The 528,250-nt window shown below is 43.2% G+C and overlaps 6 protein-coding genes across 11 annotated transcripts; 1 reads left to right on the forward strand and 5 right to left on the reverse strand.

The window, feature by feature from the left end:
* Positions 1-2,765: 2,765 nt before the first annotated feature.
* On the reverse strand, positions 2,766-23,211 carry TMEM263 (transmembrane protein 263). 3 transcript variants are annotated; one of them, XM_090043157.1, is made up of 5 exons: positions 23,132-23,197; positions 22,329-22,399; positions 19,010-19,053; positions 7,981-8,050; positions 2,766-5,606 (listed from the first exon to the last, which is right to left on the reverse strand). In XM_090043157.1, exons 4-5 carry the CDS (start codon positions 8,042-8,044, stop codon positions 5,320-5,322), a joined length of 351 nt encoding a protein of 116 aa, XP_089899283.1. In that variant the 5' UTR covers positions 8,045-8,050; positions 19,010-19,053; positions 22,329-22,399; positions 23,132-23,197; the 3' UTR covers positions 2,766-5,319. The 3 variants fall into 3 exon arrangements, with proteins under 3 accessions (XP_089899283.1, XP_089899282.1, XP_089899284.1); XM_090043156.1 differs by lacking the exon at positions 22,329-22,399 and having other exon boundaries at positions 23,132-23,211; XM_090043158.1 differs by lacking the exons at positions 22,329-22,399; positions 23,132-23,197 and adding an exon at positions 23,091-23,130.
* Positions 23,212-80,664: 57,453 nt separating this feature from the next.
* RIC8B (RIC8 guanine nucleotide exchange factor B) lies at positions 80,665-135,276 on the reverse strand. The gene is made up of 10 exons (XM_090043159.1): positions 135,119-135,276; positions 128,880-128,927; positions 112,697-113,305; positions 108,568-108,662; positions 102,647-102,800; positions 98,013-98,108; positions 94,429-94,573; positions 92,565-92,709; positions 90,808-90,927; positions 80,665-81,066 (listed from the first exon to the last, which is right to left on the reverse strand). The coding sequence occupies exons 1-10, from the start codon at positions 135,206-135,208 to the stop codon at positions 80,955-80,957; spliced, it is 1,614 nt and encodes a 537-aa protein (XP_089899285.1). The 5' UTR covers positions 135,209-135,276; the 3' UTR covers positions 80,665-80,954.
* Positions 135,277-139,296: 4,020 nt separating this feature from the next.
* Positions 139,297-265,886, reverse strand: RFX4 (regulatory factor X4). 2 transcript variants are annotated; one of them, XM_090041091.1, is made up of 18 exons: positions 265,623-265,886; positions 237,622-237,708; positions 223,410-223,470; positions 217,091-217,214; positions 205,926-205,987; positions 199,840-200,053; positions 198,885-198,962; positions 196,238-196,401; positions 193,338-193,438; positions 191,873-191,931; positions 189,815-189,959; positions 184,750-184,844; positions 182,334-182,451; positions 170,187-170,306; positions 168,818-168,979; positions 158,820-158,982; positions 153,764-153,902; positions 139,297-140,795 (listed from the first exon to the last, which is right to left on the reverse strand). In XM_090041091.1, the coding sequence occupies exons 1-18, from the start codon at positions 265,663-265,665 to the stop codon at positions 140,523-140,525; spliced, it is 2,208 nt and encodes a 735-aa protein (XP_089897217.1). In that variant the 5' UTR covers positions 265,666-265,886; the 3' UTR covers positions 139,297-140,522. The 2 variants fall into 2 exon arrangements, with proteins under 2 accessions (XP_089897217.1, XP_089897216.1); XM_090041090.1 differs by having other exon boundaries at positions 168,818-168,976; positions 265,623-265,692.
* Positions 265,887-285,855: 19,969 nt separating this feature from the next.
* Positions 285,856-411,718, reverse strand: POLR3B (RNA polymerase III subunit B). 2 transcript variants are annotated; one of them, XM_090043160.1, is made up of 29 exons: positions 411,577-411,718; positions 408,118-408,150; positions 400,449-400,505; positions 400,301-400,365; positions 399,783-399,874; positions 396,830-396,885; positions 393,162-393,262; positions 388,415-388,506; positions 384,982-385,099; positions 381,244-381,352; positions 370,869-370,991; positions 368,923-369,039; positions 364,098-364,232; positions 351,490-351,651; positions 342,414-342,614; positions 342,058-342,220; positions 339,945-340,098; positions 337,465-337,539; positions 336,581-336,679; positions 332,188-332,315; positions 326,700-326,909; positions 324,767-324,925; positions 322,137-322,254; positions 319,869-320,011; positions 308,467-308,570; positions 305,098-305,264; positions 302,860-302,973; positions 293,784-293,957; positions 285,856-286,392 (listed from the first exon to the last, which is right to left on the reverse strand). In XM_090043160.1, the coding sequence occupies exons 1-29, from the start codon at positions 411,646-411,648 to the stop codon at positions 286,263-286,265; spliced, it is 3,471 nt and encodes a 1,156-aa protein (XP_089899286.1). In that variant the 5' UTR covers positions 411,649-411,718; the 3' UTR covers positions 285,856-286,262. The 2 variants fall into 2 exon arrangements, with proteins under 2 accessions (XP_089899286.1, XP_089899287.1); XM_090043161.1 differs by lacking the exon at positions 396,830-396,885 and having other exon boundaries at positions 399,799-399,874; positions 411,577-411,716.
* Positions 411,719-415,015: 3,297 nt separating this feature from the next.
* Positions 415,016-443,073, reverse strand: TCP11L2 (t-complex 11 like 2). 2 transcript variants are annotated; one of them, XM_090043163.1, is made up of 12 exons: positions 442,730-443,073; positions 441,262-441,421; positions 439,131-439,185; positions 437,584-437,748; positions 435,176-435,311; positions 430,630-430,750; positions 429,908-430,128; positions 428,718-428,854; positions 426,730-426,914; positions 422,476-422,657; positions 418,901-419,073; positions 415,016-418,206 (listed from the first exon to the last, which is right to left on the reverse strand). In XM_090043163.1, exons 4-12 carry the CDS (start codon positions 437,717-437,719, stop codon positions 417,962-417,964), a joined length of 1,536 nt encoding a protein of 511 aa, XP_089899289.1. In that variant the 5' UTR covers positions 437,720-437,748; positions 439,131-439,185; positions 441,262-441,421; positions 442,730-443,073; the 3' UTR covers positions 415,016-417,961. The 2 variants fall into 2 exon arrangements, with proteins under 2 accessions (XP_089899289.1, XP_089899290.1); XM_090043164.1 differs by lacking the exon at positions 441,262-441,421.
* A 36,822-nt stretch (positions 443,074-479,895) lies between these two features.
* Positions 479,896-492,174, forward strand: CKAP4 (cytoskeleton associated protein 4). The gene is made up of 2 exons (XM_090043165.1): positions 479,896-480,316; positions 488,828-492,174. Exons 1-2 carry the CDS (start codon positions 480,005-480,007, stop codon positions 490,157-490,159), a joined length of 1,644 nt encoding a protein of 547 aa, XP_089899291.1. The 5' UTR covers positions 479,896-480,004; the 3' UTR covers positions 490,160-492,174.
* Positions 492,175-528,250: the final 36,076 nt, after the last annotated feature.

The raw sequence follows: 528,250 nt of genomic DNA on the forward strand, positions 1-528,250 counted from the left end.
GCCACTATCATGTTGGCTTAAAGTTTTATTTAAAAAGGATCTTTATGTGGAATCCCAGTGCTAGATCCAAAGTATAACATAACACTTTCTCGACTGTCCAGCACAATTCAAACATAAAGATTATAGTAAAATATTTTCATAAAGACTCCATATAGTGAGCCAATAATACTACTTTTTTTATTTAATGTCAGTGATAGACTGGATCACACATTTGCTATTGCTGCAAAAGTGTGACAACTTTTACTATCTATTAGATAGGAGTCTAAAAAAAACCCACCCTCTTTTGAAGTATTCGTTTCTACAGCATGCTCTATATGCACTTTAGCTTTCACTGTTACAGGACCTTCATCAGAAAAAAAAAAGGCTGTCCAGAAAGATACCTGACATTCCTTCTTTCCTAAAGCCAATAATATTGCTGTCATGATCCTGAAGACAGGCCTGAGGAGATCAAGTCAGGGAAAGAAAAAGACTGCTATCAGACTGTAAAGTCACCCAGGGTGATCAAATGGAGATTTGCTTTAAAAGCACTCGCTTTGGGAGCTTATTTAGATGTTTCACACAGAGCTGTATTTTGTTTGTGCTCAATTCTCCAAAACTAGAAATAGTGGGAAGCAAGTTGTAACACGGACCTGACAGGTTTTTATTCTTCTAGCCCTTCCATAGGTTGCTGAGAAACAAATGAAAGTGTTCAGTGACCTCTTTTGATCCCATCTAGAGATGGACCTTTTGCTTGGAGGTTAGCAGAGGCTGGTAGCAGTTGGGATTCTAGGGCTGAGTAGGATACTTTGGTCTAACTAGGATGAATGCAGGCTCCATAGATGCCATCTGTACAGGATATTATCACTTCCAAGAACGTATACATTTCAGTCATACTCCATGAATTACTTCAGTTTTTCTAATGCTTTCAAATCCCACTTTTGTCTTCTTTCCAAGGAGAAGTGTATAGATTTGTTATTTTTAGAAGGGGGACATCATTTCACTACTACCCAGACAGGTTAGTATGTAGTTCCCTGCCTAAAACCCAGTTACATACCAACCGTTGCAACTGCCTCAAGGAGAGGCTGAGCTGAAGAATCTCTCCCCCCACAAAATCAGACTCAGCCGTGGAACAGCTATAACTGGGAATGATATAGCATTTTATCCAAATATCTAAATAAGTCTAAATACTTGAAGTAAAAGCTTAGAATATTTATCCCTCGACAAAAAAAACTCAGCTGATTCTTACTATTATGCTTTTACCTTCTTGTATACATAACTATTTTAAAAAAAAGGCATAAATTTGTTTCCATCCTCCAGGTCTTTGCCTTTGTCTCTACTTTTCACATTATAATAAGATCCTTCAGAAAGATGTCTTTTATCTGTGTTATGGAAAAGTGCCTACCACAGACAGCTATTATGTTTTGCTACATAGTTATTTTAAACACCTTTGTTAAAAATCAGCTGTAGTGTATAAAATGACCTCAACTTTAGTCCTACAGTCTCACTGGAGTGTTCTTACTCAAATATCAAAACAAAGCCAAAAAGTCATTAAGATGAAATTAGGCCTCAAAGAAAACATTCCTTCAAGTGAGTTTGTATTGTCATCTCTTCCAGGCAGAAATTCAGTAGTTTCCTATGCATATTACATATAGTGTTACTACTGCGCAGGTCTACCAGCAATAATAATGTTTGGATATCTTCAGCCCCCTATAAAACCCACCTTCTACTACAGTTTAAAATGCCTGTCACTTCCTGTGTCAATTTTTTCCTCTTCTTTTCTGTTACCATTGAAAATACCACCAGTTCTCTTAACACACACAGATACATAGCCAACAGGTCATCTCAAATGCTTCCATCTCATTTTTCCCTGGAGATCATGTGTGCAAATCCTTTCATTCCATCCTCTGTAGTACTTCAAAATGTGGCCCTTTCTTCCTGTATCAACATTTAAAAATTCATCTAGTATATAATCATCTCATCTGTATTTCTAAAATGTGCTCCTCCAACTCCCCTAACATTCATTTATAACAACACTTTGATTGAGACTATCATGTGCACAACTCTGAACCAAGTAACCACATAATTATATTGTAAACACCTTTATCCTCTCGTTAACCCTTCCTTAGCATTAGTCATTTCCACTCAAAATGCATTTTAGTAATGGAAAAGTCATTTTAAGATCTTTTCAAAAAGAGCTGTAGAACAACCTCTATGGATTGCTACCTTAAAAAGGATGCTAAGTCTGCTAAAGCAAAGTAAAAACATTTCCCTCTTGGAACTGAGAATGGTCTCTTCATTTGAACAGCCCATACTTGGAAGCTTCTTGAACAAAAACATTATTTTCTGACTCCAAAGTTTTTTGAGGATGAGCACAATCCTCTTGTATTAAGACCCTGGATTCAGATGCAAGAAATCCAAATTCATTTTCCTGTGCTGATGAATTTCTGCAGTCAGATGCAGTCTACTTTTTATGCCTCAGTTCCCACATCTATTTAAAAAAAAACAAAAACACCACACACCGGAAAAAAATAGGAGCATCTTTTCTTTCATAATTTGTCTTATCTAGATAAGCTCTTTAGGAGAGGGAGGTTTTCTAACGGTGTGTGTACTGAGAATACAATGGGACTGCAATCTTACTTGGAGGCTTTTAAGTATTATTTTAATATAGACAATGACAGAACTATAAGGCACAATAACTGAATGCAAGACATGATCCCTCAAGTTATTCTGCTTATTTCCCCATTACTTTTATTTTCCCCATCAACAAAAGGAAGCTGTCCAAGACGTCAAACTAAAAAAATTTAATGTTTCACAAGTTTAAAGTAGCAAGACAGAATTAGAACAAGTTTTGAAAGAAGAGTGACAGTTTCATACGTTAATTGGAAATTAAAAATGTGCAGAGTATAGGACCAAGCTCTAAATTAAAACCCTACACCAGTTTAAGCATTTTCGTTACAAGATCGCAGAATTAACGACAAGCACGCTAGGAACAAAATGCATTGAAATGTTGGGTTGAGTTCTATAGCACAAAAAATCTATCACCACACTTAAAAGTTTTGTTGCAAGCTTCCTAGTGTTTCAAAAAAAACAGGGGTGAGGACTTTGTCTGAAAGTTCAGCATTTGGCAATCCCCACAGTCTCCACTCTGGTTGTTAGGAAGGGTTTTGTTGAAGGTTTCAGAATATTATTAAGTCTGCATACAGCTGATTGTCATATCACCCTGAGGTCATGCCTTTATTGCATAGAGATGCAGGGCAAATAGCTGGCATCAGGCACAAAAAAATGCTATGAACTACACTGTTTCTGGTATCACAGCTTGTTCATTTAAAACTAGCTTTGCTTTGTCTACCCTACACTGCAGTCTGCGTTGTAGACTTTCCCTTTGGCTCTGAATTAGCAGAAGTGATCACCCTGTTTATTACATAGCTGTCAATCCAAAAAAAAGAATCTTGAAGCTTAGCTGTGACAAATACTTAAATCAAACAAGGTAGTAACTCATTTTGTAGGCTGGACTAAAAAGAAGCCAACCAAACACAAACAACTCCCACCCAAAAATTAAAAGCAAAACAAAAACAACCAAACCCTAGTACTTGCAGATTCTACTTCCACCTCTACACCATATTTAGGAAACCTTGGCAGATAAATATATCTGATGTAGAACGCTGCTCCAGATCACAACCGAAGCACCAATGCTTCAGAAAGACTAGGTAACTTATATATAAATCTTAATTATAGAAACCTTTAACTGTTCACTTTACCAACTTCGGTAAACTGGAATAAAAACTGTAGACAAGTGATACCTTTTGATCCTTTTAATTTCTAGAAAAAACACATTATCATTTTCCATAACCGCTTAAAAAGTGAGCTTACATGCTTAGAAATTCTCCTCAGGAAGGACACAAATTCGTAGGAAACACTGCATATAGAATATTCACATGAAACTTCAGCCATCTTTCACAGGATTCCAAAAAGTTATTTATCTGCAAGTCAGGATTTATGAAAGCTTGAGTGACTTCCAATTTAGAGCCTGTATCAAGCATGTGCTTTCTGCCCGTGTACACTGCAGGGGACTGACAGGAATGCTCATCTTTTGTGGTGCGTCAAAGCTTGGGATCTGTCCCCGTGCGATTTGTTAAGATGACAGGTCTCATTTCTTTTTTCTCCCTGAATGAACACAATGGGGCATTTTATGTGAAATCGACTTGTGAGATACAATATGTAGTGAAAAATTCTTCATATTTCTGTTAAATGCTTAACCCTGGTTGAGGCATGCAGCTAAACTGGCACATCATGCAGTCAGACAGATGCTTTGCTTTATTTAGAATCGTTCTTCAGGGATCTCCAACTCTAAAGCAAAAACAATTTATTCTAAGCTATTATCTTTGGCACATGAATCAGTCACAAATTGCAGCTTTATTTCAATTAACCTACCACCTTTTTCATTGTTTTTATAGCTATGATAAGCCATCCATTGGAAGCCCCAAGTCTTCATTTGCAGGTAATTCAGCGATACCTTTAAGTACACCTGAGATTTAACAAGAGATTTATCATCGTTATTAAAGATGGCTGAGTTTCAGATACCGGCACTTATAAGAGTCTAAACCTTCTTCTACAAACTTCACTGAAATGACGGACATTATAAAGTTCTTTACACAGCTTTACTATGTAAAAATAGATTTTCCACCATAAGGCATGAATAGTCTTAATCAACATACTGCATACAGAATCGTGAGGATCCACTTTCTCGGTAGTCATTATAATCTTACTTTCTTCTGCCTCCACATGTCAGTTTCTTGCCAGCCCTCAGTGACAGAATGGATTCACTGTTAGTGTACGGGCCTCATAAAAAGACAGTTTCAAAAAACTAAAAGGTAAGTTAAACTATTAGGCGCAACTGATGTGCCTGTATACAGTTCAGGGATTCCTTACTGAGAGGAGTAGAAACGCCCAAGAATGGTAGCTGACATCATTATAGTTGTGGTTCTGCAAAGGTTGTCAACTACATTATTACTTTCACATTGTACTCCAAAACTGCAAAAACAATTTACAGTAAGTGAATATTCAAACATGTATATTATAATCCCTTCAGACACACAGACTTGCTTCTGTATTTATCAAATGTAACATCTCACCAGATATAAAGTTTGAATCTAGGTTTTAATGAACCTTTGCACATTGTGCAGTCAAACTTCTGTGTCTTTCAGAAAAAAAAGCAAGTTTTTCACACAGCTCTTTAGAAGGTAAGTGTGTAAGACATGGCTTTGCTGTAGTCCAAATCTTTGCAGGTTTCATTGCCACTGATGCAGCATTACGGAGATCAAACACATCTCAGTCTTTTGTTTAGTCAGACTTATCTTTTTTCTTCCCTGTTAAAGGCACTTTACTTGCAACAGCAGATCCTACAGCGGTAACACCTCCAGCCACAGCAGACACGCTTCCTTTAACCAGCCCCACTCCCATGGAAGGCACTGCCGTAACTGCTGTTTTGGTAATTTCCAAGCTTTTTCCTCCAATCCAGGCTACACCACCAATTGTGGCACCGACAGCTCCCTTTGTTACACTGAAGATGCCACCAGTCACACGAGAAAGCATGCCAGGCTGCTGCTGTGGATGATCTTTCAATGAACCTGAAGAAGAAGTATAAACCTCCAAGTCAATCATGATCTTGCAATTAAGAACATTTTGTTAATAAAGCTTTGCTCTCTTTAGTCTTTTAAACGAGGTGACAACATGGCACATGCTTAGTAATCATTTGGCCTACAAAACAGTACTGTTTCAAGCATTAGTTCTTACTGAAAGGTAAGATAACCTGCTCCAATTAAGACTGCCTTGGTGCCATTTTATCACCATGGAGTTTGATGGTGAGATTCCCAGTTTCAATCACACTGAGGTCAACTTCAGAAGACTCCCTACCAACCCTTCAACAGCTAAATCCCCAATATCTTCCACTTCCCACAACTGTCAGCCCTTGTCAGTCCCTGAAACCTAACAACATATTAAAAAGGACAAAAGAAATCCTGAGGTGTTTTTTTTTTTAAATACATTTCCCTGCTTCAAACCACTTATGTCAAATCTGATACAAGATGATAAAGGAGTTTTTATTCTTTTGCTTAAAATGCATTTTAACATCATTCCTATATACTCCACACTTGAAAAAACAAAGCTGGCTCTCTTCTCTGTAGCCCCCTTCCTGCCACCTTTCTATTGACCAATACATAATCAGTCCTTCTCTTATGCTTTTTAAGCCTTTTCTTTCCCTCTTGCTATGTCTTCATATGTTTTTTCCCCCCTCCTATCTGGTTTTGGTAGTTTGCGTCTCATCTGCATCTGTCTATTCAGATGATGTGTCCAAACAGGTTAATGCCACAGTGTAAGACTGTTCTGTGTGTGCTGTGTCTTATACTGCGGCATTAACCTGTTCGCAGGCAAGTTACCTTGAGTAATTTTTAATATTTAAAAATCTAATATATAGTGATAATCAACACTGCTAAAGTAGAAGTCTGCTTAATCTGCTCAAGATAAATAATAAGGAAGCTGAGAAGTATAGAAGACAATAAAATAGCTGCATAAGACTGAAAATTAAAGTTAATCCAATCAGAGTTAAAACTTCACACAGATCAAGCAAAATATATTTAAATATAATTAATGGGCAAAACAGATCCTAAATGGTGGTTATGAACACATTTCAAGTAGGGGTGCATCGATAGAGATTTTGGAGGCCGATACCGATAGCTGATTTTTAAGTTCAATACTGATCCAATTACTGATACAGCTGGTAAGTCCCTCGCTGTGGGGGGCGTTGATCTGCACCCCCCCCCCCCAGCTTTTCACCACAGACTTACCAGCTGCATGCAGCTCTCCAAGTTGCCAGGCTGCACTGCTAGCTGCTGTGGTGCGGCTGCGTGCACACATGGGCATTTAATCGACCAAATTAAATTGGCTGCATGGGCCTGATTTCCAGTACAGTCAATTTTCTTTATATCAGTGCCAATCCAATATGGGACCAATGCATCAGTGCACCTCTAATTTCAAGGGGTCAAAACTACCTTCTGTTTCCTTATAGCTAGATCAGGGGTGAGCATTTATTTTGGGCAGAGGGCTGCATACTGAGTTTTGGCAAGCTATCGAGGGCCACATGACAGGCAGCCAGGGGCAGATAAATATTAATTTTCTAAATTTTTTAGGGGCCCCGCAGGCTGGACAGAATGGCCCCCAGGCCGCATTTTGCCCAACCCTGAGCTAGATGGAAGAGTTTATCAAAGCATGTTATAACACAAATCATTGATCAGGGGAGGCTGAGAAGTACTGCGCTATTGAATTAGTTTGCTTCCTCCATCTACATCTTGTACATATTTCTAATCTCTTACTATTGTTAATGACAGGATAATAATGACTTAAATTGAACACCTTCCATAGTTAGAAGTCACTATTTAGTTGCTCGAACAAACTATTCAGATACATATTGTGACCACCTAATAATCGGAACTTAAACAAAAAAAAAAACAAAACAACCCAGCTTTTAAGTATCATTACACCCAAAGCATGCAACTGTTTTGTTCAGTGCTTCCTAATCAAGTACATTTTTAAAATAGAAAGCATTTTTTATTTAAATTACCAACCTTATAAACTCAACTCGGAAACCTGATGTCAAGTTGGGACCTTTCCATCCCACACATGAACTCAAAAAATTGTCAACAGGCCAAACTGCGCTCTCAGTTACATTGTGCAAACCGGGTCTTCAAATTATGCTTGTTTGTATTTGTGCCCCCTCATATCTTAAATGAGTCTGCAAAGCGGCAATAAATTGCAACTGGGTAAAGAGTTCTCTTGATTCACAAATGGCACAAAATCCACTCTGAAGTATATAGCCTCTTCAAGGCTAACAGCAGCAGCTTGAGTACTTAGCTCTGGCTGTATGCATCAGGCTTTTGTTATCAACAAGAACTACACTTCACAGAATTTTTTCACTATCAAGTAAGATTACAGAGGTTTAGCATCTACCTTCTGGTGGTTCATTATGTAGGTATGAGGGAACTTCCTGTTGATTGTTGTCTGTTTGATTCATTGTTGCCTAAAAAAAAAAACCAAAAACACCCCAAAAACACATTACTGTGCATCATTCTGCCAAACTATGAAAATACAGTCTTTACCATTTAAATTCATCCATATAAAATCTCCCCCCCAAACAGAAAATTCCTTTCTGTATGAGATAAGGAAACAGCATAGCCACTATTATTTTTACTGCAGGCTGCTTGTGTGTTCAGATTCCTAGTCCAATACTGATGAAGGATCCTGCAAAAAAGGAATCCTTACGGGTAGAACAGGTTCAGCAGGTGCTGTGCAAGTGGCTGTACCTCAGCTGTGCACCCTAATACTGGATGGGAGTGACTAACTGCCTTAAGAGCCGTTGGAGAAAAAGGGTTTGTGAAGGCGGCAACGGAACACTGCAATACTCATTATAAAATTATTAAAGAACAGATTAGTCTGTAGAGAGGTCTATGAGCGGATGAAACAGTACAATACATTAGACTTCAAGGCTTAGAAATATGCTGAAACTTAGAGAAACAACTTCTAAGTGAATTGGATCATACAACAGAAACTGAATGTGTACCACACTCAAGCCAAAAGATTTATTAGTTATACCGTTATAGATTCATAGATTGTAAGGCTGAAAGGGACCTTGCGAGATCATCAGGTCCAGCCTCCTGCACCAAGCTCATCTCCTAATAAAGAATACATGGTGCAAGGCAGCAAGGGAAACAATAAAATGGACCATTTTAACTATCCCTGGCTCAGCGACTGGTGCCCCCTGGGTCTGGGGGGCACCCAGGGTCCCCCTGTGGCTGATTGCCAAGCTGGGGGGAGGAAGGGGGGCCATGTGCAGATCTGAAGTACTTCCAATCCACTTCAGCATTCTTGGCAGCGAACCCAGGAGAGCCCCCGCACTGCTGTGGGACACTGCATCTGCCCCAGCAACGATCATGAACCACACTGCTACCTCAAGGTACGTAGAAAAAACTTTTAAAGCTGTGCCTGTGTCCGAACTGCTGATTCGCCAAATCAGCAAATTGTCGGATTCGGATTCGGCTGAATTGAATCAGGGACAGTTATCCAAATCAATGGATCAAATCACTGTCCCTGATTCGGGCTCAATCCAAATCCAAATGGGCTCATGTCACACAGCCCTAGTAACTGTGTTGCAGGCCAGATCCAGCCTGTGGGCCATATGTTTGACACCTCTGATCTAAAGCATGCAAGAGCATTCTAGCAATTAAATCCTAAATAAGAATATGGTTTGTCCAGTAACCACAACTAAGCCCCCCAATGTAATCAGATTTAGACATCCTTGGGTATTATACCCAAAACTAGCACAGGAAAGAAAGTATCTAGTCAAGAGACCCTAAGAGACTCTAAACTGGAAACTAAAAGTAAAAGCATCTTAGACTTGGCAGAGAGGCTATAACATAATTCTTGAACATACCTGTAGACCCTCAAGCAAAAAAGAAACAGGTTATGCCAAAGTATGCCAAAGTCACCAGTAGAGCTGGTAAAATGGCAATATACAAGCAGTTGTTCAAACCAAATGGGTACCTTTCACAGAATGGAGAGTCACAACACCAATTCTAAAAGCTAAAAGAAAGAAGTACAAAAGTATAGAAACTATGACAGATGGATTATGAGACTTAGCCCTACACATTTCAAACACAGAGTAAGTAAGTGGCTATCCAAAGTTAATGGGAGGATAGGTAGGTGGGTCTGCACACTCACCAGGGACAACTGAGAAGAGCACTCAAAAAAACCCCTCAAACGATTTCTTGACATTAGTCTTCAGACAATGTGAGGAGAGATATCCAAGAAGATCAGATCCAACACAGTAAAATGCAAGTGACAAAAGTGTCCAAAGCAAAGGTGCTACAACAAATTGACAGGCCTGGGTGTTACACATTCAAGTGTTGAGCCAACAGAAGAATGGAGTAAACAAACCATTAACAAAGTATGTCAACTTTAAAGATAACTGTGACAAGAGAACTGGATGGTAGCTATATTTTTAAAACAGGCAACAGAAAGAATCCTGAGAACGATAGATTAATTAACCTTATTTCAAGCCACCAGATAAACTGAGTGACAACTGAAAAGATAAAACACCCAAACAAATGTGACAGACGCAAATTAATTTACCTTGTTTAAAACAAAAGCCCTTCCCCCTTCCCTTCTAATCTTTTCAAATCCTTTGACTGCATCCAGAAAATAGTGTCTAAAGGAAGAGAATCAGTTGAAATAGTTTGTTTGCAGTGTCAAAAAGCTTGTCATAAAAATTCCTCATTAAAAAAACACCTCACCAAAGAAACTGTGAGGTCATAAAACAAAAGGCTAAATATGTCCAGAGATTAGAAACAACAAAGTAGGAACTACAGGGTACAGAAAAAGGAGGTGGATAGTAAGAAGCTCTGCAGATAAGCATGGTGGGGTAAAGGAGGGATTGTACAGTAGCACATAACCTTACTAGCAAAGTATCAAGATCCCGTTGTGTTGAAGATGGTATAAACCAGGGGTTTTCAACCTTTTTTTTAACAAGCATACATACCCCTTCTGTCTCAACGTTTCAGCTCATGTACCCCTTTATATTTTGTACTTGTTTTTAAATGTTACCAATAATGTGATATAAGGGAGGCTATACTAATTAATATTAAATACATAAGCATTAAATATATTTATATCATAATTATGGCACAATAGTTTGGGCTGGTAAGTCTGTTGTGGGGGAAGGGGCAAGGGAAGGGGCGAAGGTGGGGGGCAGATCGAGGCCCCTGCTGTGAGGGGGGTAGTGGCAGAGAGGTAGTGGCGCAGAGCATAGGATGAAGCCTTGAATGGCTCATCTAGGGGATGTGGGGGAAGGCGGCTCCCAGTGCTATATGCACCCTGGGACAGCATGGGGGGCACGCACCCCCCGATCTTTGTGGGGTGAGGGCAGATTGCCACTGTGGGCTGGGGAGGCACCGAGCTCTTCCTGGCAGGGCGGTTGGGCTGGGCTGAGCTTGGGGTGGGCAGCAGTGGCACCGGGAGGGCTATGGGGAGGGTCCCTGCAGCCACCCTAAAATTTGCTGTAGCCCCGACCCGCCTTCCTAGCACTGCCGCTGCCTACCCCAAGTGCAGCCCGGCCCAGCCCCCTCACTGGGAAGAGCCTGGCACTGCCGCCAGCCTGCAGCAGCAGCCCACCCTCACCCCGCACACAGATCTGGGGGCACGTGCCCACCATGCCCTTCTGGGGTGCACGCAGCAGCAAGAGCCCCCTCCTCACATCACAAGCTGTAGCTCCATCCCATGCCCTGCTCCAACCTGCCTGGGCAGCACCTGCCCCTGCCCCACTCCCTCCCTCCCTCACAGCTGGGGCCTCAATCTGCCCCCCTCCAGAGACAGGCAGCAGAGCAGACTTTTCTCACAACAGACTTACCAGCCAGACCCAGGTACTCTCCATGCTGCGGGCTGTGCTCCTGACCACCTGCATACTGCACTGCACAGGGCATTTATTGGCCACATTATTGTTCCCATCAGCCAAAAGCAGCCAATTGCTGATTCTGCTACTTTTCCTTACATCAGTGCTGATCTGATATGGGACCGATGTATCGGTGCACCTCTAGTAATCTTTTCTCATTCGTTCTGCGTACCCCCTACAGCCTTTTTAAGTACCCCTAGGGGTACATGTACCCCCAGTTGACAACCACTGGTATAAACATATAATGAAGAACTCCAAGCCTGTCTTGGACAGCTCAAAAAACCCCATCAAAAACGGACAGGACACAAAATAGCAGACAATATGAATTAAATATGGTGGGAAGAAGCCGGCCAATCGGGTAATCAAACAAATGGTCATGGGCCATTGTTGCAGATGGACTATGAACATGGACCACATTAGCAGAACATGGACCATGTTAGCAGATAGTCAGACTAGGGACTACTTGCTCTAGAGCAGGTGTCAAACTCACGCCACACCGGATCTGTACCTTGTGGGCATCTCTCAGGCCATATCTGCGGAGCCAGCAGCAGCTGCAGCAGGTCTGAGTCCAGAGGTACAGAACAAATTCAGGTGACAGTGCAAATTCAGAGACAGGCAGCAGAGCAGGTTGGGGAAATGAGCAGCAGTGGGGCAAAAGTGGTATCTGCACAGCCGTCACTTGCCCAGTGACACCGATGGCCATATCCATTATGATCTGGGGACCTTGAATTCTATGGCCGGCCATGCTCCCTACCTTCCAGTAGTCTGCTGGACTACTGATAAGCCAGCTAGAATCGTGTGCTGGATCTAGCCCACAGGCAGTACATTTGAAACCTCTGCCCTAAAGAACAGATAAAAGAATGATAGCAATATACAAGACAGTCAAAGTAAAATGAAGTGCATTAACACTGCAGGAACAAAAAGATATTCTGTGAAGTTAGTAGCTGATATAATAGAACAAAAAACAAACAAAAAAGCAATTAATCTCTAGAAGCAATTGCCAGAAAGCATCTTTTAATACAAACCCCACTTTCCCCCAGAAGTTTCTCCAAATTAAATAATCAGCGTTCACTCTGAATAATTCATCACGCCAAGGAGACAAGTGATGACAACTACATTAAACCATGGATAACTGATACGGATTAGTATTCACTGTTATTAGCTCACAACAGCTCTCCTCAACTAATGTCTACTAAACCTACCGTTACAATGTGCCAAATACTTCTGAGTTTCAGTTATGGTATGCTAAAACTTCAAAAAAAACAGGAAGTGCTATTCTTCTGCATCAGTGATTTGTGGCACCTACTGGGTTTTAGAAATCTGTGATCATATTTCTCCCTCACATTGACGAAGTAGGTACAGAATAAGCAAACAAGACCAGCTATTTAAGAAGGCAAACTGTTCTCAGAGGCTGACCTCTAGAATGGACCTTTGTACAGAAGAGAGTCCAAGAAATCCTGGAACATACCTAAGAAATTCTGTTTTACTCAAAAGGCAACCGGTGAACAGGAGAACTAAGAACAGGATCCAATAAAGGACATAAATTGCCCAATGTACATAGTAGAGTACTGCATGCAGTTCTGGGTGCTGCACTTTAACAAGGATGTGGTAAAGGTGAGAGAGTCCAGAGGAGAGCCACCTGTATGATCAGAGACTTATGCTGCAAGCCATACGAGGAAAGGCTGAGGGATCTGGGACTCTTCAGCCTGAAAAAAAATAAGGCTGAGAGGGGACTTGGTAGCAGCTTACCGCTACATCAGAGGCGTACATCAAAGGTTTGGTGAACAACTGTTCGCCAGGGCACCCTTGGAGAAAGCGAGGAGTAATGGCCACAAACTTCTGGAAGATCAATTGAGGCTCAACATTAGGAAAAACTGCTTCACAATTAGGGTGTCCAGACTGTGGAATAAGCTCCCTCCAGAGGTGGTGCAATCACCTACCCTGGAAATCTTCAAGAGGAGACTGGATGGTCACTTCGCTGGGGTCGCCTGACTCCCAGTTATCTTTCCTGCTTGGTGCAGGGGGCTGGACCCGATGATCTTCCAAGGTCCCTTTTAGCCCTGTACAATCTATGAATCTATGGCAGGAGTGGGCAAAATGTGGCCCGTGGGCTGGATCCAGACCGCCAAGCACTTCCTTCTGGCCCACAGGAGTCCCTTCAAAACACACGTAATGGCGGCTGCCTCTCTAAAAGCCTCCAACGGCACCAGCCGCCAGCTGCAGCACCTCAGGCTGTTTCCTTGGGTACTGGCTGCAAGGCAACCAATCCTGACCTCAGCCTGCTCCAGCTGGCCTCGCCCTGCTCCGGCTCAAGCCACGTTTGCAGCTTGATAGGGGCAGGGTGGAAGCTGGGCCAGAACCTGTGGCGTCAGTGAGGGGAAAGTGTCTGGGCTGCCGTCTGCATCCTGCGCAGGGCTGGGAAGGGCCCTACCTTCCAGGTAAGCCCAAGAAAGCGGCTGCCGAGCAGGCTTTCCGTGCCATGCCGTACCACGCTATGCCGCTTGGGCCATGCAGGGTCAGGCTGGGCCAGCACTGGGGAGAGGAAGCAGCAGCTGGGCCGCAGCTCCGGCCCAGTCAGCACCAGGGAGGAGAGGTGGCGGTGGAGCCGTGTGCCATTCGGGACAGGATGAGCCCAGCCGGAGCAACAGGGGCTCAGCTGCACTTTCCCCCTACCTGTGCTGGTCAGTCCCGAGCGGCGCACGGCTCCACTGCTGGCTGATGCAGACCCGGCCGGGCTCGCCCCATCCCCAGCAGCATGTCGGAAGCCGACTTTAGCTCCATGCTGCTCCAGATGGGACGGACCTAGCCGGGTCTGCACCAGCCAGCAGGAGCAGCAGTGAAGCCATATGCCACTCAGGACTGACCAGCACAGGTAGGTAGAGCCTCCTTCTTTTGGGACCAGATGGCACAGGTAGGGGGAAAGTTCTAGGGGAGGTCTGATGTCCCTGAAATCCCACTGCTGGGGCAGGACATTAGAGGGGTCACAACCTCTTGCTACCTAGTAAGTTGTGCAAGGGGAGGGATTTCTGGATGCAAAGGTCAGGGGGGCAGGGCTTCTGGTACCAAGTTGGCGACCAGGGGGTGGGGCAACTGAAGGAGTGGGGCTACCCATGTGGCCCTCAACAGCTCACCAAAAGTCATCAAGTGGCCCTCCTCCCGAAATAATTGCCTGCCCCTGATCTATGGAATACAAAACTCTCCACTAGACACCTGGACTCCATATACAGTACATCTAGTAGGATTTGAGTGTTGTAGCCATGACTGTCCAGGAAACATGTGAGAAGCCAAGTTTACTGATGATCCTTTCTACTGAAATAACCATATAGTTGGGAGATGTTAGACAAGCTTTGGGGAACAAAGTGCTCTTCTTCTAGTCTTGGGAAAGAAGCAAGTGCAACCTAAGCTAAATACCAGACAAATCTCCATTTGTAAAAGACAACAGGCACCTAAGAGAGTGGAGGAGAGATGTCATCTTGGAAGCAAAGAAGTTAACAGAAGTCGCTCAAAGCTAGAAAAATTTAGCTGAATAGATAATAATGTGAAAAGAAAGGAAAAAACCCATAGAGCCAAAAAAAAAAACACATTCAGAGGGGGAAAAGATCCTTATTACCAGCAGAGTACTCAGAGGTTAGAAGAGATACCAGTTATATTATGAGTCACGAAACCACTGTCTATGTTTAGTCCATGGAGTTTAGTGTCCAAAGTTATGAATTTTTGTTTCCTGTACAGTGCAGAGAGAATGAGAGGTGTCAAATGCCAATCCAAATACTCCTGTGATGAGCAGGCAATCATCTAGAGCTGACCAACAGGAAATACTTTATTTACTTTAATCCAAGAGGAGGTTCCCTCCTATTTAATATGGGGGAAGCCCCTCATCTTGGATCTGAGTATGTGGGGGGGGGGGTAACAGGCAGTTGCTGTGGCTCCAGCTATAACCCACAACTGCCACTAGTCCAACAGCTGTTACCAAGTGGAAGAAACATGTCCAGGAGGGCATATGGATCAAGCTGCTTAACCTCCCCTCTTCCCCTACTACAGTAGTGGGGGACATGGAATTTAAGATGACTCTCCAATAATTAAATTCTATACATGGAAAATTGTAACAAATGTATACATTTTCAATGTATAGAACCTAATTACTAGAGGCTCATCTTACGTTCAGGTAAATACTAAACATAAAGGCTAGTCTGAAACTGCATACCTCTCCAGAGTCAAGGTACCCAGACCAGGGCTACAAGCAAGGACCTGCATGCAGGTAGGTATCCCAAACCTAATTCCTCCTTGTAAAGTAGGTACCTATAGCTCTTCAAGAACTGAGCACATATTGTGCTGACAGAACCTGCCATTCCATCTTCCTCAGAAGTCCACTTAGTGGAGAGTCTGGAACACCATTCCCAAGTTTCTGGCTCCTGGGCAGCACAATTCCCAAGAATCCTTAGCAGCCCAAAGAGCAGGACTAAGCTGTTTGAGGAGACCTGGAAACTTTTGGAAGTGTTCAAATTTTTAATTTTTTTCCATTGTGTTTTGGGGGAGAAAAAGATGGCTGGAAATTGTGAAATGTCAAGTAGAATGGTAATTCCAGTTTCTGGTCAGCTCTTGCATGGACTGCAAAGGTAACAATAATGTGCTTCATGCATCAAGGGATGGGTAAAACCATCACTGAATATAAAAGGCAGCATAACTCATGCTAAAGACACAAGTTTAATTCTCTTAGTATTCAGGATTTCAGTACTGGATGAAAAGGCAGTGCTTCTTGGTTTAGAGGAACAGAGGTATGAAATAGGCTGAATCATGCAAGTATAAAAAGTAATGTTTCAGAAGCTTAGGACAACCTGCAACCATGTGACTATTACCTCTCAAGCTAAGTAGGTTTCAACCTACCAAGCACTTGGAGAGCATCAGGTATAATGATCCCACACTTCTCATGACAGAAACATCCTACACAAATCTTGTTGTCTGCACCTATAGATTGGGGAATCTGCTAATCAATTTCTGTTCTCGCTGTTCTCATGGCAAGAATGCCAATGATGCTGTAGAGAACTCTTCTTCAGATGAGGTAAGAATATTAAGGACTCCCATGCTTAGGAAAATGCACTTACGTAAAATCTGAAATCCTACTAACAATTAGGATTTAGGACACTAAAGGAACAGGCATAAAACATTCACCTTGGCAAGGTAAGAGCATAAAACTGTGAATTAAGGAATAGCAACTAGTAAATAAAAGTCTGGATTAAAAGCAACTTTTTAGAATCATGACTTATTCATCTCAATACACAGTTCAACATATTATAATGAAGGTAGCAAGGTGACATGCTGAAACCCCCAGCTGCCACGTGCAAATGCCTCTGTCCCCCGTACCTGGGGAGACGGGGGGCAGCTGTGCAGGCTGCAGAGAAGTGCCACTGCCCTTGCCCCCAACCCCCAGCCCTGCTTGTAGGAGGCAACAATGCGGGGTGGTGGCGTTCTGTCCCTGGCCATCCACATGTACCCCACTAGGGCCTTACCAAGTACCCCCAGGGGTCCATGTACCTCCATTTGACAACCCCTGGCATATATCACTATGCAGATGCCTACAGATCAGATAACTGGACAGCTAGAGTTCTCCTTAAATGATAGAAAAGGAGAGAACTAAGAGCAGAGCCCTCCAAAAATAAATAAATAAATAAATAAAAAGAACAAAGGAGAGATGTATGTTTTCTAGCTCTTCTGAAACTTGTAAGTCAACGTGAGCACAACTCATTGATATCTAGTTCTTGTGATTAACCAAGAATAGAAAAGTTATATGGGCAATTTTCAAAGATGGAGGAAAAAAAAGTTTTTATAACATTGGTTCTTGGGGAAAGGCTGCTCTTCTGTAACCCCTCATATCTGGAGTCTAATTAAAAACTTATATGTCGGTGGAAGAAAATGGGAGGTTGCTGAATTCCCATCTCCTTTTACACTCAATATAAGGGACAAAGTGGGCCCACATTAGTCACTGCGTGCTACAAGCTGTTGTTCAGGATCCCTGGCATCAGACTGTTTAGGCTGGACAATATGCAGCAAAGGAGGCAGCTGTTGAATATATTTTTATCCTCAGTGTTCAATGACCAAACTTAGGTTCTGTTTGCTGTACACCATCCAAATCATATACTTAGATAATTCTACATTCTCAGCTCACATACTACAACGTATTTACCAAATCAAAACGTGATCTCAATTAAAATTCAGGATTTACCTTGGTAACTGCAAACAGAATAAAGCCAAAAATAAAAAGGTCTGTGTATTTGTGCCTTGCTCACTGCGTATCACGAGGCAAAAAATAAGATGCAACAATATACTGTGAGACATTAGGTATAAAAAGGGCAAAGTTACAGATCTAAAATACACCTAAATATTGGCACATCTTGATTTTGGTGTTTACTTCTGGCATATGGATTTTTGTAAGCAGTTCCCATAATATGAAGCTGCTTATTCTAATATGCAAGATGTACCCTCAGCAAGGCAAGGACTCCTGCCTCATTTGATACATGCATGAATGGATCATACAGAAGGAAACAAGAATTTACATGGAACACAGTCTCACTGCATAAACACAGCTGGAACATATACAGGCAGGGATCTTTATTTTCCCTGTCTTGTATGCACCAGCTAATAAAGTATAGGGAGGCAAATAAGCTTGTTGTGTGTTAAGCCAGTGCAGATAGGTAAAGGCCAGCTTTTAAATTCTTGTAGTTTAATCAAACCCTAAATGGATTTTTCCCAAGTACATATGCAATCTAGCAACTACGTCTCCCCAAACTTGAGGTACCAGAGAACTTCAATTATGAGGAAGTCAATTACCTGGAATGTTAATTAATAGGAAGTCCCCTGACCTCCCCCACCCTGACTCGTGTAGAGTGGCTGGCTCCAATAGTTTGGCTAATGGTGAGCTGTCAGGGAGCCCTGTGGATAGGGACCTACCCAAGTCATAGTGAGATAAAAGGTTTTTAGGTCCACTCATGGACCTGATATCACGGTCTTTTTGCAGCAGGCCCTGCCTTGTCACCGATTAGCTGATGGGTCCCAGCAGCCCAGCCCCTCACCGCTGATTGAGCAAGAAGCCAATCACTCATCTTCAGACTCCAGCATTGTTGTAGCAGTGCACTGACCTCTATTGTCCCTGGAGCCAAGTGTAGTTTATCTTGTTAAATGTAATAGCAAAATGCTGATGGCCTGCATCTCTCCATACTTTTTTCAACTGCTCTGTAAAAAAGAACCCTCTTTTGCAGCAGATGAGATGTGGGAAGTTTCAGTTGAAGATGGAAGTTTCACAGTTATTCAAAAAAAACCCAAAAACAGCTTTTTGGAAGAAAAACTTGGCATGTGTAGGCAACCTTAAGTGTAGGGATTACACGTGGCACCAAGTACAAGTCTATCCAGAAGATATTCTATGAGACAATTAATATGAATGTACATATCTGAATAAAGACAGGACTACTAGGAAATTCTGAAGTTAGTCAGACAGCTTCCATGTGCATAAAGAGTTACTATATTGAATAAAATAAAGATTCTCACCAAAGTGTATTATTTCATTCACCAGATGGATTTTCTAGGTACACCTAAAAGAAAAGTAACACATTTAGCAACATTGCACACAGTGGGTTTTTTGATGTGCATTCTACCATATATTTGCAGCCTGCCTCTCTCTACACACCCCATCTCCACAGTTTTGAAAAAGATAGGACCAGTCCAAGCACAGAATTAAGGAGCCAATTTCCAGTGAATTTTGTTGTTACTGCTACATCAATTCATTCCTGGGCAAGAGAGACAAGATGTTACTCACTCCACCTGGTCTCCTGTAGATTATCACAAGGCCTGAAAACTAAACAGCATCAAGATGGAGCCTCTCCTTAATAAGATGGTATGTTTCATGAATTGCCTATTTTAGTTTCCCATCTTCCATTTTTAAAAAAAGCTTGGTTTCTAGTCATCATGCTTCTGCAAGCAGACTTCTAAACAAGCTGATACAGCACTGTGAGCATGCAGGTGGAAAACCCCAAAGTCTCTGATGCTTACACCTGTCTCAGACAGTGGTAATGAACTCTACCAAACTACTTTCTTTCAGTGCTACTGTTCAGTACTCTGTGGGGCATAAATGAAATAGACAAGAATCAGGTCATTTTCACTTTTACCACACTGCTTGGCAAGACAGTAGCAGCTGCAGCAGGCACTGGAGGAACTATTTCCCACCAGGGGCCTCAGAAGGGGTGAAGAACTATGTCCCTTGTATTTGACCCCAAGCAGTAGGGAGGCTTGGATACAGCACTGATGAGAAAAAAGTTCCTCTTCTCTTCCTACAGTCACAGAGGACTTCACAACTTATCTGACCCCTGCTAAACAGAAAATATCATTACAGAAAGAACCCTAGCACTTTCTACTGAAAAATAAGTAGAGAAAAAGAACAGAGGCAGGAAAGAAAGCCCTCCCATTAAAGTTCTTACCAGGATATTGGCATGTGGCACATGCATAGCTCCCAATGATTAGCTGTCCTATTTTAATACTTTCCAAACATCAATCCAAAGTTCTAATCATCACGAGTTCAGAATCCACCCAGAGTATACCTGGGTCTCACATATCAGCATGCCTTTTTTTTTTTCCAGTCCCTATCAAGAAATGTTTCAGCTACTTTAGGTGAGGAGAAAGTTTACTGGGTAACTGAAACACAAGACCTGCAGCATCAATAGCACCATATGCTCAGCTAGGAATGCAGTTAAGAGTGAGTATGTAACAGCAGTCTGCCCATAGTATTATGGAGAAGCAAGACTCCAGTTAAAAGCAGCATGGCTGCTGCTCAAAACCTAAACATGCAAGCTTCTCTAAAACCTACATACAAAACAGCACCAGTCTGGAAACAAAAGTGCCACTCTGAGGTCAGGGTGGTGGGATTCAGGACAGATTTGGGATCAGTTGGCCAAAAGTTTTCCTTCCCCCAAAAAATAACCTGCTCTTAAAATTATGACCTTTCTCCCTTTTTTTTTTTTTTTTTTGCATGCAAAGAAGGAAGATAGTAAGAAGCATCCAAACAAAGTTTATGTCACTGAACTGGCTCTATTGCGATTATGAATCTAGGACCAAGGCCCAGCTCTAGAAGCATATTAATAAAAACACTGGGTGTGTGTTGGTCCTGTGGTTAACGTTTCTGGAACACTGCAGAATGGCACTGATCCCACCTAAGATCAGGACTGACACCAACATTCACAGGTGCCAACTAAAAGCAGGCTTATTTACAAACATGCACAAACTGGATTAGTTAGCAAGTAGCTTGCCATACAAAAGGCAAGTGTCAGAAGACAGACACCCTTAGAAAAAAATCTGTTACAAGACTGAGACCTACCCCCTGCCACCATATAATTTTAACTTTATTTGTCCTTACAGAAGTGCCAAGAAAAAAAATGACAACAACACATGTCCCTGACAGAATGCCCCATTCTCTCTACACTCATCAAAACTGAAAAGCACGAGCTAGAATATGCCCTGGGCAGCAGCATCTCTCTTGAGAGCACTTGCTGTTCATAGCTGGAGATCGCATTCCAGCAAGCAGTTTGGGAAGGCATCAACCCATATCAAAGCAGGACTGACCATTCTGTACAGGAACTGCAACTCCACATTTTTTGGCTTCCAACATTTGAGTTTCCCAAATTAAACTCATGTTCTTCTAGGACGAGGAGCAACTCGCCATCTCTCATGTTCTGTTAAAGACAATGCCTGGCTCCATTTTGCCTAACATTGTCACTCTTCCACTTGTTAAACAGCTGAAGGAGTACCTTCCTGCTGTCTGACATGCTGCCCATCACCTATGGGAGAATTTCCTTGTTCTCTTCAACTCTTTTTTACTGGGACACCTATGAAAAAGAACTTGACAATGCTTAGATAGCATAATTAAGTTACTACCTATCACCCTTGTTTCTGTCTCCACTATTGGATTGGGCTCCCTGCTCTTTTCTCCTGCTTAAGACTGCAGGTTGGGACCCTCTTTTTGTTAAGCACTTTCATAGCACACTGTACGTAGAACAGGACACAATTCTGCAACTTGGTACCTAGGCATCACAGCAGTAACAGCATCAACTCAGCTCAAGGCCAGGAACATTAACTTAGTGATAATAAAAGGGTTTATCTTCCATTTGTTTGGGGGGGGTTGTTTTTTTTAGGGGGCCGAAGGAAGCAGAGTTTGTGGTGGGAAAGGTTGGGGTTTTTTCAACGCGATTACTTACTGTAACATGTTAGTTAACTTGGGCAGCCTCAGAAAATGGCAAATGTGCAATCCAATGTTTATGCATAAACAGCCCTTCTCTTATGCAGAGTCATTGTACCTTACTTCCAAGGAAAGAGCAATTTATGAAAGTAACTTTACATGACAACTCATTTCCATTGCATGGGATCACTCTCCTATGATCTTAAACAATCGGAAAGAAGAAACCATTGAGGCTGGTCTCCTTTAGTGAAATGGCAAATAGTTTGTTTTTACCTGTGGTTACAAAGTAAAGTTTTACTGACTCAGCAAAGGGGTATATAGTTTACATTAGTCTTCTACGTGGTGGACTATGCCACATCGTCATTTTTAGGCTTTCATTTGGAGCCTGATAAACAAAAAGCTCAGCGACTGACATAAGCTACAAAAAGTCTCCCTGAAAATATTTTAACACCATCACTACAGCCAGCAGTGAGGCTACAAGACAACTTTATTTTCAGGCCACGTCACTTAGTTGGCTCAGCAAGGCACACATGATCAAGTTTTTTATTTCAATGATTTTTTTATACAGATCATGGAACTTGGTTCACACTTTTTTTTTTGTCTGTTTCCTACAAAGTCTGACTGTGAAGGCCAAAAACTTACTCATAAGGGGAACGCTGAGGCAAGTTCTGCTTAAGTACTGCACGTTTGCCGTATCCCAAAACAACTGTGAGCTAAAAAAAAAAAGACACAAAAGCAGCGAGAGAAGAGGGTTACGGTAGAACAGTTTTTTCAGGGGCAACTTCAGAAGAGAAGCAGATACAGGACAGCGCTCCTATGGGGAGCAGAGTCTGACACAGTTTCATTGTACAGGAGGCACAAGATGGGGCAGGGAGGAGGTCAGCTGCAAAGGAACAGAGAGGGCAGAGGGTAACGCAGACACACCACAGGGCAGCACAGACCACAAGCCACTCCTGAGCCACAGCCTTCAGCAGCAACTACCAGGAGGTGAGGACGTGGAAGCTGTCGCCACGTTTCCCTAGACCAGAAACGTGGACAGCATCCCTCCCACAGGCAGGCCACTACAGCGCCCACTCCCCAGTCCAGCTGCTGCAGAGCCAGGCCTGCCTGCTGCCCCTTACCCCCCACAGCATGGCAGAGGCAGAGGCAGGGACCCCCACAAGCAAGGGGAGGAGGTGCCCAGCCTCGAGCCACTTCTGGGCACTGGTGCCAGCACAGTGCAGGGATGCTCAGCGGCGCCCTGGCAGCGGGGGGGGGGGGGCGGCGACGTGGCAGGATACCCCCACCCCCGACCGGGGTCAGTCCTGGCCCTGGCCCTGGCCCTGGCCCGGCCCGCTTTGTACTCCGCAGGCGCCCCGCACCCACCCACCGCCCGCGCTGCTCCAGGCCGGGGGGGGACCTTACCCCGCACAGCTAGGACAGAAGATAGGACCGCACGCACTCACCGTCCGTCCCGTCCCGTCCAGCCCCTGCGGCCGCTGCAGACTTTACTCCGCTGCCGACGTGGCGCCCCGCGCTGCCCGCCCCACCCGGAGCCCCGCCCCTTCCCCGGACGGCGCCGCCCCCCCGCGCCCGCCCCGCCCCTCTGCCCTCAGCTCCGCAGGCGCGACCCCCGCCTGCTTGGCCGCTGGCAACTGGAGCTCTTCGGCGTGTGCGTGTGCTTCCGTCCCTCCGCGCCCGCGGCCTCCCCGCGCCCTGGCCCGCAGTGTTCAGCTCGCACCTCCTCACAGCGCACCACCCCCAGGGCCACGTCCAGGGGGTGCCCTGCTGCAGCCCCCCCCCCTTTACAGTCCTGCTCCACCCTAGGTGCAAAACCAGCCGCCCGGCAGACACAGGGCTGGACAGGGGCACGGGACAACTGGGCCCAGACACGAAGGGAAGCTGAAACGGTGCAAATCATGACACTTCTCGGCCTCTGGAAGGCTCAGATCAAGCCTAGCAGCTCCTTAACCTGGCAGGGGAAATACAACATATCTGGGCCCAAGAAGGCAGTTTTCCTGAAGCGGTACCCTGGAGAAGTGCTCTTGGGTGGTTCGGTACCTGACAAGGTGCAGTGGCTTTCAGCTCAGTTGCTGGAAATGGAGTCTCCACCCTTGCTTGCGCCAAGGACAAGCAAAACTCAGGGATATCCAAAACCCCAAGCCTCTAGGCTTGGGCCTGCACATAGGATGGCTGCCAAATGATTTGTGGGGAGGATGTTTGCCAGTAGTAGGGCCGCTTCTGGTTCTGGACACTTGGAGTTGGCATTAATTTTGGCTAATTTGGCTGTGGATACAAAATAATTAAAAAAAAAAAAGATTATTATCATTATCTCTGGCAAAAGAGGGCCCAAAACTAAAAGTTTGCTTGGGTCTGCCAGGAGTCTGGCTGCAGTGCTGGGCAGGGGCAGCAGCATATCGAGTCAGGCAGCTGCTGAAGGAGTCACTTGACTTCCTGGGTCATTGTGCTCCCTTCTAAATGCTTCCTTGTGCAGGTGGTTGCCTGCCCTCTCTCCTTTTTAATGATCTTGATGGTCCACCATTCAAGCTAGCCTTTGTTCTGCAATCTGCAGTTCTGTCGGCTGCTTCTGGTCAAGGAAGCTCTTATTTTGCAGCCCTACAGCTTGTCTTTTTAAACTCATTCCACTGGAATTATATTTGGTTTTTTGCTTCAGTAAAGCCAAAGCCCCTAGCACATTAGTAAAGCTTCTAGTTTCTTTTTAACTGGAGAAAAATAAGTGTCATGCTGTATGTGATGAGGCACTTCACCAGCAGCACCCTCCCTGGCTTTTCAGATTTCTACATCTGCCCATGTCTATGTCTGTGTCTTGCTGAGGTAGCCTCTCAAGCGCAAATCTCCCCCGCCTTGTGCCAGACTTCAGACTGACCTAGCCAATGGCCTCTCACTTGCCCATCCCCAAACTCCCCCTTTCTCACTGGGAGGCTGGCAACTGAGCCTGATGAATCTTTGTGCTGCCCCAGCCCAGCCTCTCCTCTCCTCAACAACTCCCAATGGAGGAGGAAAGCCAGGACATGGGGAGCGCAAGCGCAGGGTTCTAATGGCTGCTCTTTTCCCTAAGGCTTTGCCAGCCCACTGCATGTCTTGCCCCCAGAGCAGTGTGTAGCTAAAGGACCACCCTGAGTCTTCTTTCCAGGCAAGCTCTGCCTGACATAATGGGTCAGGCCCTAGGTATTACCCAAAGCACTGGCAACATGTAGGGCAGGTGTGGGCAAAACGTGGCCCCCCAGGCCAGATGTGGCCCACCAGGCCATTCTATCTAGCCCTCAGGGCCCCTAAAAAATTTAGAAAATTAATATTTATCTGCCCCTGGCTGCCTGTCATGCAGCCCTCAATGGCTTGCCAAAACTTAGTAAGTGGCCCTCTGCCCAGAATAATTGCCCACCCCTGACACAGGGGAACATGCATGCCCTGAGATTGGTGGTGTACCCCCTGTGATTGGCCATTGCTAACGCTGCCAGCAGTGCCTGCAGGCAGTTGCTGCTCAACACCCCATGCCCCCCTCATCGTTGCCACCACCCTGGCCACTTGCAGGAACTCCTCACTTGTTGCCACCACACTCCCACCACCACCATCTGCGAGTGGTCGCTATGCCTCCCCAGGGGCATGCGTTGTTCATGACCCAAAGTCATGTGCGGTGCTTTGGTGCATATGTAATGTATGCCTCACCTTTCAACTCTCCTGCTGCTGGGAGCTCCTGTGTGTAGGGCTGATGGTCTTCCTGAGTGCCCAGAGGCAGCTTTAAAGCAGTTGAGCCAACTGATCTAAAGCCTCATTTGTGGAACAATGCAGCAGAGTGATGTCCAGGCCCTGTCACCTTCCCACCAGCCATGTCTCCCATGCTGTCAGCAGAAGGTAGCATGGTTCTTCACCACCGAAGTACTGTGGTGATTGTTTTTGGGCCACGTACACTAGCTCTGCACCTCTGGTGTAGTGCAAAGCTGCCACACTGTACTGAAAGGTCTGGCCAGAGATAACTGACACTTCTATAATACATATTATCCCAGTCTTTATAAAGCATGTAGTTGCAGCAGGATTTAATAATATTACCTGTCAGGAAGATGACATCAAGATAGCACAGGCATGAGCAAGAGAATTGGCTAGGTGAGGCCAATCAGGTAAATACCAATTTCTGAAGGGTGGCTAAGGATGAAGAGCTCAGTGCCATGCGATTTGAAAAGTGTGTGTGAAAACAAAGTTTCTCCCTCTGCTCTTCAGGATTGTTATATAGCCCATGGCTATCCAACTGGAGCTCCACCAGCAGTTAACACACGGTTCATGGGCCCCAGCAGCCTCCTCACTGTAACACAGCAGGGTAGGACCCAGAGGTCAATGCACTGCCTGCACAGACTGTGCACAGGATGGGGAAGAAGTGATGCAGCACTACTGCAACCCATGTGTCAGGGAGTCCACATGCCACCACTGCAGCCTGTGCAGTAGGGTGGGGAATCCCAGCAGGAAAGCCACTCCCACAGTCTAATGACCATGAAATGTATAGCCCAGGGTTGGTGCCAAAGATGGATGGCTCTGATATAGTCCATGGCATTTTTCGTAAGAGTAAGCTGTTACTTTAGCCCCAAATTTCTCCCTCACTTCCAGGGATGTGCAGTATGCTGATTCCCACACTGTTAAAAGGGTATTGCAGTTCAGTGATGCTTTACATAGATAATAGGGCTGCAGGAAAAACCTGTCTTCGCAGGGGCTTGTCCAAAGCTTCTCCACTGCAGCTTCACAGCCAGTCCCTGAATTATCAAAGGGACACAGTGCAAGTGGTGGTTAGATTGGTGAAGATCTGCTTCTTGTGGCATGCTCCTCTCCATACCCATCAGGACTGCAGTCAAGTCAGACTGCTAGTTAACACTGCTAGAACTATGGACATCATTCTGTCTTCCATCACAAAGGTGCAATAGTACTGAGTCAGGCAGCTGTGCACAAGCATGGAGCTTCCAGAGGTGTTAAGAAGCCTGCTGGTTTATGATGCCAGGATCAGGCAAGGAACTCAAAGCATTTCCAGTTCCAGGAATGGGAGAATCCATAGAAGTTAGAAGATGGTGCCTAGTTTGTAAAATTCTTGGAGATCTTTCAGGATGCAGGGCATATCAGAATTGTAAATTATTACTATTTATATTATACAGTTACTGAATAACTATGCAGTTATTCATTACTCTTCATGCTAGCCAGTTACTACATATCAGAGTTGCAAGTTACTACTATTCTTTGAGCATGCCAGACACACTTAATTCCTACTCCGTGTTCTTTCCTCTCTAAAGTGAGGTGCTAAGTTCATAGAGCACTTGTCTCTGAAGTGGTAGCGGTTGGGCCCCAATCAAGCCTTCCCTACATCTCAATCCAAATGCCACTGCCTTAGCTCCTTCTAAAGCTAAGTTCCCCAACCTTCATGGGTCAGTTAACAACAATGCTGAGCAAATAATGTGCTGTGGGCAACATAGTATTTTGCTGTCTCTGAAAACCTGAAGAAACAAAGATCTGTAAAAAATGAAATTTCTCATGGGCATGAGTGATATCAGAGAGTGTCAAAAACAGCATGTCCACAAGCCATGGGTTGAAGACCACTACTTCAGTTCCTTCAACGCTTCTGACCTTACTTGGTGAAAGAGTTTCCTCAGGAATTATGCACAAGACTGGGCCCATTGCTGCTTCACCTCATTAGGAATTTGTGTTCAGCTGCTCAGCTCAATCCTTTATTCTATCCTTTTTCAGTTGTGCAAGGTCAATGATTCTTTTTTGTCCCTGCTGAGTTTTTAGACTTTGGCATATAGAGTAGTTCCTTCTGCTACAGCATTTTTCTCTCTCCAAGACAAAGCTGACATGAAGAAGTGGCATCTTCATGCTTGTCCACACAATAAATTTTGTCTCCAGCAGTAGCACCCTCAAACATACTGCAGTCCTCCATGTGGTCTATGTCTCAAACCAGAAGCAGTGTAGTTGTGACCTCAAGGAGCTGCAGCTGGGCTAATTAGCTGGCAAGCAGGCTTATTGGCACTCTCATTCAGTAGCTCACCTGAAGTACTAACTAGATACAGAAACATTGCTTTTTTAAGTTTCTATATAGAAACAGAAAACCTAAAGGTAGAAAGCTGTCTGTGCCTGTGTGAGTATTTTACAAAGCAACAAGGAAGAGAAAATATGCTTCTAAAAGCACAAAAAGTAGCAGTATGGCCTCCAAGACCAGAGTGGTACCTGAAAAACACTCCTCTTAACTCATTTCTTTACAGATTGACAAGATTACAAATTGAAGGGGTTGCTTTAACTTTTCCAGATAAACATTTAAGAGGGAAGAAAGGTTAAAGTATTTGCTAAAAAAATTTTTTGTTTAGGGTGGGGGGAGTTGCAGTCAAAAGGTTCAGTTTAAGGAATGTCTCAATATTCATGTTGATTTTCTTATAGTAAATCATTTTCTTTCCTCTTTACATGTGCAAGTTTCCTCTCTTCTTTTCCTTCAAATACTTTGCCAAAAAACATTGCTGCTATGAAAGCTTTCAGTAAAACAATTTCTTTTGCACTATTAATCTATTTGCTAATTGCATGACCTTCCATCCATAAGAAGATGCTTGTGCAATATTATAAGTATTTAAAAATAAAAACAAAACAAACTCTCTTTTTCCTTCCCCAGCATGTAGGAGGTACAACTTGATTAATTTATACTGGTAGACTCATTGATTCTCTGTGCAAGAGGGTATTATATGACTCTGTGCAGGGGTGTGACAAAATAAGTGAAGGAAATCTAAAGTACAAAAAATGAGTTTTGCATGATTTATGAAAACACATACCTTCTGCAACTATTAGTATTTATAGTGCAGCAAAACTTAGGGCCTTATTGTGCTCCCAATAGTGCAAACAGGGAGAAAGTCCATATCCCATGGTGATATCATTCTTGCCTACTGCAGAATGGAGTTCCTGTAGGAAAATTTGTCTCCTGAAATCACAAACTTTCCCTTTTGAGTTGACAAGTTATTTTTTCCTGCATAACCTAGCTGCTATGAGAGGTCAAGATTGTAAAGGGAGAAGCAGGCTTTTCACTAGGGTAAAGAACATGAACTGAGCTCTATTGAATAGGGGACCAGAGTGATGAACAGGGTTATGTATTTAATTAACCCTGTGGGGCTAGGGACAGAAATTACACATAAACTTGTATAAGTGATTGGAAACCAGTTCAAATCTGTAACACAGCTGAAGTTCAGTGTACATAAACTGCTTTCAAAATGGCCAAGATCAGTTTAAGATAAACCTGGATGGATGCAGTATCAGACTTAACTGATTTAGATTAAAACAGTTTATCGAACTTCTGTCCCAGATCCCCTCCATACTCAAGTTAACTCACAGTCCCCCAGCATCCCAGGATACTTTGCATACCCCCTTGCAGGGTGGGCAGGCTAGCCTTAGCCCAAGCTGTCTGCTCCAGCTGAGCAAGGAGGTACGCTCTAGCACAGGGGTAGGAAATGTTTTTTTGGCTGGAGTGCCGAAAAACACCACAATGCCTACCTTGGAAGGTGCTGGAGTGCCGGCATGCCAGAAAAACAAAATGAGGGCAGGGGGTACATGGCATGATGCCCTGCTTGTGCCCCTTGCCCCCCACCCAAAGCCTCTGCCCCCCAGCCCTGCTGCTCTGTGCCCCCCACCCAAAGCCCCTTGCCCACCAGCCCTGCTGTTCCTTTCCCCACCAGCCCTGCCTGCTGCCCCTGCCCCCCACCCAAAGCCCCTGCTCCCGGCACAGGGCTGGTGATTGGGCTCTGGGCTCCACAGCTCCGGCATCAGCTCCATGCTGGCAACAACTGTGCACACACATCGGGACAGACAGCAGGGCAGCACAGGCCACCCTGAGGTGCCCATGCAATTGCCACCAGCACAGAGCTAATGCCCGAGCTGTGGAGCCCGGCACAGCTGTTTCCAGCCTGCCTGCTGTTTGCTGCAGCTGCCCAGAACCCAGGCTAGCTATAAACAGCTGTACCAGGCTCCAGAGCCCAGTCACCAGCTCTGTGCTGGGAGCAGGGGAGAGACCAGGGTTATGCTGCCTCAGGCCCCTCCCCAACTGCCCGCTTTGAGGTGTGTGTGCATGCACCCATACAGAGCTGATGCCATGGCTCCAGAGCCCAGCACAGCTGTTTGCAGCCTCCGGGCTGCAGCCAGCCCTGGCTCTGGGTAGCTGCTGCCAGCCGGGAGCCCAGGCTGCTCCCAGCAGGCAGCTGGGATGCTGCAAACCCTGCTGGGAGCAGCCCGGGCTCCATTGCTGGCAGCAGCTACCCAGAGCCAGGGCTGAACACTGCATGCCAAGCAAAATGGCCTCACATGCCATGCTCAGCCTGCATGCCGGGGGTTGCTGACCCCTGCTCTAGCACCTCCCAGCTTCTGGCCTAGGCCACTGCAGGCACGTGGCTGCATTTCTAGAATCAAAGTAAATGTCTGTTCTTTATCAGTTCAACCTACACAGCTTAGATTAACCTGCAAAGGTTGACTTGATTCAGGCTTGGGCTTTTTGACCATCTGTGCTTAGCCTTAGAGACTAGATGCTATGTTTTGTAATACTTGGACATTTTTTAGGACACATGGCTTCACTTCTAGACATAATAAGTTGCAGTAACCAAAGATGGGGTTCACAAATACACAGACAATCAGGGCTAAGTCTGGGTTGTCCAAGGTATGGTCTTCTGGCCTGAATACATTACATCACCAGCACTAATAGGAGGATCCTGTTTCAGATCCACCCCGGGCGTAAAAAAAGTAAAAGATGAAATCCTGTACTGTTTTAGCACCTGTTTGCATTCTAAAAATGTATTTCCACCTTGTAGCTTAACAGTTTGTTCCTTGGGGAAATATTCTAAACTAGAAGTACTTTACTAGTAAGAAGATAGGATTTATTTCCTAATTATACTGGAATTTAGTTAGTGACACCATTGGCCAACAGTATTTCAATAGCAATAAGAACATACTGGAACAAAAAACTTGGAGGACAACAAGAGTGAAAGACCAAGAACATAAGTGTCATACTAATGTCAGGCTCTACTTGGTTGATTGGAAATGACATCCATTCTACTTACTTGTATACTGGAGGAAGAACTAGAAGCCTAGCACATGCATGCAGGGGCGATGTGTAGGGGCTGCACGTGGGTGCATGTGCACCCCCTGAGCCTGGCAGTGCATCCTCTGCAAAAAGGCGCTGCCGATCACCACTTGCCATCCTACCAATGATGGGGGCTGTGGATGGTCACCAACCCGTGGTCAGCGCTCCCCACCCCACCCCTCCAACAGTGTCAGCAGCATCTGTGGGAGCTACCCCACTTACCGCTGCCACACTCCTGCCACTCCCGCCACTGTACTCTCACTGACGCCATGCCCCCCAGCCGCCAGAGGTACATGCCGTTCAATGCATCCATGTCAAGGGATAGATGAGGACACAGATTGGTTGCTTAGGATTTTCAGAGATTATGTATGAAGTAATAGATAGAACACTGAGGGCCTAATTCTTCTCTCTCTGGCCCCTATTTTATTCAGTTATAGCACCACTGACTGCACAGGTACACTAACATGAATCAGGAGTAAGAGTAGATTTTAAATTCTTAAAGCGTCAGCTCTTTAGGATAAGAACTGTCTTTTGGTTATGTGTGCATATCATTCCTGTTGCAACAGAGCCTCAGTCCCTGACTGGGACCTCAAATCACTATCATAACACAAACAAATAAAACAACTGAGCAAGAGCATGTCTTAGTGTCTGCAGCTAAACTCTGTCAGTTGCACCACTGGAGAAGCCACTTGCAGTGGCAGACCTGTGGATGAGTCAATTCAGAGAAAGAGCAATGGTGCAAAGACAACTAACATTACATATTTGCTGCTGAAAACCATATACAAATATTTAACACTTGTGTAACACAGGGATTAGATCCCTGCCTTGAATAAACAGTTAGGAATAACAACATCGCTGTTTAATTTCCTAGGTGTGGTTCACAGCATCAAGAAAATGCATCAGCTGTTGTGCAGACAAAGTTCTTTGGGTAAATGTGATATCTTTTATTAGACCAACTAAACAGTTGGAAAATTGTTTTTTGCAAGCTTTCAGGCACAAGCACCCTTTTTCAGGCATAGGCAGAGTCTGAAGAAGGGTGCTTGTGCCTGAAAGCTTGCAAGGAACAATTTTTCCAACTATTTAGTTGGTCTAATAAAAGATGTCACATTTACCCAGAGAACCTTGCCTGCTATGTCTTTAGACTGCCATGGCTACAACCAGCACCCCTGAAACATGGTCGCTGTTGTGGTTTTTTGCTGTTGTACATGAGTGGCCATTTTTTCTGATTTCCAGTTTCAAATGGAATTTAAGTGTTTTATCCGTTGCTGGATGTTTTCTTCCCTTTTATTTTTTAAAGAAAAAGAAAGCTCATTTAGATCAAAGTCTAGGCCTTGCTTGGCTCACTTACAATAGCCTGCACCTTTTGAAAAAAAAACAAAAACATACTGGCAAAAGAATGAGCAAGTGAGAGAGAGAGAAAGACTGAAAATCAAAACAGCAAGCTGACATTTTGAAGGGTCTCTGTTCAAACCTTGCTGATGACCCACAAAGGGAAAAACAGTATGTTATCATATAATAAGGACTATCATAATATGTGTGCACCAAGAGACCAAATTAAGGTTTTTACAATAATATTAATTCAGACATTTTAAAAAGGTCTGGGTACTTCAGTTTGTAAACTACGTAAGTTTTGTGTATATACTGCTTTTGGAAATTGCTAATGGACAACTGAGATTTTCACCTTTAGATCACCACCCTGAATCCAGGTCAGCCCAGAAGGCACTTAAAGGTGGTTTCCAACTAAGGGAAATTTGGTGGGTTGGCAGTTACATCCCCATAGCACACTTTGGTGAACTCTCTGCTGAGTCTAAGAACTGCATGAGCCACAGAGCCTGAACTGTCTTTTCTAGTCTGGTAGGAAGGGCACCAGATTATGCTGGCAGGGCAAGATGTGGGCCCCTGGTTATTAGCAAACAGAGAACTCACTAGAACTGGTGAGCAGAGATTTTCACCAATACAGTCATAATTAGATGAAAACTGGATGAAAATATAAATACTAGTATTAATAAATTTGCATACATTTTCATATAATATTAGCTAAGAGCCACGTGCTTAAAGCTACTCAATTACATAAGGTGTATAGAGGCACCTACTGGGGTTTTAAAAAGTATCTGTGGTCCTAAATACCACTGTTTTCAATGTGAATTAGATGCCTAGTTTCTTTTGAAAAACCCAGTAGATGCCTAAATACATTTGGCTCCAAGTAGCTCTAATTTCCCCATAGAAAGCAGTGGCAATCTTAGGTGAGTGAGATTTAAGACACCTGTAGCCTTCAAAATAGGGCTAAAGGACTGGAAGGGACACTCCTTGTATAGTGAGATTAATGACTGAATCCTGTTCCAAGACCAGGGCACATAGACATTTTATCACAATAGAAATAAGTATTAATATCAGCCAATAACAGGGCTAATAGCTGAAGAGACTGAAGAGTTGAGAGTATCATTTCATCTACCTATTGGACCAGACCCTTGAGACTGAGTGAGGAGCTCTTTAGCCCTTCTTACAGTATTTGACCTGTTACCTCTTGTCTGTTAACAAAGTTTTGTGTCCAGACACAGTTGGGAATGGTCATGTTAGTTGATACAATGCTGACATGACCAGGGCAAGCAGCAGTCAGCACTTCATAAGCATACCATTCTTAATCTCTACCACGCCTCCATCCTTGTAGAAACTTGTTAGTAATACCTGCTTGATACTGCATACTTTACAGCTATGTAAGACAGGTAGGCCCAGTGTAATTTAAGATTAAGTGGTGCATGGGATACAAATGAAGGGGAGAAAACCAAGGTCTGCAGCAGCAGGGTGTGGTTTTCTTCTTTCTTTCTCAAAAGTGCTTTTTCTTTTTGATTAGCCAAGTGGCTTTTACAAAACATCTTGTACACCCTCCAACAGCCTGACTGGATGTTCAGTTCCCAGTCCTGCCTCATTATTCTGCCTTGTAAACCTGTGTTATATCTAGCCTTGGGGAAAACTTTTCAGAGTTACCAAATTACCAATGCATAGATGCCAAGATGATTAAATGTCCTATTGGTACCTTCTGAAAGGAGATAAACCATAAGAAACTGCAGGGTGTCTACTGTAGTCTGCTAACAATATATGTATTGGTGGTATTAGGCAAGAAACAAAAGCCAGACTGCCATTAACTCACAAGGTGTGTCATTATTACAAGATACATCTTACTGGAACAATAGCATAGGTACATCTAATGAGAAAATGCTCACTATAAAATGATCATTTTTTAAAACTTAGACATAAGGATACACCTGAAGAAAAGATTCGAAATGCCATTTATCACAACCCTCTTATCTAAAATAAAATAAATTTATCTTAACATTGCTAAGAAGAGAACATTAGGACCCTGTGTTTTTCTAGGAGCTGTTCCCCTCTCTGACATGTCCTCTACCCATAGATAAAACATGGAAGCAGATGAAAAGAAGCCTTTCGATTTTGCAGACCCTGCATCCCACCTAGTAAATCTTGGTAAATGCAGTCCCATAGAAATCATGAGTCAGCAACTGCAGAATCTGGTCCTAAATGCTATGTTGTGGTCAAATAATATGGTTCCCTGTTCACTTCTCTCTTACATGATTTCCTACATTTCCTTTGCATGTTCTTTGGCAGACCTGTGCCTACATTAATTAACCTGCTTTTATTTCTTTGAACATTTTTCTTTTCCTTTTGTTTTTTTAAGGAGGCTCTCAACAGGTTTATTGCCCTCTTCCCATTTTTAAGTGACCACTTTCACTTACATAATGGAATTAAACAGAAGTCATTTTTCTACTTGGTATTCAGTTTAAGCTGCATCTGCACTTTCCCAGACTTGAGGAAGGGCATTTTGTGCCTGAAAATTTGCCTTACCTCTCTCCCAACTATACATTTGGTACAGTGAAACATTACCAAACAAGTCTTGCTTTTCTCATTGAGAAACAGAGGTAGTAGGTATAACAAACCAGCAGATGGCATTCTTATACTTAATTCTTACTTGATCAACCAATATGTTTTTCAGGATACCAGTTGCATTCTCAACTTCTTACTTGAAACCAATACCTTGGCACATTAATGTGTGTCAGAAAGGTAGCTATTTTTTTAAAATGTAGGGCTGTTTCTTGCATTCTGAAATTCTTGCTATTTAAAAAATGTAGGGCTGTTTCTTGCATTCTTCAAGTATGACCAGGAGACAGGAAACAATCAAAACAAATATTTATTTATTCCTGATTTTTCAAAACTCTTAGCAGAAATTGGGCAATATGATTTTTAACCATCCATATCACTTCACCTTGCATAACTATTTATCTCAACAGTGGCAACAAAATCTCCATACTTTTTTAACACAGCAGAAAACAATTATAATCTTTAATTTCCAAAACAATTAACAAAATCATCTTCAGTAGAAATTCACATAAGGATTCTGAATGCTATGATACAAAATATAAATACAATGGGCATACATCTTATAAAAGGTACAGTGATGAATGGAATGTGGGTCACCCATTTATAATAATGCAGGCCCAGATGTATTCCCCTGTTATTCTTGATTCATCCCACTGCCGTCAGTGGGCTTAGATTCAGTCGGCTTGTGGTCAGACCTCCTGTTGACATCACTAGGATCTCTAAGTATGGATCCAGAATAGAATGCCATGAAGAGATTGCAAGTGGAGCTTGGAGAAGAAAGTCTGTCTCTCTCATACATGAGCAAAGTAATTGCACTAGTAAATCCAAGACAATTTGAGAAATTTTGAATGGAGAAGCCAAGGGGGAAAATTAAATGGGAGCAGTGTAATACCAATGTCAGCAACAAGATGGCAGTAATGACACACTAAACAGTTCTGGATTTGTAAATTTATAAATGGTTCTGCTTTAAATTTGACTTTCTGCGCAGAGATAAAATTAAAGATGGAACTTTTTTGTACATAATTTTTTTGTTTTATATCTATATCTATATCTCCATGTGCCAAATACTCTTACACCATGAAAAATATATTGATTTAAAGTTTGATATCCAGCAAGCATAAGCAAAGAAAAAAAAAAGAATAAAATTTAAGTGAAATACTTAAGCTAGTTTTTACTTCCTCAATTTATTTGCATCTCTGTTTCACCTATGTTGAAGTCCAGCTAGGCAATCAAAAGTATTAATGAGAATACACTAATTCAGAAGCATATTTTTAAACCCTAATATTTAAAATTGGTAACTAGCTGTTGATCATAATTTCATAACCCTACAATCATCATTTCTTAACCCTTTTCTCAGAACCCCAAATATTATCCTATGGCAATTAGCAGGGACAACAGTAACAAAAAACCCTCCACAAATACACACACAATAAATTTTGAGGGGAAAAGAAAACATCTCAAAAGTTACATAAGGAGTTGCAACATTTGTCTTACAAGATTGAAGCCTGGAATCTGTACTGAAACAGAGTTCCTGGCTGAAGTCTGTTTTCCAAAGCTGGCTGTGAATTGAAGAACTGCTGTAATTAGATTACTGTAAATACAATAAAAAACTCACTCCTGGTGGTCTGGGGGTGTCATAGGGCACTCAGGAATTGTATTGCCAGGATTTGGGACAGTTTGACTGAAAGCAGAGAACACAATCTCAAAATCCTTTTAATCTTTTTTCAGTTCTTTGGGGATTTGTTTGTCATTAAATAACAGTCAAAAGATTAAGGGAGTATAAAATGGCATTAAGAACACAAGTATTTCTATAAAAACTATTGGTTCTAGTGCAATCTTTAGTAAGAACCATCATTTTAAAAGCTCTTTTAAAGCCATTTGTAATTAAAAAAAGAAAGAAAAGCACAATAATAAAGGTCAAAATTATCTTTTTCTGGTACAGCCTCCAATATACTGTCTTCCAAAAGTGCTGTGGGCTGTTGCTATGTGTCTGGACTCAACAAGCTTAAACTTTGCATGGCCCATGCTAAACTAATTTGAGTCAATTTGTCTACATCATTTCAACAATCGTTCTGTGCATTTTGAATCGTACATACAACACTGCATGATAAAGGCCCACCGAGCAGATGCCGACTGCTCATTCTGCCGTGGTCTAGCTGTTGCTAGTTCTTCACCATGGTTTCTCCATATCCTAGTGACAATGTTAGTTTTTCGACAGTGAGGTTAAGTCTCTGCCTGGCTAGTTAAGACTTTCTTTACAGAGGACAGCTCCTATATAACTGCCAGCTCTAAGCCTGACCTTTAAAAGTGAAATAGAGGCATGTTAGCCTGAGTAATTTTTTTTTCAAGCCTCCCTAAGGATTTCAAAGAAATACAAGGAGTTTTTGCAAGTAAGTCATAAGCATGTACAAGAAAAAGGTACCCACATCAGCAACTCTGGTTACAAAGGGGTGATATAACCTACTTAAAATTAAGTGGGGTGGGTGAGTGTAAATATTTTTGGCCAACTTTTTAACATACTCCTTTCATGATGGTGGTTTTATGTTTAGAAATGCAATCAGACAGGACAAAGGTAAAGACTTACAACAGCCCAACTCTGTTTGTAGGTAGCACTGTGAGCCACATCCTCAGCTGGGGTAAACTGGCAATGCTTCAAGTAGAGTCAGCAGGACTATGCTATTTAAAGCTGCTGAGGATTTGGCTCTTGAAAGCAGAGACTAACACTCGGAAAACTCTGGTATCTAACAAATGAGGAGGGCCCAGGACCGAGCTGACAGTGATGGCATTGGCACCTTGTTGCTGCAAGAAAAACTAATAGATATTATTTTTTTACTGAGAGGAACCTGTAGTTAATGCTTACATTGTGCATGAGTTGGTTTGACAATTTCACCGGCAGTCTTTGCTAGGTGGATAATGGCTTGGTAAGTGTTACTGATTTGGGGTCTGACTTAAATGCTGTTGAAATCATACAGGTTCTAATCCTGGTTGTGTCACTAGCTTGCAGGGTGGCACTGGGCAAGTAATTTTCCCGCTCTGTGCCTCCCTTCCTCTATCCATAACATTGAAACAATACTATTCTTCTCTGTAAAGCACTTTGAGATTGATTGACTTCAGTGGAAGATGGACTGAAAACTGCCGGAGGAGAATACCTCCCTTTGAATTAAATTGGAGCAGGTTTTCATTGTTACTAAATATCCATCAGGAATGGAGCTGCATGCAGTTGGTACTATACAGACCTGGAGAAATAGGGGTTTCTCCCTTGAAGAGCTTTACTATCCATGAGGAAGAGCCGAGAAAGGGGAGAGGGAGATAATACACTTTTATAGCTACCAAAATATTGATTCTCTGCAATTATTCCTCTTCCTTGTTCTTAAGTATTGACCAGTTTCATGTAGGCTGTGTGGCAGTTGTCAGTCGTGACTGACCCAGATCCATTGTTTGACAAAGAAATGTTTTGATGAGAACTTTGCTGTAACTTTTGCAACATGTTTAAATTGGTGTTTAGTGTCTAGTCTCCAGGGAATAAAAGTGGAGATGTGGGCAACTGTGGTCTTGGTTTGCAGTGACTGAAGAAACTGCTTTTTTGTCTGTTTGTTTGAACCACTGGTTCTCAACTTTTTTCAACCTGAGGCACTCACTCAGAAAATGCCAACTCTTAGTTGCCTCTTGCTTTTTGACTGCAGAAAAAGAGTGCAATTCTTCTGTTGCAAAGAACTCAGGATGACCACAACATCGCAACCAACAATGCAAAGGCCAGACACTAAATAGCCTTAACAAAACTAACTGGGGATGCCCCTGCCTAGGGAAATTCTAAGCTGGTATAGAAAAGAGCAGGTTCAACCCTTCTTTCCTAGGCCTACCAGCACAAGTGTATTTCAGAGTGGGAAAAGTGTGATTGAAATGTACTATGCCCTAGCAATCCTTTGCTGGGTAGCAGCCTGTAGGAGATCTATACAATCTGTAAGAAACTATGGAAGGCCTGAGGCTCACAAACTAATCCCCGTCAGCCATGGAGATAGGTTAAGTGAGAAAAAGAATACAATTTCACAGAACTCAGGTCCACCTGAAAATCTGTGGCATTCATTCTAACACTGTCAGAGCTAAAAAGATTCTTCTTTAGCTCAAGTGGAAGGGGAGCTGTTTCTTTGGAGAATGTCATGCTGAATGTTAAACTCCACTGCTGACCATTGTGCATGTTACATTAAGAATAATTCCAGTTTCTGTACAAAGACAGGCAACAAAGGTGATTAGTAGTATGGACGGGCTTCCATATGAGGAGAGACTAAAGAAGCTAGGCCTGTTCAATTTAGAAAAGAGACACTTGAGAGAGGACATAATAAAGGTTTACAAAATACTAAATGGTGAAGAGAAAGCAGATAGTAAATAATACATTCCTTTCTCAATACAAGAACTAGGAGTCACAAAATAAAACAGAAAGGTACTAAGTTCAAAACTAACAATGGAAGTTCTTTTTTCCACACAGTTTGTAATTAAGGAGTAGAACCCATTGCTATCAGTGTTGCAGAACCTGACAGCTTAGCCAGATTCAAAAAGGGATTGGACACATTCTTAAAGGAAAGGGGCATCAGTAGCTATTGAGCATGGGAGTTAGGGAAGCAGCCTTTGAATTAGAACTTCCTAGACCTTAAATGCTGGAGGCTGCAAATAAGAGAGGAGTAATGAAAAAAATTAGAGATGTGCAAAATGGGCCATATTAGATGAGGATTTGCATTTGGCCCAAATCAGGGAGGGACAGTGATTTGATTAGTTGATTTTGATCACTGTCTCTGATTTGATTCCACTGAATCTGAAGATTCAATGCTGATTCAGAGAATCAGCCATTTGGAAATAGACACAGCTTGAAATGTTTTTTCTACATACCTCGAGGTACCAGGTGTGGCTCATGAATGCTGCAATGGTGAGGCAGAGGATCCACTTCTGGGTCTCCTCCTGAGCGTGCTGGGGACCTTCCCACATCCTCCCTGGCTCAGTGACTGGTGCTTCCTGTGGGATGCCCCACCATCGTCACATTGACAAGCTGCCTGGTACCTCGAGGTATGTAGAAAAAACTTTTAAAGCTGTGTCTATGTCTAAATCTCTGAATCTTTCCGAATCTCTGTGAATGGATTTGGAGGGTTCCAATTTGATTTGGAGATATTAAAGGGTCTCCTGATTCAATTTGGATTCGGAGAGTCAGCTACCAAATCAGGCCAAATCTCCACTGAATCAAATCAGGGACAGAAATGTCACGGAGCCCTAGAAAAAACCCTGGTCCCACCCAGTTCACTCTCCCTTCTAGCATCTACTCTCTGCCACTGTGCAACTCAGGATACTGTACAAGATGGATCTATGGTCAGACCCAATAAATGACAGTTCTCAGTTCATTGAAATGGACTAACTTGCTATAAATGGATGCTGTGCCTTAAAAAAAAAAAAAAAAAAAGAGGCCTCCCAAATCCCAAGTGCATAGTTTAACTGCTATTACAAAACTATTTTGTAAAAGGTGAGGGCAACAAACACTACACCTGCCATGTTTTAAACCAAAAGAGTGCTTCTCTTCTGCTTTTGAAAGGACTTAGGTGCCTGCTTTCTGCTAGCCAGTAGACACCAATGTGATGGGCATAGTATAGAAGGACTCCATAAATAACTAGACAGAAGGCACAAGATTTTCCAGTTATTCCAAGCAACAACTGACAGGAGCTTCTTGACTCACTAAGGAGTATGAGACAGAAAGAAAAAATGTTGATAAAGCAAGTTTATTGGTTCATGTTCCCTATTTACAGGTACCTCCAGAGTAAAGTAATAGAATAGATGGGTAGCAACCGGTAAATTGCTAAACAAAGTATATGCCCTCTGTAAGACAACTTACCAAAGATATATGAGCCAATAACTCCCCCCCGCAACACATTACCTTGCAGCAGCTGCATATGGACCTGCCTGATCTTTGAGCAGAGTCCTTCTGGGAAAGAGTCTACCTGCTTTTTCTCTTTCTTCCCATGCTTGGAACTAATTGCAAGAAGTAGAGACAGGACGTGTGGTACAGAAGGGCTAGAATTTGGGAAGAGAGAGGTGTGAGATTGTTGCTGGTAAAACTACCTGTGGTTGTGGTCTGCAGTAGCTAGATGAATTTTGAATACATTGCAGAGATATATGGTCTGGAAAAAGATATGATCTTGGCCTTGCTGTTCAGGCTAAGAGTGGCCTGGGTTGGGCTGGATTGCCACAGGGAATTAAGCATTGTGGTTTTCAATGTAGGTGGTCAGCAGGTATGGGATTAAGGGTGGTCAGAAGATTAACCCTGTGTAGCAGTGTAGAAGTACCTAGCTTTTAATGTTTCAATGAGAGTTAAACATGTACTGGACCCAGTTCATTAGATTCCTGATGTTTTACACCTTCTTTGAGTGGTGTATTTTCAGACTTACTACTGGAGGCAGCTGGACAACCAAGGAAATTCTTAGACCCAAGATTCAATGGAAAACAATGTATATGGACTCATTGAGAGATCTGGCTTGGCAAATTTGTGGAGGACCCAGGCTAAGATACTTAATGGACTGTTTTACTTGATTTTGTGGCCATGAAAGTGACCAGGTAGAAGAAGTTACTTAAAAAAAACAAAACAAACAAAACTTAAAACTTCAAGCATTTCAGAGGCTATTTATGTGGTGGGTTTATTTTTTTTCTTATTAGTTTGTTGCTTTTTCTTAGCCAGATGGCTCTTCATCTATATAGTTGTGTTGATTTCATTTTTGTACTCACAAGTTTATAATTTTCCAGCAAATGAGTCTTGTTGAGAGCTATGCGTGTATCCTACACATCCACAAGCTATTTGCTACAGATTCTCCAGCTTCCAAAGGAAAAACGCTCCGTTCTAGAAGATGACATTGCTTGAAGAAGCTGATCAAACCAACTGGTGACCACTTGTTCCTATCAGTGGTATTTTCTGTTCTCATACCCATCTCATTTATGTCTTACCCAACTACATCCTTCCAGCTCAACTGTGACCATCCACTTTCCTTTCTGCCACCAGACATCCTGATCATCATATATCTGGGAAAAGAGTGTGTAACAAGTGGGGGGCCCGGGGCCAGTCGAGTCATTGGCCCACCCACTTGTTTCTAGGCTAACCAGCTGCCCACCTTGCCTGTCATGCCTTTGATAAAACAACTGATAACAAGGTGGGAGGCTGCCCACGGACTTGCCCTGATGCCAAGGGCCTATACATGGCTCCAAACATCCCCTTATACTATGTCCCATACCTCACAAAAAGCATCCATGGCCTAACACCTGGCCTTAGCCCACATGGCCTAACACCCAGCCTATAATCCAGTGTCCTTACATTAGGACCCACACTCCAGTGCCTCACATTGGGACTCACTCCCATGCCCTCACACTGGCCTCACACTTCCTGTGTCCTCAAATTGGGCTTTTCAATCTCATTTACTTGGGGCTCCCAGCCCCTCCCTTTCCTTGGGCTTCCTGTCTGGCTTGAGACCCTCTTGGTCCCCTCACAACCCCACATTGGGGTCTCATCCCTTGCCCAACACTGGGACTCAATCCCCTCAGCCCTGGAGCCTCACACCCAGCTCCTTCATACACCTCAGGACTGGCTGTGAGCCTGGGCACTGCCTCAGGTCTCTCCACCTGACCTGGCCCCTGCCTCAGGATTCACTGTGAGCCTGGGCCCTTACGTTGTCTTCAGGATGTGCTCCCATAGACTTTCCCCTCCACAGGGTAACCCACAAGGCAGCAGGGGCTGAGGCCTCCTGGCACCCCATACTCACCCTTCACTGGGGAGGCATAAGTATGGCATTTCCTGGACACTGCCCCACCACACCATCCAGCCCCAGAAGGGCATGGTTTTACATCATACCCCAGAACCAGGAACCTCTTCCATCCCCATAACTCCTGCCCTGTACCTCCAAGATGTTATGAGCAGCAACTCCATCCAAATGATACTCTCTTCCTGGCTGCCTGCAACAGACTGCTGGCTCTACAGCTCAGGGCCTGCTTTTATCACCAGCAGCTGGGCCCTGTTTCCAATCAGGCGGTTGTGCCTGATTGGGATTGCAGCCACCTGCAGGCTGCTCTGCTGCTCCTACACTCCGGTGAGTAACCGAGCACAACTTGTGCACTGTTACTGAGTGGTACACAGTGACTAAACTGATTTTATTGATTTAGCATATGCAAATTCAGCATATTATTTCAGCCATCTTAAGGTGATGTCATTATCAGTGTGAAGAGCTTGAGGGCATCACCAGGTAGCTCTGTAAATGGACATGAGTCAATAATGTGGGACATGGTTTGCACTTGCCCACAAGGGCATTTGTTGTCATTGCGAAGGCCCCATTAGTATAGGTTTGAGGCTCAGTGACCCTGTCCAGTTAAAAAAAGGTTGAGAAATGCCCAATAATGGTGTGGCCAGTTAAATCTTGGTTGACTGACTGTAGGGTCAGAGGTGATACGGTAATTAATTGGTACCTTTGCTGACTGTTCTTCATGCCATTGAGTAAGGAAAAGTCAAAGGATTTTGAAAGTGTGGACCATATTGGGTGTCTTGAGGAGAGCTGAGCTATTGGTGGGTGCAATATGCCCTAGTGCACTGGCAGCATAGAATTGTCACAGAGTCTGGCTAGTAAATTTACTTCAGCAGAGAAGAGGGGGGAGCAATCTTATCGAGGACTAGTAACTGTGGGAGCGGAGTGGGGTGCAATATGCCTGACACAAGACGCATTGTAGCATGCAGTAGGGTGTCCACTAGTTTGCTGTGTGGTGAATGATCCCATACAGGGGCACAGTATTCTGCAACTGAATAACACAGTGCGAGAGCAGATGAATGTAGCATGGAGGAATTGGCATCCCAAGTGGAGCCTGCAAGTTTGGCAAGTGGATTATTCCGTTTTGATTTTTAAAGCAGTTTTCTGGAGATGTGATTTGTAAGTTAAAGTCTGGTGGATGGTAACTCCAAAATAAACTGGGTGGGTTTTAAATTTGAGAGGCTGACCATTTAAAGTGATAGTGAGTTCAAAATTAGCATTGGAATTATGCAGATGAGAAACACGGAGAGAGTCTTTGAGATACGTGTTTTGAGTTGCCATTTTAGGCAGTACTCTGCCATTGATCTCATGCCTCCATCAAGTGTGAGTTCTACACTTGAAAAGTCACGAGCTTGGGTGGCAAAGGCCAAGTGACTGAACTAATTACCAGCAATAATGATATTAGTACAACGCTTACAGAAAATCTTTCCCAGGGCAGAGTTTGCTATTTCTGCATAATTCTATAGATAATTGAAAATATGTGCTACCAATGGCAAGGTACTGGGCAGGAACAAGATAAAGAAACTGTTGGCTTTGTGGGGCTGGTTAGCAGTACAGTGCAAGACATGAAACCATAAGGACCGAATGTCTTGGGGTTTAGAGAACAGGCTAATGATTAAGGCATGGGTCTGGGACTCCGGAAATCTGGCATGAAATCCTGTCTTTGGTAAACTCAACAGCAAAACTCAAGCAGGGGCAAGGATTTGATCCTGTATTCTGCCCAGTACAGGGAAACCTTTCAAGGCATATGCTTAATTGAAGAAAATGCCAACTTACGAGCTGAATCAGGGACCTTGCTCTGGGCTCCACTGCTGAATGGCTCACAGTAGACCAGACTAATGATACAGCTGGTTAGAATATGTCTTTCCTCCCAATTAAATATTTCAGTCAAAACCCAAAACATTTTTATTTGGAAATGGCACAGCATACCCTCCTCTGTGTTGCTTTTCAGATGATATGTTTTCCTGTATAGATGAATATTTCTGGTTGGACAAGTACCTATAATACACTACCTCTTCCCTGCTGGCAAGGGACAGCACCATTTCATGGAAATTCCCGCTCATGGTTTATCATAGGGTATGTGGTCCAGCAGGAGAGTCTTGCCCAAAGAGGTGAATGGAGGCACAGGCCAACCAAACTATAGATCCCATGAGGCATCCCAGTAGCATATTCTAATAGAAACTCTCAGGTGAAAACTGAACAATGCTGTATTTCCGGGTACTTGGTTTTTGTTTTGTTTTTTAACTTTTTTTTATGACAAAGGAAATCTTTCAACTAACCCTTTTTAATGCATTTCCTCATGCCATTTAGAAACGTATTACCTGAACTATGCTACTACCTTCAAAGGAACCACTTGTGGGGTAAAGTACTGCCCCGTATGAATAATGTCATCAATCTGGACTAGTCACCTAGTCTGTCAGTGTCTCATTTTTCTCTATGCATAAACTAAGAGTAGTAGCACTTATCCCTTTGCAGGGATGCAGGAAGGCTTAATTTTTAATGTTTGTGAGACGCATTGAGATTGCTGGAGGGAAGGCAGTACAGAGGCAATAAGTAATAACATTCACCAGTGGCCGGGGGTTTCAGTGCACCTGCTGGCCACTGTGATTACCCTTGTTCTTGACCAGCCTTTCAGGGTGAGGTTTCTAGAGAGCATACCCTATACACACATAAACATTTGGAATAATTGTAAGCTATGAATTCTAAGTTTCAGCAGGGTGCAACATTGTGTTCCCAAATTATAGCTAATGTGTGTATAACATATTAGACTGAAAGTGTCTTTTGTGCTGCATGCTGTGCCCCAATCCCCTGCTCATTAACATTCGCATCTCCCTTTATGTGTGCTGTGTAAACTGCTTCTAAGAGTCCCTTCCCCCCACCTTTGTTCAAACAAACAATGGGCTTTGAAATTTTATTTGAATGCTGCTGGGACCAAATTGTTGTTTAATTTAACAAATGAATAATTCTCTTCTACAAATCCCCTTTAGCTCCTCACAGATATTACTTAATGGCTTATCTACACACCTATCAAATTCTTGCTCCTCTGAAAGAATACAATAACTTACCATACCCCTTTGGCTTGCGTATATAATTAGCCAGGGGAATACGCCCCCATGCTTCACTCGTTTGTCTGTACATATGAAGAAAACATGTAACTGACGTAGGTTTTATATAGCCAGATTTGGGAGCTTTATTTGGTCTGAGATACCAAGACTCAGGTTCTCTCCAGGAGTATGTCCATTACTGGATGAGGCACAGGAAACGTACTCTATTATAAGCAGTGTTGGCAGTTCAGTTGACAGTATTATTTTATATCACTTGCAGCTTAAAACTACTCAATTTCTTCGTTTTGCTTTATGTTTTTAAGTGGTTAGGGATGATGAGATTTAATATATTAATGCCCAAGTTTTGCTGGCCTTAGACACAAATTGTTCCAGTGAGATTCAGGGCTATAGCACATTTCTTGAGCTTTTGAAAGCTGACCCCTCCACTCCAGGAAAATAAAAACAATTGCACAACCTTGCCATCATTAAAGGCTGTGTCTAGTGAGTAATCACTTGGAGACAATTGTGAAGATCTTTGTGATATAGCTCTCCCACTGCCTACTGACAGAGAAATTGTTCTGGCCTGGGCCACTGCACACATGTGGCTGCATTTCTGGAATGAAAAGTGAATGTCTGTTCACTTGCTTCAGTTCAATCTCTGCAGCTCAGACTAACCTGCAAAGATTGAATCAGTTCAGCCTCAGGCTTTTCGACTGTTTGCACTTAGCCAGTGGGTCATATAGTCATGGTTTTCTGCAAAACAATAAGAGCTGAAGACATAACTTTCATATGGTGAAACTCAAAAGAAAAATTGGCAGACCCGTCATTGCTGTCCCCCTCCTTTCTCCTCCCCTGCAATCAGGCCATGTGACAACATATTAATTACTTACCTTTGAAGGCCTGGAGGGCCTTCAAAAAGTTGTAAGGGCCTGCAGGTCCACACAAGAAGTTTCCTGATTAGTGGCTATATGGAGGGGCAAGTAGGAATAACATATCTATTAGGGCTGTGTGAAGCTTCAGGGGGTGATTCCATTTGGAGGAGATTTGGCAGCCAAATCTCTGAATCCAAATCAAATCAAGATACCAATAAAAAGGTCTGAATCTATCCAAAGCCTCCAAATTTTTTCTGAATTGAGTCAGAGGAGATTTCGAGATTCGGGCAGTCCCCGCTCACCACCGCATGGAGCGGGACCTGAACTCCATGCTGGTAAGTAGGGGGTGGGAGGGGTGGCTAGAGGAGTAGGGAAGGAACCATGTGGGTACCCCCACCAAGCCCCATCCCCTGCCTGCTCCCCCAGCCCCCCTGAGTGCCCTCTGACCCCCACCCACTCTCCCAGCCCCCCTCATGGCTGCCCCTCCTGGCACCAGCATCACAGTGCTTAAAAAACCAAACAAACCCCTGCACTCACCGGCTGCTGCAGCGGCTGTCAGGGCCTCTGGGGGCTTGTGGCACAGCCCCACCCCCACACAGTACAGGGCAGTGGGAATTGCCCTCCTGCCTGGCAGAAGCCGGTAAGTGTGGGGTTGTTGGGTTTTTTTGGTTTGTTTTTTAAGCACCAGGATGCTGGGGCCAGGTGGTGCAGCCATTGACAGGGCTGGGAGAGCAGGCGAGGAATGGGGCCTATTCGATTAAGAGATTCAGCGGTGGCTGAATCCAAAGTGAATACTAGCTGCTTCGCACAGGCCTAATACCTTATCTCAAATGTGCATCATCAAAACACTAATAACACCTTAATGAGACCCGGGTGTCATGTTAGACAACAAAATGAATGTGAGCCACCAATGAGATGCCTTAGCTGGCAGAGCTAATCAAACACTGGCCTACATCTAGAGGCCTAGAGACCAGGTCATATGAGGAGAGGCTGAAAGACTTGGGACTGTTCAGCCTGGAGAAGAGTCGACTCAGAGGGGACTTGGTGGCAGCCTATAAGTATATCAAGGGCATACATCAAGGCCTGGGGAAGCATCTATTCAACAAGGCCCCCCAGGGGAGGACAAGAAATAATGGGCACAAGCTGATTGTGGATCGCTTCAGGTTAGACATAAGGAAAAAATTCTTTACAAGCCAAGTGCTGAGGGCTTGGTCCTCCCACCCTGGTGATCTTCAAAAAAAAGCTTTCCTGCCCAAGTGCAGGGGGGCTGGACCTGATTATCTATAAAGTCCCTTCCAGCTCCTAACAACTATGAAAAGCCTTGGATATTATACCCACCTTTCCCCCTCTCTTTGTCTGGGTTTTAAATTGTAACTGCCTTGGAGCAGAAACTGCGCCTTCCTCTGTGTTTGCCCTAGCCCACAGGTACTTAGGTAGCATATAAGAAGAATTAATTTTAAAATAAATTTAAAAACCTAAACTATGTTTGGTTCCCATTCAAGTTTTCCTCTTGTGAAATCTAATCTGTAGGAAACAAAGATAACCATTACAAAAAGAGTTAAAGTAGACTCTTCAGGTTCCTCAGAAAAGTGGGTCGTTATTTTAGGGATGTAGTGCCCCAAAAAGAAGAAAAAAGAGGAAAAATCCCTGGTGGCACTTTTATGTCTTGCTATGACCAGCCACTGAGGGAGAAGTTTTGGAAGGTAGTCCTTCAAGCCTAAATGAACGAACTGAGTTGAGAGAGTGTTTGAACAGCAAAGACTACGTGTCTCAAAATGCTTTTGGTTTTGCTGTGATGGCACAGCACTTCAAAAGAGCAGGAACCTTTTTTTCCCCTCCCCCAGTTGGATGTGCCTTCTTGCACCCCATGGGTGTTACTGATTTGCTGAGATGTGTAGCTGGCTGAAGTGTGGGCGAGATAATAATCAGCTGGGGCCTGAGCTGATGCCTACTAAAGTCAGTGGGAGTCTTTCCAGTGACTTCAATGAGCTTTGGATAACCCCCTAATGCATGGATTAAAGTCGACAGTAAGGGATGGAAACCCAAGCTAGCATGTGTGGTGGTCCAGATGGATGACCTCTCTGCTTGTGCAGGGCAAAAAAGTGATAAGGAAGTGAATCAGGGGAGGGGGGGAAACAGCTCTGCTTGGAGACTTTGAGTTTGGTAACATGCTTGTTCTGGTTGAGGCTTCTCTGTAGCGGAGGGTTTAATTCTAATTGTCAAAGGTGCTGCAGTTTTCCCTGCTTTCCAAAGATCACCTGTGGGACTAAAGAGATGAAGAGAAGGTGGCTGCTGGATCACTGCACAAGTATTTCAGGCATCAGTCAAGATAGTGTGAAAAGAAAGATACAGGAAAGGAGGTACAACTAGAGCCAAGAAAGCTGCCTTGTCCTCAGTGCATTCCAAGGTGTAGAAAGTACAGCCCATCTCACCTCCTGCTGGATCCCTAATTGCAGATTGGTTCCTTTAGTTTCCTAATGATTTCTTGTTTGTCTCGTGTCTTTCATTAGGCTCATAATGCCTGCTGAAGGCAACTATCTCTTTTCTGCTCTTCCTGGATCTACTTAATCCTGCAAATTAAAATTTTCTTTGAGACTTCCTGCACTTTACCTGAACTCATTATTTTCAAAACACTACTTTAAAATAAAAATGTAGCTGTGCAGTAAGCCTAGCTCCAACTATCATTGTATGTGTGGCAGAGACCTAGCATTTCAAAAATAAACACATTCAAAACATTTAAGTTTGAGACTATACACATCTCCCTCGTAAAGGACAGAATTAAAAACATTATAGTACTTGGGTAAAAATGCAAAGACTAAGCAGTTAAAAGGCAACGTGTTCTAAAGGTTTCCTAATCTATTTTCCTCAATTCTTTCCACCTCTAAGAAGCTTGTGGAGTTAGTTGTCGATTAACATTCAGGAAGATTGTACTCTGTCTCCAGTTCATTGCTCTCTTGTTGGCTTATTGTTATTCAGAGCCCATTTATTGTAGATGAGCCATTCATTTTCCTCTAATTGGATGGGATTGGATTTCACTTTCATTGTTGGGGGTATTGAAAACCCGGGAGGGGTTGCAGGGATCAGACCAGGGTTGTGGAGGTTTAGCTGAGCACAAAGTTTAGATTGCTGCTCCAAGTAGCTGCATTTTTTTAACATCATTTGTAAGTTTGTCCTTAGGCCTTGGATATCTGATTACAAAATTTGTAAATATTTAGTCATGATGCCTGATCCAGCCTATTTGCCCTGCTAGGGCTTCTAATGAAGCTCCTGGGATTAGGAAAAAATGTCTAGCAATGGCTTGATAGCTATATCCTTCACATTAAAACTACAACGGGCTTTTTGTCTGTATCAGCTATGTTAAAATAATTTTATTTCACTGTCATAAGGTACCAGACTTTATCATTATAGGTTAGGGAATGACTCAGATTTATTTAGGGCTGTACAGGGCTCTGCAAGCACATAAATCCAGTGCTAAAATCCACAATGACTTCCACTATGCATGGTCAGTCAAAAAGCAAACAAGTTTATGAAGGTTCTGCTTCTGCATAACAGGAACAACAGCTTAGCTGTTATTTGATGATGTGGGAACTAGGGTAAAATTATACACCCCTCTCAGTCCTCAATAGTTTCATGACTTATTCTGAATTGTTAATTCCAGCATTATAAAAGTTACAGAAATTATTTGGCAAATAAACTTGACAAAACTGTTTATTTTCCTGGGTAATCTTAATAGAAGCAAGTGTGTCAAGTTACTTGCTCTGATTTGTTTGCCTGGTTTGAGCTGAGGCTTGGTATAGTTATGGCTTTACATGTTAAAAATCTGCAAGACAGGCGATCGAAGTTCCAAACTGTAGGGAATCTCACAAAAACGTAGGCCATAGACTTTCATCTAGTAGTTCCTGTATTAAGCCTGATAGCTTGTGACTGAAGTACTCACATCCTTAGTTAGCCAAACCCTTTTGAAGAGCACCTGCATAAAAGCCATTCAGGATAGCTGGGTTAGGGTAACTAAGTTACAACTTATTGTATCAAACTTAAGAATATCGCTATATAGAACTGTATTAAATAACAGTCAGAAATAGAATAATTTGTTACACAATTCCAACAATCATGAGAGTAAAGCTTAGATCACCAAGAATATACTATACACTGTACCATTTAGAAAGACAACCACTCTTGTTCAGTAGATTTCAAGCAACAGAAAATCTGCCACATCTCTTGGTATGTAGCTCCAATAGTTAAAGGCCACGACTTAAAAATATGCCTTTTATTTACATTTTAAACATTGGTGTGTCAGGACATTGAATATTATGCTTTTGTCTCTGATGAAAGCACAGAAACTGTCCTTCCGTAGGTGCATACAGACCAAGACCAAGTCACCTCTTAGCTTTCTAAGTTAAATTGAGTGGAAGTTTCTCATTAAAGTATGCAGATAGCCCTTCAGCTCATTCTTCCAGTACTTTTATGAACCCTTTCCCATTTTGTATGATTCATTCTGAAGTATAAGTATCAAAACTGGCATAGTATACCACCAGTGGTCTCAACAATACTGTACAGAGAGAAGGCCATCTCTTCATTGTTTTTTGCTATTTCCCAGTTCATAAACCCAGAAACTGCATTGTTTCATTTAGTCACACTAGGAATTCATGTTCAGTTGTTTGTCCACCAAACACCAAAGTCATTTCCCACTAAACAGTTTTCAAAGATTCAGTCTTCCTTTCATTAAACAGGATCTATTTCCTCCTTTTTCTAGCGGTGTGATTTTACATATTGTTTGATTGCATCCAGTTTAATAATCTGACCTACACTTACTATTACGAACCACCTGAAGAAACTTTGCAAACTTTAATCAACAATTATTTCCTTTCAGATCACTGATCAAGATACTGAATCACATTGGACCAAGAACCATTTAACGCTAGAGCCTACTATTATCCAGGAGCACATCTGGGAAGGAGCGGCAGGGGGGATGATGCTCAAGGGCAACCAGTGTGGGTTCATTAGGGGCAGGTCCTGTCAGACCAATCTGATTGCCTTCTATGATCAGGTCGCAAAAGCATTGGACACAGGTGTTGTGGTGGATGTAGTCTTTCTGGACTTCAGGAAGGCCTTTGACACGGTCTCCCACCCCATTCTCATTAAAAAGCTAGGTAACTGTGGCACTGATGCCTACACAGTCATATGGGTCACACATTGGCTGAGGGACTGCACCCAGAGAGTGATGGTGGATGGGTCATATTTGACCTGGAGGGAAGTGGGTAGTGGGGTTCCACAGGGCTTGGTCCTTGGGCCCACACTGTTTAATCTCTTTATTAGCAATTTGGATGAGGGGGTGAAAAGCACCCTGTTCAAATTCGCTGATGACACCAAGATCTGGGGCGAGGTGGGCACGCTAGAAGGAAGGGACAGGATACAGCTGGACCTAGACAGGTTACAGGGGTGGGTGAATGAGAATGGGATGGGATTCAATACTGACAAGTGCAGAGTACTGCACTGGGGCAGTAAGAACCAGCAGCATACCTATAGGCTGGGGAATTCCCTTCTCGTCAGCACGGAGGCAGAAAGAGATCTTAGAGTCATTATCGATTCCAAAATGAACATGGGCTGCCAATGTGAGGACGCAGTCAGGAAGACCAACTGCACCTTGTCATGCATCCACAGATGCATCACAAGCAGGGCCAAGGAAGTGATCCTTGTCCTCTATGTGACACTGGTCAGGCCGCAGCTGGAGTACTGCGTCCAGTTCTGGGCACCGCACTTCAGGAGGGATGTGGGCAGCATTGAGAGTGTCCAAAGTAGGGCCACTTGCATGGTCAGGGGACAGCAGGGCAGGCCCAATAAGGAGTGGCTACGGGACCTGAACCTGTTCAGCCTCCACAAGAGAAGGCTAAGAGGGGACCTGGTGGCCATCTACAAACTTACCAGGGGGGACCAGCAGGGAATGGGAGGGACCCTGTTCACCTGAGTATCTCCCAGAGTAACAAGGAATAATGGCCATAAGTTGCTAGAGAGTAGGTTCAGACTAGACATCAGGAGGCACTGCTTCACAGTCAGGGCGGCTAGGATCTGGGACCAACTTCCAAGGGAAGTGGTGATGGCTCCTACCCTGGGGGTCTTTAAGAGGAGGCTTGACAATTACCTAGCTGGGGTCATATGAGCCCAGTTGTCTCTACTGCCCAGGGCAGGGGGTCGAACTTGATGATCTACTTAGGTTCCTTCTGACCCCAACATTTATGAATCTATGAATCTACTGAATAAAATAATCATTGACAAGTTCCCCATTAGCAATCACAGTTTTTAGATACATTAGGGAGCTAGTTTATAGTCCACTTAACAAACAGATTACGCTCATTTTTGTTGAATGTTAATATTTTTAGCCAGAATGTTGGATTATACTAAATCCATGACTTTACAGATGCCTACATCACAATCAGATTTATGAATCAAGTTTATAGTTCTGTCAAAAGTGAGAGATTGCTTCGCAGATCCTATTTCCCATAAAACCTCATGGCTTGGTCTTAATTATACTACCAAGCATATATGTTGAAGTTGCTCACATACCCATGTTGCAGACAATTTTTCCACATTTTTTTTTACTCAAATTAGCAATTTCAAGAGATTTGTGTAACTTGTACAGATAAACACATACTTACAAATAAAGGAATTATGTTGCAATGAAGTAAAAACGTGGCTAGAGAACCACATACCCGAAAGCAACCAAAGGATGATGGCAGAGTGACTTACCTTTCTCTTGTTGGGATAGCTGCTCTTTCAGTTTGTCTTTTGCTCTCTGGATAGATCCAGCCTCCAGCCAAATAAATGCCATCATAGCTAGAGTAACAAAAGTCCAAACCAGTCATTTCAAAACAAACATAAAACCTTTCCTTTGGGGCAGGGTTAATCCCAGGGCAGTGGTTCTCAACCTTTTTAGACTCCAGACCCCCCTCAGAATATGCCAACTCTTCATTTTCACTCTTTTTTTGACTACTTAAAAACAGCAGAGCAAATTCTTTGTTGCAAAGAACCCAGAAAGGCCCTACAAGTCAGAATGGTTTTAACACTATAAATTCCTATCTGAAATCTCTGGGTTTATCCTGTGAACCTTGTTTGCACACCTAATGGTGCTAACGTTGTGTGGCACCTCATGACACCCTTGAAAGGGTATCAAGGTATGCCAGGGTGCCACAGCACCTTAGTTGAGAATCACTGCCCTAGGGTTATAAACAGATTTTACTAAATATACCATACAGTAAGATGAATCAAAACTATGTTCATTTTATTTTCACTGATGTGTTATTTTGTGGAATGGGTTTATTTAGCTTGAATTTTTTAAGATTTTTTTTGTTTTTATTAAAAATATTATATTAACATTGTTTAATTTAAAATGTTTGTCTTCTTTCCTCCTTTCCCAACTCAGCTTCTTTTCTTTCCTTCTTATCACAGGAAAATGGGGAAATGGTTAAAAACAACAAAAAACAGTAGAAACCAACTATTATGATGACTTTTTCCATACATTTTTGAGTGGGAACAAAAACAGTAATGAACTGAAAGTGTGGAAAAAGCAGATGACAACATCAGCAAATTAAAAGAACCAAACAAACTCGCACTCTAAAATAAAATCTTCCTCCCAGCCACAAGTCTTGCAACAGGTCTCACTCAGCTACCCTTACACTAAGGACAGAAAAATTATTCATATTATTGTAATATTGGCCTCTTCCCCAACATAACATGCTGTCAGGCCTATAGTTTTCCATGCTACATAGAAACTTAAGTTCCCCAAATGAGTTCTTCACTAGTTAAAATGAGAAATATAACCGTGCTAGTCCTGAATTTTGCTTGAAAAGAAGCAGTACATCTTAATCCAGATGACATGAATTTAAAGATACAATTTGTACTGCCAGGATGCACTTCCAGGAAACCTAAAGGATACTTACAAGAAATCTCTTAGAACACATTAAAATGAATACTTTGTGAGAGTAACTCAAAAAGTTACAATACAACATTAATCATTTATGTTGTCTTATATACAAACTCTTAAAAATATAAGCATATAAACATTATGATTACATTTAAATTACATCAACTTATTAATTGGTATGTCTCAGTTTAGGAAAGCACATATAGGGGCCATATAACATCACTAGAGCATATGGCTATGTGAAGCTAGACCTCCAAGATGCTAAACGCTTGATGGACGGACATGATAAGTGTTTACAAAATACTGAACAGGGAAGAGAAAGTAAGTAGGGATTTATAATTTATTGTCTTTCACAATACAAGCACTAGGGGGTCACAAAATGAAACTAGTAGGTAGCAAGTTTAAAACTAACAAAAGGAAGCTCTTCTTCACACAGCCTGTAACTAAAGTGTGGAACTTATTGCCACCAGATGTTGTGGAAGCTGACAGTTGAGCTAGATTCAGAAAGGGATTAGACACATTTTTGGAGGAAAGGGGCATCAGTAGCTATTGGGCATGGGAGTTAGGGATATAGCCTCTGAATCAGAACTTCCTAGACCTAAAATGCTGGAAGCTGCAAGTGAGAGAGGAATAGTGGAAAAAAACCTGGGTCATACTCTGTTTACCACAAGATACTGGGCAAGATGGACCTAAAGTCTTTTCCAGCAAATGACTCTTCTTATGTTATGTGCTCTATGGGAGAGACAGCACAATTCACAAACATTGCTGATCTCTGACCCCCCTAACTCTCAAAAAGCATTCTTCCTGTTTGTAGAAGGTGAACCTTATGTAAGGGGATCAGTTTGAAAAGCTACTTCCTCTGAAGAACCCCTCAAGAAGATGATCATTCAGAACACCACATCTACATGCAGAGATGATTATAGCAGAGTGTGGGGCCCAGACATGGTGGCAGCGGTGGGGTGGGGGAGGGGTGCTGAGGGTGGCTAGTGGCCGGATTTGAAGCTGGCCTTGCTCCGTAGGGCCCCCCAAAGTGCGGGGCCTGGGGCAGTCACCCCAATTCACACCCCCACCCAAGGATGGCCCTGTCTACATGAGATGTTTACTGTGGAGCTGCCTAATTAACTCTGCAGTAAAGTCTCAATGATTACATAGGCTATAAGAAATGAATTAACTTTGCTGCAAGTTAATACTTGTACAGGCTGTGTTCTTTAGTGTGTAGCAACACACATGTAGATGCTGATGGGGCTGGCTGGAGCATGAAGGTGATGAATGCAGGGGCTGCCTGATGTCTAGTCTTCAACTGGAACACCCTCATGCCCCAGCCAGCCTCTCTGCAGCACACTAAGCTGGGCTGGAGTAGTCCTGGGCTGGCAGGCTGACACCCCAGGTCCCCTGCCAGCTGGGGCTGCTGTGACTTGGCTCAACATGCTACAGCCCTGGATACACGTGAAGACATGGCATCCAGAAGCAATAAGCTTTGGCACAATATGTGCTGCAGTTTATTCCTCCATGCTAATAGCATGTGTAGATGCACCCAGGAGAAGCAGAATCAAAAATGGCTGCTGCAGGGGGAAACAGAAGAGGCAGAGCAGAGGAGAAAGACCAACCAGGCCCTTTGACCAGGGAGGACTTGAGTGAGAACTTTGTTACATGGTAATGTTGGGCAGCTCCTGAAGCTCTTAACACCTAGATTGTCCACACATTAACACCTCAAAGTGGTTTTAAGCACTAATTATGCAGCTCAAAGTTACACCACTCCAGGGCACAATGATCTCTGAACTGCACTACCCAGCTCCTTCCTGTTCCATTAAGGCAGGGGCAGGCAATTATTTTGGGCAGAGGGCTGCTTACTGAGTTTGGCAAGCCATTGAGGGCTGCACGACAGGCAGCCAGGGGCAGGTAAATATTAATTTTCTAAATGTTTTAGGGGCCCCATGGGCCAGAAAGAATGGCCTGGTGGGCCGCATGCGGCCCACAGGCTGCATTTTGCCCATTCCTGCATTAAGATGTGCAGCACAAATTGAAGTCCTCCAGTATCCCAAGATCTCTCACCCACCAGCCATAGAGCAGGGATAGAAGCTTGTCTTGGCTCACCAGGCCTCGAGTGGCAACTCACAGCTACAGCTTCTAACTTTGACCCTGCTCACCAGGCCTCAAGTGGCAAGTCACAGCTGTGTAGGTGGGGGACAGTCAGAGAAGGTTTCTAGACTAAGAGTGTGATCGCTCCAGACTTGAAGCTAGCACTAACACCAATCAACATTTGCGTGGCTCACAGCATAAGGTACACCAAGGCCCTGAGTGGATCTCAGAAATCAGAGCTTTAAAATCCTCTAGGAAGGCACAGTTTGATTAAACCAAAGCAGAGAGAAAATAAATTGAGGGGCTACGACACAGTCCTGGAGATAGAGGTGGAGGGAAACCTCCAGTTAGCAGTACTTCAGTCTTCAAAATAAGATTAAAATGCTTGAAAAAAAGAAAAGGAGCTGACAGAGAAACCTGAGATTGTAGAAAAGGTTGACAGAAAAATAATGTTAAAAATAAGGGCTTCCAGGAGGCGTGGAGAAGGGAGATCCTGCAGGATATTTAGAGCTAATATTCCAAACCTTCCTACAGCTGAAACAAAGGCAACTGTCCTTGTAGATAGAGGACACAGAGCTCACTACACAGCCTGTAGTTCAAACAAACCATGATACTATGTTTGCTCTGTTTTGAACAAATGTGGCAGATGCTGAAAAAAGGTTAGAGAGATTTTCTGATCCTATCCTGGGAAGATATAAAATACAGACGTTTCAAGACTTGTCACAGGCAACTTTAAGGAGAAGGAAGGAATTGAGTAAAATTCCAGCATCCCTTAGAGAAGCAAAGAAGATACAGGTTAGGTTTCCTTTATAAACTGATCTTTAATATCAAGAACATCCATACATTACAAAAGAGAAAAAAAAGTGTTAACATCCTTGTGAAACTAAACTTAATGCAACGCATCCTGGAATCTCAGCCTGAGACTGACACCAGCAGTGAGAAGCAATACAATAAAACTGAATGGCAAACTGCTAAGCCAAGGAGAAAAAAGATACCAAAGTACAAATACAAAGAGAGAAGTCACAAAACTAGTGGTATTCAAGAGGATTTGGGTGAGTCTGAATAACAGTATGAGAGAAAAGAAAAGAAAAAAGTGGAAGGGGGAATATTACGGGGGGAGGAGATAAAACAGCAGTGTAGGGGACCAAAATAACTAGGAAAATGGGGCAACAAAGACATATTCTAAGGCAGCAGTGGGCAAAATACAACCCGTGGGCCAGATCCATCCTGCCAAGGGATTGTATCTGGCCCATGGCAGATCCCTTGGCCTTGGCTGGCCCAGGCATGGGGCAGAGCTTGGGCTGTGATGCATGCGGCTGGTCCCATTGCCCCCTGGACATGCAGTGGGACTGGGTGGCACAGCAGCCAGACTCCATTTCCCAGCAACTCTGGCAGCAGTGGTTCTTTCCAGCTGCCACTGCCAGTATTGCTACTGGACCTGGCCCTGCTGTGCGGGTGCCCTGGCTTGTCCACCCCACACCTACCACCAGGGGTGCCAGACAGAACAGGTGAATGGGTAGGGTCTCTAGGGAGACTGGCCCAGGACCCCCATGGGCAGGACATGCTCGGCTAGGCAAGTGGGATGGGGCTGCAGGAGGGTAGGGAGTAGCTTCTGGGGGGTGAGACAGGCGGGCAGGCTGGGGCTGGGATTGCAGGGCAGTCACGGCACAGGACCATGGTAGGAGCGGATCGTGGTTCTGCCTCAGGTCCCAGCCCCATGCTGTCACCATCTCACGATCCTGGCCCCAGCCCTGGCCACTCATTCGTCTCCTGGACGCTGCTCCCTGCCTGCCCGGTTTCATCCTATCTGCTGGGCAGAGTGCTCTCTGCTCCTGCATGCCACTCCTTGCCTTCCTTGTCCCATCCCATTTGCCTGGCAGAGTGCTTGCAGCAGAGGCAGATCAAGATTAATTGGGGCCCTGGGCCCGGGACTCCCTGCACGGCCCTCCCCCGACCTGGGCCCTGCCCTGGAGCTGTGGGTTCTCTCCCTGGCCAGTGCCGTGGGAGCAGCAGCCAGAGTAGGACGTGCTGCTCCCCAGGCCCAGGCAGAAGCTATGGCTGCCCCTGTCCGCAGATCTGTGTTGGAGCCAGAACCTAGGGCCAGTCACAGGACCCTGCACAACATTGCCCTGTGGCCAGGCAGCATGGGGGGTGTGGAGCTACTGCCTGCCGGTTGCATGCAGCATGGACCAAGCTCTGGGGGTGGCCCCTTGCCCTGCCACAGCTCAGTCCGGCTGCAGTGGCACCTGGCAAACATGCAGGAACGTGGGTGGGCTGGGCTGTGACCTGGCTAGGCTGGGGCTGCCCTGCTGCGGTAGGTGCCAGTCACGCCCCATGCCTGGCTCTGCTCCCTGCCACCGGCAGTTCTAGCTGCTCCCAGGGCTCTGGTGTGGTCATGCCCCACACCCCGCACTCCACCTGGTACCGTGCAGCCGTGGCCCATCACCTTGCGTATGCCTGGCCTGGCCCAGCTCTCAGTTTGGTCTGTGCTGAGATGCCCCCCTGTGCCTCCGGGGGCCTGTTTGGCAGGCCCAGCTGCCTGTGGCTCACAGGGGCCCCAGGCCAGTGTCTATGGAGACCTTGCCGGCTTGCCCACCCACTCTGTCCAATGCCCCCAGAAGGGTCTAGTAATCTACCATTTAGGAAGTTTTGGTGAACTGTTGTGGGTTGGTGGGGGGGAGAAAGGGTGTTGGCTCAGAGTGCAACAGCTCACCAAAACTCCTGAAGTGGTTCTCCAGCCCAGATAATTGCCCACCCCTGTTTTAAAGCCAAAAGCAAAGGACAATGGGTGGGGGAGAGATATAAATGTAGTGTAACATGGGAAGAGACTGGGGGAAGGCCTGAAATACATCTCTGCCCAACTCCCTCCAAAAAACAGTATCTGAGAAACTATAATATAGGGCTGTGACTCCCCTAGGGTGGGAGTCAGGAATGCCTCCAAGGAAGGAGTTTGCTATTCAGGTGTGGAGGGATTAAATATTCCTTTCCATTAGAGGTTAGACTGAATCTCCACACTTTTGGAAAGGGGTAAAGAGTACAAAAACTGGGATCAGTTGGGATCCAAAAGGTAGGGAAATTAGACAAGGTAAATAATGTGGGTGACGGTGGTGGAGAGCAGGAGCTTTAGTAAATAAAATTAATTTTAGTGCAAGAATATATATAAGAATACACAGGAACCAAAACAGTACTGCAGGTATAGTAAACCACATATAATGTCTTATTTTCTTATAGTATAAAGAAGTGAATGTAGTTCCAGGTAATATATATATTCACCTCCCAATGTATCTGACCAGATTGTTTAAATATTAACATATATAAACAATATATTTATAATACAGATGAGTTATAGGATTTGTTATATATTATTTCTTTTGTAAACATGTAATAACCACATGCAAATCTTGTATATTACTCCAGTGTTGGAGATTTTTTTTGTTTGCCTGAATGTAAAAAATTTTAAAAAATAAATGAATATGCAAGCTTTTTGTTGTTTTTTGTTACTGATAATATTGTGTAAATGACATTTTTATTGTATGCCTGTGTTAGCATAAGGATATATGAAAAATATTTTATATATTTAAAACAATTGTGGAATGACAAATCTTCAGTCAATGGTAAGGTACAAAATTGTGGACCTACGTTTCAAAAATAAATGCTCCATTTTCAGTGCTGGGGAAACAAAAAAAAGGACTGTTTATGACTCCAAATTGGTTGGTGTAACTGGGACTGAAAAAAATTTATAATGGTGAGTTTTCTGCATGAAGAATGGTACAAAATTGGGCAGCACTGTATTCAGGTGTGGGCACAATTTAGGTACTGCATTAATGAGATAAAGCAGTGACATTCAGTCAGCTTGACCTTTGGGACAGCAAGCAAAAAAACATTAATTGAAGGAGTGCTTCAAGACTTGAATGACACATGCAGGGTAGCACTAGGGGTACCAAGTAAATGAATTGGTACTCTTTCTGGTCACCCCAGTGGGGGGAGGAAAGGTACTACAAGGGATTTCTGTCCCCACTTAGAGCAAGAAGAAAAAGAAAAGAACAAAGATCTACTGTTTCAACTCCAGTCACAGTGTGGCAAAAACTAATATATGGGCAAATGTTTAGTGTTTGCTTCAGTATCACGTAGTCTCACATGATGCAAATATTGCAGTGCCTTGTCTAAACATAGCACCATGAACACTGTTTCCTCCTAGGACTCAATTCCAAAGGCCAGTTTGGAATATAGATAATGAAGATAATGTGAACAAACCTGTCAGCAGCATCAAAGCTGCAAAGGTGGCAAACGATGATGATGATAATGGGCGATCATTTGCAGACGAGTAAGATTGTCTTCCAAGGATGTTAATACAGGCAGTCCTCAACTTACAACATTTCAAGTTACAACATTTCACACCTACAATGTTTATAAATTGACATCGTTTCAACTTTCTGACATCATTTTCAACTTTACAATGCTTGATCTTACATGATACGATGCCAGCAAACAAGTTCTTTAAGAAAACAGACAAGACTCCAGAAAAACCTGCAACCAAGACTCCTGAGAAGACTCCCACCAAGAACCCTTCAAAAAATTCACCAAAGTCACTTTAAAGAAGTCCTTCCAAATCAGTATGATTGCTATTTACAATATACATTAATGTAGCTGTATTACTCATCTAATTGACTGAGTACAAAATTCTGGGTTATTTTTGGTGAAAATAGAGTATCGGGCCTAGGTTCAGGAACCAATCCCCCATTTATAACTTTGTTTCCTATGGGAAAATTGGTTCCAAGTTATAACAGCTCAACTTAAGACACAGTTTTCAGGAACCAATTGTGTCATAAGTCCGAGGACTGCCTGTAGTGAGTCTGCAGGTGGCTCCATAGCACAATTCTAGATTCACATGTCTTGTCACAGTGAGGACAGGTGTTTCCAGGAGGGGTGGGCACTGTGTTGCTGCATTGGATGATCTGATGTTCTTTTTGCCTGTTCCTCTTTTCCTCTTCTGCCTGTTGATGAGCTGTTTCAAAGTGTTGAGGTGCCTCCCAAAGAGCCTTCCTCCATTTTGGTCGATCCTGAGCAAGAGTCTTCCAACTGTTGATGTTGATGTTACACCTCTTCATATTTGCTTTCAGGGTATCTTTGAAGCACTTTTTTTGCCCTCTGCTGCTTCACTGACCTTCTTTCAGCTGCGAGAAAAAGATTTTCTTTGGAAGGTGGGAGTCAGGTATGCGAACAACGTGACCTGTCCAGCGAAGTTGGTTTTGGATGATCATGGCCTCAATGCTGTTGGAATTTGCTTCCAAGACGCTGATGTTTGTGCATCTGTCCTCCCAGCTAATCTGAACGATCTTGTGAAGGCACCATTGGTGGTACTTTTCCAAGCTCTTGAGATGTCTTCTGTATGTGGTCCAAGTTTCTGAGCCATACAGCAGAGTTGGAATGACAATGGCTTGATAAATCAAGAGCTTCATTTCAGCAAGGATGTTGTGATTTAACAAGACTCTCTTATTCAGACGCCCAAAGGCTGCACTCACACATTTCAAGCGATGTTGTATTTCCCCACTGATGTCTGCCTTTGATGAAAGATGGCTTCCAAGATAGGCAAAGTGATCCATGTTCTCCAGCAATTCTCCATTGATTTGAATGGAGCAGGGATTTGTTTCTCCATTTCGAGCAGGTTGGTAAAGGACTTGCATTTTTCTGATGTTTAGAGTTAGGTCAATACTCTCGTAGACTTCCAAGAATACATAAAAAATGGTTTGGAGGTCCGTTTCAAATTCAGCAATGACAGCATTGTCATCCATATACTGGAGCTCCATTATAGATGTTGTCGTCTTCATTTTGGACTCAAGTCTGTTGAGGTTGAAGAGTCTTCCATCCATCCTATACATAATTTAAATTCCAGGTGGGAGCTTTCTGATGGCAAGGTGCATTATGGTGGAGATGAAGATGAAAAACAAAGTTGGAGCGATGACACAACCTTGCTTCACTCCAGTTTTCACCTCAAATTGTTCTGTTTGATTCCTGTTGCTGAGAACCCTTGATGACATGTTGTCATGGGGAAGTCTCAGAACACTGATGAATTTGTTTGGACAGCCAATTTTGGACAAGATTTTACATAGGGCTTTGTGGTTTACAGGACTGAAGGCTTTAGAGAGGTGATGAAGGCCAAGTAGAGAGGTCAGTTTTGCTCACGACACTTCTCCTGGATTTGACGTGCTGTAATGATCATGTCCGCAGTTCCTCAAGATGTTCTGAGGCCACTTTGAGATTCTGGAAGAATTCCTTCCACAAGTGGGAGAAGGCAGTTAGTGAGGATATGGGTGATGACTTTCCCAGCAGTGGCCAACAATGAGATGCCTCAGTAGTTTATACAATCAGCTCTGTCCCCCTTCTTGAGGATGGTAACAATCAAAGCATCCTTTAGGTTGGCTAGGATTTTTTTCCTTGTTACAGATTTTAAAGATGAGGACATGAAGCTTATATGTGAGTTGTTCCCCTCCTCCCCTGAAAATCTCTGCAGGTATTCCATCAGTACTGGCTGCCTTGTTATTCTTCATTTTCCTCATGGCACTCCTGACCTCTGCCAGGGTAGGTGGCAAACCAAGTCTTCTCTGATTGCTTTTGCCAAAAATTGTTGATTTTATCTTCATTGGCAATTGAGTCAGAATTCAGAAGGTCCTGGAAATGTTCTTTCCAGCGAGCATTGATGGTTTTCCTTTGATTTTAGAGGATTAAGGCCTTGAGTGCTAGGGTCGTAGACAGCTTTGGTAGCACCGAAGAAGCCATGAGTGTCATGGATATCAGAAAAATATTGGATTTCTTTTGATTTCTGAATCCACCACTCATTCTTCAGTTCTCATGTTCTTTTCTGCACCTCTGATTTTGCTTGTTGTAGTGCATTTCTCTTGATGGCAAAATTGGTGTAATTCTGCCAGGCACAGAAAGCTTTCCGTTTCCTGTCAATGAGACCTTGAATTTCAGTGTCATTTTCATCAAACCAGTTTTGATGTTTCCTGGTCTTGTATCCTATGGTATTTTCACAGGATGACAGAACAGCGGTCTTGAGTCCCATCCAGTGCTCCTTGACTCCTTCTGGGTGCTCTGTTGGTAGTGTCTCATTCAGGAGTTGCTGCAATTCTCTCTGCTTGAGCGGGTCCTTCAAGCACTTGACGTTTAACTTGTGCCTGATCTGCTTCCTTTGCTTTCTTCATTTAGGAACAACTCTGATGGACATGCAGGAACGGATGAGGCGGTGCTCAGTCCAACAGTCATCAGTGCTCGTTGTGGCTCTTGTAAGCAGGATCTCCTGGTGCTTGCGAGTCCAAACAATCACATAGCCAATCAAATGCCAGTGTTTTGATCTAGGGTGTTTCCAAGACATCTTGAACTTGTTCCTTCAATGGAACAGGGAATTTGTGATGACAAGTTTGTGTTCTGTGCACTTTGTCAGCAGAAGGACCCTGTTAGCATTTGAATTTCCAGCACCTTCTTTTCCGATAGTATCTTCCAAAGTTTTGAGTCTCTTCTCACTCTGGCATTAAAATCGCTGAAAAGGATTATCTTATCTTCCCTTGGGATATTTGAGAGGATGGTGTCAAGCTGTCTGTAGAAGTTCTCCTTCATGATCGAATCAGCATCGAGAGTTGGGGCATATGCACTCACAATTGTCACCTGTTGGTTTTTCGCACGTTTCAGATGGAGAGTCATAAGGTGTTCATTGACTTCAGTTGGGAGTTCTGAGAGTTGATTCACAAGTTTGTTTATAATGGCAAAACCAACTCCAAGTGTCAGTGGCTCTTCTTCTGCTCTCCCTTTCCTGAAGAAAGTGTATCCTCCACCTTCTTCTTTCAAATGTCCTTCTTCAGCACGCTGAGTTTCAGATAGGGCACCAGTGTTGATGTTGAGTGTCCTTAGTTCACGAGAGATGATTGCTGTCCTTTGCTCGGGGCAATCATTATTTGCATAGTCCATTAAGGTTCATACATTCCAGGTTCTGAAAATCATTTTCGTTTCTTTGTGACCACATAGATGTGATTCCACTGGACACAGTTATCCAGTCAGGAACTGATCGGGATAGACTATGTTTGCAGCACCTTTTCTAGCTCCCTCCCCATATGGGGTGAGCAGAGTAGATCCTAAATAGGACTGCTCAGTTGTGGGTGCAGCTGCCAAGCTGTTCTTACCGCCTTGTCCTCGAACAAGACAACTGACGCAAACACCCACCACCTATGGGCCAGTCTATGACTAGGAACATTCTAGATCTCACAGTCCCGTCCCCATCGCCACTTGCCGATCACCATAGGACTTTCCTGCTGTGCAGACATGTAGGATTCCCATAAGGAAGATGCCTGTGTATGACTTCTTTTAGCATAAGGATGTTGTTGCATGCCAACAAATGCATGGTCCTTGACAAATAGGGATCTAAGTCCAATGGCATGGAATCTGAGATGACTGGAGACCCCTGATCTGCTGCAGCCTTCATCTGCCTTCACAGCAGCTGAAAAAGGGGTTACACGTTTCTTCTGCCTGGTCCACCATTGAGGTCTTCTTGGATCATTCTTAGTCAGGAACCTCTCCCTCGACCTTGCCGCCATGGGTGACCCTACCAGGAGCATGAAGCTCCTGATAGCCTTGCTCTCTGGATCACTGGAACACGCAAGCCTCTCCACCACTACAAGGTGGTGATCCCTGAAAGGAAAGCGGCAAATACATAGAGAGAGGAGAGAGACAAAGCCCCCAGTCTTCTAAGGCCTCTTCTTGCAAACCCAGACTTAAAGTGGCTGGGATGTGTGCTTGGAGAAAATCCATTTGGAGGGTAATAGTCTGCTAAGACAATCAACTCGAGTTAATGGCCATCTCAATTTGTACATAAGAAGAAGGAAGGAATACAGTAGTTATGTCCTCTACAAGCTGTAACACACCAGAGCTAAGTGTGTGCCAGGGTCTCTAATTCCCTGTGTTCCCAGATGCCTGAGGCCCAGGTGTCTAAGATGCACAGAGCTGGCATAGGAGAACTGTGGGGGATCAAGCGTGAAGAAGGTGAGAAAGGTGGGGACTTGCCCACCTCCGCCACAGTTCCTGGCTGACCCAGGGCACGGAAAGCCCTAGGACCACTCCTGTCATGCTCCAGCTGGGGGACTACAGGGAACAGCTGTACAAGGTGCTGGGCTTGGCGGCAACAGCAGTGGGGGGAGGGAGGTGGTGGTCCCTGCTCCCTTTTCCTCTATCACATTCCCTAGCTGACCTGGGGGGTCCAGCTGCGGGGAGTGGCTAGGCAGGATACCAAGCTCATCTGGGATGGGGTGGCAGTGGGTGGCTCCCACTCCCAGTACCTGCTTCCTGCCAGCAAGGTGACATGCAGGGGGAGTGGGCAGGGAGCAGGAGTGCCTGGAAGGGGGGAACCTGCCTGCCACTGTTTCCCCTGAGCCAGGCACTCCACACTGCCACTGATCAGCTTTAGCTGGAGTGGAGCAGGTGTGGTTCTGAGGCTATCCCTCACCCCTATGCCATCTGGGGACAATGGCAGCAGTGGGCAGGTCCCTGATCTCCCTTCCTGTGACCAGAAGCAAACCTTGGGCAAACTCTGCTGAAGAGGGGAAGGGGGGAAGGAGAAGGAAAGGGGTGCACCTAAGTTGGAGGGGAGGGAGTGCTCAAAGCTGGAGGGAGGGAATTACCTGCTTTGGGGGCTCAAAAATTTCCCTGGCAGCTGTTGCCACAGTGTGGTGTTCCCATGGGGAGTGGGGATATTTCCCATGTTCTCCTTTTCAAACTCCGAGATTCACCCAGGGAGCTAGGTGACTTCAGATCAAGCAACAGTATGCAGCTCCCTGGAGGCCCCTATTCCTATTTCCACTCTGTGCAAGTGACGCTTATCTGGAAAAGAAAATACTGAGCCCAGTAAATCGAAGGGCGACAAAGACATTTCATTACATGTGTGCCAGAATGCTGCATTGCTCATAGCCACTGCTATCTGATGAACTACATTTGCCATCTACTGCCTGAACAATCCAAAATCCTTTCAGTTGATCTATGTGGCTTCTTGTTGATTGACCTACCTTTAATTATTGCCTGAGCATTTATAAACCTGCTTAGAGCATCATATATTACGTGGCACATATGATTGCATCACAGTTTTCCTTTGCCTTCCTGATTGACAAATTCATCTTAGTGTTAAGCCATGAGCATTTGGCCTTCAGTGTCAGGGAGTCAGCAACATGATGTTAACTGTGACACCGTGTCAAGAATCCACACAGCAATGCAAGATTATTCTCTGATTTTAGTCAGATTTGGCTCTCATGCCCCTCACTATGCAGTTGCCTCCCTTCCCAAGAGTTGTGACAAAGTTTGACTGTACATCATTATTTTATTACCTAAGGTCTGACGCAACTGCCATCAAAGTGGAAAGACACCCTATGATCTGATATCCTGAATGTACATCGTCAATTCTACAACTCCCTCTTCTCAAACCATCTGGTAATATGGTGCCATACCTTCACAATACAATCCTTCAGACTCTCTTTAATAGCTATTTCTTGTGCTGAAAACTTGGTCAGTGGAAGGCCCTGGAAAACAGTGTCCTTCCAAAGCCATTTCTTTCTTTCTACCACATGTTTCATAGATTTCATAGACTTCATAGATATTAGGGCTGGAAGGGACCTCAGAAGATCATTGAGTCCAGCCCCCCGCCCAAGGGACAGGAAGTCATGTTGCTACAGGGGAGCCTGCTAGCTGCAAAGAGTTGGCCTAGAAAATGACATCTTTAATTTCCAGCTGCAGGAGGTCGCACCAGAAAAAACAAAATGGAAGGGAAGAGGGCTCATCCTTTCCAAGATAAGTCTCAGTGGCCTTTACAAGAAAGAGAAGCAATCTTTTGGCTGGTGTAATGCCACTAGAGCCACATCTGTTTACAGCAGTCAAAAATTGATCCCATTTCTTGCCTTCACTTTTCTCTGTGATATGATACATTTCAATGCTAGCACAAATAACCAGTTTATCAAATAAGCACGTTACATAGGGTCATGTAATAAAACCAGCCTCAATGGGAACACAAGTGCATATGTCTCCCTTAAAAGGTAAGGGAGAACTTCCATGTGGGCTTAATACTCATAATAAAAACCAAAAACCTTTAGAAAAGTGTTTGAGAGAGATTAGGACAGGACTGCAATATGGATACAGCCCACCAATGCAAAAGCAAGAGTATTTGCTGACTTCAGATCTAAGCGGAGAAATTCTGGAGAGGTAGGTAGCATCAGACTGCAAAAACACAGCAACTTGAGGCTCAGGAAGTAAGCCTTTAATGCAGTCAAGCCCTACTCACCACCAGCAGCTTTAATAGCTGCTCCATGCATTATTTTATTCCAAATCACTGAGATATTATTTGATATGAATAACTATAACTCCTTCTTACACGGCCTCCACCCTGCAAACACAGACGCCTGTAAGAGTGTGTTAAAGTTAGCCATTGCATCTCCATTAAACTGTATTTTCCGCAACTGCCAGTGATAATGCACTTCAGATAACTCGTTGATGCAATATATTTTCCAGGATTGGCTTTTGTTTTCTTTCTTGGCTACTCACCTCTTCTGTGGTCACTTTTGCTCATTTCTCTTGTAAGCTGTCTAGAAGCAGAGAAAGGCTTTTAGTTTTAAGCAGTTCTCTTTTCAGCCTCCCTTTATTGAATTCCAACCTCCATTTTTTTTAAACATAGAAACATCATTTATCTTGGACTTTAAGTTACAGAGGCCTTCAAGGGGCTTCTTTTTTTCTTTCCCAGCTGCATTTGTTGACACACAGTCAATCTGTTTTTTGCCTTCATTCCCCCTTTTCCCCCCAGCAGGCCATAAAGTATCGACAGCTGTGCCCTTTATTAGCATAGCTATTCTAAACACAACAAGGGGGAAGGGACTAAATATATTACAGCCATTACCTCTGTCAAAAAGTGACAATTTTAAAACATTTTAGCTTTTCACTGGGAAAGCTAGAGGACAAAAGAAAGTGCTATAATTTTATTGTAAATGCTTTTTAAATATGGGTCACTTGGCCATAATCAGTAGAAAGGATGGAAAAGTTCAAAGCTTGAGAACAGCTCAGGCAGATATCAGAATTTTTTTTAAAGACTTGTCTTTAAAATATGCTAATTGGTACAAAAAATACAACAGTGAGAAGCATGCAAAATAAGATCTTGTTTCTGGAGGTTTTGTTTTCAGTATGGGTCTGTTCATGCTTTTCCCATCTACTTATAAGTGTGTTTTACAACTTGGATGGGAATTATTCCTCCCCAACAGGGTGTTATGAACATTTGGGCACAGAAAAAGAAAAGAGAAAACAGTCAGTCGTGTGTTTATTTTTAAGTACTATTTTCCCAAATGCCTTGGGTGCACATATGTGATGTAGCACTGGGAGTTATCCAGCAAGATGATTTCTAATAAAGAGAATAATTTGAATTCTTACCTACCATTCCAAATTGAAGACAGGCCATTGAAATCTTGTTTTGCGAAAAGGATTATACAAATATGCTTTAAAGTTACTGACTCACAATTTTTGAAGACAACAAAGTGGACGGGGATGGGAAGGAGGCAGCTTTTTAAATCTATCCAGTAAACAAATTTCCATGCTTATGATCTACAATGCACTTTAAAATGTATGTTGGGTGTTCAGTATGTGCCAAAGTATGTATATGCTGATTACTTTTGTTTTAGACAGTAATCAGCACATCAGGCAGGAAAAAGAAAAGCTTGTTAGATTCATTTTAATGGTATCAACTTTCTCTTCCCTTGAAAGGAAGTTTATAATAATTTCTCTGTGCGATATCTGTAATCTCCTAGTCACAATTTTTGCTCTGTGTTTTTGTTATTCTTGACAATTTAGGAAGATAGGACAAGAAGGGATCTCCTGGACTCTTGAGTCCAGTGTCCTGTGTTAATAGACAATCATTTACTCATACAATTGCCAAAATCACCACTTCCAGTCTGCCAGCACACCACCTAAAAAGCCAAGACCAGCCTCTAATTTGTCATTAGTAAAGACAGGGAAGGCTAGGCCAGTGCCAATGCCCTGCCACTGTAATAACCTTTCAAAGCATGCATGAACTCTAGATTTAACACAACAGTTTGGTATTCTCAAGTCATGTAAGCAGCCTTCTAGAGGCTGAACCTGTTTTATTCACTGATTGACTAGATCTTTTAACAAATCCTGAAGAAAATACTCATATGCGCTAATGATTCTTTCATAACAATTTTATGATGGTAGTAGCAAGAGGCCAAAACCCTAATATGCTAGGTGCTCATGAGACAGTCAATCCTACTCCAAGCAGCTTCCGAGCCAAGTTATAAAAACCTATTTAGGGACCCCATACACAGTAACACATAAGAAGAATGGCTTTTTAACATGTGCAACAACTAAGGACCTACTGGCATTCATTTTTCCAGGCTGAGGAGTCTTAAACAGGGCTCATATCTTTCTGAAGTCCATTAATGAAATACAGCAACATTTGCTTCACATGGCAAAATGTCTTACACAGAGCTGGCTTCTAGGGCTAGGGCAAGGACACCAACCCTGTCCAGGAACAATGAACAAAAATCATCCAGATGGAGCACTGCCATCCTTTTAGTCTGAACACTACTCATTTGATTTATGTGATTTGTGTGTCACCCTCTTCAAAAAGTGCTCAGCTTAGAATAAAAACAAGCTAAGTCATAAAAAACAGGTAGCATTTTAAAATTAAACAGTAGATGATAAAACAATTCTCCAGTGATACCTTGGAACGTAACGGTTCCTGCTATAAAGCCTGCCCAAACAAGTCGGTCTTATGATATTTCTGGAGGATGTCCAGGCTTGGGCTCCAAAAGGAGGGAGCTTCAAAGCTGAGAGTGACTCTAAAGAACCTCCTACATGGTTTTGCCAACCAAACATGGTGCACAGATGGAATTCACTGGAGGTTGCTCTCAACTGACCTTAAGGTTTGCAGTGAAACATAAGGCAAGAGGCGGTTCCTTATAGAGAGACTGCACCTCCCTCTTCAAGATAGCGTATAAACCCATGATTTAGCCCTGAATGAGACAAAATGCCATCTAGACCAGGGGTTCCCAAACTGTGGTACTCGTATTCCTGTACACAAGACATCTTTGGGGGGGTACAAGGGAGACATTGTGTAATGGTGATTTAATTTTCATTCTAATAATAATTGGCATTTAAGGGGTTAAAATAGGCTGGTAGGGATACACAGGCAGCTGGTAAATCTGGAAAGGGGTATGCAATAAGAAAAAGTTTGGGAATCTCTGATCTGCACCTTCTTACAGCCCATTCAAACTGAACCTGGTAAGAAGTTTAGAAGAACTCACCTGCCTCCGCCCCCACTTTTTTTTTTTGCTAGGCCAACTCATTGAATGTGTGTGACCTTGAAATCTGACATTAGATGCCCAGATTTGTAGCTGTACATTGGCTTGAGAGACGGCCTCTTTTGGCTGGAAGTCTCAGTCTTGCAATGTTGCACACTGAAAATTTCACCTGTGAATGCCTGGGCAACTGTCACTGGCTCTTGCTTTATAAAAATAGAGCAGATAGGAGAAAACACTGCTAACCATCTGGGTACTTATAATATAGCATAGAATGTGGGAGCGATTAAAAAACTTAAGCACCACAGCATTTACCTTTGCCATATTATTTTCAGTTTGGTATGAATTTAGAATAGGAAATACATTTAATTACAGCAGAGAGAAAATGTCTGCTCTGCATTGCCACTCACTGCACACGTGCCATGTCACACAAAGACCAGCCAGGAGCTTAGACCCTCCAGTTCTGCCTCCAGCAGTGTCATGGGGATGATGGCTGGATTCTGCACACCAAGTTCCAGCCAGGCTGGAAAATCTCCATAGGGGCAGTAGCTGCAAGCGGGTGATGGGCAGCAGCTGTCAGATCTCGCCATTAGCTAGGAGGCTGCCTGGGCACCAGTGTGCCACCAATGGCTCCTGGAGGGACTAAGAGACACAACTGGCCCGTGGGAGGTTCAGGCCCATTTGGCTTTTCCTCACATAAAGCCAGCTCTGCAGCAGTCAAAGCAGGGGATGAGACTCCTTGCGGGTATGGAGGCAGCTGTTCATTGAGGATACAGCCTCCAAAGCACTGCTTGTATTGAGCTCTGCGTTGCGTCTCTAACTGGACCTGCCACTGCAATCTTCTGTCCCAGTGGTGCATGCTGGCTTCCCAGAATCAAGCCATTAAGGCAGCATGCACCTTGATTTCTAGATTAAGAGCAGATATGGAGCATCCAAATTGGTATCTAGTCTTAGAGCCTGTACACTATGGAAACAAGGCCAATGAAATAATAAACACACTGACTTCAGTAAACAGAGCCAAACAACATGTAAAAGCACAGAGTAAAGCAATGATGATAGAGGAGCTCCACCTGTAGGTGCAACATTTGCATCAAGCTCTCTCAGCTTTTCACATGGTACAGCCCTCTACTTCTTTCACCTGCATCACATAACCACGCTGGGTTTATAAAGGACAAATAAAAGATGATGCACCAGAGTAGTCTCCTGGAACTGTTGCAGATTGGTGGGTGCAACTTCCAGTCTGGCACAGTTTTGAGCAGGTTTCTCCAGGTTTTGTTGGAGCCAGAGCAGTCTGCTGGCTTCAGGAGGAATAATGGGGCTTAATACCACCTTTCTACCTCACTCTGTCACCTGTACAAGCTTTGATGAGCCTGACCTTGTGTTTCTGTGGAGAAATAGGACTTTGAGGAGGGAGTCACACAGTCAGAAGTAACAGGATTTAGCACTTAAAATAAATTCACAGGTCAAGAGGTTGCTGGTAAAAATGTTACATAGTCACTGGAGCCAGAATCCACGCATTTTGAAGATATCTGACTTCAGCAATAGCAAAGCCTGAATAAAAGAAATGTAGGAAAAAGTTTCCTACAATTTCAGGATCCTCTTTCTAATGATTCTTCTGCACATTCTAGGTAATGAATATAACGATGTTAACACAGCCAAGGTTTTTCATTTGCCAGAGTATACTGCTCTCCTATGTGGTCCTCAGATCTGTAGGACCTTTCTACTATTTTTAATTAGTGCTTTACTCATACTGGTTGGGAAAGAATCTGACCTGGCCGGCTAACTGTTTAACTTGTTGCTCATCAAAGATTTGTAAAGTCTGGGCTTCAGTTGTTTGAACAGCATAGCAGTCTTTTTATAGCCAACCTTATTAAAGTGCAGGATTTTATTAGCTGTTTTGTGTTAATAAAACTGAGAAGAATATAGTAGAATGCTTCTTTGGAAGCTCTCGGACTCCTGTATACTTTGGAGATTACTTTTCTTTTTCCAAATAGGAAGTTGGTCTATTGATTGATATGACAGCTTGCCATATGGCTTCCCTAGTTTCAAGCTATCTTGTGACAATAGCTACTTTCCCTATAAAGTTTCTACAGTTCTGGCTGAAGAACTACATTGAGGAAGAAAACCCAACTGTTGCCCATCCATTCTTTTTTCCTCAGAATATTTTGGAAAAGCAACTCTCATTTTAAGGAGATTTACTATCCTGGCAGTTCAACAGAAGGTAAGTGCTCCGTTGAATCTAAGCAAGGCTGAAAACTGAAAACACCATTTTTTGTTACGAAGTGAAATATTAGAAAAAACAATCCATACTGCTTTTCAGAACGTATGTTGGGAACCAGGGGGTTTGCCCAATATTTTATCTCTCACAGAATTTTTATTGAAAACTTTTTTTCATAATGTCTTTTACCCAAGATCTTAATTTTTAGCACATGAAACATTTTAATAAGCATTGCAGAATGCTTGCAAAAAAGTTCCTATTAACATTAATAAAAGAGGATGGATAATTTGGCAAAAATCTAAGTGTTTTGGCAGTGTCAGTTTCCTGTGCAAATGTTTGTTTTAGACACTTACAGGCCATTTTGGAAAGACTAAAAAAAGCATTTTGTTAAAAAGAATACATGAACTGCAGTGAAAAACTGTGCCGCTTCTTGAAACACAGCTGTAGATGCTAAAGTGATGACTTGCAAACAGTCCTTTATAGACATTATTATACAAAAACCCACAAAAGGTGCAGTTCATGCAACTAAGCAGGAGACCAGTATAGTAAAAATAGAGGATGTGATTGTTATTAAAAATGCCAGCACTACAGTTGTACAAGCTGCTCTCTCTCAGTTTTGCAACTAGGCTCAGATTTTAAGTGACGATTGGAGCAATCTTGCCCTGTAAAGTGAAAAGGATAAACTTCAGAGTATTGGTATCAAAAGTCTGTCAAATCCACCATTTAGAAAACCAGACAAAGCATTCATTCTCCAGGAAGGTTTGCTGTGCTGTATACTATACATGCTGCTATGAACTATCAAAGTCTTTTCTGGCTTGAAGCTCCAGACAAGAATGCAGGTGGTGCCAAACTTTAACAAAAGTTCGACTGCTAACAATAGACAATGCAGTTGCAGTTGCAGTGAGAGGGTGCAGTGGGACTTATGGAGTAACTCTCACATGACCTGCACAACTGAGTGTGCTAGCTTCAATTCCAAATCGGCACAATCAATAGCAGACCCTGTGCATGAGTGAAATTAAGGGTTCCAGTTCAGAGAACAAGGTCAGGTTGCAGGAATTTTCTACTCATCTTGCAAGAACTCCTATCTTGTCCATTCCTGCTTTTGCTAAGAAGCATCTTTTTCTTTCTGCAACATGGTAAGGCCAAGCTGCTTACCATACTGCAGGATGGGATGCTAGGAAAACTAGATAATAAAGTTAAGGAAGAGGCAGCTTTCCATTGGTCGGCTGCTGAAAACAATTCTTCCCGAGTCTGCTGGAGGAGAGCAGACCTAATCGATGGCACAGCCTTGGGAGTCTGTTAAGACTTGCTCAAAATGCATTTTAAAGCCTAAACAGCACTTGCTTTCTGGAGCTGTACCAAGAACTGATGCCATAAAATATTAGGTAACACCAAGAGCTTGAGCAAGCATTGTCTTTGCATTGTGGTGCTGATCTATCCACATTAGCTGACAAAAATCAGGGAAAGATCTGATCTACAAAAAAGAAACGTAAGGGAAATCAGTGAGAGAGACAAGCTTTGCAGATGGATGGTACCAGGTATCCTATGCCACAACTACTGTGCAGTTGAGAGGTGCTATATACATATATATATATATATATATATATATATATATATATATATATATATATATGGTAGCATGCAACTTCCAAATGCAGCGGTCATCCCAGGTATAAAACGAACATATGTAGCAAGGTCAACAGGTAACATGTTCTTAATGTTTCTGATGCCTAAGTGCTTAAATTGATTTTGAAAATGAAAGTTGAGCACCCTGGAAAATTTTACTAGACAGTGCCCAAAATCCAGTAACTTCTGTAACTGTTTTATTTTTATTTTTTTATTCTGTATAACTGCCACGCGGCACTCTCACATTTATGTAACCTTGAAGTCTTAACTAGTAAGCTAAATGAGCGCTTTGTATTTTTCTCTGTTGGCATTAAGCTACACATGCGCATTTTGTAGATTTTATTTCTTATCTAGAAGTGTTATTTTTGCAGAAATGAAACTTATGTAAAAAGTCTGCCTAGCAATTACTATGTAAAAGAAACTATCCTATCCCTGTATGCTCAGCTTATATCATAGTTAGTGTCACAGAGGCAGTCCAACCAACATCTATAAAGAGGCAAAGAAACAGAAAACAGCAGAGACGACGACTGGAAAACTCTATAGGCCTGATCACCCTATAGACCGGTTCTCAGCCTCTCCGTCTGGGCGTACCCCAGCGAAGACAAAGGCCTTGAAAATCCGACAACTGACAACGATTCACCGTGTTACAGTTTTGTACTGTATATCTCACTCACGAGCTGTTGACCAGTTCTGGGACTACGGAGCCGGCAGCCGCACCTAGCTTTGGACTAGCTCCACTGTTGGAGAGCAAGGACTGGCTCTGGAACCCCGTGAACCAACAGACCCCCTTTGTATCCAGCATACTGTAACTGAAGAAACATCGGAGACTCCACTTCTCGACTGCCTCTCGTCGTACCTTAGACAGCATATCTACGCTCGCTACACTTGTATTTACTGCAGCTTCGTTCCAACCGGCCTCCCCTCTTATTCATAAGAGGGTGAGGCCAGGTGAGTGAATAAAATCTTTTTGTTTTATCCTATATCTACTCTGTAATAACTTCTATTACTAACATCCCATCTAAATGAGCTGTTGACCAGTTCTGGGACTACGGAGCTAGCAGCCGCACCTAGCTTTGGACTAGCTCCACTGTTGGAGAGCAAGGGCTGGCTCTGGAACCTCGTGAACCAACGGACACCCTATAAATTAAGAAACACTAACAACTTACTCCAAGTTGTCTACTTGTGCCAACTCGGCGAACCTCGAGGGCGGCTATAAAGCTACCTCCAATCCCGCCCCACAAGCCGCGTGCTCGCACAGCTCCGCAAAGCCCGCAGCTCCCCTAAGCGGTGCCGGAGCCGCTAGCCCGGCGTTCCGCCACAACTTCCACTGAAGTCATGGAATGACTGTGCCATTACCATCACCCAACACAAGTATAAGTATATATATATAGTAGAACTCAGTCTTGGTAAATACATATACAGACTGCCAATTTGAACATCCTCTAACAACCCATCTAGGGACCGCGTTTAGACTTTAAGCAAGAGAAAAAAAGCAAGCACTAGGGACTATAAACTATTGTAAAATCCCAAGAAAATCTTTCTTTGTTAATAAATACTGTTGTCATCTTCATCTGTGCTTTACAACAGTCTTCTGATCTGACTGCCCCAATACCAAATGAGATCACTGATATGGATAGGTAGGCAGTTCCTACAGTGTGAGAACACACAAATGATTCCAGTCTAAACAGTGGGGAATAACCACACAGCAATGCCTTTATATGGAAGGAAGGTTTCATCTTCATTCCTTGATTTAATCCTAATGTTTCTGCATGTGCAACAGACTGGGACCAGGCTGGGAATGCAGGGCTCATGAGAAGCCCTCTGTCTTGAAGGAGGAGGTAGCCATAGCACTTATCTGAATTTCTGAGATGGCTTGAGCAATCAGTGGCCTAGAGCAATAACACCTGTTATATTTTTTGTTACATGTTAATAAATGCCAGTTTGTTATAGATTAGACCAGTTGTTTCTCAAGGCAACGATCATCCTATTAACTGTATGTTCATATGTCACTCATCACAGTTGGTGTTGTTCCTGACTCAGACTTCCAGGCCCTGCCATACTGTACATAATAACTCAGAAGTGAAACTCCTGGCGGGAAAAAAGTTTTAACAATCTATGAGGTGTACTTTGATACTTGTTAGTAGTAGACAGGGTTGACAGGGGATGGGGGACAGGATAGTACCATGGGGAAGAGGACACGTCAAACCCATTCCAGAGGGAGGACTGAACTATCATTTTAATTACAGCCCATGAGACAGAGCTATAAAGTCAGGGCCTTGTAGGTTTGCAAATGCACCAAAAACCTACCACTGGGAGTTTGGAGCTGACTGGGGCAAGGCTACAAGACAGCTCTTATGTACCAGTACAGATTTTATGGCCAGAAAAGTGCTGAACACTTATAATCATTGACTAAATAGACATGAGTCCTGCTTTGAGTATGGGGTTGGACTAGATGACCTCCTGGTGTCCTTTCCAACCCTAATTTTCTATGATTCTCTGGGGGTGGCCAGTAAAACTCAGGATCAGGCTCTTCATAAACTTCAGTTATGGTCACCCAGTAGGGATGACCCAGTAGCATCACCCAGTAGGGGGAAAAAAAGTTATGCACAACATAGTTGGGGATGCTACAGTTCTTTCCTACCTACCTATCTCAGTGGCATATATCAAAAGATTCAGTAGCCCTCTTTTGTAGTGAAGTCCCTGCTCCCTATTGACTGACTTTAATATTACCATCTGTCCATACCCATTATTAGACTCTCCTTGTTCTCACCTCTTTGCCTTTCTGTACCGTTTTTGGTCACTATCCTGAGGTATGCCACTACCTGAAGTAGTACAGTAAGGAGCTCAGACTCTTAGAGCCTGCCAGTACCTCAAAGTGATACTCTTCTCTGAGTTTCATCTCTTCCCTGCCTCAGCACAGGCAGCCTCCCTTAAGGAGAGTAACCAGCAGATGCTTCTGCAGTCTCTCTGCTGCAACTCTTTCTTAACAGTATATATATGCTTCTGAAGACAGCATTGCATCCCAGCACATTCAGGAAGTTTTCTTTTCATACCTGAAAAGCTAGGCGCTGCACTAAAACCTTAGTTGCACAGGATTGTATCTTGTCTAGGGAGTCAAATTAACATATAGCACAGGCCACAGCTTGAGAGATCCAGTAGCGAGGTAGGAAGAACCATCAAAAATGGGAAAAAAGCTACAGGAACAAAGAGACCTGCCTGGGTGATCTCAAATGTCGGGGCCTACCAGCATGCAGCAGATTTCATATGAAGAGCAATCTTGCCATGTAAAGTGAAAGGGAAAACATAAGTGAGGAGCTGTGATATTGCAGTAGTAGGAAGTCCAACCTGCGATCCTCGTGAGAATGTTTAATTTTTCTTTTTGGGGGGGAGGCGGGGGGGAGATTGTTTGTTTTAAACAAATGGCGCTGCAGCTGGAAATCAGGTCTTCTCAGTCTCTTTCGCTGCCACTGGAAACAGCGTCCAGTGGTATCTGAAGACTGCACAATTCTGTTGCATGTTGAAAAATAAACTTCCAAGTAGGAAAATAAGTAGTTGTGTTGTTCCAGCTAGCCAGAACCAGAGCACAGAAGCCCAGTGCCAAGCAGCTTATAACGAAGTCTCTTGCGTCAATATTGTTTGTTACAATAGCCTCCCTGGTCCTCCCAAAACAATCATTTTAGAGTTGGTCGAATGCACTCAGAGAAGTCTTGATTCTACTCTTTTTCCTTAGTCAAAACTGCTTGGCATTTGGTGCAGGAAGTCCTGCTGTAGCACTTACTGGTCTTCAAACTCAAGTTGCTGCGGTTCTATGGAAATAAACTAAGGCAATTGCTGCTACTGCCATATGAAAGCAGGTCTCAGCTAATGCCAAGCTACCTTCAGATAGTCACTAATGAAGCTAGCAACCTGTTGCTCCTGAGGGACAGACAGTGTATTCTCTAGGTGTCTGTTAAACACCGAATAATGGAAACTGGAAAAAAGTAGCTCCTGAAAGAAATCTCCTCTTGGAACCTAGAGCAAAAGGGTGGAGTTGGGTCCTGTAGTGGACAGAAATTCTATCATATTTCTGCATGTGGCACTTAGGTATTATTAGTGCATTATAGAGACAGAAATGTGTTTTCCCTTTGGGTATTGTCTTTTTTTCAAATCTGGCAAGTAATGGCTGGGTACCCTTGTTGCCAGGTGGCTTGCACTCCATTTGTTCTGGTGCAGAACAAGGGGGTAGCCAGTTTCACAATTCAGAATTGCACAGATGGGCATAACCATCACTTTGGTAAGGGCTGCTCAGCTTATAAAATTAATTTAGGGCTTGGTGTCCTTAGTCCCCCTTAAAGAGAAAGGGCAGGGCCTTCTGTCCCTGAAGAGAGGAAGAGAGAGAAACAAACTTTTCAGGACTGTCAGTATTTTCATCTTTTAAGAGCCACAACACTGAGAAGAAGTCCTCAGGTAGCTTATCTCTGAGATTCTGTTATTTTCTCCATTCTAGCCAAAATCTTTCAGGGAAGGGAGGCACGTGTACAAACTAGGTGCTCATCTGCTGTTCAGGTAGTGCATAAAAGTTTCAGCCTAAACTTCTTTACCTTATGTAACCAATGTCAAACTGAAGGAAACTCAAGGCCCTTTTGCTTTTTAACAAGCCACACTTGGAGAAGCAGTTGCTAGAATCGTTCCGCTACGTTTTTTCTGAAGATGGACATGTGAGATAGTAGTATGTATGCAGTTAAGTTCTATGAATGATCTCTTGAGCAAAATGCTGAAAACACATTGGACTAGGACAAATGGTAGGTATTATCATTCACAAACAGACACTAAAAGACAAATCAGCAAGAGAGAGAGAACAGGTAGGGAACAGGGCAAAATACAAACTCCTACAAACTTTACTACACAAGCAGGTCCAGGGAGGTGATCAGTCCCCTCTATGCAGCACTGGTCAGGCCATAGCTGTAGTAAGGCATGCAGTTCTGGGCGCTGCACTTCAGGAGGGATGTGGACAGCATGGAGAGGGTCCAGAGGAGGGCCACTCACATGATCAGGGGGCAGCAGGGCAGGCCTTACAAAGATAGACTAAAGGTCTTGAATCTGTTCAGCTTCCACAAGAGAAGACTGAGAGGGGAACTGGTGGCTGTCTATAAACAGGGGGGCCAGCGGAAAATAGGTGAGGCTCTGTTACCCTGGGTACCACCTGGGATAACAAGGAACAACAGCTACAAATTGAGTGAGAGAAGATTCAGGCTTGATATCAGGAGGCATTACTTTATGGTTAGGGCTGCCAGGCTCTGGAATGGGCTCCCAAGGGAGGTAGTGCTCTCCCCTACCTTGGGGGTCTTCAAGGAGATTGGATAGATATCTGGCTGGGATATTATGATCCCAGCACTCGTTCCTGCCCAGGGAGGGGGTTGGACTTGATGATCTGTTCAGGTCCCTTCCAACCCTAGAAACTATGAAACTATTTACAATTATTTACTTTTAAAAACAAAGCTACAGCATTGAAGAGGTAATGGCTGAGAATGACACTTTCCTCTCCAACTGCCATGGCCGAAGGTCAACTTAAGAGAAAATGCTCTATTTCTTGAGCTGACTTCCCTTCAATGGACACATCTATTATTTTTCAATCAGTGGGCCCCAATTCATGAAAGTACATCACTGTACCCTTCAGTCCATAGCTATTACAGCAAGAACTAAGCAAGTGCTTGAGTGCTGTTCTGAATAGGGATGTTTTCCTCAACTAAGACCAGTTAATCTTACTGGACTTATATTTATGTGGCTCTGATCCAGGAAAACTGCAAGGTGCAACTTATTTCTTAAGGTAGACTTAGCAGTAATCACTGACTGACAGAACAGCAACATTTTAAACAGACTGCTTAACCACAAAGATGGATGGTAAGAAACAATTTAGCGAAGGTCATATTTAGAAAAAGTGGCTGTATAAATCAGTGAGTTTTTCACTAGGTCCCTCATGATTTCCAAGATTTAGTTATTAGGCATAAAGGATAGTCTTTCATTCTTCTAACTTTCTTGAAATTGCATGTCAGGGAAGGGATGTAGGTAAAACAGTACAAACCCAAGAGGAGGGTAAAACGTATGGACACTGGAAAAGAAAAGAAGACTCCAATAGATTTCAATACATATGTTTACATTTTTACTTTGTTTTGCATTGCAGGCTCTCAATATCCCACTGAAATACAGTTAGCTTTAAATTAATAAACAGGTCATTTGTTCCTATATAAATAGCTGTCATAAAAATGCAGAGATTACATCACAGGATCCATCATTTAAATCTGTCAATAACAAAACTATTAGAGTGAGAGTACTGGTTTCTGTGAGGGTAGAGTGTTTACATAAAAGGTCTCATGTCTAAGGAAAGCTGCTGATTAAAGGAGATATTGGTAGGGATGCAGGTGATGCTTCAGTCAGATTCTGAACTCTCTGGCTCATTGATCTGGTACTGACTGACTGTCTCCGCCAAAGGAGCCATTGAGCCATCGGGTCGTACTCCCATTGGTTTTATAAACTCATCTCTGCAAGAGATTAAAAAAATCTTTATTAGCATAAGTACACATATAACAATCCACACTGCTATAATACACACACATGCAATCACACACAGCTATGTCCTTTTATAAAGAGAGTCTTTAAGAGGAAATTTGTACTGAAGCTCTCCATTTGAACAAGAAAGGGGAACAAAAAATTACCCAAGATGGGATGGGGGAAAAGGGGGAAAATAAAGACATTTATGTAGGCCAAACCTACAAAGCCAAATGAAAGCTACATGAGAAGTCAATGCTTAAACAATGAATCTGCTCCTTGTTTGAAATATACACACTAGCTTTTTTCCCTAAGAATTCTTTAAGAAATGGTCAATACAGTTTCACCTGCCATTCTAGGCAACCCAAATAATTAAAATAAATTATTTGATACATATTCATCTCATTCAGGGAAACAAATCAGTCAGAACACATCCTGCCAACCCAGACTCTAGTGGTACTTAAGTACTTGTTGAATCATTTCGAGTCAGCTGGCTTTTTTTTTAAACTATTGCTTTTGTTTGTGGTCATTTAATTACAGGATTGACAGCCATTTTAATCTCTTCAAAGCTCCAAAGGCCTTTCCACTGCTAATCCAATTATATCTACTCCACAAGCTACAGACCCATCGAAAAGATGATTAATTATTGATTAAGTCAATCAAAAAGTATTAGCAAAGATTTATTTAATCCTTACTTTTCATCACCTCATTTATTATATGTGGATTATGGCAAAGGCTGTGAGGTCAGAAAAGAACATTTTGGGTTTTCTTTACGGGGGGAAAATATTTTTCATTTTCAAGAGGTGCTTTTAAGTAGTGTGCAGGCCTGACCCTAATTTGCCATGTTTGAGAGGGAAAATGTTATGAAATTTGCCCCTTGTGCTCACAGAGAGTCATAAACTGGACCAGGAGAACATAGATACAGCAAAAAAAAAAAAAAAAGATATATTTCACTAACTCTCTGCCAGATCCAGATTATCTCCTTAGTCAGGGAGAAACAGAAGTACACTAGACATAGAAAACAAACCTCACTTTCTGCTGATAGCTGCTATGATAGCAGCTGCAAAAGCAATACCTGACTTCCACGGTATGAATGGTGAGCTAGATGTACAGGTCAGCAATGGTTAAACACCAGTCTCAAAAGAAAAATCAGGAACTGTTTCATTCTTGTGAGACAGATGAGAACAGTAATATTCAGGGAATAAAGGCTTCCAAGTATCACAGGAAAAAGCAGTATTTTCTATGCAGTGTGGTTTAGGAGACCCCAAATCTGATAAAGTCAGTGCATTTTGTTAAGTAGGACTAAGATGGATGGGGAGAGCTTGGTACTCATGTAAAGGCTGCAACCCCTGAATGCTGATGAGGATAGCCCCTATGCGTCTTCCTTGTAGTCCATTATCCAGGGTGATTTAGTATGAGATTTGAATTGCTCCTCTTGAAGGGGAGGGACTTGGCCACATGTTCTTCTTCAGTACTGACTCCTCCTCCTTTTCTCATGCTGGTAATACAGTTTCTAAGATTTTCTCTTCGCCAAGTGACAGTGAATTTTATTCAGAAAGTTCTCTTGAGACCACATGTACCTAGAAGAACCCTGGAGGCTGGGAGTGTTGGAGAACGGCATGAAAAGAACTTTCAAAACATAATTCTGTAGCGCAGGGGTGGCCAACCCGTGGCGCCGGAGCCACATGCAGCTCTTCAGAAGTTAATATGCATCTCCTTGAATCTTTGCACAAGCCCACGGTGACCAGCTTCCATAGCCGTTGCATCACATCACGTGATGTAACTGCTTGCAGCGAGCACATTACTCAGTTTGGACTCAGAAGTTTGGATTCCAGAGCTGCAGGTTGGCCACCCCGGTGTAGACCCAAACTACAATGAGGATCCACAAAGCTAGTGTCTTGAGATGACCCACACTGTTCTTGCTGAGATGGAAGCTCCCCACAAAGCAAGTGGTGAAACATTTTGGAATCTTTTCAAAACCTGAAGGTCTTTGCTCTGAAAGGATGTAATAAAGAAGTTAGAAGCCTCATGGTTTAGAAGCCTAACGCTCAATAGTAGGCGACAAAATTCTCTGACCCCCTAATTCAGTTAGTCTTAAAAGCTGCATTTCAGCTACATAACTGTCTCTCACTCATGTTTAAATCTCCAGCCCTTGTAGAAAACTTGGTCATTGGACAGCCAACAGTCATGGATGCAGAACAGAATCACGGTGATTTATATTTTTTTAAACCAACGTGTGGAATGTGAACTGCCGAAACAAGACTGGGAACAAAGACTGGAACCCAGAATCCAAGCCCCCTTCACCATCCCACTCCCTGGGGAGCTCCCACTGCAATGGGTTAGTCAGATTCCCTCTTGTTGCTTCTCCTTCTGGCATCATACATCTTGTGCTCTTTTCTATCTAGTGACTTGGCTTCAACAGGTAAGGGTAAAGAGTGACTTGCATGCAACCTATGCTACAGCCTAGTGGTTAGAGCACTGTGCACATCCAGTTCTGCACTTCATACTGACATTCATGCTGATGGTGTCACTCAGGCATTGGGAGTGCTCTGTAAATGCCTAAAAGATCAGGGATTTGGACAGAGTATTGGTGAATTTCAGTGGTGCTTAGGTGGAAATCAAGCACTACATACTAGCTAGGTATGGATTACTTCTGAGCACATGCACAAGCCTCAGCTGAGATGTCCAAGAACTTTTCAGCCCAAAATAGAGGTCCCTAATGATTCTACGCACCTACACAGTTTCCTGGCTGCCAAGAGGACTGATTAGGACCATACACTTTGTGAACTGGGCACCTAAATTCCACTGAAGCACCTCTGGGAAGGATGTACATCTAATCCCAGGTATATGAGCACTGTGAAAATTTAGAAGCAATCCTGAGACATACTGAAAAAACACCAAATAAATAAAACCAGGGGTGAACAAGGAAGAAGAAAAGGAGACAAAAAATGAACAGATCTGACCACCATAGGAGGACGTTAACAGAGATGGAGTCCCACAGAGACGGTACAACTAAACTCCATGAAAGTTATGTCACCAGTTTCAGTCAAGACCACAATTCACCCTTTGCCTCTAAAAGAAGTTCCTACTCCTATTCTTGTCCATACAGGCCCATGGAATGAAAAACTAAGAGCAATTAAACCAACCACAGCAACTGCTGAGGTGATGTAAAGGGCAAGGATGGTTGCTCACATATCTCAGGCCAATTGTAGTTTACTGAAGGTTCTATGCAGCAAACAGAAGTTTGGACTGCATATATTTTAGCCATCAACAGCTTCCAAGACAATCCATGAGAAGAGACAATTGAAAATGAATCTCAGAGCCATCTTAGAGGCAGAGCTTGGCAACTAAAACTGTTTATTCATATACCAGCACCTAATTCTCCCCAGGCTTAAAGATCTTACAGACAGGCATAGTCTGGAAATCTTCAAAACTCATCACGTCATCATCACCTTCCAATTTAGGCAGAAAGAAAAACCCTTCCTACAAAGCCTGAATAGATTATTTCTTTGTTAAGCAGTCTAAATGCCCTCAAAAAGTAACAACATCTGGAAGTGCCTCCAAATTTTCAGGATTGGAGATCCCCTATTTGAACTCTTTTTTTCCAATTGACATTCGGAATTCATTTTAAGATTGCAGAAGAAGGAGGAAGGAACTGGACATGCAGCTCAAACGCATCAGATGCTGGCTGCATAGATACAGTGTCCTAAGTCATTTGTGAGAACTAGGGGAAAGTCAAACAGCAAGAATGAATAAGCATGGAACACATCAAAGAAATACCATGATTTCTTTTCTCACCATAACTCCTTATAAAACTCAGTGCCACTCTGCAAAACTCATGTTGCAGGCCATTAGTTGGTCAAGCCAATTGTTTGACTCATCCTTCTAAACAAAATGTAACAGAAGGAAAGTAAATCTGGTTTCCTAGCTCATTGATACAATTTATGTTTTATTTTCCATGAGGATATTCAGAATTATCAAATGTAATTTCACAAGACCATTTTAGTCTGTGATACGTCAAAAATAAGGTCAGCAATTTTCTTTTAGATCTGAATTTTCTATAATTTCTATGTATGGAATAGAAATAGAGGTTCATATACTTGATATTAACTTATTCTTACTAAAGTAAACCATTTGCAGAGTACAGAATAGCATTATAAATACAAATCAAAGTGCGACACAAGCAACATGTACTTCTCTCTAAAGGTTAAAATACACTCAAGAGTTTTGTACTGACAGCAATTACAACATTAGAAACTGACTTGCCCCCTCAAATGTACCATATACATGTATATGGTAATGGTGATCTCCTGTATTCCTCAACACTGTACATCAGTGTTTTGAACTACCACATATTCTGTCCTGCCCTCTCAAGTGCCACTATGATCCCCATCCCCAGAGGCAACCCTAGCAGGGGCTAGGCAACCCCCTGGTTGCCATCTTGGAACCAGAAGTCCCGCCCTCTAACCCCAACCTTTGGTATCCGGACTGGCCTTGCTGGTGAGTCCTGCCAGCTTCCCCTGGGTCCTACTGCCTCGGCTCCTGTCATCTTTGACAGGCAGCCAGGAGCAGATAAATGTTAATTTTTAAATTTTTTAGGGGCCCCTGGGCTGGATAGTAAGGTTTGGTGGACTATATTTGGCCTGCGAGCTGTATTTCGCCCGCCCCTGCCTTACTGGCATAAACTGTCATAGCTCCACTCACTGTTGTGAGTTACTGGTTTAGCACTGGTTCCTTAAAGACCTCAACAAAGTTCTGGCATTTCAACACCAGCTGGTGACCTCTCTTGTTTAAAGGTGCAAGCTGGTATGTGGTACCCAGGTAGACACGGCCAAATCTACATGTAAGAAACCAACTTTTACATGTACGCTAGGCCCAGTTATACAATGTAAACTCTGTTGTCACGGTACAGGAAAGAGGTATTACTTCCCCTGCCACTAAGGGGAGGTGCATTGTGAGTTTTGCTGCATCTAGTAAATATATTTAAATGCAAATATATAAACATGCATATTTATGCATATTTAAACTGATTTTATAAAAATCCTCGCATGACCCTTACTATGATCAAATACCCTTTTCAGCGACACATGTTTTTCTATTACAAACAAGGCATTCTATTCAAGTATACTTATTAGAAAATGCACCATAATTAAGCAGTTGGTAAAATGCATTCTTTTCCACCACTTGCAGATCTCCCAAGAGTCCCTTCAAATTTACCTATACAAGTTCGAGCTTCCTGCTTGCCATTTAGCTTGATAACGACTCAAAAATCATTCCCTTGTTTTCAAGGGTCCTTCTTTCTTGTCTGCTCTGTGTACTGCAGGGCAGTATTGACACATGGAATTAATGACAGTGTCTGTAATGAAACAACCGTCATGCAAACACCAGTCCGCTCCTTTGATAAAATGGCATGTTGGGGACCTATTCACCTCCTTATAATTAAGCACTACATAATAGTTCCGATCCTTTCATGTAACATTATTTTGTTCTATGATTAGAAAAGAAGAAAAAAAAAATCTGTGTAGCGTTGCCTTCTTCATTCATGCCATGATTAATTCTGCGTTTTTAATGAGCGTGGTTGCTATTTAGGCAGGTTCTGTTACATACTTGTTTTGTTGACTTCTGTTCAATGTACAACAAAACCCAAGCTGTGGTAATTGGGGACCATTTCATAAGCAAAAGGATTCCTGCTATTAATACAAGGTTGGCTTGGAAAAAGCACTCTGACATTTTAAATTAGTCAATTAATATATAATTCCGCCCATCATTTATAATGGTAGAAAAACCCTTCATATATTTATCAGACATTTTAATTAATATGGAATGTTTGTAATAACATTGGATACAAACAGACAGAAAAAGTGCACAAAAGTGATTTAATGTAGCTAAATTGAGCATTTTGAAAATGTGAAAGGTTGTGTTAAATCTTTTTGAAACGAGTGAGCAAGTTTTTGGAAGCTCAAATACATGCCTTATGACTAGATTTACAGTCACTCTCTCTCACTGCTACAACAAGATGATATACTCTATTTGTTGCAAAGAAAATCCTGATTATAAAATAAATAAATTTGAAGAAAATTCCAGGTGCTAAAACTCTGCCCAAGTAGTTTCTAATTTTCCCCAGTACAATGAAAAAGTCAAAAGCCTTCTTCCCTTATATTTAAAAATATTGGTACAAAAACAACTTTGCCAGGCCAAATCTGGGCAAAAAAGTTTAGTTCTTGTGAATGGAACAAAAAGCTCTTACAAAACCTAAGGATAATATATAAAACCCAACTATTTTAATTTCAAATTAGGAGTGTCAAGCTTTTTGTTCACTTTTTCTTTTTAAATGCTTCATTCTTTTATTTCCCTTGCGTGTATCCTGACACAAGGTATAAGTTCTCTCACATACTGGATGCCATCTTCATGAATTACAAAGCTTCAAGTCATTTCATGTCACAACTGCAATTTAAATCATAACAACTTTATGGTTAAACTGCAGAAGCATTTATTGAAAAAAACATACCCCACACATTCAGAACTATTTTCCTGCTACCTGTGTATGAGAAAAGGCTGAAACATCCCAGTCACACTGAAATGCAAACCCCTCTTCATGGAAATTATGTTCGGATTTAAAAAAACAAAACAAAACTGGATGAATTAATATTCATCAAAACAATGAGTTCTCTCACCAAGAAGCAATCTTGCTCTATTGTTTAGTGTGGAAAAATTCATTTATGCAAAATTTCCACATTGAAAATAATGAGCAACTGAAAAAAGTAGCAATGCCAATATAAACTGAACTTTAAACTAGTCGTTCTCAACCTTTTTAGATTCAAGGAACCCTTTATTAGACTTAAGGCAGCTCTCTATAACTTCTGTAAATTGAGCTGTACCCCATTTCAAAAACTAATTTAATTATTACAGTGTTTACCCTCCTTGCAGAGAGGCCAGAAAGTAGAGGTGGGGGAGCAGCCAGGTAGACAGAGCCGAGTCAGCCCTTATCTGTTTATCTTCTCACACTTCCTGTGGTGCCCTTCAAAGGATCTCATGGCACTCCAGGGTGCCCTGGTTGAGAATCACTGCTTTAGACTAATGCCATCTGCTTTTCCCTTGTCTACTAGAGTGCAACTACCTTTAAAACTGCCAATAAATGCCTGCATTACAAACCCATGACCTTCCTCCATCTCAAATCATAGTTTTTGTTATTTAGAGGTGCCAACTAAAAAAAAAAAAAAAGACTTCAAATGTTTCCCTGTTGCATACAATTAAACCATCATTACTAGGTATTGTTAAATAATATTAAAGTGTAATACAAAATGCTAATGTAATCAAAAGGTGATGATTCTCAGCACATTACAACTGTACACAAAGAGTCTGTGGCTGCTTATGAAAGGTTATTATTTTTGGCCACAATTATGCCCTGTGAACAAGGGGGTTTTTTTGCGAGAAATTCAATCTATCATTAGATAACCACTTTAAAAAACAGAGCTGGGGTGGCCTGTAGTCAGATGGGTTGAATTTCCCACATTAAGTCTGCAAAGGAAAACAATTTTGCCTTAAATTTTCTCATGCTTCACAGCTTTTATGAATGTTAGCCCTAAATGGATTATTTTTTCCATAAATCAAGGCACATTCTATACACAGGTTTTGCCATACTACGAGGTTGGCCCATTCTAATCGCCTCCTGAAGTGGACCCCAATTAGTATGTGCAACCTGTGGGAAGGAAAGAGAAAGAGAAAGAACAGGTCTTTCTTCCTCCCTTTTGTCTTCAATTTCCCCTCCCGCGCCCCACAAAAGGCACCTCAAAACCTAAAATGCTTCCATTATTGGATTCTTGATGTGTTACTTCCTAGTACCAACAGGTGAAGAACGACTATAAAAAAAGAAAACAGACTCGCCAGTGATCTGCTTTAACTCTATAAGCTTCAAAGCAAAGAATACTTAAAATGTCCTAAAGCCTGACGCTATAGTCCCAGAAGTATAATTCTACTGTAGGGGAAAAAGAAAAAGAAAACTTGACTTCATAAAATTAATTTAATTTTCAAGTGTCCTCCATGTTAATTTGTAAATTACCAACCTAAAAACAATGCCTGGCTTGTAGACTTAATGTTAGAACAAATGCACAAATTCAATTGTTCAAAGAAACCAAGAAAGTCCAACTACCATAAACATATCACTTACTCTAAACAGGACAGAAGACTGCCAGCTTCCCATTTTATTTAACATTTATATAAAAGTGAAAAATAGCACTCTATTACATTTTGTTAAAAAATTCCATTCTCCTGAAAGAAGTCTTATTTTCTATTTTTTTCTTTTTGTTACTCTATTCTACATCAGAAATATTCAGTACATGAAAAAAATGGGAAGACCTTTCAAATGCTTCTGGTAGGACCTATGAGTTCAAACCATGATTCAGAGATACTCCCATAATAATTACTGTATGAATACACAACACAAAGACATGCCATGCCCTGAAGAGCCTGCAATCTAAGTATTAAATAGACAGCAGGTGGACATAATTGAAAGACAGTGGAAGCACAAGGCAAGAGTGAGGGGATATTGGTCAGCAGAATAAGTAGGTGACAGAGCACACCAGCTGCTGGACTATTGTCAGGTTTTTTTATTTGTAGACCCCATGGCAGGTGTCTTCTACCCTTTGCATTGAGAAGGTTTGTGGTTAGATAAAATCCAAGAGGAACTGCTGTAAAACTTATTTCTAATCATCTATAACGATGGCAAAAACTCAATTCACTCTATTTCTTGGCTCTTATCAGAAGCTTTTCCTTTTCTATTATCAGGTAATACATAGATAGCTTTATTATGATACTGTGAAGTTAACTTTAATACTCTGCCCTCTCCACTAATTTCCTCACTTTTCAATATTTTAGTTCTATTAAGATTAGGTATATGCTTAACTATTGCCTTCAGTAAATCTCTGATTGCTTTGATGATATTAGTATATCATATTAGTATATACATATTAAATTATACAAATTATTGTACTAGTATTTTCAAGCCAAATGCATCTAGATTTTCCCTGCCTAAACTTCTGATCCAATTAAATCTTTATTGCTTAATGCAAAATCCAAGTTTGCCCACATCTTGCTCACTGCATTCTTAATCTTTTAAACAAGTTTAATAAGCAGATTTATAAAGAACTTGAGTTGCTGAATTCATCTTCCAGTAAACATCCTGGGAATTTAAGTTACCCAAGAATACTATATCATGTGTTTTTATGACTTCTGTGTAAAATGAATCCTATTGGCAGAACTGGACCCAGAAGGACAGCCCATGGACTTCAATGAAAATCACATACATAAGTGTGCCAGTAGGATTGGGGCTTGTATGTGTTTGAAGAATCACCTCAAATTTCCAGATTAAACTCTTCCAAATCAGGCCATTGGCTATGATCTTAATTAGTATTAGACTGGGTATGAAAAACTGGTCCTTGTGCATGTGTAGGCCATAATGAAGAAAGAAACTGTTCCTGATCCATTCAAAGCATACTGCATCAGTTTCTAGATATTAAATCAAGGAAAGAGATAGCTAGCACCACAAGGCTAAAGCTGCTCTCTCTCAGTGAATAATAGGACCGACATGTTAAATCAAAACATAATTCTCTGCTGTTAATTGATATTTTAATACCATTCTCTTTTACATGATTTATCTTATACACATTACAAAAATTAAATGAAATTACAAGTGCACTCCACATTTAGGCTATAACGAGTGGATGTGGTTACACTACCTGGAAAGTTTATCAAGCATGTTGACAAGTTTCATAGCTTCATATTCTTTCTGTTCTTCTGTCATTTCATCCATAGGGTTAGGCATTGGCTCTTCGACATGACCCGTGATAAGGTTAATACTGGGGAGATAAAAAAATTTTAAAAAAGGAGGGTGGATCATTTATACACATGTAGGGCTAACTTTTGTGTGGGGTGGGAATGAAAGGGTGAAGGACAGTAAACAATTTTAACTTACTCTTTCCTAATATCAATGTAAAGTTGTTTAACTCCTTTTGGCAGGATTGTAACTAGCTTTTATCTGTCTTGGTTTATATTCATTTTGTAGGCATTCAAGTGATTATTGTATTATCTCATTAAATACTCAAACATTTAAGCCCCACTAGCTCTTGTTAAGCATATGAGTCAAGACGCAAGAGAAGATTTCCATTCAGGGGTGGCATATGCAGTGAAAGTTCTGGAGCTATTACTTCTGAAACATACTGACCACTTCTGACGGTGCCTTTTATCCTCTAATAAAAAAACACATTTGCTGAGATACTTTAAAAGTTGCCTTTTCACTTTTTCATTTTCTTCTCGCATTGTTTTTTTACTGAATCCATTTTAATCGAGATCAAATATCAAACCCACAATTGTGACAGTTTACGTGTTCACTGTGAGCCAACTGGATAAGAAGGTTAGATGCAAAGGAATCCACAATTCAGTTGTTAAGAATACAACTTTTCAGAGCTGATTCACATTTCAAATGATTAAATAATGAGCAATAATGATATTCATTAAAGATAGTTGAGGAAGATCACACTTGAGAGCCCTTTTCACATGACCAGGGTGGAACATTAATCTTAGATTAATCAAATATTGACACCTTACAGTTAAATTCTATTTATAGACAATTAAATTAGGCAGAGAGAAAGCAAGTCAACTTCTTCAAAAAGAGGAAGAGGAACATGACAAAAAAGGCTTCAAAAACATGCGATGGAAATCTTCCACCTTTCTTCCTCTTAGTGGTAAAATGTGAACGTTTTGCTGCTGTAACCTTGTGAACTCAAGATAATGTTACAAAAAGTTCAGAAGAGGCTGAATCTACACATTCTTCAACACATGTAAGTCTGGACCCCCTCCCCCTCCCCCAAATAATTCTGCACATATTTATGCTTTTTAGCCATCAAGAAAATTAAGGGAATGGTGTTATGGCACAAGGTAATGGCATAGAGATACCTGAGCTAGATCTGTGCAGCAATTCTCACTAGGCCTAATTATCCCACAGCAGCACCACATTGCTGTCATGTAGTGTTAGCCAGTAGCCAAGCTAGCTTACGTGGCACGTGGCACTGCACTGTGTTATGTAGACACTTCCTTAATATCTTCAAGCAAAGCTAGAATACAAGTGAACCCTGGTCAAATTCTGCTGTGGGCACTTGCAGTGCTTCGAAGTCCACTGAAATGCACCCCACCACACATCTAACACTGGCTAATCAGAAACAGCCCAGCCTGGAACAGGTAATTCCTCAACCACTTATCAAATTAGTTGCAATCAAGATCATGGAGGCAGCTTCCAAAAAAAAAAAAAAAAAAAAAAAAAAAAAGGTTACATTTGAATGCAACAAAAACTATATCACAATGATAAACCCTCATAGCAACTATGGAAAACAATATGCTAGTTGAGCACATACACAACTCCAAAGCTAAAAGTTATGATACAGATCCTCAACAAAAGGCAAAAAGGAGGCAAGCTACTGAAAAACAAGTAGTACTATACTTTGGTTTTGCAGATTTGTACTCTTCAGTGTCTGTATCTTCATCATCCGAGTACCAGTGATCCCCTCTTCCTCCAGCTAAAAGGCCTCTTGCTGCCAGCAGTCCTGCTGCATTACCATATCCCGTATACTTTAATAGGCTGTCAACTGCAAAGAGAGACACAGATATTCGCTCAGCAAGAATTTCCTGAAATCATAAGGTTCAATGTTTGTGTTATATTTGAGCCAAGCTTTTAAAAAAGTGATTTATATGGTGATGAGTCTACTCTACATAATATCTGAACATTTGTTTAAAGCTAGAAGTGGAATTTATTTATTCACTTTGATCAAACCTTCCAGTTTTGATTATTTTGTTTTTAATAAGTCATAAAAGATAGCACATTCAGGTTGTCTGTCAATATGGTGCTGTCAGTGGTAAAATATGTACTCTTAGAGTGTAGACCTACAATCAAATTACAATAAGTTAATGGGCTTACCACCAAAAGCTGATGCACCCATAACTAGGGGGTCACAAAATTAAACTAATAGGCAGTAAGTGTAAAACTAACAAAAATAAGTTCTTTTTCTAATTAGAGTGCGGAACTCATTGCCACCAGATGTTGTGGAAGCTGAAAGTTTAGCCATATTCAAAAAGGGATTGGACACCTCCTGGGCAGAAAGCTGTATCAATAGCTATTGAGCGCAAGAGTTAGAGGTACAGCTTCTGAATCAGAACTTCCTAGACCTTAGATGCTGAAAGCTGAAAGTGAGAGAGGAACAGTGGAAGAAATCCTGGTCCTACCCAGGTCACTCTCCCTTTCAGCATCCACCCTGCCACTGTGTGACATAGGATACTGAGAAAGATGGACCTATGGTTTGACCCAGCAAATAGTAGTTCTGATGTTCATACAGCTAAGCCCTGGTTGGCGAAAGCTAAAATAGTGTAACTTATCCATGCTGTTTCAATCATTGTGGGCACATGAACAGTTACTGCAGTTAGCTGTTCCATTGCAAGACCTCCCTATCCAACTTACTTAATTTGATTACCTATCCATACCTTAACCCTGGAGACATCCATATCCTAACCCTGGAGAGGAAGGTACAGTCCAGCAGAAAAGCAAGGAAGCCAGGAATCCAAAAATTCAAAATGCTGGTTCTGACACTGACACCCCTCTGTGGTGTGGTAAGGCTAAGCTTAACTGTTTTATCTTTGGTTACCAGGAGGTATAGACACATGAACAGTTGCCACACATCAGCTATCCGATGGTTATGTATTTAGGTTTCCTCATCAATAGAAATAAGAGAACAATTTGCTTTCTAACTGGGCCCTGATGGTTAGATTAACACTGGTAAAAGGACTTCCAAGATTCAAATGCCGCATACAAACTGATGAAGAATGAAGGTTAGAATTTTTAAAGGTGCCTAAAAGTTGGGAATGAACCTCCCACTGAAAGTCAAACAAGGTTTGTTTGCTGAACTTCCTTTGGCTCCATTTGGAAACTGTAGCCACAGCTGCTCAAGTATTGTTAGTGCAGCTTTTACTGTTGGGCCTTTTAAATTTCGTCCCACATGCACACTCCAAAGGATCAAAACAGCTTTCCAACATCTATTGGTCAAACCACTGACAAAAACTGTGAGAGTTCATCAAATCATTTCATATTTGGTCAGTTTGCCACTCTTTTCCAGTCACTGAATAGCTACTCATTCAGTGAGCTGCTTCAATTCTATTCAACCTAAACATTATCAAAGCCAGAGGCATTATTTTAGCAGTTTTTAAACTAATGGTCACATCAGCAACTGTAACAGTTGCAGAGACAGGGACTATCTTTCTAAGGACTTCCTGGGATAAAAGGAAAAGGGAAAAAATAAAGCACTCTGGATTTATACCTCTCTCTTTACAAAGGACAAAAAGAAATTCTGCTGCTAGTTGCTTTACTCCAAGGTCGACATGTGTCATAAGGCGCACAAGTTTGTTTCTTACTGTAGTGCCAACTTCAGGACGATTTGTTACATCTCTTAATGGAGGCAATACCTAGAAAGATGAAAAGGAGAAAATGACACAGCAATTCGTTCTTGACAGCAACTAGCAAAGTGAACAGGAAGGAAAGGTTATTAGTTATTTCCCAAGAGAGCAAGTACAATCAGCTTAAATCTCAACCCAGAAAAGCAGCGATTAGATAAGTAGGCTGGCTACAATATAAAGCAGAACTTCCAAAGGTAAAAAGAGCACAGCCAGCTGCACTGACTTCCTTCAATCCTCCGTAAAGTTCCCATGAACTCCAGCCAGGATATACCTTGGATCCTGTTCTCTGATCTTTATCCTTGACTGTCTTTTAGGCTATCTTCTCTTTTTTCTAATGCAAATAATAGATACTCCAGATATCTATTGATTAATAACCTGCACCAAGAGCATTATCATCTATCTTCCTGCTTCAGTTGGCATAAACATAAAGAAAATTGAACTCAAGTAAGCTACTACATCATTAGAGTGGTCAGTTGGTTATACAGAAGACTTAATACACTTTGAAAAATTCAAACCCAAACCAGAATTTTAGTCAACAGCTTTGCTATCAGATATATCTCAAAATGAATTTCTGCAAATTTGAAAAAAAAACCTCCTTAAAAGGAGTTGCCTGGTAAACAGATACATTTAAGTTCCTCTGAAATACTTTACAGATAATTCTACTTATCTCCAATAAACATACTGCTTGTTTGTACTATTTTCTCAAATTTTATTCTCAGTGATACACATGCATAAAGATGGAGTCTTTATTTTCGAGATATCATTTGGCTCTGCTCTTATTCCTCACTTGAAGTTTCAGATGGGACATACAGATGACAGTGAAAGTCTATGGAAATTTGCACTTCTTAATCATGGATTTTTAAAAGTACCTCTTTGACTTATTATAGTTGACAATGATGATGCATTTGTTTTTTTGTTTTTTTAAATTAAGGCTGCTCTCAACTTCCCATTATAACATTCTTTTAAAACGGCTTATATTATTGGCAAACTTCAACCATTTGGGGTTGAGAGGTTACGTGTTGACTGTCTGCATCAAGCTGATATTCCCCCCCCAACAAAATGTTCTGCCAAATCATTTAACCCTTTGCAGCTCAATTTAAAGCCTTGGAAAATTCAGTTTCTGCACACGCAATAAAGTACTTTGTAAATTTCACCAGCTAAAATCTGAGAGTTCTGGCCACACTGGACTTGTCTACACATGCACTTGATCCGGGATCAGTTTACTCCTGAGTAAATGCTCCCAGGCAGGCATCTACATATGCAGAGAAGTGGGAGTAGATTTGCTGCTAATGGCTGCAAACTGCTCCCACTTCCTGGGGCCTTGCAATGGGCCCCTGCTGCCACCAGGAGGAGCTCTAGGCTCCCACTGGGTGCTATGCCAGGGCCTGGCAGGGAGCAGTGGGCTAGGAGACAGCCATCTCCTGGCTGCAGCTGGGACATTACATCCTACCCTTAAGGGCTGCTTGCTGCTGGGGTGGGGACAATGTCCCCCTGTCCCAGCAGCAAGGAGCTCCTGTCCCTGGCTCCTTGATCAAGGGCAGGAGACTTGGAAAGAGCTGCAGGGGAGGGGCAGGTCCCAACACCCTGCCCCAATCCACTGGTTGGGCAGCTAGCAGTTAGCTCATTGCTAGCTGCCCTGCTGGCAGAATGGGGCAGGGGGCTGGGACCTACCCCACCCCTGCAGCTCTTTCCAAGTCCTGTGCCTTGGTCACCCAATCACAGCACAGGGCTGGGACCTGCCCTCAACCAGGACAGTTCTCAGCCCCCACCTTACATGTGGGGCAGAAACTGGGGAGCCTGTTCCCTGCTCAGCTCTATGAGCACAGAGCTGGGTGGGAAACAGGTTAGGGAGCTCGTTCCCCATTAAGTTCTGCCAGTGCAGACCTGGGTGGGGAGCAGGCTGGGGTGCTTCTTCTCCCAGCCTGAACTCATAGGGCTCAGACTGGGAGACCTTATCTCCCAGTGACAGCTCCATAGTCATGGGGCCAGTGCTGGGAGATCCTTATCTCTCAGTGCCAGCTCCGTGACCATAGGGCCAGTGCCAAGAGTTCCTTATCTCCCAGCACTGGTCCTGCAACTGCAGAGTGGGATCTCCCATCCCCTCAATCATGTTCTCGGAGTGGAGGGACTTGGAGCTTCCTGCTACTGGGGCACAGGGACATAGTCCCTGGTGGATGGCTGACTGAGAATGGATTTGCTCCCAGTCAGGTGTCTACATGAGTGTTACGGTGCAATTACTAATCGAATGTAAATTTGCAGATAGCAAATTGACTCATGATTAGCAAGGTTTACTGAGTAGTAAACAGGTGCATGTGTACACGTACATGTTTACTTTGCAGTAAACTATGCTATTGTGCAGTTAAGGATCTCATGTAAATGCACCCACTGAGCACTTGGGTCTCTCTCAGCATCTTGTATGACTGGACCGTACGTGCATCAGCCCATGATCCAATCAGCCCAAGGCCACAGACGCAAAGCTGGACTTTCTTATAATAGCTATTTTGGACCAGTACAAACAGCTGGGAACTTGTCTCTTATATGTTCTCAGTGATACCTACCCACAACATGGAAGAGGGAAGCATCAGCTTAGAATGCAGAGGAGAGAAAAGCAAGACTGATTAGGGACAAAAGGGAGGAAATTAGGACCAAGTCTCAGGAAACTAGAATTAAGGAAGCTGTGGGGAGACAGAAACCAGGAATGGCTGGCAATAGGGAGCCAGGGCAACTTAATAGAACAAGATTAAACAAGGCACCTGGGGCAAAGGCTAGGATTGAGGGGCAGACTGGATGAGCAGCTCAGACAAAGAAACCAACTAGCTTGGCAAGGAGACTGGATGTAGAAGAGTGCAACTCTTAGCAGCGCTTATTGGTATGCTCACAGCAAATACATTAACGCAGCTAATCCTGCTTCCAGTTCAGGAGCTACCAAACATGGCATGGATATAGTGTTCAACATAGTCCTACCTTGCATCATAGGGATGTACCCTAGTTTTCCCATAGGATCCCTACCTCTTAGACTGCACAGGGTGGATTGTTTAGGGACAAATCAAGGTTGTATAGTGACTGTTTGCAAGTCCTCAGCCTGTCCAATCAAGTTTGGCCTTAAAGGTCTACCTGAATTCTAGCACTCCAAGTTTTAGGGCCTGACTCAAACTTGAGTAACACTCTTTTAATGTGGGTGCCAGAGAGAGAGAGCAAGAACAGCAGAATAAGTGATAAATCACAAATTAACATAGGTTTGAATTGGACAAAAGCAGCCAGAAAAAGCATCTTAAAATAAGACCTCCTTTTCATTTAAATGTTCCCAAAATAAAGAATTTGTGTGTATATGGGGGAAGGAAGTGGGGAGGGGGGAATACAATATTAAAGTATCAGAACCACAGAGCTGAACAAGCCTGAAAGATTTTGCCACTAGCTTTATATTACGATTTCTAAATCAATATCTTACCTGAGCTTTAAGGAACTTCCTGATGTTCCTGTGAACTCGGCAACACTCTGTTAATAAACTGAGAACTGGGGTGAGACTCTCCCTGTAACTGGTTCCCTAAAATGGAATCAAATAAAAAATAACCAAAACGTGAATAAAACATCAGATTTCATAATTCATAGATAAGAATAAATATTTTCCTTTTATAATATAACAACCCTTTCAATCAAATCCCATACTTAACCACCAAAATAGGAACAACAACAATCTTCTTCATTACATATAGGGGAAAAAACAAAGAACAAGATTTTCAATGCTAGACACCTACAATTGCATATACAGGTGATTATGCCAGGAATATAGCAGGTGCATGGCCAATACTGAAAGATGTCCTTCAGCCTATAATAAGCAGAATGTTAACTTTTCTTGCTAGTAAGCAAGAATCTAGTCAGTCAGTTTGCTCATCCTTTCAACATAGCCAACTCTTGGGAGAAAGGCAACAGCTTTTAAGCAACCTCAAGGAATACTATGCATCAATTCATAATACATCATGAATAACATAATATCAAACAGAAATATCCAGGAAATTCAGACTCAAACTCCTTAGCCAGAAGCCTGGTAGAAATTAGAAGCCAGTCTGCCTAGCATTATAGAAAACAGATTCAACTTTCAGTGGCATGCAAGTTAAGACAATTTTGGCAAGGCAGTTTGTTTGAAAAAATAAGTTGTTACAGCCCTAGGGTACCTGTACATGAGCATGGAGGCTGCTCCGACATGCTGTAATTACAGCGCCTTGGAGCAGGTTCGATTAATTGAGTTTGCTGGATCATGACAATTACCGCACACCAGCAGCCTCCCATGTCTTGTGTATCAGCATCCCTGCACTTCAAAACAGTGTGGGGGGGCGGTGGAACTAAAGCTCGTTCAAGCGCCCTATCACCATTTTGAAACGCAGGGGCACTGATACATGAGATGCTGCAGTGTTTTAATTAGAGCAACTCTTGGCGCCGCTCTAACTAAAGCACTGCCTCTTCACCCTCAGAGCACATGCAAAAGTGCCCCTAATGACTCCTTGTCCTCTTCCAGTGCACATCTTGTTGGAACACTAACTTAAAAGTGATTTAAAACAAAGCTGGTTCTTCTCAGAAATGATCTTCTTTCATACATCATACAGTATACATCTTTTAATTTTTGCTTCTCCTCCTCCCCCAAACAATACGGGGACAAAAAAAGCCTCATCTTAGATTTGAGTACTGGCCAGGGCAGGTAGCAGCTCAGCTCTGGCTTCAGCCTCAAGTGCAGAACCAAAGCTGGTGCTGAGCTGCCAACTGTGGCTGGGGTGGCTTGTGCAGCACCAGGGAGGCTCTCTGCCAGGGGAGCATGGGAGAGACTGCACCATGGGAAAGGAGGGGAAGGCTTCTGAAACATGGTGAGAAGGGAGGGGAGACCCACTTTTACAGCAAAGGGGGAGACCATACAGCCTGCATCCATACCCAGTGCCTGCACCAACCACCCCTTCTTACCTTCTGCTGTGGCTCCAGCCCCAACCCAGCTGGGCTGACATACTACTGCTCCTTCTGCCTGGCCAGGCTGAGGCTGGAACCACTGTTTGCCCTGGAGCAGACAGCAAAGGGTAAGCAGTGTCTGGGAGGGAGGAGGTGGAAGGAGTGGGGAGCAGGTAGATAAGCAGCAAGGGAGAGTAGGGGGTGGAGGATAAGGAGTGGAGGGTAGGCACAGGCACAGTGGGGAAAGGAGGCCAAGGGGCATGTGGTGGGGGGCAAGTGGCAAGACGGCAGGCAGGGAGTACAAAGGGTAGGGGGCAAGAAGCAAGGGTCTGGTCCTTCTCCTACTGCTGCTTTCCCTGCCACAGCTGTGGGGGAGAGACTTTTAAGATGACCTTCCAATAATTAGATTTTATACACAGAAAATTTGTAACAAACTTATAATTTTCCATGTGTAGAATCTAATTATTGGGAGTTGCCTTAAATTCAAAGTAGTCTTGGATATGGATGAATAAGATAGAAATTGTAGATAATAGGGAAGGAAGAGACCTCACAAGGTCATCTAGAACAATCTGTTGCAGAAACTTCACCGTCTAAAGCATAAAAACCAACTCTTCGTCTGACTTACACTCAAAAACTTCTAATGACAGGAATTCTACAACCTTTGTAGGTGATACTTGCTTTGGTATATAGTCTCAGTTTCCTTCAAACATTATAACAATTAATTTGTAGGGCTAATTTAACATATAACCTTCAAGTAGAAAAGCACAATTACCCTTCTGAGTACAATAACGGGAATAAATTTCCATCTCAGTATATTCCAGCTGTTTCAATTTAATCAATATATACCTGAAGCTAGTCTATTCAGTCACTGCTGTGTTCTTCCATTACAGTCTTCTTTCAGGAGGAGAACAAAGTGATCAGGAAAAACCAACATGAACTTATCAAAAGCAAGCCATGCCTGACTAACCTGATTTCCTTCTACAACAAAGTGATAGGTTCTAAGGATGGCGGGGGAAACAGTGATATACCTTGACTTCAGGAAGGCAGCTGAAACTGGTCCCCAACAACATTCTTATTAATAAGCCAAAGGAAATACAGTCTGGATGAAAGTACTGTAAGGTGGACACAACTAGTTGAATCATCATGCTCAAAGAGCAGTTCTCAATTATTCAAAGTCTAATTGGGATGAAGTATTGAGGAGGGGATTCTCCATGGTTCTTTTTCATACCTTCATTAATGATTTGGAGAATATGATTAAGTGCATGCTTAACAAATATGCAGCTGACAAGTTGGATGGAGTTGCAAAAACTCTGGAGGGAAGGGCTACGATTCAGCAAGACTATGATAAACTGGAGAAATGGTTCCAAACCAATCAAATTAAATTCAATAAGAACAAATACAAAGTCCTCTATTTGGAATGGAACAATCACATGTGAATACAGAGAGGGGAATGACTGGCCAGACAGCAATAGTGCAGAAAAGGAACCATGGGTTATAATGGACCGTCAGGTAAATATAAGCTAACAACAGGCTCTTGTTGCAAACAAAAAAGTCAAGCCAAGGGAAGTGATTCTGCTCTGTTCAATGCTAGCAAGGTCTCATCTGAAGCAACGTGTCCAGTTTTGGGCTCCACACTTCAAGAGATGTAGACAAATTAGAAAGAGTCCAGTCACGTGACAAAAATGGATTACTGGTCTGGGAAACAAGACTGAAAGAACTGAGATTATTTAGTTTGAAGAAAAGAAGACTGAGAGGGGATCTGATAACAGTCTTCAGATGCCTGAAGAATAGTAATAAAAGAGATAGACCAGGGCTGTCTAACTTCTTAGCAGCTGGAGGGCCAACCCAGCAGCGTCCGCAGCCCCTCCTCACTTCCTCAGCAGCAAGTTCTGCCAGTACTACATGGGTGGGTATCTCCCCTCAACCCTCCTGCAACAGGCAGGCAGGCAGCTTCCCCTCCACTGCCTTGGTTGTGGGCTCTCTTGCTGGACTGTGCTGCAGGCTCCACAGCACTGCAGGCTGTGCTGAAGCATAACACCTTGTCCTGCCCCACCCGCTGAGGTAGGGGCAGGAAGTGAAAGCCACAGACAGCAAAGGGAGCCTGTAGGAGCAGCCAGAGCAAGGAGGGGAGCAGTGCCCATGGGGAGCTCAGGTGCCACAGTTTAACTCTTCATGGCGCACATGAGCCCATGGGCTGCCAGTCGGACAGCCTTGGTGAGAAACTATTCTCTGTGACTGCAGAGGACAGGAAAAGGAGCAGTGGCTTTACATTGCAGCCAGGGAAATTTATGTTGGATATTAGGAAGAACTTTCATATTATGAGGACAGTTCATTACTGGAAAAGGCTGCCTCGAGAGGCTGTAGACTCTCTATCTCTAGAAGTTCCTAAGAACAGCTTAGGCAAATGCTTAGTATGCTTTAGACAGAGATAATCCTGCCTTGGAGCAGAGAGTTAGACTACATGACCTCCTGAATTCCCTTCCAGCCCTACTGTTTTATTATTCTATTCTACAATTGAATTTCTTTGACTTCAATGAACACTGAATCAAGACTGTAAGTACAGAATTGAGTTCACTGAAAAAAGTCCCTGACCAACAGTTTGTTCAGCTTGGTTTTTCACACACAGGCAGACCCTCTCAGAGTTTTAACAAAAATAAAAACTTTGTTAATAAAATTTAATAAAATAGTGGTTGGGAACGAGAGACATGAACTGTATTAATGGAACCTTGGTTCAACATAATAAGAAAGAATAGTTGGAAATCAGTCAGTTCCATAGTTTGTAAAACTGTTGAAATAACAAAGAAGAGTTACTCCCACCTTAAAAGTGTAGTTTGTCTTAATTAAATAATTAGTTATATATAGGTTTTATTTCTGAATAGCAGTTTCTCTTAACTGACATTTCTAATAAAATGTATTAGCATAGCATTCCAAATGCATGAATAAAGTTAAATAAGCTACAGTTATAGGATCTTTTCAAACTCCAGGATGAAACTGAGCTGCCAGATTTCTTCATTTTGCATCATCCTTTTTCATGAAGGCTTAAGATTTTGGAGGAGGGAGAAGTGTACAGATCTAGCATTTTGACTCAGTCTCTACTTCTAAATGAATGAGAGGTCTCTTTTCTCAAGAATCGTTAGGTTTCATCCATACCTTGTCTATTCTCTTCTCCATGAAATCCAGTAAAACTTGAATGGCATCCATATTCATACCATTGTATTTTAAATTTGTTTCTTCTTCAGATGATGGACTAATAAGAACATCCAAGCAAGAAACTGGAACATTGCTCAAAAGGTTGACCGCATTGCTGCAAAAGATTTTTAAAAACTTGTTACTCTCATTCAATGACTTCTCTTAAAATGAAGCCTGGAATTCTTAAAAACAAATATTTAAATAATACAATTTTTTCACCCCACAGAATGTGGCATACCCAACATGCATTGTCCTTCAAATTAGCATTTGGTACATAATCTTTTGAATTCTTTAAGAACAGGTATACAAGTTATGATTAGGTAGTTAATATTACTACAATACTAACAGCATTTCTGATGCTGTACTAACACCCATGGAAATCGTAGCATATATGTTTATAGCACACTACTAACATGGCTCAGATGTGTAAGGAACAAAAATATAAACAGAGCCCTTTAAGTTGCTCATACAACCACAGGTTTTTAAAATAACTTTAATTCTTTGCCATTTCATACAAGATTACATGTTCTTGCCCAACAGGTGATTTTCACCTGTGTTTCTAAGAACAAGAAAGGCCACCATACAGGTTTCTTGATCTGGCTGCATTAATATCATATGTCAGCAGGTATGAGCTCAGCGTGTGTTTCAGCAACTAAGGCTGCAGACCAGCAGGGGGAACTCTCACATTGACTGCATTGCCCATAGACTTTTCTTTTTTACCCCTCTTTTCAAATACTTAAGTTTTAATTTTACATTGCTTGCATGCTACACAGGCACGGTGGCAGAATAGTTTAAATGCATAGTGTTGCTTCCTCCTAAATATATGCAGCATCTTGAGTACTTCTACTTATAATGAATGGTCCATTTTGAAGGAGGGGTTTGTTTTTTATTTCAAAAAAATAATAATAAAACAAGTAATAACTCCTGAATTTTAAATACACAGTTTTAGAATAGCTGCAGAAAACCTTAGGGCTCAACTCCAATTAACAGTGAGCAAAGACTTACTCTACCCATAGCCTTGCTGTCTTTGAGCAAACAACTCATTGGGGAAGGTTGTTTTAAACATGAGTAAAGTCCATACAATGGAGCTTTAAAGCAGATCCTCAGTGGGGTCTCACGTACTAGCCTGTTTTACATTTTTTAAATACATGTCAATTAAGGGAAATTAAAAGTTGTTCAATTCAAAATTAAATGACACTTCTAGGTCTTTTTGTAATGCAGCTGGCGCTTCACAAGGTTTGGGTTTAACGTGCGAATAAAAACTGTTGCCATCAGTGAATACCATTCTCATCACAGAACGACAAAAAGTTCAGCTGGCTTTATGCTTCCCTAATATGATACTATATGTCATGCAGGGGTTAAATAACTGCATTCCCCCTATAGTTGTCAGCTGATGCCTTGCTAGAGTTTATCAATGTTGTAAGTGATTTATCAAGAACAGAGTTGATGAATTGCAGAATACTGCAGGTTGCACATGTACACTTTGAAGAGACTTCCAACAACTTTATTACTCACTAGAATATTAGTATTTGCAAACCTCAGGCAAAGATTGTCACCAAGTTTTTAGAGGTTCCTCTCTAATGTTAAAATGAACAAAATATTTCTCTAGCGATGGACAAACATCACTGCAGTTCAGAACAGCAGCAGAGCATCCCTAAGCCTGAAGAAGGGTTACTTGTGCCCCAAAGCTCGCAAAGCACTTTCCCCCAACTATTTAGTTGGTCTAATAAAAGATATCACATCTACTCAAAGAGTCTTGCCTGTAGTTCTTATGTCACTTAATATTATGGTTCTAATATGGTCCTAGTGAAACAAGGGTGTTTGCTTTCCATTCTATTAAGATAAGTTAACCACACAATACTGTTATGAATTTACACTAGAAATTGTATATTTGTTGCAAACTGTGTGTGTATGTAAACAATTGTGTATTTGTTGCAATCCTTCGTTCATTTTCTAAGCAACCAATCAGTAAAAACTGTGTTTGGTTCTGAAGCTTTTCTCCTTCCTTTCAAATGCATCTCTTTTTAAGTTATTTGAAGTATCCAGTTCCTAACAACTCACAAATAGTGAAAAACAAAACAGATTTAAATTCAACAAATATTTGGCGCCTTCAGCCTTTTCATAGAAAGTCCTATTTTTACTAGTTTCTTATTAAACAACCAAGTTCCCAAACACCTACAAAATTAATTTTATGGATCACTGTGCCTGAGCTATTCTTTTCAATAAACGAAGCCCGGGTTTCTGATCTTTGTCACTTCACTGACAGTTTTATTTGTGGTAAAGGAGTGTATGAAATTCTCTAGCTACCAGGAAGTCAGTGACTATGCACAGATCTGCACAATGGTGTTTGCATTCCTACTCCAGGGGGTAGAAATACTGCGTATATTACTCTCGTCTTTTCGGCTTCCTAGAGATCATTAATCACTGGGACATGACATCCACCCACTCATGCTCCCAGCCCCCTCCTGATATGCAAATTCAAAAGCAAAGGACTATTTAGAGCTGCTCAATGCCTTGATTAAAACCTTGTTAGTGGGCAAAAATGGCACTTGCTCCAATATGCACTGATTTAAGCTGTTCATATTCAAATGTTAAACAATGACATGACAGAACCACAATAGTAACAACAACGAAGGCACTAAATTAGTTTAAAATATTTTCTATTGACAACTTTTGCTTATTTATTAAAAGAAAAAAAATTTAATTTTGGTTACTGTGACAGTTGGGGAGCAAACCCAATTTCAGGGTCCAATCCAATATTTGATCCTAGCATAAAATACATCTATTTTATTTTGAATATTCACAGTCTGCATCTTCTCATACAGGACTAATCTAAGAATCCAGATATGGGGGATATGGATTAACTTTTTGGAGCACCCACTGTTGAAAACTGGATCTGCATTTTAAAATGTTACAGTTTAATCTTCTGAATAGCAATTCCAAGGAACATATTTATGCCATCATGATGCCATACGGTGTTAGCTCCACTTTTCACTTCAAAAATAATTTTTATTTTATTTTGGGTATTGCCACCCTCTACAGGCTCCACTTGGAACCTGCCCCCACCTCCAAAAAAACAGAATAAAAGAAAATAAATGATCTATATCTCTATGTATATCTATGAACAGAGCTTTATATATGTGTGTGTATATACATATATGTCTATAATACACATACACTATATCTACATCTATCTATCTCTGTTCTCTCTGGTTCACACTTCACCTCTAGCAATTAAAAAACATTACAGTGAGAGTCTACTGAAGGTAAATGCTGTTGATGATGCACAAACCAGGAAATAATCCAGCTCATTCTTTTTACAGCTTTACTGGTTAAGCAGCACTAATAGAAGCTAGAGAAATTTTATTTGGTTTTTACTGAAAACCCAGATCTGGAATGTAACAGTTGCATTTACTGCTTATGTTAGAAGAGAGTTGCTAAGTACAGACATTCAAAAAGCCCCTGGAAGAGGTGCTCAAACTTACCATGCTTTTCACAAAGTGCAATAAAGTAGAGCAGGAGCCAACTGAACAGATGTTCACTGTTGCTTGTAGCCTGCCTGCATTGACCACTGTGGGCACTTCCAGAAGGCTGCCAGAGCAGCCCTCTCCCCAGCCATGCCCCCCCGCCCCCAGCCTTCAACTGTCAGCAGTGGCTGAGGGGGAAAAGTGGGGGAAAATGGTGCAAGGACTGCAAGGGCCCCCCCACAATTTACTGGTTGGGTCGGGGGGGAGGCAGGCTAGGACCCTTTCACTGTAGCAGCCCCAACCAGGCAGGTGTGGGGGGAGGGCAGAGACCCTTCCCCTGCAGCCCCCCTCCTCTGGCCAAGCAGCAGCACACTGCAGCCTAGTTGGAGTGGCTGCTGGGAGTAAGACACTGGACTCCTTCCCTGCAGCAACCTCCCCCTCCCCACTTCTGGGCTGTGGTGTACTACAGGGCCAGCGTGGCCACCCCAACCCTCCCTCCCCCCACCAGGGTGCATGCAGGGTTGGGATCAGAGGCTGCCACTGACTCAGGTCAAAGGCGGAAGGGGGTGGCCTGGCAGTCGCTCGGGCAGAGCACAGGATCTCTGCCCAAAGCTAGAGCACAGCCCTGTGTCATGCTGCCTGGAATGGTGGTGATCATGTTCTAAGTTAACCCTTCATGTGACCTGGCACAGACATTCAATAAAGCACTCTAACAGAAAGCGCTTTAGGTTAGTACACATTCATCCAGAGTTAAACTTAGAGCGGGATCCACCGTTTTTAATGTGCTTTATGTTCCACGAACATCTGTTCTGCTATGGCTGCAAGGCACTTTCTGTGCGCTTGAAAGCACATTAAGTGTAACATCTGTACCCACCCAGTAATAAGACATTCAGGTCCTTTGGGTCTTATGAGGTGCATCCCTCTGGACCAGAGCCTTCTCATTTTGGCATTGTCCTACAATCCATATTACACATGAAAAACAGTATATTAAAAAATATTCTGTAGACTGTATGGTCAAAGACACAAAAATAAGGAAAGTCCAGATTTACAGTTATCTGTGTAACCTTAATATTGTCCCCTCTTGTGTTCATTTTCTGAGGCAGGCATCCAGAGGAAAAATAGTAGGCAACTGTATTATTAAACACCTTTGTCATCATACGCATGAAACAGATGGAAAGAATGAAGGTTCTTCAGGAAACCTCAACTATGACATTTCTCAACTTTCAATTGCCTGACTTCACAACCTACATCATGTTTTTGGGGGTTTATTTTAAACAACACACCGTGCGCATAATTTCCTGGGTTGTTTTTTTTTAAAGGTAAAGACCAGTTAATTACATACAGTTGTAACCAATCACTCCTCTCTCATCATTATCATTAGAACCCTAAACCTGCAGCATTTACAGCACAGAAAAAAAATCTTATACAACAGAGTCCTAACAAGATCAAAAGTAACATTCTGGCATGGAATGGGAAGAACTGAACACAAGGGCTGCATCCAGATAAGTGTGCATGCGTGGTTTGCGGTGCCTCAAAGTTCTTTGAAGCACTGCAAACCATACGCAGTGCATGTACACTCATTCGCCACACTGCTAATTAGCACCAAAATTTGAGACCAGGAGATCCTGATGTGGAAAAAAAAAAATCATCACTGCTGAATAAAGTGGCATGGTACACACGCCACCAGAAACTGAGCTTGGCAGTGTAAAGTCATGCTCTAGCTGCTGGCCAGGCTCTGTGTGGCCAGATCAGCAGTGCTGCTGGCCCAGGAGGCACAGGTGCTGGCCCCAGCCTCCCCTACCCCAGTATAATTTGCCCTACATCTGACTGCACATGCAGAGGCATGCCCTGGGGCAAAAACTAGGACACAAATATGTGCCTCTGCTATTTATGCCATGGGAAATGTGTGTCCCTGCACATGCACATTTGTCTGGACATACCCAAAGGCAGTTTAAAGATGGTAATAGTAGGTATGTAGGTATGCACTACAAATTAACAAGCCAATATAAAGTTTTAATTACTTAAACAGATTTCAGACTATTTCAAATAGGTAACTGCAAACAGTGACGCAGCTAGAATTCCTAGTAACAATTTCAACCTCAATACATGGGTGTTTCCATTTTAGCATATTCCAGTTTACTACTGCTATTTTAACGTAACAATGGTTATAGAGCTCACTTATTGTGTTTTGAACTATTTTCGAACAATGGGAATGTTAAAGCAACATGTCAGACAGACAATCTGCTTGAGTTACCACGTGTTCTTCAAATCTAAAAAACACTAATCAAAAATAATATATTCATTACGTAATAATATTCATTTTGGTATTCCAATTTGCTAATAATTAAGAAATATTTAGTTCAAAATAAAAGCAGTCATCCTTGAAACAAATATTGGTTCTTTAATTCTACCAACCTGTGCAACTCTTCCGTTTTATCTTCAGTAGGACCCATGATTAACAAGCAGTGGCGAAGGATGGCAGCCATATAACGAAACTGATGAGATTCATTCTATATAAATACAAATTATGAAGATATTTTTCATATTGAAGATTGCAAATGAGGGTTCAGGTCACTAGAACAGTAGAAATTAAAGATGGAATATACCTATTAGATCATGTAATCAATTTCCTAACAACAAAGGAGTGTTCTTTATGTGCTTGTTTGAGGGCTTGGTTCATTCTAATTTCAGATTATCCCACCAAGGGGGCATCCATTATTTACTCAGATTATCTCCTATTACTCCTAGAGCATGGACAAATGTACCTTTTACCTGTTTTAAAAAGGGGAGGGGGAACTGTTTTCAGGAACACACACCAGCTATTATGTTGTCACTGTTGTATCTGCATGATCCTGTAGTGATGTGAGTGAGCTGAAGTACCCTAAAATTAACCTTGAATGAAACAGAGTTAAAGTTTCAGCAGTTCTTGCTACATCTGCATTGCTACCGAATTGTGCAGATGTAACAGTTACATTGCAACAGCTTATACCTAGGGACCTACCTAAATCAGTTTCATGAAAACTGCAAAAAACAGCATTGTCTATGATTGCTGGGAAATCTGGCATTGGCCACAATTTCCTGTGAAATCAAGCAAAAAATGAAAAAACAAAAATTGCAGTAGGGACATACATTGAGTGAAGGCACCCACTCTCCGCCAATCAGTGGTGAGGGGCAGAGGCTGCCATGAAATGCCTGTGAAATTAGCTCTGCATGCCACTAGTGGGGCTGTGAAAAGCCCTTTTTCTCGCCGCAACTTAGGTAGATCCCTTCTTCTTTCAGTATCCTTTTATATCAAAGCAGTTGTTTCTGTGTCTGCCCCTCGTTACATCACTGTTAACCTTTCATCTTCCTTGGCATTCACACCCATCATATTCAGTATAGTTTATATCAGCCCTTCTTAGCCCTCCCCATTTCAGGATGTGTGACTTTCCTGTGAACTATTTGTGGGCTATTCAGAATCACATTGGCATCACACTGCAAAATAAGTGGGCCCTTGGTGTCCTTCTCCCAGAAGCCTACTTAGCTGGCAGAGGGGATTGCAGAGGCAAAGCTCCCAGAAACAAAACCAGTCACTGGAGGTACTAGCTTTTCCCCTGAGATAATCCAGGGTAGAGAACAGCATTCCATTCTGGCTCCAGCGTACAGGGATGCCACTAGGCCCAAAACGTCCTACATCCCTCAATATGATTAGGGAAAGCAGCCATTCTCTCCATCATAAGCCTTTTCGGGGTCAGCAGCCTCACTCACCAGTCCCCATGTCCTTTTCTATTTCTTCCTCTTTCCTTACTCTGTTTTCAACTTCAACCTTTTACCCACTCCCTTCTTCACTAAATTCTCGCTCATCATTCCCACTCACTCTCTCTAATTTTTTGTTTATAAGACTGTTTGCCTCATAGTCTCCTGCAAACGTCACCTGCATAACAAAGTGTGCTTAATAAAACTTATCCTGATCATTTAACTTTATGCATTTTCCCTACCACACTTCTATTTTTTTGGATAGTTCACTCTTCTTGGCAAGAACTCTCTCTTCTTAAGCATTTGCACAGCACCTAAATGAAAAGTGAGCCTTAATCTTATTGGCACCATATGGGGACAACTCTAATACATGCTAACAACACCCAGTTTGCCTATTGGAATCACATGGATTTATTTTTCAATTGTTTCTTTGAAATTTTCACCTGCCATTCAATAGCAGATAGTTTAGTTTTTCTCTTCCTTCCAGGCTGAACCTTGCTTCACTTCCTACCAATACAGGTTTCCCTCGATTTATGCTGTAGATGCGCTCCCGGAGAACGGCACATAAATCAAGTTTGCATAAAGCGAACCCACTTTAAAATGTAACGAATAGGGAAAGGTTCCCATGGTGGTGAGGGATGGAGGGAGGGAGTGACGCTGGGACTAGGGAAGGGGCGGGGGGAGGCGTGCCACCTCCGGGGCTGCACAAGGCAGCAAAGGGAACAGAGCCACACTCACCCCAGCCCTGGCTGCAGTGGCCCCAGAAGCGGTCAGTGCCAGTTGTCTGCAGCTACTGGGCTGCATCATGTTCCACCTGCCCCCACTCCCCTCTGCTCCTGGGCTGCTCTGTGCCCTGGTGGAGGCAGCTGGTGTCGGCCACTCCCAGGACTGCTGCAGCCAGGGCTAGAGTGAGTGCTGCACCCTGTGCTGCCCAGGGCTCTGCTTGTCCACACTCACCCCAGCCCATGCTGGAGCAGCCCCAGGAGCAGCCAACATCAGCTGCCTGTACCACAGCCTGAGTGCAGGCAGCTGGGGTGAGTCCAGATGTGGGGAGACAGGTGGAGTACAGTGCAGCCCAGTGGCTGCAGGCAGTTGGTATCAGCTGCTACCAGGGCTGCTGCAGCCGGGGCTGGGGTGAATGGGGTCACTGCCCTTTCCGCTCCCCACACCAGACTTACCTGCTGGGGGGGGCAGGAGGGAGGCATCTATGCTGATTGCATAAGAGCGAATTTATCCTGCATATAACGAATTATGGGTCTAAATATACTTATCACATAAGAGCAAATTTGCATATAAAAAACCCGCATAAATCAAGGGAAACCTATACATCCAATTTTTCTGGATCCCCTTTATTTTTCTATCCTGGCTGATGTTTGCAACACCTTCCAGTGCTATATCTTCAGCACACTTAATTAATGTGTTGTTTACCTCTTCTTCTAGATCATTAGAAAGGATGTTAAACAAAACTTTGCTTAATAAGGATTCCTGTGGGATGATAAAGTAGAGAACTAGGGGCACTCCTTTTTACATAAGTATTGCTTGGCTTTGCAAAGCCTTTGTAACAAATTCAGCCTTTAACTCATTATATACAAGATAAAATTCTCTAATCCCAAGAGAGTCCTAAACTTGCAAGTAAATGCGAAAGGGAGTTTCACAAGAGGAATTCTGTTTTCCTTTCCTAATAATCCTCCCTCAGCCCAAATGTTTTCTTCAGTTCAAACTTGGCTTGTCTGAAGGGAAAGTCTGGTGGGATGAAACCTCCCTAATTCTAACAGATACTCACGCTGTTAGGGAATTTCACAAGTAAGCCTGTTTGCCACGTCTCAGGCATGAAACCCCTTCACTTTTCAGGTTGCGGTGCATGGAAGTGTTAGGGAAGAGCAGGGTAGATATTCCAGATAGTCACAAATGAGCAAGAATCCAGGTGCACTCCCCTGCCCTGTCTTAACAATGCTATACTCGGCCTTCCATTTTTGGACAGTTCAGCTGCAGTATGAACAGGTCTTCGATGAAACCAAAATATCAGAATATGCTGGCTTTAGATATTTCCATTTAAGCAGCAGAGGTCCACAAGAGGAGGCTTTTTCCACAACCATATGTCTCCCTGCAGTCCATGGGTTAAGAGACAAAACTGCTTTCAAACGTTACTGGAAACCCACAGAGGCAGATAAGTACAGTTTAACTGCTTAAAGCTCAGGTTCTTGGAAGAGCAACTTCCCAGAGTTTAACACAGATTATTTTCCTCAAAGAATTACCTTGTCATAAAATACAAAAAATTTAAACAGGAAAAAAAAAACTCAATGTAATTTCCTTTTGTCTGCTTTTGAAAAATGTGTATATTTTAGAGAGCAGCTTATGTGACTGTGGAATCACATTTTCTACTCATGAGCATACACAAGTGCGGCTGTTTGTCTAGGCAGATATAAAGCACGTCTCCCACTATGAAGACAGAAATATTTTTTATATGGAAATCACAAGTCAGAAGAAGAAATAAAGAGAAAAGACTAACATACAAAGAAACAAGTCTGTTTCCTCATAAAAACAAAAATGACCGGCTCCTAAAACCCAACAGGTGATCTATTTACATTGCGATCTGAGAAAAGGAAAACACAAGGTAAATTCTTTGTTCTCAATTAATTCATTTCATAGTCCTAACCATTATTGCCTATACTTCAGATACTCATCAGAACAATGTACACTAAATTTAAGATTAGCCTGCTCTGCTGTTTCTCTGAAATAACCAGGAAGCAGCTATGGTTTTTGTAGACAAAATAAACCCAATTCAAAAGGATTTCATTTCAGAACGTACCTTGCTGTGGACATTCCAACTGTCAAGCGTTACGTTAAAGAGCGCCTTTAGTGCCTCAATAGCACAATCTGTCTCCTGCAGAGATAAAGGAGACCTGTCATGATCTTCAGCAGCTTTGTACTCATCTGTCCATATTATGTTCAGAGAATTTTCCAAAGCTTGAGTCAAAACCTGCGCCCCTTGAAGTTCATGACGCAATTGTGACCTAATATCTGTGTGCAAAAGTGACAAGAGAAAGAGAAGACGCAGATCAAAACATTTAATGTCATCAACAAACTTCTGGTCCTTGCATTTTTTCAGGAGATTGCAAAGCTTAGCTGCAAGGTTCAGTTCCAAACTGAGCTTCTGTGCAACAGCACTATTAAAAACTATGTTACAGAGGCATTTTAAAGCTTCCACTATAACAGGGTATTCGGAAACCTCCTCCAAAGGATCTTCTGTAGCATCAAGCTTCGCTAGCTTCAACAGGATCTTCATGTTGCTCTTTGTTGTTACAGGCACTAAAACCTTCTTATCTCTTGATAGAATTCGTAGAGCTTCCAGGCAGGCAATTTGACATGAAGTTTTTGTGTCGTTTTCAAGGATGTTTAAAATTCCTTCACATAGTTTCTGTGTATACACACACAAAAAGAAAAGCACAGTTTTGTCATCATGATTTGGACCACACAGTATAAAAGCTAATTCACAACTGCCACTGCTCCCATCATAAAACTTCAATTGACTTTTTTATTAAAATATTTTTGGTGTATTATTTTATTAGCAGCACCAGATAAAATAAACTTAGGTTTATGAAAGCTTGTGCTATGCTAACACCTATCTATCTGAAATCTTGAATAAGGGAGGTGTCAGTTTTAGCATAAATGATTTGCCTAACACATGCAACCCATATAAACTGATATAGATGAAGGCAGAAAGCTAAAAATAGCAGCACGGCTCTTTGTCACATAGAAGCTGTGAATTTATCTAAGATCAGGTTTTTGTTTTAATTCAGCTGTGTCACAGCAACACTCCAATTAGTTTACTGGAAGAAAGAGTGTCCTTTTAATAAATTACAATATTTGTTAAGTCAGAGGTCACACTGTTATACATTAGTCCTAAACATTTGTAAGAAATCAAATAGCACCTTCTTCTACTTGGCCGATAGCTAAATGATTCTCCAGATATACACACATCCCTTATTTAAGACTGCATGACTACTGAGCCTGGTATTTTGTGGGCTATTATCTGACGGAAAGTTAACATGTACAGAACTAGGCAATGAAATGCACTTTTTTATCTTAAGATGAAGTCTAGGATAGTTTCAATAATGTGTATAAAGCCTATAGTCACAAGCCATCTCTATCAAAGCCGGCCTAGCACCATAAGGCAGAACACTATGGGTACATCCACATGCAATGCTTTAATATTCATTAGCCTAAGTTATCCCTTAGGCTTACTGACTTTGGCTTAGTCAACCATGTTGGTTAGGGGTGTGAAGATGTGTGATCCCTGGCAGAACGCTACATTACAATTACAGTTATGCTGGCAAAATGCCTGCAGTTGTCTCTTATCTTTCCGAGTCAGAATGGTTTATACTATGCCAGTGCAAAGCAGAGCTTTTGGGGTGCAGCTGTGCTTACACTAGAGGCACCTGGTACAGAATATCAATACTCCCCACAAGCAAATCATTCCTTACATAGACACAGCTTTAGAAAATACAGTGAAGGTCTAAGAACCCAAAGGTCAGGAAAAAACTCAACACCATATTCTGATTACTTTCTACAAAATGAAGACAGCCACTCAATCACCAAGGAAGAGGAAAGACAAGACAGAAGGGACTGCTTGATGGGACAGGGTCCACAAAGCTTTTATTGCCACAAACTCAGGATGACAGCCTTACTCAGGGGTGGCAAAGCCACGAGTCCAGTTATGAAGAACTTGCCAGAGAAGTGGCAATAAAAACTTTATAACGCCACATAGCTCTTTTACTTTTTGTCCTTTAAGTTTCCCCTTGTTTCTTGACCCCAGAGGGACATTAATTACTATGGAAACAGGGAAGCCATTGATCTGGGCAGTTCCTAGTGGAATCCACAGGTGCTGAATGAATCTGTTTATGACCTGAAATGCATGCCACAGTTTGAGGTACAAACAACACACAAGAATGCATTGCATTTGAAAGCTTGCAAGTCTATTCCAGCTATACAGTAGGTTCAATAAAAGATATCACCCCCCAAATCCTTGCCTCTTGCACATTCACCCACCTTTCTACCTAGATTTTTTATGAATACTGAAGTAGCATAACAACTTCTCACTTAAAAAAAACTTTCAGGATTTTTCCCCCCTAACATTAGGGAAAAAAATGCCTGTTACCAAAATTCAAAACTTAGAATAAATTCTAGTGGAAGCATTAGACGGAGTTTTGTTACAGCAATAATTAAGAGGAGAAGAGCCCTGCTGAAATAATAAAGTAGGCTGGTCACACTGTGGTATTATCCTGGATGATGAGCCACATTATCCAACAAAGTACAGCACCAACAAACTGCAGTCAAAATGTTAGAATTTCACAGACAGTTACTCAGTCCACTTGGACTATTTTACTTTAGAGATCTATTATTCTGCTGCATATTCTGCTGCAGCCTACTCAAAATAAGTAAATAAATTAATGAATATCTGACAGTCATTTTGTATCAGCACAGTTGGGATTGCACTACAATCACGCATGCCAAAACAGAGCATTACTTACATAAGCACAGAGCACTTGTCTCTCTATGTCAGAGATTCAGAATGCTTACAGTATAGCAAGGCAAAAAAAAGGAAATGGAGCTTCTCAAAACTATTCAGATTAGTTTAACCCTGCTTCTCCTGCAGTCAGTGGTAAAATTTTCTTTGACTTCCATGTTAAGACTAATGCCAAACACTTCTGAAGCGTTTTGAAGTGAACACCTTGAAACCCTCAAGGTTTTCAAAACAAAAAACGACCATAAGTCTATAGTAATTTTCCAAGTCTTGTCAACAACTCCTCAGACTTTTAACAAGCATTTTAATTCTATAGCAACAACCCCCCGCAAAATAAACCCCAAAAACTTTCTTGTATAAATATCTTTGCTTAAAAGGCTAAAAAAATAGTTACTGGATCTGCTAGATTTTGATAAGTAATCCAGACAATTAAGCAAATGGTTCTGGCAACTGCAGATAGAAACCTGCTCTTGTAGGGAACAGAATCAATTGCCCCTTTTTCTGCTAGACTATTTAAACCCGAGTTATTTGGACACGGCAAGACTCCCAGATTACTAACAGGTGCTAGAAACGCCCACCACAACTGAAAATGCTCTGTAATAGTTTTCCCATCCTCAGCTGTTTCCACTCGGCTGCTCAGACTCTTTACAAGCCAGGCTGAGGGGCTGCCTTAAGTATGCAAGAAGTCATGTTACTAACCCTTCCCCAAACCAAAGTTTTGGACAAGAAAATTACCAATGGAAGCAAAAAAATAAATTAGAATACAAAAGAGGAGATAAAAATGCACACTAGGCCTATTATAATCAATATTCATTGTCACTTGATTGTTGACTAGCCTTTCAAAAAAAAAAAAAAAAAAAAAGAAAGTGTTGATTTAATTCTTGTCCACACTGGACAAGGAACCACTGCATGAAAGACTGGTCCTGATGAAATCTAGGGGAGCACTTCCATAGGTTCTATTATGTTTTAGATCAGGGCATGAAGCCATTATTGCCATTAGACTCCTCACTCACCATCCCAACAGACAGGCAAGATTAATCTTCTTAAATAATAATCTTCTTAAAAGCCACAAACTATGGTTGGCCCAAGTTCCCAAAGCTTGGAAACCTAACTCTTATCAATACATTTGAAAATTCATCTGAAGATTCAGTTAAATGTTTAAATGCCCATCATTTTATTGCTCTGAATCCTGGTGAACTGCAGTAAAACTGAAGTGATGCACTGGCAAACACATAGCTGGGGGGGGGGGGGGGGGGGGGGGGGCGGCAGGGAACATGACTGGGGCAGCAGCCTTAGGTGTTACCTTTGGAGGGTGTGGACTGAGTGTAAATGGTCCTGGCACCATCAGTATTGTGGCAGCTGGTGCTTCCCTATGCGCTGCAGCTGCCCTGTTACATCTCTGCACACTGCTGAAAACCAAAAGGTACAGAGACAACCCACAGGTAGGGGTACACTGATAGAGATTTGGGGGGCCGATACTGATAGCAAATACTGATTCTGATTTCCCATACAGCTGCCTCCAGCTGGTAAGTCTGGTGTGGTGAAAGGGGAAGGGGTTGGCAAGGGGCATGGGGGGTGGGGCAGATCAATGCCCCTTGCAGTGAGGGAGGGGGCAGGGGCAGGCACTGCCCAGACGGTGAGTGGGGGGGCAGACAGAGCCACAGCTCAGGGGGGTGAGGCTCCTAGTGGCATTTGCATCCTGGGAGAGGATAGCAGGGGGCATATGCCCTCCTGGAACTGCGCAGGGTGGGGTGGACTGCTGCCGGGGCTGTGGGGGTTCTTCATGGTGGGGGTTGGGCTTGGAGTGGGCACCAGTAGTGCTGGAAGGATGCTGCATCCACCCCAAATTTCACCGCCACTCTGCTCCCACCACCACCGTCACCAGCCGCCTGCATGCGTCTAAGCTGGAGCTATAGCTCTATCCTGCAGTGGAGTTTTTTTACTCCATAACACTGATATGGCTGGCTGGGACATGAGGGTGAGGGTACTTCAGTGCAGGGGCTGCCTGCTAGGTAGCTCTGCACTGGAGCAACCTCGTGCCCCAGTCAGTCCCTCCACAGCACGCTGAGGTGGGTCAGAGCAGCCCAGGCTGGTAGGCTAACCCCCCAGACTCCTTGGCAGCCAGGATTGTTCTGCCCTGGTTCAATGTGCTGCAGCCCCAGATGAACATGGAAACGGTACGGTCAGGAACAATAAATTCCAGCACAAACTACACTGGAGTTTATTGCTTTACATTAAGCACACGTGTAGGTGTGCCCAGCTACAGAAAAAGATTGCTAGCTGATCTAAACTACCTCAGTGTTATAGCTGAGGAGAAAGGGTCATCTTCAAGACAATAACTAGATTCCAAACCACTGATTATATAGTCAAAACTTCATTATAAAGAATCTTTATAATGGGAAGGTACTTAGGTTGAGGAGGACTCCAGCCTGCTAGGCAAATGACTGTTAAAGACCAAAGGCCCTTATTTAACCCATCACCTTTTCTCTTTAAAGCTGGCTGCTGAGATGATACAGATGGAGAGAGGCAGAAAAGCAACACCATTCTCATGATCTTCCCTAACTGATGCTCCTTGCAGACCTTTCCCTGACTCTCTTTTCCTTCTTTGTCACTAAGCTGGCTGGTAGTTTGGGCGTTTCATAAAACAAAGGAAAACAGCTAAAAAGGATTTTAGTCCAATCTTCATTCAAAGTAGGATCATCCCATCTAATAAAATCTCACATAAAGTTTGTTTAATGTGCACTTCAAGGTTTCCAGTGATGGAGATTCCACAGTCCCTTTAGGTAGTCTGTTAAAACTATCCTCATGGATAGAAAGTTTTCCCTAACATCCAACCTCAAACTCCCTTGCTGCAATTTAAGTCCATTATTTTTTGATCCAGCCTAAGTGGACATATAGCACAACAGATGGCCACCTCCTTTTTAAACAACTCTTTCTGTATCCAAAGACATAGCAAAAGGATCTTATCTATAAACTAAATAACCCCATTTCTTCCCATTTTTCCCTGCCTGGTATACTTCTCTAGGCCACTAATAATATTTGTTGCTCTCCTCTGGACTCTCTGTAATTAGTCTATAACTTTTTTAAAGTGTTATGCCCCAAACTGGACACAGAACTCCAAATGAAGTCTCACCAGTGCGCAGAGTGGAATAATTATGTTCCATGTCGTAGATACGAAACATCTATGACTACGTCCCACTACTCTACTCACCTTTTGGGAAATAATATTCAGCTTTTGATCCTCTCTAGCCCCTAGAGCCTTTTCCACACTACTCCTGCCTAGCCAGTGATTCACCATATTGTATGTAAGTGACTATTTTTTCCTAAGTAGGTGGAATGTTCTGCACTTGTTCTTAAAAAAAAAAAAAAAAAATCATTCTACTTTAGAATATTTTTTCCAATTTATCATTTTGAATATAAAATTTATCTTCCAAGTTGCCTGCAAACCTATCCAGGTTGGTGTAATCTATAAAGGTACTAAGTGTTCAAACAATTCTATCCTCCAAACTATTAATGAAGGCATTGGCCAGTACTGGAACAAGGACAGACCCTGTTGGGGAACTCACTTGATATCTGCTTCCAGTTTCACATCAAGTAATTAATAGCTGTCCTTTAGGTACAGTTCTCCAACAAGTTATGCACCCACCCCCTAGCAGTTTTATCTAGGCTATCAAAAATATATATTTTAGGTGCTTTAAAAAGGTGAGAAAGCACTATTAAGATATAAATTACATCTGCATGATCCTACACACACAGCCACAGAGAGAGAAAGGAATTCCTATTTCCACAGAATCTTAAAGCAGTCTTCGCACCATTTTAAAAATTATTTAAATTATTAAAATAGAGCAGAATTTCCAGTTTCATGTAAACTAGACAAAATCATTTAAGACTTTGCCTGTAAGAAAACAGCTCTGTAAGAAAACTGAGATTTTGTAATACTCAAAGTGCTTCTGTTCCCATTAGCAGTAGCTACAAGGGAAAACAAGCCTTTCCAAGTGACTGCGTTGACTTTTGAAATGCCAACATTTTTAGGACCTTTTAAGTGTGAAATATGGATGAGCCAATTTTGTATTTTTGTCATATTATTGGCTTTTGCAGCAATTTATTTTTACTTTGGGTTTTCACATATTTTACTTTATACTTTTATTTACTTAGGGTTTATTTTTGTGTTTTACTTCAGGTTTTTGTATTTTTTTAAGAATCACAACAGCATTAACACAATAAATGTAATGCACCAAAATGCCTGAGCTGTCCAATCACTAGTAATCAAAGGCATTAACACCATTTTAACTTCCCTTTACCCCTGAGCACAGATGTGCATTTTATGTTGAAGAAACAGCATAATGTAATGCAGTGATTCCTGACCAGTGTGCTATGAGATCCTTTTAAGAGTGATGTGGAATGCTGTGCAATATTAGCGCTGTAGGTATACAAACATATATACATGGTTCATAAGATAAACCCAGAGGTTTCAAATAGGTATCCAGTGTTAAAGCCATTCTGACCTGTTGTAATCCGTTTGAATTATTTGCAACAGAAGAGATTTTTTATTATTTTTTTATATAGTCAAAAAATGTGTTAAATCTAAGAGCTGGCATTTTCTGAGGAGTACCCTGAGTCCAAGAAGATGGACAGCCAACTGATCTAATGGACAGTACACTGTCCTGGGATGCAGTTCAGTCACTGACCCATTATGCAGTGCTACGTAAGTCAGCTCATTTCTTTGCTGCTGTTCCCTCTCCTAGCCTTTGTCTACAATTTAAACACATAAAAACTGTGCAAGATAGGAACTCTTATTTATTACCACATTTACCTGAATCCAAGACAAGGTTCTCCTTCCACCTCTCCAGTCACCACGGTGGGGGGGAAGCCTCATCTTAAATTCAAGTACTGGCCCACGACAAGCAACAGGTCAGCTCCAATTCAGCCCAGAGTTTAAGGTTAAAGCTGGAGCTGAGCTGCCACTTACCCCAGTGGGGAGGCTTGCAGCAGGGCAGGGAGCAGGGGTAACTGCACAGTTAGGGATTACAAACAGAGGAGACTTGGGGAGGAGCACTTCTATAAATCAAAAGAATATTAAAGAAAATAATTTGCTTCTACAGTTGAAGTCTGTGCTTATCCCATTTTTCTGTACCAGGAGACCACATCATTAACAAAAAGGCTGGAAAATCCAGTAAAAAGCAGTCATAGCAGAAGGTTACTATACAGAAAACAATGTATTTTTAAATAACCATTACTTAACTTGCCTCTTATAACTAACATACTTTGGGCCTCATTCTAAACTGTTTGTACACCTTTGATGCCACTGCTTTCAGTACTGTTCAGGCAGCCAAGAAATTGAGATGGAGGTTTTAGGTGCTGCGTAGGGAAACTATAAAACTCAAGTTTACCTTTACACCCGTGTTTAATCTCTAATTTGGATAGTGAAATCTGAAATGTCAGGTCTGCTTAAGAGGTAAATATATATGTTGCCTGAAGCTGGAACAACTGTGAGGCTCATTTGTTTTATAATGTCCATTCAAAGACCGTATTTTGGAGAAAGGGGCTGCAGGGGCAAGAAAGCAGGAAATCAGAGTGCATGTTTTCAAAATTTCATAGCCCTCATGGTCTGGGAGCACAGGCAGGCATCAGGAACTATATGCCAGAGAACATGATGTTCCCATTCTCATGAGTACATGATAATTGGAACCATGTCATTATGCCTGCTCTTGGACCAGCTTAAGCCTCTGTAGGTCATTATGTTGCCTGACCCAAGTTTTCCATAGTTTTAAAATTCTCAGTTGATTTTAATTAAACTCTCCGTAGGGGGTTCATGAGATGGGCAAGTCTTTAATTTATTTTATACAGCCTACTTCTGCAGGCATTCAATGGACAGAACAGTTAATGAAGTCAATGGGAGCAACAGGCATAAAGCAGATGCAGAATTGGGTCCATAAATAAGTCATTTTCTTTTCTCCAAAGCTCACACAGCTCCAGTGTGAGCCGACAGTCTCTGTATTACTACTCTTCCTCTTAACCCTAGCTTTATCTGTTCCATCTATTTTACCACAAACAAAAAGATACACTCAAAGTCGAAATCTTAATCTCAATTATAAAATACATACGGCAACATATAAATCTCTGACAAGTGGCACTTACATTTTCCTGCAAGATCTCTGGCTTCTGTTATTCTGGTGTGCCAAAGCTAAATTTAAAATATAAAGTCCTCTTTTCAATATTGCACTCAGTACAGGAGACCTCATTTTGTATACAGACCATATTTTTCACAGGCTATGTACAATGGGACTGTAGCTATTGTCAGTGGAGGAAACCAAAGGTTTGTTGCACCCAAACAGATGGCTAGCTAGAGATATCAGCAAGAATGGTATCTCGATAAGCAGTTTAGCTGATTATACCTGCTAAAATGACTGGCAGTAAAAGAATGAAGAATGCTGTACTTTATACTGTCACTAGGTTTCAGAGGGAAGCATCTACTACAAGTGGGACACTTCACACCCCTCCACGATGAATGTCTTCTCAGGAAGTCACTACTGTATTAGGTTATATACAACATCTCTTTCCAAAGTTATTTTTATAATTAGTACATGGAAAATAACTTAAACATCCTGGAAAGCCCACGTTCATAGCAAATTCTGAGACTCCCAAGCCTTAGAAGACAGTGGGCCCCAAGTATTACTATTTGAAAATTTATAGCTGTAGTTATAAATAGCTACTCCTAATTAATGTATAATAATTCATTTTATATAACTTATCATTAATGCTTTTATAATTAATATTATTTTGCTATATGCAATTCTTCAAAGCATTATGGTTTTATCTGTGGGGCAGCTGCTCATTAGTTTTGATAGATTTATGAAAAGAACCCTATGCTAAGTGCTTCTTTTGCACATTTCCTCATTTTTTCATATTTCTAAGTTCTCATTGTAGCATGTACAAAAAGAAAGCAAGACTACAGCAGAATAATTTATAAGAATCCCGCCTAAACTCCAAGTAGTTCTAAAATGAAAGATATTGCATGGAAGCATTTTTATAAATGATTAATTATAAGCATATGAGCTGGCTCAGCCAAGTTCAGAAACAGTGACCATGCGTAAAAATCAGTAGAAAATACTTAGGTTTTACCACTTTGAATGTTACACTGAGCAATACTCAAGAATTTTGTTGTCATAAATCCTGTGCCTCAAATTCCAAGCAGGCCATTTTTCCTGTTTCTTTGTATTAGAAAGGGATTTCTAGCTGTTCAAACTTCTTCAGAGGAGGAGAAGAGAAAAGATGCTTATTAGGAATCAAGATTTTTGCTCTTCCCACCCTTCCAGAAATTGGGCATTGTTTTCCTTTTTGAATTAAGTTTACTTGGGAAAACACCAGTTAAGCTACAAAATAGTTTGGTTTCTGATGATACAACAGGTTCATCTTGTAAGAATATAAGCAAACTAACTGGGGGGAAAGTATGCTTTAGGGTAAGGCTGTCAACTGGGGGGTAGGCGTACCCCTAGGGGGACTTAGTAAGGTAACGGGACACACGTGGGCAGGTGGGGACAAGGGCAGCAGTGCCCCTCTGCAGATGGACAGGGGGCAGGGAGGCTCGCATGCGGCACCTGCCACCGCCACCACCCCATGCCATCCTCACCTAGGAGCAAGGCTACGGGGGGTGGGCGGTGTGAGGGCAGCAGTGCTCCTCTGCAGGCTGCACAGGTGCCATTCGGGGGCTCCACGAGCTGCTGATGGGCAGTGAGTGATTGGCTGGGCGCAAGGGCCTTCAGTAGCCTCCGGAGCTGCACGTGCAACTGGCCACGGGAAAGCAGATGTGGTGGCAGCGGTGGTGCGGGGTAGTGGGTGGCAGCGGTGGCCTCTGCATGAGGGCCCTCAGCCCCTGAGTTTGGCTGCCACCAGCAGAAGGGGTACACTTGTTAAAAATGGTTGAAACCCCCTGCTTTAGGGTTTAAAGGCCTTTCCTCTTTACCACCACCAGGTCTGGTAGCAGAGCAGTTACAGCACATATTCTCTCCAAAAGGTCTGGGTTTGAAGTCTGCCCCCCAGTCAAGACAACTGAAAATGGGTATCTTGTCATTCAGGCCATGGAATCAAAAGCAGCTAGATGTGACAAGCATCTAGCCACATCACTCTCTCCTGCCACTGGCTACAGAAACTGATGCAACTGACCACACTAGACCTTCAACACCTTTTTCTTTTTGGACTCTCAACCACACAAACTACATACATTTTCCAACACTCTTAAATGTCTGCTTTTCCTTGAAATGTTCTGCAGACAACCAGTAAGTCATGAAGGCAGTAAATGCAACTAGTTTAATCCCAGAGTTGGAAACAGCTACAGTGCTCAGGTGTACATCCTTGTGGTATTGCAAGGTCACACAAGGTTAGATGTGTCCATGGCAACACACAGGAATATCACCCTCTTCAACTCAGCTCAGATTCCTATTTAAGAAAGGGGAGTGGGTACCTACTTGCAATCACAGAGGGCATATCTACACATTCATTAATGTGCTTTAATGTGTATTAAATCTAGTGCCTTCATTGTGAGGTACTAGAAAATGCACTTTAGCTTATTTTAATGTGCATTAGCTAAAGAGCATGATTTTTTGTGATGCTTTAATGCACATTAAAATAGGCTAATGCGCATTAAAGCGCATGTGTAGATGTGCCCTGAGATTTAGGGATAGGGCATAAACAACGGCGCAGGCATATAAACAAGCTCCTGAGGGGAAAACTAAAGTCAGGATTTACTGCTGGTGTGAATGGTCTAATCCTATAGTAATGCTATAAGCCCTCAGTGACAGACAAGAAAGCTGCTGCTGGTTAGCTTTCATTTACCACAAGGTTAAAACATGCACATAGGCACGCAGCTAATGTGCTGTAAATCCCTGCTTTTAGTTACCTCATGGCAAACTTGTCTGCATGCCCACACCCCTAAAGTTAAAAGAGCACCTTTAGCAACTTTATGGACTTATACACTGATCTGAAGCTTTTGCACACAAACACTACCAAAGCCCCCAGAAAATTCCTGACCAACTCTAGCTGAGATGCATACAGTAACTTCTATATTTTAAAGGGCTAACTGAAATCCTTAGGTAAGAAACAGACCCAAGCCCTGCAGTAGCTGGGACTATTATGAAATTGTTTTCCATCTTGAAATTCCTATATTGTCTAGGCACAATGCTAGATGCAGGATTTCAGGGGTGCATTTTAATTGTAGCCTACAAAAATTAAAATAAAAGAGGTGTGACACTGACTTGCTTTAGGATCTGACTGTCCTTTGAGCAAGTTTTAGGTATACTTTCTTTTAGCAGTTTTAGTCTCCAGAGTGCATCAGTGTTGATATCACAGATGTAAGCATCCCTAGTTTGTAGAACATGAGTAATACAGGACTAGAAGCTGACATGGACTACAGCAGGGGTGGGCAAAATGGCGGATCCAGCCACAGCCAGACTCCGTTTCCAAGCAGCTCCCGTCCATGTGGAGGCTCCCAACCAGTCTTTATGGAGACCATGAGATCACAGGGCTGTGAGAGCATGGGGCCACAGAACCAGGGCTCTACCCCTGCCCCAGCCTTGTGCTGTCACGGGGTCTCTGTGCAGACCAGCTGGGAGCTGCACGGGCAGGGCACACGGCTGAACAGGGAGCTGCTCTGGGGCTGGGGCCAGGATCTTGGGGGTAATGACAGCACAGGGCCTGGGCTGGGGCAGAGCTAAGATCCATTCTCTGCACACCCCTGCCCTCAGAACCCGCGCTCGTTGCAAGGGCATGCAGGCAGTGGATCGTGGCTCTGCCCTGGCCTTGGCCCCAACCCTATGCTGTTACCTATCTGAGATCCCGGGGTCTCTCCGGCCCCACCCATCCATCTTGCTCCTGGCTGCAGCCCCATCCCAATTGCCTGGCCACATACCCATCCCATGCGGGTCCCATCCCTACCACTGGGTGTGGGGTGGCTGGGCTGGGGTGCCTAGGCAGTAGGGCTGACTCTGGGAGTTGGAGCCAGAAGGAGTCACCACCGCAGAGGCCGCTGGGAAATGGAGTCTGCCATGGGCCAGATCCAGCCTGCAAGCTGGATTTGGCTCACCTCTGGACTACCGTGTGAAAGGTAAAGTCAAGTGCCTCTAGTTGCTAGGAAAGAACCTATTAGCATAGCAATATACAGAATGCAGTAACAATTAGATTTTGAAGATTTAACAAAACAAAGAACTTAAGCCTTATTTTAAAGAACTGTACATAAATCTTTTAGATTTTTAAAACATAGTGTTTCTTAAAAACAGTGTGCAAGAAGAGCTCAGTCTGTTTTATACAATCCTTAATTGATCTTCCAGGTTTGAGAGAGAGAGAGAGAGAGAGAGAGAGAGATATTTTTTCATTTTTGTCAGTATTCTCTTGGATACCAATGCAGGAAAATGTGGCCATATGCATCTCAGCTGATTATTCTGACCTGTTACCTCACAGCTACATGATGATATTAGAGGTCCCAAAATGGAATTTCCTTCTTGTCAACAGATGTGCACTGCAACCACAGCAACACAGCTAAGGGAAGAACAGTTCTTACCTTACCCAAATTCATCTTTTAACTCTGTATACAGCAGAAAGAAAATATTTGCAAATGAGGGGTCCAAACCTGCCAAACTTCTTGCAAGTAATAATTTAATTAAGGGACACTCCTGAGGCTTTGTAGGACCAGATCCAAAGATGGCAAATACTGTATTAAAAAAAATTAATTATGGTTTGTTCATCTATTAACAACTCAGTGGCTTCTGACCAGAGATTAAAATGTAGTTCATTGTCCTAAACCTTCAAATCCATCAAATCTCTGGTCCAGAAGCCTGTTTCACACTCTCCGCTGGGTAAGCAGATTCATGAGGACAACAAGAAATTCTTAAGAAAGATATCAGTACACTTCGATGTGAAGGTTTAGTCTTGGATTTGTTGTATAATGATCCCAGTCAAACATTGCTGGGGGCCTGTTTGTCATACTGAAGGTAAAGACATTATTTAAACATTGCATTCCACCAAATAAGTTTTGAGAACTTTGTTTGAATCTGACTCATCATGCTAGGAAAACTCAAGCATACTCCTGGCTGATGCCCATATAGCTGAAACATGATGAAGTAGCAAGGAGAATAGACTGCAAAGCAGCAATCTCGAAGCATATAGCATGAAACCAATGCACCAACTACTTGTAGGGCATCCACTTCCAAGAAACGCATACTAAGGCCCCTGGCACACATTCATTTAATGGCACAATGGAATCTGATCCCAGGTCCCAAGTCACAATGTGGAATATCTTTGTCACTAACTTAATATATTAACATGTCATAAATCAGTTTTGATGAGTGGCCAGATTACATTTAAGATGCAATTAAAGCGCTAATCGCACCATAAATAGTAATGTGTGCCAGAGCCTAACTGCACACACACAACATTGGAATAAGAGGTGATTCAGTTAGACACTTCTTACATGGAGCAGCAGTTATTTCACTGTTTAGCTGGATCTGGATTATTACTCAAACACAAACACTCATGTTCATTTGAATGCATTGTCACTTGAGGAGTAACAATCCTTGCCATAGGCAGTGGTTCACAATCCTTTTAGACTTCAGGTTCCCCTCCGTAGACTCGAGGCCATACTTGGAAAATGCCAGCTCTTAGTTTTCACTTTTTGACTACAGAAAAATAATATAGAGTAAGTTTTCTTGCAAAGAACTCAAAAAAGCCACAACTGTGGGTTTCTATCTGAAATCTTGGGGTTTGTCTTGTGAATTATGTTTGCAAACCTAACAGTGCTAACAGTGAGTGGCACCCTGTAGCACCCTTGAAAGGCATCCTGGTTGAGAAGCATTGCCATGGTGCAGCACAGCTTCATGTTGCATCTGCAACACTGTCTAAATCCTTCAGTTAAAAAAACCTGAAGTCATCAGAAAGACTTTACAAAAAGTTTACATGAATGCTATTATATGAGATCATGAGCAAAGAGCTATCCCAGAAAGTGGCTAAGTCTACAAGAAAGTAATAAGGAACTGCCATATCTGAAAGGATCTGCACATTACAAGTTCTCAATCTTATTATATACAAGCATGGAAAGGCAGCATACCCCAGTACCTCCACACAACTTAAATGTTTTCATTATAAATATACCATGCTGAAATAGACCTAAATTCCTGCTCACAAATATATCTCTTACCCATCTTGATGTTGTTTTATTTTCATTTGGTATGGAAATGTAATTTAAGACCCTGGTGCATATTAACACCAATATTTATGAATCCTTTGAGTTTACAGTAGTTTACTATCCAATGTATTTTTTTCTAATAAAAAAGAAATGTCTGAAGATAACTGCTGCTAGATAACTCAAATGCATGGTGTAAATTCACATATTGCCTTGGAAACTACCAATTTGCAGACAAATTATCTTGATAAGTATGCTAAATTCCCTTAAAATTTCAGGTTAATAATTAATTTCAGAAACTGGACCTAAAACATAAGTTCCTCCCTAATGATCCTTCTGCCAATAAAATCCTCTTCTCAGCCTGAAGTCAATTTAGAAGGAAAAAGCAAGGGTCTTGTCATAATGTATTTACTACACCATTCAATTTAAAGAACAGAGGCACTCTTAGAAGCTTTCTTGCTAGATTCTGGTAGGTCTCATGGGAGCAGTTAAAACTCACCCAACCTGCGCAGCACCACACTGTAAAATGCAAACATTTCCTGTCTTTAACACCTAAACGCATGGCATGCATTTTGTGGATTATAGCTTTTGAACTATGAAGCAACTGCCTTATTTTGCAGTTTTATCCCCTTCCCCCAATAATTTCATTTCAGATGATCTTAAGATGCTTTCCAACAACTTCCCTTTCTTTCTAGACTGGGGTCCACAACCTTTCAGCACCAGCATACCAAATTAACAGTCGGGTCCTAACGTGGGCTGCTGCTATCAATTGCCATTGATTCTCCCCACCACTGCTGCCACTTTGGCTTGTCAGACTGGATAAAAATCTCTTCGTTGGTAGGTTGTAGTTTGCCAACTCCTGTCCTAAACTATTTATATACCTGCACCAGCAGCTACAAACATAAAACAGACTGGTTTCATCATAATCCTATGAAAGGGGTTTTTCAGTCTTGAACACATCAGTTTTCCCTTCTCTGTTTCAGGAGATGGACGTTACCATCTATCTGGATTAGAAGAGGTAGGGTCCCCTTGTTTGGCATTAAAACTCCCAGTAATATTACTTCACTCTCTTTTTGTTTTTATTCCCTTGTTCCCCCTCCCCCCAACAGGTCTTTTTGAAACTCTAATTTCCTTTTGCTGGAAGTACAGCAAGGAAAAAAAAGATTGAATGCGTTAAATGCCCACATAAATTATGTCTGTTTGCACCACCTCAGAGAAGTTAATTAACTAAAGACATATGGCTAAGGAAAGATTGCCAGAAAAGAATAAGCACTGAATGAATAGGTTGGAGTTGCTTACCTTCCTTTTCTCTTCGTCTGCTGGATCAAATTTGAAAATAGCCTTGTTCTGGAGAAAGAAAGAAGTTTTAATTTGTAGCACATCAACGTTTGTTTCCAGTTAAATGTAAAGTCCCGCTCTAATTAGAACTAATTTTTAACAGTTATCATGGTCCAAAGGAATCTCATAGATCATATAGTCTTACTGTTGGATGCAGCAGATAAACTATGGTAAATATGCATAGTATTTAACTATGGTAAATATGCCTTTCATATGCATCTTGCCATTGTTTCTCTATAGCTGTAAAAGCAGCCTAGAGCCACATGCTACCTGTTCTTACACTGCCTCCCTCTGTGGCCTTAGCTATCTAACTTAGGACCTGTCTTATCTTGTTGAAATCCGTGATCACTGTATGGAAGCTGAATTCACATCATGACAAGATCTTTTGATTTCCCTAGATTTAACATGGGAATATTAACTTGTCACCTCACCAGTATGAGAAAAATTAGTTGAATCTGTAAAGCCCAAGACTATCAAGTTGGTCATGCTTTTTCTCCAGATGGCATTCTTGTTTATGTGCTGGGAAGCCCTCTTTAAACTGACTGCCCTAGTTTTAGGTTATTTTAAACTCATACAGCACTTCAAACCAAAACGAGCGGAAAACCTACTGACATTTCTCCAGTTTCAAGTTTTTACTCACTGTCTAAACGCATTACTGGTTTTTTGTTTTTAGGGGAGAAGAATGGCAGGGGGAAAGGGGTTATAATTACATGCCAGGGGTATGGCCCTAAGAACACTTTAGCTGAAGAACCTGAGCCAGCAACAGGAGTTGATTTCTATTTTAGAATATTCTATGCTGTATTCATAAGGCAGTGCTCAAGTGGCACAACTCTTTATTCTGCAAGTCGAAATTAAATATTTTAATAGCGCTTTGTCTTTAGAAATACAAAGAGAGATGAAAAGTAATAGCATACAAGCCTCCTGCTAGATGGGTACAAACTCTATATTAGCCCTCTCCTTAATGAGATTTGCTACTACCTTTCATAAATGGAGGACCTCTCTCTGGACCATCTACTTGTATAACATAGACCATAATGTCCAAGCTGGCAAAAACTGCCTAAATAACATGTGACCAACAGTTACCAGTGTCCATCTATACAGGTAAGGACAGATCAAATAAAGCCACGCTGTTCACCATGATGGCTCTTTTTACTCCCTTCGCTCTAGAGCTCCACAGAAGTGTCCCTCAAAAAGCATCACTTGCACAGCTGCAGTAGCTGTTTGTAACTACACTTAATACTCATGAAGCTTCTGGAGGTGATAGAACAGAATTTAGTACAGTATAACCTCATAAATCTGGCATGCTCAGGACTGCGCATCTGCAGAAATTTGAAAATTCTGGATTTTTGAAACTGGAGCAGTGGCCAGTCCTGGAGCAAGGGCTGCACACGGAGCAGCAGCGCGCGGTGGTGGATGGCAGTGGCAGCTGCCGCATGCAAGCTTCTCCCTTTGCTGCTCTGGGACCGGCCGCTGCTACTCCTCAATGTGATGTATTTTTAAGAAGCGCTGGATTTTCAAGAATTACAGATTTCTGATATCCAGATTTATGAGATTATACTGTATGCAGATCTGGTTCACTATTAAAAGGGGAACCTCTGTTAAGAGTAAGGAAATCTTTGAATAGAAGCCAAAGGAAAGATTTTACGGATACCCAAAGGGAAGGGAAGCTGACAGGGATGGAGGGGGGAGAAAGAAGGGGTCCCTAGACATAGGTGCATCTTTTAACTGACATACGTATATTGCTGGCAGATAAAGGGAGAGTAAGGAAACATTTACTGGGGATAAGGTTTGACATTCACTGAAATAACCTCTTTGTAGTCATGCTGCAATCACTTAGGGGGGTCCACAGGGCACTGTGCTGCACCGTGCAGAGGTGCCCACAGAAGTTCTGCATGCATCCACTTCATTATCAGAAACAGTATGACCTCCCCTGTGAGGTATTTTATGCAGACTAATTAGTCCTGCCTTGTGCTTGTAGACAAACCCATAATACTCAGAGTTTAAAAAACAGAACTCATTCTGTTTTGTTATGAAACAAGGGGTTATCTGGTGGTTTTAGAGTTTGGATTTTTGACATTTTATTTTAGCATTTGTTAAGTAGTCTAGGATAAGAGATGCTTATATATTTTATATATATTTTATATTTTTTATACTAGATTTGTAAATCTGTCAGTTTGTAATGGCACCAAGATGCCATGCTGTTTTCTGCTTATGGTTTATCATGCCACAGAAATGAAATTCAGGAAACACTACAGACAAGATTTTTTCCCAGAGACCACAAAAGGTAGAGACTGTGCCTGACTGAGAAAATATTACAAAAAAAAAAAAAAGTCATTCTTCACCCAGTTGGTAACCTAAAGCACTGCTAGACCACAGATTAGTCAGCTCCAAAGCTGAAGGTGCACCCCCTCCACCACCCAGAAAATGGCCTGCAATTATCCCAACCCACAGACTTAAATGCATTAAGAGGTGAGCAAGAAGGTTTGAAAGAACTCTCTTCAAGCATCACTGGTATCCCCAAGTAGCTGGAAGCCTCTCCAAACCAATCAGCAGTGGAAGGATCCTCATCATCATCAGATTTCAGATTTAATTCCCCTCAAAGAAACCACACTGAAACATTTCTAGCAACTCTCAAAATTAGGAAGATACTCAGGCACCAGTTCTTATTCATAATATTTTCCTCCAGGTTACAGGATTTGCAGAGTTAGTTAATAGTCCCTGTAAGGTCATCAGAAGAGCTCTTGTATGGATACATGCCAATACCAGTTGAGACTGAATCCTGACCTTAATCCAAGTTGAACTGCTGCAACAGTACTAATGGGAAGAGGTGGCATTTTAAAGAAGCAGCACTCAAATCTAATAAGAGTGTTACAGTTATGCCTTTTATTAAAACCAAACCCAGGTAACCCATTAAGAGACGCTGCTTATTTTGAAGGACATGTGTAACAGCATTTCTGTACCTGACACAAGGCACTGGGATCTTCCCAAGGCTACAACCACATAATCTGCATGACACAGTCTACACTGGACAGAAAATGTATGCAATCATCTGGCCCATGAGACGAAAATCTGACCTTACAGCTCCAGGGAACACAAAAACATTCCCAAAATTGATGATTAGATATAGATTCACAGATGTTAGGGTCGGAAGGGACCTCAGTAGATCATCAAGTCCAACCCCCTGCATAGGCAGGAAAGTGTGCTGGGTTCAGATGACCCCAGCCAGATTGCCCATCCAACCTCCTCTTGAGGACCCCCAGGGTAGGGGAGAGCACCACCTCCCTTGGGAGCCCATTCCAGATTTTGGTCACTCTAACTGTGAAGAAGTTCTTCCTAATGTCCAGTCTAAATCTGCTCTCTGCTAGCTTATGGCCATTATTTCTTGTGTCCCCCAGGGGCACCTTGATGAGTAGAGCCTCACCAATTCCCTTCTGTGCTCCCACAATGAATTTATAGGCAGCCACAAGGTCGCCTCTCAACCTTCTCCTGCAGAGGCTGAAGAGGCCCAGGTGCCCTAGTCTCTCCTTGTAGGGCGTGGCCTGCAAGCCCTTAACCATATGAGTGGCCCTTCTCTGGACCCTCTCTAGGTTATCCACATCCCTCTTGAAGTGTGGTGCCCAAAACTGGACGCAGTACTCCAACTGCAGTCTGACCAGCACCCGATAGAGGGGAAGTATCACCTCCTTGGTTCTGTTTGTCATGCATCTGCTGATGCATGATAAAGTGCAGATAGCTTTTCTGATGACTTCATCACACTGATGACTCATGTTCATCTTGGGAGTCCACTAGGACTCCAAGATCCCGTTCCACTTCCATGCTGCCGAGCAGGGCATTTCCTAGGCAGTAGGTGTGCTGGACATTTTTCCTCCCTAGGTGCAGCACTTTGCATTTCTTCTTGTTAAATCGCATTCTATTGTTTTTTGCCTATTTGTCCAACCTGTCCAGTCTGCCTGTAGTTGTTCCCTGCCCTCCGGTGTGTCCACTTCTCCCCACAGTTTTGTATCATCCGCAAACTTGGACAGAGTACACTTCACTCCCTTGTCCATGTCACTGATGAAGACATTGAAGAGTATCAGTCCAAGGACCGAGCCCTGCAGGACCCCACTGCCCATGCCCTTCCAGGTCAATACCAACCCATCCACTACCACGCTCTGGTTATGACCCTCTAGCTAATTTGCCACCCACCGGACTGTGTAATCATCCAAGTTACAGCCTCTTAATTTGTTCACCAGTATGGGGTGGGATACCATATCAAAGGCCTTCCTGAAGTCTACGTAAACAATATCTACCCCTACTCCTGCGTCCAGGTGTTTTGTAACCTGGTCATAAAAAGAAACTAGATTAGTCAGACATGATCTACCTGCTACGAACCCATGCTGGTTCCCCCTCAGCATAATCTTTCCTACTGGGCTCTCACATATATGAGCCTTAATAACCTTTTCAAAGACTTTACCAAGGATGGAGGTGAGACTCACTGGCCTGTAGCTGCTTGGATCCTCCTTCCTCCCCTTCTTGAAAATACAAACCACAATAGCCCTTTTCCAGTCCTCCGGGACCTGGCCCATGCGCCATAAGTGCCCAGTGGCTGTGCAATGACATCAGCCAGTGCCTCTAGTACCCTGGGATGGAGCTCATCCAGTCCTTCAAGTGACTCTGCACCATCTCAGAGTCAACGCTTAGTGGTCTGGTGCCCTGCTGTTGTCTCTCTACGATCCCATTGTGAGATTTGTCTTGCCCCTTGTTTAGGAACACTGAGGCAAAGAACTCACTGAGGAGTTCAGCCTTGTCCCCCATCTGTCACCGATTGCTTTTGCCCATTCAGTAGTGGTTCTATACCGCACTGGGCCTTCCTTTTACTCCCTATGTATCTGAAAAACTTTTTTTGTTTGTTTTGGGCATACCTGAGTTATAACAGGGACTCATATCTCCCTCTGCCACAACCACGCAAGGCAACACCACTCAGCATCCTAAGTTTCTGCTAGGTTTCTGTCACTGAAACTCCAGTCCTGGCTGGACACATAAGAAAACTGAGTAATCTCTATAACACCTGTATGCGAATAGTCACGGGACTAATGATTTTAGGAGTCCTTCAGTGGCCTCTTGCACACAGGCCAAGCAGCATGGTGACAGAACAGCACGCTTTGCAGGAAGCATCCCAAGGGGAACGTAGAATAAGCAATCACCCACTATCACCATGTTTGAGGCCAGGCAGAAATTTTACTCCAGGGTCTAACTGGCCTGGACTATAGGGATTTTGCCTTCCCCTGTGGCAGGGGGGTGTGGCCCTCTACCCAGGATCTCTTGAGCTTATACTGACATCCTTTTACAGAAGCAGGATGTTGGCTACCCTGGTTTCTCTGCTCTACCTCTGGCTGGTGAGGGTGTGAAGTCTGTGTTGTGTTTGACAACCATTTTACGTACAGGCTAGATTAGGGATTGGATAGCATGGTTTGGAGAGGGATGGTTCTGCCTCAGGTTGGGGGTGGGACTAGATGACCTGTGGTCACTTCTCTAGGACTTGATGATCATCACCAGAAATGAAGGAAAGGACCACTGACATGTAACCCCAGCCAGCACCCCCATCTTCCCCCCATCACCTAGGATCTGTAGTCAACAAAAACGGAGTCACTTCCACCACCAAGTGACAGCAGAGCTGAACAATACCCCAGCTGGCATCTTGATTCCCAAGCAGGGCAGCTACTCTGAGCAGCGTAAGCAAAATTTCCAGGAAGGTCGATATTATTTACAGAGCATCAGTGCAGCGCCATGGGCCTTTGCAAGGTGGAGGTGGGCACACCTCCAGGAAGAAATGCCTGGCAGCGGCAGGGGCTCTACTTGTGCTACTAGCTCAGGGGGCCCGACAAGCCAGGCAGGTCTGCGACTCCCAAGGTGGGGTGCATGTTTCCTAGGCAGGCGGCACAGCTGGTGCATCTTTTCGTGCCACCACACGCGGCTTCAGCGCAGGGATCTGCGCAGGACCCAGCAAGGGCCGCACGCCCGGTTGGGAGCGGCTCCCGGGCGAGGCAGCCGGGGCTGTTTCAGGGAGGTACGGGCAGGAGGGAGCTTAGGAAGTGCAGGGGCACCCGCCAGCGTAGGCAAAGGCTCAGGCGTAGCTGCAGCAAGGGGCAGGGGCCCCAGCAAGCGCGCGGGGGGGGGGGTGCCGGGGTGACCGCGAGGGGGTCCCGCCAGCGGCCCGTTACCTCCTCGATGTAGCGGGCCAGCACCTGCTCAACGCCCTCGTTGCCACCGCCCCGGCCCGCCGCCGCCCGCAGCGCCGCCTCCAGCTCCATGGCCGCGGCCACCCGCGCCGCCAGCCACCGCCCAGCTGCTGCCTGCTGACCTCTCACCCTTCCCCTCCGGTGACGCCACGGTCACCCTGGAAACCGAGGCACCACCCCCCGCTTCGCCGGGGCTGTGCGGACAGCTCGTTGGCCATTGGCTGGAGAGGGGCTGAGGAGGCGGGCTCTCCCCCTTGGGACAGATTCTATTGGCCCCGCTCTATTTACCACAGCAGCTTGATGCCGCCGGCGGCGGTCCGGACTGCATTTCCCAGCATGCCACGGGCCCAAGCCCTGCGGCGCACGGTGGGCTCTGTGGTGCCGCGTTGCATGCTGGGGGCTGTAGTCTTGGCTCGCCCCCTGCTAGCCCTCCCAGGCGCCACCCCCTTTCCCCCCCCGTATGTCCATTTCCCCTCCATCAAATCCCCTTGAGAAGGAGACTACCCGCTGCTTCCCTTCATGCCAAGAGGCCCAATAGTCCCAGGACAGCAGCCATGTGGTCTGCCCAAGGCTGCAGCCATGGTGCTGGGCTCGCCATGATGTTGGTGCCCACGCTGGCGCTGCTGCCCCAGCTGTGTGCCCTTTCCTCAGCGTCTGGCCTCGCTCCTCTCCTGTGGAGCTCCCACGCTCTGCCAGCGAGTGTCAGGCAGGGAGCTACTGTGGGGGACGGGGAGGACACTCTGTGTACACCCAGAAAGTAGTGACCACTCATCCCTAACTGGGCAGGACAGTCCTGAAACTTAAAGATCAATCCTGGTCCCAGGCTGAACGACTCTGGGGCAGCGTTTGTCCTGGATTCACATGATCGTGCAGGGATCTGGGTTTTCCATTCACCGCGGAAGGCCACAGGAAATGTTGGGTTTCCCCTTATCCGCGGGCAGAGTTCCTACCTGCAAGGGGCTTCATGAGGCAGGAGAAGCAGGGTGTAGGGGGTGCCACGTGCACGTGGCCAGCAACACAGCCCCAGGCTATGGTGGAGAGCAGCTCTCCCAGGCTGCCTGCAGGTAAGGCAGAAGGGGGCAAGATTGAGGCCCCCACAGTGAGAGTGCCCCAACAACATACAAATAGGGCATATTCCCCACAGAAGTCCTCCCCCACCCCAGAAAGCATTTCCACTACAGCGGGACAGCCCTACTAAGGGATCCTGTCCCCCCCATGCAGAAAAGCTGTCTCAAGAAGTTGTCCCACCTGTAAGAAAATTGTAGGTCTACCATTGCAACTCTGCAGTAAGGAGGTGGGGGGGAAGCCTTGCCACCATCAGTGGCAGTGGTGGTGGTGGTATGTTTTATGACAGACACTCCCCCCAACAAATTCCTTTGCAGTGTGCTTAATGATGTGCCAGGTGTGAATGTTAGTACACTTTGCAGTAGTGTCTGGAAAGGGAGCATATCACAAACCGTTCCCTTGCTCCACTCCCATGCCCAATAGCCCTTGTGCTACACTAAGAAAGAGGCATAGCAGTCTCATATCAACAGGAGTGTAGCATGAGCACAGAATGCAGAGAGCCCCTCAGAATGTAAGTGCAGGCAGAAACCTGGTCTTACACACTGATAAAACACTATACACACTTATAGGAGGTTAACACAATAACAACCACTTAAAATGTACATGCTATTTTACAGGATAGAGCACACTGTAAGCAAAGCACACTGTCCAGGTTGGAGAAAATGACCTATCTATAGGGTAATAATCATAGTAGTAGTAATGGTTGCATCAGAGGTATTGCCAACAGAGACTGCTTAATTTTTTCAAGTATTTGACTGCAGGTTTTAATATAGTCTAAGCTCAGGGCACATGCAACTTATAAACGGATGTCTGTTTTTAAAATTGCTGGCTATTAAACACACACACACACACACACACACACACACACACACACACACACACACACACACACACACACACACACACACACACACACACAGAGTCTTTGGGACATCTACATTCTAGAGTGACTTAAAAAAACCCCAGCTACCCTCCCCCCAACCACCACCATACAACGAACAAAAATGTATTTGGCGTTTGTTTTAAACTGTAAAGTCTTCCCTAGACTTATCGCTTTACAAATTGTTCACAGACCTTTGCTAATAGAGCTTTAAAATAGAGTCTAGAAAATGATTGCTGGCACTTTAAAGGCAAGTACTTTCTCATTCATCATCTGTGAATTTTAGTTTCCACCTTAGGTAGCATATGAAGGATTAGGATTTCAATGAAAGCGGAGGACACAATAAATTGCATCCTCCACCAAAGAACTGCCAGCCCTTTTCAGATGGGTGCATACCGTGAGCCCTTCCCATGTTAGTCAGCTTTATCTAAACCTTCCAAAGCAGTGTCTGCTCCTGAATTTCATGGGTTTCAGGGTCAGTCACAACAGAATTGTGGGGTTGGCGAGGTCAGAGGCCATTTTTGTCAAAGGGTAGTGACCCTAGCAGCAAGAGGTAGCCTGACAAAAAATTGGATTCATTCTAGTGAATGTAGTTCTCACTGCTCTTCCCCCGCTGAGTCTTTTTTCTACCTGGTAATGAAAATCCTGCAGAATTGCAGTGGAGATTTTATGTATGTATATATAAATCCTTTGGTCCTTGTCTCATTCTGTAATAACAGAATGGCATTATTAACATCATATTTGTTTATCAGGATTGGCTGCAAATCCAAAAAAAAAGAAGAGACAGATGACAGCTAAAATCTGACATTATATATTATATGGAATGCAGACTTCCCAGGGAGATCTGCAAAGCTGTACTTCTACTCGGCTACTTAGTCACAACAGCCGTTTCAGTCACTGTGGTCCAGGACAAAAATTAATTAGTGGTTGAAGCATCTGACCTGTAAGGTAGCAATAGGTTTCCTTGAATTACAGGTTAAACATCCTGGAAGCCTCAGTTCTTCTCTTCATCCTTCTAATAAAATGGATGTGTGGAGGTCTTTTGGGAGAGAGCCTCAAAACCAAGGTCCTGTCTAATCTGGGCAGGCACTGAAGATCCTGTGACTCTTTTTATAAAGGGCAGGGTTTTGTTGAATGTCCTTAGCCAAATTCCATCTTTCCAGCACTGTTGTGCTCAGGCTGTTTGCCTGCAGTCCTCTACCTGAGAGGTGATTGCATTTTATCTATCTACTTCCCTATGTTTTTATAGGGCTTCTATCACCATGGCCTTTGAGCTTGTTTGCAAAATGGTAAAGGGCACATAGTCTACAAAGTGATATTTTTCTTTCTCTCCCTTCCAGCCAGAAAGGACTGATATACCTGATATTTTAGAATGTATGTTGTCTAGCCCACAGATTCATTACTTTTGATTAGCAAAGCATCAATTGTTTCTTGCAAGTTTTACCCCAGTCCTGCTATCATTGTATAGCCCAAACTGCCATCCACCAAAAGAAGATTCGGGCATACAGAATATTGCCCTTTTATTTGCTGTTCTAAGAAGAAAATGGCCTTGCCATTTTCAACCATTTTTTCTAATCATCCTTGTTAAAAAGGCTTGAACTTTTTATAAAGAGGCAAATCCAGCTTGCCTTAGGAAATACAGTTACTTGAGTGAGCAAAGCCAACAGGATTTGGCCTGTAAACTACATGGACCCAATCTGGCAAAGGACTTTAGATATAGATATTTTTGATTAGGATGGTGGGGCATCCTGGGGTGTTGCCAGATCCTTTGAAGAGTGTCATGAGGTGAGGAGATAAGTGACTGTGTAAGGAGATAAGTAGATAAGATAAACAGATATGTCAGGCTCAGGCTTTTCCCTTCCTGGACAATACCCTACCCACACGGCCCAGCCCCTGTATAAGGAAGTAAGCACTGTAATATATAAATTATTTTTTGAAATTGTGTGTCACTCAATCCACAAAAGTTATTGAGAGGTGCCTTGAGTTGGGTGAGGCTGAGAATCACTGATATAAATATGGATATACATTACAAACATGCTGAAGTCCTCTGAACGCTGACTGTGCATGTATGCTGAAACATGCACACGCACACATAAGTGCTTTGCCAGCTATTTACATTTAAGATTAATCTTCAGAAGTCTCTGTGTTTAAACAAATTAAAATAGAACCTATTTAATTTCAAGGCCTTTTTTATTTGAGTGTGAAAATCCTTCATATATCTTGCACAACTGTACAAATAACACTTATTTCCATTTTAGCCATAAACATGGTTATCATCACACTGGGTGCTATCAAAGATTTTATTTACAAAACAATTACTAAAATGCCTGATGTCATATTTCCATTTATTTATTTCTTACCCATAGGGTAATAGGTCCACCATAATTGCTTGGTGCATTTTATAATACAGAAGGAAAACCTATGTTAATAAGTTCTAACAAAAACTTACAAATAGCTACAAAACTCACAGAAAATATCTACGGAAAATTCTCCCAAAAATACAATACATTTTTTCCACACATACACAGTACAGAATAAGTTCAAAGGCACAGCTTTGAATTTTGTTTCTTGTAGAAGTGTATAGAATTATCATTTTATAAAGGAATCGGAGGAACCCAGTTTTCATACCTGTCAATAGGTAATGAAATGAGTAATTTGTTTTGCATTGTCACTTTTACATAATTGCTTAGTATCATATTTAACATATGTGGCTCTGAGTCCAAAACCTCCCCAGTCTTAAAGTCCCTTCTTAATCTTGCTGTTACTGACCAGAGCAGTTGTATTTAACCAGATTGTGCAAACTTAAAACAAATACATATATAATAAGAACAACAGTCAACTTAAGGCAGTGAATAATTCAATGCTACACGTCTTCTTTTGTAAAGATAACACTGGATCAACAGAAAGGTGCATCAATATACAATGTTATGTGTAAACTGAAGCCTATAATAAATGCATACCATTTAAAGAGCTGAAAGGAGGAATTGTTAAGAACAAGTGATGACATGGCAGAATGTCTTTAAAGAATTCAGCAGCGGTTAAATGAAGAGCAGGTACCAGAGCTTTGCTTACAGTAAGCGTTTTGCCTTGATTCAAATTATAAATAGATTGCTCTCTGGCACTATTCTTTAAAGTCTTGTTAACATTTGTCAATGGGGGAGTAAATGGCTCATTGAAGCTGACACCACACAAAGAGTAAAACCACTGGACAGAATTTAAAAAAAAAGGCACAGCTTGGCCTGCATGATACTTTATAGTAACAATAAAATCTTGTTTGCTTACAGGAATACTGTCAAACTGGTCTGCCATAAGTCCAAGTCCAAGACATCCAGGATCTAGTCCATCTTCATGTCAATTAAAGAATGTCCAGTTGAAGTCTCATGTAAAATAAAGTTTTTATGTTTTTATTAAATAGATGGGCCCATGCTATACCAGTCATTTTCATTTAGCCCATCCTGTAGTGGCTTCTCCATTGATGTAGGCAAAGCCAGGAAAGTGTTGCATGTGCTCGTATTCAGAATTTCTGCGAGTGGTCAAGGGCGCGTACATGTCACTGGAGTTTCCGTATCTTGTGGAGTGCATGGTTGGACTTGTGTAGCATGAGTTTGCTGATGGGACTTCTGGCCAGCGAGGAGTCACAGGGGTTGGATGCAGTCTTGGGGTACTGCTCATCAAACAGGGCTCCATCCTGGATGTTGGGCTATTGAAAGGATACTTAGAAATAAAAACAAATGGAAAATAATGTTAAATATACACATAAAAAAAGCAACACCAGGAATAGGATACTTATGCCTTTACTGTAAAGGTTAAGATCAATAAGTTAAAACACCTTCAGCAACACACTCCAGTAAATTCTCATGTAGCATTCTCAGCCATTAGTATCCTGAATTGTTTTAGACCAGTGCAGGCCAACCTTTTTTGGAAGGTCTGCCACAGATTAAGCCCCGCACCCTTGCTGAGTGCCACTCTGATCCCCTTTCTCTGCTCAATCTGCTGCTCTACTTTCTGTTCCCTGCCTGATCTGCTGTGTGTCACACACAGAGGCTGCCAGTGCCACTTGTGTGGCATGTGCACCACAAGTTGGCCAATCCTGTTTTAGAAGGTCAGCTGTGAACCAAAGGAAAAAAAAACTGAATGTTGAAGAGACCTAATCAGCTTGGTTAGCCATTGTCTTACATTATATGCAGTCATTTACACCAGGGTAACACGAGTCTTCTGTGCTACTACTTTGGTGGTTTCACTATGTAAGGTTTCAGGGCAGTGTATCAGGCCTAACTGTATTCAGGAAGCAATTCTTTCTATGTGGGGAAGTTAGTACAGTTACTCTGTGAAGCAAACCAAAAACTGGGGCTGGGGTCTTGGAGAGGAAGGGAGATTTGGCTTGGATATGTCGTGGAAAGCATTCCTGGGGGAAGCAAGACAAGGAAAAGAGTGTGCTAGGGATAAAAACATAGGCAGACAAGGTTTTTTTTAGGTGAATCGGATATCTTTTATTAGTCCAACTTAAATAGTTGAAAAACAATTATTAAGCAAGCTTTTGGGTTCAAAAACCCTTTGTCAGGCTAAGGAAGTTTCAGTAGTTGGTGTGTGCTCTTCCTGGATGGAATGAAAAGATAAGGGATAAGAACAGGCACTAAACATAAAGAGACATGGGAATAAGCATGCTGGAGCAGAGAGCAGTGGAGAGAAAGTATTAAGGAAAGTGTTAGGATAATGACAGAAGAAAAGAGGTTGGAGATTATGCAAGGAAATAAGAGGTTTCAAAGCCTTAACACATGAACAATGTATGCCCCCAGCAGCTGGGGGGGCACGGCAGTAAGCAGGAGCTCCCACAGATGCCAACACTGCTGGCGGCAGCAGGGGTGTGATGAGTGCTGACTAGGGGGCGGCGACCACCCACAGACACCGCCAGTGCTGTCAGCGGTAGGGGCAGGGGGGAAGGTGGTGAGCGGCAACTTTTTGTAGAGGGTACACCACCACACTCAGGGTGCATGTGCACTCATGTGCACCTCCTATCCATCGCCCTTGCCTTAACACATGCATTTCATAATCCTGAATGCTATGCCATTATTCAGCAAAGATCATCAAAAAAATAGCCATGCTGCACATAGACCTCAACTGTTATTTGCACAGTCATGGAAGTGAAATGTTAAGGTTGCATGCGCTTTCAGAAACTGCTCCTGCAATCTGGTCCATCTGAATGGACTTACACCAAATCAAGTCATACTAAGGTGAAGTAGTAGAAGTCTTCCTAAGTGGATCATACACCAGGATCACAGCCTAAATTTGTACCTGGGAGCACTTGCAAGTAAAAGTGCTTGCCTGCTTATTCAATCAAGAAATGGAAACAAAGTCACGTGACCTGGCTAACCAGTCACAACTGGCCAGGAGAGTTTCCACTTCAAAGGTGGAGTATTGAATATGATTGTAGTCAATCCTCAGTATAAGAACAAGTTTTCAAAATATCATTTAATTCAAACATCAAATAGATTCAATGAAAATGCTATTTGCTGGAGAAAAATAAGCTGAGTTTCTCAGATGCACTTTTCTCACAGCTCTAACAAAAAAAGAGACCCATTACTATCCAGTCACTTTTGTGATCTGCTTTTTTACACACCTAGTTCATTCACCTGCATTCTGAAGAAAGGCAAAAATGTCTAGACGAGTAGTTCTCAACTTTTTTTGTACCAGGACCCATTTGTGAACATGGATGGCCAGTCCTGACCCTGTGCCCCTCACTCCTTGTCAGCTGTCCCCCGCCTCCAGGCCCCAGCCCCCCAATGTGTGGGGTTAGGGGGGCAAGCAGCCCCTCCTGCCAGCCTGCAAGGGAAAAGCCACGGTTTCACACATTTTTCTCCTTTAAAGGAGAATCCATTTTTAAAATTTGTTGATCCATTTTTAAAGTCTGTTCATGACCCTTTCATATGTTCTTGCAAGCCAGTTTTGGGTCGTGACCCATGAGTTGAGAAATGCTGCTCTAGAGGACCATGTTTAGAGGACGGGTACTCATCCCCTTAAAAGTTGACAAGTCAGCCTCTGCAGAAAGAAGCCAAGGTCTGTCCACCTAAGTGTGGGGGTTATTGAATGATTTGTAAAAGTAGGCAAATCAGAGAGATGTGAAGAAGAATCTTTCTATTCCCCAGCTGTCTGGCATGAAAGTTGGAAACTGGGGACAAGAAAGGATGGCTATCTGTCTCTTGTTAAGGCGAAAAGATGCTGAAGGCAGGATAGAAAGGTAGAGTTACATTTGCCTTTCTTCTATAACGTGAAGCAGTGAGCAAGCCAAGGTCCATGTAGTGGTATAAATGAACTTTGTCCTTGTCATGTTAAACATTTATTCATTTTATTGCCAAACTGTTGAAAATAGAAAATTAATTATCTTGGTCTGTTAAATGGACTGTGTCATTCCATTATTCTTTGGTTATATTGGGTTGGACCTAGAAGCCTCAATCACCAATGCCATACATCTTCCCATTTTTATACTTCCTTGCTAACCAGATGAAGTATTTATTGTGAGTGCTTTTGTGCAGGTTTCAGGGAGATCTGTAGAAACCTCCAAAACACTTTGTTTTGTTTTCTCTATATATAACAATGGTACCATTTTAAGGGTTTTTTAAATCTTGGTGTGAGGGAGGAAAGGAGCCAGTGGGCTCTGCGTTACCCTGTCCCGGCGCCGTCAGGCGAGCCCGTCGGGCGCAGGCCCAACACGCTGGGTGGAAACTCACCTCTTTCAGGTCCCCGGAAGAAAGAAGGCCCAGAACGAACAGTGGTGGCATAAAGGAAGCGCCGGAGCCGGACGAAAGGGCGGCGGGACCAGAAGGAGCGTGCGGAGGAGCCGCCGCCGGAGAAAGCTCCCGAATGCGGATGCGAGCCACCTGCGGGGACTGCAGGACTTTCTGGAGTAAGGATCAACCCCAGCAGAGCTTAGGAACTTGAGCATCCGGTATGGGGAGGCCGAGGACGGCCTGAAGTCACCAGGAGCGGCCGGGCCAGGTACCATATATTCCTGAGTAGAGGAGCAAGTCCAACTGGGGAATCTGCCATCCTGGCAGGAAGGGGCTGAACGAACTCGGGGAGCCCAAGAGAGGGCTGAAGCACTCGTGGGGAAGTGGGAAGAGGGTCCCAACCCAGCGGTATACAGGAGAAGAGAGGGGAACGGCTGCTGAAGATTGAAGCAGCCCACCGAACCCGTGGAACTCCTGGCCGTAATCTTTTGTGTTGATCCTTTGTTTCCTTCTGTAAACGGATGGGACTGACATCCTGATAGCGTGACCTGCCCAGATAGGCAGTCACATCCCCAGTGGAATGGGTGAGGGTGTAGGGGAGGAGGAGCCCTCAGCGATGTGGGACCCCGCGCCCACAGTGAGTCTCAATCCTGGACTGACACGTGCCGGACAATCGAAACTGAACCGGAGTCATCAAAGTTGTGGCAGGCGAGTCAGAGGCGCGCAAGAGTCCAGGAGCGGCCCACTGCAGGCGGGAGGCGGCCCCCGGGTGGGGGAGAGGTGTCAGAGACACACAGCGACTCACGCTGCCCCCCCCCCACACTTGGGCAAGCAGCCCCACTGAGAATTTCTTCTCTCTGCTAGTTTTGCAGGGGTGAAAGATACTGGGCTTGGCATTGCAACATTTTAGATACTGGAAAGCTGTCAACATGCCAGAATGTCATTCTTCCTTAACTTTGAATGGAAGTCAATCCAAAGGAAGAGACGTAGCCTTTTCTGAGGAAGACTGTTTTTCTTTAAAACATGGCAGCTGCTGGTAGCTGCTCAGTGATTTAGAATGCTACACTTAGTACTAGGGAGATGAATTAGTCAATGACAGCAAAAGGAGAGGTCAAAGGTGAACAGTGCTTTCATTTAATACCTCTCATCTCCATACATGTAGCTTATAAGTTATTATATTACCCAATTTCCAGTACCTTTGTTTAACAGAAAAACTCAATGCAGCTTTGCCTTTGACTTCAATAGGGCCAAGATTTCATCCTAAAAGACAATTTTATTTTCTGATAATAATACACCAAATATCTCCTGCCTTTCTTCCCTATATTTTAGGCAACTTTCCCTTTTGCTAATCAGAGGAGGGCCTTCTGCTATCCTGACATGCTACAATTTCCTATTGGAATTTGTAATGCCAAGACTACGGTTTAGATCAGGGAAGTGACCTTCTTGCATATACACCCTGAGGCAAATCCCCTCTGCCACCATGACATTCTGCCATATACAGCAAGATTCTGAAGCTTCAGCCATATGCAGCGGGAAGGTCTCCAGGGGTAACTTCACAGGAGCTGCTGTTTATGCCATATCATCATTTAGGGGAGAGACAGAATTTAGTTCACTTGGCCAGTGGACATATAAAAGAGATGACAGTCTTGAATTTAAGCTTTAAGTTTCCCAGAATGATCATCATTATGCATTGAAACAGAATGTTAATCTGGCTCCTTGCTCTCAGTTAATATGCCACACTGAGGTCCATAAGAAAGCAAGGACTAATGACGGAGCGTAAGAGGACAGGATACAGTGTGCTGCTTTTCTGTGCAGTCAAATACCCCAGACACAGCTGTGTTTATGAATGTGTCATGAATATAAAAAGAATAATTGCTAGAAAATAATATGGACTCTAAATATCTACTATTTTACAATAAATTCTGTTATGACTGAATCCAACATGGAAAGTTTTGTAATGGTAGGTCAGCTAATTGCAAATGAGTCAGTGACTTCTTCTTCCCTACAGTGAAGAGACCATTGAAAGACAATATTTTTAAAGTGCCCATTGGCCCCTGCCTGACTATTAACTCAACCAATGAAGCATCTATTCAGCCTTGTTGGAGTGTCCAAAGCATAGCCATCTGCGCGGATGCCTGCCCATGCTGCCTGAATCACCTTTCACACTTTACATCCGGTTTAATGAAGAGTGCTTAAGCACGCTGAACTCAAAACACTGGGGCCCAGTGATCTTTGCCAGATATAAAGGCGACATTTGTTGGAGAGCTCTTGACAGGAAATTACCATTTTCTGGGTTAACTCACGCTTGCTGCTGCCACTGCTGTTAAAACTAAACAAGAAACCCTTTAAATGTGGGTGACTTTAAGCTGATTATTGTTAAGGCCTTGCCCAAAAATGTAAAATTAACTCAATTTCTTTTAGTATTATTTTAGAAAATATGACATCCTCCCACCAATGAAGTCTGAGTTCCTTCAGAATGAGGATGAAGAATAATCTCTTTATTCTTACCCTTCAACTAGCCGACTGATTATGCAAGGAGGTGAAAGGTGTCTCTGTCCAAACAGCAAAATGTTTTCCTTATAAATGCGGCTCTAACTTTATGCTGCACTAGCTCATGCTTTTGAAATGTATTGCAAGCCATTCTTACACACATCAAATTTCACCTCTGAGATTCACAAATACCTAATCCAAAGTTATATCTGCATTAAAGTTGTGGTTATAAATGTACTTTATGGACATTTATATTGTAACGATCTCAGGACTTTTATTGTGAGTGCCTTTTTAATGCTAGATATGGCTGTTTTCTATACAGAACTAGGTTTGACTTGCTTTGGTCAATCAAGGATATAAGAAAAAATATAAAAAATGACAAAGCGATTTAAGGGCTTTTGAAAATGGGACTTGTGGAGTTTTTGAAAATGTAACCCATAATTACTTTTTAAAAATAAGATCTTTTTAAAAATCATTTTCTATTTTCTCAGAAAAACATGTAGTTATTTCAATCCAGTCCAAATCAGTCCAGTGGACTGTTGCAAATACTTTACAGTTTAGAATAATGATTCAAATGTCTGTGATGGGACACGGATATGCTGATCATTATTTTAAGAGCTAAAGATCAGTATTAACCCCAACACTGATGCTAAATGTACTACAGTTTTCAGGATTATGAGGTGGCTCTGGCACAGAATGATAGATAGAAAAACTATTTTTAATTCATCTGCTTGGTTTTTTTTAAAGTTAAATAGTATGGTGGGAGACAAGGGATGGGAAGGGGGCCTCACCCTATCCCTGTAGGCCAGATAAAAGGGCCAAAGTATAGGAAACTGATCCTAAAGGCACCAGTTCTAGCTGAGAGAGAATGTCCCTACTTCAGGCACTGTGCTAGGCATTTGTAATGCTGTTGTCCAAGGATCCCCTTATAAAACTTAGCTTGGGGGTGCATCAGAGACTGGCTGTTAAATGAAGTGCAGCAGGGGTCTATCAACTGCAGTATAGTCCATGCAGCAGTTCTGGGACTTTAAGACATCTTTAACCCTGTGATTTGCAACCCAGGATCGCAGGGTTAAAGCCACCTTTGCCTTGGTTCCCACAAGCCCTAAGCAATGAGTGTTGTGCTACATCACTGAGCAGTACAACCCGGGCTTTTACCTAGGAAGCACAGTAAAATGAGCCTGTGCATCTCACACTAATGGGATCATTAACAGAAGCAAAGAAAAAAACGACTTGTTAATATAAATGTGTACTGTCTAGTGCTGTGGTCTTCAACCTCCAGGCCCCATGGGCCAGAACCAGTGTGTACGGTCAGTCCACAAGCCTGATCCAGCATGGGGTTGACATGCCAGTTCTGGCTGGTGCAATCCAGAGTCATAGGCGACTGGTAGTGGGTGCATGGGGGTGCATGTGTCCCCCCGACGGGGCCAGTGCTCCCCCTGACAGCCGACACTGATGCTGTTGGCAGGGCTGGTGCCACCCCTGACAGGGCTGCAGCCCTTGGAGGCTTCTGCCGGTGCCCCGCCTCAGATTCAGAAGGCACCAGTCTCTCATGTTCAGAATTGCAGCAATTAATGCTGCTACTGCTCCCTAGCTGTCAAAATTTCCAGGCCCATTCTCTAAGTGATGGGAGAAAGAGCCTCATTTGAGCATACAGTTCTGCACAGTTGCCTGGAAGACCAGGTAGTCAGTCACTTCATAGTATGGGCTGCACTGTGCTTTAAGTGCTGAGCCAGATCCAGGGTGTAATGATCTAAAAGTGGTTGGCACATGCCAGTGGAGTGTACTAGATTTAAAATAATAATGCATGAGGTGAAGCCTGAGATGCATTTGGAAAGATTCTGCATGTAAACCCAATCCCATACCAAATTAGTTCAATTGCAAAACTCAGTCATCTAACAGAACTGAAGGGAGGTGATAATGTATAGATGAGTCATCTGGAGATAGAGGCCAACGCAGCAGCTCAAGTAGCAGCTCATGGATGCTAGTGAGGTCTTTAGTCTGGTTTCTACAGTTTGCACTCCAGATATTCCCTCCTGTAAGCTGTTTGGCTATTTGCTTCTGTCCCTCCCAGTCTTCCCCTAGACTTATTCCCTCGCAATCATAACCCTACTGAAAGAAATTAAGCAACAAAAGAAAACCAAAAAAAATCTAGATGCCAACCTGATGTTAGCAGCCACAGGCTAAGGACAGAAGTTATACATAAACTGGTTTAAGTGATCAGAAACTGGTTTAAACCTGTAACAGAACAAAAAGTGGGGCAGGGGCAGGAGTTGGAGGGGGGAGCAGCTACTGGAGGTGAAGGAAAGGCATGCAGTGGCTGGGCTCAGCAGGGTTGTTCTGCTCCCCTCACCACCAGCTGCATCTCCTGCTCCTGCCCCACTGCACAGCGCCACTCTATGTGGGTGGAAGCTTTAGCCCAGTGGCTTCTGCCCAGTTCCTGGAGCTCTAGCTCCAGCTCCAATTGCCTTCTACCTGTTCTCCCTGCCTGGCGTGATGAGCAACCCCTGGGAGGGGAGGGGGGCGAGGTGAGGTGGAAAGCACCCAGAGCTGGAGCCAGAGCTCTGTCAACTGGGCAGAAGCCATGGGGCTAAAGCTTCTACCCGCCCACCCAGAGCCACATGGCAGCAGCAGCTGGAGGTGAGGGAGGCAGGAGAGCCCCACTGGCCCCAGCCAGAATACAGCCTGTGGTGCAGCTGCAGCTGACAGGTGCTGCACAGGACAGGGCCACAGTGCGGGCTGCAAGCCCCCTTGGCAGGCAGCTGCCGTGCTCCAGGCCTGCTAGCACCTCGAAGTCAGCCTGGGTAGTCCGCTGCTTGGCCAACCATTGCCCCTGTCCTCAGCCCAAGACAAAGGCCTGACCCCCGCAGCCCAGCCTGGGCCATCCTCTGTGTACTTGCCCTCAGCTGCACCTGTGAACCGGCCTGGCTCAGCCCTGCAGCTCCAGCACCTCCAGCACCAGGCAGATGGCAGGGCCATGCCGACCAGCTCTGGCCAGGCCCCCACACTGTACAAGCAGGGAGAAAGCTGGGCAGACCCTGGCTGGGGGTTCCCGTGCCCCAGAGGGGAGACAGGGGAGTTTAATCCCCCTCCACCACCTTTTCCCTGAGGTGCTGCTGAGCCAGTGTCTGGCCTCAGGGACAAGCCTGGCAAGGGCTGTTTCCCCGCTCTCCCTCCAGGCACAGCCTGGCTGGGATCTCTGCAGACCAGGGTGGGGGTTTAAAGACCTCCATAATCATACTTAGTGGCCTGCCAGGGCCTGGCTACTAGGCCTGTGCAAAGCTTGTTGCTGATTTGATTTGGAAGAGATTTGGCCTGATTTGGGGGCCAGATCTCTAAAGCTGAATTGAACTGGGAGACCCATTAAAAGCTCCAAATCGATTCAAAGCATCCAAATTGATTCAGGAAAGATTCAGAGATTCAGAGGTTTGGATCAGCCGGGGAGAGGCAGGCACAGCCAGGTGGCTGCAGGTTCTCCCATGGCTCCTCTGGCTGTGCCTGCCTCTCCCCAGGTTGGGGGAGCTGTGGGAGAAGCCCCCATGGCTGCCCTGCCTGGACCCAGCCTCCCAGCACTTTAAAATAAAAAAAGCTCCACACTCACTGGCTGCAGCAGTCACCCAGAACCTGGCAGTGCTCACCCCAGCTCCTAGACAGTGCACAGCCATAAGGCATGAGGCAGCTGCCACGTGGGTGCCAGGTGAATGGGGGGATCCCCACAGAGGCCCTGACTACCGCTGCTGCAACCGCTGAGTGTGGAACGTTTTGTTTGGGTTTTTTTGGTTTTTTTTGGTGGAGGGGGGTTGTTTGTTTTTTAAAGCCCTGGGAGGCTGGAGCCAGGCAGGGCAGCCATAGGGGCTTCTCCCATGGCTCCCCCCACCCGAGGAGAGGCAGGCACAGCTGGAGGAGCCGTGGGAGAACCTGCAGCTCCTGGCTATGCCTGCCTCTCCCCGGCCGATCTGAATCACTGAAACTCTCCGAATCACTGCCAAATCTTTCAAAAGCCAATTTGGCCTACTTGAATGGGGACAGTGAGTCAAATCACCAAACTGAGTAACTGTCCTCCAAATCAGCCAAATCCAAATCCAAACTGAATACTTCCTTATTTGCACAGGCCTACTGGCTACACCTCTCAGGTCAGCTTCCCTCCAGCCCGGCAGCTGCTACCAAAGGGAAGGGAGGGCTTGCTCTAGCACCCCTTGGCTTCTAGCCTGAGCCACTGCAGGCATGTGCCTGCATTTCTGGAATTAAAAGTGAATGTTTGTTCACTTGCAAATCAATTCAATCTATGCAGGTTGGACTAACCTGCAAAGATGGAATCAATTCAGGCTCAGGTTTTGTGAATGTCTGTCCCTAACCATGCTGTGCAGTCTGCTCGTAGGTTAACTGCCACCTTCCTACTCCATCCATTTGTCATGTCTATTTAGATCAGGGGTCTCAAGCCCTGGTCCATAGGCCAGTTAGGCCCCCTATGCTGTGTCATCCATCTGTGGGGAACTCTGTGAGCTGCGGCCTTATGCGCTAGATCAGATGTGCAAGGCAGTGCAGGGCCCAATCCCAGTGGACAGGGCTAGGAGGAGGTGGTGTAGAGCCCTGGGGCTGATCCCAGCATGTGGGACTGGGTGATAGCAGCAAAGGGCCCCAGGGCTTGAGTCTGGTCTATGAGGGCCAGTCCCAGCACATGGGAGCCAGCCAAGGCTGCATGCACAATCTGGGCGTTTAGGCCTTATATGGATATCCAGGGTCCAATTCAGCCCACAGACTGACCTCATACCATTCATGTGGCCCACACAGCCAAAAGGTTGAGCACCACTGATTTATGCTATAAGCTGTGTGGGGCAGGACTGTCTCTTGCTCTGCTTGCACAGTGCCAAGCACAAGGAGACTCCTTTCCAGTTTGGCTTCTAGGCACAAAAGACACGATAAATTGCATATGTAATTGTGCTAAACAAGGCTTTTAGATTTGAATTAAATGTGAATGATAACAAACACTTCTTTTGAAAAAGAAATTTCAGTCCAAGCTGGCTGCTACTGATTAAAATATTCATGTGGGCTGGTACAACAGATTTCACCACTGCTCCTTACTACAGATAAAAGGCATGGGACCAGATGTAAGGCAGGTGCGTAGGAGGTCACAGGAGGACTCTCTCCACAATCTGCTCTACCTAGTTTGTAGACAGAGATGTTCCTTCAGAGAAACATGCTGTACAAATGAAGTCTGAATTGTTATCCAGGTGACGAAACTAAGGCACAGAGAGAGAAACTGATTTACCTAAGGTCACCCAGCAGGCCAGTGATACAACTGGGAACAGAATTGGGGTTCCAGTTCAATACATAATCAGGCCATGATTAGTAGAACCACTTCATTCTTGCTTCCAGTAGCTCTGCCTGCCCCCCCCCAGACTGCACACTGGTTCTGACAAACCCATGGGAGGCAAAGGCAGGTGCAGTTATACCCTCTTTGGCAGCGTAGCATGCATGCAGTGAAGAGAGCTTGCTGTACATGGGACACATGGCGGAATGGGGTGTGGCTGCTTCGCCCTCACAGTGATCCTGGATGCCAGTGAGCCCAGACAGCTTTGAACTTAACAACTGGTTGGCATGGGGGCTGGTTGGCTCCCCTGTTTTCATGCAGCTCCAGAGCCCAGGTTCCCTCTTTTCCGCTGCCACTGAATTAAGCAGGGGTGGGGCTGGAGAAAGAGGGAGGAGAGGGCAAGCAGCCGTAGTTGGTCATCCACTGGTTTCCAGAGCTGTGTGTAAGCTCCACATGGAATTGCATTGACATGCTGGTGAGCTCAGAAAGCCCACTGCATATTCACTACACAGCCAAACTGGGGGGCGGAGGGGGAGGGCGGGCAGGCAACTGCACTACCACCCCACCTTGGATCCACTGCTCCACATGCCCAGTCCGATGAACTGAAGTACCAAAATACTGTAGTTAATGTACGCTATAAACGTTACAATCCAAAGGCAGCCCAGATAGTGCCTTTTCTGGAAAGCCATCCCAGAGTTCTTCACAATAAACTCAGAAACAAAATGCTAGGAGCACAGTGAGTAAGAATAAACCTGAGCTAGAAGACATAAGGGATGATTCGCCATTGTGCTATACCAGTTTCATGCCAGCCTAACTTCACTATAATTAAATCTTAACAGGAGTAAATTAGGCCCATAGTTTTTTTCATTAGAGTAGCTGACATCAGTCCTAAATGCGAAATGCAAAAGAAGTCCAATGCATGTTAATAAGTGGTAAGGGGTTATTTTGGAGCAACCAACAGAATGGCTTTAAATCACCTCAAGTTATTTCTAGCCTCAACAACTTTAATAAATGCATATTTCATTCACAGGTGCACACTAGATTGAACAATATAACTGGGCCATGTGTTAAACATTTTTAAAGTAACTGTATGATGATAAATATGGGTGAAATTGTGGCTCCACTGAAATCAATGGCAAATCTCACCTTGCTATTCTTGAATCCAGAACTTCAACTGAATATTTCAAAGGAAGAAAGTCTAATTTTTATGACTAGTAAAATAATGAGCCTCTGTTAAGAGCTGAAATTCAAGCTATATTTTTCACAAGTTGAAACATATGACTTTCCCTCAGAAGGATAAAATGTCAAATACACTAACAGAAACGTGTAGAAAATGGGTTTCCATACCCTGCAAGCATTTGAAACCTTCTCTCATCTTGAATAGGGAGAAAAAATACAAATCTTGAAAATTGCTATGATATAATAATCCAAAAATAGTTGTTCACAAATTCAGATAAAACACTACTTCAGTCATTTTAAACCATTTCATTTCTATTTTGATGTTTACATTTTTTTAGCTTTTTAGTGAAAGCACAATTTTGAAAATTTGAAAATGCTATTTTGACAATTCCATAAATGTTTATGTAAAAATATTTTTCAAATTGGGCGACATATTTAAACAAACTCTTTTGTGCAATTGATTATTTGTGAGAAATGTTTTTTAATTGGAAAATTCCTTACCCACTCTCGTGTCTTGGGCAAAAGTTCCTAAATTATACCCTCTGCATTAGGTCAGTATTTCTGTTTTAGGACAATTTTATTTCAAATAAAACATCTGTTCCAGTTCAGAACAGCTAATGCAAGTGTTCTGTTATTTAAATTGTTTAGACTAGTGCTTGGTAAAGAAACATTTTTTATATCCTGCTAGTTCTATTTAAGGCTGTAGCACTCCAAACAATTTTAAAGAATAAAATAACATTCAGTTTAAAAAAAAAAAAAAAGCATCTACAGCCAGGATGAAAATGCTTCTGAGAAATTAAAGACCGGTATAGTCTAGAAAGGCTGAATATAAACATCAGGCTGTATAAAAATTAGGATGTAACATGGAAATATCAGTCACTAAAGGTGACTTGAAGTTGCTTGAATGTTGAATAGAGATGTTTTAAATTACTTATTTAATATGTGAAAGGAAGCATTAACGATTTAAAAAGTCTTACTTGTGAAGAGCTTCTGTGGTAAGCTGAGTAGTGAAGCGGTCCAGAAATGGCAGCATCATGTGGTAGAGATGGATACTGACTCTGCATTGGGTGGGGGTGCTGGTTGCTGTAGGTGCCATAATTGTAGCTTCCCGTATATCTAAAATGTAAATTAAACAACACCACTTAGTACTCACAATAACTGCATTCCAGCTAACTGTGCCGATATATTTTTCTAATGATATGCAATAGATATTTGACATGAGTTTCCCCAGGAGAATGTTAACTTGGAGCAAGAGTGTTCAAAATCTACTCCCAAGTCAACCCAAAGAAGCACACAGTGAAATCATGTCTCTTACAAGGAAACAGAGTGGTGGTCATGCAATGTGTTTGTGTGGTAGCAAACGTTTTCAATCACACAATCATGTGTGTAGCTCTCTAAGCCAAGGGTCAGCAAACTTTTCCTGCCATGGGCTAATGCTTGTCACCCAGCCCACACCATGGGCCACAAATCTCGACCACCTGAGAGTATCTAAACTGCCTGGGCTTATCTTCACCACTAATGGAGAGGAGCAAATTCTGTGGCAAGGGCAAACACAGGCATGAGAGTAGCAGGAAAGGCTGCAGAGAGGGGTGCTGTAGAAAGGATGAGGTGACATGGTGCAACTGCATGCTGCGGATCCCCCATGCCAGATCAGACTTTCACAGGTCAGATCCAACTACTTGTTGGGTCAAATCCAGCCCAGAAGCCACATCTTACTGACCCCTGCAAGGGACTGGTTCCACCATTCTTACTAACATGTGGTTCCTTCCTCCTAGCAATGGTTCAGTGAAGCTACCTCCACAGAAAAGTCTGGTTCAGTAAGGGAGTGGAAGAACTGGGCCCTAAGGGCTGAACTTCTTTGGAATTACACCACGTTCCCACTTTGTCAGGAGACTTGTTCCAAAGTGCTGGGCGTCGTGCACTAATTTTCTACCCCTTTTCATACCCACTCTGTGCAGCTGACCAGTTTCCTGTCAACCTTTAATTAGGTTATGCAGAAGGGTGAGGAACTGGAAACTTCCTATTCTCTCCCCATCTCTGTGCGGCCATCCAAGCGCTAGATCAGTGATTCTCAAAGGGTGTACTATGGGAGAGCGATGGAAGTGTGCCACAAGATCCCCCTCTGTGAGGAGGTAAATGCTCTCCTCTCCCATATAGTACCCTGCGCCTGCCCCCACTACTCCAGCAGTGCCCATGACCTTTCCTTTGGGCACTGCCACCACTGCTGCAGCCTTCATCCACCCTTCCCTGCCCCCAGATAGCCCTTGTGCCAGCCCTTCCCATGCTCTAGTGCATGCTAAATAGAAATAGAGGACAGTGCAGGGGAAAAGAAATGACAAGTAATATACTTTGGAGAGGGGCAAGGTAGTTGTTCACTTTTTCTAAACTGATTTTAGTATGTGTCACCTGTAGGGAGCTCAGGGTAAAAGCACAATACGGAGGGGTTTCAACAATCTTCCGTTCCTCTTACGTTAGCACTTTAGGAAATTGTACAGCACTCCCAGCCAGATGAACAGACAGTTTACAAAAGGCAGAACACCCGGTTGACAAAGGATGCCTTCAAACCCTGGGGCCAGATGCTTTTCTTCACTCTGTAATGCAATATACAGCACAGGGCCAGGGCTCAAAGGGTGGGTATTAGCATTACCCAAGCTTGTGCTTAAGTGCTATCCTGAATACATGTGTTTTCTGCAAAGGACACTGGCCTATCAGGACAGCTCTCTGTGTGCAGCTGATGGCAGCATGGTTCCTCCTGCTATGGCTGTGGCCTATTTCTGCTAAAAAATGCGTTAGACCACGTTGTGAAAAGTGGTGGCTCCCTGGCTCTGCCCTCACCCCTTCAAATGCACCAGCACTGATTCAGGCACTGTCCACAGGATACAGCTTGTCCAGATTCCTTGTGAAGAGAAGGAAGGACACACCTGGGAGTTGCTACATCCTGTTTATACATTATTCCATGTTTGGACAGCCTTGTTTGTTCCTTGCTCCAGTCTCCTGGGCAGCCTCGTTCAAGAGGCTGATATAAGAAGTTTTCTGTCAGCTGGAAGCCTTACATCATGTAGTCTTACATCATTCTGTGCAGCAGTCTCCTTTGCTTCAAGGTGAACACCCAGAGCTGGTCAACTCAGTTCGTAATCCAAGAGTGAGTTGAGATTTCTTGCTGATCTAAATTCTATTTAGCAACTTCTGGGCATAACATTTTCTCTTATCTCCAGTTGGTCAGGAGATACCATCCCATTCAGGAAGAAGATGAGCTCACCTCAATTACTCACAGCTGCATCACTTTTCAGCTAGACAAGAGTATGGTGACATAGCTGGGCACAAAGTCTCATCAACTTGGGGTCTGCAAGTACATTCGAACCTTTCTTCTTCTGTCTACACTGGTGTCCCACAGACTTGAATTACATTTAAGAACTTGGTCCTTATACTCTACATGTTCAATAGCTTGGGCTCAGGATGTCTAAAAGCTTGCTCACAGATCCAGGAAAAAAAACAACTCCGTTCCCTTGCTGCAATGAAACTCTCAAAAAAGGGTCAGCAACATCTGTGTAGGAGACAGAGCATTCTGTTTCTTAAGGCTGGTCCGAGAGAGCAGAATGAACTCACAGGAACTGTGGATCATCATACAACCTTACCACCTTCCATTTCATTTACCTTGCTTTCTCTAATGCAGACATGTGGCAATGTATGTATTTTAAAAAGTCATACAATATCAACAGCAATGGCATTAACTAAAATAAAAGCCGTAACAAAATAACTTTCAGTTCAACTGCCAACTCTCCTTCCTGAGGGAGATAAGAGAACAAACTACTCTGGACCGATATGAATTACAAATGACCTACTGGAAGTTATTCAAATACTAGTAATGGCTACCTAAGAACCTCTATAGACTAGAATATTGTCCCACTGATTCCTGTTTTGACTTCAGTAAACGGCGTAAAAAGGACATATTTAAGAGAGAAAGAAGCGTAGCATGTAACAGTCCTGTTAGCATCAATTTTTTCCACCAGAACAAATAGACGGATAAATCTCTTCTCCTCTCAACCACAGTTGAATGCCACTACCTCAGTACCTTCTGGAAGGCTAGGTCCCTAAACTATGTAATGCTGCCCTCCCTGAACATTTAGAGGGAAACACTGATGACTCCTCTGCATTTACATTCACAGAAGCACCTTTTATCAGCAACCTTTCACTTTATTTGGCACCCCTAGCCCCAAGATAGAGGTTTCCTCATTTATGCAGAAAATGAAACAAACAAAATACCTATTACTGTTTTATATTTTCTGAGGGTAACTCAAAAAAATCTGCACCCTCTGCCTTCAGCCCTATTATATGGTAAAATATAATCAGTGGAAAAAGCTTTGATCTCGTTCAGTACTCTCTTCATTTAAGTACTCAGTAAAGCTTTTACATTCCAGAAGGGATCATCCTCCACACTGACTGGTAGCAACTCCTGCAGCAATTTTGCTAGAAAAGCCAGAAGCTCTTTTCCCTATTCATGTATGCTGGTAAGGTGAGAGTCTACATTTCATCTAAAATTTACTCTGGGCAGAGGAACAGCTCAAAGCCTGAATATGCCATAGCCTTTGATGATGCATAACCCTTTTGGCTGGCCTCTGTCCCAGGATAAATTGTGCCCTTTGTGGTTATTTAGCTTTCACTGGAAACCTGGAAATCTTTGTACCAACGATGATCTTCTTGCCTGGCTTCTCAGGCTTACCCTGTGTTTGAATTGGTGAACTTTAAGGTTATAATTAATTTCCTTAAAACATATCCTGCCCTCCCTGCAGCATAGCAATAGATCCATACCCTATTTCTCTTTGCAGTTTAGGTCTCCTATTTTTCTTCTTCTCTCTGCAAATAACATCTAAAAAATCACACATTTTTGTGATTTTAAGTGAGTTTTATATTGAATCTTTGAGTGGACATTGGAAAGGCGCTATGTATTGAGTTTTGAGTCCCAAAACAGCCTACGGTAAGTTACTGGATTCATTCTCACACAAGTCCAGTATCATGAAATTCTCACTGTTGTCAAACCACATAGAAAGCAAAATATGACAATGTTAGTTTTCCTACAAGTCTCCAAATAGACACACATGATTTGACTACAATGATTACTACTACTAATGCTTACAGGGCAAATGAGGTTTGACCATGATACTCTAAACCAGATGCATGCATGGCCCTCTCTTCAGTGGTTGGTATGAAAGTGTTATGCATCTTAGTTAAGTTTTATAAAGTGTTCATTGACTTCTGCACTTGTGGTTACTTCAATGGATCAGCATTTTTCAGAAGCCTGGCTACATTTTTAACGTTGCAGAAGCAATTTGGTTCTTTTTTCTGGTTCTAAGTTGTCTATTTTTCCAAACATCAGAACTGGTTGGTTCATTGTTACTGAACCTGGTATAGGAGGATCAGCTAATTTGGATGGTCTAGAACAACAGGATAATATCAGGGATCAGAATTAGAATGATACCATTATACCATCTCTGCCTTTTCCCTTTAAGACTCTTTCCAAGTCTCCATCTATTTCTGGCTAGGATTGTTTATTGATTTGATTTACATGCCACCTTCCCCCAAAAAGGCTCAGGATAGCTCATAATAAAAACAAGGCAAGTAATAAAGACAGGTAAAATATAAAAAAAAAATAGTAAATGATAAAAAAAACTTCCCTAAACAATACCCCAAAACTTAACTCTACTTGCTAAAAGCCTGCCCAAATAACAAGATCTTACATTGTTTCCAAAAAGATGTCCAGTCTTGGGCTATGATGGACTTCAAGGGGGGAGGGAGTTCCAAAGATGAAAAGCAACTCCCAAGAATAATCTCTTATATATTTTTGCTAAACAAACTTGGCACACAGGTGCCAACTGGAAACATCTCGCATAATATACTTCATAGCAACACATTTCAAACAGACTTCTGTCACATCACAAAATAGATCTTGGATTTCAGGTGCCCTTGAAAAAAGTGATTGTAATTTCTAATGAGTGTTTAAAACCAATAAATAAAACACAAAGGGAAATGACCTACCCGTGCTCTTCTCTGTGAGGATAAACAGGTATCCTGTGTGTGACAGATGAAGACGGTACATGAGGACTCCTCATGCAGGGCAGCTGTTGAGAGTTTTCAGCAGGTGACCCGGCAGCTGTTGTCACGGTGTACGTGAGGGACCATGTGTAGGACTGCATAGCTCCTGTGCACCAAACAAGAATGTCAGCCTCAGTTAACTTAAGCTCTAATCTTGGGAAATGTGCCATTTTGAAACTGCTGGAGAGAAGTAATCTGAGAAGGTAATGTAAAGGGTATGGCAGGAACAACAAAACACGCGTGACTGAGATACCAATAGATGCAAGACACAAGTAGGTGGAATACATGATACTGGGAGAAAACCTGAACATTACTGGCACTTCTGAAATACAACCCTTGGACATAAAACATGCAGTGAATTCTCATCTCCCTTTCCCTGTAGCAATCACTAAGACTATATCTACATGGCACAAATATAAATACTTGACCTGGGTCTGAACAATTAGACCTGCTGAGAAGCAGGGTACATTGATCTGGGTGGAGCACCTGCTAATGCAGCTATACTGCTTCCAATACCTTGGCTTTCTTGTTCAGAATTAACACAGGTATTTCTAGACAGTGCTGGATCATGCAACATAAACATACCCTAAACTGCACCCTACTAAACTAGTGCAGACTATAAGTCACCGGGTGTGTCTACATCACTGTAGCTTGTCGCTATGTGACATGGCATCTAAAAATAACTGTGCGCCACTGGGACTGCACAGTTCTGGAGGGTACTGCACAGACAGGGGCCCATGTGGATGCACCCAAGCTTGTCAGGCTCAAAGTCCCAGAATCAAGAATTCAGTCCCAGAATCAAGCACATGGATTTATTTGCCTGATCACCTGATCTGAAGTAAACTGTACACATCTGAGACTGCCTCTCAATTCACCAAAAGCCTGTGAGTGAATTTAGGCCTGATAACAGAGCAAACTTTCCTCTCCAGATTAGACCCTTTGACACAACAGGCAGACCCAAACACTGCAAATAAACCAAATCATCTCCTGCAGCTCTGATTCATTCCTTTGTTAGCTGGTTAAAGAGAGTTGAGTGCACATGGGGACTTCACAGGTTTTCTGTTCTGAAATGGGCTAAACAATGCTTGGGTCCTCACTTTTATTCATATATTCATTCAGTTCATATGTTGCCTTTCCCAACAAAGATTTCATGAGATTTCATCCTGATTTGTGGGATAATCTTTGCCATAACCTTCTGCATCAGCTGTGTTACCTTAGAACAGCTGCTTTCAACATTTTAGATTCAAGGCACCTCTCAGAAAATACTAGATCTTAGCTTTCACTCATTTTCTGAATATGGAAAAATAATAGAGCATTTTTTCTGTTGTAAAGAGCTCAGGAAGACCACAACAGGTCAGAAGGTCTCTGACTATGGATTCCTATCAGGAATCTCTGGGTTTATGTCCTGTGAATCATGGTGTAGGTATTTGCCCATCTAACAGCTGATTTTGTGTGGCACCTCCCAGCACCCTTAAAGGATTTCACAGCACCCTGGTTAAGAACAAGGGATCTGTTAACCTAGGAGTAAGAGTCATATGTGTGCAGGAAATTCAAGTGGCCCATGAATTTGGTCTGCCTTCCTGCATGGAAGAGACCAGGATGATTTAAAAACCACATCACCTCAGATCAAAATGCAAAAACCACTTCATTTCTTTACTTTTCTCTGAATGGCACCACATTATGAAAAAAAGTCCCATTCCTACTGACTAGAAGGAAGAGAAAGACATGGGGTGAAGAAAGGAAAAGAAAAATAGACCTTCCAGGGCAACCTTTGAATGTACATTTCTTACTACTTTGGGAACTGTTCAGATACCACAGGATGGGAAGCACATATCAACTGAGATGAGCTGTTTTAATTCAAACTAGGGTCCCAATCCTGTACTACTTCTACTATCAAACCCACTGACTTCCCTGGGTTGAAAGACTGAACTCCAGAAGTCTTTTAGCCACTGGCTGCTCCTGAAACAAAGAGCATCCTGAACTAACAAAAAAGTTTGACAACACTTCCTTCCTTGTGCTTTGAGCATTCAGGGTTTGAAAAAAAGTTTTTACTTTTTTTTTTTCTTTTTTTTTTTTTTAAGGACAGATTACATTTCTGAGAATGCTGAAGTGAGAGGCCATTTGACTTGTAGGAGGCACAACATATAAATAGACCAGCTAAAAGTCCAACAACAGCTCTGTTGTGCTATTACACAGCAAAGCCAAAGCTGCCAGCATATTTCATTCATAGAAGTATGATTTGTACCAAGGGCCGGATATTATGAACACATATTGTCCTTATTACTGTGAATTGTCCCTTATGGCTTGATGAGCTGTTGCTTTGCCTCTTGTGCAGTCATTTATGCTTGTGGAAAGGGGTTGTAAAATGCTACTGGCATAATGGCAGCACTTTACAACCACTTTGCATTAGTGTAAGTGACTATACAAGGTGCAGGGTAACAGTGCATTGAGCTCATAAATGTCACTGGGATACTTGCAGTTGTAGGCATCACAGCCATTAGTAAGTGATACTGTTATCCCCACAGGTTTAAAGTTCATGAGTCAGTTACCATGAAATTGGGAGACTCTCTTATAAATAATACATTTGGGGCTTGGGGGTTTTTTGCCTTCTGAGATCCAAGCCTGTAAGGCTTGCATTGCTCAGCTTCGCTGTGCAAGCATGGGGACTAGAAGCTTACTTTTATTTTAAACAAGAAGCTGATAGTCTCTCAGGTTCATGTGAATCCTATTATGTCATACTAAAGTAATGAGAGCTGGCAACACTGACTAAGCATTTGCTACTGAGCTAGAGAAATTAATCTTTAATGCTAATATCCTTTTTTTGCAACTGAGATGAAGGGGTCTTGACTAGGAAGTGGAGAAATGATTAGTTATCTATTAGTGAAGGCTTACAATTTAGAGTTTCTGTAAGCCAGTTCAGGTTTTTCTAACAGCAATTACATTAGCAAATGAGTAATCACGGGCTTTAAGAGATGACTGCATAGTCAACTATATAGCTGTCACTTTTATTGCCATATTGGTGTCATTTGAGCAATCATTAATCTGTCCTTTGTGATTTAAAAGGATAATTAGCTACAATCCTTTCTGAACTTTCAGTAATTCAATGGGAAAATTTAAATAAAATGTTAGCTGAGCATCCCAGATGTTTTACACAGGAGCACTTTATGGAGGTTTTACCTTAGTCTAGCTAGGTGTCATGTAAATACAGTGACTTAATTTGCTGCTTTTGTGTTTGACCAGCAAGCGAAAGCAAAAAGATTAAAATCCAAGCTTAATAATTAACTTTTACTGCTAATGCCACAAGGAAAAAACCATTATCATGCTTTAAATTAACAAGTTGCAACCTATTGGTAAAGATTCAGATGAGTTTTTTAGATCTATAAAATATTTCCAGTTTTTACATTGACCTAAATTAAAAAAAAAGTTAAAGCCAAGGAACAAAATTGCTTTTAAATATATTTTCTGAGATCTGGTGGCTAGATTCACAGCTGAGAAGCATGAAAACAATTAGAAAACAACCCAATACATATCAGATCCTCATCAGCATGGAAAGATGGGTAGCTCAACTGATCTGGATCTTGCATTTCCAAATTCTTTGATTTTTCACATTGACACTACATGAGCACTAAGCTTTGGTCTATACTTAGGGATCTACTTAAATCACAGTGAGACAAAAGGTTTTTTGCGGCCTGATCGTGGTCTACACAGGCAATTTTGTGGGCCTTTTGTGGCAGTCCTGCCCCTTGGTGCTTATTGGCAGAGAGATCCCATGCCACGGCATTGATTGGCTAAGAGGCCTCGGGGGGAGGAGGGATCAACTTGCTGGCTGCTTGCCCTTCATGCCACTCTGCCCCTCAGCGCTGATTGGAGAGTCCCTGGCAGGAGGGAGAGGGATGAGTGAGTAACTACCATCTTGTCTCTTGTCCTTCATGCCACGCTGCCAGCTGGCACCTTCCCCTCCCAGCAGTGAGCACTGCTGGCTCCTGCTGGGGAGCCAGATTTTTTCTGGTTGATTTTTGTGGATTTCATGGACAATCCCAGATTTCACAGTGTCTGTGAAATCTGCAAAATCGCAAAGTAGGTCCCTAGCTACACTTAAGAATATTATCAGTATTTTGAGTGGGAGATGATTTTTCCCCCCAGCACAGTTATACTGATACAAGCTGTAGTATAGATGCAGTGATATGCTTCTCACATTTATACCAGTACATGCTCTTCTTCTTAAACCTAAATAAGCCTAAGATTTCATACCTATAAAGCAGGTGTGGGCAAAATACAGCCTGTGAGCTGAATCCAACCCACCAACTGATTCAATCTGGCCTGCAGGGGGGCAGTCATCAATTAATTAAAACCTGCAGTGCTCTGCATGGGGCTGAGCTAGTGGCCCTGGCCAGTGCAGACAACTTCCAGCAGGGATTGCCCTGGGTGGGGCTCAGCCCCATGTGAAGCGCTGTGGGGGCAACCATGGACCACAATGCCTGGGTGAGCTCTGCTGCTTGCGCCCCCTGTCCCCTCCCCTCCCCCTCAGCTAGCTCCCAGGACCTAGCACTCAGGCAGCCCCTCCCCCACATACCCCTCCCCCCCTCACATACCCCTCACCCCTGTGACCCTGCCCCATGATCCTGGCCTTGCCCCCATCTCGCACCTGAGCACCGCTCTCCTTCCACCTGCAGCAACTCACCAAAACTCCCTATGTGGCCCCTAGGCCCAGATAATTTCCCACCCCTGCTATAAATGAACACTTTTTAAAAGGAATAATGCACTAGGAGGAATGTGCCTATTTTACTATACCAGTGTCACCAGTATAGTTAAAACACAAAAAACTTTCTAGTACAGGTGAGATATTAGTAATTAAGAAAAAATGGCAAAATGTAACATTTGTATTTTTCTTTTCTTTCTTATAAACATTTTTCTTTATCATTTTTAACTTACAACAATATTCTTTCCTTCATTCCACACAAATACATTTTCCATTTTTCATGAGTTTGGAATACTATCAAAATCTAATGTGTCAGCCATTTTACCCTTCCTTTTAATGAGCAATTGGTTCTATTCTTTTTAAAATTTCTATTGCATTTTTTGATCAACTATGATATATTCAAAATACTAACTTATATCCTAGGACAGCGGGGGCCAAGCTTTTTAGCAGGCATGCCACAAATTAACCCAGCACTCTTCCCAAGTGGTCCACTGATCCCCTTCCTTTCCCTGACCTGCTGGTCTGCTTTCTGCTCCCAGCCACGTTCTTCTTGCTCAATCAGCTGCTCTGCTTTCTGCTTCCTTTCCTGTGCTCCCCGCCCATCTGCTGCTTTGCTTTCTGTTCTTTGCCCTACCTGTTGCTGTGCTGCCTGTCCCCTCCCTGATCTTCTGTATGCCACAAAGAGAGGCTGCCCATGCCACTTATGGCATGCATACTGCAAGTTGGCCACCTGTGCCCTAGAACCCTGCACTTTTACAGCAGTCTTGGCTAGTCAAGAAACGTCACGATACACAAGGGAAAACACTGCCATGTCCTCCATATGTGATTTTTCCTTTTCTTCTGTCACCTTACTTATATGTAGGGACCTACTTAATTTGTGGTTTCACAGATTTCACAGAAACTACAACATCTGGGATCGCCTGTGAAATCCACAAAAATCAACAACAACAAAAAATTTAATAAAAATAAAATGCTGGCTTCCCAATGGGAGTCAGTGGTCCTCGCTGTTGGGAAGGGAAGGAGCCAGCTGGTGGGATGGCATGAAGGATAGCAGATAAGATGGCAGCTACCCCCTTGTCCCTCCTCCCCCCGCTGTGATCTCTCTGCCAATCTGTGCTGAGGGGTGGGGGGCACAAAGGGCAGCTGCCTCCTTGTCCCTCCTCCCCAGCTTTCTTTGAATTGGCAAGGCCCTGTTTCCTTCCTGAGGCTTTACCCTAGCAGAGCTGAGCCTAGAGAGAAATATTATGATAGAGAGAGTCTCTCAAATATGCAATAAGGGGGATAAAGAAATTAACTTGCAATGCTGGCTGCAAGTTCCTTCTATGCACACCTTTGTCATTTCCTCAGACTGTTCTCATTCTGAGAACTTTAACCTTGTGGTTTTCAAGGGTAGCATTAGAGGTACGGCCATGACCCAGGCAGCTAGAATTTTATCTTCTTCTGTAGTGTGGAGCCTAGTCCTTTTCTTAGGATCTTCTGACCATATATGAAGCAAATACATCCCTGTCATTGCAGCAACAGGACATTGGCAGTACCATCCTCTCCTCTCCCTTAACCTATGGCAAGTTATTGGGTGCTCTTGGTGTTTTGGTTATTGTTCTTTGTAGTTATGGGTGAAGGCTTCAAAGGGATTTTGAGGATGCCTTCTGTTAATGAATGCCAGTAGGCATGGACTGGAGTTGACGGCCCATGGGGTCCCTTCTAGTCCTGTGCTCATATGTTTTTCTATTCTGATTAGTATTAATTTTCTCAAAGAACAGCAGAAGAAGCACTCCATGCCTTGGATATCTTCTGGAACTTATTGAAATTTCAGCCTCCTTTCTGCATTTCTGGGCTTACATTGTGAAAAAAAAAACTGATTCCACAGACTTGAAGATCCTGACTAGTCCTGGCCTCATCCCCAATGTGTTAACCATTTTGCACACCTGAGAGCTTACAGGAGGAATTTAACCTGAAAAGGAGAGAGGTCTATCAAAACACAAGCCAACTGTGTGCCTACTTTTGTAATTGCAGATATTACAATCCTAGCCACAACCTGATTATCTTCCTACACAGGAATTAGACCTTGTATGTATACCACTTGCTTCTGCATTTGCAGTAACTGCCTGTGAAATTATAGGCACGCAGCTGCAGAGACCCAGGACTTTCCTTTCCTAAACTTTGGCCTTGTAAGATATTGAGAGTTATTAACAAAATGTTAAACAGTAAGGCTGTGCAAAGTTTCGATGGGCATTTCATTTCGAAGCTGTTTCAACACATTTTGAGCTTGAAACAGAGAAATCGAAATTAAATGAAAGACTTTGAAATGGCTTCAAAATGAAACAAGGGCACTTGAAATGTTTCAAAAATTTCAAGTTTCAAAGCCGAGCTTGCTTGCAGCTAAACAGAAACTAAGATTTGATTCCCCAGCTCCTGGTTCACTTCCCTCAGCTTTCTGATCATTCCCCCAGCTCTTCCTGGGGGGGCATGGGGCCATATTGGGGGCTCCATCCCCTCCAGCTGTTTGGGCCCTCCTGGACAGTGTGGGGCTGGGGAGCTGTGGATTCATTCATGCACCAGTGCCAGGCAATGATCCCAGGCATGGAGGAAGGGGTGGTTACATAGGCACACTGGACCCTGGCCCCGATCCTGATCCTGTGCCCAGCTCTGCTTCACTCCCTCCTGATCCCTGATGAGTCCCAGCCCCAGCCCCATTCCCACTCCCCTCCCCTGCTCTTCCCTCACATGCTTTCCCACCTGGAGGGGCATGTGCATGCATGCACATGCACACTCAGCACGCCCTCCCAAAAAATTCTCCCTCCTCATATACATGGATATTTAGGTGTCTAAACACCTTTAAAATTTAAATTTGGGCCAAAACTCTGGGGGTTGGTTTGGTTTTCTTGTTTATAGGGCTGTGCAAAACACCACGCCTAGACAGCTGGGGCGGGGCAGGGTACAGGACAGAGCCACGGCTCATTCAGGGGGTGTGGGGAAGGGTGGCAGCTCCAGCTGCTGCACACATCCCAGGAGGCATGCAGGGGGGGAACGTGCTCCTAGATCTGGATGCTGCAGGGGGGGCTGCCACTGTGGGCTGGGGCCTTGACAGTGCCAGGCTGTTCCTGGGAAGGGTAGGGGGGAAGGCTGTGCAGGTGGGCAGTGGTGGTGCTGGGTCTGGCCCACCTCATTGCCCAGCCCATCCAGTGGCAAAAACACACATGGTGCTGTGCCACGCCGCTTTTCAAGTAGCAGCAGTGAGGCGTGTAGGCAGGGAGCAGAACCCAACCTGCAGCTGCAGCTGCTCTTGCCCCATGCAGAGATCACCATGTGCCCCCTGCTTGGCTCCCCCAGGCTGAGCCTCTGTGCACAATCCCCACAGTGCATGATTCACCCCTTCACCTGCCCCACTCCCTCCTGCACTGTTGGGGCGGGTCTCAATCTGCCCCACTCCCCCAAGCCCAGGCAGTCATAAAGAAAGTAGAGTGAAAGAAACTTACTGCCTGCTGTGATCCTGGCTCTGCAGGGTATCTGAGTGTGTGCACCCCTCCCTACCTGCTGCAGCAGCCTGTGGCTGAGCTGCCCTGGTGTTTGTGGCAGCTAAGCCCCAGTAGCAACCCCCTTCCGCTGCCTATGTAGGTAGTAGAGGTGTACTGATAGAGATTTTTTTGGCCATTACTGAAGGCTGATTTTTAGTGAGCCATATAGGCCAATACTGATCTGATTCTGATATGCAACTGGGCAGCATGGAGAGCAGCATCTGGCTGGTAAGTCTACTGTAGGGAAAGGGGGATGTGATGAGGGAAGGAGCATCGGGGGCGCAGATTGCGGCCCTTGTGGTGAGGGAGGGAGTGGGGCAGGAGCAGGCACTGCCCAGCTGGGGTGGAGTATTGGATGTGGGGCGGTGTGGCGGGGGGGGTTGGGCTCCCATTGCTGCATGCACCCTGGGAGGTCATGGGGAATGTGTGCCCCCAGATCTGCGCACAGGGCGAGGGCAGGCTGCTGCTGTAGGCTGGGGCTGGGGCAGCATTGGGCTCTTCCTAGCAGAGGGCCGGGCCAGGCTGCGCTTGGGGCAGGTGGCAGTGGTGCTGGGAGTGGGGCTACTGTGGGGGCTATAACCACCCCAAAATTCACCATTGACACCCTTCCCAGTGCTGCCAGTGCCTGCCCCAAGCACAGCCCCGGTCCAACCCCTCCACCAGGAAGACCCCAGCACTGCTCTGGCCCCAGTCTGCAGCAGCACCCCACCCTCGACCCATGTGCAGATCCAGGGGTACACTCCCCCCATGCCTTCCCAGGGTGCATGAAGCAGCAGGACCTGCCACCCCCTCTGGACAAGCCATTCACAGCTCTGTCCCATACCCTGTTGTGAGCTGGGGCTGGGACTGTGATGGGTTCTTCCTGGTGGGGGGCCAGGCTGTACTCGGGGCAGGCAGTAGCAGTGATGATAGGAGGGTTGGGGGGGCTGCAGCCACCCCAAAATTCACCATAGCCCCCCCAGACCCTCCTCCCAGTGCTGCCACCACCTGCCCCGAGTGCAGGCCAAGCCCTCAGTGGCAACCCACCCTTCTCTGCATGCAGATCTGGGTGGCACACCCCCACTCCATGCATGCTCTCCCAGATGCACGCAGCAGCAGGAGTCACCCCCTCCTCTCTGCGCCCCCTCCTTTGCCCTGGATGGGCAGCACCTGCCACTGCCCCAGCCCCACACCCTTCCACAGAATGGAGGCCTCAATCTGCCCCCCCATGTCCCTTCCCTCCCCCCACCCCTTCCCTCACAATGTACTTACCAGCCAGACACAGCTGTCCATGCTGCAGGGCCACATATCAGAATCAGATTGATATCAGCCAATATGGCTCATTAAAAATCAGCCACTGGTATTGGCTCAAAAAATTTCTATTGGTGTACCCCTAATCTGGAATAAAGTTGGGGACCTGCACTTCCAAGGATCATGAACATCTGGACAGAATCTAGAACATACTCATATCTCTAACTTTTAGAACTTTGGGCCATAATGCACAGGAATCCATTAAGATTTTTTTCTGCTGTACTACTTTCCTGCCACTTTTCAGAAGATGGAAAGGAAAGATCTCTGTATATTGTTGATACTAAACATGTACTGAATCCATTTTGGAGCATTTTCTTCAGACGTTGGGTCAGTTTCTCAGCAGAGGGCTCACAGTCTTTGCTTTTAAATAACAATTGTTTGGGGTGGAGGGAAAGTATATCAAAGACCACGTATTCAGGTTTGTTTAGCCTACCTACCTGTAGTAGTTGCTATGCCAGCATACTCTGGGGACTGATTGCTAACAGGTGAGGGTGCAGAGGGCACTTCTACTGAGGTGACAGATTTAGCTGGGGAGAATGGCACTGGGGACGGAGTTGGAGGAGCTGGTTCAGTCAGTATTATTTCTTCTCGTATTTCTGCTGTGGATGAGAAGACAGGTCATAAAAGATGCTGTTCAATGCACTTCATGGACCCTCATACAAGAGATCATATACATGAGAAATATATATTTTGGAGGCAAAATTCAACTGTGCATTTCAGGATATATAGCATAAATTAAATGCTCCTCTATTTACACCCATAGGAACCTTTAATGTATCCTCGGTAAGGGTACGGAAGTATATGAAGGATAGGGAAGACAGGGAAGTAAGGACATGGCATTATCTTATACAACAAAAGGGGAACTGAAGCACAAGAAAGCTAAGTGACTTCCTCAAGGTCACACAAGCATCTGTGGCTGCCAGCAGCTGTCATGTTTTTTCTCCCCCACAATGCACCCAATCAGCAGCCAAGGTGGTTGCCTTGTTCACTCTGCCTTAGGCCACTGGCAGAACAGGGAATTGAGCCCAGGTCTCTCACATCCCAGGCTACTGCCTTAACTAATGGACCATCTTAACTCTCCTAAACCTCAGGAGCAACAAACTAAGTCTCTTCTAAAATGGAGGACTGAGTTTTCAAAGATGTTTACGGGAGGTGACCATGCAACTCCCATTCAAATTAATGAGAGCTGCAAGGAGGGAGGAAGGATAGGGGATGGAAGTCACTTCTGCTGACTGTATGCTTCTTGGAACCTGACAATCATGTTATTTCTACTGAGACCATAGATTTCACTTTGGGACTTGAACATCCATTTGTCAAAAATGATGGCGTTCATCTAAGTTTTCATTCACTCCCCCCTCATTTGCTTTAGCATGAATCAAGAATAAGTCCACTGAAATGAATTAAACCAGTACAAGGGAGAAAGGAATGAGGACCAGGGTCATTTAAGTACAATTGGGTTTTTGCACATTAGCTGGTGTAAACCATCAATAAAAAAACCCTTTTCTCAAATCTGAAAGGTGTGTTTAGAAATTAAATTGTCAGACTTTCATAAGTAGACTCAGTAGGACCAGTAGCAAACTGTAAGACTAGATCAGAATCAGCTTCAGGGCACTTACAAGCCAGACACACCAGACTCCTAATTGACTGACTTCAAAAAAATGACATAGTTGTAAAGGAATGTTCTCTTTCTGGATAGACTTTGCTGGGGTGAAATGTGGATAACGAAATGCCCATGTGTAGCAATGGGTGAATCTTATAGACTAAAATTATCATAGGTATGCAAGGAATTGCAAAGAAAACACTCACCTGTGCTTCCTTCTCCTTTCATTGCCCTCATTAGCTCATTCGCTCTCTCCTGACAATGAAGTGATTCTAACAGGTACAATACGTAGTCATCAAACATCAAGTGAATAAGGTGAAAGGACCCTGGTAATGTAGTGATGTTAACAAACAAAAAAGCAATAAATGGTCTTAGTATTTGCACTGCACACCCATTTACAACATTCAAAAGGCACTGTAATTACCACTGGCCTTGCATAGTCCTGCTATCAAAGTATGTCACTCACTTAAAGGTGAGTCATTTGCAACACTAAAGGAACGTTAAGAGGTCAAGGTATTTTTTTCATCTGGATTCTGATTGCCAACATGCATTCATACCTAGATGTATACAGGTGATGTGAATTCCTGGGTCACATCTCAGAAGTTAAGCTTATGTCTAGATTCTAGTTCCTAAGGAAAGTATCCTGACAAATAAGTATCATTTTGTAGCAATTACAAATCCTGATCAAGAAATGTCTTGTACCAAGCTGCCTCTTCTATACCCAAACACTTACTAAAACAGATTAGATGGATGGGAAAAGTCAAAGTAAATCAAAGTAATAAAACTATATTCTTTATAAAATATATACTGGCCTAGAAAATATTTAGATGGCTAGACAGGCCTTCAGAGCTTCACTCTTCTTAGAAAGACAAAGGAAGTTTATAGTAGAGTCAGAAACTAGTTCCTGGCTCCTGGTCTTCCTTCATTACCTCCTCAATTAGAGGCTGATTATGTTTCTGTTAGCACATTGCAGCTAACTGGGGAATGGTACCATCTACATGGGACTTAAACAAAAAAAATTCTTCACAACTCTCTGGTAAGGTTGTTAGTATTATCAGTGACTGAAGGCCATTATTTATCTGTGATAGGACGGTCATTAATACAGATTGCTTCAAAAGGGAGCACTGTGGCAGTTAGTTGCAGTCTGAATGTATAACTGAATGTATCTTTTAGCAGAGGTATTTACATGACTGAAGGGTTGCAGTTACACTAACTGAATTAGAAATTTACAAAGATAAAATATCATAACGTTTTATGATGTGAACTGATCTTCTAGTTAAGAACTAGATAAGTACTTTCCTCTTTTACTCTAGCATTGTAAAATTAGCCAAGTACAATATTGCAAGTTTGGGGCATTTCTCAGATGCATCAGATATAATTACAGGCCAGGTTAGGATACTGAAGTGGATAAATCATTTATATGTTTTGATATGACAATTTTGATCAATCTAGGATGTCAGAATCATACAAACAAGAAACTAAAAGACACATTAGGTAAAAACATCCAGCCAGTGCTCTTCCAGGATTCTCTACTGTACATCTTCAGTGCTTTATCCAGTCTATCTCTGAATATAAGTCAGCTGATGTGTTCTCCCACTACTTTCCAAACAAGTTGATGTCAGCAATAATTGCAGATGCCTCAAAAAGTAGCACTGTTTCAGCCTGCTTTATTTATTCTGTGCTCCCTTTTCTTGTATTGTTATCAATCTAAACAGACTTATTTCCAACGCTAAGAACATTAGGCATGTTCTGTGCTCAACCCAAACACCTTGTACAGTGGCAATAATACTCGCCTGTCTCTGCTGGAAATACTTTGCCTCACACATCCTAGGATTACATGTGCCTTTTCCCAGAGCTGCATTATACTAAGGTGGGGAGGTGCAGTTAGTCATCCAACAGTCAACTAGCACATGCAGGTTATTCTCTTCCTGGGTTGTTTCCAACTAATGAGCTCTCAGCTTATAGCAGGAATTCTTGCTATTAATGCCTAAGTACATGACTTTGCACTTTGAGCTATTAAATTTAATCCCATTTCTATTAATTTTTTCTCAATATCCTCCATTTTTGCCTCTTTGATATTACAGGTCTCCTCCGTAGTGATGATGCCTCCAAACCTTGTGTCAACAGCAAATTTCATTGACAACCTCAGACTTTTTATACTAAGATCATTAATGAAAATATTAAATCATAGAATCACAAGGTCAGAAGGGACTTCATGAGTCATCTAATCCAAAACCTGCAGGATATGCTATTCCCAAACCATCCCAGACAGATGCCTAGACTCCAGTGAAAGAGATTCCTCAGCTTTCCCAAGCAGCTGGCTCCCTTGCGTAGTGTTCTGACTAGTAAGGATGTTTTTTCTGAGATTTAATCTGAATGTGCTTTGCTGCAACTTAAACGCATGGCTTTGTGTCCTGCCCTCTGCAGCAAGGGAGAGCATTTCTTCTTCCTCTTTTTTTATGACAGATCTTCAAATATTTGTCCCCGATTGACCTCCTTTTCTCCCAAATAAAAAATAAAATAAAATCACCCCCTTGAGGAAACTTTACTCCTAACCTCCACCCAGGTCAGTACTTCCCCTTTCAATACAGTTCATTCCTGTCTACCTACCAGTTCCTTACCCAGTTTACAATTCTAGTACTAATCCTCATCTTCCCTATTTTAACTAATAATTTCCTATATAGCAGCATATCAAATCAGCCTGAGCATATCTACTTCATTGTCTTCCTCTTCATGTCTTCAATGACTCTTGCCTTGAAAATGTATTCTAAAGCCTTGTGTAATATTGAAGTCAAACTAGCAAACATGTAGTTGCCTGGATCATTTTTCCCCCTTCTTAAAGGGAGTCAGCGTCAGATTGTATTGAATAACACTCTGACTTGTTAGATTTATTAAACATTCTTGCTATTGCAAAATTTTAGAGAACAATCCACAATGGGTCCAAGATCTCATTCCTAAGTCAAATTTCATATCCCAGATATTCCGGAATTTTCTTCTAGAAATTATCCAGTACCACCAACTTCAGTGCATTGAGCAATTTGGGCTTTGCTTCCACCTTAGATAGTCATAGATGTTAGATTCATAGATGTTAGGGTTGGAAGGGACTTCAGTAGGTCATCAAGTCCGACTCTCTGCCCTGGGCAGGAAAGAGCACTGGGTCAGATGACCCCAGCTAAGTTCTTGTCCAGTCTGCTCTTGAAGACCCCCAAGGTAGGGGAGAGCACCACCTCCCTTGGAAGCCCATTCCAGATTTTGGCTACCTTTACTGTGAAGAACCTTACTGAAATCTCAGGCATATCTAAATTACCTTGAATTTCCACCTACTTTTGCTATATATTACCCCCACTTCCTTCCTTGTTCTCTTTACTTTTGTACAACTAATGAATCTTTTAATATTTTTTTTTCTAATTTCTTTTGCAAAATCTAACTGTGCTAAACTTTTTTTTGGCAGTTTTCTGTTTGACCTTTGGTTTTGGCAAGATCCCTCACCTTCAGCTCTTAAAGAAACTAAGCTATCATGGGATCAGAGGGAAGGGCCTCTTACGGATCAAAAATTGGTTAAAAATAAGAAACAAAGGGTAGAACTAAAATGATCACTTTTACCACTAGGGGAAGGTAAATAGAGGAGTGCCTCCTATGGATCTGTGCTGGGGCCTGTTCTGTTGGACATATTCATAGATGATCTAGAAAAGGAAATGAATAGCGAAGTTGCAAAATTGATAGATGATGCAAAATTATTTCAATCCAGAATTGATGGTGATGAGTTGTAGAAAGATTTATCAAAACTGGGCAAGCGAGTAATAAAGTAGCAGATGAGATTTAACACTTTGCTCTTACCTGGAATACAGTGTACAAATCTGGTCACCCATATTCAAGGAAAATGAGCTCAAACTGGATTAAATGAAGGCAGGACTACCAGGGTGATCAGGGGTAATGAAAGGCATGTAGGAAAAGAAGAGACTCAAAGAGTTTGACTTGTCAAGCCTGGCAAAATAAAGATGGAGAGAGGATATGACTGAAAATTATAAATGTACAAGAGGACATGGTGAATACCAGAGAGGGAAAAGAGCTGTTTGAAATAAAGGACACCAGCAAGAGAAGAAATGAAGGACACTAGCAAGAGAAGAGTGGAACATGAATACATTTAGGTGGAAATTAGAAGAAGGTTTTTAGCTCTCAACGCTGTGAGGTTCTAGAACAGCCAAAGAACTTGTGAAGGGACGTTTGATCTGTTTATGGAAAAGTTTACATGACCTTCTTGCCTGTGATAGCAGAGTAGTAAATTCAGTGAACCTGGAGGTGCCTTGCTGTCCTTAACCTTTACATTCCTAAATCTGTTTTGAATTACTTGGCACATTAAAAAAACTGCCTAATATCTCTAGCAGGTGTGAACAGACTCATGCAAATAAATAAGGCCAGCAACCAGCCAAAACTACAGAAAACAGCCAACTGAAGATAAAACAGAAATTAATCCCTCCCACAGACATAAAATACTCAAGTCCCCCAGTACCAACCTCCTGCATACTCATCCCTCCATAAAACCTTGGCAAAGAGATGGCTTTTTCATTGTGTCTGAAAGTCAACAGATTTGGGCTCCTTCAGAACCGGAAGTATGCAAGACTGAATTCCAAAGCTGAGTATCTTTCACAAGGAATATCCTGCCAGCTGCCCCCTTTCTTATTACATCAAGGGCTCCAGCTCATTCACCCTCTGCAGATCACAAAGGCAGCAGCTGGGCACAGAGACAGCCCGCTCAAGCAGCCTCCCTGCCATCCCTGGGCTCACTGTCAACAGAATAAGCCCCTCTTGCTCATTCTTGCTTGGGTGCAGTGGAGGCTTGTATTTAGGTCAAGAAGATGGCTCAGAGAAGCCCTGAGTGCATGGTTCAAGACCAGTGGTGGGCAAAATGGTAAATCTGGCCTATGGCAGACTGCATTTCCCAGCAGCCCTGGCAAAGCTGCTGTTGCTGAACCTGGCCCTGCTGCCCAGGCACCCCAACCTGTCTACTCCACACCCACCACTGGGGGCAGGACATGCACAGGAAGGGTATATGGCTGGGCAGCTGGGATGAGGCTGCCTGCAGCTGGGAGTGAGATGTGTAGGCAGGGCTGGGGAAACCCCAGGATCTTGGAGCGGTGACAATAAGGGGCTGGGCCTGGGGAAGAGCCATGATCTGCTGTCCGCACATCCCTGTGACGAGAGCGGGTTTCTCAGGCAGAAGCATGCAGGGCATGGATCACAGCTATGCTTCGACTCTGGCCCCATGCTGTTACCACCCCAAAATCCCAGCCCTGGCCCTGGCCCCAGACAGCTCCTCGCCCAGCCATGCGCTCTGCCCACGCAACTCCTGGCTAGTCTCCACAGAGACCCTAGGATCTTGGTGACAGCGCAGGGTGAGGGCAGAGCCATAATGCGCCCCCTGCATGCCTCTGCCCACAGAACTGGGGCTTTGTGCCAGCTGCTGCCCCTGCCCCATGCTGTCTCCATGGAGCCATATAGGCAAAGTGTGTGGCTGGGTGGGGAGCTGTCCAGCACCAGGGCTGAGATCTTGGGGCATGACAGCATGGGGCCAAAGCAATGCCACTACCTGCTACCTTCATGCCCCTTTCCATGCTCATCACAGGGGTATGCGGGCAGCATATTGTGGCTCTGCCCCAGCCCCACTCTGTCACCACCCCAAGATCATGGGGTCTTCCTGACTCCATCCACCCATCTTGCTGGGGCCAGGGCCAGGGCAGGGGCCAAGCCACAGTCCACTCCCCATACACCCCGTCTGAGGAACCTGTGCCCATCAGGGCATGCGGGCAGCAGATCATGGCTCTTCCCCAGCCCTGGCCCCACACTGGTCCTGCACCAAGGTCTCTCTGGCCCCAGCCACTCATCTCACTCTCAACCATGACTCCATCCATCCCAGCTGCCCTGCCACACACCCTGCCCATGCAGGTCCTGCCCCTGGCTGTGGGTGCAGGGAGGATGGGTGGGTGCCCAGGAAGGAAAGCTGGGAAATGGAGTCTGCCACTGGCTGCACCCAGCCCACAGGCCGTATTTTGCCCACACCTGTTCAAGACCATGCTTAGAGTCCCTGTCTCCGGAGAGCCTGAGAGCAACACTGGGAGGAAGGAGCCCCAGTGAATGGGGATAACTATCAGCAGTGTAGTCAGGGTTGGGAGGGAGGCTGCATAGGTGTGACTTTCTCTCCAATAGGCAGATGTTTGAGCCCTTCCCAGAGTATAACTTTTAATTTCTTTACCACACTTCTTAGGCAGGGAAAAGATTCTGTTGGAACAAGATACGTGGGATATTTAAGCACGATTGGTTTCTGTTGAGGAAATTTGGAGGATACATGTGAAAGCTGAACTTACTGAGAACTAGCTTCTACCTTACCTATGGAGGCTAGTGCTATTCCATAAATATTAGCTTCTTTGCGCAGGCAGACTGTACAAGTGGGAAGTAGGAACAGCAGTTTGAAAGCCCCCATGCCATTATACAATGCTATCTAATAATTAGGTTTTTCAAAGCAATTGCACACACGCTTATTTCCTGTTGTGACAACTCTAGTCTCTGTGTCGCATTTTTTTCAGTGCACACATGTGTAACTGCCATTGTCATTAATGTGCGTTATGCCTATATACAGGGGGGAGGACATATATCTTTGTATCCTTGGAGCATGATCAGATAAGATACCTAAAGACATTTTTGTCCAAACAATACATACATCCATGCTCCATGATGAGGAAATTTCCTTCTGAAAATGAATAGAAAGGGCTTGATTCTCCATTTGCACCCATGAAAATCAAAATGGCAGCATTTCTCACCCACATTATAGAAGGTAAAACTGATTCACTAGCCGTAGAAGAAAGCCCTGTTCACGCATTGTGTGGGTTTAGCCTTACAAAACATTTGAATTGGAAAGCTTCTAAAATTTGAAGATGGAAGAAAATTAATCTTTTCAAAATGCTTAAACATCAGCAGCAGTGTTGGCAGAATCTTATTCAGTTTAACCATGCTCTGAAAGCTACAGGCCAGCGAACCATTCCATTCCTCTGATTTAACAATGACAGTGCTCCACTTTATCAGACCCTAGAATGAGCCTGATCTTTCTTTGGCACCAGTTTTATTCCGGTGTAACCCTGCTGACTTCTGTGGAACTATTACTGCACCAAGGAAGCAGGGGATTCAGGCCTATATTTAGATAATTATGATTATTAGTATCCTCTCCTGCTTCTATCATGTGTCAGGATTATAGATGCTCTTCCACCAACCCTCAGCTATTGGAAAGGAGCTATCACGTGATAACTTTCTAAGACTCAAGCACTAGAAGGCAAATAAAAAGAACCCAAGGTTTATTTTTAAAACAAAAATCTCATTATTTGGGGGGCCTAATTCTTGATTTTTTAAACTCTTGGGGGTGATAAAATCTTCATTATTTTAAAACTATCCAGACCACTTGTCACTTTCTCTTTTTCCTTATAATTATTTCTCTCTCTGGTTAGTTTTGGAGTCCATATAGTGCTTTTTAGACTAGGATTGGTATAAGACACTATACAGACCAGTGGAATTGTTCTAAGTAAATGCAACAATTCTATAGGTTGAGTGAGTCAAATGAAATGTAACGTACAAACTGAAACCAAATGTAGAACATGTCCTTTAGTTACTACTCTGAATAGTTCTTCATCATTATAGACAACCATTTATGTTGCCTTATGTTTGAAAGCTACTGTCTTAAGCAGGAAGCTATGATTGGGTTTTTCAAGTATTTTAAGTCAAGGAAAAGATCCCTACTGTGCTTGGTAAGCTATATATTCCTTTAATAAATGGGCTGGGGGCGTGGAAATCAACTGAGATACTGTAGCTACAGTGCTAATCTGCTTTCAACTCTGTTTTTGGAAGGACCAAATGTAATGCAATCATGGTGTTGTTACACCCATTCTCCCCAGCTAATGCATAGTAAGTATCAGTAGCTATTAAAAAAAGAGGAATTATGTGCAAGTTTCTTAAAGCACTGATATATACAGATCTGGAAAAGACTAGGGCCTTCTATTACTAATTAGTTGTTTTTATACACAGGATACATTGCCCAAACATTGCCACCAGCTGTGCTTTTGATACACACAGACAGAAGAGGGGTAGAAGAAAAAGAAAAAGAGAGAAAGATGAGCTTTTGTTTGCCAGGGATTGTTTCAACATGACAATGTCACCATGCCTAAATGCTTTGCACAGATTTGGATCTGTATGTTATTTCAGGCTATAAGCTAGCTAGTCCAGTGGCAGATACCTAAACTTTCTGTAGCCTTATCATGAAGTAATTTCAAAGCTAGCATATATTAGTACTGCATATAATAATGACTCCAACATCAGCCACATACTTTTTATCATATCTTAGTTTCAAACACCCCCTCAGATAGTTCTTTGTTTACAAAAATTATACTGTAAGTGTCTGGCACTGTTTATTGCTGAAAATGAAAAAGAAGCCCAATGAAATCAGTGTCTGCTGAAAGTCTCCAGTGTAGCCGAACTGCCCAAGTTTTCAGCTAAGATAAGAACAAATTTATATAGAAGAGGATATTTAAAACAATAAATCAATGTCGTCTTTGTTTCACTTCATTGTATAGTACTGATTAAAAATGCACAGGATACTATAAGTATCGGAGGAACTGTTTTAAATTAAGCCCACAACAAGCTCCTGAGTCCTGGCTCTGATTTGTTTTAATTTAGGGGATAATTGGTGCTTTGGAACTTGCTCAGCTCTAATTCAATAAAAATGAATCAAACAATGGCTTGTCATTAGAGCACTGTTGCATTCATTCAAGAGATTATAATTTGGTTCCTGCTTTTAAGTAACATTTCTGACCCTTTGGGGAGAAATATGTGCAAGAGATAGTGCAAGTTGTTATGCTGGGATCTGGTCCTTACTGTTTGGCACTGTTAGGTTCTCTAAGGAATTGAATATACTTGTTCATTGAAAACTCCCCCTGACATCAGTGGATTTGCAGAACTGAGCCTAGGGTGAGGGAAATTCAAGTAATCCAGTAAAGATAAATATAGGTCCTTATTCATAGAACTAGTGCACATTGGTTAAAAGGAAGCATCTTATGTGAGCTTACTATAAGAACACCTCAGGGAAGTCCATTTTACCCTCATGAAGACATAAAAATAGCCTTTAGTATCACTATAGACAGAATTACTATGCAAGTGTAATTTTAAAACACTTATATAGCCTTTCTAAACACATAATTCTTTCCACATGTTTATACTGTAATTGTATATAGTATAATTATTTGTAAGCAAGTGATCTTAATAGACATAATTGACAAATATTTATATAAATTAAATTAGCAATACTTGTAAGAGACAGGATTTTATTTAAAGTATTCTTTTGAAAAATAGTAAGGAACTAAGATCTGCCTTACTAAAACTGTGTGGGATAACTTATTAGAATGAAGATTGTCAAAAGACAGGCAGGTTGTTTAAGCATTTCCCCATAATCTTTCTCCACTGAAAGTAATAAAACCAGGGCTGGGAAGATTTTTTCCCCCCAACATAAGCTATTTGCTAAAATATGTAGCTTTAGTGGATTCTAAACTGGTTGCAAATCTGGAGAAAAGTTTTAGCTGAAGAAACAAATATGAAGAAAAACATTTGGAAATGTCAAAACAAACTGACTTTCCCAAATGTTTCAGTTTTTTTAGGTTAGGTTCACAAAGGAACTTGTGCACCATTCACAAAATCAAAAAGGGGGAGGAAGAGAAGGTGATTCTCCTCTTATATTCAGTTGTTCATTGGTAAGTGTAGTCACTTGGGATGTGGGATGCTAGTTTGATTCCCCTCTCTACCTCAATCAGCACTGGGATTTGAACCAGACCTCCCATTTCACAGGATGGTGCCTCAAGTACTAGGTTTACTGGTGTGGTTTTCTCTTCTGTTGAAGCTGTTCCACTTTATAGAAATAATTATATATTCATTAAAACAATGACCAAAACCGGGGTTTCCTTACCTATCAGACAAGTGTCCTAACAACCAAAGGATTATTCTAATATAATGAATATATAAGCCTTTGTATAAAGTGGAACTGCTTCAACAAGAGAGATTTAAAAAAATTCACCCTACAATAACTCCACCATCCCCTAGCTAAGGCTGTTTACTGGGAGGCTGGAGGCAGTGTTTCAAATCCCTGATCTGAAACATACTGAGAAGAGATTTAAACCTAGGTCTCCCACGTCTTCAGTAAATGCCCTAACTACTAGGATATAAAGGGGAGGAGGCAGGGGATAACATCTCTTCCTGGTTTCATGGTTCCTAATAATAATAATAATAATAATAATAATAATAATAATAATAATACTCCTTATTTGCCTGCAATTCCAGCTTATTCCAGTTTTAGGTGGAAGCTCAACAATTACATTTGTTGAGCTTTTGGTTCCTTCACCAAACTGAAAAATCTGTTACAGTAGCAACCTAATTATAATGCCAAAGTGCCATGAAATGCACAAAACAAGTGACCACAATTATAATCTTTTCAGTATACCCTTATATTATTTATTTCATGTAGAAAAAGATGTGTGCAAGAGGGAGACATGAGCAAACCATCCATGCAAAAACTTCACAAGATAAATGTAGAATAATTTGCACACTTAAAGTTGCAAGAAGCATGAGATGCAAAAGTCAAGTTTCTCACAGCAACACAACATTAGCTATTTTCCATATCCTATGTTTTTATGAAATACAGTTTATAACAAAGAATATTGTAGTGGGCTACATGCTTATCCAAGATGGGAATTTAAATTGTTGCATACATGAAGCTTGAGAGAGATAATGTAACTTTTGCAACTTTGTGGGTTTTTTAACAATTTTAAATGTGCATCTTCAATATTGTGCAGTTTCAAGAACAATAACAATAGTAATAATCATCATCATAATCATAGTTATTATTATTAATATTGCATATGTGCAGGGTTGTGCCTGCATGCAGATTGGTGAGTGCTTTAGGGACCTGAAATGCCTGCACTCAAAATGGGGTGCTTGTTCAGACTCTGAGCAGAGGGATTTCTGCAGTGTTGAGAAGCAAGCTGGGCTCCGCAACAGGAGCAAGCTAAGCTCCCACTCTGGACAAAGGTCTGGTGATTAAGGGAAGAGAATGAGCATGAGAGGGGGTGGAAATACGATGTAGGCAGAGCCCTGGTACTTAAGCACAATTCAGAGAATGAAAAAACAGTGCGTAGAATTTTTAATATTGCCACTATCCCAATGTCTGCCAAGAGTGGCTTAAGGGGCCATGTTGAAAAGCTATGCTTAGAACCTCTATCAGCAGGAAGCCATGGGTCCAGCTAGACTCTATGAGTATTGACTCTCATGCTTTTTAATCAAAAGATTTAGTATTCTTCTTAAAGATCCAGCATTAAAATAAATAAGTTTCTAGTCTTCACGATTGTGGAGAAAAGCTTAGAGATACAACCAGTTAAGTATGTCCAAGGGTTGAAAAACCCAGGAGGTAAATCAAAATAATCTGAAAGGATTTTTTAAAAACTCTTTCATGTTTTCTTAATTTCATGTCACAATTTTAGGGAGCTTGATTTACAATTTCTGAATGCCTAGGGCTGGGAGTACCAAGTCCTCACTGCCAGCTCCTCAGTACCCCATGAACTGGTCTGCAGGACACCAAATTCTTGCTTCCCCATTGCTTGCTCCGTGCACCTTAACTGGATCGGGAGCAAAAAAGCATCAGACCCAGAAGCCTTTCATCTATAAAAGGTAGGTCCCTTTATGGATGAGAACTGAGCACCACCTCAGAGAATGAAAACAGCAAAGCCCTGTGGGCAGAAAACATGCCAGAACTCAGTACCGCTCCCTCACAATTTCATTGTTATTAGTCTCCTAATTACACATGCTGAGATGAGTGCACTTATGAAAACACTCCTGCGTGTGCAGGGCATCTCTAAATGACTGCAAGTGTTCAGATTTAAAGACACAAGTAAAATAAGCTGTTTTCAATCATTCCTGTTTTAACTAATTAAATTTATGCATGCACAGACTTGTCAACATGGACTGTTTACATACCAGATCGAAGTGAATCTACTTTTTCAGTTCTGTGTGAAAAGAAACAGGACAATCTTCTTTCAAAATGGGAAGGCATACCCTCCCCACTCTTGCAGAACTCAAAAAGAACTGAAAGGAATTTGTTCAAATGTTGCCTGCTGCTAGTAAGTGCCTTGAAAATTTCAACCTGACACTTTTTTTAAAAAGTCCCAGATACGTGAGAATATAGGCATTTTCATTAAAAACTTTTTTTGAAACACAACCTTGGATACAGCATTTCCTATTGCAAGAATCAACCATTACAATAAAATAAAAAGTACCAAAGCTGGGTGCACTGTGCAAAGTCATGTCTCGAATCACCCGAGTGCCAAAACAGGACCACATCAAAAGGAACTGCTGAGCTACTTTCTTCAAAGAACCTTGTCTCTTGGCAGCTACCTACAAAAAATATATATATTTATAACATGCATAAACTTTTGTTAGAATTTTGTACTGTCCAATGCTATGCATGTCTGCCTATTTGCTTTACTGGAAAACCACATCTCATCATAAATTTAGCTGGATGTTAAAGAAAATTAGGGTAAAGATTATAATAAATATACTTGAAGCCACCCAATACATGACAGTTCTTTACAGATTAGTCTGCACAGAGAGGAAATCTGCATAGGACAATACTTGATAACTTCTAAATCATAGTATTTGTGCTTGCAAGGGTTACATCTAGATTACAACTAATAAAGGAATTTATTAGACAGCCTAACAACATCCTCTGGTCTTATCTTAATTTGATTCTTGATAATTATCTAGTTCAGGAAGCAAATTACCTAGTTCAGGTAATTATCTAGTTCAGGAAGCCAATTTAGAATAAATACTGGTAAGCCTACACTGCAAAAATAATTCACTTGAATTTTTAAACTACTTGGCTCCTGCTGTACTCATATCACTTTTAGTGCTTACTTTCTGTGAACATTCATATAATCAAGTTTCAGCAGCAATAACACTTTTTTCAGAAAGCAATGTTTAAGCTTACACTCTGAAATACATATTTTCTGTATTCATACCTAAGTCTAAAAAGTTTGTTCTTTTAATGAGTTAATGGAAAAAGCAACAAGTCCTTTCTAATAGTCATAACTAATGGTAGCAATTGATCAGTGAAAAGAAATTTTGCAAAAAAACAAGTATTTTCAAATAACAGACACATGCAGAAAGGGAAAAAACTGTAGGATTTTTAACATGATATCCTTTATGAATGACCTGATCAACTCCCATAGTGAAATTTGGAAACAAGGAGATGGCATTTTCCAACAGAACAAGTAAATGTAATATATTATCAACTGTGATGTAAGATAATAAGTAGACAGAACTGTATAATTACATAGCATTGAATTACAATATGCTGATACCTGCTGGGCTGAAAATGTTCATATGACTAGTAAGTACATTTCAGCATCCAACTAAGTAAAATAAGATTTGTCACAAGTCAGTAACTGATGTTTCCAAGTTTTCTTAAAAATCACACAACTTTACCCTTTTTTGAATAATGAGCTAGTCACTAATCTTTACTCACTAATCTTTATTCACTAAAATACATAATGATGACAATAATTAGGGCTGTGCAAGGCTTCGGTCTCTGATCCAATTCAGCTGAGATTTGGCCTGACTCAGTGGCTGAATCTCTGAATCCAAACTGAGTCAGGAGACCCTTTAATTTCTCTGAATCAAATCGGAACCCTCTGAATCGATTTGGAGAGATTCAGAAAGATTTGGTGATTCAGATATGGACACAGGTTTAAATGGTTTTCCTACAACCCCAAGGTACCAGGCTGAGATGCTGGGGAGGATGGAGTGTCCCATGGGAGCATGTGTGTGGGGTCCCCAGTGTGCTTGGCAGCAGACCTGGGAATAGATCAGAAACACTTCTGGGTCCACTGGGGAGCATGCTGGGCCCCCCTCCGCACTTCCCTGGCTCAGTGACTGGTGCCTCCTGGGTCTGGGGGGGCACCTGGGGTCCCCCCACAGCCAACTGCCAAGCTGGAGGGTGCAAGGGGGCCCCCCACGTGCTCTCCAGCAGACCCAGAAGTGGACGCAAAAGTACTTCCAGTCCACTTCCAGGTTTGCTGCCGAGCACATGGGGGGGCCCCCAAGCTCCTGTGAGATGCTTCATCCACCCCACCATTGCAGCATTCATGAGACGTGCCTGGTACCTCTAGGTATGTAGAAAAAACATTTAAAGCTGTGCCTATGGCCAAATCGATGGTTCTCCGAATCAGCATCAAATCTTCAGATTTGGATTCAGCTGAATTGAATTGGGGACAGTGATCTGAATCAATGAATCAAATCACTGCCCCTGATTCAAGCTAAATCTGAATCTGAATCAAATACGGCCCGTTTTGTACACCCCTAATGATAATTAGTCCAGCTAAAATTCTCAAAGGAATAATGATTTATCCTGTGTTACATCATTTTAAAAGATGAATCTGAATCAAAACATCAGATATCTACACCTTGGTATATGAGGAAAGGAGGTGTGATAGAGTACTTGAAATCTGAACTCTGATTTAGCTCCAAACTTGGCACATAGAATTGAAGAAACCAAAATACTGGCATTGAGCAGCCCTGACCTGAAGTCTGAAATTTGGATCCAGATTTTGCAAACTCAGGGCCTTTGTTCCACGCTAAACACCTGTTACTTGATAGTGCACACTCGTAACTCAAATTCTAACCCCCATTACCAACCTTCACAACGCATCTGTCCACCATGGAATCCAACCACTCAATGTATGACTCAATAGGTGACTGCTCCTCCAAAAGGTGATCAAACTCTTGATACACTAGAAAACAAAGAGAGAAAAAAACTCCCAAATCAGAACTTTAACTCCATTTTAAGGCAAGACTGGGGGAAAAAAAATCTGAAACAGTCAATAATGTGCTGCCAATTAGCTCAGCTAATCACAATCGGTTATTTAACTATTAAATATGTGTACTCCTTCTGGTTAAAGCCATTCCTGTGCTTAGTCTCTGGATCCTGATCCCATGGAAATTAATGAGGATTCTTAAAGAACTTCAGCTGGAGCAGAATCAGGGACAATCATTTGAAATCATCTTTTGGTTTAAACTTCAGCTGCCCGCCCAGAAATAAAATACGTTTATGGTGTTTTCCGTGCAAAGCACTAAGCTAGGCTTTGACCCTGGTGATGAAAAAGGTCATGCATGAAATTGATTTAGAAATGCATAGAGGATCTTTTAAACACCAAATGGGTAAGTATTGTTGACAGGCCTCTCATCTGTATATCTCCAGTGCACAACGAGTTAGCTGTAAGATCATGTTTTAACTGCAGCCACTATTTCTTTCTATTGCTAAACAAGCAAAAGAACATTATTTCCAATAAAGTTTGTACTTTTTAAAAAAAGAACTGATCATCACCACACAAATATTATGATTACCAGGGAGTTTCCAAAGACAGCCTGAATGCCTTTGATTTTCAATCTCTCTCTCTCTCTCTCTTTTAATACAGAAAGTAAAACCAGGCAAGTCATTCACAAGTGTCAATTAAAATTGCGAATCTCCAGTTAATTTATGAGAAGAAGCTATTGGAAGACAAGGAGTCATATATCTGAACATCTCAAGGAATTGTTCTGCAACTGAGCTAAAGAAAATGGTCCAGTAAATCAAGAGGAAAGATACTTTATACCTGCTGTGTCACAGGATGATTTAATGCGCTGTGCATTTCCCTTTATACTTAATTATAAACAACAGGAGAGAGGAATTTCCCACCATTAGAACAGATGCTGGGAGCAGACAGAGGAGGCAAACTCTGAGCTGGCAGTTAGAGAAGAATGTCAGAGGGAGACTAAGAAAAAAAAAGCAAGATACAAGAAGGTTTTCCCTTCCAGATGCATGGGCAGTTTTATGAGCAGCACGCTGACCTGAATGCTATAGATCAGGCAGTACTCTTACCAGCTGAAATGGCCAAGCAGTTGGAATGCTTTTAAGAGTTTTCTCATCCTACATACAGTTGTGATGCAGCACAGGAGTTTATTTTATTTTGCTCATTACAAGGGGCTAAGCTGGCACAGCTGGGAAATGCTGAGGAATTAACCCTTTCTTGCTTTCCCCTCACGATTTTGTGAACCAAAGACCCTTCTTGCTCAATATTGATCAACAGGAGGAGGCCGGTCTCCACCTTCTGACCAGAGGCCCTGGCCAGGCATAGAAGAAACTACTTCACAGTACAGATGAAGTCATTTATGTCCTTTGAAGCATGAGGAGAGAGACAAGGGTAGGATCAAAATTTATTGTCTGCTTTGCTCCTGGGGAAGGGCACCTGTATGCCATCCCTTACCAAGGGCTGGTTATAAAGTTACTTCTGTAGCCTAAAGGGACTGTCACAGGCATTACATTTCTACCAGGAGAATCACCACTTTTTTGGTGGAAACTACAAGGGTACAAAGGCTGATTCAATTTCTCCCAGGGGAAACTTGCCCCCTCCAGAAGAAAGATCTTCCAGGTGTTAACCTGGTGTCAACCTGGCAGGGAGTTCAAAGCCAGCGGGGTCAGAAATTGGGTTCAGGGGGCTTTCCCAGCCACACAGGCTTTAAATGCTGTGTGTGCCACTGAGCTGGCACTGGGCTGTGCTACAAGAGGAGAGTAAAAATGTCAGGGAAAGACTCCATGCCTGTTCCCCATTTCCCACTCTGGGAACAGGAATGGATTAGCCACTGCTATCTATGCCTTCCCCAGACTGGGATCACCCTGGTCTCAGGAGCAGCGGTGAAGGGATGATTGTAGGCTGAACACCTATACTGTTCCCTCTCCTGGAAGTATGTCTGATGATGGAAATTTCTACCACTAGAATGAACACCTGCTTCACCTGTGGCCACAGACAGCTCTTCCAGGGACATGAAAGAAGGAGTATAAGAGAGAAATCAGGAAATAAGCAATTATATTACTTCCTTTTTATGTACTTATGACAAGGTATTTAGCAGAATTCACAGGTTCACTGGAGACTGACATGGTCGCACCATGAGCACTTCTGCTATGGCCTCAAATTCTCAACTTCTAGGCTTCTAGCTCACCCCAGCATCCATGTCACTGAAGCAGGGTATTGTACTATTAACAAGGTGAATGAGCCTCTCTGTAATAAGAAGTAACTGCAACAGTTTTAGTACAAGTCTGCATAGCTCAAAGATGTTTTTTCCAGGTACTATAGTTGGAAATTGTGCCCTATGGATGATAAATGTTGAGATTTCCCAACACCAGTAATCTGTGAAAGGGTGCTAAAAGTCCACATGCAATATTATTACTAAGACATCTCAATGCCATTATAAAGTGAGGATCAAATATTACCCTCTCAGGAGGGACCTGTTTAAACATGATGTGTATGTATGTGCACTGCAAAAGGATACAGTGGTTTCAGTAAAATAAGAATCTGAATCTTCACCCAAAATAAATCAAACCTAGATCAGTCTCTTTCATAGTGTGAAAAGTTTGAATTGCTTTTCTTTATCTATACCTTTCTGCCAAGATTTAAAAGAGGATGAGGAAATCAACTGATTAATAAGTTTTTGAGGGCAGAGAATATCTTTTGGATGCATACACGTATAATTCCCAGTACTATGGCCTCTAATCCTTACTGGGACCTTAGACACTACTGTAATGGAAGTGCAAGTGGCAAGACATGGGAAAGATGTCTTAGTACTGTTAGTATAGAAAAAGAAAATGCTTTTAAATAGCAGTAAGATAGTGTGTGAGGATATATATACTGGAGATTTAAAAGGGACTAAGCTGATTTTCAAGCCTGCTCTGAGCTTTCTTGTAGAATGGAAAATACATTGCAACAGCAGCACTGCATTTGCTGCACTGGGCCTAACAAAAAATGTAAACTCTTTAGAACTACATCCTGGTAGACTTATCCTTGTTTACCTGTCTTTAAATTGCCTCTACTGAGGGAGAAGCTATGGCAAAGTTAAAAAGATAAAGTAAATGCCACATGTCTACACACATCTCAAAGTAATCCTGATCCAGGCTTGATCATTTATATTGGATTATTGTTCCTGAAATAGCCTCTCCTCTATTTCCCATCATACACCTTTCCTTTTTTGTTGCAGAGCGGTTACCTACCAACACTTACATGTGCTTAAATCCATCCCTGGTGAGGAAAGTTCTTAAGATTATATTTCATTATAATGGGACTTTTAAACACATACCTAAGCTTAGCACATTTTTAAGCATCATTCCTGAATATGGATGCTTTCCTGAATCAAAGCCAAGACTATTAAAAGCAATTAAAAATTAAGGTTTTGGGAACTGGGTAATTCTTAGGGGTTGGGGATGGGTGCTAAGGACATTATAGGAGAAGAGAGCTCTTCTGGCTGCTAGGAAACAGGTTAATCTGGACTCCTGAATTCAGGAAGATCCACCCTGTCCCTGCCCCAGACTGACTCTCAGTACATTCTGCCTTCTCTGCTGCAAACTCCTGGCTCTTTCCTCTCAAACCTGGAATCATCAGTGGTGAAGGAGGGTCATGTCAGGAGGTAAATACAAAGGCTGGGAGGAAATGGCAAGAATCCTAAAACAGTTTTCCACTGGGAAGTAGAGCCAGCAGGCAGCAGCTTAACCAGGGTGGGACAGCCAGGCCAGCAGCCCTGGGTGCTGATTTATGGGGGTGGAAAAATAACAGCTGCTAGCAGAGCTGCACAATTGCACCAGTGTCACAGCAGCAGCTGGAAGTTACCACTGCTCCAAGCTCCCAGCTACCTTGTTACACATCTCCTAGCACAAGATGGTCAGGAAATACGCGGCCAACCACCTGCTTGTTGGAGCTTCCTGAATTCAATGAGAAATGTGAGGTGTATGGGAGAGTTCATGTTACTTTCAGGATACCAAGTGAGAGCAAAGATTAGAAATAGTATTAATGACAACCGTACCCATGTTTAGCACCTCAGTGTAGAACACCAAGAGATGTGCAGCAAGTGCTGCTTTAGGATTAGAACTGTGCATTTCATGGAAAACTCAGCTAAGTCTTTTGCAATTACAATAGATGGCCTTTCACCCTAGATGCAACCTGCCACTTTAAGAAAGCATATCTCTGAGCTTTCTGAAAGTCATTCTTCAACTCATGCCCTTTGTTATACCAAGACAAATGATGTCAACCTATATATTCTCTTGGCATATGACAGGTATTGATTGAGAGAAAGTCATTATGACATTTCAGCCAATAAAAAGTTCACTTGTTCATAAATGTGCTTTGTAAAGCTTATGTTTTTTTTCTTTTATAGGCCTTTACAGGTGACTCAGATACATAATAATATTCTTGATTCTTGTCAAAATCATCCAAAAGGCAGCTATCCCATGATATTAAAACAGGAAAAACCACCACATCTATATTCCATCAGATAAAATGATTAATAGCTGGACCCACAGTCTTAAGTCAAAGAAAAGACTTACATCAACTTCAGCAGGTTTTGGACAAGGCCCAGGAGCTACATCAGTCATTTAAAAGACTAGAAATAAACTCTTGAATTTAACATTGTCCATGTCCATGTCCATGTCCAAGTGTCAAACTGTAACCTTTCATCTTTGCCTCACCTGTCATTTTGATGAAACATTTCAGTAGTTATCTTAGCAGCAGGTGATCAGTAGCCAGCAGATGATATTCTACTCCTTTGTTACAGTATCTCTTAATTATTACATTCATTCACTGCATTCACACATTATAAAATGGAACAACACTATTGCTGTTGTGTTTTGTATCTGACAGGAAGGTGTTCACCATACTTCACAGGGGGGTTCTATTCTTACATTGTATGATGAGCTTTCTGTGCTCCTCACGAGAGTCCTCCATGGTGTAGAGAGTTTGTTTGGTAATGCTGTTCAGATCCACATTCCTCCAGTCCTCTAGCATTTGGAATGTAATATCTGCACTGTGGATCACCGTTCTTGAAGCCTATAATCCAATCCAATCTACTCATTAGTTCATGGTTTATTAGGTGAAAAAATAGGTTTCATCCCCTTTTATGCTTTCTTAACCATCATCTCATTAAGATGGTTCTTGGTCCCTGCTCCTCCTCTCTCCCCCCCCCTCCCCTGCCCAATCCTTTCTGGAAGTTACAGGCTACTGTAGTCACCAATAACACTGGAGCCACTTTGCCAACTCTATTCCACAAACTACAAATCCAGACAGGCATGTCTAATTTAACTGCTCCTTCCCTGGAGTCTCAAGTCTGCAATATTTTTACTGCTTTTTTTGCTCTACTCCAGTCCAAAATAAATTAAAAAAAGAAAAAAAGTCTCACAATGGCTTGGATCTCCATATCCCTCCCCTATTCAGTGTATGGCAGAAATCCTCTGTGTGCACTTCTTCCCTCAGCTACATGACAAGGGGTTCATCTGCCTCTATACCACTGCCTGTCCCTCCTTTGGACCATGCCCAGGCCTCTCCATGGATGCAGGGTCTGCATAAAGGTAAGTGACAAGGGGCTAAGGCAGGTGGGTATGGTACGGGGCTGAAGTAACACACATCAGTTCTGTGTAAATGAAGCAGAGAAGACAAACCAGGTTGGGGCTGTATTATCTTTCCCAAGGGCTTCCCTCTTAGGAACTGCTGCAGCCTGAAGAGTTCCTAGTATCAGGAGCAGTTGGGGGCCAGACTTGGTGCAGAAAACCGGGGCTTTCTCTGGATCCCCCTGGATCCACAAAGATTCCTGGTGATCCATGTGGTTTTGGACAGGCTTCACAGCTTAGTCTGCAAATCTGCTCCTACTACAAAAGGAATGGAGGAAGGACTCTACAAGGGGCTCCTCAGGGCACATTCACACCTCCTCACTTCCACCCCCAGGAGCACCACTGGAAGCACACCCTGCCCACTCACTCCCGCTCTGTGTGGGCCAGTGCCTGAAATTAAAGCAAGGAGGTCACCTAGGGCAGCACTGAGTACATGCCAGGAACCCCTCTTGGGCTTTCTGCCGCAGGCACGTGCTCAGCACTGCCCTCAGGATGACAACATTGCCTCATTTCTAGGTATGCAGAGCAGGAGCAAATGTGCATAAGGGCAGGGCTCCCAGGGACAGCATGGAGTAAGTCCCAGGGACAGCATGGAGGAAGTCCCAGGGACATGCCTTCACTGAATGTTCCTCCCTCGTCCTCTTGTGTGGTCCTCTGCTCTACGGGAATTGATCTGGACATTAGATATACTTTTCAAAAGCAGTGCTATGAATAGAATATGCAAGCTCTGCCTTGTGAGACAAGGCCTGCACTGCTATAAGTGGGTAAAGCATCACTGGAGTCAATAGAGCTGCTTTGGTTTACACTAGTATAAAATCTGGCCCTACGCATTTTATATCGTGCTCAGGGCATCATTGAATCAGGGTTAAAAATACTCATAGAAGTTCACTGATTGTAATTCTACACTTGAAGTTCCTGAGTACTATCCTCATTTTTACTTGAGGTTTAATGACACATTAGATCTGAATTTTTCAGTTTTTCATACAGGTATTTTGCTTCCCTCCTTTAGGGCTTGATCCAAAACCCATTGAAATCAATGGAAAGTCTCCAATTGATTTCCACAGGCTGGACTGAGTCTAAAACCGTCTTTTAGGATGAGATCTTGATTTCACTGCACAGAAATGCCTAGTAGTATTGGGTGCTCAAAGACTGCTGGATTGAAACCACTATCTAAAGATATATTTTTGACCCCCTTGCCAGTTCTCCAGGTCATTTGAAGATTGTAACAAATATTAACAAATTGTGAAAGCCTCACATTTCAAAGAGCTCCCTGTTTAATATCCAAGCTGCACATTATCAAAAGTCAGCCCAAAGGGTATTAAATAAACTAGAGGGATAACTCTGAAATATCTCTACCTGGCAGAGATGATTTAATGATGTCTGTCGCCGAAGAATTTGAGAAAATCTTCTGGACACTGCAGAAAAGTAGAGTTACACAATTATATAACATTCTAAACAAAGAAACTGGTTTTTCAAAGCGCAATGTTAAAAATAGCAACAATTACATGTACTGATTTTCCTATTCTGGTAAAATAACTATTTGTTTCTTATTTATTATTCAGATCAATGATACTCAGTTGTCAAATATTAACTTAATTTGGGTGCTTCAATCAGTAGTAAAAAAACCTCATAACATTTGTATCAGTAAATGTTGATTTGACTGCCCCAGGAAGGCATCCTGTTAAGGCTTTCATAGTTGAAATTTGGGCTGTATACATGCATTGTTATAAAATCTGTAATCCCAGTCTATCAAATTGAATACGTACTAGTACCTAGCGATGTTTTTATAGGATTGCACGCACAGCAGTAAACACTCAATGCCTTGAAGTAAGAATTTTTTTTGGAGAGCCAGGCATCAAGTGCAAACAAACACTAGAGGGTACTTCAGTTTACTTTCATGTTATAGTCACCAAACATCTGCAGATTAAAGCAAGTAGACCACAGAAATATTTGAAGTCAGATTTGTTATCTCATATTCCTTCTATATTGCACAAGAGGATGTTAAAGTATATACTTTAAGAGTTATTAGAAAGTTTGTTGTCCCAATATTTACAGATATCAGAACAAATTTCACTGTTGTGCATTCTCAGTATTTTTGAATGGACAAGGAAGTGACAAGAATTTTCTCAGGACAAACTTTTTGTAATTTTTGCATAACTTAGAAAATTACCAACAACATCCAATAGGTTATGCTACTTTATGCTCTAAGTACTCTCAGCAAAATATACTCCTCATTTTTCTGCTGATCAATAGTTAATCCTTCTCCTAAATTAGTTTTTTTTTTTAACCTTGTGATGTGGAATTTAGTGCTTCTGAAAGGAAGAGAATTGAGAGCCGTGAAATAAAGCAGGCTGTATCAATAGGTGATGTGCGCTGCAGGCATCTACAAAGCACGCCTGAAAGGGAGTAGTGCCCTTTCCTGTGGTGACAGGGTAATTTGATCTCCTTCATTTTTTAACTCTGGCACTTTTTTGAGCAAGGGCCTCAAGCTGTATTCAAATTGTGCAAGCCCAAAGGGTTGTTTAATAATTTGCTTTGCCTAATATCATGCCCAATTTTTGCTTACTAACAACAAATTAATTTCTTACCAGAGTTCACAAAAAAGGAAAGACATTTCTTCCTACTTAGAGCAGTGCCTTATTATGCTTAAATGAAATTGCTTTTCATGAGGAGTGGAGATTATAGTGAATTAAAGATCCATAATGTTGATTTTTTTAACAATCAATTAAATGGAATCTGAACATAACTTCCAAATCATTTTTAATCAAGAAATAATACATTCTTTTTAAATTGAGAGGGAGGGAAAGAGATCAGTACGTACACTCAAACTTGATATTTCGTAGGTTTTCTGGCAGGTCGTGGAGAGCTACTTTTAGCCATTCATCTAGCTGCTTTGCAAACTTTCGGATCACCTGAGTCAAGCTGAAAAGAGAAATCACCATTTCAAAGAAAGTTTTTATTAGAAAGGCCTATAAGCTTGTAAAACCACAGCTCCCTGCCCAAAACCCCATTCTAAGAAATAAGCATATGACATGAATTTCAAGGATGGATGGTGCCTTATTACTGCATTCAGGTCCAAAATTTGGGATTGAACTGGGCTTCAAGATACGTAAGACAGGAATGCATGCTGATTCATAAGGCTGCTTCTGGCTGGTTCAATGAGTGGTCAGATTTGAAAACTGCACTTTTAATGAAAAGAGAAAACTGGACTCAGTTTTAAGAGAGTGAAGAAGATACTGGGACAAATTCTGGCTCCCATTCATGTCACCATGTAAATGGAGAATCCCCAGTGACATCAGCAGTGTATTCCATATTTATTACAGAGCATAATAAGTTGCTTAATTACCAGGTTCCTTAACTGTCACTGGCCATGTCTACATGTGCACTTTACTGCACAGTAGACTAACTTGCTGTGCAGTAAAGTGTCACGGTCTAGTCGTGCACAACGATTAGGCGAGTGTAGCCTAATTTACTGTGCCATAGGATAATTCCATCAGACACAAGTACTATCCAATGGTGGAGTAAATTACTGTGCTAAAATGCATGCATAGATGGTGATGTCTGGATTAGTTTACTCTGGCTCAAATTGTGCTGGAGTTTATTCAGTAGCATTAATTGCACATGTAGGCATGCTCACTGAGAACAGGTCAAGCAGGATGACAGATAAAAAGCTGAATGCATGTAACAGACTTGCAGGGGACTAGAGCAGGGAAGAAACTGCATTGCTTTTTAAATACCTACGTTTTGCAAACAGAATTGTCAAACTGGGCCACATCTGAGTACTACCCTTTAAAAACAACCTAATATGTATAGACAACAGTGCTTGCTAATAACCCATTGCCCCTGCAGAGTCACTTGCAGAACTGAGGCCTTGGGCAGTAAAGAAAGCATCTGAAAAGATCTTTGGCCAAGCAAAAGTCAAACAAACATCAGGAGTGCAGGAATAGATCCAGATCCATTCAAGCATCTTTGAAGGTGCTCTCTGTACTTCATTAAACTTGTAACTGTGCTCGGTGTTTTTGGCTTAGAAATAAAAAAGAAATTAGCACTAACCTATTCAAGCATCAGAAAAAGCAGCACGGTTCTAGCATCAACCATGCCACTTTAAGGAAGAGTAGAACTGGGGTCAGTTGTACCAAGCCTGTTCAGACACACAGAGAGAGTGGGGAGGACAAAAAGAGCCTTTTCTGCTCCCCCTTTGGAGCCTCCACAACCTTACTGTGGTGTACAGCCACCCCTTTTTGTGGGTATCAGTTATACATGTTATTCCAGGAAAGGACCTGATGAGGACCTGGACATGGCTGAGAATGGATGGGAGTGTGTAGTACACCCACTGAGAGGTTGGCTTTACTGGCACTGCAACATTTGTACCTAGGGAGCCTGAAAAATATTCTGGCTGAGTCAGCAAGAATTCATCCTAGGACTTGCATTGCTATGAGTCCCTTCTGCACCCCCCTCCACGGCGGGCTATGCCTTAATAGCCACAATCTGGCCCTTTATATGCATTACAAAAGTCTATATTCACACTCAAGTCTCTCCTTATTTGCTATGAAAGAACTAAGCAGCTTGAGAAAAGGGCTGTATGCCGTTTAATCCTTCTGATGAAATAGATTTTGGGGGGGTGAAGTCTGCAAAAAACTTACAAGATTTATCAAAGAAATCCCATGCTTGTACACTGATTCTGATTGCAAAAAAAAACAAACTACTTTGTATCTCTCTAGCAAGTTCTAGAACCTGAATGCTGCCCACCAGTTCATGCAAGTAGAACAAAAGCCTGAAAACATTTGCTGTAATTAGAGCCACAGAAAAATGTTGATGACCAAATGCACAGTGCAAATAGTGAATACTCAAAGCAACAGTCTCAGTAAATTGTTTGTGAGCCTGTCATGTGCTGAAATTTGGCTGAATAAAACCTGTCAAATAATTCTGTATGTGGTACTAATTTATAAAACTATAAATATAAAAAGTCTGTTCTCAAGTAATTCACAAAGGGAGAAAGAAGCTATAAATAAACCCTTTGCTGTGATTTTGCTGATCTCAGTTTGTTCTTGCTTTTTAATTACAACTCTGTGGACACGTTGAGATCCATACAGGAAGAGAGATGCCAAGATTTGCTACGTTGATTAAAGAAGAACTTTGTTCTGAAGCTAAGATATGCCATATGAGCCAGTTTCTGGAAAATGCTGAAGAACGTACCCCTAAAATAGGTACATATCTATGCTGCATAATATAGTATTAAGTGTATCAAGTGCTCTGTTTGGGGCCCCATACACATTTTACTCCTGGTAAATGGAGCAATACTGTGGGTCTGGGGTTGAACACAAAGACCAGCAGCTGAAATGCATTTGTGCATACATATGTGGACTACACAAACTTCCCTTGTAATAGAATTCAGCCTAATGTGATGTCAGTTGTGAAGACTAGCAGGGCAATCTCTGAATGTTTTCAAATAAGCTTTACCATGGCACTCCACAGCCTGCAGATTTCTGGCACGTACACATGCTCATGCCAGCTGAAATTAGACCATCTATTTACGACAAAACTTCTTTTCAAGATTCCAGCTATCTTTAATCTCATTTATGTTGATTCTCATTTGCAGATTGGAAACTTAGGAAAATAACACTTTTTGAGAACTGTACGAAAATAAGAACAGCAAAAAACAAATACCTCCCTGCTAATTCAGACCCAAAAAAAAGGTCAATATTGCTTAACCATACTTGCCTGTCAGGTAATGCCTGCAATACTGTTGGCATCAGAACTCCGGAAATAGCTTTGTACAATATAGAATCACAAACTCCAACTATATTTACAACTGTGGAAGAACCCAATACAGGTAGCATGTGAGGTGGCATCCCTTGCCAAAAGTGCAGAAGAAAACTTTGAACCTATAATTGCATACACAGAAAAAAGTAAACAAAACATATTAGAATTTCTTTTTAAAAGATTTCGTTACGTGCTATTGCTATAGCACTATAGTTGTACGTGGTGCTCCATAAAACTCTCATGAAAGAGTCCCTATCTGTAAAGGCTTGCACTGAAACCTAAGACGACTATGGACTGTGATGGTACCTACCCATGCATGAGAAGGTAAAGTAACATTTTTAGTGATGCCATCAGCTTCAGACTTCAGCTTCATGTTAACACAATGTAAAGTCCTCATGTGTCCCATATAAGTTTTATCTTCCACCAATAGGAACAGTGCATGCTAATTCTTCAATTTATACATAAAGAACCTGATTTTCCATTTCTTACCCCTTGTGTAGAGATTTATATATGTGCAACATGAATACCAGGTGAGCTAGACATCTTCCAAGATCAATATGGAAAGAAATAATAGATTTTTCTCTCTGAATTTTCAGAATCTTTATTCTGACAAAATGAAGTTTCTACTTTTTTATCTCCCATGAATAAAAAATAATAGAAACAGTAAAAAATGCAGTTGAGCACCTGTCCTGTTTTGATTAACAATACCTAGACCATCTCTGACAGTTGTCTAGTCTAACCTCCAGTGAAGGACATTTCTCAACCTTCCTAGGTTATTCAAGAGTCTTGCCAACTTAACAGGTAGAAAGCTTTTTCCCCTTTACTGTAAAATAGGCTGATTTATTTCTCTCTGTCTCCCATAGAGAATAACCTGTAATTGTGTCCCCTTTTATAATAATTTTCTATATGCTAAAGGATTTTCTCCCCCTTGGTGTTCTCTTATTAGATTTGTTAATACAGCTTATAACCAGAATTGCTTTTTTTCTGCAACAGCATCATATTGACTCTTTTTCAGTTTGTGATCTGTGATACACCTTACATCTTTTTTCCTTAGTATTTCCCCATTTTGTATTTCTTTACTTGATTTCTCTTTCCTGTGTGTAATGCTTTGCATTTTCCTTTGCAGATTTTCATCCTGTTGATTTCTGATCATCTAACTTCTCAGGATCATTTGAAATCTGAACCTGCTCTCCAGGGAAAACGCAAGTCCCTACAGTTTGGTATATTAATAAAAGTTGTTAGTGTACTCGCTATAGCACCATCCAAACCATTAATAAAAACAGTGACTAGAACTGGACTCAGGACAGATACTTGTGAAATCCCACCTCAAGTCATTCTACTTTGACAATGTACAATTGAATAATTATTCTCTGAGAGCAATATTTGTATGCAGTCATTATGGTGACTGCATTTTGATCACATGCAGATCAGATGTATTATGGAAAAAGGGAGGCAAGATGGAATCAGCATTCATTCAAGAAAGTGGGGCGGGGGGGGGGAGGAGAAGGGGTTTCAGCCCCCAAAAACTGAAAATGTTCATTAAGGAAAAGAAAGCTTTTTTTCATGGAAGAAAATACCAGTACTCCAGTGTGATGATGATTACTGCCAATTTGCATTGGTGGAGACACTTACACAAGGTCCAAACCAGTGAAGAATCTGGCTATGATATATGATATGTCATGTCATGTCATGAGTGTTTAGAATGTCTTGAGTTAAAGAGCTTCAGCTTGGAACTGGGAATAGTAGAAAAAGACAGAGTGAGGTACACACTAAACAGAGTTCTGGTATGGATCTCCATGGGGGCCCAAGGGAACGGGGTACCCAGTTTTGTTAGACGTCCAGTTGGATATAGCTTAACAGTCTTAGATTCCTTTGAAAATCCCCAGCTGTCTGTATTCAGAGGCCTTCATCCTTCATCTTCTTCATAAGCAGTTTAAGACAATTTGTCTAGCAGCAGTTTTTGGAGTTTGCAATTCTCAAACTCTAACTTGTGGGATGTCTGTTACCAGACAGTCTTCAGACTAAAAGCAAAAAATTGCATGTGCGTGATGGTAAGTTATATATTAAGGCGAGTCTGATCAACACGGTGCCTCAAGCTGACTGTAATGTATTAGTATGAATTCTGGATCCAAAATATATGCTGTTCATTACTACCAGATATACAGGCAACCAACAGGAAGTGTTATTACCCACACTTACATATAGTTGAGCAAAGGTACATTTATGCTAAACATTGAGAGAAAATCTCCAATACCAGTCTCTTTTGGTATATAAAGATCTCCCTGGGGAAATGGTGGAGGCATACACAATTGAACTCTTCAAAACACATGAGAACATGGTAAGGGCCAAGCCTATGCTGAAGGAGAGGTAGACTAGATAACTCAGTAGGTCTGGTCTGTTGCTAATGTAAGTGTTGCTGCCACAGATTTTTACTCATTAGTATCAATCACATAAAATGAACACTATTTACATGAGTACAGATACCACCCATTAACCACTGAAATACTACCTATGCAAAAATGAGAGCTTAAAATGTCACATTCAAAATATATTCTAAGAATAACTGTAAGCATTATAAAAATACAAGTCTTTTTTCTTGGCATACCTCATCAAAGTTGGCTCTGATTACAGTGTCTAGTATCCGCTGACAGTGAGTTCTGTACATCATAATAAAGGTAGAAACCTGAGAAAGACAGATGCACAAAGGATCAGAAATGAGAAACATTCTGCTTTAAAATATACTATCCAAATATATTGTACAAAAAATAACCTGGCTTTTTTCTCTTTATGCATAGCTGCAAAGATAGTAAAACCAACTAAAACACCCAACTTAGTTAGATTAGGATTGTGAAAAACTTAAGTCTTAAAGATAAATTCTCTCTTTCGATCCATGCATTTTTTTTGATGTCAGTGTGGATTTTTTAACTGAAAGATGAGAAAAAAAAGTCTTGATGAGATCAAAGAGAAGTATGTAGCCTTTAATTAGGACAGAGAGAATATAAAACCTATTCTTTTGTGCACATCAACAGTGTACTACACATGTGAATGGCATTTTAAAGCTGGAAGATCAATCAAGGGGCAAGAAGAATCAAAATGCTTTTTTATATGCATTTATACATTTATCTCACTTTCTGACCTATGTGAATGAGAATGTCATAAACCCATTCTTTCCTCAAGAAAGCATTATACTTCAAACAAGGAAGTTCACTCCTTGGAGCTGGTACAATACATTACAGAAATGGAGGGCCATGAGAGTAAGACTGCTGACTTAATCAGGTTTCCTTAGTTAAACCTGTTATATGATATGTACTAGACATACAGTGTCATGAAGTCACACAGGGCTCAGCAACATTGTGAAAAAAAGGACAGCACATTTTGTGTTGGGCACCCAACCTAAAGGAATACATTTTTTCCTAGAACAGGGAGCAATTAGGTCCTTCATAAATAAAGTCAAAGCATTATTACACTTGCTGTTATTTAAAGGGCCTTACATTTTAGATCAACCTTTCACCCACAGATAAAAAGCAAGGCAGGCTAAATGAATATTTCAGAAGTGTTACCTTCTCCTCTGGCAAACTGGCTGGCAGATTTAGATCTTTGACATTTGGAAACTCTGGCAGTAATGTTCCAAGTTTGGAACGTGGTGAATACGCCACTGTCTGTTTAGTTACTTCTTTTTTTCCTGTTTCATTGACCCAGGCTGCTCCTTTCTTAGAATACATCACGTCATAATACTGGGAGTTCTCTTTCACTGCAATGCCATAATAATGGTACCTAACACGTAAAGATGCACATTTTATAAATTGGGTTATTCACACAACATAAAAGAGAAGGGACAAAGAAAAAATATGCAACTACTGACTCTTTATTTTAGCAAATCAGTTTCCATTCATTCACAAATGCTGGATCAATGGCAGAATATTGTAATGTAGCAACTTTCCACATATCAGTCCTGCTGCTAAAACTGTCCTAACACAGGAAGTAAACTCAGTTCTCTTATGTGGCAGAACCATGTAGTGCAAATTTTTGTTGGCACTTCTGGAAAATTCTCCCTAAAGGCATTTTCTGGAGAAACTTCCTGGTGGAGAGCTCTGCAGCAGCTCCGGTGCAGGGCTACAGAACCAGATCCTTAGGACTGCTATACCCCTCTGCTATCATTGCAGCACCTTGAATCTCAGACCACATAGTGGCAATCTGATCCTGAGAAGCAAAAGTCTTCATCCCAAATCAAGCTGATTGGATAGTGTGTAGATGAAACAAAATTTCAAAACAAAAAGGCATGAAAGGGTTGCACACAGACTGACATATACCAGGAAACATATGTTTCAGGATGCCCACCCACTCTCTGTTTCCTTTTAAGTGCTCAGAACAAATTTTAGGTTCCACCTCTCACAGGAGATGACCACAGCAGTCCTGTCTTGTTATACATCGAAGAGATAACAATCATGTCCTCAGACTATTTTGCTGTGCACATCACACATTCCATTGACTTTCTCATGAGTGAGCTCCTCACCCCCTGCTCCAGTCCCCTCATGTTAAGTAAATGAAATGCAGCACTTGAATGGTTCTCAAAAACCTTATCTCAGCTGGGGGAGAATTTCCCCCTTAGCAGATGTAATCCAGTGGTGAGCATGTGTTATAAGGCCTGCTCTGTGCTGATGCAGAGAGAATACAGCCCTCAGCTCCACAGCTTTGGTTCTTGAACACAAGGTGCAGCAGCTCCATTCCCTGAATGTCTCTAGTTCAGTTTCTGGTGTGTTAGCCAAGGAAGTGGCCATTATGCAGGCATTGTGAGAGATGGCCATGAAGCTGCCGTCTCATCCTTCTTGTATGCCCTGGTGTCAGGGGGCATAATTGGTGGGGAGAGAGAGGATTCACACTAATTTGGGGCTGGGTCAGGAGGGGGTGTGTCTGGGGAAAGAAATCATGGCAGGCAGCAATGCAGAGTACCTGTGCAACACCAAGAGGTTTTTATGGTATAAACAGGGCCCTGGCTCTCAGAGCAGCACAGGATCAAAGGTGACTTAAAGCCCCAGTTTCCCTGGGTTGTAAGTAGGGCTGTGCAAAGTTTTCAACTCCAATTCGATTCAGTGGAGATTTAGCCCGATTTGGTGCCTGAATCTCCAAATCCAAATCAAATCAGGAGACCCTTTAATCTCTCCCAATCAAATCAGAACCCTCTGAATCGATTCAGAGAGATTTGGAAAGTTTGGCTATTTGGACATATACACAGCTTTAAATGTTTCATCTACATACCTCTAGGTAGCAGGCAGCTCATGAAAGCTGCGATGCTGGGGCACATGCAGTGTCCCACAGGAGCTTGGGGGGCTCCCCAGCATGCTCGGCAGCAGACCCAGATGTGGAGCAGAAGCACTTCCAGTCCACTTCTGGGTCCACTGGGGAGCGTTGGGAGGGAGCCCCCGCACCCAACCAGCTCTGCAACTAGTACCTCTTGAGTTTGGGGGGGCACCCAGGGTCCCCCCACAGCTGATCACTAAGCCAGGAGGGGTGCAGGGGGGCCCCCCAGCGCACTCCCCGGTGGACCTGGAAGTGGACCAGAACTATTTCTGGTCCACTTCCAGGTTTGTCACCGAGCACAAGGGGGATGTCCTACGCTCCTATGGGATGCTACATCCGTCCCAGCAATGCAGCATTCACGAGCCGAGCTCGTACCTCAAGGTACGTAGAAAAAACATTTAAAGCTGTGTTTATGTCCTAATTGCTGATTCTCTGAATCATCATCAAATCTTCAGTTTCGGATTTGGCTGAATCGAATCAGGGACAGTGATCCGAATCAACAAATTGAATCACTGTCCCTGATTTGGGCCAAATCCAAATCGAATATGGCCAGTTTCACACACCCCTAGTAGTGAGTTTTCATGCTGGGGGCAGGGGGTTCCCTTTAGTAAATTCAGCAATTCAGGGAAGTTTTATTTGATCTCAGTTATGCTTACTTCATAATCAAAATATGAAATAAAGCCTCAAGAATTTGATTAGCCTTTACTTTCTGTTGTTTAATTTCTGGTATATTATACCCAGCAATACACTACACAAAATGGATTTCCAGCTAGGCCCCAAAATCAAATAAACAATAAGATTCAAAATTAATGTATTACCTATCTGGAAAGACTTCTCATTTTTACCAGTTTTATTGCTCCCAAGAGCAAAAACACATAAGCACACTTTGCAAGCACTCTCTCCCAACTTTGCCTTTATGTTACCATCTGAAAAAGTTAAGCCATGGGACAATATGCTAGTTTTATCTTAAGGAGAATAAAAATGCAGACCACACAGAGACATTTTATATGAAATAGTGAAATGAGCTTTTCTTTCACAGGCTGAGTATCTGCAGCACTCCTTCAGTGAAAGAAATAAAATTCCCTTCAAGCCATGTAGTTTCGATTGGTTAAAGTAACCCCTTATGTATATAACTGAAGAGTTTCCCTGCTATGGTACAGAAAGAAGCCAGCTTTTATGTTGAGCTGCCTTCTCATGGCTCACCTGTGGTGGAACTGCTTTTAAGCTCAGCTGTGTTTCTTGTGGCAATAAATCCTATCCAGAAACACAGTGACGCTGTAACTCTGGACTTTGTAATGATACAAGGGAGCCATACCATGAAAAAGCTGAAGGCAGAACAGTGCAAAGTTGATAATCTTAAACATTTCTACAGCCCAAATTCTCTTTGGCAGTAAGTGGGCAGTGGAGTGAAATGTGATTGGCAGAAGCTAGTCAATACAGTCATGGACAGAGAGACTGAAATATAGTTTATGGTTTCTAAGTACTGTCTTTCATTTAATATGAACAAGATCAGGAACTTCTGAAAATAGGAGCAGAAGTCAACCAGAGCAGTATGGTTTTTAGCAATTAATGTTATTGTAATGACTGTAATGTGGGTATTTCTATCTTAACCCTTAACTGGAAAGAACAGAAATACTACATTCCTTATACCATTAACAGCTAAAAGAGATGTAGCCTCCTCCTTCTGGAGCAGCAAGAAGTGAACTCCATGCCCGCTCCTGCTGTGAAACTTGATTGGCCATGAATCCATCTCAGTGGCAAACATGAATTTTCTATGTGGCTAAGCATTTGCTACCAAAAGGATTGTATGTACTGTTATAGAATTGTTGTTATTTTGCCTGGCTTCTTATTTTAAAGGATGATTATTGTTAATGACGGTCTAAGCCAAGTCTGGGAGTCTTACTGGCCAATCCAGTAAGAAATGTTATGCAACTGCTGGATATTCTAATGAAAATCCCACAGCACCAAGAATGGGCGATGTGAATATTAAACTGACCATATCTGCCTGCAAGTACACATCCATAACATATCCTGTTACAGTCTGGTGCCATTTTGCAAGGAACCTTCTTGGGGTTCCTTGGCAGTCAAAAACTATCCTTCCGAGTTTTACAGCAGAGCACTGGTCATTGTTTTGATGCATGCAGTGATGTGCCCATAATTCTGTATTAAATATGAGAATAATTGCATTCAATTTCTGTTCGTGCAAATTATCTGTGGAATTGGACTCTTGATAAACTGCCATTGTGGCTCTCTTAAGCATGCAGAATTGGGCATGTTTGGCATCAAACAAATGTATTACTCATTCTAGCACATCTTCCATACATATAGCGAGTGACACTGGCAAACATGGTTAAACTCATGCTTTCCTTTCAGTTGAAAGGCAAATAACCAAGTGATTTTGTAGCTGACACCCAGGTAACTTCATGGCCAGCAAAGTGCACCAATACATGGCACATTCCCCAAAGTTGCATGTCAGACCTTCAGATATCCTGCCCTTCCTGGCCTCTCATGGGAATCCCATCCTGTCCTAACCCCTGGAATATTGAGTTCTAACCTACAATGCTTCGAGATTAGGTACAGCTGAGGTAGTGCATCATTTTTATCTCAGTGCCATTTTGAGTTGTTAATTATTATGATAGCTGGAGACTGGTGTCCAGAGCTGGCATTTGGGGCTGGAGGAGATCTCAATTTCAAAATGGACTGAGGACTATCATAGCCTGAGAAAATGAGAATTTGGTTATGATACACAGGAAGATGGTAGTGAATTGCATGGTAATGCAATTCCCTTAGTCTTCGCTTCAGAACGACGAGACCCTTAGTCTCAGGAAGATGGCAGTGAATTGCATGGTAGGTAGTGCTGATCTCAGTAAAGACAGGTGCCTAAAAACAGGTCATCATGAGCATGTTTATTAGAGAAATGGAATCTGATTTGATTCCAAGTGGCATTTGATGCCAAGTGGCATTTGATTGTGTTTTAATACACAAACTATTCTTGCTTTTTATCATGAATATATGGATTTAACTCTCATGATATGCTTTTTCTTATTATTTCGCAATATTGTGCCTGTGGGCTTTGCATGGAATGTAAGTTTTACCAACAAAACTTTGCAGTCAAGTTATCTAAGGCTTTCTTCTCATACTGTTTCACAAATATAAGAGAGTCAGATCTGGTTAATATTTGAGTATTCACAGAAAGTTTAGGTGCAACAGGAAGCATGCTCTTCTTTCTGAACCAACACTGAACCACTTCCCAGCTGTGAAATAAGGAAGCACTTTGCTTTGGAAATACCATCTTTTGGATGAGGCAGGAAACTGAGGCTCTGCCCATTCGTGGTTATTAAAGATCTCATGGGTTTAAAGATCTCAGCATCTCCCAAGAGTAAGTGGACACAGGTTTCCTGGACATTTGCCAGTTTGGGCAATTTGTATTTTTTTCCAGATAGATTCCTTATAGACTCTCTTTTAGACATACCGTTATGCCATTTATGCCCTAAATGTCACACTATGCAACAGCTACCACACATCACTCCACAAATGGCTGAACGCTGGTGGTGAATGTAAATACTCTGTATAGCATGTATAGTACTTTGGGATCCTTTGGGATGAAAGGGCTATACAAAGTATATGTAAAATAAAGTATTGTAACTCTGTAAAGTTTGGGATTGTGGCACAGAATGTTAAAATGCATAGAACAGTGATTCTCAGGTAGGGTGCCACAGCACCCTGGGGTGCCTTGAGATCCTTTCAAAGGTGCCACAGTTTGCCATGTAATGTTAACATAACACTGTTCAGTGTGCAAGCATGATTTACATAATAAGCTCTGAGATTTCAAATAGGAATCCATAGTGTTAAAAACATTCTGACCTGTTCTGTTCTTTCTGAGTTCTTTGCAACAGAAGATTTACTCAGTTTTTCTGTAGTCAAAAAACTAGTGAAAACTAAGAGTTGGCATTTTCCGAGGGGTGCCTCAAGTCTAAAAAAGGTTGAGAACCACTGGCATACAAGATCCTTATTTAGACTACAGGTGACTAAAATTCCTGAACCAGTAAACGGTTTTGCCCTATTATGCTATATGGCATATTCATTTTTGGTGACAAGCTACTACAAACATCTTCAGGAAGCACTTTAAGAGCTTCTTATTTAGGCAGGCATTTAGCAAGCAAGGATCAGTCGGGATATGGGATATCATGTAGGAAGTTTTTATGTCTTATTTTAATATTCTATCTGCTTTATGAGTGATTTTCTTTTTTATGGCAAGTTGCCCTAAGTCTTTGTCGGGAAGGGTGTGAAATGATGGCAGAATGTGGCCCTGTAAGAGAATGATAATGTAATACTTTACACTACTTACTTAGACTGGCCTCTAGTTCCAAGTCTTCTTGTTGTTAATTGTGGAAATTGTTGCCTTATTATCTGTAAATAAATAGAGAAACATGTTAACAAGTCTGAAAAGCCTACGCAATAAGACTGCACTTTTAATTTAGTCTGGGGAAAAGAAAAGGAGTTGTAAAATACGTACAGTAGAAATCTGATCACTAGCCCATTATGTATATGCGTATGTATATGTTTTTCTCTTGGACTCAAGAAAAAATGATAAATAAAAGTCAGAACAATTCCACTGATTTCTATCAACTTAAAGCTTTTCTGAATTTACAGTGGGGTGAAATGTGCTTAATTGAACTCAAGGGATAATACTGTCTTTACGCTGAATGAGAACTGCCCCTAGAATCGGGCCTACACTTAAAGTTACTTATATGTGTGTTTGCTGGATCAGTTGGCTTCATTCTGCTTGACAAAGACACTAATCACTGGAAAATGTTCTCAGTATCTTGCTCAATGTACATTTTTAGAGGTGAATTGTGGGTTGTTGGGGTTCTTTTAGCATTTAAGTAATTTTTGGTTATGGAACATTAATATGTGGGCAGCATCCCAATTATCCTAATATCTGGAAGAAGGGTTTTTTTGGAATATAGTAATACTTTAAGACCCCCATGCCTCTGTAACTACACACCCTCTTTTCTAAGAAATGTGGCCTGGCAAGATTTTGTTCTTAAATAAAAGCCACATATCCATTAGATAAGGTTCATAGTTGCAATTATAGAGGTAGCATAATATTCAACTTAGTCTGGATGGAAAACAACAGTGTCCCAAGAACACAAAGCTAAAGCAAAGAACCTAAACTCTGATTTATGCTGAAGAGACAATAAAAAGGACTGGTAACATAAACAACATATCAGTGCCAGCAACATTCAGGGCTCTGAATTAATGAAGGTCTAAGAGCAGATTAAGCCTTCAATAATGCAGACTCCTCAGCACCTTCCAGGATTGAACTCAGTTTGCAGTATCACATGAAGCTTGATAGGAAGGAAGGCGGCAGGCCTTCACAATTAATTTGCAGGAAGAATTTGTTCCTTTATTTTACTCATGGACATTTTTAGTGGTAATCATTCCATTTTCCACCCTAGTTTATTGTTGAATTTTCCCCATACTGACAAGAGCCAAGAAAAATTAATTGAAGACACAGATGAAAGGAAGGAAACAGCTGTTCAAACACAAGAAAAATGTCAATTAAAAATGAATTAAATAATACAGACTTTTTCCATGAAGTCATTTGGTTAAAACTGATATCAGCAGCAAATATCTAATTGGAGAGATGACTGAAAGTTTTGGAACGTACATTTGCATCAAGGGGGGGGTCTATAAATAAAGTCATTGCAGCATTGCATATTTGGTTGCTTCTTCACAAATGAAACCTACCAATAATTCTTCTGTTTGCAACAGGTGACCGACCCATGCTTGTTTCTGAAAGCCTCGCATAATTCGGCATATGTCAAAAAAAAAAAGAAATGCTGCATATGCACAGAGTTGCTAGTTTGTTCGGCTTTAATTTCTGGAGCAAAACTTCAGCAAACAGTAAAACACTTTTGTGGAGCTGTGAAAGTTCAGCCTCGCTGTTTGATAAATGAGCAGACAGGCAAGCAGCCCTTCTTTCTTTTTTTGTATGGATTCAATGAAGCCTGCCTAAAGAACACCACATGCTGTTCCAGCTACTGATCTAACATTCCGCAACATCTCAGCCTTCCAAATTCCCTTTAATTACACATTAATCCCACCCCTCTCTCTTTCAGTTTCTGCAGACAGGGTTGGGGGCTCCACAGGGCTGTGGGAAAAAGGCAGTGTTGAAGAACTACTTTCTGGGGATGCTTTTTTTTTGTTTTGTTTTGTTTTGGTAGTGGTGGTTGTAATTCACAATGTATCATTCTGCTCCCAAAGTTGGATATTACACCGGTAGATTCAAAAGCAAACATGAACGTTCAGTGTTACTTTTACCCTAATTTTCTGCCGGAACAATAAAAATGGGATTTACTTTCCAAGTGTGTCAAGCAGTGATGAAGTGTTACAATGCCCGGTGCAAACGTTACCTGATGAACCAGAAGCTGTGGGGGTTTTTGGTGACTCAAATAACTCAGCCATTTTTATGTGATCCAGCCAGGGAGATCAGGAAAACAAGAAAAGGGTAGCTGATCACTGCATTCATTTGTTTTTAAACCCAGCATACGTTTCACACGTTAAACTGTAAAATAAATTCCTTGCTGAAGTGTGCACGTTACTTTTAACAAGATTCTGTTTTGATCATTTTTTTTTTAAAACAGCATAAATTGAAAGGAAAAAACCCAGGATTCTTCTATCTGTGTGTGTGCGTGTCTGTGCATGTGTGTGTGTTTGTGGGAGAGCAAAAGAGATAAGTGTGTAAAATTTTCAAGTGAAACAATTTTTGAAAAAAAAAATGACAGTTAATTACAAGGTTTATGGTGGAAAATAACTCTTTCCTCGTTCTAGAGGACAGCTTTATATTCATAGACAGTAATTTCCTTGCCTGTAGGTAGGAAGTGAGGTCAAGTAGGCTGAGGAGAGGCTCACTACGTGTTGAAACGAATGGGAAAAGCAGACAAATCTCATTCATGATTTTAAAGTTCACTTCTATTTCTGAAAAGAGACTGGAAAAAGCAGTATTGGGGGGCATCATGTTTACTAGCTTTCAAACATGACAAAGAAAAAATACTTTTTCTTCCTTGCTGTCAGAACTGGAAATTCAACTTAGGAATTCCCACTAATGAAAGGTCCATCAGGCCACAATGACATATTTGGGGACTCTTTGGGGGACAAGATTTGACCCTGCAATTTGAACCTAATTAATAACTCTGAATAAATTCTAGCTCTGAATAAAGTAGAAGCAGGAGTAAATTAAAAAATAACGTGCTGGGTAAAGTCCGCGCCGCGCTGGAATCAGTGAGTCGTCTGGTATTTAACAAGGACAGGATATCATCCCATATGTCCTGGTAGTGAATGAATATGAATATGAGTATTTATAGAGTGATCTACTGAGTAAAGTGGTGTTAAGTTTTATATTGTCAATGACTAATGACAAAAATCTCATTTTAAATTACACTACAATTTGGGAGCATGCTTTAAGTTTATTTTGTAAGACAGAGGGAGCCCAGGACAGTCACGGGGAGATAATTTGTGCTCTCCATCTCAGAAACCCAGAGCTCTTCTCCTTTCCTTTCTTCATTAATAAACATGACTTGGCCTAGTGTTGGTCTTTCCCTCTTCCCTTGTTGCTAGCTTTTACATGAGCCACTTAAAAAATCTCTCCCACCTTTTTGTATAATATCAGCAATCACATTGTCACAACCTGATGCCCCTGTAGCAACTGCCCAGGACTTAGATAAAAGAAAGGCCAGGTTAATTATATTTTAAAGCTACTTCTAGCAGACAAGGTTCTTTGGATAAAAATGGTATCTTTTAGTAGACCAACTCCTTAAACCAACACAGCTACAACCTAATAAAGCTACATCTATATATTTTTCTTTTTTTATGTCTCTATTTGTTCAGCTCTTTTGACGTTGATCCTGTAATGCAGTTTTCTGTAAACAGGCAGAAACTCTATGCTGTGTTTTAATATTATGAGAGAAAAGGCAGGAGAGGACCCTACTGCAAGTATATGTGGGAGATGACCTTTGATCTCCAAAGTTATGGGGGGGCCTCAGATATAATAAAGAGGGCCTCCCTTCAAATCATCTCTCCTATTTGAGGTTAAACAGCTTAGGGAGAATGTACCAAATATATTCATAATCATTAGAGCTAAAAGTTTTTAATCCAGTGATCCTAGAGGAGTTTGCCTATAATAATCCAAATTAAATATTCAGTTAACTTTTTATTCTACTATTTTAAGAGTTACCAAAATATAGCTGAGTCACCTACATATCAATGCAACATTACAAAAGTGTTATGAACAGTAATATAAATATTCTACCCCTGCAGCAACATATATAGTACTCTACATTTGACATACAAGCATGAGGTATGGATAGAAGATGACATGTAAGCAGTCACTGGCTGCACCGTTACACGATTTGTAATTTATAATTTCATCTCTTGCCACATGTCCCTCAGCAATATGAGACTCAAATGCAACCACAGTCTTTTTTATCTTTAAAATTAGAACTGTATTGTGCATTCTACCTTCAAGCCCTGCACCAGAGGCCACCATTCCTTATCCCATTCACCACTGAGCTGTGAACATTACACTTTCCAATTATGCCACTTAAATTCTTCCATGGTATGGGATTCAAAAAGCCAGCTCAGGCCCCTGTCTTCATGCTTACAAATAATGATGGAAGAGACCAGTGATCTCTGTAAGCTTTTGAAGACTTTATAACTTTTTTGTATGTTAAAGTCTTGGATTTTGCAAAACTTTTCCAAGAAGGATTTTCCCTCTTATTTAAACTGTTATATTTAAAGGTTAAATTTAATGAATTGTGCTAAATGGAAGTCTCTGCTATGCTTCATAATTTTCCTCACTTCTTATTTGAAAACAATTCTTTCGGTGCACCTCATACTATCAAGAGTACATGATATACATGTAAAAATAAAACAAAACAATCTATAGCAGCCCAGAACCTGAAATCTCCTAGAACAACAACAAAAATTCCAACTACTAAAATTCATACATCTGTTTTAAGAATTCATGATTTTCAAGTAGGTTCTAACTACAGAAGAAGAAATTCTCTCACCCTCCTGCCTTCAGGTCTATCTCTATTACTCCAGCAGGCCCCAACATTCGTCTATCATTGATGAGCTGTGTTTCCTCTTGTACCCCTCAGATTTCTATTAGTGTATCATGAGCACTTTCTTAGCTTGTATGAGATGCAGAAAGAATTGTGTCTTACACCTCAATCTTTAAGATAATTACCTCTATAGGTTTGGTCTCAAGCAACTCCACTAGGGTAATCGCTCTCTTCCTCTTGACTGTGGGGGTTGGCCTGCTCCCACCCAGCTGTGTTCTCTTTACTACCCATCACTGTTAAAATAAGGAATAATTCATACTACTGATACCTTCAACTTTATGCATTAAAGGTGGGATTTTCAAGTGTGTTCAGTCTTGACTTAACTGTAGGAATTGAAGCCATCTGGAGTTTTCCCAACAACTCTGCTACTGAGTGCTTCTTGCAAATCTCACCTACAGCAGCCAAAGTCACATATTAACTTTGTGCTGCATGGTGCCTTTAGACTCCAGTTAGAGGGTGGCATGAAGATGCATTGCCCCAAGGACAGCAAAAGGAGGGCTTTGTCTCTCAATGGCACCCCACCGAGGCGCCACTCCTATAGAGCTCCCCTTTTCTACCAGTGGGAAGGAGCGTGATAAATCAGCTTAATATAAAATCACACTCCCCCCTCCCCCTAAGCCATCCAGATCTCCCAGTCAGTGTGGAGCAGGAGAGGAGGCATGACTGTGGCTACTATCTACCCCCTCATGGGTGGAATGAGAAAGAGCATTGGTGATTACTAGGGGCATCTTTACATATACCTTTTGCCCCACGATGTGCCAGAGATCCGCCACTTATACTCCTGGCCCTGGAGTCAGGCTAATTTGTGCTAGCTTGTGCCATTGTCTTAAGTCTAGATAAGGGGAGCTCAACCCCCTAGTCTATGGGCCAGATCCAGCCTGTGGCACCATGTCATCTGGCCCATGGGGACCCTGACAGGTCTGGAAATCTGGTGACAGGGGAACGGTGCCACTGCTTCCCTTCTGCCAAATGTCCAGACTCATGGGAAGCCCTAGGCCCTACGTGCTGGATTAGATGCCCTAACTCAGTGGGTAGGGACTGGGTGGGGGGTGTCAGGCCCCAGGGCCCAATCCTTGTGTGGGGGGCTAGGAGGAGGGGGAGTGCCAGGGTCCAGTACTGGTGCCAGGCCCCCAGGGCCCAATCTCAGCGTGTACTGCCAGGGACCATGACTCAGTTCTGGCATATGCAGCTCTATTTGGCCAGTGGCCTGGCCCCAGGCCACTCATCTGCCCTGCAGGGCCAAAAGGTTGAGTACCACTGGTCTAGGTCTTTGCTTCCAGGTTTGATATGTTTCATCTGACACTGTAGCAAAGCACACTCATACCCCCTCTACTCACTGGGCCATAAGTGACTGGTGCCTCTTGAATCTGGGGGAAGCCACTGACCCCATCAGGGGGTGCACCAGCATCAGTGTCAGCCATCGGGGGGCCACCGGCCCCATCAGGGGGGCACGTGCATCCCTGTGCACCCCCTACCAGTCACCTATGCACTGGGCTCAGTTCTGATAATTGCCTGTATGCTGCTCTTTTTGAGCAAGACAGTCATAAATGCAGCAGATTCAGATCTTTGTCATCCCCCCTGCCACCACCCATCAAAGTGGACATAAATGTAGAAAAGAGACTAGAGCCTTTGCAAAATCCCTTGTTGCCAGAACAGCATCTGGGAACTGTGGGCAGCAAGGAGTAAAATTAAGCAGTCTAGAGGTTACTCTGCTTGATGCCATGACCTTAGCCAGGAGCCAAAGGCATGGCATTACAAGTTTAGTATCTGAGGTCCAATCATTCCCTTCTCCAGAAAAAACTGCAAGTGAAGACAGTGATTCCCCATAAACTCTGACATTCTTGTCCCTGTTTGCTCCACCATTTCCCCAGTGCAAGGTAAAGGACAAGAGAAATAGATGAGTCTGTGAGAGGGAACAGGACCTCAACTATGCAGATCCTAAATGGATCCACGGAGCAGAAGACTCCTCACACACCCTGCAGCCCCTCCCTGTCCCACAATAACATAGCTTGCTCTTATGCTATATTACCACTGACTCATCCGAAGAGCTTGGTCTTGCACTCATTCCAACCAGTAGAAAGCTTTGCACAGATTTCAGCTTGCACTGGATCAGGAGCTATCATGTAGGGATCAGGGTTACCCTGGGGAAGTTAAAGCTTGTCTGACTGGCACTGATATCCATGACAAGCTGCTACAGTTATTAGATTCCACATACACAGACCACATCCTTAGGTTTAAAAAAGGTAAACTGGCATGGTTTATGTAAGTACCCCAAGTAAAATAAGCGACATTGGCAAAAGCATGTTTACAGCAGTTTAACTGTGTCTGCACAGGGGCTTTTGCCAAGCATAGAAAAAAAAAATTACTCTCTCCCAACATTACTGCACCAGCAAAAGTTTCCAATAGCAGAGCTGACCTGAAAATTCTGTATACCTGCACCCATTTTCAAAGGTGGTGTCTAATTCTCATTCACATCAATGCATATGATATAACTTTGCTGGCACACAGGGATTTTGAAGTGTACAAAAATGTAGATCTACATTCAGGCCCTATTCTGCTCCTTGAAGAGGTTTGAGGATGACATTTTTTTCATTCTTCTAATTTAGGATTGCCTGGTTCTTTCTTTAAGATTTTAAAATATTTATTTACTGCCACCTGCCAAAGGTGCAGCCACATGGTGTCAAACAAGGCAACTATAAAAGGGTGTATATAACTGCCAGGATGCAATAGTATTGCAGGAGAAACACCAGGAGGGAGTGTAAACTCACCATGAGATTGCAGAGTTCCCCTCCACACCATGGGAGACATTCAGGATCTCAGAGGTGAGCTTGCACTGGATGATAAAGTTAAAACAGAAAAACGGGGTGGGAGGGAGGGAGAGGGAGATTACATCTTCAAGAGGAGGGATTAAGAGAATGAGGAGCACACAGGGTCACAAAAGAAACAAAAAGAAAGGAAGTTGGTACATTAGAGCCCACTATAGGCTGTGGGAGAAAAAGGGAATGAGAAGTCTAGAGTGAGGCACAAAGGTGAAGCTACTGGTAACTTTCTATCAGTGGCTGCACACCTCCAGTACAAAGCAATACTTCCACAAGCTGATTTACTGTTTTAGGAATGTAGGAAATATTTGGGCATAATTTTAAAATTAAATATTTTAATTTTCAGGTTTCTTTTTTAAGTGATGCCATCAGAAAGTATTCTGTTATCTGCAGCCCAAAGTCTTTTTTTCTTAACATGAAGTCCTTTTTTCTTATCTCTAGTTATCGTAAATGCCTCCCAACTGGCTGCATGGACCAATGTAACCAGTACAACTCTATCCCAGAGTAAAATCCTGCCCCCCGGTATTCAGTAGGACTTTTGTTCTTAAGTGCAATGAGGTAACAGTTTCATCCTTTGATATTATACTTTCTGATGCTAAGTAGTAGACCAATGTTTGTCGATCCTTAGTTATTGCTTAGCTAAGTTATATGGGGACATTTTTTGAAAGTGTCTTTCCAAAAAAAAAAAGTGTGTGTGTGTGTGTGTGTGTATGCGCATGCATGTGTGTATGTGATGGGTAATCGCCATGCAGTAAAATCCTAGATTGTAATTTTCATGTCTTAGGGATCAAATTAAACTCTAGGAAGTCACTACGCATATACAAGCTGCAAAGAGATTTGCCTACACTATGATTTTATTGTCTGTTAGTTACCATATGAAATACCTTTTTCTTACTGTGAGTGTACCACCAGGCTGCATATAGACATTCAGGGAGGTTAGGGGGAGGTTAGATTGAGTTAAAAATGGCCACCTGATCTAAGGTAAGATGGGTGGGCTACTGGTGGGGGGTGGATATTGGGGGAGCAAGCAGGCTCTGAGGGATGGGGGAGTCTATGGGGGAATCAGGGGAGCGGGCATGGTCTGCAGGGGAGATCAGGAGACAGGCTGGGTCCATGGGAGGGACTGGAGGGGACAGGAGGTATCTCTGGCAGGGACTGGGGGACTGAGAGGCAGGTGGGGTCCATGGTAGGGCTGAAGGGGCTGGGAGCTCTCCTCCCCACCTCCCAGGACCAGGGGCTATTTTTAGTCCTCTGATGCCCAGACAAATAACACCCTGCTGCCCCTCCCTCCCACCCTGACTTACTTGCTCAGCTCCTAGCACTGATGAATGCCAGTAAAATCGGCACTGGGAGTGGATTGTGGGATGGGAGGTTTAGTGCACTGGTGCAGGTGGGGGGGGGTGGAGGGACTAAAAATAGCTTGACGCCAGGGAAGGGGTAGGAAAAGTTCAGCGGCTGCGACCAGTGATTAGGCTTTCTCAGCCCTGGGGCTATGCTGGGAACTGTGCAGAAATTCAGAACAGTTAGATTGGTTTAAAAATGACCAACCTGAACTAAGCTGAGTGTGCTTTAAAGGTAGGATTCATTTAAAAAGGGTTGGCAATTTTTACACTAATCTAACTGTCCTGAACTTCTGTACAATTTGCATTTAGATCCATCTAAGTAGCATAAGAAACACACCCAGACAAACTAAGTTAGATTGGGGGGCCATTTTTAATCTGATCTAACCTTCCCATGACCTACCCAAGTGCCTGTATGGAGCCACAGCGATATGGGGGGCCTGCCTCCATTTTCAGAAGTCCTTAAGTCACTTGAGGGAAAAGTCCCTTTGGGGATTATCTGAGTTATACCTCCTACTGCAGCTCATTTCCTCCAAGCCCTTATTACTTTTCTTACTTTTTTGGGAACTCCCTTCATTTTTATCCATCTTGTGCACATACGTCATTTAAAACAGGCTATAAAACCATTCCTGAGCTGAAGCCCTGTACACTAAGTCTCGGTCTGTTGCAAACAGTTCTGGTCAACATATCCCTGAAAAGGCATTTATAAATGAAATCTTAAGAGCACTTGTTAATTCAGTGCTCCTCTTTCAATTAAGAAGAAATATCTGAATAAGTAATAATATGTTATTGCACATTTTAAAGTACCGAGCTCTCTATCTCTAACTAAAAACTACCAGTGTTTAAAAGAGGAAAAAAAAGCAGGAGGGAAAATGTTTAACATTGCCCACAAAGTTAAAGTTCAAAGATGAATCATAAATTCAATGAGATTCACTCAAAGGCTGTCTATAATTTCGCTAAAAAAGATTTCACAGAACAACCAACCTCTTTTTCTTGAGTAGATGACAGCTGCAGTTCACTTCATCAGTCCCAATAAGGGCAAAAGTGTCTGGGGTTTCTGTTCCACAAGCTAAATGTGGAAGCCCTCAAATGGCACCTACTATACTGCACTGGGAAGACAGCTCTACCTCCAAGGCATTTATGGCACATGTGCTTCAAAAATTGTTACTTTTTCAGTGGTCATACTACTCTAGCTCAATCTGTTCGTGCTCTTTGTGACATGCCCATGCTGTGAGAGAAGTTCACTGCAGAGCAAAATTTAGTACTGCTGCACAATTAATATTGTGATTAGCCTTCAGACTAATTACCTGAAGCTTGATGCTTGTAAAAAAAACCAAACAAATATCTGGTAAACTTCCAAATATGTCTTATCAAAAATACAAGATTTGAAGGTCTTGGGCATGAATAACTTCCAGTTTTAAGCAAAATCTCTCTCATTTTCCACATAAAGGGAAATCAAGAAATACCAGGAACTTTTTGTAACGATCCAAGTTAGTGAGAACACCTTAGATAAACAACGGTAGTGAAACTCAGTGCTGAAGCACAGAACTAAGAAATTTACAGATCACAAATATACGGTACGGGTAAAATTTAGTCTCTCAAGCAGGCCAACAAGACCTATTCACTGCTTTAGTCCCACTTACCCCCTTTTGTGACTAATGGGCCTGGTTCCACTCTGATTCCTGCAGGTGTAAATCAGGAGTAACTTTACTGAAGTCAACAGTCATTTGAACATTTGTGCAGTATTAAATGTACACGTGTGTCCCCACTAGGCAGTTTTATGACCTGAATTAAGCCCTTTATTTTTAACCCTTAAAAATTATTATAATGGTAACAACAGCATTGAAGTGTAAGAAAACTTGTTTTACTCTCTCTTGTATTTGGTCTCCATGATGCCAAAACCATAAATGATGACACTATGAAGCAAGATAGATGACACCAACAGGCAGGTAATAAAAACAGGTTTTTAAAAGCCTTATGAAGGGTAATCATGGTGAGAAATGATTCTTTTACCTGTTGGATATTTTAATATGCTTAGCGTTTTTCCTGAAATCATAATACACAAATATTTCTTTCATGTATCATCCTAAGTGGAAAGGATGGTTCTCCCTATTTTAGGGCTTTTTATCCTCTCCCCTCCCCTCCCCCCCCACCCAACTTTTAGGTAGTCAAACCTCAACTGACCTAGGTTAAAACACAAAGCATATTATTGCTGTTTAGACTCACCTTCCCAAAGCTGGCCGCATTAACAGGCTGTGTGTCGTTTTTCTCACAGAAATCCAAGTAATGCATGTAGAGAGCGCTTCGAGGAATGCAAACTCCTTCTGCAATCTCATAGTTCTCCTCCAGCCTTAAAAAGCAAATTCCAAACAAAGAAAACTGCAAATATGTTGGCTGTCCTGTTTTGGAGGCAGCATGCAAACCTGCACATTTAAAGGGCAAACTATCTGACCTCTGCTTTTCTGCTAAACTCTGAGTTTTTTACTGACACCTCAACCTTCCAATTCACCCCATTCATCCATTTCATTTACCTGTTATAACCTGTCTGATATGTTGATTGCAAGTTCTTGTGGACAGAGACTGGCTTGTATGGATAAATCCACACCATGCAGCACAGACATACCTTTTGTTTCTGTCTAGTACTGTACATAACACAAGGAGGCCCTGATCCCTTAGGGAAGTTCCTAAGTGCTATTTTGAAAATGAATAGGAATCTATCACAGCTTAAATGCATACCCGAACTGTATAACTACAGAGGTTACTGAGACAGCATTCTTAAATGCTTTAGGTGCTTTAGGCTAGGGTCAACGCTGGTAGCATGACACCTTGAAAATATTTTCACTTGTCTTCATTTGCTTGATTCTTCACATAAAGAAGTAGGTGCAGCCAACAGAATTTTTTTTGGATAAATATAAGGATGTACATGGCTCCAGTTTTGTTTAATAACTTCTTCCAGCTGCTAATTTGCAACATAGCCTAAGAGTAATGTATGGACTGAATGTAATATTAAAATATCATCCTGCTCTATCTCAGAGAAAGTGATAGCTTCTGTGCAATGTATTTCATTTTAAACATGCATATAGGATATACTTACATTCTTTACCTTTAAAATTTGAGAGTCCCCACACGGATTTTGTGAGATAATGTTCTTTTGAAAGGGTATTTTCTGATTGTTGCACTCTCTCAAATAAGACAGCACCCTAATTCAGGATGTTACTTAAGGACATGCCTAACTCTAAATCAGCAATCAGTCCGTGGCGCTACTCACATTCTTATAGATAGGTAGGTGCATATATTCTTTGTTGAATGGGGGCAGAAAGCGTATGCTACATTTTGTTAATTACATTGCCAGAATCAACATGCACTTGGGAAACCTGGTTTTTTATTTTTTGTTTTAAACAAACACAGCCCATTAATTGGCAACCTGTAAAAGTTCAGATCTCTCCAAATAGCTAACTGCTCTGTTTCATTAAATTTTTCATCACCTTCCCTCCATTTCAGCTATCATGATCATTTGTGATTGCAAACTATTTTAATAAGATATCCGTCAGATGAATGGAATTGGTTTGTATGGGCAACATCTATTCTTCCTTGGTTTCTACAGGAATATCATCACGGCATCTTTCCCTAAATTCATAGACCTTTAACAAAACCTCTTTTCAAAACCCAGAGAGTTCGTTTGTATACCATAGCTGCTAATTGGAATGTCAGGTTTCCTGACCAAGGCAAGAGTGAAAGAAAAGTAGTTAATTATTTCTGTTCATATCTGATGAATTTTTCTCTTTTTCTCTTCTCTTTCACAGAGAGTCATTAGTCTGATACTGAACAATGCTCCATTATACCTGAACTTTTTTTTTAATGATCAAAAAACCCATCTTGCTCTATTTCTTTTATTTTCCTGTCTTTTATTTAACAACTTTATCATATTTTGAATTCAGCTTCACCCTACAGTATTGTGGAAAGATAATGAACTCAATCTGCTACCTAACAAATCATTATCAGAAATAATATATATACTTTTTAAAAGCGTCCTAATAAAGCTACGTGAAATCCAGTAGTTCACAATGAAAGCTTTGTATTACTCATAGTATTACAATAAAAACCCTAATCATTTTTTCAGGAAAGAATTTTATCTGCCCTTATTACTGTTTTCCTCCTTATACTTACAGACTTCTAAATTAGAAGGGACAATTCTGTACCTGAATCATGCCCGTAAATGTTAACTATTACAGAATTTATTTTTTAAAACTTTGAGGCAACAGAATATTGCTATTTACTATTCTGAATTACATAAAGGATTAAGTTGTGTGTGATGCAATCATAATGCATATATTAAGACTAAAAAGATCTATTCTGATAAACCTTCTCATTTTCCTCTTTCTGGCTGTCTTTATGGACCTTGTAGAATATAAAAATTAGCTGACCTTAATTCAGCATGCTGTTATTTATTTGTACTCTGGTAACACCCATTATGTCAGTCAGCCTCTGTACACAAAAGCAAGAGACGGCAACCTCTGTCCTAAAGAATTTGCAAACTAAAAAGCAAGACAGAAAGACAAAAAATGCAACTTGACAGAAGTCTTAGTTTCCAACTTTTTATTGGGTTAAATAATTGAGAGAGAATCAAGACTATTTTGACAACAATGGGTCTAGCAGAAAGCAAGTTTTCAGGTAATAAATAAGGCATACAGGAATATAGACTACCACAGGATACTGAATATTCTTATGTTCATATCATTAAAATAAGATTCAACCCTGATTAAATCTTCTGAAGTGTTCTGGTATGCTCTGGTGTGCTGTAGCAGAATATTGCTAAAGCCTTGCATTCTCCTTTTTGTCATCAACAAAACGAAGAAAAAAATATTTCTAGGAAAAGACTGACAATCCAGGCTGCCAGTCACTGAAAACTCCTTTGGCATCCTTTCCTTCCTGTATTTATTGTTTAAATGTTATTGCCTCTAGAGAACTGGGCCTGTACCCCCATTAAATGCCAGGGGCCTGATCTTTGCCACAGACAAACCCATGTATCCTGTATGTTTTCTATTCTTTTACAACATGCAAATATGGAGGAAAAACAAACCACGCAATGCAGTTTACACATTTCCATTCTATCTTTCTTTCTGCCCTCTTGTCAGAAACATAATTAAGTGGGACGACATGTGCCCAACAGAGAAGGGGCATTAGTATGGCCACCTCCCTTCCAGAGTCTTTGCTACAGCATGCACGGCCCTGCACTGCCTGGCCACAAGAGTGGGGCAGCCCCAGCCCCATGCTTAGTAGAGTATCTGGGGGAGAAGGGGTGGAATGAGCACCCTCCCCCACCACCAGGGAGCTTTGCCACAGGAGGCAGAGCCCTGTACTGGCGGGGGAGGAAGGAGCCAACAGGGCACCAGAAGCATCCCTCAGGAAACCCGTGCTACTACCCGTCCCACAGGGACAGCAGCCCAAGTCCACGCTGCTGCAACAGCAGCCAGGGCAGTAGCAGCTGCCCCTCAAGGAGAGCTGGGAAGGTAAGACTCCTCTTCCCCTCCCCTCTTCCTGCCCTCCCCTTCACTGGTCAGCATAATTCCTCTTATCCCTCCCCACCTCTGGCTCAGGAGTTGAAAAAGCTGGCAACACCTCTGCCTCTGATACATTTGCCTTCTTCTCTTTCCTTTCTCCTGCGTTTCACCTCCACCACTCATTCTCCTTCATTACATATGATAGCCGATATTACTCTCTCACATCCAGTAAAGATCCAGCTTTACTCTGTCAAGCACTGCCAGACAGCAGAGCTCACAGTGGTCCTCCCAGCTGTAAAATCCACGTGAACATGATGCCACACAATAATGTGCCCCAGACACCTGATTAAAAATGTGTATCACCATTTATCTCGCTCTTCAATCTAGCCAGGGGGGAGTGGCCCAGGTTTACACTGAGCTCTGCCAAGCAGAATACTGTTGCAGAATGGCAAAGCCAAGACACAGGCAGGCAAAAGCTGACAAATAACTGCAAGCAGCTAAACTAGTGGATGAGATTTGTTCTGGGTTTGTAGAGCAGGTAGAAAAATGGGGTCCTGGTCCATAACTAGAGCTTCTGGGTACTACCACAATACCTAGAACTTCTTAAAACAGTATACATCGATATAATTGTACCATGCAAGTTTAGGACTTCACAACCCTCTGCTCAAGAGGGTGTGATTTTATGCAGTCTATGAAATCCACTAGTACTTGTACTAGTCCAAGCGACCCCACTTTCTGCTCAGTAGCCAAAAATTGCTGCACTAAGACTTAAAGCATTTAAGGCTGTAGTCCAAGACAACAGAAAAACTCCAAACTACTATTGTATGACACAGGTGCTGAACTGAAAAGCTCTGATACAAGGGGGCATCAATATATAAGCAAGCTAAATTGTTCTGTGTTGTGCCAGGGGGAAAAAAATCACTTTTGGAAAACAGAAAAAGTGGCTTTGTCTATTTCTGTTTCTTCACATATTTTTTGTGGTCTCTATATTTTTTGAGGGGAGTATTGAGTGGAGGGAATCACGTGCTCCAAGAGTAAAAGGGAAAATGTGTGCGCTACATAAATATGGAGGAAACATAATGCAACGTGTAGGTAGCAGGAAGCAGATGCACTGGCAAGGGGGACAGACTGAGTGATGTAATAAGCCTTTTTCATTTCTAAATTCTAGTATTCTATGGTGAACGCTGCTGAATGGGCATTATTGTTTAGACTGCATTCCAGCAGAGCTCTATATCCCAGGAGTTTAGGGATTTACTAACCTTTATGACTGAGGAAGCTTGAAAGTATTTGGCAGAAGACTGTTTACAGTATTTGCATGTTTTCTTTTGGGAACAGTATCACTGGCATGTGTTCTAATTAGTTCTGACTTCTTGGCTACTATGTTATTTTCTCCTTTGGGAAAAAGGCTCCTAAGTGGCACTATCACAAAATAAACATTGTCCTGAATCTGTGACGTGCTAAGCACGGTTTGCTATTTTATTTCAGATACACTGTTGTACATTATCCTGTTTGCATTGCACTGAAATAGACTGGGTGAATGATGCAAGATAATAATACCGAAGCCATGAACACTTACTATTATTTTTATTTAATGTCTCAGGCTATGTTCTCTCTCCTTTTTTATTCCCTCACTACAGACATATGGGAGACTGAATTTTACTCTGGCACAAATATCTGCAGAAAGCCAAGTCAAGTGCATTAATTTAAATTTGTAAGTGTGAGCATTTGTATCAGAAGTGTTTGTAAGCTCATCTAATCGGGACACTAACTACACACATGTTAATCTAGATCAATTTATAGAAGGAAAAATAATCCACAAAATAATTGGTTTAAGCTAAAAGAACAAATAATGGTAAAGGTATTGCATTCTGTTTGGGAATATTTCACATGAAGAAAAAATCCAAATATGTTGGATAGATTATTCTTTGAATTCAATCAGGTCCACACCAAAGGATGCTGGAAGTAGACCATCAAGCCAATTTTCATACTCAGATGGCCAAAGTAAAACTCCCAAGTGTTGCAGCTTCAGGCTTAGATTAGCAATTACCAAAAACGGGCACTTGAGTGCCAGAATGCCAACCTAAAAGTCTAGTGGGTGTCCATGTTGGGAAAAATGGCTCCTCTACTTCCTGTCCCCTTAATGAAACTGGTTTCAGGAGACTGATGTAGACAGAGAAGTATTCTAACACACTGCTAAGACTGACATTGTATGTTAACCCATTTTTCACCTGCCAAATTGAAAAACACTTATAGCTGAAGTAGAGTGGAGAGAACAATAGCCTCTCAATGTATTTTCTTTATAAGTATTAAAACAAGCCAAGGAACACTGATTTCCAACAGTGTATGAACCAAAGCCCCCTGACCTTGAACCTCAGATGGCTATAGATCAGAGTTCCAGCCAGCAGGTCCAGAGCACCTCCTACAAGGTGCTTTGTACCCTCAACTCCCTTTGAAACCAACTAACAAAAGTAACCAAAGCAAAAGAAGTAAGCTACGGAAACAGTGGATTGAAGACCATGTAGTTTGTGCCATTCAATAAGCGCAAGTGCTGCAGTCAGTAAGAGTGAATAGGTAGAGCACTACTTACTTATTCACAGTGGGGAACACAACAATGTTCTGGTAGATCTGCCTGCTTTCAACTCTGCATCTACCCCACCTCTCTCTCCTCCCTGTCTCCCTACCCATTGGATTATGAGAAGGAAAAACTAATGAGCCAGGCACGGTTCAGCCTAGCTCTTATTCTGCCTCTGCCTTAAATTGCTGGGACCACATTTCAACAGAGTAGTCAACAGGAATGGACTAAAGCACGTGCATCAGTGTTTTGCTGAATCAGGGCCTGGATTTGGTATTTATTTCTCTTTATTTTAAAAAACATTAAAATGAAAACATCAGTCTTTATTGGTTAAGTGGCAATCTACCAAAATGGATCAGAACTTTTCAGTGTACAACCACACCCTCTCCCCACAACACACACACTTTAACCATGGAAAAATTAAGTGGAAAATTTTAGGGATTAACAGGGGTTTGAGAAACAGGAGTCTTACCATTGGAGAGTAGCTGGAGTAGAGTGTGGTTTGGATGCTCTGTTGTTTTCTTTTTCCTCATCTATTGAGAAAAAAAAAACAGTATGTAATTTCAGTGGGAACTGCTCAGGTAGTGATCAACTGATAAGGAACAACTGGTTCAAGGAAAATGCTCGCAATTCACAATTTTTGAAAAGTGTGGGTTAAAATCTAGAAATACGTAAGCCAGCTTACCCTAGACTGGCACACCTCAAGTGAGACACATTTTAGCTCAGCTGACTCTGGCAAGAGGAGCAGGATCATGTGTATAAGCCGTTGTTATACAAGGCATGCATCCATATGATTTAATCCTCCAAATAGTCCCCAGGAGAGTAGCAATTTGGGACCTTCAGCTCCATAGCATATTCTAAAACCATATTACTACCTGAGCTAAGGGAGGTACTCATGTCAATTACAGACTATAAACCTGTAATGGACCACAAACTAACACAGGGGTGAGGTATGCCATACGCAGCATTTCTAAGATTACAAATATTAATCTGGTCAAGAAAAACAGAAGAAGACAGTATATAATATTGTGTTCTACTGTTCAAAGAATTTTCTTGCCTCCTTCTAAATTAACTGGTTCCCAAAATAACTAATTGTTTTGTTTACTCACTTCTGATTTTCAAAATTAAAAAAAAAATCCAAGAGAAGAGAAGTACAAAGGTAAAAAATGAACCAGTTTTTTTAATGTTGAGTTGTTTTTCACTTTAATTCTTGTAAGAGTTGTAAAAATACACACACAAATAAGTTCCTAGATGTTTGTGATCTGCAAGGTTATAGATCCTCTGAGGATTTAGATGGCATCAACACCCCTCTTTTGACTGAGGGTACAGTTTAAGTCATCTCCAAGTCAACTCTGTCATCACTATAATCTCCAGATATAGCTATAACCTCGTATACCATTTTCCAGTTTGCAGTAGTACAAGGACCACAGACCAGACAGTCCATTTGCTCGGTATAAAATTAACTGGCTTATTTGTAAGTACCTTGGGCCTCACCACATAGTCATGTGCTGTTACAGGTCTGCACATGTTAATTCATATATCACCCATATTTTCCCTGCCTAAACTTTCCTGGGCTCCACAGTAGCGTAATGAGGGGTGGGTGACTCAAGTGCCGTTCCCAGGTGGCCACTTAAAGGGGCATGAAAAAATGACAGCTACCACCACTGCCAGCCCAGATACCATCACTGCTGCTGCCACTGCCACAACTGGCCTGGCCCCTAGTGGGAGTAACCACTACTGCCACTTCCACCTACAAGGCAGGCTCTGGTAGGTATGCTATTGGGGTGGCAATACTTTACTGGGTCTTGGAAGGCACTGCATCCAGGTTCCCCCACAACAGAGCACTCTCCCTGGGAACTATATGAACTCAGCCTGTTTCTTGCCCACTACAACTGCTGTTGCATATCCCAGGCATTTCCAATACAATATTTGTTCCTGCTGCTACTCTGCTTATGGCAGCCCAGCTCACAATGTTTGGGAATGTGGGTATTATTCTGGCAGACAGCCACAACTTTCCTGAGGGAAGATGAATGAAAGACAAGAAACAACAGTTTTAACAGAATATAGTTCAGCAAAAGGATTTTTTTGGCAAGATAGCAAAGGCACTTCTGTAGCCCGAGGGTCCTACCTCTGCTGAATTATTAAAGGACTGCTGCAAATTGTGGAAGTGGGAGAGTTTTTCAAGAAACAAGTCACAAGTTTCTCTTGCAACAGAAAATGCTTGACAAACTAAACATAAGTGTTGCTACTAGTTCCTTTTAACAGGGCACTTCAGTCGTTGATTCGATTGGCGGAGATTCGGTCCGATTTGGTGCCTGAATCTCCAAATCAAAATCAAAATCAAATCAGAAGACCCTTTAATCTCTCCAAATCGAATCAGAGCTCTCTGAATCGATTGAGAGAGATTCCAAAAGATTCAGCAATTTGGGCATAGACACAGCTTTAAATGTTTTTTCTACATACCTCAAGGTACCAGGCGGCTTGTGAATGCTATGATGATGGGACAGATGGAGCATCCCACAGGAGCATGGGGGTGGGGTCCTCCACGCGCTCGACAGCAGACCCAGAAGTGGACCAGAAGCATTTCCAGTCCACTTCTGGGTCCACCAGGGAGTGTGCTGGGGGACTCCCTGTGCCCCCCTGCTCAGTGACTGGTGCCTCCTGGCTCTGGGGAGGTTCCTGGGGTCCCCCTGCAGGCAATTGCTGAGCTGGAGGGTGTGCGGGGGGGGCCCCCAGCATGCTTGGTGGTGGACCCAGAAGTGGACAGAAGTACTCCTGTGGGATGCACCATCTGCCCCACCATCACAGCATTCAGGAGCCACGCCTGGTACCTCGAGGTATATAAAAAAAACATTTAAAGCTGTATCTATGGCTGAATCGCTGATTCTCTGAATTAGCATCAAATATTCAGATTTGGATTTGGCTAACTTGAATTGGGACAGCGATCCGAATCAACGAATGGAATCACTGTCCCCGATTTGGGCTGAATCCAAATCGAATACAGCCCATTTCACACACCCCTACTGTTCAGTATTTTTTTCCCTAAGACAAACAGCTTTTTCCAGTGTTGTTGACTCTTAAGAGATAAATTCTATGCTCAGATGCAGAAAGATTACTTCACTTTTTATAATTTCAGAAGGAGCAACACATAGGCACATGAGAACAAAATCTGGCCTGTGCTCCTGTTTTTGTCTTGTTTAGGGTTATTGTTCTTCAGGTAGAAGGCCATCTGTTAACTTAATACCTTCCGTTTTGCTATCTACCAATAAATCATTAACAAAAATGTGAAAATGGGAACAACTATCAGACCCTGTGAGGCCCCTAAGTGCTACTCCCTCACTAAACTACAGCTTTTGATGATCTTTTGTACGCTCATACACTTAATGGAGTAGGCCAGAGATGCTTATTGTCTTTTCATTTTTGCCACCTTGATTTAATAATATTCCCCTGGGTTATGTGGCATTGTATCAACTGTCTATGGTCTCCACTGTTTCTTGCAAATTCATATGAAGAACTATGAGCAGGTGCCCTATCAAACCTGCTGTAAAAGACAGACTACATATTACATACTGTCCACTCATTCCTTTCCTAGGACATGGATTTATGAAGATATAGATTAATAGTAAGATCACAAATCACAGTTCAAACTGTTTCCTCAGATTTGTATACTTGTAGGATTTCTTCTTTCAGATGCGGTAACCCCTAACAAAGCTTGACTATACCTGAATGGGAGGAACAAGGTACCTGACGGATATTCAGAAATTTTCCATTAAATATGTATTCAATGGACAATTGGGTTTTCAACAAAACCACAGGCTTTTTTGGTTTGTTTGGGTTTTTTGGGGGGCCGGGGGTTGTTTGTTTGTTTGTTTTTTACAGAAAAGAAACATTTCTTTGAAAAATGAAATTTTAAGTTGGATACCTCTCAGCCGAAACATTTTTGGCTTTTGGCAGCTTTCAGCCCAAGATTTTGGCTGCTCAAAATCTGTTGTTGTTTTGTTTTGTTTTGTTTCTTAAAAAAGATGGGTCAAGATTTGAGGGGCTGCTGGGAGGTAGGAGGTAAAAGGGCATTTTCTGAGCAGCTCCAGAGCTACCAGTTTCAGCAAGACCTTTTCACTTACCAACAAGTGAAGCTGATCACAGATAAATTACTCTTAAGGGCTGTTTATCTCCTTGATGGAAGCTGATAAGGCTGGCAGTCAAATTACTTTGATAATCCTTGTGTTGTATATATGCACAACTAACAAGATATGTTTAACATTGGAAATCCCACTTACATGTCAAGGGACTGGCATCTAAAGGGAGTTGTGAAGGGAAATGTAATTCTTTTTCATTCCTTTCTAATGTTTGGAAGTAAAGATGAGCGCAGAACGTTATGATAGAGGAGGCTGATATGATAGAGGAGTAGGATGTCGCTGTTTAGGTTGTCAGATTCTTTTTCTTGAGAGATGGATAAAGATTATACCCAGAAGAGGTGTAATAAGGGATATGACCTATAGATATGAAGCTTTAAAATTAAACATACACACACATACCCCCACATAAAAGCAATCCTGCTTTATCTTGTACAAAATAGCAATTGCCTAATTTTATTGGGACTTTATTATCTTATTGAATAGCAAAGTCATGTATCATACTGGACCATCTTTTCACAACAAGAGCCATAAGAAAAACACTCAGTGGAGAAAATGAAGCTCTTTTTTTCTGTATATTTTAGAAATGTAGCTTGAAATTTCAAATGGAATGCTTTGTCTAACTCTTGCCTGAACTTGTGCTCTGACAGTATTTGAACTGTAGGATCAAAATAAGGACTGTCAGTTTTCCTTACTTTTGTGGTAACTGTTTTATTGTTTCCCCTCAAAATGAAACCCTACACTAAAAATTAAACTAATAGGGATGCTAAATACTAGGCAAAGGAAGGAAATACAGAATCTTGTATGAGTCTGGACTCAAAGAATTGCCCAGTGATATAGCTCTTGGTGCCTCTATGCCAGATTTAGCTTCTATGGCTGCAAATGCAGCAAAGCAGTTGAAACCCTGATGGCTATCCCAGTTTCCATGCATGGTGTGCACCACCCCCACACATACCAGCTGTAGAACACTTTACATGGCACCCCGTCTCCAGAAGCAGAGACAATGACTTGACTGCTTCAGTGATACACACATACACATGGAGTAGTCAGGGCGCGAGGGTTTGACTGTGAGTGAATGTGGCTTCAGGACAACTGATCATGGAGGGAAGATCAGACCACTTATCAGCATAAAGAGAGGGTCTGACAGGCCACAGACAGAACTCCCAGTTAGTCAGGACCACGATAGGATGATTGAGCCCACAAGAACACCCTTGCCCCTATAAACACCAAATAGTAATGGGGATGGGAAGAGAAACATCCAACACCAGGTCTAGGATGGCCATCAGAGAACAGTCCAGTTTTCTGCTACTCTGTCTTCTATTGATACGAAACCCAGCGCCTTTATGTCCTCTATTTTTCTCTTAAAAAAAAAAAATAGAGGACATAAAGGTGTCCAGTTTTGTATCAATAGAGGACAACCAGACTGTCCTCTACGATGGCCACCCTAACCAGGTCTCTGAAACTTGTGTAATTCTTTTTATACACGATTGGCACAAGACTTTGACCCTCTTTCAAATCACAAAAAGGAAAGTTGGCTTCCCTCACTTCCCCCTGCAGTTCCCAGACTGGGAGAGAGAAGCTGATCCAAGAAATATTTTTGGGACATGGAGGTGCAATGGGATCTTGTTCTCTCTATCCCCAATAGAAATGTCCCTGGCTAATGCCTTTGTTCTCCTTCTGACTGGAAATTTTGTTTCATGGCTTTCAGTTTAGGGTCTGTAGTCTAAGACTTTCAGTATGTCTGCTAATTTTGATTGCTTTAAGTTTTGGGAACCTAGCTTGAAAGAATCCCTGATTCTCAGAGTCAGTTTGCAGGGGATAGAAATGCAAGGTTGGGTGCCCACAGACCAATTAGTGAACACTTTTGAAAAATGCTGTCTTCAGTCTCTGTCTTCTGCCATGGAGATGGCGACAAAAGTTCCCTTATCCTTGCCAGAATATCATGAAGGGTACCATCTCTTGATATTTCCCCAGTAGCCAACAGTACTCAGGAAAGTCTGTGTGGGAATATGAGCTCCTTGGATCAAGCTGAACAGTCCCTCAGCTTTCAGCTGAACAGACTCTTTTCCCTAAATAGTCTTAAGAGTGGTTGGCCCAGTGCTAAAACAAGCTAATTTCTGAGAGGTAGTTATCTGTGATTAAGTTAGCCAAGAAGCAGGGCAGTATGTCACTATATAGCCTAAAAGTGCCACACTGTCCTTCCTTCTGCCTAACTAAGTAATCATAAGGGATTACTGTGACATAGCCATGCGTAAAATTCTGGCCCTCAAGGGAGGGTGCTTATGCAGGGTATGATTTTCAGAAGCACCTATGAGGTTTTGGAACACAAGCATAATTGAATAGGCATGTTCAGAAAATTGATTTTAAGAGAAATGTTCAACTAAGTTTTGTCACAATTGTTGATTTTCCACCAAAAAAATGAAGGCTACACATATTTTATATATATAAAAATATGATCAGGCAATTTTTGTATAAATTCTAATTCCTAATGGATTTGCCAATACAAAAGTAAGATGGAGAGGATTCTTTTCAGTTATAAATAATGTTCTCCACAAATTTAACTTTATTTATTTGCTAACATCTACATTTTGAATTTTGACTATCACATGATGCTATGAAAATCCTTAATTACACTATAATTAATTTACTAGCATATTTAGATAATGTGAAAACTGAAATCTTCAAAAAGCCCTAAATTGTAAATTCTCTTCCCAAACTCTAAAGGTTATTGGAGTCTGCTGAAGTACGGAGAACAACATGAACGATGCCTTATTTTGGCTGGAAATGGAATTTAGACCTCCAATTGCAGCAACCCCTTATCTATAGGATGTGAGGGAGACCATGTGGTTTTCTCAAAAACTTCTCCCTCCTGTTGCCTGTCAGTGCCTAGTGGATGCTGAATGCACAGCAACATGGTAGTTTGGAAGCAACGGTGCATGAGCATGGTTGGACAACGGAAAAAAGAATAGGGCCCAAAGTTGAGAAGGAACGTAGTAGCAGAATGCTTACTATCTTGAAGCCACTACCTTGTCCTGGACCTTGCAATGATTGATTGTCCTTATAGCTGAGCAAGGTGTTTATTTTCTTTTCCTCTTACAATAAATGGAAAGAAAGGAGACTTGTTTCAGCTGAACAAGGCTTGGGTTTAGCTAATGGTGCTGAGCTGGCAACCTTCAGAACCCTCTGCCATAACGCTAGCACAGCAAGCTAGAAGTGCTGAGACAGTCACTTCTCAGAAGATGGTATTTTGACATCAGCCCAGTGAACTAGAGGTAATCAGCAAATAACCTCACAGAAACCTGGACCTTACTATCAAGCAGGCTGGATAGAGAGCTGAACTAGGAATCTCATAAACCTAGAAAAACACACATACCTACATCCTGACAATGGCTTAAAACTCAAGTTCAATAACCTCACAAAAGGTTGTACCTTGTTACCATTCAATGGCTTAAAAATGCAAAACTGGTAAGACAGGATCTTCTACATGGCAACCAAATCACTTAATCCAGTATCCCATCTCTGTTAGTGGCCAGGACCAGATGTTTTAGAATAATCTCACACAGTTTCTTAAACCTAGGTACACATAACACTGGAGACATGTAGCAAACTTCTAGAAAGTATGAGTGAGGACAAGGGAAAGCAGGAAAATGGAAATATAGGAAGGAAGGAAGGAAGAAAGGAAGTAATCTCTTTCAAGAAAGAAAGGAAACAATTCTGAACTTAACAAAATCAGTTGATGGAACTCACTGCCACTTTATGGGTGCATCTACACATGCCATTAAGGCGAGGTGATAAACTCTGGCACAGTTTGCGCTGGAGTCAGCTGCTCCCAGGCCCAATGTCTTCACATGCTCCTGGGACCACAGCAGTGCTGAGGCAGAGCAGCCCCAGGTGGGCAGGGCTCCAGGGAGTCAGTGCTGGGCTCTGGGTGGCGGTGTCAGGTAGTATCAGGGCTGGCAGTTTTCATGTACCTGGTCAGTGTCTACCTGTGCATTTAGGTGGAGTTATTTTTGTCACCGTAAGAGCACTGTCTCTGACAGTACTATTTTACAGTAGCAAAAATTAGTCTGCTGAGATCAAATAGCGTTGCATGTACAGACTGCGACACTTCACACTGCAGCAAATTAGTCTACTGTGCAGTTAAATGCACATGTAGATTCAACCTACACATCACTAAGGTTGATGGCTGAAGATCACCAGTCACATTAAACAATGGGGAAAAAACATTTGGACCCACTAACCAATGGGAAATTAGGAAGAACATTTCTTCAAAGGATGGATTATTTCATAACACTTGGGGGGGGGGGTTGAAGGGTTTTTTTGCACATGCTGTGCCATCGGCCATCTAGTCTGGGGCAGGGGGTCAGACTAGATGATCTGCTCAGGTCCCCTCCGACCCTACTTCTATGAATCTATGAATGAATCTAAGAATCAGGTACAAACCACTACTGAAGACAGGATACAAAATATTAGATACTGGATGCTGGAGTTGGACTACTGCTTCAAATTAAAAATAAGACACAAAAACACTAAACCCTCTAATTTAGGAATGTCTATTCCATGGCACTTCTTTGGTGTGGAGCATATATCCGTGGCTTCTGCATCCACATGAAAAGTCCTGTGATTGGCAAGTCAGTCCAAAAAAACTGAATAAATTCCACTCCCCAACCAAAGCATTAAGATGCAGGTTAAAAGCCTGAGATTAGGTATGAATGCTGAGCCATGCTTTGGCATCACCACAGCAAGCTGACAGTGAAGACATCTGAGATATTGTTGCAGGATCATAAAAACTTCCTTTGCTCTGAGAGATTTAAAGGAGCACTGTGAAGCAGAATCGACACCAAGATACATGAAACACAATTCTTCTTGTTCTGACCCTGACTCTAAGAAGGTCTATTATAATATATTGGAAGGCAGTGTGTATGAAATTTCCTTGGCCCAGCAATGTAATGGGTAGTAAGAGGGGGTTTACTACTTCCCCTATAACAAAAGAAAAATAGCTGCTTCTATAATGGAAACAATATCCCACCAGGTAAGACCAAATCTGCATAGCATCACATCAGGAACAAAAGGTTACATATCATGAAAAAAAATATGTATTTAATCCTATCCATATTACAGAGTTCACTAAATTACAGCTTTACCCCAAATATGTCAGAAGTACAAGTGGCCTGTGTTATATATGTTTTTTTCAATAAACATTCAGGCCCCAAAGCCCCAAGTCATAGGAAGGACTCCTAAGGCCTTGTTACACATTGCACTTTGGACTGCTCAAATATTGATAGGTGTTAGTGCCCGTTCAAGTTTGGAGCAGTTACACCTTAAGGCTAAAAACCTTCTCTGACTGTCCCCCACCTGCACAGCTGTCACTTGGCACTAGAGGGCTGGCGAGCAGGGGACTAACTAGGAGCTACAGCTGTGAGTTGTCCCTACAGGGCTGGTGAGTCAGGACAGGCTTCCATCTTTGATCTAGGTAAGGGGTGGCAGGGAGAGGGTGGGCAGTGTGAGAGATGGATTGTGGGGTAGGAACATGAAACTGGGAGGTGGAGAAGAAATGGGGATAGGGAAGGGTGGTGAAATGAAGGAAATCAGTCACTGAGGAATAAAATAAAAAAAGTAAAAAAGAAAATAAATGTAAAACGAAATAAAGAGGAAGTAAATGAAAGAAGGTCTCATGTTTTAATAAATTGGGACGGGGGATCAGAGTGTGAGGGGTGCTGGTTGTGCTTCCCAGGGTGGCTGGGAGGTGGGAGCAGTGCTGGAAGGTGCTTTTGAGGGAACTATTGCCCAGGGGCATGTGTAGATGAAACAGGGACCCTAAATTGAAGCGGTGGGTTTTAAAGAACACAGCTTTAATTTAGGGATGATTAACCCCTCGCGTTGTGCACACACCCCATTGACTTACCTGCCTCTGGCAGGGAGGGGAGGATGAGCTGCTGGCAGGCAGAGCGGTCCCTGGGCTGCAGGGGGGCTGCTGCTTCCCTCCATGGCAGCAGCAGCCCTCCCCCTCAGGCAGCACCTGCCCCCAGGCACCTGGCACAGCTCAGGCAGGCAGGAAGGCTCCAGGAGGGGAAAAAAAGATAAGACTCACTGCTTTTCTTGCGCGACCCTACTGCCCTGGGGTGCTGCCAGGCTGCCTGCAGGCCCTCCTGAAGAGCCGCAGAGCTGCATGGAGCCTGGTGCTTCACTCCATGGCTGCAGGGGCAGCAAACTAAAACTCCTTGAGGATGTTTTAGTTTGTTGCGCCTCAAGTCATTTAAGATGCATTACACCACCAAATTTCCTGTAGCAGCTGGAATTCATGTGCAATATGCCACTGAGGCATGCAAACACTGGCACCATTAAAGTGGTGCAAAAGCATTTAGCCTGCTTTAAAGTGTTGTGCACACATGCCTCTCATTTCATCTACACACAGCCCAGCTCGTGGGGACCCAATCTATCTCCTATGTTGAACCCCCTCCCACTGCTCTAGATCCCACTCCTGGACCTGTCTATGCCCTGTGGCCTGGCTAGCTGGTGTGTGCTCTGCAGGCTGTTTGCATGGAGTTGCACCCCTGGGGGTGAGAAAGTCATACCCCAAGTGGTGGGAGGGAGAGTTGGCTTGGCACCAGAACTGCCAGGGGGCAATAGAGTTCAGGCAGTGGAAAGCTTGTCTATGCAGAACAAGAGCAGGGAGGTGGGGGGAAGCACTGCATCTTGGCATGCTAGAGGACTGCAACTTGGGCAGCTCATCTGTGGGGAGCGGCCACACATTAATGGAACATGAGCTGGATAACACAGATCAGAGAGAAATCTGCCCTGGAGTACCTAAAGTGTGCTTAAAAGTAGTTTCAGGTGTTAATGTGTGGACAAGCCAGGGGTTAAGAGCTCCACACTGCCTAAAATTAATGTGTAACAAGGCCCCTATTGGCTTTGGTTCCAGCCCTGATCTGAAGCTCACTCAAGTCAACAGGAATTTTTCCATTAAGTTTGATTAACCCTTGCTCTAGCCCACAAACAATATGTATACGACAGGCTCAGCCTTTGGCCCAGGGGTCAGCAAGATTTTTGACTGGAGTGCTAAAAACACCCCAGCCCCAACTGATGCCTTGACTTGGTGTGCCAGGGGCAGGCAGCAGGGGAGCCACAAGGGGCCTGATCCTCGTTGCTGGTGACGGGTGCATGCATGCTCCTGGGTGGATGATGGGCGAGGGGCCAGGGTTGCACTGTCCTAGCCCCTTCCCTGCCATGGGCCCTGAGGCACGTGTGCAGCCACTGCTGGCCACAGAGGCCAGGCTGCTCATAGCAGACAGTGGGCAGGCTGTAAACAACTGCACTGGGGTCCAGAGCCCCAGTACTGGCTCTGTGGTGGCAGCAGCTGCACACGCTCCTCAGGGTTTATGGCAAGGGAGGGGCCTGGGGCAGCACAACCCTGGCCCCTTCCCTCCTGTCCACCCAGAGGTACACATGCCATAGAGCTCAGCTGGGGCTCTGGAGCCTGGTACAGTTGTTTGCAGCCTGCCCACTGCCTGTCACAGCCAGACCAGTCTCTGGACAGCTGGTGTATGCCAGCTGTGGTAGACCAAGCAAAACAGCCTTGCATGCCGTGATCTCAAAGTTATAAATAATCCCCAGAGCTACAAAATGGACAGCAACTATGTACTTTTCTTATTGTAAATCTGCTAGAATGTTATTTAGCGAGATCAACTCAATGCGAAGAAAGCCCTAATTTCTTAAAATGAATCCTGTTAAATGAGCAATTCTCAAACAAAGTTGTATCAAGTGCTCTGGAGAATTACAACGGGTTTTCAACCTGTGGCTTGTGAACAAATGTCATCAAATTCCAAACACCATTATCATTCCAGATTTGTAATGTGGAGGATGCCCCAACTACATCCCTGAGCAAACAGGAGAGCAAAGTCACAGTTCAGAAAAAGCTTAAGGACTACTGAATTATTGCATTGTGACCTAGCCATATCACAGTAGCCCACAGAGGAACTGATGACTTGGGTCATATAATAATTTTCCCTCACAGAAAAAAAATTTTGCAATGGAAACTTATTAGGATGCTGTGAGAGAGAGAAGGAGCCACCAGGCTCCAAGGCTCACGGGCGAATCAAAGGTTCAGCGGCCCCAGGTCCGCAGCCCCAAGGAGCCCGGCAGAGATTCCCCTTACCCAGGTGTGTCGGGAAGGGAGGGGCCGAGAATTCCCCCGCCAGTACAAAGACGAGCCCGGGACAGGCAGGAAGCAACAACGCAGAACCGGAAAGAGGAGGAGGAGGAGGTGGAGCACGCCGGCACACGCTGCAGGGAACTCTAAAAGCAATGGTGAGTGCTGGTAGGAGCGCCTGGCAGAGAGCAAAACCCCAGCGGGGTTTTGGAACCCACGTCACTGGTCCCTGCGGGGAGTAGAACTGTTTGTTTACCCGCCGGGAGCTGGCTGGTGGGAAGGGTACCGTAATAACCCTAATAGAGGGGCACCATTGACTTTGGGGCACCATAGTACATGTAATAGTGGCACAAGCCAATAGTATAGACTTAAGCTGTTAAGAGAAATCGTGGCAAGCTCTACAAGGGGCTCTCAGAGAAAGAGAGCGAGCCAACAAGAGAGACTGACCCGACAAAGGTCAGGGTTGGTTTCGAGTGTGGCTGCAGACAGCCGGAGCAGTGACACAGGCCAGGAGAGCCTTCTCTATTTTCGTGTTTTCTTTTTAACCTTTCTTTTGTTGATTGTTTGAGCGGAACTGAGGACATCTGGCCGGACCAACTGGCTGGCCACCACCCGGTGGAACAAGCGAGGGTGTAGGGGCGGTGGAGCCCTCAGAAAACTAGGGACCTCGCAGGATGTCGGTGAGACTGATAATTGGACTACACATCAAGGTATATGAACCAACTCCATTAACATCAAGTCATGGCAGGCGAAACATGGCGTGTAAGATCCTCAATTAGAGCAGATAATAACCTAGTCGAGTGGCAGGCGGCGTCCTTCAGGTCCACAAGGGACTGCAATACCCAACAGATGCTTAGATCAAAAAATAGGTTTGGGTTTTGTTTAAGGTTTCAATAGAGTAAACATATTTGATTTTTAAAAATTCAAAAGTTTGTTAGACTTATGCTTTCCCCTGCTATGTTTAAAACTCCAATATATACTGCAGCTTGGAGTGACTCCAGAAATACAGAAAGGACTAAGGTAGTTGATTTGCTCTCTCAGAATTTAGGGACACGAGAGAAAAAAAATAATACTAATGGTAAAAAATAAATGTTGAATTAAACATTCTTGAACTTTTCTTTCTGTCTTTCACTTAGTTTTGTTAAAAGGTAAAAGGTTCAACACATTCCACCAGCCCATTGGGACAGTGTGGTTAAGACGCACCAATTTCTGTAGCCAATGACTTGCAAGGGAGTCACGTGGCCAGCATCACATGCAGCAGCCTTGGACTCCCCACCCAGATGACTAGGTCCCCTTTTTACAGATATGACAGGCTACTCAGGCTGACCTAAGTCCAGAACAGGGATTGGACTTGTTCTTCCAGAGCTGTAGTGAGACACCTGGAGGTCTACCATTGCACCCCATTCTTGTTCCAAGAAACGCATACAATTAGCATAATTTTAAAAAGTGAGAGAAATATGTCATATTGTAAAAACTGACAGTTTCCCTTTGGTATCAAGGTTTTATAAGTAGCCCAGGCAAGGGCATGTTTAACATGTGACTTTTAACCTGACATTCTCTCTTTAAATTGTGAAACCATAAATAAATAAAATTTGATATATAGGTAAGATTTATTAAACTGCTATATATTTTTCCTTTGTATCTAACATATCCAGTATTTATCCATTAAAAGCCAAACAGATGGACTTGCTAAAGACCTAATCCTAACAGTTCTGTTTTAGACGTCATCACTTTTACACAACGAGACTTCAATCCTGCAGTCAGTTCTTTGCCTACAAACCTATGATACCATGCATAGCTCTTTTGAGGTCCTGACTCCTAGTATCCTAGATCTAGCTGAATAGATCCCCCCTAGCTTCCCTTTTAATACATTTTAACAGGAGTGTAGCAAATATTCTAATGATAAGATAACGTATAAAATTATCAGACATCAGTCACTTGGCACTCTAGACTACAGGTGCTGAAACACCTGAAATGGTAGGGTTTGGAATCCTGAATGGTATATTAATTCACATTACTTAGACTGTCAGCTGTTTGGGGTGGACTTTGTCTTTTTGTTGTGTGTTTATACAGCGTCTAGTACAGTGGAGTCCTAATATCTGCTATCTGAACACAAATAAGAATAACTTTAAATCACCTCTTAAAATTACTTGCATAGTAAACAAAGTACTTTTACACGGTACAACAGTTTATCAGTTCATTTACCAAATCACTGCCTCAGAAGACAGCACTGTGTATCTAACTGCAACGCACAAATTGCTCTTCATATAGTAAATATAATGACAAGGCAAAGATGGCTTTTGAATATAATTATCATCAGTGTCATGATGACATATGTGAGTATTAGAGTTTGCACTTGGACATCCCCATACACTTATTTAAAATGAATAGAAAGTACTTACTTTCATCATTAGAAACATTCCCCAGAGAGGTGTGACTGGAATAACGTTTGTTTTCACTTTCATTGAGACATCTTTCAATCCAACTCTCTGCAAAATAACAGAAGTTGTTTTGGTCTTTTGGTTTAAAAAAAAAAAAAACAGCAGCAGCATTTGAATCATCTGATGTTAAGGATACAAAACAACACTACAACTTTAGAGATGACTTTCTGCAGGACTTCAAGTAAGGCTTGCCTCATCTGATGTTATTGTCAAGAAAAATCTTTGTTCTTTCTTCAGAAAAAATCCAGACCAAGATGTACCCATACACATTACAACTCTTCCTTGTGGAAACTAATAATTTATCTGATTGTCAAAGCCCTTTATTCCACTAATACTAATGTAATGTGACAAAATTTATGGGGCCCTAATCTCCTGGATTATCCTGAAAATTATGTAAGCAATTGAAACAAGAACGCTACATGTACATTCTTCGGTCTCAGTATTGTGGAGACTTATACATGCGGATAGTCTCATTATTGACTTCACTAGGATTCTCCATTTGCATACAACTAAGCATATGCTTAAGTCTTTGAGGAATCAAAGCTCAAATTTCCCCTTCTCAGGTTCAGTCCCAGAATAAGGATGGTGCAGTGGGTGCTATGCCTGCATGGACTTTCACTCTGTAAAGGTGCATGCATCAGCCCATGCTGATTACAGGATTGGGACCCTGGGCCACAAAGGCAAGGACTGTGTCTTCCTAGCTATTTGCTAGTACAGTTCATAGAACAATTCATAGAGTTTGTAGCCCTGATTCTGACTGGGACATCTGGGCATTACTTCAGTATAATGTCAGAATATCAGTACAGTACTGTCATATACACAAGCAGGAAGGAGTAAAGATTGGCCACAATGGCTAGGGACAGAAATTACACATTAACCAGTTTAAGTGATCTGAAGCTGATGTAAACCTGTAACGGAATACAGGTTTGGTGTACATAAACTAGTTACAAAATGGCTGAAACTGGTTTAAGATAAACCTGGTTGAAAGTAGTATCAGACTTAACTGATTTGGGTCAAACCAGTTTATGACACTTCTGTCCCAGACCGCTGCCTGGTTCAAATTAAATCAGAGTCCCCCAGCATCCCAGCATACTTTCCAGCCCTGGACTGGGCTGGGCTGGGCTGTCTGCTCCAGCAGAGAAGGGTTGGAGGGGTGAGGAATGGGGAGGCAGGGACTGCCCCTTCCCCCAGGCAAACCCCAGCTGGGGTCTGGGGCAGCAGGGAGGGGCTAAACCCTCATTCCCCTGAATACAGAACTGCCCTGCCCTGCTAAACTTACTGGAAGTTACTTCTAACTGTGACTGTGGACTACAAATCACAGAGGCACCTAAAAGCAGGAAGAGGAAGTGATGAGCAACCTTGCAGAGTCCTGCTGCTGAGATTGTGGACTGCAAATACCAGAGATCTTGGGGGCAGCAGGAAGAGGAAGCAAACACATAACCCATGCGAGCTACATGCCAGAGAACCGTGCTTTATTGCCCCCAGCTTCTGACCTGAGCCACTGCAGGCATGTGGCTGCATTTCCTGAAACAAAGGTAAACGTATGTCTAGTTGTTTCTCAGTTTAGTCTCTGCATTTTAGACTAACCTGCAAAGACTGAATCAATTCAGCCTCAGGCTTTTTGTCTATCTGTACTTAGCCAATGGGTTTCACCACTGGTGGATAAAAAGAGAGAGAAGCAAAGGCTGCAAAAGTGGCCCCATGTACCAGTCCAACTAAGCAGACCAACTAAGTAGACATGAACAAAGTAAAAAATAAATAGCAAATAACCAGAGCCAAAAGAGAATTTATGGACATGTGAGTACCTGCACAATAGGGCTCTGTAAAGTGGTTAGTATTCACTTCAGATTTGGATTCGGCCGATTTGAGGGACAGTGATTCGATTCAGTGATTAGAATCATGGTCCCAAATCGATTCGGCTGAATCTGATTCAGAGATTTGGCTGCTGCTGAATCTCTGAATTTCTGAATCAGCCAGGCCTATCCCCCCAGCTCAGCAATGGCTACCCTACCTGTCCCAACTCCCACCATTTGTTAAAGAAAAAGCCCTGACTCAGCAGGTGCTGCTGGGCAGGGGGGTGATCCCTGCTGCCTCCCACTGCCCAACATTGCATGGGGGGCTCTACCACGAGCCCGCTGACCCAGCCCCAGCCACCCCCCATGGCTGTCCTGCCAGTCCCAACTCTGGCCCTTTAAAAAAAAATGAAAAAACCTGGGACGCACCATTCCTGCCAGTGGGGGGGGGGGGGCGATCCCTGCTGCCCGCCCACTGCCCCATGCTATGGGGAGGCTCTACCACAGCCCCCCTGAAGCTCTGAGGCCACTGCAGGGGTGGTGAGTCCCAGGGCTTTTCTCGTTTTTTTTTCTTAAAGGACCAGAGCTGCCCAGAGCAGGGCAGCTGTGGGTGGGGCTGGAGGAGCAAGAGGGGCAGTCAGGGGGCTTATGCCAAGCCCCCCATGCAGTGTGGGACAGTAGGGGCAGCAGGGATCACCCCCCACACCTGGCAGCACCCGGTGAGCACCGGGGCTTTTTTAAAAAACACCAGGAGCTGGGGTGGTCAGGGCACCTGTGGTGGAGCTGGGAAAGCAGGCAGGGGATGGCTGGCAAGGGTCCCCTCCTCCATCCCCCTCCCCCGCCTCTAGTACTTACCAGCTCAGAGTCAGCTGAAGCTCCCTGCTGCAGCCACCGGGGACTGTCCAAATCATCGAAGGTCTCCGAATCTTTTCTGAAGATTCGGAGAGCTTTGAATTTATTTGGACCTTTTAATTGGTCCCCTAATTTGATTCAGATTCAGCAATTTGGCCACTGAATCAGGCCAAATCTCCTCCAAATCAAATCACCACTCGAAGTTTCTCACAGCCCTAGTGCACAATCCCATCATGAAATGACATCTCTAGTCACTCCAATCAGCCTACACAAGAAAGACAGGAACTTGTCAGAAAAGGAACATCTGAAGTATTAGCGCGAGGGTAGGGAGGGAACTAAGCCCTAGAAATAGTTGCCTAAACACTTTATTATCATAATGGGTAAATCCTAGCATGATGGCACAGAACATGCAGCTTATTGCTTTGCTTTGATTTTCATAATGTTAATTGGATTTGTATACTTCAGAATGGAAAAAGCAGGACATGCACCTGAGAGTTAAAGCTGAATAAATAAAATCCATGATCAGCCATAGTGAAAGAACATCCATGACAATACCCCCACCTCATAGGCAAGAGGGGCCACATAGGAGCGTATTCCCAAACAGCAGTATGAAGGAATACATCACAGGTGTTTGCTAGACCCTACTCTAAGTCTCCAGTTCTAGTTTCCCACATGGTCCTCTACCTCTTCAGCCCCTGAAAAACAGGTTGTGCCAGCTTCCTTGCCTAGAAGTGTATTTTGTGTTTGCTCCTGAAGGGAACTTGCAGTGGTGTGGCCTTTGTCCCCTTAAACAATCTCCTCTTTTCATACACCACCTCTTCTTTAGACCACTGTCAGGTTTTGAGCACAAAGGTAGCACATCTGTCACTAGACTATATGGAGCATAGGAGAGAATAAACCTAACATTTCTCATCCCTATAATTTTCTCTTTTTGTTCAATGGGACAGGATTTCTTACATCTTTCTGTTAACCTGCAAAAGCAAACACAGAAGCACATCTGATTACTTCTCCCTGTATGTTTGTCAGGATCCTTCTCTTCCTATTGCATCCAACATGGGCAGCGCCTTAAAACTTTGCAATGGAACCTTAATGACTAAACTACATTTCACTAAGGCCCAAACTCACAAGCGTCCACTACAATCAGGTTTCCAGGTTTTCGCTTTAGGACAGATTCTTCCTCATGTTTTGTTGCTCCTGCTGGAGATGGCCTCATTAGTGGTATCAAACACTGCCTGGGTGCCAATAGGGGAAGACCACAGTATCCCTGCTCCATGGCTGGCTTTATAAAGCACTCCGAAATTGGGTTATGTATTTCCTTTCCTTTCTCCTCTTGTTTAATTACTGTAGGAAAGAGGACAGTTTCTCCGCCCTGCAAAGGCTGCCATGGGAAGGAAGAGAAACTTGTTATTCGGGAACATGTAGTGGGTGGGGTAGGAGGCTTTAAAGAAAGCTGCCCCACCTTTTTCCTCTTCAGTGGTGGCTCTTTGGGAAGCTGCTTTGTCTGTATGCTCGCCCCCAACATTGAACCCAGTTGTCATAGGTAAATGTAAAAATAGCTGCAGCTAGCTCCAAGGGAAGAAAATGATACCCTGCTCTGGCCTCTCCCTTCACCCTTCCAGCGAAAACTGAGAAGGAGTAAAGCAGAAATCGTCCCCTTCCCTCAGCCACTGGGAGCAGGCAACAGCTGTTTTTTCCTTATCTTCAGACTTTTGGGCCTGGTTTTATTTTGGTGGCAATTTTCTTGGTAATACTTTTTTTTTTACACTAATTGAACCCACTGTTTGTTGAATCCCACCATGCCACCATTTTCATTTACGAAGAAGGCAAAGCACTTTGCAAACCACAGAGCACACAACCTCTCCACTATGCGCTCACCTCTAGGATGAAACACAATTTTACTAACACATTGCAACACTAAAGACTTCTAAGTCTGAATCATTCACAACACTACCTGCTCCAGCCTGGGCTTTCCTCTGTGGTCCCAGTTAAAGTACTTATCCTTACTTACTTACTTAACCTCTGGTCTGAAAAGATGTGTGACCTGACAAGCAGCAAAGCACTTTGAAAGCTAACTCTCCAAGTCTAAATGCTCATAAGACCCTTGGCCAGTATGCCAAATTAGAGCGCATACAACAAAATGTGACTGAAAGGATGTGACTAGCATGATGAACTGAGTGGAGTATTTGTAACTATGGCAGCCTGTACTAACTGGTGAAGTTAGACATTTCCTGTGCGCTCGGAGTGAGATAGTTAGCAAGCAACCCTTAATGTTAAAATCCTAAATCCATACATAGCACCTGAATAAGTGAGCGATTTTTAAAAGTGCTGGGCACCCAATAATTCCAACAGAAACCACACTGTGATTTCCTGTATTTTTGCTTTTAAGTTAGTAGGGCTCCACCTATATAGCTCTAACTACAGCATAAGTGCAGAGATTTGCAAATTAAACCAAAAATGCCATCTACATTGTTTTGTTCAAACTGCCTGCCAGGTCATGTAGGCCGAAACTAAAGATCTGTGGAGATTTTTTTTAAATGTAAAAAAAAAAATCTTTTAAAAATACAAACTTTCTTGCCGTAATTGTAACATTCCCCTCAGGGGCTTGGAGGTTTCAAATAGGACAAGAATACACTAATTAAATAAATAAAATAAAGAAGAAAGCCAAGAAGACTACTTTTATTTTTTCACATGAGTGAAATGGGAAAAAAAACAAGAGAAAAAAAGAAAAGTTAATAGCTTGCTTGATTTTTTCTAATTTCTTCCATGTTAATAATATACAGGTTGATCCTACAGGAAGATACGTGTGCAGCGATCCCTAATTATATCAGTAGGGCTCTAGACAGGCATGGCTTCCAATTGTGTGGGCCTAAAAGCATTGTCCTGCGACTGTAGGTGGAATATTATGGACAGGAAATGTCCCTAGAATAAGAATGCAGGTAGGCATTCAGTTTAACTGATTCACATTTACTATCTTTTCTCACATGTGATACATACTTATTTTTTCAAATACCAATTGCTGGAAATTGCTGTGCGTATTCTATGTGAGAAATGTGTTAAGACCAGTTTCTGCCACTCAGCAAAAGTGAAGGTAAAATCTGTAAGCAATCCACAGAGAATGGAAAAATAAGTAAGCATGGCTCCCTAGCTGGTGCTACTCAGTTACTTACTACAAGGAATTTTTTTTTCTTCATTTTACCTTTCAAAAACATGATGCATATGTTATTACAGGGTGCACTGTATGTGAAATATATGGTATTTATTACTGTAAGAGGGACAGAGGCAGCTTCCCACCTATTAGTGGCCTCATTCCTTTTTCCATTCAGCTGGAAGCACACTTCCAGCCACTCCTCACTTCCCTTTAAAAGTTATTTCCAAAGACACAATTTTATTAAGACTACAGGTAAGGTGAATTTAATGTTATTTTTAAGATGATAGCTTCCTTTTAATTAATTAATTAATTAATTAATTAAAGTGGGGGCCATAATTAATCTATTGATCGTCCTTCTATATTTTGCAAGCTTATGTATTTTTGTTTACATAGAGCTGAAGGCAAGCTCCTTGTAAATGTCACATAATTTCTGCAAGAAGTAATTGACAGTCTTGAATCCAAGGCAGTTTTTCATTCTTGATTACAAAATAGGTTGAGACAAAAATGATCAACTATAGAGTATTTTCATACAAATTAGTTCCTTCACAGTAACAAGCATTTCCTGGACTAAGTGAATTCTGAGAGTGTAGAGCCAAAGGCTGAAAACCAATGCATTAGCCAAGATATGTTTCATTATTGTGTCATTAGGTGTGTGCGAAGCGGGCCCTATTTGATTCAGATTTGGCCCAAATCAGGGACAGTGATTTGATTCATTGATTCAGATCACTGTCCCTGATTTGATTTGGCCAAATCCAAAGCTGAAGATTCTATGCTGATTCAGAGAATCAGCAATTTAGACATAGACACGGCTTTAAAGTTTTTTCTACATACCTTGAGGTAGCAGGTGCGGCTCATGATCACTGCAATGCTGGGGCACATGGGGAGTCCCACGGGAGTGCAGGGGAGTGCACTCCATGTGCTCGGCAGTGAACCAGGAAATGGACCAGAAGTACTTCCAATCCACTTCTGGGATCACCACCGAGCATGTAGAGGGCCCTCTCATACCCCCCAGCTTGGCAATCAGCCACAGGGGGACCCTGGGTGCCCCCCTCACAGACCCAGGAGTCACCAGTCGCCAAGCTGGGGAGGCACGGCCAGGGGGAGCCCAGCATGCTCCCTCATGGACCCGGAAATGGACCAGAAGCGCTTCTGGTCCACTTCTGGGTCTGCTGCTGAGCATGCTGGGGAGTCCCCTATGCTTCTGTGGGACACTCCATGCACCCCAGCATTGCAGTATTTATGAGCCCCTGCTATCTAGAGGTATGAAGAAAAAACATTTAAAGCGGTCTCTATGTCTGAATCTCCGAATCTTTCTAAATCTCTCTGAATCGATTCGGAGAGATTAAAGGGTCCTCTGATTCAATTCAGATTTGGAGATTCAGGCCAAATCTCCACGGAATCAAATCAGGGACTGAAGCTTTCCACAATCCTAGGGTCATACAATGTCACACTCAAGTTATTTTACTATGAACATTTTTAATATCCAACTTTATGACCATAAGGGACAGGACTAGGAGCAGTGGTCTCAAGCTTCAGCAGGCAAAAATCCCTGGGGGGCACCAATCCCAGTGGTGTAGCAACAGGACAGAACAGGGAGGGCCATGCCCCTGGGCACCAGCCAGCCTGCAGGGTGCGGTGGTGGGCCCTCTAGAGGGTACTCGGTTTTGTCGGCGGCACTTCTGGGTTCAGCGATCGGCTGCTGGGAGACCACCCCCGGCTCAGTGATTGGCTGTGGATTGGGGGAGGGTGCAAATATAAGCATTGACCCTCGGGCTCCAGAGACCCACGCTACACCACTGACCAGTCCACTTGACTTCTCCCCTACATACACTACTGAATACAGGGCTATCCAACTTCTATGTCTGTGCTGTGCTCGCCATAGCAAACACCCCTGGAGGGCATTCTGGTGCCCTCTCTAAGTCAGTGCCTGAGGCAGGTACCCTGCTTGTCCTCCCTAGTTATGCCAGTGCATTAAATGAGACTATTAATATATTGAAGATTTAGGAGTCAAAACACATGCTTAAGTCTTTGCAGGATCACAACTTTTATTTATCTTCTTGTTTCTGTTTCTTATTCACACCCTTTCCTCTATCCAAAATGGTCAACAACTCTTCTCCTACTGACTAATTAGTATATTTTGTTTAAGTTATGTTTCAAAACTGAACTGGGAGGTAGGGTCTGACTTCCTCAAAGCAAACACAAGGATATGACAACTGTTGTTGGATCAAGAGCCTTGATGATCTATAGGAGGCAAGTGGGAGGAAAAAAAGGTTGAGGCTGTTTTTTATGCTATTTTTCTTTTTCAGAAGATTGATTGACAGCTCAATTCTTATTATGTGTTGTTTCTTTCCCCACTCTTTTATATTATGTAAATGTTGGGGCTTTTTCTGCTTCAGCTGATGAAGTGAAAATCCAAGATGGTCTATTTGCTGTTTGCTGCCAAACTTCTTAAAAAAACTCTCAGCACAGGGCCTAATTAGAGATGAGAGATTACAGTAGCCAATATGACTAGAGTGATTTGTATATTGAGATAACAACTGTATGTTTGTTTAAATTCCTACATTTTAATTGGTTAATACATGGCAGTTAGCCAGAGGCAATTGTAGCTGACATTATATATAATCATGAATTGTCCTGAAACAAAATTAATAGAGTTTAAGGCCAAAATAGCCAAAATGATTATCTACTCTTACTGGCATCTGTCAGGCAACTACAATGTAGGGATGCTAGCCACTATGAAACTATACACTTTTCCCTAAGTTATGTGATTGTGTGATAATCAGTGACTGGGAATTTTTAAGAACTGTACTATATATAAATTTCCATATATAAATTTCCAATTTCTTGGAATTGGCTTTAAATCAATCACAGGAAGGTTATTCTTTATAATCATAATTCTAGATTGTGGATTTCACTGTTTGATAAGCCTTTGTGGCTCCTGTACTCAGAATATTCAATCAGTTTGCTGACAAGAAAAAACACAACTATTTATTTGCTTCAGTTTCGCATATGGAACAAGATTTGTCTCATACAGATGACTGATCACTTCAGTTTGCCCATCATGGTGACAGGGCCATCTCTGTAGCAGGAACTATCCTCTGTTAAGAACTAGCGAAGGCCAACCCAATTTTTTTGATCCAGCCACTAACAAACTTTGATGGTTTGGCTGCACTAGGATATGAATCTATTCCACTTCTGATTTTTGTTAATAGCTTTGGATATAACCTTCCAGCAATGTTGCAAAGCAGCTTTAAAAGAGTGTGTGAAGTGACTGAAATACAAGGGAAAATATATATGTAGAATGTACGGGAAACCCTCGCTATTCGCGGGTCAGCATTCACAGTTTCAAATATTCACGAAACCAGAACCTGCATTTTAAATACACTATATACACTTATAGGAGCTCCTCAGGAGCTTTGCACTTGCTGCCGCCAGGCTCCTCCTGGAGCCATCAGCGCTGTGCCCCCCCACAGCTGCCAGGGGCACTGCATTCATGAAAGCAGTGCCTCATTCGTGGATTTTGCCATTCACGGGGGATTCAAGAACATATCCCCCATGAATGGTGAGAGTCGCCTGTAGTTACTGGAGGAAGAAATTGGTCTGAACACCAGGATTTAACATCAGACTTGCAAAGAGTGCCATGAGATATTTAATATCCAGAAGCAACTAAACTATAGGGTTGTGCGAAGTTTCAGTCCCCGATTCGGTTTGGCAGAGATTCAGCCCATTCGGTGGCCAAATCTCCAAATCAGTATCAAATCAGGAGACCCTTTAATCTCTCTGAATTGAATCAGAACCCTCCAAATTGATTCAGAGAGATTAGGAAAGATTCAAAGATTCAGACAGACACAGCTTTAAATGATTTTTCTACATACCTCAATGTACCAGGTGGCTTGTGAATGCTGCAATGATGGGGTGGATGGAGCGTCCCACAGAAGTGCAGGGGGCTCCCCAGAGCTCTCGGCAGCAGACCCAGAAGTGGGCCAGAAACACTTCCGGGTCCACCGGGGAGAGCAACTGGTGCCTCCTGGTCTGGGAGGGGACACCCAGGATCCCCCCATAACTGATTGCAGAGCCAGGGAGGTGCAGAGAGGCCCCCCACATGCTCCCCGGTGGATCCGGAAGTGGACTGGAAATATGTCTGGTTCACTTCTGGGTTCAGCACCAAGCATGTGGGGAGCCCTCCTGCACTCCTGTGGGATGCTCCATCTCCCCAGCATCACAGTGTTCATGAGCCATACCTGGTACCTTTAAATCTGTGTCTGTGGCTGAATCGCTGATTTTCCAAATCAGCATCGAATCTTCAGATTTGGATTCGGCCAAATTGAATCAGGGACAGTGATCTGAATCAACTAATCATATCATTGTCCCCAGTTCAGACCAAATCCAAATATGAATCAAATACAGTTCGTTTCACACACCCCTACTAAAGAATTCAGTTTACATTTCATAGATTTCATAGACATCAGGGCTGGAAGGGACCTTGGGAGATCATCGAGTCCAGCCCCCTGCCCAAAGGGCAGGACGTCAGCTGGGGTCATAGGATCCTAGCAAGATAAGCATCCAATTTACTCTTGAAGGTGTTCAATGTAGATGCTTGAACCACCTCCGCTGGCAGACTGTTCCAGACCTTGGGGGCTCGGACAGTAAAGAAATTCTTCCTTATGTCCAGCCAGAGAGATGGTAATTCATGCAACACACTGGACCAGGATGTGGTATTAGTTAAACATTCTCAGAGGAAAGAGTGCCATTTAATTAAACAATTGCCATCACCTCTTTCTGCAGCACCTGTTTTTCCATTTTCTTCAAATGGCAACCATCCCAGTTCTTGCCCAGTCAGCTGCATACAAATGTTCTTGTGACAGCTGAAGTCAAGAAGGTGTGGCTACAGCTAAGTTTATCTGCTAGATAGGCAGAGGTACAGGATAGCTCAGGGGACTGGCTACAGGATATGGAGTCTTCATTCTCCTTTTCCAAACACAGATATTATTATTGGAAGATTTTTTTTCCTGATCTGAATGCTTGTCTGCTAGGAACAAGCTTCACCATAAGATCACCAGGTCAGTTCACATGGGTCAAGGAACAATCTCATGATAGGCACCCTTGTCCTTAGGAAAAATGTCTCAGAATAAATGCTCATGACTAGACAGTTGATGGAGACTGTATCTACCCCTTACCTTCAATATTCTTTCCCTAGACTGAAGCACACTGATACACAAGAAAGCTTTCATCAGTGTTGCCCAAGACAAACCTATTCTGTGGACATAAAACTTTCATCTCAAGAATTGCTAATCCAGTAATATTCACAAGCACTAAATTTGCTTTGACCATCACATACCCATGCTTGTATAGTTCATACCACAGTGGGAACTCAACTACAGCTTTATGCACAACCATGCTTTGAGTAAAATGAAGATAAAAGAAAAAGAACAAATCTAATTATTTTCTTTGAGAGAAAAAGAAATCTACATGTTACAGTATTGTCATAACCTATATGTCAGACAAACAAACAGAGAGCACAACTCAGTACTTTAAAATTCACTAAAACCAGCCTAATTACTAAGACAACAACAGAATGCACCCTTTCGTGATGGCAAGTAATCACTGCAGAACAGCAACATGAAAATATGATTGTGATTCACTCCCACCCAAGTCAAAAATAACCATAATGATGCAGAGCATTTTGATGTTTTGCATATACAAACCATCTCCATCACCCAAGAAGTACACTGTAGTATGGGTTGTTAAGATAATGGCAATGTTACCTACAGGTACATTCTGCAAGCTATTAGAATATCCTTTTGTTTGAAAGGAAAATAAAACATATAATGATATCTTTGAAACCTCTATTCACTGAAGCAAGGGTGTGCTAAGAAACCAAGCTTAATTTAAGCTCAACCACCTGATATGGAACAGAGTTATTGAAGATCCCACCATTGTTGTTTGGCAGGGTCCAATAGACACCAATTGCAATGGATAGTGTAAAAATGAAAAGAAAAGTTAAGAAAATGTTAATAAGACTTATCAACTAAGGCCAAACAGCACAGACTAATACAAACAACATCATAGAAACTTAAGTAAAGGACCATGCTTTTGGCAAATTAAGTCTCCTCTGCCTCTTCAAGAACATCTTTCAATCGCTACTACCTTTCAATGACTTCATGATCACATACCCCACTTCCTGTTCTCAGGAAAGTTTCTGTTTGACTGATGGAGTACATCAGCCACTGGAAGCCTGGGCTTGCTACTCTTCATATTGTTATTGTCATTGGTCACATACTTTTTTTGCCAGTGCATTGTCAGTAACTTCCTGGATGTCCAGAACAAACTGGGTCTTGTCTTTGGTTCTGTTTAGCTCTCTTCAGTTCTTTCACTAGAGCCTATCCTCAGAGATGATGATAATGCATGATCTTGGTGTGCAAGGTATAGCCATTACCTTGGCAACCTGCCAGTCACTTCCTCTTTGAAATCTAACATTATTTCCCACTTCCAACAGAGGCAAAACATCTGGCATTCTGATTGCAGTAACTTCTTCTGTTCTGGTTTTCTGGCATATGGTTTTGTTGGAACTACTTCAGAGTTAATAGTCTTCGGTCCACAAAATGTGTTAAATATTGGCATGAATGTTTTTGTCCTTTTGCCTATAAGTCTCTGAACTGGTGATCCTAATGAAGCATTGTGAGATGTGTTGTGGTATTCTAAGAATGCTAAGTATGGACTCCTTGAATCCACCAGCCTCTTTTGTTTTGTTTATTCAGTTCTTTGCTCTTTGTATTGATTTCCCTGCTAACCCATTTGATAGCATGTAGGAAGGGCTTGGTTCAGTGTGTTTAAACCCATACAGCAAAACTGAATCATAGATCATATTTTGTTATTTACTCACTTAGAATCCTACAGCAAGTAAACTGCAATTTGCAATAATTGATCTTTTCACTCAGGGTGTCAGTCAAGAGCTCATTTAAAAAAAATTAGAGGAGTACTTCGTTAGCAAGAGAGAATTAATTATTATTAAAGAGATTTGACTAAGCATAATCTCAGACTAAGCACAATCAGGAACCTTATGGTACCTATGGGTTTCTGCAATCTGATTCTTGTGTTTATTGCAAACTGTACAGTCCACAGCAGCATTCAGATCCAGTCAGAAAGCTTCTCAGCCTCTGTCCTTCCCCTCCTCAGTAACCACACAGATAAATTATGCTTAACATTTCTGACCTCTTGCTGTGTGTGGAATTACGATGACATGTTCATTTTACCATATCCCATCATTGGTGGCCTGTTTATCTCTATATCCATATTGTTTTAGACTTTGTACACATTTCAGATTAGATGTGCTTACTGCTAATGCTTTTATTTGGGAAGGAGTTTTTATGAGCCCTGTAGCTATCCACTGTTCTTTGCAGTATTCAGTCAATTTTTCATGCAGTAGTGTGGAGGATGTTACTTTCTCTGATCTCATGGCAGCATCATTTCTTTTCACTTAGGGTGCGGACAGATGTTCAGACCCCTACTTTAACTCACAGCACTTTACATAAAGCGACATGAGTTAGAGTACCCCCTGCCCCAACAGACATTTGTCTGTTGGGCTCGGGGGAGGTAGTCGAGCTTGCCTGCACTGGCCCTCCTAGCCAGCAGGATCAAGCCTGCCTGCACCTCCCTTCTCCCCAGGCCTCCCCTCCCCTCCCATTTCCTCCCCCACCCAAGCTCTGGGACTGTTAGCAATGCAGAGGGGGGCAGAGGGAAGGAGCAGCTCTGAGTTGCCAGCTGGGGTTTGCTGCCCGGCCTGAGCTGGAGGGAGCCCGGCCTGAGCCAGGGGCAGGGCAGGGCTGTATCAGCCCAGCCCAAAACGTAAAAAATTAACTCTAGGGAACACAGCACTCTAAAGCAGAGCACCTTCATCTAACACCTTATTTGAGGATGGTCAATTTTTTGTGTGATCAGCCACTTTAAATGCAGTCTGCAGCTATGCATGTGTGTTATGGCACAGCTGTAGAGCACTTTCAGGGGCGTGATCATGTGAAAAATGTAACTTGTATAAGCGCCCTTAGTTATGAGTGGTACCAGAATAAAGTTGGTATCTTAGTGGGTTTATACATGTGATCCAGCGGGTGGGGAGGGGGACTTTAATTAGAGCGGTTCCATGTGGTACACAAGATGCATAATTACCACTCTCCAGCAGACTGGGTTAATCCAGCAGACTGAGTTAATCACATCTGCTTGTATATAGACACCTTCATTGATCATTCTGCTAACCATTTGACTTTGCTTAACCCAGTTCAAAAGGGGACTGAACCAATTATTGGAGGAAAGGTCCATCAGTAGGTAGATAGAGGTACAACTTCTGAATCAAAGCTTCCTAAACCTTTGAATGCTGGAAACTGCAATGGGAGAGGAATGGGATTGGAAAATTCTGGTAATGCCCTGTTCACCTCCACCTTAGCATCTGCTCTCCACCACTGTGTGAAACAGGCTACAGAGCATGATGGACCTACAGCCTGGCCTAGTAAATGGAAGTTATTATGGATAACTTAATTTGCATGGTTCTGCAACATATAATCAATCATTTCATCTCTCAGCTAGTCCTAATGGAGAAAATAGGCCCTTTTCAAGTGATAATTTTGTATACATCAAAACGTCTGACAGTTTGCGAACACCCTCATGGACCCAGTTTAATGTATTACAAATCTCCAGTGCTTCAGGGTATGCTGTATGTAGTAATATGGTAGATCTTACCTTTCTCTGCAATATTCCTTTCCCAAGGAAACTTAGAAATAGTATAACTATTTCCTTTTCTGTGTCAGGTCCCTTCACAGTGTGAGGGAAGGCTTCTCTTGGTGCACTTTTGCCAAGATTTGGTTCACTTCTTAGGCTATGCCACTGTGCAATTAATAGGTGACACAGTGGAGAGACTAATTTCTTAGGACCAGCCACATAACAGGGTTACAGAAAGTGACACCTCTGTCACATGGGGATCAGTGGCTGCTCACTAGCAGTTTGGGGTAAATATCATTTTGATTATTGTTAACTCACTTATGTACATGAAGAGGCATGAATGCCTCAAGTAACTGACTCAGTCCTTTCTTACTGAAGCACGAAGTTAAAAGTAATTTGGTTGGATGGAATAACATGAAGGCAGTAAGGGGCAGGTTTATATCAAGTGCTCATGAAGTACCTCTACCTCTACCTCTACCCAAGAAGATACTGAATCCAACAGACAAGGCAAGCAAAGATGACTAAGCAGGAAGCTGAGAAACAGGATCAGAGGTACAATAAACAAACAAAACCACCCAAAATAAAACCCAAAAAACCAGAATCACCAGCAGGAATATGGAGGGGAAGAAGCGAAAGACTGAGCATTTGGGGAGGAGAAGGAAAAGGGGAGGAAGACAAAAGGGATGAAAAGAAAATAACATGGAAGAGCAGGTGCTCAGAGATAGAAGAGAATGCTGAAAGAGAAGATAAAGACAGAGAGGAGACCAAAGAAAAAATGAAGAAAAGAGAAAAATGGAGAAAAGAGAAAGAATGAGCAAGAAAAGATACTGAGAAAAATCTGTCCCCTCAGAATAAGCACCTTTGGTCAGAGAGACACACCGAACTGCCCTATCAGGGATGCCTGGCTGACTTCTTAGGATGTGGCAGAAAAATAAAGAAGGGCCTGAATCGCCTGACTTTAGAAAAGAAAAGCAATTATAAAAAAGAAGCTATATCAAGAAGATAAGAAGAAAAGAAAATGTTCCCCCCACCCCTGCAATAAATGCGTGCTCAGGGAATATTTGGTGCCAACATTTCTAAGAGGGCGCTATGCATCACACACAAGAGGCCCCAACAGAAACTGGTGTCCTACCATACTATGCATTTCATTTACCAGTGGTAAGAGAGTTCCTGTCTCTTAGACCTTACAATCCAAGTACATTTCTGAGAGGCTTCTTGAACTCGGCTTTGCCAGCAAGACACACAGTGAGAGATTTAAAAAAAAACAACCACAGAGTAAATTCGGTGCCTTCCATTCTCTCTCCTTTTCCTTCAGAAAGCAACACAGGTCTAGACAAGCATTTCTGCAACAGCAAGGCTGGCCTTCCCAGAGAAGTCCCCCAGCTCTTCCAGGCAGTGTGTAGGCAAGCCCAGGAAATATTAGAAAGAAAAGGGAGTCTTCTTTCTTTTTTGCTTTAGATTCACTAAAACAAGAGTCTAGTATTGAATATTCAGCACTGAATACTAACTGCTCAATAGATGGTCTGTTTGCTGAGCTCATAGTGGAAGTGACCCAGCACAGAGGGGAGGTGAACAGGCTGCTCCTCCATCCATGGGATTAAAATGCTCTCTAAATGCAGCCTCCCAGTCCTTTCCCACTACAATGAAAGCCCTTTGCTGCCCTGACCACAACCCATTTTAAAATGTTTACATTAGACATCCCCCCCAGTGCCTCGATCCCCAAGTACCATCTCCATCATTCTGTGTTTAGGAACAAAATCTAAACAGGAAACCTCGCCTAGATAGCTGACCAAAAACACTGGGATTTCTTATTACTGCCACCTGTGAGAAAGGAAAATCAGAAGGCCATGTTTTCATGATTAAAGTACCCTGCAGCCCCCATTGTTCTTAGAAGCCACAAGGTGGAAGCTAAAGTTTCCCAAGAGGACACCAAGCATGTCCATTGTTTTGCAATGTACTTTGGAGGGTTTTTTAAAAACTCCACTCTCCCACTGCGCGTTGCACTTTTTGGCTATGAACCAAGCAGGAGCTGCACTGGAGTGAAGGGTCTATGCAAACACACCCAGGGCCTCTCTCACGCAGAACTTCCTCTAGGGCCAGGGTTTCCTCCGGGGGCAAAGAAAACTCATCCAGCTTCCATGTGAAATTCTAGGAGCCCAGAAAAATAGGTCTGTAGGAAGCTAGATATTTGGAGACCTGATTTAAGCCCTTCTCCTGCTCCCCCTTGCTAACACCAGAATGTTGCTTTCATCACCAGCAGCGTATTGTGTCCTGTATCTCAGTAGAGTTCAAGAAATTATTAAATAGTGCATAGATGTGAATCTAATTCAGGAAGAATATATTTTAACCCACTTTATATCATTTAATTCAATGCACTGATATTTACCCCCAAGTTTCTTTAGCTCACCATAATTTTAAAAAATCACTGCAATTATTCTTGCCAGTTTACTGAACTATAAATGTAGCACAGCCAAAGAATACAGAACTAGTGATCATTGAGTTCAGTTGAAAAGCTCCCATTGACACCAGTGGGTGTTGGTTCAGACCCTGTAAGTCTATGTAGAAGCAAAACAAGTATATTGCCACTATAAAGCAAACTGTTATGGCAGGGATTTTCAACCTTTTTAAATACGTGTACCCTAGCAGCCAGATGCAGAGCACGGGGGGCGCACGGCTGGATGAAGCATTGGGGCAGGGGCGGGTGGGGGGGAGGCTGCAGCTGAACACAGAGTGGTGGTGCAGGGTGGTGGATGGTGCCAGCTGCTACCACATGAAACCATCCCCCCCTTTCACATCTGGCCAGCCAAGCAGTGCCTGTGCAGCCTGCATAGGTCGCTGCTGCCCTCACCCCACCCTGGCCCTGCTCCTGGGAGGTGGCAGCGTGGGGTGGTGGGTTGCAGATCTCCATCCCCGACTGTCTGCACGTACCCGATGTGTACATTTTAGTGAGTTTGCAGCATCAGGCCTCCAATAGGCATAGTATTTAAAATACAAGTGCTGGAGACAGCCAAATATATAGGGTGACCAAACACCCTGGTTTGGCTGGGACAGTCTTGGATTTTGAAGGCCGGTCCTAGACAGCCAGTCAAAATTAAAATTAGTACACTGGGTGCGGGGCACTGGGACACAGGGCAGGGAGGTGGAATGGCACAAGCTGTGAAATAGGAAGTCCTAGCAGACAGCAAAATTGCAGTAAAATAAGTTAGCTTGATTAACAGAATGGTTATTAAAAAGGGAGATGATTGTTAACACTTGTGAAGTAAAGAACAATGGGTCATTAACAGGCCAATGACCCACTTTGCTGCCTGAACAGTAATATCAGAGGTGTACCATACTGCCCCACCCCTGCCTCTGCCTGCCTTGAGTGTGGGGAGAGACAGGGGGAGGCATGCCCTGGATTTCACATTGTCCCATATAGTCACCCTACTTATAGAGAAGGTCTATCTGAATGACTCTGATCAGCACAAGCTTTACCAGAGTTTAAAGCTAGTCACTGATAAGCGGAAAGAAAATGCATATAGAACAATATAAATTGGTGTTTTTGAGGACATTTCTCTTAAAACTAGATTAATTTTTGTGGTCTGATCTTGAAGTCATCATCTCACTCAAAACCCCTGTTTTCTTCAATGCTGGTGATCATCCTTGCACCCGAAATACACTCCCCCTTAAGAACAAGATTTAAAATGGAAATGCTGCTACAATGCAAGAGCTTAACCCTGTACTGCTTTGAGCACCCAAAGCTCCCATTGCTATCAATGGGATGTTTAACATAATGACTTGAAGAATGGGGCCTGGAATAGAACAGAACAGAACAATTTTGAAATCCAAATTCACATGTATAGTTCAATGTTCTAAAATTAATGCTGTATGTTTGAATTAGACCAATCTGTCCAGCTGCCAAAATCTTATATTGTAATATATCACCATGACATCTGAGTTATTATTTAGAAAAATGTGGGAGAATGTATTCATTCTAAACTGTCACACTGGTTGATGTGAACTGGCTACTGTACTCACATAAGAAAATCCGTGTTAGAGAAATGCTTTCACTGTCCAAACAAACTTACCAACCACAGTCAAAATGAAAGAAATAAGACACTCCTTAGCTCAGCATTTTAGCCCTTCATAGACTAGCTCAGGGCACTATAAACTGAAAACAAGCCTTTCCTCTGTTGGATCCAATGAGGCCCTGAGTCCTTTTGAACCTCTTCCCTTTTTTTTATTACAAGCTTACTTTAAGGGGGGGGGGGAGGAACTTATCAAAATATGTAAAGACGATCAGTTACTTAAAGCAGAAAATGAAATCTTTACTCCATTGTATTCAAGAGGAATTATGTTATTGACTTCCAGAGGTTTTAACATTAATGTTTTATCACTAATGAACATAGCATAGGACAAATCTTTCAAAGGAAGATAAATGGAAAGAAAGGAAAGCAACGGCTGCTAATTTTATGTATGAATTAAATGCAAATAAATAATTACATCTTCATAACTATTGAGGAAATTCATTAGGGATCTGATCAATATAACTTTCCATATGAAGGTTGGTTGGTTTCAACAGGTGTTTTCATATGGAAGAAAGTGGCAAAATCCAACCCTAGAACAAATATATATACGATTCTTCACTTTCTTCTTTCTCTCTCCCTCTCTCTCTCTCTCTGTATTTTTTTAGGCTTGGATTCTGCCACTTTCTTCCATATGAAAACACCTGTTGAACTTGAAACCAATAGGAGTTCTTCATGTAGAAGGTTATCTTGATCAGATCCATAATGAGTTTCCTTAATAGTTATGAAGATGTAATTATTTATTTGCATTTAATTCATACATTAAATTAGTAGCTATTGCTTTCTTTTATAGTTCCTATATATATTTATATTTAAAACACACACACATGCAGTTGTGAGAAGTACACACGTATACATTTACATGAACAAATGTTTCTAATATGTACATATCACAAAACTGTCCACATGTCTAAGTCAGTATAATCACCAACACTAACAAGGGGAAGAAGGAAGAATTATCTACATGATCACTCAGCTGCAGAACATCTATTATACTCTCCATTATCCTAACTAGAACATAAGCAATCAATTTGCTCAGCTGCTGTGGTGTCAGGCTCTAACTGGTCAAATCTTAGAGTCCTCATTTTCACTAACAATGAAATAAATGGAAAATTTAGCACAGATGCGGGAAAATAGATAACTGGTGACAACTCTGAAAATTCATGTACACCAACATTTGTGCAGTTACAGGCTAATTATTTTGATTTTAATATCATATAAAATAGCCCCTGCAGTACTGACCTACTTGATGACCCACTAATGGGTCCAAAAGTTTTGCTAAAACCTACCAGGTTCTGGCCTTATTCAAGGCTACCTGCTCAATTCTTGACTCTTTGCAGGTATCAGTATTCAAATACCACCCAGATTTAAGTGACCGCAGTATTTCATCTTATTGCCATTTTGCTAAAGTAAACAAACCTATCCCCCTTACCATTCACCCCACTTCATCTTTTCCTACTTTTTGAGCACATTTCAAAATAATAACAAAAAATAATAAAGAAAGGTCTTATACATCTGTCTTTCAGCCCTGCATTTTGGCTTTGCTTTTTTACTGAACCCCACTCCATAAATTATTCTGCTTTTACAGGATGTTTCCAAATTATGGCTCATTATATTTTACTAATGTATAAAGTTGGGACCCTTGTGTTTTAGTATGAAGGTGTTAAAAATAAAATACTCCTCATCTTTAAACTGATACATATTCTATATGCATATTTAACTCAAGAGAAAATAAATACTGCAGGAAAGCTGTTGTTATTTTGTATAATAGATCAGAGTGCAGGGTTCACAAGTGCAGCATGTCCTGAATAAACAAGTCTACAGTCTGAAACACACAAATCCAACAAGTCCAATCCTGGAGTCCTTTCTGAAATGGGAATTTTGCTGAAGTAAAATCTTTAGGACTGGGTCTTATACTGTAACTTTAAAAAAAGCAAACAATTAACTTACTTGGGGTTTGTACTTTTGTCAAATGAAATACAATTTCGTTACATCCCATGATATTCAAAAGCACTTTTTTTTAAATAGCCACTTGTGAACAACAGGTAAATAATGATTTCTAATTTATTTCACATGCTCAGCTGAGAAAAAAAGCCTTTAGACTTCATCCACAAAAATCCTTGCACCTCACATGTTTTCTAGACCAACATAGCTACAACATCACTCAAACATTAGGGCAATATCCCCCCTAATTTTTGGAAATAATTCAATAGCAACTAAAGAAACCATAAAACTGTTTTCCCACTTGACCAAATTCAATTTTATTTGTATACCCAAACCTCACTGACTTCACCCTGCAAAACGAATACAGGATCAGCCCCAATAACTTAATTGGCTCTACAGCTATGCAGGTATTGGAATACTGTAATAAGAACATTTCTATTACTATGTAAGCCATTAATTAATACAAATATTCTTCAGCTACGAGTAGTTTGCTTTTCCTGTAACATTAGACAATGCAATGGTTTTGAAAAGTTGTAAGATAGTTTTTCAGCAACAAAATCCATAATCCATTTGAATTAAAAATTCCCAAGACCTGAGGTTTCACTCTGTCATATTATATAAACACTTGAAAAATTCTTCAACTATTGCTTTGTCAACTACAATGCTAATACTTAAGGTATAAAAATGTTATAACTTTACAACAATTTTCATTAAGAGAATCAGCTTATAACATTCTTTATTATGAGTCACTACTCATACTCTAGGTTTTCTTTTAACGTTAAGGTCATAAGCAGAATATGTACTACTAAAATATACCACTTTATTCTAAAGATATAAGACAGGTCTTTTTAATTTACAGATGGTTACCATAATTAATCCTCAATATACTAATGTAAATATATCCCAAACACCCTACTGATGCCAAAATGCATGTGTTTCATGAGGTGTAAAGAGCATTTCAAGATGCACACAAAAAGTGCTATATGGGTCTGATCCAAAGCTTTCTGAAATCAGCAAAAGTCTTTCAACTGATTGTAATGGATTTTGGAGGAGGCATGGAGTTTCAGCCTTCGGTCCTTAAAGATCTGATCTTTCTCCCACTGAAGTCAGCAGAAGACTTACCATCATTTATGTTAGGAGCAAAACTGGGGTCTCTCTAACAACAGATGCCCCCACTCCATTCTTTAAACATACTTTCACCAAAAAAAAAAAGAAAACCAACAAAAACACTCCTGCAAAAAAAATATCTCCTTTCTATTATCCCCTTACTTTGACATGCTGGGGTAAGGAACATTCTCAGAGGGTGCCATAAAGAGTGGCAGGCTGGCAACACTCCAGTTCCTGTCTTAGGAAAGACATGCTGTTCTTCTGCAACCCCAAAAGAAGTGTTTTTGGTGGGAAGTGATGGAGGTGTGGTTTGGACCTCTGAGACAGGGCTGAGGATACAGAGCTAGGAGCCACTCCTCCTCCTAGCCAAAAGCACAAAAATCATCTCTTCAGCGCAACCAAAACAAATGTGCTGTTTGGATGAACAAATTCAATACTGACAGCTCATGTCACCATGAAGCAAAGGGTTCACAGCTGGAGCATGTGTGTTTCTTAGGAGCTCTGGGAAAGGGGGCTGCTTTGTGGAGGTGCGTACATGTGGGCTCCCGTAGGTGCTCAGCAACATGACATAGATTTAAGAAGTCTCCATTAGCCACAAGAGAGAGGCACCTTTCACCCTGTCTCAGATACTCAGGCAGGAACCGCACCTCAGCCCCATGCAAGCAGTGCTGCTGCTGGTCTTGTCCAACAGGTAACAGGGAGGCACACTGACATATCCACTGGGTCCTGGGGTCATGGAGAAGTAGGACTGGAAAAGACCTCCAGAGGTCACCTAGTACAGCCCGCTGTTTGAGGCAGGATCATCCTTATCCAAATCACCCTCTGAGTCCTATAGTGCATCACAGGTAAAGAAGAGGTGAAAACAGGGTGTTGCCAATGCCTTATCACTAAAACTGCAGAAATGTGTTGGTTTAACACATGCTGGGATGATACTGGGAAGATGACACAGGCCCACATTACACAGTATGGCCAAAACTCCATGGCCCTCACCAGTCCGGCTTTGGCAGGGAAGAAATCTTTTCTGACCTCAGATTTAGTCATCCACTTGCGCACATGAACAAAACCCTCCAGTCCAGTACCCAAGTACTTTCTCCATATGAAGTACCAGCAGGATCACCATGGTAGGGCAGTTAAAACCCCCTCTAGGTGTGGCCAGTGTCCAATGCTTCAGGAGAATGCAATCTCCCCCACGCCCTACAAACCACATGTAGAAGTGAAATAAAGCATTCAGTGGGGGTCTGTTCCCCATCTCCCCTCCCCTGCCATCAGGGTAGGACAGGCATGAGGAAACTGGGCAGCCACCTGGGGCCTGGACAGAAAGGGGGCCCAAAAATGATCATTTTTATTATTATTATTATCATCACCATCTCCGGTGAAGTGGGGTCCACCAGGAATACTAAGTAAAGTGCTGCCTGCCATTTGGGAGGGGGGTGCTAGGCCAGGCAAAACCCCCTTGCATGACACAGCAGGTTCAATCCCGTGGACTAGATCAATGGTTTTCACCCTGTGGGTTGCGACCCAAAAGTAGGTGGCAAGAATATGTGAAAGGGATGTGAACAAACTTTAAAAATGGAGCAACTAGGATCAGGGTTACCAGAATCTGCAATGGGCTTCCAAGGTAGGCAGTGCTCTCCCCTACCATGGGGGTCTTACGAGGAGACTGGACAAGCACCCAGCTGGGGTCATCTGACCCCAGGGCTCTTTCCTGCCCAGGGCAGGGGGTTGGACTCAGTGATCTACTGAGGTCCCTTCTGACCCTAAAAATCTATGAAACTAAAAAGGAGAAACTATGAAAAATCTATGAAACTTACTTTTAAAGAAGAAACAAGTGGGAAACTGGGGCTTTCCCTTGCAGTTGGGCAGAGCTCCAGCCTGCCAGGGGCTGCTTGGGGGGGCCCCACAACCTCCCTGGGCATGGGGCACGGTGGGTCGGGACTGGGTGGGGATCAGCTATGGATGAATAGGTCCTGGTACAAAAAAGGTTGAGACCCACTGGCCTAGGTGACCTGTGGTGGGCCCTTCCTGCTTCCCTAGGACAGCTGTGAGGGAAGTGGCCCTGCGCTCCAAGGTGGCTGGAGGTGTGCACGTCTGTCTGCCTAGCACCGCTGAATGAGCGACTAGCAAGGGCTGCATTGCTGCCTCCCTGGGGCACACGCATGCTCCCTCAGACCCAGCTCCTTCCTGCCTGCCCCTTTGTTGTGCGCTGGTGCAGCTCTCCCCGCTGCCCAGACCCTGTGAAACCACCTCGTTTTTGGCTCCCACTTTTTTTTTGCTCTCTTTGCAAAAAGTGCTGCCCCCCGCCCCTTGCAATCACTGTGGGGATGGCTCTGGGGGGCTGCGGCTGTGCATGGGCACCTGGGCCTGGCCCTTGCAAGAAAACTTCTCCCATGCACAGGTCCAGCTCCACCCAGGACCGCAGCCCAGGGGCTGCAAGAGCCCCTCTGCCCCTTCAGCTGCTCGCCCACCCCCTCCAGGCGCCCTGCCCAGCTGGCACAGCCCCGCAGGGCCGGGGGGGGGGCAGTTTAATCTACAAATGAGTCAGTGGGAGTGGAGGGGGGTCTATATAGACCTCTGCACAGATTCCCCCCCCCACACACACGCACGCACGCCCCAGCTCTCCCTTGGTACACGTCACACAAAGGGCAGGGGGGCAGCCTTGGCGGTTTCCGAGCTGCCTTTAGCTTCCAACGCCCGCGGGTCAGGGAAGGGAGGGGGAGAGTGTCAGTAATTGAGGCAGACCCCCCCCCTTCACAGAAAAAGTCCCAGAAATACCCCGCACGGGGAGGCAGAGCGAGCACACCCCCCTCCCCGCAGCTGCCCCTGCCCCGCCTGGCCTCTCCCCCATCCCGCAGCAGCGGGGCAAGGAGCCGGGCCCACCAGCCCTCTCGACGGCTTCTCCCTCTTGCCCCTCTCAGTCAGCCCCGGGTCCCCTTCTTGCCCCTCTCAGTCAGCCCCGGGTCCCCGCCACGCGGAGCCTGCTCTTTCCTAGGACCAACTTTCTAAAAGAAACGGAGCCCGGGAAAGGCGGGGGGGGGGGGCACCTCCATGCCCGCGAAATCATGCCTCTGCTTCTCAGCACTTAATGCATTTCCCAAGCCACATGGAAAGTCTCTCCTTTAAACTCATCCCGCTTAAAAAAAAGAGAAAAGAAAGAAGCCAAAAGACGAGGCTCAAGGTTGAAGGAAAGGAAGAGGCTTTGTGATGCCTCCCGGTGTGGAGACATGGAATGGAGGGCAGAGCTAAGCTATAAAACCGGTTCAAAGTGTAAGTCTCCTCAGGAGGATTTTCTTTTTCTTCGGGTTTTGTTGTTGTTGTTGTTGCAAAAATCTAGTTGGTCTGATCAAAGATCCCACCTCTCCCCCGGGCCTGACATCATTTCCCCACTCGCTCGTCATGGGAAGAGGCCGCTGTGTGAACTAAGCAGGACACCCCTCTTTGTGAGGGCAGTAGGACCGGCTGATGCCGGAGTAGGTCGCAGTTCAAAGTTGGAGGTGGTGAAAGGGTTGGGGGGGGGGGTCCTTTTGGGGGTCCCCCCCCGGGTTCCTTTTTTTTTAAAGGATAAAATTGTTAAGGAGAAATCAAAACATGGCTGATCTCCCCCCCCCCATGAAGCCATATTTCTCCACAAATGCAGAAGGATCTTTACATAACAACTAAAACTCAGGAGAAAAGCTAATTGGATTAAGTCCTCTGAAAGGGAGGTTAAGGTGTCTGAATGAGACAACTGCAAAGCTCCACTTTTCTAGCCATCTGTTTAGCAAGGCCAAAGTGCTGATTAATATCATCCTAATCAATCGGGGGGCGGGGGGGGCGTTTATTAGAAGCCCGCTGCGTTTGGAGACCGGGGCGCAGGCGGCGCGGGTCTGAGCTCCGCGCCGGGGCCTCTCGCCCGCACCCGACTCCCGCACCCGCAGCAAAGCGCCCCGGCGAGGGCTGCCTGCGGGCAAGCGGCACTGCTCAGCCGGGTGCAAACGATCCTTTCTTTCCCCGACGTGTTCACCCTGGGAAAACAGCTCCGCATTTGGCTTAGGGGCCAGACGTCGCCCCCAAGCAGGTTGTTCCCCCGCCCGGGACAAAGGTTGGGGTCCTTCTGCCGCGTTTAGTCCTGAGCGCCCCAGCTCCAAGAGCAGTCAGCCAGGCAGCGCCCACCCCCCCAAGTACAGCCCCGCCACGTGGCAACATTGCCCTGCTATACACACACCAGACAGATATCTATATAGAAATCTAAATAGCTATAGATGCTTAGATCTCTTGATAGCTATTTAAATATCTATATATCGATATAGCTTTCTGGCTTTCTATATATCGATATCTAGCGATCTATACATCTATGTAGATATCTCGCTATCTAGCGATCTATAGATATAGATATAGATATATCTATAGATATAGATATCTAGCTATCGATATACCTATAGCTAGCTAGCCATATGGAGATTGATACATAGATCTCTGGATATAGGTATCTATAAAGCGATAGAGATATGCCTAGATCTCTATAGATGTATCTAGATCTAGATGTCTAGATAGATAGAAATCGATATCTAGAAATAGCTAGCTAGCTATATATATCTATAGCTCTATCCATCTATTTTAAGGGCAGTGAAAGGGTTGAAGCCTAGCAGTTGCTCACCGTCGCGCATGCAGGCAAGAAGCTGAGTTTTTAGCACGCCAGCCTGGCTACTCTTCTAAAAGTTTTGGGCTCCCCGACAGCAGAGGTTAGGGTTTATATCCATTGCTAGTATAGATAGAGGTCGGGACTCTGTGCGCCCGGATCGGAGTGAAGGGCAGCCGGGAGAGCCCAGCCTGGCTTTCAGTGCAAGGAGAGCAAGGCAAGCGGGGGGAATAAAGCGCACGAGGCGGCTGGGGGACTCCTGCGAAGGGGAAGGGCGGCTCTCCCCGGGGCTCGCAGAGATGCGGGTAGGAGGCGAGGAGCTGCCCTGCCCGAGTAAGGCACCGCAGGACCGGCCCGCCCACCCGAGAGGGACGTTTCCAGCGGCGCGGGGCAGGGCAGGGCCCCTCCGGGATCGGGCTCTGTCGGAGGCCGGGCCTGGAAAGCAGCCTTTGGTCAAGGGCCCGATCCTGCCCCCTGGCTTTGCAGGGAGGCGAGATCGGACGCCCCCAGGTTTTGCGGAGTGATGGGCTGGATAGTTCCAGGGCTGGGGAGAAACCCGTGTCCCGGAGGGCAATCCCGAGTGAGGATCTTTCCCGGGGGGAACAAGACGCCAGGCAGCAGGGAGGATTTCCAGGCAGGCTCCCCGGAGCGGGGACTCTGCCTTTGCTGCCCTGTCCCGCGCTGCGCAGGTGCCTCCTGCGCCCCAGCCCCGCTGCTGCAGCCTCTTCCTCCCGGGACAGGCCCCGTGCAGGGAGGGAGGGCACCTCGGGGCTGGAACCTGGGCCACTGACAGCTGGCACCGGGCAGAAACAGGCGGCCTCCTTGCCCTCCTCTCCCTTGGCCCTGCTCGGCCCTCGCGTCCCCGCATAAGCATCGCAGGCTCCCCCAAAAAGGCTCCCCATTGCCCCCTGCCCGAGCCGTGCCAGCCTCCCAGTGCCAGGGGCTGGCAGGAGGCTGCGGGCTCCGCTAGACCACGCAGGAGGACGCCCCCCTGCACCCAGCCAGCCCGCCCCGCGGCTCTCCCCGCCCTGCCCTGCCCTTCGCTCGCAGCAGTGAGGAAGGGGCTCGTTTTGTTTCTAAAAAAAATCCACGCAGAAATGTCCCCCCACCCCCGATGTAGGGCAGAAATAGACCCGCACGCCCAGCTCAGCCTCCCCCTGCGCGTTGCCCGGCTTTGGGAGGGGAGCAGGCGGCGGGGGCAGACAGCAGCGGGCAGCAGGAGAGCTGAGCTGGCTGCTTTCTGCCCCCGCCGCGTGGTCCCCTCCCAAAGCCGGGCAACGCGCAGGGGGAGGCTGAGCTGGGCGTGCGGGTCTATTTCTGCCCTACATCGGGGGTGGGGGGACATTTCTGCGTGGATTTTTTTTAGAAACAAAACGAGCCCCTTCCTCACTTCACCCCAACCCAGCGCCTGGAGCCAGAAGCAGAGAGGGGGAATGGGCTTGCCGGCGTCCAAGCATCCAAAAAAAATATCCCTTTCTCAGAGGGCTCCATCCAGACAGCAACATCCTAAGGCAACTTTTCTCCACTCCCATTCCTCCCCCCCTTTGGTCTTTTTCTGGTCACACACACTCTCTCACACACCCACACACACACGTTTGTGCACGTCGGGCTAGGACCCGGGGAACGTATTCTGCTCCGGAGCGCGGTAGATCTCCTCCGCGCTCACTGTCAAGTTGAGAAGTCTCCTGCTCTGCCAGGGGAGACCCGCCTGGCTCGAGGGTTGGACTAACCTGTGGAATCCATGTCAGGTTCCTCCAGTAACCCACAATGCATGCTCTTCCCATGGACAGGACAGATGCCCCAAAGTCCCGGGGTCTGGAGATCCCCTATCTCAAAGATGCACACAGAGAAAAGAGAGAGGGAGAGAGAAAGAGAGAGAGGGAGGAGGAGAGTGGTGGTGGTGGTGGGGGGGGGAAGGTTAGAGAAAGATAAAGAGAGAGGGAGAGAGAGAGAGAGAGAGAGAGAGAGAGGGACACTCAGTAATCCAGCAGGGCAAAGCCAGACCCGTCAAAATGTTTGCGGATGTTTCATGGGAAAAAGCATCATTTTATAGGAGCCCTGATGGGAGAAATGTCATTGATAGGCCAGCCAGCCTGATGAATGGCTGCTAGTCAGATGGGGATGTGGCAAGGCTCAATGTGAAGCCCATTGTGATGCTGTTTTGAATAAGAAAAGCTTTCCTCCAAAAAGGGGGGCCTTAGATCTACGCAATCCCAACACTTCGACTTCCCTCCTCTATTAGAGCCTTAGAAGCGTTTTTCTTATTTAAAGTTCCAGGGGCCTTTCCCCTCCCTCCCCAAACCCCTGCCCCTTGGCTCATTACAGCCGGAGATCAAAATTGGCTTAGATCTTCAAACAGGCACTAGACTGAGGGGGGGGGTGCTCTTTGGGACTATTTGGTGTCTGCAAAGCCCCAAGAGATCCCCTCCTCCCCCGTGGGCTTGGGGCTGGGATCATGCACAGACGCATGGAGGCTGGGGCTCCCTTGCAAAGCTCCGCTCGCCTGGGAAGAGGAGAAAGTTACCGCCGGGCGGATGTGCTCCTACCTCGCACATGAGTTTCCCTCTTGGCTCGCTGGGGACTGGGCATGACCTGCGAGCGCTATTGGGGCTAGGACATGTTACACACATATTTCATGCACTTGACCTGCTCGTCTGTAAGAGCAGACACATCAGGGGGAAGCTCCTACTGGAGCTACCAAGCAAGAAGGGGGTGGTGGGTCGAGGAGGATGTGTGTTGGGGGGTGGGGGGAGAAATTAAAATCAATTAAATATTGAGGTTACCTTCCAGTGTGAGGGCAACTCTGCAGGTCTCCTTTTAGGGTTAGCAGAGGGAGTGGGACCACAAAAAAGTTGCTGATTCTGAAGGCAGCTATAGGCACTGGAAGTGGAAGTAAAAGTGCAAAGCTGGGGCTCTGATAAAGTGGCTGGTTTAGGGAAGGAAAAGCTGTGATTAGAATATGAATAGAGCTCCAGGAGAGGAAGAGAAAGGGGGATTATAGCTGAATTACTTTGACCATGGACAGAGCCAACGTTTTCTACTCTCCCCTCCAACACCCAGACTTCCCCCTTTCTCCCTCCCCTTGACACACACACACACACACACACACACACACACACACACACACACACACACACACACACACACACAGAGCAAGATTGCTTCTGAACTGGCGGCAGAGCATTTCAAATGCATAGGAACTGAGAGAGGGAGGCAGAAGAACTGTCTTGCCTCCCCTCCCTGAGTTCATATGTGGATTTGAATGCCCAACTGTTACCCTTGGACACTCTTCTGATTTGGGAGCATTGCATGCAGGCAGAGGGAGATGTGGACCCACTCGGTCTTATTTTTTATAAGGGGCAACACAACACAAAGATAGTGGCAAAGTTGGGGGGGGGGAGATGAACTCTGGAAACCTCAAGGTTGGGCGAGGAAAACTAAGCCTGGCTGAATAGGAGATTGCAAAATTAAAAAAAAATAAAAATAAAAAATAGTAGGATTGTGGACAACTGAGCCCAAAAAGGGGTGTGTGTGTGTGTGGGGGGGGAACAGAAAAGCACTTCAGTTCAAGGTGAAGAAATTGGCCTGTTAAACCTCCCAAGTGCTTCCTGCTGCAAAAACATTCCCCCAAGTAGAAGCAGAACTGGAGCACGACTCGGCAGCTGCTCCCTTGGAGTTCTGGCAACCTTGGTTAGCTGGGGCTGGGATCAGGTACACTTTAAACAAACAACTATGTTTGATCAGGAGCCCTTCCCTGGCTCCCTGAATCCTAGGGGTGAGGGGAGAAAGAGGGGATCAGAGCAGCAGCCTGGGGGGTAGAGGTCTCAGTCTGCCCAGGATGGCATCTTTCTGGGGGCTGCAATGGGTTTAACTTCAATCCACCTGGGGAAGTCTCTGCAGCCTGCAGTGCTGGGGCAGGACAAGTGCAGACCATGGCTGAGGTGTGGCCGTGGCCTGTGGTCTAAGGGGAGGTGGGGGACAGAGGGTGGAGTTTCCCTAGAAAACTTAGAAACAAGAAAGAGAGAGGGGAAGTGCTCACCCTCTTGCTCACCGGCTGCTCTGCTTTCCTCCTTCCAGTGCCCCAGGCTGGTCCAGCCCCACTGTTTTCTGGAGGGTGGGGAAAGAAATCCTATATACTCCCACTGTGGCGGGGAAATTGGGTGCTCAGCCACAGTCTCTTGAGGCACATCTGGCCACTGGCTCTCCCTTCTGAGACAGGAATGCTCCCTGGTAGCACACTTGTAGGCAGAGGAACTGAGTACATGCCTCCCCCCCCCAGTGCCCTGGCCCCGTCACCTGAAATGCATAAAGATTTCCACAGCCATCATCTTAGGTCTCCACCATCAGCAAAATTAAAAACTGGTGCCTATGCTTCTGGGGGTACTGCAAGCTCCTTTTCCTGCCTCCCCTCACTAGTGGTACTGCAACCAGGCAAGGGCCAGCTTCTGCCTGGAGAAGCTTTAGTGCTTTCTAGCCCTTTCCTGCAGTGCTAGCATGCAACCCACTGCATTCAGCCCTGCCGCCTTTGATTCCTGCTCCACCTCAAGTGTAAAACTAGCTGCCTGGCAGGGGCACCAGCATGTCTAGCCAGGTAGGGGCAAAGCAGCTGAGATCCCAGCTCCTAATGATACACATGCTTTTTAGACATTTTTTTTTTGCCTTCAGCCAGGCTCATCTTGTCGACCTAGGCTAAAATGAAATAAGATGTCCTGAGTCACTACCCAGAGAGGTGGTGGAATCTTCCTCTTTGGAGGCTTTTAAGAGCCAGCTAGACAAAGCCTTGGCTGGGGTCAGATAGTTAGAGCTGGTCCTGCTTTGAGCAGGGGGTTGAACTAGATGACCTTCAGAGGTGCCTTCTACCCCTCATCTGTGATTTTTTGCTTCCCTCTAAACTCTCCAGCCCACAGGTATTAAGGATCCTTCCTTATTTTTAATGATCTTGAGTGGTTCCCCTAATCCAGCTGTCCTTTGTTCTTCAGTTTTGTCTTTCGGCTACTCCTCGTCCTGTAACTCCTATTTCATCGTCTTGGGGGCTGCTTTTAAGGGCTAGCTGGGAAGCTTAACTCACCTGTGGAAATAGCTTTCAGCAGATTACTGGATGCACTGTTGAGATGCTCAAGAAGGCAAGATTGTGTTTTATGAATCTGAATGAGATGTGCACTTAATTCTAATGATCACAGGATGAATGAAATGTCTTTTGCTTATTTTGCCTAGTTTGCTGCATTTTTATGTGCAACTTACAACAGCAAATAAATGCACATTCCAGGAAAATTATGTTTGTTTTTCCTTCAATCACAAACTGAATAATATAGCCCAAAGCCCATAGCATACTAGTAAAGCATCTACTTGTTTTTGTTTTAACAGGAGAAAAATATGTAGTATTATATATGTGATGATGGATCTCACTACCTGCAGCCTCCTTTCCAAAATCCTAGAACTGCCCAGGTACATGGGTAGATTGATTTGTCCACTTGGGCACAGAAACACATCCTTGGGGCATGATGACCAGTTGCAAATCCCTGTGCTCCTGTAGCATTTTAACCTCTTTAAGAATAGGGACTGCTGAAGGGAACAATTCTCACACGTGGTCTAGCACTGCAGAAGTAACCTGTGGTAGAGGCTATTGGCACTTTCACAAGCACCTGAGGAAGGGCATTTTGTGCCTGACAGCTTGTTCAAGAGCTCTCCCAGCTATACCACTGATGCAATAAAAGGTATCACCAAAAATCCTTGCCTAACAAACATGGGCAGGAAGCAAGAAGGACCAGGGTGGTGCAGATCTATCAAGTATTGTGGTGGAGTGGAGGCTTCTGAATCCAGAAGTAGGTGTGGTGGGGTCAGGGTTGGGCACACTGGTCAGGTGAAACTCCTGCTTATGTTAGATCACAGGCAGGAGGGCAGTATATCATACCTGGGTCCAAGTACAGAAGTGCTAAACAGCCAAATCTTTACCTGCAATTAGTAGCATCACTGTTGCTATCATTCAAGGAGCGGTTCCTGTGTGGCTAACACCTAAGAGATGAATAATTTGCAATATGGCAACTTGTAGGAACACACCTTTCCTGTGCTTCTGAGAGGGATTTGGTTCACAGAACCAAATTAAGCCTATCGTTGTCCACTAATGTAATATTTGTCTCCATAGAAGTGACAGCCCCAACATGGCATGTTTCATGGGAACAGGTCTCATGGCATGATGTTTGTCCCCCAAGGTAGAAGGTCAAGATTCAAGATGCAGGTATATGCATGCTGCTATTTTTTCTTTAACAAACTGAGTATGTCCCTCAGAGTCCCCAGAGGTGCTCATGTTGAACCTAGTTGTACAGTTTTCATATTACATCTCTATTTTCCTGCTGCATCTCAGCCAGTTCCTATTACTGGTTTTATATTACTTTGTTTTTTAATCTTTATATTTAGAAGTGTCTAGGGATTTAGGTGTCCAACCTGATGTGTCATTGTTCAGAAAGTGCTGAGTATCCCCTTCGTTGACAATCAGCCCCTTCAAAGCATCTCAAAATGTATAAACTGAGTCACCCAAAATCACTAGACCTTTTTTTTTTTTTTTTAATGTGTGGGCTGTTGTATGTGCTCTGATGCCAAGTCAAGGGTATGTGGTATGCCTCAGTAGAAGAGCAAAGGCCTTAGGGAGGTGCTTCTAGGGAATTCACTCCTGGTCCCAACCTACACAGAGTGACTGTAAGCCACCGCTATGATGCAACTCTGAGGAAGGCAAACTGGATCCTTGTATATCTATGACTATTTCCAGTAGAAAGGAAATTTCAATGAGGCACTGTTGAGACTTCGTCTGGGATACAGAGTGCCATTCTGGCTACCATTCTCAGGTGATGAGAATTAGGCAAGAAGAATGATCAGATGAATGAAGAACCTGTTTTATGAGAAGAAGCTTATTACATCTAACAGATTGAAGAATGAGATGAGATGCAATTGTTCTCTGTAAGTAAGTCAGGGAAATAGACACCAGGAGGGAGAAAAGTCATTTAAGCTAAAAATTAACATGGACACAAAAACAAGTGGGCACAAATTGGCTATGAATACATTTAGGATGGGAGTTTCTAACCCTCTAGGTAATGTTCTGGAAGAGACTTCTTACAGCAGTCTGGGGGAAAGCAACCCAGCTGGTTTTAAGACCTTGCTTGGTAAGTTTATGTCTGGGACTATGTGACACAACTTGACTTCAGAGATCCCTTCCAAACTTGTGTCCCTATACACAGGCCAGGTGATTGCTGGAGTCATGAAAAGATTTAGTGGTGTTTTGTTTTGGTTTTTTTTTTACTGTTGTGCCAATGGCCTCGGACTGTAAAAGTTTACATATTTTCTAGTTTACGGAAACCAACCTTTTTGGCAGGCATGCCACATTAGCCCAGCACCCTCCCCGAGTGTCACTCTGATCCCTTTCTTTTACCCAATCCCCTGCTCTGCTTTCTATTTCCTGCCCTGCTCTCCCTACCTGGTTTGATGCTCTTCTTTCTGCTCCCTACCCTAGCTGCTGCCCAACTCCTTCCCAATCTGTTGCATACCACACACAGAGGCTGCCTGTGCCACTTGTGGTACCCATCCACGCTGCAGGTTGGCCACCCCGGTCTAGTTTATCTAAGACAGCAAAATCTCCCTTCAGAATTCTTCTGTCCTTTGCACACTGCTTCTTTCTCCTAGTTTTACTAGGCCATAACAGAGCAAAATAAATACATAATAAAAAGAGGAAGAAGAAAAGTGGTGTGTGTGTGGGGGGGAGGGGGGTGTTGGTCACTTTCCCCTTGGTTTCCCATTAGTCACCATTTCTCATTTTGAAATAAAGATGACTTCATTGTATATTGTTTTAAAATCCTTTAGGAAGTTATAAGTAAAGGTGAAGTACAGGATGTAGAGTAAGCCTACATACTATTTCTGGAGTCAATATTGAGTGTTTGCTAGGCAACTGTGATTGCTGTCAGATGCAGGGAATGAGGTTGAGATGATTTAAAATGTTGCCATGGTAAAAGTTTAGACTGGCTCCCAACCATTGACTGGGGAGACAAGAGTTGACTGGAATGGAGCATCATTGGTTAGAGATGTGAAAAGTACCTGCGAGACAGTGAGATCAGCATAAGAGCCAGGGTGGGCATGTGAGTGTGTGCGCGCATGTGCGACAGACAAAGAAACTAGGCCTTTCTTGTTTCATTCCTAGAAACTTATTGAAGTGATAGGGATTCCAAGGTATAATTAATGGTTTGAATTTAATAACAGTAAGAGGGGAAACTTCATTTAAGAATAAAGCAAAATATTAATTGTGGCAGCCTAGCTGTAACTTTATAGGTCTGGCAAGTGACCCTTGTGATTTATAGTCATGTTATACAAAACAGATCAACACTTTTCACTTTTACATGTTTGACTGCAACACCCAAGTCTGTGGTGTTACCAACACCTGAAATAATGCTGTCAAGAGGGACCATCAAGTCATGCAGTAAGACAGCTGTTCATGCTGGACAACCTCAACTTGCACCCAGCTGGGTGGCTTCACCGCCTGTAGGAACTTTGAACCTTTGTACTTGATAGGATCCCCAAGCAGAATTCTTGGGCAACTCGTATGCTGGTTTTATTAGGAGAAAGGGGCAAGCACTTAACTTTTGAAATAGCTCCAGGCCAAGTTCAGCAGACTTTTGCACTTAACCTCTGGATAAGATAACAAGCTCTATCTGTATGAGATGATTATCCTGGTCTAAATTTAATCACCCTTTAGATTTATCCTAATTATGCTCCAGACTTCTGTGCATTTGCTTCTGATTTATACTAGCATAGGTAGAAGGAGAACCAGGCTCATTTTATATACAAAGAAGCCCGCTTCATCAAAAATGATATTTTTCTCCCACGCTGGTTGGTGTTAAGGTAACCTAGGAGCCAGCCTACCTTCAACACATACATTAAAATCATAAAATTAGTACCATGCACAAGACAACTTAACTATTTTTCTTTAGTACAGAAGCAATATGGTTGCAATCTTGTATTCACCTTCTGCCAGAAGGTGATACACAATCACAGAATGTGATACACAATTTGGTTGACTGTAGAACATCCCAACCATGGTCCTTAATGCTGTGATCATATCAGATCACACGTACAAAGCAAAATGAGGTCTTACACATACCTGCATGGGAGACCTTGAAGGAAAATTCAGGTCCTGCTAGAAGGTGTTGGTGATGCAGCAGATGGCACATTCTCTTCCAAGATTTCTGACCCAGTCCTGTACCATCAGAAATTTTATCTTTTGAATTAGATAAATAATACCAGATGGCTTTTAAAAGCTTATTACTTTTAATCTGTAGATCTCAAAGCACTTTGTAAAGCAGTCAGGAACATTATTTTCATTTTAGAGCTGTGAAAACACAGGCACAGGAACAGCAACGATTTACCCAAGTGAGGACCTGGCCACCTAGGCCAGTAACCACCTGATGGCTCATTTCAAAAGAGTAGGGCTGTTATCCACAGTGTCCTAGCTAATTTTTGGTTTCAGAAGTTATATTTCTGCCTGCTGGAATTCCTTCTGCAGCTTGCTTTGAATATGTTAATCCAATGGGTTTTGTACAGTTGCTGAAAGCTGTGTTATAGGGAGGATATTAGAACTGAACCTTACTCATGAAAGCAGTGCCATATATAGGTCAGAAAAATCCACTTTGAGCAGCTGTGCTCAGTCTCCTACTAGACAGAATTTGTGTAACATGCTGCTTGTATAGTTGGGTGAGATTCCTTTGCAAGAATGGTAATCTTTGAATGGTTCCATGCTGGAGCTGAATGCAAGCATGAAATAAATTGAAATAAACCCAGGCAGAGTTATTTGAGAAGGCAAGGCATAGCTGCTTATAATGCTAGCTCAGCTAATTACCGTAATTTATTTATTAAGAATAAAAAAGTTTTAGTGTTCCCCTCTCTCTATAAATGGGGTTATATCTTTAACATGAGGGAATTCTTATGTGTTTGTATCCTGGTGATAGCCAGGAGCCAAATGTTATTGTAGTCTTACTGTGCTGTATAGATAAACCAAGGAGCAACTCCTACCACAGAAGGCTTACAACCTAACCTAACATACCACATCAAAATAGTTGTCCAACTAGGGCAATATCCTGTTTTAATCAACCAACTACTTCAGAGGAAGATGCAGTAAGTCATTTTGGAGAATCATAGCTAAAATTGTCTACAACTAAAGTTCTTTCCTACCTCATTGGCTAAAAGGTTAGGATATGGCCCTTGGCAGGTTGTACTCCTTCCAAAAACATTCGTTTTTCCTGTTGTAAAAGTCAATGTTCTTGTTATCTATGTATGTGGCCACTCCATTTGGGAACCCTAACTTGCAATACCATTTGGTGCCAATGGAATCAAGGTGCATTATGTGAAAAGTATTTACTTTTAAATCAAAACAGGCTCCATTACAATGTCATGCCTTCCTCATATTCTATGCCAGGATGGATAGAATTGCCCGCTCTGCTTTTCCTATAACATTCATTATTTTGAACCTCTCCCACACATTCCTACTTATTAAACAACTTGCACCCCTTCTTATGAACAATCTTCTATCTCTCTGATGATCCTGTTAGTTACTCATCCCTAAACCAGCCTTGACTTTTGTTAAAATACCATTGTGCAAAAGACACAAGGTAAGCCTCCATTTAATATACTGTGTGCTGTTCTGGTCATCAGTGATCAAAAATATATAAACTTAAAACTGGAACAAGTTCAAGGAAAGGCCATATAGATGGTGAAAGAAGACTGAAACAGCTTAGTTTGTTTAGCTTAATAAAACAGAGATTCAGAGCGGATATGGTCACTCTATACAAATACTGGGGCAAATATTTGGGGAAGTAAAGAGCATTTTTAGGTTGAACACAATACTGCCATGAGGTCAAAGGTCTACAAACTGGTTATAGATACATTTAGAAGTCTTTGTCTAATTTCCAATCTAACTGCCAGAGAGGTGAAGGCTTGGAATCATTTTCTGAGCAGGACACTGGGAGCAAGGAACCCTTGCTTCTTAAAGATAAACTGGATACATTTATAGAAGGCATGATTTGATACAACAGGGAGTTCTGGCATACCAGTTAGTTTGGGCATTCTCCGGGTTAGGGTATCAAAGGAGGTCTGTAGTGTGGCAGACATCTAGTAATCTCATGCCCTAGGGGTTTGCTGGTTCTCAGCTGGGGCAGGAAAGGATTTTTTCCCCTCCACTCAAGAATGCTACTGGCTTCTAGGTTTTTTTCCACCTTTCTCTGAAGCAGGAAGGATGCTGGTCACAACTGAGGCCAAGTGTTTTTGACTGAAGTGTGTTGATGCTACAGCAAATCCCAGAAACCCAGCAGCTCCTAGCTAGAGGGTCTTCCGCTTCTGCTCAGGGCCATTGCAACTAGCAAATTTGGAGTCAGGAAGAAGTTTTTGGCATGAGCTGTTGGGGTTTTATCTTCTCTCACGTGTGGGGTATGGTGCTTTTCCTAGGATCTTTTGAACATACATTAAACAAATACCTCTGTCTCATTGCAGTGGCAAGGCATTGACAGTGCCCTCATCTTCCCAGCAGTTTGTAGCATTTAAATGGGTGTTCCTGATGGTTTGCGTTCTTGTTCCTTGTGGTTGTAGGTATGGGTTTGAAGGGCAATCACGGGGATTCCTTTGTTTAAATGGTAGCCTGAAAACACAGGGGACTGGACTTGCTTGGCTAAGAGGCTCCTTATAGTCCTATGTTCCTTTTTAGGAACCAGGAGACCATGTTTGAACACTTGGTTTGGTAACACTGGGAAAAGTGCAATCCAGGACATGCAATTCAATACATTGCAAAGATACAACATTAAAAAGCAACCCAGTTTTTTTCCTAAGCAGAAGCATTTAGGTAAATGACAAGTTTACATTCTAAATTAGGGATTGGCAACCTGTGGTCAGCAGGCTGGATGTGTATCCAGTGGAGGGGGGCTTAGCTCTCAATGCAACTAGGAAGTGGGGCGCATTAGCTTGCGCCATGACTGGGCATTTTCCTGGTGCCATGGCTTTGGATTGGGTAGAAGTGGCAGCAGCATCAGCAGGATCCTAGTGAGGGTCCTAGTGGTGGCCCATCTCAGACCCAAGCTGGGTCATTCTGGCCCACTGGGCAAAAATGTTGCTGACTGCTGTTGTAAGCGGTACCAAGGCAGCTACATGTCCCCGTAGCTTTACCAGAGAGAGTTGGAAAGTAGAAAATGAAGTTATTTAAGAGTCAGCCAAAACATGTTTAAAGTGGTGGAAGAAATCTAGCAGTTTTATATTTGAAGGGGTGGACCCTGGAGTTTATGGAAGCAATGATGTAAAACACCGGGGGGGGGGGGTCCACCTCAATATTAGTGGTAAGAAAAAGGAGAAAGAGCCCGCTATAAAAGTTATGAAACAAATAGAAAATACTCCTGGTCTAAAATATCACTCAGCTGCAGAACAGCTGGATGTGGAGTTCTTTCCCTCTTTTACCTGCCAAAAATAATGACTGCAGTGTGCCCCAAGTGCCAGGCTTTGTCTTCTGTTCACAAACTACTGTGGATACATGCCTGCCTTGAGGAGATCTGCAAGTTATCAGTTTACTGGAAGTTTGCTACAGCCACAAAGGAGTCCTTATGGTAAAAAAGTTAGATCTAGCTCAACCCAAGTACTGGTAAACAATTTCCAGGTTTTGAAATTCTGAAGTTTTTTTATATCTAATTTCTGTTTCATTAGCCTTAATGGACAGTAAATACCACACCCCCATTGGAATGCTTTAGCACATGCAAAAGGTCAAATGGTTTCCAAAAAATTCACTCCATTGAAAGATCAAGGATGTTGCTGCTGTGAGTGGCAAAGAATTCTCAAGGTTTTGGAATAGCCACACAGCCATGTACCCTACTCAGGAAAAGCTGCAGTATGTCACAATTGCTGAAAAATGTGTCACTCTTTAATACCAGCATAAGACAACCTGTTTCAGCAGCCCATTCTTTATAGAAAGAGTAATGGATTGCACACCCTCACACAAATTTGGGCGGGATTTTCAAAAGAACCAAGCAGGCACCTAAGGCCGTGTGTAGATAAAACAAGGGGTGAGTGTGCACGACACTTTAAAACAGGCTAAATGCTTTTCCACTGCTTTAATAGTGTCGCTGTTTGCATGCCTCAGTGGCGTATTGCACATGAATTCCAGCTGCTGTAGGAAATTCGGCAGTGTAACATGCCTTAAATGATTTGGGGCATCTTCCTCTGAAGCATTTGGCTGTTATTAAAATAGGAGATTTGCCTAATTGGACAATTACTTTGAAGATAGCGGCAGGCTCCAGTCAGCCCACAAAATGGCCCACCTCCACCTTGATTTACTAGGTCCCTAGCCATGAGACTTGGGAGGAAAAGCTAAAAGAGCCAAGACCATTTCTTCTGGAGAAGAGAAGACTGATGGGAAGTCTTCAAACACCTGAAGGGCAATTGCAGAAAGACTGGAGAAGACCTTTTCTCTGTGGCTGTAAGGGACAGGACTAGGAACAATGACCTGAAGCTTCAGTAGGGGAATTTTAGGCTGGAGTTTAGGAGAAACTTTCCGACTACAAGGGTGGTCAAGCACTGAAACAGGCACCTAGAGAGACTAGAATCTCCATCCTTGGAAGTTTTCTAGAGAAGGTTGGACAGACACTTGGTTGGGGTGGTTTAGTCAGGGATGATCCTGCCTTGAGCAGGCGGCTGGACTAGAGGACCTTCTGAAAGTTCTTTGCAGCCCTGCTTCCCTGTGATTCTATGATCTGAATTATGGCTCATCCTAGTGCCCCAGAAGGTTCACTGGCTCCCGTGATGCAAATCCCATTACGGATCTTCCATTGACTTTGAATAGAAAAAGATTTAGGGCATGTGTAGATGGAACGGGGGCCCTAAATTGAAGCCCTTCAATTTAAAGTGAAGCAAACCCCCATGTTGTGTACACACCCCTCACTTACCTGCCTCGTCCAGCAGCATTAGAACCCACCTGCAGGCACCCAGCTTGGGTGGTCCTGGAGGGCACCGCAGCCGCTGAGGGAAGCACAGGGCCCCTGCGCAGCTCTGGAAGGCAGGCAGGCTCCAAGTGGGGGGAAGAAAATCAGGTTCGCCACTTTTCTTGGGCAGAGACTGCCTTCCCAGGCTGCTGCAGGGCTTCCTGCGGGGTTGCACAGAGCCCAGTGCTTCATTCTGTGGCTGTAGGGGCAGCAAACTCCTCAGAGGAAGGTGCAGTAAGTTATTCTGGAGAATCATAGCTAAAATTGCAGGGAACGCTGATTTTTGTGGGAACTGCCTCAAATTGCAGTTTCTATGAACAACACAAAGTCATGATTTGAGTAGGTTCCCACTCAGGGCCCAGGCCCCTAATCATTTTTCTTGCTCTGCACTGGGCTTTTTCCAAACTGTCCACATCTTTCTTGAGGCCCAAAACTGGACACAGTACTCCAGGTGAGACCTCACCAGTGCTCAATACAGTAGAAAAACCCCCCCACTTCCCTTGATTTCCCAAAGACACTCGTGTTAATACAACTCAGTATGCCGCTTGGGTTTTTTTTGGTTTGGTTAGGTTTTTGCAACAAGAGCACACTGTTGGCTCATATTTAACTTATGGTCTACTGTAACCACAAGGTCCATCTCTGCAACACTGCAGCTTAGGCAGTCATTACCTTGTCAGTATTTGTGCATGCAATTATTCTGTCCAAAGTGCAAAACTTTGCACCTGTCCTTGTTGAATCTCACTTGATTGATTGAAATCCAATTCTCCAGCCTAGTAAGAGGCATGGATTATGTCTGGAAAGACTTCTGGGACTTGTAGTTCCCCCAGCTGCCAAGCACAGTCACTCTCCATTGCTACTGCACATACCGGCGACAATTAGGTTGGCCATTAGACTCCTCCCTTGAAAGATCCATATTGTAATTAGCAGGTAGCATGCCTGTGGAGGCATGGCGGGAAGGCAAGGAAGAACCTGGGAAATCTCACAAGTCTGTGATACTGAACCAGTGTTTGTGTTCAGGCATCCTCAGTCTTCTTGCATTTTTGACCAAGAATGCTGGACATGTCTAAGGCCTGTGAACCTTAGAATCAGAAACTGGGATCCAAACCTTTTGTGGGCTTTCCATATGCTAAATCTCACTGTACTGCCACATGTTCTAGCACAGATTTACCGTATGGCTGAGTTTTTATGCTCAGATTTAAGGGAAGTATGTGTCAGGCTCCCAGGGACTGCATAGATCTGTGCCCAGTTCTGGCACAGGCTTTTGTAACCCTGTGCATGATATATCTCACTAAGAATGAAGTACTGGGGGGCAGGAAAGAGGAGAGGAAATTCATCATTTCCCTGTGGCCCTTGTGTAACAGCAACAGTACTGTAAAGCAGCTACTAGCTCCCGTTGGAGAATAGCCCTGATTGAGGACTGCTCCCTGCAATCCAGAGCCATGGATCTGCCATGTTATTCTGGCAAAGGGCAAAACTAACCAGTGTTGTTTCATTTTTATTTATAAAATGTCACTTTCTGCTTCCCCTGCACAAGCACAGTTCTGCAGCATTTAGCACAGGGGTGGGCAAAATACAGCCTGTGGGCTGGATTCAGCCCACCAGGCCATTCTATTTGGCTTGTGGGGGGGCTCTAAAAAGTTAGTAAATTAATACTTATTTGCTCCTGGCTGCCTGCCAAAGGTGACAGGAGACAGGGGCAGTAGGACCCAGGGGGAGACCTCAGCAGAACTGAGCAGCCCAGGCCAGCCCACTCCCAGCCATTTCACTCTCTTCCTGCACCCACCCAACTGTGGCACCATGTGGCTCCCAGCTGCATTGCCGGATGGGGGGAACATGGGGCCACGTTGGTAAGTGTGTGCGTGTGTACAGGCAGGGGCAGAGTGTGATTCTGAGTGTGTATGTTTATATGGTAAGTCCCACATGCACACCCCAAGATAGATATGCACCCACACACCCCTCTCGCACTGCCATATATGCAGACCCCCACGTCTACACCCCCTCATATACCCCAGCTACCTGTTCCCCACACAGCCCCCCACAAAACTCATACCCACCCATACCCCACATACCCACAGCTCCCCACAAAACTATATACACCCCCCACAATATACAGTAAGGCTTCATTTTAAGCTATTGTGCTATCACCCCTATGTACATTACACAAACCACCTGTATATCAGGATAAAAATATTTTTTGAAATCACATTGATGAATGTTGTAAATGCTTGCTTTTTAGAATATAATTTGGTATTTTTCTGGTTCCGAGAGGGTAAAACTCCTTGCGGAAAAGAGTACTTCCAGGGGCAAGGGGAGGGACTTTGGGTGGCAAAGGTCAGGGGTTAGGGGGTGGGACTTCTGGTCACAAGATGGCAACCAGGGGGAAGGGCACCTGTCAAAGGGTGAGGCTATCCATGCCACCCTTGACAGCTTGCCAGAACTTGGTAACCAGCCCTCCGCTCAAAATAATTGCCCACCCCTGATTTAGCAGCTATATAAACACTTTCCGATTAAAATATTTGAATAAGAAGCCTCAAATTATGTGAATGGCCCTAAATAAACTTGATTTTTCTAATAAAACTTATTAAGCTATACATTAGCTTCAATAATGCCTAAAAGTTTAGGATTTTATCAATGAACCACATTGAAAAAAGTAGCCTATGCCTCATTTAAATCCATTGACAGGACAATCCACTTAAACAGCAGGGCAAGACATTTCTAGCAATTGAAGGGATAACTTTCAATGAATTTAGACCCTTTCTCTGTTTTGCAGTGAAATAATAGACTTGATTACTGAAGTCTGGGCTTCAAAGCATTTCTTCCTTTTTTTTTAGTACTGCTGAATGCTCAAAATAAATTAGATGCTTTTAAACTATGTTAAACGTTAGATCTCCCGTCTAACAGTAGCATATACTTCAGTTGCATTGGGAAGTGGATTGTATTCAGCATTTCAGCTGGGACTAATGCCTCTGACCTTCACATTGAAAAGTATTTCTGGTAAAAAGCTTCTCCTGGACACCAGGCAGCAAGAGATAAAGAAGCTGGCCTGGAATTAAAACTTTATGGCAGTTCTCTAACCACAGTTCCTCATTCTAAAGCCCTAAGATCACCCAGTATTGTTTAGAATATTACATTTCTTTCAGGGATGAGACAAAGAGTCACTGCAGGCTAGTTTTGAGGAAGACCAGTCATAGCACTGAAGTCATTAGCTGACATTAGAACTTTATGTAAAGGCATTCATTTTACAAAGGAAAAAAACACCAATGTGCCTAACAGACATATTTAACATTTTACAGTTTCTTTTTGAGAATTAAAAAGTCCTAAGTGCCAGATAAGAACTATGAAGACTGTGAGACTCTCAGATGAAGTAATGGCCCTTACAGGGTAATTTGAGAGGACTGACAGGCATATTTCCAAACAAGTCCACTAGTAGCATAGTTTTTTTGACCATACTGGACTCCAATCCCAGTCACCTGTAATTCCATCTTTTGAACTACTGGAGAGAGGTCAGTCTCTAGCAGTTCTCAGAGTGTTTTATGTTGGCTGTGAAATGTAGATACCATATACACAACCAGATATCATTCTAGTGTCTTACTAATAACAGTGATCATCTGTATATGCTTTAAGACCTACAGGAGAGAAATAGATACAGAGATGGTAAAATGATAAATTCATGCTGAGCTCTAGTCTTCATATATGAGAAGTACATTTAACAAAGAAAACTAGATTTGACTTTATCCAAGTAAGACAAAGGCAATGTTTGGTGGACAAAACTTCTAGTTTAAAACAGTACACCACACAGCCTGTTGCCAGAACTGTCTATAGCCCATATTCTACAAGATCCATCAATGCTAGAAATTCTCTGATAGGCAGCAGAGACCAGGACTGCTTTCCTGCTTCCTTCCCCATAATCAGCAAGCCAAGGAGATATGACCTTTCCTCCCTGGTACAGGCCTTACCTTTATTAGCTCTTAGATCAACTCTTGCAAGATACTTTTACGGTTATTCTTCAAGGTCACACAGAAGCCTGCCTTTTGAATGGGGTAAACTGTTATGAACATTTCTTCTTACTACCTCTGCTCTGTTTCTAGGTGCAATTTTAGCTGTTGCTTACAAATTTGAAAGCCCCAAGAGGTCTGTAACTCACCCCTCATATCCAGTGACAGCAGTTAAGGTAAGAGCAGCCAGCAAGGACATGGTCTATATTCCCAGATCCAGGTCAGAGCTCTCCCAGTGATCAGCTTCAGCCTTTGAAGCTCACTCCCTCTGGTGGTCCACCAGAGCCTCTGTGTGGCAAATCTCAGGGAACAATGTAAGGTGCACTAATTTGACCAGAGCTTTTAACTAATGCTCTCCCTTCAACCCATTCAGGCAACAAGAAGGTAATTTGCTTATGGTGGCAGCTTACAAGATGTCCCTTCTGGGGCCATGAACAATTAGTCTATGAGAGTTAAGGCATGTTCAAAACAGTTAGGGTCAAGGTATAAGTGCTTTGGAAGCCTTTTCAACTCCAAGCACTGCTCTGAATTACCTAGATTACTGCACAGAGGGGGAGAAGCCCATCCTTCATAAGAGTCCTACTACTGAGACTTGACTTGTTACCCCAGACACAAGGCTACTGGTCGAAACAGCTCAGAAACAGCTAGACCCCACTCAATAGCACCTGATGGGCACTGCCACTGCTTTGCTCTTTCCCTGTTCAGTTAAGAGCCCTTGCCACAAACAGAAGAGTAAAGATGTGCTGAGTTTGTTTGGCCATTTGGAAAGGTCAGTGTCCCAGGATCTCCTGAATAAAGTCTGCTTCTTTGCTTCTGATGCAGACTGCTCAGCTCCCTCTCTTTGATGCAACAGGGGACTCTGAGCTAGTTAAGCATGTGCAGAGTCATGACCAGAGTAATTTCACATACTGTATTCCATTAAGAGCAGCACAGCACTTCCCTCTCCAAATCCCCTTTGGTAGCTCAGGACTGCTTTTCTGCCAGTGTGGGACTGTTCTTTACCAATACTTTGGCCAGCCCAATTTAAAAAACTCCTTTTTAAAGTGTCAAGAAAAACTCCATTTGCATCTGTATCCTAGCTTTTCAGGGCTTCAACCCCCAAACTATTGTATGCTAGAATACTGCACTCAATGGGCGCATCCACACATGCAAGCACGTGCACTTGCAGGAGCTCAAATAGAAGCAGTGCAAATTTGAGCCGGGGCTTTTTGCCTCAGTGCATGTGCTCAGACATGCACTTAGTTGTGGAGCAAATTGTACCACTTGGGGCAAAAGAACCCTGCCTGGCTCCTCCTGGATCTGCAGCCAGGGGGAGCTAGAGCCTGGGGCCAGCACCTGTGTTGCCCCCAGCAGTATAAAAAGCTGCCCTGTCCTGGCACCGTCCATGCAAAACCTTCCCTGGCAAGCAGCTCAGGGCTACTCACTCCCAGGACCTTCTGGGGCCAAGCCAATTGATACCTGGGGACTGCCAACTGGACTGCTGCAGCAGCATCCCAAATCCATTTTTAAAAATACCCCAAAATCCATGTTCTTCCACAGTTAAAATGAAAAGCCACTCTACACCCCCCCGCCCCCCGAGAGAGCCTGCGATAAGTTGGGTAATGCTTTATTGGTATATTTACAATGCTAAAGCAATTTGGAAGCCTACCAGTGTCTCTTTCATCATGATAAAATAAAATTTAAATACCTATATGTGTTGTGTGCTTTTGGTTTTTTTCATACATGATGGGTGTGTGATGAGGGTATGTGGTGTTTGCAGAAAGGGGGTGAGAAGGGATGTGGGGGAAGGTAGGGGTGTGTGTGTGTGTGTGCGTGTGCGCGCGTGCGTGTGTGTGTGCGTGTAGGGATGCAAGTGGGTCTGCAGGTAGGAACGGGGCAATTGCTGGTAGGACTGTGGGTGTGAGGGGCATTGCGGGGGGACTGCTCAGGAGGGGTGGGTCCTTCGGCCCCCACATGGTACAGCCCCCCCAGCACATGGAATGCCCCCCCACCCAGGGTCCCAGCTCCACTCTGAAGGGCCACAGCTCCCCACCCAGGTCCCATAATTAACCTTTAACAGCAGCAGTGGGAGGACCATGCGCTGAGCCCAGGCAGGTCCTACCGGCTCTGGGGCTGCTCCTGCTGCCCAGTTGGGCTGGTCTCCTGGCAGCCCGACCTGGTGCAGCATGAGGGAACTGTGCGCCAGGCCCAGAGGGGTCCTGGGGCCCCTTTGCAGCATGGCTGAACCAGACCCATGGTGACAGAATCCGGCACTGTGCATGGTCCCCACGTGTGGGCCCCAGCTGGGTCCTGCTGCCCCTGGGGCTGCTCTGCTGGGTGGCAGAGGGGATGTCCCACAACTGCAGGGGCTGAGGACCTGGCTCAGATCCCTGCAGCTCACTAGTCCAGCTTTGCACTGGAGCGGGTTGCATGGCTCTAGGAGGTGCGCACAGGAACTGCACCTCCCGGAGCCCTGCGACCTGCTCCAGTGCAAAGCTGGACTAGCAAGCCACATGGGTCTGGGCCAGGTCCTCACCCCCCCTCCCCGCAGGCACAGGGGGAAGAGGCAGAAGCTAGCCCTGGGCCCAGCCCACGGTGACAAGACCCGGCTCGGCATGTGGTACCCACGTGCCATGCAGCCCGGCCAGACCCTTCCTATAGGGGCAGGACCTGGCCCAGCATGTGGGGACCGCACCGAGCCAGGTCCTGCCAGCCCTGGAGCTGTTTGGGCCACCCAGCTGCCAGGTGGCACAAGCAGCCCCAGGGCCGGCAGGACTCGGCTCAGGTCCGCGTGGTCCCTGCGCGCTGGGCCAGGCCAGGCCAAGCAGCACAAGCAGTGCATGGCTCATGCTGCCTAGCCTGGCCCGGCACACAGGGACCATGTAGAGCCAAGCCGAGTCCTGCTGGCCTTCGGGCAGATCGTGCCGCCCAGAAGCTGGGTAGCACGAACAGCCCCAGGGCTGGCAGAACCTGGCTCAGCTCCACACAGTCCCCATGCACCGGGCTGGCTCCTGCTGCTACAGGAAGGGCCTGGCCTGGCAGCAGGACCCGGCACGGCACGCAGGGATCGTGTGCCACACCTGGCCTTGTCACCGTGGGCTGAGCCTGAGGGCTGGCTCCCCCCTCTGCCCCCTGTGCCTGCCCAGCCCCATGTGGCTCACTAGTCTGGCTTTGCACCGGAGCGGGTCACAGGGCTCCGCGAGGCACATGCGCCTCCTGGAGCCACGTGACCCACTCTGGTGCAAAGCCAGACTAGTGAGCTGTAGGGATCTGGGCCAGGGCCTCACCCCCTGCAGCCCCAGGAACATTCCCCCCCCCGCCACCCCTCACCCACCCACACCCATGAAACACCCCCCCTCCCCCCCAACTTACCTTGGACAGTGCCAGGGGCAGCAGGAACACCAGAGACACTCTGGCCAAAACCAGAGTGTCTCTTTTGGAGGACTGGCTCGTAAGGCACCATCTTGAACCGTGCCTTGCTTCGCTCTATTGAGGAGCAGTTTTTTTAGATCCCTGGATATCTAGGGGTCTAATTTGTCCCCGCGCTGCAAACTTGAAGTGCAGGGAAACTTTTTTTTTATTCCCACATGTGCCTCTTGCCCCGCCTCAAAGGGTTTGAGGCAGGGCAAGAGGCACATGCGCGTTCGTCTGGATGCGCCCAATAGAATTAAATATTTGACTTTATAAGCCAGATTCTGCCAAGACACAACTTCTCAAAATTAACTGGAACTGGAGTATGCCCAGCTGAAAGTAGAATTTGGCCTTGTGTGTATGCACACCTCAGTCCTCTCTCTCTTTACTTGCTTTTCTTTGTTCTCTCATAAAAAGACTCAGTTCTTCAGAACTGCCAACTCCAGTTCTTTAGTCATGCTGAACTGTCGAATGGTTGTAGCAAAATGTTTCAGCAACAATGATACTTTAGAAATTTTGTACTTACAAACACTTAGCACAGTAGATTTGAGAACGTTAACACTAGCTCATCAAAACAGACTCATACAGTATCTTTGAAAATTTTTATTCCTCATTCACATCCCACCGATGCGGAAAATAAAACTAACCATTTCAGCACAAGGCAGTGACTTCTGCCTAGTATATTTTTTGGCCCTACCACAGCAAAGCACCTGCATAACTGAGCATGCAACACTCATTCTTGAAAGGTATGCAGGCGCTTTGCTGGGGCAGGGCCATATTACAGTTGTTGCACACCTTATTCAGAGCTGGTTAAGTCTTCACTGATTGCTCTTTGTGCTCTCAGTGTGGTCACTGGACCCAAATTAAAACAGGAGTGGGTGGGAAATCATGTAGTCAAGTATTTCTTCTTTTCCCTTGGTTTTAAGAGTCACTTGTGTTCAGGAACATTTCTTCCACTTATATATATGGGTCTTCATTTTGTTCATGTTTTTGAACTTGATCATTCATTGTATTTGGCCAATTTTAGCCTGGGTATAATGTTCATAGATTGAAGCTCTTGGAATAACAATTTACAGGCGTATGGTATGCGCAGGGATGACACGTGGCATGAGGACTTGCAGTAATGGCACCTAAGGATAAAGACAAAAAAAACCAAAAAACCAGTAGTGGTTTATAAACAAGCAAGTTCCTAAGATGTTGTCATGTGGATCTTCTGTCCAGATGCATTTAAAACACTGAGCGCTATGATAACTTTAAGCCCCTGAATGGTTCTACTGGTGTCAACGGGATTACTCAGGTGCTGAAGAGCTAAGCCTGTGTTCTGCCGGATCAGAACCAGAATGCTCAGTACCCTGCAGGAAGAAGTCCTATGTAACCCTTGCACACTGAAGTACCAACACCCAAGAAACAACAGTACATTAAAACAAGAATAAAACATTTTCTAAAAACTGGAACAAATTGTTCAGTTTGTTCCACACAATTTTCAAACAAGGATAAGATGCTAAAAGGAAAAACCTCCCAGCATTAGGGTTTTTTTTTTTGTTTTGTTTTACATATGTGACTTACTCTGCATTACCAAAGCATCCCAAATCCATTCATGCTGATATTCTATGATGTGCATTTTTTTCCTCAAGCACTCCAGAACAAGCAAGCAGCCAAAGCAGTGTAGACTACAATTATGATGGTAGGCTAGTGAAATGGCATTTAAATAATCCCTTCACTAGTCACTCTGATAATGGGATCTGAGAATTTTGGGAGCCATGCTCTCTCTTTTGTTTGATATATAGTGTAATACATTTGTGTAGCTAGCATTTTGAACTGCTGTAAGCTTGAAAATAGTACCCTTCTCTCAACAGCCTTTCCAGTATCATATAATTCATCATTCCATGTTTTATCCTTCTCCAAATGGAAGCAAGAACCAACACTAAAACTCAACATTTACTTTTACTTTAAACATTGAACCACCATACAGAATTAAAGACTTCTGCAAAAACAATCACTTTCCCATTTCCTTTGGCTTCCATGTTGTTTCTTTCTTCTACTGCTTAATAACATTAAGAAAGCAAATCACACTGAGGAAACTGGATGATTTAGGATTTTGGTATCAGGCTCTCCAGTTTTTCATCCTCTGGGGTTTAGGTTCAAATTCTGACCTGCCTCAGCTCATTAGATCTTAGAAGTTCTTCATTTGATGATGGTTTAGCAAAATTCTTATTCATTTCAGCATTATGGAACAAGCCTATAAGCAATATTCACATTCGTAAGTCAATGCTTAGTCACTAGGGCTTGATTGTGCCATCAGTGGGCCTGCTCCAAAACCCAATGACATTGAGGCCAGGACCAATGAGAGCAACTGAAGTTCTGACAGTGACCTCATTGGGAACTAGATCACCCCTTTGGTTCCAAGAGCCAAAGTCTGCCAAACCTGTCTTGCAAACTGAGTTACTCTTCCTTTCTTGAATTATCTGTACCACATATTGATGATGTTTGTGACCTGCTGGTTTTCAAAAAAAAAAAAAAAAATCACAGCTCCCTCACTGTCACATACTCTATAGTTTAGTGTACTCTGCCACTGGACCACAATCTTACTTACAATATCCCAATTCAGGAAGAAGCAGCTTGATTTGGAAACTGAATGAATGCAAGCTTTTTGGAACTAGCCAAATTCACTAACAAGATACAATACCAAACTCTTTCCTGAGACTTACTGTCCTGATTGAGCCACTACTATTACATCATTGGATTGGTGAAGCCAATGGTGTTTTAAAGAAAACGGAGCTCAGCTATTGGTGTAGTTAAAAATAAAAGCACCCTCTGGTTTGAGACAAAGTTGCGAGAACAATGACCATTTTCTGATACTAAGATAGCAACAGTTGGTCACACAGGATGGCAGCAGTCACATATAACCCATGCCATATTCACATGACTATTCTGCTACTGCCCAATCCAGAATCAGGGCCAGAGGAGCTACAGCTATGAAATGGGGTTCAAGAGAGGCAAGAGAACATGGTCTTTTTTGGAATGACTTGGAAGAGGCACCTTACAGCTAGAATGGGAACAACAAGCTGAGACTAACATGGCATCCCACAGAGCAGCATGGGGATATGTTACAGCTGGCCACGTATCTGTGTTTACCAAGCAGTAGAATCTCTGTAAATACTAGATGGAAAACGTACAGGTTTAGAGATGGGCAGTACATGAACACAGGATACAAATACTTACATAGCCAATTTTAGCCTGTTTGCGAATAGACAGCTTTTTAGTACAACGGGAATTGCATTCACTTACACAAAGTTTAAACTGGTACACTGATAAACATCTTTATCTGTAAATTTTCATATACTCTGAAGGTGTTATTTTAACATCATTTCCAACATTTTATGGTCTCTTATGGGTCTTGAAAACCTTCAGCTTAAAGAACAAACCTGGCTCACTGGAACAGTCATCGGTCCCACTGGGATCACACACACACAACAGTAAGACTGCTAATATTGGGTACTGAATTAACAACCTAAAGTAAGCGTTTTATTCTCTATCAATCTTTGCTGGGAATTTAGAGCTGCAATGATCTACCCACAGAGGACAACAGAATATTACTTCCCTGAAGAAATGAATTATACAAGTGAAACACCCTAGGCAAGTTTTGTGTCTCAGAGCAGCATTCTGCCTTGAAGGCAAGGATTTTTGTGGGTGATCTTTTTTTGTCTGGTACCTGAAGCCTGCAAGCTTGTCTAAATCTTTCCTAACCATGTGGTTGGTCCAATAAAAGAGATCCCCCATTAAAATCCTTGCTTCTTGCATATTTCCTAGAACATCATGGCTACAACATTACTCCAAACACTTGAACCCTTCTCCCTCTCCTCAATCTATGACTACTGTCCTTAGCATTATCTACAGAACAATGTGTTGTTGCTACAAGCTTTCCTATAGCAATGCTTTCGTAATGTCTGCACCACTGACAAAAGCCAGTTCAGAAGGTCTGAATCCCTCTAATTACTTGGTTTCCATTATGATGCTCATTATAGGGCCACATACTCTAGCCACTGAAGGATACAGAGGATTGCTTAATTGAAACTACCCACTATTGATTACTTCCCTCAGACTACTTTTCACAGAATTAGATTGCCTTGAACACCTCTTCCTCTCTGTGAGAAATTTCACCATGTACAGAAGTGCCATAAAACTTTGTTACAAAAGGTAAATAGAAAGATTTTGATAATTGAACAAAACCCTTCATTTGATTAAACTGTTTTTTCACATAACAAGGGATCCGTTAACTATTTTTTTGAAGCATTAAAAGGTTTCCACTAGTTTTCTCAGTCCCTAAAAGCTCAAATGCCTTCAAGAACTCCTATACAACCATCACGTTTGCCAAACAGCAAAGGCTACATCTGCATATGTAGATTTCAATTCAGTACTTTAAAAAAGCAGGAAGAAGTTGCTTGTTGAGAAATAAAAGGCGCTACCTTCAGAACAACATATCCTTGCCTGCGTAGCAAGGTCTTGGGCCTGGAAAATGAACTCTGGTTCCATGCTCAGCAGGTCACAACACATACCACTGGTTCACCAACGTGCCCCAAATATTATTTATTATTTGGATTCTTTCCATATGACAAGTTCCTAGGGCACATTTGGAAGACAAGCAGACAGGGATGCCTAGCTACACAGCCACCTCCATGTGCAGCCACAACTGAAGATGTAAAAAGATGAGACAATGCTAAGATGGTCTTTTAAGGCCTGACAGCTTCAGGGCTGAGTTGCATAACTAAAAGGTCCCAAAAGCACAATCAGAAGAACAGTTCAAATAATACTGGGCGTGAGAAATAATCAACCAACTGTATGGTGCTGTGGAAGGCCAGGTTTGCTGTGGCTGGGCAGTGCTGAAGTTATCTACTACAAGTATTGTGGTAGCTTCAGAAGGGTGAATAGGCTGCCCATGTTAAGTACATACATGTAGGTATGAAAAAAGGGATTCTGAATGTCCCAAAAATACTGATTTAACCAAAACAAAAACAGCAGACAGCACCTGAAAAAGAAAGTCACTGAGGGAGATGCACAGCTGGCTTTGTGCCCCTTAAGGTTACATGCTTGTTTAACGGCTTAGGTAGACAGAGGACTGAAGCTGCTCCTTCAGAAGGTAACAGCAGACAAAATAACGGTGTTCTCTAGTTTTGGACACAACAGCACAGGAAAGAAAACTTTGACACCGAGACAAAAAAGGACGTCTTCTCTTGCACGCACACTCCCATACTAGCAAGTCTTACTTTTAAAATTTTCCTACCTCATCCATAATCTATTATGAAAGAAACAGGCAAACTTCAAAGATGCCTAGCAAAGATGTATTTCTGGTAACCTGAATCCAGTATAACAAAAAAGGCAGAGTAGAAAAATAAGGCAACTGGAATTAAGAGTTCACAAGATCAGACGTGCTCTGTTCTGAAGAGTTTTGGCATCCAATTCCAAATGTACAGTACTGGGGGCAGGGAGAGGAAGAGAAATGGTGCTGATGTCTGCAGGATAAAACCTGTGTTTGGCTGGAATCCAGGAGGTGTAAGACAGTAACATCATAAACCAAACTGGAGAAAAAATTGTAAAGAACAAGACAGTTGGTTAGAATCAGACTGACAGAGGCAGAGCTCAGATAGCTGTCACGCAAGATGCAGCAACACAGGGGAGACTCCACAGCTACAGAACTACCGAAGATAAGCGCTGTTCACCTCTCTCTCATTCTTCCACCTCTGGTCTATTCTGTGAGATTCCATGTTAAAATGATAAAACTTTAAGTCTTCAGGGAAGTTAATACCAGGTCAGCTGCAGATTATTTAGTGATGTATGTTGGGTATCAACAGAATCAGATACACGAACACAGTCAGTAAAACAGCCGTGGTAAATTATTCGTTTGTACTACAGATGATATATGCAATCAGGTCTTTGTCTGCAGTCTTGCATCCAGTCGATGAGCCTGTTTTGTCTGGCTAAAGTTTAGACTTGGAGGATTTTCTAGCAGAAACTGGAAGATCTCCAGAGAAGTAGGTAATCTCCCTGTGCCAAACACAGGGGAGAGTCCAATTCTCCTTTAAATGATTTCTGTCCTGCAAAGACATAATCCGTCAGCTTTACAGGCACCACAAAGACTTGAGTAAGAACTTGAGCCAGCAGGACTCTTTAGTCAGTGTGAGAGCATTTGCTTTTTTAGAAAAACAAAAACAAACAAAGACACACACACACACACACACACACACACACACACACAGCCTCTCTCATATCAAGCTAGATGGTCTCTCTAGCATCCAAACAGCAAGATGAAGAATCTGATGTTCCCAATCAGAAAGCAAGTAGCTCCCATTCTTTTAAATGGGAATCACTTTTTATCCTAAAATGAAGAACAGATTCCCTTGAATTTTTAATAATAGTACAGTTCTGTCTGGTGTGCTTCATTTTACAGGGGCCGTCACCCCTGGGTCTTGGAATTGAGTTCTGGAAGAAAATGTCGCTCAGACTCATTTCAAGAGTCTGTCCCCTGGCAATGGCAAGCATACATCAGTAGGGGACCAAAGTACTATCAACTCCTCCAAAAGCACTGTGCTGCATTAAACTGGTACAAGCTAGGAAGAGGGAGACCAACTATTTTCTGCTCCTACTACTGAATAGGAAAATATGCTGTATTTAGAAAAAATAAATATGGACTGAGTGAGTTTGTAACATGTATTCCTCCACAGGGTGGTGTCACATGGAGAAATGACTGAAGAATCCAGCAGGACCTTTCTTCTATATCTTTGAAAGAAGTGAAATATTTGTGAATAAACTGAAGGGCTGTTGCATGTTAAAGAAAAACAGCTGAAAACTGGCAGATTTGGAAGCAACTTATTTTGAAAGGAAAAGCCTTATTTTATCTTGTTCTTAGACAAGCGACACCTATGCAGCTGGAGGTGTAATAGCAGGGTCAGGATTCCAGAAACATACCGAGGAAGTCTGCTGCTCCTGGGAATGGACAGTAGGCCTTAGGGTTAGAGGGCACTAGGGAAGTAACTAGTTCAGAGAGACATACATTTTGCTACTTCAGCCTTCTGCCTAACACAACTTAGCACCTCTCTACTCTGGGATTTGTCAAAGAAGCTAGAATACATGGCATAAAAAGAGCCTCCACAGCTAGGAACTCAAAATGGGAGGGTGTGTGTATTTCACTACTTGCAAAAAAAAGCCCAGTGAGGTGGTAACCAAAAAAAAGGTGATTTTACTACACAAGAGGCAGAACACAAAAGGATACAAATACTCTATATAAGTAAGAGCCTTCCAAAAAAAATGCATCCCTACTTTAGAAGTATGTAACATTGTTTCTTTCTCTCTCAAAAAAATCCCATTGCCCTCTTTGTGAAGCAAAAAAAAAAATTAGTCTCATGAGATAGTTTAGAGCAGTAGTACCCAACCTTCTGGTTTCAGGGGCTGCTTGAGTGGCATGGGCCCAGCCCACAGCTCCTGGACACACGGTCAGCATGCCAGCCTGACTCCAGAGCGACTCAATGAGCTGGTGCCATTGCAGACTGGTGATCGAGCCTGCAGGGCCATGTCACCCTGTCTGTGCAGCTCCTCAAAAGTCCAGAAATTTGGCAGTTAACACTGCCACCAGTCCCCTACTGCCAACTTTCTGGACCCCTGGGGAGAGTTGAGGGGCAGATGAGACAGCCCTATGGGCTGGAGGTTGAGCCTTACTGGTCTAGAGAATAGTCTGCAGAACAGTAGAAGCTTCCCTTCACTGCACTGCTAACGATTTGGATAGCTAAGCCCTGATATGCCCACAAAATCAAACTCGTTTAACTGAGGTGTTATTTTAAATCCATGTAGTTAAAGATCAGTTCAATTCCGTGCAAGGATACAATCTACTTTAAACAGCCTTGCAATTAATTGCTGCTAAGCCAATCAACTTAACACGTTAAAATGGATTTAAGAGAGACTCCAGACTAGAGCAGTTGTAATAAAACTGATTTAGTTCAGTTGTCAAACTGGCATGCAGACAGTGTGTAGATGAGCTGTTATAGCATCCATGTCCAACCTTGGCCTGCCTTGTTGAAATAGCCAACCCAGGTGGCAATTAGGATGGCAATTTTGGGACATGGATATTTATCTAGTCTGAAAAACAGGTTATGAAGGCCAGACTTGAACTTTCTGAATCTATCTCATTTAGGACAGAATTTAGCTCTGCACTCGCAAGGCTTTGTATCCTGGTACCAATCTTTTGAGCCTTGTGAGTAACACTTTTAGACCTATGCTGTCATTGATAGATTCAATAAAATATACAGAACTGTTAACTATTGCCTACTTTTAAAAACAAAAAAGCATGTGCAATGCATTGTCCTGTAGATGTATTCACTGCGGGCTAGTCAGTTTGTTTCACCCAATTTAAGGTTCAACAGCTTTGTTTTATGTGGATGGGCAGAACATGGAAGGAGAACGGGGAAGGAGGAACATGAAATAGAAAGCCATTAAAATAGAAAGCCATTTAAAAAAAAAAAAGTCAACTTACCAGCCAGAGTATCCCAGCAAGCCACACTGCCCACAGACATCTACTTCAAAGGCATCACTTGAAATCATCAGTCTCTCCAACAAAAGCATGCTGGCTCCATAACCTATCAAGCAATCTCGTTCCATTTCTCCAAGACGCAAACCTCCATCTCGGGATCGACCTTCAGTGGGCTGCCTTTGAAATGAGCAGTTTAAAGAAAAGAGTAAATATTTCTGGAACATGCATTCTCATTTTTTTTTTAGGAACATGTTCCCTAAACAACAATACCAATGAGCCTCTTTATGATCTATGAATCTAGGTCTACAACTAATCCTGCAAGCCTTTGCTATTCAATAAATTAGTTTTTGTTCATGTGAGAGTAAACTGCAGTAGTCACTACAGTAAGGATTGCAAGGATGGAGCTATTATTCTTTATTACACATAAAATGGTTGAATAAATGCCCAAACCTGAATTCTTCATTACCCGAGGACACAAGCCATTCCTAGCAACTATGTAACCTTTTTCTGAACTTTGCATTCATGAACTACATCCAAGCTTTTATCCAGACAGATGAAACAGAAGTCACAATATTTATTGAATTTCTCCAAATGTTCTCAACTTGTTTTCCAGTTATGAAGTTTTCTCTCTAGACTCCATTAACACGTCTAATCTCATTTTACGTGCATCAAAACTACTGCAAAAATTAGTATGTTCTTTTCAACTCCACATTTTTTTAAACAAAATTTACTTTTTAAAATGAATTTATGTTCACTTTAAACATTTACTTCACAACAAGAGCACCTCATCTTCAGACATTCCTGAGCACGCTATAAAAGGCCAATTATACAAAAGTTAATACTCCAGAAATCCCCTTTTACCTAACCATTTCATCTAAATCACACTACAGTCGCTAAAAACTATGAACTCTCAGGATAGTCTCAGCCTCACTCAGAAAAGAGAAACAAGTTTTATAACATGCCCAGGGAGTCACTAGGTTGAGAGTCTGCCAGGAAAATGTTAGACCAGCATGTGTCTGAGTGTCTAACATTATTAATCTTAAAATATACTTTAAAATGCAACTTATACATAGCTTGCTTTTTTTTTTTTTTATACATTTGACAATTGATAGACAAATCTGCGTCAATTAGGTCAACACCTGTGATTTTAATCACAAACCTCACAATTTCAGTGTTTTATTTAAAAGACTGAGTTCCTGAGACAAATGATGATGGGAAATCTCAGGTTTTGACAGACAAGAGTCTTTAAGGTTGCAAAGAAAAGCTTGAAAATGTCTCTTAAGTGCACTGTAGAGCAGGTGCAGGTGAGGAGAAGGAAGAGGAAGTGATGGTGGTCCAGATTCAAGATTACTGCATGTTTTGGCTTGGTAATGCTTGGCACAGTGCAAAAATATTTGGGTTGTCATAAAGAAACTCTAAATTCACTGCCTCAAATCATGACGGTACCCCTTTAATTAAGAGAACCTGGACTTTAAGACAGTTGCCTTAAAAACAGTCATGGATGAATCTCCCTCCACTGCAAGGTAGATATTGACCTACCAGTTTTTCATCTGTCAATATTCTGTATTTTGTCCTTTATAAATTTAGTACTGTTAGCTAAAGGCACTTGCCAGAATGTGCCACAAGAAGCATTTCAAAGTAAAAGCTCTTTAAAGATTCAGACAGTCCACTGAAGTCACGGAAGTCTTTCCATTCATGTCAGTGAACTATAGATCAGGCTCTATAAGACACGCAGGAATGAGAAGAATTGTTTAGGCTTGGTTCTAAGACACAGGCTTAACTTGCTCATGAAGCAGGATATCTGGCTGTTTTGCATCATTGGAGCATTATAAAGCAGCCAGAGTGAGTATACTTGTGAATCTGGCCACAGCTCATGTGTTCATAAATTCATGCTACTTTGGATCTAAAAAAGAATTTTAAAAAGGTCTGATTATCCTGCTTAAAAGCTATGAAATATTAACCCAATTAGCAGATAGAAAGTATCTTGTCAAAGTTTTAACTGTACTTTTTGTGGGTGGGGGGAGAAGAGTCTCTCCCTCCTCCTTTTACTCTGCCCATATTGAGAACTTAGTTAATCTGTTTGCAATTCAAATTGGTCTTTCCATTCATGTAACCTGTTTTACGTTTTTCTCCTTGTTGGAACAATGAATAGAATGTGTTTACATCCTGGTTAACTTCCTAGTTCTCCCCGACACAGATTAGGCTTGATCCTGTAGAGGACAGAACTCATCTAGCAAAGCTCTGGGGGTGTAGTTGAATTTTCAGAGGCATCTATGTACCTACCACCCAGGCAGTAGCACCACTGAGGGGCAACAATCAGGGAAGCTGCCTGTGCACCGCCTTTGGGGAGTGGTGGGGACAAGGTGAGCCACCACTACAATGTGTACTGCTGTGATCCACACCATAGTAGCTTGGTGCTGCCCCATGTGTGAAGCTGTTCTGCTACGACTCTGCAGCTGGGAGACCAAGTGCTTTTGAAAATACCACTAGGTGTTGGTTTTTTCAAAATCTGACCCAATTCCCGTTTCATTTAAGGTAAGAATGAGATCCCTGGAAAAACTATGCATACATAAAAATATATGCAACAAAGGTGAAATGGTGTGGTCTGTAAAGACACAAAAATAATGTAAGCCCCCACAAAGTCCCATTTTCAAAAGTTACTTCAGTCTGAATCCTTTTTAAAATGAGCACACCAGCAGTTGGACTGGGACTTTCTAAAATTTTTAAGTGACTTGGGAGCCTGAGTCAACAGGACTCATTTTTCTCACTCTCAGATAGTTTTGAAAATCTCTCACATGTAAGATATTACTTTATCTTTTGAAACAGAAAGCTGAAGAAGATTGAGCTCAGCATTGTTTAACTATTACTGTTATTACTTATGCCCATTTGGAAAAAGCACTGAGCAGCTCCCAAAAGTCTCTGACCAAAACACTGAGCTTTAAGGTCAGGTACAGACATTACATTTTTACTAGAGACCCACCAAATTTATGAGCTCTGGCGGCCAATTACACAGCTGTAACATGGCCACGGCCCCCGATCTCACAGCCGTGTCATGGCTGGGGTTGCCATTCTGAAGGTGGAGTGAAGCGAGTCCCCCACACCTCTGATGGGCTGAGGGGCCACCTGCCAATGCACACTCCCTGCCACATGCTGTTGGCCCCAGTTTGCGGGCTGAGGAGTAAACCAAGAGGCAGGCAGGTGACCAGCTCCTGGACTGAGCTGACATCAGGGACTCAGTCTCTGATTTGCTCTGCTCCGGCTGTCATCTCTCCTCCCCTGTCCCACTTCAGGAGACAGGGACTTTTGGCAGGCTTCAGAAGATGGGCAGTCTGCCCTTTCTTCCTCTTTGCTCCCTTCCCCCTCCCCTTGCCCTTCTAGTAGACAGCTTTTTGCCAGCTCTTTGCTGACTTCTTGAACATGGCTGATTTCCCACACTTTTTCATGTGGAACCAGCTATTTCATGGAAGACTGCCAATTACACAACTTCCATAAAATCATGTATTTGGTCCCTAATTTTTACTGATACGAGTGATCAAAAAAACAAGTGATCAAATACTTGTAACAAAACAGAAGTTTGGCATACATAGACTGGTTTAAAAATGGCAGAAACTGGTCCAAGATTTCCTGCCCCCCACCACGGGGCAAATGGGTGTTCTACTTGCTACTGATCTAAACTATGTAACTTAGATCAATTCCTCCTCCGACTTTTTGAATGTCTGTACTTAGCCTATGCCACAGGATATCATCCAAGAAACCTTCAGTCTCTCAGACGGAAAAAGGAGAGAGAGAAAACTCCTGATGCTCCAGGGTCTGACCAGTATTACTAATCTATTTCCTTACAATGCACTATGAAACTGACATGACTTGATTAATCCAAAATACAACAATGATAGAGCAGCCATTTTGTACAGAGAAAAACATATACAGCAGAGGGGCCAATATTGTAATGACTTCAAGAAAGAGGAAACAGTTTACCCAAAATACTGCCCTAACAGAGTCAAAGGTCTTGGCAACATCATTCTATTTCCCCTTCTTCAGTGCTGGTTCTGAAGTTTATTTGGAGCCTTCATTACCCGTTTGGGTGATGCAAGCAGAGACCAACAAACACGCATAGATTTTGCCTGAGAGAAAATGACTAACATGAGGTGCACTGCCTGCACTTCTAAAAAGACTGCATTCATGCACCAGCTGCAGGCGAGGCCGGTTTATTCTGTCATTCTGCACAGACATTCTGTTCCCCAAGACAATGCTTTCTGGGTGTGTCTACACGTACATTTACATGTGCCTAAACTTAATGCCCCTTAGTCCAAGTTTAGGTGCATGTCTACACGTGCACTCCTTAAGGAGCTCTAATGTGGCTTGCCAGGCAAATGCGTTTGCAGCCTGCCCCAGGCAGCACCCTGGACAACCCCCTGCAGCCTGCCCTGGGCAGCACCCTGGACAGCCCCCTGCAGCCTGCTGCATCATAGCTGGGCAGTGCAACCCAGTGCTGGAAGAGGGGGTAAGATCCTCCAGTCCCCCTGGACATGACTGGCTCAGCCCCCTCCCCAGCATCAGTTGAGAGCCAACCAGAGCCAGCCTGCGGGGCCCCACATTGCTGCTGGGCACTGCCAGGAACAAGCAGCAGTGGGTGCTGTTCTCCAAGGCGCAGATGCTGGAGCAGGAGTGGCAGTTCTGGCAGTGGTGGTACCTCTAGGTGTGCCAACTGATGACTACACATGAGGGCACAATGCCTGCCTCTGCATGGTACAGTTCTTCGCAACAACACAGGGAGCATGTGAAGCTGTTGCTCCTCTCTGGCCTGCTCACACGTGCCAGGACTTGGGTTGTTTTGTTTTTTTTGTGCCCCCATGTACATTCAGCGGTCAGCACATCAACAGGTACTGCTGCTGCCAGAACTGCCACTACAGTTCCAGCATCTGCGCCTTGGAGAACACCGCCCACTGCTTCTCGTCTTGGTAGCTGGCAGCAGCAACGCAAGGCCCTGCGGTTTCGGCTCCAGCCCGTTCAGTCAACCTACATAACGTTAGGGCGCCTTAAGGCATCTACATGTCTCTTAAGATGCCTTAACTATTCATGCCTAAATTTGATACTGCATAAAGCAATTAGCTTAAAGTCACTATTTTTAATGCGCCCTAAAAATGGCAAAAGTGCTTTAAAACGGCACTACAGACGGGCCCTCTGAAACTGAAAAATATAATCCAACTGAAGAGAAAGGGCCATATTTGGAGCCAATGATTCTACTTTTCTGATACAGTGAAAGTATTTATAAAGATCATCTTTACTGCAACCTGTTTTCTCAAGGGCTGGGCCAGGATGGTGGAATGATTTCCCATATGAACCAAGGGCCTATATAAACCTTGCCAATTCCCACTTTAAGTGCAAGACACCTTTTCCAGCTTTTTTTGCTGTATTTCTTTCTAAATTACAAAAGAATCAAAACAAAAATATTTTAATGGATGCACTTCTCCCTTGGAGGAAGATAAAAACCATGCATGATGTTGGTCATATACTTAAAGCATGTTAGAAGACTCACGTATTACATTGGAGAAGGTGATATAAGAAACTATGCAGAACAGAATTGTTGATGAAGTTCAGAGGCAGAAGCAAAGGAAGAAAAATATTAGACTCTAATCTGAGTGAGAGTGTGTGTGTATATACATACATACAAACATAGACACAGATTTTAAGTTAAGTAACTTGGGGGAGGGAGGAAGGGAAACAGGAAGGAGGGAATAAGTCTGGGTACCACGGACAAGTGAATGAATACATCTCTGTAATGCACAATATGCACCCCAGGGAATTATGAGCAGAGCAATTCAAAATTATGCAAAATTACTTTAAATTTTTTTTTTTTTTTTTACATTTCATCTTACATTCTTAATATCTGTGCTGAAAACCCCACCTAGGTGGATGTGGGTTTTGTGAGTGGCTGTAGGCCCCCCCGCCACTTGTCTGTCCTCCCCCATGGTGCATAGCCCCCACTGCTGGCGGCAACAGCAGGCAACAGGCCCTCGTGGTGCTCATGGCTGCAGCAGGCAGAGCCCCCTGGTGGCACGCTGCTCCTGGGGGCTGCACATGGCGGCACAGAGTTGGCCTGGGCTGGCCTGCTGGCATGTGCCTTCAGGCCACACCAGGCTGGCTTTGTACCAGCACGAGGCTCACCGCATCGGAGGCAGTACCCATGTGCCACTGGTCTGGGTGGGCTCTGTGTCTCTACATGGGGTTTCCAGCACTCCATCAGCAAGCCCCACATGGAGGGTCAGATCTGGCCTAGCCCAGCGCAATGGTACACTACTCCCACCTGCAGTGCTGCAAGCCTCATGTGCTGGCACAGAGCCAACCTGGTTTTGTTTGAAGGCATGCACCAACAGGCTGGGCCAGGCAGGCTCTGTGCTGCTGTGTACATCCTGTCCCAAGGGCTTGCCTCCTTCTGCTGCCACCAGCCTGGGCTGTGCAATATGGGAGGTGGGGAAGATGTGGATGTGTGGCGGGGGCCCACACTCACCCACAACCAATCACACCTACCCATCCCTCCTGCAGGCAGGAGCTCCCCTCCCCACCTCACCAGCTGTCCAATTACACGCCACCGGGCTCAGTGCTTCCACATGGAGCTTCCAGCTGGAGTGCTGAGAGCCCCATGGAAGTGGAGGCACAGAGCCTGCCCAGATTAAATTATGCAAAATTATGCAATTATGCTGGGTCATACTTTTATGCACAAAATTGTGCAGGCACATAATTGCGTGATTCCTCAGAGTGTAACAAAGATAAGAAATTCACAACTAATACTGAAGATCATGGGGCTGTGTGGGATGCCTATAAAACCCCATTGTTTAACCTGGGGAACCTTTATGACATGTGTTTATAAGTAGGTTGTCTAGCCTGCTGGTTTCTACAGGTGGGCTTTGCTCCCCGAGGAGTTCCTCAGCTAATCCTTCCAAGTAAAGTAGTCTTTAACCAGAGGCCAAATGAACAACTACCAAACCCTTCTGCCCTATTCTGGGTACTAGGAAAGGAGGAGCCCTTTGGCTTTGGCCCTTGCACAACAGCCTGGCCCCTCCCTGGAACAAGCCTGTCCTGTTCACAGCTTGTATCCAGCTTACAACCTGTTCCCTCAGTTTGCTCCTTTGCTGCTCTTTCCCTTGGTGTTTTAAGCTCTCAGTGGGACACTTCATTATCCTAAAGCCCCCCAGCTGGGCTTCCTCAACAGGCTTGACTGTCCCCTCTTGAAGGGCCAGACCAACCTGTTATAAGGATGTTAGAGGAGAAGGAAACCCAGCTTGATTCTGATTCCAGGTGAAGCATCCAGCAGTGAGAAAGACTATTTCTTTTTGTAAATGACATACATAACATTTGAGATGGGAAAATGTGAATTGGGACCATTGACAATAACCAGTAAATCCTCCAAAGGAATGTTGTTATTGCAGGCCTATTTTTCAGAGTAAAGTTTAAGTCTATTCTCATCATGAAGTTAGCAAATGGAAGAATGGAACATGGAAGCCTGCAGAACTTGCTCATTTAGCAGAGATGATGGTAATGACAGAAGCTGAACTGGAGGTGCAGAAGGGAGTCTTTAAGACTGGGCATAGGAGAGCTGCATCCATGTCTGCCACATAATACCTACTGATGGGAATTTCCTCTATGAATTTGTCTAGTACCCTCTTGAACTAGGTTAAACTACTACCCTCCACAAAACTAAGTGGAAATGAGTTTCGCAATTTAATTATATACCATTCGTTTTAAACCTGCTACCTAAAAATGTTGTTGCATGTCTCCTAGTTCTAGTATTATGAGATCATACCCATCTACTTCCTGTACATTATTTATTATTTTGCAAACCTTTATCATGCCTCTTTCCTAAGTTGACAAGTCCTAGCCCATTTAGTCTCTCCTCACAGAAAAGCCTGTCCATGCCCCTTATCAACCATGTTGCCCTTCTCTGTAACTTTTTAGTTCTCCTATATCCTTCTTAAGGGGGGTGTGTCTTAAGGGGTGTGTGTGTGGGGGGGGGGCAAAACTGCATGCAGTATTCAAGATGTGGGAACACCACAGATTTATAAAGGGGTACAACGATATTTTCTGCATTGCTTATAATTCACTTCTTTTTAAGTCCTAACATTTTCTATGCCCTTTTGATTGCTGCTGAACACCGAGCTGAAGTTTCTAGCAAGCTGTCCACAATGACTCAAACATATATATATTTGGGGTTATTATTTTCCCCAGGTTACACACTTCCCACCTTACCTATATCAATACTGGCATGTAAAAATTTCAGTAATACTATTTTCATAGCTAGTGTGTGGATATAAAGAGCTGCGTCCAGCACCATGCAAAACAACCCGCCCTCCCTCCCCCCCCCCCAAAAAAAACCCCCAAAACAAAACCAGAAAACCAACAACAACAAAAAACGAGCAGTTAGATCATTAGTTGAGAACACAGCTGACTGTTCAAGTCGGCTGGCGGAGGGATTACTGGGTTTTTTGGTTTTGTTGTTGTTTTGCATGCAACGCACTTTGGAATGTACTACACACCTTGGTTTTGAAAGGCAAAAAGAAGAAAAAAAGGTCCTTCTTTATAGTAACTGAGTAGCAGCAGGTAGGGAGCTAAGCCTGCTCATATTCTGCTCCCTCTGATCTACCACAATTTCCATGGGAGGATTCGTGTTAACTGCTGGAAGTTTTCTCCTCCTCCCGCTCTCTGGTTTTGTAAAACTACTACTAAGTAAGAAAAATTCTTAATATGCCAAGGATAGTGAATAACCTTAGAGGTCTAGATACTACAGCATATTTTAGTACGCCACACATATGAACTGTTGATTCACAAGATTCATTTCTCAAATGCAAAAGAAATGGGTTAGCGGCAGAAGAACCTCACCTCTTAGTTGTACAAGGTACTCACTGAATGGTCAAAGTAACTTCCTCCTATCATAAGATGCCACAGGTTTTTTTTGCTGCTTAGCAAAATGCTAAAAACTTTAAAAGTTACATCCTGTGAAGCAGAATTTATCTTCCACGTTGTTAAATAGGCAATTAAGCATTTTTCCGACTGCACAGCAAGCACCATGCACACTTAACTCTACCTGGTAAGGACAGCTCTGGGTCCTCGAGCTCTGGCATGCATCTTATCCAACACCATGTGCTTTAGTTTCTGATAATATACAGGACCAAAATAGATATAGGCTTCCAATGGTTCTCTAAAGGAATAGAAAATAAATCACAAATCTTGGTTACTCATTTTTACCCCTAGACACAATCTACTAAACAGGAACATTAGCAAGGCAATCTGGAACAATCCAGGCATCATAAGCCACAAAAAAAGCATTTGGACTTTCAGGCTTATTTCAGTAATAGAGGCATGAACAAACTCCAAGGCTAGGGAGAGAAGTTACACAAACTGGTTTAAGTGATTGGAAACTGGTTTAAACTCATCTCAGAACTGAAGTTCAGTGCACATAAACCACTTTCAATATGGCTGAAAATGGTTTAAGATAAACATGTAGTATCAGACTTAACAGACTTAGGTTAAACACATTTATGGAACTTCTGTCCCAAATCCCTTCCCGATTCAAGTTAACAGTTTCTCAGCATCCCAGGATGCTTTGCAGCCCTGGGCTGTGCTGTCTGCTCCAACACAAGAATGCTGGCCCCACCCCCAGCAGTCACAGAGCTGAAGCACTCAGCTCCCTAGCCTGCTTCCTGTGTGGACCTGTCAGTCCAGTGGGACAGGGGGCAAGGGAATGGATGCCCAGGCCTCCTTAGTCCCAGGCAATAGAACAGGGGGAGGAAAGGGCCCTGTGGTGGGGGCTTTTTGTTCCCACTCTTGCAGCCCAGCAAACCAGGCAAAGTTTGGCTCAGCCCCACCCTCTCTCCAGCCTCCACCTTCTGGAGGATGGGAACGTATCCCTTCCCACTCCCACCTGGAACTCACTCCACCAGCTGGGGTCAGGTTGGGGAGAGGGGAGGAGAAGCCCCAACCCAGGAGCTTCTCGCCTGCCCCCCCCCACAGCTCGAGCCAGGCTGGGATCACCTCAGCCTTGCCCCTTCCCCAGACCAGCTCCAAGCTGCAGGGAGATGAAAAGCTCTCAGGTTGGTGCTTATGTAAATCTGTATTATGACATTTGCTACCCCAAACAGGTCAGTCCTTGAAATTTTATTTCTATCATATTTTTCTGCTCTAGCAGCACATCCCACTTATACAAAATATTGCCGGCTCTTAACTAAACAGAGTACTCCAAATCCAAGTTAAGAGGGAATATTAAAGCAAAAGTTGGCTTATTCTCCCTAGAAAATAATTATTAGTCATCAAGGCACTGTTCTCAAAACTATAGAAGCTATTAACAAAAGGTGTTTACATGCTAGTAAAAATTTCAATATTTAGGAAAGATCATATAGAACTCAGGGAATAAGGAGTAAAAGAGGGAATTTAAATCATATTTATTTAATCAAAAAATGTAATCAACATATGGAATCAGTTAGAGAGCAAGGCAACTAGAAGTAGAGCATGGATGTATTCAAGAATCACCTAAGTCTGTCTTTGGAGGAGGAAGGGGGATTGGAAGGAATAAATGAAAAAAGTCAGGAAGGTGGGATTAAGATACATTTTAGAAGGGCAGGCATGTGGGACCATATGGCCTTTTCCTGTTTCTGAAGTATCTCATGTTCTTTGAACTTCAGATCTCCAAAGACAGTCTGATCAACACAGCAGGAACTTAACAGATTAGGCTATTATGCCAGACTGAATCACTGTATAACCAGCTAAACAAGCAGGCAAAAACTACTGCCAAGAAACAGACACCTGCCTCCAATTCTGTATTTTACAGTATTATTGTAGTTAATGTGATAACGCAAATCTTGTTCAACAAAAACATAACAACGGCTGCCAAGAAAACAAAAAACAACAACAACAACAACTTAGAGAGTTACTTAGAACCCCGTGCAAGGAAATCTTGGTTTTGCATTCATTTCTTGCAGATCTGAAGTTTAACTGCTTTGTCTTGTGTGTCAACAGACATTCATGCTAAAGTCATGGATGCACTGGTACAATGAAAATCTGAAGTATTTGATGTTTAAAAGGTAAAATGTAAGAACAATGGGAAAAAAAATTCCATTATTCATGTACTTCACTTCATGTCAGAGATATACTTGTTCTTAACAGAGGTATAAGAAAATATTTCAGTTGTGCCCCTACAGTATGTTCTTTCCCCACTCCTTTGAAATGCCTACACCTATGTAGGGATACCGCTTTTAGCCACATTGGTCTACAGGCAAAGATATTCAGAACTCTTGGAAAAAGTAATATCTTTGAAGCAGATTCTTACCCAGTGATACCAGACGTTACATAGTCCTTCCCTAGGTAGTTATAACCATGGCGAATAAGATCTTCACATACATCCTTAACTTTACTGCCTCCAAAAGCTGTTCCATAGTGAAATCTGCCATCTAGGACGCCAGCCTTCCCAGCCAACAGTTCAATTAATTTTCCCACCTACGCAATGGAAAGCAAGAATTAGCAAGAGTACCTTCTTGATGCACGTCTCACCCATCAACCCCTTCATTATATTTTAAGCGTCATCGTCTTAATACAAAACTGCCAGCTCACTGTCATGTGGTGAGGAACACTTGCTATATTGCTGTTATTTGCTATCTGAAAGTTTTATTACTCATATTTAGTAAGATGAGCATGACCCACAATCTAGCCTCACTCCTAGACAACTGAGGTTGGAGTGCTCGGCATGAGGACTGGGAGCAGAAGGAAGCAAGCTAATGGGGAAAAATGGGAGAGGAAAACAAGCAAAAGGGAAAAGGCCCAAATAAAGCACAAAATCATAGCCTGGTTGGTATGGCAGCAGTGCACTTATGGAGTGCAATCTATTCCCTTATATCCCTACACCACCAACCTACATCATGAAAAGGAACAGGCTCTGCGTAGAATATATCCCCAATACCCTACGTAGGTAGATAGAGGCTTGGCTCTGTCCTCACTATGCTCAGTGACATGGCTATCCTGGCTGATTGTTATAGGCATGGTTTAGTTGTTCCTTGAAGCAACAGAGAGACAGGGAGAGAAATTACCACTTCGAAGTCTGTCTCCCTGGGCTGCACCTTATGCTGGCCAAGGTTTAATCTCACAATCTAGTCCAGGGGTGGGCAAAACAGCAGATCAGACCAGCAGCCAGACTCGATTTCCCAGCAGCCCCTGCCAGCATGGCTGGGGCTGGTCTCCATGGAGACTCCAGCTGCAGCTACGCTGCCATAGTGCAAGACTTGGGTTTCCATGGAAACCAAACCAAACCAAAACACAAACCAACAAAAAAACCCAACTGAAAATGGATTAAAAGTCTGAAAAATACTGGAGTGGAAAAGCTATGCCTTGGCAAAAATCCTCTCCCTCCAATGTCATGATGTAAATTAAGTAAGAAGTGGGGAAAAACAAAATGGGAGACAACAGTAAGATTGTCTATTACAGGAAGCTTACTTTCTAAAATCAGGACCATGCAAAAGTAGGGCTGAAAAGGATCTAGTCAGCCCCCTGCTCAAGGCAAGATCAGCCCTTAAGTAGCCATCCTGGTCTGTCTAACCTGCTCCTGAAGATGCCTAGGGATGGAGAGACCCTAACTTTGAGGCAGCCTGTTCCAATGCTTGCCCACCCATGTGGTCAGAATGTTCTTCCTAATCTCCAACCCAAATTTCCTTTCCTGTAGTACGAAGGTTATGGCTTGTAGCTCTGCCTTCTACGCCCACAGAGAAAAGTCCATCTCCATCCTCTATAATCACCCTTCCAGTATTTGAAGACTAATCAAATCCCCCCCTCAGTCTTCTCATCTCCAGACTAAATAATCCTTTCAGCCTTTTCTCAGGTTTCCCAGGCTCCTAATCATTTTTGTCACTCTCTGCTGGGCTATTTCCAATCTGGTCAAAACTTTCTTGAAGTGTTCCTCAAAACTGAACACATAGTGCTCCAGGCGAGGCCTCACCGATGCCTAATAGTCAGACAGATTACTTCCCTTGATTTGCGAGAGATACTCCTGCTAATACAACCTAGTATGCTGTTAGCTTTTTTGGCAACAAGAACGCTCTTTTGGCTCATATTCAATTTATGATCTAATGCAACCTCCAGGGTCCTTCTCTGCAGTAATGTAGCTCACCTAATCATTCCCCAGTCTGTATCTGTGCATGCAATTATTCTGTCCCAAGTGCAGAATACTGCACTCGTCCTTGCTGAATTTAATCTTACTGGTTTCAGACCATTTCTCCAGTTTTCCAGGCCACTCTGGATCCTAGCCCTTCCCTCAAGAGCATCTGCAACTCCACCCAATTGGTCATCATCCACAAATTTGCTAAGTGTCCCTTCAGTTACACCCTCCAAAGCATAAATGAAAATGTTAAAACAGTGCTGAAACTAGGGCAGGCCTCTGGGGTATGCCCACTTAGTACCTCCTCCCAACTGGACATTGAGCCACTGTGACTTCTCATTGAGCATAATGATCCAACCAATTACGTATCTAAATTATAATATTTTCATTACGTCTCTATTCCCTTAGCTTATTAACGGGAATGTTATGGGAGATAGTGTCAACAGTCTTGCTAAAAACCAAGGACCAATTGCATCCACTGTTCTCTCCCATCCACATAGCCTGTCAACCTATTGTAAAAGGAAATCAACTTGGTCAGGCAAGAAATATTGTTTCATGTTGGTTCAAGTACTTCTTGCCAATGAAAAAAACAACGCATCTGACATTTTCCCTAAGATTTTCTCCCCAAATTCACAAGCATGCACATTTTTTTCTTCTCATGCTGTAATACATTAAATCTGAATCTTAAAGAAATAGTCTGTTTTCATTTTTTGTGAAGCTATTCAGTGAAAACCATTCATTTTGTAGAGTTAGTCCAATACAGCACTAGACTTCAATTATTCAACTTTTTTCCCACCCTTTTAACTTTACTTGTGCCAACAGGTCCAGTACAGAAGCACTTAGGTTTGATTAAAGTTATTTCACTTGACTCTCAGTTACTCACCTATCAAGAAGAGATTTAAAAGAATTCATGAATGCAATTCTGGAAATATAACAGCAGCAAAAGTTCTGACAAATTAGTTAAAAAAGTACTCAAAATTTCATACGAAAAAACCTGACGGCAATTTTTATCATCTTTATACACAATTTAATTGTGCCCTGATCTCTTCTGAAACATCTTGATTATTGGCCACAAAAGAGAACCCGTTTCTTCACCTGGACTGAAAAAAGCTGAGGGTGGGGATGGATACTGTATTAAAACAATGTGAAGGAGATGATGGTTTCTCTCACATCTGACCGCAACACTTTGTTCTGCTTTCCCACCTGCCTAGGATGCATCATCTCATAATGCCATATGCAAAAATTGTGTCCTATTTACATTAGGTACTTCGATATATTCAAAACTGAGCACTAAAAAAAATCATCTCAGGAGAGCAAATACATGAAATGAAGGTGGAAAAACAAACAAACAAACAAACAAACAAACAAAAAAAACCAACCACACACATTGCATGTCATTCCATACTTTTCTGTCAGCTAAAGACCTTGTTTACTTCATTTATTTCACTTAATTTTCTATTTTTATGGTGACAGGTAGAGAGAAGAGGGTTTTTTCCCTACCTCCCCCCTGCCCCACAACACAATGTAATATGTATGTAATGTAATACAACTGACCGTCATACGTGATGGGAAGCCATGAGGATTCATTATGATATCTGGACAAATTCCTGTATCACAAAATGGCATGTCTTCCTGAGGAACAATCAGCCCACACACCCCTAAAAGGAGAGTTAAAAAAAATGTCAACTCACAAAAACAAAGCACCATAGGGCAGTGACTTACTACCACATTTTCGTCAATGTTCTGACACTCCTTTCTCTTGCTCATGGATCACTACTTAGCAAGATTAAATTTCCCTCTTAGTGCTGACAAACTACAGTTAATAAATTGCTACATGATAACTTCAGGGGTGCAAATTTGCTCGCCTCATTCCCAAAGAGCCATCAAGAAGAAAACATACGTTTTCCAAAAGTGACAAGAGATTTTGTGTACTCAACTCAAGCCACTTAAATCAAAGAGTTAATCATCAGAGCATGTGCTGTACTTCCTGAAAATTTGAAGTCTTTAATGCATCTCTCTGGGTACTTAAAAACACTGATTATTTTTGAAAACTTGGCCCAAAGATGCATGCATAGTCCGGTCTTTGAGAACAATGATCTCCAAAGAGGTTTTCTATTAGGAGAGCTGGGGAAATATGATCTGTTGCCTGATGAAATTATAGGTTACACCAGAGATAACGCCCTCCAACTCGGAAAAATGTTGGAAGCTCTTTTTAGTCCCAATAATTTGAAGCCAATAGGGTGTTGGGAGAGCCAGGGGGGGTGGAGATAAATAGAGTTGAAAAGCCCAAGAAACTTAAATGTGTGAAATCCATTCAAATTGCTTTAAGTTCTCCACAAATCATTCCTTCCCAGCCTTCATAATGGTTTCCACAGTGAGTTTTATAGATTGAAATGTAAGATCTAGCAGCTTGCCCTGAAGGGTAGCAGCATTTTAAATTCAGGTGTTTGAATCAAGACAACTGTTTTAGTCAGACAATCTTTTCCAGAAGCTCTCAGGGCTGAAAAAAAAGAGACTGCAGGCTCGGTGAGATCAGCCCAGTGCCACTGCCAGAGCGCACTCTGAGAACAGTCCTCGAGTGGAGGGGGCTGAGGGTGCTGGTTACATCCCTAAAAAGGCATCCCCCAACCAGCCAGTTCACAGGGGGATATTGGCGTCGGCTCAGGAGGGAGCTCCTCATCCACAGTCCTAACAAGACAGGGATAGGTGCAGGGGACAGTAGCCAACAGAATGAGAATGGCAAGAACGGGGGAGGGGAGAGGAGGATGAGTGCCTGCAGTCTTACGTTTAGTTTCTGACCTCATACAAACTTAAAATCTCCACTGTTTTGTTATGACAAATCATTAACTGGCTGTTCTCCAGAGAGAATCATTGGTGAAAGCAGATTAAATAATAATAAAGATAATTAAAAAAAACCAAAAAAACCAAAAAACCAGGTTTCTTGCTTGCAGGATGATTTTAATTTCCCCATCCTAAACATACATATGTATATATAGTATACAGGTTTACCCCACATTCGCATTCTCTTTTTAAAAAACTTGAGGTTGCATCTGAAATAAGGGCACCTGTAAGCCAAAAATTAAATCTTAGCTAACTTAAAATTACTTTAGGATCTGAAAACCCTTTTATATGCCAAGACGGTTCCCATAGCAGACAGCCACTGTGTTGTTTGTTTTGTGTGAAAGTGAATGATAAAAGATCCATGAAATCGACACAGAAAGGCAGAACAGCAGAAAGAACTGAGGGCTCTCCATCATAGCGGCTTCTACCCTCTGCTGACTTGTATAACAATGGAATCTACACATCCAACTGCAGATCTAACACAGCTGTGCATTTCATTAGATGAAGAGCACTAGTGACACAAGTAAATAATTAACTTATTCTGGTCCGCTGACTGTGGTTATGAGACCAGTCATAGCTGACAGATTTTAATACAAGTTAACACAAAGACAGCATAATGAGCTTAGAAGTTAAAACAAAATATTTAGACAGAATCTGATGATCTGAAACCCAGTAGGCCATTTTTAAAGTCCTATTTCTGCAAGAAGTCATAAATCTTAATCCTACACCAAGATGCAAAAAACAATTTTTTTTTAAAAAGTCAGAGAATATCTATTCCTCTATATCTATGTCAAACAGCTATATCTGGAGAATGTGACAAAGGGTTTTCCTCCCTTTCCTTTCTTTCTTATTTTTTTTTAGGGTAAAACTAAATTCTCTCACTGCAGGTCATTCCTTCTCTGGGAAATACCCCTATTTATAAACTTCTCTATGGTCTGTGTATAGCACGAATAATAGTAATTGTATATAGCATATTGCATTTAGAAGCCACTTTGTCCTTGAAAGAGTATAACAAATACAATTAGTCACCTGGAGAATATTTTGCCATATAAAACGCTGCTTACAGGTTCATAGTTTAAGATACAGATTCCATGCCCCAGCTCATTCAGAGTTCTTGACCCATTGTTTACAGTGCAACCTTCCAGTGGTAAATGGGAAACACCACTGCAAGGTCAAAATACCCAAGGGGGAAGGGAAAAAAGTTAACTCTACTCAACTGCACCCATTTGACAATAAAAGCAGAGTATGAAAAAATGATCAAATGAATTCACTCATTACAATGGAACAGCAATTGGGATTGGATGATTAAGCACTGCAGAAATAAATATAGATGCAGGTCATAAGAAAGCTGCTGGTCTGAAGGGCTTGCCCTGTACACAGCCAAACTGAAATTCACCACCTTAACCACCCATAACTCATCTGCCAGTTTGGGAGTATCATATTTCTATTGTAATAATCCACCCTGTAGGATTAACGTAAATATTTGTGTCAATTTTACTACAGACATAATAGTTTTCAGATTATGAGAAAAAACTATTTATCACATATAGACAAATCTGAAGTATGAATTAAAGTAAGTGTATGCGTACGCGTGTGCATGCGTGCGTGCACGCGCGTCAGTCACTTTCCCCTTTTTTTAAATGCCCCATTCGCTTGTGAATAATACAGTCTGAAATTGTTTTGCTATAAAACACTCTACTATTACTGGTCAAAATTTTGCCATCATGTGTACACTATGCCATTCATATACTGCAGACAGAATGGAAACAAAGAAAGGAGTCAAAGAGAGTCCTGCAAATATTTCTTTCGCAGAGTGAACTTTTTTAAAATGCACTGGTTCATCTAAGAAGTTTATATTTGCAAGCAGTCAAACTGCTGGATGTTTTCTAGATCTCTGTTTTTCTCAATTATAATTTTGATTTTCTTTAATTGTATAACTTATTGACAGGAATTTATTTTTGAGATGGCTCACTGTGAAATTAAAATTAATGCCTTAGAAGTTTCTTTTATTTGTTTTTGTTTAGTTTGTTTTAAAGATTATGGCTGACAACATTTATGCACGAGTACTCCAGTTGGTTGAAAAAGGAATAGCTAAGTAACAAAAAAATTATTTAAAGAAACTTTTAAACAATAACCATGAGCTGCATTCTTCAGCTACTGCTGCCATATAGTGCTCAGATATGTGGCAATTTCCTCACTTTAAATACCATGGCCTCTGTCCTTTAAAAGGACCCATGTTGGCATAAATCCCAGTCTTCATGGAGTACCATTAGTTTCCGTGGGACTTGGAGGCCCTAACCATGTGGATCCCATTGCAGGATCAGAGTCTTAGGAATTCAAAGGAATGAAGGTATTCTTTCAGAGATTTTATTTTTATATTTGCAGAGACTCAGATACTAGATTTTCTTTTGCTAGATGTTGCTTTCATTGTTTGCTATGCAACGTAAATTTACTACTCTCATAAAATGGTTTGACAAACAAAAATATACAGCAGAAGAATGTTGTTCTCACACAATACTACATGGATTCCTTCCATAAACACACAAAATGAAAAGGATAAAAAAGAATCAAATAAGTCAAAAAATGCAAAACTAATTATTACCAGTAGGAGGCACATCAGAAAACAAAGGGAACTAAGTGAGTGAATAGAAGTATCAGCAGTAATAATACTAATTTCTGCTGGAGACATGAAAACCAGCCCACTACTGGATGGATTTGTTTTGCACCTACATCATTCTACAGCTACAAAACCAACATAACACTCTGGATTTTTCATTACTAAATGCACCTAGTAACAAAACAGGCACTGGGCTTAAGGGTAAGAGCTAAGCCCCTCCAGCAAGAAAAAATATTTCCAAATACAATTCCAACTGTAAAACTGCACGGCATTTGGGAGACAAGAAGCCTGTAAAATCATGAGGAGAAACACAAAAAGGTACATTCGCTTCAAAATCCTCTAATTAGCCACTGTGTTTGTTAAACAACTATGTACAACTCCAGAGAAAGAGTGCTAAATCATACTGGCTTTGCTCAACTGCCGAATCATTTATAGATCTATCATATCACTAGCTACATCCCATTTGACATAAGATGTAAAGAAGGACAGAATTAAAATTAACAGATAAATAATGCATAAGTAAACTTGATTAGCTTTCTTATTAAAAACATCACTCCAAATGAGAGGAGGCGCTAGAAGACAATACAGTTTGTACACTGCTTTCCCAGGAGCTGCTGAATGGTCTGATGTGATAAATTTGCATAGTCTGAAGCACACAAAGAGCTGATTAATTGAAACCCTTACAATGCTTCTGGAAGCAGCTATTGTAAAACAATAACCATAGGAACTTTACAAAATACACATGGCTGAATGAGTCAAGAGCTTAATAAAATGTGTGTTCAGGTTACACTATTTGGAAACAGAATTAGAGATTTTTATTCTGTGTCATAAAATGCTAAAATCACCCTAATTTCAAAGGTTCAGTTGGGGATTTACTGAAAAGGTCAGAAGGTTACCTGTTTGCTATTTGAGATTAAAAAACGTTGTAATTTAATTCTTAAAATAGAAAAGATAAAACATGGTTTAGTTACAAGACAAGCTAGAGCTGTAATGGAATTGCTATGGGATTTTTTCTTCATTACATATTTAAAGATTAAAGTAACATAGCAAACAATAACCCCCCCCACAAGAAAACCAACCCCCCCCCCCCCAATAGTCTCCAACAAGTTTTATCCATTTTAGATTCCTGGAGTTGCTGTCTAATATGTACCAGGAGAAATTAAGCCTCTTCCTAGAGAAAACTGATTAATGCCACTCCAAAAAATCTACTATACTACGTACTTCTCCTACTTTTCTGAAGCTTCTGACATATCTTTACAGATCATGCCTGATGTTATGAGGTATCAAGTGAGGTTTACACGCAAAGAAAAAAACATGATGCGAGCCATTTAAAAATATAGTATCTTAATGTACTTCTCGTTATACTTACTGTGCAAGTATTACTTAATGAGACAAAGCATGCTGCTCCTTTGTTTTATCTTTGGACACAATACTTATGTACATCTAAATTCATACTTTGCAGCTATTTGGACTATGCAACTGCTTTAATCAAAAAAAAAATATTAAGCAAGCCCACTGTTTAATAGATATTTGGTAATGCAATAAAGTTTATGTAGTTCACAATGAAGTAAATAGATTGTTTTGACACTAAAGAACATGGTTCATTTAAGAAAACAAAGACAGTCTTTCATGAATTTAAACTTGCTTCCTCGTCTTTAGAGTTGTTTAAGTGTAGATACTTCAGAACGGTTTAATCCTTTATCTTAGATCTTCAGCTATTAAAAAGCCTCTGTTTGCCAGTTCAAACAATCTCTTGCTTAAATACAGTTTTTCCACTCCTCAGGAATACTGTTCAGTATTGCTGCTTAGTTCTGTGATCTACAGGACCTTTGTTGGAGGTGTTAATCCTTTTTCACATGAGAGACTGAGAAATGTTCTTTCAGAGAAGTGATATATTGCTTTTTCACATCAAAGGAATCCAACTTTTTTCCTCATTGTGACTTGTAGAGAAGAAAGAGGAAATCTGGAAATATAATAATTTAGTTTGTATGGGACTCAGATGAAGCTTCTTTAGTCAAATGCTCTCACATACCCTTCTTTGAATGAAAAGATGATTTCACTTGCAGAATTTAAGATAAAACCAGAGCAGAAGAAGCTTCCTTACCCTTCTTGGAAATACACAACCATACAGTCAAACCAGATGTTGTCTATACAATGGATGTGTATATATTTGTTTGCATAGCACCAGTAGCTTACTAAGTACTTCAGAGACTGGCAAGGGGAGGTCCAAAAGAACTTATTGCAACATGCAGCTAGATAAATGATAGAAAGCGGGTAAAATAAGTGAACTGTTGAGTGAGCGTTACATTGCTATCTGCTCCTTTTGCATTTTGCTTTTATTTCTCTTTTCTTGCTCTCCCCATTTTGTAGAAACATCTTGAAGGGAGTGAGGGTTTGAAGGAAACTTTGAAGAAGGGAAAAAATAAGGTGCAAGAGAGCCAAAAATAGTGCCCCCAGCCAAGATGTGAGTTGTGATGAGGGTATGAGCCAGATGTGAAGAAAGCAGCAAGTATGAACCTTACAGCATAAATTAGATTATGAAAGAGGCCCACAAACTCTACTAGCAAAAGTTTAAGGGAATGTTCTTCTGAGACCGCAGCTTTCAGAACTCGCACGTGTGAGATTTAGCTGTTCTTCAATTGTTACCCTTTGTGTTCTTGAATTTTAAATCTATACATCTCTTAGAGAGGAGAAAAAAAAATTGATAAGTCACTTGAAAATGTGGCTCTCCTAATCTCTCTCCCTCTCTTTTTCTTTAACTCATTCAGCCCGTTAAAAGCTACTTGTATATAATCATTCATACGTCTAATCTCATCTTCATGTGCACTTTCCAAAAAGATATGAAAACATCAGAGAAGAGATTTAACGTGCTTTACCCTTCTCAACTGAGAAAAAGAAATGGTTAATTGTAAAGCCCAGAAAAAGTTACTAATTTAGCATCTGCCTTCAGAGCAGTGGTCTGCAATCAGGGTGCCACAGAACCCCTTTAGGGGTATCATGACATAGGGCAATTGTTTCTGGCTGCCACAGCAGTGGCAACACCTATGTCCAGGATTGAGGCATACATGTGCTCTTGCTGCATTAGGGCTCTGATACTCCTAAAGCAACCAATAGAGCTGCCTTGGGCTATAGCCCTTCCTGGTCTGGCCCTCCCTGCACCACTCCCAGAGGTACCTGGGACAGTTTCATCCATGCCTCTCTGAGAAGAGCAGAAGGGCAAGCAGACTGAACAGCCCAAACCAGAATTCATGGCTATTTTAGGGTTATCAGAGTGCCACAATGCAAGACAAGCATGCTCATATGCCAGAGCCCATCCCAGTCTGGCTGTGTAGCAAGCAGTTTTACTTGGAGGCAGCAACACCCAGTTGAGAACCACCGAAGTAAGTTGAGGCAGCACAAACAGTAGTTCTCATCCAAGGGTGGAACCACATTAAAAGAGTGGAGGGACGCCCTGAATCTGAAAAGGTTAAGAACCACTTCTTTAGAAGATGCTGGCAAAGCCACCACTGTTGTCTTGCAGCGTGGTCAAGTCACATAAGCTTGTGAGACAGGCAGCTAACTGAGAGTAGTTTTAAATAACTGCAGTTCACTCCATCAGAAATTCAGAGATGTCTACTGAGAAATTCTAGAAACTTTACTGTTAACCTGTTGAATTTCTGGTTGTCTCTTTCATCTGTAATAGGTTTCTGCGATTCCAACTTCCCTTTCCAAAATTTTGAAGTGTCAGAGGATGATGATGCTAGTCACATTTGGAAAACAGCTCTTCTGCATGCCTTTGTCTAATTATTGTTCCATCGTTGACTATGAGTCAGCATTAATACTGATATCCAATTAATTACTATGTTTCCTGCTTCAGTGCACTAGCTTGCTCTGCCTATATGCTCTTCAATCTTTTATTTTGGCTTTTCATCTACAAGTGTATTTTGCCTCCTACATATGATCTTTGATATCTCTGTTCTCCATCCTTCAGAATTCTTTTCTTGCTAATCACTTTCCAATGAACAGGAGAAAGTAAAAAAAGTTCAATGAATTACAAGACGTGCTAGTAAATGGAGATGTCCTAAGAATTCAGGCATTTCCTAATAGCACTATCAGAGCTGTTAACAAAAGGCTAACAAATGAATTGAGAAGATTCAGATGGTTTCTACTCACTGAGAGCCTATTTCATTTAACTTAAGAGAAAAAGAAGGTATTTCATCAGGATTCAAGAGGTTACTGCACGTCCATGACCAATTACCTTTCCATCCATCTTAACATCTATGTTTTGCAAAATGCTAATGCATACAAAAACGTCTTAGTTTCTGTTAAGGCCACTAAATAATATGTCGTCATCAAAAACTAGGCCAGGGATAAGCCATTTTCAACCTTCTGCTTCATGGTGCTGCACTGTATCCGAGTGAGATCACGGTCATGGAGGCAGAGGTGATTTCTCAGTTACCTACACGTAATCCCACAAAATGTCCCAAGTTGTGAAAAGGCCTGCACTGAACTCAATTCAACAGGCACTATGTGGAGAGAGTACAAGGTGTGAGGGTGATATGATCATGGCAGCTTGCACTGCTAATCAAACAAGCTATGGCAGTGAGAGCTCTCTCATGGTTGGTGACTATTTCTAAATTGGGAATGCCAATAATTAAAACTGGAGGTCACACACATGTGGACTATTGCATCTGCTAGGATGGACTACAGTCTTGTGACCAGTCAGAGACAGAAGTACAAAGTTTTGCTGCCAGAGGTTCTTTGGCATTTGAAGACACATCATCTCATTAGCCCTCTCAAGTTGTATACAGATACTGAATAATACAAATGAAAGGTTAAATGCTTGTAGGATTCTACAGGTAAGTACACTAGAGACAGAAATGAACATTTGTACCCATAGTTCTGAAGATTCAGTCTGAGAAAAAGACTGCAATTTTGCTTAGGAGTCATGTTTATCTAGGAAGCTTCCTAGAGGCAGCACAGGACAATTTGGCAGTCAAGAAAATGATGATACAGAAGTCATCCCTCAGAATAATACTCTCTCTCTTTACTGTTTCCTAGCCTGAAGCCTGACAAAGAACAGTTCATGATACTGGCAAAAACAGGTCTGTTAAAACCAGCATCTCACAACCTTAAGTCAAACTATAATTAGAGTTGGCCAAGGAACATTTGACAAAAATTTTACATTTGAATATTTCAGAGTCAATAGATTTCTCCACTACACACTCACCTTTTGATGATCCTTTATTCCTACCTCTCAACATCTTGCTATAGATGTGCAGACACTCACGCTTCTAGATCCAACAGATTAATGCTTTCTGAGAACCAGTAATCAATGATAGATGTCACAGAGTAATGAATAACTAGTACAGTGATTTTCAACCAGGATCCCACAGCACCAGGGTGCCATGATAGCCTCTGAAGGGTGATGCAGGGAGAGAGGAGATAAATACAATGCTCTTCAGGAGATAAGTGCCGTTTTTGAAATGGGGTGCCTCTCAATTCACAAAAATTACAGAAGGATGCCTCAAAGTCTAAAACATTTAAGAACCACTGCTCTAAGCGTTTTCAAAGTAGTAGCTAACTTCACATAGTATAAACTTCACATACACAGAAGTGGTAGAAAAGTAGTCAGAATGTTGTTTTAATACTACGGTGTCAAAGTCACTGCAAACCCCAGGCCAGATAGCAGGATGGATCTATATTGGGAGGCAGTGCAGACCCACGTTTAGGTGGCAGCATGGAAGCAACACAAGTCTGGGACCAGGTAGCAGTGCAAGCCCACCAGCATGCAGCGGCATATGGCTGAGTTTGAGCAGTGTCCATGAATCCAGGGGGCTGCCACTGACAGCCATGTTCATAAGGGTCCAGGGACCCTGAGTTCTGCAGCAGGCAATGCCCCCCAACTTCTAGCAGCCAGCGAGATTAACTGGTTCCACAGCCTGTATGTCTGACACCCCTGTTTTAATGCCGAAATACCCTTACAGTATGAAGCAAGCTGCTATGGCTAACAAGTTCTAAATTTAAACAACAGCAAACACCACCAGGCAGAACCTTCCTCCTCATGCACGGTTCTCAAGCCAAAATATTTTTCTTTTTTTAAGCAGATGAAACGAGGACATAGTGCACCAGGGAAGATGACTATGTAGTACAGCATACAAAGTAATGGCTGCTACTTTAACTACAATAGTAGTTTCATAGATTTCATAGACATTAGGCCTGGAAGGGACCTCAGAAGATCATCGAGCCCAACCCCCTGCCCAAAGGGCAGGAAGTCAGCTGGGGTCATAGGATCCCAGCAAGATAAGCATCCAATTTACTCTTGAAGGTGTTCAATGTAGGTGCTTGAACCACCTCCGCTGGCAGACTGTTCCAGACCTTGGGGGCTCGGAGAGTAAAGAAATTCTTCCCTATGTCCAGCCTGAAACAGTCTTGCAGTACTACAGCTCTACAAAGGGACTACTTGCACCATCAGTAAAGTTCTAGATTTTCAGGGGGAATAGAAAATATTCAGATATGGATTCATTCCAGGTACACCTTGTCTCATTGTGGAGGCAAGTGGGTTAAGATGATTTTTTAAGAGGCTAAATTTACAGCTATGCACACTATTATTTCCTCCTTGAAATTCTCCACTCCTTGGGCTTCAGAGTCTGCAATCATGATTCTATGCTATTCAGGGCACAGTAGGTTTGCTATTGTGCCCTGTTCCCATGTCCATTGACCATATTCTCATCTTAACAGCGCCTTCAATATCCAATCCTGCAAATGACTAAGTAACTCCCTTGCAGGTCCAGAATCCCTTTGGAAATCAGCTGGAGATTAGGGTAAGAAGAACACCCAGGGGTGCTCAACCTCTAGAAGAATTGAGTCTTAAGCATGTCCTTTACTGAAACTTCTCCCTCTTTCTGGTCTGCATTGGAGTATCTCAGAGCTCCCTCGAGCCTTTTCTTCTGTGTGCTGCTCTTGGGCATGTCATCTGGCTACCCACCTCTAACTACCACCTCATGCAGGTGACTTTCAGACATTCCTCTCAGTTTCTGACTTTCCTGTCCATTCAAAACCAAACTTCTGATACTCTCCCCAGTGTATTAAATGTGTCTAAATATGACAAATTAAATCTTATTTTTTAAAGAGTCCCTATACTCCCCCTTTTGGTGTCCACAGGCAATTCCACTGCCTTTCTGCCTTGCAACCATGGTGCATTTACTTATCCCTCCCCCACTTTCATTTAATAGACATTTGTAAAATTAGCTAAATTTAAAATATTACCTTGCAATGTTTTCCTAATACTGTATGTGTAAGAAAAACAGACTTAATAAAAAATTACAAACTGTGAACGTGCCATTAGCTACAACACTGCAGAAGCAAGTATTTTTATTTTATAGTAAATTGCTTGCAAGTCAATTAAAAACCTGTTTTTGTTGTTGTTGTTGTATCTATTTTAATCACATGAGGAACAGATACAGAAAGGTTCCCTTCCTAGTTTAATTAATGGCCTTTAATAAAATATGTAGCTTACCTTTTTGTCCATGACGACTACTAAATTTATCTCCAATTTCTGGACGTCTAGTCTGTCTTAACAACATTTTGATCAAAAAAGCATCCTCTGCGTTGGAGGAGATCATTACTTTTTCAATATACGAATCAGTTGCACCCTTGTAGCTAATGAAGGAGATAAAAAAAGATCTTTTAAATGCACGTACACACAGAATTCAGTGCAAGTTTTGAAGGCATCTGGGACTGGCAGGTTTCCGAGCAGAAAATCTTCTGGAGGGTACATACATGGAAGGATACCGAAGTTTGTACTATAATGAGGCATTATACTTCAAAATTTCTAAAGAAAAAGGATTTTTTTGAAAAGCACAACCAAAAAGCCACAAGGGGTACTGAGCTCAGTTAGTTAATGGAAGACAGGATGATGGTCTCTTCCTGACGGTAGAAACTTATGATATGTTGTAAATGGTTGGTGCTACCAAAAGAATATGCCACTAGCAAAAACAAAGTCACAGGGGATCAATTGCAAGAAGGAGTTTGGGGCGAGAGGGGGAGATAGGAGACCAAAGAAAACAATCAAATCATCAATCAAATCCCTGAACAAACTAGTAATAATTTATATTGTGGCTATTAAATATAGAGCATTACATAAAATATGTCCAATATTAAAAATGAGTAGCTACTGATCCCTCTGGATACCTGTATACAAGTGCAACTGAAGAGATAAAAGGAAGATATTATAAAAGAAATTAATCAAGAAACAGAACGGTTATTTAGCATTAAAAAAAAAAAAGATTATGAAAAAGTGATTGAGAGGTCTTCACACAAACTAACTGGAAAACTTCTTCAGACATGGAAGGGGTGGTATGGAAGACTATGGGCTACTTTGAAGGTACAGCCTGTAACTTAAGTGTAAAGGAGAACGCAGAGACTTGAGAAAAGCTGTTAGTCATGACAGAGTAAGAAGAAAGTAGAATTATTTTTCTTAAAGCTTCTGGGATGCACTGGAGGGATATGGGGCTTTGGACAAATATCTTCTTCACCTGCCATGACTTCCTCCTTCCTCTCCTGAGGGCTTTTTTTTTTTTTTTTTTTTTTTTATTTATAGCGTTTGAGCCTGCCCAATTGAACTAATTGGAAAATATTCCCATAGCTCTGAATCAGATCTAAGTGATGCCAAATTATCTGTCCCTTTCTGATCTATCAGCACTCATCTGACTGATTGATTAGACATTTACAAAGGTGCTATTAGCCAACAAAAAGTAAACATGCTGAACAGCCTGTTCAATACTGCAGTTTCTGTAGCATTATAAGATTGTCTGCTGTGGAAGCCCTTCAAATCACTAGAGAGCTCAAACACCACACGAAATCTGTAATGGGAACTGAATGGCCAACAAGAGCACTCACTTATCTTGAATAAGGCTTTTATTTTGAGGTATGCAGACTTGCCAATTATACTAGTTTTTCAGCAGACTTGTAGTTCTCAAACTTCATGGGCCAATGAACCACGATTATCCCTCAAAAAGTCTCACAGAGTACCATGCAATCTTCATAAACTTCAACAGAAAAAAACTAACAAAACATAGACCGTGTGCCATGGTTCTGCAAGACCAGCAGTAGCTCAGTTTGGGAGCTACTGCCACAGATTACACCTTTTCAAATCCTTCTATGGATTTAGAGGGAAATTTTCATGGAATGGATGGTCCCTCCTAGTCAGTCACTCTGGGAAAGAGGGTTAAGGCAGAGCAATTTTATATAGGTTTATAGTCAGCTAAGCAGGAAGAGGTCCATCCCTCCATCCACAAGCTGGACAGAAAAGGTTATAGATTAAATAGCATTCAGTCCTTTACTTCCAGAGCTCAGTGTGAGGCAGCTGCTGCCTCCTGAGGATTCTGAATCTACTCATATGCACCCTGCCCCTCTACTGAGCTCTTTACCAGCACCAGGACTGGTTGGGATGGGGACCTTTGTCATCCCCTGCCCTCATCATGTACCTATCTCCACCCCTTTATTCCTGAACCTTTGGGGATCTAGCTCTCCCTTTACTTTAGGGTCTTCTGGGATATTCCCTTTCCATCTCGCCTGAAGCCAGCCCCCAGGGGGGCTAGAATTAACAACAATTGGGTGTCTTGGCACCTTGAAAAGTTCTAAGAGTTAGAAGCCTAGCCTATAGGGCCCCATTAAAAACTTGTAAAGAAAAATTAATCCTCCTTTTCCATTGCTGAGCATTTTCTTCCTATCCTTGCTTCTCCACACTTGTACATTTTAAAGCATTATACTTTAGATGACATACGTTACTGGCACATCTTTATACTGCGGTTGCTGAGGCACACTACTTCCTTCCAGAGGAGTCTGGGTCACAGTTGGCATAGATTTATTTACGAGCACTTGTTTATTTTCTACTTTTTCACCTAAAAAAAAAAAAAATTAAGAAAAACAAAAAACCCAAGCATTATGCAATGATACTTGATCTCCTAACCACATTTAAAAATACATTATAAAACATCCTAAACAAAGAAGCTTACTGGAAAAAGATTAATTATCACTGAGATGCATAGGAAATAGAAGAGTAGAAAGAGACATTCTTTGATGTCACATCTGTGCAGCCATAAAAAATTTGGGGTGGCACAGGTGGTGAGCAAATCGGCATCCCTACCCTTTGTCATGCCATACCCTCTTCAGCCACCCCAGGCATATGCTTTAGAGGCTTGAGGGGCACAATCCTGCACACCCTGGTAACTATCATGCTGGATTGGGCCCCTCAAGTCCCTGGAGCACCTCCCTTACTTTCTCTGTTTACAGAGACATCCTCCAGGGAATCTTGGGCTGCTTCCCTAAGCAGGGAAAATGGGGTCCCCCACTTATGGAGACCTGCCTCAAGATCTCCAAGGGGCTGTTTCCATAAGTGAAGACTGCCAGCGTGTGCCTGAGTTTGAATGCTCGGGACCCAGGGAATCCTTAGAACTCCATGTTGGGACCTGCATGACACCATGCCTCTACACAGCAACCCATGTCAACTTTTGCTTCACACAAGAAGTACGGACCAGCATGGATCCTGACCAGGACGTGTAGGGCAGTGCAGGACCTGGGACCCAGGTAATTCATAGCGCCCTGTGCCTCTATGCCAGGACCTGCATTGACTCATGCCTCCACATGAAGCACAGGTCAGTGCAGAAAATGGTGTGGGTCCCAGTGTGGAGGGACCCGGGGAAGCCTCTGTATCACACTGCCCCACCCTCTGCCAGGACTTGTGCCTCCATGCGACACATGAGTTCTGGCAAGGAGATGTGGGGCAGTCAGGGACACAGGGAATCTGCAGGCACATGTCGCCCCATGTCCTACATCAGGCCCCGATACAGGACAATGGACCACTTCCTATGCTCAATAAGACAGATCAGCAGTAGTGACATGTCCCACCACAGTTGATCTGCTTTGCTTTGCGAAGTCTGTTTTTACCAAAGAATGGTATTTTTGTCATGCATCGACTCAAACATTCCATAACAAGGGAAGCATCTAACTAGGACATGCCAAAAAAGAGAAGGAATGACATGCAGATCAATTCTGGGATCCAGTAATTCAAAACATTTGATGCGTCTTGTACCCGATACAAGAAAATACCTGTCATCTAGGAGGAATCCCACCTTTACGATGCTATTTCTCTTTATAAAAGCAAGAATACAACTGGCAATTCATCTCCAGTCTTTGGAGGCTTTCAGACCTCTAGAGAAAAAGGTTCCTTACTCTCAGAACAGTAGGACAACAGAACAAGTTGTTGAGGGAAGGTATGGACTCTTCACAGGAGTTTTCCAAAAATGTTTGGATAAGCATTTCATAGGGATCATACAAGCTAGTGCATCCTGCATATGTACAACTATTCTCTTTTCTCCTCCCGCTCTGCTCTTACTCATTTCTTTCTAGACCTTCGAATCTTTGCATGCCTTTTTTTTTTTAATTTCTAAAAGGAAAGAGGAAATTTGCAGCGCGACCATCGGCACAAGTGTTTTGGCTTTCCTCTGCACTGTTTAAACAAGTCTGGCTCTCCATTGTAGTCAGGGCTGTATATTTATATTTGGAGCCAACAACACCTCACCTTCTATTTCAAGCTTTAAACACTTTCTGGGAAAGGTGGAAATATTGATTGCTAAACTCCACAGAAAGGTTTAAGAATTAAACTGATTTTTATTGCAAGAAAAGCCACAAAGTATCTTAATGATTTCCTTTCTGGAATTTAAATTACTGGCATGTGGCTTTTTTTTGTTTTTGTATTTTTTAAAATACACCGTAGTATTGCTGCTTCTCTAACTGAAAGACATCAGTGTTGAAGGGAACCTCTCTTCTGTATACACTACATACACAAACTTCCTCATAATTAAATACATTGATATGATCATCATTTATTTGTTCCACCAACACATACGTAGAGAGTTCAGATACTTCTCTTTTCTCACTCTAAATGTCCTTATTAATTGCAAAATGTTGGTAGCTACAGTACTCCTCTGGTACCATATCCCAATTTCATAAGTAGTTTAAAGCTCTAGATCCAATGACAGAAGACAGACCAACTAGCAAAGGTTCAGCAACATCAGAGATGGGCAGATTAGGGAAAGTAAAAAGGACAAAAGTAAGTTTTGAGACTTTGGAAATATTTTAACAACATAATATCACATTGGCCAAGGCATGAAAATGCAGACATATTGATCTATATTTAAAATATCTTTTTCTCATGTATATTAGCCAACAGAGCAGAAGTTGTCAGATTATTTTCAGAAATGTCAAAATGTAGTGTCTTTCAATTATAAGTTTCTATAAAAAGATACAGTACTTTAAGATATAGAATCATTATCACACCATTTGTAAGACAGGCCGATTTCTTTTTCCTGATAAATTTTAATATAACAACAACATCTGGAAGGTTGGACACACCTGGAGAGCAGATTCCATCAGCATCTAAAATTTCATGACGCCAAATTGGTTTACGTGTAGCTGCATCCAACATTGGACCCATCACTTTATCGAATGTCTGATTTGTGTAGCGCTTCAGAGTACACTTAGCATTCTTGTATACAAGACATCTTCCAAATCCTAGAATGAAACCAAATCACATCGAGTACAGTGTAAGCTGCATTTTGTAATCAAACAGTTATCAAAATAAAATTCAACAGTTTTCAATGTAACAGTAGATTTAGTTGAAGAATAAGTATATGCCCATCTACCGTATGTAAACAAATGTTTGCATTATTTGCAGACTGCCGTCAATGTGTACACCATTGAACAAAGGAAGTCACTCACCCTTAAGCAAGCTCACAATTTGGAAGCAATTACATATGCTACATTTTAAGGCATATAAAAGGCCCTGGACTATGACAGTTCAATCTTGGGGCTGTACAGATTCCCCCTGTTTCACATCAACTCTTTGGTGCATCATCACTGAAAAGTCTTCATGGAAGACAAATCTATTTTAACTGGGATTAGAATGGCGAGGTTTGGTACAGTCTTTCCCTGCTGGTGTTTCTTGGGTATCTAAATAAATTTTACTGAAAACTTTGGATTTTTCTTCAGATACAAGACAGTAGTGTACATTTTGGCCATTCCTTGCCTCAGAAGCAACAAACAGTTACAAGTTTTGCATGAAATCCTCTTCTTCAGAAAGATAGCTATGTGGAAATGCCTACCAATAAACTGAAGATTATTTCATCTGGAAGACAGCTGTGGCAATGTACAGTACATCTATACCCATTAGACTATGTCAAGTAACTCCTGTCAACTATCACGTGGCCTTTCATTTTCTCCATAAAATGTTACTAGCCTACCAGAAAAGAAAACAGTCAGTTTTAAATCATGCCTGTTGTCGTTTTAGAAAAAGGCATAAATTAAGTGTGGCAGACATTAATGCCAAAGATACATGTCTAGGAATACTATTATTGCTGCCTAGCAACTGGGAGGAGGGGTGTAAGGAAGGGGAGAAAATGGAGACAGAATAAACTAATGGAAGAGTCTGGTTTTGGCCAACCACAGCTAAAATCAACTCCATCCAATTGCAACATTTTCCCCCCTCGAAGGAACTGATTAAAAAGACACCGAATTCTCAAACAATTTTTTCCTCAGCAGAATTTAAAAACACTTTGTCCTTTATTTTATACAGCATTGAAGAATTTAGGGTGCGAGTGACATTTAAAAGGAGGCAGCAGCACAAACAAATTTTACCTCCAGACTAAATGAAAGGTAACTATGTACTTCTGCTTAAAATAGACCAAACCATAGAGATTTCAAAAAGGAAGTAGGTAATTAGTTTCTCTGTTTAATTATTTTGTTTGCTGGTATATCATTATTTTCCTCAAAGCATCAAGTTCATAATGACACAAAACACATGCTCTCTTTCTTCTGCTGAATACATTCAAAAGTCTAATTTCATCTATCGCTTTCAGTGCTGGGGAAAATAATGAGACTGTCCTCTCTGTTAGGCTCAAACAAAGGCTCAGGTCACCATCTAAAAAGCAAGCCTTGCAGCAACAGATCATTGAACACATTAAAACTTTTTGCAAGCCAAATATTTTTGAAAAAGGATCATTTATCCTTTGTTATTTAAGGTCAGAAGCCAGACGTTTATTTTCATAATAACCTATACTCACATGTAAATATGCAGCTTGTGTAATTTCACCAGAAAATGTACCATGTTCAGGTACTTTGTGTACAAACGCCATTGCATTTACAGGGGGAAAAAAAAACCGAACCAAACCTTTGATACATTGAAGGTAAAATTCATTAAATAAAAAATTAAAAAAAAAAAAAAAAAAATGCAACGCAACAGAATGTGTTCGCATTACAGAATGTAAGAACATGATCAAACAATCCTTACCTCTGTCCAAGGAGGCCTTGTTTAAGACGAGAGCATCTTCAATATCATAACCACTATAGCTCATTACAGCAACTGTAGCATTCTGTCCTGCTGGCAGTTTCTCAAACTCTATCAGTTCAATGGTTTTTGTTTTAACCATTGGCCTTTGTGGATATGCTAGCAAATACATAAGAGTATCAATTCTGTTCCGCTGATTGTAGCCAATGGTACCTATATTTAAAACAAGGGCAAAAGCATGAAGACTGTTTCATTAACTGAAATATTTTAGATATAAAAATTACCAGCACATAAAATAACTAATTTCACAAGCTTAGGTAATATGTCTTGTAATGAATGGTCCTCAAAAGAAGAGAAAAAAATTAAAACAGTATAAATTTGAGCTTGAGCTACAGCAAAAGTATCTTTCCATGAAAAGGACTCTAAAACTCAAAATTAAATCAAGAAAAAAAACCAGAAGAAAAATTTTGATCAAGGGAAGGCTTGCATAACTTTGAACTTTAGTGGATCTGCATGCTTCTAACTGTAAAAAAACCAAAACAAAACAATTAGCAAGACCATAAAGTGAACTACTTAATATTCTTAGCTTTTGAGGAGTGAAATTATGAGCTAGAGCCTGATCTAAATCTCAGAGTCAAAAGAAGAACTCTCATTGAGTTCAAAAGGAGCTTTGGATCATGGTCTGTGCTGTCTGCATCATATTTATTTCCTCTTCTGGGTAATAATTAGTTCAACCCCAGTTTGTGCAAGTATCTCAAAGCATGAATAAAGTATGCAGTTAACAGCAGCCGAGACAGATTTACTTCCTGAAATTATTAGGTGCGTCACTGCTAGTATAACTACTGTAGAAAAGTTCACCCACAAAATCGTTGTCTTTTAACATGAAATTAATTTTAAATTTATGGTTCAGAATTCAACCCTTTGTATAGACCTCCCAGCTTGATACTGAGATTCTGGCCATTTCCCACCAGACTGCCAAAGTGTCTTCTGAAATCTGTGAAGAAAAAATAATTAACACCCAGCAGGGGAACAAACTGTTGTGTAGCCTAACAATAGTTAAGGCAATCGTATGTTACTACAGTTTGCTGCATCAGGCCTTATGCTATGTCTCTAGGCAATTTATAAAATTCTAACCTGGAGAAGCAACATGGAAAATAAAGGTTTGAAAATATTTACTGGTTGTACCCAGTAGGCTGGTTTTTCAAGATGTTTGCACTGCCTGTAGTAATTCTAATATATAACAACATGACAAAACAAAACCCTACTTGTAGGAATAAGACAAATACATACAGTAACTGTCTATGAAGGAACTTGAAGTTTCTGTATTTAAGTACGTACTTGTAAAACAAATACCTAAAATGGCCAATGCCAAGATAGCACCAAGGACAGAGTAGACCTCAGGAGTTAAGTGACCCATCCCAAATCATCTTCAACCTAGTTACTACCCCAGGGAGAGGGAGGAATAGAAAATTAATATGGCCGGAAACAGCAGGACCTAAAGCCTCTATGCTGGGTTCTACACTTTCTCCGGACTGCAGACTGGCTATGAAGCTCCAGGGACCCCCCACAAAGAAGTCCAATACTGCCAGGCAAGACCTCACGTAAGTGGCTGCTTCTACTGAAGAACGTCTTTACCTGTTCTAATGAAAAGGAAAGCAATTCATCTTTTGCCGGCAAATTTGGCAGAATCTGTTCCTCCTAACCTCCATTTGTAACTCGTGAGAGAGGAAGAACAAAACTTCATTTGGCCTACAGCTTTAAGGACACAACCAGACCTTTCAGTCAGCACCAAGGAATGCCCAGCCTGAAGGCCCTACAAACCATGATGCTCCAAAGCCTACTGTCTTTAATTTTAGGAAGTGTAGTGGAAGAAACTCTCTCTTTGAAATTAGCACACAGCATGGGGATAATTTCCCTAAATGAAACAAAAATAAGCATGTCAGTTTCTTTATCTGAATACAGTGGTTTTTAGGATGGGCTTTATCTAAAAAAGAGCTGCAAATCCAGAAGAAGGGTTTTAAGGAGGCATTTTCCTATTCCTCAGTGGAAGCGTCTCTTGAATATGAGAAATGTATGTTCTCCTCTGAAGTCCACTCTGTGGAACATTCCTCACATTTACTTCCCCACGAGTGTATGGATCTCCTGGAATGGATATGCTGTGTGACATACTGTATCTGTTTGTTTCAGTGGTCAGCTGGGGAAACTAAGAAACTATCAAGATTTTTGATGTTTGACCTGATTCCTTCTGACCTTCAAAACACTCAGAGAAATTCTTCCTCTTCTAGTCAAAGAAGCAACTATAACAACAAAAGCTGTGGCTAAGAAAAGGTGTTCCAGCAGGAATAAAGCCAATCAGAAACTCAAGCAGAAAGTGAAACGTGCTTACCAAAGAAGTGAATGCTATCAGCAACAAGTGTCCTCAAGTGCTACACAAGTAACACCATCCCTCCACCTTAGCTTGTCAACCTACAGACCTCTGTTTAAATTCCATCTGAAAAACTCAAGAATAGAAACTTTTTTCCTCTTGTGTTCTGGAGGGCTGGGGCAGGGCCTCTCTGTGGGTGTTGGAATGAAGGGGACACAAATATTTATTTCCACCCTCTTCCTGAGGGACTGGTTCCCTTGATTACTTCACTCAAAGAACCAAGCAAAGTAAAAATACTGTGAACTTTAATACCGCAAGCCCGGAGACAAAATAGCCTAATATACAAACCACAGGCATATACATCTACATCCACACCAAAAGAGGAAGTGTTGGCACATCTGTATTTCTACTTACTTAACAATAAACATCCTAACTCCTTTCTTTCTGCCGGAACATGGAACCAACAGAATGGATGGAGCACTTTACCTAGACACTGCCCTGAATCCTGGACGGATGGAGGACTTGGCACCTGTGGAGTTTCAAGCATTGAGTGTTTACTGGCTCAGATGATTTAAAAGATTGCTCCAGCCCCCACAACTCCTTTAAGAGAGGTTGTGGATAAAGTGGAAGACAACACAGAAGCCTAGCTCACTTCTGCCTTTGAAGAACAGATAACAGAGAACACAAAGGGCAGCATACATACTGTTTTTCACAGTCTAGAGGCAGAACTGAGCCCTGGCAACAAGTTCTGTTGTGAAGAATAATAACAACTGGTTTTCCTTTTAAGTCTCCTGCCAATGAACTGACTATATAAAAATTGGGAGTACCATAGTATGGCTGACAAACCCGTTGCACGACTACGCAACAAGCCACCGTTTCCTGAATAACAAGATCCCTTTCCTCAGTCCACACTGAAGAACTGCTACTAAGTCTGCCTACACACCAGCCCTTGGGGACCTCTACTGTTGCCTCTATGGCACTTCCTCTAATACTGGGTATCATTTTTTGCAGAAGTCAAAATTGGAAGTAATCTTCCCCCACTGCTTTTACTGTAGCCTTGGCAGGTAAAAAGGTGATAATTAAATGAGGACAATAAGACCTTTCCTCAAACCTGTCTGTAAAGCTTCCTCAAATGAGCAGAAGTATCAGGGTTGAGCAACCTCAAGTCCTGCCTTCACCAGAGGGAGGTAGCATACTAACTCAATATTCCCAGCATGTGAGAATTTCGGGCGCACTAGACTTCAACATGTTTTTTTTTTCCATATAGCAATGGAAAGCCAGGAGACACAAACCATTTTTCTTTAGTGCAGAACAAGCAACAGGTATTTCCAGTACTAGTCAGCATTTGCACTTACATAAAAAATAATAATCAAACCAAAATAATAATCAAACCAATGAAATATCTTTTAAAATTAAGCTGATTTATAATTGTACTGATTTTTTTTTTTTTTTTTTTAAAAACAGGTAGAGATACCTCTTCTTTTTGCTTCTCTCCATCTCCCCCAACACAGTTTCTGGTAACGACTATATTTGCAGATATTTCAATGCCCAAAGCAAAATATAGCTAGGTCATATGCCAACTTTTAAAATGTACTTTTATCTCACTGCTTATTCTTTGGAGTCAGGTGTTTTGTCATAACAAACAGAAACAAAGGCTTTTTTATTGCTAAAGATATTCAATGGCTTTTGTGTTCCAAGCGTCAGCAGTAACGTCAGAGGATTGTATCCAAGGAGCTAAATGTGCAAGACCTAGGGTCAAAGCAGCTGAATACACCAACCTCAGAAAACACAGACAATGAATTGCAAATGACACTCAAAACAAAACGAGAAAAAAACCTTCACACAGAAAACTACAAAAGAACTCCACAGATACTGAATTGGCTTTCTGTACACACTGATCCTGCTTAACTGTGTGTGGTAACTAACTAAACGTTCTGAGACTAATAGTCATAAAATAGAGACTCCTTGGGGGAAAAACTTTAAGAAAAAAAAGATTGCACCTATTGCCTTTTTTTTTTTTTCCTTTTAAATGGTGGACGGCTAGTGCTATTTTCAAATATTTTGAAATGTATTAGAGATGACAATTAATTACAAGCCTATTATTCTTCCATTAACTTGGCTGGAAGATCTTCACAAAAGGTGTACTGTTTCAACTGAGAATTCATAGAACAGAACAAGTGATTTACAAATCCAAAAGAAGTGATAGTTTTTTCCTGACACAGGGTTCTCCTACTGTATCTCTCAACTTGATAACAAGATCACAAATACAAGATATAAAGCCAATGTTTACAGCTCAGGTCTGAATAGGGTAGTCTGAACTGACGTGCTGCTGTTCAGGTTTTCACTGGGACTTGCTCTGACTTCATAACACAGCACACCAGTTAGGTGTATGAGTAATACAAGGACATTTTAATAGATCATTCAAAGCTGCCTATAAAAACACACAGAGTTGTCTGGCATTAACCATCTACCAGCACAAGTCCACAAGGTCCCTAAATTGCCAGCAATTATAGATTTTTAGTGAATTGTCAGCAATTAGTAAGTTAATTTCATTTCAGTCACTTCAGAGATGATACCAGAACCATTGCTCCAAATCCCTGATCTCCCCAGAAAAAAAAACACAAAAAAGTTAGCATCCTGGGTAGGTGCATGGGGGTGTGCATCTGTGTATAAAAAAAGGAACAGTACTCTTAGTATTCAGAAAATCTCCCTCTTCTCATTCTTTGTATAAAACACTTTTCTCTCTATTTATCTGGAAACCCATGGCACACTGCAGTGTAAAAAAGAAACAAAAAACACTCACTGCCAATCCCACAGCTACATTAAAAACTTGAAAGTTGTGACCAACAGAAATAGGAACAATGGTGCCACAGTTTCAAATCATTTAAAAGACACCACAGAACTAGTGGCTTCCATTTTTTTTTTGAAAGAAAAATACACCCACAACTATAATGCCAAGGTACAGTTATCCTGGCATCCTAAGCTACTGCTTATAAAAAGCATTCTGCTCTACCCTGAAATGTTTGTACAATAAACTAGTAGGAAAAAATCCTCCTATTTTGGATTTTAAGCTATAATAGTGTTTAAAAACAACAACATTCCAAACCTGAAACAGAAAAGTCTTACCCATTGCTTGCTTCCCCATAGCACACTGGTAAGTGTTTCTTGGGGACTGGTTATGGTGAGGATATGGAATAAGCCCAGCACAAACACCAAGAAGTGTGAAAGGTTCAATCTCCAAATGTGTCGTCTCTCTAAATAAAATAAAATTAAAAAGAGAGAGAGAGGGAAGAACAACTTCTGGTTACGTTCCATGCCAAAATACCATCGTTTTAATGCACTTACGTTAGTAAAATCTGGTAATTTAATTTACTTCAGTTCAGTTAAAAATCAACCAACCAACCAACCAACCAACCAATATAGCCTAAAATATTTTCATGACAAAACTACACATTTGCTTTTTTTTTCCCCCACTCCAGTTAAAGTTGTACTTCTCCTTTGATCAGGTTCGTAGTCAAAGGAGAGGAAGGGAGGGAGGGAAAAAGAAGAGTATGGTTACATGGACAAAGAAGACAAGAACCACAAAAAGTATGACATGGGTTATAAAGGATGTACCCAGATAATCAATTAATGTTCCTAGATAAAAACAATAATAATTAACCAAAGCTGCATAATAAACATGGGAGGTCACATAAGAAACAAGTTTTCCTCCTTCAAAATCACATGTCCCAAGGAGCTACCATTGTTAAAATACAAAACAAAACAGGTTTTTGAGGCCAGTTACAAAAATAAGTCTTGTCAAGTTAATCTAATCTCTAAACTAAACCTTACATCAAGGCTGTTAAAAGTATATCACAACATTATATATGAAACTTTTTCAAATATACATATCTTGTTAAGAGCTGAATCAAGAGGAAAGAAATTAAAAGATCTAGGCAATAGGCAAAGGTTGGTTTTCAAGAGAGGTATGATATGAGATTAGAAAGATTTGTTCTAAATTGGTAGGAGCAGCAAAGGAAAAAGCTCTAGGGCAGTAAACAAATAAACAGGCCATTTTATGTGGAGAGATGCAAGTGGCCAGTGCTGGACAAGGATTAAGCATAAAGCCTGAAGTAAGTATGAGACAGTCAAGTGGCCAATTATGAACTGGGAAATTTCAAAAGAAAAAGTTACTTTAATGTCAGTTTGCTCAAAGCAGACATTTTTCTGGGTACTTCAGGCTCATTAAATAGAGCCTAGCTACTAGGTATTAGGAGATGGGCAATTAATTCCTTCAACTACAGTGTCCAGCACTTTTCTTGCAGTGTGGAAAATCTTGTGTGCTCATTAAAGTTATCATCTTTAATCATATGCCCCAAGACTCCATAGCAGAAATATGGGGATATATTTTCTACTGCATTACATGCAAAGGGCAGTACAGTGTCATGTCTGTGATATAGATGAAAAGTCCTTGACAGGGCATGCCCGGGTAAGGAAGATAAATAGCAATGCCTCCCTCTCCATCATAACAGTAGTATATTTTGCTAAGGAGATTACAGTCATGATGATCCATTTCAGAAGAACTGGCTGTTAAGAGTGCACATATCTAGTACTTTCTCCAGCTCATGCTAATCAAATTAATATAAGCAGAACGTTTTCTGAGCAACTTGGAAGTCACTCACTGGCATGACAACATATGCTACTTCTCTGCACTTGATAAAAACTGCATTTAGTGGAGAACAGTCTTAAAAAAATAAGAGCATTAAAACATCAACTCCAGATAAACCATTCCAAACTGACATATAGTCCAGATAAACCATTCCAAACTGACATATAGTCAGTCTCAAGATTATATCAGTAAACTGAAACTATGGACAGATGCAGTGTTAAAGCACGTATGGGTAAGGGACATCTATACCACTAACTCATTGTGTCAGGTCATGCCAGCAGACTGACACATACTGTCCTGTTCCACACACACTGCCTCCCAAAACTGCAAGGAATTGAATGCTACAAGCAGGCCAATTAGCATTGCTTAGCAGCAGCATGGTGCCCCCTTAACAGTACATATATGCCCTATTAAATTCAGAATATAATGATGGGATTTGGTAAGAACTCCATAACAGCAGCAGCTTACTAGTAAACACACACACACGAAAAATCAGGAAGCGATCAAAACTCACAGAAAAGTAAGGCGGGAAGGGACCTCAAGAGGTCATCTAGTCCAACCCTTTGTTCAAATCAGGACTATCCCCTGTCTAAACCATACTACACTAGACCATCTAAGGATATAAATGGAGCAGGACTAAGAAGAAGGTAGCAGATTATAGAATGGTTAATTCAAAACACTTATTAAATTCTTTCTGGCTTTTATGTTGTTCCAATTCTGCACAACTTCAGACAACTAACAAAAATGTGCTATTAAGGGAAGCTTAAGAACACAGAGCTGCGCAGAGTTTCTTAGCTTTTACTCATGGATGTACTCAAGTATACCTCTAGGACCAGGTCAGGTAGTGTAAAATCAAAACAGACTGGACTTCAGTGAAGCTGTGCTAACTGAACTAGATCTTCAGCAAGTGCAAAACTTCTTCGCCAAAATGCCACAGAACAAGTCTGAAGTCAAAGCATCCTTGCCAGAACTGGACTCAAAGTGGTCAGCAGCAGCTAGGAAGAAGGGATTTTTAGAACTGATCAGAAAAGGAAAGGCACCGTTAACGGAGATGAAGCCCAAAAGGAAACAAAGCCTCAGTGGGAATGAAAAAATATGAACAGAGACCAATATAGCTAAGTGACACTATTGTGCAATAGGCTGGAAGAATGGAAGGGGGGATGCCTCATCAATTATATTAGCTACAAAGTGACAAGAGTTTCAGGGCATAATAATTCACGTAGGAAAAAAGAATTCAAAATTTTAGAGTGCTCTTAGTTGGGTACAACAAATATGTAGGGATAAATAATAGTTCACCGTGTGATGCTTTTGTAAAGAGACCTTTACTTCATCATTTACATTCAGAAGCTAATGTCAAGAAGGAGAACTGTAGCAAGCTTCCCAGAGATATTGAGTTCAAGTTGAGATGTCTCTGGACAGAATATCCAATGTCTTGAATTTGAAAGCTTGTTTGACTAATCCAAACTATGCAGTTGGTCCAACGAAAGATATCACCCTAAGAAACGCTTGCCTCTTTGGACAGTGTAAGATAATGTAGTCTTCCACACTTTTGACAAGAAGTTAGAACTAAACAGCTAAAGCAGGGGCTTGCCCAGTTCAGAATGATTTAATGTAGACCATCATGGATCACTGAGGTTTAAAAAACAAAAACAAAACACAAACCAAAAAAAGTTTCAGCTGCAGTGTGAACTAAAGGTGATTAACTGACATAAGTAACACTTCACCCTTTTTGGTCTGATCGTCGCTGAAGTCAGCAGGAAGCCAGCCAAGGATACCAAACAACACATTTTTGAAGGGAACTCAAAGGATGCGTTCTTAACCACTTGTGATGTTTGAGAGCACTCCTAAGAAGCATACTCCCACCTACCTACTTCTAGTCTGCATACACCAAGCCTACATAGGAGGCAGTGTGGCTGTTCTGAGGACACTGCCAAGGAAGGTCTGCCGCCTCATTTCCAGGTATGGTGCACGCAGAGCACGAGCAAATGGGCAAGGGACATATTTTTGGCAGCACTCTCCAGAGTGCTCCAGAAGCAGCAGCACACATATCCATCATCTTCAGAAGGGCACAAATATCAGCAATGTAATTATCAGATGAAATGCAGCCGTTCCATCCGTTATAAAAATACAATAGAGGTCTGGTCAACTGCCACTGAAATCTATGAGCATCTTTCGAGATTCACTTCAACAGGTGTTGGGTCAGCCCCTAGGTCTTTTGGAAATCATCGTATATTCTGTGCGACTTATCAATTATCTTTCACGTATTTTTGTTACATATTACACATTAGTCAACAGGATATTCTCAGCTCAAAAAAAGCCTAAGGAAGCATGAACCAGTCATTCTGAAACAAGCTGTACTTTACATTTTAGTACTCTTTGGTTACAATTGGGTAGTCACAATGTAGAAAGAGTGAAGTAGAGAGAGAAAGCACCAGGCTTTAACATGCAACTAGAAATAATTCTTAAAAGTAGGCTATGTAATACATGAAAGGTCTGACACAATTTTATTAGGATTTATTTAGTGGCTTGCATAACTCTGTCTGGACAATTAAGTATCTGCAAGGCTATCAAAAATACAATCCATACCATAGGAGATACCATGCATTTGTGGGTTAGAAACACAATTTGTCACAAAACAAACTAAACTAACTTATTTGTGACTATCCTACAGATGATTTATGATCTGTTTAAAATGTACGTCCTAATTGTTGATTATCTCCTGCCTGCAGATTATTTTTAACAAACAAGTTTCTTGCTGTGGGAGCCTCAGCATTACAGCTTCACTCATATGTTTAGATTTCAAGGAATAGAAAAGTGCTAACACATACATCATTTTTACTCTACTAGTTTTTGGTGTGAATGTACACTTACTTGTTAACTGTATGCTCGTACAGTGCAATGTTGCAGTCATTTTCCTCATTCACGTCCAAGTATTCAACTAGGCCTTCATGTAAAAAATCTTCAAAACTCCTGCAGTTACCAAAACAGTTTTAAGCAAGTGTTCCAAAACATTCTTTGTATACAAGAATAAAAATAAATATTTAAAGGAAACAGCTTTTGCATGGGACTCAAATTAACAAGCTGTTCTTGTTTACACTGAGTTTCACATGTATCACACATTTTCAAAAAGAATTACATCTAATATTAGAGAGAGAAGATGACCCATGCATTCACCCACCACATAGTTCTGTCTACCAGTTGGCTTGAGATAATTTTTCAACAGCAGAGTCGAACTTCACTTCCTTAGTCGTTTTGTTATCATAAGACGGGACAATTATATTTTGATTAGGGGCTAACACTTTTTCATGGTGATTTTGCAAAATTGATTTAGAGCTGAACAGGAACAACTTTCATTAATCTTAGACACCTACATATGAACGCGTTACATTTTAAAGTGTAATTCTAAATGCCTCAATTTTCTGGTAACCACCTTCAGCAGTAAAGATATTTCATTTTTCAGAAGGCAGGCATGCACTGTTTGTTGAATTCTCAAGTTGGGTTTCATGTTACTAGTCACTTTTGAAAAGTTAATTCGTACATTTATTCTATATCTACACAGAGCCATGTTAAAGTATGAATTTTGCACTTGTTTGGCATTTGATATTCAACAGAAACAAGACATTCCAATTCTTCCTTAGCAAGTGACAACATATTTAAATACTGCAGAACTATGAGAATGCTTAATTTAGTTAGTGCACATCCTTATGACATTTACAGACCAACATGGAGACAGACAGTACATCCGAGTTATTTACCTGTATCCCTGAGCAAGTTCTTCCATGTGTTTGTTTGTAACTGCTGGCTTTTGCTTCTTTACAATAATATAAGGTCTAAATTAGAGAAAAGAGAGTCATAGCAAATACAGACAGAGATAGCTTACTTTGATATACATTTAAATTACCAGCTTTGCATACAACAGCTGATTTGCAATCCACTTTTGGAAATATCACGCAGACATAGAAGCTAGGATATTGGCATGCATTATTTGTTTCTTAAAATATTTTTACAAAAAAGAAAAGGCTTAACTGGATTTCCCAACATCATATCTGCAAAAATATGATCCGTTAAAGGCTTCAGTTTGAAGTATCAGTTTGGTTTGATAACTGTTCAAGAAATCTATATCCCATACATACTTTTCTGGGAAGTATGAACAAAAGTCACTACTAAAAGATATAAAATGTGTTATAGTAAGGTAAGTTATTTGTAATTGAATTTTCAGTGGGGCTATGTTTTGCTTACAAAATGTTATTAATGGCTTTAAAATATTTAAATTTTTCACAATATTACCAAGCTAAAAATAGGACCCATTGGTATATTTGCATTTGTACAGTACTGAGCAGAGTCAAGGTACAATAAATATTTGAGTCTAAATAAGTTAATGGCAAAATATGTTCTATCCAACTTATACAATATAAAAGTATGAACTGTTTTACTTCATGTTGCAGCAGATTAATCTGTAACTTTTAGCAACACCAAATCTCAAAGAGCTTCACCACCACAAGGAAACTCTCACACAAAGGATGGTATGCAAGATCAAAACGTCAAGGACTGTTGCTATTTAGACAAGTTGCTCTTACAGAGTGCAGCAAATAACAAGATACTTGTAGAGGCTGCTGTGAAGTCCAAATTACTGTTTGAGGGCTAATGAGCACTTTTAAATGGCTAAGAAGAGAATGTGAACAATTGCAATGAAAGGTGTCACAGGAAAAAGTGAACAGAGTTTTCTTTGGAAATCCACATCATTTCACTTGATGTCTTTTTTTTTTAATTGGAACATACATTAGAAGTCATGCTCGACTTTCAGATATGAAGTTTGACTTGTCTTAGCACTGCTTAAAATTGGAGGGCCAAGTTCTCTGCCTTTCATGTCACCCATGACTCTGGATACTGCTCATCACCCCTGCCAGGTATGACTTATTGATTAGCTCTTAACCATACTTCTCATGGGAAATTTGGGGGCCTTTGGAATGCTTCATAATTGCATCTACCACTATGTTCAGTTTTTAAAGTAAAGCTGAAACCATCAGATACGGCAGCTGCCAAGTTTAGTTGCAAATACAGCTGCTGAGCTGGTTACTGTGTATATGAACTGTACACATTGCTCATCTATACTAAAACATGCTCTTATTACTACTTCATGTCTCTGCCCTGCCATCTTACTTGCTCACTTCTCCCTTAAGCCTTGGTGTTTAATGCTGGGCACTCTTTGGGGCTGGGAATGTTTTATTTGTTAGACGTGTAAACGATTGACACAAAGCAGTTCTCATTTGATACTATTACATGAATAAGAGCACTCAATTTTAGTTCAAATGCAAAAGGTAATTCATGTTCTCAGAATATTGTTACATCTACCTTATCTTACTTTGGCAACCCAAGCCTTTCCTCTTCCCCTCCCAACGATATTATGTCTTATTGATGTGCGCTTACCTTCCCTCTATTATAAATTCTTCAGGGCAGTGACTTTTGTTTGCCAGATGCCACACCTACTTAGCAGGGACCACAGAGATAAAATTAGAATTATGTGAGGTGTTTCCTTCTAATTAGAGCAAACAAATGTGTAAATGTTTTTCTGACATTTTCTACCGTAATGGGAGGTCAAGAAGTTTAAGCCTCTTCTCTTGCCACTGATGCTGAAATCAACAGGATAAAATGTGGTTGCCCATGCATATCTTGCTGTGGTACCATGGCATAAGCACTTCATATAAGGGAAATCACAACCCCAGGTAAGCAACAGTGCACCTCAACCTCATTCTAACCAACTTATGAGACCAGGAGAAAACTTCAGTAAAGGAAGGTGTTTGGTATAATAGGGGTAGTCAATGTGCTTCAGAGATTGTTAAAATGGTGGTGGGGGCGGGATTGTAATAAACAGGGTATCTTATAATGAGTTTGTAGCACACTACACATTTACACCAAATTGCTTATTTATTTTCTTGAGGATTTATTTTCTTCACTTCACTTTACCTTCATTTCTGTTCAGAGCTAAGGCTCATCTACAGCATTTTTAAGCCAGTCAGTTCAGTTATACGTTATTCCGACTATCCCACATTTGAGGCTGGAACTTCCAAAGGAGTAGAGAGGCTCACATTTCATTGCAAATGAATAGGATTTGGGTGGCTAAATCCCACAGGCATATGCAAAAAAACCCCCGCCTAACAGATTCACAATGTCTGACAGATAATGTAAAGAAATTCTTTAGAGCTTTCCGAGGTAGAAAAGGGGCGAAGAAATTTACCTGCACAATCTTCCTCCATCAGAAGAAATGTAGACGCATCTGTCAGAGCGATTTGTAGAAATTGAAACAAATTCATTGATATAACCTGCGCGCCGCATTAGCCGAAATGTGTTGACTAGCTTTTGATGATCTCGAATGACACCAAGGATGTTACCTGTTTGAAAAATTATAAATATATCTATTGTAAAACCTCACCAAGACCTAGAGTTTCTTTACTTATTAGATATACCCAGTAATACCTTCCAGAGGTTGCGAATGACTAGAGTTAGCAGAAAACAGTCTCATCCTCCCCAGTGTAGAAAGTTTCAGCTCATTAAAGCCAAATATTCTCAGTTAATACAGGAAAGGTTTGGCTTTCAAATGAGAATATTGGAGGGAAAACAAATAAAAACCATCAACAATTTTAAAAAGGAAAAAAACTGTTACTCTAAAATTATTTTTTCACTGGAAGATTGGGCTCTTGAAAAAAATTCAATGGAATCTTTTCTACCACAGCTACAAACCATTAACATCTCTACACACATCTCCAAATCCTCATCTAGAAGCAAACTAATATATTTATTTGAGTTTCATTTTAATAAAATTACTGCTCTGTCTACAAATTCACCATTTACTATGTGGTTAGGCAAACGTTCCTAAAACTAGAGCTTGAGCTGTGGTGTAAAGGGATGGGGGAGATCTAGATACTAGCCAAAAACTGTTAGGACAATTTGTAAGAAGTTTACAAACCTTGATAATACAGATTAGCCAATTATTCATTATAATGCTAAAACTCCCCTTCCACCACAATTCAAAGCTTTCCTTTTAAACAACTCAAATATGTAATTAACTGCTTTGCTAAATAAAAAGAGATTTAAGCATGTGCTTGAGCCATCTCTCTGTAGACAGACAACACAGTAAAAATACACCCATAGAGGTCATCTTAGAAGATGAAAACAAATGCTGTTCATTACAGGGAATTCAAGGAAGGGACTAGATAGGTTAAGGGACTTTTAATAGGCTAGGAAGATTTTTAAATTGGTGGGGGGGGGTGTCACAGGTTTATATCTGAGAGGTCAGTAGTCAGCAAGGCTTTTTTCTTTGTATAGTGCCAAACTGTTGAAGGCTTCTGCTTTCACTCAGTGCTGTTTATCTATTTTAGGAAAGTAACTCATCTGTGCATCAGATGTTGCTGGTATTTCATAGAATAAAAGTCAGGGTCAGAATCTGGAAATAAAATTTAGCTTATGATATGTATAGGTTTCATTACACTTTTTTTAAAAGTGTGTTGTTATACAACAGTGTCATGTTACTTCAGAAAAAAAAATCTTTATTGTAAAGAGGGACAATGTAAAAGATTTTTCTTAAATGTCAACCTTTAAACCCCCTAAATCTAGAATGTAAATGGGAACCTTTTGATCCTGAAGAAGGCCAAATATTAATGCCTAAAATGACTACTAACAATGAATTATATTAATTCATAACTGCTAACCTGCCAATTCACAAGTGATAAGAGTGATAAAGTCTTTCTACATCTGCATTTAAAGATTAGTGGCTCAAGTCATAGAGTATGTGTGTGCCCATGCATAATGCACATATTTTTTGAAAATGTGTCTCTATTCAATAATCCAAAACAAAGAGAAACTGCCCTAATTTCCTGGATCAATGTTTTGTGACCATCTGTGAAGGGAGTTTTCTCCTCACAAAAAAGAATAGTGGGCTAAATTTGTAACAAGTTAGAAATAAGAAAATCAGATCCCGAGTAGCTTTACATTCGGATTCATATCACAATCCTTCCATTATATTTTTTGTTTCTGTTTAACATATTACTCTTAGTGCACCAAAACTAGAAAAGGCTTAAAACACAGTCTCGAATTTTAGACTAGAAATTCTGCAGCCACATTTGCAGCCTCTAAACACCCACAGTCAAGTGTGTGGGCACAAATAATGTCAGACAACTAAACACCATCATTACAGGGCCTGTATACCCTGTGGGTGCCTTCAAGCAGACATTACAACATTTGCCACTAAGATGATTGGTACACTGAAGACTGCACTTGTGGTTGGCTGTGTTCAAAACACTGCAGGATAATTTTTAAAAGCATGCCCATTCACTCTGTGATAAGTTACATACCATTAAGAAAAACAAGGAACACATTTGGATATGAAAGTTCTTCTCCGCATAGTAAGTTTACATCTTCTACTCCAAGATTACCAGCCAATTTGATAATGGGGCCATCTTCCATATCAGTGGTAATGTGAGTCATCAGAGCTAGGTTTTTAACCAAACCACAAGCCTAAAAAGCAACCAAACAAGTTATTCCAAAGTAAAAATGTCAATGTTGCAAATGCTATGACGACATATTATGCCAGCAAAACCTGTCTCTGGTAGAGTCCTGTCTGGTGCAAAAGAAATTGCCTGAACCCCATCTCCTTAGGTGGTGAGGGAAGGGTAGAAAAGTAAGGGGAAAAAAGGTGCAAGTTCCTTACCTCTCCTTCAGGAGTGTCTGATGGGCAAAGCATACCCCACTGAGATGGCTGCAGAGATCGAGGACCGCTCACTTTTCTTGTCTTCTCAAACTGAGAAGAGATTCTAGTCATCATTCCCAAAGCAGATATATAAGACAAGCGGGACAACACTTGTGTCACACCTTGGCGATCCATTTTGAATCTTTTCAGTGACCAATTTCCCTGCAGGGCAGATGAAACAAGTCTTGTTCAAAATTCCGTTGCCGTTTCTCTCTTGTGCCAACCACGTTTCTTTTAGATTATTTTGACAAAAGAGCATTGGAGGATGTTTGAGTTGCACATACTATCTATTTAGAGACAACTCCTCCCAATTTCTACTCCGTATCTAAAAGATATTCTGCTGGTTACAGTGTATTTGCACAGTATTAACAGCTCATTTTGAATAAAGAGCCACACCACTCTGCCTTGGTGAAAGCCTAGAGCAGGAGTGTCAAACATACAGCATTAACTTCTGCACCTGCCAGTACCAAGAAGATTAGCACAACTGGTGCTCATCCCACTGCTGAGTCTGGCCTGTGGGGCCAAGTGATTCTGACCCCCTTGTCCTTGAGCAAAAGCATTCATTATTCACATAAACAATCCTCATGTCTGCTTAAAACAAGGCAAATTGGTACTCTGACAATTGGGCTAGAAAAGGAATATTTTTATTTTCTCATCTTAACATTTTCTTCCTTAAAGGGCACCACAGTTGACAGTTTTACACAGTAGTTGGGTTCTTGTCCTCCTGCAATTTATGGAAACATTTCAGAAAGTAATACTATTTGTTAACAGAATTGCTATGTTTATTAAGAAGAGTCCAGGAGAACAAATATCCAACCCAAATCCTTCATTTCACTGAAAAGATCAATCAAATCTATTCGTTTCTCTGATGAACATTAACCATTTGTATTTCATAATAAACTAATTTAAAACACTAATTTACTACGAAAAAAAAAATCCTCGACCTAAGAAAATGTGCACACTGTCCAGTCAGAAACTGATGACAGCAACACCAGCGTGCAAGTAAATAAAAAGTGCAATAGCCTTATAGAAGTGTTTTCCAACTCTCCAAAAAAAGTTCAGAGAACCATCTATCGCAGTTTATTCTGAAAATATGGTCCCTTACTATCATCATGTAGAATTACCATATAGTAACATCTGTAATATCTGGAAACACCACACTACAAACAAGCTTGTGCTGACTAAAGTATTACTTGAGGATTAGGGTAAATAAGACTCTGTGACATGCGGTCTCAGACAAGAATTTACTCCAAGGGAAAATAATTCTTTCTGTAGTGAGAGCATGTCACTGGTGACACCTCAGAGAGGGACATAACTTGAAGCAACTTTAAAGTCAGAGTTAGCTGGTGTATTTTCTCCTAGTTCTGGTTATGTTGAACTTGGCTCAAGTTGGTATCAGTGACTACTACGTTCTTCAAGAGGGACAAGGACTGTTTCCTGAGCTCACCATACGTTTGCCAAGTATTTCTCACCTGGGTCTCTTTAGGCTTTGTGACAAGAAATGCTTGTTTAGATTTTGCTAGGAAGGACCCAGGCAATCCAGCTCACATCTTGGAGAAGATCTCAAGTATAACTTGGAAGATGGGATGCTTTGAGGAAAACAGAACTACACAAAAATTGTTCAGGCAGAGAGCGTAAAAGTTCATTCCTGTACTGTTTATATCTGAGCTACTGGATATTTGTTTCTAAGAATCTTTTCTAAAGAATGAAATCTTTTGTCTATTTAAACAGTACTTTTATGCAAACTATGAACTATGACAGCATTATGGAGCTTTTTCCTGAAGCTGACCCCAAGAATCTGGACTTACAGAACATCAGGGCCTCCATGACCATCTCCAATTCCTTCCTATATAAAGATTGATGAGAATATTATCTAGGTAGGTAAAATAGATACCTATAGGTAGGGACCTACCAAATTCATGGTGGAAGTAGAGTGTGCAGCAGCTCCTTTAATCTTGTATCTTGTTCCCCCATGTGCACCTCACCCCTTATCCATCACTGCTGCTTAGTGGAGGACCCTGCTGCTCTCTCCTGATCATCACAGAAACTAAAACCGCAGTTTTAAACATGGCACCATTTTTGCCTCCCCACCAGTCAGCAGCAAACAACAGGGCTATTAGTGGGGGGGGCAAAGAGGTGGGGAGGCAAAAACAGTGCCATATTTAAAAATTGCAGTTTTCACCTCCCTGCTGATCAAGAGTGAGCTACAAGTGGGGCCCCTCCACCAAACAGCAGGGTGTGGGAGAGGCATGGGGGAACCTGCAAGATTAAAGGAGCCACAGTACACCCCATTTCTGTATGAATTTGGTAGGTCCCTACCTATAGGTTTACCTATATTTTCTCAAAGACTCTAGGAACAGAAAATAATTCAAAAGGAAGTAAAAACATAGAATCATAGAAAATTAGGGTTGGAAGAGACCCCAGGAGGTCATCTAGTCTGACCGCCCACTCAAAGCAGGACCAGCCCCAACTAGATCACTCCAACCAGGGCTTTGTCAAGACAGGCCTTTAAAAACTTCCAAGGATGGCGATTCTACCACCTCTCTGGGTAACCTGTTCCACTGTTTCACCACCCTCCTAGTGAGAAAGTCCTTCCTAATACCCAACTTAAACTTCCCTTGCTGCAACTTGAGACCATTGCTCCTTCTTCTGTCATCTGCCACCACTGAGAACAGTCTAGCTCTGTCCTCTTTCAAACCCCACTTCAGATAGTTGAAGATTGCTATTAAGTTCCCACTCAGTCTTCTCTTCTGCAGACTAAATAAACCCAGCTCCCTCAGACTCTCCTCAGAAATCATATGCCCCAGCCCCTGAACCATTTTCATTACCCTCCACTGGACGCTTTTAAACTCATCTACATCCTTTCTTTGGCCGGCGAAAAAGTGGACACAGTACTCCAGATGTGGTTTCACCAGCACCAAATGGAGCAGAATAATTACTTCCCTTGATCTACTAGCAATTAGGGCTGAGAGAGGCTTCGGAAAGACGCTTTGGACACTTTGACATCCAAAGCAGCATGGCCGGATCGAAGCGCTGTAACTCATCCATCCAAGTATGCTGTTAGCTTTCCTGGCAACAAAGGGCACTGCTGACTCGTATCCATTTTATTGTCCACTATAACCCCAGGTCCTTTTTTGCAGAGCTGCTGCAGAGCCAGTCAGCCTCCAGGCTGCAGAAGTCCATGGCCTTCTTCCGTCCTAAGCACAGGACTTTGCACTTGCCCTTGTTGAACTTCATGAGATTTCTTTTGGCCCAATCCTCCAATTTCTCTACGTCACTCAGAAGCTGTGGCAGATACCTGGGAGGCTACAAGCAGCTGGACCACAGTCCATGGAGCCCTAGCCTGGCTCACTGCTGGCAGTGGGTACACATGCATGTGGGGTGGACGGGGAAAGGGCCAAGGCTGCACTCCCGCAACAGGGATTGGGCCTCTCGCAGCTCCCCTGCTATCTGCCCCTGGCACACCAACATCTTACAAATCAAGGTTGCGGGCGTTTTTGGCACTGCCCAAAAAAGCTGCTGACCCCTGTTCTGCACTATAAGCTGTGCGTAACAGCATTCACTTGGTGAGTGTAATAAGTTCACATTCTATTTGGATGACGGCAAAATTTAAAAGCAAGCAGGTCTGTTCACCCAAGTCCTTCGGCTGTCTGGAGGCATCCAAGATCCTGGCCTGCACTGTTCTCTGTCTAAACCTGCAACCTGTCTAGGGAACTCATTTGGCTGGTATTAACAACAGAATTTTTTGACCTAGATGAGAAACTGGGTTGCCTAAAGTTACTTTGAAGAGCAGTTTTTTGGGCTCTGAGCTGCAGATGGTAGTGTAGTGTCAGTCTCTGCTTTCTCACTGAACAGCAAATATTGCTTGAACAGACCCACCTTTGCAGCTACACAGCAACTGCCCTGGCCATGGTAACTTCAGTATTAGGGACCTCTGGTAATGAGCATATATTGGTTTTTTGAATCTGCTCAATTCCTAAATTTATATGAACAGTGGCTGTGCTATAGAAGAACATGGAAGTCAATTAAACTTTAAGTGTTCCTGAGAGTAACCTTACAACCCCTAAAACCTTGGATGAGAAAACAGCAGTTTGAGCCACCACTGCTGCATCTACTATTAACATCACGAAGGAGGTTGTCTGTTCTTTCTGAAGCTTTTAGAATTTGTTACATTACTTATTTAGGCAACATACAAGAATTGTTTTGAATAATTTTTTCAGACCCATTACACAGCATTTCAAGCAGTGCAGAAGAAACTGTCTTCTGGTTACACAATTCAGCTCTTCAAATCTCAAGCCAGAGCCAGAATTTGCTCAATGTGCCAAAGACTTGAATACATCAGGCAAAGATGAGTACTCCTACATCTTTCTATCAGACTCTTGTCCTATTATTCAGAAAACTCCCTTGGCCCCACACCTACTGAATAAAATGGGTCAGAAATGAGAGCTTCCTGAGAAGGGAAAAAATGACTCTGGACTTTCTTCCCTTTTGGTTTCCTTACCCTTTAGCTTGTTCTTTGACCACTTAAAATATAATTATTTCTTCTAGGCTCTTTCCATGATAGAGGAGAGGAGTTCTACTGATTGTTAAAGTCAGATTCTGATAATTTCAACTACTCCCACTACAGAAGGTGGAAAATACAAGTACTCTTGACAGGCATTAAAAAGATGAGGCAGCAGTAGGCTGATTTCCAAAGTGGCATGGACTGTGTCAAGTCAGTACTGTTCAGGAAAAAAAAAAAAAAAAAAAGGAGAGAAAGAAAGAGGAGCGAGTGTGGCAGTGACAATATACAGAAACAGATGAAGTTGTAAAGTAGCAACATTCCTCTGATGAATGAGAAAAGCAAACTATTTCAGGGTTGAGACCCTTGGTTATGTTGCATCCTTCCACTAACAGCCTACAAAGTCCCAAGAGCTTGAAGGTGCACTGACTGAAATGGACTTGGAAATACCTGGTGAGCCAGTAACACACTACCATTTCAATTCTTTCTCCTTGTTCCCTCCAAGGAAAAAAAGACAAGGTCGGTAGTTAATATTATTGAACACCATGTAGATGGCTGAAGTAAGAGTGGTATGGATTTTTTCACATGCTGCTGGTGCAATGCTAAAGCTGCTTTTGGGAACCGTCCTTGAAGTATTCTGGCAAGATTGGAGATACTGTAAAAATCAGGTCTTGGAAAGAGAATGTGTTTAATCTTTTGAATAGTATGCACTGGGCATGATTCCTGGGAAATTATTTTCAATGGTTAAGAGCAGATGTTTCTTAATTGCTTGTGCGGCAGTGAAAAGTCTTAAGGCAGGGGAAGGAAGACAATTCTACAATATATACTGAATAGCTGGCAGATTTATCTCTGAGAACACAAATGAAAAATTGGCATCTGCCAGAAGAAGCCATAAGAATTTAAAGACAAATCTGTCAATCTTTTTACTTATTTGCATTGTGAGCTTCAACTATTTTGAAGCATTCAAAAACCAAAATACAGATGAGCTTTTAAACTGTGTCTTGTTAGTAACAGGCTAAGGTGCCTTGGAATTCTATTTGTACGGTTAATTTTATTTAGAAAGTTGAAGAACTGACGTCAAGCGGAAAAACCTCATAATTCCAAAGCTTGTACAGTATGTGCTGACAAGTAGATTTAATTTTAGCTAGTACTAAACTACCTGAGTTAAAGTTCTCAAAAGTCGAATTTAAGCTGTTAGATAAAGGCTAACATCTGTTATTAGAAACCTCATTTTACAGTTGGATAAAACAAGGTACAGAATTAGTAGTTGTATCATCATTATTGTGCACTGGCACATACATAAACAGCTGCTTGAATGTTATGATCATGTTAAACTTCCATTTGAAGAACATTTTTAAGAACTGTTGGAGATAAGAGACTTGCAGAAACTATCTTTAACAATTCTAAGTTGCTCACAAGTGTATCAAGTCAGGAGTTCTAAAAAAAAGGCTCATCTGACTCTGGATAATGGTAACCAAGAGCAGGTAGACATGGGCTCCACAGCAACCCATGTGAACAGACGATGAATTAAAAAAAACTCACAGCTGTTGGGTTAACAGTATTGCAAAATGCACTTACTTACTTTGAACATTACATCAATTGTCAGTGTCAAATAACAGAATCTAAGAATCTTAAATCCTCAGGTATAACTACTGCCTGTAATGGCAAATCACATGTGAATAGGTACAAGTCCTTTTAAAGGGGTCCAAAGCCACATCTAATTCTTTCAGTCATGGTCTGCTTGAACCTAGACAAGCCCAGCATGCTAGTGTGGTGAAGAAATATTATAATGAAATGCAAAAAGGGAGTGAGACCTCCAACTGCCTTTGAACACTCTGCCCCTTCCCAGCCCAAATGACCAGGTACCCATTTACAGCTAAGCTGACCAGGGGAGGCTTTTGATATGTTTCAGAGTGAGGCTGAACTCATAGTTTCATAGTTTCTAGGGTCAGAAGGCACCTAAGCAGATCATCAAGTCCAACCCCCTGCCTTGGCAGGAAAAATTACTGGGGTCAAATGACCCCAGCAAGGTGTTCATCTAGCCTCCTCTTAAAGACTCCCAGGGTAGGAGCCAGCACCACTTCACTTGGAAGTTCGTTCCAGATCCTAGCCGCCCTGACAGTGAAGTAGCGCTTCCTGATGTCTAGTCTGAATCTACCCTCTGCCAGCTTGTGACCGTTATTTCTAGTCGCTCCTGGTAGTGCTCGGGGGAACAGGGACTCCCCCAATGCCTGCTGGTCCCCTCTGACTAGTTTGTAACATGCCACTAGATCTCCCCCACTCAGCCTTCTCTTGTGGAGGCTGAACAGGTTCAGGTCCCGTAGCCTCTCCTCGTAGGCCTGCCCTGCTGCCCCCTGATCATGCGAATGGCCCTCCTCCGGACCCTCTCCATGTTGTCCACATCCCTCCTCAAGTGTGGCGCCCACAACTGGATGCAGTACTCCAGCTGCGGCCTGACTAGTGTTGCATCAAGGGGGAGGATCACCTCCTTGGACCTGCTTGAGATGCATCTGTGGATGCATGACAAGCTGTGGTTATAGCCTTCCTGACTGCGTCCCCACACTGCCGGCCCAAGTTCATCTTGGCATCAATGATGACTCCAAGATCCTTTTTTGCTTCTGCACTGACGAGAAAGGAGTTCCCCAGCTTGTAGGTATGCTGCTGGTTCTTCCTCCCCAGGTGCAGCACCTTGCACTTGTCAGTGTTGAAACATAGCCTGTTCTCATCCACCCACCCCTGTAATCTGTCTAGGTCCGATTGCAACCTATTCCTCCAGTCAAGCGTGCCCACATCCCCCCACATCTTAGTGTCATCAGCAAATTTGAACAGGGTGCTTTTTACTCCCTCATCCAAGTCACTGATGAAGATGTTGAACAGTCCGGGCCCGAGGACCGAGCCCTGGGGGACCCCACTGCCCACATCCCTTCAAGTCGAAAATGACCCATCCACCACCACTCTCTGGGTGCGGCCCTCCAGCCAGTTGGCAACCCAATTGACTGTGTAGATGTCGACACCACAGTCCCCTGGTTTTTTAATGAGAATGGGGTGAAAGACAGTGTTGAAGGCCTTCCTAAAGTCCAGAAAGACTATGTCCACTGCTACCCTTGCATCTAAGGATTTGGTGACCTGGTCATAGAAGGCCACCAGGTTGGTCTGACAGGACCTGCCTCTAATGAACTCATGTTGGTTGCCCCTAAGCATAAGCTCCCCAGCTGGCCCCCCCGTGGACATGTGCCAGGATAATTCTTTCAAAAAGCTTACCCAGGATCAAAGTAAGACTAACTCATGCCTCTGCAATCAGAGATGCACTTTAAATGCTCTTCCACCATCCCCTTTGATCAACTGGTGAATATTCAGGCAGCTATAGTCCAAGGCCTTAAAACATCATTTTTGCATTTTTTTAATTTCACAGACTTCACAGACATTAGGGTTGGAAGGGACCTCGGAAGACCATCGAGTCCAGCCCCCTGCCCGAGGGGCAGGAAGTCAGCTGAGGTCATAGGATCCCAGCAAGATAAGCATCCAATTTACTCTTGAAGGTGTTCAATGTAGGTGCTTGAACCACCTTCAATGGCAGGCTATTCCAGACTTTGGGGGCTCGGACAGTAAAGAAATTCTTCCTTATGTCCAGCCTGAAATGGTCTTGCAGTGGTTTATGACCGTTCGACCTCGTCATCCCTTGGGGCGCTCTGGTGAACAAACGTTCTCCCAGGTACTGGTGGTCACCCCTGATAAACTTATAGGTGACCATCAGATCACCCCTGAGCCCGTGCTTTTGCAGGCTGAAGAGTACCATAGCTCTTAGCCTGTCATGGTAAGGTCTGTTTTCCTGACCTCTGATCATGTGCGTGGGCTCTTCTCTGGACTCTCTCAAGCTTCTCCACATCCTTTTTGAATTGTGGAGCCCAAAACTGGACTCAGTACTCCAGCTGTGGCCTCACCAAGGCTGAGTACAAGGGGAGAATGATGTCCTGGGATTTACTTGAGAAGCATCTATGGATGCAAGCCAGGGTTTTGGTCGCTTTACTAGCTGCAGCATCGCATTGCAGGCTCATGTTCATCTTGTGGTCAATGACAACCCCCTAATTGAAGTTTGTGAGTATTCTCAACCAAATCTCCAACAAATATTGTAGCTTGACACCTTCTAAAAATCCAGCTGCCAGGCATATACCATGAACCATTGATATAAACAAGTTTTGGAAGACAACTGGATAAATATAAAAGAGATTCATACTTAAAATTTGTTAGTTTTACTGTTGTTTCATTAGGGTCTCTAAGTTGGGTGAAAACTGCAAAGAACATAGCATTGTATGCATAGCATGCTGATCATTAATTACCTCCTACTGAATTTTTACAGTTTTAAACCTAGAAGAAGGTTTTACACTTTTGATTTATAAAGGATATGAATAGTTTTGTTTCCATGACTAAGGAAATAGGAGCCTGTAGAACAAAAGTAATTATTTTCTACCATCCCACTACAAGATATAGAGAAACCTTCCAGATAGCAACAACACAAAAAAAACCCAAAACACTTACTGAGGAGATGGCATTTACCATGCCATTGGTGATCTGATCTTGACGCATATGCTTCACTACATCAAACTGGGCTGCTCTCTGCTTGGGTATCACCTGGTCAGCAATTTTTTTCAGTTCAGAATTAAATTTTTTGAACAAATCTTCAAATAGGAGGGAAAGTAGCTGCAAATACAGAACAAATTAGAGCTTCAGTGGCAACTCCCATATTCTGAAAAAACTAAAATCAAATATAAAGATGTTTTATATTCATAAATGCAAGGCTGCTGCTCGGCATACTCAAAAAGGATGAACAATGTATTCATTACCTAGTTTTTCCGACAGTTTTCTGTAATGTGAGTAACAAAACACGACAGATTTGAACCAACTTGAAAACATGAACTTCCCAAAGGTCAAGACTAACTGCCTTACCTGGTTCACCTTGTTGTTTTCCTCACACACCTGACTTAAATCCTTTTTTCTGTCTGGTTGCATGATATCTCTTTTGATCAGTTTTCACCTTGAAAAAAGTGTTCACAACTTTTCAAACCCAGCTAAGATATTTTGTTAGCCTACTATTCACCCTGATTTGCAAAGCCACAAAGGAGCAGCCACAGAACTTGTACAGACAGTTGATCTCTCTGGAAAAACTCTCCCAGGAGCAATTAGACCGCTGTTGTTCCCAGGTTATTTTTTCCCCCCAAAGGGTTCATTTTTGCTTTGGAAGAAAAATCCTGAACATCTGTATACTTGTGGTTTCTCCTGAAAGCAACGACTGTCCTAGGAGAAACTAAATGCCTATGTGGCCACAGTTATTACGACTCGGACAGCACAGTTCAGACATACTTCTCTCAGAGTAGCTAGCTCCTGGTTGGCTCCTAGGAGCATCCTGCTTCCCCTTTGTCTGCAACTCCAAGCTCTATACCTCACTCCAAACAGTGCTGATATCAGGGTATGCTAATATGCTTCTCTCCAACATAAAACCCTGCTTCTGAATTTTGTCAGTTTTCAGCCATGAAAGTTTATTCTCCCATTTGTGTAAGTTGCCATCCAATTCCACACCTATGGTCAGCATTTTTGTAGCACCCACAATATACCAAGTATTGTCTACCCACAGGAAGATGCTGTCCCTAAAACAAAAAGTACAAGCTGCATACATAGGGAGTGGCATAAAACATACAGTACTACAGAGTAACTTTTCAACAATGCTATTTGGTAAGTATAGTATAAGCTACTAGATACCTTCCCTATATACTCTGCACTTACTTTAAAATGAGAGAATGTTTTCTTCTGTCTGTCTTTTGCCTATCTGGGTATTTTAAAATCTGTTGCAGAAGCCCTCTCCATGATCTGAGTTTTTTTTCTTCTGCTCTGTTTGCTTATTTTCACAGCTTGCCTAACTTTTCCCTGCAGACACTAATGGTTTCCGAAAATATTTAAATTTGCATGAAATGATACATTGTGAGTGTTCACAACGATTAGTTTTGCAAAACAAGCAGCATAAATTCTAAAACTTGGCAATCCTATTCTGGGACTTTGTTTTATAGCAACTCCAAATGTCAGAAAGACTAAAAATGCAGCAGCTACTGAATGCCAAAAATGGTAGTTCCCAGTGTACGAAGCATTGTAGTGCTGAACAAGCTAAGTATTCAACAAGCACAGCTAGGACATTCTGGAGTCTACTGCACAATTTAATTTCTGCATGTGCAGAATGAAGCTGAATTACTACTGTCCCCATTGGACTGCACGTAATACCAGTGCCACCTCCCCTTGCAAGCACTGAGCCAGCCACTCATTCCTCTCCCAACATGACAGGCCACTCATTTTGACCTGCCATCCTTCCACCAGTATGCACAAAACATATGATCTCTATCTATAGGCAACAGCCACTGGGAGTTGCACATCTGAAAGAGACATTATCAGGCTTCCATACTGCTGACAACACAGATGAACTAATGAATACCAAGAAGAGCCATTTGAAAAAGTGTCAGGAAGTTGTTTTAATTCAGAATAGTAATGTGGTTTAACATTTCAGCCCTTTATCAGTTCAAAAAGGAGCCTGGTAGCTTTCCCAGCAGTGGCCGGAGCAACTTGGACTCTGTTGCAGGTCGGGAGTATCAGGACATCTGTTCCATTTAATAAATCTCTTACGTTGGAAGTTTTTAAGTTCCAAATTAAAAGTGACTTTCCTGAAACAGCTGGGTTCTCCCAGAGGCACAACTCAAGCAGCTGCTGGCAAGGTTGCTACACAGCTATAGGTTCCTGTAAGGTCCTAATGCCTAACCCGTAGGTCTGTTCCCATTGAAATATATGGCAAAACTTCCACTGTACTTCAAAGAAGAGGACTGGGCACGCTGGACTGTAAACTCCTCAAAGCAAAGAAGGCACTTTGTTACAAAGCAGGCAAAAGAATGACACCACATTTATACTGCGTGGTACATGCAGAAAGCACTTTTTTCTAGCAATAAGACAGAAAATTTAAATAATCTGAAGTCAAGAAACAAAGTTAAAACTTCATGGAGTTTTACTCAGAAGTAGTAAAGACTAAGGCCCCTGACAGACATTATACTTAGAACATGATTAAACAGCTAATCATGTCTTAAAGTGTAACCTAACCACACATTCAGGCAATTAATGGTGCAACAAAAATGAAACCAGCCACAAAATTACACAAAAAAGTAGAAATTCTGTGGCCGGTTTCAGCTGTACTCTTAAAATGAATGCATGTCTGGGTGGGCTGCACTGGGGCTCAAATAGGCCCCAGTGCAGTCTCTGCCAGTCCACTTAAGCCCTGGTATGGTCTCCAGGCTGCACCCAATCTGTTGATCAGTGGTTGGCAGGGACTGCAGCCCATTCAAGGGGAGACTGCATTAGGGCCCCATGATCAGCTTATTGGCAGCCAGCTCCAGGGGCTGGAAGCAACCAGAGGGTTCCTGAAGCCACCTGACAAATAGCTAGTTGTTGTGCACCTTTGCTGGTGCAGAGGGAGCTCAGGCTCATGATTCCAGGTTCCCTCTGTACTGGCAAATAGGGCACAATTGGGGTCTGATCCCCAGTCCCAAAAATCACATGTCCTGCTATGCATGTGTAGCATAATAGGAAGAGCAATTGTTGGGATCACAGATCAGATCCCATCATGCCTTTAACTCAATGTCTGTCAGCAACCTAAAAGAGTGACTGTCACATCTGAACATACAGACATGAAACACTTAGTTACAGTAACACTGGCATGCCAAAGAAAGGTGCATTTGACTTTGTATTTCGAAGAGGCTTTCTCCCATCTTGTGCAGGGAAATATATCCTTAACACCTGTGGAAGATGTGCAATTGGGTTCTTTGACCTACCACAATACTCACAGAATTCTACTACACCTGCCAAGGCCTGAGCTACTTCAACCTCAGTCTCAAGGAAACAGAAGCCTGGTTTGGGTTTATACATCTCCTCTGTGTGGGTGTACTTACTAAAGAATTTATTTAGAGTTGGAATCTGGTTAAGAATTGCTGGCCCTACTCTTACCACGAATGGCAAAGTACTTTTTCCTAGCATTCATACGCACTCCTCCACCAACATGCTTTCTTTGCATTGCTTTTAAAGCTGCATGGTAACAAGTGCTTATCATTCACCTGCAACTTGTTCAGAGTGTAACAGTAGATTTCAGCCACCCGCAGGTACTCCTTAATTGTTTAGAAATGTTGGCAACTTCTACTCCCTGAGGATAAATATTAACAATCTATCAGCAGCAGACCTAGGGATGGATAAAAATTGTTCTTTGAAAGCTATTCTGATGGAAAATCAGCCCTTTGTTTAGAACATTTCAGAATGTCATCTGGTTTTGCTCAAAAGATTTTTTTTTTAAAATAAGGAAGTCAACATTTTATAAAGGAAAACCAGGATTGTCTGACTTTCTGTAGACATGGATCCCCAAAATGCTCCAACTTTAATCCATTCCAACACCTAGTTAAACACTTACGAACTAAAATCAAAATTAAAAAACTACTTTCAACCTCTTCAAACCTGGTCCTGTTCTTACGCAAGCATTTAAATGGAAAGATAGAATAGAGCAGGCTGGTAACTCAATTTTCTGAAGAGCAAATGAAGTTAACTGGAAAGAAGAACTCAGGAGCTTGAGTGGGAAGAGATGGGCTAAGAATTTCCAGTGAAAGAAAGCAACATCTTGAAACTCGAAAGTACAGGGATAAAGTGAGAGCCACCAAAAGTGAGGTTGAGTTATTCTGCAAACAGAATTAAAAAACAAGAACAGTAGGGGTTTTAATAAGTGTTTTACATTGCAGTTGTTACTACTAGATCGTAGAGTAGGAAAAAACAGTAAAGAAAATGAGGGGAAAAACTACCCTGCTCTTGACAACTAAAGGCTTCTTAGTCTGATTGTAGTAATGAGTAATATTTCAGGACACGTTTTTGAAGGAAAGACATACTGGAGCCATAGGGTAAGTGTAAAATTGAATAAAATGCAACATGGTTGTATGAAATGTAGATCATGCTGGATTAACCACATATGTTTCTCGGATAACAATTTCTAGATGAGGGAAATGGAACAGATCTGATCTGCACTTCTGTAAAGCATTTAACTGTGTTACGCAGGAATGTTTTAGTTAAGAGAGGGAAGAAAGGAAGTAATGTAAAAATTGTAAAAGTAGATAACCAATTTAAGAGGACATGACAACAGGTAGGGTTGAACAGGGAACCATCAGGCTTGTAAGAAAGTCAAAGGAGTTCAGTCTTGAGCGCAATTTTTAGAAAATATTTTCACATATTCATTTTTTGCTACCAAAACACATTGATGACAAACTCTAGAAGCATTGTAAATACAAAGGAGGATTAAAATATTATACAGGAAGAACTGGACGTCTTTGAGGAGTGGAATAAGAGAAATGGTATGAAATTCAATAGTATAAACTGCAGTCCAGAATTGGGGGGACTAATTATAATCTCTGTTACAAAATGGGAGCCAATTAGTAGGAAATAATTTGCATAGAAACATCTGGTATAGTAGCTGACAACACGATGACTCTGAGCCACCAATGTAATGCAGCCATGAGAAAAACAAATGTGATCCCAAGATGCATCAGACAAGATATTTCCAGTAGATCAGAAAGTAATAATGTAATTACGCAAGGCACTGAGAAAGCCTCACAGTTCTTGTTACCCATGTTCAAGAAAGATTAATTCAAGGCAGAAGGACTACTGGGATGATCAGGGCAAGAAAAAAAATTCTCTTACGAAAGAAAGCTAAAAGAGCATGGTTTAAATGGAAAAAAAATAAGGCTAAAGAAGGCTATAATTCTCTTCAATAAATACATCAGTGGTAAATAAAACTATTTAAAACTGAAAAGTAAGGGTTACCCACAAGAACAACTAGTTATAAACTAGTCATCAATATGCCATATTTACCTGAATCCAAGACTACCCGGATTTTAGGATGACCTCTCAATAATCTATATATTAGGAGGTGAAGTGTAAGCAGAAGAGGTGCAGGTGAGGGGCGAGAGGGGCATAAGTGGCAGGGCGCAGGCAGGAGTTGTGGCTTCAACCCCAACCCCAGGTCAGAGCCAGAGGCACAGTAGCTGCCTGGCCCCCGCTATCTTATACTTAAATCTGACACAAGGGGCTTCCTTTCCACCCCTCTCCCCCCACTGGTAAATGGCGGGGGGAAACCTCATTTTGGTTTTGAGTAAACACAGTATTTAGTCTGCAATCTAGCAGAAAGATTTTAACCACCCAGAGATCAATGAGGCTCTGGACCAGCCTCCCTTTAGTGTTATTGGGGCAAAAAACCCAACTAATTTTAGAAACTGATTATGCTCCACTTTGTACAAGGGAATATATAACATGTTTGCCTGAAATTGTAGGAGTAGACTAGGTGAGCCAGGTGCTTCCTTCCAGGCCTATTACATAAACAGACATAGCTCAACTCAGAGTCTTGCATAATAGCATAAAAATCAGAATGGAAAGCATTTCAGATTAACTGAACCGCTGACAACTCCAAACAAATCTGCCGTTTAAAATGTTATAGATTCTATGATAAAAGCTAAAATCCCTTTGTTTTTTTAAACAGCTACTACAGAAGAATTTCAGAAGATTGACTTAACTGGAGTCGGCCTAAGATTCTTGTCAAGAGTACTTTTTGCCATCTTCCTTTACCCGTCATGCGTTGTCTGTAAATAAGTGTGACCTGTGAGAAGCAATCCAGGAGACAGCCTGACAAATGCCAAACTGCTCTGTAATCATTTTATGAAAGCTGCATGTGTCCTTGCTATTGAGATGAATTGTGGCACTAAAATTAAAATGATATAAACTCTTCCATTAAATTTTGAGGAAGGGGAGATGGGGGAAGAAGAGGTGCGACTAGGAAGACAAAAAGTTCCCAGGTAAGAGCACCCTGCAACACACTTGGTAGATAACAAGAAAGCTAATGGCTTTGAACATCCCACCTCCAACAAAGCTGGAAGACTCGTCTTGCAATGTGTTCAGCATTCAGACTATAAAACAGTGCGACTGTTCTTCTGGGGAAGAAGTGATGAAACAATTAAGCAGAATTTAAAAGAAGTGCTTAGAAGCAAACAATATGAGTCAGCGTTAAGACAGCAGCCTGTCCCCCAGGCCCTGGAAGTTTTGGGGGGGTCTGTAGGAAGCCTAGACCTACCAAGTTCCTTGTGGAAGATGGACTGACTCCTGTCAAGCTAAAAACATTCATACATCTGTTTATAGTTTAAAGATCTTTTTCTTGGAAGAGGTCCGATTCCAAGCAAACAATAATTTGCTTTAAAACAGGCCATAGCTTCCGAGAGAGGTTGCCACCTAAATTTGACCTACAGAGACAATCATGGTTGGTATAAGAGGAATGAAACCTAAGGCCTGGCCAAAGTAGGAGAAACAGGATTCTACCCTGAGAAAGGAGATGCCCGAGGCCAAACACCTGAGAGGGAATGCACTAGAAGAGACCAACAGAAACCAGTGCTGCAGTCAGCCCAGTAACTGTGACATTGAGGGCACTGAGGAACAGGGAGGGATCCAGAGGGAGTGTAGTGGTGTGCCTGCATCCCCTATTTTGGACTGGACTATGCTGCAGGAGCCTATCAGAACTTTTTAAAAGCCCCCCAAGTATATAAAAATCCCCTTCCTCTCCCCTGTGCTCAGAGGCAGTTTCCCTACCCTCACCTGCCACTGCCTTCCCCGCTGTCCTGGGGATGGGGGAGGTTTCAAATTCACTCCTGCCTCCTCTAGCAGGGCTGCATGGGGGCTGAGCTTAGCAGGGAATATCAAAAAAAGCAGCAGTGATAGGCAGCGAGAGGGTTCTCCCACCCTGCCCGATTCCCCAAGAAGCAGAGGTCCAGCAGCAGTATGCCCAACAAAACTGAGTGGGGGACAGGGGGACGGGGCTGGGAAAGGATGCTGGAAGCAGGGGGTATAGCCAATCCTACAGCATGGTGCTGCTCCCATACCCTCCTTTGCCAAATCCTGTATCTGCCCCTGTCTAAGGTTTACACTAGAATGGGGAACATAGCAGTAATAATAATGCAAAACTCTTATTAAGAGTGATCTCTTTGGACAAATAATGTCGTCTCTATTCCCTCTAGGTTAGGGACACAGATTACGCATAAACCATCAAAAGTGATCGGAAATCTGTAACACAACAGAATTTTAGTGCGCAAACTGCTTTCAAAATGGCTGAAACTGGTTTAAGATCAGCCTGGATGGATGATCATGAGATTCAATTGATTTAGGTTAGATCGGTTTATTGAACTTCTGTCCCAGATTCCCTCCGTTTTCAAGTTCGTTCACAGTCCCCAGCATCCCAAGATGCTTTGCACCTCCCCACATCCCCTACCTTGCAGGGTGGGTGGGCTAGCTGTGGCCCAAGCTGTCTGCTCCAGCTGAGCAAGGAGGCATGTACTAGAGCCCTCTGGCTTCTGGCCTGGGCCACTGCAGGCATGTGGCTGCATTTCCAGAATCAGAGGTAAATGTCTGTTCACTTGCTTATTGGTTCTATCTACACACCTTAGACTAACCAGTGAACATTGAATTGATTCAGCCTCAGGAGTTTTAGCTGTCTGTACTTAGTCCTAGACATATCCACTTTAACTACACTCTGCAGTCAAACCACACAATACACAGTTAAAATGTTTTAACAACTGTGATTTAACTTAGATTTTTTATGCTTAATTTTTTTTTTTTTTTTTAAAGAAAAGGGCATTGTATATTTCTTCTTCCTCTCACCATGTATCTATATAGCTCTTTGAAGCAGGTATAATATTCTAGTACAGTAATAAGTGGGATAAAGCAGGCACACCATTTCTTTAAAGGACCTATTAGAAATGCATTATGCTTTTAATAGTTGTATCTCTTCATTCAACAAGAATGTGCCACAATTTGGTGAAGGACATATAGTATTTATTATACATAATAAAAAATTTGAGTAGTTTAAATGCAAAACTTAAGCTGAATAACGGAGGCAACAATTGCGGTTCCACACACATCCCTTTTCTGCAAGAAAAGTTATTCCAACTTGTTTTAAGTAGTCACACTTATCTTAGAATATACAAAGGTTTGTTTTTTTTCCCTAGGAGGAAGGAGGGGGAGATCTTGAAAAATCATATTACTGAGAATGACTTTTGTATGAGTGTGCAACTTCTTGAGCTTTTTCCCCAGAAATATAGCTAAAATCTTGATATAGCGCCTACTTTAAATCAATGGAAATAATCTATTGGTTTAACAGACTTTTGATCAAACCTTAAATGAGTTTCCAATATAAGGGGGAGTTTCCACTTACCATTAATCTCTCTGCACTCAACCCGTTGACTAAAATAAATAAATAAATAATTCCACTAAAACTTTCCAGTTCTAGCAAACATGAGTACAAATCAAATTTCCTTTTTTGAACTAATAAATTAACTTTTGCCCCAAGCATAACAAGTTGTTAATATTTTCCAAGATAAAAGCCTCACACTTTGCTGATTTCTGAACACTCTTACACTCTGCAAGACCACTATCAGCAAGGCAAAGTCGCACAATAAGCACATTATTTGGGTCAAGAGTAAGTGATTAAAAGAAAAGGGATGGAATGCCAATGATAATATTCAATGCATTTCATAGTCAGTCCAAGGCCTTTCAGCCTGCTTAAGACAGGAGGAGGACTAAAGAGCAAATTATATTAAAAAAATAGTGACAGCTCATCAATTGATTTTCATTGAAAATCCTAAGAAAAAAAATTAATAAAGAAGTTAAGCTGCTGAAATACAGTTTCACCAATTAGCTTAATGTCAGAGAATTCTAATTAGGCGCCTTGAGATTGCTATTTAGCGTTTAAGCCTTTAGAGTGCCAAATTCTCCTTTTCACACAAACTGGTTGCAAAATTAAAGACATTAGGCAGCCTTAATTATATTATCAGAACAGCTGGGATTAGGCAATCTCTGAAGTCAAGGCGGTATTCTTTTGTCACAGGGTAGAAATCCCTTGCTTTCCAGGGTGCCGGATTTTGGTGCTGTTCCATATCTCACCCATACAAAGCAAGCTGCATTAGAAACAAAAAAAAATTGAGGACAAAGAACAGAGTAATGCTCAGCAAATAATGAACACATTAAGGAAAGAGAAAAGGTAGGTGAAAAGATTAAGCCTGAAATCGGTAGGTTTTGCTAACACCTCTGCTGGCACCTGGCCTACCAAGCCTCCAGTGGCAGAAAGACTAAGAGAAAGCTCTGTAAACCAGCTTGGCTAGTGGATACAACTCTGTTATCTAAAGCTAAAGCACATTTCGTACTCCCTTGTCCCATGGGGTGTGAAATTAGCAGCTATTGTTTTCACACATTTTTATAAACACAATGCCTTTTTATGTCTTTACATTGTTTAGAATGCTATGTTTTCTTCCTCACAAGGGACTGCTTTTTTAATTCATATTTTTAAGCAACAGGATTTTTATTCCAGGAACACACTAGCATTTTAAAATATCACAGTTCATTTAGGCACACAGCAACTTTGGCTAATTGCAAAGAAAAAAAAAAGAGCAAAAAATGAGAGCGAGTGACTTAAAGTAAGTTACATTGTATTTTGTGCAACGTTTATTTTTTATAGACCTTAAGTTCAGACAAATCAAGCTCATGCCAATAACCTATGAAGAAGTCAAGGCTTCTTGGAGGCTGGGCATTTAAGAAACTACAGAGGAACTAGAGCTATTCTACATCAAATGTGCAAGCTTTCACTTCCCAGGTACCTAGTATGGAGTAACAAAGTACAAATTATTTTTGTTAATAATAATACAGAAATCCAAGAACAATTCTGTAATAGTCAAAGCTGCCTGAAACTATATAACCGTTTGGTCAGTCCTTCCAAGGTACTTGTGGCTGAAACTTGGTGCCAACCCTTTTCTTTTTTTTTCTTTCTTTTTTTTTCTTTTTTATTTTTTTAAGTGTTTGCTTAACATTTAAGCTGACAATTCTTGCACAGCTTAAATCACAAGTCTGTTTTGAGATATCAGAACCTAAGAACAAAAAGATGTGCCATAGTAGAGCAGATCAGTAATCTATCTCTGTCTCTGATAGTGGCAGGAGTGGATGCTTTAGAGCAGTGGTGCTCAACCTTTTGGCTCCACATGCCTGATTCAAGTCCTGCACCACCTTGGCTCAGTCCCATGTGCTTGGATCAAGTTCCAAGCTGTTATGGGTCTGGACCTGTGTCAGCAGGGGAGTGGCAATTAATGCTGCCACCACTCCTCTGCCACCAAATTTTGAATCCATGGGAAGCTTGGCTGGCTGGATGACATGGCTCTGTGGGCCATGGGTTGAGCACCCCTGCTTTAGAGGGACAGCACTGAACCGAGTATACCTAGTCACCTATCTCTTAGTACTTTCCCTGGAATAGGTTTAGAGATGCCAGAAGATACATCTGTAACTGTTCTGTTTAACAGCTCAGAGCTCAAAACCATTGACAAGCTCTAACTTCCTTAAATCAGCTGAACAACCAGGTAACAGTAGAATTTGTTTTTACTTCAAAAATTCAAGACTCATCCCCATCCCTTTAAAAGGTGCGAGTTCCATATTCTAGACAGCCACAAAGAGCATACAGTACTGTTAGTGCCCTATACTACATATATGAATACCATTTTGGGTATGTGGTACACTGGTTCCTTCCTCCCCTTTCCCTCCTCCATCTGCTTCATACAGTAGCCTAACTTTAATGTATAATCTAATACAAATAGGGGCTCATCAGAACAAAAAACACATATAGTCTCTTAAGTGCAATTATATACACGAACCCCCAGGTTTCAAGTGCCACTGCTGTGGCTCTGGCTCTAGCTTCGGCTCTGTCCCCCTGCCTCTCACCCCTAACCCCCTTGCCTCAACCCCGCCCCTGCCTCCTTCCCTCCACCCATATTCCCCAGCACAACTTACCCTTGCTCTGGACCTACTCCATTTGTCCTGGCCACAGACTGGCCTAGCCTAGCCTGGAAGTGGGTTGGGCCAGGTCCCCAAGCTGGGGCTGGAGCTGCCATGCCACCACTGCTGCTACAGGGCCACAGCAAACATGAGCTTTGTGCTCCAGGTTGGAGCACAGCTGGGTCCAGGTGGAGGCAGGGGCAGGGGACATGGGGGAAGGAAGGCTGTAGGAGTTAGGGGGCAGGCAACAAGGTGTGGAGGGGGAAGGGACAGCTGTTTGACCCCCTCCAACACTTGCCTCCCCATTGCCTCCCCCCACTGTGCTGTACCACCTGTCCCCCTGCCACTCCTTTCACTGCTTCAGCAGTGTGGCGGTGGAGGGTGGATAGGAAAGGGGGACAAATTTAAGATGACCCCCCCCCCCCCCAATAATTAGATTCTGTATGTGGAAAGTGATAAGAAATTTATAAAAATTTCCATGTATAGACTGTAATTATTGGTGGGCCATCTTGAATTCCGGTAAATACAGTAACTAAAGTAAAATATAAAAATATTACACATTACAAAGAAATGCCGGAGTACTGGTAACTGCCCTCTAACTGATATACAGGCAACCCTCCTGCACCAGGAAAACACAGGTGGTATGGACTTTGAACCAAAAAAAGTGAAATTTTAGACTTGCAACACAGAACCTGTAACCCAGAAGGAAGAACCTAAGTGGCTTTAACCACTTGTGCCCTCCTGATGCTGTGCTGCTTTCAGGGTTGGAGAACAACCTTGACAAAAAGAGACATTGCAAGAAGCCTAAGTTATATCAGCCTCCTAGGGCTGCTCTCTGCTCCTTAGCACTGCCTTGAATTCCTATAGTGCTACAACCTGGCCTCAATATGCTCCTCCTGCCTCCCACCTCCATCCTCTATACAAGCACTTGAAAGGGTTATTGAAAGACACGTATAGCAGGTCTTTTTCTGCACTAATACTAAAGGAGCTCTTCCACAATGATAACTGGGGGCCTCTATGCTCTTCTGCCCGAGTCACAGTGGCCACAGCAAGAGTGAAAACCTCACAAATACCAGTCACAGGCTCCAACTCGAGGAGAACATATTTAAGCACATGTCTAACTTAAAAACAAGCCAATGTGGGGAGGGAAAAATAAATCAGAAAAAAAAACAAGTCCCGAAGTCCCGTACTCTTTTTTAAATATAAGAATAGGAATAAAGTTCCCCAAAGTGGGGACTTACCTGTCCTGCCAACTCCAATCTCTTGTTTCCATAATAGTCTCTGTCGTCTACTTTGTTTTCTCCTTGGGCTAGGATCACCCTGCGGACCATCACAGCTGTGTAAATGCACTTGGCACGGAAATTGAATTCTTTCACCTGCAAGTCAAAGGCTGGGTGAAAACATTGGCAACATGAGAACAATCATACTTTTCTTTCCGAGGCAACAGATGCCCACTTCAGTCAAATGGAAGTTGAGCCTGAATAGGGACTTCAGCTGGGACCTGTGCTTGGTTTTGGTAGCTGTTGCAATAAAACCTAATAAGTAACACCAAAAGAGTTTTAAACAAAAAACAGAATCATACAACTCAGGCAAATGATCATGACGAAGTTTTGAATCGATATCGATGTTGTTTAGTTATGCAGGAGAAAGTGTTTAGGAGGCTGGAATAATTCAACACTATGGCATTTTGTGGCAAGAGAAGTGACATTAATAAGTTGAAGTCAAGTGCTTCCTTTTTGGTTTTAGAATCATTTACTTATTTCTACTAAAATTGAAAATCAGCACATATTCCTTGACACTTACACAACATAACTTGCATGGAAACTGGTCTGTTAAACAAATTCCTCCTCAGTGAACTCAACCTTTAGCTACAGAACCAGTTTTTCTTTTCAGTTTCAATAGTTTCTTTTTCTAAAGAAATTTTCAATTTCCTCGGTAAGCAACTGAGAACATTTCTCATTTTGAGCAGATTTAGACTAAGCTGAAAAGTTACAAAACTGAAAACTAAATTTGCATTTCACTCCTGTAAAGGAGAGGAGACATCTTATCTTTTAAAATCACTTACTCCCCACCCTACCCACTCATTTGGGATAAAGTCTCCCTTTAAGTTCTTGTATCACAGCAGTCTTCTCTCCTGTGGAGAAAGTTAGATGCAACTCCATTCACAAATGTTAGTACCACTACTTAAGCAAATCACTTTTAAGGGCTGAGTTATTACAGACCACACTTCTCAGCAATGCACTCTTTCTTTTGCTTGCATCAGAACTGATCCCATATGCAACTGATATATTGTCCAGACATGTTAAAAAAAAGTTCATCTCTAGTTCATCATATCTTCAGTTTAATTAAAGCAACTACGTATGTTTTGCAGATTTAGGTTTTAGACCAGCAGGTGTCAACAGCTGCCCAGAAAAAAAGGAAATTTAATGATCCTGCACTACTTAATTTAAAATAAAACTAGGAAAACAACGGCATATTTAATTTCTCCTATTCTGTAATAGTTATTCTCATAGGCGACGCATAGGGGGCAGCAAGGGGGAGGGGCAACGTGGTCTCCCTGAGATTGGCCCTCAACAGCCAGGGAATGGGAGAGGCAGCGACTGGCGTGCGCCCTGAGATTGTGGGGGTGCCAAGTGAAGCGCTGGCAGCACTTCTGGGTTTGCCACCACCAGCGATTGGCCGCTGGGGGAACCCATCCCCTAGTATCAGGAGGCACCAGTCGCCCATGGTTATTCTAATATAGGAAGAGCTTTCACATTCCCTGTCACTTATTTTTCTCTGCCAGGAGGCCTTTGAAAAGTTTGAACATTCACATCAAATGGTCATCATCCACTTTAGAAATTATAGACCTATACCAAAGCTCACCTCACCACACTTTCTTATTGGCTAGGGACATCCATTACACATAAACCGGTTTAAGTGATTAGAAACTGGTTTAAACCTGTAACAGAATAGCTGTTCAGTGAACATAAACCAGTTTGAAAATGACTGAAACCGATCTGAGATCAACCTGGTTGAATGTAGTAGCTGACTTAACTGATTTGGGTCAAACCGGTTTATGCAATGTCTGTCCCAGACCCTTTGCTGGTTTAAGTTAAACCAGAAATGCCCAGCATCCCACCATGCTCTCTGGGCTGGGCAGCGCTCTCTGCTCTACAGCAGGGCTGGCCCCCTCCCCTCTGCTCCCTGGATGGAGCTCCGGCAGACTTGCAGGCACAGCAGGGTCTGCTGGCTTCCCCATGCCACCCTCTCATCACTTGCCGCTTAAGCAGAGATCCCTTCCCCCTCTCTCCCACAGCACAGACCATAGCCAGCATGTGGTATGCTAGCTAATGCCGTGTACAGCAGATAAAACAGTGTTCACTTAGGACTTTTTGGAGATAAAAAACAGCTCAGTTGGTAATGTCCCTGCATTCCTTCCTTTGGAAAAAGCTGTTTAAGAAGAGCTTCAATGAATGAGCGAGGCTGTGTTTTCTGATGGGGTGCTAAATGTTGATAACAGAGCTGGTAAATGCTCTGTTCTCAAGGGTGGGGCAGGGCAGGGCAAGGACAGGGATAACACCCCTTTCTAATCATATAGTGTCCTGCTGGGGCCTGGCCCCTCAGCTCAGCCCAGTGGAAGGGAAGGGAAGGGAAGGGAAGCCTGCTCTAGCATCCCCTCTCCCCCTCCACCTGGGCTCCTAGTCTGAGCCACTGCAGACATGTGCCTGCATTTCTGGAATGAAAAGGAAACGTCTATCCACCTCCAAAATCAGTTCAAGCGTTGCAGGTTAGATTAACCTGGAAAAACTGAATCAATTCAGGCTCAGACTTTTTGAATGTCTGTCTCTAGCCATTATGTTTAGGGTTTGGTGCAAAGCGTGCTTGGAGGAACCCTCTGAAGTCAAGACATGCCTGCTGTGGGAGTATTTGTCTTTTTCCCTCCATATAGTCTACATTTTCTCAGACTGGAAAGCAACAGCAACTCTGAGACAATCTTTTCTTTTTTACTTTATGGAAGAGGGCTTAGAATCATAGAAAATGAGGATATGAAGGGACCTCAGGAGGTCAGCTAGTCCAATCCCAAGCTCAAATGCAGGACCATCCCTGACTATTATTTCTTCAAAAACACATATTTAAGCAATGAACATTTGGCCCTTCAAAATTAAATAGGGCTTTCTAAAGAGAAAACTTTAGTATTTCATAAATAATGCCAGACTGATAACACTTTTCCACAAAGGAGATCCAGCACACAGGCAACTCAAATGTCTCCTCTACTTTAAAAACCACTCACAAGGAAGACTGTTGATAGGATAAAGAGATCTTTGGCTTCTGCTAAGATTGTGATCATTTAGTGCTGAAAACAATGGAAAAAAAAAAAGTCTTTCCTCAATAAGACTGACTGATTACAGAGGCTCTATTCACCCACTTTTACATGAAAATGAGTAGGTTATGCTCACAAGGTAAGTGACTCTACAAAAATCCAGCTTTGTTTCTGTTCATGAATGTAGCACCCAGACTGCTGTCTAGCACTGCAGGTTGAGACTATATGATCTCCAGTTAAAGCCAGGGCAACAAATCAAACAGCAGCATTTTCTAGTAGTTTAGCTAGCCTTCTAATGACTTATTTGGGGTTCATTTTGAGTCTTATTTTTCTATATTTAATCTTTTTCTTTCACATAAAAACTCAAGAAAATGCATTTGTTTTCCCCCTTACCTCCTCAGGAAAAAAAGGGGCTCTGTTTATGTCTTATATGAAAAAGATTAAAACGGAAGTAACTGGCCTGTACCACAGAGTGGCTATTCCAAGATGTTACAGAGGAGATTTTCTTAAAACATGCAAGTACTCTTTTAAAACCCACTTTTGCCATGATAATCACTCATTAAATCAGCCAACAAAATGGTAGGGTTGATGGGCAGCTGGAGAAAGTAGAAGTTGATTAATTAATTAATTAAAAAAATATAACAATGCATTTAAAATAAACATACCAGATACTCTCTTCTTAGCCCTTCACCTTTCATATGTTACTGATCATCTTATGTAGCAACCTCTTTAAGGAAGGGATTGAGACAACCCTCTCTTTACACAGCTGCTAACACAGCACAGTCCTAATCCTTAGTAAGGTCTGTGTGGACTTCTCTAATATAAATACATGTACTTTCAAAGAGGTTGGAAATTGTATTCTTGGTGAGCACTGCTCCCAGGGTCCAGCCATAATTACCCTTCACCACTTTTCACTGTTGGTTTGGAATAATGGAAAGCGAAAAACCAGACCGATAATGTTTAAATGGATTCAAAGATTAGGGTCATACAAAGCAGGGTGCATTGCATTTCCGGTGACAAAAAAAGCATATTGCTCTCTCTCCCCTGAAATCTCTGTAAATCTGAAGAGGAAACGTCATTTGATCAGGGCTCCCCAACCTATAGCCTATAGGCTGGATCTGGCCCATGAAGTGATTGGATCTGGCCTGTGGCAGCAAAAGGTAAAAAAACCAAAACAAAAACAAAACAAAAAAACCAAAACAACCAAACCCAAAGAAAGCCCCCCCACAAAAACAAACGTTCAGCAGTATGCAGCTTGCTCCAGTATGTCTGTTGTCTCTGGCAGTCCACTCCACAGTACTCCCTCCAATGATGCTCTCTTGGTGCCTAGGACAAGCACTATTTATCCTCACCACCAAATCTGCCCCATCCCATTGCCACTGAAGATGGGAATCCATGGCATGTGGCACAGGTAACAGATGTGCCAGTATGTGGTGGAGGCAGAAGCAGACACCTTGGGTGTTGCAGAAGGAATTGGTGGCTGTGGCCGAGTCAGAATTGGAAACCCACCACTCATAAGTTGCTGACCCAGGCACTAAATGGAATCTCTCAACTCAGTGGGTCCTGGAACCACCTTATCTCCATTAGGCACTCTCTTATGCTGTTTAATGGTTTACTGAAAGGCAAAGGACTCACTAGAGTCCTATGCCAGCTTCTTCATTCCCTTTTTTGGACTGCATCGCTTTTAAGTCTCTAATGGATCACTTGCTTCCCAACCCCAAAATCCCCCCATGGTCTACTCAACTTAAGAAGATGCTACATACAGGAACATGAGTCAGGATAGTTGATGCTAACAGCTCACGAGCTTCTTCCATCTTTGTTTTCTTTGGGCCTCCCCACATCCTTTGCCTTCGTACCTTGTTTCCTATGTACTTTAAGGCCTGTCAAGGGAGATCCACACAAGATTTAACACTGACAAACAATGTTGTACATGTTTTCACATTATTACAGTCTGTTAGCTGTGAATAGTGCTCTTACAAAGTTAAAAAAAACAAAAACAAACTACACATATCTATAAATAATTTATTTTCTTCATAAATATCACAGGATGCTCCTCAGGTGATCAGCCCATGCACGTAACAGACAATAAATAACATTGCGCATTTCAATATCACACACAGGTAACATTTAGAAGCGAGTAGGAAATGGTGAAGGACTATAATTACCTCACTACAGGGAGAAAGAAGGATCAAGGGAAAATTAGCAAAAAGGCTACATCTCAAACAGAGCCACTAACTCCAATTAACTTCTTATCTTCAATTCTGTCTCTTTACTGATTGTCAATTTCATCCACGTATAAAAAAATTAATCACTTGGACCTAAAAATTACATGATTTAATTTACTTTCCTTGTCACATTGAGGTACCTATAGCTCCCATTATCACATCATATGACAGAACCTCCCTTAAGTCAAACCTATGCTCGCATCCCTTCTGTGACAAGGAACGTGGGCTCAAAGGCCATTTTTACATATGTAAGTGCTGCAATGCTGGGCACTCTGAAAAGCACCCAGCACTGTGTCATTTGCAGTCAAATACGTGGCAAAATGTGCATCAGAGCTGAGAAAACGGCAGTAGCGCACTTTGGAACTAAAACACATAGAAGGTGCTTAAGTTCAAAAGTGCACCACCACCATTTTCTGCACGCTAACACACATTTCACCACTTATACAACTGCACATGGTGCAGCACAGTTCACACCAGCTTGCATGCAGAGCAGACTCAATTAAATCGAGTCTTCTCCGAAGCAACAGCTCCCCAGCACGCTGTGGGACAAAGTTATGTGTATAAAATGCCCAAAGACATTAAAGCGACTTGCTCAATGTCACGAAGTCTGTAGCAGAGTTGGAAACTGAATCCATGTCTGTCAAATGTGAACAAAGTGCACTAAACTGTCCACGCATCTTTCTTCCCTAAATACCATCATCTCTGTGCAACGTGTCTTCATTTCATTTGGCACTTCTTGCACAGAACATTTACTTTACAGGTTTTTCTACTTTCTTCATGCTTCATGTCTTCAGTTGCTTCTCAGTTGCTCCTCAATTTTAATTCCTAAAAGGGCTTCAAAGTTCAAATCCCGACTTGTTCCAATTGATGAAAGTGAGAAAAAAAAGGGCCCAGTTTACCAAACCCAAGATTTCCTGGAGACAGTTTTCACTATATTTATAATGGAAGAGCAGGAATAATACTAATCTTCAAAATCTTACTCTAACATAATATACATAAGATAATATATATGATAAACTAGCCACCAGCAGAGCAGCTGATAGTTCAAAAAAAGGAAGAGTGTTCATAGTCTGAAAAGAGTTCTGGCTAGTCCTTAAGAGTATGGACAGTAGCCATTACGGTTTGTTTTAGACAATGGATCGGAATCCGAGTAGAATCCACTCCCAGTGAAAGTGGTCAAAGCCACAAGTACAATGTTACTCGAATATATGATACAACTCGCTTAAAGTAATATAATATTATGGCCTTTGCTACACTCCCTGCAGACACTGAAGACAGACTATTTAGCATCCAAGTACAAAAAAGCATGCATTGGCTTCATTTCTTCTTAGATAATTAGAGCAGAGATCTTGATTCGGGGCAGTACCTGCCAAAAAAAGCAAAAACTAAGAAATATGTGAAACTGCTTTGTGAACAACCCTCATGCAAATGGAAAATATTCAACATTTAGATTTCATGGCTGATGGCCAGATGAAAAGACACACCTGCATCTGTGTAAAAATCTGAGCTTTTTGGCATTCTTCCAAACTAGGAGCAAATGCAGCCATCACGTGTTCCTCTGTACCAATCATCTGTACAATCTCTTGGTCACTTTCAACACCCATGGCCTAGGAAAGGAAGAAAAGACAGAAATAGCACTGGCTTTATGTTAACTCACTGACATTTGCTTATGCTAATTTGGTATTGTTTGTCAGTATTACTTCTAAGCAAAAGCTCGTTCTTCTCTCAGAAATTGTGCCATCTGGTATTGGCAGCACATACTCAAGCTATGGAAGAACCTGAAATGGAAATCTTGATAAGCAGCAGGAGAACAAACACTCTGGAGTGCCTTTTGCTTGTGTGCTCTCTGCTCCTCATTTGCAGGAGTTTATTTTTGTTAAGAAATATTATGAAACTTAAACACTGACCAACAGTAACCTTACAAATTTAACAGAGAAACTCCATTCAAGAGCTACAGTAAATAAAGGAAGGTGACGTTACCTATGAGATCATACATGGGTTCTTACCCTAAGCAGTTCTGCAATCTTACTTGTTTGTGTTACAGCGTATGCTATTTGAGTAACTTTTACAATTTGCTTTCTTTGCAGCTATGTGCATTTAGGAGATGACTTCACTACAAAATCCCACTTGAAAGCCACTCTATTATTTCACTGATCCTTAGACACCTTGTTATACTTTATACTGTGGAAAAAGCTTAATAAACTAAGAAAGCGCTTAACAGGTTTAGAAAAATCTCTCTATAAATAAGTGTTTCAAGGTGGCAGCCAGCAGTGCAGGCCTTTGTGGATTCCAGATGGTGCTAAAGCTTTTCTCTTCACACATTTGTCTGGATTTCTGCCATATCAAGAAACAGGGAATAATCTCCCTAAACCTCTTTTGGCGGAGTAATAATATGCTTCTCAGAAGTTGTGGGTAAGTTATGTTTGCATTCATATTCTTCTTTAAGCTGCACACAACAAAGACCATTGTAAATAATGGCCTAGGTAAACTGTAGTTCACTGGCTCTTATTAAAAACGGGCAGTGTGCCAGTCACATATTCCTGAAAAAAAATGCATGAATACCTTGGCCTTCCTACCGTCTTCCCTGGGGTGTTATCCTGCTTCACATCTAACTAGTGCCATCCCTTCTGATAGAGGGGTCAACAAACCTTTTGAAAGATTTTAACCCCATCTCTACACTTTGCAAAGAATTCTTGCTAGTCCTTAAAAAGGATGGTCGGTGGCCTTAACTTTTGGTTTTACGTAGTGGATTGGAATCTGACTAGAGTCCACTCCCAATGAAAGTGGTTACAGCCACAGATAAAGAATACATTATGGGATGCACCATAATCTAAGAATATTTCGGTTTCAATGCAGACTGGTTTAGTCCAAAGTTAAATGATCCCACCAATCCAGATCTGGGGGCAAGGTTCTGATACAATTAACCTCATGACTGACACTCTAATTCAAATCCATGTAACAAGTTGTCACAGGCAGTAAGTAGGCTCCATGAACTCAAGGTCCTTTTTCAGAGTAAATACCAGACTCTGGCCTCAAAAAAAGGTAATAATTGTAATTCAATGTATTCAAGATTTGTAGCATTCCCAATAAATCTAAAGGCACATGAAACATCTCATCAGGAAAATCATTAGTGCTCTTTATGTATTAGAAGTAAGAGAAAAGCATACAAGGCTCTTCTACAGAAGCATACAAGGCTCTACACTCCATGTGTAGCTTGTGATGAATCTAGCTTAGAAGATGAAACTAGATCAATTTAAACCCTGTTATAGCAATCCTCTCAGAGAATTTTGACAATGAGAGGCCCTGTTAAAGCATCAGTGCCAATTACATTATCACCGTGCATCTAGACAAGCAGATCTGGAATATAAAGAATACTTGAGACAAGAGGAAAATTCAGTTATTTTTAGCCCTTATAGGTTAGTTTTATTACTGAAAGTGTACAATGCAATACAATTAGCATGCATAATATGGGTTAAGTGTGTGGAAATCATCTGTTATACTAGGTACTTCTGTCCATCCTCGAACAGTATCCCAAGAACTGATGATAAAGCCTAAATTAATGCATTCCTTTTAAAAACCAACCCAGAAGGAGGAGTTATGTTATGGCTCAGTATGTGGTGATTTAAGATGCTTTCTGTAGCAACTAACCTCCAACCACCTGATCTACTTTACCACCAGACAACAAAACAAGGAAAGACACTGTTGTAAAACATGATGCATGCAGAAGACCCACCGTGCGCTGCCAGCTTCTACCAGCCAAATTAAGTTGACAACATCTGCCATAGTTTGAAAACTGTGGGTCAAGGGAATTAACTTACAAAGCAAGATTGAGAGGCAGGGTAAATAACTGAGAGGGGGAGTGCATTGCATTAGGGGTTTCTACCCAATCTTTCCTTCATTTCAAATTAAGGTCTTCTTTCCAATCTCTTTTCTACCTGTTCTTCATATTTAATGACTAGTCAGAGTTTTATACATTGTGGATAAATGGTTTCTGCACAAGAATTTGACAACAGGTTCTTGCTGAATATATATTAATTTTGAAATTTCAATTGTTGTTGGTTGCTTAATTGAGATTTAAAATGTGATTAATATTGTCTAAATACTTCTAAGGCAGGGTGGACAAAATGATTTAACAAACAAACAATGAATTTCCTGCTAACTGTATTCACATTTAAATGAATTGCTTCAGAATCATTTTATTAATATCAGCAAATTGATTGGCATCACGTTGTCATGAGTTGTTTCTTCATACTATGAAAAGTATGTTACAATATAATGGAATTAACTGCTCATCTAAAATCAGCATGTATGCAATGCTAAACATGACAGACAAATAAAACAGGTCTTTGTTCATCTGATATGTTCACCAGCTTGATTATTCAAGTTTACCTTAATGCTGTCTTTTCAACAAGTGTCCTGACGCTGCATCGCTTGTGCACAATGCCCTGCAGGACTGACACCTTTAACATTCAAGACAGCTGGGATCTGCTGCCCTAGAACATTATTACTTGTTACAGTAACCCTCAGGGCAGTACTGGGTACTGTACAGATATGGAGGGATGGTGTTGGATAAGTTTGGAATTAAGAACAGAGGAAGGGAGAAGTATCACAAAATAGAAGCAAGTCGTTCAGGGAAGAGATCCATATATGGTTTAGATGCGTTTTCATTAAAGGGAATGTCAAAAATGGAACATTTAGCTGTTGCAAAGAAGGAGAGAAGGAGGAAGGGAAGGCATGTTTGTGAAAACAAGGCAAGGGAGGACAGGGAGGCTGGGCTGAAGCAAACAAGTGGAACTATAAGAACATCCAGAGTTCAAACTGTAATATGTAGTCTGCTGGGGCTGTGCTGCCTAAAGAGGTATGTGTGCATAGGAAGACACAAACCCAGCTCTTTTTCTTTCAGCCCACATCTTAATGAGGATGTCTAAGAGTTGCCATGGCAGTCCCCTCGAAGGCAGCTGTGTTACAAACTGGAACTGAGACTGGCAGGTGACTAGATTAAAAGATGTCAGAGAAGTTGACATCCCAGGTAGAACAAGTCCGAGACATCTGTGGTTCAGAAATAAGCTTTATGGAATTGGGACTGTATAAATTCCCCAAGTCTTGCAGGTCCATAACAAATTGAAAGTCACCAGTTTGGTGGTTTTATGGTGTTCGTTTGTTTGTTTAAGATTATACGTTACAAGCTTCATATTATTGCAAAGTTACAACCATTTCTTAGTGAAAAAAACATAAATGCTGTTCATTTCTTTCTTTGTAGGTCCCAGTGTGCTATTCGCAAGCTTTGCCACATACAATGGTTAGCAAGTCTCCTTTTAAAAGACAGTTCATTGTTATTTAAACCTTAGAATCTTGACTTTCAGGGCACTTTCCTAGGATGGCAGTAAGGAGGGCCACACGGCTTCTTTTTACACATTTTCTCTCTCAAACCAGAAGCAATAACTTGTTAGCATAGCACTAGATAAATGCTGGTAAGCTCTTCTAAGAGCACCGCAGTAAACCTTCTGTACTCCGTCCAGTCTGGACAGTAGCATGTGCAGAGTGGGCACCATGCACCGCGTTACAGTGCTCTCTCATGATATACTGTGGCAGCGTGCAAGCGTCCCTGAAGTTGACCCAAGGATGAAGATATTCATTCAGGCTAAGAAGGTAGAAACTCGATACTTGCCTTATTGCTTTTACAGACCCAGGATGTAACCATACTTAACATCCTCCTTTAAAGCTATTGCACAGAATGAAAGTTCCCCTTGGTCACCTGCAAAAATCCCCAGCAATGCAGATGCAGCAAAAGATCTTCTGCTATTCCAACTCCTATCACTCACCTCACATCTACAGCTGCTCAGAGAACAGAAGAGAAAATGTTTGGGGTTTTTTGCCTCCCATAGAATATACTGTTGCTTGCATACCCTACAGTAACTGTGGTTTCTAAAGATGATGCAATCAATGTAAACCGGTGCAGAAGCCTATCTGAAAAGATGCACCTGTTGGGCCTGCGCAGGGACTTTGTGCCTCCTCATTTCCCTGTACAATGCCAGAGGCTAGCAGGGTGGCTGTGACATGCCCTCAGTTCTCCCACAATTCAAAATTCAGCCTGTACTGCTGAGAAATCTGCATGAAAGCAAGGATAGAGTACAGGTTGTGGGATGCATACAGACAAAACTGACAAGAACCAAGGTTACTGTAGGATGATTAAGTGTTCTCTTTCTTCCAGAATATACACAGGGTGGAGCCCACTGTAGGTGACTGGCTAGCAGCATCCTCCCAGGATAGTAGGAATGAAGAGCAGCAACTGCAATAGTCAGACTGGAACACTACTGTCCTGGACTTGGCATCAGATCCAGCAACTAAGTTTAGTGCATCATACTGGACACATGTGAATAAGCACCTTGCAGATTTCCAGTACTGGTACATTGCAGATGATATTGCTTAAGTTTTGGCGATCTGAGTCTTAAAAGTCAGAGGGAGATGTACACTAGCCAACAGGTTACACAACAAGAGAAGGCATTATTCATTCCAAGTCTGAGATGAAAAACCTTGGTCCTTAGAATGGCTACAAGTAGATATGGATACAGTCTAAGATTGAATCCTGGCAGCGTCATATTGCACAGCTCAGGAGCATGGATCTCTTTCCCCTATGTCAAACAGGTTTGGGAAGAATACAAGTTAGCTGACTAGTTTAAGGGAAATGCCGGAGCTGTCCTAGGAATAACGTTTTGCCCAGGGTCTCAGTGCAAAATGAGGCATATAGGGCTTCAGCCATGAGTACCTGACACATACTCACTTCTGGACAAAATCGCCTTTTGATAACCATCACCTTGAGTGAGACAGATGGTTAGATCATTTTAGAGGCTTAACAGTTGTATAGAAGGATAACATTCACCACAAGTACTCATTCGTCATCTGGCTTTGAAAGTCACCCTCAAGAATAATGGAGCCAGTGGAAAGTCACATAAAAGCCACTGATTCTCCTGTAGAGAATACAATCTGCTCTGTACCCTGTAGAACAGAGATTTGCCCTTGGTGGCAGAGCAGTTGTGGTTATACCACATAGCTTGATTACTTCTTTGCCAAAAGGTGAAAAGGTGCCTACTTGGTAGGTTCTACAGAGCACTATGGCTTTACTGTCTGTCTGTCACTGTTTGCAGGTGGCTAGAATGGTTTAAATAGGAACGATCCTATTTCTCATTCTTGCAGCATCTACAACTAATTGTCTGTATAGTATCATGAATGGTACTACAGCACTTTCTGAACATTCGTAGGTGCAGTCACCAGTCAAGCACTATAAAGGACAAAATGTTTTCAGCAGTGATTGCCAGGGCAGTAGGCTAACCTGAGAAAGAGTTATATAACCTCTAGAAGACCAACAAATAGCATCACAAGTGGCTGAAAAATGCAAGACAAGTCTGTACCATAATAGCCCATTGCCATCTTCCCATATTCAATCAGGTCTGAAATTATATCATCTAAACTCTGGCAAATTGTTTTTCCATGGAGGTAACCCAGGCTCATATGCACTCTATTTATGAGGGGTAGGTAACAATGTTTCATACATCACCAGCTGAACAAAGAGATAAGAAAAAAGTTGAGGCTTAGTTTCCTGGGTACAATCTGCCTCTGATAAGCCAATGTCTACCCACTGGTAGGGCATACTTTTTCCATGTGCGTGTTTTCGTTGTAGCAAGACATTTCATGGACTCTCAGTGCTATGGAGATTCAAAAGAAAAGTACTCTATCCTGGTAATGTTTTAGTCCCTCCATAAATTCAGATATATTCTATGGGTTGGGTAGTTAGCAAAAGGAAAGTATGTATCCTATGAGCCAAAAAAACCACATATCAGTCTCGAGACCAAACTGATGGAATAATGGGGGCAAGCATTACTACCCTTACCGACCTATCTATTCATTCTCTTCAAGTCTAGGACAGGGTGAGGATCTCTTTCTTCCTCAGTACAAGAGCACTAGAAGACCCTTCCTCTGCATTATTGTGGTATCTCCTGAAAGCCATTACATATTTTTTGTAACAGAGTACTGTAAGAAACATAACTGAAGAGGAAGCAATGGTCAAAAAAACTAACTGGATGGTGCTACCATGGGTGACAGATGTCTGGCATCTGTCCACTGGCTGTAATAGCTGACCAAACCCATGGAAAGAACAAGCCAGTTCACCAGGAGGCCCAGATAAGCAAAGAGAAGACAGACACAGCTGGGGTTTAGTCTCCTGATACAATCCTAGGATGGTCCCAATGAGGCTCATAACATCCCTGTCAAATATGCTGTCTTTGGGAATGACAGAGGAAGAAGATGGCTGCCTCTGAGTACAACAACACAGACATCTTCTGGACAAGTATTTCAGCTGGTGACCATGGGACTATGGCTATTTTGTCCTTACGAGTGTTGGTGTTAAAAGGGCTTGCAGTACAGCACAGAAGTATAAATCTCTGTTCTCTAAGATTCAAGAACAGGATGGACTCTTCAAAGCACCTCATCCATCCAGTTGTTGAGGAGCTTCATGCTCTCAAAAGGGAAGCTCCTTTGTTGCCACCTAGAGGTCTTTCAGCATCCCACATATCTGTAACCAGAAGTCCAGACTGCTACTGCTTTGGCCACCAATCAGAGATGCATCAGACTTGTTCGCTGCCTCTTCCAATGCTGTTTTCATTACCCTTTACCCCTCCCTGATGGTATGTGTCAGCTTCTCTCACCAGCCCTGCAGCAGCCTGGATAGGAAGGGGGTTACTCTTTCCCACGTCAATAAACTGTGATTTGTGAACCTGGCACAGTTGCTTGTGGTGAAAAACTGGAGAGAGACTGGCAAGTAATCTCTTTCAGCTGACAGTCCCCTGGAGGACCTGATCAGGACCACAAATAACACAAGTGATATCCAGGCTGGAAAGGTTCTTATAAACAGGAAAGTACAGCATACTTTTCTGAAACTGTAACACATTACCTCTTATCCCTCCAAGGGTTTATAAGATCATAACAAATAGATCAACTTAGCACCTTGAAAATAAGAAAAAGTCTTTGCTGGCTGAAAAACTATTGGTGCTCCTCACCTTCAAAAGAAAAAAACATTTTATATATTGATAGACGAATTTAACTAATAGGAAAGTTCCCATGTTGCCAGAGAATTGCTAGCTCACATAACTAACCCATCTGACATCCTTGTGATCAAGCAGCAGTCATCATTGACTGAAAACATGTCCCCCACCTCAAATGAACAATATCCTTTATTTTCCGTCTTATCTTCTATATTTTTAAAAGACTTGTGTAAACCAAAATACAGTTCTACATATATAGTCTTTCATGCCCACATCTTAAATAACTTTTACAACAGTAGTGAGCTAAATACTTGTACTATGACTAGAAAAGATTGGGGTCATGCGCTCAGCAAGTTTGTGCCCACAGTTTAAGACAGAAAAAACTGCTCTTAACCAGAGTTGTGTGGATAGGAGAGGAAAGGGGCAGGGCAAGGGAAGAGCTGGTATCTGCACCAAGATTCCTTCTTAATGAAGACTGCCATGGGATCTTTTACTTCCCCTTGGATAGTCAAGAGATGCAACAGATGGTACCTCAATATGCCACGTCATTGAAAGGACAGCAGAAAGGTAAGAAAAAACTAAGTGCCACTTGATGACAGATCTTTCAGGATTAGTAGGTATTCACAGAAAATGCTCTGTTAATGCGAGTAACTACAAAGTTCTATGCCAGTTTATAAAATACCTTGCTGACTAAACTGTAGGAAATAGAAGGGATCAATTACTATATCCTCCCGGTTTAAATAATTTTCACCATGGGAACACATACAGGGAGGGAAAGCACTTATTAAATTTGATGAATGCTCATCAGAACATAACCAAGTTGTCATCATTGTGCTTTAGAAAGCTTTCTTATAGTAGCATCATAGTGTAGTTGAATATTCTATATAGTAGTCTCTCTCAACCCGTGGGTTGCGACTCAAAAGTGGGTCACAAGAATATATGAACAAATTTTAAAAATGGATCAACAAACTTTAAAATGGATTCTCCTTTAAAGAAGAAAAAGGTGGAAAACCGTGGCTTTGCCCTTGGAGGCTGTCAGAGTTCTAGCCTGCAAGAGGCTGCTTGGGGCTCACCATGCCCCCACTCCTGCACACACACACTTGCAGGACTGGGGGTGGGGGGCTGCAGGCTGAGAGTGAGGGACACTGGGTCTGGACTAGCCAGTGTTTACAAATGGATCCTGGTACAAAAAAGTTTGAGAAACATTGCTATATAGGAGATACCTGGATGTATGACTAGGTGACAAGAAGTCATAAGAAACCAGGTATATAATTAGTGGTAAAATCTAACTACTTAGTACTTGGGCGGTCAGACCAAGCACTACATAAGCAAATTAACTTTTATTCAATTTTCTAGAATAAAAAGAATGTTAAGACCATGACTTTTGACACTTTTACAGTGTACTTCTACCCACAATCTTTCTTTAATCCCCTCTAATTAACACTCCTCACTAAAAACAGAAACAATATCCTCAAGCTACTTGAGATCTGCATAATCAGAGATAATAGATACTTTACATTTGTTTCTTAAGACTTAATCCAAGTATTATTCAGTTATTTTCCCTTCGTAGAAACAACACACTTCATAAAAGACTAATTCATAAAACTGCTATACTGCCAAAATAAATTATTTTATAGGATACCAAAATTCTGTAATAGTTGCCAGCAACCCAGGAGACAGCTCAGTATTGCTGTCTGTTTTGTTCTGATGTTATGAGCAAGTGCTGCCCTCTTCTGGCAATTATTTCAATTTACCAAAGCCAGTTTTATCTCCACTGCATTGTTTATATTTACAGTGGATACAGTAAGAATTTCACAGAAAGATGAAAGCAGACTTTACAATTCACTGTTGCTGGTGGGGGACTTCACAAAGTTATGAAAGTAAATGATTGGAGCAATTTGATAAATTCCAGACATTGGTAAAAAACTTCTCGTCTAAGAAACATTTTAATCTGAAAAATCAAAATAAACCAGAAGGGTCAGGCAGAACAAAGAAATAAATAGAAACTTCTTCCCAATATGACTTGCCCTTCCTTCCAGTGAAAAATACAGCAGTTCTAACTTATCTCACTGCTCCTTTCTTAAGAGAACTAGCAACCCCTGCAGAGATTTGCCTCTCACTTTCCCTCTCTTTGCAGCCCCAATTTAATCCATGCTCTGGAGAAAAAAAAAAAAATCTTTTCAACCTAGGGAAATGGGTTTTTCCTAGCCATATCAGCCTCTTCTGAACCAATATAAAAACAAGAAGTTATTTAATATTTGACCACACAAGTTATGTAGGATTACAAAAATTTGCATGGATACATATATATGAAGCTAACGTATTGGTCTTAGGAAAAAAAAGTTCTTAGTTCAAAGAATTTAAGGATAATATTGTTACTTCCACCACAACTGAATCTCACACACACACACACAGAAAGAAACCAAACTAGTGAAATGCTACAGAATCAACACCTTAAAGATCTTTCAAAATACCACTAACAATCCATGAACTAAGGATTGTTTATGTAAACTTACTTAAAAAATAGAAATAACCATTATGGCTTTGAAATAGCAAGAGCAACTTTGAGCAATTCAGGAAGAATTGAACATTTGAATATTTTCCCCTATAGCTCTGCATTCCACTCATCTCTCATAATATGCTATGATCCCAGATACGGCAGGGTGAAAAGCAACTAGAATTCCTTCAAAGAAATTATGAAATCTTTCGTACTGCTATAGATTTTGCTGCTTTAAAAGAAAAAACAAACAAAAAACAACAACACAGCCTCTCCCCCCGACCCAACAGAGATAAAGAACTCTTTAAACCCAAGTTACAGTACCTTAAATATGATAGCAATGGGAATATCTTCTGATAGGGTGTTATGCCTCAGATAAAATCTTCCTTGTTTCACAGCCATATTTGTTCTGCTCTTCTTCTCATGAGTAGAACTAAAGTTGAAAAATTATTATTTTACATAGAAACAGTATCTTGTATGGTAATTCTTTTGACGTCTTCATTATAAAGCATCACGCTTAGCCAGTCAGAGGAATGCACTCCAATGTCTCAAAAACTATTCAGCAACTATTATTGCTAGTCCAGGTAACAAAAGGACGTTACTTCTGATAAGGCATGTTAATATTTATATTTAGCAGGATGGCAACAAATGAGCATTTTAAAACATCTACGGGTGCTTCATAAACAGACATTATCCAAAAGCTCTAGATAATACCCAAGAACTTTTAGAAGTGTTAGAGTGATATCATACCCAGGAAGGTCCAGGAATTAGGCGAGAGGCAAAGACTTTTTAAGATGTTATTTTCTTAGGGTAAGAGTTTTTTTGTTTGGTTGGTTTTGTTAATTGGATCAACTGTGTAGTTGGGATAGAGTCAGGCAAGCCTCTGAATGCAAGACATTCTTCAGGTCTTGCATTCGAAGGCTTGCCTAACTCTCCCAACTACACAGTCACTCCAATAAAAGACATCACTCTAGGAAATCCTTACCAAGTACTTCTGGGCATAGGCCTGTGCTGTTGTTGGCCTTTTGGTCTCACCTGGATTATTTGTGCAACAGTAGCCTACTAAGAGACACATGCGAAAAACATCTGTTAAATAAAACAAATGTGATAGCATTGGCTCTTACATATCATAGCAATAAGCACCTTGTGATGCATTGAGTTTGGTTAAAAAAGTGAACACAAAGATGATCTAAAAATAGAAATCATTAGTTAAGAATAAAAGGCGTAACAGACTACACTCAGTATTCAACAAATTGAGCAGTACAGAAAAATATAGATTTTTTGAGCCCAGAGCAAGCCAACTGAACCAAAAACGTTGTGTTCCCTCCACTCTATAAAGGTTATTTTTTTCCCTCGAATGGGATTCAAGTTTCTTCTCAATAATACTACTCCACTTAGAAATTTCTGTCTGCTCCTTCTGTCCCTCTGAAGCAAAATCAGCCCTTGCAGAGCCTGTAGATCAAAGACCTTATATAAAAAACAGGTAGTTCCACCTCTAGATGAACAATTAAAACCACTCTAGGTCAGCATGACTGAACAGTGCTAGTTTCCAATGGCCATTTTTTGGTTAAAATAAATCGAACTTGTCTCAAATTGGTAGTCAAATGACAGGAAACAAGTGTCACTAATTCAAATGTCCCTGCAGAGAAGATGGAGCCACCTACCCTTCCTTAACATACAGATCCTACAGACTACGGTGTAGTGTACCCTTCTTGGCAGAGTAAATTAGCATATGCTGAGCTGGACAATCCCATGGCTGGATCGCTAAAAGTACTTGAGTCAGCTAGTTTTAACGTTTGCTTGGGAATCTCCAGGCTATGATGGAGTGTAGACATAGTCAAGACCTCTCAAAAACACTAAGGTTAAGCCACTGGTGAGACATCAAGATGAGACTAATGCTATCACAGTCCAGGCTGTTCATGATCAGTGACTGAACATATGACTTGGGCTGTGCAATAGCCACGTCACCAACCTTCAGAAGTACTGAACTATACGAAGTTTACCCCTAACTCTTCAAAGAGCCTTCTGCACAGGATGCAGCTGTGGAAAGTCTGTATCTATATGTACCAAAAATTATTCAACACATTCCTAGTATTACAAAAGACTGCAGATCAAAACCCTGATATCTATCAATACAAGGTTTCCTAAAACAGCTTTCATAGGATGTTAATTTGGGACTTAGACAGAGAACCAACCCCTGCTTCCAGTGAGGCATTACTTTGTTACTAGCTTAATAAGAACAAAGCTGGGCAAAGACTACCTATGTAGCATATCATTTATTTTCTGCATTGTACCAAAAAGCATCATTGAAAGATTTGCTATATAAATACAAATTTGAACTTGCTGCATTAACTCCGAGACAAACCCTCAGGTCTTCAAGCAGCTCCACTGATTTGATAGAAGCTCTGTGTAAGCAAGTGTGACAGCCCCCCACCCAATTCACCTGCCCATGGCAACACAAACAACTAGAGCGTATGTGAGCGAGCCAGCACCATGCCAGCTGGAAGTGTGCTCCCAACTGACGCAGAGCCCCATGACAACAGACCAAAGTGCATGGGAGACAGGGGCAAGGGGGACTGGCAGCCGAGAGACCAGAAACAGGTCCAGCTGTTCTCAACCCTACCAGAAGACTGGATGCTCTTCCCTCTGTGGGTGAAGCCAGGGCTAGACAGCTGACTGTACTCTACATGGCAGCTGAGGAACCAGCTGCATCTCTCCTAGTGGAGACTCATGGAGGCAGCAGGAAGTATGGGGCCCATTGGGCACACCACAGAGATGCTGCCAGCAGGCCCCTTGGCAGGTGGCACTGAGCAAGGCCTTACCCGCAGCACAGCAAGTGCTGAGCACCTATCCAAGGATGCCTGCCACAGGACCGTATCCCAGTGGAGCCAGCAACAGGTACCCAGGGGGCTGCCCACAGCGGGTAACTGGGGAAGAGCTCCCCAGAGCAGTGCACAAACTGCACAGGCCCACCACTGGTGCCCATGGACCAGGGACTTGCCCGCAGTGGCTGGGAGGGAGCACAGGCCTCAGAGGTGCAACAGTGGCCACACCAAGGCAAAGCCTGGCCTGGCACCAACCCAGGAAGGGTCCACCCAGAGACGGCATTCTTAAGAGGCCAAGAAGAAGAAAGAGGGGGTATAAAGCCTGAAGTAACTCACACCCCAAGGGGGAAAACCTTGGGGCAACAAAGTACCAGGGCCCTGCTTAGCCATCAAGCTGAGCTGTTTTGAGTTTATCTGTTTAGCTGCCATTCTTTTATGTTCCAACATTAAATGTGAAAAAAAGGATGGACCCCTAAGGATCCAAGCCACAGCATAACACCATGGGATGGTCCACGTGGAAAACAATTATGGCCCAACAAACAGCAATAGCACTTGAACAGAAAGGGGCGAGGTGTAGGGGAGGAAGAACCTCACAGAAGATGCACCACTACAGTCAGATCCAGCCTGCAGAGAACCACTGGATCACCTACAGGCAAGTACACGGTTATCTTGGAACATCAAGTCATGGCAGGTGAGTGGGTCAGGTGTAACATGGCCCAGGGGCACAGGACACACCCGTGACACTGGGCCAGTAGTGCCAAGCGTGAGCTTGTCACAGCAAGCTTCAGTACTAAGCATAACTAACAATGGTGCTGGATGGGTTTTCGGTATTCTTTTTTCATTAAAACTGAATTAAAAGAAAACAACTCCTAAATACAGGCATACCTCGTTTTATTGCGCTTTGCTTTATTGCGCTTTGCAGATATTGCGTTTTTTACAAATTGAAGGTTTGTGGCAACCCTGCGTCGAGCAAGTCGATTGGCACCATTTTTCCATCAGTTAGCATTTTTTAGCAATACATTTTTTTTTAGACATAATGCTATTGCACACTTAATAGACTACAGTATAGTGCAAACATAACTTTTATATGCACTGGGAAACCAAAAAATTCATGTGACTTGCTTTATTGCAATATTCGCTTTATTGCAGTGGTCTGGAACCGAACCCGCAATATCGCCGAGGTATGCCTGTAGTAATATATCCAAGACACACATGTGGCTGCAGTAATTCCCCATACCTGGTAACAGAGGCTCCAACTGTCCCTTTTCTATCAGCTTCCACAATGATCCTGTTTTTGGACAACTGCTCTTGAATGAGAATGACTTTCTCTACACCTTTAACAATGAAGTAGCCACCTATAAACAGAAAAAAAAAGGATGTACTTCCTCCTTCAAAATTTTATGAACACAGAAATAATTTAGAAAACAAAATTACAAGTGATTTCTTATTCAAAGACAATTATATACGAGGAAAAAACATGGGAACTATTATTCACCTTTCACCCAAGTGAACCATCTTCTAAGTGAGTGATAAAGAAATTTCATTAGAATTGGTAGGAATCTCACCTTTGAGATTTACCTGGGAAATATCCATATCGCCTGAAGTGCTACATTTTGTGACTACTTCAAAGCCCATTACAATTCAACCCACTACAAAACATTAGTCTGTCTGCACCTTTTGGCCCCTGACAGATTAAAACAATGATGCAATTGGGATTGGAGCAATTTTACTTCTCATCTAAAACATCACACTTCCTACCTACCATACCACAAATGGATGGCAGATGGCACAAGGTTTAGGACAGGGCATAAAATCAATTCCTTGGATCCCAATCAGGCTACTCTGGTTCTGCTCCCATCTTAAGTCTGCATATCAGGTAGGGGGTGCCTCTGTCCTGAACTCGGGACTGCCAACAGCCCCTCCAGCAGATTCAAGACCACAGGCAGCCCTGAGGCCTGTTCAAGACCGTGGGCGATCTGGGGCCAAGTCTAACAATCAGCTGACTGTCAGACCCAGTCGCAGGGCCAGTTTGAGACCCCAGGTTATCCAGGGCCAGGTCCAACCAGCAGCAGACCTTAAACTGGTCCTGGGACAGCCCCACGATCACCCAGCTGCACATACTGTTTTTAGACATCCTGAGGCATTTAAAAAATGATGTAGTTAGCCTGGCTCCCTGCAACCTGACATTTTAAAGTTCTCTGCAAGGGCTCAGGGCAAGACAGGAAAGACTGCTGGGCTCAAGGGTTACCAGGTTCCCAGTAGAGGGAGACCCTTGGCTTCCCCAGCAACCAAATATGCACTGGGGCCAGGACTGTCCCAGTCCATGTGCCGACCCCCATCCTAATGTCAATCCTGACAACCAAGTGATCGTCAGGTTTGGCAGACAGGTGGCTGGTGAGCAGTGCACCCTGGGATGCTAGAGGACCCAGCAAAGACACATCACCCAGTGTGTGGCATGCCACATGTTTGAATTGAAACTTGATAGAAACCAGCTATAAAATAGTTCCACATTTTTCAAGCAACATCTTAGTGGCAGGTTGACCATTTTTAATGTGTGATAATTACTAAATAAGAGAAGCATACCATTTATTGCGCAATTAACCAGTTAATTGCACAATAAATGTAATGTGCTTCGGGGGGCTTTAGGCACAGTACCACAGGATGCCAATAGAGAACTCAAAGGCAGACAGAATCATAGAATTAATGAGTTGGAAGGGACCTAGACAGATCGAGTCCGACCCCCTGCCATGGGCAGGAAGGCGCACTGGGGGTGGGAGGGGTCATAAGACCCCAGTCAAGTGCCTATCCAGTCTCCTCTGGAAGATTTCCAGGGAAGGTGAGAGCACGACCTCTCCGGGAAGCCTATTCCAGGCTCTGGCCACCCTTACAGTGAAAAGATAGGAAACCATTACTAAAAATATAATTAAATCAAAATGGTATTACTAAATTGTTGGCATTGCAAACTAAGCTGAAGATATCATTTGCTAAAGGAACATATGATTAAAACATCTCGATTAAGAAGAACTGATCAGTTGAGATGCTTGGTCCTTTGCCATAGTGGGCTCATGTTAAGATGCAACTAGGGAAAGCAGTGCATCTACACATTCCCTTTCTCCAAGGCAAAGGGAAGCAGTTAGGATATCGACAAATGTACTTTCGGAACAGTTTTAAAGAAGGGGAGCTGCTGATTCAGAATTAACAGCAGCTGTGCTCTCTCAGTTGCACAAGCTGGAACCAACATAAATGTAGCAAAATTACTTGAACTTGAACCCTGGAGGAAGCAGAGTTAAAGCTAGAGCTTCTTTGCTCCATTTATATCATTCCCAGCTTGCACACACACAAATGTTTGAATGTTACAGCAACTGCACAGTCCAGACAGCACACCCTATGAAACTGCTTCAAATGTACAATTTGACTATATCCATATCTCCTTGGGGGTGGAAATCAGACTACATTACAAATGGATGGGATATTTATTAGGCCCGTGCGAACTGGGAAGTATTCAGATTCAGCTGGTTTGGAGGCCAGTGATTCAATTCAGAGGTTCGGGTCACTGTCCCAAATCCATTTGGCCAAATCGGCTTCAAAGATTTGGCGCTGATTTGGAGAGATTTAGTGATTTGGCCATAGACTATACGGGGGAATCACTGAAATACCTATAACTGTCATTTTTTGGCATATTTGGATGAAAACAGCAGGGATGGTAGGCCCTTCTGAGGGCATGAGGTCTGCCAAGTTTCAAGGAGATAGGTGCAGGGGTTTCTGTGAAAGAGCACCCCAAGGTTCTGAAAGCAAAACTTGTGTCATGTCTGCTAAGGGGTATAGGTTGTAGCCGTGTTGGTCTAAGGACATAGGCAGACAAGGTGCTTAGGATCAATCTGATATCTTTAATTAGACCAGCTAACTAGTTGGAGAGACATATCTTAGCAAGCTTTCAAGTTTAAAAACCCTTCACTAGTTGGTGTGTGCGCTCTTCCTGGACGGAATGAATAGTAAAAAAGCCAGAAGCTGGTATGTATGCAAGCAAACAAGTCAGCGAAAATGTAAATTGAGGTGTCAGGGGGTGAGAAACAGGCTGGGAGGAGGTGGGGCAAATGAGATGTAGCAGGTAAAAGTGGAGAGGTACTTGGGGAGTCAGATGTTAGGCAGGGTATAGTATGTCATAAATCCAATGCCTATACTGCATTCACGAGCTTTGGTATGTAGGAGGTGAGTGAAGTGAAGTATGTGGTTTCTATGTCCCTCCCCCAGAGCACTGCGATTGGAAGGGAACTCAGAGAAAGATCACAGTCACTGGCCAGCTACAGATGTCAGTCTTTCCCCCCGTTTCCCTTTCCTCTTTTCAGTTTCTGTTTTCCCACAAGATTGCCTTTCAAATCACCAAACCGATTCTGATGCTTCAAATTGATTTGGAGGTTTTTATGGGTCTCCCAATTCGATTCAGATTAGATGATTTGGCCTCCGAATCGGGCTAAACCTTCTCTGAATCGAATTAGTGACCGAAGCTTTGCACACCCTTAATAATTATCTTATTAAACCCTATTTTTATAATATGCCTCTGAAAGAGCAAAACAAATGCATACCACCTGTGCAGCACTGAAAAAAAAAATTAATCGCAAAAATATTAAAGGGGATGGGGGGGGGGGGGGGGAACCAATGGAAGGTAGTACCTGGATCTAAAGGGCATTCATTAAGTTTGGCAAATTCTGCTGGTGTTTTCCCAGTAAGAACACAATTGGAACTGCGAAGCATTATGGGCATTCTGAAAGAAAAAAAGACAACCCAAAACCCAGTTACTTTTGTACTTTGAGCAAGAAAGGAATGACAATGTGAATAATAAAGGACCTTACAATTCAAAAAAAAAAAAAAAGTGTGGCAACTGAACTGAAGTGTTGTGAACATTTAAAGAACATAGTTCTTAGTATACATCAGGGCAAGCAAAAGCAAGGAAAGCAAATTAAAAAACTTTTAATCCCATATTATAATCCCATAAAACTCTATGTAACATTAAATGTTCTGCAGAAGTGCATAAGAAAAAAATTAGGCTCTGTGATATGATCAAAGGTGTGGTTCCAGCACGTGCCAACATAGTCAAACTAGCATTTATCTAAATTAGCTATGGTAGCAACAACAGGGAAGATGCAATGGCAGGCAAGTCAAAATACCCCAGGTCTCAAACAAGCTTAGTGAGGCTCCGCTGAAGCCCATTTCACTGCAGCTTTACTGTTATTGGCACCCAGGGCTCACTGTATTAGGTTAATCAAGACACACCTTCCTCTGCTGCAAAGGTACCTCCTGACTACAGTCTAGCTACAGTCTTGTTGCTATAACATACAATCTAAAGACTATAAGACATTATGTAGCTTTTATTAAGCTATTTTACTTTTACTAGTTTAAGGCAAAGTGTTAAAGCTAGGTTTTATTTTTTAGGTTAATGAGCTACCTAGGACCCTTCTTGTGAAGCCAGGCATGTGGTTGTTCAAGAGCTAAATCTTCAGGTGATGAAAAGTGCTTCTGGTTTTCTCCGATTAAAATACGCAAATTCTCTGACTAAAACCCCAAAATCTGTGATTAAAATGAAAAGACACACACCCCCCCCCCCCCAGTTGAACACATTTTTTATTGAAATATTTACAGTTAAAGGAATTTGGAAGCCTACCAGTGCCTCAATCATTATAATAAAATACATTCTAAATACCTATATATTTTGACATTTGATTTTGGGTTTTGCATAATGGAAAATCAAAGCTCCTGCTGAAACCACTCTGTACACCTCAGGGAAATAGGTGCAGAAAAATTCAAAGTTATGCAAAATTATTATTATTATTTTTACAAATTAAACTAAATATAACACTAGCTATCTGAAACATCTTTAGAAATATATGAAGGTACTTGGTATGGTTGGAGGGTGGGTGTGGGGGGGGTTGTGACTAGGTGTGGGGTTTGGAGGGATGTGGGGAGTTATGACGTACGTGTGTGCACTGGGTTTGTGCGGGGGTTGTGAAGGGATGGGAGTTGTGGTGGGTGGGGTGTGTTGGTATGGGACTATGTGGGGCTTGTGGTGCACAGCCCCACCACTGGCAACTCAGCAGCAGCAGGCAGTGGGCCCTCAGGGTGCTCATGACTGCAACAGGCGGAACCTCCTGAGGTGTGTGCCTCTGGTCAAGTCCCAGGGCCTGCACATGCTGGCATGGCCCACTGGTGCACTACTTCACACCAGACCAGATTGGCTCCATGCCAGCATGTGCTGACTGCAGCACTGCAGGCAGGACCCGCACAACACTGGGCCAGGAAGGCTCTGTGCCTCCATGGGCAGTTTCCTGCTGGAGTGCTGGAAGCCCCACATGGAGGCAAAGAGCCCACCCAGCCTGATGGTGCATGGCTCCCAGCCCATGCAGCATCGGGCCAAACCAGCTGGCTCTATACCTCCACGTGGGGCTTTCAGCACCCCAATAGGAAGATGCATGTGGAGGCAAGCAGAAGCCCACCTGACAACAATGGTGCACGACTCCGTGCCTCTATGTGCAGCTGCCTGCCCAGCCTGATGTTGCGTGGCTCCTGGCCCATGCGCCATTGGGCCGGGCTGGGCCTTCACGTGGGGCTTCCCATGGACACATCCTTGCCCTTTCCACCACCACCCACACACCCCCGCCATGCCCCACTGACTCTCCCCCAGCCCTGCCAGTGCCCCCCATCCCCAGTCCCCAGTGCCCCTCCAGCAAGTCCCATTTACTTCAAAGTCTCCAAAAGGGAAAGTGAGCCCAAGCCAAGCCCTGGCTGATAGTCTCAGGACCCACTCCTTCCCCCTCAGGACAGGGCTCAGGGTTTGCTGCCCTTTTTGCAAGAAGCTCTTGTGGGCTGAAACTCTGTCAGCCTGCAGAGAGCTCTTTGCAAAAGTAGAAAATCCATGTTTCTCTGTTAAAATGAAAAATCCACATTTTTTCTGCTTTTCCACAGTAAATGGAAAACCTAGATCCCTGGTGATGAAGTACCAATATTGTTAAGCTTTATCAGGCTTCCAAAATATTGTTCCAACCTTAAAATGGCTTTAAATTTTTTTCCCCATTGAGAACGATCCGAAAAAGTGTAGGGCAATTTACTTCAAAAAGAAAAAGAATTTGTATTCTGGATTGATAACAGACACTAAGAACTGGCCTAAAAATATCCATTGCACTTAATTTTGCCTGCAAACAAGATGAACAAATTCACTAGGAGTGAAATTGAAAATGATCTGCACGAGGCCTATGATTCAGCTCAATCCTCAAAATAGCACCTATATGAAACTTACATTGTGCATAACCTTTATCCTGGTCCCTCATGGTGGGATGAATTTCATGATCACATGTTTAAAGACCAATACTAGATAACTATGGACTTAAACAGGTTGCATTCAAATAACACTAATGATGATTTAAAAAAAAAAAAATCAGGTTAATTTCTTGCTAAATAAAACTATTTCCTTCAAAGCTTTCCAGTTTTGTGGACTCATGTTATACATTCAAAGCTAAAAATTAAAAATGGTGAAACCAGTTGTATGCAAGTTTCAGATTTGATAGGAAGGAAGAATTGCCATTTTTCTCACAGCAGTGCATCTATACAGACATCCTAATTACTCCAGCTGCGTCCCTTGAGACAGTGTGTTCATTTACTTGCTAGAGATAAGTAGCTTCATATGCTAATCATTATCCTAGATCATGAACATGATCAGCCCGGGTTCCTTGGTTACTAATTCAGGGGCCATAATCATTTGGTAGAGAGGGATTTAAATGGAGCTTGCAAATGCACTGATCAAAACCCTAGGAGAACAGCCCTAACTCAAGCAGAAACCATTAATTTTTCTATGACAGAAAATAAATAATTTTCAAGCTACTATGCAACAACAGTATAGCAAACAATCCCCTTATTTGAGGAAGAAGGGTCAGAGTGAGTTTTCCAAATAGCTTAAGAAAATAGAAAGGGGTGATGAGCCAGTGCACATTATAAGCATATTATAAATATAAGGAGAGTCTGGAATGCAATAAGACATTGATTTTTTTCCCCTTGGCTGCTCAAATGAGAAATAATTCTCTTTTATACAAAAATCAGAAGCTGCTATCTCCCTTTCCAGACCGAAACACACACACACACACACACACACACACACACACACTCTCCGTCTGATCCTGCTGAAGTGGACAGGACCAAAAAAAGTGTTGATGTGTTCTTTCTGTTCCTAGCAGAGCTACAAGTCAAACATGGAAGAACAATGATACACATTCACTTGGGAAAGCAAATTATTTTAAAGGAAAGATTAAGAAAACATGTTCCTAATTAGATGTTCTCAGGTTTTAACATAGTTAAAATTTCAGAGTTTTAAAAAAGTATATTGTTAAATGAATTTCAGTGAATCTAGAATTGCATAACAGAATTGATGCATTTCATGCGACTCTCTCTCTCTGCATCTTATTTGCCACGCTGTATATATTAAAATTTAAAAAGGCATCTTGAACATTTTATCAGTAGTTTTTAAAATAGTACTTCTACCCAAGTAAACTATGCTGCATGTTTACAGTTTAGGTCCCTCCCTTCATTCAAGTATGAAACTTCTGTCTCTTGTGCTTTGGAGTTTTAAAATGTACACACACAAGATCACTGAAGACTCTCAAATCACCTAAAATGCGTTCTTGGCACTTCAGTGCTCTCTGCAGATGATTTTCTTTTTTTTTTCTTGCAGTGACCGTCTAACTTGGCAGAAGAAGGCACAGCATGCTTAGCTGCTGGTTTTAACATTCAGATATGCTGCATAAGCTCTATGGAATAGTTTGCTCTGTTAGTTCCTTAACAAATCCTCGTTCTGTTGTTTAAAATAGCAGAAAAATCTGTGGGCAGGAGAGGCGGCAATTTTTTATGACCACTTAAATTTTTATTTAACTATATTAAATAATGCAGGTCACAAATTCTCTCTATCTTGGGCAACAATGTAAAAGTATCTTGAGAAATAATAGATACAAAAGTTTTAATGAAAATGTCTTTTTATTTTGGACACTTATTTTAAAAGAATAAGTCACAATATGGAGTTATTCCAAACATTTATTTCTACCCAGAAATTCTTTCGCTTTGAAAGAGTCATGCTTGAGACGCTGGTATCCTTTTATTTTGAATACTTCCTCTTTCTAGCTAAAGATCAATCTACTTTGAAGAAAGACCTGAATTAAAGCTTCAAAAAGTCCTGACCAAAAACAAAACAAAACAAACTTTACAAAAATCCCAACACAAAATATCCTCTGCTCTTATTCAATAAGTTCTACTTACAAGCTTACTTAGTTTTTTTATTTATCGACCTTTAAAGAGGAAGCAAGAATTATGGTAAGTTTTCCACTAAACAGAACTAACAGCAAAGAAAAATTTATGCTAGCACCTCAAGAATCAGCATCTTACCTGCCAATGGGTAATGCATTGCGAATAATCCTCTGACTGCCTCTTGTGTATTCAATGTCCACTGTTATTGGGGCAGAGTAGGTCATATCTCTCAGGCGACACTTAAAAGATAAAGAGCCGTACAATTAGATGCTTCTTACCCTTACTTGCAAATGGAGATTCTGCAATCAATTCCACGTTCAAAATACAGGGTTTTGGCTATTCTCTATACAAAATATTTTGACTTCAAAGAGCACCCTGCCATAGAGGTCTCCGCCACAGCTACTGCACTGGCCTTACCATGAGGGTTTCTCAGTTCTTTAGATCTCCATATGCAAGTTCCTTAGATCAACCAGTCTGGCATTAGGAAATATGCAAATGCCTATAGAATTTACTTGCATTCATAGACAACTTCAAAACTTCAAATGGCATCTCTCTAGCAACAGGTTACTTAACTCTGATTCTCAAAGGCACCAGGCCTTGCAATGGACCCAGATGTCAACTATGTCCCTGCATCAACACAGACCACATCACACTGGACCAAATAACACAGATTGGTAAAGGGGCACATGAATGAACCTCAGATATAACAATGTCATATATGCCATCACCTGCTCACAGTGCTCCTCCGCTGTTTGCATTGGAAAGACATGGTGATCCTTACATGACAGAATGAATGGACACTGATCTGACATCAAGTCTAGAAGTACATAAAAACCTGTGGCAAAACACTTCAACCTCTCTGTACATTCCCTTTCTGACCTCAAAATAGCTGTTCTTAAACAACAGAATTTTAAAAATGGGCCTGAACAGAAAGTTATAGAACAAGAAATCATCCACAGACTGAATTGTATTAAGTATGGTCTCTGAGACTACTTATTCTTATCCTATTATCTGGATTAGCTTTAATGTCTCTATGGGTTTATTGCTTTGTTGCTCTCTCCAACCCCCTCTCCCTCTGTTAGCAATGCCCTTCATATTTCATATTCACTTTTGTTTGATAGCCTGCTCTCTGCATGTCTTTCATAGCATTGATAAAGTGAACTGCTGCTCACAAAAGCTTATGCATCACCGATTCAGTTAGTCTATAAAGGTGCGGCTCTACCCCACCTTCAAAGTTACCAATTAAAAGGTAATTTATAACTTCAATCCTCAGCATGCTCTTTTAACTGAGGAAAGTGATTCTTAGGATATTAGGTAAGAGGATTTAAAGATTTACAAAGATACAATAATTATACTGGATGAAAGACAGGTTTACGGTGGAAGAAAGATAGTCCTGCAGGTTGAAGACATGACCATATATGAAACATGGCTGACGGGTCATTTGCACATTACAGCTCTCTTTTGCCCCCCTTCTCTCAAAACAAGTTCATCCACACCTGCAGTTCAAAGGTGTGATTAGTGGAAGGTTTCTTGGCTCACCTTCAGTTCTAATTCAATCTAGCAGTTGGAAAACTACTGAAAGCAAACTAAATTTCCTAATGCTCGGTGTGAACAGTTAGAGTACTTGCTATAAAATTATCATCCTAATTTGTAAATGCATGGAGGCAAGAAGTCTCTCTAATAATTATTCCATGCTATGAAAAAAGTTTTTTCATCCTTACGTTATCACATTTAGAATCCAATGAACACAGGCCTTACAGAGTAAGCCAACTCTGTGTTCTGATGCTAGTACGTGCAAGACATTTTAAAAAATGGGTGCCTAAAATTAGGCTCCAAAATTCATACGTAGACACGTTGTAAATGGCCTCTTCTGCCAGGATGAGGAAGGCCCAGAAATTCTCAGAATCTGTTGAAGATGCTGGACACTCAAATCTGACCATGTCAGGTTCCATAGAGTAGGCTTTTTAGAAGGAAGGTGGAGGCTAATGGCACAAGTCCTGCTGTAACTTAATAGAGTCGCTGAGATAGTTTCAAAAAATCCTACTTTACATGGAGACAAAGCAAGCTGGATTTTTGAAATGTTAGTGTTCATATTTTACAACGTTTTAAAGAAGTATAGTTTTAGGTGTAGCTTCAGTATGTACCTCTGAAGTTACACACACAGCCTTCCTGCTCCCCCTCCACCCCCAGTCAGGAAATTCAAGGGGGTCAAATACTAGCTTTGAATATGTGCAGCACTTTGCATGCCTGTATACAATGCTAAGTTACTACGACTTAATATATACAGGCATTGTGGTTAAGAGAGAAAAGATGCAAAAACCAAAAGTTTTACTATTAAGTCTTGTGTTCATGAATTCTCAACCACAAGTTTCTGCACATAATTCCCAACCAAAAAGTACCAAGTATTTTTGTACTCTAGGATCTCTTATATGAAATCCCTGAAATCTATTATTTTACTTAAATAGGGAAGAAAGGTGTGGGTGTGGCACTCTACCTCAAAGAGCAATACTCATCCTCAGCAAACAGCACTGGGTCAGAAGAGGGGCAGACTAAAGTGCTCTGGGTCTGAATACAAGGGGGCAGGGGGGAAAGGGACTTAACAGTGGGGGTTTACTACAGACCACCCAACCAGGGGGAAGAGCTGGACCAGGAATTCTCAGGTCAGCTCATGGAGGCAGTTAAGTCGAGGGACGCAGTCATCATGGGTGACCTAAACTATCTGTACATCTGCTGGGAAAAGCAGTCACAGCCAGGTCTGACCGCTCACATAGGTTCCTAGCCAAGTTACAAGACCTCCATCTAACTCAGGAGGTGCAAAGTCCCACCAAGGGAAATGCCTTGCTGGACCTGGTCCTGGCCACGGGAGACGACCTGCTGAGTGGACTGTGGGTTCTTGACCACCTGGGCAATAGCGATCATCACCTACTGGAATGACACCCTACACCGGATGGTGAAAAGGCCTGCAGCAAGGCAACAGCCCTAGACTTCAGAAGGGTGGATTTCAATGAGGTAAGAAGAGTAGGTGGGGGAAGCACTAAGGTCCCGGAGGGGAGGGGAGTTGGGAGGCCAAGAAGAGTAGTCATTCCTTAAGGAGACGATCCTCCAAGCCTAAAGGGAGGTAATCCCAACACAGATCAAAGTGGGCAAGAGTGCTCAAAAGCCCCCATGGCTCAACAAAAGCACCCAGGAACATCTCAAAGCTAAAAAGGAGGTGTACACCCAATGGAAGGGAGGGGCCATCAGCAAGGAGGACTATACCTCCATTGCTCAAGACTGTAGGGGGGCTGTTAGGAAGGCTAAGGTGGAGATGGAACTGGGACTAGCAACCCGGATCAAGGATAACAAGAAGTCCTTTTTTAAATACATAGGGGATAAAAAGAAGGTACCGGGTAATGTAGGGACTCTGCAGGACACGCTAGGAAATCTGGTGGTTACACCAGATGACAAAGCTAACCTCTTTAACAATTTCTTTGCCTCCATTTTTTTTGAACAGGGACCAGGACATCCCCCACACCGGGATTCCCAATGGACCCAGAGGAGGTGGTGCCAGGCCCAGGGTCAGCGAGGACCTAGTTAGAGAACTTCTGGTGGGTCTAGATGTGTTCAGATAGCAGGTCCTGATGATCTCCACCCCAGAGTGCTAAGGGTATTATAAAGAGGGCATTGTGGGACCCCTGGCACAGCTTTACAAGCACTCATGGTAGTCTGGCAAGGTGCCAGAGGACTAGAAAAGGGCCAATGTGGTCCCCATTTTCAAAAAAAGGGAGGAAGGACGACTCAGGAAACTACAGGCCCAGTAGTCTTACCTCAGTCCTAGGGAAGCTCTTTGAGAAAATTATCCAGAAGCACATCTGCGAGGGACCTGCAGGGGGGAAATCACACTTAGGGGCAACAAACGGGTTCATTCGAGGCAGGTCCTGTAAGACCAACCTGGTAGCTTTCTATGACCAGGTCACAAAATCCTTGGATGCAGGTGTCACAGTGGACAAAGTCTTTCTGGACTTTAGGAAGACCTTCAACACTGTCTCTCACCCCATTCTCATTAAGAAATTAGGCAACTGTGGCACTGATACCTACACAGTCAGATAGCCTGCAAATTGGCTGGAGGGCCACACCCAGAGAGTGGTGGTGAATGGGTCTCTTTCGACCTGGAGGAATGTGGGCAGTGGGGTCCCCCAGGGCTCGGTCCTTGGGCCCGCACTGTTCAACATCTTCATCAGCGACTTGGATGAGAGGGTGAAAAGCACCTTGTTCAAATTCATGGATGACACCAAGATGTGGGGAGAAGTGGGCACGCTGGAGGAGAGAGACAGGCTACAACTATATCTGGACAGGTTACAGGGGGTGGGCAGATGAGAACAGGATGGGTTTCAATACAGACAGGTGCAAGGTACTGCACTTGGGGAGGAAGAACCAGCAGCATACCTACAGGCTGGGGAACTTCCTTCTCATCAGCACAGAGGCAGAAAAAGATCTTGGAGTCACTACTGATCCCAAAATGAATATGGGCTGCCAATGTGGGGATGCGGTCAGGAAGGCTAACCACACCTTGTCATGCATCCACAGATGCATCACAAGCAGGGCCAAGGAAGTGATCCTCCCCTTCTGTGTGACATTGGTCAGGCCGCAGTTGGAGTACTGCGTCCAGTTCTGGGTGCCGCACTTCAAGAGGGATGTGGGCATGGAGAGGGTCCAGAGGAGGGCCACTCGCATGATCAGGGGGCAGCAAGGCAGGCCCTATGAGCAGAGGCTACGGGACCTGAACCTGTTCAGCCTCCAGAGAAGGCTGAGAGGGGATCTGGTGGCTGTCTACAAACTGGCCAAGGGGGACCAGCAGGCTATGGGAAAGTCCCTGTTCCCCCCAAGCCCTACCAGGAGTAACAAGCAATAATGAGAGTAGATTCAGGCTAGATATTAGGAAGCACTACTTCACAGTCAGGGCAGCTAGGATCTGGAACCAACTTCCAAGGGAAGTGGTGCTCACTCCTACTCTGGGGGTCTTCAAAAGGAGGCTGGATAATCACCAAGCCAGGGTCATTTGACCCCAGCATTCTTTCCTGCCCATGGCAGGGGGGTGGACTTGATGATCTACTTAGGTCTCTACCAACCTTACCAACTACTGAACTATATTCCATGTCCAAAACTGTAATATTTTGCCTCCAATTATATAACTTGCTGCTGGTTTGGTTACCCGACTTAGTTAGGGTCTTTCAACACAGGATTTGTATCAGGCTCTTCAAAAAACAATAAATGATACAGAATAGTCTCTATTTATTTAAATACAGAGATTTAGCCACTAGATGGCTCTTTTGTGGGAGTCCGCAGGAAAATCTCAAAAGTGGTATTTAAAGGTCAACAATGGAACATCATACATGTGCTCCAACAGAGGAAATGACACAAGAAGAAAATGAACCGTGATAGAATGCTAAATGAATACGCAGGTAGATAAGTGGTGTAGGCAGTCAAGATACCAGGGTTTATATTCAGAGTTCAGATACTGTTCTAAGACAGATAAGGGAAGAATTATTTCACTTTGCTATTATTAAAGTCTACCTTTTCTCTGAATAGCATCTTCGTATTATGGAATACAAATCTGAACTCTAGAAGAAGGACAGTTCTTAGGATGAGAGGGATGCCTTTTACAAAACTCATCCAAAAGCTCTGAAAACAGCCATTTGCATGTACCAAGTTATAACTGAAGAAACCTGCCACTTAAGTCACTGAACCTTCTGTCTATACAGATCATGCTTCTCCACTCTCAATGAACTCAAGCTCCAGAAGAACTACCATAGCCACTTTGATCTACAAGAATGCATTTTGGTCTGGCAACCAACAAAATACACAGTCTCATCTCTTTGACTAACTGGTATGAACAATTTTGTACACATCACAGCTAAAATAAATAAATAATTCTTGGGGGCAGGGGTGTTGTGCACTACTGTTGAAAAATCTCAAAAAAAAAAAATCAAACAACACTTGCCCCTCCACCTGCAGGCCAGATTCAGCCTATGCAGCCATGTCATCTGGTCAGTGGGGCAACCCAGAGGTCTGGAAATTTGGTGGCTGGGGAGCAGTGACAGTGATAATTGCTGCCACCACATTTCTGGACCCAAGTGGAGCCCCAAAGGCCAGATAATGTAGCCTTGCATGGCTGGATTTGAGCCAGCATCCAGAATCTGGCTTGCAGACTGAACTCGCAACACTCATCTGGCCCATGGAGCCAGAAGGTTGGGTGCCACTGTTCTAAGAATTGGCACATAAAAGACATTTAAAGAACATTAAGGATAGTCTCTTGTGATTAAGGCACTAGAGACTGGAACTCTTGAGTGCTGAGGTTTCTTCCCAGCTTTGCCTATGGCTTCCCTCTGTGATGCTAAACAAGGCTAGCTTAGTGTATCAGAGGAGTGAATTAAATATTTCATGAGCAAAATATAATTCTAGCAATTCCTAAGTTATAACAGCTTGATCTTGCAACCTTGAAGTCCTCAAAAATGTAGGTTTTTGTTCATAATATGAATACATATAATAAGTGGTCTGTGAAGCTACAAATCAAAAAACAAAGTATATGAATTATTCCATTTTCTAGTAATTTCATAACTACCATTGCCTACTCTCTGCCAAGCCTCCCATGTATTATACCTGATTATTAAAAGCTCCTCTCTTGAAAGCAAAGAAAAACTGGGGGGAAGCTACCTGTGTGCCCATGTGCAACAACTACCTACACATTTCCATGTGTGCATTTGAAATAAAATTCCCCACCTGGATTCTCTATTACCTCATGAGGAGACACAGGCCGTGTTACATTAAAGCTTTCTTCAACATCTGGGGTACCCACATAGATATTGAGATACCTGCAATACAAACATAATTAGGATCAATCATCAAGAAATTTGCTTGGTGAAACTGAGGAGAGCAGAATGATAACCAGAGATTGTTCAGTCAGCTACAGCACCTTTCTTCCAAGCACTTAGACTATGCTTTATATGCAGCGATAAAAAAAAACTTGGGACACGCGTACAAAAATGAAAACAAAATTTACCTCTGCACTAAAAGATCTACTTGCCTCTTGATCACAAGAATTCACTAAGCTACAGAAAAACCCCATTACAGAAAGCATTTTTACTACATGATTAACCGTTTTGTTTAAATTAGGTAATTCAGGAAGTATAGTGTGGCCCTTTTCTAAACCAAATAGGCCATGTTAGAGCATCTCAGTTTATTTTTATTATGTAGGACACCTGTACTGCAAGCAATACAAAAGGTAGCCTCGTGCTTACTTTAAGTACCACATGGGGTCAGCATCACTTATAACTTTCTCATTGGCTTTCATGATTTTCTTTATCTGAAAGAAAAAAGGAAAGAGGAATTAAGTTCATCACAGTTTTGTATATTCACGTCTCCTCCCTTTCCTCCAAGAAAGCATACCTCTACATTGATGAAGTAGTTGAATGAGTCTATGTGCTGCTTCACAAGTCCTTTCACCTAAAAAACAAGACAGGCACGTACGGCAGGATTAGCCTCAGTAAAATTAGTTACAAAACCAATGAAAAAGTTTATATATAAACAATACACTCATAACAGTTTCTGGATCAACTCTTAAGTATTTTAACTGAAATTTTTTTGAAAACCCAAAAGTCAACTAGCCTGATTCTCCACTGCCTTTTCCCCACAAGGTTTACATCAGTATAACTTGACTAATTTCAGCAGTCTGAATTGTAATTTACTAAATATATAGCATAAAATGAAAATGAGCCTCTGAAATTCACATGGATGACTGGGAGAGTCACTGCAAATTAACATGTTTTGTCAGTCTGTCATTATGCTGGAAGCCTGGGATACTCATCCTACTGATGATATAGTGACAAGTCATCTAGGGTGGTAGAGGAACAGGCCACCTTCCTAGCAAGGGACATTCTTAGATTACATCAATTAAAAGGAGCAGAAGGGCATTCCAATGAGATTTGCAAGACTGAACAAGAAAAAAAAAATCAAGACAGCACATCTTAAAGATATTAGAGGTGGAAGAGGGATGTCATGAGCAGGTATCAAAAAAACAAGGATGCCAAAGGTATGAAACAGATAGATCCTGAGCCCAACCCTTAGCAGGTGCATTAGATAACCCCACACAGAGGTTCCTATTTTCATGCCTTGTAGAAAGCATCACCCTGCCAGCCCTGACCCCAGTGATACTTTTTTTGGTTGGTATGGAGGCAGGGCTACAATCCATATTACTAACATGAACTTCCACCCCAGACATCAGTACAGACACACATTCTGTGAGTGCCAGCCTAAAGTTTTACCAAAACATGGAAGGTAAGAAAAAAGTATTTTTATATGTCATCCTTACAAGAAACTGCATCTCCATACTTTAAAGAAGTAACCTGTCGTAGTCTAAAAAGAAGGAAGCTAAAGTTATATCATGATTTAAAGAGAGGAAGGTACTCAGTGACTCAAAGGGACTATGATCCCAAGAGATGAAGCAGGACAAGATGAATGCCCTCAACAGGCTGTGGAAGGTCATAAAGAAGAGCAGGTGAATGAGAGGCCACAAGGGGCAAAAAACTATTAAGGCAGTTCTAAATTGCACATGCAGATAAGGGAACCTAGTAAAAGTGACAGAGGGTAGGGAGAGGTGACAAAAGATGTCCTAGCCTCCTGTCCGCAATGAACCCCATATGGTGTTCCCCTCCCTCCTCGCCCCCAACTCTATGGGAGTCTATAAAGTTTAAAGATGTATGCACTCATAGAGGTAAGATTTGCAACAGTTTAAATGGCTAGTGATTACAGCAAAAAAATCAGGATTTTGTTAGCAACAGTCCTAAGAGAACAGCTAATTTTGTTAATGGGCCAGGTCAAGAGGCAACACTTGGAAGTAAGAGATGCAAGAACATACTTATTTTTTAGCTTTCCTTTCAAAGCCAGACTTTGCACTGTAATGTATTACACAGATCAGATAACATGGATTTAAACAACTTTTTTTTTTTAAATCAAAAACACTTAAGTTTTGAAATACCCACAAGGTAGTCAAAAACTGGAAGATGGAGAACTCAAAGCTGGATACAAAGCAGAAAGATTAAAAAAGGAAGATGCGAGAGAGATCACTCCCAGCATGCCACAAATGGATAAAGACCAGGGATCCAGGTTTCCTGTTTGCCGTGGATAAAACACAGATTTTCTCCTTTAAAGGAGAAAAACCTGGGAAACTGGGTTTCCCCTTGCAGGCTGGCAGAGTTCCAGCCTGCGAGGGGCTGCTTGAGTGAGGCTGGGGGAAGCAGGACACAGGGGACACCATGTGCAGCATGTGGCAACCACGTGAGCAGCTCCCACAGCTCCCTCCAAGTAAGTCTATGGGGGAGGGGAGGTAGGCACATGCTACACATCAGGGGGCATAACCCCCTAGATTTCTGCACTCACAGCAGGGTACAGACTGCAGCTGGGCCAGACCAGCTCCAGGCAGGAGCCACCTCCTCAGCCCAGCAGGTGGGACCTGGCACAGGAGACAGCACTGCACTACCATGGCCATCAAGTTGAGGCCCCCCCATCCGCCCAGCAGCAGCAGCTGGGGGACACGGGGGGGGGGCGGACGACGGACGGACAATTCTGCACTAACACCATACCTCACCTTGGTGGTCATGGCAACGTAGTGCTCCCTCTCATGCCAGGTCCTGCCCGCTGGGCTCCAGAGGTAGCTCATGCCTGGAGCGGGTCCAGGCCAGCTACAGCCCCACACACCACTGGGGACACAGAAGTCTGGGAAGCATGTGCTCCCCTCCGCCCCCTGACATGTTGCCGGTACTGACACCCCCCACACACCCATGCCCTTCCTCACACACTAAAGGGCTAGGGCCTGGGGACAGCAGATCAGAAGCAAGGGACACCAGCAAGGTTGGGGCGGGGGGGGGGAGGGCAGGGGAAGGGGAGGAAAATTAGTGGCACTGGCAGGGCCGGGAGGCTGTGGGTTGGCAATGAGGGGCAACGGCATGGCAGGGCCAGGGCACCAGCACATCAGGGCTACTCAGCACCACAAAACAGTCGGGGTGAGGCGGAGGGACGGACAGCTGCAGCTGAACTCCTATCCTGGTGAGTGAAGCAGGGCTGGGGGAGCTCTGACTTTTTGTAATGGAAAAAAAACACCATAAAATCAAACACCAAAATATATAGGTATTTAGAATTTATTTTATTATAACGTTTGAGACGCTGGTAGGCTTCCAAAATGCTTTAAAATTGTAAATGCATCAGTAAAACATTTTCATAGTTTCATAGTTAGTAGGGTCAGAAGGGACCCGAGCAGATCATCAAGCCCAACCCCCTGCCATGGCAGGAAAAAGTACTGGAGTCAAACGACCCCAGCAAGGTGTACATCTAGCCTCCTCTTAAAGACTCCCAGGGTAGGAGCCAGCACCACTTCTCTTGGAAGTTCGTTCCAGACCCTAGCCGCCCTGACAGTGAAGCAGCGCCTCCTGATGTCTAGCCTAAATCTACCCTCTGCCAGCTTGTGACCGTTATTTCTAGTCACTCCTGGTAGTGCTTGGGGGGAACAGGGACTCCCCCAATGCCTGCTGGTCCCCTCTGACTAGTTTGTAACAGGCCACAAGATCCCCCCTCAGCCTTCTCTTGTGGAGGCTGAACAGGTTCAGGTCCCGAAGCCTCTCCTCACAGGGCCTGTCCTGCTGCCCCCGATCATGTGAGTGGCCCTCCTTTGGACCCTCTCCATGTTGTCCACATCCCTCTTGAAGTGCGGCACCCAGAACTGGACGCAGTACTCCAGCTGCGGCCTGACCAGTGTTGCATAGAGGGGGAGTATCACCTCCCTGGACCTGCTCAAGATGCATCTGTGGATGCATGAGAAGGTACGGTTGGCCTTCCTGACTACATCCCCACACTGCCTGCCCATGTTCATTATGGCATCAATTATAACTCCAAGATCCTTTTCTGCTTCTGCCCTGATGAGGAGTTCCCCAGCCTGTAGGTATGGTGCTGGTTGTTCCTCCCCAGGTGCATCACCCTGCACTTGTCAGTGTTGATACTGTTCAACTGATACCTGTATAAATCATGGTATTTCATTTTAATTGCAAAAACACGTGGATTTTGGGATTTTTAAATCAGAGCATTTGGGGGTGGTTTTATCAGGGATATTGGTTATAGCCATATTAGTCTGAAGGGATAGGCAGACAAGCCTCTACTAACCAGGGATCCTGGTTTTCTTTAATGACACATGTTGGATAAGCAAGGTTGACTCGGATCAGGGCTATCAAACATTCTTTCTTAAGAGAGAAGAAAGAGGCGTACAGACAATGGAAGCTTGGGACAGGCTCCCAAGGAGAACTATACAACAATGGCCTGCATTTCTAGGGATCAGATTAGAAAAGCCAATGTGGCAAGTGAACTAAAATTAGCAACAGGAATCAAGGACAACAAAGAAGTCCGTCTTTAGGTACACAGGGAATAGGAGGTAAATAAATGGGAGTGAGGGGCCACTGTTCAACAACTCAGGACAACTGGTTACTAGCACTCTGGAAAAAAACTGAACTCCTGAATGACTACTTTGCTTTGGTCATTCACCAGGCCAAGGGGAAAATCATGCCAGATAGGGTATAGAATGGACAGGGTAGAAATGACTGCCTTCCCACTATTGCCGTAGAACAGGCTTGTATATGTCTAATTTCTTTAATTGATCACAAGTCAGCAGGACTAGATGAACTTCATCCAAGACTGCTGAAGCAGCTGCCTGAAGTCATCACAGAACCTGGCGAAGCTCTTCCCTGAGGACTGGAAGAAGGCCAACATTGTGCCCATCTTCAAGAAGGGGAGAAGGGAGGACCCAGGTAATTACAGGCCAATTAGCCTAACTTCTATCCCAGGGAAAAATCTTGGAAAATTCATCAAACAGTCTATATGCAGGGGTTGGTGCTCGGTCCAGTACTATTCAACATCTTCATCAATGACTTGGATGTGGGGGTGAAGAGCTCACTGGCCAAGTTCACAGACAACACCAAGTTACAGGGAAGCATGGTCACACTTGAAAATAGGCTGCAGAAACAGGTGGACCTAGACAGGCTGGCAAGTTAGGCAGATCAGAACCAGATTAAAGTTCAGCAGCAAGAAATGTAAAGTGCTCCATCTGGGGATGAACAATCCCCTGCACACCTACAGGCTTGGCGACACCAACCTGACCAGCACTACAAATGAAAGGGACCTGGGGGCAATAACAGACCACAGTGTGAACATGAGCCAGCAGTGCAACGCTGTAGCCAACAGGGATAATAATACTCTGGCATGCATCAATCGATACATCTGCAGCAAAACCAAGGATGTGATTCTTCCACTCTAGTAGGCACTGGTGAGACTTCAGCTGAAGTACTGCATCCAGTTCTGGGCACTGGACTTTAACATGGCTGTGGTAAAGCTTGAGAGATTGCAGAGAAGAGCCACCCGCGTGATCGGAGACTTGCATGGCAAGCCATACGAGGAAGGCTGAGGGACCTGGGACTCTTCAGCCTGAAAAAGAGAAAGCTGAGAGAGGACTTGGTAGTAGCTTACTGCTACATCGGAGGTGTACATCAAGGGCTCAGTGAGCAACTGTTCATCAGGCCACCCTTGGGGAAAACTAAGAGTAATGGTTACCAACTCCTTGAAGGCCGTTTCAGGCTCAACATTAGGAAAAACATATTCACAATTAGGGTGTCCAGACTGTGGAATTAGCTCCCTCCAGAGGTGGTGCAATCGCCTGCCCTAGAAACCTTCAAGAGGAGACTGGATGGTCACCTTGCTAGGGTCACCTCACCCCAGTTGTCTTTCCTGCTTGGTGCAGGGGGAAAGTCCCTTCCAGCCCTAGAATCTATGAAAACATATTTGGCTCATAGAAGTGGGTCACCTGGTCCACAGGGCTTCTTGTGGACTGGACCACCCACCTCCATGGGCTGATTCAGTAAGGCTCGTTCCCATTGCTGCCAGAGCCCCTACAGTTGTGGCATCTACCTCCATTATTTCGTCACAGCTTCAGAACCAGGGTTTTAAGATCAGTAGCTGGGGAAAAGTCGGGGGATAGGGAAGGAAGAGCAACAGCAGCATTAAACTCCTGGGTTCCAGAGATGGGCTAAAACAATGGCTCCAGCAGATGACAGGATTAATGGTACCACTGCCACTCATAGGTTGTCTGCAGGAAGTCCCAAGCTCTCTTACGAGAGGCTCCATGATTCAGATCTAGCCCACAGGACCCAAGCTGGACACTCCTGGCTTAAATGATACCTTGCATACGGCATTTAAACCAACAGAAATACATATATCCAATTCACTTATGTAAGTCTGTGAAGGCACGTTTTTAAATGAACTGAATGCAGTAGGAAACTCAGAAGTTACTGAACTGGCTTAACAATATAGGATTTAAAGCAAGAAATAAAACAAAAATAAGGCTACTGGGCAAAATTATTTCACTCATGAAAAGATTTTCGAAAAGCAAATCATAGGAGCAAGGCAAGAATGAGTTATGTAATTTGTAAATCTTGATAAAGGTGTTTTTGGTAGGGTTGGAGGGCTATGGTAGTTGTGACAGAATCATGGAGTCACTGAATCATAGAAAAATTAATCTAGTCCAACCCCCTGCTCAAAACAGGACAATCCCCAACTCTACTGGCTCAGCCAACTATACTTTGTCTAGCCAGATCTTAAAAACCTCCAAGGATGGAGATTTCACCACCTCCCTGGGTAACCTGTTCCAGTGCTTCACCACCCTCCTAATGAGAAAGTTTTTTCTAATATCCAACCTAAACTTCCCTTGCTGCAACTTGAGACCATTGGTCCTTGTTCTCCGATCTGCCACCATTGAGAACAGCCTCGCTCTAGTCCAGGAAACGTCACCCCCCAAACCGCTGCTTTTTACACATCTTTTACTGGATGAACTGTATAGTTGGCAGAAGTGTTAAGCAAGCTTTTGGATACAAAATGCCCTTCCTCATGTCTGACTGGCAGACTTGTCAAAAATAGTTTCCAATACAGAAACTGCAATACACAACAGTTGTGCCATTGAACTAAATCACTATCAGTCTGCATACAATTCATTGCAATAAGCAGCTCCACAACAAATGAGTCACAGACCTAGAAATAATGTAAGATGTAGGCTGTTAGTATAAACCTGTCTGGGTCTCTGTTCTCATCTTTCTTCCACATGACCCCAACAGCTCACCACCAGAAGTAGTCTCCACCATTATAGCTCCAAGGGTTCCGATGATGACGCTGATCATTCAAGCATCTGAAAGTTGTTTGTGGGGTGGTTGAAGGAGATTTGAAGGAGTTATAAAATATAGGAGATGTGTAATGAGTAGACCTCTGTCACACCTTCACCACTGGGCCACAATGTTATCAAGGCAAAACATGCACCATAACTAACTTCTGAGCTTTACCCACTGTACTTGACACTGCCACAGACTCCACTGCTCCCCCTCAGGTGAGTACTTCCCATCAGAAAGGAAGGGAGTTAATACTACGAGGCTAGAACAGCTTCCTAGCTCAAATCCAGAGTTGTCTTGGATTCAGGTAAATATGGTAGAGGGAAGAGAGACAATAGGAGGAGGAGATGACACATGAACACCGACAATGACAGACAGAAAATGGAGGGGGAAAAAAAAAAAAAAAGTCAGAAATGAGATGACATTGTAAAGATTAACAAGAAAAAAAGGGAAGCTTTCTGATGCCCTGGAGAGCAGACTGAAAAGTATGCACAGTAGTACACTAGTGTTTGAAGCAGGCCTGGCTCTACACGACAAAACATTTTTGAAAGGATGAGCAGCCAGAAAATAGAGAGGCTTGGGAAAACACTGCATTTGGAAAGAAGGAAGTCATACATGAGAAGTCAGAAGTCTTGTTCCTATTATTTCTAGTTTTTCTCCTCTCCAACATTTGGAGAATCTCTATGTTGACATTTTATTTTAAACTGAATTTACTAAGTATTAAAATTAACACACAGGTCTAACCATCTTTTAGTTTGTTAAAACACTATGTATAGTAATAATTCATCTTAAAATTTATTAGGTTGAATAGTTTTCACATAAACAGCTAAAATATTTATGTAAGGGTAAAATATAACCATAGCACTAACCTTTAGAAATGCTGGAAGTAGTCGCCATTTTTCCTGAAAACAAAAAACACACAGTCTGAAATACTTTAAGAATGAACAGACTTCCAAGAAGTCTGATCAAGATTTTCCTAACATTAACACTGTTTAAAGTCAAGTCTATATGGACTTAAATATCAACATAAATCAAGTCAATCAACCAAGATTAGCAATAATAATGTAACAACTTAACCATATATAAAAAAAAAAACCAAAACAAACAAACAAACAAACAAACAAACAATTGATATGTACAGTACCATTCATACCTGGGGCACATAGAAACACTAACAAACATTTCCAAGTGTTTTTCTCCTCTCACTCTTCTGTTGATGTTTAATGTTTTCCAGCAAGAGAGAAATCCAATTATGACCTTGATATTACAAATATGCACACAGTTCAATGGGACAACTCCATTACAGAAAGCTTCTTCACTGTACACAAGCTAGCATGATTATAGTTTCTATAAAGAAACAGTGAAACTGGCTAACCACAAAGCCCTGCACAGTATACAAATCTAAAACTGACAAAGAGAATTCTACCTATTTCTTTCAATTATACAATAATCCCATGTGCTATTTTTAAGCTCCTATAGGTACAAAATACTCAAGACAAACGTGACTTTCAAGTTGACTGTGTGTTAAATTTTATAGGCACCTAATGATTTAAAGATTCTGAGGATTAACCAAGCATGGATGACATTTCAGAGCATCTATTTTAATAAATTATTACCATTTCGTGGAGTTTATTCCAGTTGGATGAACTCACTTGCATCACAAGCAAAGGGAGCCTAAAATTAGTTTTAGGGAGTCAAAGCGGATACAGAACCAGCAAAGTAAAAGTCACAATGGGCCTAGAAGCTTCAAAAATAGCAGCCTCTATTTCCCTTACACCTACTACATACGGGTTGGATTTCAAGAGAAACCAAACACAGTCAACTTATTGACCTCAATAGGAGAGAAACAGTCTCAGCAACTTGCAGGATGAAACTCTACAGAAGTACACACCAGAATAAAGTGCTGGGCTCTTAATCCTGCATTGTGTGAGCAGCAGCTGCTGACACTACTGCCATCACAAAGATCACTTTTGTGGTAGTAAAACAGAGACTTTAGAGGCTGGAATGTTAATATCCCTCTTCTACCCAATAAATCCCTATTAGCCAAAAAACCCAAAACAAATAAAAAAAATGTACACAGATGGAAATTAACTAAGTCTCAGATAAACAGCTCTACCTCTACTCCAAGCTTGAAAAGGGTAACATGTCAAATTCCCCCATAAAATTCACTGATGACATCACCATTGACAGGACACAAAAGATGCTTGGACACTGTGGCCACGGACAGCAGTGTTAAAAATCCTAAGTAAACAAATGGACAGACAGAGCCCTCTGTGGCTGGGAAATAGCCAATCTTTGCTTCTCATACTCCAAGCCTCAATAAGTCCAAGGTGTGTCCACACCTTGAATACTGTTCCCAGTTCTGGTCCCCACACCTCAAGAAGGATATAGAAGAACTAAAGGTAGTACAGGGAAGAGCAACAGGGATGATTGGGGGTATGGTTCTGTGGAGGGGTTTCCCTACTAGGAGAGACTCAAGAAAACAGGCCTATTCAGTTCAGAAAAGCAATGCTTGATGGGGGGGACATGATAAGCAAAATACTAAATGTTGAAGAGAAAGTCAGTAAAGAGTTAGTATTTACTCTCACTCTCAATACAAGAACTAGGGGTTGCAAAATGAAACTAGTAGGTACTCAGTTTAAAATTAACAAAACAAAGTTCTTTTTCACACAGCCTGTCATTCAAAGGTGGAACTCGTTGCCACCAGTTGTGGAAGCTGACAGTTTAGCCAGACCTAAAGAAGGATTGGACAAATTGCTGGACAAAAGGTGCATGAGTAGCTACTGAGCATGGGAGTTAAGGGCACAGCCCATGAACTTCCTAGACCTTAAGGGTGCCCAGACATGAGCATAGAGATTGCTCTGACATGCCAGACACAGGGAGGATGAGGGACTGCTTTTCCCCACCCCGCACTCAGCACCACCTTGTGACCCAGCCCCACTGCCAGCCTGGGCCCCTCACTGGCTCCAGGCTCACCAGTCAGGGCTGCACATGGCAACAGCAGCTGCAGCCCCCCCCCCCCGGCTTGTTGTGCTGGGCAGTGTTTGCCCCCACTGCCTCTGGGCTGCCCAGCACACAAGCTCCAGGCAGGCAGCAGTACCCAACACTGCCTGGCACGGCAAGCAGGGGGGGCTGCAGCTGCTGCCAGTGGGCAAGCCCAGAGCTGGCTTGGAGCCTAGGGTGGCAGTGGGGCTGGATTACAAACCGGTGCTGAGCAAGGGGAAAAGTAGCTCCTCACTCGCCCCACGGCCAGCACCCTGAGCTGTAGCCGCTGGCAGCCCACATGGGGCTGCCTGTGCCTGCTCCAGACAGCCCCATGTTGGCTGCAAGTGCCTGCAGCAGGGAGCACTAGCCATGGGGTGGGTGAGGAGCCGCTTTTCCCCCTCGCTCAGCACCAGCTTCTTCCCTGCCAGTAAGCGGGGGTCAGGGCTGTACGCTATCCCCTGCCTATACTGCGGGGCTGGGCGTCACTGGGAGTGAATGGGCAGGGAGCTAGTGGGAGCACAGGACTCACATCAGTGCCCTGAGGCCAGTGCCAGCAGGGCCCAGAGCCAGGTGGCAGGAGCACGGGGTCCCAGACAGCAGGGGCTCTATGGAGCCGGGCCAGCTCCCCCCTCCCTGCTGGTGCAGCCCAGCTCAGCTCCACAGACCCCTACCAGCCTGTGTCCTGCTCTGGGCCCCACCCTGGGACATTGGTCCCAAGATGGTGACCAGGGGCGGGGCTACCCATACAGCCCTTGACAACCTGCCAAAACTGGGTAAGTGGCTCTCTGCCCAAAATAATTGCCTGCCCCAGCCCTATGATCTGACCCAGCCAATGGCAACATTCTTTTTCTACCCTGGGAAATGACTCAACATGACAATACCTGCATATGGCACCAGGCTGGCTGCCATTGCTTGCCCTGTGCCACACCAGGCACCGGGTCACACTGAACCCTGCGCTCTCAGTGCCCCAGAAGGGACACGAGCCCCCATTACGAAAGAAGCCCCCAGGCTGACTCAGAGAAGCTACAGAGCCATGGTACCCCTAGCATCCCCCCTAAAGGGAAGCCAATGGCCTTTCCTTCCCCCACCGCCCAGCCCCAGGGGAAGCACAAGGGCAGCCTGGAGCTGCTCCTCTAGAGAGAAATGCCAGAAGACGCCCCGCGCGTGCGCAGTCGAGCAGCTAGCACAGCGCGCGCCCAGCGTCCGGGCAGCCGCAAGGGGGCGGAAGAACGGGGTGGGGGGCACATGTATGCGCACTGTGGGGGAGGGTGTTCTGCTGCAGGGCTCGCGCCGGTGCCGGCATCCCTCCCAGGACCAGCAGCGAAGGGAGGGGAGACGCTCACCTCCACGGTATTCACGGGAGCCGCCGCTTGCTCCGGGCTCAGCGTCCCCAACTCAGCCGCCAGCTCATCCATAGTGCGGGCAGGGAAAGAGGCGGCGGCGGAGGCGGCGGGCACACACACGAGGGACCGCGGTGCAACAGCCAACCCCACCCCCCAACACCCGCGCCACAGCGGAAACGTTCCGCCGCTTTTCAAGACCCGCCGAACGCCAGACCCACATGCACCCACCACCCCCGCGCGGGCTCCTGCTCTGCTCCCTGCCCTGTGCTCGCTCCTGGACCTCCTGCTCCGTTTTCTGCTCCCTGCCCCATTTCCTACTTTGCTTTCTGCGCCCCATCCTATGCCCCCACGCTTGTCTGCTGCTCGGCTTGCTGCTTCCTGCCCATTGCTCACTTCTCAATCTTCTGCTTTGCTTTCTACCCCGTGCTCCCTCGGGGCTCGGCTTTCTGCTCCCCGGCTCATCTACTGCTCTGCTTTCTGCTCCTTGCCTCTCTCCCTCCTCTACTCTTGCTTTCTGCTCTCTGCCCTTTTTGCTGCTTAGATTCTGCTCCTTCCTCCACCCTCCACTGTGCTGCCTGCCCACTCTGCCACGTGCTACACACCCAGGCTATCTGTGCCACCCCTGCCATCACATGTAAACTGGAGTGGGGCATTTGCCCAGGTATCACCCAGGATATTTGTGGTAGAGGTAGAACCAAAAGTTTCTGAGTACTTGTCTGGGGCTGGACCAAGGAGGCTGCCCTGTCCCCAGCGATGGCTGCAGCTGTGGAGTTGTGGAGCCTCCTCAAGATCCCACCACTGAAACTGGGGAGATGGGAGCAGAGAGGAATGAGCAGCAGCCGCACAGGTGGAGCCAGGAGTGTCAAAAGGACACCTCAGAAGCACATGCAAAATAGCGACCCTCCCTCTTTCTGCGGGGAGGGGGCTTTTCAGGTGATTCAAGTGGCAGTTTAAAGGTAGCAAGATTCACAGTAAAATCTTAGTGCTCCATTTGTATTAAAGTTTGTGCTTAATGATTAAGTACCGCTTAACTGTTAGGAACAGGCTGGAGACTTCTTTTTAAATAAAGCACCCTACTTGTCAAAGGAATGGGAGGCAGAATTAATAACCACACTTTGTACTTCTACAGCAGCATCTGTACCATTTTAAGTCACTGGTTCATTACTTTGGGATCATGTCTAGTGGCTGTTAATGGCCAGCACCAAATTCAGAGGAAATACAAAAAAACAACCACCCATAATGAAAATCTATCAATCTATTGAGCAGACAAGGAGTTTCTTCTTAACTTTGTGCAGTTATTGCTTCATCCAGTGCTCTGAAGGATAAGGATTTATGCCCCAATGTTTTAATCTACTTTATTTACCTATAATTGTTGTTATAATTCAGGGGTGCGCAATTACTTGGCTGGAGGGCAGCTTAGTTTTGGCAAGCTGTCAAGGCCTGCATGGGTAGCCCCACCCCTTGACAGGTGCCCTGCCCCCCTGGTCACCATTTTGGGGCTGGAAGTCCCACCCCCTAATCCCTGACCTTTGCCACCACAAGTCCCTCCCTTTGCCCCCAGAAATACTCCTTTTGGAAAGGGGTTTGCCATCTTAGAACAAGAAAAATACCAAATTATATTCTAAAAGTCAAACATTAATTTGATTTAAAAAAATATTTTGTCCTGATTTACTTGCGTTTGTGTAGTGTACATAGAAGCAATAGTATAACAGTCTAAAATGAAGTCTTACCCTTGTATATTGGGTGGTATAGGTTTGTGGGGGGCTGCATGTGCATGGGGTTTGTGGGGATGGATAGGTGTGGGGAGAGGGTGACTGGGGAGGGTTGTTGCATATGTGGAAAGGGAGGGTGGCTGGGGGCGTGTGAGGTGTGTATGCCCACAGCCCCTGCCACCAGCATCAGCAGCAAGCCATGAGGCCTCAGGGCCCCAGGCAGGTGGAGGCCCTACCAGCGCTTCTGCCAGGCTGGGCTCAGCACTCCCACAGCCCCTAGCCCTGGGGCACAAGCACTGGCCCTGTACTCCTGCCGACCCAGTCACAGCCACATCCCCACACCCTCCCCTACCACTGCTGGGGCTGGGGGGGGAGGAGGCGGAAGAACAGGGCTGGGTGGGCTTTGCTGCTACAGCTGCTCCTAGGTCCTGCCACAGCTTGCACCTTGTCATTTTGACAGGCAGCCGGGAGTAGATACTAGTTTTCTAAATTTTGCAAGGGGGCGGGCCTTGGGCCAGATAGAATGGCCTGGCAGGCTGAATCTGGCCCACGGGGCATATTTTACCCACCCATTATAATCTATATGAGTGCAATCCTTCTTTGAAACCTACGAATTTGGGTCTAGCTGCAACAGCAGTTAAGCATATAATTCCTACTTTCATCTTTCCTTAGTGGCCTAGCTCCAGGCTGCTGTGCTAGGTCTATAGTATTTAAAAGGGATAGTATTGGCATTGCTAAAATAAGAATTTGCATGGATTTAGCCTGTTAGTACCGTACAACCTCTGCCATGATTGAGCCAAACAACCAGTTGAAGGCAATAAGCCCCTTTCAAGGATAGGGACAGTGTCCAAGAACATGCCTGTATTAGAAATTACATGTCACTGGGAGTCGGGCACCTAAACAGGTTTGTGGGTCCAGGCCTTGGACTCAATCTAGTGGCAATAAGTCCCAAACATTTATTATGTATGAGTAAAAGTCACTTGAAATATGTAGCCTCTCAGTTTTACTAGGTGTTCTTGGTGTAGCACAAGAAATGCCACATTCACCCAATATCATGTTCTCTCTACCATTGGTTATAGCTCTTATTAAAAAAAAAAATCAGTCGAATTTAGTAAGGAGCTCTTTCATCCACTGGCAGTCTTAATATGTCTTGAATAGTTTTAGATCTAGCACTAGCTCCTTTTTGTTTTTGATATTAATAATGGGAATAGGAAATAGGAATCAGCCTTGTAAATTAAAAGACAACACAAGCCTTCACTTATCAGGTTGACACAATTACATTCATGTCTGCTACATGACCAAAAATGGTTTTGAACAAAATCAAGTTTTCTGGGTTTTGTGGAAGTTCTGAGAGATCATTTCATCAGATGTTTTCCTCTGGACCTATTTTGTCGTGAGGTTTGTGTAAATTATTTGAGGCTCGTTTCAAGCCATGAACTTCAGTAAACCAAAACAGGCCAAGGAATAAAATAGATAAAACACAAACAAACAAACAAACAAAACCCCATCTGTTCTGCTGCCAACACTCCTCCACTAAGATAAGCGATTTCAAAACAACAGCTGTTTTCTTATTTGTAGACTTCATTTTTGGGTTTATCCCTTTCCTTTAGATGCATCAGCATGTGTTCTCTATGCTAGGAGAGACATGGGTGGGGGAAGAAGAGTTTTGTAATCAATTTCTCAGACATTTAACAGAAACAGTGCACATGAATGACTGCTCACGAAAGTGCTAGCACAAACAGAATTTAATGCATACAAAATCTTACAAATATTTGTCATCTAATAAAGCTGTTACATAACATTTGTCTTATTTTCACCAAGACAAATTCAGAGTGGAAGCAAATATAATTAAGCCATGTTAGCAAAAATGGCATGCAACAGATGAAAGGTCAGATACGAGGTCCGTGTCCAAAGTATTAAACATCAATAATTACAATACATGAAGTATTTGCTTTAACTTATGCCAAGCTATAAAAATGCCCCTTTCAAATCACTTCAGTGGTTACAAAATGTTTTGTCAATCCTCATTGTATAGTGGGAGTTACAGTACAAAAGCTTCCCCAGGTAGTTTAGAATCCTGTAATTTGAAACATATTTCAACTGATATTGCCACAAGAGATTTTTCTTATTTACACTAGAAAAGTTAGTAAGAAAATATTATGATAAAAATTTGTCTTATAAATATTTATAGCTTTCTTTAGGACCAAAGGTCAACTTTAAAATAGTTTATAATAAATATCCTGTTTGATTTCCTAAATTTAGAATTCCTCATTAGCTTTTTCAGTATTCATTCTTCTCTTAAAGCTTGTTAAGTCTCATTCATCAAGACAATTATATGTTACTTCACTGGCATGCTTGTTGCACTCAAAGGATATGGACATGTGAAGTAGTTCCCAGGCAGTAAAAACAGCCTAGGATTTACTATGCAACAGCTCCCTGTATGCATGTTTCTTCCTATGGTTTAGCTTTCATTTGCAATAGGTAAGAGCAGGCATGTGAGCAGTTACCATACAGCATCTGATGCTTGGTATATTTCCCTTCTCCTCCTGCCTTTTTGACTTCCAGATCTCAAGTTTAGATGCATATTTCTTCAGGGCTCCTTTCAAATTTCAGGTTTCTCAAACTTCCATCAATAGATTTACCTAAATTATATGCTTATCTATTTTGTGCAACATCTTGGACAAGGCATACAGCTGAAGGCAAGTGGAGGAGGCATCTCTTTTTAAAAAGGCTGTTTTCAGCACTTCTGCTCTTACTTTAACCTACATGTAATCTCCAAGGAAGAGGAGGGATGGAAAGTTCCTGCTTTGTCTTTTGTGGGAAAGCCAGCCTCAGTTTGAGAAACACATCCCTAAAATACAATTTTCTTGTTAAAAAGAATTTACATAACTTTTTTAAAAGCTGATTTGACTATATAACCACAGTGCTCTTAATGCCCAATCATTTTTCAACTTTCATGACAGACATACAAGATGTACTATAAAAATCTGTGCGCATAGCACACAGGCAAAGATTTTAAGTGACAATATACTGTTGCACAATAAAACAGTAAAAACAGAAAAAAACCTAAGTTTGTACCAGCTGAAAGTTTCTATTTTTTTACATTTAAAAAGGGGGACCAATATACTATATAAAGTTTAAAATACTATCCATTATAAATCCTGTAATGATATATTCTTGAGTTAGCTATGATTCAATCTGCTAAAGACCATTTTACACTAAACATTTAAGCATTACAATATCCAATACATTTGAAATATTATTTAAAATATATTTGCAATATCTAAACTTTTAGACACCCCTACACCACAGGTCTTAATCCTATTTCATTCCTTCATACAAGACTCCTATGGTCTTCAATGGAAGTTATGCATTGGGATAGGCCCTGAAGTCCATTTGCAACAACAGAAGTATTTCCATTGTTTCAAGTAGTCTTTTGATTGTCTGCTGGCAGGCTGTGGGATTCATCTAAAAACCGTGATGTTAGTCCCTTCTGGTTTAAGTTTTCAAAAGTGACAAGCAATTTTGGATTCCTCATTCAAGATCTAAAACCTGAAGTACTCAAAAAAAAAAAAACCCACAACCCCTCCCACCACACACACACACTTTTTTGAAAATGTATGACCCAATCCAGCACAACACTTATCCAGCTGCTTTAAGCTATTCTACTGAGCTCCAACAACTTGTATACTTAAAAACACTTGAGGTCAGAAGCTTGTAAGGCCCCCCAACTCACAGGCGATTAGTATCCCATAACGAAAACTGAGGTCCTATACAAAACATCAAAACTAAGTTAGGCCTCCACCTGTTTAAAATAAAGGACAATATTAGCCTTTATTATAGACAACAAAATGCTGCTAAAAATCACACACAAAAATATTTTTGCAAGGCCTTTACCTTTAATGCCTAGATTATAGCTGACAAATTCTGGATGTTTTCCTTTTACAGAAATAGTATTCACTTTGTGTAACTGCTACATTTAAAACAGCTTATAGTAATACTGGCATTTCTGAAAGCAAAAGCAAGCCAAATTCTCATCTTAAGAACTGTAACAGTACCAAGATTTAGCCTGATGCAAATTACTTTGTTCCAAGTTCAGTTACACCATGTTCTCTTATCTCAGTGTTTTCAAGAACTGATTCATATTCATCTGCATAGTGTGCCATACGTAATAAAGCAATGAAAGTAAATGTGTACTGTGTCATCTCATAATTGCACCAGTACATGTAACATATCATTTTTAAAAACAAAACAAAAACCCAAAACAAACCAAAAGCAAAAACACACTATTAAGAATCCTGTCAATTAGACCAATAGTAGCAAAGAAAACCACCCCCCAACCGATATTCAGTCAAATCCTCTACACTGAAAGTCAAAAACCGTTTGTTTTGGAAGATGAAACTTGATGGTAGTTGGTACAATAAATGTTACAATCTATTACAAATAGATGCAGTCTATTAAAAAATATATGTATACGTATCAAATTAATTTCCAATGAATTTGGAAAAACTTTACCTGTATACACCTAACAGGATTTTGTTCTCCTTTTGATATACATCTCTCTTTAAAAGTCACCAGCACAAATTATGTGCACTAGAGAGAGGTCACAATATCTTTATTATAAATACGGCGAAGGGAAAGCGACTGGTTACCATATCAAGTCAAAGTATTTTTCAATTAGTAGATGCTTCGGTTTCTACTTTTCCCATTGGTGCTTCACAGAAAAGCAACTTTCGGAGAATATTTGCATAGAATGGCCCATAAACTTGCTTATTAAAATTTACAATGTTTGTGTACTGGGATCCAATAGACTCGATCTCTGTTTGAATCACAGAAAGGCCTCCTGGTATAGTAGGCATACATTTGTGAGGAACAGGAAGAGTAAGTAAGCTCTTCATGTACAGCTGAATTCGTTTATCTGAAAGAGATAAGCATGTTCACAACATAAAATATAGACATGAAAACCTAAAATGTAGTGCCATAACTGCCTTACAAAACGTTCTGTATGGGTACGCACAAACACACACGGAGCCCTGTATCTCCTCTTTAACTGATCCCCAAGGCTAAAAATTTAGAAAAAAAGTGTCACTCCTTCTCGCCCCCATCTGTGGAAAGAACCGTTACAACATACTTTTTATTACTCATTCTCAAGTGGACTGCAAAGCTAATGTGATGACTAAATTAATCCTGGGTTATGAGGAAAGATCCTTAGCTGGTGTGTACCAGGTATCAATAACATGCAACCCCCCTCCCACCCTCCCTGGAAAAAAATTTCTTTCCAAAATCCTAGCATTCACTTCTTCGTTTGTTCTGGGATGTCCTTAAGCATTGCAAGCACTTTGCTTATATTTCTGAAAAGTCTTTCCAACTTTGATTTCCAACCTGCAAATTTCCAGATGATTGTCTTTTTTAATTAGAGACAATTACATTATTTTTCTTACCTCAAGTTATGTACTGAATCAGTTTAAAAAGAAAAAAGACTTTTTTTTGCTTCTATAGTTTAGGTGAAGACAATGTTTAACTTTCAGAACATTTTGTAATTCAGCAGGCAATTAACCAAACCTAAAAAAAATGTATACAGATGCATATAAGAGAATTTCTGTTATACAAACCAATCAAGGAGCTGATGGGATTTTCTTCCTGAGTGATGCTACAGATTTGACCCACTAGGTTATTCTGCATTTCTGTATTTAGTGTGGGGAAGTCTCTCTCAGTTAGGGACCTGTTTACTTCAATGCAAATCTGCATACCAATACCATTCAAAGACTCCTTCAAATTAAATGTTCTGGAGAAAGAAAAAAGGGTGTTTTAGTTCTATCAGATTTGTAACATTTGTTACAAAGCTATTTTGACTCCGTCCTCACTTCCCACAAACCTTTTTCTTTGGTAATTTTAATTAAAAGTTGCCTTTTCCAATAAAAGAAGATACCCAGAAAGATTTTTGTAAACTTGCTTACCAGCTTTTACAGATAGGAAACGCAACCAGAACTCCCATTAGTAGGGATGCAGATCAAAAAGGCTTTTTTAACAGATTACTTGTTTGAATGGCTTCAAAATAACTAATTCACATGCTGGACTTTAAGCATATGCATAAACTCTGTCCTGGATATGGACTATAGTATTTAAAATATACTTAAACAGAACCTGGATGCACTGTTCAGATTATCCTATGACTGACAGTCATTACAACAGTCAGTTCTCAGATGATGTGTTTTATCAGTAGGGCTCTATCCAACTCGAGGAGGCAGGTGGCTGATTTTGTGGGCAGATCATGGGGCCAGTGGCCATTTTCATGGGCTTATTATGGTGCCCCCCCCTCCTCCACACATCTCTGATTGGCTAAGGGACCAAGTGGCCTCTTCTCCTGTCTCTGATTGGTTGAGGGCTGCCCATCATCCAGCCCTTCTGTTTGCCACTGATTGGCTACAAGGCCTGTCTGACCTGTGGCCCTGCCCCTTGCCACTAATTGGCAGAGAGGGGTGGGGCCACATGACAGGCAGCCCTCTCTGCCAATCAATGGCAAGGGGTTGGAGCAGCAGCCATCTTGCCTGCTCCACTTCATGCAAGCAGCCCTCCTCCCCATTCAGTGGGCTGCATGGCTGGGCTTCAGCAGCCATGAGGTTCCCTCTGCACCAGGAAACTCGCATGGCTGGGACCCACATCAGCTGACAGGGCTCCCAGCTGCAGGGGCGTACCCCATAACTCGGACTCCCAGCCTGACCACACATTCAGTTAATGGCATGATAGGAACCAGCAACAGTTATACTTTTTTTTTTAAATAATTAATTTTGTGGTTTATTCCTTGTTTTATCATGTCATCAACTGTATTAACGTGACTGGGTAGCAACTTAAGATACGATTAACTGGTTAATCATGTCTTAAGTTTAGTGCCTTAAGGACACATTACATTTAAGGACAGTGTCTCAACGCATGTGCACCCCCGCTCCGCAGTTCGTAGTGAAGTGGCAGCTTCAGCCAAGTTGCCAGGGACTGGATGAATATTACAGACTACCTAGATCAGAGGGTGACAACATAGGACCCACAGAGGGAGTGTGTGGAGGGGCAGCATTCAGCAGTTGGTGGGGGGCATTTAAGTTAGGGGTGGGCAATTATTTCCACTGGAGGGCCACTCAATAAGTTTTAGTGAGCTGTCGAGGGCCACACAAAATATTCCAGAAGATATCATTTTAACAAAGTATAGTTAAAAAACAAATCATATACTTAAAAAAAAAAAAAAAAAATCAAAAGATCTACTATAACATTTTTAAACAGTATTTCAAAAAATAATTTCTGCCCTGGCTTGTTTTTCTGAATAGTGTATATAAAGATAATTGTATAATTGTATAATAGCTCAAAATAAAGTCTTACTCTTGTACAGTGTGTGGGGGGGATGTGTGTGCATGTGGGAGGGGCTACCTGTGCGCTAGGTCCTGGGAGCTGGCTGAGGGTAAGGAATAGGGGGCAGGTACAGTCCATCCCTCCCCCATCTGGACCGTGCTTGTGCTGTGCTCCCACACTATGCACAGACAGCACCAACCCAGCCCTGGCCCATGCATGCAGCTTCCTGCCAGAGCTGCTGCCACAGCCACCTGAGTACTACTTGGTTCTCTCTACCTCCAGCTGCTCCTCCTCCTCCCCTTGCTGTGCCACTCTGGATAGGTAATGCACGGAAGCCGTGGGGATAAGTGCCAGGCAGAAAATGCCCAGCTAGGGAGGGAAGGGAGAAGCTACAGCCAGGTGGCTCCAGCCCCAGCACACAGGGCTCCAGCTTCAGCCTGCCTTCCATTCACTCCGCCCACCTGGAGTGCTGGGCAGGGACCTGCGGGCAACTGAGTGGGTGGAAGACTGCCAAGAACTGGAGCTGGAGCCCAGTCTGCTGGAGCAGGAGCTGCCAAGCTACAGCTTCCCCTCCACCTGACTGGGTGTATGGTGTTCAGCACACATCCCCACATTTCTAGCTAACCAGTTATGTAGCAGGGGCAGGAGGAAGAGGAATAGCTGCTGGAGGCAGGAGGAGCTGACCAGTAGGGCTGTGCAAAGCTTTGGTCCCTGATTCGATTTGGTGGACATTTGGCCCGATTCAGTGGCTGAATCTCCAGATCCAAATTGAATCAAGAGACCCTTTAATCTCTCTGAATCAATTCGGAGAGATTCAGCGATCTGGACATAGACACAGCTTTACATGTTTTTTCTACATACCTCAAGGTACCAATGCCAAGATGCTGGGGCAGATAGAGCGTCCCACAGGAGCAGGGTGTGGGGAGGAGGGGTCTCCAGTGTGCTTGGTAACAGACCCGGGAGTGGACTAGAAGGCATTGAACTGCCTTCTGGTCCACTTCCAGGTCTGCCGGGGAGCATGCTGGGGCCCCCCCTGTGTTCCCCGAGATCGGTGACTGGTGTCTCTTGGGTCTGGGGGGGCACCTGGAGTCCCCCCTGTGGCTGATTGCCAAGCTGGGGGGGTGCAGGGGCACCTCCCCACATGCTCAGTGGCAGACCCAGAAGTGGACTGAAAGTACTTCTGGTCCACTTTCAGGTTTGCTGATGAACACATTTTGAGGGGAGGGGGCTGCGCTCCTGTGGGATGCTTTATCTGCCCCACCATCTCAGTGTTCACAAGATGGTGCCTGGTACCTCAAAGTATGTAGAAAAAACATTTAAAGCTGTGTCTATGGCCAAATTGCTGATTCTCTGAATCGGCATCAAATCTTCAGATTCAGATTCGGCCTAATCGAACTGGGGACAGTGATCCAAATCAGCGAATCGAATCACTGTCCCTGATTCGGGATGAATCTAATTGAATACGGCCTGTTTTGCATACCCCTACTGACCAGTACCTGGGAAACTGCAGCCGCACTGGGAGCAGCCCTACCAGGAAGCTGTACTTGCTGGCCAGGGCCATCAGCGGCCCCAGACGAGAGCACTGCGGGCTGGATGCAATTAATTGGTCCTGCAGGCCAGATCCAATCAGTGGGCAAGCCAGACCTGGCCCATGGACCATATTTTGCCCACCCCTGGTTTAAAGTGATACAAAACACGTAGGTTATTAAGATTTAGTATAATCCAATCAGCAATAATGTTCAATATTACATCGCTTAAACCATTTAATAAAAAACACTATAAAAGTTGTTTTGAGAACCACCAGGTTATTTCCTTCAAGGAAAGAAAGAGGTGAGAAACCAAACCTTACTTTGTGTTCATTCCTTCAAGTAGAGCAGCTGAAATCCTTTTTAGTTTGTCAGGAAAATCCGGTAGACCTACAATTGTTGCCCCCAGTATATTGTTTGTTATGAGATATACACAGGCTATAATTTTCAACTGATTCAGCTTTTCCTTCAATTCCTGAAGGCGAGCTTCATCGGTCACTAGCGTCTAGAATTGAAATAATAGTACCAATTATTGTAAGTTACACTAAACTGAGACCTAAGCAGCTAATACACTATTACAGGATGCATATGTGTGGAACTTCAGTGCAACACTGATTAAAACATGTAAATACTCAAAGAAGTCTGAAAATACACAGCAATTGCTATCATCTCCTTGCATACTTAGTAGCAGACAGCATGCACTACAGAACTACATTTAAAAAGAAATTTAAATAATTTGAAAAAAGAAAGAAAACCCACAGTTATATCAAGGAATGGAAAAAACTTTGCAGGCAAAGTTCTCACCAGTAGCAGGCTGCTTTGTGCCAGATAAGAGGGGCTGCATGGTACAAAGTCACCTATAAGTCCTGAACACAGTTAGAGACAGATTTCCTTAATACACAAACTACAGGGAACAGGTATATGGCTGCCTTCAAATGAATCCCTTGGATGCTCTTTGTCCCAAAGGACAGACACGGGAAGTTGCCACTTCATGCTGTGGTAACATTCTCCTGATCTCTGACAACTCTATGAACTAGGGTGTCCATATTATGGTCCCTCCCACTCTTCCTATCCCCATGCTGTACGTTCTGTGCACAAGATCCTGCCCAATCATCCTAATATTCAGAGTGACTGAACACGTCTAATTCTAGTGAATGTCAGTGGAAGGAAGCTGTGGACAGTCAATTTCTCAGTGTGGAGAGAAGTCAGGCTAGTTATTAGTTATTCACTCACATATGGAAGAGGTGAATATCTAATATATAGAACTATTTATAAATGACATAGGAACTCAATCTTGTAGATCAGTGGTGTCAAAGATCCAGCCTACGGAGCCCTATCACCCAGTCCACAGAACTGCCTGTGGGTCTCAGACCGGTACGCTGAATGCAGCACGTGCTGGCCCCAGCCCCACACGCTGTATGCAGAGTGCATCTGGCACAGGCTGCACACGGTATGGAGGAATGGAGCCAGCGTATGCTGCACGTGGCATATGTGGCCAGCCTGGGTTGCATACAGAGTGCAGCACCCATGCCAGCTCAACTCTGTTTGCTAGATCTAGGGCCAGTCCTATAGTTCTGCATTGGACATGCAGTGTGCACCCCAGACTGACCCCATGTACTGTGTGCAGGGCCAGAGCCAGCACATGCTGAGTGCAATGCACAGGGCTGGAGCTGACGCTACAAGTAACAAGTGAAGTCAATCCAGGGCATGTGCTGCATGCAACACCTGCACCAGACCAGTCCTGCAGGCTGGCATCTGGGACTGAGCCCCATCTGGCCTGCAGACCAGCCCCACAACTGTGGACCAGATGAGTTTGACACTGCTGTTGTAGATGGACAACATAATATGCACAGTATCATGCAAGTTCTTTAGAATTTCTAGGTGTCAATGTCTAGATTTTGCAGCAAATGTTTTGCAAGCTTCATCTTTTTGTCACTGTAACAAAATTGTTCAGTTGGTTCTTATACCAAACCCCACCACTTCAGAATTGAAGTGTTTCTCCCAAAAGTTAAGGCCTGAAGGATACCTAATCACCGGAGATCTGAGTTTTCTGTCTCCCACAGAAAAACGGAGTAAACAGTGAATTTTACCTTTTGCCGGAGGCAAACACGGATTTCTCGTTTTACCAGAGAAACCTGTGGATTTTCCAGTTTTGCAATGAGCTCCCTGCAGGCTGGCAGAGTTCCAACATGCAGGGAGCTGGCAGAGAGCAGGAGGAGGACGGCGAGACAGGGGACACCACGTACTTCTACATGCATACGGCCCCAGGCAGCCCGAGAGCAGCTCCCACAACTAAGTTGGGGGAGGGGGAAGATGGGGATTGAGGCCCCCATAGGGAGGGAGCTGGGCAGGGATAGGGCTGCTGCCCAGCCAGGGGGTTGTGTGGGGCTTGGGGCTGCAACACGTGGCTGCACGGCCCCAGCAGGGAGTGGGACAGGGCCCCAGGCAGCTCGTCGGGGCAGGGGGAAAGGCGGGGGGGCAGGGCTGGCTCCATGCTGCAGCGTGCACTCCTGAGGGAGGCAGGGGAGACCCGCATCCCCTAGATCTGTGCAGGGCAGGCATGGACTGTGGGCTCCTGCCCTGCTGCCCTCCGCCAGGGCCTCTGCATCCCTGCAGGTGCAGCCCAACACAGCAGGACACAGCGGGGCCACACAGAGAAGATGCTCGCTGCTGGAAACTCCCTGCTGCCTTGGCGATGTGTCTCCTGCACGCAGGGTTGCAGTAAGGGCAGTTGCACAGGACTGCACCCCTCAAAGCAACCCTGCATGCAGGAGGCACATCACCAGGGCAGTGCAAAGTGCGCAGCGCTGTTGTGTCCTGCCACCCTGCTTCCTTCCCCTGCGACCTCTGCAGCCCAGCAGGTGTGACCCAGTGCACCAGGGCCCAGCAGGGCCACATGGAGAAGCTACTCACCTCTGCTAGCTCCGCACTGCTCTGGCAATGTGCCTCCTGCACGTGGGACTGCTCTGAGCACAACCCCGCGCTGCTGTCCTCACTGCAGCCCCACGTGCAGAAGGAGTGTTGCTAGGGCAGCAGGGAGCTCCCAGTGGCGAGCAGCTTCTCTGCATGGCCCTGCTGTGCCCTGCCGTGCCAGGTCACACCCACTGGGCTGTGCAGGGTCCAGGGGAGAACAGCAGGGTGGGAGCCCATGCCTGCAGCCCGTGCCTGTCCCGTGCACGGATCTGGGGGGCACGGGTCCCCTCTGCCCCACTTGGGACTGTGTGCCATGGCAGGGAGCCAGCCCCACACCCCCTACAGCAGGGAGGACTGGGGCAGGGGGTTGTGGACCCAAGCACATTGCCCTGGCAGCTGGGGACCCTTCCAGCTGGGCTGGGGAGCAAGGGCTGTGGGAAGGCGGGGGTGGGGAAATGAGAGTCACAAGCAGGGAAAGTGCTGTTGGGGTGGGGGGAAGGAAGGGGCAGTTCCATGTCTGTAAGCAGCTGTGAAGTTTAAGTGACCTTTCCAATTTACTCTGAAGATGCCGAGGTGTTGTCCTTAATCAACGTCCTGGCCTTTAGAACTCCAGGTCACTGGGCCAGGTGCCTATGAACTTATGCCTGTAGAACTGATTCATCTGTTGGAAGTGGTCAAATTTTATGTCAATGGAACAGTGGCACTGAAATCTCAGATGGGGCAACATGGGCCAGAGGGAACACAGATGCTTTGAAGAGGAGTCAAATTTTTGAGTATGACCTTGTATAGACAACAGAATCAAAGCAGAACATAGGGCAGAAGGGGGTCTCTTCCATCCTTAGCCATCTAAAAGACTGTTTATCATTAAACAGTCATTAGATCCTTAGCCATCTAAAAGACTGTTCTGTTTCCCTACTCCATAAGGAATGGAGCTAGGCATTATTTCCCTACTCCATAAGGAATGGAGCTAGGCATTATTTGCTTATTGCCAGTATTTGAGTTCATGCTGTTTTACAAAATGTTCCTCTAGTGGTATCAAATAAATAAGGACTAGAACTCATCCCAAAGGGATTCTCCAGATGGTATGGCAGGTACCCATCATGTATATGGATGATGCCTGAAGAATGACAGAAGCTCTTTCAGTATGATCCTGCTAGCACATGCCACCTTTGGCATAACAGAAAAATTCCACATTTAGTTGCACCAAATGATACAGAGGCCAGCAACCTCAGTACAGAAATCTAGCACTTGCCTGTAGCCAACAGGAGATAATTCATAATATGAACTGATGAATTGCTGTTTTGCTAACTTTGCAGAAAAGTTAATCTGGTCATTAAATATTATCTTGATTGTATCAGGGAAAAGGGAATTGGCATAAACTCTCTTGTCATGGTAGACAGTGTACACACAGAGTATCACTAACATAATGGTATGTCACTGTAATGCACACAGATAAAAACATATCATTTCTAAGAGTACGCTCTTTGGTTATGGAACATAGCACTATAACACCAAAAGCACTGTTTTCTAAGAGATGTCTACAAAGGGTTCTATGATATCTAATGCCTTTATTGATAAAATTGTTCCAACTTGCTTGCAGTTACAAAATTAAGAATAATTTGAGATGCTGGCATAATTCAACAAGCATTATCCAAATCACTTACTTCTGGAACTGTTTTTTGATAATCCCACTGTAAGAGTTTCAAGTAACCATTGTTTAGCACCAGAGTAGGACTCAGTTTTGGTTTAGAGCCGCTATCAGCACCAGGGGATGATGATTCACAGGAAACAGAAGATAATTCATCTTTTATTGATTCCTTTATCCATTCTGTTGTCAGATCCAGAGCATCTAAATATTTTTTTGAAAAAGCACAGATCTACTGTACAGCTTTCAGTGGAAGCATATAGCAACTTGACAAATTATATAAGTAAATAAAAGTACTGCACTCCAGAAACCTATATACACACACACACCAAACAGTAGTAGTAGACTGCTACATCTACTGCCCAACCAATTCCTACTCCCTAATCCCTGCTTGTCTCACACACCCCATGCCCCCTTCTCTCTCCCAGCAATCATCACTGACCAGCTGAAGCATCTAGGCAGGTTATAAGTCTTACAGCAGATTAGATTCTTTGGAAACCTAAGCAAAAGAGTTGAACTCAAACCTTCAGAAAAAAAGACAATAAGGAATTGGCCAACTACATCAACAATCTCTCTCCTTCCACAAGCTGTTTTCTTAGTGGTTTCACTGTATTTATCCAAACTCTCAGAATGACTCATTGGTGCCTTTGCAATATCTAAACTATGCATTTCTTCTCACCAGAGGAAAACTGCATAATGCTTTATTATGGAACTGATCCAGCCTCTTCTTACCACCAGTTATGTGGCACATAAAGGTTTCCCTCGCTTTATGCGGGTTCTGTATGTGCAAATTCACTCCTATGAGATGACCAAAAATTTGTTATATGCAAAGTAAATTCACTGTTATGTGATCAGTGTGGTGGAAGCCTGCAGTCAGCTGCTTTGTGCAGTGCGCACACCAAAATATAGTCGTGGATCTGTGCTCCTTGCTCATTGTCTGTGACACATATTTCTGTAGTTGCCATTCCCATTATGATAGTGTCCTGTGCTTGTGTGTACTGTCTGCTGTTGGTGCATACCAAAATTGTCTTGTAAAAGTGGTAGAAATGGGTCTGGGGGCCAGTACAGGCTAGGTCTTGGAACGTATCCCTATTGGTTACATTGTAAAGTGAGTTCCCCTTATGCAAATTCAGTTATGCACAGTTTTCCAGGAATGCATGTGCAGCGAGGGAAACCTCTACAAAGAAAAAGTCAACAAACATGTTTACTTGCATGGGTAAGGCCTGGTTTAAATCGCGATTTCCCATTAAAAAATAAAATATGAAATCAAGTGATTTTCATAAAAAATGTGATTTGCAAGGAAATGCCACAGCACAGCAGCTTGTGAGGAGTTGCCCAGCAAACAGCCATATTACACAGCACTTCCTTGCAAAAAAAGATGGAGCCATGGGGATGCTTTCCCCACTGTGAAGTGCCCAATCTCCACCCCCACCAGCAGCAAATGAGGCTGAAGGGCAGCAGCCCCCCACCTCCCAACCCTTTGCTGGTTAAGGGTGTCTCTGAGTCGCTGCTGCCATGCCAAGTGAGTTCAGCTGGGCTGGGGCCTGCCAGGCATTAGACACGCTGCCAGGTGAATCTGCCCTCCTGCCCCATTTGCTAGTATCATGGCCTAATTGTAGGAGGGTGCCACAATCTGGGTGTGAAAATGGCAGCTCCTGCCATGTTTGGGCTATGATACTAGTGAGCTGGGTCCAGGATTTAAACCAGGACCTATGTATAGACATTAGGGGGTTTTTTTGGTACAGGAGAAAATGTTCCATGAAATGAAAGTTAAAACTGACTCCTTGTATGTAAGAAGGGCTGTATGTCAGAAATTGTACCATTTTTGTGTTGCACATAGTAACCAATCACCTGTCGGCAACTGTTACTACACAGTGTTATACCAGGTTATTTTTTCTCCCCATGCCTCATGCTCAAAATTATCTATAAATACACAGAAAGGCTGACTTTAATGGCTTCCACCAGACCTGATTAGTTAAGTGAACATATACACAGCTTAATACTTACTTGGCGTTTCTTCGAGAATTTCTTGGAATTTTGTTCTTTCATAGTCTACCAAGTTACGCTGAAGGTGTGGTCTGAGGTTCTGAATTGTGTAATTAACCATATCCATTTTCATGAGATCCAGAACATGTAATATTTGTCTGAAAGTATAAAAGGCAAGATTTTATAATGCAGAGCCATGGAAGAATTTGAAGTTAGCTCTCAAGGTGAATATATATATGCTTTTAAATAGAATGCCTGATATACAATCACATATATTCGCTGCATTCCAATTTGAAGGCAAAACATGTTCTAGGTATTGAAGAGACACTATTACCACTGCAATACAGCTATTCTAAAGCATTCCATGGTGATCTGCATCACAGAATAGTTTGGGAAATTAAATAAAATGATACAAAATTTAAAATTACAGACTTAGAAAAAGATGTTAAGTACTCAAGACACCAATGATTACTTAAGGCCAACTACAGTAAAAGAGGAAGGTTTTACAGGAATATAAGGCCAGTTAGTGCATCTTGCCTGAAACCAAACGAGATTTTTAAAAATACTAGCAACTTAAGTATAAATAGCTTCTTATCCTCCCATTAAAACAATCTGCTCCTTTGCATAAATCAACTCATGGTATATATATATACACATTTTTCACATAGGTGGCTATTATGATTTACTCTTATTATTATAACAAAAATATATTTAAGGAATGATGAGCTGGATTTTTATAGACACATGCAAACTGGTTAACCAAATAGCAGCAGTAAATTATTTATTAATGGGAATGTTAGAGCCAAAAATATAGCCTCACTTTCAGGTGGAGCATGTAATACATTCAAAAAAAAAAAAAGTTCAGGAGACTCACTCATCTTTTTACTTAAAAACAAAACAAAACAACAAACAAGCAAATAAGCACAGTACTTGTAAAAATCCTTTAACTGTATGACTTTAAGGCACTTTTCAGGACAATACTTTTTTAAAATCAGGATTTACAAACAATATGCTTATAAAGAGACAAGCAGGACTCCAAAATTAAATACTACACTACTGAATATCTAAACACATATCGGTCACGTGAAAACATTTAGAAAATTCCTTTACTTGAGCTAAGTGTTCCAATTTAATATTAGCTCTATTGCCTGTTTCAAAGTGGTATTTCTCCTAATAAGAGCAACAGAATAAAAAGGTAGCTGAACACCAACCTCAGCAACTCTACAATATCATCAGTTGCTTTCAACTGTTTTATGTCATCATCCCTTATTGGAGCACACAACTTCCCCATAGTGTTGATGACATAGCTAGCTAGTCCATGAACATCAACAGCATTATGTTCAGCTTGTTGTCTTATAAGATCTGTATCCAGAACCTCACATATTTGGTTTCGAATCCTGTTTGCTCCAGGAGTCAAAAAGGAAAGAAGAATCTAAAATAAAAAAAAACCAACAAATTGCCTATCAGTAAGAAATTAAGTGAAAGACTTTGCAAAGTTTCAAGCGTATGATGTTGAGCCTGACTTAAAGAAAAAAAAGATGGAAAGACAATGCATCATTTCATTCTAAATGAAAGCAGATGAAGGAAATACCATGCCATTCCATGAAGCTGTTGACAATTTGTTTCCTGGGATATCAATTAAAAGTTTGTGAAACTTGAACTGTCCACAGGAGCAAATTTTTTTTTAATTAATTAGTATCAAGAAACTCAGTAAGATACACAATCCTGACCTTCCCTTATTCAGGGGAGATAATTGCTTTTGTCTATTGAAAATACAGTATTATAGCTCAATGTGAAAAATGACACCTCTCATTCAGATGCCCTTGAGTGAGAGGTCTGTGCAGATGAAGTCAATGTCAGGACAGGGGAACAGACTGCTCACAGAATATAAGGAGCATGAAAGAAGGGAAGGGGGAAGAAAAGACTAACTTGCCTCCTTAATTTCTTCAAAGAGCTTGATAGCATGTTCATATTCTGGAGGATCTTCATTCAATTCCGATTCCAAGAGATCCCAAAATGCCTTGTGTACAATTTTTTTCACCCTTCCCTCCAAGCTACAGGGGGGAAAAATCCGTTTTAATTAAAAAAAGCAAAGGAAATTTTACAAGTCTGGTAACTTGACCAAAAGAGTTCACCACACTAATAACTAGAATATTTAAATCTACAAGCATTATCACTTAAGCTATGGGTTACCAGAGTCCATAAATCAAGTGCAATTAAGAATTCAGCGAAAAGTCTTCCTACAAGACTCCTAGTATTGCAGAAAATGGTGATGACAATTCATTATACAAGTATTAACATGAGGGACTTGTACACTATTTCTGACCCAACAAAGCATGTGCTAAATCAGTTCCACTGGCCTAATACTATGGGGGACTGGACTTTATCAGAAGTAATTATAATTAATGATATACAAGCAGTAGCAGATCCAAAAATATGCCCTCCTGCCGCTCCCCCCCAACATACACTTTGGCTGCATCACACTGAGCTCTGAACACTCTGCCCAGTCCAGGTGGTCTCGTGTGTGAGCTTTGACTGAGCAGGGCTTAGCCAGAGCCAGTTTTGTGCAGCTCTAGAGTGCAGGGGGTGAACACTGCTGCTGTTCACCCTTTCCCTTCATCCCTGCTGATTTCAGGAGCAGGGGAAAGAAGGGGAGGAGAACCAGCAATAGCAGTCACCTCATGGGCTTCAGGGCCATGCAAAAGCAGGGGCTCCAGGCCAACCCCATGCTGAGAGCTCACTTGTGACAATCAAAAAGCTGACATGTCACCCCTGAATGGCCCCCTGCATGCCAGCAGAAGTTGGTCCACTAGCACTGCCAGATTCCATTTTAAAATTATAGCTTAACTGCATAAATATTTGCTTCCTTCCCGTCTTGTTGGAAATTTTCACACACCATGCAGGACAATATCAGAGCACTGATTGCATAGATAAGTCCATAGTTTATACATAAAGTTATTTACCAAGTCCACTGTGTAGTTAAAAGCTGTATACAGTATACCCGGTTGTACAACGTTGATTCCTATTCCCCTCTTTTCCAGAGGATTTGAACTGATGGGAAGCATTAACAAAGGTGTTCTTCATTTCTACTACCAGAAAGAGGTATTTGACCATGTCAGTTTCAAGTTAAAGTAGAAGGCAGGGCACAGTGGCACCTTAGGAAGTTTATACATGCGCTCTGGGAAGCGTGGGGGGGGTGCTTTAATTAGTGTAGCTCCAAGAGCCACACTAATTAAAAGCACCCAGAGTGTCAGTGTAACAGCATTCAAGTGCTGAAAAATAGTGACGGGCTCCTTGAACTAGAATTCGAACACGCTTTAAAGCACCCCACCGCCATTTTTCAGCACAAGGGACACTGCTACATGACGCTGGAGGCTGCTGGAGTGTGTTAATTTCTGTGGTCCAGCAGTTTCTATTAATCGAGTCTGCTACAATGCACTGGAATTACAGCACATCAGAGCAGGCTCCCTGCACATGTGTAGGAGCCCTTATAAACTAACTTGTTCAGAGAGGCATGTGCTTCCATATGCTACAGCCTACTTAAATCAGGTGCTTATGAATGGACTTGCAGAGAGCAGGGGTACTAAACAGAAAGCAATAAAGTCATTTAAACACAAAGGATAGAGAAAAGGGGAGGAAGACAGTGGAAACAGCTAAGCCCCAGAAGGAGGGTTGAAGAGATCAAAAGGGATAAAACAAAGCAGTTAACCCAGTAAGGGACACAGGCATTATAAAAGCTAGTCCAGGTGATGGGATAATTCAGAGTCTCTGTTGAGACCATACTTAAACACAACCCAACCTATGGATGATTTGTTGTTCTGCAATTCTGCATTCGAGTTTTTTTTGTTTTTTAGGGTTTTTTTGAAGTTTTGTTGTTTAAGAACAGGTACTCTTGAAGTCAGTGATGAAATGTCAAAAAAGACTGAACTGTTCTGCCACAGACTTGTGACATTCCGGAATTGAAGTCAGTGGCATCCATTCATTTTTTCATGTAGGTATTGCCCCATCTGTCCAGTATGGACAGCAGGTGCGCATTGTAAAATGGTGATTGCACAGATTATGCTGATAGAGGAGCAACTGAATAAACCCCAGATGATGTTTGGCCCAGTGACGATGTGGCCTGTATTGATGAATAGACTTAGCTGACATCTAGGTCACTGCAAGACCTGGGGGCTTGGCGAGACCAGAAGTTAGGCAGTCTGTTGCTGGGGAGGTGTCATTTGAGATCGGGGCGCTGCCTGTAAAGCAAGACAGGCTTGTCCCCCAAGGCTGCTTTGCAGTGATCATTTTCCAAGAAAGGTCAGAAATCATTAATGATGTACCCAACGTGTTCAAACTGGGGGCTGTAGGTGATAACAAGAGGGATTCTGTTGTACTTGTTATGGAATTAATATTGTAGAAAGTCAGAGCAGGGTCTGAGTCTGGCTCTTATCTATTTGAGAAGCTTGCAACTGCATTGTCAGCGTACATATCAGATTCCTCTAGTGTGCACCCTGGTCAGTGGGCTCAGAGCAGATATGCCTGCAATCTAAAGCTTAGCTATGGGTCAGTAGTTCTCAACCAGGGTGCTGTAGCACCCTGAGGTGCCTTCAGATCCTTTCAAAAGATGTCACAGCATGCCACACACCATCAGCATTTTCTAAAAGGAATTCACAGTGCTAAAATGGGTCAGTAGTTCTCAACCAGGGTGCTGTAGCACCCTGAGGTGCCTTCAGATCCTTTCAAAAGATGCCACAGCGTGCCACACACCATCAGCATTTTCTAAAAGAAATTCACAGTGCTAAAACCATTCTGTCCTGCTCTGGTCTTTCTGAGTTCTTTGCAACAGAAGAATTACTCTGTTATTTTTCTATAGTAAAAAAAGGAGTGAAAACTAAGCTGGTATTTTCTGAGAGGCGTCTTCAGCCTAAGGAGGTTGAGAACCACTGCTCCAGATGACAGATCTAATGGTGTGCTTAGGATGAAAGCTGGTGGCCTAGAGGTAGGTAGGTGTAGCACTCAGCAAGTTTACAATACAATGTGGTGGTGATGTGGCCACTGCAGACAATCACAGTGGTATTCAGTAAATGAATATGCTGGGTAAAGCAATCAAGAGTCAGTTTGATGAAGGGGCAGAAGTTATTAAGTCCTGATGGAATTTCTCTAGCAATTCCTCCCCAGGCATCCATATGATGGAGATGTCATTAATGTACCTCAGGTACACCAGGGAGAAGAGAGAGCAGCTACAGATGAAGCAGACTCAAGATCCATCAAATACATTGGCAGATACTGGGGGGAGGGGGGAAAGGGGGAGGAAGCATGAATGGCACTGCTGTGGGCACATGCATTTGTAGGTATGGCAAGTCTCCAAACCTAAAATAGCTGTGTGAGGACAAAGCAGAAGATCATGATAGAAACAGCAGCAGTGGCATCACTGAGGATAAGGTTGCTTATAACTTTTAATCCATCCTCATGGAGGATGTTGGTTACAGAGATGTGACATCCATGGTAGCTAATATGGTGTTTGCTGGAAGCTTGTCAATGGAGCCTAGTTTCTTTAGGAAATCTGTGTCCTTGAAATAGCTGGCAGCTCCAGTGGCATACAGGAATAGGATAGAGCCAAGAGTAGCTAAAAACTCCCTCTGTGATAGGCACCATTCTCTGGCATGAGCACTACTGGGTTGCCAGGTTTGTGGATCTTTGGTAATAAGTAAAAGGTACCTAGTGTAGGTTCCCAGGAGGTAGACGCATCAGTCCTCTCCTGTGGTAGCATCTTAAAAAACTTACATAGTTTCCTCTAGTATTGTTCTGTGGGGCCTTTGGTCAGGAGTCTGTAAAACTATTGGAAAGTTGTCTCTTGGCTTCCTGTAAGTACTCTGTTTTGTCCATGCAGCAGTGGCACCTCCCCTTCCCACCCTTTATCAGCCTAGTGTATGATATCACCACGGTTATTTTTAAGTTTCGATACAGTTCTTTGTTATACAGGACTGAGGCTGTAATATAAACATTGGGTTTTTTAAAATTGCAAACAAGAAATCATTCAGACTGGACCATAGTAAGTATGGCCTCAGCAGAGACTCCAGATTCTTAACTCATTATCCAGACTTGCACTTATAATCCTTATGTCCCTCAGCAGGTTAACTGCTTTATTTATCCCTTTTGATCTCTTCAACCAACCTCTGCCTCCCTCGGCAGTTCCTTCCCCTTTTCCTATCCACTGTATTTAAATTACTTTATTCTTTCTATCCCTTGTCTTTGCAAACCCATTCATAGCATCTTATTAAAGTAGGCTACAACCTATGAAAACTCATGCCTCTCTGAACAAGTTAGTCTAAAAGGTGCCACCCTGCCCTACCTTTCACTAGCAGAATTTATATTGCATAAGCTATACTACACTGCAGCTTACCAAGAGACCTCTCATGACCTGCCTCTTCCACATCCCACCCCCAAAACCAGTTTCTGCAAAATTCAGGCTCTTACTTTTAGATTCTCTAAAATACCTGTTCTGAGGGAGGTCAACATGTTTCATGCAGAAGTTTTCATTTACAGCAATTTCATGAGCTAGTGTCAAATTTGACAAGTTCCTTGCAGCAGCCATCAGTTCATCAAATGTAACTACTGTAGGAGGACTTGTTGCTAGAATGAGAACCACAAAACCATTTTAAACATGTTCAATCACATATAAAAACAAAATAAAACCACCACACCATATTGGAATTCAGTAATCTATTTTGCAAGTGACTAGATATGATATTTTATTTCTTGCTAACTGGAAACGCAGCATCAGAAGCTAGCCAGACTGCCAGATTATTGCATCATCTTAAAAAACAAACAAACAATAAAATAAAATAAAATCAGGTTAGTCAATTAATGTCCTCTTGCCTTTGGGAGTTGAAAATATCTTATGACACCTTTTTAAGAGCAGCAGTTGACTTTGACCTCTTAACTAAGGTAACCTTTCCACTTAGTCCAGATCCCAAAATTTAAAATAGATTGCCCCAAGTTTGGGGCTAGCAGTTTTTAAATCAAAGTCATTAAGTAACAATGCACACAGGCTATATACTATACTAACCAACTGCCTGTCAAGAATGACCTGGGGAGGAGGAGCAGGGACAGAGCACCACCACCCAACACCCTGCAAGGCCACTGCTCTACCTCTGGCCCCATGCACGCCCCCCACCCCACCCTGCATCCAGCCCCATGCACCAGAATGGGGGGGGGGGGAATATGGCCAACACCCCACACTGTCACTTCCAAGGAACAGGGGCGGGGAGGAGCGGGCCTTGCCTTCCCGCTCCATCCCTTCCGTCATGGCGGCACTTCGCCATCCCATGCCATCCCCATGACAGCAGGGACTTGCCAACCCTCTCCAGCCCCTCAGTCCCTGCTGTCATGGGGGAGGCAGACAGGGATACAGCCCTGCATCCAACCCACCCCGTTCCCCCTGCTGTATCAGGTCCAGACCAGTTTCCCCTGCCATCCAGCCTCATCTGCCTCCATGGAGCAGGGCCAGAGGGGTGGAAAGGCCAACACTGCTGGCCAATGGTGCAGAGCCCCTCAGTCCCTGCTGTCATGGCAGTGCCATCCCCCTCTGCCTCCAAAGAGACTGTCTGGCCCCTCAGTCCTGCCCGCTGTCACGGCGGCACTTCTGTCTGTGCAAAGCACTCCAATTGTTGTTTCTGTAAGCATTGCGATTGGCTGCCAAGACAACCACAATCAGAGTGCGAATAAAGCATTAAGGGCAGACGGACAAACTAGGCTTTCATAATATTAGAATTAGCGAGCACAATAACAGCTAAATTTCTTTCCATAGCCACTATGACAACATTCTTAAATCAGTACTCGGAGGTTAAACAATTTCTGTTCCATAATAGATGCCACACTGTCTTGGCCTCATATGAAGGCAGGGGCCAAATGAGTGGTGCAGAATTGGTCCATGGACCAGAGGAATGGTGTGGGACCAGCCCTGCAGGCCAGATCAGGCTCATGGACTGCCCCCACCCTTCCGGTCCAGGACCTGGCAGGAAGAAGCCCATCATTCTGGGCATGTGGCTGCCACCATAGGAACTAGTCACAGTGTTGGGCTCCTTCCTGCAGTGCTGCTGGGGTTCCAGCATTGCAGCTCATGCCCAGGAGGTTGACTACTGCCCTGGGAACAAGCTGCAGTGCCAGGCTCCTTCCCCCAGTGCTCCTGGTCTTCCATCACTGTGGCTGTCACCCAAGTACTTGGATACAGCCATAGGTAGGTTCCCCAACGCTGCATGAAGGCTGCAGGCCAGACGATCTGGATTTTTGGGCTGAACCTAGCCTGAGAGCCACACGTTTTACCCCAAGATTAAGAGACTAGTCAGGGTCAGTACAGCACTCCATGATTAAGGTTTTTTGTCAATTTTTAAAACACAGTCGTATTTACCTGTAATCACTCAAAATAACTTGCCTTTCTCCACCTCTGTACTTTGAAGTCTTAATGCATAGTGAAAGGAATGTCATACTCTAAGCATTTAGCGTCATAATTCAGAAATTTAAGGGTGAATGGAGGCACTGCTGCTCTTTACATGAGATCACATTTGGGAAATTAACAGAACAGCACTACAGTGTGACCCGTAAGTCAAAACCAGAATTACTCAATACAATAATGCTCTGCCTGGTACACTTTGCTTGCTCTTTCAGGTGGAAGGAATCACATTCGTTTCATGTGCACCCAAGCAAAGGATCTGCTCACACCTCCTGCCTGTTTTCCATGCCTTTGACACAGCAATGGTCACCTCAAGCAAGCTGTGTCCTCCTAATATTAATAAGGAAATTAATAAGGTCCTACTTCAACAACCAAGGACACCAAAGAAACAAAAAGGAGAGTTAGCCCAGTGGATCTACATGTACTTTGCAGGTTTAGTTTAAATCTGCTTACAGGCAGGAGAGCTGGGTTTGCTTGAAGAATCACTGGTAAAACTCTGCCTTGAAAATTCAGAGTCACTGGAAGAAGCTGTGCTCTCAGACAGTCTTGAAGAATCTGAATCACTGATCTGGTCATCACTGAGAGGCATTTTGATTCGCTTGATATACTAGGCAACGACTATAAAGACAAATATATATTTCCTAAAATATCTCCCCAAAAATGTTATGATTAGTTACTATTATGGATATTGTAGGCTACATTGCAAAAACAGGAACACTACCAGCCCTCAACTTTAGTTGATTATGAAAAGTTAATTAAAATATATAGGACTATGCGTGTCCTAACATAAATAATTAGCCAGTTTTTCCAGGATGTTTTATACCTGGGTTTCTGTTGTACAGTTCTTGGATATCTTTCAGGTACATCCTATAGACTTCAAAAATGCATAAAAAATTCTAAATAAAAAGCCAGAAAGCACCACACACTACCAGTTGTACAAAGTTACTGTGTTGTCATAAGTATCAGAAACACAGTTCTTGTACTCTTTAAAGGTATTTCTTATAACACTACCCCTTCTTCTTTCTTATTTCTATAGAATTAACTGTCTGAGAGTAATTTTATTTCTATAACTGGCTGGAAGATGACACCTTAGCTATTGCTTTTCTTCTGCAAAGTGACTGTGGCTAGAGGGATCAACCATATTTGGGAGCAGGGGCAAGAGCTGTGGGGATGTGGGGGAAATAATACACCCTTTTAAATCATTTCATGCCCCTTGACACTCAAAAGGACCCACTGCACTGGTGTGGCCTGAGACACCTGCTTCCACATCTTTCGTTACCTTTCTGCCCCCAAACTCCTTTTTGCCCTTCTCTTGTCTGCTACTTTACCACTGAAAGCCAGCTGAGAAGTGCCAGAGGCCTGTGTCGCCTCAGCCCTGTCAGCCCTTAGGAGAGTGGATTTTGCCCTGTAGAAGGATTATATTCTTCTCCAGTCACACATTCAAAAAAATGGATCCCCCTTTCCATGGAATAAGGCAGGCAAGTCTAAATGGTCAGACACTATGAAGCCACAAGTATCACTGGCAACAAGTGGCTTGTAGACCGGAAACAAAATGGATTAATTTTTATATATGCTTTATTATGCTTGTCTTTTTTATATATAAAAATAAGTAAAAAAGACAAGTATAGGAAATCGGAAGAAAATGTCAGAATAACCTGTTCTTATCCTGGAGCTTAAATCCAAGGATCCAGTCTTTAACCAGCTTCCCAGGTTAGACAGTAGACTCTGCCACTGACCTTATGCCAGGGCCTCCAGTATCTCCCTGTCAGCTTATTGTTCCCAGTCTCCTTGGCAGAGGTACTTCAGTCCCCACCAGGAAGACTGAAGACAAAGCCGTGTTCTCTAGGCAGGCTTAAGTACCACTGCTTGTCTGGCTATTAACATACATCATCCCTTCCTTTCTAGGGGGACCCACATTATGCCACTAAGTTTGCACGCCCCAGTACATGTTTACTGGAGTACAAATTGCATCCATTTTGAGGTGAATCCAGGAGACCTACCTACAGTAGCAAGCCACTGAATAAGAAAAACTATGTTGAGTTGTATAGTCTTCCCCTAAGGAAAGAAAAGCAAAAAAAAATTAGTAAAAACCTAATGTTACAAATTACAGTACATAGTAACATGCAACCCATGAACCATCCCGTTTCCCAAAAAGCTTAAGAGTAAAATTGCTTCCCTCTTGAAATAAATTAAGTTACATCTAGGAAAGAGCATGACATCTGTATGCTCTTGCTATACATTGTAAAAATCCCCACACAAACAAAAACAAAGAACATGAAATTAAGATTATTCATCTAATTAACACCACAGATGGAATTAAACAGTTTGAGTATAATTACTCAAAATGGAATGTGGTTTGAACAGCAACATTAGTACACCTATCCTGGCATAAAGTGCCATGGGATAAACAATGGTCATAGTTAGAAGGTTTTAATGAGATGCTACCTCGTAGCATTTTGTCTCAAAATGTTCTTCCTCAGTTCTTCTCAAGATGAATGCAGCTCTACATTTGCAAACCTAGGGTCAGTGCCTAATGGATCAAGAAAGGCAATGAACTTCGTTCATAACCAAACAAGTGTAGCTATGGTGTGCAAATTTCTTCCAGCCTTTTATCTGCCTAGCCTGAAGAGGCCTATCAGTTGGCGGAGGGGGGGATTAGGACAGTGGGGGGGTGATAATGACCAATTTGCTTTCTGTACCCAGTCAACCCTCACTGCTGAGAGTACCAACACATCAGTTTGTTGTAGTTTTGAATGTGACTGCCTATCCACTAAATAAACTTGATTTTAATTTGCCAGCTCATTCTATATAGCCCCTCATACTAAACTCATTTGACAGTACCAGGGCAACTTCCATTAATGCATTAAGCAAGATGACTCATATCTGTGTCAGAAATTTCTTCTCATCCTCCTCCTATGGAGAGAATTATGATCAGTGGAGTGTCTTATTCTGTTGAGTTTCTTAAGAGAGTTAGGCATATGAGAGGAACAATTCTCAGTGTAGTGTTGCAGTTTTCAGAAATAATGGTAGAATTGTTGCTAGGAGTGGGGAGGTCACAAGTTCATGTTATGAAAGGTCTCTTCAAATATTTTAACTGTGGGCTTGATACACGTTTCCTGGCCTGTTATGCAAAAAGATAAACTAGATAACATCTCTTCTACCCTTGAAATCTAGCCTTGTATGTAACCTATTAAAACTGCAAATAAGCTGAATTATACAAGCTACTGTAGAAATGCACTCCCACTGTCTTGATCAAAGGTATTCACAAATATCTTCACAAAAAATACCCACACTTCAAATACACTTGTATGGAAAGAGCCTAAAGGGTATATATTTATTCTAGAGACAATAAGAGGTGAGTCTCATCATCAGGAATTGGACCACAACAGCACACCATTATTCTGAGACTGAAATATTTAAGTATGAATATTCCTACATGGAGCTATCTTCCAAATACTGGATACCTGAGAACAGCATGATAAAATGGTTTTGCCTTTAAAAAAGTCATAGCGTGCAGCATGTTCTACAGAAAAATGTAGAGCCCCATATATTAAGGATAGAGCATGTACGCAGTTTGTCATTATTTGAATCATATGCCATAGTTATAATTCATTTAGTTCTCATCAAGAGGCACATGGCAGACTAGAAGATTTGAATCTGTCAGAGCACCAAGAGAGATCTGAACAGACAGCAGCATTGTGCTGTCTTGCCCCACAATACACCTTAACCCTGAACTGAAAGAGTCAACTACATGGCGTGAAATAATCTAATTCCTGTATCTATTCAATCTTTGGACTTTTCAGACACTAAAGGGTTTCCGGTAAGGTGTTTTAGCAGTGGACACCTGTGTACTAGAAAGAGACCAAAGCCTAATTCCATCTAATATCAGTTCCCATAGCGCACACATACATGGGTGCATCTGTGAGAAACAGAAAACAATTCAATTTGCCAGCACAGTCACTGACAATTTTTTCAGCTCCTCTGTGACTAATGAACCCTCTCACTTGTTGGTAGAATCTCCTCTGCCAAGAAAAGCAAAGATTGTGCACATGGCACTGCAATGCTGTGGCAGCTGCGACTGGCTGTCAGAGGCAGGTAAAAACAGACAAGGTCTGTGAAAGAATCACCCACCAGGTATTTGTGAGAAAATACAGACTGCAACCCGGTCATCAACTCCTCGTGTGTGCGCTCATGATTGAACAAGAGGCTATGTAGCCAGCTTTTCCTTGTCAAGTTTGACGGAAAAAATTACTTCTGATGAATTCAAGAAATCTCTCTTGTAGTTTGGAGCCTAAAGAGAAAAACATCTGCTCGGTCTCTCCTTTGATTCACAGTGCTTTGTATTACAGTTTCTGCCCCTTGTTTAAAGCCCCAGGGAACGCATTTCTGTATGTGCCAAGAGTCGACCTTAGCTTTGCACTCAACAGCTCCGCCTGGATTTCTGCAGCAGTCTCGCTGGCTTATTTCTCCCCAAGGGCCTGCCTGTTGAGATTTCAGGTGCTGGCTCAGTTGTTACTATTGTTTGGTTTGAGGTGAAGTCGACTGTGTTCCTTCTTAGGGTGTCAGCTGTTCACTCTGACCAGTGAGGATACAGTATCATAGGACATTTATGCATCTTCTCCAGAGCAGCAATGCTTTAATTAGAGCAGCTCTAATTACAATGCCTGGAGTGCCTTGTGTATCAGCATCCCTATGCTTCAAAATGATGGCAGGGGGAACTTTATCTAAAGCTCAGCTGCCCCTGCTGCCATTCTGAAGTGTGGGGACACTGATACATGGGACAGTAGAGGCTGCTGGAGCGTGGTAGTTACAATTAAGCCTGCCCCATTGTGTTGGAACAGCCTTGCTTGCTCCTGTACAGGCACCCATAAAAAAAACAGGGCAGGATGGGACCTCCAGAGGGCATGTAGTCCAACCCCCTCCCTGAGGCAGGAGCATCCTTACCCAAACTAGCCCGTAAGCTAAACTCTGCATAAGACTATTGTCAACCCTGACACCACACAGACCTTGCTCCCTCACCTGTCATGGGTAAAGCAGGGGAACAGGGCAGCCAATATCCAGCTTCTATGTCATGTTGTCAACAGATACTCAAGAGATCCCAGGACCACTACAAAGGAAGGCAACCCCCACTCTCCCCACAAGCCCCTTTGATCTGACCACGCAGTAAAATTCCTTCCAGGCCCAAATCTGGTGCCGGGTCTGAACCAGAGCAGAGGGGAAGACGCTGCCGCCAGGAACCCCCGGCTTTGACCCCAGCACTGGCACAGCCCGGCCTGCCGCCAACAATCAAAGCCGTGAGGGAGGCTTCAGACCCTCTGGCGACGTATCCCGTTTCGTCGGCACCCTTGTGCACACATACGTGCGCGCGCCTGCCGAGCGGAGCAAAACAGCCCCCTCCCCCCGGACCGGCTCCTCCCCCGGGGCCGACCCAAACAAACAGCGTCTCCAAGCGCCGGGGAGAAGGGGGAGAGGGGGAAGAAGTCCCCGCTCTGTCCATGTACCCCGCCCAGGGCGGGTCTCGGCGGACCCCCGCGCCCGCTGCCCTGTTCACTGCCCCCGGCAGGGTGCAACAAGCCCCCGGCGCACTGCACTCACTCACCCACTCACTCGCCCCCGCCGCGCAGCGCGCTGTAGTGTCATGCAATGCGGCGTTGCACGATGTCCGGGTCCAGTGTAATGCAGCTAGGCGTGGGCGCAATGCAGCGCACCGTCCAGACGCTGCTCCCCACGGGCCGGGACTTTAACTGTCTCCCCTCCCCCCTTGTATTTATGCACTTGGACGAGACTCTATGGGCGCTTCCAACCCGGGGGGGCAAGGTTAACCCTTTGCCCTCTGCCCCCGCGAGGGAAGCAGAAGAAGCGCGGCGGGCAGTGTGCGGAGAGCGGGGTTCAGGCGCGGCCACCCCATCCAATCCCTCCAGGGAGGGGCTTGGGTGAGTCCCGGAGGAGCTTCTCCCCCTCCCCCCGACTCCCAAGAGAATGGAACGTTCCGCAGGGAGGGGCGGGGCTGCCCGTGTTTACGGAAGGATCGCAGGGCTCCGCCCCCCGCCCCCACCGCTTTCGGTGGGGGGAGGGGTCTCCCCGCTCCCTCTGGGCTCCGCCCACCAGCGGGTCTGCTCTGCCCCCCTCGCTCTCTTTGTGGGGCAGCAGTGTCCTCGCTCATGGGCCTTAAAGAGCCCCTGACGAGGGACCGTGCGCATGTGGGGGCGTTGCCCAGCGGGTGCTGGCACCGTGCAGAAGGCAGGGCACATCTGCACCTTGAGCCTGACTAAAAGACTAGCAGGCTCTCCTGATGCCTGAAGCAAGCTTGCAAAGAGCAATTTTTTCCTGCTGTTTAGTTGGTCTAATAAAAGATACCACATTTACCCAAAGAACCTTTTGTGACTACAAATCATGCATAGAGGGAGGGTGAGAGAGAGCCTGCAAGGTTGGGGGACCCCTGAGCTAGGGTCATACAAAGCTGTGGAAGGACATGGAGAAGCCCAGGATGGGGAGAGAGAAAGAGACCACCAAAGACCACTTCTCCCTGCTCCAGCCCTTGCTCAACCTGGGCCGGGTCCATCTGGGGGGGCTGTAGCTGCTACACATTTACATCTATTACTCAGGACTGGTCAACTGTACAGTAAATTTGGACTGGACTGGCTGCCTGTGTAAAGTAACAGACATAGGATTGAAAAAACAGGACTATGCAGCTCTAAAAGGAGCCAGCCAGCTGTCAAATTAGTGCTTGGAAATGTGTGCAACAAGCGCACAGCTGGTTTCTAGAGGGCTTTTATTGGAACATGTAGCAGGGCCCTCACAGACTAACTGCACTAGAGATGCATATGCTTTGGTGAGCTCAAGCTTATGCCACCAGGTGCCATCAGCAGCAACAAACAGTGAAAGCCCCCACTGCAAAGCACAAGACCCACCAGGTGCTGACAGAGGAAGGCATTGAGCTTTAAGGCTGTCTGTCTTTCACCTCAATGAGGCCACCAACTGCAGTGTTCACGTGCCCTCTAAAGGTCACTGCCCGGTCCTGCCCTGGACTTGTTCTGCAGCTCTAGGCCACCCACTCATATCCGTGGTGCCCCAGGTTGCTCCCGGCAAAGCTCGTTGCTATACTGTTGTGAAGCGTAATGAGTGCTTACTAAGTTCTTTGACATCTGCCCATGGTATGCACCCAAGAAATGGGAAATGCTCTCATTATAAAAGCCACCCCTGCAGCCTGGCTGGCCTCACTGATGAGGCACAAACAAGGTTCGGTTATTTGCCAATAATAGTTCCTGACTCTGAGCCATCTACAGTTGAGCGCTTCACCTACCAGACCAGGAAGCAAGGAACTAAGAATATCAGCAGTCATTCCAGGACACTAATCATACATTATGCCTTCCTTGTCCTTGCAATGCACTACTACTCTTGCTTCACTGTGTATACAAATTCTTTTATTATTAGCACACTGACAAGTAGTGGATATGATGGATGTTGCAGTCATTTATAACAATGACTGTTGTTGGTGCTAATTAACAGCAGCTTGGCTAAAAGTAATTGATAGAGTAAGTAACTTCAAGCAGCTGCTTGGAAGAGTCTTTTTTTTTTTTTTGCAAGAGGTGACAAATACCTTTCAGTCTTGTTCCTTGTGTCGATTATTTGGAGACATTTGATGAAATTATGTTCAATAGCTGAATCCAATGACTTCTATAAACGTACTTTTAATACACACTATATTGTTTACATTTTGTTTTGCATCTCATTAGCATACAAGACCCTCAGAGAAGCTTTTTAATTCAAAAAATGCTGGAGAAGAGTCTATTTGGGATGGATTTACATTGAAGAATTACATAGAAGGCTTGTGGTTTCCCTTGTAAAGGGTATCACTCGTTCCTTTTAAATTAATTTCAGTTTAGTTCTCATCTGCAAGCGGGGAGATATGGGTTCTGGTCCTTGCTCCAAGGACTGGTGGTGTCTTTTGCATTACATTCCCACAAACACCACCACTGCAGGGGAAAGTAGCGGCAAGGAGGAAACCAGCAGCAGCAGGGGGCAGAGGGGAAGCAGCCCAAGCCCTGCTCTTGCTCCACCGTGTCACCAGCCCTAACCCTCTCACTCAGTGTCTGTGCCCTCCAGCACCTAGCATTTTCTACTTCTGACCCTCTGCCACCTGCTCCCCAGTGCCTACACCTCCCTGCCACTTGCTCTCCATTGCTTGGTACCCCATGCTACCTACCCTTCCCCCCACACCCCCACACCCCTCTCAGTCAGGCCTCTGGCCCCTGCCTGGCCCAACTTCAGCGACCCCCCCCGCCCACCCCCCGCAGTCAGGCCTCTGGCCCCTGCCTGGCCCAGCTTCAGTGACGGCAGCAGCTCCAGCCCTGGGACTGGTTCAGGGCCACAGCTGGAGCTTCTGTTACTGGACAGGGTCTAGAGCCTCAACTAAGGATAAGCATCAGTGACAGAGGGGACAGAGGCAGCAGGGAACTGGCAGCAGAGGGGAGCAGAGTTAGGGGGGCAGGGAGCAGGGTGGGGGGCAGAGAAGGCAGGGGCACAGGTGGTGGCTGAGCCTTCAAGCCTGGGTTGGTTCTGGGGCCAGGGCTGAAGCTGCAGCAGCCACCTGCTCTCATCTGCCTTGTACTTGAATCCAAGTGGATGGGACTCCCTCCCCACCCCCACCCCCCTCGCTGAAAGGGGGAAGAAACAAAACACTTGTCTTGGATTCAAGTAATATAGTACAGCAGCAGTTCCTTGAAGACCTAAAATGCAGGTCACCCCTATAGTATGCTGCAGAACCATACTCCCTATCTGGTCCAATGTATTTTTTGGGAGGGTTTGTGTAGTGGAACAGGTTCAGTGTGGTAGGTGGAGAGGACTCCCATCCAAAAGTAGCCTTGTCTACAATAGACAGTTTTGCCAACGAAAGTTTTGTATACACATCTCCACACTGCAGACACCACAGCACATCTATATTATGGGATGTTCAGGCCTCCTGGAAGGGACTGTGGATGGTCATCATCATCTGCCCACTTGCTTTAACTCTTTTGCACCTATGCTGCCATTTTCTAAAAGCAGTCACAGTCAGGGGCGGATCCAGAGGGGGTGTACCCACTGTTCCTTGGTGGCTCCAGTTCAACACAGCTCTGGATGCCTGACTCCCCTGTAGTGTAATGTTTAGGAAGGAGAAACCCCCCTGCCACCACCACCATTTCTGCTCTGCTCTAGCTGGGGCTATGGGGAGTGGCTGGACCTGGAGCCAGGCTCAGCCAAGGACAGTCATGGTGGGTTCATTCCTCCTCCATGTGTCTGCTCCTGGGCTGGTAGGAACAATGAATGGGCAGGGAGTTAGAACTGTTGTCCCCAGCTGAGCCTGGCTCCCTGTGCAGTCACTTCCTACCGTCTCAGCTGGAAATGAGCATGAGTGGCTCTGAGCTCCCTCTGCCACCAGGTCAGCCAGGATCAGCAGTGTGGGAGTCTCTCCTTCCTGTGCCTAGAGGCATAAGTAGATAGGGTGAGGTGGGAATGGGAGGGGAGGTACCACTGCTGAGTATGGAGGGAAAGGGAGGGGATGCCAAGAACAAGGGGCTTCTTACTTGCTTCCAGGACTTTTAAAAAGTTCCTGCTTGCTGGTCCTGTGGTATGGAGTAAGGAGTGGGGAGATGGAGTACAGCCAACCCTACAGTGCCAGTTGCTGCTCCTATGACCCCTTTTTCAAAATCCTAGATACCTATGGCTGCAGTCACCTCCCCTTATCTGAAGGTGGGTTTCAACAGGTTATCTTGTGTGACCCAGCCCTTGCTCATCACAAACCATACCATGCTTGTGTGTGTCTGCACTATTGGGAAGAATGGCAGCAGCACTGAGCATCCATGTACAAGCAACATGCAACAGACAAACAGCAGACACTTCAGTCAACAGTGAGGAAATGTTTGTTTATAGAAACATTCACAGAAAACTCAAGTACCATTGAGTGCAGGAGACTAGCATGGATTGGTGGGATCAAGTCATCCTGCAGATACGGGACACCCAGTCGTGACCATAGGACCTTCATGTGTGCAAAGCCACCTGTCTCAGACTGTTTACCAACCTAACCCCTGTGCTGTGATGTTTTGCCTAAGAAGGACAGCAGCTCTTCCTGTTGAGAAGCACATGGTAATCACGCTGTGGAAACTAGCCACCTGGGACTTTTACTGATTAGTTGTGAAGCAGTTTTGTGTCAGAAGTAAGTGGTTGGGGCTGTTGTGATTGAGGTGTGCAAAGTCATCAAATATGTCCTGAAGAAGTTTAACTTTGGGCAATATCAACATAATCCAGGAGTTTCACGTGATGGGGCTTCAGAACCAGGGTGGAACCAAAGACCTGACCTATTTTGGGCCCCTGCTCTTGGCTTTTGAATGCTTTACAGGGAAGAGATAGGATCAAAGGGAAGCAGGGCTGGAAGGGACCTCCCAAGGTCATCTAGCCCAGACACCTGCTCAAAGGCAGGATCATCCCTGACTAAACAAACCACCCTAGCCAAGTCTAACCTTCTCTTGAAAGCTTCCAAGGATGGAGATACCACAATTTCTCTAAGTAACCTGTTTGAGTGCTTGACCACGCTCAGACTGGAAAGTTCCTCCTAATCTCCAATTTAAATTTCCCTTGCTAAAACTTCAGGTCATTGTTTCTTGTTCTGTCCCCTACAGCTACAGAGAAAAGGTCATCTCCATCCGCTCTGTAAATGTCCCTCAGATATTTGAAAACTGTTGTAAAATCCCTGCCCACTTCCCCCCTTCCTCCCCAAGTCTTCTTTTTTCTAGACTAATTAGTCCTAGGTCTTTCAGTCTTTTTTCATAAGTCTTGCTTCCCAGGCCTATATTTGGATACTCTGCACTGCACTCTTTCTAACCTGTCTACATCCTTCTTAAAATGTCGGGCCCAAAACTGGACACAGTATTCCAGGTAACACCTCACCAGTGCCAAATAGAGTAGAAGCACTTCCCTTGATTTGCAAGTGATACTCCTGTTAATACAACCCAAAATCCTGCTGGCTTTTTCCCCACTCTTGGCTCACATTCAGCTTATGGTCAACTGTAACCCTCAGGTCCTTCTCTGTAGTCCTGCAGCCTAGCCAATCATTCCCCAGTCTGAACTTGTACATGCAATTATTCCATCCCAAGTGCAGGACATTCTACTGTCCTTGCTGAATCTCATCTGATTGATTGCAAACCATTCCCTTCAGTGTATCCAAATCATCCTGAATCCTAGCCCTAACCTATGGAATATCTGCATGATGCATCTGTACCCAACTTGGTGTTGTCCACAAGACTGAGTTCCTTAGATTTTGCCATGGGTGGCCACACCTAGAGTTGGGTGGAACAAGTACAATCCAGGTATGGACTAGGTCAAGAAACCAGAGGGTCAGTCTAAGAAGCCAAGTAAGGAAGCCAGAGGGTCAGGCAAAGTGCAGAGTCCAAGGGCAAGCCAGAGTGGGTAGTCAAGAGATCAACAGCAAACAGGTAGAGGCACGCTGTAAGAAACAATGAGGCAATCTGGGTAGGAGATGAGCCCTGTTCCCCAGACACTTGCTCTTCTGTGTAAAAGGTTTATATGGGATAGAGGGAGGTGTCAGCTGACCCTGACTGGCCACTCTGGTGGTGGGGAGTGGGTGGGTGGCTAGGCTGGATGAAGGTTTTCAGCCACATGTGTCTAGTCTGAGTAGTCAGCTGGAGAGGCAGCAGATGTGGCCAATCTGGGCAAGCGAGATCCTGGGTTTGGGACTGCTACCTGACAACTTAATGAGAATGTCATGGGAGACAGTGTCAAAAGCTTCCTCAAGTCACATCCACTGCTCTCCCCCATCCACAGAACCTGTCACTTTAGTATAGTAGGATATTGGGTTGGTTAGGCATGACTTGCTCTAGGTGAATCCATGCTAGCTATTCTTGATCATCTTGTTCTCCTCTAGGCGCTTACTTGAGGACTTGCTCCATGACCTTTTCAGGTATCAAGGTCAGGCTGACTAGTCTGTAATTCCCCTCATTCTCCTTCCCTTTCTAAAGATGGGTGCTATATTTGCCCTTTTCCAATCATCCAGGACCTTACCCAACCTCCATAGATTCTCAAAAATGATAGCTAATGGTTCTGAAATTAACTTAGACAATTTCTTCAGTACCCTACGGTGCATCACAGCCAGACCTGCCAATCTGAAAGCACCTAGTTTCTCTAAGTAATCCCTAATCTGTTCTTCTACCACTCTAGGCTGTTTGTCTCCTTCCCTATTTTGCTGCCAATTGTATTTGTCATCTGGTAGCTTCCCCCATTTGTGAAGACTGAAGTAAAAGAGGTATTAGCCTTCTCTGCATCATCCATAACTAAATTGCCTTCTCTGTTCTGCAATGGACCTATGGTGTCCCTGTTTTCCTCCTGCTTTTGACATACTTACAGAATTCCTCTTTATTGCTTTGTATGTCCCTTGCCAGATGCATCTCAAATCATGCCTTGACCTTTCTAATGTTCTCCCCTGATGCCCATGTAATACTTTTGTACTCTTCCTTAGTACTATGACCAAGTTTCTACTCATTGTAGGATTCCTTTCTGAGTTTCAGCTCATTGAAGAGATTGCTGTCTAGCCAGCAATCTCTCCTATTACACTCCCTATTCTTCTGTTGCATCAGGATAGCTTGCTCCTGCACCCTTAGAAGGGCCTCTTTAAAGTACAGTCAGCTTTCATGGACTCCTCTTTCCCTTGGACTTGCTTCCCAGGGGATCCTGCCTACCAGTTCCCTGAGTTTGTTTATGTCTACTTTTCTGAAGTCCATCGTCCTTATAATGTGGTCTCCTTCCTTTGTCCTTTTAGGATCTTGAACTCTATCATTTCATGATCACTGTCACCCAAGATGCCTTCCACCTTCACATTCTCAACCACTTCCTCCAGAGGGAAGGAAGTTGTCATCCCTCCCCCCGCCCCACCCCCAAGGATAAGAGGGACTTTCTGGGCAAATGAACAGGACTCTCTACCATTTACATCAATACAGAATGATGGTAGAATTTGTTTTGGTGCATCAGGATACAATGTGAAGCTGTCAGTATACTGAGTTTCCAGCTCTGAAAGAAATGGTCTGTATTAATAAAGAGAAGACATGGATGACAGCATGCTGCAGCTGCAAATCTTTATTAGACCATCTCATCCATCTTTGGCTAGCTGCCATTTAAAAATATTTCTTGGAAGAAGAGGCCTCTCCCATCTCTGCCAAACATCTTCCTTATGCTGTCCAAACTAGAGGAGAAAACACAGTAAAGCTGTTAGTGATCTGAAACAGATTCACGTGGCCTGGTGTTAACCCTGACAATGCTTGGGATTATTTAAACTTGTTCACGGTCTCCCATTATGATAACATGACTGAGGTCATATTATAAAAAGTCTCAGAAGGAAAAAAAGTTACATAACAATTTGGACCTTAGGAGGTTGTGACAATTTCCTTTATTGTCTGTCATAAACCTGCCCACTGGGGACCGCCAGAGCCCCAAGCTTCTCCCCAATGAACTGCCACTTGCCCCAAGAAACCAACTGAGATTGCCCCAAGATAGCTCTCTATCCTAGCATCTCAGATCCTCTGCCCTTACCTGGACTCTTCAGACACAGTGAAGGAACCTCTGTCAGCCCCAAGTAGCTTCCACTTCTTGTTTTTGAAAAAGGAAATAAAAGTCCCCCTCTCCAGGACAGGGTCAGCTTGGAATATCACCTGCTCAGAAGTCACTCCTTCCACTGGCATCCAGTAAGGAGACAAAAATGACGCTGCTTAAGGACACGAAAAAAATCAACCAGTGCTTTACTTTCAGCTCAACATGCCCCCACACCAAGCATAGCACATGCCCCAAAGAGGCATTGTGTTAGTTTGACCTGCCCAATGTCTGTATAGATTGGGCACTTCAGCAGGACTTTTTGATGTTTTTACCTAATAGCTGATTAAATCAGTGAGCTTCCCCCACCCCCACATATGGCCGGGTGGGTGGTGCCTGCGTGGCAGCATGGGATAGTGCATGGTGGCGCTCCATCCCTGCCTGCCCGCATATACCCCCTAGTGCCTTCTCAAGTACCGCTGGGGATAGACGTACCCCCTGTTGCCAACCCCTGCTCCAGGCAGACTTAAGCACCTCTGCCAGTCTGACTATTAATATGTGTCACCCCTTCATTTCTAGAGGGCTCACACTATGCCAGTAACTTCCTGACCCCACAAAGGTGCATATTTACCAGACTACTTTCTTGCATCCTTTTGGACGTGCAGATTCCACCATCTCATGTTCAGCCATATCTCCATATGACAGTTTACCCAGGCAGGTTTCAGGTTTCTTTTAAGATATAAATATTTCATTGTCAGGTGAGGCCCAGGCTTCTCTGCCTCTTAGCATGTCTATTAGAGACCAATACACAAACTGAGTCAAATGCTAATTCTCAGCCATTGACTGTTGGTAGTTCAATTTAATCAAATTAATCAATAGAAGCATTAGGCACAAGATAGGGGAGGAGATAGTGCCACTCTACTCAGCAGTGGCTAGGCCTCATCTGAAGTACTGTGGGTGCATCTACACATGCAAATAAGGCACAACAAACAATAAATGCCTGTGCAGTTACCATCATTTGTGCCAGAGTACACTGCTTCTGGGTGCAGTGTCTACACGTGTGCTGGGGACAGCACCACTTTGAACAGGAGTGGAGCAACCCCAGGTTGGCAGCAGGCTCAGGGGTTCATCCCTGAGCTCCAAGTGGTGGTGTTGGGTGGCAGAGGGGCTGGCTGGGGCGTGAGAGTGCTAAAATGTGGGGCTAGCCAGCAGGCAGCCCCTGTACTTTAGCACCCTCATGCCCCAACTAACCAATCATTGTCTACACATGTATTTTGGTGGAGTAAGTAACTGTGCTGTAAGATAGTACTGTCGCTGACAGTACTATCTTACAATGTAGTTAATTGATTTATTGCTCCCTAATACTGGTGCATGTGTAGACAGTGATGCTTTACTGCAAAGCTAATCAACTCCACAGTAAAGTTCATGTGTAGATGTGATGTAAAAATCGTGGTTCGTTTCTCGGGAGGCGAAAAAAACCTTCAGCCACAGACACACTCTATTAGCAACACAAAAGGTATATATTTGCAAATAGGGTCAGAGAGAGAGACAAAAGATCAAACACTCTGCTGCCCCCGAGGGAAACTGCCCAGCTGGCTTTATCCCCTCTCTCCTGACCACGTGTGCAGAAGGAGGAACTTTTACAACTCATTTCCGATTCATACAAACATGTATGTGAATACGTCAAATCATGCGTCGCATGTGTATTATAATTAACTACTTAAGTATGCGGGGCGGATAGGCTTATATGTATTAATTCATTGCGCATGGGTAGAGAATATTTGAGGTTACAAGAGTTTGAATTTTTTCCTTGCTTCAAGGCTAGAATTGCAATTTACTCTTATCTGCATGAGAAAAGCTGAGGAGTATATGCTTTACTGTAACAAAGAGATAGTAACTTTGCAAGACAAAGAGAGAGTGATACCTTAATACAAAGAGCTCTCAGTAGCTCTCCCAGTTCTCTCACCAGGGAGGGCTGACAGCTGCGCTGTTTTAACAAGACTTATTGATAATGCATTTTTAATAATATTTCTAACAATATCCCCCCTCAAGATGCTTTCTGATCTTTACTTCATTTGGGCATATCAAGATAATTACGAGGAATTTTTCTGAGGACCATGACTTTTGCTACAGTCTGTGCTTTCAAAGGAACTGCTGCGACCTGCATTCCTTCTACTGTAGTGGTTATCAATCTAGTGAGACAAGGAATAAGGCAAGGGATAAAAATCAAACCAGTCAGAGCACACAAAAGCACAAATCCTACTTTTTTCCACCAGGGTCCTCCAAATAATTGAAACCACCAGTCTTTACTCCATGTGGGTTCCCACGTTTGTATTGGTACATGGGCTATTTTCCTAATCTCTTTGGCAATCTCTAAGACTGCTTTTCCGTTGTCGTCTATTTGGAGGCAACAATTAGAAAGGTTGAACTTTCCACAGACTCCGCCATCCTCTGCGAGTAAATAGTCTAGAGCCATTTGAGTTTGGTATATGGCTTCCCTCATCTGGGAACTTTGTCGAGCCAGCAACTCGAGAGCAGTGGCAGTCTGGTTAGTAATTACTTCCAAGACGGCCTGCAACCGGATGATTCTATTTAGCATATAAATTGGTGTCCGGTAACCCCAACTTCCATCATTAGCCCATGTAGCTGGTCCATAATACTCAATAATCCTCTGAGGAGGCCACTCATCCTCCTTCCACTTTTGGGAGCCACCCTGTGTCAAACTTACATCAATACTTCTCTTGGCCCTTTTCCAATCATCATACAAAGAGACTCCCAGCTTATTTCCGACCTCAGATGGTAACAAAAAGAAAGATGGTACAATTACTCCAACGTAGCAGGTTCCTGTCCACCCTCGTGGTAGTACTGTATAGGCTTTCCTTCCACAAATCCAATAATGTCCTTTCAGGGCCCTGTTTTCCCCTCCCAAGGCTAGGGGTCACGGCTGTGGAAAAGAAGGGGATAGTATTTGTTGCCCGTCTGCCCTAAAGGGTCAGTGTAATAGTTACTCCGTTTAAACTGACATTTCCATACGCCATCTTTATCCCTATACTCGCACTTGGTTATTTCATTTGTGTCATTTAAGGCACTCCAATATGTATTAAACTTTGCCACCGTGCCATTCGGGTGTACCCATTTCCAACTATAGACATAGGTAAATCGTTCACCTCGGGCCTTTTCATATGCCTGACATCTGGTAGGGTTAGGATCGAAAGGTACTATTCTTGTCTTTTTGGTCTGTTGCATCTGCGGGGAGATTGGGATGCTAACAGCAGAATTCCATTGATCAGCATACTTGGTGCATATTTGGGCCCATTTCAATGTCCATGTACACTGACTATGTCCCAAACTTCTCCCCGTACCATTACTGCTAATACAGTACTCTCCTAATGCCACTTGGGAAAGATCCCAGCTGCGGTTTTCATCCCATTCTTGACCAGTACTCTTAACATCCGCCTTGTCACTGACCAACCATTTTGGGGCCAAAGGAAAAGCCCTCCAAGGCCACTGTTCTCTGGCCTCTTGGAGCCCCCCACAGGCCCAGCAGTTGGTAAGATTAAAAGTACTTGCAATTCTTTCCATCATATCAACATACAAATTTGTCCCTGGGGGAGCAATTTGGGAAAGCGAGGGTGTGAGCCAGCGGTTAAGGCTGCTCAATTCTGCTCCTTTCATTATGCAGATAACAACAAGGCACATTAAGATTCCCACCATATTTTCCCTTTTACTTTCTTGTCTAATTTTCTGAGCTTTGATTAAGCTGTCTCAGGCACACTTGGAGATCACCAGTAGGTTCACAACTCCACTTGCTGGCTTCTTGTTCCGAAGACGACTCAGCTTCCGGAGTGAGTTCGTCTCGGGAGTTGATGTCCTCTAATGCTCGTGGATGTCGCTTCACACGGGTATGGTATATCCAACGATCATGGCCAGTAATCTTTATAGCGGTGTGGGTTGTTAGAAGTACCTGGAAAGGGCCACTCCACCTCTCAGTCAAAGGCTCCTTTTTCCACCGCTGCACCAAGACCCAGTCTCCCGGGGAGAAGTCATGTACCGGTACATCTAAAGGCAGACGCTGAAAGGAGGCTGCATACCTGTGAAGAGAAAACAAGACAGACTGCAAGGCAATAACATACATATGAAGCTCACTATTACCTAATTCAAAAGTTACATTCTCTCGCATCCCAGGAGGTAAGACTCGAGGCGGCTTGCCAAACATAATTTCATATGGGGTCAATTTGAGGCCCCGTCGGGGAGTGTTTCGAATGCAAGTAAGAGCTAGCGGCAATGCTTGAGGCCACTTAAGGCGTGTTTCAATACAGATTTTGGTGAGCAAAGTCTTTAAAGTCCTATTCATGCGTTCCACTTGTCCTGAACTCTGTGGTCTCCATGGTGTGTGTAGTTTCCAAGTAACCTTGAGAGCTTGTGCGACTTCTTGAACCACTTTTCCCACAAAGTGTTGTCCTTGATCCGACTCGATGGACTCAGGCAGGGAATACCGGGGAATGATCTCCTGTAACAAATACTTCACTACTGTAGCTGCAGTGGCAGTCCTGGTGGGCCAAGCCTCGACCCAACCAGAGAGCTGGTCTACCATGACAAGTAAAAACCCGTGATGTCCGGACCGTGGGAGCTCGGCAAAATCAATCTGCCATGCCTGTCCAGGGTACGCTGCCCAGGGTCTACCTCCCATTGGCACAGGGGGTTTCCTTCGAGGGTTTACTTTCTGGCATGTGATGCACTTGGTAGCAATGCGCTGAGCTTCTACATATAGCCCTGGGGCTACTGCTTGGCGGATCACTAGATCACCCATGGCCAAACCTCCCATATGGGTTCTTGCATGGAGCTGTTGCAGCACCTCCCGAAGCAATGGCCTGGGTATCATGACTTTTTCTCCTGGTACTATCCACCACCCCGGGAGTTCTTTTTTGCACAAGCTTTCTGTGCAAATTTATCTTCTTCCGGGGAATACTGTGGGACTAAATCCTGAACGTATGGCCATATGGCATGGGACGTGGCCTGCTTGGATACCTCTTCCGCTTCTCCCCCAATAAATGCAGCTTCCTTTGCTGCTGCATCAGCCTTTGCATTTCCAAGCTTATGCTTTTTCTCAGCAGCCTTCCCATGGGCCCGCACATGAATGACTGCTACCTCTTTAGGCTGGTGGAGTGCCTCTAGTAGTTTGATAATCTGGGGGCCATTAGCAATCTTATTCCCAGAGGCAGTAATGAAACCCCTTTCTTTCCACAATAGTCCGTGCGCATGGACTGTAGAAAAAGCATAGCGAGAGTCAGTGTATACATTAACCCGCTGGTCTGTCCCCAGCTGTAATGCTCGGGTGAGCGCAGTGAGTTCCGCGGCCTGTGCCGACCATAAGCTCGGCAATGACTCCCTCCATACTACCTTATCCAAGGTTACCACTGCACATCCTGTTCGTCTTTTCCCATCGATGACAGAGCTGGAGCCGTCCACAAAGTATTCAACATCTGGGTCTTCAATTGGGTCCTCAGCAAGATCAGGTCGCACCTGCGTGGTCTGATTCAGGACCTCAAGGCAGTCATGCGTCGGTTGCCCTGGCTCCGGCAGCAAGGTTGCAGGGTTTAAGGCTGTAGTATGTTTGAAAGTAAGTCCTGGATTAGAGAGCAAAAATATCTCATACCGTGATTGTCTGGAGGGGTTAAGAAATTTCCCTCCCTCAGTCCCTAGGATCTGGGGAACTCCATGAGGAGTGAGTATTTCCATATCCGCACCCATGACTATCTTCTGGGCTTCTTCAACAACCACTGCTGTGGCTGCCACAGCCCGAAGACAGGCTGGCCACCCGAGTGCAACTGGATCTAGAACCTTTGAATAATATCCCACGGGTCTCCAGGTCGGGCCCGATGGCTGTGTCAGCACCCCTGATGCAACCCCTCGATTCTCATGAACATACAGTCGATATGGCTTTTTAGTGTTTGGGATGGCTAAGGCAGGGGGCTGGGTTAATGCTGCCTTCAGCAGATCAAAAGCATGCTGCATTTCTTTATTCCATTTCCATTTAGTGAGACTCTCCTTAGTCAGGGATTTGTACAGTGGTCTAGCCTTCCCACCGTAATCTGGTATCCATAGTCGACAGAACCCAGTTAGCCCTAGGAATGCCCGCAGCTCCTTGGGTGACTTAGGTGGGGTTAGACCTTGAATCGCCTGTATGCGATCTGCACTCAGGGCTCTGACTCCTTTTGAGAGCTTATATCCCAAAAATGTGACTTCAGGCTGACATATTTGGGCTTTCTCTCTAGAGACTTTATATCCTTTTTTCCCCAGAGTGTTTAGGAGTGACCTGGTGGCTTCCTCGCAGAGCTGCAAGTTTGGGCTTGCAACTAGCAGGTCATCCACATACTGGAGGAGAGTCACTGCAGGGTGTGATCCCTTCCATTCCCCCAAGTCCTTCTGAAGGGCAAGTCCGAAAATGTGGGGGGCTGCTATAAATCCTTGTGGAAGAACTGTCCACATGAGTTGGGCTTTATGGAAAGTATCTGGATCCTCCCATTCAAAAGCAAACAATTTTTGACTCTCTCGGTGAAGGGGAATAGAGAAGAAAGCATCTTTCAAATCTAGCACTGAAAATATCTTAGCTTCCCCCGGTACTTGTGTCAAAATCGTGTGAGGGTTCGGGACTACAGGATGATCTGAAAGGACCTTCTTATTTACAGCTCATAGGTCTTGGACCAGCCTGTATGAGACCCCATCTGCCTTCGGCACTCCAAGGATGGGGGTGTTATAGGGTGAGGACCCTTCCACTAGCCATCCGTACCTCTTGTATTTCTCTATTAACGGCTTGAGTCCAGCTCTGGCCGCTCGGCTGAGTGGGTACTGCTTTACCCGAACGGGCCCCTCCCCATCCTTGAGTACGATCCTTACCGGGGAGACGAACTTAGCTCGCGCAGGGGTTCCATCAGCCCATACCGAGGGGTCTACTCCAGTCATGTGATCTTCTGGACTTACTGCAGGGCATCGGTCCTCCAGGAGAGCCATCTGATAGTTCGAGCTCTGCTTGACAGGTAGCTGGACCACCATCTGATCGTCTCTGAAAAAGATCTCAGCTTGCAATTTTGTGAGTAAGTCCCGCCCAAGGAGTGCAACCGGGCAACTTGGAGAATACACAAAGGAGTGCTCGAGCAAATGGTCCCCCACCTTGGTGAAGAGTGGTTTACAAACAGGGAGTCGGGTTTGCATTCCCTCAATCCCTTCTACAAGTACATGCTGTTCACTAGTTCCTGCACAGGGGGGTTTTTCTGGAATCATTGAAAATGTAGCCCCAGTATCCACCAAGGCTTCAAAGTTTTTGCCACCAACCCTAATGGTTACCATGGGATCTTCTCGGGCTCCAACCCGAAGGGTAGTGGTCTTAGATCCCTGTCCCCTTCATTCTGAATCCTCACCCTTGTCTTCTGCCCGCATGAGGTGACCTCTCGGTTCCCCCTCTCTCTTCTCCTTCAACTTCGGGCATTCCCTCTTCCAGTGTCCTTTCTCCTTGCAATAAGCACAAACATCTGCTCCCACTCTTTCTCCCTTCCTCTTCTGTATCCCAGCCTTTCCAGGGTTCCCTCCAGTTATAGCAGCTGCTAGTGCTGCCATCTGTCGCTGAGCCTTTTTATCCTCCTTGCGCTCCTGCACTTGCTCACGATTCCCCTACACCTTATATGCAATTTCCACCAGCTCTGAAATCGGTTTCCCAGCACCTCCCTCAGTTTTCTGTAACTTCTTACGGATATCAGCAGCAGATTGACCAATAAACATAAGATTTACCATGCGCTGGTTATCCGGGGCTTCTGGATCCAGATCCGAAAACCTGCGAAACGCCTCATACAGCCTCCCAAGGAAAGCTGAGGGATCCTCCTCTCTTCCTTGTCTCACCTCATACAATTTAGACAGATTGGTAACCCGAGGCACTGCCTTTCCCATTGCTTCCACTATAATTCCCAGATACCATGCACTTAGCTCTCTGCCCTCTGCAGTATGATTATCCCATCTTGGCTCCTCTACAGGGCAGGTATCACGCAGAGTACGACTAGCAGCACCTTCTGACTCAACTCTAGCCACCGCAATACATTCCGCTGTCCCCAACACTAATCTCCTCTCCTCCGGGGTTAGGAGGGTCTGAAGCATCATCTGGACATCAGCCCAAGTGGGTCGATGAGTCTGCCCAATAGATCGGAACAGGTCCCTCATCTTTTCAGGGTCTTCACGAAAAGAGGGGCTCTGATTCTTCCAGTTAAATAAATCTGAAGTGCTAAATGGGGTGTGGACAAAAGTTGCAGTGCCTCCTTCCCCAATAACCTCTCGCATCGGACAGTTCAACACCGGCTGTGACTCTACAGGCTTGCGCAAATAATAACCCTTATTTCCTGATTCAGATGAGGCACTTGGCTGAGGCTCACGCTCTAACTCATTAGGTATGCATTGGTACGTCGGTGGTGGTCTCTCTAAGGGAGGGGGCGGTGGTGCAGAAGGACTGGACCCCGAGGAGGCATCTGACTCATCTTCGCTACCTGACAGGGCAACCGGAGCGCGGGTCCGGTACTCAGCCAATTCAGAATCCCCCCCCTCATTAGACTCAGGAAGTACAGGCGCCCCCCCCCGAGTCTTTTTCTTAACAAGCATCATATGAGACTTTACTAAGTAATTCTTAATCCAAGGTGGCTGATTTTGAACCACCCACAACCAACAATCAATATAAGGAAACTGATTCCAATACCCATTCTGCATAACAATTTCATGGATAGCTATCACTTCTTTTAGCACAAAGGATCCTTTCGGGGTCCAGTGGACCCCAAATGTTGGCCACTCGAGTTGACAAAACTTAGTTAAATCACCTTTTTTCATTTTTATTCCATAATCGGCCGGCTTTGCAAATTTATTAAAATGACGTACTAAGACTTTTAGAGGGGTATCAATATTGTTTTCTACACGAGAGCGACTCGTACCCATTTGCCCATAAAAATGCGCCCAAGGCACACCAAATACCAAAAAGATCTCAACAACAGATGATTTACAATGAGAGCTGAGCCTAGAATTTCTCAGCAAACTTACACATCCTTTGTTTTAGATCCGTACACCAGATTGGGCAAAGGGAATTCGTATACTCACTCAGATACCCCAGAGATCTCGATCCAAATTCCAAAGTGTGTCTGCCTCTCCAGAAACTCAGAATTTACATGGGATACTTCCTTTAACTTCCCGGATATTCGGACTTAAACCTCAAATTCCAGGGGCGAGTCCAAAGTCGGCTCGGTGTGCACTTCCCCTGGTACCGGAGGCGCTCCGTCACTGAATTCCGGGGTAGTCCTCGAGAAGCCCCACGTTGGGCGCCAATTATTGATGTAAAAATCGCGGTTCGTTTCTCGGGAGGCGAAAAAAACCTTCAGCCACAGACACACTCTATTAGCAACACAAAAGGTATATATTTGCAAATAGGGTCAGAGAGAGAGACAAAAGATCAAACACTCTGCTGCCCCCGAGGGAAACTGCCCAGCTGGCTTTATCCCCTCTCTCCTGACCACGTGTGCAGAAGGAGGAACTTTTACAACTCATTTCCGATTCATACAAACATGTATGTGAATACGTCAAATCATGCGTCGCATGTGTATTATAATTAACTACTTAAGTATGCGGGGCGGATAGGCTTATATGTATTAATTCATTGCGCATGGGTAGAGAATATTTGAGGTTACAAGAGTTTGAATTTTTTCCTTGCTTCAAGGCTAGAATTGCAATTTACTCTTATCTGCATGAGAAAAGCTGAGGAGTATATGCTTTACTGTAACAAAGAGATAGTAACTTTGCAAGACAAAGAGAGAGTGATACCTTAATACAAAGAGCTCTCAGTAGCTCTCCCAGTTCTCTCACCAGGGAGGGCTGACAGCTGCGCTGTTTTAACAAGACTTATTGATAATGCATTTTTAATAATATTTCTAACAGATGCACCCCGTGTACAGTTCTGAGCTCCACATTTTAAAAAGGATGTGCAGAATTTATAGGGGGTCCAGAAGCAGGCAATAAAGATGATCATGGGTTTGGAAGTCAAGTCATATGAAAAGAGCTGTAGGAACATGCTAGGCATGTTTGATTTGCAGAAAAGGCTCCATCATGTGCATGGGATGGGGTCACAGGCAGGCAGGAGAGACATCCAGTAGCAAGACACCAGGGCAGTGTTAGAAATGGAGTATTGTTAGAAATGCACAGCTTGCATCTTGCACCTGATAAGAAAGAAACACTGCCAAGGACTTTTTTCCTTGGCCAGCCTTGCCACAGCTCTTCTTATACTAAATCACAGACTCTCCCCCAGCTTCTCCCTAGCCTTTCTCATGCAGATTACAGAAGCTGGAATGCAACTGACTGTGTCCTTGAAAGGGGGGGGGTTGGGTTTAAACTCTTGGTGACCTATAGTACTTTCTGAGCATGCTCAATTAGCTGATGCATATTTACCTCTCCGCCCTGCATACTTAAGTAGTTAATTATAATGTACATGCGATGGATGTAGTGATGTAACCACATGTATGTTTGTATGAAACAGAAATGAGCTATAAGAGTTCCTGTTTCTAAGCATGTGCCCAGCAGGAAAAAGATAAATACAGTCTGCAAAAATTCCTTGGTGGATTCAGAGTAATCTGAGTTTTTGACTCTGCTCTGACCCTATTTGCAAATACACCTTTTCTGCCATCTAATGAGTGTGTGTCTGTGATTTTAGTGGCCTCCAAGAAACGGACTGCAATGTTTTGCATCAGCAGGAACAGGATTAGAGGGTGGTGACAGAGCCGGGCTATCTGTGGAGCAGGCCATGGCTCTGCCCCAGCCTGTGCTATCACCGCCCCACAAGCCTGGCCCCATTCTCAGCTCCACCTGTCTGCTTGGCCTGCTCCCAGATGCCACTCCCCACCCACCTGCAGCCCATCCCATGCACCTAGTCAAGCCCATTTTGCCTGCAGAAATCCTAGGCCTGTCTCCATGGAGACCCCGCCAGCCTGCCCGCTCTGTCCGGTGCCCCCAGACCACTTAGGGCAGCGGTTCCAAAACTCTGACAGATTGCACACCACAATTTAAAACGATACAACCTTAAGTACTACCAGCAAATTTTTGCCATATAAGGTAATTATAATGTAAAAGTGCTGAAGGGTTTGCTCATGACTTGCAAGTCCAGTCAGGGTGTTTGCATGGTTGGGATGTAGATTTGCAGCAGGCTGTGCACACAGATATAGCAGGAGTTAACCAGCTGAAGCTTGGAGTGAAAAGCTGCAGAATGCATGCATGCAGTTGGACAGCTGCAAGCCCTGGGGGCAGGAAGCTGAGGGCTGCAGGGAGAAGGTCCACTTCTGAAGGGGGTTGCTACCAGGTCAATTGCTTCCAAGAGGACAACTGGATGAAGAATTGTTGCTGAGTGAGCTGCTACTGAGTACCCAGGATTACCTGGTATCCTTTACTGAAGGAGCAGGGTTTATGCAAACTGGTCCCTCTCTCGGCTCTTTCATTCGCTGGGTGCATGGATTCACTGGGAGGGAATCAGGTAAAGCAGTTGCTACAGAAGGTTCTCTGGGGGAGCTAAAGAAAGTAGTGGGGAATCTTGGCTTTGCGGGAGCTCCAATAGAAAGCTCAATAAAGTACAGCTGAGAAGGGGCCCTCCAGGTGCCAAATACAGGGAAACTGCCTTGGGGAAGCATCTGGGGATGGAGTGATTGTTTGCAGGCATCCAGGAAAGACTGGAAAAGGGAAGAAACCCAGGTCTCAAAAGCAGTTGCACGCAAGGCCCTGACAGACAACTTTGTCTTCTGACCAGATGACAGCATTGCCACACCTCTTCTGAGCCAGAGCGAGCTCAGCTCCAGGGGTGCTCAAGTGCAACCATCTCACAGTTGATTGCTTTGCTGTGGGCAGAGTGATTCTGTGGGGATCTGGGTGATTAGGTGTGTATACCTGTTAGAAGTTGCCCGAGTGCTAAATTTGATAACATAATTGCTTTTGCTATATGATAAGTATTTGTTTTGATTTGCTGGTATAACTTATTATCAAGCTCATTGACAATACTGTTTGTTATCTATTTGATGTTGAATCTGTTAATTTCTCAGTTACTATTGTAAATAATAAATTATTGTAAAAAGTCGTTTAGTGTCTGGTCTACTGCAAGGAAAACCACAGGAGAGCTCTCCACTGAGTGGTGGCTCCCAGTCTGTAGATGGATTGGGAGTTGACCGAGACTTATTGGCACCCCAGGATCCTGAAAATTTGGACATGGCTGCAGGTAGCACTGCCACCAGGGTTACGATAATAAATCTGTTAACACATACCACTGACAAGTTGACTGTGTACCACTGGTGATACGCATACCACAGATTGGGAACCACTGACTTAGGGAGTTTTAGTGACCTGTTGTGGGCCCAGGAGGAGGGGGGGAAGGAGTGCTGACTCGTTGCAGCATGGGGGCAGTTCTGACCCAGCCTTCAACAAGCCTCCCTAAGTGGCCCTCCAGCCTAAATAATTGCCCACCCCTGGTCTATGTTGTGTCAGGATTAAAAGTAGTCTTACGCAGAGTTTAGATGTTACAAGATGCTCCAGGAGCAGCAGCTCAGTCTGATTTTACCTCCCTAGCCGCCAGCAGCGGACTGCTGGCCCAGCCTGTGTATCTGGGCCCTAAAATGGCTGCCCTAATCAGGCACCTGGCAGCTGTCTGTTTCCAGCCCTTAAAATAGCCTGCACCCAAACGTGCACTGTCACACCCATGCAGGCAGGGTGTGCAGCTGGGAGGCTGGGATGGGGCAATGGCTGGGAGTGAAATGGGAAGGTGAGGTTGGGGAGACCCTGGGGTCTTGAAGCAGTGACTGCCTAGGGCCAGACCAGGGCCGGGGCAGAGCTGCGATCCGTAGTCCACATGCCCCTGCAAGAAATGCAGGTTCTGTGGGTAGGGGCGTGCATGGAGCACATCGTGGCTGTGCCCCGTGCTGTCACTGCCCCAAGATCCTGGCCCCAGTCCTGGCACAGCTCTCTGCCCAGCCATGCACCATGGTCGTGAAGCTCCATGGAGACCGCAGGATCAGCCCACGACAACATGGGACGCAAGGGGAGAGCCCTGACACTGCCAGCAGAGGTGTGCAGGGAGCATATTGTGGCTCTGCCTTGGCACTGCACTGTCATGGCCTCACGATCCTGGGGCCTCCATGGAGACCAGCCAGGAGCCATGTGGGCAGGGGCTGCTGGGAAATAAAGCCTGGCTTCAGGCCAGACTTGCCATTTTACCCACTCCTGGTTTTGATTATGGTTGTATGAGATAGTTTTAATAGAGATGCTCCTGCCTTAGGCAGGAGGTTGGATTAGATGACCTCTGGAGGGCCCTTCCAGGCCTGCTGCTCTATGACTATGACCCTCTTACTGACAACCTTAGCTGAAATATAAAGATACATCAAAATTACATTTACATAAAATACCATAGCAAATACCGATTAAACAATAGAACTGAACACAGATGCATCCTAGTTAGAAGGATTTTTCATAATTTTCATAGATTTTCATACACATTTGGGCTGGAAGGGACCCCAGGGGATCAAGTCCAGCCCCCTGCCCCAGGGGCAGGAAGTCAGCAGGGATCATAGGATCCCAGTAAGGTAAGCATCCAAATGTGTCTTGAAGGCGTTCAAAGTGGGCACTTGAACCACCTCAGGTGGCAGTCTGTTTCAAACCTTGGGGGCTCGGACAGTAAAGAAATTCTTCCTTATGTCCAGCCTGAACCGGTCACAGTGGAGTTTGTGACCGTGGTGACCGTTTGATCTTGTCATCCCTTGGGGGGCTCTGGTGAACAGTCATTCCCCCACATCCTGATGAGCACCCCTGATAAACTTATAGGTGACCACTCGATCACCCCGAGCCTGCGCTTTTCCAGGCTGAAGAGCCCCACGGCTCTCAGCTTCTCATCATAAGGTCTGTTTTCCTGCCCTCTGATCATGTGTGTGGCTCTCCTCTGCACCCTCTCAAGCTTCTCCACATCCTTTTTGAATTGCGAAGCCCAAAACTGGATTCAGTACTCCAGCTGCGGCCTCACCAAGGCCGAGTACAACAGGAAAATGATGTCCCAGAATCTGCTTGAGAAGCATCTATGGTTGCAAGCCAGAGTTTTGCTCGCTTTACTAGCTGCAGCATCAAACTGAAGGCTCATGTTCATCTTGTGGTCCACCATGACCCCCAAGTCCCTTTCATCTGTAGAGCTAACCAGCATAGCACTACCAAGCCTATATGCATGATGCAAGTTTTTCCTCCGAGGGTGGAGAACCTTGCATTTTTCGGTGTTGAACACCATCAGGTTCTGTCTGCCCATTCCGTGAGCCTGTCCAGATCCAACTGGATCACCCTCCTGTCCTCAGGTGTGGATGCTTTACCCCAGAGTTTGGTGTTGTCGGAGAACTTGGCCAGTCCACTTCTGACACCAATGTCCACATCATTGATGTAGATGTTAAACAGTGTAGGTCCTAGAACAGAGCCTTGGGGGACCCCACTGGTCACAGCACACCACAACGATTGGCTCCCGTCGACCACCACCCTCTGGGTCCTACTGAGGAACCAGTTCCCCAGCCAGCGGATCGTGGTGACGTCAAGGCCGAAGTTAGCCAGTTTTGTCAAGAGGTGATCGTAGTATACCAGATTGAAGGCTTTTCTAAAGTCGAGGTATATAACGTCGATCTCTTCCCCTTTGTCCAGGTGATAAGTCACCTGGTCATAAAAGGAAATGAGATTGGTCAAGCAAGACCTACCTGCAACAAACCCATGCTGGGTATCCCTCAGGATATTGCCTTCAGCTAGTCTGTTAAGGATGGCCTCCTTGATAATCTTTTCCAACACTTTCCCCAGGATAGAGGTCAGGCTGATGGGCCTGTAGTTTGCCTGATCTACTTTCCTCCCTTTCCTGAAGATAGGCACAACATTGGCCCTCTTCCAATCATCGGGCACTTCACCAGAGCGCCAAGAATTCTCAAAGATCCATGCCAGGGGCTGGGCTGTGATGCTCACCAGCTTCCTGAGTACCCTTGGGTGTAACCCATCAGGGCCAGCTGACTTGAAGGTATCCAGCCTGTCGAGGTGTTCCTTCATGAGGTCAGCTTCGAAGAGATCAAACACCACAATAAAAACCTAATTTGGGAGAATATCCGTGCTTGCTACACAGTGAACCCCCAAAGTAACTTTATCTAGGGGTACCTCCATGATATTATTTTTTCTAAGTCTCCACTAAACACACTGACAGCCTAAAGGATAAGAAAGCTGATACAGACAAAGATGCCCAGGTAACATTCTATCTGCTCTTCAACCTTTTTTATAAGATCCTCCAGAATCTTTCATTTACCTTCCTGCTATTGCTTTTTGGCCCTTAGTCACAAAGAATGCTTCACTTCTAAAGTGGTTTAAAAGGTGAGCTTAGGAACAAAAATTCATAGGCTGGCTGCACACAAAAAGAACCTAGGACTGTATGCTGATATTGATTTTATGACACACTATAATATACCTGATTCTTGAATTTATTCCTACACACAACAGGTATTAATGACCCCCTTCCTTTTTGAACTTGATATCCCAGTCCTGCTATTCCACTAATCAGCTTCTTTTCTTCTGCTAACTGTTTGTCTGCTACCCCTGGGAATTTCCCTCCCCAATCCATCTTCACATTTCTACTCTCAACTGTGTTTGCTTGCTTCCCTCCTTAGACCTCATGATTCATGAACAATATCTTACATTCAAAAGCTTATCTAACTTTGGGTGCACACAGAAGTGACGGTTTTCATGTGATCTGGCCCCAGAAGTGCTTTATAGCCATGTCATAACACACATGCATGGCTGCAGAGCGCTTTTAAAATGGCCAATCATGTGAAAAAGTAGCCTTCATTAAATCAGGTAGTAAATAAAGGCACTCTAAATTAGAGCACCTTAGGGAACTTGTATACAGTTTCTTGTGAAGTTTACATGTCATGCTCCTGGTCTGTCACAAGGAGGAGGCAGAGAGTCTTCTCCTTGTGCAGCCAGCTGGCCTGCAGGGGAGGGGGAGAAACGGTGATTAGGAGTGGAGGTTTAGATCAGGGGTGTCCAACCTTTTTGAATGTGGGGTCAGATCATGAACTTTTTATCACCCAGTGGGCTGGCGAGCCATATTCAAATACCCTCTGTCCTGGGCCGGAGAGACCCTGCCTGTGTAGCCCTACTGCACCTGCCTGTTACTGCAAGGTTCATGGTAGCTGCTGGTGGGCAGGGGCAGGAGGGGCACATTCTGCATCCAGCCAGCTACTGCCCCAGACACTGAAGGGGAGAAATAAACAGCTCCACATCTCCATCCCCCAAGCAGTGCAGCCCCATGAGCCGGCGCTGCCTGAGAGGGGCTGGAGTGAGGCGGCTGCTGCACCCCAGCCCCTCACCCGCCAGCCTGCATGGCCCTGCTCACCATGGTACCCAGCCGCCTGTGCACGCAGCCCCAGTGGCCTCAGCGCTGCAAGCCTGGAGCGTGGGGTCTGGCAGACACCGGCTCCTGCCGCCTCGCCCCACAGATGTCACGCCAGGACCCTGCCTGCTGAGGCCCCCCTGTGCTGGCTTCCCACGTGCTGCTGGGGATGGGAGGAGGCCGGCGAGGTCGGCACCAGCCAGCAGAAGTGGTGGCAGAGTCATGTGCTGGCTGGTGCCGATCTGGGACTGACCAGCACAGGTCGGGGGAAAGTGCAGCTGAGCTCCTGCTGCTCCAGCCATGCTCATCCTGTCCCAAGTGGCACATGGCTGCTCCTCTTCCCACAAGCACCACGTTGGCAATGTCAAGCTGACGCAGTGCGTGTGGGAAACTTGTCCTTTCCCCAGCCCTTCAGCAGCCATTAGGAGGCTGCTGAGGAGTTGGAGAAGGGGCAAGGGGTGGGAACGAAAGTAAACTGTGTTTACTTTTGTTTTCCATCGCAGCATCTCAGGCCTCAGAAAATGCCTTGGCAGGCCGCATGGCGGCCCAGGGGGCCGTATATTGGACAAGCCTGGTTTAGATTCATAGATTCATGGGCACTAGAGCTGGAAGGGACCTTGGAAGATCGAGTCCAGCCCCCTGCCCCAGGGGCGGGAAGTCAGCAGGGATCATAGGATCCCAGCAAGATAAGCATCCAAATGTGTTTTGAAGGTGTTCAAAGTAGGTGCTTGAACCACTTCTGGTGGCAGTCTATTCCAAACCTTGGGGGTTCGGACAGTAAAGAAGTTCTTCCTTATGTCTGCCTGAAACGACCATGGAGGAGTGTGTGACAATTCAACCTTGTCATCCCTTGGGGGGCTCTGGTGAACAAACGTTCCTCCAGATCCTGATGAACACTCCTGATAAACTTATAGGTGGCCACCAGATCACCCCTGAGCCTGCGCTTTTCCAGGCTGAAGAGTCCCATAGCTCTCAACCGCTCATCATAAGGTCCGTTTTTCTAACCCCGATCATGCATGTGGCTCTCCTCTGCACTCTCTCAAGCTTCTCCACATCTTTTTTGAATTGGGGAGCCCAAAACTGGAGGAAGTACTTCAACTGCGGACTCACCAAGGCCGAGTACAAGGGGAGAATGACATCCTGGGATTTGCTTGAGAAGCATCTATGGATGCAAGCCAGTGTTTTGATCGTGTTACTAGCTCCAGCATTACATTGAAGACTTATGTTCCTCTTGTGGTCAATCATGACCCCCAAGTCCCTTTCATCTATAGTGCTAGCCAGCATAGCACTGCCAAGCCTATAAGCATGCTGCAGGTTTTTCCTCCCAAGATGGAGAACCTTGCATTTTTTGGTATTAAACACCATCAGGCTCTCATCCGCCCATTTCCTGAGCCTGTAAAGATCCACCTGGATCATCCTCCTGTCCTCAGGTGTGGATGCTTTACCCCAGAGTTTGGTGTTGTCGTCGAACTTAGCCAGTCCGCTTCTGACACCAATGTCTACATCATTAATGAAGATGTTAAATAGTATAGGCCCTAGGACAGAGCCTTGAGGGACCCCACTGGTCACAGGGCACCACAATGATTGACTTCTGTCAACTACCACCCTCTGGGTCCTACCGCTAAGCCAGCTCCCCAGCCAGCGGATCGTGGTGACGTCAAGGCCGAAGTTAGCCAGTTTTGCCAAGAGGTGATCATGGGATAGCAGATTGAAGGCTTTTTTAAAGTCAAGATATATGACATAGTAGGGATCACAGAAACGTGGTGGGACTCATCGCATGACTGGGCGGTGAGTGTCAAGGGCTATAGGCTATACAGGAAGGACAGGATAGGAAGGAAAGGTGGAGGAGTAGCACTCTACATCAAGGAGGAATATACTTCCTCGTTAATTAGCATGGGGGTAGAGGGGGGGCACTCTGAGGTGCTCTGGGTTAGAGTAAAAGGCAGTCCAGGGGAGAGAGACTTAACGGTGGGAGTCTACTATAGACCTCCCAACCAGGGAGAAGAGCTCGACCTGGAATTCTTAGGTCAGCTTACAGAGGCAGTGAGGGCTAAGGATGTGGTCATCATGGGGGACCTAAACTTCCCAGACATCTGCTGGGAGGAGCAGTCAGCCAAGTCTGATCGCTCACGTCGGTTCTTAGCCAGACTGCAGGACCTCCATCTAACCCAGGAGGTGCACAGCCCCACCAGGGGAGACGCCTTGTTGGACCTAGTGCTGGCCACGGGTGATGACCTGGTGAGGGGGCTGCGGGTGATGGGCCACCTGGGAGACAGTGATCATCGCTTGCTGGAATTCACCATCCAGCGTAAGGTGGCAAAGGGCTGCAGCAAGGCAACAGCCCTAGACTTTAGGAGGGCTGACTTCAACAAGCTAAGGAGGATAGTTGGGGAAGCGCTGAGGACCCAGAGGGGAAGGGAATCAGATGTCGAAGGTGAGTGGTTGCTCCTTAAGGAGACGATCCTCCATGCCCAAAGGGAGGTAATCCCAACAAGGGTCAAAGGGAGCAGGAGGGCACATAAACCCCCATGGCTCACTAAGAGCATCCGGGAATGTCTCCTTGCTAAAAGGGAGGCATATACCCAATGGAGAGATGGGGTCATCGCCAAGAAGGACTATGTTATAGTCGCCCGAGGATGTAGGGGGGCAGTCAGGAGGGCCAAGGCAGAGTTGGAGATAGGACTAGCTTCCCGGATTAAGGACAATAAGAAGTCCTTCTTCAAATACATAGGGGGTAAAAAGAGGGTCCCGGGTAATGTGGGGCCCCTGCAGGACACGATGGGCAACTTAGTCATCACGCCAGATGACAAAGCTAACATATTTAACGATTTCTTTGCCTCTGTCTTCCTAAGTAGGGACCAGTTCAGCCACCTCCCTGCTGGGCCCCCCTCGGGCCCCGAGAGAGACACGCCTGGGCCAAGGGTTAGCGAGGAGTTAGTTAGGGTACTTCTGGAGAAGCTGGACGTGTTCAAGTCCGCTGGTCCGGACGATCTTCACCCTAGGGTTCTACAGGAACTGGCTGAGGTCATTGCGGGACCCCTGGCACGGCTCTATGAGCACTCGTGGTGCTCTGGCGAGGTGCCGGAGGACTGGAAGAGGGCCAATGTGGTCCCTATCTTCAAAAAGGGAAAAAAAGAGGACCCGGGAAATTACAGGCCAGTTAGTCTGACCTCAATCCCGGGTAAGCTCTTTGAAAAAATTATCCTGGCACACATCCAGGAGGGCCTTGCGGGGGAATGCATGCTCAGGGGCAACCAACATGGGTTTATCAGTGGCAGGTCTTGTCAGACCAACCTGGTGGCCTTTTACGATCAGGTCACCAAATCATTAGACGCAGGGGTTGCTGTGGATGTAGTCTTTTTGGACTTCCGGAAGGCTTTCGACACTGTCTCTCACCCTGTCCTCATCAAAAAGCTGAGAGACTGTGGTGTCGATGCCCACATGGTCAAATGGGTCGCCAACTGGTTGGAGGGCCGCACCCAGAGGGTGGTAGTGGATGGGTTCTTCTCGACCTGGAAGGATGTGGGCAGTGGGGTTCCGCAGGGCTCGGTCCTCGGGCCTGCACTGTTCAACATCTTCATCAGTGACTTGGATGAGGGGGTAGAAAGCACCCTGTTCAAGTTTGCTGATGACACTAAGATGTGGGGGGATGTGGGTGCACTAGAAGGGTGCAATAGGCTACAAGCTGACCTTGACAGGTTGCAACGGTGGGCGGATGAGAATAGGATGGGGTTTAACACTGATAAGTGCAAGGTGTTGCACATGGGGAGGAAGAACCGGCACCACACTTACAGGTTGGGGAACTCTCCTCTTGCCAGCACGGAGACGGAAAAGGATCTTGGAGTCGTCATTGACTCCACGATGAACATGGGCCGGCAGTGTGGGGAGGCAGTCAAGAAGGCCAATCGTACCCTATCATGCATCCACAGATGCATCTCGAGCAGGTCCAGGGAGGTGATCCTCCCCCTCTATGCGGCACTGGTCAGGCCGCAGCTGGAGTACTGCGTCCAGTTCTGGGCGCCACACTTCAAGAGGGACGTGGACAATATGGAAAGAGTTCAGAGGAGGGCCACTCGTATGATCAGGGGTCAGCAGGGCAGGCCTTATGAGGATAGGCTACGGGACCTGAACCTGTTTAGCCTCCACAAGAGAAGGCTAAGGGGGGACCTTGTGGCCTGCTACAAACTGGTCAGGGGGGATCAGCAGGTATTGGGGGAGTCCCTGTTCCCCCGTGCGCTGCCAGGAGTGACCAGGAATAACGGTCACAAACTGGCGGAGGGTAAGTTTAGATTAGATATTAGGAGGCGCTACTTCACAGTCAGGGTGGCTAGGGCCTGGAACCAGCTTCCAGGGGAAGTGGTGCAGGCTCCGAGCCTGGGGATTTTTAAAAGGAAGTTAGATGAGCACCTTGCCGGGGTCATCTGACCCCGGTGCTCTTTCCTGCTAAGGCAGGGGGTCGGACTAGATGATCTACCTAGGTCCCTTCCGACTCTAGCTACTATGAAACTATGAAACTATGACATCCATCTCTTCTCCCTTGTCCATGTGATAGGTCACCTGGTTGTAAAAGGAAATGAGATTGGTCAAGCAAGACCTACCCACAAAAAACTCATGGTTGCTATCCCTCAGGATGTTGCCATCAGCCAATCTGTTAAGGATGGCCTCTCTGACAATCTTTTTCAAGACCTTCCCCGAGATAGAGGTCAGGCTGATGGGCCTGTAGTTTGCTGGATCCATTTTCCTCCCTTTCTTGAAGATAGGCACCACATTGGCTCTCTTCCAATCATCGGGCACTTCACCAGAGCACCAGGAATTCTCGAAGATCTGTGCCCAAGGCACGGATGCTCACCACCTCCTTGAGTACACTCGGGTGTAAGCTGCCAGGGCCGGCTGACTTGAAGGTATCCAGTCTCTCAAGGTGTTCCTTCATGAGGTCAGCATTGATGGAGGGCAAGGAATCTCCCTCATCTGGGCCTCCCTGTCCTATAGTGGGCAGGGGCGTCCCATGGGACTGGTGAAAAACCTGACGCAAAGTACCCATGTAGCAAGTTGGCTTTTTCCTGGGTGTCAGTTGCCAGTTGTCCCATCTGGCTTAGCAGGAGTCCAATGTTGCCCTTGCTTTTCCTCTAGCTCACCACTTATCTAAAAAAGGGCTTTTTATTGTCCTTGGTATTTGTAGCTAGCTGGAATTCAGTCACAGCCTTGGCTTTCCTTGTTTGCTCCCTGCAGAGTATTCCTCCTTAGAGGTGGATTCAGTCCTCCATCCTTTGTAGGTCTTTCTTTTAAGACGCAAGAGGTCCATTAGTTCCCTGGAGAGCCAAGGGGGTTGTTGTGCCCTTTTGCTGCCTGAAGACAGACCCCCCACAGCAGGAGATGGTCCCTGGTGCCCCAAAGCACCAGCAGGGAGGGGGCACAGCACCCAAGCTGCCATTAGACTTCCCCCCTCCCCCCCACCAGGGAATGAATCCTGGCTGACTCTTCACAGCTAGCTGACAAGTGGAGGGGGGGTGGTGAAGTGGGGATCAGGCTAGTTGGCTTCCACAGCAGGCTACAGCACCCCTTGCCTCCTGGCCTCTGCCAGTGCATGGAGACACTCAGTTCCCACAATCCCTACCATCAAACGCCCAATGTCTGTTAGCTTTGATGATGCTGTAACTTTAAGTGCTTTATGTAAAGCACAGAAAGTTACAGTGTGATAAATTCCAACAGTGCAGTTGGTCTAATAAAAGATATCACCCCCCAAAAATCCTTGCCTCACATAATTCCTGGACTACTATGGCTACAACATCACTCTACCATAGATGCTTCTGTAAGAATTTCTCATTATCCTTGCATCTTCTGACATTATGTGTCTCTGGTTGAAAAATATGGGATCCAAGTGGTTGCTCATACTGCTCAGAGCAGCAGTCACTACAAGCAACCATTTGTTCCTTTTGACAAAGTCACAATTTCCAGTCTGATTCTTGCTCTGTGGTTTTGGGCAAGTCACTTAACCTCTCTCCCCAGCGTTCACAATGTACACATGGGGAAAAGATACTTATTCTTCTCCCGCCAAGAAAGGATGAACTAATATTTATGCAGCAGTTTTTGGAAACTATAAGCCATTCTGTAAGTATGTCAATCATTGTGTTACAAGTAGCATCCCTGTTGGTGGTAACTGCTAAGCCACCAAGGAATAATGAAGATTGATTGAGACTGAACTGCTATTTCACTGTTCACAGTGGTCTTGCCACACACAAAGGATTTTGTCTGTGCTGTTCCTGTTGAGGTTCAGTGGTTTCAGAAGGTGCCAGTTTCTAACAACAAAGAAGACTTCCTAATCACTAAATCAACGAGTGGTTTTGATTTCTAAAAACTGAGACCTATAACCACAAAATCAAGCCTATCAGAACTAGGCTTTAGTTGTATACCATGCAATTGCATTATGCATAATACAGCTGTACACAGTTGCTCTAACTTCTACTGAAATCTCACTAAAGAGAAATTGGATTGAGCTGCACCTGAGTGGTCATAAAAATCACTAAAGCTAAATAGGAAAATAGACAGACATACATATATGAGCTGGCTGTTCCAAGCTGATAAGAAAAAGTATGAAAATGTAAACATACAAATATGTTCTGTAATTTTCCCCATTTATTTAAATTAAAATACTTTAAACTGGTTCTCCTGTCAATCCAGAAATGTGGGGTCAAAAGAGTTAAAGGTCCATCTGAGTCTAATTGGCCCACTGGGCTGAAATATGTAGGACAGGTTGGTTTCTTCAGCAGTGATTCTATAGCTCCTTTCCAGAGTGCCAGTGAATACCACACACTGTTAATACTGTTAGGTGTGCAACCATAATTCACAACGTAAACCCAGACATTCGAAACAGGAATCCATAGTGGTAAAAACATTCTGACCCATTGTGGTCTTTCTGAGTTCTCCGCAAGAGAAAAACTGTTCAATTATTTTTCCATAGTTAAAAAAAAAGTGAAAACTAAGGGCTCCTATAGAGGTGTGTGGTGTCTGCTCTGATGCAATGGAAATTCACTGTGTTGGAGCAGACTTGATTAGTTGATTAATTGAGTCTGCTGCGCTTCGGCAGCCTTCTGAGTCATGTGTATCAGAGTCCCCATGTTTCCATGCTGAAAAAATGGTGGCAGGGAGCATTGAAATAAATCATGTTGAGCTTTAGTTCAAAGTGCCTCGCCACCATTTTTTCAGTGGGGGATGTGTGGGGACACTGATGCACGTGACACGCAGGCACTTTTTAATTAGTGCAGCTTCCTAACTGAAGTGCCCAATGCCGCCTCCCCCAGTACATGTAAAAATGCCCTAAGATCCACCATTTTCTGAGGGATTCCTCAAGTCTGACGAGGGGTGTTGAGAACGACTATTCTACAGTCAACAGCACACAGGGCAGTGAAGTGGCCAGCTTTGCACTTGGCAACCTTTGACTCCCTTTGACTCCCCAGACTGGGTTTCTAGCTAGGTTGACTAGAGTTATCCTTTGGTGCAATATAGAGCAAAACTTAAACTCATGCCTCTGGAACACTATCAAGACACACCTTAACAGCTTTACCACCATCATTGGAAATCCCTTGCAGTCGAGGATGATCGTCTCATCTGTGGGCGCAGAGATGGCTGATGGGGCCAATCTGGGATCGACAGACTGCAGTAACTTGGGCACATGTTTCTGTGCAGGGTGGGTAACTGTGGATTCCTGATTTCAGTCCACATCACACTGTTTCTGCTGCTCCCACTTCTCCATCTCCTGTTGTTGTCATAAGGTTTCAAAGTACTGAGATCCTTGCAGCAGACTCTTTATCCATTTGGGCTGGTCCTGGGCAAAAGTCTCCCACCAGCTGATGTAAATGTTACATTTTTTCAAGTTGGCCTTACAGACGTCTTTGACGTGCTTTCTCTTCCCTCCTTTTAAGCATATACTTTGACTGAGCTGGGAGAATAAAACTTGCTTCGGGAATATGGAGTCAGATATCCAGATGACGTAACTGGCCCAGTAAAGTTGATGTCAGATGATCATTGCCTTGATGAGGAAATTTCAGATAACCTTAGGGATGCCATGATCGTGGCAATCTTCAAGAAAGGAGATAGGTCCAACTGTGGAAATTACAGAGGGATCAACTTTGTGGCTTAAAGGAAAGAGGAGCAACAGAAACTGAATTCTCTTCCTCTTCCCCTGCAATTTCCCTTTTTTCATATTTCTAAATTTGAGAAGTGTCAAACAGTTTTTGGACACATCTACCCTGTGGTAGCAGTGTGTCCCAACAGAGATACTCTCAAGTACCTCTCACCTAGGCATTTCTCCTTTGATGCTCCGAACTGGAAGTGTGCTGGTGAGGTCACTCGCGGATGTCCCTGCCAGGATCTGCCCCTGTTGCTGTGTAGAAATACCCTTTCAGATGAGAAAATGATAGGCTTCTTTCTAAATGCTCTGCACACACCCAAACCAACTACATTAGAGGGAGAAGTTTCAAAACAGCCTCAAAATTAATCCCAAATAATGCTCGCTCCCTTCAACCTGAATACAGCTCTGCAAGGTACAAGGTATAGTTTCTCTTGTATACATTATGTTTAATAAACACAGATTTCATAGACATTAGGGCTGGAAGGGACCTCACAAGATCATCGGGTCCAGCCCCCTTCCCAAAGGGCAGGAAGTCAGCTGGGGTCAGATGAGAATGACCAAGGCACTTAAGGGGGCACTTAAGGGACCCCACCCCTGCCCCAGCCCTGGCACAATCTGTGGGCAAGGCAAGAGCCCCCAAGGGCACACTTGCCTGCCTGTACACTAATGCCAGGAGCCTGGGCAACAAGCAGGACGAGCTCGTCCTCCTGCTCAGTGCAAAGAAATATGATGTCATTGGGATAACGGAGACCTGGTGGGACTCCACCCATGACTGGACCACGGGTATAGAGAGCTATGCCCTATACAGGAGGGATCATGTTGACAAAAGGGGCGGGGGTGTAGCTCTCTATGTGAAGGAAAGCTACATGTCCCTGCAAGCTGATGTTGGCGACCGGCATGGACAGCTAGAGACCCTCTGGGTAAAAATTCGTGGGGAATTCGGCACAGAGGACACAATGGTGGGAGTCTACTACAGACCTCCCACTCAAAGTCCCGAGCTTGACCAGGAGTTCGCCCAGGAACTGACTGAGGCCACTTGCTCCAGGACCTTGGTTGTCATGGGTGACTTCAATTACCCGGACATCTCCTGGAAAATCACTCAGCTAAATCTGAGCGGGCGCAAAGCTTTCTCTCGTGCGTGGATGACCTCTACCTGACTCAAGAAGTCTATGGGCCAATGAGAGGCAAAGCGTTGCTTGACCTGGTACTGGCTACGGGGGACGACCTAATCGGCGACCTAGTGATCGATGGGAAGTTGGGTGACAGCGACCACGAGCTGATCACCTTCACCATCCACCGCAAAGCTGGCAAGTCAGTCAGCAACACAGAAGTCCTTGACTTCAGAAAAGCTGACTTTGACAAGCTCAAGAGGCTAGTAGGTCAGGCCCTCAGGGACCATGATCCCAGGGAGATGGGAGTTCAAAAAGAGTGGTTGCTTCTCAAGGAAGCGATCCTCAGTGCACAAGCTAAATCTATTCCAACACGGAGGAAAGGCAGCAAGAAGGCACAGCAGCCCCCCTGGCTCTCCAGAGACCTAGCGGACCTACTGTGGCTAAAAAGGAAAGCCTGCAAAGGATGGAGGATGGGATTCACCTCCAAGGAGGATAATTCTGCGCTGGTCCGGCCCTGCAGGGACCAAACCAGGAAAGCCAAGGCTGCAACTGAACTCCAACTAGCTTCAGGCATCAAGGACAACAAAAAGTCCTTTTTCAGATATGTGGGGAGCCAGAGGAAAAGCAAGGGCAATGTTGGACCCCTGCTAAACCAGATGGGGCAACTGACAACTGACGCCCAGGAAAAAGCCAACCTATTAAATAGGTACTTTGCGTCAGTCTTTCATCAGTCACACGGGATGCTCATGCCTCCTATGGGACAGGGAAATCTGGGTGAGGGGGATCCCCTACCCTCCATCAATGCTGACCTCGTGAAGGAACACCTTGAGAAGCTGGATACCTTCAAGTCAGCCGGCCCTGACAACCTGCACCCCAGGGTACTCAAGGAGCTGCCGAGCGTCATAGCCCAGCCCCTGGCACGGATCTTTGAAAACTCCTGGCGCTCTGGTGTAGTGCCCGAAGACTGGAAGAAGGCCAATGTGGTGCCAATCTTCAAGAAAGGGAGGAGAGTGGATCTGGCTAACTACAGGCCCATTAGCCTGACTTCTATCCTGGGGAAGATCTTAGAAAAGTTTATTAAGGAGGCCATCCTTGAGGGACTGGCCCAGGCTAACATTCTAAGGGACAGCCAGCACGGGTTTGTTGCGGGTAGGTCTTGTTTGACCAATCTCATTTCCTTCTATGACCAGGTGATCTATCACCTGGACAAGGGAGAAGAGATTGATGTCATATATCTTGACTTCAGAAAAGCTTTTGATCTGGTATCCCATGATCAGCTCTTGGCCAAACTGCCCAGTTGTGGCCTTGGCTCCACCACGATCCGCTGGCTGGGAAACTGGCTCTGTGGTCGGACCCAGAGGGTTGTGATTGATGGCAGTCACTCATCGTGGTGCCCTGTGACCAGTGGGGTCCCTCAAGGCTCTGTCCTGGGACCCATACTGTTCAACATCTTCATTAACGATGTGGACATTGGAGTCAGGAGTGGACTGGCCAAGTTCGCCGATGACACCACTTTGGGGCAAAGCATCCACGCCAGAAGATAGGCGGGTGATCCAGGCTGACCTGGACAAGCTCAGCAAATGGGCAGACGAGAACCTCATGGTGTTTAACACCGAAAAATGCAAGGTTCTCCACCTTGGGAGGAAAAACCTGCAGCACCCTTATAGGCTTGGCAGTGCTATGTTGGTTAGCACTATAGAAGAAAGAGACTTGGGGGTCATCATTGACCACAAGATGAACATGAGCCTCCAATGCGATGCTGTGGCTAGTAAAGCGACCAAAATGCTGGCGTGCATCCATAGATGCTTCTCGAGCAAATCCCGGGACGTCATTCTCCCCTTGTACTCGGCCTTGGTGAGGCCGCAGCTGGAGTACTGCGTCCAGTTTTGGGCTCCACAATTCAAAAAGGATGCGGAGAAGCTTGAGAGAGTCCAGAGGAGAGCCATGCGCATGATCAGAGGTCAGGAAAACAGATCTTACGATGACAGGCTGAGAGCCACGGGACTCTTTAGCCTGGAAAAAAGCAGGCTCAGGGGTGATCTGATGGCCACCTATAAGTTTATCAGGGGTGACCACCAGGATCTGGGGGAACATCTGTTCACCAGAGCGCCCCAAGGGATGACGAGGTCGAACGGTCACAAACTCCTGCAAGACCGTTTCAGGCTGGACATAAGGAAGAATTTCTTTACTGTCCGAGCCCCCAAGGTCTGGAACAGTCTGCCAGCGGAGGTGGTTCAAGCACCTACATTGAACACCTTCAAAAGTAAATTGGATGCTTATCTTGCTGGGATCCTATGACCCCAGCTGACTTCCTGCCCTTTGGGCAGGGGGCTGGACTCAATGATCTCCCGAGGTCCCTTCCAGCCCTAATGTCTATGAAAATCTATGATGCAAAGTAAGAGTCCAGGCGTTTCTTGAACATCCATGGTACAAGAAAGTTAGGGTTGTACAAACAACCGTATGCATGTGTAAGTATTTGGCCCCCTCATGTATGCGCTTTATGATGCAGTCTTTATTTAGATAACTGCGAGCTAATTTTTGCTACAGGTAACTTGCTTCACTCAGTGCTCTTTCCCCCTCCGGTTTGGCAACACTTCTTTTTCTATTCTAAACAAACTGTTCCCTCTACCTCCTCCCCACTGCCTGGGTGCCAGCTGGGGGGTCATTGACAGCAATGGCGAGTGGCCCAAGCATAAGAACCGTAAGAAAGAAGCTGCTACAGGTGGCAGCTGGGTAGATCACTTGTGAGGAAGGGCCTGCTCAGCCTGGGTCACCCTGGACTGGGACTTGCTTGAGACTGGCTGTTTGATTGGCATGCTGAAGCTGGGAGGAGGTGGAGCACACTTGGTGTGGACTGAATCTGGAGAATTTAGGAGCCAGCTTGACAAGAGCCTAGTAAGCACGTATGCAGCGAGATTTCTTAGAGGTTTGCAGCTTGGTCGCATGATCCAGTTTTCACAGGGATGACAAAGTCACATTCCTGACACCGGACCAGCGCCGGATTAACGCACAGGCAAACTAGGCACGTGCCTAGGGCCCTGAGCTGGGGAAACCTTCCTTCCGCAGCGGTACAGCTCAGCAATATTTGTACAGGGAGGGAGGATAAGTCAGAGCTGCTTCTTCTTCCCTCAGCCCCATTACCCCAGGCCTGCAAGGAATTTAAGGGTGCGGTGAGGAACGGCTGGAGCTGTGTTCACATCTCTTGCTTGGGGCTGAGGGGAGATGTGGGAGTCCCCCAGGCCTGGGAGGAGAGGAACTCGGGGGGCTGCAAGCCGAGCCTGTGGCGGGGATGGGGTTGGGGAAGCGCCTTAATGGCCTGGGGGGAGCGTGCTGAGGGCGGGGGGGAGCACAGCCTCTGTGAGAGGCGGGGGGCGAAGCTGGACCCAGCCGCCACAGCTCCCCCAAGCGGGCAGCGAGGCCGCTCCCGGGGCCTGGAGCCGGCCACGCTGTCACGGCGGGGGGAGGCGGGCAGAGGCGAGAGGAGGAGCGGAGCCAGCCCAGGCACAGGCGGGGGGCGCGGCTGGCGGGGCGGGGCGGGGGTGCGTGGCAGAAACCCCCCGCGCTGCATCGTGCCCGGCGAGGCGCGGGAGCCCAGGTGCGAGCGGCCGCCACCCCAGTGCCGGCATGGCCTCGGCCCGACACCGCAGCGGCAAGGGCGGCGCGGAGCGGGGGGCGCAGCCCGGCGGCGGGGATGACGTGGCGAGGAAGCAGCAGGCGTTGGCGGCGGCGGGCCCGGGCGGCCGGGGGAGCAAGGCGGCGGGGGGCAGCCGGGCGCTGCGGGCGCTACTGTGTGTGGCGCTGCTAGCGGGCGCCGCCGCCGCGGTCTGGGCCGGGCAGCTGCTCCGCCAGGAGGTGCAGCAGCTCGCCCAGGGCCACCACGCCTCGGACGCGCAGCGGGAGCAGCTGGCCCGCAGCCTGCAGGGGCTGGCGCAGCAGGTAACGCCGGAGCGGCGAGGCAGCCGGGCACGGGGGCTCCTGGTAGCGCAGCACGTGCCACAGCAGCCTGTGCGGGCATTCCCCCCCCCCCTTGGGAAAGGGCTGAGGCACCCAGGCCAAGGAAGGAGCAAGGAGGGTGCCCAGAAGGGCAGGGAGCGGGCATGCATGTAGGAGCTGGAGAACGGGGCAGTGGAGAGCGGGGCTCACTTCTGAACCCAGGCGGCAAAGGAAACTCCACCACCACCCCCGCCCAGCAAAACTGCCTCCATGTCTGGGCACCCCTGGCCCACAGGAGTCTCCTTGATCCAAGCAGGGTCCTGCCTCCAGTGCAGAAACCTACTGGGGGATTCAGTCAGCGGGATGGAGCCTTACAGCATAGGCCAGAGATTTTCACCTGGGTGCTGCCAGGTCTTTTGAAGGGTGCCGGGACCCTTCAAGTGATGAGGAGGACCTTTGAGATTGGCTAGGATGGTTTGGATAGAGATGGCAGGGGGTTGGACTCAATCGGCATTTCTCCACCCGTGAGTTGTGACCCAAAAGTGGGTCAAAAGAACATAGGGAAGGGTCACGAGCAAACTTTAAAGATGGACTCTCCTTTAAAAGAGGAAAATGTAGGAAGCTGTGGGTTTTCCCTTGCAGGCTAGCAGAGCTCCAGCCTGCCAGGGGGACCCTGCATGCCCTTCCCCCTGCCCTGCACACTGGGGGGGCGGGGCTGGGGCATGGGGGCAGCGGGTCAGGAGTGAGGGGCACTGGGTCAGGACTGGCCATCAACATTTGCAAATGGTCCTGGTACAAAAAAGGTTGAGAACCACAGGACTAGATGACCTCTGGAGGGCCCTTCCAGCCCTGCTTCTCCATGGTAGGAAAGGTGTGAGGAGTTAAGCAAATAAGCCAGGCTGAGGTGTGTCCCTGCCTGGTCACAGGAAGGAGGTGTGCACTGTAACCTATCTACATATCTTACTTTTTAAGAAATTGAGTGCCACTCAGTTCACAAAAGTTATGGAAAGTTGCCTCAAGTCCAGTGAGGTTGAGAACCATGGGCATATACTCTTTTATCAGAGACATCTCCCATCCTCTGCTGTTCCAGTCCTGAGTCTCTTATCCATTGAAACAGTCGGCAGTGTTTGGGCAAGTGCTAAGAACAAAAACAAAACCAAAGTCTTTTCATACACGGTTGTAGGCATGATTTGAACATAGGCTGGTGAAACCCAGCTATATTAACTTACTGTATCATCTAACTTATTCAGTTGCAATCCACATGGTTCACCTGTGTTATATAATAAAATTAAATATACTTTACACTTTCTGGTAAAAGGGCCAGGCCCACGTTTTCGGTAGTACAATTTTAATATCTTGGATGTTAATACAACTTAACTGAAATACACCAGGATATGTGGTTTTGCATTCATATGATTGCTGCTTTTTACCATTTAGGATAGCACTGCAGGAGATAGTGTTGTTGTAAAACTTTAGTGAGACGTGCCCTCACTTTTCCACCACTGGTGACTGCTTCTGCTGTGCACTATGGAGAACAAAAATCCCGCCTGTTTTATAGAAAAGGCACTGGCAGAACTGCTGAGTGACTCACACTCCTTGCTTACTGTGCCTCCTAATTTCCTGCATTACCTCCAGCCAAGAGCAGCAGACCCAGCAGCCATCATTGCATTTGATGCTGGGGAAGTGTAATGAAGTAGTCAGCAAAGGGTGTGGCCCTGCTGTGACGAGAGAAACATCCTTGTTCTTGCAAAGGATTCTTTTTTTTTGTGGTTTTAGGCTAGGGTTTCACACGTGGCAGTGTACATGCATTTCTACACCTTGTCTTTTAAAGTGTGAAATACGAGGGGAAAAGCTATCAGATGAAAGCAATGTCTGAAATTATGCCTTAAAAAGGTGGGGGTAAGGGGGGAAGTCCAGTAGTTCTTTTTCATTTGCTTTGTTTTGTGCATTTGAGAGCAGTTTCACTGCCCTGTGTGTGACTGCTCAGTTACGTCTCAGTTCTGTAAGCTGGTATATGGGGTCTGATCCACCCATCTGCGCAGAACTCCACTGACCTTTTTGTAACATCCCACATGAGTGTAAGGCTCTGCTTACATGGGTCAGTTTGCAGGATCAGTAGGGGGTCTTAGCCATTTTCTCATGTCGGGTCTTTCGCACACCAGCGTATGTAGGAAACAGACAAAATGAAAATACAGTTGTAACAGTACAGGGAAGGTGTAGTCTCTGTAACTAACTTTAAATTCAGTTTCTCATGCTAACTAGATTTCAAATTCACAGGATACTGACAACAGGCCCACCTAATAGTTTTTACCTAGCTTAAACAAACCAAAAAATAAATCACAATTTGAAGGAAGGGGTAGATTAAGTTGGGCACGCGTGGCACAGAAATATGGTACATAATGTGGTAAAGAGCCTAGATGCCTAGATTGTGTATATAATTCTGTATGTTCCATGGCACGTATTGTTTCAAAAGCTGAGCACCTCGCAGACTTCCCTTGCAACATCGCTGTGAAGAACAGAAGTTTTGTTTTCCCTGTTTGATTGCTAGGAAAGTGGCATGGGCAGGTTAAGTGATTTGGTCTTGGTTACATGGAAAGCCTGTGGCAGCACCAGCAATTTGGGTTCTGCCTTTGAAGTCCCAGACCAGTTTCTGAAACAGAAAAACATTCTTCCTCCCCCTATGGAGAGAAGGCATACACGCTGCATTGTTCATAGCTGGCAGGAGTGTTAAACAAATGGTAATCCAGATCTATGAAATATTTGGCACAGAATTCTTCTCAACTGCTATCCTCAGTTGACTCACCAGACAGAAGCTGTCTACAAGATCAGACAGACTAAGGCTTTATACAGACATTACAGCTAGAAGTTCTGGGTGTTATATTGGATTAAAAACGTTTCCCTGATTTAACTCAGTAATGAGATAGGTGCTGGAGGCCTGTTTTAAGGTAAGTTGGCGTAGGGGATGGAACAGGTGGGGTGGGGGAGATTAGGGGGCTAGCAGGGTCTGCAGGAGGCTTGGGGGGGATAAGAGAGGCTTTCTGATCCTGCCAGTCCCCTGGATTAAAGTAAATTGGGGTTCGAGGGGGAGAGGAGTGGGGACAGACTGATGGCTTTGCAGGGAAGGTTTGGTGGGAGGGGAGCCTCTCTCCCCTCCAACCAGGGAATATTTTTAGCCCTCCCAATCCCCCACCCCCAGACAAACAACCCCTCCCCAAGCAAACCAATCCTCCCTGCCCTCCCCACACCCCAGTTTGCTTCAGTCAGCTCCCTGCACAACTAAATGCTGGTAAAACTGGCACCAGGAACAGTTTGCATGATCAGTGGGTTGGTGGAAGAGGATGGTTGGTTCATCTGGTGGTGAGGGGAAGGGCTGAGGGGCTAAAAAGAGTCCAGTGCTGGGCGGGGAGAGGGTAGGAAAACCACAGCCCTGGGGCTGGGATGAACATGTAGTGGCCAGGCTTTCCCAGCCCTGGGGCTGTGCTCAGAACGTATACAGAAGTTCAGTTAGATCGGTCTAGCCAAACCCCATCTAATTTAGTGCATCTCTGAGGTACAGTTAAATTGGATCAGATTGGCCATTTCTTGACTGATCTAACCTTCCTGGAACTTCTGTACAATTTGCACTTAGATTGACATAACTAAGGATCTACGGGTAAGGCCCACATGGGGGCAAACTAAGTTAGATCAGGTGGCCATTTTAAACAATATCTAACCTCCACCTAACTTCCTTGAACATCTGGATGTACCATTAATCACATGCACACCCATGTCTCTGTTGCTAATGGGCAAGAGTACTTACCTGTATCTGGAACCTCTAAGACTGCTGCAGGCTTCAATTTGCAGTGATTTTTTTAAGATTGCGACAGATACAGAACATTTTTCTTCAAAGGAAGGCAACAGAGAAAATCGTTGGTGGTGCCCCTTTTTTCCATTGCTTATGAGGTTTCCATTGCTTATGAAAAAGAGAGACCACGGTTGTTAGAAGTATCAGCATCACTCCATCTAGGTCGAAAGAGTATTTCATTTGGGATTTTCAAAGTTAGTGAGAGTTGGTTGTCTAATTCCCTTAGGCTCCTTTGAAAATCCCAGCAAATCCTGACAAACATAGAAATACATACAGAATTTTAGGGTTGGAAGACACTTTCAGCTGTCCATACAGATACAGAATTTTCAGTTCCTCAGGTGTCCCAGACAACTGCTAACCCAGTGTCTTCTTGAAAGAGGAGATTCCACAACTTCCCTAAGCAACTTGTTCTTGTTTCTATCACTAATAGAAAGTTTTTTTCCTGAGATTTGATTTGTATAATCAGTTGCCTTCTTCTCTAGGTTGCTGCAAACAGAACCATAAGTTTTATATAGTGCTCTCTAGGCAGAGCCATCCCTTGAGTATGGTGAATTGGGGCAACCACCCCAGGCCCCATGCTTTGCAGGGGGTCCTGCAAAGCCAGGCAGAGCAGCCACAGCCCCTCCCGTGGGGCCTGCCTGGAGCTTGCAGTTCAGCCCCATGCTGTGGAAAAAGGATGGAGACCCTGCGCAGTGTTAAGGGGGCTATGCACAGGCTGATTTGTCCTGGGCCCCAAACCCCGCTAGGGTTGGCTCTGTCAGTAGGAGTCAGGTACACAAAGAAAATTATAAAATGTAGGAGTCAGGTACACAAAGAAAGTTATAGTTAATTAGTTGTTATGGAAGCTTCAAGTTCTAAAAGGAAATAATCATAAAACTGTTGCATGTAGGGGGTGGTTAACTTTTGGTATGCATTTCTTAATGCAAAATAGAGCATGTAGATCATGCTGTGTTTCAGTCGAACACTTAACATTATGGTAAGTCTGTTCTTCTGTTGGCACTTAAGAGCAAAAAGCCTTGGTATTAATTCGTTGCTGCACTCCACTGTAGAATACTGCACTCTACTCATACAGCACTTGCTGTACAGCCCGTTTGGTGGAGCACTCCCCCCTTTTTGGTCTTGTGCCATGCAGTGCCGTTGTCGTAAGAGTTATATAACCTCACTGCTTTTCTCATCAGCTGTGAGAGAAGAAAGGAAATGATGTGGAAAGTTGAGTCACAGTACAGTGTTCAGAGGAGCCAAAATTTTCTGACATAATAAATACAGTCATAAGATGGCTGGTAAAAAGAGGGAAAAAATGGTTGGCAGATAAGGAATATTTGTCAGTTTTATTCACAATATTAAACCTTTGGAGGACTGGGACTATATTTTATGCTTCTCCATCCAGAAGTAGCTGGCAAGAGACTATACCTCTTTATAATGAACATGAATTATCATTTTGAATTTGGGGGGTTGCAAGAGGCTTATTAAGGGGCTAGTTAGCTATTGTTTAGAAAAAAATGAATAGAGACGTAACAGGGTAGGTAAGATTAGAAACTAGTCTAGCTTGACTATTATGTGCAAGGGAGTGACTTTAATTTACACCACTAGGATGGAGACCCTCAAGAATATGCAAGTAGAGAATTGGTTTAAGAGAACTACATTCCATCTTGGCAAGTAGAGAATTGGTTTAAGAGAACTACAGTCCAACACTCCTGCTCCTTCCTATGTCAGAAGTCTCTTTCCATCAGTAGAGGGTTCTTCCTTCTATATTGGTGAGTTACCTGTTGGTCACCACTGGGCATTTTTTTCTCTGGTAATTTTATGCCTTGGGTGGTACAATTTGAACTCAGCAAACTGAATAAATTCTGTTTTACAGTACTTTTTGAAGACAAATTAATTAACAGGGTGATTTTACCAGCTTAATTTGATTTTGATATAGATTCTATCTTGTATCTGAGTTAAGTGTATAATGGTTTTCTTGCATTGTATAAGGTTTACAGACATCTAATAGGTGACATGTCAGTGTTAGTGGTACAGAAAAAATAAGCTTGGTACAATGGCATAATCAGAATAAAAGATCACTGATAATAGCTTAGACTAATGTGATTTTGTAGATTTATCTTACCCCAATTCTCTTCCTACTTGATTTATTTTTAGTTTTGTATAATTTTCAGGTCACATGCTATTAAAGAGGCAAAATACTTATTTTATTTTTTAAAGACTGAGTTGAGAGGAAACCAATGATGTTATTTTTGGTTCTATATAATGTATAAAAGCTGGAGTATGGGGGCCTTGTCCTTTTTGGGGGACTGTAGTGTTTAATCGTGCCTAGCTTCCCAAGGTGCTTTTCCACACTTTTTTTTTTATTACAGACATCAGGTTTTGCCTTCCCTGGTTTTTCAGAAGAACTGAAAAGCCAATAAAAGTTGTTACATCAGAACAAATTAAATTGAAAACTTAAGCAATTAAAAAGAGTTTTTGAGCAGAGATTATGCCTATTATCTCAAAGTCTTTTCAAGTTTTTGGGATAAATGTTTGTTTTTCTTGAAAAAGGTAAGAGTGTTTGGCTCTTCAACCACAGGCTGAGAAAGTTCCCTCTCTAGTTCATTAGTTCTTTAGCAAACACAAGGAATAGCGGTAATATTTTCCCTAGTATTTCTAACATTAAAAAATAAGTGGACTTAAAAAAGGGGAGTGGGGAGAGAAAATTCTTACTCCTATTCTCCAAGAGAAAAAGGTTAAAAGGTGAGTAAAGCCACATTTCTTTTGCAGGCTGTCTTGAAAACCTCAGGGTTACTTGGTCCAATACACAGTAAATCAGGGGTTTGTATAGAATCCCATTGGAGTTGTGTTTCAGCAGCAGCAGGGCGAGCAGCTGCGTTAACCCCCATGGCTCCCCGAGCCAGCGCCAGCACTGGCAACCTGCAGTGCTTAATGCTGACATTGCTTGCCGTGCTGCCAGAAGTGGATCTGGGTCTGGTACATGAGCCCTGTGATCCAGGTTCAGCCTGGGGGGCCAAACACATTTGACATCCCCACAGTAAGTCATTCAGAGTTTGCGTTCAAGAGAACAGCTCTTATCGAAACTCTACAGTTCATGCTCAGTTCAGACCCCCACTGAGGTGAAGGAAAGTTCAGTCTGAGGCCTTAATCTTGTCAACATGCATATGGATCATTTAATGATTAGTTAGTAACTTAATTGACTAAGTCAGTAAGAAGTGTTTGTGGGATCAGAAGCAGAGAAAAGATTTCAAGACTCACAACTAAAAAGAAAAAAATCTTGTTCAGTGAAATTATCTAGTTATTAGATAGATAAGCTACCCTGAAACAGTGCATCACACATGACAGATTGTGTGGTAGTTCTCATTATTATACACCTCAGGTGTGCTACACAGAGGGAGGCAAGATAGCAGGCATTACTCAGCACTGCTACGTACCCAAGTCCTAAAGGTATTGTAGGTGAAGAATTTCCACTGAAGCCAGTGGGAGTTTAATTGCTTTTTATTTTCCATCATGTTAATTTAGTGCTTGTGATGAATACCATCTTGGCAGCTTTGGAGACTCGAATTGATTTTTATACATGGACTGGGAACAGCAGAGGTAGTGGCGGTATGTTCATGTGCCCTCACCCTAATTCTAAGGTGAAAGGGTGCTTCATTTTCATACTCATTCAACCTTTGTCCTTTTTGCTGCTAGTGCCAACAACTGTGTCCACTAGTGCCAGCTGTGAGGGTCATTTTCAGGATGTAGACCAGGACAGGCAATTATTTTGGGCAGAGGGCCGCTTCCTGAGTTTTGGCAAGCCATTGAGGGCTGCATGACAGGCAGCCAGGGGCAGATAAATATCAACTTTCTACATTTTTAGGGGTCCCGCGGGCCAGATGGAATGGCCTGGCGGGCCGCATCTGGCCTGCAGGCTGCATTTTGCCCACCCCTGATGTAGACGCTGAACTGGATTGAGACCACCAGCTCATAGTTCAAAGGGCCCAGGTCAGCCTGTCCAGCAGTAACAACAGAGGGCACTAAATAACTGAAATATTTTAAAACTAAACATATATTATCATCATACAACACAGTTTGGGAGAAATATAAAAACTAAAGTTAACTTAGAGAAAATGAAATATAATGAAAGCCCTAGATGTGTCATTACTACTTTCATTCCCCAGTCCATCATCCATTTTTTCCTTTAAAAGATGCCCTGTCTTGTATAATTTAACACTCATTTATTGTTCCGTAATCATCCATTCAATCACTCTGATTTAAAGCTTAAATTGATAAAGATGCTTTTAAAAAAAAGTGAACTTACAGAGGCCCCAGGCCCACAGTCCATAAAGCAAAATTCTTGCAGTAGCTGGTGTAAGTTTTGTCCAAATAAGGACTTAAGGCCTGTTAGATTGAGCCCAAGAGAAATAGGATTTGATGGTTTGAGGGCCAAGTCAAAGGATTTGGATTCAGTACCACAGACTTCCTGGGAGATGCTGGGAATGTCACTTTTGTGGAGCTGGTCCCTAGTTTACCATTTGTAAAAGGCTATAATAGTACTTCCCAACCTCAGCACAGGGTTGAGAGGCAGGAAACATAATGGATTCTGATGTGCTTAGCTTCTACACTAATAGGAGCTATAAGTACCTCTGAGAGATGCATAGGATGCCATTTTAAGGTATAATATATGTGGATTTCTGTTTCAGGTACAGTCCATTCAAGTTACAGTTGGAGATTTTGAATCAGCGATGAAAATAGTTCAGCAGAAGCAAGAAGTTACGGAGAAGACTGTTAAGCAAGGGGAGAATGAAATAAATCGTATCAGTGAAGTTCTTGAGAAACTACAAAATGAAATCTTGAAAGACCTGTCTGATGGCATCCATATGGTAAAGGACTCAAGAGAGCGAGACTTCACGTCTCTTGAAAATACTGTGGAAGAAAGACTAACAGAGTTAACCAAGTCTATAAATGATAACATTGCTGTATTCACTGAAGTCCAGAAAAGGAGCCAGAATGAAATCAGTGATATGAAAACAAAGGTTGCTTCAATGGAAGAAAAAGACGCATGTAAACATGAGTTAAAGGTGCTGAAAGATGCTCTTGATGATGTGCAAGCATCCATGAAAACCAAAGAAAAGGACATAGAGTTGCTGAGAAGTACAATAGATTCAATGGAATCTGATGTTTATACTGAAGTCAAAGAACTAGTTAACCTTAAACAGGAACATGAGAAATTCAAAGAGGCTGCAGACACTGAACACCTTTCATTAAAAGCTTTACAAGAGAAAGTTCTTAAAGCTGAAGAATCCCTTACACAGTTCCCTGATGAGATTAAAAGACTTGATGAAGACTTACTGCATATTAAAGCCAACCTCAAACAGGATGTAAATGAACTCCCAGAAAACATACCAGAAATCCTTGAAAAGAATCAGGAAAGGTTTGAATCCAGGTTCAGACATGTAGAAGACAGTCTTGAGTCCCTGACTTCGGCTACCACTCAATACATTAAAAAGATGGAATCCCTTCTTTCTAGGCAGGAGGAGCATGAGAACAAGCTAGTTTCCTTAGAGGAAGGCATTACAGCTCTACGGGACACCTCAGGTGCTGATACAAGTTCAATATCAGACACTCTGAGAAGTCTCAGTGAATCTCAAATTTCATTGTTCAATGATATCGATGAATTGAGAAGAAGTGTAAGTGACCTCCCAAACTCTGCTGATGTCCTTCAGAACATCCAGAAAGAAGTTAAGGCTTTGCTAGATCAAGAAAAGCCTCAGATGGATCAAGCACAACCTCAAGAATATATAGAAAAGCTGTCTTCTGTGGAAGGCTCTGTCAGTGATTTAAGGTCTTCTGTCAGTCAGGTCGATACTGACTTGAAAATGGTCAGAACTGCAGTAGATAGCTTAGTTGCTTATTCAGTGAAAATTGAAACGAATGAGAACACCCTGGAATCAGTGAAGACGACAATAGATGACCTAAGGAATGATCTGGAAAGATTGTTTGTGAAAGTAGAAAAGATACATGAAAAGATTTGAGGAACAATGCTAATTAGGCAAGTATTGGATTTTTTTAGAAAATTAGCTTTTGTATGCCCCCTCCTTTTTATTTTTTTACTCTTTTTAAAGATGAGTTGACACCTCCAAAAGAAAACAAGAATGCTTTTACAGTCTGATACAGATATGCTCATTTCCTGTACTTTTCTTCTGTGCAGGGTATTTTTAAGTTTCACAGGGGTTTAAATTACTGTGGCTTTTTTAAATCTAGAATGATATTTTGCTTTAACTACCCTATTTTAGTTAGTGATACAGCCCCTTCTTTGCAACTCCAACCATCAGACAGCGTGGTCCTAGTTATAATGATATAAGGGTACTTCATACAAGTACAGCTATTCCTATAGAAAAGAGGAAAAAACTGCTGGTATAAGGCACCTTTATATTGACACATGCTAGAGCAGTGTTTATCCAAGTGCTGTTGCACCCCAGGGTGCATTGATAGCCATTTAAAGGTGCTGTGGGGTGCCATGCAATATTAGCACCATTAAGTGTGCAAGCATGATTCACAAGATAAGTCCAGAGATTTCAAATAGGAATCCATTCTGACCTGCTGTAGTCTTTGATTTCTTTGCAACAGAAGAATTGCTCTGTTATATTTCTTTAGTAAAAAACTGAGTGAAACGTAAGAGCTGACATTTTTCAAGGGATGCCTTGAATCTAAAAAAGCTGGGAACCACTGCACTGGAGCTTTTATCAATTTAATTGTTTCAGTTGAAGAAAAAAGTTTACACGCCTAAGCAAAATACTCATATTGGTAAAAGTTAAGTATAAGCCAAGCCTATAACAACCCATCAGTTTCTGCAGTTTCCAGTGAAGGTAAAAAAGGACCAACTGCTATGCATACACAGTTGCATACAGGAAAACCCACAGAGGGAGGGAAAAGGCAAGGCAACCATAGATTCCAGCTTCCTAAGAGCCTATAATGAGTACCTTCCCCCAGCACCTGCAAACCCCCAGGTGTAGACTGTCTTTGCTGGACAGAGCAATCTGAGCAGGAGGATGCAGTTCACTGTCAGTCAGAATTCAGAGTGCACAGTAAGATTTGGTCATGTTCTTTTGGTGTTACTAAGATTATTTGGCAGATTTTTCCCTTCAAGTCCTATTTTCCCATTTGTAACATCACCTTTGATTGTGGGGATGATCTGAACCGTGGACAAGGAAAATTAGAACAAAAATCCTGTTTTCATCTATATGAACCATGCTATTAAAAAAAAAACAGAGAAAGAGAAAATACAGGATGGTATTAGCAGAATTGCTTCTAAATATAATGCCTCTAAAGATTTCCCCTGAGGTCACAGTGACTTGAATTAGTATTACTGTATTATTTTGCGTAAGGGCTTGATCCTGTACCAGAGAGTCAATGGGAGCTTGCCAGTGATGTCAGTGAAACTGAATCAAGCCTCACACTGGTTAAGAAGCAGAAAATGTGTCAGATATTTAGAGCACACTAAACATTGCTGTTCATGCGAAGAATCACTTAGACATGGAGCTTTCTGTTTTTGTTTTTTTTAACCTATTGGAATGGATTTCTGATGTTAGTTCTTTCTAAAGTTTTCAAATGTTGTACAAGTATTTTAAAAGGTGTCTACACATGTAGGTCACTCTGAAGATGAGGTTATCTGAGAATATAGTGCCCACCCTGCATTAGGTACCTGGCTGCAATAGAAAATAAATTCATCCAAATAGCACCTCTGAAAAATGGTACGTTACTGGGGACAGCCTGGGTAAAAAGGACTCTTTACGTGCATCAGAATAAGACATTCAGCCAATTTTAAGGCTGTTCCCACTGCATATAGTAAGAGGTTGTTAACTGTTCAAAAAGCCTTAATAAGTAAGAAGGATGAACTACACTGAGATAGTGTGTTTCCTTTTGAGCTGCACTGTTCCTTGTTGACTTTTCCTTTCAATTTTTGAACAACTGTTTAGATTACTGTGAAATGAACTGTATGGCTTATTTGCAGTATTTTTAATACATAATAAACACTTGGAACTTTTGATTTTTTTTCCCCTCCTGAGTTGCTTACTTTCACTTTCAAAAACATTTCCTGCAGGGTACAGAGAATAGCTGGGAAGAGGGGTGGAACAGCTTCTCACTTTTTCTCTGGAGTCTCAGCTTTCATATTAAAAAGGAGATCCCCATTATAGTTCCAAAGACAACCTTAAAAATGCTGTGTGAGTACCATCAAAGCAGCACTGTCTGTTTGAGTCTTCAGAGAACTCCAGACAGTAGCTTCTAGCAGTGAAATACGTTATTCATTTCAGTGCTGACTCGGGCACAAAAATGCTTTCAAATGTCAACGTTGTTGACAATTTCAGTGCGGACAACCAATGAAACAAGTGTCAAATGACACAGATCAGGGTGGCCAGCCTGTTGACATAGGTGCCACAAAAGGTCCAGGCATCCTCTGTATGTGACATCTGACAGATCAGGGAGGGGACAGGTAGCACAGTGGCAGGCACAGCAGGAAACAAAGCAAAGCAGCTAATCGGAGAGGGAGAAGAAAGCACAGCAGTAGATTAGAGGGGGAAGGGGATCGGAATAGCACTTGGGGAGGGTGTGGGACTAGTTTGTGGCACACCTGCCATAAAGGCTGGCCTACACTGAGCTAAATCTATACAACTTGTCTTACATAGCTGCTTGTGTTCAAGGATTTTTTTTGTTATGGGGAATGCAGCTGGTATTACTTTCAAGAAGTTCAGCTTAAAAACTTTGGGAAATGTTGATTTAAGTGTTCCCCTTAGGAAAAAAAAACACATATAAAGATAAACCCAAATTTTATAATGCAAATTTTGACTCAGATTTGAATATCATAGCTCACGCCTGTCTTGGAAGGATCAGAACTAGAAACCAAACCCCCCTACAGATCTGAACCTGTCCCTTTTCCTACCAGAAGTTTCAAGAATTTAAAATCTAGCTCAGAATTTCACAGCAAAGACCCATCTCTCAGGACCGTTCACAAGTAGTAGTAGTACAATTTTTGTTTTGTCTTTAAGAATGCCCCGGTAGTGTTTTTCAAATGAGGGGGTTCACTATTGAGAGTCCACTCCTATTTACAGCACAACTGTTTTGATAGAAGGCACCACCAGTAGAACAGTTGCTGCTAAGATGAAAACTGCACTTTTCTGATGCATGCTATGTTCTACCTAGACCAAGAGTGGGCAGTTATTTCAGGCAAAGGGTCACTTACTGGGTTTTGGCAAGGCATTGAGGGCCACATGACAGGCAGCCGGGGCAGATAAATACTAACTTGCTAAATTTTTTAGGGTCCCCGTGGGCCGGATAGAACAGCCTGGTGGGTTGCATCCAGCCTGCAGGCCACATTTTGCCCACCCCTGACCTAAACTGATGTCCATAATCGTGTTATACCAAAGGATTAGCGATCATTTTAAGGGCTGACCCCTCATGAAACATAGCATTTCAGGTAGAAATACATATACCACATGTGATGTACTTTACCTATCTGGATTAGTTATTTTTGAAGTATATATGGCAGCTATAATACAGATTTCAGATCCTGGCACCCAGTCCAGCTGCTTCTTGTTTCCCTTTGGGGAATAAAGCCGATGAATCAATCTTAATTCTAGATGGTTCATAATTCCTTTACGGTCTCTTATAGTGTAAGAATACTTGATTGTGGTCAGCAATCATGACTTGAAACAGGTCGGAGGTTGCTGTAACTTTTGCTGGGAACCAGATCCAAGAAGTACAAATTTAAAAATGTCGTCTAGCTACTTTACCCCTTTTATCTGTGCCAGACAAGAGCCTGTAGCTCAAAGACTGCAAGAAATGCTAAATCTAACTCGTATTAAATAGTACAGTGCATTTCTGAGAATATAAATGATTTTCAGAGCTTGCAAATCACATGCAAGCACTGATTATAAATCTCATTGCAGGCTTGAGTCAAAGGAAAACATATAACTTACCTTATGTTCCAAACAAAAACCCAAATCCTTCCTGCCTTTTTAATTTGGCCCCAAATTTTACACCTGCAGTTATCATAGTGCTCAACAACATTATCCCAGATTCCAACACACACACTAGAGGAGGTTCTGGTTCTGTCATTAGTGTTCCCTGATGTGGGTAGTAATTAATATTTAGTACTTCAGTAGTGAATTTCTGGAACTCCCCAGTCACTTCATAAATATTAAAACAATCAGTTCTCAGAATGCCTGACAAGGGAGCCTTTGTATCTTCCTTTTTGGGAAAAGCAACTAAGATATAGATCTTGACTGCACTTAAGTATGGGCACACACGAACACGAGGTAAGATAGGGTGTGAAATTGCAGAACCTCAACTAAGCCACAGTCATTGCTCATGTGTACACTCTACCCAATGATAAATGTGAAGTAACCTGTCCCTCAGTGAAAGACAGGTACATTCCCCCTCATTTTCCAGGGGTAAGAGCCTGGGTGCAAGTAGTGACTGTGGATCAGCTGACAAAGCTGGAAGTTCAGATTTGTATAGCCTGTGATGGCTTATGCAGGTGTATGTACAGTGCTTACTAATGCAGCTTTACTCATATAGCTACACCAGCAACCCTCTCCCCAGTGGAGGCGTGCGTGTGTGCATGTGTGTGGAGTGGAAGGTAGTGGGGACACAGTTGAGAAGAGTGGTTTTTGCTCCCCTTCCCTGCCAAAAGGAATCACCAGCATTCACAATTCTCCATTTTCAAAGGAGCTGCCAGCCAGTATTGAATCTAAGAAAATATGTGGGAACCTTGGGTATACACGTAGCTCCTTAACTTTCACACCAGGCACCATAAAGCACTGAGACTGGTTGGGATAGAACTATAGAAAAATATGATATTTCATAATCTTTGAAATGCAGAGCTCTCCTGCGGAGAGTTGCACAAGAAAGAACTCGCTCCATGTTTTTTAACTCTGCGTAGGAGGCAACATCTAACTAGTGTTTTATTAGTGCATATGTGGGCAAACTGCCGTGAGCCTGGCTAATGATATTCTGTCAAACCTGCACTTCATCCCAGTCCCATAAAACCATCTCTGCCACTGAAAGAAACAATCTGTCCCAGCAGAAGCACAATTTAGGCAAAAGTATAACTGTGTCTATATTAAGCAATTCTGCTGACATGGCTGTGGCAACCAACCCCAGATAAAAGTTTGCTATGTAAACACAGCTTGGAGATTCACTTGTAATACGTCAGTCAAGCCCTACAATGCACACGCCAAAGGTATCTATTTTTTGCCTTCAGCCTGCCTTCCACAGCAGTGCTGAGATTAAAAATGGCTTGAGGCGAAGCAGTGGTTTGCCAAGCTCCAGCAACAGCAGCTTTCGTAGCAGTTAGAAGGCATGAAGAAAAACAGTTACTGACAACAAGCCATCGTCTGCAGCTGACTCCCTTCATGCATTAAGGCTAGACCACAGTTTTAGGCCACACTGCCTCTTGTCAGGCTCCTCTAATGTATCAAGAGAACACCACACGCCCCTGCCACTACTTTTCAGTTGACTTCTTCTTTTGGGGGAGATGCTCCACTAACCTGCCAGAGACAGAAAAAGCAGCAAGGGGCAAAGCATTTAGACCCCTGGCTCAACCAGCTAGCCACTGCCAGGGTGATTAGCAGCTGCAATGTGTTTTGTGTCTGATCTCTGCCTCAGTCCCTTTCCCAGCTAAGCTCGAATCTCACAGCTGCTACCAGTTGTAAACTAAAGAGGCAAAGATTAAAGCAGTTCCCTCTCACAGCAGTTCATGTTCCATAAATCCTAAACCCTCCCCTCTCTGAACTATACACATACCCACCAGTTTGCATTAAGTTTCAGCCCTCATTTATCTTCACTCCAACTATGCATGGAAAAATCTTCATTCTTGCATAGACCCCATTTACATATCTTCTTTTTCGGTCCCTACATAATTGATGCTACCTAACTTCCTGTGTCTCATTGCTATTTGTACATGGATTTCCACATAACTGGAAATTTCCACTGTCTTTTGCCCACCAGGGTTTGCTGCCAGAGCAGGACAATTCTGGCTCCCCTCTCCTTATCTTGACTCATTGTGATTCTGCACAAGACGCTGAACCCTGATGCCTCAATTTATTTAGCAATAACATTAAGATGGTGATCGCTAATATTTCCCAGGGATGTTCTGAAGTTTAATTCCTGCCTGCAGAGAGCGCAGGACACCTCTGATATAAAAGTGTTTTTGGACGGTGAAATACAACACTTACTATTGTATAGCGTTAAAAACGCCCACATTCCTAAGAGTGATTATAACTAAAGTTGTGCAGAGTCATAGACTCACTGCATCTTTGACAATGTGAGTCCATAGGGGTGAGGACCATGCAGTAAGCAGGACTCTAGCACTACCAATGCACCAGACTTGGGGTCACACAGTTGGCCAACTTTACAGCTATTGCTTTTGCTGTTGTCTCCTTTGTCCCATCAGCATCAATTCATGCATTCTGGCCAGTCAACAAGCGGCTCCTTCCTGGCTGCTTAGCCGACACTATTACCTCTGCAGACAGAGGTCCGCCTCTGAGCTGCCAGACATGCATCAACCAGCCTCCTGCACCACACTCCAGATCCATCTTGCTTGGTGACTGTTTCTCTATTCTGCCTCTCACTTCACTGGCCATCCCTTCAGCTGCTGCTCTTTCAACCTGCTACAGCAGCCTCTTACCTTCTTCCAAACTCTTCCTTACCTCCTTTACTCTTCCTGCTTTTCCTGGTTTCCTTTACTATCTTCTTCCCTTCCCCCAGTCCAACCAAAACCACTCTGATCACCCTCATCTTTTGGAGTGATTCATCTGCTATCTCCTTTAAGAGCAAAATTCTAGCTGCTTCCATTTCCTCCACAAATATGATTTTTGGTGATTTTTTAAATGAATTTGAGGGTGGATGACTTCAGAGGAAAACATACACAGCTTGCTTTCAAAATCAACTTTGCCTCTTCAGCAGAGCACAAGCTTCTTGAACAGCTGAAGGCCATTTTCTTATTAAACAGCTGAAACCTGCCATCTAGTGACAGTATTTTATGATAGCAAAACACATCTTTAAGGTGTTGCTAAGTACTAATAGCACCTAAATAGCACTTTTCATTTCTAGATCTAAAAAGGCAAGTGAGAATTAATTCTCAATAGTACCTGCACTTTTTGGGGATATTTCCTTTATATTACTAGGGGTAGGGTTTCAGGACTTATATGCAGGGTGAGATTTTTCAAAACAGCTCAATCTTACACAGGGACCAGGTTTCTACAAGGGTATTTAACAGATCCTGTTCAGAGCAGCTTTAAACAAAAATAATCTTTTATTTTCATTTATATTTGGCCTTTATTTATATTCCTACATAGCAGCTAAGAGCTGAGTTCTTTAAAAAAAAATCCATCCCCTAAAAATAACACTTAGTCACATGGAATAGTTATTCTTCTAAACATATTTTATTTAAATGTAAATATTTTGAAAATAAAAGCATCAGGCTGCCTAAAACTTTGTCATTTTTTTGCAATAGTTGAATGAAAACAGCAGAGATGGTAGCCCTTCTGAGGCCATGAAGTCTGACAAGTTTCAAGGAGATAGGTGCAGGGTTTTCTGGGAAACTGCTCCTGACAAGCAAAACTCATGACACGTGTGACCGTGCGTGTGTGTTAAGGTGCACCCCCACTGGCGCTGGGGCCTCTACATGACACGGTAGTGCCCTAATGAGGCCTCCTCCTCCCCTACAGCCCCAATCTGGTCCCCCACTTTAAATAACAACAGGTAATAATCACTTAGTGAGCAGCACAAAAGCATCAGCAGCATCCCAGGCAGCCAGACTGTCACAAAGCCTTTCTTTCCTCTCCTGTAGGAGCTTCTTCTCTAGCAGCTGTCAGAGATCTGTTCCTACCAGCCCCAGCCCTGGGGCTTAGATGTGCCCAGGGCCAGTGGCAACACATGAGAGCGCTGATGCACCCCCTGACAGGCAGCGCTCCCTGCTTAGGTGATGGGCATGGGGGGACAGGTGGAAGCACCAGTGGCCCCCCTGCAAGCACTAGTCAGGGCGTGGGCACGCCAGATGAAGTGCTGCTGGCACTTCTGGGAGTGCTGCTGGCACGCTTCCCAGTCAGTGTGATAGGCCACAGGGGGACCCCCCCCAACCTGGTTGCTGACTGGCCTCTGGGGGGGCACTGGTGCCCCCCCTGACTCAGGTGGCACTATTCGCCCATGCCCAGGGCCCTGTGTCCTTCCAGTCAGGTGCTAGGGGTTTGGTCTAAGGACATGGCACTGGCAGACAAAGAGCTTTGGGTCAGTCTAATCTGGTATCTTTTAGCAGATCAACTGAATTGTTACAGAAATATATCTTAGCAAGGTTTGGGGTTGAAACCAAGGTGAGGCTAAGGAAGCACCCTGGGGTGCGTGTGCTGTTCCTGGATGGAAGGAATAGTAAAGAAGCCAGAGACTGGCATGTAATGCAGGCAAGAAAGCCAGTCAGTGAAAATGGAAATGGAAATGTCAGGGGGTGATGGACAGGCTGGGGGTTGGGGGGAAGTGGGATGTAGCAGCACAGGTAAATTGGAAAGGTACCTGGGGAGTCAGATGTCCAGCAAGTTGTAGTGGGTCAGAATTCCAATGTCTATATTGAGTCCATGACTTTCTGTACCTACTACCTAGGAGGTTGATAAAATGCAGTTCATAGGCTCGTCTGTGAAAAGTGGTTTGTAAATTCAAACAAGCACTGAACCTCGCTAACCTTATTACCAGAAGCCAACTTCCTACAGCCCAAAACATACCGAATGGATCCAGGCCATGCCATGACAAGACATGCAAAACCTGCCAACAATATCTTCAGTATGGAGATATCTTCACAATATGATACATGTCTCCATCACGGGCACCAAGTGCCCTGATGGAAAATATGTGGAGACACCAAGCAACAACTGTGCACCAGAATAAGCGCCCACTAAAAATTTATCAAAGACAAGAACAGAACACCGCCTGTCTCCAGTCTCTCAGGCTGGATCCTCAAAGGGAATTTACAAACCACTTTTTACAGATAAACCTATGAACTGCACTGGTGCAGTCGAAACAGCATTGAAATCAAACAGCCACCGAAATTTTGCACAGCCCTGGTATCTATAATTGTGACCTGATCCCTTATCTTGGTGTCAGAGTGGGAGTTATGATATGTGGACTCTATTCCTATCTGGTACAGACCTTCTGTGTGGCTTTGGACCATTCGCATCACTTTTTTGTGCCTCTGTGCACTTGTGTTATACGGTAGATGGGGACAAAATGATGATTCTCTATGGGAAACCTGTTATAATTCTAACTGCTCTGTTACAAGTTCTCATTCCCATTGCTATGTGCAAGGCACACCTAGTTAGACAACAGACCGCTCATTTTGGTCTCAAGTAAAAAGTCTCTATGCCTGAAGTCACCCCTGTGCAAAAATAAGATGGATAGTAACATTTGGCAAAGAAGAGCTTATCAGGAGTGAAAAGAGAATGATACAGGTCACTAGGTGAGCACTGATTCTTCTTTTGCAAAAGAGTGGGGAGAAGTTTGGAAGGGCTACGGATGCACGTTGACCAGGGAAGAGGTGAGAGAAAGTGGAACTCCAAAGGAGCTCAGCAACTGACTAGACATTGGCATATCTAAAGTCTGTCCTGGTCATGTAAACTAATCTGTTCATTCTTTCCCTTCACACTCTTCTGAATAGATATGATCAAATACCTGTACTGGACTAGATTACTCTTGACATTGTATTAGATAGCTTTGATTTTATTAGATAGCAGCTAATCAGCCCTGCCTATCTGCAGGAGAGATGGTATCTTCCCCTGGGAAAACAGACTAGCCTCTATCTGCAGAATCCAGGAAACTCACTTAGATCCTCTAGCTTCCCAGCTGGGTGAACTTGACTTTTTTGGTTCATGGCCCTCTCTGTCTGCTTTCTTATGAGATGCGATTTCCTTGAAAACTGTCCTTATTTATGACTGCAGTATTTCCCTTCTCTCTTGGAAAAGGTGGTTCTTTCTGCTTTAGGCCCTGATCCTATGCAGATGCTTCCTTATGCTTACATGATTTCACACTGATTCAATGCAGTATCAGGATCTTCAGAATTAGCTTGTAGCACATTGAAGTGTCTCAGGCATAGTACCATGGAAATGATCCAGCACTGAGCTAATTAGGGAAATACTCCATATACCAAATTAATTCACCTCACTGTTACCTGGTCCCTGTCCCATCTGCGATCTCTTCATATGAATACGTTGATTCTAAGATCTTTGAAGCAGGGGCTATACTTTATTTCCTGTATGGACAGTGGAACTTCAGGGTGCTTCTATAGTATTGTTGCACCTTCTTCTAGCACTAGAACCCTATTCCAAAATCAGTATTACCCTTTATTGATGTGTAGCCATGTTGCAGGTCAACCTCCGGGAGAGGAGAAATCTGTGATGCAGTTTGCGTGTATCCTGTAGCTGTCATTTCCTTTAGCTACATGCATACATTGTTCCGGACATAAGATGATCAAACTGCATACAGGGCAATCCTTTTTTCCAGGAATGTTAACTCAATATCCAAGCCCAGTTGCCAGGGAAAAACTCTGCCTCAAGATTTGACTCAAGTCATAGATCAAAGCAGAAAGTAACCCTTCTGTTGCTCACAAAACTCCACCACAAATCCTGGTAAAACCCCAATGTGGTCTTTCCAAGAGTCAACACTTGCTCACAAAACTAAGACCCTCAAAGTACATGTGTAATAATGCCAACTGGTGATGCCTGCTATAACAACAGAAATGCATAAACAACAATACAAGTAATAATTAATGAGTAATGAATAGGTTAATATGGGAGGCATAGTCCACTAAGCTTAAGACAAAGAAAGCAAACTGCTTTTCAGATAGAGCTTAATCAATTTATGGACATGGATTTTATGATAGTGTTGTCTATAATAGTTGGGGACTGGCCTCTATAAGCCAGGAATTGTTTTCCACCCTTTGCGAACTAGAAAATGTGGGATGAATAGCTATTTGACAGGTATGTAAATAAACATATTTGACCCAGAAATCCTTGCTGAGGTGGTCCTAAATTTTGCTGATGGGACCATTTACACATATAAGATTCTAGCTGTGCTATGGAAGAAATAAAACCAAAGGAAACCATTCCAAAACATGCCCTTTTGGAAAAATTATTTCAAATGAAAGGTTACCTATCTCCACCCCACCCTCAGCTTTCACCCACAATTATAGAGGAAGGCGCTAACAGAGATGGGCCAGACTTTGCTTTCCTCAGAAGGATTTTCCTTTTGGCAGATCCAGACAAAATTCCTGTGGAGAATTCTTTCTTGTCAATACTGCTTGGGTTGGGGTTGGGATGAAATCCTACAGCTATGAGTAAGGATGGAAAATATAGTTAGCAGACCAAGAATCAGAATTTCCTTGAAACTCTTTTAGCACTTTAAAGTTTTGTTTTGAGACTTTGGAGATCAGAATGAAGCTTCTATCGTACTTTGCTAAAAAAGTCCATTTTCCCTTCTGGTAAAATGTCATGTAAATTAATGTGGGCTAGGGGATTGGTAACAGACTGTACATATTGTTTGTTTTACAGGAGTGCCTAGAAACTACAGTGAATATTAGAGACCCACTTAATTAGGCACTGAAAAACACATACTATCTGTCAGCACCTGTAGAAGCCTTAACAATCTACCCAGAGAGGAAAGGTGAAGAGTGGGAGGAAAGAAGAATTATCATAAAGATCTGGGCAGAAAGTGACTATTCATTTTTGGGGAGGATTTTGCTATTTCAAAATCTTATTTTGTTCTACTTAGAAGCAACCTCCTAAAATCTGAATGTTCTCTACAAAGGGGAATAGTGCCCCAGCTTCAAAGCAATCTGCCTTGTAGGCTGTCTGAATTCCTTCTTCCAGGGCAGTCCTCCTGACAGCCTGTTTGAGAGCCATAGACCCCAGAAGCCTAAGCGGGGGACTCAGTCGTTTGGGGAGTCCTCATGGCAGGTTTTCTGGGCACTGTGGATCCTGGAGGAATGGACTTCCCAACAGCCTGAGCTCTGGCAAAATCAGTTTGTCTTTATGAAACATTGACTCTGTTCCACTGGCAGATTTTGATGCAAACAACATGTCATTAGAATTTTTCTGATCTGCTCTATTATTATTCATTTTACAGATACTGAGACTGAGGCACAGGGTGATTATGATCTAGCTGTCAATGAAGTCAGTGATCAAATTCCCTCTGACTTTACTGGCAAAAGATCAATCTCAAAGTGATTTTCCCAAGTCATGAAATGGGTTTGTAGGAAACCCAAGAGTTGATCCCAGATCTCCAGTGTCTTTATCATCAAGACCAGTTTCCTTTTAGAACAGTTAGAGCTTTTGACAAGTACAAGTCATAACTAAAAGTTGTTACCACTTAGAGTCACTTGTCCTTAATTTCCCTGTTGAGGGGAACAGGTGAAGGTGTTTAGGGTGGGCGTTCCCAAGCACCTCTTTAAGGAGTGGAGAGAAGGAGTGGCATCAGGTTGACCAGTGTTCATGCTGCACTTTCATAAGGGGAGCTGCAATGTTGGATAGATGCTTGGATGCTCTGATTCCATATCACTACTATAGGCTGTGTTTTGAAGGCATTGTATAGTCACTGTCAACTAAATCCTTGTTCCACTGAATGCAGTTTTTGGTATCACAGATCACACCTGAAGTATGTCATAGAAACGCAGACTCATAACACTGGAAAGAACTTCAAAGGATGTCTTCTTAATCGTCTTATAGATGTTTAATCCCCACATCTTCTTGGAAGCTACATATGTAGGATAGCAAAGGCATTGCCTCTTCAGAGTCTGGTATCCAGTTTCCTCCACCAATCATTCACCCCCATTCTAGAACATCAGGACTTAGGACTCTATTCCTATCTAACAGTCTACAGGGTGACAAGGGCATCTTTATGAAACCTGTGTGAGCTGGCGAAGCTAATTTTGGCTTCTCTTCCAGTGGATCCAAAACAGGATGCAAATTGACTCTTTCATCTCACTCTAGCAATGCTCTCCCTTCTCTCCACCAAAAGGACACAGCTTTACCAAAGAATCAGGTTTTTATTATTTGAAGCTGGAATCTGAGCATCCACCCTTCACTGAAAGTATGGAATAGCAGTACTCTGATAGCTGACAGTAATGTGGATGAAGTCCTGTGCAGTCTGAGTCTGACTTGTATTTTCCAGAATTTGGAGACAACCTGGTACAGAAGACTAGAAATTCTGGGGCAGAGACATTCAAAAGAACCTTCCATTCTGTGAATTTCATAACAACGATGATGATGATGATGACAATGATGATTCAGCAAAGAGTATAATATTCAGTGGGTTTTGTGCTGTTCCCAGACACTCAGTGGGCGCGTCTACATGTGCACTGGATTGCGCAGTAACTGGTGTTACAGCACAGTCCCAATGCTCCACAGGTTTTTTCCCATGCCACTGTACAGTAGCAATGAGCAGTAGTGTTGGCATCACAGTTTGTGCTTGCCAGCTCTACGTTGCCATAGCAACGAACTACAGGGACTAGCTCGTTGCTACAGCAACATAGTGCCTCATGTAGATGCACCCCATCAGTCACAGATATTTGCACTAGAACTTAATAATTGCACTGTGGACATTGTCAAAAGGAAAGAATGACAAGCTAAGTGACAACTGGGTTTTATGACACCTGAAGAAGGAGCATGAGGTTGCAGAATAAGCATATCTGTTGGATGTTTCGGAGGAAATGATCAGAAGTGAAGTACTTAATGTAGCATTCAAACTGTGCTACATAGATTTCAGAGTTAAGACCCCATTTAGATGAAAGAGGCAGTTTACTCTTCTTGGACTTATTGTTTCAAACTATCTGGAGACTCAGCGAGCAACTTTGAACTGATTACACTGAGTGTGTGCATCACATTTTTTCACAACACTAAGAAGCAGGAACAAAAGTAATACTGACTAATCTATTCCCACTGCCCTTAAGAATAAAGTTTTTATTATTACCTTTGAGTATCGCAGTAGTTCCCAGAAGTTCCAACATTGTACCAGGTGCTGTACAAATATATAATGAGCAGTCTCTGCCCCAAAGTTTACCATAGAGTACCAAAAAGGAACAAGTGCTATAAATGGTGGAAAGTGAATTAAAATTTCAAGAATGATTTTGGGTTTAATTATAAAAGCTGGGGTTTTTGTATGTTTTTAAATCTGGTGATGTCTCTTTCAGAAGTAGCCAAATTCACACTTCCTTATTCCACTGTAATCCCTAACCCTAAAAACAGGCATGCAGGTAGCTTTAGCTCTGGGAATCTTCCTATTGACTTCAACAGCCCTTAGACACAGGAACCCAGATCAGTTCCACAGCACTAAGTACTGCACAAACAAAGTAGGAAAACACCTTAGATTTCAGAGCAAACAGTCTGAATAAACAGAAAGACAAAAGAAGGGATTTTCACAGAGGCAAGGTGACATGTCAGCTTCATGGAGCAGACCCTCAAGAAATCCATTTCTAAGCACTTTTGGAGGAGAAAAAGGTGATTAGAAACAGTCAGCATGGATTCACCAAAGGCAAGTCATGCCTGACCAACCCGATTGCCTTCTATGACGAGGTAACTGGCTCTGGATGCAGGCAGACCAGTGGATGTGGTACACCTTGATTTTAGCAAGGCTTTTGATATGTTCTCCCACAACATTCTTGCAGGCAAGCTAAGGAAGTATAGGCTGGATGAATGGACTTAAGGTGGATAGAAAACTGGCTGAAGCATCAGGCTCAGAGAGTAGTAATCAATGGCTCGGTGTCTAGTTGGCAGCCGGTATCAAGTAAGGGATCAGTCCTGGGGTTGGTTTTGTTCAATGTTTCATCAGCAACCTGGAAGATGGCATAGAGTGCACCCTCAGCAAGGTTGCAGATGGCACCAAGCTGGGGGGAGTACTAGGTATGCCAGAGGGTAGGGCTAGGATTCAGAGTGACCTAGACAAATTAGAGGATTGGGCTGAAATCTCGTGACGTTCAACAAGGACAAGTGCAAAGTCCTGCACTTAGGATTGAACCATCCCATGCACCAGTACAGGCTGGGGGCTGCTTGGCTGGGTAGCAGCTCTGCAGAAAAGGACCTGGAGGGTACAGTGAACAATAAGCTGAATATGAGCCAAAAGTGTGCCTTGTTTGTGGCCTTGTTGCAAACAAGGCTAATGGCATACTGGGCTGCATCAGTAGAAGTGTTGCCAGCAGGTCAAGGGAAGTGATCATTCCCATCTATTCAGCACTGGTGAGGCCACATCTGGAGTACTGTGTTCAGTTTTGCCCACCCCCAATACAGAAAGGATGTGGACAAACTGGAGAGAGTCCAGTAGAGGGCAATAAAAATGGTGAAGGGGATGGGGACATGACTTATGAGGAAAAACTGAGGGAACTGGGCTTATTTACTCTAACAAAGAGGAGACTAAAAGGGGACTTAATAGCAGTTTTCAACTACCTGAGGGGGGGTTTGAAAGAGGATGGAGCTAGACTGTTTTCAGTGTTGGCAGATGACAGAACAAGGAGCAAGTCTCAAGTTGCAGCAAAGAAAGTTTAGATTACATATTAGGAAAACATTTTTCACTATAAGGGTAGTGAAACACTAGAACAGATTATTACCCAGAGCGGTGGTGGAAGCTCCATCCTTGGAAGTTTTTAAGACTGGCTAGACAAAGCCCTGGCTGGGATGATCTAGTTGGGGCTGGTCCTGCTTTGAAGAGGGAGTTGGACTAGATGACCTCCTGAGGTCCCTGCCAACACTAATTTTCTATGATTCTGTGATTTTATGGCCAAGGTCATGTAGCACATCTGTGGAAGGGGCAAAAACAGGCTCCAGCTTTCCTAGAACCTAATCCAATGCTCTGTTGATTAGACTGCACTGCCATTCTCCTTAGACAAGAAAATGTCTTGAGGATCTGAGTCCACAAGAACACACAAATAAATTGAGCAATCAAAAATCATGCAGTAAACACACTGCTACAATGACAAAATAATAAAAACATTTCAAAGACATACTTTTGAAATACCTAGTTTATCATTGTGCTATTTTGTTCTTTCTCTTTAAAGTTTCGTATTTATTGTGCCAGGTAAGGTGGATGCAGTTATTAACTGCCTGTGAGAAACAAACTGTTCCGGTTGATAAAGACAGAAGGTCACATAAAATGTCCCAAGCTGTTTTAATAACATACTAAGTTTCTGAATTTTAGATTATTTTAAATTTATGGCCCAGATGGGTATAAGTCAAGATACTTCAACTGAAGCAAATAGAACAAGGCTGATTTACCTGCAGTGCAGAATCTGACTCTGGATGTTATCCTTTGGGTGAGATGAGTAGGGTATAATTGACTTCAGGTTCACTTGGAATCTGGAGTATCATCCTGACAACATCAGGCTTCAGGAGTGAGAGTTTCTAGAGGCTGTTGCATACATCCCATCACTTAGTACACTTCTGAAAATGTAGACTAGAGAAGAGGATACATTTATAGGAACACAAATTCTTTTTTTCCCCCACTTTTTTTATGGTCATATATCTCACTGTAAATTGAATCTAACGTATTGGATCAGCACCCTGCTGTTTGAACCCTGCAAATTTTCGGTTGTATTAATGTTTTCACCAACATCCTGGACCAAGTCAATGCTTGGTACAACTCCACAGAATGAATTCCATCCCAAATACTGTTATCATCTAACGGTAACCCTTGCCCTAGTACCTCACTATCTGTGATATAGTCATGCTGACAGCACTCCTATAAGGCAAGAAAATGCTACTATCTCCATTTTATCCAATGGGACCTAAAGATCAGAGAGAGACCAAACCCTGATACTGAAAAGTGTGTAGGGACGTGTCTACACATGCATTAATGTGCTTTTGCTACTGTGCATTAAATTTAGTACCCATGTTTATACACATGCTCTGGGAGTTGGGGGAGCACTTTAATACTATTTAATCTCCAATGCTCTTTAATTTCAGAGCCACTCTAGTTGAAGTGCCTGGAGTTTCTTATGTATCAGCAGCCTTGTGCTTCAAACTAGCTTTGAATAAAGTGTCCCCACAGCCATTTTGAAGTGTGGGGATGAGACGCAGGAGGCTGCTGGAGCATAGCAATTGCCACACTCCAGTAATTGCCACACTGGAATTGCAGCATGTCAGAGCAGCCTCCCCGTTAGGGCATTAGGTACACACTTTTTTAGTAACACTTAATGCACAGTAGCCTAATTTTACTGCACATTAGCGTATTAGCATGGTTTTTGCTGTGATGCTCTAATGCTCAGTAAAATAGGCTACAGCACCTTAAAGCACACATGTGGACCATCCTAGGTGCCCATCTCCCATTGATTTGAAATTGGTGACTGTCACAGAGTGGGACCTGGGAGCGGCCGTGAAGCTCCCTAGTGCCCCCTGCCGTGTCAATTAAGGTGATCCAGCACCCTCGACTCGCCCGCCACGTCTTTGATCTTATGAGTTCAGTTATGGGAGGCTCCCTACTTGCACCTTTGACACCATGCCAATGTTACCTCCGTTCCTACTGGGGTGCTCTCACCCCAGCCTTATGGGCAATGCGTGCCTCCTGCCTCCCCTTCAGCATGCCCCAAGCCTTGCAGCTCTTTCTGGATGATATCTGGTCCTTCTTTCTTACTGTGCCCTCTCTGGCGCCCCTGGGCTGGCCCCGCAACCAGCGCCCCTTGTCTGGCGCCTCCGGGCTTGCTCAACTGGGCCGGCTTCCTAAGCCTTTACTGGCCCCTCTGAAGTCAATGGTGAATACCAGATTAGGCTCAGGTGGCCAGAGCCTTACCTGGCCTTTCTGACTCTACTGGGTTCTTGCCAATATTATGAGTCCGATTAGGCTCAGGCGACCTGAGCCTTACCTGGCCTGCCTGACCCTTCCGGGTCCTGTCAATCCTTAGTGTCTGCTTAGGCTCAAGCGACCGAAGCCTTACCTGGCCTTTTAGGCCCTTTGGGGTCCCCAATACTGAGGAACCCCTCTAGGATCCTTTCAGTCTTCCCCCTACGGGGTTTCTAACAATCCGAAATGCCCTGCCTACTCCTGGGGCCTCTCTTGGTACCCGTGCCCACTCCTGGAGCATGCTCCTGCTCCTGGGGCTTCCCTTGGTGCACTCACCCTCTCCTAGGGTTCTTCTTAGTGTACTTACCCGCTCCCGGAGCTTCCTCGTTGCACCCTCGCACTCCTGGCGCTTCTCCTGGTACATCTGCCCCCCCCGGGCTGGGGTTCACCCCCACATTACCGCACCAGTGCCAGCTCAGGCACTACTCTGTTGCCCACACAGGGCACTGAGAACCCCCAGGCAGCTGGAGAGATCCCGTGAGGCCTCCTCGCACCACTACAGCCTCACCCAGTCCTCCGGTGTAATAATCACAACAAGCAACCAAAGTCTCCCCCTCTGGGGTCACAACAACTTCAAAACCATAACAGAACACAGAGCCTCTCAGCTGTAACATAAACCTTAAGCCAACCTGGCTAAGCTTCCGTCATCTCCTTATCAGGGTCTTCTCCACCCTATATCTGCATGCCAACGCTCAGGCTGCTTGGCTCCTAGTTTGCTCCGCTCTGCTCCTCAGCAGAGCTCCTGCCACTTAGGCTGCCAGAGGGGAACTGCTGGCTAGGCTCTGGCCTGGGCTATTTATACAGGCCCGGCTCTGAACTTCCGTAGTGGCAGGTTGCATGGCAAGATTTTAAACAAAAATAATAGATATTGCGGTAGGATTCAATGTCACCTTATGCATGTCACCTAATGATAATTTTCCAGCCACCTAAGTAGCATTTTTGTTACTGATGTACCCCTTGCGATCCTATTCCCAATCCAGTGCAGCTGCAGCTTATGCATCTATGCAACTGCTGAGCATGTGTACTACAGCTGCATCTTGGCCAGACAAGTGTGCACCTCTGTGTGCACATATTCTGAATGATCATAAGTCACTTATTCTTTGTAGCAAAACCTTATGACTAGTGTGTGTTAATATTGAAGCGAGTGATGCTCCGGAAAATAAGAGCGAGGCATAGATATTTTAGAGGAGGGGAGCTGATATCTTTTATTGGCCCATTTGCATGTTTGGAAGAGATTTCAGACAAGCTTTCCAGCACAAAGTACCCAGAAGGGGGACCTCCTTCCTATGTTTTAGCCCAATAGCTACGTGGTTGGGGTATTTGCCTAAGAAGCTGGATATCCAGGCTTTAGGCTCCCCTCATCCAGTTAAGACTTGAACTTTTATATCTGCTTCATAGAGCTCAGGCCACAGGTTAAGCATGGTGCACAGTCCCTTCTTTACACTGCATGGGAAATAGAATCACAAACTAAGTGTAAGTGCCAAAATACTACATATATGTGGCTGCAAAACTGCCATTTGAGCACACAAAGCAAATTTCTGCCCATATTTTACAAGTCACTTATGTATTAGTAGTTGTAATAGTAAGGAATCCCTAGGGGGCTCACTCAGGTTCAGGGTCCTAGACTGTTATGTGTTGCACACACTTATGTAAGAAATGGAGTATTGTTAGAAATGCACAGCTTGCATCTTGCACCTGATAAGAAAGAAACACTGCCAAGGACTTTTTTCCTTGGCCAGCCTTGCCACAGCTCTTCTTATACTAAATCACAGACTCTCCCCCAGCTTCTCCCTAGCCTTTCTCATGCAGATTACAGAAGCTGGAATGCAACTGACTGTGTCCTTGAAAGGGGAGGGGGGGGTTTAAACTCTTGGTGACCTATAGTACTTTCTGAGCATGCTCAATTAGCTGATGCATATTTACCTCTCCGCCCTGCATACTTAAGTAGTTAATTATAATGTACATGCGATGGATGTAGTGATGTAACCACATGTATGTTTGTATGAAACGGAAATGAGCTGTAAGAGTTCCTGTTTCTGCACATGTGCCCAGGAGGAAAAAGATAAATACAGTCTGCAAAAATTCCTTGGTGGATTCAGATTAATCTGAGTTTTTGACTCTGCTCTGACCCTATTTGCAAATACAGCTTTTGTGCCATCTAATGTATGTGTGTCTGTGATTTTAGTGGCCTCCAAGAAACGGACTGCAATTTTTTGCATCACTTATAAGACGCTGTCTGTACTATGAAGTGATTAGGAACTAAACAGATAAGAAAGAGGAAGGCTGGGAAGGGAAAACGTGCAACATAGAAAATGTGAGTAGAAGGATGTAGTAGTCCAGAGGACAGTTGGCATTTATGTCAGTTATGTTTTTTAAATGTCATTTTTATGTTTCCCCTTCTGTTTTCCATCTGTATTTATTGGGACACAATCCAAAGTCCATTGAAGTCAGCAGGAACCTATTAATTAATTTTAACAGACTTTGGTCAGCTGCACAGGAACAAGCTGATGTGATCGAGGATGAAAGGAGTTAATTACAAGTTCAGTTGAAGTGTCAGTAGCAAATCAAATTGATCCTTTCCATCTTCAGTTTTTTGGCTTGTTAGCTTTTGTACCGTGGTCTCATATTTTCTCCAGTATTTGGGGAGACGCTCTAACTTGGCTTGTCATTTCTCCAGAGGAAAAAAGCATAATTTCCTCTAATATGTTCCTTCAGTATGAACAGAGAACCCTTCTTCAAAGCTTGGCATTAGGTCAAATGCCAGTATAATTTATTTTATAATGAACAAGAGGTAATTTATAGTCAAGTCAATTAAGATGTATATTGAGATATCAGAGATGACAAACACATCTTCCAAATATGTTGATCTTATGCTCCAGAAATGTTGGCAGATCCATAATCTGTCGGAAACCACTAGTTGGAACATTCTGGGCTAGACCCTCAGCTGGTGTAAACTGAAGTCATTTCACTGACGGCAGTGGAGCCATGGTAATTTACACCAGCTAAGACTCTGGCCTTACATTTTGATCCATTGCCACTCTGTGAGCCATTGATTGCATGCAGTCTCACCGCTTTTCTGCAAGCTTCACAAACAAAGCTGGAAAAGAATCACATAACATTTTCAGGGAAATGTTTGGCCCAGATCCTACTATTTACCACAGGTGAACTGATTCTGTGATTCTGGAGCATTATTGAGTAAAACCATGTTCTGTATAGATATAAGGAATCTGTCCTGATATTGTAAATTATAGCATTTTTCTATTTATTCTTCTCCATTCACACTTATCCTTTGTTCATTTCCTATGTGTCTTTCCTTTCTTCCACCAAGGCTTTCAGATTCGTCTACTGAGAAATGGTGCAAATCACTGACCCATTTATAAAATTAATTGAATAGCTAGAAACTGATATAACAAATGGTTAAATTCCAGTTGCTTGGAATTGATCTGGAATTGATTTTCTGTGCAAGAAAGTGCCGGAACTAAAAGAGTCTATTAAAATGTGCAAATCTATTAAAAAAAAATGGGGGGAGGCTTTAATGCAGAATTTCATTTATCTCTATTTTCTTTTGGTTTCACCTCAGCAACAAACTGTCTTGTTCTCAAATTGTTGAGAATAATGACATAAATAAGAAATAAGAAGCAACTTGATAAAAGATGCAGAATAATGAATGTCTGGGAGCTTTTGCTGCCAGTACATGCTCTGTTTGTCTAAGATACACACTGGAAACAACTGGGAGGTAAACAGGGTTTGATTCTTAGCCCCTTCAAGCGTTCAGAACAAGGAACCTGAAGCTTCATTTGAAATTGAATTTCTTAGGAAGGTCATGAAGGCCAACTCCTCAACCACCTTTCACATGAAACATAACCTGGATGAAACAGCACCTAACAATCATTAATACCTATTAAAAAATCCACCTCTAAAACTTCATTCTTGATAAATATAAATATAATAGAAACTCTCTTCCAATTAAATTTTGCCTGAAAGCTTTTTTTGGATTTTCAGTTCTTCTGTCAAAGCACATTTACGGCTAGGTTTACATTAAAGGCACAGGCCAGGAGTAACCCTGGGAGATGCTGGGATTCAGAGAGACCTCCGAGGTGCAATTCCTATCCCTCCTCCACTTCCTTCTGGCTTCCAGAAGGTGGGAGTAGTGATCTACAACTGGCTTAGAGCAGTAGTAGCATAACTGGGGGGAATCTGGGGGTGGGAGAGGAGAAGGGATTAAAAAATAGCTCCTGCTGCAGCTTGTGGCTGCCCTCACTGCTGCTGCTAGCAGCAAAGCACCCAGTGCTGCCCCATGTACTGTTGCTCTGAGGGCACAGAGTTGCCCTTTTGTGCCTCTAAAGAGCTGCAACGAGGCAGGAGCTAAGGTTCCTGCTGTTCCCCACACTAGCTGAGTCAAAAGCATCAAAGCACTTGAGCCCATGCTTAATGTAATAGTTAAAATGACTCTGGGTAAAATTTAAGTAAGGGATCCAAGTGCTCTGCTGGCACCTCTTGATATAAGGCTGAAGCAGAAGAGAACTTTACGTGACCTTGCGAGTGAAAACAGTGGGTGAATGAAGCACTGTCCAGACGAAATATCCCTGAAGAGGGAAAACAAATCATATATTAACTGGATATTTTTTTGTCATTTACTGGGAGAAGTTTTGCTCGCTGAGTTGAGAAATGACCTTCAGCAAGCAATAAATGATGCAGGCCTCAGCCTGTGGCTTTGGGCATGACAGCTCACTACTGGTCATTTGTTCATAGCATCCTTGCAATTCTTTCCTTGTTTTCTTTTTCTTTCCTTACACTTTGCTGCCTCTTTGCACATGTGTTTGTAATTAGTTGTACTTAAAAAAAATATTTCCTTCTTATATCCTGCCCTATTCCATTCTGTCATTTATGTGTTTGGCCATATCTAAGGTTGTAAGCATTCCTCACCAATATTCACTGTCATGTTTTTACTAAGGCAGAACCCCCTCCCTCTTCCCCCCTCCCGGAACCTCGCACTCTTTCTCCAAATTGTTTCCACTAAATTAAATGTCTAGCAAGTCCTCTACAGTCAAGGAAAATTCTCCCCTGGGAATGGTGCAAGGTATGGTTAAAGACTTGAGACCACTGATTAACCTGCTTCCAGTAATAACAAGAGTCTGTAGAAAGCAGCTGAAGCTCTTATTGTAAATGTTGATCTTAGTAATTATATGCACCTTTGTGATGATGAAAATATCCTGCTGACCAGATTTTTGAGTCTCCTCTGTAGTAAGTCAAAGAAATGTCTGCTGAAATTCAGGTTCTCTTGCAAAATCTACCAGTAATGCAAGCAGTATGTATTTTTAACTACTTTTTTAGTACAAGTCCAGGTTTTGTGGTATCTTGAAGCCTCCTGCGCTTTCCATGCTGTCAGTGAAATATTTCTGACCTTACTTTGCACTAACCATCACTAATTAACTGCAGGGATTTGTCTGCAGTCTGCTCTTCCTTTAAAAGTGCATTTGCAGGAGTGCTTGTTGAAGGTACTGGGCTCAACTTGCCCTCTTGCAAAGACAAAAGTAACCATGTTTAGCCTATGCATATCAGCTATCTATCAAGGAACTCCTATAGGCCTGGAAAAATGGTTAAGATACCACTTTGTGCTGTAACCCTGTCAGATGAGGCTGAGTATTTGAATAAGCACAATGCTTGGATGAGACCTGCAGGGAACTGGTAGATTCTGCAGGAACTGGCAATGACTAGTTGATATAGGTTCTCATGTGTCAGTGTTGCAACGTGACATTAAGGAACACTGAATTGGCAGAAGTATCTTTTGGATGAGATGTAATGCCAAGGGCCAAAATCACTTCTGGAGCCTGGTTTGCTTTAATACCGAACCCTTTTATCGTTCTGGTACTATAAAGGCACTTTAAATGAGGAACAGCCCTGTAATCATGAAAAATTCCATTTTCATCTGACTGATTCCATGGCCCTGGAGAGGCTCCCAGGAGAGTGGACAGCTTTGGGATTTGAGCCAAATGCCCGCTGTTGACTGCATTCTGCTGGCTTTTACATTCTCAAGCTGAGACCATGTACCACACTGCTTCCCCAAAGCACTGTGAGTCCAGCAATGGCCTTGGCTCAGCCTACAGGTGGCCTGTGCTCTGTAGCAGAGGAATTGGTCTCTGTGTATAGTTTGCATATCAATCACTGAACAATACAGTTCAGTGATTGATATACAAACTATACACAGAGACCAATCCCAGCATGTACAATTTTCATCAGGTAATGAGAAGTATCCAAATGATCATTCTGGATAGAAGACTGGCTTGTATGGGCCTGGGCTTGGTTCTATACTGCTTGCCAAATCATAATATTTAACTTAATATTCATTATAGTATAATGCTGTTTGTTCACTTTTATAGCCTCTAATTCAGGTGTTGTAATAAACAGCATTAATTCAGTAAATCCTGCTTCATGGAAAATTCAGAATTCACCTTTTGAATATTTTTAAAGGATTTTTTAAAGGAGCCTAAGAAGAGTTAGCTGCTCAAACTTCATTGGAATTTCATTGGACTCCAGCACCTAAATCCCTTAAGCTCCTTTGAAATCCTAGCCTTGGTCTCTACTAGATGATTTGTACAGCTCAGCTAGGTTGGTTTTGGTCTAATAGGAGGGTACTTGTCTTTGGCTGTCTCAAATAGCTTCAGGTTGATGGATGTAACCTAGGAGCTTTTCAGGAAAATCGTATCAGACAAGGAAGGAAGGATGGAAGGAAGTTGTTTTGATAAATATACCCAATCCTTTGTCACTGTCTTGGAAGAACTGAATTATCCAGAAAGAATATAAGGGAGAGACATCAAAGAGAACATTTGATGTAACCAGCATGAAACTATTTAAACAGTGGTAACATGATCAATGCAAAGGTTTTAAGATGCAGATTTAGATTTCTAGGTCAAGTTCTGAGATATCTCAGTTTAAAATTGGAATACAGTAACTTGATTTAGGTCAAGGGCATTAGTCCAGATTTTTGTTGGTGCAAAAAAGATGTAATTTGCCCCTTGAATCCTAGTTACTGCTCAAATTCTCACCAACCACGAGGTTCTCATTAACGTTCTTCACTCTATGCCCCAATTAAAAGTTATGTTTTATAACCTGGCATCAGGAAGAGTCATGAAGCACAAAACCCAAACCTAACACCTGCTGTTTATATTTTATGAGGCAAGAAGTTGATTGGCGCTACAGAGGGCTCAGGAATAAAATACACTTAATAGCCACAGTGGGGATTTAATATTAGTTTTATGTATTTTTCACTTCAAAGCCCAGAACTGTACAGCCTGTATGTGTTGCTTGCCACTGTTCCATTTTTATATAAATCACTCTTTCCTCTGAAACTTTAAACTTAGTGCCAGATTCTGCTTCTACTTATGCCAGTGCAAATCTGGACGAAATCCTTAGAAGCTAGTGAAATTATTCCAGATTTACATTGGTTTAACTGAGAACAGAATTGGGCCCTTACACCTTTAAAGCTCCACGTTGGATGAATACGGCCCAGCTTCTGACTAACACTAACATTCCCTATGGGCTGTAAAGAGCATGGCTAGAAGTGGTGGGATAGTGTGTAGAGACAACCTAAGGTGGGGAATGCCGTGCGCTAGACACCTCTGACAACATTTCTATAGCTGCATGGGGCCAAAGAAAGTATTTTGCGCCTTTGATCAGGCCCACATTTTGTTTTTAAGGAGTGGAAAAATATGTATGTGCAGGGTGACAGCAGACTTGTGGACCTGTAACTGGAAGTGACAATAGCCAGGATTCTTTATGCAGATCCCTCATCAGGATTCTGTGATGATAACCCCCTGATGGGGAAGGCCTCTTCTGGGCAGCTGGGAGTTTCATTTTGTTCTTTGTTCCACCAAACCAGCTAAGAGCTCTAAAGAAGTGGATTTTCTTTACAATATTCTGAGATGCACTGAAGCATGGGAAGGAGGCGGAGCACCAGGTGTCTATGAATGAGCTAACGAGGGACCCATTTGTGCATCTCTCTCATTCCTCTGCCCTGTTGTTCTGCCCTTGGAATATCACATGAAGCTGCACAATGAGTCAGTATTAGCCTAGGCGCAGCTGCAGAAGGTCAGGCTCTGCCCTTTTGTATGGGGTGTCTTTAATTTAGGCTCCTTGGGGACTCATCTTTCAACATATTCAAATGCTAACGCTATGGCTGTTAGGGGGGGAAATGACATCAGTTGGTGAGAGGACAGCCATCTAATGGAGCCGCTCCTGTTTTAATGTTTTAGGCAGGACCCTGCAGTCTGACAGTCAGGTAGTCAGTCCTGCCATGATGTTTAAAAGAGCATATAAAAAGTCAATAATTCAAAACAGCATATTCATTCTGCCCTGATTTTTCAGAAACATAAAGCTGGCTCCTTAAATATAGAGAAAAAAAATGCTTTCAGCAGAATTTATTGCTTGTTAGAATCTGGTGGTGGAAAGAGTAATAATGAAGGAGGCAAAGATGAATGTGTGCTTACATTTGTCAACTGCATTGTACATAATTTAAGATGATATTCACTCTCCTTTACAATCTGCTCCATGAAGTATTATGTCTCTTTGATTTGTTCTGACAAACTACAATGCTGCCTTCTATAGTCTGGCCTATTAGGGCCCCTCTACACATGCAGGTAAAGACACAATGAGATCTAACACGTGATCCACACACTTGTGCCTCCTGACATGCTACATGTGCTTGATCCCAGACTCTTACTTCAATGGCAAGAAGCAAGCTCCCATGGCTGGGAGCTCCCTCAGCTGACTTGAGCTTCCAGCCACAGAAGTGCCCCAGAGGTCCCCACAAGAGGGAGACCACAGCAGGCATGGGGGCTTTTATACACATGCTCTGGGTGGTGGGGGGGAAGGCACTTTAATTAGAATGGTTCCGAGAGCCATTCTAATTAAGGCGCCCAGAGTGTCACATGTATCAGTGTCCCCATGCTGAAAAATGGCGTTGAGGGAGTTTTAACTAAAGCTCGTTGAACGAGCATTAGTTAAAGTGCCCTTGCTGCCATTTTTCAATGAGGAGACACTGATACACGTGACACTGGAGTCTACTGGAGTGCTGTAATTACCACACTCCAGCAGACTCAGTTAATCAAGTCTGCTCTGACACACTGAATTACAGAGCATTGGAGAAGTCTCAATGAGTGGGTATAGGCACCCATAGTGTTTCAGCAGTGGGGGTGAATGGAGCACCTGCATGGCTAGAAGCCCTGTCAGCTGATGGGCTCCCAGCCAGGGGGGCATGTGCTTCTGTGGCTGGCAGAATTTTGTATACTAAGGTCAGTGGAGTCACACTGGTATAAACACAAGGAGAATCTAGCCCTTATATAAAAAAAAGATTGTGTGCTAAATTTACCAGTGGTGTAAGTGCACACATCATAGATATCCATAGAGCCAAGTTTGTTTGCACCATTGATGAGTTTGGATCATTTTCCTTTAAGGTTTTTTCCATTTTAAATATACAGCTCATGCAGACAGAATCAGGGGCTGGAATGGCTGCCCAGCTAGGTATTAAAGTGGTCGTTTGGCCCTGGTTTAAGTAAAATGGTCTGCCATTTCACTGTAATCATCCTCCACTTTCAGTGCTCTCAAGAAGTGTTCTTACTCTCCCTTGGCTTCATTATTTTCTAAGTCCATCTCAGCTCACTCAGAATAGTTCAAAGGATATTGTCCATTTATAGTCTGGTATAGGGCTGGCCTGTCCTATCCTGTGGAACCTGCAGCCACAGGGGGCCCCGCAGCCAAGGGGCCGTGCCCTGCTCTCCCCCTGCCGCCTGCACCGTGTTTAAGGGGCTCGATGCTGGCAGGGAGCCCCTTCCCAGCCAAGCAGGGGAGGAGTTCCTAGCTCTGCTCCTGCCCCAGCCCCAGTCCCAGGGAAGAAACCCACGTGTCCCCAGCACATGCTGGCCCCCTGTGCACCCCCTGCAGTGTAGCCCACGTGCACACAGCCTGGCCTCAACTATTTTATTTTAGTAAGTTTGTATCATAATTAACTGCAGTTTTGATTTTTTGATGGATCAGGGAACACCAAAACTATATCTTGCAGGGGGCCCCAAAAAATTGTGGGCTGGCCCTGGTCAGGTATAGCAAAATATATTTTACACATTGTATCTATAGCCATATCTGCATCAGCTTGCAATTGTTTATAATAAACACTCAGAAATTAGAAACTGGATGTCTTTGTCTCCATTTAGAGCATATAGAACCCTATTTTCAGAATGTATGAGCTCCCCTTCAATGCAGATGGAACCATGCATATTTAGCTGCTTAGAAGATTATGTCTGAAAACTGTAGAACGTTGTACATGGCTAGCATGGCTACTGCTGGGCTGCTGCCACACACATAAACACATATATATATACGTGTGTGTGTGTGTGTGTACACACATGCATACACACACATAGACACACACACAAATGCATAAGATTATGTATATCAATAAAAGGGGACACATTTCTTTGGCAGCATGCTGTCTGGCAGGGAACTCTGGTGCCAGCTCAGAAGGCACATCAAAGCCCCAGGCAAATCAGACTCTAGCAGCCCTACTATTTGCAGTTGCTGTTTCAGAAGAGTTAATATTCAAGGTTTCACCTTTGCTTGAGAAGGCCTCTTCACGGTTTGTCTGTTATTCTGAAAATATATTTCTAGAAGCCTGACACTGTCATCAGAAATTCTAGGTCTCCTGCTGCATTTCTCAGCCGCAAGGCACTTGAGGCATCTCAGACTTCATTTTAGGTTTGTATGTGTAGGCAAACTGAACAGATATGAAGCATCTGCATTATTAAACAGAGGACTGTGGGTCTGGCCGGAGGGAGTAAACTTTCCTGTAGACTTTCTATGGATTCTTTCACCTGGGCAACCACCTGTGATGGACAGAAAGGGCTTTGGTATGACATGTCACTGACCATTGCAGTGGAATTGAGTAATTCACTGTATAATATCAATATTTGCTCTGATGAATGCAAATTCTGTTTTCCAATGTAAACCTATGGCTCTTTGACCAAGAGGCAAGTAGCTGCTGGTTGAGTCCTAGTATTACCTACAAATGATTACAGCAGAGGTGACAGGAGACATGTAGGAGCTGGATAACATAATATACAATAGACATTATGGAAGGTGTAGTTGTTATAAGATCAAAAACTTTGGCCCTTATTCTGAGTGTCCTTACATTAGTTTTATATACTGGTATAACCTGATGGTCTAATTCAGAATAATATATTTAGTTTTCTATGGGACAGATTTTCTGGCTCAGCTAAACTACCAGCAGTGCAAGACAGGGCTGAGGAACCAAGGCTGCTTTAAATGGTGCATGCTGCCAGCTGACCCATCCTTTAATTTGTTTGTGCAACATGTATCACAAAGTTCTGATCCATGACTGAGACTCCTAGGCCCTACTACTACAATAATAATGATTATATGTTTTTTTCATTGGATGCTCTCACACTGGTGGCTGAATCTTTGAATTCATCATGTCTGATTCTCTCTTTCACTTACACCAGTATTACTCAACTGGCTCTAGTGAAGTTCATCCTAATTTAGATTTATGCCAGTGAAAGGGGGATCAAACCTTTTGCTTCAAAATGTGAAAGGGAATTAATATACTGATATACTTTACTACGTAGATACTTGGCCAATTGGTTGTGCTGAAACTAGGTACACTGTTGTTTCCAAAGTGAAGAATACATCTTTAGTTTTTGGTGAATAAGAGGCATATTCCAAATCAAACCAGATTACACTGCAGGGGGAAGCATGATGTTTCTACTCTGATTTTTAGCTTATTTCTACAGGGAGGTCAAAGCTACAGAAACCTACCTGGCATTATTTCCCCTAAACATGTAGTTAGAGTTATGATCTTTGTCACTTCCTCATGTATCAGAGATTTGATTTATACATTTGTAATGGAGCTGGGAGGATGCTGAAGAAAAACTGTCCCATAAGCATGTATTTCCTCTTGTTTAAAAATTAATGTTTTGTGTCGCTTTGTGTGTTTGCCTTCCACAACATTGCAGCCATCACATTTTTATTGCACCAGTTCTTACAGAAAATGAATTTCTAGCTCTCACACACAAGTATTCATATTGGATGTGACACAGGTATGGTAACGTTAGTCATTTCAATCCCACTGAAATTCAGTTGCAGTTGGGCATCTAATTCCTTTAGGCTCCTTTGAAAATCCTAGCCATATTTTGCTTGGATGAGATACTACTTCGTGCACAGGGGTGGAAGGTGAGAGAGCACAGCTTCATTTCAAAATCCCCCTTCCACACCCAGACGTTGGCACAGAAGCAGTTAAAGCCCTGAATCAGCAAAGTTCAAAAGCCTTGAGCTTTGAGTGGAAGAGGTCAGTGGGTGCTTCATGCCTGTTGCTTCCTCCTGGAGCTGATGGGTGTGAAAGGGGAAGGGTTGGGTAGATTAGTCAGTGAACATCCTCTACCAGGGGAGGACTGGCTAGTAATTTGCTTTCTTCTCAAATAAAGCAATAGCTAAAACACCATGTAACACCAACACTACGTCACTGTAGTGATGAGCTACATTGCTTATTGCTAGTGATGTTGCATCTTGTGTAGACGTGCCCTGAGATCTACAGTGAGGTGGTGTCCAAGCCAGCTATGTTGGCTTAGTGCCTACTGTGGACTCTCCTACCCTGTGAATTAGTTTCTGCTGTGTTTTTCTACTCAGTGGAATACAGTGTTTATGCATAATGAAATGCTGATCATGGTTGTCACTTAGTCAAAATGTCTATTGATTTCAAGAGCTATAGGTACCAGGCAAATGAATCAAGGATGATATTTCAGAAAGATATCCTGGAAGATTGCATTTGTTTTTTGGGTATCAATACATAACCAAATTAGCTTACCACTTAGTTATTTTTTCCAGCTCGTTGCCCCAGATTTCTAAGACTTATGTGTACTTTGGGCGGGATGGGAGTGGGGATTCATTCTAACCTATTGGTACATACACCACAGCCATAGTATTCTGTTTACCTCTCCTTAACTACTTTCCATAAAATTATGATATTGCTAAATTAGTAGATTTTATGACTTCATTTTACTTAGAAGTTGTAAATAAGCCTGACTTTTAAATAAGTATATGGCTACAGACAAATGAAAAGTACATGGAATTAAGCTAACAAAAGTATGTATCCTGTGCTCTAAATGATCATGAATGCATTTTCTAATTTAGTTTTGCTTTGATCTTGATAAAACTATGGTCAATGAAAAAATAATGCAGACAAAATTGCCAGAATGAGAAGAAGCTATGATGCATATTGTGTGAAATTCCAAGAATCTTTAGTAAATATCCCAGGGACCAAGTATATTTGGCAGCAATTGTGTGGGAAGCAGCGACTGAGATATGACTTCATAAGGTTGGGTGGTGTCCTTAGAACACTGCCTGGGATAAGGGGTGGAGAGCTCTACTACAATACTTCATGAACATCCCAGGTTTTCATAGATTTCATACATTTTTTTGGTAGACTTTTTAGGGTCAGGAGGAACCTCAGTAGATCACTGAGTCTGAACCCCTGCTCTGGGCAGAAAAGAGCCCTGGGAAAGAGCCCTGGGGCCAGATGGCCCCAGCCAGGTGCTTATCCAGTCTCCTCTTAAAGACCTCCAAGGTAGGGGAGAGCACCGCCTACCTTGGAAGCCCATTCCATATTCTGGTAACCCTTACCATAAAGAAATTCTTCCTAATGTCTAATCTAAATCTGCTGTCTGTCAGTCTGGGGCCATTATTTCTAGTTACTCCAAGGGTTGCGGAGTTGAGGGTGTGGGTAAGGAGCTGCCTTCAGCAGTCCACAGTTCTGCCCCTGTTTCCCCTTCTCTACTGGCCAGCAGGCCATAGTTTTAGCCAGAATGCTATAAGTATGTGTGGGAAAGGAAAAGCATAGAGCCACTACTCCACTGACTCCCCACACAATACTCCAAAAAAGGAAGTAAGCAGATGCATAATGGCTCTTTGCTTTTGTATACCTGACATATATCCAGGTGCCCTGCACAAGGGTGTAAGTGGGAGCGTCACTTATATTGCCCCTTTACTATACAGAATGCTGACTTTTCTCAATATATGATCAAGGTGGGCAGATATCTAACAGAGGTGAGAGGTAGCCTCAGCTACCTCCCAGCAGTGACTGATAGCCCCATATCTGGAGCAACCAACAGACACTCCTGAACTCCTGGTCATAGGTTCATGGGTTATGACAATGGCTACAGGAATGGTGTGACTTTTATTAATTTTACAGGGGTTCTTCTGTGTGTTTTCAATGCAAAAGATGAAGATGGTCCCAAACATTCCATGGTAGACCACCAATTCCACTAGGACAGGGGTTGGCGACTTACAGCCTGTAGGCTGGATCTGTTCTGGTTAGTCATCAGATCTGGCCTGCAGATCTGGGACTTTGGTGATGTTCAGTGGTGGGGGCTTCACTCATGTCACATCACAGCTGGGTAACATGGAGAAGTGGTGATGGTGGCAGCTGTTTCCTAGCACCAACTTGCCTTAGAGCAGAACTAGGCCATTCTGACCCACTGAAACAAAGTATTTCTAACTGCTTCACTAGGAAATCCGGATTAGGCTAGTTTTGTTCAAAACCTATTATGATCCAAAGGCTGTTTGATGCCATGTGTGAAGTAAGTCATAGGACTATCATTTGTTTAGTGCCTCTCAGCTCTAAGAAATACATCTTTTAAAAAAAGATGGGAAAGGCTACAAATATACCTACTTCTAGCTCTTTTTCCTAGGTCTACAACTTTAAGAGAAAATCGGTTATATGTGTAATCGCTGGGGTTGTGCATGGGAAGATTTGTACAACATTTTGTACAAGATTCATGAGCCCAATTATGTTATCAAACAGCTTGAGCAAAAATTAAGTTTGATCTTCATCATAGGCATCAGTGCAAAGAATACATGCAATGCTAAAGCTCCAGGTGAATCTGGAACACAGCACAGTAATAAAGCCTTCCAGGGGATGTGACATCATGATCAGGTCAAACTGACCAGGGACTCCCAGATTCCTAGCGGGATTATCTGCTTCATCTCATCTGAGTCACCAGGATGAAAAGGTCAGCCTGACAAAAGGTCACACTTCCACATTGTATTCCCACGCAAAGTTTTGAGTTAAGGTTCCTGAACTTCATGATCCACCAAAGCAAACCAGACCCAGCAAATAAATAATTAGTTAATCCATTTGAGGATCCAGCTGTACTTTACTTTCATAAGCCTCAACTGGTTCCCAGCCATGGTGGATAGGCACATATCTCCACCCTTGTCTGGAACAGCCATCAAGCACCCCTGAACTCCATCATCTTTTACTGGTTGTAGGTTCATGAATGATGATGATGAATGCAGTGATGGTGTGATGTTCATTGATCTCACCACGTATGTCATTGTATCAATGCTTATAATCGACTAAGGTATGATGTCAAACTGAAGAGTGTAAGGTAAGTTTCTCTGTAAAGTTACATGAACATGTAAACTCTGTTAGTGACTGTTCTAATTTTGGGTTGAAATTCAGGGCAGAATAACGACGATCTCTGTGTGCGTCTGTGTGTGCTAGTGTAATAAATTGATGGTTAGAAGTAAGGCTGGCTGTTGACTATTACAAGACTAGAAATATAGGGGTGATGGAAGGGATGTAATTGAGGGGGAGAAAAGGAAGTGATGAGTGGTTTGTGAATCGGCGCTGAGTGACTTAACTGCTTATTTCCTTGCCTTTTACAGTTTGTATTAATAGGACGTTCCGTCAAATGATAATGAAAGATGGAAAGTAAGTTTTCTTTATTACAGCCTGCTGACAGGTATGACTTTAACGTTGTCAGAATTGATGCCCCCTTGGATTGTTTTATACTTTGTACTGTATGCCTCATTTCAGCCATAAAAATAATATTTACATAATTCAATAAACACTAATGTCATCCTAGAGTTTTATATGCATTAAAAAATTATCTACATAGAGAAGAGTGGGAGAAGGAAGAGCTCCCACTGACCTGAGTTGGAATCATGGATGTTCAGCTCTTTTGAAAATCCGGACTGGTGTCTCTAAATCAGAACACTCAAAAAGTGATGTACCCAGGAGAGTTTTGGAAAGTTTTGAGTCTTAACTGCTCTATCTGTGAAACAGTGAAACTACTTAACAGAAGCATCAGGTGACTGAATTCATGAATGGCTGGGAGGTGCTCAGATGCTGCAGCAATGAGGAACATAAAAAACAGATTATAAGCAAATAACTAGAGAGTTGGTGAGGAATCCTTCTGGTAACTGGCCTTCCAGGTATAAAATCTGTGGCTACTTCATCATCACCATGTGACCACAATTATAGCGATAATCATTATTTAGAAGAAAGTAGAATTCATTTATAATCTGATCCCCCATTTACACCTCTGGAAACAAATGTTTGAAATGTGAGACTGGGATTTTCCAAGGGGCCTCCTAGCTAGCATTAGGTTCTAGTTCCTGTTGGTTCCTTAACACCCAGAAGGACCTCCTGACCTAGACAATTAAATGACTTTTCCTGTTATTACTGCTTCTCAGAAGAGTAGTTATTTCATGGTCCATAAAGCTCTGTGATGAGACCAAGTGCTTATAACTTCACTGAAATATTATTTTATTAGTGAAGTGATATATCCCGGGCAAATACAAAACACTCTGGCTGAGCCACAGCGCAAAGGAGCACTAATCCCCTGACATATGTGTACACACCCACACCCACACACACACTTTGTTAGAGAGAGTCTCAGCAGTACGTCCTTCATCCCCAATCTCCTTGAATCTCATCATTTTTATAAAGTACTTTCATAAAGAACTTAAGTGCCAAGAGAGGATGTGACCTGTCAAGGCAAATAATATATGGAAAACTGCAGCAGGAGACTGATGCCAGCCCTTTCTGTTTCAAAAGGATTATCCCTATAATTTAGTTGAACATACTACCACATTCTCATTTCAACCTCCCCAAAAGCCGTAATGCATTTAAATGAAAGGAAAAGATGTACTGTTTGGTTTCCCTCTGATTTTCTATTCTAGTGTTTTCACATATGTAATTGCTTAAGGTTTGATTCTTCACTGCACTGGGCACTCTAGCCTAATCCAGCAAAATGCCTAAGCATATGTGTAGCTTTAAATGTGTGAATAGTGCAACTAGTCACTGCTAAATTTTAAGCACACAGATGTTTATCTGGAACTAGACTAGAATGCTTATTACTGTGCAGGACTGAACTCTAAGGGACCAGTACATCAGCCTGAGTATATACATACCATTATATAACATTGTGATTTATCTCTGTCCAGTACTATAATGACTTTAAAGGCCAGTCATACCATGTAAACCAACTTGCCATTGTCCTGTGTCTTGTACTTTGGCACAATAATAATACTACTTAAATACTTTGCAAACATTACAAAGTGATTATAGCCAGAAAATAATTACATACAAATTATGCCTTTTCACTTAGCAGGTCTACAATATACATAATTGCTGCATGGAAAACACTTGGTATCAGCATTGAAAAGAATCATTTGTAGGAAATTACTTTGAATTTTGAAGATTAATTCTTCCCACTGAAATATATGGGAGGAATTAGATGTCAGCATCTATGAATCTTCCAGAACACAGCAAAAAGAAGTAATTGTAAAGGCACTTAGGTAGAATTGCTAAGCCTGAGTGCCCAAAGCTAGGTACAGAAAAGAGTATGTAAAACATTTCTAAAGGTACTGAGCATCTACAGTTGCCACTGACATTGCTTGGAGTTACAGGTAACTCTTTGTATTCCTAAGCTTTCTTAAGTGGCAGCCTACTTTTCAGATGCTATTAATGGACTTGCAGAAAGCCTTCTTTGAGAAGGGGCATATTTGAATTTGTTGTTTCCATAATGCTATTACATTGCATATCTTTCCATTTGGGGCACATAATTGACCCCATTGTACTGTTCAGGATGTACAATGGACAGGAAACTGATTGTATCTGGCTAGTGAATTCCACTAGAGGGGGAGCTCTCCAGCAAGCTGAGACTGGTGTTCCTACACCTTCCAGCTCTCCTTGCCAAAGGTGAAAAGAGGATTCATGTCTGGAGAACTGCAGCATTCCAGCCGATTGCCTACTGATATAAACTAGAGCAGATCCCAGACTGCTCTAACTTTTTGTGGATCTAGAGCTGAAGAGGCATAGACTGAACAACTAAAGAGCTGTTAACCATCTTTCTATTAATCCACTCCCTCTGCCCTGCATTCAGCAAGACCTAGATACAGGAGAGAATCCTACCCAGTTTTTCTATTTTCTATTCAGTTTTATTCTTTTATAGTAGACATATTTTTTCTTCTTTCACCAAGTGAACCAAGGCAAAACAGTTGTTCAGTTCTTCCCACAGCCCCACTCCCCCACCTTGCAAAAAAGCCCAAACAAAAACACACAATCAGCTCATTTCCAATATGTCATACCAGTCTGTGCAACCCAGACATAGGATTTCTAGGATACCCATCACACTTGATTATCTTATTAAAAATATTGTCTGGAGGTGGCCTTTAGATTTCTGAAGTTTAAGTCCAGTGGGGATTGTTATGATCCTTTAGACTGAATTCTTGCATAACCAAGGCCTTACAATTTCTGTCATAGGTATCAAGTTTTGTAGCTGTGATGGTCCAGGAAATTGTGTGAGAGGCAAGCATTTTTTTTTTTTTGGTAATATCTTTTACTGGACCAACTGTGTGGTTGGGAGCTCTTGGACAAACTTTCAGATAGCAAGTACCCTTGCTCAGGTCATCTTTCCAGAGATTACACTGGGGAGAAAAAAAGGGACACACAGATATCATTTCTTTTACCAGCGCAGAATGAATTCCCCTTTCCCTCTCTTCCTTGGGGGAAGGGATAGTAAGTCTCATGCTTCAGGATTTAAGTTTTAACTATAAAAGATGAGGATGGACTGGAATAAATATGAGTAGCCATTTTGCCTTCTTCCTCTGATGTGTCAGCTGTCGGCCCCCACTGGAAACAGGAGACTGGACTGGATGGACCTCAAGTCTCAGCAGCATGGATGCTCTGATGTTTCAAAGATGGAAGGTGCAAAGCCAGTGGGTATACAGGGACCTGTGCTTTCACATCATCCCATCAAGTTAGTGAGGCTAAGCCAGTAACCTCACCGAGGCATGTTCCTTTTTCTTACTGCAACAAGCTGGAGGTGCTCCTCCAGATTCCTAGCAGACTGTGCAATAGCAGTGAAGCTTGGCACCCAGGGCAAAGACTGCAGAGGCAGCCCACCCTTGCCCCGTGCACCAATGAAGGGGGCACAAGTGCCCCCCATGCTTCCTTGGGAGTGCATGCAGCAGTGGGAGCTTCCCTTTCCCCATCCCTGCGCCCCCCCTGAAATGAGCTGTTCGTAGCTCCATCCCGTGCCCCACTCTGGCTGTGCAGCGGCTGTTGGCGCCCCTTCACTTCTGTGCCCAGGGTGGTCGCCCTGCTCACCCCCACTTTGCTACAGGACTGCTAGCAGAATGAAGCCTTTCATGTACTCCCAACAAGCTATGGGTGCTGCACAAAACATTTCACACCCCCGCACCCAGTCATCACAACATGTAACCTTGGCAACCAAGTGACCCCCCAGGGAGCTGGGTTTTCACATCAGACCAGCTAGTTGGAGGTGCCGAGCCAGTAAGTGCATATTTATGCCTCAGTGTTGTCTCAGTAAGCAAGGAGGAAAGAGCTATAGTACCCTCAGCACAGTCTCTGGGGTGTCTCTGTAGGGAGCACCAGAGCCTGGCACTATGTCGCCCAGGGGTAAATCAGAGCAGAATTTGGATGCTTCAGATTTTCCTAAAAGGTTAAAAACACTTGCCTGGCTCCTAAACAGGATTATAGTTGGTGCAGTCTGCCAACAGGGCAAGCCAGTGGGGGTGCCCTCTGTTTCTGAAAAAGTTCTAATTACAGAAAAACCCTACAGAGCTGTTGGGCTCCTGGGAAATGTAATCGTTTTCTGGAAAAATTTTCTACACATAAATGACTCCAATTTTATCTGGGCCTCTATCCAGTCCCTGCGTGTACCCACACATAATTGTGCGTGCATATATTGATGTCTGCGTACTGCAGGTGGAAGCCCCACAACCCGCATTGTGAAGAAAAAGAAAAATCCCCGCACGGGCGCCTACGCTGTCAGTTATCCATCACCGGGTTTTTCTTGTCCTTTCGGGTTTTTTGCGGGGACAGATTTCAACCGGTACTCATGCCAGTGAAGTGCTCACCCGCGTGTGCTTGCACCTACGAGGTACAGGCT

The sequence above is a fragment of the Crocodylus siamensis genome, chromosome 4, assembly GCF_052110815.1.
Source record: "Crocodylus siamensis isolate JL-2025a chromosome 4, ASM5211081v1, whole genome shotgun sequence".
NCBI lineage: Eukaryota > Metazoa > Chordata > Crocodylia > Crocodylidae > Crocodylus > Crocodylus siamensis.

Excerpts from the sequence above, each read along its gene's own strand:
- TMEM263 (XM_090043156.1), bottom strand. The coding sequence starts at position 8,044 with ATGAATCAAACAGACAACAATCAACAGGAAGTTCCCTCATACCTACAT. Across the intron at positions 5,607-7,980 it reads ACATAATGAACCACCAGAAG|GTTCATTGAAAGATCATCCA; the intron begins GTAGATGCTAAA and ends CTTCTTCTTCAG.
- RIC8B (XM_090043159.1), bottom strand. The coding sequence starts at position 135,208 with ATGGAGCTGGAGGCGGCGCTGCGGGCGGCGGCGGGCCGGGGCGGTGGC. Across the intron at positions 128,928-135,118 it reads TGGCCCGCTACATCGAGGAG|AACAAGGCTATTTTCAAATT; the intron begins GTAACGGGCCGC and ends TTCTTTCTCCAG. Across the intron at positions 98,109-102,646 it reads TGGAGAAGAGAATAGACAAG|GGAACCAGTTACAGGGAGAG; the intron begins GTATGGATGAAA and ends ATTCCATTTTAG.
- RFX4 (XM_090041091.1), bottom strand. The coding sequence starts at position 265,665 with ATGCATTGTGGGTTACTGGAGGAACCTGACATGGATTCCACAG. Across the intron at positions 237,709-265,622 it reads ACCTGACATGGATTCCACAG|AGAGTTGGATTGAAAGATGT; the intron begins GTTAGTCCAACC and ends GTTATTTTGCAG. Across the intron at positions 168,980-170,186 it reads GAAAGGAGAAGGAAGCACAG|CAGAAATACGAGAAGAAATA; the intron begins GTGAGTGTTTTC and ends TCTCATCCACAG.
- POLR3B (XM_090043160.1), bottom strand. The coding sequence starts at position 411,648 with ATGGATGAGCTGGCGGCTGAGTTGGGGACGCTGAGCCCGGAGCAAGCG. Across the intron at positions 388,507-393,161 it reads AATGCATTACCCATTGGCAG|AATGCCCATAATGCTTCGCA; the intron begins GTAAGATGCTGA and ends TTTTTCTTTCAG. Across the intron at positions 342,221-342,413 it reads CAGACACTCCTGAAGGAGAG|GCTTGTGGTTTGGTTAAAAA; the intron begins GTAAGGAACTTG and ends GTTGCTTTTTAG.
- TCP11L2 (XM_090043164.1), bottom strand. The coding sequence starts at position 437,719 with ATGCCTCTCAGTGATGACCAGATCAGTGATTCAGATTCTTCAAGACTG. Across the intron at positions 435,312-437,583 it reads CAAACCCAGCTCTCCTGCCT|CAACAAGTCCTCCTACAGTA; the intron begins GTAAGCAGATTT and ends TTCTCATTCTAG. Across the intron at positions 419,074-422,475 it reads CTTGAAGGAATGAACACAAA|AACATTTAATTTGAAGGAGT; the intron begins GTAAGGTTTGGT and ends TTCTTTCTCCAG.
- CKAP4 (XM_090043165.1), top strand. The coding sequence starts at position 480,005 with ATGGCCTCGGCCCGACACCGCAGCGGCAAGGGCGGCGCGGAGCGGGGG. Across the intron at positions 480,317-488,827 it reads TGCAGGGGCTGGCGCAGCAG|GTACAGTCCATTCAAGTTAC; the intron begins GTAACGCCGGAG and ends TTTCTGTTTCAG.